We start from the raw sequence: 540,613 nt of genomic DNA on the forward strand, positions 1-540,613 counted from the left end.
TACAAACCCATGTGTCTGGATGGGTCTAGCAGGATTCAAGGATGGAAATTAATAGATAAAAATAAATTTCTCCATACTGCTCTAGTACCTCTGAGGAACTTTTACATACATCCCCCCCCCCCCCCCCCCCCCAAAAAAAAAATTATACTGTTCCAGCTGGTAAGCCCGGCAGGGCTGTAGTCCCTCAGATACTGGAACAGTGATCCCTGGAGGCTGAGCTGAAGAGAGACTGAGATATAGTGAGTAGGCAGGGTATGCAGATGTCAACATTCCAGGGACAGCTCAGAGAGAATGATGGTAACTCATTGATGTAGCTGATATAGTTGGTAGTGAAGACTTCCAGGCAGAGGAGTATACGAAGCAAGTCTGGGATCAGGGCCCTCGAGGAGCGAGTACCGGTTCCAGACTGTCACCTGAAAAAACAAGGAGAGAGCGAGGCCCCCGAGGAGCGGGTACCTCTGGTAAGTCCGAGGAGGCAGAGTAGCTTAGGTAGCGAAACCCTTGCTAACTCGATGTGTTAGCAAATTCCAAGACCTTAAATATCCGTCGCGGATGACGTCATCTTCGGGAGACGCCCCCGAGGTTCGCGCCAATGCCGGTACCTCAATTGGGGCTGCGCCGCGCGTGCGCCCCTAGGCCTCCAGGAAACATGGCGGTTGCAGCGTCGAGCTGGTCCGGGAATGCCCGAGGACAAATGGCAGGAGAACGCTGCGGCAGCCAATCTTCCCATGGATGGAGAGGGAGGCGCCAGAGAGAGAGAGGGCGTCGGCACCGATGAATACAACAGTTACCAAGCGTACCACCATTCTGGTGGAAGGAAGGGCAGCTCTAAAGGATGCTCGGTATAGGAAAATTGAAGTTATCCTTAAGTAGGCCTTTGAGGCCATGGCGATGAATATGCAAATTGCTTCTTGTTGCTCCCAGGTATTTTGGGCTAGTCTGTGTTTCTCTTAGGAGACTGATGGAACAGGGTCAGATAGCAGAATGGTAATGGAACCAGGAGCCGCTTTGTTAGCTGATGCGGGCCGTGATCTTGTTCATACTGCCGCCAGAGTGATGGTTTCCGTGATAGCAATTAGGCATTTGGCTGTGAAATTGATCAGTGGACACAATTTCCAAGTTCAGTCTCATGAGGTTGCCTTTTAAGGGTTCTCTTTTGTTTGGCAGTGAGTTGGAAAAAATGGCAAATAGATGGGGGGAATCTCAGGTCCCTCGTTTGCCAGAGGATAAGAAGCTGGCATCACATCCTTTTGGAGTAAGAGGCCAAGCTAGAGATTACAAGCATTTTTGTCCTTATAGGGGAGCAACTACTCAGAGGCCTCGTCCCTTCAGTAGATCTCAGTCCTTTTGGCCCAGAAAGCCTCGGTAGGATGTAGGTTCTGGGAGAGGAGCACCCTGATTTTCACATTGAAGGTGTGCAAACTCACCTGCTGGTGCAGGAGATAGGCAGGAGTGTTTCTAATTTTTATCAGAGTTGGGTCCAGATCACATCTGACTAGTGGGTGCTGGAAGTGATAAGGAACGGCTATGCTCTAGAACAGGAATGGCAAACAAGCCAGGTTTCAAGATATCCACAATTAATATGCATGAGAAAGATCTGCATGCACTGTCTCCACTGGATGCAAATCTTTCTCATGCGTGCTCATTGTGGATATCCTGAAAACCTGGCTTGTTTGCGGCCCTCAAGGATTGGAGTTTGCCATCCCTGCTCTAGAATTTCTTAGCATTCCTCCAGATGCTTTTATGGTCTCTCCCTGCTACTACCTTTAGAAGAGGGTGGTAGTGGAGACTACTTTAAGGAGGTAGTTGGACTTGAAGGATGTAATTCCTGTTCCTGAATCACAAGAAAATAAGGGCTACTATTTCAGCCCTTCCTGGATCTCAAAGGAGTCAATCAGCATTTGTGGGTGACTCATTTCTGATTGGAAATTCTGCACCCCGTATTAATGGCAGTGCAATCAGGGGAATTTCTCATGTCTCTGGATCTGACGGAGGCATACGTGCATATTCTCATTCGCTGGGAACATCAGCGGTTCTTGAGGTTTGCTGTTCTGGGACGTCATTATCATTTTCAGGTCCTGCCCTTTGGACTGGCCACTGCACCCAGGACTTTCTCCAAGGTCATGGTGGTGATAGTGGTATTCTTGCGCAAGGCTGACATCCTGGTTCATCCGTATCTGGACTGGTTGATTTAGGCCAAGAGCATGGAGGAGAGCCACTTGGCTTCTTGCAATGTGGCTCCTTACTGCAAGAATTAGGCTGGGTGGTGAACTTGGCCAAGAGCAGCTTACAGCCTTCTCAGACGCTGGAGTATTTTGGCGTTTGTTTCAGTATGAAACAGGGCAGAGTGTTTCTGCTGGAGAGTCGCATTCAGAAGCTGATTACTCAAGTTCAAATCCTGAGAAGGACTTTTCACCTGACAGTGTGGTCATATCTACAAGTCCTGGGTTTGATGGCAGCCACGTTAGAGGTTGCTCCCTGGGCGAGGGCGCATATGCGACCTCTTCAGCACACGTTGTTTTCCCAATGGAGTCTGCAGTAACAGGACTACATGGTGAGGCTTCACTTGCCATTGGAGGTGAGCGCCCCCTGCAGTGGTGGTTACAAGCGGATCATTTCAGGAAAGGAGCTTCCTTGGAGATACCGGATTGGTTAGTGCTCATGCAGATGCGAGCCTTCTGGTTCCAGGGCTTACTGTCAGGAGTTGCTGGTGGTCACTGGAGTGCCGAGGAGCGTCAATGGAGCATCAATAGATTGGAAGCATGTGCAGTTTGGCTGGTGTGCTTGAGGTTCGCCGAGCATCTAGAAGCTCAGGCGGTCAGGATAATGTTGGACAATGCAACAACGGTGGCTTTCTTCAGTTTTCAAGGTGGAACAAAGAGCCAACAGGTGTTGGAGGAGATAGATGCGCTCATAGTATGGGCAGAGCAATATCTTCAAGACATCTCCGTCTCCCACATTGCCGGAAAGGACTTTCTCAACTGGCAGAGCCTGGAATCAGGAGAGTGGGAGTTAGTGGATGAAGCCTTTCAACTCATAGTGGCGCACTGGGGCAGGACTTCTCTGGCCAGATGCTCAGGAGAAGCACTACTCTCTATGTCTCTCTCCGTACATCAGTGAAGTCTTCATTTTATAGATACCATAGACAGTCTCAATCCCTAAATTGCATGAACCTATGGAGGTATCACATACACAGTTTCTCATGTCAAAACAAGATGAATTAGACTTATATTACCCTGATCCTCCTACCAAATTAGGGCCCACTTGCCTGATGTTCACATCAATCTTCTGTTAGTCCTTTCTCCTGTCATTTTCTTCAGCCCCAGAGAGATCTCAAAGTCTTAAGCTGTTTGTTCAGCTGCTACTGTAGTTGGAATATTAGCCTGAGGTTCTGACCTTTTCCCTCTGCCAATTGTGACCCCATATCCATCCATCACAAGTTTTTGACAGATCCAGCTGCTATCCAGAAGTTTCCTGGAATTTCTCCAAATTAGGGTCAATAGGGCATTTAAGGTTCCCATGGCCAGAACTGCAAGCAGGCCAAGGCAGCAGAGGATTCTGGGTCAATCATAGTCTCCATGTTGGTCTCAAACTCAGGCACACATAACAAAGTGCAAGGTGATGCATAAAGGGAAAAATAATCCATGCTGTAGTTACACAATGTTAGCTACCACCCAGGAAAATGTTAGCTACCACCCAGGAAAAAGATCTAGGCGTCATAGTGCAGACTATATACGCTACTTAAGTTCATTGTAAAATGTGAACACGAATAATGTTATAATAATATTATCTGTTTGTTAAATACTATTGTTATTTTCACTGTTCCTGGTAATAATGTTCAATAGTTGATTGTTATTGTTCTATGTTCTATGTAAAAAACCCCAGTCTAACCTCCCAGACCAGGGCAACCTTTTCGTTACTTGTAAACCGGATTGATTTGTATTGCATACAGGAATTCCGGTATATAAAAAAATTAAAATAAATAAATAAAATAGTGGATAATATATTGAAATCGTCAGCTCAGTGTGCTGCAGCAGTCAAAAAAGCAAACAGAATGTTAGGAATTATTAAAAGGGAAAATGTCATGATGCCTCTGTATCGCTCCAAGGTGAGACCGCACCTTGAGAACTGTGTATAATTCTGGTCGCCGCATCTCAAAAAAGATATAGTTGCAATAGAGAAGGTACAGAGAAGGGCAACCAAAATAATAAAGGGATGGAATGGCTCCCCTGTGAGGAAAGGCTGAAGAGGTTAGGGCTGTTCAGCTTGGAGAAGAGACAGCTGATGAGGGATATGATAGAGGACTTTAAGATCATGAGAGGTCTAGAATGTGTAAATGTGAATCAGTTGCTTACTCTTTCGGATAATAGAAGGACTAGGGGCCACTCCATGAAGTTATCAATAGCACATTTAAAACTAATCGGAGAAAATTCTTTTTCATTCAACACACAATTAAGCTCTGGAATTTGTTGCCAAAGGATGAGGTTAGTGCAGTTGGGTTTAAAAAAGGTTTGGATAAGTTCATGGAGGAGAAGTCTATTAACTGCTATTAATCAAGTTGTCTTAGAGAATAGCCACTGCTAAAACTGGCATCAGTAGCATGGGATCTACTTAGAGTTTGGGTACTTGCCAGGTACTTGTTGCCTGGATTGGCCACTGTTGGAAACAGGATGCTGGGCTTGATGGACCCTTGGTCTGACCCAGTATGGCAATTTCTTCTGTTCTTATACCAGATGACATCATCCACATGTCATGGTTAATTCATCCTGCTATCTACAGAAAACACCATTTACAGTAAGAAAATGTTCTTTCTTTTCAAAATCATAACATAACTTCAGTTGGAAAGGTATATGTTGTGATTTATTACTACATGAAACAATCTATAATTTGTATTTGAATTTTGAAAGTAATGTCTATTGTCATATTTGTAATCCCTAATAAAAGTATTTAAATGTAAAACCAGATAGCAACTTCAGTTAGTCAGAAAAAAAAAGTAGACTATGTCACACTTATTTAACATATGAAGAAACAAGACCTGCTTGATGATACCACCAAGCAATGATATTTGTAGCCACGCCTCCCTTGAGACTGGTAGCCTAGCAACAGAATAAACAATACTATGACAGCAAATCAGAGAAGACAGATTCAGGCAGCGTATAGGACAAGGGAGCGTGCTGGAGGCTTTTCGCTCTGGGAGTTCTATGGTGATGCCTGACAATGTTACAGGAACCTGGGTAAGGATAATGTTTCCTACCTGTCAGTTCTCCCCAGCTTAGAAACGTAGAATATGATGGCAGATATGGACCCTACGGCCCATCTGGTCTGCCCAGTTTCTTTTCTTTTTCAGAGCCATAGAGCCCAGTTGATCTCTTGCTTTCCCTTCACTTCTTCGCAATGAGAAATTCTTTGAGTTTAATTATTCCGTGCTTTCTTAGATATTTTGTCTCCACCACCTGCACTGTGGAGTTGTTCCATACATCTGCCAGCCTTTCCATGAAGAAATGTCCTCTTTTCTGTCTGCCTACCATGTCTGCAGGAAATGACCTATCTGTTTTCTGTTGTGATATTATCTGACAGGAGAAAATGATTGGGAGCCCACTGAAATTGCTGAAGAGAGGCCAATATCTCTAGATTCTTATGAGCCTCAACATTTTCTGACTTCATTTCCTGACCTTTTTTTCTCCTTAGATCATGATGAAACCATTCTTTAAAATTTTCTGTGGGTATTTTTTCTTTTTAAGCTATGGCTTCCAAGTTGTTATGTTGTTGATCATTTCAAATGGGCTTCCTTAGAGTGCTTCTTACAGAAGCATGAGGAATGGATATTTCAAACGCTATTTTATGTTCATTATTGAGTGTCTTTAACTATTATGACTCAGCAAACTCATTAGAATGGTGCAGGCAATAGAAATAATATCTGATCTATTGCTGCTATTTTTTAGCATAATTCATAGTTCCTCCATCGAACTATGAATCAACCTAATAATTTTCTGAAATGCCATTGATTAGTAACTTTCAAACAGCAAAATGGATTACTGTAGCTTCACATTTTGATTGACTGTACAGTATGGAGTCAACACATGCTTACCCAGTTGCACATCTGCTCCACAGAGTGATACCCTCATGGATTATTATTATTTGTTTAACATGATATAAGACAGGAGTGAGCAAACCTTTTGAGTCATGGCCCCCTTCCATTCATGCATTTGGTTGGGGCCCCCTAAGATGGGTTTATATAGAAATATAGATAGCTAGATAATACACACATATGTAAAAGTCACACTGCCAACCAGTGGATCAAAGCCCCCATTTTGTTTCTCTTCAAGTTGCTGAAGAGTAAATTCACACTTACACACGCACCCACATAGGCACAGAGAGACAGATGCCCCACACCAAAACTGACAGAGAGCAAAACAGACATCTAAACAGACATAGACAGACATAGAAACCCCACACACAAACAGACCCAGTGAGACAAAGACACCCCACACACAGACACAGTCACCCTACAGAAAGACAGAAACCCAACGCTCTGACAGGCACAGAGACACAGATATACCACACCTAAACAGAAAAACATAGACACACCACCCCTAGTCAGAAGACAGACACAAACACAGCACAACTAGCAAACACACAGACATACCACACCCAGACATAGGAAAGACACAGGCAGACAGACCACATCACACACAGAGACAAAGAGCACATATACAGACCAAAGAATTCCAGACAAACACAGAGAGACACACTCCACACCACACCCAGATACATAGGCCATATGTCATAATAATAAGGGCTGAAAAATTATTTTAAAAAACGTGCTAGTCAATTTTTAGGAACTGAGAAAAACTCCATCCCACCCTGTCCAACTCTTTTTTTTTTTTTGCTTTTTCAGTTTTCACTATTTTTTCATATTTTTCTTAGTTTTCTCATTTTCTCATGCTTTAATCTTCTTCTTGAACTTTTTTACACTTTTTGCTTTTATTCTCCCTCCTCCCTCTCTCCTCTTCACATTCTCTCTGGCTTCTTTGCCCATTCCCCTTCCCAACCTCATACATCAGGTGGGAGAAGAGGGGAAGGACTGGGGGGAGTGAGGCAGGGAGATAAATGTTTGTATTTCAGCAGTGGGGTAGAGAGAGAGAGATCATATGACACTGTTACATCATTGCTGCCTAGGGCGGCTGCAGACCCTTGCACCAGCATTGACCTCATCACTTCTTTTACCCCAGTGGGCAATAGCTGTGATCTCTCTTCCTGGGTATGGACCCAACAGCAGCAGGAGCTCCTCCCGGGCTGAGGCCTGAGGGTGGCAGATCTTCCTGGGCTGTGGAACAACACAGTGGCTCCTCTCATGTCCAGTTCTGCTGCAGAATAAGCAGCTGCCCACCTGGGCCAGTCATAGCAGAAGCAGCTCCCCTCCCTCACCCACCGAAACAGATGCATGGCTAAGCTGTGGCATACTTACAAGGATTCAAGAAACAAAAGTCCAAAAAAGGAAAATACAATAAACTACAAATATTTCTTCTTGATCCTTCTCAGTTAAATATATATACACAATTGATGCAAAAATATTAATTTATATAGGCAAGACCATCATATTAATGGGCAATATGCATTGCTGCAGATCTTTATTGCAACTTCCATTACTTCCTCAACATACAATCATCAGTCTGCCCACCACCATTACCAACACTTTTTTTTATAAAATCTTTTATGCTTTTATGCTTTAGTGTCATATTCATATATAATCAAAACTGTACTTATTTTGAATGTATCAAGCAAAAAATCGCCATGCCATTATAATAGCGATGCTTATTGAGACACCATTGCAGACTGAAGGGGAACACAGTTGGACTCAGGGAGAAGAATTTACAAGATAAAATCTTTTGGTAACTCACAGAAAGAATAAACTCTGGTGATAGAAACCTGACCGGTTCCCTGAAGCAGGAAATTGCAACTTCTGAAACGCGGATCACATTGGACTAGCGGTCTTTTTATATTAGTCATCTTCAGGATCATTATGATGGCATGGCATTAATTGATGTTATAGGAAAGTACAGTTTTTGCAGCAAAGTTCTAAATGGTGTAGAAAGGTGACCAGGGAAGACTTTCACACAAATGTTATGATTACAATTATCAGCTTTCAGTTGGACAGACAATTTAAAGAAAGAGATATAACGATAAAGATGGGGTAGAAAACTGGAATGTCAAATTGCATTTTTCAAGTCTGCCCATAATATATGCAGTTCCTATTAGGCAGGGTTAACAGAATGTAATTGGCTAAAAATGATCCTAAAGTAGAAGCATGAATAACTAAGTCCAATATTGTATCAGAGACTTATTTGCATCCAGGATTTATCAGATTGTATCCAATCTTTGATTGCACTCCATTTAATACCAACTGTTGGAAAAATGATTATTACAGGCAAAGTTTTGGATCAGAATTGCAATATTCTGACCCATGTTTATAGAAGTTCTTGCTCAAGGTCCAACAGAGCCGGTGACCAAAAAACTACATCAAAGATGTAACTGTTAATCCACGTCTCTCCAGTCAGGGGGTGTGTGTGCGTGTGAGTAAGGAGGTAGGACATGTCAGTCAATGCTAAGTATAGCAATGGCAGCTATCACCAGCTCTTATTTGCCATTCATTAAAGGTAGCTTCTATTTTTATATGCATCATTATAATCTTTTCAGTACTCCGTCGAAAAGCACTTTACATTTTGCTGCACCACGTAATGAGCAATGAAACAGCACTGTGTGGAGCTTGATGAAACATAATGAGATCAGTTACTTCATCTTCCAGTTATGCACCTGCAGGAGGAGCTGATTTTAATTTCCAAAATTGCTTTTTATTTTCTAGTACTCTTCCAGTGATTCTTTGGTGGCAGGTTGGCACATTTCAAATAATCTTGAGCTACTTTTTTTTTTTTTTTTGGCGCTTTCTTGAAAACTACAAGGGAAAATCAGGGACATTGCTCAGACTTGGTCTTCTGTATTCTCACAGGTAACCTGAAAGTTAGATGGATGCATAGGAAAATGAAGGATTCTTTTTAAAGCCAGTCATACGTTTGACTTTCTCCTTTTTATGTCTTTTTTTTTTTTTTAGGCGGGTTATAAAGCTTGATGTAAGGAGACACACAGCACAGTGATTTGCAGTGTGTTTTTTTAACATTCAGAGTAAATGCTTTCTCTGCACTGCGCCTCCTCACTGGTGCTTCTTTAAATTGGGAATTTTGCAATCTGGGCACTTTGCATCCAGATGTTTTAAAAACTGCTGGAAATTGAAATAAATTCAATTGGGAGAAAATCGGTAAGATGCCATGGTTCTCAGAAGAAGCAGAAGGTGACTGAAGGACCAGCTGTGCCAAAGCATAAGAAACCAAAACTGAAGAGTTTTGCAGAAGAAATGTTTAAACATGAAAACAAAAAACAGCTTTAGAAAAAACCTTTAAAATGAAGACGAGAATGCTTAAAAGATCCTTAATGGAATTAATGCTTTGGGCATTTTCCAAAATATGGAAACATGACAGCAGATAATTCTCTTCTTATGGTAGAACTGCAGACCCACACCCAATCTTTAGCTTCAATCCCCCATTAATCCTCTATCCTATACACCTTTTTAAATGTTAGTACTGTTTTTGCTTTCGCCATCTCTGTTTGAAGGCTATTCGATATATCCAACACTTTCTTGTGTTACTTTTGCATCTACTACATTTCAGCCTTACACCAGGCCCTAGAGCACCAATATACCTCCTATTAGGAAAATAGACATAAGCCAATCTGCTATAGATCCTTACACTAAAACTGCATGCTGGCAGAATAACTCAACTCAGTCATAAATGCATAATACAGATAGACCCTCACCAACTACAGAATAAAGAGAACATAAAGAATAGAAATTTGCAGACAAAACTGAAGTGGAAACTGGAAACCATAACAAGACGGACTTTATACACAGTGGAACAATGAAAAAACAAAATCACCACCATTCCTCAGAAAACATAAAACAATAAAATCAAGAAATATGACTTATTATGTTGCGAGCGCAGAGGCGCGGTCGCTTCTGGCGGGAGATGTGAGCCCTTGGATCGCTACGCCACTCAGGGAGGAGCCCCGAGAGCACAGCGAGAGGTGAGCTGATGCAAGCACGGGCAGACAAGAAGCAGAAGAAGGCTGGAGCGAAGACAAGGAGACTGAAGGTCTGACCCTCTACTGGACCTGCACGCTCCAAGAAGACCAGCAAGGCAATGTTGGTCAATGAACAGTCCTCCTACCGTTCCAAGCCCTTTCGGACCTGCTTCTGGGTAACGGCAATAGGTGGCAGGCCAGACAGAGTACGAGGGCAGACGGAGGCCTTGGAACATGGAAGACTCTTGGACGAAGACATAGGGGAAGACTCTTGGACATAGACATAGGTGAAGACTCTTGGACAAAGGTTCAGGAGCAAGGTACTGCAGACAAGGATTCAGGAGCAAGGTACAGCAGACGAGGGTTCAGGAGCAAAGTACAGCAGGCAAAAGTATACAGGAGCAAGATCAAGTACTGGGTTGAGCTGGCGACACAGCACACCCTACACAGCCCACCCGCGGGGCTGGTCGCGGACCACGCTGGGCTCGAAGCAGGCTCTAGACGAGATGTGGAGAAGATGAGACTGGAACATGGCGAAGATCCTGAAGAGGCCTGAACCGGGGCAGGCCCTACACAGCCACCTGAGGCTGGTTACGGACCACGCTGAAGCGGAGCAGGTTCAAACAGACATGGATGGCCACAAATGCAAGGGACTCCAAAGACAGGGACAGGACACAAGCTCAGGATTCAAGATACAGGATTCTCCGATAACTCGGGATTCAAGAGACAGGGGACAAGCAGATGACTTCCGGAGGCAAGCACTGCGGAGATGAAGATGGCAATGTGCCATGAGGCGCCGTACACAGCCTGCCCGTGAGCTGGTCACGGACCATGACAATGACATGCCGGGAAAGTGGAAATCCAGGAACCAAGGAACTGGAGGCAGAGGCGAAGACAAAGGCATCAGGAAGGAACATCAAACATCAAGCGGTACGGACAAAGGACATCAGGAACATGGAGACATCTGGAGACACGGACAAAGGACATCAGGAACACGAAGACATCTGGAGGCACGGACGAAGGACATCAGAAACATGAAGAGAAAGCCTTCAAAGCAGAAGACCACGGAGGACCTGGACCAAAGAAAAGGACACAGACGACTGTGGAACCCGATCCAAAGGCCCTGAATGAAGGCAGACAGGCCCCTTTATAGGGCTGAAGTAGGAAGCAGTCATAGGTAGGGCCCAGGGCATATCCAGCTGCAGGCCCTTTAAATACAGAGAAGAGGCGTGCGCTGGTGCCTAGAGGCAGGAAGCAGGCAGGAACAGCACCTTGGACAGCGGCGCCCAGCCGCACAAAGGAACAGGGCCTCGCAGCGGCACATTGCCCCGAAGCAGACGAAGCGGAGATGCAGGCAACAGCTGGGACAGCTTCCTGCCGTCTCGAGAGGACCCCAGCGTCAGCGGCTCCATGCCGCGGAGACAGGTCGGTGGCGGCACTAGGCTGTGAAGAGGAGTGAGGTGCGCGGCCTCCCTGCCGCAAGGCAGGGGATCCCGGCGGCTCCTGGCGGGTTTGGCCCTGATGTGCAGGGCAGGAAACTGCCGCAGCCTCGAGGCCACGGGGGACGGTGACAGTGGCGGACTGCCGCGTTTAACAAGACAGAAGGTAGGGAGTCTGCCCGCATTTTGCGGGCAGATTCACAACACATTAATAGTAAACCCAACTAATAAAACATGCATGTTTCAAAACAGCTGACAAATAGAATAACATCCAGTAATTAAAAACTCATTTAGATATTTTTAAAAATTTCCCAAAAAACAATAAAATATTTTAATACACCAGACACAATAAACACCCAATAAGTAAAACTAATTAGGATTTTAAAAAATTTCCCACTCTCCCTACCTAGGAACTTGTGATTTCCAGTCACCCCAACCCCGAGATTATTATGGATTAGTGTATTATATGTGATGAGGGGTGGTCATCCACATAGAGACACACATACACACTCACGCACTCTCCCTCTCCCCCACACACATGCATAAATTCTCCCTCTTCCCCTCCACATGTGCTCTCTCTCTCCTCCCCTGCCACACTCACGCTCTCTCCCCCATACATGCTGACTCTCATGTGCACGTGCACTCACACAGGCTCTCACTCTAGCAGTTGCCTAGACCAGCACCAACATCTTCCACTCTGTCCCTCCTTCCTCTTCTCCAGGCCTCAACCATCATCCCCTTTCTCCCGCCCCCCAACCCACCAATGTTCCCCTCTCTGTTCCCTTCCCCCCAATCTAGCACCAGTATCCCCATCTCTGTCTCCCCATTTTCTTCCAAACCAGCACCAGTATCCACCTCTCTCTTCCCCCTCCCATCCCCAGGGTCCCCTTGTCTATTCCTGTCTCCCCTCCAGCCAGTCCAGTACTAGTATTTCCCTCTCCCTCACACTGCTATGAACATCACCCTCTCTCTCCCAGGAATATCTCTCTCCCTGTCCCCCAGAAACCTCCTCTTTTGCATCCTCCCAACACAATCATCCCCCTCAAGCCAATTACTGAAATAACTCTCCCCAAGCATTTTCCTACCTTCTGCCTGCACTGCACAGCCTCTCGGATGTCTGCAAAGCCTGAAGAGTTAGCGGTAGAGTCTCCCCTGCCTCGCGCTCCTTTTTATATGTAGGAGTGGACACACAGTATCGGTGTGCCGTGCTGACTTGATCGCCCAGGGTCATCTTTGGTTGACAGCTTCTTTACCTGCTGCTTCGTTGCCTAACTGCACTGTCTCTATTTCGCACATGCTTAGCACTGCGCCTGTGTGGCTGTCAGTGTTTTAGCATGGTGAAAGTGCTGTCAGTCCTGGGAGAGAAGGAATTTGTAGCAGCAACGCTGCTTTGATTTGTAGAAGTCCCAGTGTGTACAGTGTCTATGGTGCCAGCACAGTGTCGCCTTTCGGATCTGGTGCCTATGGCTGTGGCTATGTTGGCCATAGACTAGCTATGGCACTGGCTTTCACCACATCCTCTGGCAATGAATTCTAGAGCTTAATTATGTGTTGAGTAAAAAATATTTTCTCTTATTAGTTTTAAATGTATTATCTAATAACTTCATTGTGTGTCCCCTGGTCTTTGTACCTTTTGAAAGAGTAAACAATTGATTAACATTTGCTTGTTCCATTCCACTCATTATTTTATAGATCTCTATCATAGATCCCCTCAGCCATCTCTTCTGCAAGCTGAAGAGTCCTAACCTCTTTCTTCATAGGGGAATTGTTCCATCCCTTTTTGTTGCCCTTCTCTGTGTCTTTTCTAATTCTGCTATATCTTTTTTGAGATGTGGTGACCAGAACTGCACACAATACTTAAGATGAGGTTGCACCATGGAGTGATATTCTCCATTCCTTTTAAAGGATGACACCTTGATCCTTTTCCTGGGTGGTGAATCCTAATGAGAGAGAGAGAGAAAGAGAGAGACTAGCCATAATGCCCTCACACTAGATGGGTATTTATATCTCTATGGGAGGCCCACCTAGTAACTTGAGGTGAGGTTTAGGTATTGGTGTAGGGGTTAGGGGCCACTTTGACATTCAAAGTGAGACATACGAACAGAACAGTGCTCTCTTATGAAGATTTGATGACCTTCGTAGTGAGGAAATTCACCCAAAGATGAGATTTGTGCAATGTTCTTTCAACCTAGCTTGATGGACTCTACCTTGGTAACATCAAGTAGGTTGAGAGAACATTGCACAAATCTCATCTTTGGGTGAGTTTCCTCACTCCGAAGGTCATCAAATCTTCACAAGAGAGCACTGTTCTGTTTGTATGTCTCACTTTGAATGTCAAAGTGGCCCCTAACCCCTACACCAATACCTAAACCTCACCTCGAGTTACTAGGTGGGCCTCCCATAGAGATATAAATACCTATCTAATGGGAGCACATTATGGCTAGTCTCTCCCTCCCTCCCTCCTAGGCTGGCTCTTCAGGAGCTTACACCTCCTAAACATGTTATTGCAATTTGCACTAAGATAGCACTTCACATAGGTGTTAGCACAAATTGAAATAAACTGCCTATTACCATAAAATATACCCCTTTTCCTATTGCATGCGATGTTTAGTGCATTTTGATAAATCCAGGCCAAAGCTTCTAGCTGGCTTTCATTGATTTCAAATCTGGTACTAAACACAATACAATTCCTTCCTCTGTCTCCTCTGATCTTTCCTCATCCTGCCTGTATAAGCACCATTTATAACTTATCAACCCATCCTCTTTCAGGGAATGTTAATTCCATTATTACATTTACATTCTATAATCCTTCTCAACACAGAAAGGAGCTTGCAGTCTGCAAAGCCCTGCAATAGCAGAACTCTATATTCTCTGGAGCAACTCTGAGAGCAGGAACCCTCCAGAAAACTTCTTGATGACCCTAGCCAGTGTTGCACCCTCCCCCCACCCCTCCCCCCAGACAAAAATGGGAACCTTTAGGGGAACCGTTTTTGGAAATACACAATAATTTCACAAACATTACTTAAACATAAAGGCCTGATTTTCAAAAGCATTTACTTGCTTAAAAATGGGTTTTACATGTGTAAATGCACTTTACCCATGTAAGTATGCCATAGTATGGACAATACTATGGCATATATTTTAGTAATTTGTACACGTAAAGTGCACTTACATGTGTAAATGGCTTTTGAGAATTACTGTCATAGTATGTTATATTTACATGCATAACACCTTTGAAAATTCACCTGTTAAGGTATGCAAATAAGAACCATTCTCATTCATCCAAGAAGCCATCCACAGAATGATACCTACTCCATGGATTTCCTGTGACCAGCATAGGTCAGCACCTAGGAATCAAAAGTTAGTAGTTCACGTCATCTGTAAATAATTCACAAGTTAAGTCATGATATATATTATTTTACAACACATAATATTCTCCCTTATCCAAGGAAAATCACATATTACACAAATTTCAAAATTCTTAAAAGTAGCATTAACCTTTGCTGTTTTGAGTGGAATCCCAAAAGCAAATTTTTGTTCAACACATTTTTTTCATCACATAACAACTACTTTCTGTGACCTGAACAATTACCACTCACCAGGTTCATGAGAGCAATAACCTTCATTCACAAAACAGTAGTCAAACATTATTAAACCTCCACTGATCATACTGGGATTGCTAGGTAACCTTAGAACTCCCTTGGACCAAGAGTCAAATCTTCCATCAATCCTTGAGGAGCTGACAGGATCATCAGAAGTTGAAAGTCCATCACACTATTCTCCTTGGGGAAGAAAATGTTAGAAATGTTCTCGGTACACTCTCAAGCTGAGAGAACACTGCATATAACCAGGTTGACTCCCTTAGGAAGACCCACCACTCCTCCTTCCATCACCTAAAAGAAAATAGGTTAAATAGCTTGAAAGGGAAAATAATGTTAGCACACCAGAATTAGAAGCAAGAATCAAGACAGAAATTAGACATTTTGGGAACCTTTTTTGTTATACATATTTTTATATAATTATATATATATATATGTATACTGTGCTCTCCATTCTATGCAGATAAAAGACGCCGAGAGAGTCAGCTGTTCAAAGAAATGAGTTAGAGCTATTGAGTTGTTGCAGGCTTCGGGAAGTTGCCGCTCAGCTTTTGAAGTTTGGGAAAGTGATATGTGGAGCTGGCACAGAAGCGAGGAGTGTCTATTAAAGCAATACATAAAATGATTTAAGAAGGTTTGGAAACTGTTAAGGATCGTACAGGTTCATGTGACTTGCATTTAGCGACCTGATTTTGAAAAGTGTGAGTAAGCAAGGTTGTTCAAGTGTTGATATCACTGAAGTATGAGGTGTTCTGGCTAAATTGAATATTCCCCTGAAGAAGCCAATTTGGCGAAACGAGGTACTTGTTGGGATATGACCACCTAGTAGAAGAAGAACACCCGGGATATCACTATCTAGTTGAAGAAGAACCCCTGTTTCCAGACGTGTAACTACAGTGGAACATCCCTTCTATTTTTTAAAGTTGAAATGTAGTATTGGTGAAAATATTACTGTAATTACTTGTTAAAGAGGGGTAATGAATTAGGAAAGCATTGTTGCATGAATAAATGTATATTATCTCTACAGCTTGAGAGTTACAGAGGTAAATGAAAGTGATATATTACCATGGCTTTAAGTTAGAATATCAGTGTTAATTTTATAAGTATTGAATAGATATAGGACGGAGGGGATCTAAGTTTAGAAGTTCACAACAGTGAACGAAATTAATCAAGTGTGGGTTATGAATGTGACATGTATGGGGGTGAATGAGAGATGAGTCAGTCATTTATAGTAGATTTTTTAAATTACACGGTGTAATTGGTATAATTAATACGATACTGATAAATATAATGAATATTGAGTAGAGTGTTTTGATCACAGTGTATATTGGATTGTAATTGTTTTGATACTATTTTTTATAATAAAAGATGTTTTGTGATATATGGTTTTCCTTAAAAATGAAGTACATTTTTTGAATATATTAAGTGCTTGTAGCCCACTCTGGTTGGAGTGTCTTGTGGTATAATAATTAAGCACTGGTTTATTTATCTATTGCCTGATATTTTGTGTTTTCTATATATGTATACTGTATATTTTTTATGTTTCAATTTTTCAGTAAACCTTTAAACCATTATCATAATGAGAACACATCACTCCTATTTAATTTCTTCAAAATACAATATTATTTTCTCTTTTGAATGTCAATAACTATACTCAACAAAAAAAAATCTATTTCTGTATCAAAGTCCAACAGTTTAAAAAATATTGTGGCTTCTGGTCTTCAGGCTCTTGACTCCTGTGCCATTCATGCACTTCAGGGATACCTCCCCCAAAAAGTTAAAGTGTCTATTAGGCCCAACACTTGAGGCACTTCTGTAAACCGTGCAGGGCTGATACCTTCTCAGCACTAGAAAAACAATCCAAAAAAGCCATGGGGATCTAAGAGACTGAATGTTCAGGTAATAGGGTAATAACTATGTGTTTTTGGTGGCTATTTGGATTATCCCACTGCTGCTTCTTCTGATCTTGAGCAAGCCACTTTACTCTCCATTGCTTCAGATACAAACTTATTGGGTCATTCATCAAGCTGTGTTAGGGCCTTATGGTGCAATAAATGGAGTCTAACACATGATAGATGCGCAATGTTTATCGTGTCATGTGTTAGCATGCAAATAGGATAATGAGTATGCAAAAGCTACAAAATTATGAAAATGAGGGATAAAATAACACAGAATAACGCAGGATTTAACATGGGGAAATAACAATACCTGTTCTTTTTTGCAATAGAGGGGGAAAAGGTTTAATGTGCCATAGCAGTCATTATCACAGATTACGGCTACTATCGCATATGATAAAAAGAGGCCTTCTCTCAGAAACACCTACAGATCCCTGCTGGCCCAATAAAAACAGTTTTTCTTACCTGTCCTGTCTTCCTAAAGCTACAATCTTAGGAGGAAGTGTACTAGTAGTGGGATACCAGCTGCTTCGGGCTTCTCAACAACAACAATGACTATAAGAGGCAAGGGAGGTTCAAACGCCTCCTAGGGAAGTACCTGCACCGGAGCCAGAGCCACAAGCCCCGCCAGTGGAGCGCCCTAGCTCACAGCAGGGCTTGCCATGCCGGAGGGCATGCAGGCGTTACAGGGAGCGCATCTTTCCATGAACCACATTACTGAGGATGCCATAGGAGCATGTGGTTATGTGGCATCACCTGAGCTCTCAGGCCATCATGGAATTATATCAAGAGCTCAGAGGGGATCTGAATCCAGTCATGGAAAGCTTCCACTTTATACCAAGCCTCACCAAACTATTGTTCACCCTGCATTTTATGGAATTTGGCTCCTTCCAAACAACAGTCGGGGTCATCGGGGGAATGTCCCAACTGTATTTTCCCGCCGTTTGGGCCAGGACCTTACAGCCATATATATACGCATTAATCATTACATAAGATTCCCTCTTGAAAGGCAGGACTTGCTTGACTTGAAGAGAGGTTTTTATGTCATTGCCAACTTTCCAAATGAACTAGGAGCTATTGACTGCACTCACGTTGCCATCATCCCACTGTATGGCAGGAAGGAGATCTACCTCAACAAAAAACTCATCCACTCCATCAATGTGCTAGTGGTCTGTGACGCTCGACTGCACATCCTCGACGTGATCGACAGGTACCTGGAAGCTGCTCACAAGTCCTTTATACTTAGCCAATCTGGCCTGTTTGAAAACTTTGAAGATGGCTTCTATTGTGACGGTTGGCTCAAAGGTAAGAGCACTACTTCTTTCTATAGTCCCTCTCTGGCACTAACACAGGGGACGGTCAGGGATGTGGTTGCATCAGTTAGATGACGAGTGGCTTGCGCAGTTATGTCAACCAGCCATAGTGCCAGGGCCAAGCTTTCTCTCTCTATGCTGGAGAGGCTTACTAATGTTATGTGTCACCATGAAGCACTTTCCACTAAAGACAGTATGTGACTGAGCACTATAGGCTTTCAACTGATCAGCTTAAATCAAGTGGCTGTTCAGATCCTCTCTCTTGGAGCTGTTGAAAAGTTTCTTGTCTACCGAAACCCTTTTGGCATACGGTGCAGGGACTCCCAGGTGTGCCCCGTTAGTGCTCCATCAGCCCTCAGCTAATGGTGCCCACATTGGTATCCTATCTGTGGAGCTTTGGCTCTGGCAGCCAGGATGTCAGCCACAGTTTGTCTTCAACATCATGGGTGTAGACGGGTTCAAGGAACCTGCGGGAGTATCCTTTTGGGACAATCTATTCAGCGTGTCACGTCTGATAAAAGTGTATTTCTGGAGACCATACTGCAGAACAGCAAGGGTTATGTACAATCATACCACGAGTTTGATGTCTTTCTGCAATGAAGTCTGAAATTCCAAAATAGTGCTTTGTTGCTGTCTGTTCATTGATGCTGCTGTAATTTTTCTACCTATAAATTTTGTTATAATTCTTTTCGGTTTCTAGCTCAAATTAGAACATGTTTCCTTTGCAGCCTCCCAGGGTTTTATCCCATTTTTAACCCCCCTCCAATGCTGGCCAGCCATCAAAGTGACAGCCCTTGGTCAGGAACCACAAACTTTCCAGATCCTGGTACATGTTAACAGTGGTTCAATTAGTCAGAGTTTTTCTTGTGCGCTTGGATGGGAATTTGTTTTCCACAGTGGGAAAGACGCAGATAGTGATTGCTGATACTGTCTTCTTTTTCCCCTTGCATTTTGGGGGCTGAATTATTAGACATTTCAATTAGAGATTTTTCTCTGCCCAGATTTTTGCACCATTTCTGGTGAGGTCTTGATATTACAATATCGCAGGAGTACATGGAGCATTGTTGGGAACCAGAAGACTACATCTCATAAACCAGCAAGGTTGATGTTGGCAAATTACATAAGAAATAAGAACATGCCATACTGGGTCAGACCAAGGGTCCATCAAGCCCAGCATCCTGTTTCCAACAGTGGCTAATCCAGGCCATAAGAACCTGGCGAGTTCCCAAAAACTAAGTCTATTCAATGTTACCGTTGCTACTAATAGCGGTAGTTATTATCTAAGTCAACTTAATTAATAGCAGGTAATGGACTTCTCCTCCAAGAACTCATCCAATCCTTTTTTAAACACAGCTATACTAACTGCACTAACCACATCTTCTGGCAACAAATTCCAGAGTTTAATTGTGCGTTGAGTGAAAAAGAACTTTCTCCGATTAGTTTTAAATGCGCCATATGCTAACATCATGGAGTGCCCCCTAGTCTTTCTATTATCCGAAAGAGTAAAAAACCGATTCACATCTACCCATTCTAGACCTCTCATGATTTTAAACACCTCTATCATATCCCCCCTCAGCCATCTCTTCTCCAAGCTGAACAGTCCTAACCTCTTTAGTCTTTCCTCATAGGAGAACTGTTCCATTCCCCTTATCATTTTGGTAGCCCTTCTCTGTACCTTCTCCATCGCAATTATATCTTTTTTGAGATGCGGCGACCAGAATTGTACACAGTATTCAAGGTGCAGTCTCACCATGGAGCGATACTGAGAATTTATGACATTTTCCGTTTTATTCACCATTCCCTTTCTAATAATTCCCAACATTCTGTTTGCTTTTTTGACTGCTGCAGCACACTGACCTGACAATTTCAATGTGTTATCCACTATGATGCCTAGATCTCTTTCTTGGGTAGTAGCACCTAATATGGAACCTAACATTGTGTAAATATAGCATGGGTTATTTTTGCCTATATGCATCACCTTGCACTTATCCATATTAAATTTCATCTGCCATTTTGATGCCAAATTTTCCACCCTCACAAGTTCTTCCTGAAATTTATCACAATCTGCTTGTGATTTAACTATTTTTATTTATTTATTTAGGGATTTTTTTATATACCAGGGCACGTTGTAACGTAACATAGCAACAAGCTTTACAATAGTTTAATGTCAAGCAAACAGTAGGTAAACTAAGTCAACTCAAGAAAGGTGAATAAATAATTAACTCTTAAAGTGAGTAGAGGAAAGAAGTTTTTAACTATCAACAAGATAAAAGGATATAAGCGGTGAGTGATAGGGAGAGGAACGACAGAGGGGGTGAGGTGATAGGGAGAGGAACGACAGAGGGGGTGAGGTGGGAGGAGGTTGAGGGGAGGGTGGGAGGCGGGGGAACAGGGATGTAGGAGGAGGCGAGGATGAGGGGGGGGTCTGAGATTGTTAATTTCGATAGAGGTGTGTCAGTCGGGTATGGCGTATGGGGTCAGGTATGTATCTTTGGGAGTAGTCAGTCAGTCGGGGTATGCTAGTTTGAAGAGCCAGGTTTTAAGATTCTGTTTGAATTTTTTATGGCAAGGTTCCTGGCGTAGGTGGGGGGGGCATTTTATTCCAGTGGGAAGTCCCTGCTATGATGAATGATCGTTCTCTGATCGTGGCATGTTTGATGATTTTGGGGGAGGGTGTCAGGAGTTTGGCTTGGTGCTGCTTTCTAGTTGGTCTGGTTGGGTTGTAGCGATGGAGATGTTCAGGGAACCAGTGCATGTTTTGGTTGTGAATGGCTTTGTGTATGAGGGTGAGGGATTTATAAATTATCCTAGAGGTTACTGGGAGCCAGTGTAGGGATTGAAGGACTGGGGTGATGTGGTCATGACGGTGAGTATTGGTGAGAATGCGGGCAGCGGCATTTTGTAGGAGCTGTAAAGGTTGAAGGGTATTTTTTGGAAGGCCTATGAGGATAGCGTTGCAGTAGTCCAATTTGGATAGGATCATGGCCTGCAGCACTGTTCGGAAGTCAGAAGTGTGTAATAGTGGTTTGATTCTCTTCAAGGTGTGGAGTTTGAAGAATCCGCTCTTTATAGTGGCAGAAATGAATTTTTTGAGGTTAAAGTGGTTGTCTATCCATATGCCTAGGCTGCGGACAAATTGGGTGGGAGGGCAGCATGGTGGCGAGGGGGAAGAGAGGCTGAATGTGGGAATGTTAGGGGGAGAGAGGATGAGTAGCTCGGTTTTGTTGGTGTTGAATGCCAGAAAGTTGTCAGTGAGTAATTTGTTTATTTCAGACAAAGCAGAGTTCCAAATCTTCATTGCGTTTGGGATAGAGTCGGTTATTGGTATGAGTATCTGCACGTCATCTGCATATATGAAGTGCTGGAAACCCAGTTTGGAGAGCAGTAGGCAGAGGGGTATAAGGTAGATATTAAAAAGGGTTGAGGAGAGGGAGGAGCCTTGTGGTACTCCTTGTGAAAGCCTGACTGGTTTAGATTCGTTGCGACCGATTTTTACCCTATAGCTCCTGTCGTGTAGGTAAGACTGGAACCAGAGAAGGGCAGTGTCCGAGATGCCAATTTCCTTGAGGCGTTTAATGAGTATGTTGTGATTGACTGTGTCGAATGCCGCCGATATGTCTAGTAGTGCGAGTATGTGGGATTGTCCTTTGCCCAGGGCTTTGAGTATGGTTTCCGAGAGGGAGATAAGTAGGGTTTCTGTGCTATGGTGTTTACGGAAACCAAACTGGGATGAGGAGAGAATATTGTGGTCTTCTATATAATCTGTAAGTTGTCTGTTAATTATTTTTTCAAGTATTTTGGAGAGGAAAGGGAGGTTTGACACTGCTCTGAACAGTTTTTAATCATCCGCATATTTGATTACCTCACTTGTCGTATTTCTTTCCAGATCATTTATAAATATATTGAAAAGTAAGGGTCCCAATACAGATCCCTGAGGCACTTCACTGCCCACACGCTTCCACTGAGGAAATTGTCCATTTAATCCTACTCTCTGTTTCCTGTCTTTTAGCTAGTTTTGTAATCCACTAAAGGACATCGCCACCTATCCCATGACTTTTTATTTTTTCTAGAAGCCTCTCAAGAGGAACTTTGTCAAATGCCTTCTGAAAATCCAAGTACACTACATCTACCGGTTCACCTTTATCCACATGTTTATTAACTCCTTCAAAAAAGTGAAGCAGATTTGTGAGGCAAGACTTGCCTTGTGTAAAGCCATGCTGACTTTGTTCCATTAAACCATGTCTTTCTATATGTTTTGTGATTTTGATGTTTAGAACACTTTCCACTATTTTTCCTGGCACTGAAGTCAGGCTAACCGGTCTATAGTTTCCCGGATCGCCCCTGGAGCCCTTATTAAATATGAGGGTTATATTAGCTATCCTCCAGTCTTCAGGTACAATGGATGATTTTAATGATAGGTTACAAATTTTTACTAATAGGTCTGCAATTTCATTTTTTAGTTTCTTCAGAACTCTCGGGTGTATACCATCTGGTCCAGGTGATTTACTACTCTTCAGTTTGTCAATCAGGCCTACCACATCTTCTAGGTTCACCGTGATTTGATTCAGTCAATCTGAATCATTACCCATGAAAACCTTCTCCATTATGGGTACCTCCCCAACATCCTCTTCAGTAAACACCAAAGCAAAAAAATCATTTAATCTTTCTGCGATGGCCTTATCTTCTCTAAGTGCCCCTTTAACCCCTCGATCATCTAACGGTCCAACTGACTCCCTCACAGGCTTTCTGCTTCGGATATATTTTAAAAAGTTTTTACTGTGAGTTTTTGCCTCTATGGCCAATTTATTTTCAAATTCTCTTTTAGCCTGTCTTATCAATGTCTTACATTTAACTTGCCAACGTTTATGCATTATTCTATTTTCTTCTGTTGGATCCTTCTTCCAGTTTTTGAATGAAGATCTTTTGGCTAAAATAGCTTCTTTCACCTCCCCTTTTAACCATGCCGGTAATCGTTTTGCCTTCTTTCCAACTTTCTTAATGTGTGGAATACATCTGGACTGTGCTTCTAGAATGGTATTTTTAACAATGACCACGCCTCTTGCACACGTTTTGCTTTTGCAGCTGCTCCTTTCAGTTTTTCTAACTATTTTTCTCATTTTATCAAAGTTTCCCTTTTGAAAGTTTAGCACGAGAGCCGTGGATTTGCTTATTGTCCCCCTTCCAGTCATTAAATCGAATTTGATCATATTATGATCACTATTACCAAGCGGCCCCACCACTGTTACCTCTCTCACCAAATCCTGTTCTCCACTGAGAATTAGATCTAAAATTGCTCCCTCTCTCGTCGGTTCTTGAACCAATTGCTCCATAAAGCTATCATTTATTCCATCCAGGAACTTTATCTCTCTAGCATGTCCTGATGATACATTTACCCAGTCAATATTGGGGTAATTGAAGTCTCCCATTATTACCGCACTACCAATTTGGTTAGCTTCCCTAATTTCTCTTAGCATTTCACTGTCAGTCTCACCATCTTCACCAGGTGGATGGTAGTATACTCCTATCACTATAGTCTTCCCTGGCACACAAGGGTTTTCTACCCATAAAGATTCAATTGTGCATTTAGGGCCGGATTTTAAAAGGGTTACGCGCATAAGGTACGTGTGTAACCCTTTTAAAACCCCCCTGCGCGCGCCGAGCACAAGCCCCGGGACGCGTGTAAGTCCCAGGGCTTGCAAAAAGGGGAGGTTGGGGGCGTGGCCAGGGGGCGTGGTGTCGGTTCGGGGGCATGTGGGCAGTCCGGGGGCATGGCCGAGTGCCCCGACACAGCGGCCTGTGTCGGGGCCTGCCGCGCCGGCACGCATAAGTTACTACTACCCGGAGGCAGTAGTAACTTTTCGGATAAAGGTAGGGGGGGGTCTAGATAGGGCCGGGAGGGAGGGTTAGGTTGGGGAAGGTGCAGGGGGGGTGGAAGGAAAGTTCCCTCCGAGGTCGCTCCGATTTCGGAGCGGCCTCGGAGGGAATGGACAGCGCGCGCAGGGCTCGGCACGCGCAAGTTGCACAAATGTGCACCCCCTTGCGTGTGCCAACCCCGGATTTTATAAGACACGCGAGGCTACGCGCATATCTTATAAAATCCAGCGTACCTTTGCACCTGATGCGCGAACAAAAGTACACGCGCGCACTGTCTTTTAAAATGTACCCCTTAGTCTCATGCAGGATGTTTATCCTGTTGGTCTCTATGCCATCCCGGACATAAAGCACCACACCGCCTCCCGGGTGCTCCTCTCGGTCATTATGATATAATTTGTACCCCGGTATAGCACTGTCCTATTGGTTGTCTTCCTTCCACCATGTCTCTGAGATGCCAATTCAGACTATGTCATCATTCACTGCTATACATTCTAATTCTCCCATCTTACTTCTTAGACTTCTGGCATTAGCACACAAACATTTCAAAGTTTGTTTTTTGTTTGTATTTTCATTCTGCTTTTTAATTGATAGGGATAAGTTAGAATTTTTTGGCTCAGGTGAGTTTTTAGTTACAGGCACTTGGACCACTTTTCTTATTATTGGAACCTCACTGTCGGGATGCCCTAATTCTAGTATCCTTTGAAGATACCTCTCTCTGAACCATGCACTGCTGAGTGACTGTCGGCTTTCCCCTTTGTTCTAGTTTAAAAGCTGCTCTATCTCCTTTTTAAAGGTTAGTACCAGCAGTCTGGTTCCACTATAGTTAAGATGGAGCCCATCCCTTCGGAAGAGACTCCCCTTCCCCAAAAGGTTCCTCAGTTCCTAACAAAACTGAATCCCTCTTCCTTGCATCATCGTCTCATCCACGCATTGAGCCTCCGGAGCTCTGCCTGTCTCTGGTGTCCTGCGCGTGGAACAGGGAGCATTTCAGAGAATGCTACCCTGGAGGTTCTGGATTTAAGATTTCTACCTAAGAGCCTAAATTTGGCTTCCAGAACCTCCCTCCCACATTTTCCTATGTCATTGGTGCCTACATGTACCACGACAGCCGGCTCCTCCCCAGCACTGTCTAAAATCCTATCTAGGTGACGCATGAGGTCCGCCACCTTCGCACCAGTTAGACATGTTACCAGGCGATCCTCACGCCCACCAGCCACCCAGCTATCTACATTCCTAATAATCGAATCACCAACTATGACGATCGACCTAACCCTTCCCTCCTGGGCAGTAGGCCTTGGGGAGATGTCCTCGGTACGAAAGGACAGTGCATTACCTGGAGAGCAGGTCCTTGCTACAGGCTCCTTTCCTACTACACCAGGTTGATGCTCTCCAATCATGAGACCTTCTTCCTCCAAGGACTACAAAGACATGGGCAGCTGGAAGTTCGAGCAGTGACCTCACTAATTTTTGGCAACAGCTTCAATAGTTTGGTATCTGTTTCAATTATTACAAAGCTTGGCGGTGAGAAGGCCTGGCATGTTGGATTAAACAGGGAAACTCGTCTGCTCATATATCCATAATGTGAAGACAAGGAGAAATATCCCACATCTAGAATCTATCCTTAGCAGTGTGTTCCAGAATAACTAGAGAGAGTGGATGGGCCAACTGGGCTATATTTGCTGTCAACCCAATGTTACTATGGAATAATAATTAAAAAACACACATGTAAAATGACTGCATTAGTTTCACAGATTCAGAAAAGGTGTTTTGTAGCTGACTCTTCTTGATGACTCCTTTCAGCATCCCACTGGATTCTATGGGCATTTCAGAACCAGAATTAGGAATGATTTCAAGCAGGAGTACCGGCATGAGGCGCGGCCACAGCCTCCAAGAGTATTCATCCAGAGAATGAAGGTGAGTTTTGTAAAGTATAATAATAATTCTGATTTTCCAAAAACATGTCTTCCTCAGTACAGAAGCATAGTATTAATTTGTTAAAGCAGATTGTTAGCTAAATAAAATAATTACATTTTATATAACATGTTATGCTTATGTATGTATTAGACTAGTAGTGCTATATATTTCTTACTGAGATAATTATATTTTAGTTTGTTTAAAATATATTTTATTAATTTAAGAAGCACATTTTGATTCCAGTCTGTGACTTGCAACAATGTTTGTTATGAAAGACTTTCTCTAAGGCTATAATTAAGATAAGATAAGCAAGCCTTCCCAGATCCCAATTGAATGATAGCAACTTTTATAAGAGACTTCACAATATAATGTAAATAATTAATCCTAACTGCTCGGTTATCTTACTCTATTTCTCTCCCCAGTTATATGACCCTTGTTGTAATGTAACTTTTGATCTCTTTGCACTTGTTTATTTTCCCTTTTTTTTTGTTCACACCCCCTTGTTTTATGTAAACCGGCATGATGTGGTTTCTAATCACGAATGCCAGTATAGAAAAACTCTAAATAAATAAATAAATAAATACGTTAAAAAAAATGGCAATAAAAATTTTTATATCATACAGCATTATCATACCTAAAAAATGATATACACAAAATAATTTACATTAAATTAAATTGTTTTTTTTGTTTCCTTAATACCACAGTTACTGTTCAATGTAAAGGCTTCGCCTAAAGTTATTAAGTTACTAGTAAACCGATGCGATGTGCAAACGGATGTCGGTATATAAAAGGTTTTAAATAAATAAATAAATAAATTTAAAAAAGATCAAGAATATAAAAAATATATCCACCTACAAAATTGTATCCACCAAATAAAGTACCGATAACCATTAAGAATACATAAATCTCATAAAATCACCACACATCCACATACAATACTAATCTCACACATAAAATATAAAAAATATTCCTCCCAACATGTTTCGCATATTATAGCTTCTTCAGGTGAAAATTCAAATTTAATGCTTAGTATATACAAAAACTGGTGACTGCATTTCAAAATTTGTAAACAGTTGCACACAACTATCAAAATACAAATGTCCTTCATGGGAGTTTGTCTTCAAATGACATCAAGAATGAAAATTCTTAGAAGGAATAACTTTGTATGATCTGCAAAATACAAAACTCATTTCACATAACAAAAAATAGCAAGGAGTCACTTATATCAAAAAGAATAAAAAATAAACTTTCTCACAATGTATAAATAACATAATCACAGACTTCCTGGCTAACAAACATTAATTTACCTTGCACCATTCAAACTGTCATGAAATCAGGGCAGCGACTCCCGGGACATCTCCATGCACAAAATTTTTCAGTGTTGTATTTTGAGTTAATTTTCAGACGATAAGTCAGAGGCAGGCAGGAGGCATTCCGGGGAGGACCGGAGTTAGCTAACTCTAGTTGGGCCATAGAGCTGTCCTAAAGTTTGCCAGTTATACATAAACATAACCGGCTAACTTTAACATAGCTGGGTATATTCAGTGGCGCGATTGAAAATACCCTGCTAGTTAGCCAGATATGTTTATCAGGCTAGTAGCCAAGCCGCTCAGCTTATTGTTATTTTTATATCATTTGGGATTGGGACACTAAACAAAATAAATGTTGTAATTGTTTCTTTGTCATTTTCAAACAGCACATCTTTGTGGCTTTCATTTTTGGCCTAGCTAGATCTGTGAGCATCAGAAAACGTCTCATAATGGAATAAGCAAGTTTGCTTACCATAAATGGTGTTTTCTGTAGATAGCAAGATGAATTAGCCATGCTGTCTGGGACGTCCACTAGGGGGCAGCCTGGACAGAGCTTCACAAAGATCTATGTGGCTGCGCGGCTGCTCTTCCTTTCCCGTGCGGCACCATCTTCCCTTCAGTTCATAATAAAGCTGATTTCATGAAGCGTGAATTTCCGAGGCTGTCCAGGGAGGTGGGCGGGTCAGCATGGCTAATTCATCTTGCTATGTACAGAAAAAAATGTTTATGGTAAGCAAACTGCCTTTTTCCCATTGATAAGTAGGGATGAATTAGCCATGGTGTCTGGGAGTCCCCAGCTAGCAATCAAGAGCAGTAACTCCAGTCAAAGCAGTCCAACCGCTTGAGCTGTGTTGCTGTGGACAGCCTCATGTCTTGGAAAGTGAGAGAAGCACTGCCCTGCCCAGGGCTACATCCGAAGAAGCTTAATGGTTGAGGCAATAATGCGATGTGAAGGTATGCAACGATGACCACATGGCCGCTATACAAATGTTCAGCGAAAGTACATTGTGGAGGTGGGCCACAGAAGCAGCCAATGCTCACACTCGAGGAGCTTTTGGATTGCTCGTAAGGGTTTCTGCTCGTGTAGAGTAGCAGAAACGTATACATTGTGATATCCAATTGGATAGAGTCCACTTGGCTACTGGAAGGCCCAGAGCATTTGGGCTGAAAGAGATGAACAGCTGGGAAACCAGTTTGTCTGAGTGTGTCCGACACTTGTAGTAAGTCAAGGCTCATTTACAGTCCAACGTGTGGAACAAACACTCCCTCTCATTGGCATATGGTTTAGGGAAAAAGGTTGGTAAAGTTATGGTTTGGTTGAGGTGGAAAGATGAGACCACCTTCAGTAGAAAAGCGGGGTGCATCCATAATATTACTTTGTTGTGGTAGAACTGCAAGTACAGGGAATAGTGAACCAACGCCTAAAGCTCACTAACTTGCCTAGTCGAGGTCACCACCACGTGCCTTGTCGGCATTTAAAGGGGCTGCGGTGGGAAACTAACCCACAGCCCCAAATGATGACATCATCGGGCCCTGCTACTTAAGGCAAGGCCCGCCACTCGTTCCTTGCCTTGGCAACAGGTCTCCACACTTGTTGGGTGCTCGTTGCTTGTTCCAGTTCCTGACTTTGTTCCTGATTCCATTCCTGTTTTGCTATCTAACGTTGCGTGGACTGAATTCTGGCTTTGACCCTTGCTACATCTGGACAATACTCAGAACTGACCTCTGGCTTTGATCCTTGCTACATTTGGATCACACTCAGGACTGACCTCTGGCTTTGACCCCTGCTATGTCTGGACCACACTCAGGACTGACCTCTGGCTTTGACCCTTGCTACGTTTGGACCAAGCTCAGGACTGTCTTCTGGCTTTGACCATTGCTTTGTTGGAACGCTGCACCTTGACTAGCTCTGCCGCCTGCCCTGACTCCAGCCTGTTCTCGACTACACCTTTGGTATCACCCTGGACTTGGCCTTCTCAGGCTTCGACCTTCTACTACCCGGGCATCACCTGTTCTTGTTCCTGGCCTGTTCTTTGCGCCTGGGTTTCTGGATCCCTGCCTGATCCGGACCTGCTTCGGTCCCTCCAATACCTCTGCTGGTCCCTGGCTGCTTGCTGTAACATCCACTGGAAGTCGTCTAAGACCAGCTGGCCCTGGCACCCAAGGGCTCAACCTGCGGGGAACGTGGGCTGGTATTTGCGAAGCTCCAGTCGGCCTCCATCTCCTAGTCTGCTCCACCGCCCGACAGTGGGAACCCATGGGGCTTGCCCTACGGGTAGCGTCAACCCCACCTCAGGCCAAGGGTCCACCTCCGGTGCAACACTGAGTCAACGGCACAGATGGGGAGGCACTGGAAGAGGCGTGCTTTGATGCTCCAGACTCCGCACTCTTTTGCTTATGTGGCGCATCTCCCAACGCTTTGTGTCTTTCTGGAGGATGGGCCCATGCAGGCACCTCCAGGGGACAAGCTGCTTCCACCAACGCACCAGGGGGCTGCAGAAAAGAAGCTCTTTTAACCTTACGCGGCCTGTCAGAGCATGGCCCCAGAGAAGAATGGGCCAAGTGCCTCTCCAGCAACAGGACACCTGAATCAGAACTCTCTTTACAAAGCCGGGTGGTCTTTTGAGCTCTCTACCTTTGGGCCCAGGGGGACATGCGGCCGCAGTCCTTGCAGGGGGATTGATCGAGCTCTGGGCCCAGGCAGAGGTAGCAATAGTTTTGGCCTTTCGTCGTTGATATTATTTTGCCACACTGGCAAAATTCAAATCCTTACAGTCAGGGAGACATAAGCGCACTAAAATGTGCTGAATTATGTGGAGTTACACCAAAAATGACAAAAAAACTATCGAGACGATATCCATGAAGCTCCGCGCGTGGCTCACAAAGCGGAAAAAAAGAGACTGAAGGGAAGATGGCGCCGCGCGGGAAAGGAAGAGCATCCGCACAGAGCAAAGCTCTGTGATCTTTGTGAAGTTCCATTCAGGCTGCCCCCTAGTGGATGTCCCAGACAGCATGGCTAATTCATCCCTGCTTATAGACAGGAAAATACATTAAGTATTCCTAATGAGTAGTGTATGCCTGCTTCCCTACTTATTTCTTATTAGGAAATAAAAGAGTACTATTTTTTGGACAATGTTTCTATGACGAAAAATAGAAAATTAGAAACGCTGAACATGACAGCAGATAAAGACCATATGGATCATCTAGTCTGTCCATCCATATCTTCTGGTCAGCTTTATAATCTTTTCCTATCCCTCAGAAATCCTCAGTGCTTGTCCAGTTTTTCTTGAATTCTGATACCACCACCTCCACAGGGAAAATGTTTCATGTGTACACCACCTTCTCTGTAAAGAAATATTTCCTTAGATTACTTCTGAGTCTACTCCCTTTCACCCTCATCCTATGACCCCTCATTCAAGAGCCTTCTTTCCATTGAAAGAGGCCCGCCTCCTATACATTTGTTCCTTAGAGGTATTTAAATATTTCTGTCATATCTCCCCTTTCCCGCCTTTCCTCCAGGATATACATGTTTGGATCTTTATTTCTGCCTCTAATTTATGATGAAGATTGTTGATCATTTTAGCAGCTGCCCTCTGGACAGACTCTATCCAGTTTATATCCTTGTGAATGCGTGGTCTCCAGAATTGTACACAGTACTCCAAATGAGGTCTCACCAGAGACTTATTTATACAAAGGCAATATCACCTCCTTTTTCCTGCTGGCTATTCCCTCTCTGTGCACCTAGTCATCCTTCTCGCTTTTTTTTTTTCCTTTTGAATGTTTATTAGGAGTAAATCATATATATCTAACATTATCACTGTTGGATAAACAACCATAGTTTAATCCATTAAACATAAGAATGTACAGAATATGAATCACACGTACATAATACATATTATCGAACAGCCATGAAATAGTCTTATGGATAATAAACACTGAACATAACTGATGTTGTGATCCGTCTCAAAATGGTTAATAACTCCCATATTTTTTAACCCTCCCTATCCCTTCCCCATCTCCCCCTCACACTCTATAAGCTTACGTTGAGCCTCTTAAATGTATTCAGTTGCTTCTGCAGTAACAGACTACCCCCACTGTAAATAGGCATACATATACTGGTCTTGTCCATAAGCTCTACCATTTCTCTCCCCTATTATCAGAGACATGATATATCATGAAACGTAAACAATACAAAAAATACAAAAATAGCAGATGTTGAGAGTGTGCCTTCCTCTCACTCAGATAGTTGCCACAGTTCATATGACGCCCAGGTCTTCGTAAAAGCAGGTAGAGTCTTATTTTTGCAGGCCGTGATCTTTCCCAACCGATATACAGTGGAAACTTTTCGCTGTACCTCAATCAGGTGTGGGATTTTGGGCGACCTCCAATATTTGGCAAGAACACATCTTGCAGCTACAAACACAAAGTAAGCTAATCTTGAAACCTGTTGAACCTCCTCAGGCCCTGATACATTTAACAACACTTGGGCAGCTGAATATCCAGCGCTCATATCGCATAATAGTGAAACCCATTGAAGAATCTGTTGCCAGTACTTTTGTATATGGGGGCAGGCCCACCAGGAATGGAAATATGTACCTTCCTCTGTTGACATCCCTTCCAGCATTTCCCTGATGACATAGAGTAAATTTTATGCAGACGTTCCGAGCTAAGATGCCATCTGTACAACATTTTATAGCAGTTTTCTATAAGCGAGGATGCTATCAGTCCTCTGCCTACACTGCTATACACCGCTCTCCAATCTTCACTTTCCAGCACCATACCCAGATCCCCCTCCCAAGCTCTTATGAAAAGTGGTTTATCTTGAATATTCGAGTTCAAAAACCCATATAATTTGGAAATGGCTTTCGTAATTTTATTTGCCCCTCGACAAAGCCCTTCCAAGAACGTCACTCCTGACATCAGACTATCAGAGACCTGGGGAGTAGTTAAATAATGTCTAAGTTGTAAGTACTGATAGTGATTGAGATTGCTTAATTGGAACCTGGCACAAATCTCCTCAAAGGTGAGGATCCCCTGGGGACTCCAAATGTGATCGACAAGTGTTATGCCTCGCTTTTTCCAATCAAGGAAAGCTAGAGGAGGAATACCAGGTGTGAAGGCTGTGTTGTAAAAGAGGTAAGTGTGTGTGCTGTTTACTTTTCTGCCCATAAACGGTTTCCACCACTGCTCCCCAGATCCGTAGTGTAGCCTGTAATGGTGATGAAACCATTTGCAACTTGGGCCAAGTCTGTTTAGGTTGCCAAATAAGCACTTGTAAGGGCATATTCCCCACCATTGCTTGTTCCATTTTTATCCATGTCATAACCACCGGGGTTTTATGCCACTCCAGTGTAGCCCTCAAATGTGCTGCGGCATGGTACCAGTGTAAATTGGGTACTCCTAGGCCCCCCTGCCCTTTGGATAAGTACAATATTTTCTTCGAAACCCGAGGAGGTTTACCACCCCAAATAAACTGCAGCAATCGGCGTTGACATCTTTTTAATACTACCTGCGGTATAGTGAGAGGAAGTGTTTGAAAAAGGTAAAGAAGGCGTGGTAACACATTCATCTTTAACACAGCTATCTTACCCAGCCAAGCTATATGATATCTATTCCACTCCTCTAATTCCTTATATATGTTTGTTAATAGGGGAGTGTAATTCAAATGAAATAAAGCATCTATATTGCCTAAATAAACCCCTAAGTATTTTATCTTTTGGGGTGCCATTTAAACTTATATGCTGCCCTTAGCTCGTTTGCCTGTTCAATAGGGACATTAATATTAAGGATCTCTGATTTGTCCCAGTTGATTTTAAAGCCAGAAACAGAACTAAATCTGGATATTTCCGCCACAATCTCTGGCAATGAGGAAGAAGGTTCAGTGACCGAAAACAAAATGACACCTGCAAAAAGGGCCATTTTAGATGAGAAACCCCCTAACTCAATCCCTTTTATGGTAGAATTATTATGGATTCTAATGGCAAGGGGCTCTAAAAACAGAGCGAACAACAATGGAGAAAGTGGACATCCTTGACGCATTCCTCTTTGCACTACGAATGTAGCGGAATATCCCCATTGATTTTTAAACAGGCCAAAGGAGAATCGTACAATTTGGAGATCCATTTGATAAATAGAGACCCAAATTTCATAAGCTGCAGCAATTAGAATAAATATGGCCAGTGGACCAGGTCAAACGCTTTTTCGGCGACTGTTGTTAAAAGTCATCCTTCTGGTTTTTGACATTACCTTGTCTACCTGTTTGGCCACCTTAAGATCATCAGCTATGATCACCCCCAGATCTTGCTCTTGTTTTATTCACAGAAGAATATACTGTACTGCTCCCTTGGTGGCTAATTTTAAAAGGAATGTGCGTGCGCCCATAAATGTTCGAATTGGCACGCAAGCATAGATACGCTTAATTTTATATCTTACGTGCATATCATTTAAAATATCCCTGCCGTGCATATGTGTTCAGCCTTTATACGCATATTTTAATAATATGCTCGCACAAATGACGAGAGAGACAATATGACACTCTATATACCTTCCACTGTAAAAGGGGCACTTTCAACTCAGGGCGGGTTTTGGGGGGAGGGCGGTGATAGATTGGTCTGCTTAGGGTCAAGGGTCTGTGGACCCTTGTAACACTGCCCCCTCAAAACCCACCCTGAGTTGAAAGTGCCCCTTTTACAGTGGACATATATATAGTGTCCTATTCTCTCTCTCCCTCTCCCTCCACATGCCAAACCTTTGCAAAATTTGGGGTTACGCACGTAAGTCTTGGCCCCCACCTCTACCTTTTGGGTTTTTGCAACCCAAATACATGAACCTGCATTTTTTAGCATTAAATTTTAGTTGCCAAAATCTAGGCCACACCACAATCTTCATTAGATCCCTCCTCGTGTTTTCCACACCTTCCAAGGTTCTATCCTGTGTGGAAAATCCTTTTAGAGGAATTTACCCAAGAGGTCTGTTGGCCTGACTTTGTGTACTTCTGTCTATACCAATTTAAATACTTTAAAGAAAAATCTTTTAACTCTAAAGAAACAGAAGGCACTTAGCTTACTTCTACCCTGTTGCAAATTTTGGTATCATCCACAGAAAGTCAAATCTTTCCTGATAGCCCTTTCACAATTTCATTGATGAAAATATTGAAGAGAACTCGTCCGAGGACTGATGCCTGCAGCATACCACCTATAACCCCCCTTTCCTTGGCATAAACTCCATTTGCCACTATCCTTTGTTGCTTCCCACTCAGTCACTTTATTGCCCATACATAGGGCTCTCGGTTTATTTATAAGTTGACAATGAGGATCTGTATCAAAGGCCTTGATGAAATCCAAGTATACTACATCTAGCAATCTCCCCTGTTCTAATGTTCTGGTCACCCAGCCAAAGAAATTGATTAGATGTGTCTGATAAGACCTTCCTCTGGTGAAAACCATGCTGCTTCATATCTTGTAATCCATTGGATTCCAAAAAATGCATTATCCTCTATTTTAGCAGTGATTCCATTAATTTACTTACCATCAAAGTTAGACTAACCAGCCTGTAGTTCTCACACCTTTCCTTACTTCCACTTTTGTGAAAAAGAACCACATCTGCCTGTCTCCAGTCTATTGGAACCACTCCCCAATCTAAAGAAATGTTGATAAGGTAGAATGCGGAGCTGCCAGAACTTCCCTAAGTTCCCAAAATACCCTGAGATATATCTCATTTGGCCCCATTGCTTTATCTACTTTTAGTTTGCTAGTTCCTCGTGAACACAATCTTCTGAAAATTGATTGAAGAACACCTTCTTCTATTCCTATTTGTTTTATTTATTTATTTATTTATTTAAAAACTCTTCTATACCGTCGTTAATTTAATTCACCATCACAACGGTTTACAGAAAGGCACAATAAGGAAAAACTATAATTGGTATAGATTACAAATTATACATGTGCCAACATAAAATGGTAACATATTTTAATAAGAGAAACTATGTGTTTAATTAAGGCTTATATGCCGGTTGAGAAACTGTCAAGCAGTTCAAATCTAGCGTTAATATGCAATTGGAGATATTAAAGGAAAAAAAAACTGATTACTTGGTGCGTCCTTATCTTTCAACTGTTTTCCTCCTTCTCTTTGTCTTTATAAAAAGCTTGTTTAAAAAGCAAGGTTTTCAGACTAGTTTTAAATAGTTTCAAATTTCTCTGCAGCCTTATTTTGAGTGGCATGGAGGAGTTCCATAGAACAGGTCCAGCCAGCAACAGTGCTCTCTCCCTTACCTGAGTGAGGCATGCTGATTTAACAGAAGGAATAGTTAGTAGAGCTTTATTAGCAGATCTCAGGTTTCTGTGTGGTACATGTACGCACAGTGCTGTATTAAGCCAGTCGGCCTTTTCATCATGTATTAATTTATGAATTATACACAATGTTTTGTATTGTATTCTTTGCTCAATTGGAAGCCAGAGTAGCTCAGCAAGTGTACTTGTGATGTGGTCTCTTTTTTTTTTTTTTGCCTGTCAAAATTCTAGCAGCAGAATTTTGTAATATTTGGAATGGTCTAATGGTAACTTGAGGTAGCCCTAATAGCAGAGAGTTACAGTAGTCTGTGCTCGCGAATATCATTGCCTGTAAGACTGTGCGAAAATTATTCAGCGTTAGCAGGGGTTTCAGTCTTCTAAGGATCATTAGTTTGGCATAACCTTCTTTTAATTTCTGTGAAATGTGTTGTTTCATGTTAAGCTCAGGGTCAATTATTACCCCTAGATTCCGTGCTTTTATTGCTAACTCTACAGTTTGATTATTTTTTATTGCGATTGTAGTTTGTGTAAGGTGTATATTTTTTCATTCTAGGTGTAAGAATTCAGTTTTATCAATGTTTATTACCAGTTCCATTTGGTTTAGGAGTTGTTTGATTATTTCAAGATACATATTGGCCAGTTTCATTGTTTCTTCAATTGTGTTTATGATGGGTAACAGTAGTTGTATGTCATCTGCGTATATGTAGTGTATTATTCCAAGCAAATTATATGTAGTGTATTATTCCAAGCAAATCATATCGTATTTTATCCTGTATAACAGTTATATGTACTTAGCTAGTTGCTCAATTTAACCTGTTACACTGTATCATGTCATTATAAGGCTGGCCTTAGACATCTTGTTATATGTAAACCAATCTGATATGCCAAATCGAATGTCGGTATATAAAAATAAATAAATAAGTCCTGCGAGTAGGTGACATACTGGGAGGAGGTAAATGTTAAAGAGTGGTGCGGACAGGGCTGATCCCTGTGGGACTCTTGTTTGTAGTTTAACTTTGTCTGATAGTGTGTTTTTGATTTGTACTTGGAAAAATTTATTGTTTAAGTATGACTCAAACCAGTTTATTGTTTTGTTATTGAGTCCTATTTCTTTTAGTCTATTGATAAGTATTTTGTGATTTACAGTGTCAGATGCTGCAGAGATCCAATAGAATCAGAATGTAATGTGTTCCTGTATCAAAGCCTCTTAAGATATTGTCTGATAGAGCTAGTAATAATGTCTCAGTACTGTAGTGTTTGCGGAAACCATGTTGTGCAGGATATACAATGTTATTACTTTCTAAGTGGTTTGATAGTTGTTTTTGTCAATCATTTATTTATTTAAGCTTTTTATATACCGACAATCATTGGGAACATCTTATCAGTTTACAGAGAAAATAATGCAGCAACAGGCTTTACATGGAACACTTAATAAGGGTAATAATATTAGCGGGAATCCAAAAACAGGAGAGGAGCTATTACGCATAATTGACGATAATATGATGGTTGAAGAACATATATACATAGGCAAACAATGCACTAGAATAATGTTTACAAATGTAGGTGTGTGTTTGGCCGCATCTCAAAAAAGATATAATTGCTATGGAGAAGGTACAGAGAACGGCTACCAAAATGATAAGGGGAATGGAACAGCTCCCCTATAAGGAAAGACTAAAAAGGTTAGGACTTTTCAGCTTGGAGAAGAGATGGCTGAGGGGGGATATGATAGAGGTGTTTAAAATCATGAGAGGTCTAGAACGGGTAGATGTGAATCAGTTATTTACTCTTTCGGATAATAGAAAGACTAGGGGGCACTCCATGAAGTTAGCGTGTGGCACATTTAAAACTAATCGGAGAATGTTCTTTTTTACTCAACGCACAATTAAACTCTAGAATTTGTTGCCAGAGGATGTGGTTAGTGCAGTTAGTATAGCTGTATTTAAAAAAGGATTGGATAAGTTCTTGGAGGAGATGTCCATTACCTGCTATTAATTAAGTTGACTTAGAAAATAGCCACTACTATTACTAGCAACGGTAACATGGAATAGACTTAGTTTTTGGGTACTTGCCAGGTTCTTATGGCCTGGATTGGCCACTGTTGGAAACAGGATGCTGGGCTTGATGGACCCTTGGTCTGACTCAGTATGGCATGTTCTTATGTTCTTATGCTCAGATCTAGGGGGTCAATGTTCTTTTTCTTAATGATTGGTTTGATTATGGCTCCTTTCAGGATATCTGGCATTGATCCCTCATCTAGGGAAAGGTTGATGATCTTAGTTAATGTTGGAGCTACTGTGTTGGCTAGTTTTTTAAATTCCATTATGGGTATGGTGTCAATTGAGTGAGGAGCAGGGTTCAATTTTTTTTATCATATTCTCGACTTCAGTGTGTGATATCTCTTCAAACTCTGACCATATGTTGACGTCCCTTTTGGGCATCTTAATCTCTTGTTTGGTTATGTTAGGGATTTTTGTTCTTAAGTTTTCAATTTTATCTTTAAATAATTGAGCTACTTCATTACATTGATTCTCTTGTAAGTTCTGATGATTGTTTGTATTGTCGTTGGTGAGGTTTTTTACTATGTTAAATAGAGTTCTAGCATTATTTCCAAGCCCTTCCTCAATGAAAACTAGGGTCGTATATTTATTTTTAACAAATGCCAACAATGCAAAAAAGGAATCCATTTTTGGTTTGTTCTGTATGGAATGAAAATACCCCAAAATTTTCAAGTATTTTTGTATTTGTGGCATTTTCTTTTTTTAAATGGACCTCCAATGGCCCTGACTGGACTTTCCTGGCATTGAGACCTAAGGCCCAGCTTGAACATCAAGCTAGGTTGAGAGAACAATGTACAAATCTCATTTTTGGGTGAGTGTCCTCACTCCGAGGGTCATCAAATCTTCACAAGAAAGCACTGTTCTGTTCGTACGTCTCACTTTGAATGTCAAAGTGGCCCCTAACCCCTACACTAATACCTAAACCTCACCTCGAGTTACTAGGTGGGCCTCCCATAGAGATATAAATATCTATCTAGTGTGAGGGCATTATGGCTAGTGTCTCTCTCTCTCTCTCCACATAAGTATTATTGCAATAAACTGCCTATTACCATAAAACATGCCCCTTTTTCTATCACATGCAGTATTTAGTGCATTTTGATAAATCCAGGCCTAAAGTAGCTGAACCAAAAAAAAAACATTAAACAAACTAAATTAAAACAACCCCCCACCCAAAAAAAAAACCCAAAAAAACCCAACCAAGTAAACTAACTGAACCAAACATTTTGGGGCTATATTTATTAAGCAATTACAATTTTTTTCTCGGCAGCCTCTACATGTTCTCCCGCTTCAGTTGTGAATCCTATAATCCAATTTTTGCATTTCCTTCTGTCATTAATATATCTAAAAAAAAGTTTGTTACACTCTTTAATTATATTAGCTATTGTTTCTTACATTTGTGACTTTGCTGTCCTGATTACTTTCCCAGCTTCTCTTAGCCTTTTCAGATATTTGTGCCTGCCTTCCTCCTTCAGTGATCTCTTGTAGTTTATGAATACTAAATGAGTCCTGATCAATAAATTCTTGAATCAGGTAATTGCATTCTTAAGAGGCACATCCTGTCCAGCACTTTCCCCATCCAGAGCAGGTATACTATTTATGAATAATTCAAAGACTGAAAAGAGTTGTGATAATTCGTACCACCATTTTGAGAGCTGAAATGATAAAGAAAGCAATTATCTAGCTTACCAGTTTGCAGCAAGAAGGTGTTAGGTCTAATCAGCTGTCATCTGGATTAAAATCATATAGAGTTAGGAGTCTGCAGGAGTCTGTGTACACAGACATACTGTAAGTATCATTATTTTATGTAAAACATCACAGAGGACACAGTTGTTTGCTGAAGTAACAAGCTTTCAGGGATAGGCCCTGCTGTATATTTTGCACTCTGCAGCTTTTGAATCCACATAGAAGGGGTGTTTTCTTAATTAATTATACTTGTAGATTGTTTTGTATTTGTTTTTCCATCCAATTTGAATGTACTCCTGTGGCCAATGAATATTATTAAAGCACCAATACACCGGCACCCCTGCAGCTATCTTTTTTATTTTGTTTCACAAAACTACAATACTAGCTTTTTCAAGTCAAAGTTAGACTTTGCTTTATGAGGATTGCCAGTACGAGAGCAATGCATCACTGCGGGGGGGGGGGGGGGGGGCAAGATCACATGATTAAATCATGTTTATTATTTCATTTCTGAAAGTAACCCCATGAAAGACGCTGACATATCCAACCATTTGCTCAGGAGTTTGGAATCCCTACCAAGGTACTGTGGTAAAAGCTGCAATACTGAGCAATACTGCAATACTCAGCAATACTGAGGTAAAAGGTACTGTGGTAAAAGCTGCAATACTCAGCAATACTGAGGAACAATACTGTTCCTCAGTATTGCTGAGGTTCAGGCCAGTCCTTTAATGATGAGAAAATTATGTCACATCCAGAGCTTTTCATCAATGCCTTCTCTCTTCTATTTTTTAAAAGGAAAATCCAGCCAAACATGCATTTTCTAGGCATGATAATCGTTATATGTTCTCCACTGTTTGTGCACCCGTAAGTATAAAAAATTGTAATCTATTTAATATAAAGTGAAATTATTCTTTTCGTTATAGGAAATTAAGCTACAGCTCATCTCATTAATGCAAACTGTTTAGTCAGATACCCTTGCGGAGGTGAGTTTATTTGGGAGGAGAAAAGAGCAACGGGGAAAGGTTTAAAGTTAATTTTCTGAATACCTTATTATGCAGATCCCTTCATCAAGCTATCATTTTAATTGTTAATGTAATTGCATATCCTTACTATGTTTTATCCCCTTCGGGCCAGCTTCATTTACACACAGAGAAATGATTTGATTACAATTTCATACCTAGTAGGTCTATGAATGTATTTGCATATCTTGTGCATACAGAATCTAAATGTCTCTGTCTGCTGATTAAGTATTAAAACATCTAAAGGTGGATCTTTTCCTATACTGGGTTGAGGAATCTGTAAGAATTCAGATTCCAGTATTTAGATTTTTGTTGAAATATGCAGCAGAGACTTCCAACATCTTTGGGCTCTGCTATTCTGGGTTGAATCAGGTAGTATAGTGCCAGCAACAGTGGCAAGGTGCACTTATAGATTACTCTACATTGTCTGCATTTTAGTCTCATAGGTACAAATAAGTATGCACTGGAATCTTTTTTTTTTTTAAATGTGTAACCCCCTTGCCCCATTTGGAAGAGGCACATAAAATATGATAGGATCTGGTACCTGTGTAAGTCAAGTGCCGATCTCTCGGGAAGTGGGTTCAGAGGGAAATTTGGGTCGAGCAGATTGTGTAATGGACACAGGTCCAGAGGCTAGAAGGGGTGTGCAGGTGACCTTAGTTGGACAGGGCTCTCCCCCACTGAGAAACTCCCTCAGACTGCTTCAACTCCTAATCACTGGAAATGTGGGACTAACTTCAAAATATGTTCCAAAACCAACAAACATTTATTTTTTGGTATTACCAGCAGTCAGAAATGCATAGCAGAATGAACATCCCTGATTAGGTCAGGGTACATAGTCTTATTTAGCTAGGCTGAGAGAACTGCAAAAATACAAGAAAAGTTAGAGGTATGAGCACTTCCACAGCTATGTACACAGGTCCCCTTAGTAGGGGAACCATGTTACCAACTCTTTTTCCCACTTTCTTCATTATCTTAACATTAGCCACTAGCCAGCAGTTTATTTATCTCTTCTCCTTACACAGTGGTGTACCTAAAGTATTTGGCACCTGGGGTCAATAATTCCTTTGGCCCCCTCCCCCCCCCACTCCAGATTCACTTCTCTGTCCCTCCTTCCCCCCCCCCCTCCCTTCTCCATCCCCCCCCCCCCCATGAACCCTGGTTCCCCTCTCCCTCACACAGGCTCCCTCTCTCTCTTGCACACACTTTCACACACCCCTGCACACAGGCTCCCTCCATTTCTTTCTCTCTCACATACACACCTTCACACAGCTCCCTCTCTCACACACAAACAGGCACTCTCACTCTGATACACACACACACACACACACACACACAGACATGCTCTCACACACAAACACTCTCTCACTTCCTACCCCGCTCCCCATCAGAAGCACAGCAGCAGCTTCCTCCTTCAGCCCCCCGCGACAGATGGGGACTCTTTATTTTTCTGGAAGTGGCATGGGGTCTGTTGCGGCTCTACTTCCTGCACCTGCAGTGGTGAGGGTGGGGGGCAGCACTGTCGCTTTCCTCCTGCTTTGGGCCGCGACTGCATGACCTTTCCTTCTTCCCGCCAGTGCAGACCCACCACTACCTCTTCCGGGCCGCAGAGGGTGAGAAGAAGAAAAGGCTATACAGCTACGGCTCCAGACCCATGGTACTCTAGGCGGCCACCCAGTGCTTTTATCGGTCCCAGCCGGGAGGCCTCCCCCTTCTTCTGACGCGAGCAGAGTGGGCTCCACTCATGGCCACCCCCCTCCTGGCTGTCACCCAGGCGGACCGCACCCCTGCATCCCCTTACTATGCCACTGTCCTTACACAGTATCTTCTCCTCTTTTTAAATAGGCCGTACAGATTACAGTCTCAACAATAAGCTTACATTAGGAATTCATTTCAGTATTCACAACTTGCCACATAGGGGCAGATTTTCAAAGGCTAAGCGCGTAACCTGAGGAAATCTGCCCCTGCGTGCGCCGAGCCTATTTTGCATAGGCTCGGAGGCGCGCATGTTCCGGGGCTTGCAAAAAGGGGCGGTTCGGGGGCATGGCCGGGGCGGGGGCGTGGCTGGGGCTTGGGGTGGGGGCGTGGTCGGGGATGTGGCTGCGGCTTGGGGGTGGCTCGGGGCGTGGTGGCGGAGCGGCCATGGAGGGAACGGGGAAAGCCATCGGGGCTCAGCGCGCGCAAGGTGCACATATGTGCACCCCCTTGCGCGCGCCGACCCCAGATTTTATAACATGCGCGCGGCAGCACACGATTAGTATATTTCCTCCCAAGAGAATGAACCTCTGTTTCCCTGTACGTACCCAGATCAGTCCAGACTCCTGGGTTTTGCCTCCCTTCCAGCAGATGGAGACAGAGAAAGTTTCACAGGCACTGCCTCTTAACCTGATGTGCCACCTGCATCTCCTCAGTATTTCTCTGTCTCCAGCAGATGGAGATGGTGCAAAACCTGCGGTTCTGTACCCGAATCTGAAAAAAAAAGAAAAGAAGTTTTAGGGATATTAATCAGACTTTCCTCCCAGGAGATTGGCAAGTCCTGGTGGGACCATCCCTCCTACTAGTAGGCTAAGGACGAACAGGGGTTGAGAATCCCAAATTTGCTCTTTAGGATATGCCAGGGGTGACAGACAGTGGTCCGGCTCTCTCCCCCTCAGCGAGGCTCGTGGGAAGCCTCTGTCACCCTTATTCAGGAAAGTTAACTTTTTTCCTTTTCTTTCTTGTCAGTAGTTTCTATAAAAAGAAAGAAAGAAAGAAGCGATTCTTGTTTGTTCCAGCGTTCGCCCCGGTGCTGGAGGCACGTGAAAGCAGGGTGCTCAGGCTGAATCGGTTCCATGGTTCTCGATCCCGTTTCGCTGTTTTCGATGTCAGTCACACGGTTAGGCAAGCCAAGCCATGCAGCGTGCGAGCCGCCGCTTCGTGTACAGGGAGCACTGCTAGCGGCTCTCTATGGACTGCCAGTGCTCCTGCTGCCTCTCTGGTGGGGAGGGCACTTCGCAGGATTTCGTGATGGTGTCATCTAAGCAGCACGGCCCTGGCAGGTCACTGGCTGCTATGGAGCGGCCGATCCATTTCCAATCAGACTTTCGCAGCTGTGGAGGACAGAGCGGCTGGGGGAAGGGATCTCCCACCAGTGCTCTTGCCGGCCAATTCTGGCCCCAAGGAGGCCCAGTGGGCCTAAGAGGGCAGTCTGGGGGGGATCCTGATCACCTGGCGGGGGTAGATTTGTGTGGTCCTTCTCAATTTTTGCCGGACTTTATTCTTTTATTGCAAAAAGCATATCTAGCCAGCCAGACCAAGCCGAGTTGCTCCTCCAGGCACGGGCGCCCGGAGAGTCCACCCAAAAAGGTGCCCAGGTTGTCGGAGATGCCGGGGGCCACAAGGATCCATAAGGTTAGAAGTCCGGTGATGCAGGGGACTGCGTATTATTTTTCCTCGGAGGAGTCTGACCAGGGGTTGCCCTCAGGGGATGGTCCCCTTGGTGTCTCTCTTCCCAGAAGTGGTCCAGATCAGGAGGGAGAGCCTGGAAAGATTCCGGCCATAGAGGGAGATGATCCTAAGGTCGTTCGCCTGTTTCAGAGGAAAGAGCTGGGTCCTATGATTCCGCATGTCCTGGAGGAATTGGGAATAGCGTTTCTGCAGGAGGAGCTGGACCAGGACATGGTGGATCCGGTAATGGCTGGTTTAAGGGGCCCGGCCAGGACATTTCCTTTCCATAGGATGGTCAGGCAATTGATGATCAGGTAGTGAGAAACTCTTGAAACTGGTCTAAGGTTAGTAGGGCTATGGATAAGCTTTATCCCTTGCCTGAGGAGACCCTGGAGCTCATGAGGGTGCCGAAGGTGGATGCCTCCGTGTTGGTGGTCACTAAGAGAACCACCATTCCAGTAGCTGGCGTAGTAGCTCTGAAGGATCTGTAGGACAGAAAGCTCAAGATGCTCCTCAAAAAGATTTTTGAAGTCTCTGCTCTGGGCATCCGTACTGCAGTGTGCAGCAGTTTTATGCTTCTGGCTGGGTGCAGCAGCTACAGAGTGCCAGGGATCTCTCACCCCAGGAATCCAAACAAGCAGAGAGCCTAAAATCAGAAGTAGCTTACAGAGCTGATGCCTTATATGATCTTATTCGCACCTCTTCTAGGACAACGGTCTCTGCGGTATCAGCTAGGAGGCTCTTGTGGTTGCAAAACTGGTCAGCAGACATTTCGTCAAAGGCTCAGCTTGGAGCTCTCCCTTTTGAGGGCAAGCTCCTTTTTGGAGAGGACTTGGTGCAGTTGATAAAACAAATCGGAGATAACAAGATGCACAAGCTACTGGAAGACAAGCTTAAAGGGCTAAAACTTTTTCTGATGGTTCACTCTCACTTTTGAGGCCAAAGGTGTTTCCGTCAGAGCGGGGCTCCGGGTGCAGGCCAGAGGCAGACCTCGGGGAGGTTTCAGACCTGGTCTAAGTCCTTTCATGGACACAGAGCAAACCAAGAAGGCTCCAGCCAAAGGCCTAGCGGGGCCAAATCCACACAATGAAGCAAGGCCGACCCACTCCTTATTCGTGGCCATCGGGAGTCAGTTGACTGTTTTTTACAAGGAGTGGGTCAAGATCACGTCAGACCAGTGGATTCTAAGCGTGATAGAACAAGGCTATGCTTTAGAATTTCTTTGGCTGCTAAGAAGACTGTTCATGGTATCCCTCTGTACTTCTCCAGTGAAGAAGCTTGTTGTTCAACAGACCAAATGCTAAGAATGCTGGGGGGGCATTGTTCATGTCCCCCAGGAGGAGGGGGGGGGGGGGGCGGGAATGTACTCTATTTATTTTGTGGTGACAAAAAAGGAAGGGACATTTGATCCAATCCTAGACTTGAAGAAGGTGAACATGGCCCTCAAGGCCCCCCGTTTCAAGATGGAGACTCTCAGGTCCATCATAGCGGCAGTGCGAAGCAGGGAGTTTTTGGCTTCCCTGGATCTCATGGAGGCATATTTGCACATTGGGATTCGCCAGGATCATCAGAGATACCTCAGGTTCATGATCCTCGGGTAGCATTTTCAGTTTTGCGCTCTCCCGTTCGGTCTAGCCACTGCTCCAAGGACTTTCACTGAAGTAATGGTGGTGGTAGCAGAAGCCCACAGAAAGGAAGGGATGGTGGTGCATCTGTGTCTGGATGATTGGCTCATTTGAGCGAAGTCGGAGGACCTTTGCAGACAGGCGGTGGAAGTGGTATTGCCCCGCTTGAGATCCTTGGGTTGGATTGTGAACCTGGCCAAGAGCCACCTTTCACCTTCACAGGTTCTGGAATTCGTGGGCGTGCAATTCAATACCCATGTGGGCAAGGTCTTTCTCACAAAGGAGCGGAATCTCGAGCTACAAGTGCAAGTTCAGAACCTGTTGGAGACCCGAGTGTCCAAGGTCTGGGATTACTTGCAGGTCCTCGGTTCCATGACTTCAATCTTGGAACTGGTCCTGTGGGCGTTTGCTCGTATGAGACCTCTACAGAAAGCATTGCTATCCCAGTGGGATCTGATTTAAGAGCAGTTTTATCTTCCACTACCGCTTACAAACTTCGCCAGGTCCAGTCCTTTGTGGTGGCTTGGCTGGGACAATTTGTGCAGCAGGGTGGACCTCAAGGTCCCTCAATGGATGGTAATGACTACCGATGCCAGTCTCATCAATTGGGGGGCTGTGTGTCAGTCCCAGTCGGTGCAGGGTCAATGGTCAGTGAAGGAAGCAACCTGGTCCATCAATCGCTTAAAGACGAGGGTGGTGCAGCTGGCTTTGGAGGAGTTTCTTCCTCTTCTGCAGAACTGTGCAGTCAGAGTTCTGTCAGACAATGCAACGATGGTGGCTTACTTCAACCGCCAGGGAGGTGCCAAATGTCAAGTGGTTGCTCTGGAAGTAGAGATGCTGATGTTCTGAGTGGAGCAGCATCTGGCCTTGATAGTTGCATCGCACATAGCGGTCCAACAATGTGCAAGCGTATTTTCTCAGCCAACAGCAACCAGGAGAATGGGAGCCTTTGGAGGAAGCAATGACCCTCATTTCTTGCAGATGGGGCATGCCTCATATGGACTTGATGGCAACCCCAAGGAATGCCAAGGCATCGCGTTTCTTCAGTCGCAGAAAAGAGCATGGAGTGGAAAGGGTCGATGCCCTACTGCTGCCTTGGCCGCACAAAGTTCTGATTTATGTGTTTCTTCCATGGCCTCTGGTGAGCAAGGTCCTAAGAAGAATAGAGTGCTACCCAGGGATGGTGATTCTAGTGGCTCTGGAGTGGCCACGAAGGCCTTGGTTTGCAGATCTGGTCAATCTAGCAGTGGACAGCCCCCTGAGGATGGACCATCTCAGAATCTTCTACAGCAGGGCCCTATATTTTCAGATCAAGTGGATCACTTTTGTCTAGCGGCTTGGCTTTTGAAAGAAGGCAATTAAGGAAGAAAGGATATCCAGAGGATGTTATTTCTACTCTGCCTCGAGCTAGTAAAACCTCTACTTCCTTGGCGAATTTCCGGTTTGGAGAGTCTTCGAGTCTTGATGTACGGAACAGGTGGTTAATCCTCAGCAAGCCTCAGTTTCCTCAGATTCTGTCCTTTTTAACAGAGAGGCCTAATGAAAGGTTTGTCCTTTAGTTCCCTCAGAGTGCAGGTGTCAGCCTTCTGCTGCTTGCAGGGCAAGGTTCATGGATCAACTCTGCCTGCGCATCCAGATGGGGTACATTTCCTCCACGGAGCGAAGCATTTGTGTCCCTCTGTTCATAAGGCGTGTCCTTCCTGGAGCCTTAACTTTGTCCTCAAGGGCATGTGTGAAGCTCCATTTGAGCCTCTTAAGAGAGCTACCAAGAAAGATCTGACTTTGAAGGTTGTTTTCTTGGTGTCCATTTGTTCAGCCAGAAGGGTGCCTGAACTTCAAGCCCTGTCATTTAGGGAACCCTTTTTATGGATTTCGGGAGTTTCCCTGAGGATGGTTCCGTCCTTTCTGCCGAAGATAGTTTCAGCGTTTCACTTAAGTCAGGCAGTGGAGCTTCCGGCCTTTCCAAATCTAGAGATGATATGCCTCATGTCAAGGAATTAAGACGTTTGGATGTCAGAAGGGCTTTGTTGTGATATCTAGAGGTCACTAATAGTTTCAGGCTGTCGGATCACCTTTTTGTGCTATGAAGTGGTGCAATAAAAGGTTAGAAGACGTTAAAGTCCACGACAGCATGGTGATTGAAACAGGCTATTGGTTCCACATATATCTGTCGCGATTGTCCTATCCCAGAGGGGTTAAGGGCTCATTCTACCCATTCACAGGCAGCCTTCTGGGCAAAATGCCAACTAATTTCACCGCAAGAGATTTGTAGGGCGGCTACTTGGAAGTCTTTACATACCTTTGCCAGACACTACCAATTGGACGTCCAGCTCCTGGACGTCGGCAGTTTTAGTGAAAGTTTTCTTCGAGCGGGACGCTCACAGTCCCACCCCGGTTAGGGAAGCTTTGGTAGAGCCCAGGAGTCTGGACTGATCTGGGTACGTACAGGGAAAGGAAAATTGGATCTTACCTGCGAATTTTTGTTCCTGTAGTATCACAGATCAGTCCAGATACCCACCAAGTAGTGGAGAGGGGTTTTAGAGAGCCCACTCGATCTGTCTACTTTCATAATTCTGATTAATTCTGAAGAATGGCACAGGTTTCCCATTAGTCCTTTTATGAAGTGTTATAAATTTACTAACAATTTTCCTTGTCCTCTGCTTGGTCCGGGAGATATGGTAGAGTTAATTGTTTGAAAGTTTTTGTTTAAGTTTTTTTTATGCTTGGGTACCAGTTAATACAGAAGAGATGCAGGGTGGCACACCGGATTAAGAGACAGTGCCTGTGAAACTTTCTCTGTCTCTAACTGCTGGAAGGGAAGCAGAACCCAGGAGTCTGGACTGATCTGTGATACTACAGGAACAAAAATTAGCAGGTAAGAACCAATTGTCCTTTTCTTCAGAGTCTCCTTCTCCAATACCCATCCAGGCCATAGGCAGAAACTCCTCCAGCTTGGCTCTTGCTCTTCTGAAGTTCTCCTATACAACCTTCCCATCCATCATGGACTTCTCATACTGCTTCACTTCACTTGCGCTTCTACCTCTGGGACTCAGGTTGGGTCCCCTGGTTGTTCCTGCTTAAGGATACATACCATTCCTAGGCTATTTCCCCATGAGGAGAACAGCTTACCACCTTGGGCCTTTCCCCTTAAGGGGATAAGTTCCCTCCAATGACTCCCAGCAAAATCCTAAGCCTCCCCTTTTATTCTGAGGAACCTATTTCCTTTATAGGACCTGATTGCCCAGCCATCTTAAAGGTGAACAGCAACCACTTCCATTTAACACAGACAAATGTGTAGTGTAAATTTGCCATAATGCAGGCCATCTATTGAATAATGTGAGTATCCCATTATAGAAGCATACCAGGCCCTCTTCCTCACCCAGAATGGTTCCAGGCTCTTTTTGTGATGGTTAAGTCTCACTTGATGGGAGACCCATCACAAATGTTTCATTTAACTATGATTGGTTAAAGGTTCATGCTCTTGTACCTCATGAATCTGAGTGGGGTGTAATGTATTAGCTCCAGTCCTTGCCATGGAAATTGAATTAGATGGAAGTTTAGTTTGTAATAGTAATAGTGATAAAAATACATGGGGTCAATATGCTACTTGTGAAGCTGACTAAGATAATGAAGTTGCTAATGAAACGATAAGAATAATGTGGGTAGTGGTGGTCATCAGTGGTCAATGCATAAGGAAGATAGTACACTGCCCAGTTTTTTCAGATAATTCACTTTAAATATTTAATGGTATACATTATAATATTGACCTCCTGTTTTTTCCCCTATGGACCAACACTGTGAAAAAACTTCTGTAGATTAAGGCTTCCATACTGGTTCTTCTTTAGATGCTCAGGTTGGCAGAATATATGTTAGAGATAACAAAAATAATTCAAAAACAGGTAATGGAAATGTGAGTTTGATGACAGTAAATATCAAGATGCTCCCTAAGTAAAACAGAACGATGACAGTAGAACAGTTTGAAGACAGAATGGAAATTGTGGCTCCTAGTGAAGTTTCTCCCACTTTAGGTAATAAAGAGAAATGATTTTAAGTTAAGAAGAAAACCCATCTTCACATATAATTGTAGATGTTCCATTATTTATAAACAGACAAGAATGAAGGAGGATAATACTAAATAAGTGTTACCTTTCTCAAGGGTTTAGGAAAACGAAGATTTCCTGTGAAAAGCTCACTGGACTTAATTGATTGGCTCACTCTGCAAGATGAATTAAAGAAGGCGAGACCTCTTGTCAGCACATATCGATTAGACTTCTTGGAACAGGAGGTTAATGATAAGGACACCACCAGAAACATAAGAATTCCACAGCTTTTAGTTCCCCGCGTACCTCAATTGGCTCTAAAGCATCATCCAGCAAGTACAACTTATAGGTACAACTTCAGGAATATTCTTCCTGAAGAGCGTCCAAATAGATTCCAGGTCCTCAGAGGACCTACCTTCAACGATACCAGCTCTGTCAATAACAGCGAAAGTCAAAAGCCATTTCTGCCTGAACTGCAAAAACCTTGGGCAGCACCATGGAAGGATGTCAACTCTCCCAGCAGCAGCAAAAGTCCAAAGTCACCTTTGACTGAGCTTCAGAAGGCTTGTATTACAACATCGAAGGATGCCAACTCTACCAGTAGCAGCAAAAGTCCAAAGCCACAGCTGGCTGAGCTTCAAAGGGTTTTGACTACACCATGCAAGGATGTCAATTCTCCCAGCAAAAGAAGTTCACAGTTATCTCTGACTGAACTTCAAAGGGCTTGGAGCTTAGCAGTTGAACAGCCAACAGTGTCAGACTGTCTCTTTTGGCCTGAGTCTGTTTTATAGACAATTAACTAGTAATAGGAAACTATTACTTATGTCTGCCTGAAGAATGGTAAAACATACTTGTTGCAATTTGTATGTTAAAAAGGTTTTGCTTTTTTACAAAAATTATCCATAACTGAATATTATATACATGTGTGTGTATGTGTGTGTATCTGTATACATATAGATAAATCTAGTTTGTAATCAAGATAGTATAACCCCTGGGGGCTACTTTCTCAGCCTTCGGAGACATGGGTGAACCCACCCAAAGTGAGGAAAACAAAAGTCACTCTTGGGCATGGGCTGAGGGCAGGCTAACCTGCAGGGCCAAACTTGGTCAAGGACACACACACCCACCCACACACCCCTTTACCACCATAAAGTCCAATGTCCACACTGAAAAGTTGTGCTCCAGACTAAAAAAAAAACAACCCAATTTATTCCACAGAGTACTTCAATCAAACAAAAACAGCAAAGTCAGAAAAAACATTCCAATGATCTCAAATGCTGATTGTGTAAATTCCTCAGATCTCATACTCCATTATTAATCACTTCTCTTGGACCTAACCAGGCTCCCGATATGGTCCATACATCAAATTTAGTTACTCACAGTGTCCTGATCAGCTCAAGGAAGAAATCCCTCTGAATCTCCAGACAGGAATCAACCAAGCACCCATAGCAAGTTCCTGTTGGCACAGTTTGCCTCCTGATCCAAGCAAGTTCCCACCACAGATAAAGTATTCGTTTTGCTTTTTCTCTCTTCAAAACATACAACCATAGATCTTCTTTTTCTCTCAGGCTTCCTGAGACACTGGGAGAGTATCTCTGCCTGAACTCCTGCTTCTCCCTCTGTAGCCCCTGGAGAGGGTCACAATTACATTCTCCTTCTTTCTCTGTGACTCTGGAGAAGCCCCAGACCAATGATAGGAGTTTTATAAGCTTCCCCCTAAACCAAGTCCAAAGAGGTTGTAACAGGCTGTCGGTCACCTAAGTGCCTGTACTACCCTCTGCCCTTTAATTGAGCCTCCTTCCCTGGAACCTTTTTAATATCACAGCAGCACTATACTTAAGGATTTCCCATAGGAGGAAACCACCACCTTAGTATAACACATGCTCATTATAATAACTTTGCACACTTTCTGTAGCACACAAGGATTACAGAAAGGGTTATTTTATAAGCATATTGACTACACAAAAGGAGAAATATTGTAGTTATACACCGGGCCTAACTGTGAGAAAGAGATGAATTAAATCTTGTTTATACAGTAAGCGTCAGATTTACGTTTTGAAGGGGAAAAAGAAAAGCCAAAAATCCTGCAGGTCTGTTTCTTTGCACAGTGTTGACGGAGTACATCTTTAGCTCAGAGCATTAATTTCTTGCAGCTTCTGGAATGGAAAAAATCATCTTGCAAACAAAAACTTCTGCAAAAAGCTTTCTGAATCCTTACCCGATTCTTAAATGCAACACCTTTAATGCAAAAAAAAAAAAAAAAATCTCATACCACTTTCTGCAGAAATGCTTGCTTGCCCTATTTTTTCCCTTACCGAAATTACAGGAAATTAAATCCTTAGGCTAAAAGACGTGTTATTTTCAAAATTACACAAGGAAACTGACCTGTCAAGATTTTGCCCTTTCCTTTTTTTGCTTCAAACTTAAATCTAACCCCATGGATTCTAGTCATTCAAAATCTTTATGGCTTCTGAGAGACAAGAATCATAAAAAAATACAAATATAACTATATTGAAAGCAAATATTTGGGAGGTGTCTGGGTTAAAGAAGTGAATTTGTTCCAGCCTGAAAGAAAGATATTCTGAGCACCAGGAGAAAGAGCTACCATACACACATTCCATGAATACTCACAAACACCTATTTGCCCAAATATATTCATGTCCCAGAGCTTTTAGACTGGAACTTTTAGATTGAAATATATATATTCATGCTTGATGCTGACATAAATCTGAACTAGAGCACTCTTGTAGTCATGCAGCTCACATTACTTACTACTGGGTACATTTTCAAAGGGGTTATGCATGGAAAATTAGCATTTCCCGTCAATAGCAGGGCTGAATTAGCCATGCTGTCTGGGGACAGCCTTCGGCGGCCTTGAGGCAGAGCGTCACCTAGCAGTTACAGAGCTTTGCTCTGTGCGGTTGCGCACATCTTCCCGTGTGATCTAGTGCCCTCATTCCCCTCAGTCTGTTTCTTCTGCGCTGCCTGACGCACACGGAGCAATCTTCTCATGACTACCCTTGGAGCCTCGCGCATCGACGCATGTCAGCACGATGCCGATGCAATCGACACAGAGGAGGTTAGTGTCACCAAAAAGACACAAAAGATCAGAGTCTGGACACAAACACCGGTAACCCAAGGGGTATGAAGCATGAGATCAAGTACTGGATCCTCAAAGGATCTTCACCCCGCAGAAGATGTGTGAGATGGGATTCTCAGACTTCGCTTCGTTTTCAGATTATCCAGATTTAGAGGAGTCCTCTGCCTCCTCACGCAGAGTTTACTCGGACATCTCCTCGGTCTCCAGGCAAAAGAGAAGGTCCCCGCAGTTGCAGGAACCACTCCACAAGTGCACCAAGACTCCACAAGAAGGGGTCCTTCATGACCACCAACCCTAGGGGCCGGATTCGGACATACTACTTGCTACCATTCCCTGTGCATCATCTGGAAGCACAATAACCCCTAGGTCGCCAGCTCTGGCACGGAAGGGTCTGGCAGAACAGGCAATGTCATAGATTTCTGCAGTCCTCACTGGGCTCTTCGCGCTCCCTGGAGTCAGGTGGACAAGAACATCATCCTGCTAGTCCATCCTCTGAGGAAGCCCCTCCAGAGGACAAACCCCATGCACCAAAGGTTCAACAGGCGGGGAAATCACCACAATCATAGTTCTCTCCTCAGCCTAGCTTGCACTCGGAAGCCTCACCTCTCAGCTCTCTGGGTTCATTCACCGGGTTACCATCGGACCCACCGGAGTCCTCCTCCCCACCGGAAGACCTTTCCTATTTGAAGTTTATTGAGAAAGTTGGAGCGAAGCTCAACATTGAAACAGGAAGGTTCCATACCCAAGAGCAGAAGTCCTGGACATATTAAAGATCTTTGAGGTGCAGGCCAAGCAGACAGCGCTGCCTTCCTACTGGCCCTTGCCTTCTACGAGTTAGCAAGGAGTTCCATCTTGCTGAATCCACCTCTTTGAGGACTTCCTGTTCCTGGCCTCGGTCTTGGCATACCCCCTTAATCTACAATAAGCATAGAAAAAAACACTAAAGGGGAGCATGTACAGGAGGGGGACAGAAGGGAAGATGCAGCTTTGAGGAGGAACGAGGTGCTTGTCTAAGGGGTGGTAGTAGTAAGAACATAAGAAAATGCCATACTGGGTCAGACCAAGGGTACATCAAGCCCAGCATCCTGTTTCCGACAGTGGCCAATCCAGGCCGTAAGAAACTGGCAAGTACCCAAAAACTAAGTCTATTCCATGTTACCATTGCTAATGGCAGTGGCTATTCTCTAAGGGGTAGATTTTATAAATTTGCACGAGGGCGTACTTTTGTTCGCGCACCAGGCGAGAACAAAAGTACGCTGGATTTTATAAGATACGCGCGTAGCCGCACGAATCTTATAAAATCCGGGGTTGGCGTGCGCAAGGGGGTGCACATTTGTGCAACCTGCGCGCGCCGAGCCCGGCGCGCGTTGCCTGTTCCTTCAGAGGCCGCTCCGAAATCGGAGCGGCCTCGGAGGGAACTTTCCTTCGCCCTCCCCCCACCTTCCCCTCCCTTCCCCTACCTAACCCATCCCCCCGGCCCTATCTAAACCCCCCCTACCTTTGTTGCCAGATTTTCGCCTGCTCAAAGCCCCCTCCCCGCCTCTTTTACGAAGCCCCGGGACTTACACGCGTCCCGGGCTGTGCACACGCCGGCGGCCTATGCAAAATAGGCGCGCCAGCGCGCAAGGGCCCTGCGCGCGTAAATCCGGCCGGATTTAGACGTGTAGGGCATTTAAAATCCGGCCCTAAGTGAACTTAATAGCAGGTAATGGACTTCTCCTCCAAGAACTTATCCAATCCTTTTTTAAACACAGCTATACTAACTGCACTAACCACATCCTCTGGCAACAAATTCCAGTGTTTAATTGTGTGTTGAGTAAAAAAGAACTTTCTCCGATTAGTTTTAAATGTGCCCCATGCTAACTTCATGGAGTGCCCCCTAGTCTTTCTATTATCCGAAAGAGTAAATAACCGATTCACATCTACCTGTTCTAGACCTCTTATGATTTTAAACACCTCTATCATATCCCCCCTCAACTGTCTCTTCTCCAAGCTGAAAAGTCCTAACCTCTTTAGTCTTTCCTCATAGGGGAGCTGTTCCATTCCCCTTATCATTTTGGTAGCCCTTCTCTGTACCTTCTCCATCGCAATTATAGTGGAATCTTTTTTGAGATGCGGCGACCAGAATTGTACACAGTATTCAAGGTGCGGTCTCATCATGTAGCGATACAGAGGCATTATGACATTTTCCATTTTATTCACCATTCCCTTTCTAATAATTCCCAACATTCTGTTTGCTTTTTTGACTGCCGCAGCACACTGAACCGACGATTTCAATGTGTTATCCACTATGACGCCTATATCTCTTTCTTGGGTTGTAGCACCTAATATGGAACCCAACATTGTGTAATTATAGCATGGGTTATTTTTCCCTATATGCATCACCTTGCACTTATCCACATTAAATTTCATCTGCCATTTGGATGCCCAATTTTCCAGTCTCACAAGGTCTTCCTGCAATTTATCACAATCTGCTTGTGATTTAACTACTCTGAACAATTTTGTGTCATCTGCAAATTTGATTATCTCACTCGTTGTATTTCTTTCCAGATCATTTATAAATATATTGAAAAGTAAGGGTCCCAATACAGATCCCTGAGGCACTCCACTGTTCACTCCCTTCCACTGAGAAAATTGTCCATTTAATCCTACTCTCTGTTTCCTGTCTTTTAGCCAGTTTGTAATCCACAAAAGGACATCGCCACCTATCCCATGACTTTTTACTTTTCCTAGAAGTCTCTCATGAGGAACTTTGTCAAACGCCTTCTGAAAATCCAAGTATACTACATTTACTGGTTCACCTTTATCCACATGTTTATTAACTCCTTCAAAAAAGTGAAGCAGATTTGTGAGGCAAGACTTGCCCTGGGTAAAGCCATGCTGACTTTGTTCCATTAAACCATGTCTTTCTATATGTTCTATGATTTTGATGTTTAGAACACTTTCCACTATTTTTCCTGGCATTGAAGTCAGGCTAACCTGTCTGTAGTTTCCCGGATCGCCCCTAGAGCCCTTTTTAAATATTGGGGTTACATTTGCTATCCTCCAGTCTTCAGGTACAATGGATGATTTTAATGATAGGTTACAAATTTTTACTAATAGGTCTGCAATTTCATTTTTTAGTTTCTTCAGAACTCTCGGGTGTATACCATCTGGTCCAGGTGATTTACTACTCTTCAGTTTGTCAATCAGGCCTACCACATCTTCTAGGTTCACCGTGATTTGATTCAGTCCATCTGAATCATTACCCATGAAAACCTTCTCCATTATGGGTACCTCCCCAACATCCTCTTCAGTAAACACCAAAGCAAAAAAATCATTTAATCTTTCTGCGATGGCCTTATCTTCTCTAAGTGCCCCTTTAACCCCTCGATCATCTAACGGTCCAACTGACTCCCTCACAGGCTTTCTGCTGCGGATATATTTTAAAAAGTTTTTACTGTGAGTTTTTGCCTCTACAGCCAACTTCTTTTCAAATTCTCTCTTAGCCTGTCTTATCAATGTTTCACATTTAACTTGCCAACGTTTTGTTGCAGTCTGGGAGGCTGCAGACCAGGAGTGAACCCTTGGGCCGAACTACCCCAATGATAGGGCAGGTCGGGAGGCGGAGCCACAGGCAGAGGTCTTCACCCGGGAACCAGGAACCCCCCAGGAGGAGCCCGTAGGGTCCTGGAACCTTGGGACTTAGGAGCTCAGTTTAAGTCTCTATAGTAGAAGAAGGCCTGGGCAGAGAGTATGACAAGGTAGTCCAGTAGTCTGTGGGCTTGTTGGGTCCGGCGAGTGCTGGAGCAGATAGTGAGCAGATACAGAGTCTCTAACGTGCTGAGAACTGGAACAGACTGTGAGCAGGAACGGAGTCTGTAGCGTGCTGTGAGCTGAAGCAAGCTGAGAGCAGGAACGGAGTCTGTAGCGTGCTGAGAACTGGAACAGACTGTGAACAGGAACGGAGTCTGTAGCGTGCTGTGGGCTGAAGCAAGCTGTGAGCAGGAACGGAGTCTGTAGCGTGCTGAGAACTGGAACAGACTGTGAGCAGGAACGGAGTCTGTAGCGTGCTGTGGGCTGAAGCAAGCTGTGTGCAGGAACGGAGAAGAACCCAGGTCAGGCTGGCAGCAGACTGGAGCGGAATCAGGCACAAGCAATGGTCGGTGGCCGGCGGTGAGCAGAAGCGGAGTCAGGAACAGGCTGAAGTCAATGGCAGGCGGCAGGCAGAAGCGGAGTCAGTAACAGGCTGAAGTCAATGGCAGGCGGCAGGCAGAAGCGGAGTCAGGAACTAGCAGAAGTCAAGTCAGGAACGTGGAACAAGTGAAGCGCAACTCAGAACTACTAACCAGTAGCGACCCTCGTTGCAAGGCAATGAGATGGTAACTGAACGCCGGTTAAATCAGGCTTGGGGCATGGCGTCGTTAGCCCGGGCGGGGCCAGACTTCCGGCGGCTGTGCGTCCATAGTGCGCGTGGCGGCAGAGAGATGAGCCGGTAATGGCGGACGCCTTGAAGGGTCGGCAGAGCCGCGGGAGCGGCGTTTCCACCACTGTAGGTAAGCGCAGTGCAGAGCGGATAGGGGGGAAGCGGTGGAGACCGCAACACGTTTATGCTTTATCCTATTTTCTTCTGTTGGATCCTTCTTCCAATTTTTGAATGAAGATCTTTTGGCTAAAATAGCTTCTTTCATCTCCCCTTTTAATCATGGCGGTAATGGTTTTGCCTTCTTTCCACCTTTCTCAATGTGTGGAATACATCTAGACTGTGCTTCTAGAATGGTATTTTTTAACAATGACCACGCCTCTTGGATATTTTTTACTTTTGTAGCTGCTCCTTTTAGTTTTTTTCTAACAATTTTTCTCATTTTATCAAAGTTTCCCTTTTGAAAGTTTAGCACGAGAGCCTTGGATTTGCACACTATTCCTCTTCCAGTCATTAAATCAAATTTGATCATATTATGATCACTATTGCTAAGCGGCCCCACCACCGTTACCTCTCTCACCAAGTCCTGTGCTCCACTGAGAATTAGATCTAAAATTGCTCCCTCTCTCGTTGGTTCTCTTGGAAAAGACTTGGGAAAAGACTTGGGAGTCCCCAGGAAAACAGATCTAAAGTTTACCAGGAGGAGGTCTCCATACTACACTGCTCCTCAGCTCCCGCATTCCTCCATCATGGTAAAATCCGCCATGAAGAAGGCTAAAAAGACAAGACTCCACTTTAACACACCTCTGGGTAAGGACAATCGTTACCTGGACGAATTTGGGAAGCATTTCTTCCAATCCGCCATGCTGGGGGCAAAGATACAACAACACTAGTTCTATATAGCGCAGTATCTTTACGAATGTCTGCAGTCCATCAAGCCTATATTTGGGGAGAAGTCTTCGAGCACAGCTCTGCCACAACAGGTACTCGACATGGAAGAAGAACTGCATCACTTCCACCAGACCATCTATGAATTGTTCGAGACATTGTCCAAGGCCTCAGCGTTGGCCATAGCAGTTCGTTGACTAGTCTGGCTGAGGGCCAGCACCATCGGGGAGGACGGGCACGAGAAACTAGCGGACCTTCCCTGCAAAGGGGATAACCTCTTCGGCGACAAGCTGCAAGAAACCATCTCATAGCTAAAAGAACAGAATGTGGCGGTCTTATCCCTAGCCTCTCCAGTGGACCAGTCTACTGGCATGAGGAGGTACTACCGAATCTATCTTAAATCTGCCTTCCAAAGACACCCATACTGCCCCTACCCACCATACAGGGCCATGATGATCCAGCAACCTCGCCAACACCTCAACAACAACAACAAAGGGGCAGGCCCAGGAGCCAACTGTTATGCCTGTCGGTTGCAGATGGCTGTGACCTCTCTTGCTCACTTCTTTTTTCCCTGCATTATCAAGTTTTTGAAGAATGGCGGGCTCTGCTAACTTTCTCCAATCTCACCGGCACTCCTGGGTCAGCATGGACACTGCCGACCACCATCTTGAATCCGTAATTATTTAGCGTGCGCGCAAGTGCCTCCTTTTGAACACGTCATGGCGGGAACCCCGGGGGCGTCCCCTCCCGATGATGTCAACTCGCTATGGTACTTAACCTGACTGACCCTTGCCTTCTACGAGTTAGCAAGGACTTCCGTCTTTCTGAATCCACCTCTTTGAGGACTTCCTGTTCCTGACCTCGGTCTTGGCATACCCCCTTAATCTACAATAAGCATAGAAAAAAACACAAAAGGGGAGCATGTACAGGAGGGGCACAGAACGGAAGATGCAGCTTTGAGGAGGAACGAGGTGCTTGTCTAAGGGGTGGTAGTAGTAGGAGCGTCGTTAAATTCATTAGAGAGTAAGGGAAGGGAAGATGCACTAGAGTGGATGCATTGTCAACAGGCATGGGATCAGAGTTAATAAGAGGACGTCCAGAGGGTGGAAGATACTGTTTCATGATCAGCATTCAGTAGTCAAAGGAAAGGAAGTCTCTGTCACCATTTAGTCGCAGTTCTCACAGTTATGAAGTGAATTTCGGGAGTTAATGGAAATTTAGGAGAACACCTTGCTGAATGATAAGAATGATGTTATCTCTCTGACTTCATGATGTTCATTTGTTAACAATTCTGAATTGCTAGAAAAGTTCCACCTCATACTACCGTGATGTTATTCAATTTTAAGTAATTGGAAAGGGATTGAAGTTCCTTCTCTATAGCGTGCGTCTATGATATTACTCAATGTGATGTGGTGCAAAGATGCTGGAGATTTCACTGACATTAATCCAAGCAGTGCTGAGAGCTGAGCTCTAAAACGGATTCTTTTAAATACAAAGCAGGCCGATGCCTACATATGGCCACCTAGAAAACAGGTATTCAGTCCTGAATGCCTGCTTTCCTAATAGCCTGGTGGTTAGAGCAGTGGGCTGGAGACCAGGGTTCAAGTCCTGCTGTCGCTTCTTGTGACATTGGGGGAGAGAGAGAGAGAGCCATAATAGCAAGTACCATAGGCAGGTATTTGTATCCCTATGATAGGCCCACCTAGTAACTTCGGAGTGAGGAAACTCACTCCAAGATGAGATTTGGGCAATGTTCTCGCAACCTAGCTTGATGGACTCTCTACCTGGGTATCGCGGTACTTACCGCATTTTGAAAAATCCAGGCCTTAGATTGTAAACCCTCTGGGGATAGGGAAATACCTACATTACCTGAATGTAAACCAATGTGATATCTCAGATTGAATGTTGGTATATAAAAAATAATAAATAAATATCCAGCCACCTCCCCTGGATATGTGATCCAATATTTAAATGAGGGGTCACAATAAAAGGAGAAGCTAGGGAAAATTGTGTGTCTCCAGGGTCTCCTTGGTATCGGGTGCCCAGGAGAGGTGGCTGTCAATGCAGGTTAGAAAATATGAGTGTCTGTTTTCTCCTACTACTGGCACAATACACGCACACAAGATACACAACCTGGACCATGTATCTTGTACATGTATATTGGGCACCCAGAAATTTTTTTTTCCAAGGCTTTTTTTACCTGTATCTGCTTTCTGTGGTTTCTCCTACTTAGTATTCTGACGATACTAAGAGGAGGAACTTCAGAAAGCAGGATTTTTTGGTTTTTCCAATGAGCCCTTGAACGTGGCAGACCTTTACGCCAGCCCTGGGCTGGTGTAAAATTTGCCACATTGCAATGGGCACATTAGCACAGGAAATGTTTTGAATCGCAGGGATTAGCTAATAGCCTCATCTACATGTACTTTACCATTTGATGAGCGCTATTGGCTTTGCGGCATTTTGGATGCACTAATCCCCATATTGCATCAAGGGTTATGATGCACCTCCAAAATGGGCGTCCAATCGCATGTAAAGCTGTGCACTCAGCTGAGTGCACTATATTGCATTGGCCTGAAAATGTTTAGAATATTTCATTTAAATAACAACATTTTAAAAGAAGAGTTGGGCACCCCTTTAAGTCATGTTGTTAGAAACACTTCCTTGCCTTTGTATTGGCTTAATGGCCGCTCTTTCCATCCCCACACACAATCACAATAGGTGGTGTACAGTCCACAGTGTACAGAAACCACTCAGGCGTGAAATTAGAAGAATCACTGGGTATGTAATTAAGCCTTCATGCTCTCTGGAACCAGTTCTCAAATGTAGTTTGTGATAATTTGCTGAATATTTCTCTGTGTTCCTCTCCCTGCGTTCCCAGTTTGTGGCAGCTGAATTTCCCCATGAACATGTTTCAGAATGTCACAAATGGAGAGCATCAGCATTTGAACCCATTTTCTGAGCTTTGCATAGGATGTGCTTGCTCAGCATAGCTACACCTCTTTCCCTTACAACGCAATGACCCTAAGTAGATAAGGAGTTTCAGGTGGAGTAGGAGGAGTAGTACAAATACAAATGAGTACATTTTAAAAGGAGTTACATGTGGAAAATTAGCATGTATGCGCACAAGTCATCTGTATTCATGTACATGCTATTTTATAAGCTTTGGAAGTTCGTGCACATTTCAGTTTCATGTGCACTTTTACTGGCGCAAAAAGAGGGGCAGTTTAGAGACGTTCTGGGCTAGGGTCAAAAGGAATGCATGGGAGTTGCTGTTTTATAAGATATATTCGTGTATAAATTATCTAACTTATTTGCACAATTTTACACCTGCAAATTAACTGGTGCAATTGGTATCAGACTTGTCTGTTGTCTGCAATTTTGGGTGGCTGGTCTGGGTTAACTGGCAGAGTTTCAGGATGAAGTGCTAGAGGGTCTAGGTGAACTGGAGATGGACTGGTGAACTGGCAGAGGTATTGGCGAACTGGTGATTTCAAATACACACGCAGTAAAGAATCTATATGTGCATACATTGTAAAATTGCCTTGTTTTACGTGTACATACACTGTTTTTTAAACTCTTAAAATATATACTCATATGTTATAAAATAGGTATGAAAAGTAAGCGCTTTCTTTGCAATGCAAATATACATGTGTTCTGAAATGTACGCGTGTACTTTGGGAGTAAAAGCACCCAGTATTTTATAAACTGCAGGGCTCCCGCTAGGCAGTGTATAAAATACTAGGATAAATCTCCACGCATCCACTTATGTGCACACATGCAGTAACGGGAATAGGTTTGGCAGTTATCCTTATTTATTTATATAGAAGAATTTCTTGCCTGCAGTCAGCAAGCGTTCGAGGTGGGGAACAATAAAAAAAAACATTGAGGTAAGGAGGTCATCAATCAATAAAACAGAGTGCCAAGATCTTTTTTTCTGAAGTGCCTTTTGGAAGGTCTTACGTGAACTTGGCAGAGGTGATCTTAGTTCAGGCTATGAAATGTCTCTGATGATGATCAAATTTGGAAACTAATTGTAGCAGAATTTAGCATCCCAAGTAACCTCTTTTCTTTCTCCTCTCCAACAAATCAAGGAGTTTTTCTGGCTTTGCTTCAGGTTTGGAGTATGCTGGTTTCCAAGGTGTTTTACTGTAATGTAGCCTCCATAGAGATTTTAAACAAGAGTAAAGTGCTGACTTACAGTTCTAGTACATAACCATAGAAAGTTGAAAGAAATCATATTGACTCATGTAAATAAGTTTCCCAAAAGAAATATAACAAATTGTTGCATCTCCAAACTAAGGGCCTCATTTTCCAAGCACGTTAACGCGATTTGCGAATGCAAATTAGTCATTTGGTATTCAGGGGGCGGAGTATATGTAAAGCGGGAACCTGTGTGGAGAGAGAGAGAGAGAGAGAGAGAGAGAGAGAGAGAGAGAGAGAGAGAGAGAGAGAGAGAGAGAGAGAGAGAGAGAACCTTACTATAGTGCCTATGCCCTACATAGGTATTTTAACCCCTATGGGAGGGCCACCTACTAACTCGGGGTGGGGATTAGGTATGAGCGTCGGGGGTTGGGGGCCACTTTCGCATTCCACATGAGACCTATGGACTGAACAGTGGTCTCTAGTGCAGATTTGCTGGCCGTCGGAGTGAGGATGCTCACTCCAAGCGGAGATTTGGGCAACATTCTCTCCACCTAGCATGTTGTTGCCCAGGTAGAGTGTCCATCAAGCTAGGTAGAGAGAACGTTGCCCAAACCACTTCTTGGAGTGAGCGTCCTCACTCCGACAGCCAGCAAATCTGCACTAGAGACCACTGTTCTGTCCGTAGGTCTCATGTGGAATGCGAAAGTGGCCCCCAACCCCCGACGCTCATACCTAATCCCCACCCCGAGTTAGTAGGTGGCCCTCCCATAGGGGTTAAAATACCTATGTAGGGCATAGGCACTATAGTAAGTCTCTCTCTCTCTCTCTCTCTCTCTCTCTCTCTCTCTCTCTCTCTCTCTCTCTCTCTCTCTCTGCGAAAATATTGCCGCACGCGATTTTTCCCCACTGCACGAAAGAAGCCTCATTTGCATTGGTAACGCCCCCTAATGCGTTACCAATGCGATATTGGAAAATAAGGCCCTAAATCCCATAAAATACTTATTAATTTTATGAAGAGGAAAAAAGAATGCTGTAGTACCGAGCTGTCAGGAATAGCCAGAGGGGCCCAAAAAACAACAAGGTAGGCAATCTAGAAAAGCCGTGAGGAACAACAACAGGAATAGATGCCAGTGAAGTCTTTTCCAAAAACTTTAATGGGTGGAGACGTATAAACTAATTGATAAAATTCACCCATTAAAGTAAAAGGAATAGCCAGAGAACAGACTCCAGGCTGGACTCTGGCAAAAAACTTTGGGGTGAATTTTCAAACATGTGCATGGGCGCACATGTATGCCCGATTTTATTACATGTGCGAGCATAGCCATCCTATCAGTATTTCTCTAAGCCCCAAGGATCCTGCAGTGCCATAACCTCTGGCACATGGTCCAGCGACTTGGGCTGGAGTGGAAGAGCCAGTGAAAGTCTAGACCACATCATCCGAGGGTGCTTCTGCATCAGACCCTGTGAGGAACAAAGAGCAGGAGAAGGAACAACAGATGTGCGGGGTTAATTCTTGAGGAGCCCCAAAAGTAAACAGAAAAGCAGAAAATACTGCTTTTCTGTAGTTCCTCCAACTTAATATCGTGACAATATTAAGTCGGAGGAAACGAAAAAATGTAAACCAGCAAAAAAAAAAAAAAAATGTCGCCGGCGGTCAGGTTAGGAGAAGGGACGCTCAATTAACGAGTGTCCGTTTTCCTAACCCGTGGTGGTGCACAGATTAGGAAAATGGATACTCGTAAAAGTGAGCGTCCGTTTTTCATAACCCGCTGACAGTCACCGCCCCTGGGTGCCCGCTGTCGAGGAGGCACTAGGGGCACGCAATTTTCCCAGGCGCTTCCTTTTTACCGTGGCAGGTGCTCCATCATGAGTGCCGTTTTCCACGTGCCAATATTGCATCGGCCAGAAAGTGCGGTGGGTAAGCATTTAGGGTCCCTTAATATTTTGCCTTTTTTTTTCCCCAGTGTATTACAGGCCTAGATTCATTCCATAGGTGTTTTCTTTTTTTGAACATTACTTTTGGTCTTTTCTGGATTTGTCTCATTTTCCTTTTTATTTTTTACTTTATTTAGAGGTATTACAATTTTCTATTCAAATATTAATATATTTGATTTATAATTTAAATTCAAATAACAATAAAAAAAAACTTCTGCGCTGAAATTCAGCACACAGTTCCCTAACACACAAGCTAATTTTGTTTTCAAATCATGCTTTGCCGTGCGCTATGTCTTTTCTTTGTGCACATTTTATGGTTTGTGTGCATTTCTTAACTCCTGACGTATTAGCATACTAACAGCTTACTGCATTGGAAGTTATGTGCAGAAATCATGTTTTCTGTTCATAAAATATGATTTATGTGCACAAAAAAATACTTTCTGCACATGAGGTAACCCAGAGCACCTCTCTGCATTTGGGGATAATAGCTAATGCCATCATTAGCACAGGATTTCCATGTGAGGACGCTAACTTAAACACACATCATTGTGCACAAAACTCCTTCTTGCATTGGCAGTAAAGGTTGCACACAAAACATGTGTGCACAACTGCTGGTTAAACTGTGCACTCTGTCAAGTGCACTTTATTATATTAGCCTCCCTGTTTGGTACCTGACAGACTTAGCACTACCGGGTGTGCACATTGTGCATTTGCACAGTGTGGCACCCCCTGGGGAGGGGGTGCAGCGACAGAAGGGGCTCACTAAAAAAAAATGAGAAGCCCTGGAGGATGCTGGTGGACCTCATCTCACCGGCAGCTGAAAAAAGGCCCGGGAGGCCACTGGAGGACTCACCTCACTGGCGGCTGAAGAAAGAAGAGGACCCCACTGTGAGGGAGCCCATTTCCCTGCCTCTCTGCTATACTGGCTCCACAGTATTCAAAACACGAATGGCTAGCACCTGCTTTATGCTGATGTCACGATGCATGAGATCAGCATAGAGGAAGTCCTAGTCCCATGAATTCTGAATAGCATAGAGTTGGCTCAGGAGGAGCAGCAGAATGGGCTTCCCCTTCTGCTCCTGATGGGGAGCTTGTCTGCCTGGGTTGTGAATGGGAGCCTCCCAAGTGGGGGGGGTGTGTGTGAATGACAGTCCAAATAGGGGACGAGAATGTTAATAGGAGCCCACCTGGGAGGGGGAGTGTGAATGGGAGTGAGTGTGAATGGAAGCCTGCCTGGAAAGGTGGGGGCTAATGTAAATTGGAGCCTTCCTGGGGAAGGATTGTGAATGGGAGCCTGCCGGGGATGGGTCTGTGTGTTTGAATATGAGCCTGTCTGGAATGGCAGTGTCTGTGCACGTGTGTGTGAGTGCGTGTGAATGGGAACCTGCCTAGGATGGATGTGTGTGAAAGGAGGCCTGCCTGCAGTGTATATCACTGAGGGTTTGTCTGCATGTGCAACCAAGGTAGGGTATTCTGCTAGCATGTAGTTTTTATGTAGGGGATTTATAACAGCCTAGATTGTTCTGCTTTCCCCATAGGACATGTATTGGTATTTTAGGGCCCAGGGTAATATTTGCAGTGTTGCCTTTTCATAGATAGGGCTATTCCTGTTCGAGTGCTGACAGTTAGTACTGTTTTGGTGTGGGAAAGTTTACTATATCATTATTGTCATTCAGTTTACGTAAGACTTTCTGAGAGCCAAACACCCAACACGCATTACAATAGGCCTATTAGCATATGTCTTCCAAGTGTCTTTTTTTGCAGGATTTTCTAGGTGGCACCACAGACGTTCATACATTTCTGTACAACAAAATGGCGCCAGCTATAAGGCCAGCCGTCACCAATTTTACATACCACCAGGTGGAGCAGGAGCACCTTGGGATCACTCCTGCCCAGTTTTGGTATTTTGGACCTGCAGACGGGGGTGGTTCAAGGGGTGTGTCAATTTTGAAAGTTTAGATTGTTGGAGGGAGCACAGCTTTTTTGGTGGGGAAGAGAGGCCTGGGCCGGACTGTGAGACTGTCAGTTTCCATTGTGTTTTGGTTATTGGGGAAAAACAACAAAAATTCAATGTTTAAAAAAATAGAGCGAGAAGGGGCAGCACAGTAATTGTTCGCACAGGACAGCAAAAATGCTATCTGTAATACTGCATATACATATACACGCACACACCGCTGGAGCTCCTGGAACACTCATTAACACCAGTATTGTCACTGGGCTAATCGGCATCCGGAGCAGTCTGGGGGGGGAGGGGAGGAGGGGAATCTTATTCCGATATCATGGCCGGCCCAGAAGGGACTGTCTGTCAGACTCTGATGATGTGGCCGCACAAGACTGGCCACAGACGCTTACTTCTGTCGCTGCAATGAAAGCTTGCCCTCGCTGACGGCCTTGACTGACACTGTCAACCAAAAAGCTTTTCTTTTCATAAAATGTACTCTTGTAAATTGTCATGCAACTCTATACTTTGTTTTTCTTTTTATCAGCTTTAAAAAATAATAGAATGGCTTCTGAAATATGTTCACTGAAGTTTGTTTTGTTTTTCTTTTTTAAATAGATAAATCTTACAGTCTCTCTCTCTTTCCTTGTGTTCTTACCACAAACCAATGACTAGATGTAAAGCAGAATTCCCAGATATATAGGAAACTGACAGGCACCCCGATGTGAACATTTCTGTTGTGATCCCCTATAACTGGACTGAAAGCTCCAACTTATTTCATGTAGGCCACAAGTGTTAAGTCTAGATTTTAACCAGTGACCTAGAGGTCAAAGGTGCTGAAACATTGTGACCATTTCCTAGAGATATAGGGGCCAATGTAATATAGTGCTCTCAGCCTAGCGCACAGCTTGATATGCGGTTGGACATGTGTTTTGGACATACCAGAATAACGCCCAATGCAATAATGGGATTTGCGCATAGCTAATAGTGCTTATCACATGTAAATACCATGTAGGTGAGGTTATTAGCTATTACTCCGATGCAAAAAAATCACTGTGCGCCCCGACACACCACATTTTAACACGCAAAAATTAATACCAGCCCCGGAGCTGGCATTGTCTTGACGCACCCCAAGCCTCAACAAAAATACAAAAATTACTGCTTTTCTGTGGTTCCTCAGCTTAATATTGTCGCAATGCTAAGTAGGAGGAACCACAGAAAGCAGCATCATGAAAAAAAAAAGCCTCGACAGCAGACAGCTTAGGAAAACAAGTGCTTGTAAACTGAGCGTCCATTTTCCTATCCGCAAAGCCATGTCTCCTGGGCACCCGATGTCAAGGACGCACTAGGGATGCACAATTTATCCCTAGCGCATCCTTTATAGTATGGCACCTCATTAACATATTGCATTTCCCACCCAGGAGAGGTGGATGGGCACACGTTAGGAAAACAGGTGCTCAATATGAGTGCCCATTTTCTATGCATTTTTATTGCATTGCCTCATTAGAGCAAAGGCATTTTGAATCATACAAAGGGGGGACTCTGGCCCTCTGTGTAACATTTTAGGTTTCTTTTTCTTTCTCTGCATCTCCCAGTGGACATGGTTCTTGACTTACATAAACTTTTAGAACGAACCAAAGAGGTCTACTTAATATTTCCTATCTCTGTTACACAGCCATCACGCTGCTCTTCTCTATTGTGTCTTGGCTAAAGTACTATTTATGTTTTCTTGAGAATGAAGGCTTCTTTTACAGTTGGCACAAAAAAATTCACAAGTATATACTGACATTGTGACACACACAAAAGGGCTGAATTAGCATAGGCTTAAAGCTTGAGAGAAGTAGGATTAGTCAAGTCTTCAAGGCCATTGGTAAGTGTTCCGATTTAAAGCAGCCCAAGGTTGGAGCCTTGACAATTGGCCCTACCGTTAATGCAGCCTTTTTGTATGTTCTTAAACTTTGAATTTTAAATGAGTAAAACAGATAGACAAAAAAAAAAGCACACGCACCACTGTGGCCAACAGAAAAATTGACTGCTTTATTTTTCTAAAGAGGTGTTAATTTTCTCACCCCATATAGGCACTGAGCTACAGGGCACCATTGAGAGTGTGCACATTACAAAGACTGATCCTAGGACACAGTGCTCACTTCTGTATTACTCTGATTATTACATGTGTCACTGGCACATCTACTGCTTCTTCAGTGTCGGGATAAAATTCAGGGTGCCTCACCCAGAGACTGTAATTCATGGCATGTTGTAAAACAACGACTGTACAATCACAGTACATATTATACATCCATAGATAATCAGCAGGAGATCAGCATTCAACCAGGTGCATCAGACTGGAAAGTACTCATAGGCCTGCCGTTAAAAATAGACCCGGTGAAGTGCTGTCTCCTGTTCCCCTGATAGTGCTGATGTGATAAACACTACTGAAATGCAAGGAAAGAAACACTCCAAACCTTACATCCCTAGTTTTTTTTGTTTTTTTTAAAGGAATTTAAATACAACAGTAGGCATACAGAAATCCAATGCGTTCCTGGGTGAACTGTTACCTTTAAGGTTGTCAAGGAATTAGTCTATCACATACATTAGCCAGAGCCATAGTCCCATTATATATCAGTAGCTACAATTGTCGTTTCGTGCTGTATACATAAAATAACCAGATAGTTTGATGGCAAGGGGGACATGCCGAACCAATCCTGGTTTTATCCCTTTGCATGATTGGAGATCTAGTCCTGGTTTTTTTTTTATAGGAAAATCAATTGGGAAATCAGATCTCCTATCTCCATGCATGCTGTGGGACAAATCCAGGACTGGCTCAGCTTGTTCCCCTTGACTTGGATTTAAAGGATCACCTTATGTATACGGAAACCTTAAACAACATAAACACCCTTCTTCTGGAAAACTAACATCAAGCTCCTTGCCTATCCCCTCCCCCCCAATAAAAAAAAGAACCAGAAAAAATCCCTGGAAAGAAATGTTAAAACTTTTAAATTGTAATCTAAAGAAATCTGTAATTCCATTTCTCAATGGGAAGCAGATTCTAGAGGCACGGACACAAACAAGCTTCATGTCTCCCCCACCCCCCTCTTCCAGGTTGCAGACGCTTGCAGTGGTGTGTGTGTGCTATTAGCGGAACCACCAATGATTTCTAGAGTATATTTTACAATTGTAAGGATGCAAGATGATGTTATGGAAGTTGGCAGCCACCTGCCACATTCCTCCACTGTCTTCATTAGAACTCTCTTCAGGACACAGCAGGATCTGTCTCTTTCTCTGCCCTTGCATGAAGTAACTCACCGGGATGCTCTCAAATGCTTAACTTGTGCTCTGTTGTGAGAGAAGTGAAAATACATTGCCGGACCATGTGAACTGAAGCTTTAGCCCTACCAGACGCCACCAAACACACACGCACAAAAGAAGAGAGAACGGCAATAGCCAAAGCTTGATGCCCTCATGGAAGCGTACAGTCAAGTATGAGGATTTATGGATCGTTGCTGGCATACTCATACAATCAGAAAGCTTTCACTTTTACAAAATAGTCATATTAACTGATCTTTTATGGTTACCTGGGCACCGCAGGGTTAAAATTACTGATGCCAGGTAGGCAATGACAGATTTTACACTGCTGGCTATGCTTAGGCCCGGATAGCCAGATGCATTCTGTAGCTGAAGGGAGGGGTGGAGTGTCCCTCTGCAAAGTTGTGGCTTGCCTGGTTTTTGGAGGAGGAGCCCCAACAACTCCCTGGCGGCTGTGACTTTAAAAATAAGCGCCAACAGAATGGCCATGGGCCCCAGACATAGGCAGTGTGGCAGCCTACTTAGCCAAGTGAGAAGTCCACCCCTGAAGAGTGGCAGGACACTTGGGGGCTGATGCAATAAGACGCGCACACGCGTAGCCACATCCCCTATGCATCCGATGCAGTATTTAAATAAGGAAAATTGGGGCAGCGTAAAAAAGGCAGAACTGTGCGTCTCTGGTGCTCAAAAGATTTATGCATCGGGTGCCCACAACTGCAATGGGCGCTCAATATGATCATTTGTTTAGATCGTGCTTCTTTTTGGTTATTTTGCTGAGGTGCTGATTTCAATGCTGAAGTTTATTATTTCACGTGCCCATAGCTACGGGCATCTAAATTGTGCAGTCATATAAGAAAGGTGCGCTTCCTTTTGATTAAATCAATATACATATATTTTTCTCCACTGCAAGCAGTAAATTTAAGAGTCAGATTGATACTAAGGAAGAGGACACATTTATTGCCACATAGAGGACCATATTTTTTAATGTTTCTCATGAGCCCTTGACTGCGAGTGAACATTACTCCACCTCCGGAGCTGGAGTTAAATTCCTTGCATTAAAAAATGTGCATTGGATGCCCAGCCTTTGGGGGTGCATCTACATGGAATTTACATGCGTTGGGTGCCATCAGGTACGCGTTTGTTAGGGTGGGTGTTTTGAACGAGGTAATCTCCTTACTGTATCGGATGCTATTTTTGCACGCCCAACCCCAAGTAAAACTGTGCACTAGGCTGGGCACATGTTATTACATCAGCCCCTTGGTGTGTGATGGGAGGGGGAGGGAGGGGGACTGTGGTTGTGCTGTGTTCAAATTTCACATTTTCCTCCTTCTGCCCTGCCTTACCTCTCCCCGCCTCATATTCCTCTTGCATTGGGGCATTTTCCCTGCTCTCTCCATTCAGAGACATATTCTCTGACTTATAGGCTTTGATCTTATGACATTGTACTCATTCTGGAGCAGGAGGAGCTCAATGACAGACTGGTGTTCAGCTCCTGTACATTTTTGTTTTTTTCTAACATGGCTAATTGCATATGGAGTTAGTGGATGTTTCGTTTCCATTGCTTCTCTTCAGCCAGTCTACTCTTTGTGAAACTTTGATCCTGTTGTTAGGATCCAAGATTGCTGACATGACAAATGCTCACAAATCCTTTTTCTAGTCTCCTTTCTTTGGAAATCTACTGGAAAGTAGAATAGCAAACATTCTTGGCAGGACAGACATCGGAATACCATCCCAGAACCTTTTAGGTAAATCATGCTGTACATTTCCAGTGCATTTCCCAAGCAAATGAATCAATATTGACTTTTTCTGTTAAGAGCCTGCATCTGATGCTGATATTGAAATGAGCCATTTACCGTGTCCAAGCTCAGGGGAGAGAATATTTCACCACAGCGCAGTATCTGTTATATTAATTATCTGTTGCTGCTTTGACCTTTCAAACAGACAGAATTTTAATGTATTAGGAACCAGATTTAGGATATGGAAAGCTATTCATTTAGCAAATGTATCATTTATTGATAGATTTTCTATTATGATTAACCTGTTGGAATTCTTATATAGCAATCACGCAAATATAAGAGGCCAGAGGTACCACAATACCAAAACTGCCAAAAAAAACCAAAACCCTGTGATGCCAAACAATTGATTCAGGTGTATAAATAGCAAAAAAGCTGAGATTTTCATAAGGCTGCATATAGGTATAGTATCAACTGCTTAAAGATTCAGAGATATAGTCATAAGTCCTAAGATTGTTTTTTTTTTTAAGAATTTCTTCTTTACTGCCAATATCCCAATGTCACTGTTGAAAACAGGATACTGGGCTCGATGGTCTAATCCAGTATGGCAAGTCTTATGTTCTAAAAATATATACGTCCAAAAATGCTCAAACTATGAATGTAAGAAAGGGGAACAAACATTTCCTCTGGTATTCAAGCCAAAGATCATCTCTGACATGATGATGCCGGGTATGCATGATTGCTGGAAAGAATGGTTGAGGTTAAACTGCATCTGCTCCTCCATAACATTAGCACTAGTAGAAGACAATTGTAACTTCTCGCCCAACTCTACTGCTGCCAATTTGAAACTTCTGTAATATAATACAATGCAAAGATCCTGACAGAAGCTCTACAACGGACTCTAGTGGGTTACTATATCTTACTGACTTGCAGCCTCTTGCCTTCTTGAGCACAGCAGAGAGGGATGGCAGAGGCATATTTGTGCTATCCTAGCAGGACAAGGTAGAGCTTCACGGGTATAAAAACTACTGCCCTAAGACATTAACCCTCTGTGCCTTGTTAGAAGCATTACCCCAAGAGGACTGGTTAAAGTTGTGCTGTGTCCCTTTGCTTTCGTTCCATCCTTAGGATCACAGCATGAAAAACTGATAAGATACAAATAGATGCTTTCTGCTTCTGCAATGAGTTTTCAGGAACTGAAATGCTATAAAATTTGTGAACAGGAAAAAAAAAAATCATCACAGGTTTGACTGTGCTAGTTAAACCTATAAGCCACAAGTATTAAGCATAGTAAGAAAAATCCATTCCTCAAAAATGTCATCCTGCCATGTAAGGTCATCAGGGGGGCAGGACTCGGTACTGTGTAGAAAGTCATTTGCAAGCCCTGTGTGTCTTATTATATGGCCTTAGCCTACAGAGCTCTGTCCCTTTCTAAGAAGGTGCCCTAGGCTTTTAAGCTCCAGCCTGTTATATGCTTACACAGAGTCCTATCCTTCTCTCTTGAAGTCCTTGAGGCTGTGGAATGCTAAAGCTGCTCTGCTCTAAGTCCCTTTTTATGGCTGCGGCCTCTCATACTAAAAGGTCCTCCGGCTACATAGCTCTGTCCTGGCATGTTAAAGGTTCCTGGGCTAGAAAGGGCTGCTCCTAGCCTGCAAAGTTCTGTACTCCCACATTAAAGTTCCTTAGCCTACGGAGATGGGTCCTGCTGTGCTAGACATACTCAGGCTGAAAAATTCCATCCTGTCATATTAAAGGCCCCAAGGCTACAAAGCGTAGCTCTGCCTTCATGTGTTACAGGTCCTCAGGCACTTATTTTCCCCTTTCCACGGGTGAGATTATACTTTATTTTTTTCCTTATCTAATTCTGAGCGAAGATTTTTTTTTTTTTCCCTGTATTCAGACTCCATCTCGCAGACACAGCGCTTCCACAGCACTGCTGGGGCCCTGCGCCACTCCTCCAATGACGAACAACATGTTAGGGGCCCGGAAGCTGGAACAGGAACAGCGACCTGTTGGCATGGAGGGCAGAAATTCCCATTTTTTCTTCACCAGGTTGAAGCCTTCGACAGATCCCAAAGGGGAGGGCTGGTTCCCTGAAGCAAGGGAAAGAAACAAATCCTTTTAGCTATTTGTACAGTGTTTTTTGGCCATTTGCATGGATGTGTTTACAAGTACTGTAAAATAATCACTTTTGGCTCTAGGGCACTCAGAGCATAACAATGTTCAAAATGCGACACAGTCCAGAACTTTTCTATGATGAAGAATGCTAGAAATGATAAATTGAGGCAGATTAAAATACAATAATCTGCACTGCTGTTTTGATAACCAAGTGCTTCACTGTGCTTTAACTAATTCAGTCAACACCACAGACCAATATCTGCAGTAGGGTTATAAGGGAATCAATATAACTTTGTTTATGTATTTATGTAACCCTTTTTTTTAGGGGGATAAGCTGCATCCCAAAGGACTGAAAAACATCTCTTAAATGGGGTTAGCTCCTCAGTCTCTTTCCCCCTTGTCCCAAGGGGTGGGTCCCTTCTGTTGGGGGAAGGATAACCTTCTAGGCCCAGGGCAGAGGGGAACTCCCTTATGATACCATAGCTGTATTACCATAGATCTTCAGGACAAGCATCTTAAGAAAAGAGGATGGACTCGCCGGATGGGTATTCAAATAAAAGTTTACTGTGATAATATGAGCGAAAAATAAAGTGTCCAAGTACATCCAGGTTCTTTAGTACAGAATTAAGTTGCCTCTCCCTCTGTGGCAGTGTCCCTTTGTACTAAAGCTTAGAACTGGTATATAATGCATGCTGTGGCATGAATGAATGTGTGTCCCAAGGTGGCTGGAGTATCCTAACCAGGTCAGATGTCCCCTTCCCCACGGCACTGGAAGTCCGGAGAGCACTCCCCGACTCCAACCTGCCTGTGTCCTGTGACCCCGGAGTGGAAACTCATTGGGGGTTTCCAGATGCCCTTAATCTTCAGCATACACCGATAAGCAGGCAAACTTCCTGGAGAACAGATCCTTAATGAAACAAGTTCTCAAAGCTTCCAGCTCTGGGTAATGAAGAGTGCAGAAAAATATTTCCTTCCCAAGCTGATGACAAAACAATTCTTCATCTTAAATGGTAGGTCTCTGGAAGGGGCGAAGCGGTGTACAGATAGCTCCTGCACTTCTGTTCTTTCTAGGAGGCAGAAATTTCCTCTTCAGATCTCCAAATATACAACTCTCACTAAACTCAGCGAAAATGGAAAAAAAAAAAAATCCCACTCTCTCCCTCTTCCCTCCAGTCTCTATTTGGTATTTCTCCCTTCCTTATTTAAACTTGGAGAGTACACCATCTGTCTCATCCAAAAGCCTCACTTTTCCCTAGGTTAGCCCTCGCTTACTGGATTGGGATTCTACCACCTCAGACATCCTCTGGGGAGGTGCTGTAGGGGTGGTATCTCCCTCCTAGCTGATACCTAAAGGGCAGGGATCTAGGGCCATCTTGTGAAGATTCTACATTTATTTATCTGGTGCTCTACCCAGGGCATCTCCCAATGAAATAAGAAATGACAGAAACTTTGATGCATCTATCTGTTGGTTTTAGCCAATGTAACTGGCTTCATGCCAGTAACACTAGCTTGGAAGAGCCTGAATGCATTAGATCTTAGAAGCTAAGAAGGGTCAGGTCTGGTTATCCTAGCAAGAAAAGGTCACAGGCCCACATGCTGGGTCTATGGTCACCTAACCCTCAATGCCTAGAAAGAGGACAGGAGAAACAATCTAATAGTTTACAGTAGTATGATACAATGTGTCATTATGGCTCTTACCTCCAAAAACTTGGTGCAATAAACAAAGGGGAAAGTGGAGTTATGACAGTCTATGTGCACCTGTTCCTTGTGTTAAATTGCAATATGCAACATAGACACAAGAAATCCTTACAATCTCAATTAATTATTGAGAAGTCTGGGGAAGCAGTGAGAGCTGGTATTGTGTGCTCATCTATGCCAAGTAGAGAACAAGAGAGAAAGACCACTGGGCAGAATGAATGGGCCAAGAAATCTTTATCTGCTATCATTTAGTATGCTGCTTGATGCTATAAACTAACCTACAGTTTACTTATACGTTCCAGCAACATCAACTGATTTTGCACCGACCTGATAAGAAATTTAGTCACAAATGTATTAAGTTAGTCCAATTAAAAGGTATCCCCTACAGCTTGTATGTTGACTTTTATTTCTGCCTACCTAAGTGGACTAATGATAAGCAAACTATTTCTCCCCATCCCCCTTCCCAAGCAAGAGTAAAGCGATGTTAGGAAGGGAGCAGCTGCAAGGAACAATGTAGCAGCAATACGCAGCGATTGAGCCGAGTATACCTGCATGCATGCACTACCAGAGAACAAATGTACTTAATGCAGAGAGGAAAATGGCAGAATATAGTAATGCGGCATATGGAAAATAGTAATACATCAAAGGACCCCCTCCTCATGGATCACAATAATATCCAGAAAGATTTCAGTGAGAGGACCCTTTTTTATTATTATTTATTGAACTTAATATACCGCCTGTAAGGAAATTTATCCAAGCTGTTCACAATAAAACTCAATAAATAACACAATAAAATCAACTAAATAAAGAAAAACACACACAATTTACACACACAATATACAATACCAATACAGACATACTTTTAAGCAATAGAAGCACTACTGCAACATATGGCGTCCTGCTGTAGGCTATTAATCATAAGCCTGAGAGAACAGCCAGGTTTTCATTGCTTTATGAAACTTTATGTAATTACATTCCGCACGAATATCATAGGGCAGTGCTTCTCAACCTTTTTCCCTTCGTGACATACCTGACAGACTGCTGCACATTGCAATTCATGGCAGAAATAAAAATTAAAAAAAGCCCCAGTATTACTTTTATTGTTAGGAATGACAAGGGCAAGAGTACTCTCTCTAAACAGAAATTACATAAATAGTAAACCTCCCATACCAGAACAGCACCAACCTCCTGCACTCAAAACAGTAACCACCCTTACCTAAGAAAAGGCAACACTAAAAATATTACACCAGGCTTTAAAACTAATACTTCTCTTAGAGAAATGGAACAAGCCAGGCTGCTATAGAGCCCTACCCAGAAACTACATGCAGCAGAATACCTCACCTCGGACACATGTGCAGATCCTCACCTAACAAAGAATAAAGAAACCATAAAGCATTAACAGAAACATGCACACAAAAACTGAACTGGAAACTGCAAAACGCCAGAGTCTCTGTATGTAGTGCAATAAAAGAAAGAGAGAAACATCACCAGTCGGCATAAAACAATTAAAAAATATAAAATCAATAGCAGTAAAACCATACTAATAAAAGGAACAGATTATTTCAAAACAGCTGATGAATTTATAATTAAAAACATATAAAAACATTTCCAGACTCCAATAAAAATAGAGCAGACACAAAGACCCAATAATTAAAAATAAGGATAAAAAAATGTTCTGCACTCTATACTTGGGAACGTTTGATTTCTAGATGCCCTAAGACTATTGTAAATTAGTAGGAGGAGGGAAGGGAGGGTTGCTTACAACTTTCTCCACTCTCTCAGTCACACACAAACGCTCTCTCACACAGGCTCTCAATCACTCACAAACATGCTTTTAATTATACATATACATGCTTTCAATCACACATATATGCTCTCTTTCTTTCACACACAAAGTGTTGTGTTTGACGATCCGCAGGCTAACCCTGCAAAATGCCATCCTTAACTCCAGCCACAGGCTAGCCATGCCATCGCCCAGTGCAGGGAAGCCCTGTCGGGCCGCCACGCAGCAAGGTGCCACTCAGCGTGGCAGGATGCTGCCAACTCTAGCGCACTGTGCCTTCCCTTAGGCGCGTGCATCTCCCTTCGGCCTTTAAAGGGACCACAGCGGGAAAAGCTCTGCAGCCCCTGAGAATGACATCACCAGTGCTGCCCTATAAAAGGGCAGCTCCCAAACAGGAACTTGCTTCAGCAACAAGTCACCTACTTTCAAGAAGGATAAGGAACTCCTACATCTGTCTTCAGTTCTTTGTCCAGCATCCTTGTCTTCATCTCTTCAGTTTCTCTCTCATCTCCTGCTTGTTCTTCTCCATACCTTCCTGCTCTGCCTATCTGTCCCACCTTTCCATTTGGACGGATACCTGGTTTGACCTCAGCCTGATCTCAGACATGATGTCTGCCTGCCACTGACCACTGCCTGGTTCTGGATACACTTGTCTGCTGCCTACCATTGACCTCAGCCTTTCACCAGATTTGCCTGACCTCCATCTTCTCCGAACAGCTACCTTACGATGAATCTCACCACCTTCAGCAGAGGCCCCTACCTATGACCTGCTAGCCCCGGCATCCAAAGGCTCAACCCGAGGAGAATGTGGGCTGGTAAAAGCAAAGCTCCAGTTGGGCCTCTGCCTCATCTAGGTCTGCCTTCCAATGATGGGGACCTGCAGGGCTCCTCCTTTCAGGTTGTACCAACACCATCTTGGTCCAAGCATCCACAAACAAAACACAAATGCTCTCAATCATACACTTACATATATGCTGTGTCTCTCACATACAAAGGATCTCAATCACACACACACACAAGCTCTCAACCACACACACACATGTGCTCTCTTTCTCAGAAACAGGTTCTCAGTCACATCTTTACACACATGCTGTCTTTCACCTAGGATCTCAAACACACGCTCACGCTCTCTCCTCACTGAAGAACAACTGGTGGCAGCAGCAGCCTCCTCCTCTTCCAACCTTTGTGGTCTCAAGAAAGGTGTCCCAATGGCCATGGGGGCTGACTGACGTTGCTCCTCTTTTCGCTCCAGGCTGCACTGCTCTTCTCTTTTGAGCCAATGCTTCAGGCACTTGTAACGTAGCATGGTCTCTTCTTCCCGCACACGTGGCTGCTGCACTCCGCTTCCTCTTCCGAGCGCGGGGGCAAGAAGAAGAGGCCGAGCTGCTTGTGTTGCTGACTGACTACTTCTTCCAGCTCTACTACCGCATTCCACCCAAGCTATCAGCATTTCAAGCCTGGGCAGAGGAAGAGTTTGCATCTTGTTGGGATAGGGTGTTGCGTCCAGTCTTCGACAGCTTCGCCCCGCCTACCTCTCTCTCCTTTCTGCGTCTCCCGCTCACCTTGGATTGATGGCCGCCATGGCGTCTGCTTGCCGTTCTCTCCGGCGTCCCCAGAGCGGCTTTGGTGCTGCCTCCCGCCATTCTCCTTCAAGTTACCTCTAGGGCGCGCGCGCACGCTGCCCTCATCTTTGACTCTATGTTGGCGCGAACCTCAGGGGCATCCCCCTGTTCTGACGTCACGACTTCCGGGTATATCTACCTACAGTATTTGCTAGCTCATTGAGTTAGCAACAGGATTCTTACGGATGGGATTCGCTCTCTGTTCCTAAGCTACTCTGCCACTCCAGCGCTATCTGGAACTTTTACTACCCTTTGGGGTCTCTAACGGGGTACCCGCTCCTCGGGGGCCTTTCTGCTTCTTTCAGGTGCTATCAGGAAACTGGTACTCGCTCCTCGAGGGCCCATGTTCCCTGTGTTGCTGCCTGCAACCTCTACCCTTTTACTTGGAAGAACTAACTTACAGTTACCATCAGTGAGTACAGAAACCATCTCTTTCCACAATACTGCTTCACTGGAACCAGGTACTCGCTCTTCGAGGGCCTGCTCTCTGCTCCGGTGCCAGACCTCTCGTCTAGTGGAATCTCTGTTACTGCAAAGTGAGTACAACGCTACCGAGTCTCTCTGCTCTAAGGGATCAGGTTCTTGCTCCTCGAGGACCTGCTCTCCCTGCCTCGGAGCTTCTCCTATTTCTACATTGGGACTCTGAATGTTATTCTTATTGTGTACTCATAACTCTCAGTTTCTTTCCACTACAGCAGTGCCTTGCAGAGGATCCGCTGTTCCAGCATTCTGTGTGAGACGTGCCCAGCCGGGCTCTACACCACTACTCACTACCGCCACCTCTGGTGGTCATTCAAACTGTTTAATAAAAGATTCAAATCTGTGTTTGTGTGTCCAGAGTCTAGCCTGACACTGTGGTCCCTCACGGGACTGCCCCCATGGGCATGGTCAGCTGCCACAGTGTCCAAGGATCCACCCAAACACCATTAACCATAACATAGGGAGAGCAGCTGGGCCAGTGGGGGACCGGGAAATGTGGCAAAAACCAGTTGAGAACTGCTGTCATAGGGTAAGGTGTTCCAGAGGAATGGAGCTTGACAAGAAAATAAACAATCTCTGGTGACATCCAGTCTGATAGCTGAAGGGGAAGGAAGGTGAAGGGGAAGCTAGGAGGAGCATATAGTATGGGAAGGCAAGTAAGGGATTAAAAGCTTTGAAAGATTTTTAATTTAATCCGACAGGTAACAGGGAGCCACTATAACAATTGTAGAATGGGAGGGCCTGAGAAAAGAGAATTGCAGTAATCAATTCACAAAATGACAAGTGTGTGAATTAACAATTTCATATCATGGGAATCAAGAAACAGATGTAGATGACGAATATAATGTAGAAAGTAGAAAGATATTTTAACAATACTTGAGATATATGGAATCATAGATAACTTAGAATCTAAGTGAACTCCAAGAGAAATAACCATGTTCTTCAAAGAAATGGAAGTACCAAGCATTTATGGAGATGTGGGCCAATCAATATCGTGAAGAGAAATCCAGATAGCCTCTGATTTGGAGGGATTGACTTTCAACATGGTTGTGAAGCCAGCTTGCGACACGATTGAGCAATTATTAAAATCTGAGAGCGAAAATGAAAGTTTAGTTTTAATAAATGCAGTAATCTGGATATCATCTGCATAGAACAAAGGTCTGAAGCCACAGTCTTGCATCAGAGTTGCTAGAGGTGACAGAAATATATTAAAATAAGAGGGGATAGCATAGGGTAATGACCTAGGATTAGAAAGATGATGATTTATTCGACCTGAAAGGAACGATCTTGTAAATAAGAATGGAACCCAGCCATGGTTAAATCATTAAGGCCAGTTTCTCCAAGACACAAAAGGGTTCATGGTCAATAGTGTCAAAGGCCATGTACAACAGGACAATGAAAGCATCCTTGCCACCACTGGCCTGAACTTTGATGCCATTAAATAGGGTCAGCAAAGCAGAGTGAGAGCCGCGCCCTTTCTGAAAACTTGATTGTGAGGGATGTAGTGGTTTTTAGAACAAAATCATTAAGTTGATTGAAAATTACTTTTTCAATGAGTTTAGAAAGCATTGCAAGGTTAGAAATTGGCTGATAGTTGGCTATGACAGTGGGTTTCCTTTTTTAACAGCAGCCTACTGTTTGGGAAGAGAACCAGTTATTAGAGAAGAATTGACAGTGGTGGAGATAACCTTGGCTGTGCCTAGGGATGTATTTTTCAAGAGTTTGGAGGACATGGGATAATGTCAGGATGTGGTGAGGTGTAAAGTGCTAAGTAATAGGTTAATACCAGCTTTGTAGTCATATTAAAGAAGGAAAAGTTACTTCTCACCAAAGAAGAAGACGACACTTCCAGTGGCTGAGTGGGTGGCATAACAGACTCAAGATCCTTGCAAATAGCACTAATCTTATTCAGGAAGTGATTGGCAAATGCGTCTGCAGAAGAGAAGGGGTTATCAGGAAGTAAAGAGGCAGGTTGAAAAAGGTACATAATGGTTTGAAACAGCTGGTGGGAATGGTTATCGGCCGATATAATCTTGTTAGAAATATATATTTTTTTGCAGATAGGATTTCAGCTTGATATTTATTAGCATTAATCATTTTGAGTTTAAGTTCCGCTGATTTATGCTTATGCCAAAGCCATTCATAATGGTGAATTTGCCTTTTAATGTTCATAATCCAGAGTGATATCAAGGGTATGTAGGCTGATTATGAAGAAAACAAAGGGGAAGAGATGCAATTTTATGAATTGCAGAACTGAGGATACTATTCCATGTGTTGATCATACAATCTAGAGAGAGAGTATATCAAAGTCAGATGGAAAGAAGTTAATTCCGAGGTGAATGCATCCCAGTCTATTTGCTTAAGGTTCCTGAATTGGAAAACTTCCTGTCCTGAGAAAATTTTGGTGGGTTATGATTCAGACAGAAAGTAATCAAAACATAGTTCAAAGAAATGTAAGCGAAGACAGTAGAAGAGAGAACAAGATCCATCTCCCATCCATCTCTCATTAGTGGAAGAGAGAAGAAGATCTAAAGTTTGACCTTCATTTATTTATTTAAAAAATTGTGTATACCGTCGTTCATATTTACATCACAACGGTTTACAAAAAATAGTTACATCAAAGAAATAAATTAGGGAAATACATCATGAGGTATACAATTGTACATTATTAGTCTAAAACCAAGATGGCGTAGCTTAAAAGGAAATAGACATCACAAGAAAAGAGGGGATATGTTTTCTGGACTCTTGATGTTAATGATCTTTCTTAAGGTAGTCCGAGTAGGCTAGCTCAAAGAGTCAGGTCTTGAGGTCTTTTAAAAATTTTTTTATCTGTTTCTAGTCTTAGCTCTACAGGCATAGTGTTCCAGAGACTCGGTCCTGCAATAGAATAACTCTTTCTTGAACTAGGGCTAGATGTGCCGTATTAACTGAAGGGACATGTAGTAAACCTTTGTTAGCAGATCTCAATGACCTATGAGGAGTATGTAAGCGGATTGAGAAGTTCAACCAGTCTGTTTTCTGTCCATGGATTGCCTTATGAAGGATACAACAGGTTTTGTACCATATTCTCTGTGTGATAGGAGCCAATGTAGATTTATCAAAATTGGTGTAATATGTTCTCGGTTTCTTACAATTGGTTAGGACTCTAGCTTCATGTGTAGGGAAAGTGATCCATTGAGTTAAGTTGAGTTCAGAGAAAGAAAATTTCTGACGGCCGGACTGGGTTGTATTCGTGGACATTGAAGTCTCCTAAGATAACCGAGTTTTGAAATTAATTGAAACATAAACAATAAAGTTCATGGTTTCTAAGAGAGAAGAAAGAGAGTGATCTGACAGGTTATAAATTAAGAGAAACATAAACTGGATTGATGGAAAGAACTGGACTAAAAGATAATCAATATGCTTGGATGATCTGAAGTCCAGTTCTCTGAGGCACAAAGCTTTGTCTTACAGGATAGTTACCCCACCACCCTGGTGGCAACACCCTCATTTGTAAAGAAATGAGAAGTGAGAAGGACAAGCTTGTTTTAAACAATAAGAGTCACTGCTTGTAAGCCAGGTTTCAGCCAGAAATAAGATTTATAGTGTAGAAGAAATAATCAAGTCTCTCGAATACCATTTGGGGCTTAAGAGATCTGAGATTCAAAAGACCACATGTAATAGGAAAACCGAATGGAAAGGCAGAACGTTGTGAATGAGAAGACTGAGATAAGGCAAACAGGCGAGGGGGTGTGGTAAGGTTTAGGGCAGAGCTTTCCAAACTGTGTGTCGGGACACGTTAGTGTGTCGCCTGCAGTGTGCAGGTGTGTCGCGCAAGCCCGGTCAACTCTGATGCGAGTTTGGGCTTTTTTTTTTCTAGAGATTCACTTTTTTTTTTCAGTTTATGGGTTGCTTATTATTGGGTGATTTTTGCTGTCAATCGCGTTTTTTGGGGGGGCTTGGTGGGTGGAACGAGCCCAGCCATCCTTGCATTGGCTGCTGCTGCCGATGAGGCCTGGCCATGAGGAGTACTGACTGCAAGCAGCAGTGTCTGGTGATCATGGAAGGGAGTGAAGCACTTAACTGGCAACAATCAAAAAGACGAGGTACATGAGTGTGGGGGCCAGACATGTGCTGGGGAGAGAGAGATGAGTGAGTGGGGGGCAAACGTGCTGGGGGGACAGACATGTGCTTGAGGGGGAGAGATATGAGTGTGTGGGGGCCAGACGTGCTGGGGGGAGGAGAGAGATGAGTGTGTGGGGGACAGACAATTTGTTTTATTATTGTTTCTCATAAGTTATAACAATAACATGAATCTTGGAATATATATTTTTAATATAAATTTAAGGTTTTCATGAGATATGTTGTGTCGTGAAACATTTTATTTATGTATATATTTAAGGAAACATACATAAATTGTCAAAATATGTTTCGTTCATTTAACCTTTAACCTCTGGTTTACTAGTAGACTGAATTACCGTGTCGTGAAATTATGTTTGTCTAAAAGGTGTGTCACCAACATGAAAAGTTTGGAAAGCTCTGGTTTAGGGTAATAGAAAAGGTTGCCATACTCTTACAGCCAGCTCCAAAAACTGTAGTGTCTGAAGTAGCAGAGCTTCCTTTTTTTAGCTAAAACTTAAATATATTACTGTTAATAACATACACTAGAGCTAGCAGTGGCAGCAGCACTGTCCTAATTTAGATCTTAGGCACTAGAGGGCACTCATATATCTTATTTTGGACAGTGAGTGCAGGAAGTCCATTGTCTCACTGCACTTGGATGACTGTGGCTCTCAGTTACTCTACACTCCCATTTCTTGCTAACCGAGGATTTGCTTGTACTCTCTTAGTTTATTTCTGACAACAAACACGGCGAATTAAACGGTCTGCGTTGCTATGGAAACTTCCTGGGCAAAAAGCTTATCAGATCATGTAATTCTTTAAAATCTTTTCATTCACGTTGCCATCTGCAGTGGTCAATGAATGAGACTGAGCTGCTCGGAGTGACCTCGTGGCCATTTCTTTTTGTGTTTATTCCAGGCAGCGAATGCCGCATGCACTCGGCGCTTGCGAGCTTTCATCTCGTCCTTTGTGAAGGCTTGACAAAGGATGCGTTTTGTTTATCACGGTTCCTCTTTCTCGGTGTGTACACATGGGCAGCCTCCGCCTCTTCTCTGTGCTACAAGATTCCGCTATAAATTCAGGAAGATCAAAATGAGCCCTAAAGTGAGTTGGGGAGGAAGACAAAAAAAAAATAGAACAGGACTGAACGAAAAAGTATCCGTGCTCACACTCTCAAGTCCTCTGCTGACCCTAGCACAGCAGAGCAGTTAGAACCAGAAAACCTTTGCCCTTGTTTCCTCTGAGGGAGCAGCTTCTTCGGAGAACCGCAGGAGCTCACTGACCTTTTGGGTTTAGAAGCAGAAACTGCGGGCTGAGGCTGTTGCTTAGCAATCTGTGGAGTGGAAAAGGACCCATTACCAAGTTAGGTTGGGGGGGGGGGGGGGGCATGAGTAGACCTTTGGCAATGTACAAACTGCAGAGCTGCTGACGACAAATCATGGGAGATTTATTTAGCCGAGCATGTTTTTTTTAGGGGGGAGGTGGAACGGTTCTTTCAAATCTGCATTCCTATTTTTTTCAAAATCCCAGAAGGAATCCCACTCCCAGAATAATTAGAGAAGGGAGGTAAAGAACAGTGTGGCCGCCTGGAAGTGTCTCACATGAACTGGAAATCAGGGATACCAGAGTCTGAGAAAAGGACATGAAAGGGGTGGGGGCAAGGAAAGAAAAAGAAAAGTCACTGTGTTCTGTTCTCTCCAGTTCCCAAGCTTCCCATTTCAATGTGGGATTTGGGCCGGTCCTGCACTCGACTCAGACTTGCATCACTGACTAGGAAGACCAAGGCAGGGGTAGGCGAAATGAGAACTAGCAGCTCCCAAACTGGGGAAAAAGTAACAAAATAGCATTTACTTAATTTTGTATACAGCAAACAAAACTAGGGATGTGCATTCGTTTGAACCGAAAGGGGAAATTTTAATGACATCTCCCCTTTAATTTCAATTTGTTTTTAAAACAAAATGAAATTGTTAGTTTTCATTCCTTTTGTTTTAAAAACGTATGCTGCCAAAAAAAAACCCCTAAGCTCTCATTCTGATTCCCCCACACACCTCGAACTCGCCCCGCCGGTATTGAGATTCAAGATGGCACTAGTGGATGGACCAAGGCCAGTGCCATTTTTCATATCTGCTCTATAAAATGGCGCCAGCCTTATTCTGCTGATGCCTTTGTTAATTTTGCCAAGCTGGCCCCATTTTGTACAGAAGAAATTAAAAATGGTGCCAGCCTTAGTTCACCGGCACCATTTTTAATACTGGTGGAATAGGATTCTCCTGCCCCATGAAGAACACAAATGAGGTGAGAGGGCTGGGGATGGGAATGGGGGAAGAATCTGAAGGGCCGCCCCCCCCCCCCAAGTCAAAGTGGTAAGCGTGCTGCAGTTGCATCAAAAGCATCAAGGCTTATTGGTTAAGAGTACTAATCCCATGCCTTCTGTTAAGGGTAGTAACTGCTGCTCTGTATGCTTATCAGTTCCCCCAACCTTAAAAGTCAGGGCCCTTGTTGGTTGAGGTCTGAATCCAATTCCCCTTTTCCCCCTGCCATTGAAGTGGAAAACAATGTTGGAGTTGCATCAAAAGTATCAAGGTTTATTGGTTAAGGGTAGTAACCGCTGCACCAGCAAGTTACTCCCTGTGCACCCTTTTCGTCATTTCCTCTAGCCTTTAGGGATCCACAGTGTTTATCCCATGTCCCTTTGAATTCTTTAACTGTTTTCATCTTCACCACCTCTTCCAGAAGGGCATTCCAGGCATCCACCACCCTCTTCATGAAGAAATATTTCCTGACGTTGGTTCTGAGTCATTCCCCCCTGAAGTTTCATTTCATGACACCTAGTTTTACTGATTTCTTTCCATTGGAAAAGGTTTGAGGTTCGTACATCATTAACACCTTTCAGGTAGCTGAAGGTCTCTTTTATATCTCCCCTGCACCTCCTCCCTTCCAGGGTATAGTTTAGATCGTCAGCTTCTCATAAGTCTTCCGATCCTGACCTCACATCATTTTGGTCGCCCTTCTCTGGACAATCTTCATCCTGCCTCTATCCATTTTGAAATATGGGTTCCTCGCTCTCTCTCTCAACCCTTACACTTTTCAGTCTCTTACTCTCAATCTTCCCCCTCTTCTCATTTTCCTCTCTTCACTCTTCCCCCCCCCCCTCTCTCCATCCTCCCCTCATATATTCCCCTTTCCTATTTCTGCCTCTTATTGCATTGCCATTTCCCAGTGGCATGCAGTCAGGGCATTCGGAGCATTCAGTGAATCTCCTACCCTAAGCTACCTTTTTTTTTTAATCAGGCATGCTCTATAACCTGTGTAGCCATTGGCCAATAGCAAAGCAGCCTGTAGGAGCTTTGGACCCTGATTGCAGCAGCTATGGGACCAATAAAAAGGAGCAGAGCTGAGGACTGCCTCACTGTGGTGGGGCCAATCACGGAGGCAGGCGGCGGCGGCCCAGTTCTATTATTGTATTGTCAGCCAAAGCATTGCAGGAAGAAACAACTCCGAAAGGGGTAGAAGGTGGGACCTTGCTTCAGCTTGAAACAAGGTCCCGCCTTCTACCCTGTGCAAAATGTTGCTGCAGAAGCACTGGGCCCTGCGAGTGCCGGACCCTAAGAAATCTGCGATGCCTACACCCACGCGGAGCAGAGGGGGAAGAGGCTGCTGTGCCTGCGAGTGAAGCAAGGCAGGCAGACAAGAGACATCAGTAGTTGCTCTCTGTTAGGATTCCTGGTGTAGGGAGTCTGAACTGAAGACTGAAGTCTGAACTGAGTTCGGGGCTTGGGGAGGGGTTCGGGTCCTGGTTCAGGGATACTGCAGGGGACTTGGGGAGAGATAGGAGATTGAGATTCACCCTCTCCTCTTCTTCTCCAGCATTCTGACTCTCAGCTGAGGACTGGGAGGGGAGATGGGGGGCGAGGGATGACTGTTGGGGACTGGGAGGGTTGGGAAGGGATGAGCCGTAGCTCTTGTTGGTTCTGCTTCTCTGAGAGGGAAAGTGGGATGGATTTTCTTTTTCTGTCATTTTTTAGAAAGGTGCATCTCTGAATATTTCTGTTGCGAACAGTATAAGAAAATGCATTTGTTTTTATTTCTCCCTCGTTACTCTCTTGCCAAAGCCTGGATTTTTGGGGTTTCCAGTTCAGCTTTTGCCTCACTATTTCTGTTTCTAATAAGTGGTCAGTTCTGTACTTGGTGAGAGTCTGTCTGCATGTGTTTTGCATGTGGGATCAAGCTGAGGCATTCTGCTAGCAGGTAGTTTCTGTGTCAGAATCAGTAGCAGTCATCTTGTTCTAAAGCAGTGAGCATATGTGAGCCTGAGAGAGCGCGCGTATATGTGAGGGAGCATGTGTGTGAGCCTGAGAATGCACATTTGTGTGAGAATTAACAAGTTAGAGAGTATGTGTGTGTGTGTGATAAAGAGAATGGAACAGCTCCCCTGTGAGTAAATGCTGAAGAGGTTAGGGCTGTTCAGCTTGGAGAAGAGACGGCTAAGGGGGGATATATTAGAGGTCTTTAAAATCATGAGAGGTAGTAGATTCACAAGTAGATGTAAATCGGTTATTTACACTTTCACATAATAGAAGGACTAGGGGGCACTCCATGAAGTTAGCAAGTAGCACATTTAAGACTAATCAAAGAAAATTCTTTTTCACTCAACGCAAAATTAAGCTCTGGAATTTGTTGCCAGAGGATGTGGTTAGTGCACTTAGTGTAACTGGATTTAAAGAAGGTTTGGAGAAGTTCTTGGAGAAGTCCATTAACTGCTATTAATCAAGTTGACTTAGGGAATGGTCTCTGCTATTACTGGCATCAGTAGCATGGGATCTTCTTACTGTTTGGGTACTTGCCAGGTTCTTGTGGCCTAGTTTGGCCTCTATTGGAAGCAGGATGCTGAATTTGATGGACCCTTGGTCTGACCCAACATGGGCAATTTCTTATGTTCTTATGTGTGTGTTTAGACTTTTATGGTATCTCTTTTCTGTATTTGGTGAGAGTCTGTGTTTTGCATGACCAAGGTGAGGTATTGTGTGAGCTTATAGTTTCTGTATAGGGATCTATAGTATCCTGGCTTATTCTGTTTTCCTAATAGTGGATACATTGATGATTTAGGGCCTGGTGTAATATTTGCAGTCCTGCTTTTCAAAGGTAGGGTTGACTGCTGGCAGTTAATGCTTTTTTGCTATGAGAGACTTACTATATTGTAATTGTAATTCAGTTTACTCCTGGCTTTCTGAGGGCCAAACCCACACACAACTCGTATTACAATAGGCCTAATACCTTATGAGTTCCAAGTGTCTTTTTTTTTTACTTTTTTTGCAAGGTTTTCTGGTTGACACCATAGCGGTGCATGTAAATATAATAAACATGTTGTAAGAGATATTTTTACCTCAGAAGACTCTACTTTGAATGTCATTTTTCATGTAAAATCTGTTATTTGGAAAGGGCATAGGAGAAGCGAGGAAAAGGGAAGACCTAGGATGATGTTGGGAAGAGGGGGGGAAGGACAAAGAGGTGTTTTTTGTTTTTTTTTTGCATGGGATTAAGAATTACAATGTAAATGAAATTAAAAAAACACTAAATATCATTTTGGATTGCTTCTTTCATTTGCAAAACCATATAATACTAAATCTTTCCAGATTTAGACGACAGACACACCACCAGAAAAATGTCACTGTTTGGCCTTCAGTCTCACTTATTGGGACATTAAATATCACTCTTTGGGATGCAGGAGCAACGGTGGTGGGGACAGGGAAAGTTAGGTGATTATATCAGGAAGGGGAGGAGGGAAAATTTTAAGCAGTTATGCCAGGGGATGGGGGGGGGGGGGGGGGGGGGAGGGAAAAGAATGTGATTGGATGGGGATGGGGATGTTGTGCATTTACTGAACCCCCCCCTGCTTAGAATGTCACCGCACGACACTGCCATGTCCCTTACATGCCACGGCAGGAGTAGCATAGATACACTAGCAGTAGCCACAAAAAACTGAAGTGGGAGGGAGGCATCAGTGGCAGGAGCCTGGGAACATGGCAGAGACAGGTGCTTATGTTCCCCAGCCCTGTGCTTCCTTTTTAGAGAGAAAGGGAGCACCAGCTGGGGAGAGACAGTGCGGGAACCCTGAATGTTCATCCCTGCTGCTTTCCCATGCTGCTGCAAAATGAGCTGGAGAGATGAGAGAGAGAGAGAGCGAGGCACAGTCTGCAACCCAGGAGGACTTGGGGCTGCAGGTGAGAGAGACATCAAACAGCTTGGAAGTCTCCTGGAAGAACCAGGAGATGCGAGTGTCCAGAAATATTACAAGTACCTAATATGAAAGAGAGAGCTCCATACCCTAAAGGACTGAACCAGTCCTGCCTTGACCCCATTGTATTTATGATTTGTAATCTGGCTGTTCCAGGATACAATGGGTTAAAATCAGAGCAGGCTTATCCTGACTCTGGTAACCTGGAGCTACCCGGTCACTTTACAATCACTGTACCAGAAAGAACGCATTTGACCGGGGCTGAAAAAGTCCAAGGAGACCATTAAACTCTAGAGCATAGCAGCATCGCTGATGAACCACCCAGCTCTCTGCACAAAATAGTGACAACAGTGCTTTAAATAGAGGCAGGGTATGGAGGAGGAGACTTGCAACGAGATTAAGCTAATAATCTGCTTCATGCAGACTCAGAATATAGAAGCTGTTTAAAAAAAAAAAAAAAAAAAGGCTACTGAGATAAGCGTTTAAAATTCTGAAGCACAACCTCATTTCTGCTCCAAGTGGCAATCTTCTCTGTCATCACCCACAGTTGGAGAAGCTTCAGAGATAAATGACTTTCCTCAGAAAGAAGGCAAATGGAACCAATTCAAATTGTCCCTTTATTTTCAAAACTAAATTTTTTTTTTTTTTTGCATAGCGAAGTGAAAGAAGAAAAAAAATCGCTTTGTGCTTCTGGTGATGGACAGCAGAAAGGAACTGCTCTCACCACAGACACCGGTCTTTTGTCTTCCTCAGACAATGAGGACGGATATTTGATGGGCGCACACTCGCGGAGCTGGCATCCTTCTGAGAGAGAGCATGCCACTTGCTTTCCCTCCCTCCCTTCCCAAAAGCTAACAGTGCTCCACCATTCCTGCCAGGTCCAGACAAGATAAATTACTTCCTCTGTCCCTCAGAAGAAGAGATTTTACTCCCTTCCGTGCAGCAACCTGCAGTGAAAAACAACGCATGCTCTGAATTCTGCTCCAGCCAAGTATTTCCAACAATGAGCCTTATTTCAAAAATGGATTTTATCCCATTGATCTTTACTGAATACGGCCCAAGCCTTATGCAGCTGAGCCGTGGCATAGCCAGAACTGTTTCGGAGGGCCCGAGGTTAACATAGGGGGGGGGGCGTAGGCTTACAGGTCTGAGTCCTACTAGTTCTACTTTTATCAATAAATAATGCCTCAGAAATCCATTGTCAGGTGCACTCTTAAGTAGTGTGCAACTGCCGTCATGCGTCATAGGTGACTCTTTAAAATATTGTAATTCAATTATTTCACGCACCTACCAACATTATAAATGCCTATTTGTACGCATTCTTCTGAACCCCACCCTGGAGCACCTGTAGACCGCTGCTTTATTTCTCTGTTAATACTTATGCATGATACCACTAGTACATACGTACTCTCGAGGTTTATAAAATAACATATATAGATGCATACATGCTACTTTCATGCAAATAAGCTATTTTTTTTATGTATGTCACTCCTATATAATTCTTTGAAAGAAATTCCCTCCATGGTATATACATGCAAAAAAATATATATACCTAAATTCTGGTGTCACCTCAATAACAGCAAAACAAACTCCCTCCACTGCCAAACGGTTTGTGACATAACACAAACCCCTGCAAAAAAACAAACAGAAAAGCAGCTAGAACCTTGAGATACCAAGCCATAACAGCACTAACTCTCGACTCAAATAGCTGCAACTTTATCTATGAAAAGTCAACAATGCAAATATTTCAGCAGACCTTAGAACACCATCTACTGTGCAAACAGAACAAGCCAGATGGCTACAAATCCCTACAAAGAAATACTGTACCTCAGTCACACATGAGAACACAGACAGACCCTTACCTAATATAGAATAAGGGACTACAAATTAGAAACAGAAATATGCAGGCAAAACTGAATTGGAGAGCCTAGGAAAACAGACTTTGAACAGTGAAGAAAGAGAGCAAAATACAAAAATATAAGAAATGCTCATTCCCAAAGATTATATATTCCAATCGCTAAAAACGAAAAATAATTTTTTAAAACTTTACCTTTGTTATCTGATTTTATTTTTCTAATCAATTGGTCAAATAACATACTAACATAGTAATGATGGCAGATAAAGACCAAATGATCCATCCAGTCTGCCCAGCAAGTTACTCATGGTAGTAACTACCCTTTTTACAGTCTGGAGTACTGATGTGCAGATATTAAGGAAAAAAAAACACAGGACTGCTTCTACGGCCAAGTCCATAAGCACAGCACGTCAGGCAGCACTGACTGCTACATGAGGATCACCTGCATGGCAGATACTTCCATGGGAAACTTGCTGGGCAGAATGGATGACCATTGGTCCTTTTCTGCCGTCATTTCCATGTTTCTATGTTTACACTCTAAATTCCACTTCCAATGTTAGATGTTGATGGAAGGAGGCAACAGTTGCATCCCTGGGTCCTGCCAATTGTATAACTTTTTTATTTTTGCAAGTCTAATAGCACCCTCTGTTCATACGAACAAATACCCAAAGCATTTCCCATTTATCTAAGAGTGTTTCCAAATGGTGTTGCGTACTGAGAACTTTCCGTTAAACTGAAGGGGGGAGAATGACGGGATGCTAGCTATCCAGTTACTCAAATTTTCCTATCAAAGAGCAACAAACTTTTGGATTTCGTTAATGACCTTCCCACTTTATTTTCCCCTAAACACAACTACCTTGCATTCCAAAATGTGTTCAAAGTCCTGCTCTCTCTTTTCCACTTTCCTCTTGTTGGTCCTTTCCCAATTCCTTATTCAAGGTCTTTTTTGTTTTGTTTCTTCTCTCTTCTCCTGTCTTCTTTTGTTTCTCCCTCTCTCTCACACACACACACACACACGATCTCTACAGTCAGTCTTACACCATTCCCTATTATCTACAGAGGCAGATTTTTAAAGTTACACGCGCTACCCGGCGCACACAAATGTACACCCGATTTTATAACATGCGTGCGGCATCTGGGATCGGCGTGCGCAAGCGGGTGCATCTTGCACGCGCCGAGCCCTAGGGGAGTCCCGATGGCTTTCCCCGTTCCCTCCAAGGCCGCTCTGAAATCGGAGCGGCCTTGGAGGGAACTTTTTTTCGTCTCCCCCCCCCCCACCTTTCCCTCCCTTCCCCTATCTAACCCACCCCCCAGCCCTACCTAAATCCCCCCTACCTTATTTTGGCGAGTTACGCCTGCCTGAGGCAGGTGTAACTTGCACGCGCCGGCCAGCTGTCGGCGCACGAACCTCAGACATGGCTGCTGTGCCGGAGGACTCACCCACCTCCGGTCTGCCCATTTTCGAAAGCCCCAGGTCATATGCGTGTCCCGGGGCTTGTGCATGCCACCGAGCCTATGTAAAATATGCTCGGCGCGCGCAGGGGTAGGTTTTCGAGAGTTACGCGCGTATCCGTTTGAAAATCTAGCCCACAGTGCCTTCTCTGGAGAGAGGCTGAGACTGTAGACGATGTGCGTGACCTATAGCCAATACTCCTGCACCATTCATAACAGCTGGGGACTGTAGTACTGCAAGCTCCCTCACAGCCAGCTTCTTTACACTGTTCCCTACACTCACATCACACCTCCTGCTGGGAGAAACTAGAACCGCAGGTGCTGTGAGCTCCCCCATATCATTCCTTACAGCAGAGGTGGTCAACTCTGATCCTCAAGAGCCACAAACAGCCCAGATTTTCAGGATATCCACAGTGAATATGTATGAGATAAATTTGCATACAATGGGAGCAATACATGCAAATCTATTACATGCATATTCATTGTGGATATCCTGAAAACTGGGCGACCACAGTTGGCCACTCCTGTTCCTACAGTGACTCTTTCAAGGAGGGGATGAAAATGCAGGAGCTGTGAGCTCACTCACTACCAGTGCTCCTGCATCATTCCTTACAGCACTTCCTGCTGGGAGAGGCTAAGACTGCAGGTGCTGTGAGCTCCTCCGTAACCAGTGCACTTGCTAGGAATGAATGGGACTGCAGGAGCTGAGTGCTCATCTAGAGCCAGCGCCACTGCCCCATGCCCTACAGTATTTCTTGCTAGGAGAGTCTAGGACCGCAAGCACTGTTAGCTCCCTCACAACCAGCCTTCTTACACCATACCCTTACAGCACAGTGTCTCCTGCTAGAACAGATGCAGGACTTCAGTTTATGCATAACTAGAAATTCTTTATACCCCAAAATATAAATAAAAAAAAATCAGAGGCCTAAAATATTTGACTTCCAAATGTTAAGTCTTTCTTTCTTTTTGAAACTCCGTGGTCTTATTGTTTTGACTTCCCAAGGTATGAGAATCCTTCCAAATTATCCTACGTGAAATATTTTGCAGTTCCCAAACTAAAAAATGTTAGTAAAGCCCTGGAAAGCAGCATTTGGGAAATACCCTCACGCCATAAGCTCCGGAGGGAGGGGTGTGGAGTTTCTTCCCAGTTGGTATGTTTTACATTTGGCTCTTCCTGGTAGGCTGGGGCTGGCCGTGCCGCACTGTTAGCACACAGCTCCCGGGCTGGCCATACTTAATCACTGCAGCGCTTTCAGGCACAGAGCCACCCGAGTCTGGTTTTAATCCAAAATGTGTTTAACCCAGCAGGAAAACAAGCCCAATCTGTTGTATGCTTGCACTTCTTTAATTAATCAACTTTCATTATTATTCAGAAATAAACAGAATCATGGGCAGCTCATCATATCCTCCTCCACCTTCCTCTGCAGCTCCATAGCCATCATCTCGTCCCCACTCATTCTGAGCATCTGAAAAATTGCTTTGGAAAAGAAGAATAGGGTAAATTAATTTTTGTTTTCTTTGGATTTCCCGCATCTGGAGAAAATGAACAAATTATTACTGTTACAAAAGCGGGCTGTTAAATCAGGACACGGTTTTAATAAACCCAGCAACTATCACAATGAATTAGGGCTCGGGGAGGAGAATGGGATTTAATGAATTGGAACTCACAGCATTTTCCACTTGAAGATTTCATCAGCTTGGAGGCAGCATCTCTATTTGCTTGGCAAGAGTAATAATAGGAGAAATAATGGCACATAAACAAAATATTTGTTCAGCGGGAGAAGCTGCTGTGCATTTTGCTGTTTCTTCTTAACCCTCCGTGTTTCCTGGTGTGCTCTCTTAACTGCCCTGCTCTCTCTTCGGCACATTTTCTAATTCTCTGATTAAGCTAGATCTTTGTAAAAGGATACAAACTGCATCACTGGGCTGTATAACACGAAGATTTTTCATTAAAACTAGAGAATGTAGTGCTCATGAAAAAAGTGCCATACTCAGAGGACTGGGAATCAAAGTCCTCTGTTCATCCACAGAGCAGATCTCACAAGACACTCAGTAGCAGGGCAAGCTTCTCTCTCCATACACAGCCCCATCGCAGGACAGGTATAACACAAGCAGCAGCAGCAGTGCCAGCTGCCCTCACACCAGTGGCATAGCCAGAACTGATTTGTTGGCAGGTCCCAGGTTTACATGGGTGAGCACTAGGCATACAAGTCTGAAGCACACCAATTATACTCGGCGATAAATAATGCACTTGACAACGGATTTCCAAGTAGTCTGCAAAAGCTGTCATACATTATGCCACCTCAAGGCTGACACTGCCTCCTTCCCATTGGTCTTGCATGGCTCAGCTTTCACAAAAGGGCAGAACTGAGCGGGCCTGAGTATGAAGTTGATAGGCCATGGCCCACCCATGGCTACACCACCACTTCACATATACAGATGTTGCCCCACCACAGACCAGGTACATGACAAATAGAGGTAATGCAATCTTCCCTCACTCACACATACACATCCCCATCATAGGATAGATAGCAGTGTGCAAACTTCCCTCATGCACAACTCACATATAAAACAGGTAGCAGGGGAGTCACGTGATGTGGTGAGCAAGGCAGGAGGGTTTTGCCTAGGCTCCGAGCGTTTGCTCCTACTATCACCTATAATCCTCGCCAACCCCATGATTTCCAGCTCTCTCTTCACCAAGCATACCAAGGGCATATGTCCATTGTGCATTATATGCAGAGAGCCTCTCCTACGGTGTCTGCAAAGGGAGGTAAGAAAGACAAAGACAAACCTTGAGGCCCCGATCCCAAAATGGCTCCCGGGAACGGTTCTGCTGGCGATTAATCTGGCAGCTACTGTGAAACATCACTGACATAAAAGAAGTGGTCCGCGCGGCGCTAGACGAGAAATTAGCAGGGATCGCGGCCCAACTCACCGAGGTCCGGATGGCACTTGCTGAAAACTCCCTCCTGGCTCGATCAGGCGGAAGGCCGCATTAGCGTTTTAGAAGACGATTCCCTTGCACACACCGCTAAAATGATGACTCAGGGAAAAAAAGATCAACAAACTCGGGGGGGAAAACTAGATGACCTCGAAAACAGAGCTCATCCCTCTAATCTTTGCTTTCTCGGCGTTCTGGAGACTGTAGAGGAACGATCCTTGGGGCAGCTACTAGAAACATGGTTACCTGTGGCCCTGGTCCTACCCAAATTCCAGGGAAGCTCGTAGTAGAAGGCGCCCACAGGCTAGGGGCAAAAAAAAAGAAAACCTCCAGAGGCCTCGCCTCGTCATAGCAAAAATATTACATTTTCAGCACAAGCACGCGATTTGGCAGGCATCGCGGAAAAACAAGAGCTTTCCTACGATACCCACCACATTCGTATCTTCCAGGATTTTTCAACCCAGGTGTCTGAGGCACGCAAAAGTTTTTCGCAGATCTGCTCTTCGCTGCACCAAAAACAAATTTAAATTTTCCCTACAATATCCAGCCAAGCTGCGGATCTTGTACAGTAAACAATCCTACCTTTTTCAAACCTCTGCCAAGGCGCAAGCCTTCCTAGACGGACTGTAGGATTGATTTACTGGCCTGTGGAGGTTCTACTACACACAAACTTATCCCGGATTTTTTAACTGGCGATGCTGTTACCTATCTCAAGGGATATCAGTATGCCGTCCATCTCCCCACATTATTGTTGAGTGATTGATAGTTTTCTCTCGAAGGGGCTACGTCACCTGAGATGCGGCGGATTAAAGTTAATTTGTAAAAAAAAACCATCACTCTCTCAATGCTATCTATCGTGCCATGCTCACATCTCAGCTTGAAGACCCGTCAGGCTCGATCCACTTATCGGGTGGCGCTGAACCCCCTAACTAAGCTTGAAAGCACAGGTTAAGCCTAAAGCTGGTTTCCTTGTCAGTCTAACTACCCAGCCGGGCATATTATCAGAAGCAACGGAGAAGGCGAGAGCAACTAAATAGGAATACTACCTGAGTGAACATAAACACCAGTCATCTAATACAGATCGCACTTAAAAAGTCAATCTCACTTTCTCCTCGTAGAAGTATTGCCCTTTTTGACCTCTACGACTGCAAGGATATCCCACCCTTATGGGATATAAGACTATCATGCTAATATCAACGACATTAAACTGCTGTCTCTAGGCTTAGGATGTCACGGTCTTCCTGGACGTCATTAGTACCCCAAGCGTGCTTGACTGTGGCTTAGTGTCTTTTTCCTTTTTTTTTACTGGAAAGCCACTGGATAACTCAGCTCAATTTAAGAGGTGATAGCTCCTACCTGTAGTTAAGCCACTCCTTTCATGTAGCACAGACCCTAAAAGGACGGCAGTCTTGTCTTTCATTTGAGGTGCAAACATTCTGTGCAAATCATCACACCATGGAGAGGAGTAAGACACTCGTACACATAGGCACATGGTTCCACTCCCTCGATGGATGAGGGACTTTTTCTGGACTGGGGTGCGGGATTTAGTGGGATTTGTGGGTCTGGGGTAAGGGAGGGGGGAACTGGGAAGGGTTGTGTTAGTGCTTCTACTCCAGCCTTTTCTTCTATATACAAGTTCTCATACGTATATATATATTTGTCTGCATGGATAAATGGGATACACAGAATCTTGTCCATCTACACTGTAGATAGACAGCGAACCCTTAATTATTTTTAATCTGACTATGTTCTATTGCTTTTGGAATGCACCTGTTTCAGATGCCAAAATAGTTTAGGCTGAGCTGGGGGCCCCTCCATACCCCTTATTTGGTATAAACTGGCTCTCGTTCACACTTCGCTTTTCCCTGAGAGAAATGAATAAGCTGGTTTCCTAGAACGTGAACAGTCTGGGCTCCCCCATAAAAAGGAAAAAGTTTTATCCCATCTTAAACACCTGCAAGCAGCCATAGCTGGCCTGCAAGAGACACACCTTTCATCCACTGAAAGCGAGAAACTATAACAAGACTGGGTTGGCTCCTGCATATACTCTGCAGCAAAGGGCAAAAAAAAGCAGGAGTTGCTATTCTTATCAGTAAATCAACTAATTTTCAGATAGTTAAAAATCTCTCAGACCCTGAAGGCCGGTTTGTTATACTTACAGGGGAATGGAGTGGGTCCCCGGTTATGATTTGCAACGTGTATGCTCCCAATGATTATTCACATGCTTTCTTTGTCAAACTGCGAATCTTCTCCTGTAATCAGCAACCTGTATAGCATCCTTATTAGGGGATTTCAACTGTGTGCTGACCATAATATGGATAAGAGCCCTCCCCTACCTCATAGAGGAGGTGGACAGGAGAAAGGTATAGGGATTTTGTGCCAACAATTAGAACTCATAGACATTTGGAGATCCCTTCACCCAGAGGAGAAGGACTATACACATATCTCAAGGTCACACCTCTCCCTCTCCCACATCGATTACATTCTAATCTCATTCAAGGCCTTCCCTGACACTGTTAAAGCATCCATTGAACCACAAGTAATCTCTGACCATGCCCCAATTTCCATCCTCATAAATTTTAGATTCGATACTGATGCCACCTGTAATTGGAGATTTCCCAGTCATCTCAAGGATGATACTAATTTTCAAAAATACCTACAATGTCAGATAAATGGTCTGACTTCGTAACACAACCAACAGCATGTCTCTACACCCCAATTATTCTGGGAAACAGGTAAAGCCGTGCTATGGGGAGACAATCTCCTACATCAGCTCGTGTAACAAAAAATCTTACATAAAGATAGATCTGGAGAAGCAATTGAAACAGGCTAAAACAGCATTAATGCAAGATACATCCACCACACAGAGAGGCAGTATTACAGCATTCTGGGACGATTAAATACACTACTTAATCTAAGAGAACAATACATTTTACAGACAGGGGAACAGCGCTTATTCCACTTTGGGAACAAAGTGGGGAAATTCATGGCTAATTTAGTGCGCACAACTAAACCCGACCCCTTCATCACCCGAATGAGAAACAACACTGGGGAATTAGTTTCCCATAAGCGGGATATTTGTGAGATCCTGTGAATTTTTTACAAAACCCTATATGCTGTTGATGCCACTGAAGGGAAGGAGACGGAAGATTCCTTTTTCGAAGATTTACCTCTTCCAACCTTCTCAACTAGATTTTTAAACCGTGCCATACAAACTTTCGAAATTTTACAAGCAATCACTACAGTACAATCTAGCAAATCTCCAGGCCCTGATGGCTTCTCCTATGATTTTTACAAGATACTTCGGGCCCAGCTAGTCCTTCCTCTAATAAATTTTTACCTAGACAGCCTCTCCAAGCAATCTTTCCCACCAACTTTCAATCTCGCTCACATCACAGTTCTCCCCAAACCAGGCAAGGTCCCATTGATACCTGCTTCCTACTGCCTAATTTCTCTCCTTAACTGTGACCTGAAAATTTTAGCGAAAGTCCTGGCAGAAAGACTAAATGTTCTATTACCAACTTTAATCTCTAATTACCAAGTAGGATTTGTTAAGGGGAGAAAGGCAAACTCTAACATCACTAAGTTACTAACGGCCATGCACATATGTCAATCTCGACGAACCCCAGCCTTAGTAATTGGATTCTATTCTGAGAAGGCTTTCAATTGAGTGTCACGCATTATCTTTTCTCTGTGCTCCACAGGTTTGGGTTTCAGGGAGATTTTTTGAGATATCTTCTCCTCCTCTATGAGAAGCCTGTTTCCAGAGTAGTGGCTAACAAATGTATATCAGAAGACACTGTCATACAAAGGGGAGTACGACAAGGCTGCCCGCTATCACCCTTGCTTTATAGCCTTTCCATAGACCCCCTCCTAAGGAAAATAGACCTGAACTGCAACATATCAGGATTCGGAGGCCCTTCACAAATTTTCAAAATTACTGCATTTGCGGACAACATTTTAGTCTTCCTTACAGATCCGCATAAGTCCCTCTCTGAAGTACTGTGGTTACAAAAAGATTTTGGACAATTTGCCGGTCTTAAAATTAACCAGGACAAGTCTGAGGTCATTGATGTTACAGGCACCCTCCAACCCAAATGGCCCAAAGCATTCCCCTTACAATGGGTACAAAAAGAATTGAAATATCTAGACATTAAAATTCCACTCAAAGTTCAAGACACTTATAAGGCGAATATACAGCCATTACTTATGCACACTACCAAGACCCTATACAAATGGCACTCATTGCCTCTTTCGCTCACCGGTAGAATCCAACTTTTTAAAATGGTACTCCTCCCTAAATGGCTTTATATTTTACAAATGCCACCGCTCTGGTTAACTAAGAGCAATTTTAAATGTTTTCTTAGATCCCTGCGTTCTTTCATTTGGCGGGGGAAAAGAGCTAGATTATCAATAGACATACTTACCATGCCCACGAAAGACGGGGGTCTTGGGTGCCCAAACCTACGCTATGTAAGAGACTGGCTCTTCTAGACTTCCTCTTTTGTCCCATATCAAAGCTTATTGGAGTGGTATGGGGTGCCATCACTCAATCCCTTATTACAGTTAGACCTACAACAGACCCCTCCACATATCATATCCCATGAACCATTCCAAAAATGCAGGAAGGCTTGGATACAGTTATGCAAACACTGTGAACACCCTCATCTTATGACATACCTTATAACAATTGCCATTAACCCCTCTTTTCCAGCAGGCTAAACAAAGCACCCTTTGTCAGATGGCATCGGCAAGGACTTGTTTATGTATAGCAATTGTTTGCGGCTGCAACTGGCCAACAGCTCAACTTTATGTCCTTACAGCAACAATTCCAGTTGCCACAAGCTGATTTCTTTGCCTTTCTGCAAGTGCGACACTTCCTAATTAACAAATTACACTTTTTCTCAGAATCTACCTCCAACCAACGATTAAGGACAGCAGTGATCTTGGGGAAGAGACAACAACCGACCATAACTTATTGCTACAAAACTCTAGCCGAAGCTGAGAAGCCACATTCCTTAGAGAGATTGCACGCAAAATGGCGGGAATGGTCTTTTTTTCTTCTGTTCCCTTTGAGGATTTTAAGAATATTTTTCTCTCTCTCCCAGGCACATCCAAAAATATTCTTTTATGAGAAACTGACTACAAGTTTCTATGGCAACTTTATGTCACTCCTTCCCATGCACTTCAATTTAAATTGACCACCTCAAATGTGTGCCCCAAGTGCCATAATGCAGTGGGTACTCTCCCTCATTGTTTTTGGGAATGCCCATTAATTTTAGAGTTTTGGGAAAAAATTGGTGCTACATGTGCCCAATTAATCATTATGACACTGCCTTTGGACCTAAATTTGTGGCTTTCTGGCTCGATCATATATCTGCACTAGCAATTAGACCCAGTGACCCATCTTTTCATTAAATGAGCCAGTCCACTGGGTAAGAAAGTCATTTTAACCTGCTGGTTAGATCCCCAAGGACCCAATTATGAACACTGGTTTCAGAAAATGATTCATCTTTGCTCTCTAGAATACACAATAGCTAGCTAGGTCCCCCTCACCGAAGAAATTAACTACTAGTATACAAATTTGGTCTGCCTTTTTAGATTGTCTCCTACCATGGTGCAAGAGTTAAACTCACAATAACAGCACACAGCTCCACACACTGGGCTATGGATGGATGTTACAGTTATAAAAGTCATATCAGCTTTTCTGATTATTTTTATACATAAAGTTTATTTTCTCTAAGGTCGCTTGTCACTATTAGTATTAATACAGACACTGTTACTTATTAGACTGGACCCTGATATCCCACACTATCGAAAGGGTACAAGTGCTAATAGTGTATAAGCCCACTCTGTACCTTTACTATTTTATTTTATTTATTTGCTTTTATATACCGACATTCGATCGAGATATCACATCGGTTTATAGATAACTGAACAAATAAGGCAAGATCTGCTTATTTTACATTGTAACAAGGAACTGGTATAAAAGAAAAATTAGAACCTGGTGGAATAATGGACAAAAACAGCAATTTATATTATACAGTATAACATAAATACTATACTTGAACCCATACTAGCATACACACTAGTACATGAATACACACTAGTACTTGAATACTAGCATACACACCTATACTTGCGCTGGTACTTCACCAGTATTTTTTCTTATCTGCTTTCATTTATTTGTATTTTTTATGTACATTATTCATTTCTACGCCTAGACCGCTATATATACATCTGATTTTTTTGGGTTGGAGTGGGAGGTGTGGGGGTGGGAGGAAAGGTTCGTTCACTAAAGGAAGAATTGTTTTGGGAAGTTTGACTCTGTTTGTAAAAAAACTCCAATAAACAAACAAACAAATAAATAAAACAGGTAGCACCAATGCCAGCTTCATCCGCAAGCTGTCCTACCAATGTGTCTCAGCCCTGCTTTGAAGAAACCACCTTTTAACGGTAACGGGGTTATTCCAACCTATTTGATCTTTCCTCTCTCTGCTAAAGATTCGATCAATAGTTCCAGCTAGTGCCGAGTTTGGTGGTGGATTCTGTGATGTGGGCACCTGCCCATTGAGAGGTGGAACGAGACTACCAAGTTATTTCTTTTGGATCACCAAATGCCTACGACGTGATATAGTTTCAGTTATCATCGACCTGAGCCAATTTTGATCAGTTGAGATGAAAAGCTTTTGTCAAGCTGTGCCCATTCTCTTTAACCATCCAGCCCCCTTATGAAGATATTCCTGAAGGGAAACAACCCCCTGGGGAAGGTGAGAGCTCGGTGCACAATCTCTGGGACTGCTGCCACTTCACATTCACACAAGTACAACTGACAGATACAGTCTCTCCGGTCTGGCTCTTGGTTACTACTGCACTTCTAAAGGGAGCAGAGCAAACACCCAAAGGCTGTTACCTAGTCCCCCGGCAGCCACCACTCTCCCACCGAGGAATCCGCTTACAAAGTCAGCTCTCTTTTCCCTCATTCGAGCCGAACGGGTTGGCTTAATCCAAACACCTGCAAATGAAACACAGATTTAAGTAACAACTCTTTCTCCAAGAATGAATCAGGACAGCAATGATGAACTGCACAAATATTCTCTTTCATGCTACCATGCATTTTTCTTTTTCAAGACATTTCACCTGGAAGGTCTCTGTGAAACTAGAAATATAGAACATGACAGCAGAGAAAAGCCACATGGCCCATCCAGTCTGCCCATCCACATTTCCCCGCTCAGCTTCGTAGCTCCTTCCTATCCCTCAGAGATCCTCTTATGCTTGTCCCATGCTTTCTTGAATATTGATACTGTCCTCATTTCCACCCCCTTTACAGGGAGGCTTTTCCATTAGAAATATTTCGTCTACCCCCTGTAAACTTCAATTTGTACATTTTTTTGTGGTGCCAGCGATTGGGGGGGGGGGGGGGGGTTTGCGGTGGGGTGAGGCCCTGGAGCTGGTGGCTTTATTTTTTAAATGAAACCATTAACTTTTTTGTTTGTTTCATGAAATAGGCAATTTCATTATAATTTCCTCTTTCATTTCAATGAAAGCACAACCATATTAAATGTTGACTTTTTAAACACCTGTGAACTGCAGGGTAAAAGAAAACATTTGAAGTGGTAGCTAAATGAGTCCACCCAGAAGCAGAATAACTTGCCTGATCAATCGGAGTGAAATTTGGGGGAGGGGGGGAGAAGGTCGATCACGGGCCTGGCATCTACCCTACTAAAAATGATCATATCCTGATAAAGGCAAACGTTGAAAAGCGCTCCAAATCCATGCAAATGCATAATTTGTTCTCCCTTGTTTTATTTCTGAAAGAAAAAAAAAAAAAGCAAACTTTTTGATGTGTGGGTGTTTTATAAATGCAAACACACTATGAGGAGCATACAGTGAAGATTTTTAACACATGTCCCAAGTGCTGAAGGCCCTAGGCCTCATACCTATCAGGCCAATTTTCAAACCATTTAATGGGTAAAAAGCTTTTTACCTGCATAAATCATGTACTAGTCCATGATCTTCGGTATATAAAAGTCTTTAAATAAATAAATAAATGAATGAATGAATGAATGAATGAATGAATGAATGAATGAATGATTGAATGAATGTCTGAAAATTGCCTCCCTCCAATTGGTGTAAAGTATATGCGGTGTTTGACAACGTGCATGATCTTTAGCCATACTGAGGAGGAGGGTGGATTTAGATAGAAAAGGAAAACTCTGCATGGTATTTGACAACATGCCTGCTTTTAGTCATATTGAGGGGGGTGTGGGGCGTGTTCAGGTGCTCAGGGGAGGAAAAATCTGCAGTGTTTGACGAGCATGATTTTTGCTGTATTGAGTGGGGTGAGTTTAGGTCAGGAGAGGAAAAGTATGTGCGCAGATGGCATTTTCATATCTTCATGCCTAATTTTCAAGCAAAATTCTGTGCATAAAAAACAGGCACGTGTGACCATCAGTACTTTCTTTTTGAAAACTGGTGCAAAGTCTGCAGGTAAAAAGCACAAGCAGTCTTTGTGCCAGTGGGAAGAGTCTGAAAATTGCCCCATTGGGGGTAATTTGAAAAGCATTTACAAATAAAACCCTGGTTTGTGTGTGGACATTGGCTTTTGAAATTGTCCTCGCCATTCGCGGTAGGTATTCCGGGGGGGTGAAGCTGGCGCAGCAGCTGCAGTTACACACACATTTTCCATTTGTGAAAGCATGCGTGTAAATGTACACACAGAAAGTCCAGAGCAGGTGCAGCTTACTGCACATATGTGTCGGCTTGCACAGGAACAACTTGCTCATTTTCAGAGCACACTTATGTGCATATGTCTGCTTTGAAAATTCAGCCTAAAGTCTGAAGGCACTTTTTGCTGCAGACCTCTGCCTCCTGCAGGCTTGTTCAGAATATTACCCTCATTACGTGGCAGAATTCTTTAATCCACACACAAGAACGAATTACTGTTTATAATAAAGTATAATATGACAATGTCCCATTGTATAACAGAAGTTACACGTGATTAGATTGTTATAATATATTCTCCCATCCATTTCACAGCTCACCTGTAGAAGTCTGCTTCCCTTTTGAGAAAGGAATTTGCTTCCCTTTTTTTTTTCCCCTCTAAATTTTTTGTTTTCATGCTCCATGGCCCAAATAAACAATGTGCTGCCAATAATTCACAAATAAAGCCACGGTCTGAGGGTCCTGTGGGAGGTGCTGGGCTGCATTCAGGAGTTTGCTGAATATTTCATCATGTGAATTTTCCAGCACTATCAGGTTTTCAGCTCTGCTGGTTAGGAACAGAGTATTCACCATCTACTTACTGCACCCCAGAGTAAGGAAGTCTCAGGAAAGCAGCAGCAGCAACAGCAAAGGCTGAAATAATGATCTTTAACAGAGAAATTAACTTCCCTCTTTCCCACTGATGGAAACAAAAATTCATAACCTATGGTAATTATTTAAATACTCAGATTATTAAACAAAGAGCAAAAACAGAAACATTTAGCTTTCCTCCACTAAAATGTATGTAGCAGCATTTTTCAGCTTTGATTATGACTCAACGGATCCATTTGTGGAAGCAGAGTGAGCTAGTCTCGCGCTGCGCCTATAACTGGAGGCAAGAGAGTGGAACTGAGGCCGGGGGGGGGGGGGGAGGGGGAGGAGATAGAGGCAGGGAGAGTTGAAGGATAGGTCAACCAATAGGATAGGAGTAATTCAAAAAGTCATGGAGATGAGGAATTATGGGATGGTGGGGGGGCTGGGTGACCGTTTGGCGCGCAGTGAGTGAGGAGTGGCAGAGGCAGCAAGTGGAGCTTTCCCGCCCGCCCTCCCATTTTGTAATTGGCAATGTTATGTTTAAATAAAGGATGTGCATTTGTCGCAGTGGGCGGAAAACCCGAGCCCAGAAAACGTTATTGCATTTGATTGTTTAGTTAAAATCAGAAAAAGGGGGGAATCTCGTGCAACGCGGGGGGGCTGTTGCACGAGATGGACAATGAGCAAGAGGGGGGCCGATGCTCAGAGGTTATGGCACCTGGAGCTCTACCACTGGAAGAGGTGGGGAGCCCGATAGGTGGCAAAATAGGGGGGGGTGAATGTTGTATTGTGTTAAATTGTTGGAGGGCTCGGGTCTTATAATAAACTGCGGCCTTTATTACCCAATCAAAGTTGTCCGTGTATTTGTGGGGGAGGTTAAATGCAAAGGAAGAGGGAGGAATTAAAAGGAGTGAGGGGGGGGGGGGAGGAGGGAAGTCGGGGAGCGAGTCTTGCGTCTCTCAGTTATTAAAATCCACTAATGAAAGGAAAAACAATCTCAAAATCCCAAATAAAACAAACCTTCGCAAGCTATCTGTGGGTCACAGAACAGGTGATGCATGCAAACTTCCTCTTCTTTTAATTCTTCCACTGTTTTAGAACAAGATCTTTAAATAAAAATAAAAACCACCCTGTTCGCTCAAAAAAGAAAAGGAATAGTGACGTCTAGAATCAGTCTTGCCTAAGGTCAAATAAATCTCAATCATTAAGTTTTCTCCCAAAGAGTCACTATTTCCCACTATTGATCTTGGATAGATGATATGAGGAGGAGGAAGAATTTTCAAAAAATACAAGTACCTGCAAGGTCCATGGCTGATTTACTCCTCAAACTTTCCATTAGTTTTCAAATGGAAAGTACCAGTGTGCTTTCCTTTTGGAATTTGCCTAGGGAAAATTACCCACAGAGATTTGCACCTGCTTTTTTCTGCGGATACTTTTTTCCCTTCCAAATCACCTATATAGTTTTTTTATAATGCAAAATTGCATGCATGTACTTTTACTCTCAGGGAGGGAGGGCGTTTTTCGGACATTTACCCACAAAAATGGTGCATAATAAACCCCAATTTTAAGCCCTTTTAAAAATAATGTAGGAGGATGTTCACATAAATTCGTGCAAAAGTGATTTCACACATACTTTTACACAAGCTAAAAAGAGGTACTTTTGGTGGGAGTGGGGTTGGGGCATGGACATGACTTACATCCAAGCTTTCAATTTTCAAAAATATGCATGTAGATATACATAGTACACAAAGTTACACTTGTTCCCGAGCAGGTGCAACTTTGTGTGTGTATGACAGCACTGGTTCTGTGCACACATGTCACCTCCAACTTGGGTAATTTCCAGGGAGTCAATGGGTCAATACCAGGGCTACGTTTCTGCCTAATGCTGTATCTTTCACCTTTTCCCCGGTTAGAGGGATCTTTGTACGGATGGGAGGGGGGGGGGGGATAAATCTCTAAGTCCTGGATGTTACATGTGAAGACTTCATTAGAGTAACAATAAGGAAGCTAAACACGCATGCAACAAGCACATAGAGAAAAATAATCCCAATTACATGTACATAATACTGAGTTCTGTACTGGGAATCACCACCCAGAAAAGAGACTTTGGAATCCTTGTGGACAATATGTTGACATCCTCAGCTCAGTGTGCGGAAGTCAAAAAAAAAAAAAAGAACTAGCATGTTAGGAATGATCTGAAGAGGAATGGAGAATAAAATGGAAAATATTATATTGCCTCTGTATTGAGCCATGGTGCAACCACACCTTGAGTATTGTGTGTAGTCCCGGTCGTCTCATCTCAAAAAAAACATAGTGGAACTAGAAAAGGTGTAGAGGAGAGCAACGAAAATGATAAAGGGAATGAAACAGCTCTCTTATTATGAGAGGCTATGCAGGCCAGGACACTGCACAATCAAGCTGTGGAATCTATTGCTGGAGGACGTGGTCAAGGCGAGTAGCAAAGCAGGGTTTAAAAGAGGTTTGGAAAAGTCCATTACACATTGCTAGCCAGATAAGACTAAGGAAAACTACTGCTATCCCTGGAAAGGAGTAACAGGAATTAGATCTACGTTTTGGGCTCTGCTGGGTTCTTGCAACTGGATTGGCCACTGTTGGAGATAGGATGTTGGGCTTGATGGACCTTGGTCTGACCCACCATGGCATTTCTTATGTTCTTTTAACTTTTACTTTAGAAATAGTTCCAACATGAAAATATGGCACTTTGTACAAATCTCTCAGATAATATCCATAAGGTACTTCAAAATAGTCCCTTCCCTTCTTTATTCTTGGATAGAATGTGAAAATTCCTTCCCTGGTGGAATTCCCTTGAAATTCCTGGGGTCCACTGGCTGTTCTTGCACTTCTCCAATTTTCTCCTTTCCTTTCGCTTTCTTGGCCGTTTATGAGCACCAGGGCAGTGGCTCAGTTCCTCCTCTCTCTGCCCTGGTTCTGAAAATACTTGGGTATCCATTCCTCCTTTTTCACTAAATGCCAGAAGGACATTACAGTGTAATCTCTCGGACTGAAGGGCACAAAGATGATTTGGAAAAATAAATAAATTCCTTCTCTCCATTCTCTGCTGTCATGGGTAGGGAGGCTGCATATATTCTTCCTCCCAACAAAAACTCCACTTAAGACGTAAACTGCTCAAAAATCTTTTACAGTGTAGCGCCTCCAAGAGGAAACCAGTGTAATGACGACTGTCTCCACTACAGTGGTTAAAGTGCCCAAGTGGTGTTGGAATATGTGAGGGGTACTCAAGGTTGCAACCCACAGGGGTTCTACACGTTGCCCGCTTCCCGACCAGATCATTTTTTGTGTTTGGGAAACCCATCTAGACAGTGATGCTCCCAGAGCTTGGGAGGGAAAACAGGATAAATAACTGGCTATCTTCCGCTGGTGAATAACAAGATTTATTGATTAAAATAAAATAAACGAGGTTAAACAGAAGGAAACAGCAAAAACCAATTTACCAGTAACAATTTTGTCAATACTGATTGTGCAAGTTCTAGGTATTGTAGCGATTAGATATGAAACCTCAGGATCTTCACTTCCCTAACAAGAACAGTACAATAAACTCTCTCAGATAAGTATCTAATATCTATATTATTCACTCAATGACCATCCTTTACAGTTCACTGCAGTGTTTGCAAAAGTACATGAACTATCAGGTAAACCCAAGGATTTGATCATTGTATATTTTCCTTCTCAGATGAATCAGTGTTATCAAGGTTCACCTGATGAAAAGAAAGTACATTCTGCAAGAACAGTAAGTAATTTCTCTGTCCTTTTTTTTTTTCGGTGGTTTACTTATAGGTTTGCTTTCTCTGTCATGTCTGTTCTTTTCTGCTCTTTCTCTGCACTTTCAGGCCGATGCAATACCATGCGCTGTCACCAGCGCACGGCTCAACACACGATTAGATGCACGTCCATAAACCCCGATGCAAAACGGGGGTTAGCATGTCCAAAACTTGTGTCCAACCGAGTGCGTAGCTAATAGTGCTCATCACACGGAAATTCATGTTGATGAGGCTATTAGCTATTTCCCACCAATTAAAAAAAAAAAAAAGTGCACCCAACATTCACATTTTTACCCCAGAGCAGGCATTTATTCTTGAGAAGCCCAAAATGTTTACAGAAAAGCAAAAAACACTGCTTTTCTGTATTTCCTCAGACTTAATATCATGGCGATATTAAGTTGGAGGAACCGAAAAAGGAGAACCCTAAAAATAAATAAATAAATAATCGTGCCAGCAGTCAGGTTAGGAAAAGGGATGCTGCTGCCAGCCACCTCTCCTGGACACCCACTGCCGTGGAGGCTCTAAGGGCTTACAGTTTGCCCTAGCGCCTCCGTTTTACCGCAGCAATCCATTTAAATATTACATCGGGTGCCCCGGAGAGGTGCATCGGCACGCATTAGGAGAGCAGGCGCTCAATCATGAGCGCTCGTTTTCCACGCACCAATACTGCATCAGCCTGTTTGTGTTATTGTGTCCCTGTGAGTGCACCTACTTATCTATTTTCAGACAGAAGCGTGGTTCTGCCCTTCCAGTAACTTGGATACCGTTGATTAGCAATTGAAGTTGGTGCTGCTGGAAATCTCTTGATGACCTTTTAATCCATTGCCACTTGCTTTCTCCAGGATTCGGTAGCCTTGGAGTACCCTATCCTTAGACAATGTTCTTCTCATGAAGAAAGAAAATTCTCCCCTATGCTTTAAATAAAATAACAGAGTGTAACTGGCTACATTATCACCGTAATCTTTCACAAGTGCTAGTATCTTGCTCGGTATGTGTCTTCATCGTCTAACTGAACTTGCTTGTCTTAGGGAAAAAATAAAAAAAATTATTGCAGCAAGCCCTATCTTCTGGATGCAGAGGGATCAGCAAAACTGGATCAGTGAGGTTCTTGGAAGAAAACAAATCAGTCTCTTATTCCTTCAAATCTAGCTCCAATATAATGAACACTACTACAGATTTTTTACTGCCAGAGTTGCAGACAGGCACAGATTCCTCTCTTGCCTTTTTTTTTTTTTTTTGCAGCACTGCTTACAAACTGCATAAAGTCTTACTTTCAGAACACTTGATAGCAATGTTTCAGTTTATGCAGTGACTCTGAGGATAAATGTTACTGGAGCTGAGTCCCAAATGTCTTCATTTTACTTAGACTGAGCATGCTGTCTGGTAACCCCTCACTCATTCACTTGATACAGGTAATACAGATCAGCAAACTGGTTAACCTCTTTCTGGCAGAAAATTGTCAGATTGATTCTCACTTCCAACTCTGTAGCATGTAATCATTTATATAGAGTTTTCCTCTTGTGTTTGGCTATGCTGGGTCTAAAAATCTGCATTCCCAGCTGTTCTTATACTTTTAACTGTCATTCTTCAATGCTTTAACTGCAAGTTTTCACTTTACCTTATTCCAAATTTTTGAAACATTCTCTTCATGCTCTTACCAAACACATATCAATGCCCATCTTGATCCCTCTGTGGCTGCAAACTCCTCTTGGCAAACACAGTCTCTCCAGCAGCAAGCTCAACGTGTCTCTCTGCATCTGAACTGTGTCCACAAGGCTCTCTTTATGCTTTCTAGAAGGATCAACACACCTCTGACATCCAGATTTAAAATTGTTCATACTTTCCAGGTTCCCTATAGCAGGGCACAGGCACCAGCCACCTGTTCTAAATTTCCATTTCTTTTCAAAATAACAGTGCTACCCAGAAATCCTAGGGGCTGGCCACTTTACCTCCTTCATGGTAATCCTCCACTTGTTTTCTCACCGCCAAAAGACCAGGAGGAAAGCCCATAATGTTTAGAAAGGTTGTACTTGATCACAGTGCTTTACAGGGCAAAACCCGGACCGGACCTGTTGAATCCAGAGTGCTGTCTCTGGGACTTTCCTGGATACCAAAACCATGCACAACCACCCTGGCACAGATTAGCAAACACGTGCAGGGCACTCCATTACCACACCTGTTTGAAACAAGTAGTTTAAAATACTTTTCCAGGAGCCACTCCACTGCAGATTTTCTATGTCTCCCCCAGCAGTCTCTCACTTGCCTGTCCCAAGTACTGCTGGGCCATCCCAGAATCCCATGCATGGCCCATTGCATCAGAGGAAGCTTTCTATCCAGAAAATGCTGTTCTTAAATGCTAGCAGCTTCTCTGCTCTGGAATCTTATTTTATCTTCCTTCCTGCTGGCTTCTGAAAACTGAACAAAGGCTGGATATGTCTCTTGCACTGACACCAGTCAGAAAGCAGGTTAACTTTTTTCTCTTTCCTTTTGTGGATCTGTCTGCACTATCAACCACTGGCTGTGAGTTGGCAATTAATTTCTTACTTTCTAAGTCTCCTCATTTAAGGATCTGGGCCTTTATTCTGATAATGTAAGAGAACTGAAAGGACACTCCTGTCTCTAAATCCAAACTAAAAATCCACCCAGACACTAGGGGTCACTTGCTTTTATGCAAGCAGGAATTAACCAGCACAGCCTCTAAGTGGGGGTGCTATGGTAAAATTGGTACATTCTTCTACTCTACACTGCCCCGATCCAACATGCTTTGAAGGGATCCCAAATGGGCCCTGTATGTGCATAATTCTGCTTTGAAAATCTGGGCTAAAAAGCACCTGCACTCTTTACTGCTATGCAGGCTCTTTGAACATTACCCTTCCCAAGTGCTTTGTGTTGCTTTAGTAAGCAATTGCTATCTCTCGCAGTATGACCTGGGGTCAAGATCAGAGAGGATCAAACCTGAAGCCCCAAGTATTCAAGGCCAAGGGACCTTGCAGTGGAGCAACATGGACTCTTAAGCACCAGCCCTCTACAAAACGTACTGAGTAAAGTTAGGGAAACCCACCTCTGGAGGATCCCTATTGGTCTAGCATTAGGTGTGTCCCAGAAAGAGGGTTGTGTATAAGAGGCTGTAGTCTGACACACCTTTGCTGGTCCAACAGTCCACACAGAGTTCGCTCTGTGATGTTCTGATGCCTGGCAATGTTCCTGCATTTCCTGATTCCTGGTCCTTGGATACATTCCTGGGTCCTTGGTTCCTGTTTCTGCCTGAGAAGTCCTGATAGCTGCCTGAACCCAAGGACTCAACCTGTGGGGAATGGCCACTGCTTCAGGCAGAAGACAATGGCTCCAAACCACCTGACCTTTTCAAGGTAAGCCCCTTCCTAGACACTGCACCTATTATCGTCCCAGTGGACAGCTTAGACCAGCCCTCGCTGGCCACCAACACCAGACAGCTCAACCCAAAGGGATAGTGGCTGACATAGGCCCTAGACCTTCTACCATCAGTGGCCTGGATATGACTCTTCTGACACTAGGCTGCTCGTTTCTGGGGAAACCCATGGGCGACAACAGTTATATTACATCTTCATACTCATGGATTACTCTTGCCATTACCAATTCTCTCGAGACTGTGGGAATAGGTATCAATGGACTTCATTACCAATTTTCTTATGGTTCCCGGCTGCGCTTACCCGCGGCCAGGCCCCCCTACCTTCATCACGCTGCTGGCACAGGGTCCCGATCGGGGTGGCCAGCAGCGCGCGGGCCGCAGCACGACTGCCTCCAGACGTTGGGGAGCAGCGTTGGGAAAGATGCGGCAAACTCCACCTCTTAAAGGGGCAGCAGCACGAAGACCAGGCTGGCCCCGGAAGATGACATCATCAGCCAGGGAGATTTAAACCTCTCCCTGAAGACAAGAAGATGCCTTTGCAACAAGGTTCCAGTGGTTGCCTGCTAGTTCTTCTGGATTCCCTGTCTTCTGGCTTGACTCGGATTGGATTTGGAGTTTGCTGCTTGCCGCCTGCCTCGGACCCCTCGCCTGGAACTTGGACTTTGTTGCTTGCTGCCTGCCTCAGACCCTTCGCCTGGAACTTGGACTTTGTTGCTTGCCGCCTGCCTCGGACCCCTCGCCTGGAATTTGGACTTTGTTGCTTGCCGCCTGCCTCAGACCCTTCGCCTGGAACTTGGACTTTGTTGCTTGCTGCCTGCCTCAGACCCTTCGCCTGGAACTTGGACTTTGTTGCTTGCCGCCTGCCTTGGACCTCTTGCCTGGAACTTGGACTTTGTTGCTTGCTGCCTGCCTCTGACCTCTTGCCTGGAACTCGGACTGTGTTGTTTGCCGCCTGCCTCGGATTCTTGCCTGGCACTTCTCATCGCTGTGCTGCAGTACATTCCACCTTCCGGAGACGAGTACACCTAGGCACTGCTGGTGGGTATCATCCCTCGTCCCGGACCAAGGATCCACTAACATAACAATTTTACTGTGAACTTCCACAAAAACCAAGCTTCTGGGAGGGGAGGGGAGGGAAGGGAAGGGGAGGGGTGTATTCTGTTAGAGGCAACAGGGATCAAACCTGCAGCCCCAGGTGTTCAGGGACAGAAGATCTTGCAGTGGAGTCACAGGGACTCTGAAGCACCAAGAACCTTGCAGAAAATACTATTCAAAATAAAGTTAGGGAGACCCACAGAATTTGCTCTATGATATCCTGTTGCCTGGCAATAGTCCTGATTCCTGGTCCTGGTCTTTGGGTCCTTCCTGGTTCCTGCTTCTATCTAGGAAGTCCTGGTAGCCACCTGTACCCAAGGGCTCAACTTGCAGGGAACGGCAGCTGCTTCAGGCAGAAGATGGCAGCTTCGAATGACTCAACCTCTCCAAGGATTGACCCTGCCTGATCCACTGTACCTATTATCTGTCCCCAGTGGATCAGGCCATGACAACTGGCTGCTCATTCGTATTCCAATTTTTTTTTCTGTCCCTTTCCATTAAGAAAGAGGGGGGCCCGTCCAGCCCTTTATGAACTAATAATGAGCACAACCATACATTCTTATAATTGGCACTGATGGGCCATTGGTTGATGGATCTTTGCTTTTGAAAAACATTACTTGACCTAAAGTATCTTTTCATTGACTTTTTTGCTTGATATTATCAGAGGCCATTCTCTTTCTAAGGAGACAATAAAAATAATGCGACATCACCATATATCTTTACTTTTTGTCAATCAAACTTCCAAAGTGTTGTTGTTCTGTACACCATAGATAGGCCCATTGTATTGTTTCCTGCAAAATATAAATGCATGAGCCCTTTCTTTCAGATCCTTCACTATCTTTCCATATTCTGTAATAGATTTATCTCCTCTCTTTGCTCTATTCATCCAGCTCGGTTCATCTGTTTTCCTCTTTCTTGCTTGTACCTTTGTTCTGAAGGGAATTTATAGCACTTATTAATGTTTGACTTATGAACAATATAACTGAACATTTCATGCCCGCTGCAGAACCTTGTCTGTAGCTGAATGCTTTCATGCCAGGTGAGAAGGATTTAATGATCTCTCCTGAATCCTGTTTGTTATTCTGTCATGGGAAATGGAGGGACTGTCACATCTTTGGCTTTCTCATTGCTGCCTTAAATCCACTGAATGTTGATGGTCTCCCGTACAGCACTGACATTAAGGGCCAGATCCACTACTGATTTTTGCACAGCCACAAAATGAGGAAATAGTTTTCTCAATTAGGATTTTAGTGGATTATTTTACTATAGTTACCATAAGTTAATCGGTAAATATGTGCATAACTTAATCCAATTTTCAAAGCAGACATATGCATACGTCCGCCTTGAAAATTGTTCCAGCGAACTCTACACACACAATTGTATCTGCTATTCGGCGTGTGCCATTTTGCCGAGATAATTTACGTGCATAATTTTTAAAATGGAAAAAGTGTGTGTGGAAGTCCCAACTACTGTTTAGACTCCACCTCCCTGGAATGCCCCTCCCCTGTACATAAAAATAAAAGAATATGGTATGTACGTGTAATTTTACATGCATATAAGCCGTGCAGTTTTATAAAGGGTCATGCTCACCGGTAAAGCATTGCTAAGTGTGCTATGGCGGTCATAAACAGAATGTAAGGAATTATTAGGAAGGGAATGGCAAACACTCCAAGGTTAGACTGCACCTTGAATACTGTGGGCAATTCTGGTCGCCGCATCTAAAAAAAGATATATAGTTACACTGGAGGAAAGAAAAGAGTGACCAAATTGATAAAGGGCATGGAATGGCTCCCCTATGAGGAAAGGCTAAAGAGGATAGGGCTGTTCAGCTTGGAGAAGAGATAGCTGAGGGGGGAATATGATAGAGATCTACAAAATCATGAAAGGACTTGAACAGGTAAATGTAAAACGGTTATTTACTCTTTCAGATAATACAAGGACTAGGAGGGTACTCCATGAAGTTAGAAAATAGCACATTTAAAACAAATTGGAGAAAAGACTTTTTCACTCAGCATAATTAAGCTCTGGAATTTGTTGCCAGAGGATGTGGTTAAGACAGCTAGTGTATCTGGATTTAAAACTGGTTGGATAAGTTCCTGGAGAAGTTCATAAACTTCTATTAACCAATAGGGAATATCCACTGCTATTACTGGCAATAGTAGCATGGCATCTATTTAATATTTGGGTACTTGCCAGGAACTTGTGACTTGGATTGGCCACTGATGGAGACAGGTTAATGGACTTGATGGACCCAATATGGCATAACTTATGTTCTTATGCTTCTTTCTTTTAACAGGAAACACTGGCTTTCATTAAAAGCAGATCTAGGTTTTGAATGTTAACGATCATACATAAGCGTTTATACTATGAACACTCTTGTTCTTTAAGGAAAAAGCTTCAATGGTATCAGCCATCTAGACATTTTCGATCTTCAGGATCACAGTTATTCTGAGTGCCCAAATTATAACATTATAGGTAAGGGCACACCAGGACTAGAGCTTTCGCCTTTACTGCTCTAACATTATGGAATACATTCCCAGTGCATTTGAGGAAGGAGAGTGAGTTGAGAGAATTTAGGCGACAGGTTAGGGCCATGCTATTCAGAGAGGCTTTTTGTTGATTTAAAATTTAAATGTTTTATGCATTTTTAATATGTCTGTATTGACAGTTATGTCTATATGCCTACAAATTTGTAATCTGCACTGGATGGCATTTTCCTGGAAGATGCAGAGTATAAGATTTTTAAATAAAAACTTTACTTGCAGAAATCCCTTTGAAAATTACCTTCTTAAAGTATAAAAATATAAAACTAAGTATTAAAACTTAGTGTTAATAAAAATTCCATGACAGAAATATGAGGGCCAGCCCCGCGACTCATTGGCAGTGCTTTGCGCTGCCATATGGAGGGACCTGGGTTTGATTCCCAGCTCAGATCGTTCTTTCCCTAGGTTGAGTGGAGCTGGGGATGCAGAAGAGGCAGCATTTGCTGTCCCTGGTAGGGGGAAGGGTGTCGTCATCATTGTGCAATGGTGACATCTAGTGGCTGGACTGAGAATCCCTGATTGCAGGATTTCAAAAGGAGCCCTAGTGCATGGCCTCCAGCCAAGGACTGCCACTACAGTGACTGGACTAAATGTAAATTGGGAAGGGATGAAAATAGGGGAAAAAATCCCTGGGTAGTTGCAAATGAAGACTCAAAGCACTAGATCCTAGCTCTGGTTCTGCTGGACCTAGAAAGAGGGATAGGACCAAATTAAAAAAAACCCAAAACAAAACATAATACAAGACTAGCACAATAGCTGAATAGGAGTCTAGACTTCTGAAACTGGGAATGAATTCGGGACCAAAGATGGCTGTCCAGATTCTCGAGATCAGGGTATAATTCTAATTTCCATGAAGGTATCTTGATTAGGAGGTCAACAAAGGAATGAGTTACAATGCTGAAGTTTCAGAAAGAGAGATCCAGATTCTTGAGATTGGGGTTAGAATTCTAGAATCCTCAAGAGACCACTTCAAATTTCAGATACTCTTTTTTGGTCTTGTCTTATATGGATCGCAGGCTACTGGCATTGGTGTCTACATTTTTACTAGCCAGTATATTCTAAATATGAAGACATGGAAGTCTGCGTGAATGAGCATTGGCTACTAAAATGATCAGAGATCTTGGTTCTAAAGCATATGGGGATAGACAATAACCTAAACATATACACCCTAGAGGAAAGGTGAGACAGGGGAGATATGATAGAGGCATTTAAATATCTCCATGGTTTCTATGGACAGGAGGCGAGCCTCTTTCAATGGAAAGGAGGCTCTAGAATGCGGGGTCATGGGATGAGGGCGAAAGGGGGTAGAATCAGGCATAATCTAAGGAAATATTTCTTGAATAGCCTCCCCATTGAGGTAGTGGAGACAAAAACATTATCCAAATTCAAGAAAGCATGGGATATACAGAAGATCTCTGAGGGCGTGGTAGGGATTGTAAAGCTGAATTAGTTGGTGTGGATGGGCAGACTAGATAAGCCAGATTGGTCTTTTCTGCCGTCATGTTTGTGTTTCTTGGTGATCAGGGTTCAAAGTTGGACTAGACAGTCCAGCTGGACTCCTTTTCACTAATAGGTGCTTCTTTCTGCCTGAGCAGGTGGTCTCTTGCTCTGTTACCATGGAGATGAAGCAAAACCTTGCAGCCTACTTTATCTCAGCTGCAGACAGCTAGACAGATTGTCATAGATAATGTCACCCCCATCATAGTGATTGAAAATGAGAACTAAAGTTAATGATCACCTTTGGAGCTCTGAGAGTTTTCATAAAATTGTGAATGTCCGATCAGGCAATCGAAGATAGATAGTATGAAATGCTAACACAGTAGTTTTGCCCTTAGCAAAAATAGATACTCCTGAAGAAGCTGGAGGAAGGACTGAAATGAGTACCAGCCCCTTCGAGAAATCAGCATGGAGGATGAGCTGCCTATCTTCTAGCAGAAGTATTGATCCTTTGAAACAAATCCTGAGAATTGCTTGATGGCCATCAGCTAGGTGCCAGTGGCCTCTAGATTGCTGTGTATACGTGTTTGTTAAAGATGCAGCAGTTTGGAATATGAACTGTTTTTTTAACATTTTCCAAATATCGCCTTCCAATCCTGTAAGGCACAGTGTTAGGTGCTCTGTTGAGTCGTGGAGATTAGTGGATATTTTTCAGATTATGATAGTGTTTATTGGACTACAACAGGAGAGAAAAACAAGGGGATGCATATAAGCAAACTGGTTAAGGTAAGTATGGATCTCCTACAAGGAGAGCTGCTCCTTTAGCTCCCTGATGGAGTCCCTGATTTGGAGCCACAAAGTTTTAAGTTCAAATCCTACACTACCTTTTTGGCTTGGAGTCACATGTTGCAAGTTCAAATTCCACCCTCCCCAATTGGAAACAGAAGTTGTATACCACGGTATGCAGAATCTTCCCATGGACCGGGATTAAGAACCATCTAAATGTGGCCTAGCCCCTAAATTCTGGTCCCTTTGCCACTAAAAAGATATCCTTAACATTTTAACAAAATTGCACTTAACATCTACTTTTGGTTATAATGGATTACGGTGGTAAGGAAGAGGATAGTACTGTTTTGCCTAGCCTTTTATGTGTGTGTATGGGCAGATGACCTCTACGAGTAGCGAGCCCTGTGTAAATATAAGCCTGAGCTCAGAGTGGCAGTGGGTTCTTCTGTAGTATGAGTGTGGGAACCTCTGTAGAACTGCTGGTTCTTCCAGTTCAGCAGGGTCATCTGTTACCATGGATGCTGGTGTGCTAAGGGAATGCTCCTGGGCATTTTCCAAGAGGAACCTGGAAGGAGGCAAGGATGCTAAGCACATATGGGAGATCTTCTCTGAAAATTTCTTCCAGTGAAGAATTCAGTGTGTAGGTGTGAGTACTGAAGGGTTTATTTTGGGGAAGGGGGAGACTTTTCCGATAGGATGGGCTCCACCTTAACCAGAGTGGAACCAGGCTGCTGGCACTAACTTTCAAAAAGGAGATAGAGCAGCTTTTAAACTAGAACAAGGGGGAAAGCAGACAGTCACTCAGCAGTGCATGGTTCGGAGCAATGTACCCTTGAAGGATACTAATGAAACAGGAGAGTTAGGGCATCCCAACAGTGAGGTTCCTATAAAAGAAAACGTAGGCCATGTGACTATACGTAAAAAATCACCGAAGCTAATGATTTCCAAATTATCCCTAACAACTGAAAAGCAGGTTATTAATACAAACAAAAAACACACTTTGAAATGTCTGTATGCCAGAAGTCTAAGAAGTAAAATGGGAGAGTTAAGAGTGAATAGCAGTAAATGATAAGATTGACATAATTGGCATCAAAGAGACATGGTGGAAGGAGGATAACCTGTGGGATAGGAGTTTGGCTTTTCAGGCTGCTGGAAAACCACGTCAGAGAAAGAAAAACTCCATTGCCATTTCTAGCTGGTTTTTCCTTAAACCTACGCTTAGTGTAAAGAAAATGTCTTGCTCCGACCGCAGCAAGTTTTAGCAAACAAACAGATTTCCTGTCTACAGCTAACAGGAAGTCTGCAAGGAACATATCTAGGGCAAAGCTTCTGCAGCACCAGCATAGTTCATGACCTACTTGCATTTATGTGGCTTTCACACCTAGATAGGTTAGTACAACTGCCTCAATGACCTCCCCCCTCCCTGCCTGCAGACTGACCGCTTGCACCTACTGCCCACTTGCGCCTACTTAGTAAAAGGTCAGCATAAACACTGATGGTGGAAAACGTTGTAGCAGGAAAATATGTGACGTATGTATCATATGAAATGCTATGTGATCATTTACAATAAAAGAGCAGGCTCCCCAGGAGCCGAGAGCACGCTTCACCATGAATCCTGTCTGAGGTGTCTTCATTGCCGTTGCTACAATAACCAATGGACAGTGCTATATCAGGGTACAAATTATATCGCAATGATAGGGAGGATCAACTTGGTGGGGGTGTGGCACTTTATGTCCTGGAGGGTATAGAGTCCAACAGGATAAAGATCATACAAGAGACTAAATGCTCAGTAGAATCTATATGGATAGAAATCCCATGTGTGTTGGGTAAGAGTATAGTGATAGGAGTAAACAACCGACCACCTGGACAAAATGGTCAGACAGATGATGAAATGCTAAGGGGCGGATTTTAAAAGGGTTACGCGTGCAAGGTACACGCGTAACCCTTAAACCCACCCCCCCCCACCCCCGCGGCGCCGAGCCTATTTTTCTTAGGCTCGGCGGCACACGCAAGCCCCGGGGCTTGCAAAAAGGGGCAGGGCGTTGCCTGATCCTCCAGGCACAGCGGCCATTTGCCGCTGTGCCCGGGATTGCGGGTCAGCCGTTTGGAGCGGCCTCGGAGGGAATGGATGCAGGCTGGCGACTCGGCGCGTGCAATTTGCACAATTGTGCACCCCCTTGCATGTGCCGACCCTGGATTTTATAACATGCGCGCGCATGTTATAAAATCGGGTGTAATTTGTTCACGCCGGGTTGCACGAACAAATCTGCGCCCGCGCGCAGGTTTTAAAACCTGCCCCTAAGAGAAATCGGGGAAGCTAACCAATTTAGCAGTGCAATAATAATGGGAGATTTCAATTACCCCAATATTGACTGGGTAAATGTAACATCAGGACATGCTAGAGACATAAAGTTCCTGGATGGAATAAATGATTGCTTCATGGAGCAATTGGTTCAGCAACCAACAAGAGAGGGAGCTATTTTAGATTTAATTCTTAGTGGAACGCAGGATTTGGCGAGAGAGGTAACGGTGGTGGGGCCACTTGGCATTAGATGACCGAGGGGTTAAAGGGACTCTTAGGGAAGATAAGGCCATTGCAGAAAGACTAAATGAATTATTTGCTTCCGTGTTTACTAATGAGGATGTTGGGGAGCTACCAGTTCTGGAGATGGTTTTCACGGGTGATGAGTCAGACGAACTGAACCAAATCACTGTGAACCGGGAAGATGTAGTAGGCCAGATTGACAAACTAAAAAGTAGCATCACTTGGACTGGATGGTATGCATCCTAGGGAACTAAAGGAACTCAAAAATGAAATTTATGATCTATTAGTTAAAATTTGTAACTTATCATCAAAATCATCCATCGTACCTGAAGACTGGAGGGTGGCCAATATTTAAAAAGGGCTCCAGGGGTGTTCCAGGTAACTATAGACCAGTGAGCCTGACTTCAGTGTTAGGAAAAATAGTGGAAACTATTCTATAGATCAAAATTGTAGAGCATATAGAAAGACCTGGTTTAATGGAACACAGTCAACATGGATTTACCTAAGGGAAGTCTTGCCTAACAAATCTGCTTCATTTTTTTGAAGGGGTTAATAAACATGTGGATAAATGTGAACCGGTAGATGTAGTGTATTTGGATTTTCAGAAGGCGTTTGACAAAGTAAGACTCAAGACCTGGCAGTAACTGCTTTTTTCTGCACTATTGTTCAAGTTGTTAAGTTCATTATAATTGCACCCCTGTTTCTTGTGAACCAGCATGATGGGACTATCGTCTTGAATGTTGGTATATAAAAAAACTTAAATAAAATAAATAAATAAATAAAATAAAATAAAGTCCCTCATGAGAGGCTTCTAAGAACTAAAAAGTCATGGGATAGGAGGCGATGTCCTTTCGTGGATTACAAACTAGTTAAAAGACAGGAAACAGAGTTTATTTATTTTATTTATTTATTTAAAATTTTTATATACCGGCATTCATGTTGCAAACACATCATGCCGGTTTACATATAACAGGGGTGTACAGTAAACAATTCAATAACCTATTTGTGTAGAAGGAAGCAGTTACAAATAACAAGGTAATAGAACTGGGAGGAGAGAAGAAAAGAAAGAGAATAACATTAGGTATAGGTATTTACATTAGTAATAACATTTTTACATGTGGAAGTGGTAGAATCTGGCTGAATAGAATTAATCGGTGTCCGGGAAAGCTTTTTTAAACAGCCAGGTCTTAAGTCTCTTCCTGAAGGTTGGGAGGCTGGGCTCCTGTCTAAGGTCCGGTGGGATGGAGTTCCATAGAAGGGGGCCGGCTGTTGAAAAGGCCCGATCTCTCAAGGTAATGTGTTTGGTAGTTTTGGCTGGGGGCACTTGAAGAGATCCTCTGAGTGTGTCTCTTGTTGGTCTGGAGGAGTTATAAATTTGGAATGGGACTTGTAAGTCGAGTGGGGTGTGTTGATGGATGGTTTTGTATATTATGGAAAGAGATTTGTAGAGGATTCTAAAGTGAACAGGCAACCAGTGGAGATCTTTTAGGATTGGAGATATATGGTCCCTCCTCCTGGAGTTTGTCAGTAATCTTGCCGCAGCGTTTTGTAACATCTGGAGGGGTCTAGTATAGGAGGAAGGTAGGCCCAGAAGGATAGAGTTACAGTAATCGATCTTAGAAAAAATGATAGCTTGTAGAATGGTTCTGAAGTCCTGAGTGTGGAAGAGTGGTCTAATTCTTTTCAGAACTTGGAGTTTGTGGAAACAGTCCTTGGTGGTTCTGTTGATGTAAGCTTTAAGGTTCATCCGGTTATCAATTAAGATTAAATGGTCAATTTTCTCAGTGGAAAAGGGTAAACAGTGAAGTGCCTCAGGGTTCTGTACTTGGACCGGTGCTTTTCAATATATATATAAATGATCTGGAAAGGAATACGATGAGTGAGGTTATCAAATTTGTGGTTGATACAAAATTATTCAGAGTAGTTAAATCACAAGCAGACTGTGATACATTGCAGGAGGACCTTGCAAGACTTGAAGATTGGGCATCCAAATGGCAGATGAAATTTAATGTGGACAAGTGCAAGGTGTTGCACATAGGGAAAAATAACCCTTGCTGTAGTTACACGATGTTAGGTTCCATATTAGGAGCTACCACCCAGGAAAAAGATCTAGGCATCATAGTGAATAATACTTTAAATCGTCGGCTCAGTGTGCTGCAGCAGTCAAAAAAGCAAACAGAATGTTAGAAATTATTAGGAAGGGAATGGTTACTAAAACGGAAAATGTCATAATATACTTTTGCTTTACAGATACCAAGCATGGCAACCTTTTCCCAAATGGATACCTTGTATCAGTCCTCTCAAATCTCATGGTTCGTGCCTTAGCCATGGGTGGGCCTGGGTAGGCTATGGAAACCCACTCTGGGCTCAGGCCTACCCAATTAGCATTGCCCGGCGACCCAAGAAGAGAAGCCCTGTCACAGGGCATCCACATCCAGAGGAATGGTGACAGAGAAGAGGAGGAAGTGTGCGAGGCTGCCGGTGGACCCCATTCCACCGGCAGCTGAAGAAAGAAGAGGTCCAAGAGGTCATCGGTGAACCCCATCCCACCAGCAGCCAAAAAGAGGAGGAGGTCCGGGAGGCCACCAGTGGACCCCATACCACCGGTGGTTGAAGAAAAAAAATAATCTCACTGGAAAAGGAGCCCGTTCTCCTGCTCCTCTAAGTGTGCTGGCCCTGTGCCATTCAAAACACGTGCAGCCAGTAGGTTCTCTATGCTGATCTTGTGCATTGCAAGATCATAGAGGAGGTGCTAGCCCCCATGAGTTTTGGATACCACAGGGCAGGTACACAAGGAGCAGCAGCAGAATGGGCTCCCTCTTCTGCTCCTGATGGGGAGCCTACCTGTGTTTTGTGTGTGCGTGAGACTGGGAGCCTGCCTGGGTGTGTTTGAGTGAATGGGAGCCTGCTTGAGGGGGAATGGTAATGGGACCCTGCATGGATATGTGTGTGTGTGTGTGGGAGCCTGCATGTGAGAGAGCACGTGAGAGTGGGAGCCTGTGCGTGTGAGACAGTGGCAGCCTGCATGTGAGAATGAGAACCTGTGTATGGGAGTGCGAATCTGCATGTGAGAGAGTGCATGTGAGAGCCTGTATGTTTGTGTGGGAATATTAAGCTGTGTATGAGAAGAGCCTGTGTGTATCTGTCGGGGGGAGGATGGGTCCCTGCATGTGAAAGACAGCATGTGAGAGTGAGAGCCTGTGTGTGAAAAAGAGTATGTAAGAGTGAGAGCCATGAGCATGTGAGAGTGAGAGACTAAATGTAAGAGAGAGAGAGAGCACATGAGAGTGGAAGCCTGTGTGGGGAACATATGAGAGAGCATATGTGTGTGGGAGTGGAAGCCTGTGTGTATGTGACAGAAAGCATGCAAGAGTTGGATTTTATGGGAGAGAAATCTTGTATGTAAGAGTGCCTGTGTGTGTATATGTAGAAGGAAGGAAAGAAGATAGGAGGAGAGAGAAGAAACAATAAGAGACCCTGAAAAGGAATAAGGGAAATACAGACAAGGGGAAAAAAGAGACTAGGACCAACTGATTAGAAAAATAAGATCAAACAAAGGTAAAAAAAAATTATTTTGCCTTTCAGAAACTGGAAAATGCCATCTTTGGGAGTGTGTGTTTCTTATATACTGTATTTGTATTTTGCTTTTTCTTCAGTATTTCAGAGTTCACAGAGTCTGGTTTCTCTGGCTTTCCAATTCAGTTTTGCCTGCATGTTTCTATTTCTAATTTGTAGTCTCTTATTCTGTATTAGGTAAGGGTCTGTCTGTGATGCACATGTGTGGCAGAGGCACAGTATTTTGATCAGCATGTAGTTTCTCAATAGGGATTTGTAGCAGTCCGGTTTGTTTTGTTTTTCTAGTTGGTGATAAATTATTGTTCTAGGGCCTGGTGTAATGTTTGCTTTGCTGCCTTTTCGTAGATAAGGTTGCTGTTTGAGTCTTGAGAGTTATTGCTGTTATAATATGGTATGGCACGGTTCTTATTTTTTATTTATTTTTTGTTGTAGGGGTTTGTATTACTTCACAATATGTTTGGCAGTGGAGGAAATTTGTTTTGCTATGATTGAGGTGACACCAGTATTTGAATATATATATTTTTTGTATGTTCTAGTTCTGTTCTATACCCATGGCAAATCGTAAGTTTTTATGTTTATTAAGATTATTGCTGTTTTATTGTAGTTATGATATTTTTGGAATGAGGTCTGATAAAAGAATGCATAGGGATTGTAACTTTCAAACCGGCATGCAGGCACGTATATGTGCTAACTTGCCGGCACATCTCAAAATGTGCGGTCATTTTATAACATATGCATGCGTGCTATAAAATAGCCTGGCCAAGTGCACATGCATGCCAGATTTTAAGTGGACACATGCATAGGCATGTAAATCCCGCTTCTAACATGTAAGTTGGGGAATTTTAAAAGGGGTGAGCATCCACACCTTGACAGTTCAACTACTTCATCCACCAGTTCAGCCAGTTTAACAGCTAGGTCCTCTAAATCCCCTGGTTTGAGAGCCTACACTCCCCCCAGTTATCCTAGACCCTTAAACCACCATAGTTACGCTAGTTTTTATTTCTTATTTAACTTACACTTTCTCCATAGCAGACTTAGGACTTAGGCTCGCGCCCAGGCGCGTATTTTATGTGCACATCTCTTGGCCATGCTCTGAAACGCCCATGCTCCACCCAGACTGCCCCTTTTGGAAAAGTTTTGAGATGTGTGCGCAGCAGGAGATACGCATGTATCTGGGCGGCTTTTAAAATATCGGTCGGCGCGCACACCAGTCTGACATGTGTGTGAATCTCCTAATTGATGCACACGCCGGACTTTTAAAATTCACCCTTTTTTATTTTATTACGTGATTGGGTGTATGTTTCTGTTAAATGATCTTTGTTTTCATTGTACATGATGTGTATTTATAGACTGCAATAAATATAACAGATTAATAAGGCATTTTTAATGTTGGTGTTTGTAACAATAGAATTTAAAATATGTTAAAATGTCACTCATGATGCATGAAGGCTGATGCAGACTACTTAGAAATCGTTTGTAGGGTGCATGCTAAGGCAGTTTTTATCAATAAGAGTACAACCAGTAGATCCTAGACCAGTATGCCTGTATACAATTCTGGTCGCCGCATCTCAAAAAAGATATAGTTGCAATGGAGAAGGTACAGAGAAGGGCAACCAAAATGATAAAGGGGATGGAACAGCTCCCCTTATGAGGAAAGGCTGAAGAGGTTAGGGCTATTCAGTTTGGAGAAGAGACGGCTGAGGGGGGATATGATAGAGGTCTTTAAGATCATGAGAGGTCTTGAATGAGTAGATGTGAATCGGTTATTTACACTTTCGGATAATAGAAGGACTAGGGGGTATTCCATGAAGTTAGCAAGTAGCACATTTTAAAACTAATTGGAGAAAATTATTTTTCACTCAACGTACAATTAAGCTCTGGAATTTGTTGCCAGAGGATGTGGTTAGTGCAGTTAGTGTAGCTGGGTTCAAAAAAGGTTTGGACAAGTTCTTGGAGGAGAAGTCCATTAATGGCTATTAATCAAATTTACTTAGGGAATAGCCACTGCTATTAATTGCATCAGTAGCATGGGATCTTCTTAGTGTTTGGGTAATTGCCAGGTTCGTCCTCTTTTGGAAACAGGATGCTGGGCTTGATGGACCCTTGGTCTGACCCAGCATGGCAAGTTCTTATGCCTACTGCCCACCCATGCTAACTTTGGGCCTCCCAAAAATTAAGTTCTGGCTCTGCCACTGCTCGTGGTTAATCTGTAAATACAGTGCTCACACAGCTCATGTCAAGGGGGACAGGCCGAGTCAGTCCTAGTTTTCTCCATTCCATGCAGCGCATATCCCCAAGGAAACCAGGTCTGTATCTCCATATATACAGAGAGGTAACTGGCTCCTGCTAGCCCTTTTGACATGGAGATATGCAATCACCAAACCTCTGGGACTAGAGAAGTTCTACGTAAAATGGAAAAAAAAAAAATAAATTTCTCTGCAACTTAAAATTGGCCTCTTAGCCAGCCCCAGCGGGTATCTTTTTAATAAGATGTGTCAGTGCTAGAACATAAAACTGACATCGCAATAAAGCATGCTCTTATTCTGCGGCAGGCTGCGTCCCCAGGGATTGTAACACAGAGAGCACAGGTCAAATGCAGCTAAAATACTACAAGCTCAGTGTAGGCAGAAAAAAAAATGGATCGAGTCCCCGTGGCTCTGGGGAGCTGAATATCTAACGGAGGCAGGTTCTGCTCCTTACTTTCTTCCTTTTTACTATAATAAACGTGTGCCAGTCTAGATTACAGAGAAAGCAAAGCTGCCTTTCAGCCAACATGTCTTGCCGGTGACTCTAAATTCAAATCACGCAAGCCTTTAAATGAGACTGTTTTTACCAGCTGGAGGTGGCAAGTGGACAGCACTTCCAAATGACTGCATACAGAGTGGAATTGCACTTAAAAGAGAAAAAAAAAACAAAAACATGCTAAAAATCTGGGAGACCCCTGTCCCTGAGCAAAGAAAGCTGGGCTCCTTACTCAGGGTCTCCGCAAAGGAGCCAGCGTCCTCAGTGCGGCGGAAAATACTTCCCCACCCCAGAATTTACTAAGACTCTTCCTCCATTCTGTGTCTATCAGCAAAAAGCCTTCCTGATTTACAGCCGCAGTCATAGTTTATCCTGTGTTTTTGGATTAGTTGTTTAATGGTGTATATGTGTTTTTGCTGATGTTATGCATTTGGGGGTTTGTCATATTGTGTATTTTCTGAGGTATCGTGTTTCCCAGTTATTGTAACAGGTCATGAGTACTGGGTCCCCAGTAGATCCCCCAAACTGATCCCCATTTGTTCTGAACTAAAAACAGAGAGACTGAAGGCAACCGTAGTGATCAGTGCTGAGACTGGGGGAGTGGATTGTCAGCTTCACTGTCTCCCCGCTGGAACGGGGGTGTCAGTCTCTCCTCTGCCTCCCTGCTGAGACGGGGAGGAACGGGAGTGTCAGTCTCTCCTCTGCCTCCCTGCTGAGAGACTCAGAGGAGAGACAGCTTCCCTGCTGAGACTGGGAGGAACGGGGGGGGGGGGGGGGGGGGGTGTCAGTCTCTCCTCTGCCTCCCTGCTGAGACGGGGAGGAACGGGAGTGTCAGTCTCAGAGGAGAGACAGCTTCCCTGCTGAGACTGGGAGGAACGGGGGGGGGGGGTTGTCAGTCTCTCCTCTGCCTCCCTGCTGAGACGGGGAGGAATGGGGGGGGGGTTGTCAGTCTCTCCTCTGCCTCCCTGCTGAGACGGGGAGGAACGGGGGTGTCAGTCTCTCCTCTGCCTCCCTGCTGAGACGGGGAGGAACGGGGGGGGGGGTTGTCAGTCTCTCCTCTGCCTCCCTGCTGAGACAGGGAGGACTGGGGGTGTCAGTCTCTCCTCTGCTTCCCTGCTGAGACAGGGAGGACTGGGGGTGTCAGTCCCTCCTCTTGGTAGTTTGGAAACATAATTCTGGATGCACTGATAGATCACAGAAGACTTGCAGGTGAATCAGGAGATAAAAATAAATCTATGCATAGTCACTCAAGAAAATAAAAACACACAAAGGAAGCAAACAGCAGGCAACCCATGGACAGCAGTAAAGCTGTGGAAACAAGACGTGTTCATTTTGATTTTGTAGTTTGAAAGTAGGTCCTGGAGCTAGACTGATGGCCCAGTGGCAGGAGATCAGTGTTCATTTCCCGCATCTGTCTCCTGCTTGTTAAGACACAAAGGCCTATGGTGTGTTGCAGAGACAGCATTCACAGGCCCCCTGGGGGGGAAGAGAACCCTCAACCATCCTAAAACAGTAACCCTACAGGTCAGTGTCAGAGTACAAGTGTACCAGCTTTCAAAAAGAGCTGTGGTCAGAGCTGGCATTTGGGTAGAGCGAGCTGGGCGATCTTCCATCCCACCACTGCCAAAGAGAGCCCCAGTGTGGCCTTAGCGGGATAAGAGAACCTCAGCATGACTGCAGTGGATTAGATCCCACCACACCTGAAGACAGTTCGGGTGTGCCTGTGGCAGATTCCCCCCCCCCCCCCCCCGACCCGATTTTACCTAAAAGAAAACTCCCTGGTTGTCTAGTGGTGACTGGAACACCCGCTAGCTCCGTTCTCCAACCTTTGCCACATCAACCAGGATGCCATTTGTCCTAGGTCCGTCCCTAGCTGTGGTCTGTGGCCCTCTCCCAAAGACCATCGCTACGGTGGATTATAGAGGGAGGTAGCTGGGAACTCAATGGGAGAAAATTCCCCAGCAATGGCAAATGATGCTTTGGGCCTTTCTGTGATAAATGGCCATAAGCAGAACTGGGCAAGCTCTGACTGGGCTGGAAACCAGATGGAGCCAGGTCAAAAAAAGATGAAAGTGGACCTTCAATAGAAATGTTTTGGGAGCACCAGGGGCAGCAGAATACCTTTTTGATTGGGGGCAGGGAGTCAGCCAAGCTCCACCCTAACTCCACCCCCAACTCTGCTACAAGTTCCACCCATGTTTCCACTTCAGTTTTTGTACATTAATAGTAAAAGTAATGTCATTCCTCCTTATATAAATTCTTCACATAAATCATAGCGTAGAATTCAGAGATTGCCAACTCTGGTCCTCAAAAGCCACAAACAGGCGCCAGGATTTCCACAATGAATATGTGCGAGATAGCTTTGCATGCACCGCCTCCCACTGTATGCAAATCTTGTTATTATTTATTGAAGATATTTTGAAAAACAGGCCTGTTTGTGCTCTCGAGGACCGGAGTTGGCCACCCCTAATATAATTATTAATTCCCAGACCAATTAAATGCTTGATGTTAGAAAACCTGACATACTGATAAAGGAGGAAAGAACCAAAACAGCATTACTGATTAGTATAAGACTATTTGTGATCACACACACACACACCCACCCACAACACACTCACAGCCCTCTAACAATGGGCAAAAAAGGATATTTTCCCCTACACTTCACCACAGAAAAAAAATTATAGTGTCATCTAAATAACAGAACCAATAATTAAAAACTCACATAACTGTTTTAATATTTCCCCAAAAAACAATAAAATATTTTTCGCCATACCTGGGATCTTTTGATGGCCAGTCACCCTGAGAATGTTATGGACTGAGGAGGTGGGTGGTCACACAAACTTTATCCAGTCTCTCTCACATTCACATATGTTCATTCTCTGAAACATTCCCCACATGCTCTTGTACTCACTCACATACACGCATGCAGGCAGTCTCTCACACACAGACAGGCAGGTAGGAAGGCACTCTGACACACACACACACACAACATAAGCAAGCAGGCATAAGAACATAAGAAATTGCCATACTGGGTCAGACCAAGAGTCCTGTTTCCAATAGCAGCCAATCCAGGCTACAAGTACCTGGCAAGTACCCAAACACTAAGTAGATCCCATGCTACTGATGCCAGTAATAGCAGTGGCTATTCCCTAAGTCAGCAGTTCTCAACCGGTGTGTCATGAACACCAGCGTGTCGCCACACTTCCTGGTCCCCCACTGACCCAGCTACGCCTCCTGCTCAGGCAAAAAGGAACTTTTCCTCCCCAGGCGGAACGTGGCAGGAGAGCTGGAGTCAGTAGAACCAGCATGATCTCTTCTTCCTGCCTGCATGGCCCAGAAGAGGAAGTGAAGTGCAGCGGGAAGAAGAGATCCTGTTAAGTAAAGTCTCTGCAGAGTCGGCTCGAAGAAGATCAGCAGCGCCGGCCTGAAGAAGAGCAGCGTTGAGCTGGAGCAAAACAAGGAGCAACGTCAGCCCCCGCGGTTGATGGGACTCCTTTCTTGAGGCCACAAGGACTGGAAGAGGAGGAGGCTGTTGCTACCACTAGTTTGGTAGGGAGAGTGAGTGAACATATGTGTTTGAGATTGTGTGTGTGTGTGTGATTGAGAACCTGTATGTGTAACTGAGAGCATGCGTATGTATGATTAAGAGCCTGTGTGTATAAGAGAGAGAGCATGTGTGTAATTGAGAGCCTATGTGAGAGAGAGAGAGCAAGCATGTGTGTGACAGAGAGGGGAGAAATTTGCAAACCCACCTTTCCCAACAATCTCGGCACTTGGAAATCAAATGTTTCCAGGTACGGAAAATAGAGCATTTTTTAATCCTTATTGGGGTAGATTTTAAAAGGGGGTACGCGCAGGCGTACATGTTCATGTGCTACCTGGCGCGCACACATGTACACCCAATTTTATAACTTGTGCTCGCAAGTTATAAAATCCGGGGTCAGTGCGTGCAAGGGGGTGCACAATTGTGCACCTTGTGTGCGCCGAGCCACGCTGCCTTCCCCCCAACCCTTGTCTTATCTTTTGCGCCTACTGGCAGCCTGCTGGCATGCGATCCTCTGACCCCGCCCCCGGACCACCCCTTTTTGCAAGCCCCAGGACTTTTGAAAGCTTCCCGGGGCTTTACACGCGTCGCCGGGCCTTTTTAAAATAAGCCCGGCACGCGTAGGGCTTTTAAAATCCGCCCCATTATTTTTAATTAATGGGTCTTTGTGTCTGCTGTTTTGAAATATTTTATTGGTATCTAGAAATTTTTTATATATGAGTTTTTAATTATTGGATATTTATCAGCTGTTTTGAAATAATCTGTTCTTTTTATTAGCATGGTTTTACGGCTATTGATTTTATATTTCTTGCTTTAATTTAGGAGGACGGGTGATTTCTCTTTTTCCTTTGTTGCACTGCTTACAGAGACTCTTGGCTTGTTGCGGTTTCCAATTCAGTTTTTGACTGCATGTTTTTGTTAATGATTTATGGTCTCTTTATTCTGTTAGGTGAGGGTCTGTACATGTGATTGAGGTGAGTATTCTGCTGGTGTGTAGTACTCTATAGCAGCTTGGCTTGTTCCATTTCCCTAAGAGAAGTATTAGAGTTTTAAGGCCTGGGGTAATATTTTCAGTGTTGCCTTTTCTTAGATAAGGTGTTTACTGTTTAATTTATGTTCAGAGAGAGTACTCTTATTTTTCTTGTGTCATTCTTAACAATAAAAGTAATATGGGGCCTTTTTTTAAAATTTCCGCCATAGATTGTAATGAGCAGTGTGTCACGCATATGAGAACCATCTGTCAGATGTGTCCTGACCGAACAAAGGTTGAGAACCACTGCTCTAAGTCAACTTGATTAATAGCAGTTATTAGACTTCTCCTGCAAGAACTTATCCAAACCTTTTTTAAAAACTCAGCTACACTAACTGCATTAACCACATCCTCTGGCAAGAAATTCCAAAGCGGAATTGTGCAATGAGTGAAAAAGAAGGCACTCGTACACCTATAGATAGGCAGGATGGTACTCTCTCTCACACACACATACACACACACAGGCAGGAAGGTGCACTTGTACACAGGCAAGGCAGGAAGGCACTCATAGACACACACAGGCAGGAAGGTGCACTTGTACACAGGCAAGGCAGGAAGGCACTCGTACACACACACAGGCAGGAAGGTGCACTTGTACACAGGCAGGCAGGAAGGCACTCACATATACGCAGGCAAACAGGCAGGCCAGGACCTCGTTTCAGCCAGCAGAAGATGGGCTCTGCGGTGGCCTGGACTGCTTTTTCTGCTGCCGCAGGGTGGGCTCTGCAGCAGCCTGGGCTGCTTCTTTGGCTGCCGATGGACAGGCTTCGCAGCAGCATGGCCAGACCTGTTTGCGAAGGATGGAGGCCTTGCCACGCGGTCACTTCCTCCTCCTCAGCTGTCGGTGCCTGATGATGCCATTCAGGCATCAGCAGCCGAAAGGGAGGAAGTGGCCGGAAGTCCTGTAAGGCTGAAATCTTCTGATTTGTTAGGATCAGGTACAGTGAGTGAAGGGATCGCGGTGACACCGGGGGAGGGGTGCGGTGGCGGAAAGGACATAAGCCAGCCCATTTGCCATCAGTGAGATTGTTCCTTCTGTTGCCGGCAGAAATTTGGGGGTGGGCGGGGTGGGGGGATCATGGCCCCCAAGGCCGTCCCCCCCCAGTTCTGACACCCATGGGGACCACTGCTATAAAGGAATGAAAACATGAGCTCCATGGCTGGGTACTGAAGGGAGAGAGCGACCTGTTCACTTTCCTTTACCCCCCCACTTCTTTCTCTGGAACCCAAGGCAGTTGCTCCTCTTCCTCCCTGCACCCCCCCCCCCCCCCCCTCCATCTCCACCACCAGTCCTCTTTGTGTTTCTTCTCCTTTCTTTCTGATTGTTATTTTAGGAAAGTCTAGGCCCTGAGTGTCACTCTGTAAAATGCTCTACAAAAGGAAATTAATTTATCCAAGATGTCAATTGCAGATGCGAGATTAAAACTCTCTCATCAATTTCATTTTAAATATTTACTCCCTCCTGGGAACTTTCTTAGTCCCCCTGATTTAATCAGTGGCAGGGCAAAGCAGAGAAAAGAATGATACTGGCCATAAAAAACTGAGATGATACTCAATCATCTGCCCTCCGTAAGCTCTACCCCTGAGAGACTACAGCAAGCCCTCAGCAGAAGCATCACCTACAAAGGGCTGTAAAAATGCCAGGGTCTGACAGCCTTGATCCAGCACCTTCTGCACACCTTTAGCAATAAGAGACCAGTGCATTTTGAGAGGCTTTACCCACCGAGCCGGCCTGTTATAAAATTGCCAGGTCAATGTGCCGCTGAACATACACACGTAAGCCCTGTATGCATGTAAATTTATCTGGGCTAAGCAGAGGCATTCCAGGAAGCAGGGTCTGGGGCTGGCGCTTACCACTTCCCTGCATATTTTTCCATTTTGAAGAGCATGCGGGTAAAATTCGGCCAAACCTTTCTGCGCACAAATCAGCCCGAGTGGGTAGTTTTGATGAGATAATTTCATTAGCAGGCTTGCACACGCCAAGTTAATTTTTTATAACTGGTCTAACTTACGAACCCCGAAAACGTATTTAAATGAAGAGAGAAAAAAGAAATAATTATGCAGGAACATTTTGATCTGTTTGCAGCTGATAACATGCTTTTTCAACCCTTGAGGTTTAAGGAGTATAGATCCTGTACCAAACATCTATGTCTTAAAAATATACCTTATTGAGTGCTTATGGAAGGAACAAAGAAAAATACCCACGCATAGATTGGACACATGGTACCACATAAAGAAATAATTAACATAAAACCAAGTTGGTGTTTTTGTAGCTGTTAGTATTGCCAAAAATACATCTAAAATGAATGTGCTTTCAGGTATTTTTCGGTATTTGTTCCCATGACTGCTTATCACTGAGTATTTGCATTTGCAGGAGAAGCTGGTCCCTGTGTTATCAGGCTGTATGCTCTGCTCTCCAGGGGAGGATTGCTGAGTTTGGCTGTCAATACAAAGTTTCAGCCATTGACAATGATAGAAAAGGAAATGTATTTATTTTAAAAGCTTATAAATCACTTCCCCTGTCTTTATTAAAAGACTGCCCAAAACAAAGCAGTGTACAAGTGCAATAAAAATTACAAATTGTGAAAAATATGAGATATTTCAATGAGTATTCCCATAGAAAACCTTCTGTACTCTTCTACCCAAGTAGGTGGGGAGCGAAGAAGGAAGGCAAACAAAACTGTACTGGATAAAGAGTGATATCTTACAGGCAGTCACGCTTTATGGCTGGCAACTGGGATCTATCCTTGGCCCTGTAGACAGGCAGCTTAGTGAAAAGTGACCTTATTTGACAACTTTTTCACCATAATTTGGATTCAGCTCTAAGTCATGACTGCATTATCTCTAGAACCTGAGATCATGTGCTTTGTTTCGGGATAGATTGATTTTGATTTCCCAGCTGATGGAAGTCCTTGAACACCCTGGATATATTTTCTTCATCTGTGTGCTGATCTCATGGCACGAGAAAATGATTGGTTTAAAAGACTGACAACCATTTCCAAGCTCTCTTACTAGGGCATTTTGTGTGCGTATAATATTCTATCCTTCTGTATGAAATTCTGTATAAATAACAGAATGTAGCATTTTCCATGGAATGAAAGCCTTCAGGAAAAGGGGTCATTATATGAAGCTGAAGGAAGAAAGGCTCAAAAGAAATGTGAGAAGATACATGGACAGCGGGAAGAGGCTTCCAGCAAACGTGGTAGGAGCAGACACAAAGGGACCTTGAAGGCAGGCACAGGGGAGGATCACGGGCCACAGCAGATCCTATGTCTCTTGGGTCCTGCCTGCAGGGGGGAAGGGGGAGTCCATTTTTCAAGACCCTTAAAAGTTCTCTCTCTTCTGGGGTTTTTCTGAATACCGGTCCAGTCAATATCAGCAAAACATCACACTGCGTACCAAAGCTGCTGTTCGAAAATAAACATGTTACTGGTGTCTGATGGCAGGGAAAACAAATCCACAGCAGCACACCAGTGTCCAGTGCACCAAACAGTTCAGAAAAATAAAGTGCAAGAGCACAAAAATTAGCTCAGTTTCTCACATTAGCACAACGCTGCACACCCTGGCAGGGTAAGCTCTCTGGGGAAGGAACCCTCCTCTATTGGCTCTCCTATGGTATCTGTTTCTGGATGCAGCTCTTTCTCTCTGGAATTCCTCTCTCTTTTCAAAGTCAGATGAGCCTCTGGCTGATCCCTTTTATCAGTCAGCAACTCTTCAAGACCTCCTTCCTCTGCTGGGCAGTTTTCTCTCTGAGCTTCCACCAAGAACAATCCTCTTCAAAGCTCTGAAGCTTTCCATTTGGACAGATGAGGAACATGGGTTTGAATCTCTCTTCCTTGAGATTACTTCTCGTCTTCAATGCTTCTCAGGAATCTCCCTAAGACCCTCAAGAGACTTCTTCCCTCTTCTGGAAGCCTGGGCAGCCCGACCTTTGGCCCCAGCCACTCTCTCAGGGTAGGACTCTCAGGCGCCCCTCTGTTGACGTCCACTGCCATTTACAATAGCAACTCTGGTAATCCTTGTGGAGGGAAAGATCCCAAACCAGCACCAGTCTGTTGAGGAAAGGCACCCTCAACTCCCTGCTTCTCCCTTTGGAGGGAGGGATCCAAAGTCCCTGTACTCCCTGAGCACAGGAGTTGTGTTAAACACAGGACACCTCCTACTGGGGAGTGCCAGACCTCTCTAACCACTCCTACTCTGCTCTGACATCACTCACTATTAGGATCTGTTGAGACCACTGACTGCACTATTAAGGGGCAAAGTCCCGAGTCCCCATAAAGACGTTTAAAATCGTATGCGCGTAAATGGGAACATTTTCAGCAGTGAGTCTGGAACATCTGGGAAGCTGTAAAAATTCACTTTTTTTTTAATGCATCTAACATTAGACACCCAACTTTGGATTTAGTCACACAACTGCATACCATAAATGTAGCCTTTTTAGGTATGCTTAAAAACTGGAATTTTGCTGCCAAAGAAACAGAGGTCTGGCCCATGGAATAGTAATAACTTATCTCAGGTACGTGTGGCCACCTCCATTACATGCATTTTTAGTTATATGACACGATCAGTGGGTACAAACAGATCAGTGATGTCCGCTGACATTATGATAGCAACTCTGGTAATCCTATATTTTGAGCACTAGGTACCACCCAGCCAGGTATATACAAAGTCCAGGTGTGTGTGTGTGTGTATACTTAAGCCCAAATCATCATTATCAGTGCAGCTGCAACATGAAAAAATTCAACATCTGACAACAATTGAATGCTCCCTATAGATCTGGGAGAACGTGCTCTGTTGTTGTTGAAACCTTTTCCTACACACGTCCCAGTCTGCTGTTGTGTAAAAGATTACAATTTCACACGGACCAGGGTTCACGTAGAATCGAGGAATTCTGATAGCTCAGACATCTGTTTTTGCACACAAGGCATTTCATGGAAGATACTTGAAAAAGCTGTAAAAAAAATGCACCCACTGAACTACCTCTGGAGGTGCATGATATTAAAGAAATTCCCCAAAGCTAAGTATGTTTTTTTTGCAGCTGATCAGTATGCATATAGTAGCCACAATATTATTTGGCTCTTTTCTGAGAAATGTAGTTGCAGAGTAATTACTTTGTACCTGGAGTGTATAGTCACGTAGTCAACTGTGCACCTCAAAGATAATTACACTGTGTAACTGCATGTCGCTAATTCCCTAATGAGACCACAAGACACTATTGAGCTGCCGGCTAAACCTGCTGGCTTTCTGAAGAGATTCTCTGCCAATTTTCAGCAGCCTGGACAAATCCATGTTATTTTCTTGCCTTTATATAAATTAGTGATCGACGTTTAGACGTTCCTGAGCTTACTGGTGTGTTGCCTGTGCATCCTTTCAGACCAAGCATAGATCAAGAACCAGGATATCCTGAGGGACTGTCTTTATCCTACACCCCCTCCAAATCTCCTCACTCACACCCCACAGCCCCTATTAGCCCCCTCTCCGCAACCCCTCTGATCCTCTCACTCAGAACCCACCACCTCCTCCTCTGCCGTCAGGAGCCAAAGTGTCATGGTTTGAACCACGCAACCCTACAGTGGTTCAAACCAGTCCTAAGCACAACGTTGGCCCTGGGCAGCAGGGATCGGCATAGGGTGGGGAGGAGGAAAAGATGTCCAGGCTACAGCCATGTACTCTTCCGTGCAGCCCTCAGTCTCCTGCACAGATTCCGTGGGGAACAGGGAATTCTCGGGAGGGGACAGATTCTGTAGCCCTTAGCATGGCCGTGCAGACTGGGCGCACTGCACATACATTTCAAACTTGTGCTAATGCAACCATTTCTCTGTGAGTAAAAAGAGGAAAAACCTTCAGGGTACAAGACTTGCATATAAGGAACTATCACAGCAGAACCTGCGGCTTCTAAAATGGAGAAGGCAAACCTTAACAATGGAAATGAAAGCAGGCAGGGGGCCAGGGTGGATTGGGAGTCCTATAGTTTTTTGCAGCTGCACGTCGGGTTTAAGGAACGTTGCCTTGAAAGTTCGGCAGAGGTGCTGGGGAGGCAGCCAAAGACTTAAAAAGACCCCAAGCGGGTGCAGTCAGTGAACGTCTCCTGGCCACAGTCCCTCTGGCTCGGTGTAATTTATGAGAAACAGAGAGAAGAGAAGGATGATGAGCTAAAAATACCTGCACCTGACTGATGAGCTGTGCAAGTGGCTCTAATGGATGCGTGCCCAGAGCCACCGAGCTGCATTTAGCTCCGGCAGTGAGGCGGCAGAATCTGGACCAGGAATGTGATTAACCGCTATGCACCTAGAAAGCGTCAGGGCATAATCTGTCTTATCCGCATGACAAACTTTACCCAGCAAGAGGCAGCAGGGACACAGGGCAAAGGGTAGAACAGGAAGGATACTGGATATAAAGCTCAGGGAAACAGCAGAAACTCATAAAACTAAAGCAGACTAACTGCGGTTCACGGCAGCGCATAGACACGGTTGACAGTATTGTGTTTGGTGCGGGTGATCAGATGCATGCACATCGTGCAAAAAAGAATACTAAGAACAATTTCGTGGACTGCGTGTGGTGCCAGCAGCAAATTCAGTTTTCTCTTCCGGCCCCTGTTTCACTTTAATTAAACCTGGCCTTTTGTTGCTTGCCATTAAACACATTTTGGCTGCGATCAGCCATCCTGTGACAAAAGCGGTTATTTTTCCGGAGACCACAGAGTGATCCAGCCTGAAATGATCATAGATACTGTAATCCATACTATCTCATTTCAGCTGCAGTCTTCATGCATCATTTGCTCTGAGCTAGCCTTTTAGCTCAAATATGCCAAGATGGGCTCTGTCGCATGAATAAAAGGGATTACATTGACCTTGCCAGTGTGATGGCTATTTTTTTGTTGGTTTTTTTTTGAGACCATCAATGTAGCTTCTTTAAGAACTTTACCATCAATAGAGAGAAGCGCGCTGTGAAATGTATGTGATTGCACTGTATCTGCCAGTCAATCATCTTATGAATAAACAATATGCATGAACTGCATTAATCATCATGGTATGCGTGTAAACAGTACGAAGGCATTCAATGGGATAAAAAAAGGAGACATAATTTAGTCATTTAACTGCCTGAGTTTTCAAATTTAGCACCTTGATATGGAAATAAAAAAGTGTTGCTGATTTTAGGAGCCCACAGCGATGCATGCAGGTGCAGACAAGCCCTGTCCCTAATATAAAAGATACACAGTGGACTGAGAGAAAATGCTTTTTTCTAACCCTGTTACTGTTTGTCATTTGACTTGTGTTAACGCAATCGATAACTGAGTGCTCTCCTATCATCTTTCATATTTACAGCTTTATAAAGTGAGACTGCTTTTCTTTACTTCACTGCACTGACTCTACGTTGGCCGTGCAGTAGAATGAAAGGATCTTTAGAAGCAGTGTTTGGTAAAATGGTGTGGCAACAGTAGTGAGTTGTATTTAGCAGAAAAGAATCTGATGCCATTAGGAAAACATGCTACAGGCATTATCTAGAAGTAGACGAAGCCCACTAGGCTATAGTGCCTAATGCTGGTGGCAATGCCTACAAACACTAGTGAGTGACAGAAAACAGAGGCCTTCGTCTACATAGATACAAGCATTATCTGTCTCTGTGTATCTGCCCATGTAACAATGATTCTCTCCATGCCATCACCTATCTATCTGTCTACAAGGTTGGTGCTAGCTTTTTTTTAATGCCCTGTGCGAACAATTACTGTGCTGCATTCCCTCCCTCCGGTCATTCATTCTTTGTCTGTCCTGGGCTCACCAAAAAAAGGCCCACTCCCTCCAGAGATACAAACTTTAAAAACTGGCACCCCCTCCCCCCAGAACCCATGGCTGGAGCAAGGGTATTGTTGCATTCGGCAGTCTGAGGGATGGGCCCGCGGACCGCCATTCTTACCTCCAGCCCTGTGCCCTCTCCAAAGGCCTCCGATGGCGGGGCCTGTCCCTGAATGGCCGCACGGCCAACTGCCGTGTCTGAGAGGCCAGTGCAGTGGAAGAGAGTGAGATACAGATGCCGACTCCGGGCTGCCCTAGGCCCGCACCCGACTTCTTGCAATTTAAAGGGCCCGAGGCAGGAACTTTCCGGCAGCGCCCGCTGATGACATCAGAGCTCCCCTCCTACTTAAGGCTCTCTCTCCTTGCACCCCCCCCCCCCCCCGCCTCAGCAATAGGTCGTCTCTTCAGAGAAGTGCATTGCCTCAGAGGTTTCCTGACTTCTGTTCCTGATTCCTGCTGTGTTCCTGAGTTCCTGCGTGTGTTGGTCCTGGTTCCATTGACTGTCTGTTTCATCTTGAATTCTTGTCTTCCTGGTCAATTTTCCTGGTCTGTCTTCAGTGTCTCTCTTACTCCTGTAGCCCTTTGTCCTTCTCTTTGTTCCTTGTCCCCTAGGATTGGACTTCTGGCTTGACCTCTGCCTGCCTCTGACTACCTCCTGTTTACTGTTGTTGACCGAACTCCACCTGGCCCAACCTCTGCCTGAACCTCGATCCTGAGAGAACTCTGACCGCCTTGACCATAGTCTGAACTGACTCTGATTGCCTGCTGCTTGACCTGACTCCGTTTTCCTCTGTGCTGGCCCACAACATCTTCCATGTGACGGATCTTCACCTCCACAGAGGACTGCGCCTAATTCCAGCTGGCCCTGGCACCTGAGGGCCCAACCTAAGGAGAACAAGGACTGGTACTGGTGAAATGGCAGCAGGGCCTCTGCTTCTGCCAGCTTTGCTTGCTAACGGTGCGGGCCTGCAGGGCTCCTTCCTGCAGGTTGCATCAACTCCCCCTTAGCCCAAGGATCCAATTCCGCAACAGGTATTAAGTACCCTAGGCAAACCTTGTAGCCTTGCACAACACCCTTCCTCCAGGCCCAAATCACACACAAGAGTTATGCATCTATAATAACATTTTACATGAGAAATATCAAAGTATAGTATTCTGAGGTAAAAAATATCACTTACATTATATTTACATACACTGCTGTAATGCCATCCAGAAATCCCTGCAAAATACTCTTGGAACCCACATGGTATTAAGCTTATTGAAATATGTGTTGTGTGTGGGCTTGACTCTCGGAAAGCCCTAAAAGACTAATACACTTCCTATTAGGAGAATACCTCACCTCAGTCACACATGCAGAACATAAACAGACCCAATACAGAATAGAGCAACCATAAAGTAGAAATACAAACGAGCAAACAAAACCTGAACTGGAAACAAAAAAGAAGCCAAACTCTCTATGCAGTGCAACAATGAAAAAGCAGGACCATCACCATTCCTCAAACAATAAACAAAATCAAGAAATAAAATAAATGCATAATCATAATAATAACATTAATAATATAATTACAAAAAACAGCTGATGAATAAAAGATCTATCTAATATTTGGGTACTTGCCAGGTACATGTGACTTGGATTGGCCACTGTTGGAAACAGGATACTGGGCTTGATGGACCTTTGGTCTGACCAGGTATGACATATCTTATGTTCTAGTGCGTCCCCAGTGGATGGTGTCATTTGAAGAAGAAAAAAGAAAGTAGTTGTCTTCTATGAGTCCTGGGCTCCAACCTCTGGGTCTGGGCCTGAAACCTTGACCAAAGCCCCAGCATTGGGCACCTAGGCCAGGCATCTGGATTTGGCCTCTGGGGACCTAGCATCAGGACCCAGTCTCCAGACTAGGCCTGGGTTCTGGTCTAAGCAGAGGCCCAAGCATTGGGAGCCAGCTTCCAGGCCAAGCCCTGGTGTTGGTCCTGGGCCTAGGCCGAAGACCAGGAATTGGGACCCGGTTTCTGCAGTAGGCTAAGGCCCAGGAGTCAGTATCCAGCTGAGGCCCAGTGTTGCCTAGGCCAAGACATCGGGACTAGGCCTCGAAGCCTCAGCCTTGCATAAGAGGTTAGGCTAAGGTTGCAGCAACCTATCACGGCCTAGGTCTACACAAGTTCAAGGCTTTTGGGCCTCACCAGCGGATCCCTACCAGACCAGATAAGTGGAGGCCAGAAGGATCCTGGCCCTGGTATTTTTCTGGGCGGGAAGAATGAAGGGTGGGGACAGGCGTCCTTGTGAGACAGGTTTTTCTTTTTTTTTTGTTTGTTTTGGTATTTTTTAATGTTTTGGGTTTTTTTAAATGAAAGAAATAAACATTAAATGAAACAAAATTCATGTGGGAAAAAACTCTCAAAAACAAAACAAAAAAACAAACTTTTTTTTAACCCTGCACCCCTAAAGACTAGGTGGGTCAATTTGGTCTTTATCTGCCATCATTTATTATGTTACTGCGTTCAGAATTTTAGGCCCCAATAAGAGAAAAGAGCGATTGCTACATGTTGCCATCACTCACGTACTGCATAAGCCCTCAGGAGCAGACACCACTAAAATAATAAGATGATGCTGTCAGGCAGATGCCAGGTTTATCTCTCTGCTTCTGAAGCAGCATCAACGCAATGCATAAGGTATAATCATCAGGTTCATATGAACACACTGTCCAACAGGCTTGGGCAGGACTGTTCGAAAATGTAAAAATGCATTTGCCTGCATATGAAAAACACATATCCAGAAATTCTCACATACAGGAATGAATATGTTGATATGACACTATACATGAACAGAATACATACAGTGAATGTAATCAGGACATTATATCATAGACGATTGGCTCCTCTCCTCCTGTAAACCTCTAAGCCTGGGAGCACACTTGATACCCATGCTTAGTCCCCACTCAGTCCTGTGAACCCTGCTATACATCCTCTGATGGGGGAAAGATTAGCTTCAGGGTCCAAGGCATTTAGATGGTATATAACCAAGGAGACATGCGATACAAGGCAGTGGTATTCCAAAATAAAACGTCCTACTAAGCGTTCAAAGCAGATAGTTGCAATTTATAGTCTTTCAGTTCTGAAAATCCAAAAGCAGATACTGAGATTTTACAAGGGGAGGTATTTTATTCCTGCTGATGCACCCTCCTGGGATTCCCTCACTCCTTTTCCTGTGGCTTAAGGCTCTCTTGGACATAGGCCGGGATCCCTACTCCCAAGGACCCTTTTGGTACCTCAGTCTCCAACGCTTGACTCTTTCTCCTGCCCACCTTTCTCCTCTCTCCTCTGGACTCCTTTTGAACTCCTGGATCAGAGCACCAGATTGGCAGATTTCTCCTTTTCCCCTTTCCACTCTGCAGGGTACCTCTGGACAGGCACCTGACACTCACGTCTCAGTCCTCCTGTGAAGATCTTTGTTCACGCTTAGAACTTAAATCAGGGTCTTCTTTTCTTCCATGGAAAGAGAAGACCCAGGGTGAAAGATTTCCTCCTTCAGAGCAGGAACATTCCCCACTACATTATGGGATCTCTCAGGGACAGCTATTTAAAAGTATCAGAAGCCCCACCACAGCAACTTTTCTATATGGCCCTGTATATTCACTAAAGAATTCCAGAGACAGTGAGGACAGAAATCAAGCTTTCCCCCTTCCCCAAACTCCAACCTCCTGCAGAGAGAGCTGGACTTCTGTCTCTCTCAGCTCAAAATCCTCTGACCAGATCATCCTTGGGCATCTCTGACCAAACCTAGGACTGCACAATTGTGGTCACTCCTACGAGGGAGGGCAATAGCAAATGGCTTAGTCCACACACTACTCAAACAACCACAATATGCTTCTGGTAAGAAGTGCATAGGCTCCTTTACATAGATAACTTCTTACTAAGGAAATTATTTCTCACCCTGGTGGCACCTTTTCCTTAAATGATACCTGCCTGTTAGAGGCAGATCACCTGTTCTTCTGAACCCATATACAGAAACTGTGCACTAACAAAGGGTAGCATTTTAGTTGTCTGCATAAGCCCAGCGATGTGAGGATCACTGCTGAGAATTGAGATGGAAAGGCTGGGGGGTATATCATGAAGAAGGCTGGATGGAAAAGGGCTGCTGATGAAAAGATACATGAATGTGTTCATGGGAAGTGACTAGACAGAACTGAAATAGGAAGAGTAACAACAATAATACAGTTGATGCCAGCTCACCCTGCTCAGAGTCAAACACCTCTACTGTATTGACGAAGTGAGGCCTGGAGTAGAAATTGTGGGGTCCGGGCTGCTGCAGGCCTCCCAGGCTGAAGAACCAGTTCTCTGTCATGGCACAGCTCGCAAAGGCACGCCGGCTCGGGATGCTAGGATAGCGGGTCCAGCTTCTCACTTCCAGGTCAAAGGATTCAAAGGCAGTCACAGGAAGCTTGCCCTGCCTGCCCCCTGTTGAAAACAACAAAGCATGGTAAGAGAAGGCCCTTTCCTTTCTGGTGATGGATCCGTGGCATCTAGTAAAGGGAGTTACTTCCCCACAGAGCTTACACTCGACTGGGAGAAAAGGAAGGCAAACACGTGATAAGGATGGAGAGCAGGAGCAAGAATAGTAGGATGGCAGAACACAATGCATGGGGCATGGGATTAGGGTGGCTTGGGACTGCTACTCAGTGGTCAGGGAAAGATCTGACAAGACTGGCAAATAGGTAAGATGTGGAGGAAAGGAGAGAGAAATTGACGTGAATCCAGGGGAAAGACCTGGAAAATGGCAGTACTGAGAACCTGCAATGGAGAAGGGGATCAAGTAGGATGAGGAAAACAGTTTACGACAATTGAATTTGAACTGGCAGGGAACTATCCAGAGAGACTTTCATCCATCTCTCCCCAGCCACAAATATAAATAAGCTATGATCAGGAGAGTGAGTAGGGTCCACAGAGACCACACTGGGTGCACTGCTAAAGGCTGAACAGGGAGAGTGTCCAGGAGAGCTATTCCTTGCACCTTACAGCTGATAACAGCATTTTGCCTTGTGATATATTCAGAATCTGAGAGCTCAGTGTAAGAAGATCCAAAACTCTCTGAGTATAACAAGCATCAAGCAAGGCGAGATGGAGGAGGAGTTGGCCTAGTGGTTAGAGCAATTGAATGGGAACCAGGGAAACCAGTGCTCAGGTAACAGTTTTCCCACTGACACTGGTCGTGGCCTTGGGCAAATCGCTTTATCTCCCACTGCCTGAGATACTCAGATTGTAAGCTCTTTTGGATCACTTATCATCACTAATTCTATGGGGACTGGGAAATATCTTCAGTACCCGAATGTATTCTGCTTTGAAGTGGCTGAAAGGCAGAATATAAATCAAATAGGTATTGTTTATTAGGGATGCCATTTGTTTTCATTCATTTAGGTAGTTTATACTTGTACATTTTTTACATGCATAACATTTGATGAATGAAGAAACTGATTGTTTATTATGCAAATTTTGTTCAATGGAGAAAATAAAAAATATATATTGCATTTGGATCCGTGGCATCTAGTAAAGGGAGTTACTTCCCCACAGAGCTTACACTCGACTGGGAGAAAAGGAAGGCAAACACGTAATAAGGATGGAGAGCAGGAGCAAGAATAGTAGGATGGCAGAACACAATGCATGGGGCATGGGATTAGTGTGGTTTAGGACTGCTACTCAGTGGTCAGGGAAAGATCTGACAAGACAGGCAAATAGGGAAGATGTGGAGGAAAGGAGAGAGAAATCGACGTGAATCCAGGGGAAAGACCTGGAAAATGGCAGTACTGAGAACCTGCAATGGAGAAGGGGATCAAGTAGGATGAGGAAAACAGTTTACGACAATTGAATTTGAACTGGCAGGGAACTATCCAGAGAGACTTTCATCCATCTCTCCCCAGCCACAAATATAAATAAGCTATGATCAGGAGAGTGAGTAGGGTCCACAGAGACCACACTGGGTGCACTGCTAAAGGCTGAACAGGGAGAGTGTCCAGGAGAGCTATTCCTTGCACCTTACAGCTGATAACAGCATTTTGCCTTGTGATATATTCAGAATCTGAGAGCTCAGTGTAAGAAGATCCAAAACTCTCTGAGCATAACAAGCATCAAGCAAGGCGAGATGGAGGAGGAGTTGGCCTAGTGGTTAGAGCAATTGAATGGGAACCAGGGAAACCAGTGCTCAGGTAACAGTTTTCCCACTGACACTGGTCGTGGCCTTGGGCAAATCGCTTTATCTCCCACTGCCTGAGATACTCAGATTGTAAGCTCTTTTGGATCACTTATCATCACTAATTCTATGGGGACTGGGAAATATCTACAGTACCCGAATGTATTCTGCTTTGAAGTGGCTGAAAGGCAGAATATAAATCAAATAGGTATTGTTTATTAGGGATGCCATTTGTTTTCATTCATTTAGGTAGTTTATACTTGTACATTTTTTACATGCATAACATTTGATGAATGAAGAAACTGATTGTTTATTATGCAAATTTTGTTCAATGGAGAAAATAAAAAATATATATTGCATTTGTGTAACCCCCCCAACTCAACCTCTTTTCCCTCAGCCACACATTTGATGTTAAGCTTAAGGACTGAAAGCTGCTCACTGCACACTAAAGTAGGATATTTATACATGTAAAGTATCAGACAACCCATCTTCATCATCCTCGCCGCAGTCTCCACTTCTTATGGAATATCAAATGTATAAAAAGCACAAGAAAAATGTTATGTACTGCCTGTGCTGTCCAAAAAATATCCCATGATGTTAGTGCTCGGGCACGTCAAGGAGTATAATTGACAGCACAATTTAATGTTAGCTGCGACAAAACCTGAGTGCAAAAAAATCTCTACATTCCATCAGTTCACTTAAAATAATGTTGCAGCTTCTATTCTGAATGCTGAATTAAGTCTCGGCAGCTTTTTGAGTGTGGAGTAGAAAATGCAGACATTTAAACAGCAGATTTCCACCGGCAGATATTAAAACATTTAAAATGTCTTAATGTATTATACAGGAAAGCAATAAATGAATTACTGAACTACCTGAGGAGGACTGTAAGTGGTTTTCCAGCCTCCCAGATCTTTAACAACTCTTGGAAAACCCCCTTGGTGCCAGCCCCTAGTTCCTGATGAGCTCCTCACATCCACCTCTGTAGAAGGATTAACGCAGCCACCCCAGGGAGTCCGCTATCTTTAATCTTGGCTCAAGCCCTGTAGTTTAACTGCATTGAGTTTCATTACACAGCTCTATATTTGCCAGGGGTCATGAGGTGAAATTACTCTTAGAAACATGTCAGCTGGATTCACAACTCCAAGGAGGATAAACTCCGACACTGCTCCTGCACTCTGAGCAGGGAATGCAGGTATGCAATTTGTGTGCCAAATTTCAGTCTACAACACAGGTACATGTATTTATTCTGTACAGATATACAGTCCTGCCGGGTACATATGTATGTCTCCCATAGGCTGAGTGCCCTGGCAGCACTCCTTTGTTACTGTGCTGGCACACTGCCATAAAGCAAGCAGAAGCAGGCTCCTCTTTGGCCTAGATATTTGGTGGCTTCAAAATGTACATATACATAGATAACAGTAGGGGGTGAGAGAACGAGATGAGCAGCTGCAGGGAGTCGTGGGAGCCCATCTGCCTGCTTACCCGCTCGGGCCTCCTTGCTAATGTCCTCGAAAGATCAGGATGCATAAAAGCAGGGTCCCTGCCTAGGGTTCAGAGGGGATGAGAGAGCCATTTCCGGGGGGAGAGAGCCTGATTGACTGCAGGAGTTGCGGGAGCCCTTCTGCCTGCTTACCCGCTCGGGCCTCCTTGCTGACGTCCTCGAGAGGCTGGGATGCATAAAAACAGCGCCTCCCTCCTGCATTTGTAATATTGTCTTTGCATGGGAAAGAAAAGGAAAGGCAAGGTGTGGACTTCCTCTCCACCCTCCTCAGTGGCACATGGGGCAATAGGTAAGCATGTGCAGGGGTTGATGCAATAGCGCCCCCCCCCCCCCCAATGGGCTCTAATGAGAAGCCTCATCCTAGTTCTGGGGCTTCACTGAGCCCTGGCCAGAATCTCCCTTTGCCTCAGGATAGGGACTTGGGTGTTTCAAAAATATTTTTCCTTCTGTGGCCAGCGGATTCAAATTTTTCTGGATGTAGCTAGGTCCAATAGATGAGAAGAAAGCGGTTTCTTTTGTTAAAACAGAAGGTTCTTCGTATGGGGGGACCTTTTACCTTAAGTTTCCATGTAAATGTTTGGTTGAGTATCAAAGGAATACGTTTATTTTTTATAGATCCTTTACATCTAGAGCCCTTTATTTCTGATAAGAGATCTAGTAGCAGGCCCATAGGTGGATATGGCAATGGGTGTTAGGAGTTTCAGTTGGAATAGTTTATCTCTCTTCAGACTTCTTTTATGTAGATTTATTGCTTTAAATTTCTGTTTCCAACCCTCACATTGTTTCCTTTGCATTATCTTGGACTATGAGGAACATGCTGTTCAATTTTGATTAGGGACTTTTTCCTTATGTAGATATGAGTAGTTTCCCTTTTCCATATTGTAAAGTGTATAAAATTGCAATAAAAATGTAAATTATAAAAAAAAAAAAATAACATAGTAATGACGGTAGAAAAGGATGAAGTGATCCATCCAGTCTGCCCAGCAAGCTCCTTATGGTAGTATCTGCCGTGCCATGCAGGTTAGATCCCCAAGCCTTATGATAACCCATAAAAAAATGTACTGCTAGCAACATTTTTACTGGGTGATGAGCCTTCTTGAAAATTTAGACAGTGCTGTTTGACGTGCTTTGCTTACGGACTTGGCCATGGAAGCAGTCCTATTTTATTTTTATATTTTTTATTTTATATTTTTTTATTTTTATATTATTTTTATTTATTTATTTATTTATTTATATTACATTTATTTATTTATTTTATTTATTTATTTATATTATATTTATTTTTATATTATTTTATTTTTATATTTATTGCTACGTTAAATAGTTATACTTCTTATATATAAAATATTATATTTCTTTATTTATTTCCAGTTAAACTATTATCACTTTATTTAGTATTATGTTAAATTGTCAACCAGTTATACTGTTCCATATGTTCTATGGTTCCATGTAAAGCTCCGCTCTCTGTTGAGCAGTTCTTCATTTTATGTAAACCGGAGTGATTTGTAGTCCCTACAAGAACTTCGGTATATAAAAATTAAAAATAATAATAATAATAATATTTTTTCCCTTATGTCTGCGCAGCAGCAGCCCAGACTGTAAAAGAAAGTCAGGGCTCATGTTGATTGTCTCTGAATCCAATTCCTCTTTCCTGCCACACCATTCCCTGACCTCACTCCTATCGAAGCAGACTATGTTGCCTATGCCTAAATGCGGGCCTGCATGTACCTTGATGTAATCTACACAGCATATCCATGGATCCAACATATTGCACAGGTCATAGGAGAAAGCCTTTTGCAGAGTCCCTGTGTGTGTTTTATACTCTCGTCTGCTATGTGCATGCTTAGGGAGATCTGGTCACTCCTAATAAAGGGCCTGATTTACGAAGGGGATGGGAAAAAAATAACCTTAGGGGGTCAAATTACAGAAAATGCTCAGTGTTTCATTAAGTATCTGGTTTAATTTAATGTAATTTAGGGTAAAAATAATTTCAGTTGAAATTAAGGCCCTACAATTTCAGATGAAAAATATCCTAAATTTAGGGCTGCAATTAATTGGCCCAGATTTAGATGCCTAAGGGCCTCATTTTCAAAGCACTTTACCGCGTGCGATAAATTCGCGAATCGCGTTAACAGCTGTTAACGCGATTGCAAATTAGTCATTTGGTATTCAGGGGGCGGAGCATATGTAAAGCGGGAACCTGTGTATCGTGTGCGGCGAAACAACCGCAGTGGTAGCGCGACTGCTATCGCGGATTTTAACTACAACTCCAACTTCGCGTTATGGACTGCGCTACGGGCCAGAAAAGGATTATCGCCATCCACGGTAGTTCCGGACAGCCTGTTGCAGGCTGAGAGAGAGAGAGAGAGAGAGAGAGAGAGAGAGAGAGAGAGAGAGAGAGAGAGAGAGAGAGAACCTTACTATAGTGCCTATGCCCTACATAGGTATTTGAATCCCTATGGGAGGGCTACCTACTAACTCGGGGTGGGGATTAGGTATGAGCGTCGGGGGTTGGGGGCCACTTTTGCATTCCACATGAGACCTACGGACAGAACAGTGGTCTCTAGTGCAGATTTGCTGGCCGTCGGAGTGAGGACGCTCACACCAAGAAGTGGTTTGGGCAACGTTCTCTCCACCTAGCTTGATGGACACTCTACCTGGGCAACAACATGCTAGGTGGAGAGAATGTTGGCCAAATCTCCGCTTGGAGTGAGCGTCCTCACTCTGACGGCCAGCAAATCTGCACTAGAGACCACTGTTCTGTCCGTAGGTCTCATGTGGAATGCAAAAGTGGCCCCCAACCCCCGACGCTCATACCTAATCCCCACCCCGAGTTAGTAGGTAGCCCTCCCATAGGGATTCAAATACCTATGTAGGGCATAGGCACTATAGTAAGGTTCGTTCTCTCTCTCTCTCTCTCTCTCTCTCTCTCTCTCTCTCTCTCTCTCTCTCTCTCTCTCTCTCGGGAGCCTGCAACAGGCTGTCTGGGACTATCTCCAAAAAGTGCCAAATATCATGCACCGCGATAAAACCCTGAAAGAATCATCGTGCAGTGGGAAAACATCGCGTGCGGCGCTAATGTTTTCGCGAATGGCGAAAACATCGCCGCACATGATGTTTCCCCACTGCACGAAAGAAGCCTCATTTGCATTGGTAATGCGTTACCAATGCGATATTGGAAAATAAGGCCCTAAATTAGATGCCTACTGCTGAAAATCAGTGATAAGTGCCTCACTTCCCTCTCCCCCGCCCACCCACCATAACTCCACCTCCATGGCCACTCACTTTTTAGGAATTTAAATTTAGGTGCCTCCTTTAAATCAGTTTTTAAATTTAGGTGTTCAGCTTTAATCCGTTTTCAAAGGTGCTGTGTAAGGTCTCTAACTCCCAAAGTTAGGCACCTAAACCCTTTGGAAATTGAACCCTTAGTAAAAAAGGTCCAATATGTTATACTAAAGCTGGCCTTTGAGAAATAGGGTGTAGCCATTCTTTCAGTGGTTGTTCTGGAAGGCAAGTGGATACACAGGATCCCACGGAAAAATCTACTACCAGTTCCTCAGCCCTGGGGTCAGGAGTCTTCCATTGTGGGGGGAGGACTACTCCTCCAAGACCCAAGGTGTGGGGGTGACTCTCTCTCCTGGTGACTCTCTTTCCTCAGAGTATGTTCAAAGATGTGTGTGCCATGGATCGGTGTCCAAACAAACTTTACTGCAGCAATTCTTCAAATAGCAAGTTGTGGCACTATATACACCAGTCATGGCACAGCTGGAATAGAATATGGAATAGACTTAGGTTTTTGGGTACTTGCCAGGTTCTTATGGCCTGGATTGGCCACTGTTGGAAACAGGATGCTGGGCTTGATGGACCCTTGGTCTGACCCAGTATGGCATGTTCTTATGTTCTTACAGTTCTTCGATTATCTGTGTAGGTGACCCTCAGCAGAATGGCCAGGGAAGAACTCTCCATGGCTTGGAAAAGCAAGACTCCTGAGATAGACATGGGTATCCTATTTCTGGGCCTCCAGACTGTACCTTTTCCCCCAGAGTGAAGACTCCAGATGGGGGTCCCCCAATGACTCTCCCAGTTCTCTTCCTCCAGATGACACATGGAATCTTTTGTCTGAAAGGTCCAGGCAGCAGGGAACAATCAGCTCTTCTGATTTTTTCCCCACACTAGAGCAGGATGGGTGGCAGCACAAATCTTACTTCCAGATGCACAAAAGCAAATTCTTTACTCAAATGTCCAAAAACTGGAATTTTCATGCAGCAAGTCACCACTGGCCGCCAATCACAGACTGTGAGCTGGAGTGGGCAGAGTCTTCCCTACCCTGGCCACCCCATATTTCCTTTCTTAGGCTAAGAACAGATGTCTTGAAAGAAACTCCAAAAACTCAGGCAAAATTTCCAGGAACTCAACACTGGAGACAAGCCGTTAAGTCTTGTACCTATCCCCGATTGTAGACTGTGAAGCTTGGTCCCTGGAGAGGAGGCAAAACCCTCACAAACAATAAAAAAGTTCCTACTTCCACCCAGCTCCATACCAAATCTGTTCCACCACACAGATCTGTGATGCAGCCTGGTTTTTCTACAGGCTGGGGGAGGGCTTTTTTTCCATTCCAGCAGCCTCAGTGGGCTGCTGCTCCGAAAATGTGAGGCCCCTCCCTCTATTGCCTAAATCCTACTCCTAGCTCAAAGGCTGGGAATTATAAATGCCACAGCATGCATCTGTATTTATCTAGAATGATACCTGCAATCCACTGAGCCTTTACCTAAGTTCAAGAGCCATCTGAAGCCTCTCTGTCCGGATGCTGAACAGACAGCAGAAATCAGAGCAGCATCTTCAGATGGGGCCCATAATAATGCAATAACTGCTGCCATGTGCCAGTCTCGTGGCTCAGGCATGGGCAGAACTTAATCTCTAGCCACCATCAATCCAGGCAGATCTTAATCTGAATAACCTTCTTCTAGGAGTGAGAGTGAAATTCACTGCCTGTGTTTATTAAATTCCAAGCTTCTAACTGTAGCCTACAGTGATTTTCTCCCTGGGCTTGAGCACTCTGGAAAAAAGGATTAGGCATCTGCTGACAATTTGCTGAGCAGAAACTGGTGTGGATTCCTCATGGATTGTGCTGAGTTTTAGTTTATAAATATAATTCAACTCAAAACCAAAAATCAGATCCATTTCTACAATGAGAGAACAAGTACGACTATCAGTGGATGTCAATCTGTTTTCTTGTGGGGTTTTTTTTAATCATTTTAATATTTATAAAGATTATTATAAACAGCAAAAAAAAATAAACAAATAAAAAGAGCTGTCCTTCCCCCAGCAGAGCTGTGCTATTCAGCTGCAGGAGGAAGTGACAGGAGAGCAAGGTTCAATTTTCCTCCCCCCTAATTCCCCCCCTTCCCCCTCCCAGGGAGGAGTAGGAGGGGAACTTGACAATCCAAATAAGGAAAATCAAAGAAAAAGAAGATTAGAAAAAACCTGGAGCCCAGTGATTGCTGTAAGGAAAGACAATAGGCACAGGCTGAGAAGAGGGAATCTGTGAAGACTTGACAGAAGAGGCAGCAAGAAACCGTGCATTGTAGAGCCTGGTCCAGGAGAGGCTGCCTGAAGCTGTTGAGACAGAGAAGGGAAATGCACTGAGAGGACCCATGCACCAGAGAGAGAGAGAGTGTGTGTCAGAGCAGCTCCAGAGAGAGAGAAAGCGCCACACTAGCCCAGATCTAGAGGTGAGAGGCCTGCATCAGGGAGTGTGAATCCAGCCAGATCCCGAGAGCTGGCTGCAAAGGACTCTAGAGCTGAAGAAATTCAAAAAGCAACACCCCCGAGCAGGCTGTTCAGAGAGCTTTGTTCTTGTGTTAGAGTAGACACATGGATAATCTTCTTTATTTGCAATCTCTGGTACCCCCTGTGGATCCGAGGGGGTAGCGCTTTGGTGTTTTTACACAGAGATGTGCTTAGGTTTGGGATCATACATCTTTTATTTCTGGTGGTCAGCCTCTTCTCTTGGATAAGAGGAACAAAGGACAATCGTTTTATATACTTTGTCGAAACTGGATCCATCACTTTGTTAATCTTTTGTTTTTTTTAATTTTTATTGTATTTATGTTTTCAAATGATTTTTACATTTTATTTTATATGTTTTGAATATTTACTTTTATATATTTAATGATCTATCACTTTTTTTGTTTTGTATAACACAATTTATAGACCTGAAACGAGAGGATACCAAAATGGCATTATGGGGCACCGTTACTTCCACATGAGGTAACACAGTAGGAGACCGTGTACAGAATCAGGCAAGAAAAATGCAAATATACATGTGTGTGTGTGTGTTTGGAAGCCCTCAGGTGCTACAGCTCTGATCTATGCAAGGTGTCTATCAACACTAGCTATAGTCCAGCAAAACTGCTGCTCTGCTCCCGGTTCCTCACAATCAGGCAGATGCAGGTAGCTGAGTGCTAAAACACCGTGCGCTTGATTACAATGCACGGTGTTTTAATGCTCGGCTTAAAATATTTTTGAATTCTTGATGCAGTAAGCTAATGCTATGCAAATGCATCAGGAATTTAAAAAATATGCAAAAACTGTAAAATGTGTGTTTGGCCTCTGCTGAAGGCGCATTTTAACTCGGGAAGGGGGGGAACCATCCCTGACAAGCCATAAGTGATGGCAGCCGCTGCCAGATAGCCGGATAAGTCAACACTTATCCAGTTATTTGGCATGGGTGACCATTGCTTGGATAAGTATTTATCTGGCTAAGTAGCGGTGAACTGTGCCAGATAGCCAGATATCTGGCAGCTGTTATCCAGCAATCTGGCATAGGATAAGTCAGTACTTATCTGGGTAAGTGGTGGCACCGCTGTTTAGCCAGATAAGCACAGACGTATCCGAGTATGTGGCGGCATAAGTCAGTACTTATCCACAGACATTTTAAAACTTTTTCTTCCCCTTTTTTAGGGCTTTTAAGTGCCAGTGCAAGTAGCGCTAGAAACGTAACGCCAGCTCTGTTCCGGGAATCATGTTTCCAGCACTAAGAAAGGTGCGCTGGCCAGATACCATCTCTCTGCCTCAGGGCGTACTGCTTAATGGCTTCATTTGCATGAGATTTCCATGCAAAGGCGCTAAGCAATACTCCCAGTTAGGGATGCACATTTTCTGTGTTCAAAATTCCTTGCTGTATTGGCAGTAAGTTTGGTATACAGAAAATGCACGTTCATGTGCAGGCAAAAAAGGTGCATTCAGCCAAACGCCCCCTTCTCCAACGGCCTGTCTGTGTGGGATTGTGGGATGGGGGAGGTGGGTGTTATAGGTGTCCATGAAGAGGAAGGTCCCAAGGCTCATCCACACCTGATTTTTCCCTAAGACATCACTGTACAAAATGTTGTAAGAATACTTTCTCAGGGGGATAGCAACTGCTGTGTTCCATTCACTGATCTTATGGCACCAGGCAAAACAACTTACCTAAGACGTAGATTTTGTTTTCTCGCAAAAATGTTGATGCTCCATAGCGTGGCGTTGGCATGGAAGGCAGAGGCTGCCAGTGGTCCTTGGCTGGTTCATATACTCTGACCAGAGCCTGAGGAGAAGTGTCTGCACCCATCCCTCCTAATGCGTAAATTTTCCCTTCTGCAAGAGAGAAGAGGAAAGAAGACAGTGAGTGACTGAGCAGGAAAGCCAAGAGGACCGTGGAGCACAAGCAGAGCTGGGAGACTTCAAAGTCTAGTAGCTGAGCCCACAGGGCACTCAACCTGGACACCCTGAGCGCAATCTCCCCTGTCCACACTCAGTGTGATTTTTAAGTGAGTTAATCTCCTTTGGCCTTGCTGATTTCAGGAAGGGGCATCATTACCATGTAAATTACCTTCTACAACTCCATTATACACCAGTGACACTATAAAAATAGTCTTATCATGTGAGGGAGCAAAAGAAAAAAGGAGGAAGCCCTCAGGGGTCAAAATGAGACAGCAGAAGCAGAAATCGGGTAACAGCAAAAACGGGAATGGAGCAAAGAAGAAACAGAAGAGAGTGTTTAGAGAGCAAAGATGCAATTACGGAGGTGGTCAAGGAGCCTCCAACTATGTTTCTCTTGGATATCTGACAGGATCACATTCATTTTTTCTGCACTAGTGTCACAGGATACTACATTTTGGTAGAAGCCTCTACTGAGGTTCCCTTTTAAACACATACACAATTAAAATGCCGGAACAACTGGCCAAGCTGAAGATTTATTACAGGTGTTTGTGCAAATTTTTTTGTTTTTGTTCAGTGTGCATTTATAAATGTAATTATCACATACAGTAAAACTGTTATAAATATACGTGCACATAAGGCTGAACTACGTCATGCACAACTTGGCCAGCTGTTTTAGAACTCACATTGCTCATTTTTTTCAAAAGTCAGAACCCAGAGGTCTAAGCACCGATGAAACCTTTGCCCTTCACAAGACATGGACGAGTCACAGTCTTCAGGAACACATCACTTCTCTTAAACCTTAGCCCTAAGTTTCTTAGGGGTCACCGCATTAAAGTGCTCCCAGCCTAGCACACAGGTCTATGCACGTTTTGGACGCACTAGATTAGTTCCCGAAGCAATAAGGGGATTAGTGCATTTGCCCAAACAGCTGCTTAGCTGACAGCACTCATCACATGTAACTTCAGTGTAGATGAGGCTATTAGCAAGAACCCCGTGATGCAGAAAATCTCCCGGCGCCCAACACACACTTGTTAACGTGGCAAACGTAACTCCAGCCCTGGAGCTGGCATTAAGTCATTCTGCGAGTCAAAGGCTCATGGCAACAGCTGCCTCTGGCCATGATGCGCGGGGCTCAAGGTGCAACTGAAGCAGCAGCAGCCCTGCCCCGCACCACCTCTCCCGCTCCCTGCTTTTTCGGGAGCTGGTTTCTCCCTCCCCCTCCCTCCTCTCCTTTCACCGTAAGCGAGGGGGATTTGAGCTGAGGCTGGGCTGGTTTTCCTGGGCCTGCAGAAAAGGCAGCCGCTGTTGTTTTGGTTATTGGGCTGCCTCGTAATTCCTGAAACATTTCCACAGCCACGTCTCTTGGGGTCCCCCGATGCATTTAAGCGCTAGGGACACACTATTTTTTCCCTAGCACGTCCTTTTTAACACAGCAGCTCATTTTAATACTGCATCGGGCGCCCAGGAGAGCTGGCTCTGGGCACTGGATACGAGCACCCATTTTAACGTGTGTCTTAGTGCTACGGCATGTAAGTTCTCACACCTTTGTCAGGGTGGCATAGGTGTGAGAACTAGGGGAGCCGCAGCACCTCCTGAGGGTACAGGCTTCATTATACACAAGGATGAAAAAAACAGTTTTGCTCCCCCTCTATTACAAAAATTGTTCCAACTTGGCATGGAAAAGATTTAAGTTTATTGTATTTATGTCTTTTAACGTCTGCATTTGTTTTATATGTTTTTTATTGACTGTTACGATGTAATCCAGCTTGAATGCCTTGATATGTGCAGAACTGAAACTTTTAAAATAAATAAACAGGCACTGATTACTTTACAGAATCTGGAAATACAGCTTTGTCAAAAAGTGCCCAAGTGCAATCCCCAGAGGATGAATTTTAAAATTTAAATTCTGAATTGTGTTCTTTGATATTTTATTTATATTGTTATAACATATATTGTTTTTCTAGTTTTATGATGATTGATTTATATTTGTATGTATTTCGTTACATGCCTTGAGAATTATTTAAATTGGAAAAGCGAGCACTAGTTTCAATTGGATTGGAATGGAATATAGATAAAATTTACTGACAAAGAGCATTTCTCATGGCTGCCTACACCTGCTCACTCCTTATGGGCCGATTCAGTAAAGTCCACGGGAGAACGGACGAACGCCCACTCTCCCGGCGCGCGCTCAGGCCACTCGCCTGTGTGCGCGATACAGTTTTTAAATTAGGTGGTGCGGAAGAAACGGGCAAAAGGAGGCGGTAGGCAAAGGCGCTAGGCAAAAGGCGGCGCTAGGGACACGCTAGTGTCCCTAGCGCCGCCTTTTGACCCGGAGCGGCGGGCTGTCAGCGGGTTGTTTTTTTTTTTGGACAGCCTATTCTGCTCAATGTTTGCCGGCATCGGTTCTCGAAGCCCGCTGACAGCCACGGGCTTGCGACACCGGATGCCGGCAACAATTTAGAGCATCCGGTTTTCGGCCCGACAGCCGCCGGCCCCATTTTTAATTTTCTTCTTTTTTTTTTTTTACATTTTTTTACTCCTTCGGGACCTCCGACTTAATATCGCCATGATATTAAGTTGGAGGGTGCACAGAAGCCGTTTTTTATGCTTTTCTGTGCACTTTCCCAGTGCCGGCAGAAACTAGCGCCTACCTTTGGGTAGGCGCTAATTTCTTAAAGTAAAATGTGCGGCTTGGCTGCACATTTTACTTACTGTATCGCGCGGGAATACCTAATAGGGCCATCAACATGCATTTGCATCTTGAGGGCGCTATTAGATGCCGCGGGTTGGACGCGCGTTTTCCTCCCCTTACTGAATAAGGGGTAAGAGAAAACGCACGTCCAAGGGCAGGTTAACAGTGCGCTCCGATGGAGCGCACTGTGCTGTATCGGCCTGAGAGTCACTAGTAATTTGTGACATGAAAACAGCTTTGTCCACACCTAGTACTGTTGGAAGCTCCTTGTGACCACCTTGGCAAAATGATTCACCAGGACAGAAGTTTTAGGCTGTAGCTGCAGTAAGTACACAAGGCAGGAGATTTTATACTTCTCCCACCTGCCCGACAAGGCAAATGGTTAGAGAACTTTCCACAGCGATGAAATGAGACATACATCAAAGGTCTTGCTATCAGCGGAGCGCATCTCCCACACAACCTTGTCATGTCACTTCTTTTGCATTACAGAGAAAGCTAGCAGTGTCATAATGTCATTACTGATTTGTTCATGCTAGCAGGTAATCAGTTTGCTACATGCAGGACTCAATCTGTCAAGGTCAAGTAATAGAGAAAGACAGACATGTTGAACGTAGACCCCTAATGAGGAGCATAATAAGGGGCAGCAAAACAGAAATCAAAGAGGAATTAATCAAATAGATTCAAAGTTTCCTGCATGCTCTGTGTAAAGGTTCCAAATGTCTTTTTTTTTTTTTTGGAGTGAGATTTTATCTTTGTGAAGGTTGTACAATTGAAATGCCACATGCTAAAATCATATTCTCCATGGATCCAAAACAAGTACAGGATTTGCCTGTTAAATTTCCTCAGCACCTCCCCCATCCCCACACATACATATATACACACTTCCTCCTGTGTGTCCATGTCCTTCCCACAGTGGAGGGGGTATCTCTGAGAATTAAGACTGATGCATTTTCCATGTGTATTCATTTCATTTATTAAAATTGTATATTCTGCCTGAAAAATGTGTTAAGCAGGGGGTACATAATAAAAACATTCATAATTATTCAAATAAATCACAGATCCATATATATATATACATATACACATATTCAAGTAGGACATAATTAATCAAATCCATGAAAAGATAACAAACTGGCATAAAACAGTAAATAAAATAAATAAGGCTACCTTATATCAACTGAGCTGTAAATCAAAACCTTCATTTAAAAAAATCAGTCTCAATCCAAATCCCCAAAGGCCTGATGAAAAAAACATGCTTTTAATGCCTTTTTGAATGTTAAGTAATCTGATTCTGCTCAAATATTAAAAGGAAGTGAATTCCGTAATGCAGGAGCTTGGTAACTAAAGGTTGATTCTCGTATAGGATCAAGGCGAATAAGAGACAAAGAGGGGAGATGGAAGAGACTGTGGTATAGCACGAGTGGGTTACAGCCGGCCAGAGGCCAAACACAGACAGGATTCTGGCTCTTTTTTGCACAAACTTTATTCTTCATAGCAATAAACAAAGTTCACCCCCTCGCCTTCTTGTTCAGTATGGACAAGAGAAAAAACTTAATTACGTGCCGGAGGGGCCCTGGCTTTAAGGGGGTCTTGAGGCAGCACCCAGTTGCCCCAGGAGGACTGTCCCCCTGCCTCCCATGGCACATGTTGAGGAGGCAGTCACCGGCTATTGTGGGAAGGCCTTCTCTGCCTCCTGTGACACAGAGAGGAGCATCATCCTGCTGCTGGAAAATAGAGCAGCCAGCTGCCACAGGAGGCCTTTCCTCTGCCTCTTGTAGCTATGAAGAGGGAGGAGGCGGTGCACGTGACCATGCTGCGGTCTGTCTCAGCCATGGCAGAGGAGAGAGGCCCCTATTGCAGTGTAGGGCCACCCTGGAGGGAGTGAAGGAAGCGACGAGGAGCCTTGAAGAAGCTCCCATCACTGAGAACAGGATGCGGCCAGGCTTGAGGATTCACCAAATGTCTCCTTAAAGAGGCCAGGTCATCGCAGTGCTGCAAGGGCAGGCACAGAACACTATTAAAGAAAATAATGGAAAAAAAGCAACAAAGAAAATGAAATACAGAAAACAGAGGACACAATATGTGGCAGGGGACCCTGAGCAAGCTCCCACAACATGAATATACCCCTGGCTGCACTGGGGGAACATAGGAGAGACTGCACCCTGAAAAAGTAGCATACTTGGCAGGATAGGTCCTTATTACAGAAGTGTTTGGCAGAATCCACTCTTATTACAGAGGTGTCCGGCAGGATCTGTCCTTATTAAAATACTGGTCTTCTCTTAACTTCCTCGCCAAGAATGATACACCATCAATTTACAAGAGAGCGTGCTTTTTCAATCGCAGGACCAACTTTATGGAATACTTTACCCACAGAAATAAGACTTGAAGAAGATACTAAAACTTTCAAGAAAAAAATAAAAAAACTTGGCTTTTCAATAAAGCATTTACAATGACTTAAGATTATTAACCCCTTTTTCACTTTTAATTATATCTTCCTCTTTACTTCCCATTATCCCATCCCCCCTCCCTTTACTTTAACAATCACTACACTCTTTTACCCATCCCTCTCTTGATTCTCCCTCTTATCAACACTCATTCATGCACTGATCACACTCCTATTTTTAACATTTATGATATTTATATCTTGTAATACATATCCCATTTTTCCCCTCACTTGTTGTATTTATTGCATTGTATCCATCTTTTATTTTAAAAGTGTTATATGTAAACCGACGTGATGGCATTAGCTGAATATCGGTATATAAAAGCAAATAAAATAAATAAATTATTAGAAAAGTGCCTGGCAGGATACATCCTTGTTACCAAGGTGTTTAGAAAGATTGCTTTTAATATAGAAGTATCCTTAATATACAGGTTTCTTTTTACCTGCTGATTTCCCTATGTTTAACTGCACTTGTGATTCTTTGACAAGTACCTGTCCTCCCACTCTTTCTACCCCAGTCAGAGCTGCATCACTGCACTGCGAAGATGGAAGAATGGAGAGCAGAATTGCAAGTGAAGATGGATGCTCCAGAGGATAGTGGAAAACAGATATATGGCAGGACCCTGGACCACCACCATGTACATTACCTGAGACATAAAGATTCTAGATTTTATGGGAATTCCAAGCAAGTATCAGGATTTGTCCATGGAAAACTGGATTGAGGAAATCGGAGCTGCGCTATTTATATTGCACATCCCAGAAGATCAATTAGAAATAGTAAAGGACCATTTGCTAGACCAACCCACGATGCCGCTAAGTATGCACCATCAGCACAACTACAGAGCATTGATGATTTATTTGCTCTGTTAAAAGCAGCTTTTGGAGACAAAGCACCTGTTAGTGTCAGATTAAAGGAGTTTTACAATAGGAAACAAAAAGCTGGAGAAAAGCTGAGAGTCTGTTCATATGGCTTGCAAGACAAAAACTACTAAGGCAACAAACAGAGATCCAGGCTGCCTAACAAACCCAGAAGCTATGCTTAAAGAGCAGTTTGTAATGGGCTTATGTGATGACAGTCTCAGACAAGAGATGAGAAAGCGTTTGATGGAGTAAGCCTACCTTGATCTTTCCAGACTTACTACAAGCAGCCATATTTTGGGCTGAAGAAGATGAACATCCTCCTTCTCTGGGAGAAAAAACACCTCCTGTCCAGGTTTTGACGAGAGGCTGAAGTGAATAAGCCGTGAGACTGGCAAGGGCTGAGCCTACTCCATGGGCTGAAGCAATGTAAAATCTTAGCAAAAATGGTGACCAGCTTGTGCAAACAACAGGAAAAATTGCAACAACAAATGAAACTGTTCAACAGGAGGCAGCAGGGTAGCACTATTGCTGCTGACAACACAGATTTCTACAGGCCAGCTAATTATGGAATGCAGACCTGGAGGTACCAAGGAGGACTTGCAAATTACCATAGACCCCCTTTGAGAAACAACTGGGGTGAAATTATCTGCAACTGAGGTCAAGAAGCTATTCATGTGGCATATGAATGTGAAAGCGAAAGATGAAGTCCTGCAGCACAACCATCAGTGTCAATCCAAATTGGACAAAGTCCTTCATCAATGCCCATAGAGCACAAGAAGGTGAGAAGCTCTAGTGATTATCCTGGAAATTGGGAGGTGCAATACCCTGCTATGGAATCAGTGACTCCAAATGCATCAGGGTAAAATTGCAGATCTCCACTGTTCTGATTGCTAATAAAGAACTCGGTTTGAATAAGAAGAAAAAAATCTGCCCAATATTAATGATACTTATCGGAGGAATTAAAACTGAATGTTATGTGGATATGGGCTTGGATGTAACCACCATACGCCCTACCAATGAGTGATGCCAGCTAAGTACAACTGATAGCTGTAAACGGTATGAATTTGCCAGTACTGGGCTGTATCAAGGCTGACATTGTCTGTCTAAGTTAGGCTTCCAACAAAGAAATGCATCTTCATCATTGAAGACAACTGGACTGCTGAACTGGTGGATGAGAATATCCCTGGGAATAATAGGGATAAATAAATTCATTTAGGGGTAGATTTTATAACATGCGCACGCACATGTACGCCCGATTTTATAACATGTGCGCATAAATCGGAGCAGCCTGTGAGGAACTTCCCCCTAGCTTGACCTTCCCACCCCTTCCCTTAACCTTCCCCCCCCCCAGCCCTACTCTAACCTCCCCAAAAGTTTTATCCTACCTTTTTGCGCACGCCAGCAGGCTGCTGACAAGCGATCCCTCGACACAGCGGCAATGGCCGCTGTGTTGCAGGCCTCTGAACCCCGCCCACTACCCACCCCTTTTGTAAAGCTCCAGGGCTTTACGCGTGCTGCTGGGCCTTTTTAAAATAGGCCCAGTGTGCAAAACCTTTTGAAAATCAGGCCCTTATTGATTTCAATTTTTATATACCACCAATCAAAATGTCTTAACAGTTTCCAGTAGTACATTCATAAAATAATTAACAAAACATAAATTAAAATAGTAGACAGACAATTCAAATAAAAGATGTTCTATGACATTGCCATAAAAAATCTCTGTGCAAACCTCAACAATGGTCATCTGCCTATAAAAACAATACCAGGACAATATTGCAAAGTCTTGAAGGCCTGTTCAAAGAATGTATATTCACTGATAATTCCTCCAAAATGAGTAGAATTTTTAAAATACAGTATGACATCAAACATCTAGCCCCTGGGAAGGTTTGCTATGTAAAACTAAGAGGAAGCCAAGCCATCACCTTACATTACCACCCATGACAGAGACGTTGGTGGAAGAACGATGCACTTGCCTATAGCAGGTGGTCTTGAGTTCAATGGTAATCACGCAGACTGAATCCACTTTGCAACCCTCAGCAATAATGGTGGCTAATGTTCTGCTGAACTTCAAGCAGGGCAGAGTGCCTGTCAAGACTGTTGAATGCTGGATCACGTACTATTCAGCTTATGCCAAGGACAAGAGTAGCTGAGGTAATAATCCCAGAAAAAGTACATCCTATGCTACCAGTTACTTTTCAAAATTCTGGTACTTCTCGGAGGATCCAGAAATGTCAAGAGGTGATGCTTAATCATGTAATCATTAAAGATAATTATGCAGAAATCTAAGTAGAAGTTCAATGGGAGCAGCTGACAGTTCAAAGCAACACATTGAAAGAACTGTGTTCTCCATCAGTGTCTCAGACCTTGGATATACAGTGGTGGTACAACATTCTTATTAATATCGGTACTGTTGAAGAAGTCAACATTCTTACATGCGTAAGTCCCGGGGCTTTCCTGGGGGGGGGGCATGTCGGGGGGGGGGGGGGGGTGTCACGGCGGGCCGGAATCTTAACATGTTTATTAACTCCTTCAAAAAAAGTGAAGCAGATTTGTGAGGCAGGACTTGCCCTGGGTAAAGCCATGCTGACTTTGTTCCATTAAACCATGTCTTTCTATATGTTCTGTGATTTTGATATTTAGAACACTTTCCACTATTTTTCCTGGCACTGAAGTCAGGCTAACCGGTCTTTAGTTTCCTGGATCACCCCTGGAGCTCTTTTTAAATATTGGGGTTACATTAGCTATCCTCCAGACTTGAGGTACAATGGATGATTTTAATGATAGGTTACAAATTTTTACTAATACGTCTGATATTTCATTTTTGAGTTCCTTCAGAACTCTAGGTTGTACACCATCGGTCCAGGTGATTTACCACTCTTCAGTTTGTCAATCAGGCCTACCACATCTTCTAGGTTCACCGTGATTTGATTCAATCCATCTGAATCATTACCCATGAAAACCTTCTCCGATACAGGTACCTCCCCAACATCCTCTTCATTTATCAGAAGTTCACAGTTTACAAAGATCATAATCTCCTGCATTATCTGGAGAGTGCTAATACCCAGGCAGTGGAGCAACACTGGCTGATGCAGTTGTTGGTGCTGTCCTTTAAGGTGTTACAAGCCAAGGAACATTAATGTAGTTGCTGATGCATTATCTCAGATTCGAGTGATAGAGGAACCCGAATAGGAAGAGCCAGAGAAAGATTTCTGACCACGAGTCTACTCAAGTGAAAGATCTTCTCTGTGCAGCAATAAAGTCAGAGAAAGCTACAGCATGAGTTGTTTGTTTTTTTATTTTTTATTTCTGAATATTCAATACAAATAAAGTATTTGTTTACAATAGAAACTTGATTAGTCATTAAAGATAACATTCTTACAGAAAGCATATAAACCATAAAGCTATTCCATAATGGCTAAGCTATAATCTCAAACTTCTCTCCTTGGGGGATTTAGATTTGAGGAAAAAGAACACAAAATAAAAGAAGAAATGGTATAGCCCTGAACAAGAGCAGTTACATTTTTCCTTTACGATTCTCTAGGAGGCCCCATTGGCAGAAAAAGAATCAATAAAATCTCTTAAATGCTCAGGCGCAAAGAAAATGTAACGATCACTCCCCTTCCTTACAATACATTTGCAAGGGTAGTGCAACATAAAGGTTGCGCCTAAGGAAACTTCTCCTGCCTCATACTTAAAAAGGCAAGATGGCGCCCTGAGCGGAGCTGTGTGAGTGAGTTGTTGAGCATTTTCGATTTTGGTACAGCATTCTATATTCCTTGGAACTTTGTTACTTTGAGAAATAATAATTTAAACAATGCCAGCAAAACGAAAAGGAAAAATAAGGGTTTTTCCCTCGATTTCGACGCAGCTATCTGAACAGAGGCTTATAACTACCTTCTCAACTCCGGGAACAGCGACAACCGGGGGGGAGTAGCCTTGCTGCAGTGCCGAAGGGAGGAAATTCAACACCGCCAGAGGCGGAGGTTTCCCTCAGCCCCCCCCCCCCCCGAGATTCGGCCACCTGCTGAGAGGGGAGTGTCAGAGATTCTGCTAGAGACACTGAATGATGAAGTCAGCGTCCCAGGACGGCAGGGAGAAGGAACCGAGGTGGCTGCCCAGCCAGAGCCGACGAGGAATCCTCTAGGGGGAATCTTGGAGACGTTTAGCCGAGGGGCAACCAGTGCACCAACCACCGGAACATCAGTTTCATCGGGTGAGCATATAGAAACCCCTATAAGACCAGCAGTGGTAACTATGGAGACATTATGGGAACTTTCTGCTAATCTCACAGTTGCTGTAAGAGCTAGCAACCAGAGAATGGAACATTAGCCTCTTCGCTTAACAATAAGATTTCTCAGCAAAATCAGTCACTGCACATAATGAAAGAAAAAGTGGATAGAATGGAAACAGAAATAGGAAATATACAAGTTTTCAACCAGGCAACAATAAAAGATAGAACTGCATTGTCCAGAAGACTGGAACTACTAGAAAATTGGAACCAGAGACTTAATGTGAGATTGATTAAATTTCCTAAAATTATGGGCGAGCTGCCCATGACAACTTTTAAAAGATATCGCCGGGAGATTCTTCAAATGTCGGACTCTGATATGCCTGTGATAAATAAGGTTTATTTCATTCCTAGAACAAGTGCTGAAAGAGGAGAAAATGTTCCGCAGGAGCAAAATCAATTTGTTGTAGATAATCTTACTATGTTCCTTGAATCCTCTGCAATAGAAATTATTGAATGCGCTACATTGATTGTTACATTGATTGCAGAACAGAATGTTAGCAAAATTATGTCTAGATATTTCCAGCATTTAAATACCCCCTTTCATGGTATAATTAATCGCATGTTCCCAGACATCTCAAAGATCACTCAAGCATGAGTAGTTAAGCATTGGATGCAGCCTAACTTTACTATTTAGTTACAATTTGAAGTCATTGCAGAATGAAGATGCAGATCTGAAGTTGGTCTTGGCAGTCATGAAGAGTAATGACAAACTAAAAGAAGTACCTGGTCTGAAACCCAAAAGGGATTATGGCAATAAAAGCCTTCTGATTTGTTGGAACGGGGTACAGTAACATCAAATCCTGGATCCAAAAGATGATTCTTCAAAAGGCCAGTTCATAGCTCTGCAGAAGATAAGACAGGAAATGTTTGAGGCTAAACATGAATGTGTTGGACATTTCCGAGAGGAAAACACACTGCAGAGCCTACAGAAGGACTATTACTGACCAAACATGAAGGTGGATGTCCATGAGTGAGTACAAAAGATGTAGTCTAACCAAAAACATGTACTTTGTTGCTCCAAAATAATGCAGCTCTACCCTTTCCACATGTACCCTGTGGAGAGAGCAGAGCTGCATTATCCTGGAGCAACATCTCCACTGGAGGTGTTGGCAATGGATTTCACTGTCCTGGAGCCGAATTCTAATGGCACTGAAAACATCCTATGTTTTAACTGATATGTTCACATGGTTTACTATCTCTGTGCCTACTAGGAACCAGACCATAAATACCACAGCAAAGGCAATAGTCCAAAAATGGATAACATGCTGTGGCTGTCCAGCAAGATTGCACTCTGTTGAAAGTCGAAATTTCAAGTCGCAGGTGATTCGAGAACTCTGCCGAACCTATGGCATGACTAAGAACAGAACCACAGAAGAACCACAACAAATGCTGGATTAAAGTGATACAGTCCCAGATTTCAAATGGGTTTATATGTCCAAAGGTTCTTTATTCAAAAGGCGGCAACTCCACTATATACAATCAACATTGTCTCTCCCACACATGTGAGAGACAATGTTGATTGTATACAGTGGAGTTGCCGCCTTTTGAATAAAGAACCTTTGGACATATAAACCCATTTGAAATCTGGGACTGTATCACGTTAATCTAGCATTTGTTGTGGTTCTATAGTATGCTGAATGCTGGCTGATGCTCGGTTGTTGTGTAAGAACAGAACCACACCATATCACCCACAGGGTAATCCCCACTGCAAAAGATTCACATGAACAATACATGTCAAGCTAAGAACATTGCTGAGAAGAAAAAGAAATGGATATAATAACTTCGAGAATTGGTGTTCACTTATAAAAGTCATATTCCCAGCTCTACTGGCTACTCTCCATTCTATCTAATCTTTGAGCAGGATTCAAGGCTGCTGCATGATCTTCACACTAAAATGGATGAGGCTGAAGGATATAAGATGATGGATGACTGGGTCAGGCTGCATCAATAGCGCCTACAAACTGTGTGCAAAATCGCATCTCAGCAGTCTCAGAAAAGATTCTTGATAAGAAAGAGGCATTTTGATCGGAGAGCAAAAGGGTGCCATCACTCTTGTGGGGGGACAGAGTATTGTTGAGGAATTGCAGACACAGAGGAAGGAATAAAAAGAGGAAGCAATTCCATATACCACTGTACAGGTCTTGGAGGGAGCACTTACCAAATAAAAACATACAATGGAGTGACCAAAGCAGTACAGAGAAATGAAATTAGAATATGCCCATTGTCATAGAAGGAAATACCAAAAAGGACCAAATTAAGCCACAATGTCAAGTAGATGAGACAGTTCTTCTAGAAGTTGAGGATCCAGAAGGAGAGAAAGATACATTTTGGTTTCTTCTGGTCAATGAGGAACTGGGAGGGGATATATATACAGTGGTCAACATAGTCATGTAATACAGAGTAACCCTGTAGAATGCCCAGAAGTCCCAGTCTGATGACAGTTCTGTGCTAGAAGAGTTGTTTCTGCCCAGGCACTCAGAAAGAGATTGTAAAGGCAGATTGCCTAGATAATATCTATAGGAAACTTATCAGATGTACTATATTGATGATGTAAAGGTACTTAACCAAAACTGACTACTTCATGCCCTTCTCTCAAGGAAGGAGAAATAAGCTGGCAGTAAGAGAAGTGATCATTTTGTAAAATTTTCTTGAATGAATGTTTAATTCAAGAGAATTATTCTTGACCTTACATGTTCCAAATCAAGGTATTGTTTATATCATACAGTGTTTAACTAAGTCATCTTACTTTAGGAAAAGTTAATTTGTGTGGCGTGGGTGAATTATAATTTGAATATTGAGGGCAACATTCACTCCTTAATAGGGGAAGCATAGACAGAAAAGAAAAAAAGCTGACTACCTGCTGGAGGGGCCCTGGCTTTAAAAGGGGCTTGAGGTTGCCTCCAGTTGCTGTAGGAGGACTGTCCTCTGCCTCCTGAGATACAGGTTGAGGGGGGCGCAGTCTCCAGCTGCCACGGGAGAGGGCCTTCTCTGCCTCCCGCAACACATGCAGAGAGGAGCAGCATATTGCTGCTTGAAAACAGAGTGGCTGGTGCCACGGAAGGCCTTTCCTCTACCTTCTGCAGCTTTGACGAGGGAGGAGGTGGCCCTGAGCTGCAGCAGGCTGGAGGCCCCAGCCACTCCCACTGCAGCACAGGGCCATCGCAGGAGGAATGAAGGAAGCGACAAGGAGGAAAGGGTAGCAATATTTACCCTTAAGTGGAGACATGGAGGTAGCCTGCATGGAGCGGCAGTTACTACCATAAAGAAACTTGCTGGGCAGATTGGATGGACCATTAGTTCTTTTCCCTTCCATCAATACTATGTTACTTTGCGACCCCTTAAAGGGGCCGGGTCATCGTAGTGCGGCAGGGGTAGGCATAGAACAACATAAAAGAAAAAAAGAAAATATACAAAAAAGCAGGGGGTGAGGGGCACAACAAACAAGCGGGTCCCTGACCAAGCCCCCGAGCTGCCCCACGGCACACAGGAGGGACTCCACCCTGAGGAAGTTTATATCCGAGTTATAACTGAGGCTACACGTCGGTCCCCTCCTCATCTGCTGGTTCAGGTTTGTAATTGCTGCTCCACGCAGGTTACCCCAGTGCTTCATTTCCACCCGCTTTCCATGAGGGATCCTCGGGGTTTTTCCCATTTTATGTGTTCACCAACTTCCTCTGGGAGGGCATTCCAGGCATCCATCACCCTTTCTGGGAAAAAATATTTCCTGATGTTGTTCCTGAGTTGAACCCCCTCCCCCGTTTCATATCATGATCCTTTTGTATAGAGGCGTCGTGGAAAGGAGTGGAACACTAGCAAGAAAAATGAAGAGGAACTGACGGAAGACTGCCGATAACCCTAGCTGAGAAAAGAGGGGGGAAGACTATTTTCTTTTAGCTAATTATGCCATTATCGCCTCGTGATGATCTAAACTTGAAAGTCATTTTCTGCGTTGTCTCTAATTCTCTAAAACAAAAGCATAAGAACATAAGAAAATGCCATACTGGGTCAGACCAAGGGTCCATCAAGCCCAGCATCCTGTTTCCAACAGAGGCCAATCCAGGCCATAAGAACCTGGCAAGTACCCAAAAACTAAGTCTATTCCATGTTACCATTGCTAATGGCAGTGGCTATTCTCTAAGTGAACTTAATAGCAGGTAATGGACTTCTCCTCCAAGAACTTATCCAATCCTTTTTTAAACACAGCTATACTAACTGCACTGACCACATCCTCTGGCAACAAGTTCCAGAGTTTAATTGTGCGTTGAGTAAAAAAGAACTTTCTCCGATTAGTTTTAAATGTGCCCCATGCTAACTTCATGGAGTGCCCCCTAGTCTTTCTATTATCCGAAAGAGTAAATAACCGATTCACATCTACCCGTTCTAGACCTCTCATGATTTTAAACACCTCTATCATATCCCCCCTCAGTCGTTTCTTCTCCAAGCTGAAAAGTCCTAACCTCTTTAGTCTTTCCTCATAGGGGAGTTGTTCCATTCCCCTTATCATTTTGGTAGCCCTTCTCTGTACCTTCTCCATCGCATTTATATCTTTTTTGAGATGCGGCGACCAGAATTGTACACAGTATTCAAGGTGCGGTCTCACCATGGAGTGATACAGAGACATTATGACATTTTCCGTTTTATTCACCATTCCCTTTCTAATAATTCCCAACATTCTGTTTGCTTTTTTGACTGCCGCAGCTCACTCAACCGATGATTTCAATGTGTTATCCACTATGACACCTAGATCTCTTTCTTGGGTTGTAGTACCTAATATGGAACCCAACATTGTGTAATTATAGCATGGGTTATTTTTCCCTATATGCATCACCTTGCACTTATCCACATTAAATTTCATCTGCCATTTGGATGCCCAATTTTCCAGTCTCACAAGGTCTTCCTGCAATTTATCACAATCTGCTTGTTATTTAACTACTCTGAACAATTTTGTGTCATCTGCAAATTTGATTATCTCACTCGTCGTATTTCTTTCCAGATCATTTATAAATATATTGAAAAGTAAGGGTCCCAATACAGATCCCTGAGGCACTCCACTGTCCACTCCCTTCCACTGAGAAAATTGTTCATTTAATCCTACTCTCTGTTTCCTGTCTTTTAGCCAGTTTGCAATCCATGAAAGGACATCGCCACCTGTCCCATGACTTTTTACTTTTCCTAGAAGCCTCTCATGAGGAACTTTGTCAAATGCCTTCTGAAAATCCAAGTATACTATATCTACCGGTTCACCTTTATCCACATGTTTATTAACTCCTTCAAAAAAGTGAAGCAGATTTGTGAGGAAAGACTTGCCCTGGGTAAAGCCATGCAGACTTTGTTCCATTAAACCATGTCTTTCTATATGTTCTGTGATTTTGATGTTTAGAACACTTTCCACTATTTTTCCTGGCACTGAAGTAGGGCTAACCAGTGTGTAGTTTCCCGGATCGCCCCTGGAGCCCTTTTTAAATATTGGGGTTACATTTGCTTTCCTCCAGTCTTCAGGTACAATGAATGATCTTAATGATAAGTTACAAATTTTTACTAATAGGTCTGAAATTTCATTTTTTAGTTCCTTCAGAACTCTGGGGTGTATACCATCCGGTCGATTTACTACTCTTCAGTTTGTCAATCAGGCCTACCACACATCTTCTAGGTTCACCGTGATTTGATTCAGTCCATCTGAATCATTACCCATGAAAACCTTCTCCATTACGGGTACCTCCCCAACATCTTCTTCAGTAAACACCGAAGCAAAGAAATCATTTAATCTTTCCGCGATGGCCTTATCTTCTCTAAGTGCCCTTTTAACCCCTCGATCATCTAACGGTCCAACTGACTCCCTCACAGGCTTTCTGCTTCGGATATAGTTTAAAAAGTTTTTACTGTGAGAATTTGCCTCTACAGCCAACTTCTTTTCAAATTCTCTCTTAGCCTGTCTTATCAATGTCTTACATTTAACTTGCCAACGTTTATGCTTTATCCTATTTTCTTCTGTTGGATCCTTCTTCCAATTTTTGAATGAAGATCTTTTGGCTAAAATAGCTTCTTTCACCTCCCCTTTTAACCTTGCCGGTAATCGTTTTGCCTTCTTTCCACCTTTCTTAATGTGTGGAATACATCTGGACTGTGCTTCTAGAATGGTATTTTTTAACAATGACCACGCCTCTTCGACATTTTTTACTTTTGTAGCTGCTCCTTTCAGTTTTTTTTCTAACAATTTTTCTCATTTTATCAAAGTTTCCCTTTTGAAAGTTTAGCACAAGAGCCTTGGATTTGCACATCTGTCTCTCCTCATCTGCAAGAGTGCAGTTTGCGCCAACCCACTGGCTCAATAACAGTAGCCGTGTGCTGCCATGGGGAAGACTTTTTTGGGACCAGTTTTGCTCCCTGGGCTGGCCACAGCTGGGGATACAGCAGAGGTGAAGAGAGTCACAGCCACCACACGGTTGTGACACTGGCCAGGCTTAGGCTTCTGAGGGAGCTGCAGTCTGTGGCACCTGGTCAACGATTGCCACTGCAATGGTTTGGTTAGAGGAGGGGAGAGAAGCTTTACAATAGGGGAAGTATCCCAGGTAGTTGCAGGTAACAAGTGATTTTAATTAAATAAAATAAATATAAAAGCTGAAGGCACTGACGCCTAGGATGGCAACTTTCAAAGTGGCACAAGGGCGCATATCTTTATGCGTGCATCAGCCCACGCCTGAGGATGCAGCTGTTTTATAACTTGCACACATATATCGGCATATTTTATAAAATAGCCTAGCCGCGCGCACATGTGTGCCAAATTTAAAGCAGGCATGCAAATCCCACTTCTGTGTAAGCTGTGGGATTTTAAAAGGGGTACGTGCCCACCATTCCCAGTTACCATTCATCCACCAATTCACCCAGTTAACAGCTAAGTCCTCCAACCCCCCTGCACGCCCCCCAGTTACCCCCAAACCCTTTAAACCCCTCAAAAATGGCTCAATCTTTTTATTTTATGACTTACACATCATCCATAGCAGAAGTAAAGTTATGTGGCAGGGAATCTTGGCGCGCACCGGGGCGTGTAAGTATTTACACTCGCATCTCTTGGCCAGGTTCCAAAATGCCCACACCCCGCCCTTTTTTGGAAATGTTTGAGATGTGCGCGCCATAGCATTTTCGCGCATACCTGAAAGCTTTTCAAAATACGGTCCGCATGTGTAAGCCCACCTTATTTGCGCATCCCGCGATTGATGTGTGCGCCAGGATTTTAAACTTCATCTTTAATGGAGGCCACTTCCAGTCGAGCCGGAAATCCAAAGGAGCGGGAGAAAACTGTAGGGCCAAAACATACGAATGTGTCTATATTATCTCATCTTTTCTACTAAGGAATGAGCCATTATCTGGTATTAAATATATCCTGTCCTGTTTAAATTATAAATGTAATAATTGAGTTCACTGGAGCGAATTTTCAAAAGCCCATTTCCGCACATAAAACTTTTTGAAAATTCTGTGAAATTTCAAAGGAGTTATGCACATAAAAGTAGCAATTTTCAAAAGCCCATTTACCCATGTAAAACCAAATTCTACATGCATAAATTATATTATTAAGAATTACCTCCACTATCTAGATGTCAAACATATCTGCGTTTATTCAGAAGGTTCGTAAACATTTTGCTCATCATCAGAGTTGCTGTCACATGTATTGTGTCTCTGGCTCCAGATGATTCACCATTTCTGTGATGAGTTGGATCGGGTTGCAGGCCATCACAAGATAGCAGCCAGGATGAAGCCAGGAAGCACACAAGGCAGCCATACCCAAGCTAATAACAATATCATCAATAACCACTAACAGGTCTGAATATTTATCAGTTCCATTACTGTCTCAGTCCCCGTGTAGCCATATTCTAATCCTCATCACTCAGGGACCTACAGGATTTAAGTTGGCACTTTAAAAGTTATTGCTTTACTCCCATTCAGTTAAGGTCTTATACAATTACATATTGCCAGAAGGGAAACAGATATAACAGTAGAAATTGGCAACCGTCCCACTGCAGATGATTGTGCCTCTCACAGCTTTATGATGCTTCTGTCCTTAAGTTTAAAAATCAAAATGTTTACAGTCAGAAGGACTGTTAAAGCTAAAGCAATGGAATCTGTTCCCGTTAAACAAGCTGCTGTCAGATACTGGAATATCCTATGTCATTACTACATAAAAATAAGGTTTTTGAATGATCCCAAGCCTCATTGAAGAGAAGAGCTAGCCTAGTGCTTCCTAACAAGAGTAGAAAAAGGTGAATTATAATGTAAAGATATGTGCAGAACAGAAGCTGAGAAAAAACATGGACTTAATAATTGTCTTGCAACCATCCTAGGACTGATGAATAAACTCAGCTTACTTATTTATCAATTTTGGACATAATAGGCCTAGGGAAGTGCATTCGTTTGAAATAAAAATTTCTTGTTTCATTTCATTTCGTTTTAAGAAAATTGAAACAAATAGAAATCCCTCTATTTTGGTTTAAAAATGAAGGCTGAGCCCCACTGCTGCCACAAAAAAAAAAAAAAAAATCTTCAGGGCTTCACCCAGTCCCCACTCTGGCCCTAGACCCTCTTGCCCCTATGATGTCTTCGTTTAGTTTTAAATCTTCAAATGACAGGAGTGATCCCTCCTGACTCCTGTCCTGCTGCAGCCACTATTGCTAATGGATGTTGCAGATCGAGGCCGGTGCCATTTTGCGATGAAAGAAATGAATGGCCCCGGCCTTGATCTGCCAGTGTCATCTGCAGTACTAGCTGCAGCGGGACAGGAGTGACCGGGATTGCTCCTGTCCTGTGAAGATTTGAAAACAAAATGTAGACATTATTGGGGTAAAAGGGCTGGGGGGGGGCAACTGAAGGGGTGGGGATTGGGGAAGGCCCATGAGATGATGGGGGTTTTTTTATTTGTTTTATTTTGTTTTTGACTTCTTTTTAAAAATAAAATTTGTGGGGGTTTTTTTCATATAAATAAAATGAAACAAACAAAAAGAGTGTGCAAACCCTCATGTGAACAATTTTCAAAGTAATTTACCCGGGTAAAGTAGCTGTCTGAAAAATTGCCCTCAGTCCAATTAAAAGTACGAGCGGGGATTGACAGCATGCATACTTTTAGCCGTTTACGGCAGCGTTGGAAAACAACAGGCATACACTGTTTTGCAGCAAACATCTGCCTCTGAAAAATATAAAATCTGCAGGTCTACTGTACTTGAGGGCTATTTTCAAAGGGAAAGCATGCAGGTATTTTGCCTTTAAAAATTAGGAATTAAGTAAGTCTGTACTGGCAGACACTACACCAAGGTGGGCTGTATGGAAATTACCCCCTAATATGACAGCTGAATATTATTAGAATTATGCTGGATTAGTGCCAGATTTTAGAGGTAATATCTATCTAATTTGTGGAAACGTCACTGCGAAGGCCTCCACATATAGTGCAAAGGAGTCATAGAAGTGACTAAGACAGCAGATAAGGACCTCAGGGCCCCTCTGGTCTGCCCAGTTTTATTCCTGTTGCAGTGCCATAGACCACAATTGATCGCTGGCTTTTCCTCCTGACTTCTTTGCAACTCAATCTCGTCTGTGTCTATCCCAGATTTTCTTGAATTCCACTACTGTTTTTGTCTCCCACACCTTAACTAGGAGGTTGTTTCATGCCTCCACCACCCTTTTGGTGAAGAAATAATTTTTCTGATGTTGCTCCTCAGTGTGCCCCCTTGGAGACTCATCCTGTGACCTCATATTCTTTCTTCTGAAATAAAGGTTTGCATCTTGTACCATGTATGCCTCTGAGGTATCTGGATGCCTTCATCGTAATTCCATCTGCCTTTTCTTTCCTCTAGGTTATGTGCATTTACGTTCTTGGGTCTCATCTCATATGGCTTTGGGTGCAGGCCCTGCACCATCACTGTGGCCTCTCTGCATCTCAATTTTCAGAGGTACTGCCTCCCAAACTGGACACGGTGCATGGTTCCAGAGGCTGTTCCCTTCATCTGAACTTTAATGGCGCTTGATATGTGCGAGAGCTGACTTGCTGAATGCTTGCACAGTCCTTTGGACAGAATGCCACTCAGGCATTACACTGGCATAAGGCGAACTCAGGGAAGGAGATTAAAAAAAACAAAAACAAAAACTCAGGGATAACATGAAAATACAAGGTACACCTTATTTATTCCAGAAAATGTATAGGGGTAAGAAATAAATCTAATTGGGGAAAAAAAAAGAAAGGATATCTATGTATAAGACCACAAGAGGCCGTTGACAACCCAAGAAGCAGTGCTGACATCATGAGCAATTTAAAGTGGAAAAAAGAACTGTGATATGCTTCAGTGATGATGTTCGGTTTCAAAGGCTGTGGGCTAGGAAACCAGATATAACTGGTGTTTTCGTTTATCAGCTGCTCCGGGCTTTATATACAGTACACAAAAGGAAAGTCAAAATACAGTTATGACAGCTTTCGTGTATAGAAAAATGCAAAACCTTAGCAGAAGAGGCCCAGAACGCCGTGTGCACTTCAGACTGGGGTGGGTATTCTCTGCCTATTTGTACTGATCAAGAGAAGGCAGATCAATAGCAACATACATAACCCCAAGCTCTCCTTCAAATATATACAGCCCCACCATTCGCTCCTCAATTTATTCCCCACCTATATCTACCCACTTTATCCTTCCCAGTCATGCCTTTGCTGCCCTAACTTGAAGCCTCTTATTTGTTTTGTGTTGCATCTTGTCTGTCAGTCTTGACTGGATTGTAAACTCCAAGGAATAGACGCTATTCATTAAGGGGGTCATTTTCAAAGGAGTTACGCATGTAAATGTGACATACTATCGTAGCAATTTTCAAAAGCTATTTACTCGAGTAAAGTGCACTTACTTGAGTAAATCCTATGGACAATTCAATGGCATATATTGTAGCAATTTTGAAAAGCCCACTTACTTGAGTAAAGTGTATTTACTCGAGCAAAAACCAGTTTTGCTCGAGTAAATGCTTTTGAAAATCTGGCCCTATGCGACTCTGTACAATACTGTGTACATCTGGTATGCGCTATACAAATTATTGTTATTAATATTAATCTAGTACCTTTTTCAACATGTTATAATTATTCTCCAAACTCAACTTAATTATCTCTCAGTCTCTCTCTTTCTCCTCTGTCTTCATTATCTCCTTTATTTTGTATAATACCTCTGCCTCTACTTTTCAAATTGTAATCTCTCTTACTTTTGTTATATGTGAACCGATGTGATGACTTTTGTTGAATATCGGGATACAAAAAATCCAAATGAATAAAATGAATAAATACAGAAGTTTAGGCTGATACAGAAGCTGATACAACCTCTAAATAATACAAAGTTAAACATGACAGCTGATTCTAACAGTGAAAATAATATTTAAAAAACAGTGAATATGGCACCTGCAAAAGTTTGGACGCCCAGTCAGTACTTTGTGACACCACCTTGGGCAGAAATAATTGCTTCCAAATGTTTCCTGTATCCAGTTAAGTGTCTTTCTATTCTTGATTTTGGATTTTTTTCCCCCACTCTTCCTTGCAGAACGCCTTTATCTCAGACATATTCTTAGGTCTCCTTGCACGCCTCCCTACAGATTTTCACTCACCTCCTCCTAGATTTGCAATAATATTCAAGCCTGCGAATATTCCAAAACCTTCATCTTTCTTTCCTGTAAATACTTCATACTTGATTTTGAGGTATGTTTTTGATTGTCATCTTGCTAAAATACCCACCCTCTTTTCAGCTTCAATTTTGGCACGTACTGTAGGACACGAGTTCACAGCAAGGAGAGAGGCGTTACTGGTGGTATGCCACAGGGATCAATATTGTCTGCTCCTTTCCCAGATTTTCTTGAATTCCATTACTGGTGTGGAATACTGTGCCATAGGGATCAGCCCTTGGGCCGATTTTTTTTTTACATTCATGTAAGTGATGTTGTGGAAGGACTATCATGAAAAGTTTGTCGTTTTGTGGATGATACCAAAATCTGCAGCAGGGTAGATAGCCAGGAAAATGTTGAAAACATGAGAATGGATTTAGAAAAGCTTGAAGAATAGTCTAGACTCTGGCAGCTAATATATAATGCTAAAAAAATGCAGAGCCATGCATTTAGGATGCAAAAAAATAAGGAAACAGTATTGTCTAAGTGTTGAAATTCTTTTATGCATGAAACAGGAATGGGATCTGGGGTGATCAGTTGTCCTTGTTAACAATAACTGGTGGGTCTTCCCAAACTTCTCAGTGTTTAAAAATCAGTTATAAAAATGCCAGATCAATTTGCAACAAGGGTAAGTCAATAATGGATTGCATAGAAACCTTGCAATTGGATATTTTGAGGGTGGAATCCTGGCATCATGATTATGATACTATATTATTGAATAACATTTGTCCTGAAGGTTTTGCTTATATTAAACAGGATAGGGAAGGGAGAAAGAAAGGAGGAGGGGTTATTATCTTTTCAAAGAAAGTTCTTGAAGTTAAAAGAATTAATTTAGAGTATCAGAAACCAATTGAGGCCTTGTTCATTAAAGTCTGTACTTTGTTTATTTGTACAATTTATTTCCCCCCAGGCTACTCACTAGATGATTTAAGTTTATTGAATGATCTAGTGAGTACTAGTCTTGTGCTGAGATTTGATAATCTTATAATTATAGGGGATTTTAACATACATGCTGAGAACATTCATTTTCGTGGCACACAGGATTTAGAATCGCTTCTGGATACACTCTCTATGAAACAATTATGTGGACCAACCCATAAGGCAGGACACATCCTGGATTTGTTAGTTTGTAAAGATCGCGACCAACATCTGTTGCAGGATATCTCTAAAAGAGATATGCCATGGTCTGATCTTTGTTTAATTCATTCCTCTCTGTTGGTAGAAGCCCCTAGTGAAAAAAACAATGACATTAAAAGTAAAGTAAGTAAAGTGTTCTAATGTGGATAATGAGACGTTTAAGGAAAGTTGGTTGAAGAAAATAGGTAATACTAATTGGGATAGAATGCCACTTGATTAAATGGCGTTAAAATGGTCTGCTTCGCTTAGTCAAACATATAACCAAGTGGCTCCGTTACATGAGGTGTATGTGAGCGAGTCGAAGAAATGTTCAGTTTGGTTCACTCATGTTGTGGCAAAAGTAAAGAAAGTTGTTAGGAGAAGTGAAAAACTGAGGTGGAAAAAAAAAGGATGAGATAATCCATCTTGCTTATAAAAAAGCTATGAAAGATTATCGCAATTGTTGTTTAAAAGCTAAGAGAGAGTATTATGTTTCATAACTTGAGCTCTCCATTGACAAACCATTAGAACTGCTTAGGATTGTTAAAAGATTTCAAGAGAGCCCCCACCATAGGTACGTCTGAGATTCTTGATTGTAATTTGTTGGCCAGATTTTTTGATAGGAAAATTCAAAACCTTCAACAACAAATACTTCACTCAAATGTTAGTACTAGTCCTTGCCAGGTGAATAGTTCCTCACAAGTGATATGGCAGGAGTTTGAAATGACATCAGTAAAAGAAGTTGAAGCCAAGATATCAAGTATAAAGTCCCTTTTCTCAACCTTAGATCAAACCTTTCAAATTGTAAAACATTTGCATGAAGTAACATGATATGTTGAGAGATATGATTAATAAATCATAAAAGGAGGGTATACTTCCCAAAGTTTGGAAACAAGCTATTGTCAGACCACTTTAAAAAGATGATAAGCAGTCATCTGCAGATTTGTCAAACTACCGTCCGATTTCCAATTTACCTACAGTTGCGAAAATTCTTGAAAAGGTAGTTTTAGGACAATTGGACCAATTTATAAATGATCATACTTTGTTGGACAAATATCAGTTTGGATTTCGTAAAAACCTTTCAACGGAGTTGTTGTTACTGTCAGTCACTGATACCCTTTTGGACTGTCTTGACCATAGTGGGTCTGGCATTTTGGTCCAATTGGACTTGTCAGTAGCATTTGATACCGTTCATCATGAAACTCTTTTGAAGATACTGCAATCAATAGATATAGGAGGCACTGTCTTAAGTTGGTTCCAATCCTATTTGTTTGGGAAGAGAGCAAATGATACAAATAGGAACACAACATTCGGACTGGTTTAAGAGTAGGTGTGGCGCACCACAGGGTTCAGCCTTATCCTTGACTCTTTTCAACCTTTATTTGGCCCCCATAGGAGAAAAGTTTTAGTTTTTCAACATTAAGTATTTTATCTATGCAGACGATATACAATTTTTTCTGCCTAGTAATGTTGATGGCGCAGTTCTAGAAGAAAAATTTCAAGAGATCATTAAACAGTTGATTGATTGGTTGGCTACCCATTGCCTGTTCTTAAACATTAAAAAAACCCAAAATATTATGGGTGGGAAGGGATGTGGAACTAAAGATTGGAAAGAATCTGAGGTTATCCACAGATTTTGTGGTGCCTGTGTAATCAGAGTTCAGGAGTTTGGGGGTTCTGTTGGATTCACAGTCGTCAATGAAGCGTCAAGTTAGCCATGTCATAAAGTTAGCTTTTTACAAACTTAAGATGTTGCTTCCATTAAAAGTGTTTCTTCTACCCACATTTTTTTCGATCAGTGCTGCAAGCTCTGGTTCTTACCCATTTAGATTACTGTAGTACATTATATATCGGATTGTCAGCAGACTAACTGAAGGCCTAGTGAGTCAATCAACTCTATGGGTTTAAGAACTTTTTTTTTTTTTTAAAAAGGAACAGTGAATCAACTGGAAAGCTGTCCAGACTTTTGCACATGCCATATTCACTTTTTTATTATTTTCAATGTTAAAATATGCAATTAAATACTTAGGGGCGGATTTTCAAAGGGTTACGTGCGTATATTAGGCGCGTAACCCCGAAAACCCGTTCCTGCGCGCGCCGAGCCTATTCTGCATAGGCCCGGCGACGCGCGCATGTCCCGGGGCTTGAAAAAATGGGTGGGGCGGGGGCAGGAACGAGGCCTCCGGCACAGCGGTCATGCCAGGGGCTTGCGTGCCAGCAACTTTGTCAAAGGTTTGGGGGGGTTTAGATAGGGCTGGGGGGGCGGAAGGAAAGTTCCCTCAGAGGCCACTCCAATTTCAGAGCGGCCTCGGAGGGAACAGGGAAAGCCATTGAGGCTCCCCTAGGGCTCGGCGCGTGCAAGGTGCACAAGTGTGCACCCCCTTGTGCGCGCTGACCCCGGATTTTATAACATGCGCGCATGTTATAAAATTGGGCGTAGATTTGTGCGCGCCGGGTTGCCTTGAAACCATTGCTTTGAAAATTGGAGAACGTTTACCTTTGTATCATTTAGAGTTTGTGTCACCTTCTGTTCACTTAGAAATGTATCTGATGAAGTGGTCGCAGTCCTCGAATGTTATGACTTGGGAGGTGGACCCTTGGTCCGGTGATGAACGTACGTCCCACCGTCGGAAGGCGAGGCCAATCCCGAGGATCACAAGAGGTGGTAGATGGAAATCTGGATGCAGGCGCCTCCTGCAGGTCGTGTGGTCCAGATAGCTGGCACCTCCAGCAGGTCGTGGGATCAGAAGCTGGCGCCTCCAGCAGGTCAAGGAATCATTATGCACAGTCCAGAGATCAATGCCAAGGGAATATCCGCAGCCAGTCCAGAGGTCCAGGGGTGCCTAAATTTCTACATATAACTGTATATGCTATACAAATAATTATTCTTATGATCTTTACATTTGGGTGGATTGGGTTTCATGGGGAAAGGAATAGTAATGGATAGTAATGAGTTAGACAACTCATTACTATCATGCTAACCCAGGACTAAGAAGACACTCCAAAAGTCTTCTCTAGATGTCAAAAGATTTTGAAGGTATTGAGCATGCGTCTCAGTCTTAAACTGGTGGTAAAATGCAGTCGGACAAGAAATGATTCTTGGTGGTGTGCCCTTCTCAAAATATAGTAGGAGGAAACAGTGCTCCAAAGTTTGTAACTGTCATTAACCACAAAGTCTTGTTCGACACAAACAAAGCAAAATGCATACATCAGTACAATCAGTGATTATATTGGGGGGGCTCTTAGATTAATTTATGGAAACAAGGGGTATACTAGTCAGTAGAACACAGCTGGTGAGAGCCCCTTGAAAAGAAACTAGTCATACAATGCAGAAGATGTATAGGAAAAACAAACAGACTGGATCCAGTTCTGGCATAACTCATTAATCTTACTGATAATCTAGGTGTGTAAACAATGCATCTAGGGTGTGTAAACAATGGATTTTTCATCAAACTGTAATGAAGGCAGCAGGGTTGTGTCAATGGGAGAAAGAGAAAGAATAAAGATACCCTGGAAGAAAGAGCTACCAAGTAATTACACTCTTAAATGTCACAGAACCAGTTATCATGGAAATCTTTATTGCCCTGTTCAAACTCCTAAGGCAGTTTCAAAAAACCTGCATAACAAATTTTTATCCACCACAAAGAATGAAGTCAGACCATTACCTTTTCTAGTACATAATGTCCTGATATGCAGCCAAATAAAAGGTCTGAATTTTATCCTAGAACAAAAAATGCATAAAATCTGAGCAGATCATGAGGTTCCTAATGTACTTTAGATGATTCAGTTGGCAGTAAAATTCTTGGATACCTCCCTTTACATTCTGATTTATATCGCATTCTTGATGGTACATTTAGCTTTTAAAACTTCATTCCAAGACAGCAAGACAATATTCAGAGAGAAAAAATATTCAGATAAAAAAAAATACTAGACCTGGAAAGGGAAGGAAATAATATGGCCAAGAAACAAGACAGTTGAAATTTTGAGGAATTAGGCTTACATGGTAGCTTTAAGTGCAATAAAGGTTTTCTCCAATGGTAATAATTGAATCAGTGTCCCCAAGAAAGACTGTTCTGGGAACCAGGGAAACTAGAGTTCAAATCCCATTTTCCCCTACTGCCGCTCCATGTGATCTTGGGCTAGCCACTTTACCTCTTTGCCTCAGGTACTCACTTAGGGCCTGATTTTAAAAAGTATTTACTCGAGTAAAACTAGGTTTTACTGCCCATAGGATTTATTCATGTAAGTGCACTTTACTCAAGTAAATGGCTTTTGAAAATTGCTATGACAGTATGTTACATTTATTCATGTAACTCCTTAGACGCGTGGGTGCACATGTATGCACATATGCCGACTCGTGTCAAAGGACGCGGTCATTTTATACATTGTGGGGCAGATTTTCAAAGGGGTACGTGCGTGAGATACGCGCGTACCCCCTGAAAACCTGCCCCAAGTTCCCCCTACGCGCACCGAGCCTATGTTGAATAGGCTCGGTGGTGCGCGCAAGCCTCGGGACGCGTGTCGGGGGTGTGTCGCGGCCGTGCGTCATCCGGGGGCGGGGCCATGGTCGTGGTTCCGGCCCGGGGGCATGGCCGAGGCCTCTGAAACTCTTCAAACAAAGGTAGGGGGTTTAGATAGGGCTGGGGGGTGGGTTAGGTAGGGGAGGGGAGGGGAGGGAACAGAGGCAGGCTGCTCGGCTCGGAGTGCGCAGGCTGCCGATTTTGCACAGCCTTGCGCGCGCCGACCCCGGATTTTAAAGGATACGTGCGTATCTATTAAAATCCGGCATACTCTTGTTCACGCGGGCGTACTTTATTAAAATCTACCCCATGCATGCATGGTATAAAATAGGCCGTACGCATGTACATTTGTGCACAATTTTATTTGGATGCATGCATGTGCACGCAAATTCCACCTTAACCGTGTGTAAGCGGGGGTATTTTAGTAGACACATGTGCTGATGCAATTATCAGTTTTCCCAGTTCGTTCCCAGTTCGCCCAGGTAAGGGATAGGACTTCCTAACTCCCCCAAGTTAAATAGCCTCCCTTTTACCCTGTTAGCACAAAACCTTAAAAACCCTGTTGACTAGCGATTTTTATTTTATTTTATTCCTTACACGCCATCCATAGCAGTAGTAAAGTTAGCAGCAGGGGAACTTGGCACTTGCTTGCGCTCGTAAATAAGTACATGCACATTTCATGTTAAAGTCCCGGAATGCCCATGTCCCGTCTATGTCCCGCCCAGATTCCCTACCCCTTTTTTGCAACGTCTTATTTGTGTGTGTACCGGGAGATACGCCCGTACACAGGCAGCTTTTAAAATCTGCTCAGTGCACGCCAGCCAAATATACTCGCGTATCTCTCAATTTTGGTGTGCGCCAGTCTTTTAAAATTCACCCCTTACATTATAAGCTCCTGGGGCACCTAAATTCTAAAAATGATGTAAGATGGCCTGTGCATTATTTAGAAACGGGGGGGGGGGGAACAACTAAAAATCCAAATCAGTTTCTACAATTCTGAATGTCCTTAACAAGAAGGAATTTCTGGATAACTGCAGCATTTTGCCCACAAAACTGTACTATTAGAATTAATGGACACTATAAATTACACAATAACATGGCTGTTTTCAGAAGGGAAAGGCTGAAATCGATCCAGCTCGGCTCCTGCTCTCACAGCAGTATACCTGCATCCTCCCCGTCGGTCTGTGTGTAGCATTAGTCCACCCAGTATCACAGCATACACTCAGAATGCAAATATCCCCGCTTCCCCCATCTGGTCTCTCCCGAGAGGCACTGTGCCAGATGGGAAGAAAATAAGCTCATAAGGATGGTCGCAAACTATCGTCTGGTAATTGTTTGCTACTGTCATGAGGAGGGAGACCAATGAGGCAAACCAGCCACATGCACGCAGAAAACTGAGCAGACATGACCTTAAAGTCACACCTGTACTAAACTTGCATGTCTCATTTTCACACCATTGTTAAACAGCAGCACAGAGATACTGTACTTTGAAGGAGAATTACCTTCTCCTTGTGTACTTTATAGAAGAAGAGCTCAATATAACTGTGGAATCACAGAACACGATGGAAAATGAGAACTGTTAAGGCCCAAACAAAATATATATTTTATATGCATCATGGATTTAGATTGTGTGTTAGCAGGCAATCTAGTGAACATGGAAAATGCAAGCACAAGAGCTTAAGATTGCATTTGCTATTCATTTGTGATAGTTTGAGACGTGCATACATTTTTTTTTTTATAACCCCCACCCCCCTTTTCTCAGGGCACTCCCTGAAATAAGACAAAGGGTCACCTTCAGAAGCTGCAGGGTTGAGGAAAAGCTAGCTGCAACTCCAGATCAGAATACTCCTATGGGAGACAGCAAAGCTGCAAGGCCAGGAGAGCCCTCACACAGCCTCTTAAAAACAGTCCACACGGTGAGTTGTGTTGCAAATCCAAAATGTACTTTACAGGAGAATAAAAGTAAGTTTCAAAGTATAAAAGCAGACGAAATAGAGTCTGTAGTGTTTCAACAGACTATGGTACAAAAATACAAAATTCGTATGCACCTCAAGTACAAACTGCAGGACCCTGGGTCCTCTTCTTGCTCCAAATGGGTTCCTTACTCCCTGAAATCTGTGTTTGGAAAGCAATGAAGTCCTCTTCTCTTGCTTGAACATACAGAAGTACCAGACTGGTGCAGCAGAATCCTGGACTTCTCCTATGCCTGATGACTGGGCTAGAAACTCCACTGGGTCTGACTGCAAGGTGGATCCAGGACCAGCTCTAGGTCAAACCGGTGCCCTCCCATCTTGGCAGCAGCTCTCTCCTTCATCAGTGGCAGTGGCTTCTGCACAGTATTCCCATTTTCTCTCTCTCCCCTACAACACACACACTTCCCTCCCCTTTGCCCAGTATCCCACTGCTGCTAATCCCCAGCATCCCCCCCTCTTTCTCTCCCCCTCTCCCTATCCTCTTCTCTCTCTCCCCTTTCTTGCCCAAGTCACTTTACCTTCAGTTGCCTAAGGTACCCACTTACACTGCCTCCTGCTTGCAGACATCATATGGAAGAAAGCAGGAAGGAGCAGGTAGTGCCACCCCCTTGAGCATGGAGCTCTTTGTGGGTACCCAGGTTGCACACTCTAAAAGCCAGCCCTAGCTAAATCCTTCTGGAATCCACTCCACTAGGTAGAGAGAACAAACACATTCATCCAAGATAAAAGGAAGGCAATCCAGCCTTCCTCCTTAGAAGCCTGGAGAGCCACAGCCCCTGCTGCTTCTCCTTAGCAACTCCAGAATACATTTCACCTTAGCGAATCGTAGAGTCACCTTTATAGATTTGGACTACTGACCCCCTCTGTAAGGAATAGACACTGATTATAGATATATACCCCTGGAACCTCCCATTGCAAGGTTTCCTCGTTCTGAGAATACAGTCAGCCTAGTCAGCCTTAAATATACATTACAGTTAGAATTAGCATAGGCAAAATTGAAAAATGGATACACCTGCAATGGTGCATGACAGATGGAACAATTTTTAAAGCAGGGGTGTGAAAATCTGTTTTAACTCAAGTATAATGGAAACAAGCAGCTCTAACTCTCCTAGTTTCAACAGTTATGGAATGGTGTGGCAGTGGATTTATAATGAAGTAAGATAGACCAGAAAGAAATCCATCGGTGACAACACTGTTAAACAAAAGGTTCTTTCTGTGTTGAGAGAACTGAATAATAAAAGTCATTATGAAATGAGTAGGAAAACTCATGCATCCTGATTGGCTAAGACTAGGTCACACTTATGGCAATGGGAAGACTTGGAAATTTTTTCTGGAATGAAAATGTATTAGAGCAGTATTTATTTGGTATTTTGGTGATGGTTGTAAAGACTGTATTGTAAGAATGCTTTGAGGGGATTCTCTGTGGATCAGACTAGTTGGTGGCAGTAAATAAACAGAAAAATAATTACAGCACGATGAGATTGCACTGATCAGATTTGTAGAAATAGCCAAGGCTGTTGAAATGCTAAAGTTAACCAGTATTTTAAAGATCAGCATTGAGTTTCGCTTCTGCCTTCTGAGCTCAACTTTCAAGAAATCATAGGGGTGGATTTTCAAAGGGTTACGCGCGTATGTCCCGTGGCTCGAAAAAAGGGGAGGGGCGCGGGTGGGGTGGGGCGTGGCCAGAGGCCTCTGAAGACCACTAGGCCGGGGGATTGTGGGCCGGCGCGCACAACCTAAATAATAAAGGTGGGGGGGATTTAGGTATGACTGAGGGGTGAAAGGAAAGTTCCCTCCGAGGCCGCTCCGATTTTGGAGCGGCCTCGGAGGGAACAGGGAAAGCCATCGGGGCGCCCCTAGGGCTCGGCCGACCTCGGACTTTATAACATCTGCGCGCGCATGTTATAAAATCGGGCGTAGATTTGTGCGCGCCGGGTTGCACGCACAAATCTACGCCCACGCGTAGGTTAGAAAATCTGGCCCACAGGACTTACAAGAATGCAGTCTTATTAGCATGTGAGATAAAATAAGAATTTTAAACAACTGGAAAATATTATGCAAACAAACAAACCCATTAGTGTGTAAGTTTATGGGCATTTAACTGAATGAAATGGCTTGGGAACACTAAGTTGTTGGTGTACTTTTGTTATGAACACACTGCCTGCGGATCTCCCCGCGAGCAGGCTCACTCACCCCATGCTGCTTCTGTCCCCGACGCGGCAGGGACACCGCCGTCGGGCCTTCGGCGCGGCTGGAGCCGCGGTCTTGCCTGCCCTCATGCGGCCCGGAGGCCACCCGTGCTTCTCCTCTTCACCGCGGCCAGAGCCGCGGTCTTTCCTGCCTTCTTCGGGGCTGCTCCTCAGGCCCTGCCGGCATCTGACGCACAGATGCTGTGCAGACCGCTGGCCATGGTCCTACACAGCCCCTGTTTCCTCTCCTTAGGCGCCAGCGCGCGCCTCTCTTCAAGATTTAAAGGGCCAGGCACTGGAAGTGTGCTGGCCCCACCTGTTATTGGACTTCCTGCTTTAGCCCTATAAAGGGCTGCTTCGTCAGTCTGTTCTTGGCCTTGCATCGTGGTGACTTCCCTCTGGAGGCTCCCGCCTGCCAGAGTTGTAAGGTCTTCTGTCTTCGTGGAGCTCCTCGTCTCGTCTGCCTTCTCCATGTCTTGGTGTTCCGCCTGAGGTCCCAGTCCATGTTTTGATGTCTCGCTATGTTCCTCCACGTCCTGATGTGTGTTCCTGCATCTCGTCTTCTACGCTCCTGAGCCTTCTGGTCCTGTGGGCCGGACTCCCTCGGACGTCTTTCCCGGGTTGGACTGGCCTGCAGGTGGACTGGTGTCCTGCGCTCTCGAGCTGTCATGTCCTGGATCTTTCCTGCACTGTCCTGTTCTCCTCGTGGTCCGTGACCAGCCTGCAAGGGCTGTGTAGGGCGCGCAGTGGGACAAGGTGGTCCGCGACTCAGTCCCGTGGGTGGCCTGAGTAGGGCGCCCTGAGAGACAGTGCCAATGTCCATGCCTTGTGTTTTGCCTATTTGGATGTCAAGTTCTTCGTCATGGATGCCGTTGCATCAGCCATGTGTCTTCATCATGGATGCCGTCGCATCAACCCTCTGTCTTCGTCCACGGATGCCGTCGCATCACTCATTGTCATGTCTTCGTGTCAAGGCCGTCTGCCCTCAACCTCAGGCCAGGCCTGCTGCTCCATGCTATTCGCAGCAGGTCCGAAAGGGCTCGGAATGGTCGGAGGACCATTCAACTTCCAACATCCTCGAATGTTGGCCTTGGGAGCTTGCCGGCCTGGCGGAGGGTAAGACCGTCAGCCATGCGGAGCCACCGTCAACCCTTGGCTCGGCCCTGAAGGTCTGGGTCCGAGCTGAGGCCCAAGGGCACACTAAAACTGCCTCCATGTAACAACTTTACATTGTTTGATAAGCTGCAACTTATAAGATATCTTATAAAAAAAAAGACTAAAGATTTTCTTTTAATAGCTGCTGCTATTCAGTGTTTACTGGTGCTCCCTAAAGTTTGAGGATGCTCAGAGGAACATTCTTCATCAGTAGATGGATGGGAGGAGTCTACAGGCAAAAGCTGAGTCCTGTCTTGTATGAATGAACTATTGATCTACTTTTAAAATGTATGTACAGCAGGACAGCAGTATTGAAAGAGCTTCAGTCTCTCTTATGAACAGAGTTAAACTAAACTAAAGGCAGCACTATTTTTGCCTAATGAAGATAATTTGTCACAAATGACCTTTCATGGATTCTCATTTGAGAAGATTTTCAAGAATCTATAGACCATGTCTAACCAAGAAGTATTAATTTGATGTGGAAATTGAGAAAGTGTATAGCCTTTTTCTGTGAAAAAGTCACACAAAGTGAAATTGTAATTGTATATATGTACCATGGAGTATCTATAAGTATCAGAGAAAAACATGAAAATCAAGGGACCGCAGAAAGGAAGGATTTTCCTCCAAGCCTTTTTATCAATAATTATTTGATTTTCAGTTTACTTAATTGAATCCTGTAAATAATATATATTGTAGTTTATTAAAACAATTTGCTTGTTGAAAACAGAGAAACAATTTTAATAACCACAGGATAGACTAAACAATGACTCAAGAGTACAAAAAAATTATTGATAAAAAATGTAAGCCTTGTGCTAAATCAAACTCTTTTTGAAACCACCATGCACTTGAAAAAGAATCTATTTTTCTTTCTTTTTAAATGATTTCTCCTTTACTTCATACATATTTCATTTTTCTAGTTTCCACAAAGGAAACTAGAATGCTCACAACATTATTTCTGGGCCAGATTTTAAGTTAATGGAATGTGGCCATTAGTGTCATTTAATTTGATTTTTGATTTGGATTTATTCTGCCTTTTGTGACTGGTCAGCCACTTCAAATTAGATTACAATCAGATTCTGTAGGTATTTTCCTGTCCCGGGCCAGATTCATTAAGGCTTTTCTCCCATTTTGTGTCTATGGGAAAAACCCTTAGGGGTAGATTTTAAAAGGTGCGCGCAGGCGTACATGTGAGCTCGCTACCCGGCGCGCACACACGTACGCCCAATTTTATAACGTTCGCACAGGCGCACACATGTTATAAAATCGGGGGTCAGCATGCGCAAGGGGGTGCACAATTGTGCACCTTGCGCGCGCCGAGCCTGCTCTGAGCCGCACTGCCTTCCCCCATTTCCTACCCCCCACCCCACCTTCCCTCCCCTTCCCCTACCTTTCCCCCCTACCTTTTTTGTCTTCTTTTTTTTTTTACAAAAAACTTACTTCAGCCCTGGGGCTGAAGTAAGTTGTACGCCCTGGCAGTTGGCTGGCGCGCGATCCCCGGCACAGCGGCCATGTGGAGGCCTCTGGCCACGCCCCGCCCCCTTTTGAAAATAGGCTCGGCGCGCGTATCCCTTTGAAAATACGGCCTTTATTGATTCAGGTACCAAGATGGTAACTTTCACATGAGCACGCGGGCGCCCATATGCTGGAATTTTAAATTGTGCATCTGTTGTTGTGCATGTATGATTTAAAATACGCCTACCACGTGTATGTGTACTTATTTTAAGCAGTTATTTGAACAAACGTATAGGACTTTATCGGCTTTAATGCATGCAGGTAAGCAAATTTTAAAACATGCTCGCATGAAGGGCATTACTAGTTTTTCCAATTAGTCCACCAATTTGCCCAGTACATCTGGAGGTCATTCAGATTCCATTGGTTCTTCAGCCTGCACTTCCTCCAGTTGACCCAGACCCCTCACTCTAAACAGAGATTTTCAGACATACAGCTCAAAGCTAAGGAAATCAGAATGTTGCTGGAGAAAATCCCTCCAAGATAGATTTCCAGACTACATTAGAGGAATATAGACCAAAAGCCAACTCTTTAAAACAGCAATATCAAATAAGATTCCGTCAGCCCAAAATAAGCCGAGAGAGCTGTTTCATATAGTAAAAAATTTAACTAACACCCCTGAGGTCAAGCTTGACTGCTGAAATAGTATGGAACGTGATTTGATAGGGCAATACTTTATTGACAAAATAAACTCACTTGTCTTGCCTACAGCAGTTCAGGAGAATAAATGTCCCTCTAATCTTATTAGATGAGAATTTTTTGAAGAAACAAACATTGATGAAATTAGTAGCATAATAGGAAATTTAAATGTTAATTTTTGTCCATTAAACAAGTGTTCAAAAGAAACCCTGAAATGCTTAAGTACTGATATAAAAAGCGATATCTTTCATTTTGTCATATTTTCACAGGGACATTAACTTTCAAATTGGTGTGCGGGTGCACATGTGCACACGTGCATCAGCCTGCACCCAAGGATGCGGCTATTTTATAACTTGCATGTATATATGTGAGCGAGTTATAAAATAGCCTGGCTGCGTGCACACGTATGCAGAATTATAAGTGAGCGCGGACATAGGAGCACAAAGGCTGCTTCTACCATGTAAATCGGGGGATTTTAAAAGGGGCGCATGCCAACAATATTCCCAATTTTACCAGTTCATCCCCAGATCACCCAGTAAGAGATATGTCCTCCAAACCCCTCTAGTTTAATAGCCTTCACGTCATCCAGTTAGCCCCGACCCTTAAAACCCATAGATCTGCCTAGTTTTATGTTCTAACTTACACATCATCTATAGAAGTAAAATTATGCCACAGGGGGCCTCGGCCCGTGCCAGACCGGTAAGTACGCGCAACTCTCAGGCTCATGCCTTGAAATGCCCATGCCCTGCACAAACCACGCCCCGTCCCTTTTTGAAAACTTTTGAGATGTGCGCGCTGCGGCATTTACACGAGTCTCCGGGTGGCTTTTAAAATCTGCTCGGGGTGCGCAAGCCCAACTTATTTGTGCATCCCCCAATTGATACGTGCGCCGGGCTTTTAAAATTCACCTTTTAGAGAGGGTAATATGCAGAGCCTTTAAAAGCAGCCTTAGTAAAACCAATACTTAAAAAGAGCCTAATTTAGCACCTAATGATTTTAAATACTACCGACCAATTTCAAATTTACCTTTTATCTCAAACATTTTAGAGAAAGTAGTATTAAAACAATTACAGGTTTTATGGATGAGTACGATATTCCAGATATACAGCAAAATGGCTTTAGGTCAGGTCATAATACGGAGACTCTGCTCCTGTCCTTGTGCTATGTTTTTAGAAGAGGATTTGACAGTGGTAAAGATTTTCTACTTGTCTTGCTGGATCTGTCACAAGCGTTTGATACAGTTGATCACTTTATCATGCTGAGACAATTTACAAGAGCTAGGGATTAGTAATGTAGTCCTCAAGAGGTTTTCCTCCTTTTTAGATGATAGAAGCTATAGAGTACTTACTGATATCAGGTATAAAGTCAGGAGTGCTTAAGCCTAAAACAGAGGTGCCTCAGGGTTTGGCACTTTTGGCCTCCTTTTTAATATTTATATTGTGCCAGTAGCCCATGTCTTTGCTGAATTGGATGTGGAATTTTGGATATATGCAGATATTCCTATCAGAGGATCATACTTGGATGCCTTAAAGAAAGTTTCACAAACTCTCCTGAAACTGAAATGGTAGCTGATTGAAAATGGATTTGTTATTAACATGAATAAAAGAGAGGTTATACTTGTCGAGGTTTCCTTCAGAAGATATGCCAGAAGAGTTGCTGATTGATAGTTTTAAAATTAGCATTTCTCAAGAAATACGTAATTTAGGTATCATATTGGATTCTAAGCTTTCCTTTCATCCACATTATTTTAAGTTACAAATGCTGAGCTTTACATCCTTTTCTTAATGAAAACAACTTAAAAATTATTATTCATTCTTTAATTGTGCCAACAGTTGATTACTGCAATGTGCTGTATTTTAGTTTACCCCAAAACACAACCTATGCATTACAATGTATCCAAAATTTAGCGGTGAGAATTATTGCTGGAGTGCCAATTTACAGACGTACAGCATATTCTCCATTTTGATGAAATATCACTGGCTGCTAAACATTTGGAAAATTAAGTTTAAAGTAACAATCATGCTGGTCTTTAAAGGAATACATTATTTGGCACCTAACAGTTTTAATGCAGCATTAAAACTTTATCATCCCACAAGGTCACTGAGATCTGCTTCTCAGTTGCTATTAAATGTTCCATCATTTAAAGTAATCCATTTAGATGAGTCAAGAGAGAGCTTTTTTTATAAATAGGGACCAATGCTGTGGAATACCTTGCCACTATCTTTAAAAGCAGAAACTGTATTAACAAAATTTAGAAAAATGGTAAAAGTTTTGTTTCAGCAGGCTTTTAATCTGTGACTTTATATTATTGGCTGTCAGCAGTAATGCACGTCTTTAAGAGTTGCAGGATACTGTTTTATTGTTATTTTTGTTTTAAATTTTTATTGTTTTACTTGTGCTATTGGATTTATTGTATGTCCTATACTTTTATGGATATATCATTGGAAACTGCCTAGAAATATTGATAGGTGGTTAAATTTTAAATAAATAAATCAAGAGCAGAAGTAAATATGTATGGCTAACAACCTGCTGCACACTGTGGCTACCGTATTTAAAATATGGATTTACACATGTAAATTTTGGCCCTGTCCCAGAACACCCCTGTGCATGCCGAGCCGCGCAGCCATCCTCCGTTCCCTCTGAGGCCGCTCCGAAATCAGAGCAGCCTCAGAGGGAACTTTTCTTCTGGCCCCCCCCCCCCCACCTTCCCCTCCCTAATTCCCCCCCATACCTTTATTTTACAAGTTACGCCTGCCTGAGGCAGGCGTAACTTATGCGCGCTGGCCAGCTGCTGGTGCGCCATGTTCCGGTCCGGGGGCTGGCCCGGAGGCCGCGGCCATGCCCCCAGAATGCCCCTGGGCTGGAACCACGCCCACGGAATGCCCCCGATGACGCGCCAGCCACGACACGCCCCCCCCCCAACACGCCCCCCCAGGAAAGCCCCGGGACTTACGTGCATCTCAGGGCTTGCGCGCGCCGCCAAGCCTATGCAAGATAGGCTCGGCGTGCGCAGGGAGTGGAAGGGGCAGCTTTTCGGGGGTTACGCGCGTAACCCTTTGAAAATCTGCCCCTAATGTTTTATTTGGTTTGAATATTTTAATATGTAAACAGTTATGAAGTTTTTTACGAATACCGGTATAAAAAACTGTATAAATAAATAAAATTATATAGTTTTACCATAGTATTTTATAACCCATGTGTATGATATACACATTTTATAAAATATGTGTATCTCTACCCCACAACATATGAGCATATGTAGGCTTACACGTGAATACATGTAATGCACTAAAAAAACATATCAATGCAGGAACACACATATTTTTACTACCTATTTTAAAAATATACTTACAAGAATAAAGTAGGACTTACATGCATATATGGGGATTTATGAACAAGATGGTGTATTTTAAAACTTGCACACCTCAAGGAAAATGACCAGTTTTACCAATTAGGTTCCCGCTTAGCCCAGTTCTTTTCCAGGTTATCAAGACCGTCCTGCTTTTTCAGCATGAATTCTCCCTACTTCACCCGGATCTCCCACCCAATCAGTACTACATAATAAGCTGCTTTAATACCACTTACGCCAGATAAATGGCAGGTGTAAAATTATGCGAGTAAGTTAGAAAATCTGTACGCATTTCTTTTAAAACAACAACTTATGTGTATAAATGTTGGCCCAACTCCAGAACACCCTAGACCACTCTTTTTTTATGAATGTATATGTGCACGCAAAAGTGAAAATACACTTTTCAACTTTTATAAAATACAGAATATGCGAGTAGAGCTACTTATGTATGTATGTGTTATTTTTTTACATGTGCAACTTTTTGAAAATTCACCTCAAAGTTTGAATCTGAAGCAATGGAGGATCAAACGACTTGCCCAAGTCATAAATAGTCAGTGGGATGTGAACACTGGCTTCCCTGATTTGCAGGCTGCTGCTCTAACCACTAGGCTACTCCTCCTCCATCAGGGATGTGCAGGCCAAAACTTTTCATTTTCATTTGTTTCAGTGGGGATTTCTATTTTTTTTTCATGTTCAGAAATTTCTGCAAGTAATTTGTAGTTGTGCACACAAAAAGAACTTTGTGCATGCACATCAGAAGTTGCGGGCACTCAAAAGTAGCACCCAGAAGTTTGTGCACCAATTATAAACTTTGCATACAAACTTTCTAAAACAAATGTAAACAAAAAGGTTTCATTTATTTGGAGGCACTGCTGATTCAGCTCATTCCATTTTTTGTTCCAAAAAACACATTTATTTCAAAGTATGCATATCTCTAGTGGTCATATTCATTGTAGCATCAAAACAAAGATATCCACTGACTGGTAACCTGATTGTTAACAGCTGGTAGAATTAGAGCTGAGTTTTTCCTTCGGGTCTTTCCCTTGGCAAAATAAGGCCTAGATTTATCATTCTGCTATAAAAATAGCCTTAGTTTATTTATAGCAGAATGATGAGCCGCGTAAAATAAGGGATGGGGTGTAATTGTGCAGCCAGCTGCATCGTGGTGGTGTGTTTTCACCCGCCACACAGTTTCGCACCCATAGGGCCACGGTAAAAGATGTAGTTATTTCCCGCAGTGCTGCCAGTGATAATGTAGAAAATATTATCACCCGCAGCGCTGCCGGTACATAATTCCGCCCAAACCCCACCCGCACTCCTCCCCTTCCCCTAATTTGCATTGTACTGCCGCTATGCAGCCGGTATCGCGTGCACATTGCGGTTTGATGAATGACCTGGTAAGTAGCAACGTTTCATCATTCTGTTGTGGGAACCATGATGGCTAGTTCATTTATCAAATCACAACACAGAAGCCAACTCCTCTCCCAATATATAGACACAAAACAAGGAGGGGGAAAAAATATTCCCAATCAAATGTTATAAAGAATTTTTGAATTTCATATAATAAGGAGAAATGGTATCATAGAATCAGAGTGCCTCCAATTTCAATCCACTGTCTCCCGCCCACATAGGGTCCCAGACAGTATCAGCTTTTATGGCACCATAAATTTTAATCACGTACCATCTCCCTTATACGAATTTATTATTTAATTTTGTGATTTAATTTTATTGTCCTAAATTACCTAAAAAGAAGTAATACTTTATTTGTAGCCTCTAATTTCATAAAATTCAACAAATGCTTAGCTCATATAATCCGGCGTCTGATTGCGCTATTTGACACTGTATCAATCAGATTGTTCAAAAATTGTTCCCAACACGGACCATGTTTCGGCTAAAATAGCCTTCATCAGGGGATATTTTAATCGGACATTGTCACTATGCCAAAAACTCTTCGTATTACCACAACCTTCTGCGGAACCAGATAGTTCTCAACAAAGCATCCTTACAAACGTAAATTTATAAATGGCGCCTGCCATTGTTTCGTGTCTAGTTCATTTATCAACCATTACAATAAAAGTTTGGCTGTCCTTTAAGCAGGACATTTCTTCATGAATATTTTGGAAAAGTATATTCAGTCATTACCCTCAAGAGTGAGGAGCATGATCCTCAACAGTGGCAGATAGCTGGTACTGCAAGACATTTTAGTCATTATTGCAAGCACTGATGGCTCTCATTTTATTATAGTGTGGCAATGTGATTGGGTTACATTGGGTTTACTTATTGTGTTATTCTACAGTTTTTTGGTGGGTTGGGGAGAGAGGCAGAGGGATAAAATAGGAAAAATATACATTTTATTGCTGGCAGATACCTTTGAGGTGTATAAGAAACCCTACACTTTGAAGGTTTATAACTATGTTTTTTTTTCCAATAAAGTTTAAATATACAATAAAAGTTTGACTATATATAAAGCTTCTTAGTTACATGTTTTGCAATTGAATATGGTTTGAAATATTTAATTAGCCACCTCTTCTGCACTTGATTTGTATGTATTTCCAAAAAGGAAAGGACCAAACGAATAAAGTTACAAATATTACCCAGTGATTCTTGGGTAAACTGAAACATAGGAAAATAAAAGGATTTTCCTACAGGATCAATAGAACAGTGACAATCACATTCTTAAAAGTGTGCAGGATTCCCCTGACTTGTCCTTCCCTGTCCTAACCATTCATTCAGCCTGTGGGAGTACTATGAGTTGAGGTAATTGTTTATGCTTGAATATCCTTCTATGGTAGCAAAGCAAGGAAGTGAAGAGCTAAGCCAGCATGACTCAAGGCCAAAGGGCCATCCAAGGATTTTAAAACGTGTCCGATAAACTCAAATCTGTTGATGATTTTTTGAAAAGAAAACTGTAAACCTTGCTTAAAACTGAGAGGAATAGAAGGGTGCAATGGATGGAACCAGATGAGAACGATATATTCTTTCTGGGTTTCATTATTCCTTCTCATTGTTTGCCTTTGTTGTAGGTTTACACAAAGCAATATCCTGTGCAGCAGTTATACAACTTAAGGTGAATTTTAAAAGAGATGCGGTGGCCAAAAAGCACAGATGCGTGTGCATCTGGCACGTGCACCTGTCCGGCCGATTTTATAAACTTGCCACACAATACGCGCACGCTTACTGATGTATGATTATCTTGCATCAAGTAAAAAAAAAAAGGAGGGGTCACGGGTGTTCCGGAGTGGGCCGAGAGACACGTGCGTACGTAGCGAAGTGAATGCGGTACATGTCCCGTTCAGTTCTGCGCAAATTTACTCCTGCTATTCGTCATGTGTAAGTCTGAATAAAACTATGACTACATACGAAGTGCTTGAGGGTAAACTGGAGGGAATTCAGGCTAAAGAACCAGTCTAGATTTAGACTGGGCAAACTGGTGGACAAACCAGTTAAACTGGTCATATCTTTCACGCGCGCATGTTGTAAAGTTTCCTCACTTGTGCAATGTAAATGCCGACTATTCCCAGCTGTTTATGTCCATGCTTAAAATTAGGAGCACACATACAGGTGCTAAGCCTATTTTATAATATGTGTGTGTACTTGTGCACAGGATCGGTGGCCGCACACTCACATGCACATATATATGGTTGTGTGCTCTCATTTTAAAGTTACCATCCCTGTGTGCCTTCCACCTAAACAAGAGCAGGCAAGATATTTTATATTTATGTAAAATTAGTATGAAAAATCCATAGACAGAGGATGAAAATGGCCTGAAGCAAGAACACTTCAAACCCTTCCCTGGCTCTGAGCTTCTGAGGAGACTGAAATGTGGACTTGGTAGTGTTTAATTTGAAGGCTGTTTTCAGCCCCTCAAATAAATACTATGAACAGAAACAGAACACAAGAAGATCAGATCTAATTATAATCACTCCATGTTGTTGTCTCCCTGGAGACTCCATGGCAACTCAGTGATGCACCCAAATGTCATTTTTATAAAATCACTGGCATTAGCACCCAGGCAGGACAGTGTAGGGTCTCTAGTCGTTAGCCACTGTCCTATTTAACAGTTAGTTGTAGCATTGATGGGTATAATTAGTCCTGAATTTGGCCTCTGGTGGTACAACAAAAAAAAACCCCCCAAAAAAACGGTACAATAGAATGCAAAGCTCAGGATGATTTAGGAGCAGACAATTAGATTGTAGGATGGACAATGCTTGTTGATGGCAGTTCAGGAAAGAGCCGTCTTGAGCTCATGACTCATCTTTATTCTTTATCAAAAAGGAATTTCAAACAATAAATTGACCAGATGTGACCTGGCTGTCAAGAAACAGCTGCCCATGGTAAATCCAAATGCCTCATTTTTTTTCCCCAAATAACTTATATTGACAGAGACATGCTTTCAGGGGTGACAGTAAAAGAGAATACTGCTCAGTCATTTACTGAGGAAAAACATTTAGTTCTTACCCTAAAGGGTCACTACATTTCTACCTGCTCCATGTGCAATGACTCAAATCCTTCCCTTACACTTATTCTAAATTCTCTGTTCTATGGGAGGCCACATTTCTGGGGTGGATCTGAATACCCTTATATGTGCATACACAAACACACTGCTTTCCTCTGTTCTCTGCTGCAGAAAAATCTCACTGGTACCTCCCATGAAAATACTCATTCACTAGCATCATTCCATACCCCCTGCCTCCCTGGGGATCTCTGTGCTCCTGTAGTTTTTTGACGGCACCTCTCATGAGCATGCACATTCCCTATCTAATTTCCTGGAGACCAGAGTTATTTTTGTTTGGGCCTTTCTTTGCAGACCCCTTGGTTGACTCCTCCTTTATGCTGTGAGTCCAGAATTATTTCAAGTGGAAATTATAAATCATGCAACTGACCTTTGGTCGGCTGGCAGGTACTTTCTATGGTGAATTTAACCATCCCTGATAATATCCATTACAGTTGATGATAGCCAGATGGCTACAATAATTGCCACAATGGCTGGGATCATGTCAGCAACCAAAAGAAAGCAGAGTTGCTTACCTGTAACAGGTGTTCTCCTAGGACAGCAGGATATTAGTCTTCACACATGGGTGACATCATCGGATGGATGCTGGCATGGAAAAATTATGTTAAAGTTTCTGGAACTTTGACTAGGCACACTGAGCATGCCCAGCATACATAGTCTATGCAGGGTATCTCTTCAATCTCGTAACATTGAATTATGATAATAAAATAATAAACCATAGGAGAAACCCAACTCCGCGGGGTGGCGGGCGGGTTTCGTGAGGACTAACATCCTGTTATCCTAGCGGAACACCTGTTACATGTAAGCAACTCTGCTTTCTCCTAGGATAAGCAGGTTGGGAGTCCTCACAAATGGGTAAATCCCTAGCTACAGGCTGCTGCCCAACAGAAAAGGGGACCAACAAGCACCAACCAGGTGCCAATGGGCACAACAACCACAGAGCTGTTGGTAACAGAAGGGGAGACAGCCTGAACCCAAACAACAGGACCTAGGTTGGGAAAGTTGGTTCTACACCTGAAACAGGTTCTGGAGGACAAACTGGCCGAACCTACTGTTACATTGGCCATCGCTATCCAGACAGTAGTGTGATGCGAATGTGTGGAGAGAACTCCACATCGCAGCCTTGCAGATCTCCTCCACGGGAACTGCTCGCAAGTAGGCTACCAACGATGCCATGGCACTTACAGAATGAACCTAGACCTGACCCTCAAGATACAGTCCTGCCTGGGCATAACAGAAGGACATGCAATCTGCTAGCCAATTGGATAGCGTCTGTTTGGCAACAGCAACTCCCAACCTATTCCTATCAAATGAAATAAAAAGCTGGGTGGACTTCTATGGGCCTCTGTCCACTCCATGTAGAAGGCTAAGGCTCTCTTGCAATCCAAACTGTGCAGTGCTCGTTTGCTTTGGTGTGTATGGGGCCTGGGAAATAATATTGGCAGGACAATTGACTGATTAAGATGGAAGTCCTTCATCACCTTAAGCAGTAGCTTAGGATACATACACAATATCACTCTGTCATGATAAAACAGTGTAAGATGGATAAGTAACTAAGGCCTGGAGCTCGCTGACCCTGCGCGCTGAAGTGACCACCACCAAAAATATGACCTTCCAGGTCAGGTACTTCAGGTCAAAGGTGCACTGCGGCTCAAGAGGAACCTTCATCAGCTGAGTGAGCACACACTGAGGTCCCAAGACATAGCGGGAGGCCTTAGGGGAGGCTTCAACTGAAGCAAGCCCCACATAAAGTGGACAACTACGGACTGTACAGAGATGGGCATACCATCTACACCTTGGTAGTAAGCGCCAGCTGCACTCAGGTGGACTCTAACAGAGTTGGGTTTTAGGCCAGCCTCTGATAGGTGCAGAAAGTAATCAAGCAGTTTTTGTGTGGGACAGGAGAAAGGGTCTAGGGCCTTTTGCTCACACCACATGGAAAACTTCCTCAACTTCAGACCATTGAACTTTATAGTGGAAGGCTTTCTAGAAGCTACCAGGACCCGAAATACATCCTCTGAAAGAACAAGCGGTTGCAGAATTAACCTCTCAACATTAAGGCTTTAAGCAGCAGGGCCTGGAGGTTGGGATGCCGCAGCCTGCCCTGATCCTGCATGATGAGATCTTGGAAAGTCCCAAACTGATAGGACAACTTCCATAGGAGTGGGAACCAGACCTGTCTCGGCCAGTGGGGACTATGAGGATCATGGTCACCCGGGTCCTGTCAGAGCTTCAGGAGAGTCTTTGTGACCAGAGGGAGCAGAGGATATGCATACAGAAGACCCTGGCCCCAATGGCAGGCAAAAGTGTCCAAGGCTGGTTTGCCGTCCGACCTGTATAGGGAGCAGAACTGAGTCACCTTCCTGTTTCAGGGGGATGCAAAAATGTCCACCCCTGGGTTTCCCCAGAGGCAGAAGATACGATTCGCTAACCCCTGGTCATGTGACCAATCGTAGGGCCTGAAGATCGGATTCAGTCTGTCTGCTATGCCGTTTTCCATTCCATCCAGATACATGGCCTGGTGCACTATCTCATGGGACAAAGCCCAGGACCAAATCTGGACCGCTTCCTGACACAGGAAGTATGACCCCGTATCTCCCTGCTTGTTCGCATACTGCATGGCAACTTGGTTGTCTGTTTGGATCAGGACATTTTTGTTGGACAGCTGATCTCTGAAAGCCTATAGAGCGAACCTGATCGCCTGGAGCTCCAGGAAGTTGATTTGACACTGTACTTCCTGAGCTGACCACAGACCCTGGGTGCGGAGCCCCTCTACATGGGCACCCCACTCCAGGGTGGACGCATCCATGGTAAGGACAATTTGGGTAGGGGAATTTTGGAAAGATATTCCCTGCTCCAAATGTGAAAGGACGTGCCACCAGGACAAGGAGTCCTGGAGGGGTGGCTTGATGCGAATGCGGTCCTGAAGATTCTGAGTGGCCTGGCACCACTGTGACCTTAAGATCCATTGGGCTCTGTGCATGTGCAAACATACTAAGGGAGTGGCATGGACAGTTGCGACCATATGGCCCAACAGCTTCAACATGTGCTGGACTGACACCTGCTAGTTCTGCAGCATCACCTCCACTATGGACGCCAAGGTGACTGCCCTGGTGCGAGGCAAGAAGGCCTTCGCCTGAGCTGTGTCTAGCAAGGCTCCTATAAATTCCAATTGAGGTGATGGGCTGAGGTGAGGCTTCGGGTAATTTATGACGAACCCCAGAGACTCCAGCATTGGATGGTCAACTGCAAGGACTGATCTGCCCCTGCACGAGAGGTGCTGTTAACCAGCCAATCGTTCAGATAAGGGAAAACATGCACTCCCAGTCTACAGAGGTGTACCCCCATCATGGCCAAACATTTTGTAAAGGGACATGGGGCCGATGCTAGCCCAAATGGCAACACTCTGTACTGGAAATGCTGTTTTCCAACGACAAATCTGAGATACTTCCTGTGACCTGGGAAAATCTCTATGTGAGTGTACGCATCCTTTAAATTGAGGGAGCATAGTCAGTCCCCTTTTTGCAGGAGAGGAATCAGGGTACCCAGGTAAACCATCTTGAACTTTTCTTTTCTTAGAAACTTGTTTATCACCCTCATGTCTAGGATGGGACAGAGTCCCCCCTGTTCTCTTTGGCATCAGGAAGTACCGCGAGTAGAATCCCTGCCCTCTTTGCCCTGGCTCGACCGCTCTGGCCATTAAGAGGGTGGAGAGCTCCCGAAGAAGTACCTCCAGATGTACTACCAACCACCAAAATAGGCAATGAGGAGAATGTGGCAGGACACCCAATAGGTTCAATTGGTACTCTTGGCAGACGATGTATAGAACCCACTGCTCTGAGGTTATACTGGGCTATCGATTTGCAAAGAACCATAGCCTGCCCTTGACTGGAGGGTCCAGCGTCTTGGATAAGAGTGGCTGGCTGATGCTCCCTATGATCCAGTCAAAACCCTATCCCGGGATTTGGCTGGGGCATCGATTGGGGCTTGGGAGCCTGCTATTGCCTGGGACAGCTGCAAGAGCCCACTCTCTGGGAATGGGAGTGACAGTAGAAAGACATCCTCTGACCCAGGCTCACCGGCCTCCTGGCTGAGGAGGGTGGATCTGAAGTGCTGGCGGAGAATTGTTGGAAAGCCTCATGGTGATCCCGCAACTGGGACACCGCGACCCTCACCTTATCTCTGAAGAGGTTCTCCCCTGTGCATGGCAGGTCAGTGAGTCTTTCCTTTACCTCCAGTTGGCAGCCATGCCATTCTGTGGGCGCCGATTCCCGCCTTAGAGACTCGTGCTTCCATCTCGAAAATATCATAGGTGGATTGCACCTTGTGTTTTCCACATTCCAGGCCCTGACACACCAGCGACAGGAAGGTGTCTTGCTGCTGTTGAGGTAGCTGCTTGGCGCCCTCCTGCACCTGCTTCCAGAGATTGCAAGAGTATTGGCTTATGTAGAGCTGGTAGGAAGCAATGCTAGCAATGAGCATAGCCCCCTGAAAAACTTTCCTCCCAAGAGCATCTAATGCTCTGTGCGCCCTCTCTGGGGGCGCCGAGGCATGCGTCCGAGAGCGCTTAGCCTTCTGGAGAGCGGATTTGACCACTACCGATTTGTGTGCCAGCTGGCGCGTGTCAAATCTGGTAGCTTGTTGGATGAGGTAAACCCTGTCCACCTTCCTGTTAACAGGAGGAACAATGAGGGGATGCTCCCAAATCCTCAACAGCAACTTCTTAAAGATCTTATGCACAGGGACCGCCACAATCTCTTTTGGAGCCTCCACGAACTGAAGGATCTCCAGCATTTTGTGCCAAGCATCCTCCTCCATCATTAACTGAAACGGGATGGCTTCCTCCATCACCTGCACAAAGCCTGCAAAGGTCAAGTCTCAGGGGGAGACCTCCTTTGCTCCTCTGGAGCAGAAGATTCTGAGGGGTGACTTTACAAGTCCTCTGAGGAGGATTTCGCAATGTCATCTCCCCAGGGGTCGAAAGGCTTCATCCTCACTGTAATCCACAGGGGATGGGACCCTAGGTGCTCAGCTTTTGTCCAGGGTCTAGGCACCAGCGCCGGACCTGGCAAAGCTGGATGGGGACTACAGTCTGTGGGGCCAGCACCGGCACCAACGGGGCTTCTTCGGAGGAGGAACCAGCGACAACCATAGCATCGGTCAGGGGAAGCATTGGTGCCCTGCCGGATATCAATGGCTCCCCAGGAACTGGCACCAGCTGAGTTCGTAACACACCGATAAGCACATTGAGATGCTCCTGGGTATCTGTACCCAGGAGCCTGGGTACAGATACCCAGGAGCCTGGGTACAGATACCATCAGTACCACTGGTTCGATGCCGCGCAGTGCTTGGTCGACCACCAGCTGGATTCTACGCTCCAACTCCTCGAAAGTTGCCGATGCCAAAACGGACTGGGAGGTAGGAGGGTTGGCCAGATCTTCCTCTGAACCTCGAGGTGGATCAGTGATGGATACCTGGACCATTGGAGACTGTCTGGGACCCCTGGCATCGATCAAGCGTGACATCCCTTGGAAGTCATCTGGGCACATGTGAGGCAAACCCGGAAGTCATGCGATGTCCCCAGGGAGAGGACACACACCTCATGGGGGTCCGTGATGGACATGGTCTTTGGACACTGGGGCACCCTTGGAAACCGGACGAGGCCATGACAAGTGAAAAGAAAGGGAAAATCCAAGAGACGGTGATGGCGGGCCACCACGGTGGGGAACGGACCTGAAATAAGACTGACTGAACCGCTGAAAAACCTGACTGGGGAAACTAGAGGGAACCGAGAGGGACTCGTGTTCGATGAATTCATGTGAAAACCTGAAAAGGATGGTGAAAAAAGTTTTCAAAAGCAATTTCTAAAGAAAAACCACAAGCTCAGTCTACCGTGAGGCAAAAGCTCCATGGGAAAAAGGAGACTGAAGAGGGACCCTGCATGGACAAGTGGAATAGGACATGATGGGCATGCTCAGTCAAAGTTCCAGAAACTTTTTCATAAGTTTTCGGTGCTGGGTGCCATCCGATGATGTCACCCATGTGTGAGGACTACCATCCTGCTTGTCCTAGGAGAAAAGTTATTCCTGGAGTACAGCGTAGCCTTCCCCATTATAGAGACACTTGTCAATGAGGGTTGAGAATATCTCAGATAAATTATTCCTAGAGTACAGGGTATACTTGCCAAGCCCTTACATTGAACCAGAGGCCTGCTCCCATGTTTGAGATCCATCCGACCCATCTTCTTTATTTACTTATTTTGCATTCTTGGGGCAATTTTTATATATTCCTGTTACATGCCTTGAGTATTTATGGGGAAATGTGACATAAGAAAAAATAAATTATTATTATTATATATATGGCCTGCATAGTTGCAAAGTCCATGGGTACTTTTACTCAGGGACTTTACCCCAGTTCTATAAGAGGGACAGTATGATCATTCTTTTCCTTTCTAAATTGTTCCAGGAAAAAGTTCCTGCCATGTACTTTTCCAGTTGAACCATGCTTGGTGCTATGTTCAAAAACATTTTTAAAAAAACACTAAAAAATGTTTTGTTTAATTCTGCATTGTAATCATCCCTGCCTTTATTTTTACTATTTTATGTGCTGTCTTATTTTCATTTTTATGAAGGATTTTTAGTAATTTAATGTCTTTTGGCAATTTTTATTATTTGTTATCTCTTTTTGTCAAGTTTGTATTTCATATTATGAATGTTTTATGATGTAAACTGCCCTGAGCTATAGCAGAGGGTGGTATATAAATATTAATAAGGATAAAGATTTGCACCTGCTTTCTCTTCAAGTATTTTTTCTATACAAAACTAGGCTTACTGTTGCCTTCCCTGCCCCCAGGAACACCTCCACAAAAGCTTTTTAGCTGCGTGGAGGTTGGGCAATTTTCAAAAAGCCCTTTTGCCCAGGTAAATGGCTTGCCTTCTGAAAATTGCCGTGTCTATGTATAACACATTTCTGTAAGCTTTAAGTTTCTCATATGCTACAGTACTCCAGAGGACCTTAAAGGAAATGGCTCACAAACAATAAAACGCCCACGTACGGATCTTGCCCCCAGTATTTTGATAATTTTCTAACACCTTTTTAAAAAAAATTAAAGTAAAATTCAAGAGCAATGAAATAGGGGCTAGGAAAGCATCCATCAATGTTTGACAGCTTTGAGTTCCCATAATGCACTATGGCGATGATGTCACTGCACAGAGCCATTGGTGAAGGTCAAGTGCAGCAGAATGGCGTTGAGACACTATTTGTTGTGGTGCATTAGTCAAGAGAAATCTGCCCCACTGCCTTTAAATAATCCAGTTGGCCCTTATTCTCAAACAGACATAATTATGCCATTTCTAACAAGTGAGGGAGTAATTAGCTTTTTGTGAATTTAGCCATAAAATTAGATTTTGCTGTCCCTCTCATTTAAAAAATCTTCAGGCTAATCCAATGAATATTTCTTTTATTTTCTAGCTTTGATACTGAATGCTTTGTTGCTATAGTCCAGAAGTGTTTGCATTCTTTTCAACTATTATGTTTCATTTGTTTATTACATTTAGAGATCAGTTTCTGGAGAAAACCGAATAATTTTATTTACATTGACATTCCTTGGAATTATTTCACTTCTTTATCTTTTTTTTTTTTTTTTTAACTATAATCTTGTAATTTCAAGGCCTCAGTAAAAACATACTTCTTTACATCCCCTCCCCCTGGATAAAGTTGTGTGGTTGCCCTGTTGCATACACAGAAATAAAGTTTAACAAACAAAAAAAAAAAAGAATATAAGGTGAGACCTTTTTATTAGACTACTTAACACATTGCTTGACTAGCTTTTAGAAATTAACACCCCCTTCTTCAGGTCAAAACAGAAATGTTGAAATCTTTCTTAGAACTGGATGACAATTTCTGCCTACTGAGGAAAGAGGAGCAAAGGTTGATCAGCTGAGACACACAGCAACAGGCTGAGTTAATCTCTCTGCAGAAAGGAATAAAAGCGGCTGGGGGAACTGGTATAGAAATTCAAGGCCGCGCAGGTTCTGACATGGTTAAAAAAAAAATCCCAAAAACCCATGAAGTCTGCTGAGCGCAATCTTCCTTCCTGACCATACCACAAAGGAGAAAAAGGCAGAACCTCCAGCTTTCTCTGCCACTGCCATGTCAGGGTTAAGGCCAGGGCCAGGCACAGTCTGTCAGGCAAGGGTCGCAGATGGTCCTTGATTCAGAGATAGCTGCAGCAAAGCAGCTCGGGAAAGATGGAAGAAACAGCGGCCCTGGTTCTGGTCTTCAGGATAATTAGTCAAGCATGGACTGCGTTCCTTCTCCCAGCCCAGAGAATGAAATTCTCTTCAAGGCCTTGATTTGGAGATTTCGGCTGTGTCTGCAGTGCTTAATTGCACTTAGCCCCCAACTGGGAAGCTGCATTTCTTGCCATATGCTACTTGCTTGAGATAAACAGGATTCGCCCATAAGTGGAGCAACACTGGTTAAAGCATACATTTTACTGTCAAAACTGCAGGAGACTGAGGGTAAGAGAAGAGAGCTCAGAGCTATTAATACTCAGAGATGTATTATCCTGGACTTTGGTTTAGAGAGACTGGGTCTTGCCTTGCAAGACAGGGCTGGGTAAAAGTGATTTCAGCTTTCAGAGCAGGTAAATGAGAGCAGGTGACCAGCATACTGCAGCTGGCCAAAGAGTGGATTACATTAAAATGCATTCCTTTGCCTGCAGGCATAAAACACTACTCTATACTGAAGTAAGCCCACAGAGGCTAAAAGTCTTTTAATAAACATACCTGGGAACTTTTGAGTTGTAGTCACGCTGAGATTGCTGTAGATTAGCAGGGGAGGTGGAGAGTGGAAGGAATAATGAATACGTCTACCCTACCCCCTCCCTGCTAAAAAAAAAAAAAACCACACTCACACACACTCTCTCATCACCACCACTTTGCTCCTCTCCAGGGATAATCCCAGCATTCTTCGCCTTCCTCCCAGACCCCAGCACCCATTTTGTTCCCACCTCCCTGACTTGAGCACCTCATTCTCTTTGAGTCCCAAGTCCTGGAATCACAGCTGCTGGCTGAGCTTTGTGTGTGCAGCCCCCGCTCCAGTTTCTCCCTCCGAGCTCCCCGCTTCCCTGCTGGCTTACTGACCTGGAGAGGCTAGAGGGAGCAGTAAACCGGTAAAAAGAGAGGCCTGGAGCTTGCTTCCTCAGAAACCTGGCAATTAACGGAAATTCCCTGAGTGCCTGAATCCAGAGAGAGTTCCCAGGCATGCTAATAAAATGGTATTCCCTTCACAATCCACAAGCTAGGGAGTATCCTGCTCCTGCTGGGCCTTCCCTGGGTCCATATATTCCAGAAGCAGCACTCTGCTAGGACCAATCTGGGGCAGAGCACCCAGGACCTGGCTCCAAAAAAAAAAAAGGTAGGAAAAATATGATCATAAAGTTATATGAAGGCCCCAGCGTTCCAGTTCCACCCCCGTAGATTAGAACTAATGCTTTTTCTTATTTTTCATTTTGGGCCTTTCCTACCTCAAAGCTCATGGCTCTTGCCATGTTTTACTGAAAGTAAGTTCTCCTGTTATCCACTCTCCAGCTGTCTACCCAGTTGCCCAGCTTCCTGAACTATAGACAGTTCATGCTATACGGATATCAAAATTGCTACCCCGCTCCCCTCAAAATGAAGAAACAAGGTATCTCAGTTTCTAAGCCACACCCTCTGCCTGCACTAAAACAACATAAATCCATCTCATTAATATATAACTTCAGCTTGCCATCATTTCAAAGAACACCAGAATTTGACGGCGGGGGAGGGGGGGGCAGTCACAAAACTGACACTGTACTTGAAACAATCCCCACAGCGAGAAGATGTGCGATACATGCATCCAAAGTAGCACTAGTAATGTGTAAATCTCATTATCCCATCAGCATGGGCCATCTGTCTTGACTCTGTCATTCCAGAATTGTGTCATCCTCTCCGAGATGTTTGTTTTCATAACATTTTTAATATACTGTATATTCATGCGCTTCTGCAGGGGCTGTGCATTACGAATGCGCTTCCTTCCTACTGCATTTTTTTTTTTATAACATCTGTGTAAAGTGCATACACACACGCTACGCACACTAAGGCACCTCAGGCTCACGTGGCCTGTTTTTCCTGCTGTTTTGCTCTAAGAAATGAAATAAGTTGTCCTCTGTTGCACCTGACAAGAAAAAATGGTGAAAGCTGTCAGTGATTGGTGTGCTTGGTAAGTAAAAAAACAACGGTGGATTACAAAGTGGCCCCTGATGGCTTCTACCATCAACCCTGAGGAGCCCTCAAAGGACAGCAAAATTAGATAAACTTTGTATTACTTTGAAGGGTTGCTTGATTACGCGTTGAAGCCCCCAACAAAGCCCAAAGTGTCTCACGCAACTCTTCCACAAGCAGGGTCAGATTTCCCACTAGGCAGAGTAAGTACCCAATTAGGGGCGTCTTATAGCTGGAGGGCACAGGTCCAAGGGGAAGGTCATCAAGAGGAATGAAGAGGAGGAGTCTGTTGAGATCAGAGTGTATCTTCAAAGGGGGATACACCCAACCCCTCTATTGCTACAGCTTCACAGAGTGATGATCCCCCATCCGAAGGCAACAATGTTCTTCCTTTCACTGGATGATATACTAAACAACAAAGGACACCTCACCCAACTGGATCCACTGGTTTCTAGACCTCTTAGGGTCCTCAAAATGTTAGGATGATGATGCAAGATAGCTGGATCTAGACTTGAAATGACCTTAAAGAAGCAGCTTTAGCAAATATTTCCCTTTAAATAATTACAGCCTGATTTTTAATGGCCCGTGCGCACAAAAAAAAAACAAGGGTTACGCGCACGGCCGGGCCTTGCGCACACCGCACCCATAACCCCTGTTACACACACAAGAGCCGAGCCTCGGCAAAGGGGGGAGGGGCGGGACAGGGCTGGAGGCGCTGGTACAGTGGCCATTTGCCGCTTTGCCGAGGGATCGTGCGCCGGCAACCTGCTACTGCTCCTTTGGAGGAGCAGAAGGTAAGTTAAAAAAATGGGGTGTACCTAGGATAGGGATAGGGGCGGGTAGGAGAGGGGAAGGGGAAGGGAGGTTAGGGTAGAGGGTAGGGAAGTTCCCTCCCAGTCCTCTCCTTAATTGCAGCGGACTGGGAGGGAACTGAGGAAGCCCGATGATGCGTACATGTTATAAAATTGCACATCTATGTGCACGCGTGCGTATTTTTTAAAAATCTACCCCTTAATTTGCCAGTCTAAAACAAAGTCATTGAGATGATGATCCTTCTGTTTTGTTCTACCCATATATTTCGGGTAATGTCTCCAAAAGGGTTAATTTTGTGCATGTATGAAGAAAGAGATGGGAGGCCAAATCATCAGCATTTTTAAAGCACTTAGATCTGAAAGTCCAAGGCATTCTACACTGTTCAAACCAGATTTATTAAGTGAATCTCAGCAAGATATCAGAAGAAACTTTTTACATTTATGGGCCTCCACTGTTTAAGACATGGTTTGAATGCTGTCGATAAGATTTGGTCCCTCCCAACTCAGTTTTTGAAACGTGGTCCATGTCAGGGGACCGTAAATGTAAAATGTTTCTCCTGATATCTTGCTGAGATTCACTTAATAAACTTGGTTTGAACAGCACAGAATGCCTTGCACTTTCAAGTCTCTACCATGTCAGGAATGCACCTCACTCATAAGCCTGGGTATTTTGATATGATCTCAGTCTCTCAAATAATGCCCTTAATACTTGCATTCAACCAGAGCCTCTTTCAGCCATACATATGTTTTAGGCAACATACCAAGGTGCATTTGGAAGTTCTTTTTAATCAAGCCAGTGCTGCCTAATATAATTGGCACTATTCCTATATCTATATGCCACATTTGTTTTGGTTTCTGATTGCATCTCTTAAGAATTTAAGGAGCTTTTCTCTCTTTCTATATGTTTTACAGAGTAGTCACTTGGTACTGACACTTCCATTAGCACTGCTATTCTTGTCTTTTTCTCCTTTACCACTGTGTCTGGTTTCCTAGCATCAAGCTTTTTATTGATAGGAATGGGAACGTCACAGGTAATCACTTCTTCTTCATTCAGTCTTTGGGATATATTAGTGTTCAAGCTTGTGGAAAACTCTATTTAGCCATTCTCTGCCATTATGTAGCTTAAGTAAACTGAGATGTTTCTGTGCTGTTCCTGTGATACCCTTGGAGCGGTCTAGGACTGTGGTAGGCCGGAGAACAGACCAGGCTGGAATCTGGTCTGCTTTTCAACAGTTTATTTACAGAATTGTATAACAGAACAGAAGAAAATGGCTGCTTACCTCAGCAGACTGACAAGCAAAAGAAAACGTCCAAAACAGACACAGCATTTGATTACAGCTTTCTTCATCTTCCTGGGGCTTCTGTCTCTCTCTCGCTCAGGGCCCCTCACCTTTTTATCCCTTGGCTCAGGGAAACGCCCCCACCTGAGGATCCCCTTCCTGTCTGTCTTAAGGTGGACCGGGCCAGATAGCTGGAGCCGGTCCTTTAAGGTAATCTGAGGCTTTCTGTCATGTCCTCTATCACAGTTCCCCATCGGAACCCCTCCTGCCCATCAGCACCTGTACAGTCCTTCTTCCCTTCCAGAGGCTGAGCATTTCCCTTTTCAGCCTAATTTCTGAAAGAGACAAAGTGATTTCATAAGCCTACTTTTCTTATGTGTGTGTGTCTATGTTTTCCACCCTAACAACTGTGTTTGATGTTTTGCCTGCACCAAATTTTCAGGTGGTCCAAGATATCCTGACGGGGGTATTATTTTGGTATTCACGAATATGCATGGTCATGTGCATGTCACAGAAAGTGGGCGCTGTTAGCTCTTGTGTGGAACTTCTTGTTTGCTCCTAACTGGCTAAAAAGGACAAGGGAAAGAGAGTGATAGGCAGAGAGGGGGGAGGACAGATGGAATGAGAGCTGGAGCAGGGAGCGAAAGGGGAAGGGGAGATTGAATGATGGGCTTTCTAAGGGCCCTCTCAAGATTCAGTATGGGCTGTAATATCTTGCATTGAGTTGGCATAAGAATTAGCCAAGCATGTTGTTGTCATCATTTGTAAATCATCCAAAGAAGGCTCCTGTACATCTACATCCTCCTTTCTGGATAGTTCTCAAGGTGCAAAGTCCCTTGAAAGCCTGGAGAGACTGCAGTGTTTTTTCAGGACCAGGGTGGCTACCAAAACTCTGTTCCTCCAAGCTATTTGTTTATAAATTGTATTCTCCCTGTTCATTGTAAGTTATTATCTAAGTTTCACTCACCCTGTTCTATGTAAGACATTATAAATTATTCTTTATATTGTCATTGTAATTGTTGAAATGTGAACCGAAGTGATTAGTAACTTTGTTACCGGAACTGCGGTATATAAAACTGTTAAATAAATAATAAATAAATACATTCTGAACACAGTGTACCAGTTGTCAAATCTGGCCCATTTCTGCTGGAGACATGGTTACTGACCATGGGATGCCTTGAATTCAGATTGCCACGTCACATTCAAATTAACTTTTACGAATAACACAATGTCTCTGATCCCATTTCTCATCTATACATAAGCTTCATTATATCCTAGTAAACAATGCTAGTTCCTCCATTAGGTAAACTAGACACACACTACAATTTTAGGAACTGACAGAGGGGCAAACATTGTAGGCAGCAGAAAAACAGCTGTTCTACTTACTGCTCCAGCTCTTCCCTCCCAGGCAGTGCAGGGCTCAGGAGAGGCTGGCGTGCACTAAGCATAGCAAAGAAGAGCTTCTCTGCTCCATAATCCTGCCACCTCCCTCCTGTTGTCCCCCCACCTACTGTGCAGGGAACAGGATGAGGCTGGCCTGCACTGAGTACAGCTAAGGAGAACTACTCTGCTCCCTGATTCACGTCCCCTCCCAACGTGTTGTTCCCATCTCCCTTCTCCTCCTGTTTGTAAGGAAGAAAGTGGATAGCAGAGCAGAGTGCAGGTTTTGTCTGTATATTTCTGTTTCTAATTTCTGGTACCTTACTATGTATTTTGTCAGGGTCTGTTCTGCCTGTGTGACTCAGAGGAAGTATTCTGCTATTGTGTTGTTTCTGTGTAGGGATCTGTAGCAATCAGACTTGTTCAGTTTTCCTAATAGGAGGGGTATTTGTGTTCTAGACACTGTGTAATATCTGCAGTGTTGCCTTTTCATAGATAAGGTTGTTGCTGTTTGATTTCTTGGAAATAGTGCCGTTTTGGTAAGACAGGTTTGCTATATAACTTCTGTTTATTATTTATTTTTTTTAAGGATTGTGTGTCACTTCACAAAGTTCCAGGTAATGGAGGGAGTTTGTGCGCCACTGTTACATAAGTGACAGCAGAATTTGAATTTCTTTTTGTAGGTTGAGTAGTAAGAGTAAATATCCTAGTTCAGGCAGAGCCAGCCATGTCTGAGATTACCTTCAACCAATGAGGTACGTATTTCTTGATTTTCCTTTTGCAGTCTACTCTCAAAAATCACAGATGCCACATTCATCAGACACTGTGACATGAGTTCTGAAACAGATTTAAACTAAATATAGACAGAAATAGTTTTAGATATATAAAACAATAACTGGGGGCAATTTAAAAAATACCCGCATTTCAGCCAGGTCCACTGGTACTTTCTGTCTGCAGACTTTGTTCCAGTTTTCAAAGGAAAAGTATGTGCTTACTTTCACATTGCCTAAGGAAAAGAGATGTGCACCTCCATTTTCTGCGTATAATTTTTCTAACCAAGACTATGTGCATAGTTGTGAAAATCCAAAACTCTGCACATAGATTTCTCCCTTGATTTAATCCTACCCCAGGAACACTTCCATTACAATGCAGATAAAAGGATGAGACTTTCAGAACGATGGGTACACTCTTTCCTGCCATATAGAGTGAGTGGGCAATTTTCTGACAGGTAATTTATGCACATAAAATGCTTTTTTGCCTGTGAAAATCCCTTTTGAAAAGTGCCTTCAGCATTTGATGTACAATCATGTGTTTTTATAGGACTATTCTGGGAGGGATGGTGATGGTGTCATTATGATTGATAAGGGGGCTGGGGTGGGGAGGGGGGGAGAGTGGGCTGTGGCCCATTGGCTTGAAATGAATCGGAAAGAGTGGAGGGCACAAGACCGAAGGTTTTACTTAGTGCACCTAACACCCTTGCAGCAGCCCTGCTAATGAACGTAGGAAGGTGCACAGCCCGTTTACAAATTCCACCACTTGGAGGAGATGAAGTCCTACACTTGGGACTTGCCTTCTCTTGTCAGGGATTTAGCCAGTGGCGGATATGTTATGCACCCGGCTCTTTTCCGAGGAACTGATGCAGGAGAGGGCGCAGCTTTCTTTCATCAGACGCTGTCTACTACTTACTTCACGATAAATGGCACTGGTGGCACATGAAGAGGATCGACGTGGAGGCAGCCAGTCTGTAACATGGAACATGGTGTGAACTGCTAAACGGGTTTCATGTTTAAAGGCAGGGTGGGGGTGTGAGCATGAAATGCATCTCATTCTCCAGGCAGCTGCTTAACCAAACAAGTGTTGGCACGCAGGCAGCCCCAGTTTCAATCCGCTGGGAGGTTAATGAACCACGGGGTATGCAATTTAATTATGCTCTGGGAGAATGATGGCCAGGGTCAAGTCAATGTAGATATGGAATGGGCGACTCCATGGCAACCAGCAATACCGTTGCCAGGGAGACTAGCTAGGCCTGGTTTCTATTAATTCTTAGCTTTTGTTTTGCTTACCATTATTATGTCCACGTTCAGTAGTGACGTGGACATTCAAATTGGAAAGATGAGTCTGCAATGGGGGTGGCTGGGAAAGGGCAGAGGCTCTGAAATAGAAGCGACTGGGGCAGAGTCTGCCTCTGGCTTCTCCAGCAGCAGAGGTCTCAGTCCAACTCTGAGTGAACAGATGTACACTTCCCATCACAGCTGGCATTTATCAGCATCCTAATTATCATTCAAAGGTTAAACTGGTTTTCAAATGAAATCTCCTGCTCTCCCTTAGAGATGGTCTTTAGACGTATTTGATAGACTCTTCGGAACAGAACAGAATATGTTCCTGATTCTATTGCCTCCTGTTTTGGTCTTCTTCCTGTGTTTCCTTTCGTTTTGTTCAGATGTACTAAATTTATTTTTTTTCATGCTTATTTCGGAATAAAAGTGCATACCTTTTGCTATGGCCTCTTCCCTCCCCCTTCCAATTTTTATACATTTCATTCTATGATCACCTTTCAGTTGTTTATGCTTTAAAAGTATCCATGCATTAACTGCATGTAGGTTCTGCTGAGAGTCACATGGAAGCATGCTGGTTTATCTGGATCGATACTGGTGGAAGTAGCTTTAAAAACTTAACACAGTTATTGCCAGTGCTGTATCTGTAAAATGGGCATGGGGTATGTAGGACTAAAGAGTCAGTCTGATGCAATTCATGAAAAGGAAAATCCACTTGGAAAAAATAGATATTTTTGTATTCTTAAAGAAGTTTTAATGGATAGATTTTGCTTGTAAAGGGAAGAAGAATTAGCAAAAAAGGATCCAGAAATAAGAGACCCATAGGACACATTTTACTGCTCTTCTAGTCTTACCTTTTGCGATAGCCGTTATGCCCATAGACGGCTGGCCCAGGGAGGCCTTTTTCTCCCACCTCCCCTCATCTGCATTGTATATTTCAACTGATGCCAGGGGACTCTGGTCAGAATTCATGCCCCCAATGATGAGGACCTGTTTCCCCAAGTTGACTGCAGCTGCCCCCGCCCTGGGGGTAGGTAATGGCGGCAGCACTGTCCACTTCTGAGAAACCACGTCCAGCATCTCCACGGTGTCCAGAGGAAGACCTTCTTTGCTGCACCCTCCCACAACAAAGAGGTGCCCATCCTGGTAGACAGGGGTACAGTAAACCCGACAGGTAGGCATGGGTGGGAAAACCTCCCAGAAAAGGGGCTTCACACTGCTGGCAGCCATGATAGAAACCGGCATGATAAATCAGGAGAGACAAATCACATGGGTGGCCCACGTCGGGGCAGAGCTGCATAATTCAGTATCTTTCCAAGGTCTTCACAGCTGCCAACTACAGATCCCACAGGCGAATGAACACTTCCCAAGGCTCGCTGCAGATGTTTTTCTAAAAGCTGAAGATGCGATGAGCAATAAAGTTCTTTCTTCTTTCCTCATCCTCTCCTTCAGCATCTGTATTGGGCGACTTGATATCCCAAGGACAGGAACAGGGCAGAAGGGTAATCTGCTGAGAGCAAAATGTGGAGAGAGTGAGCTAGTTAATGACTCATGTTTTGAGAAATTTATACTGCTCAGAAAAGCAACACATGTATTGACTGAGAGGCTCAGAAAAGTACAGGAATGGGGAATTCAATTGGCCCACAATACACCGAGAAGAAAAACTGCCTTTCCAAAGTCAACGAGAAAGAGTAAAAATGAGTGAATATGAGACGGAATGCATCATAGATGAGATGAGGAAATGCCTAAATGTGTTTATCTCAGACAGAACTGCAGGTCCCAGAAGGGGAAGAAGATCAAAGAGTCAGTAAGAAAAGATATCTTAACTCGATAACTTCCTTGCAGTGCATGCAATACCTTCTTGAAAACTCTGTGATTTTCTTAAATTTTTCCTTTGGAACAAGGGTCAGTTTTATGACATCTAAAAAGAAAGTTTTGCTTCCAGAGTCACAAGCATACATCAGATCAAACCTTTTTTTTTTCAGTCTGTCCTCAGAGAGAGTAAAAGAGAAACACCATTTGTCAATAAGCAGAATACCACAACATTATGGAAAGGGGTTATGGGCATCAAGGGACTCATTCAAAAATGCATTTTGTTTTCCATTCTGTGCCAATGGAAAGAAACTTTATTAAATAAGACCCCAAGCAGGAAACCTGAAAGAGAAAGCAGTAATTTTTTAATAATGGTATGTTAGGGAATTCATAGATGAAATGAACAAAAATAAACACAATTAACTTTTGCATTATCCAGGACAAATGCAATAAATTTGAACTTGTCTAATGGCTCTTTTCTACAGGGCTTGTGCACAAAAGATATGTTATTTCTATCCTAATCCCATTTTGCAGCAGCGGTGCTAGCTTCAGCCTTCAAAATATCAATCTTGCCTGTTTCTAGAAACTTCCTTCCAGCTTTTGTTTGGTTCTGGAATCTCTCTCTTTTTTTCTTGTCCTAATATACTTTACATCTTATGATTTTAGAACATAAGAACATAAGAAATTGCCATGCTGGGTCAGACCAAGGGTCCATCAAGTCCAGCATCCTGTTTCCAACAGAGGCCAAACCAGGCCACAAGAACCTGGCAATTACCCAAACATTAAGAAGATCCCATACTACTGTTGAAATTAATAGCAGTGGCTATTCCCTAAATAAACTTGATTAATAGCCGTTAATGGACTTCTTCTCCAAGAACTTATCCAAACCTTTTTTGAACCCAGCTACACTAACTACACTAACCATATCCTCTGGCAACAAATTCCAGACCTTTATTGTGCGTTGAGTGAAAAATAATTTTCTCCGATTAGTCTTAAATGTGCTACTTGCTAACTTCATGGAATGTCCCCTAGTCCTTCTATTATTCGAAAGTGTAAATAACCGAGTCACATCTACTTGTTCAAGACCTCTCATGATCTTATCATATCCCCCCTCAGCCGTCTCCTCTCCAAGCTGAACAGCCCTAACCTCTTCAGCCTTTCCTCATAAGGGAGCTGTTCCATCCCCTTTATCATTTTGGTTGCCCTTCTCTGTACCTTCTCCATCGCAACTATATCTTTTTTGAGATGCGGTGACCAGATTTGTACAGAGTATTCAAGGTGCGGTCTCACCATGGAGTGATAGAGAGGCATTGTGATATTTTCCGTTTTATTAACCATTCCCTTCCTAATAATTCCTAACATTCTGTTTGGGTTTTTGACTGCAGCAGCACACTGAGCCGACGATTTTAAAGTATTATCCATTATGATGCCTAGATCTTTTTCCTGGGTGGTAGCACCTAATATGGAACCTAACATCTTGTAACTACAGCAAGGGTTATTTTTCCCTATATGCAACACCTTGCACTTGTCCACATTAAATTTCATCTGCCATTTGATTGCCCAATCTTCCAGTCTTGCAAGATCCTCCTGTAATGTATCACAATCCGTTTGTGATTTAACTACTCTGAATAATTTTATATCATCTGCAAATTTGATAACCTCATTCGTCGTATTCCTTTCCAGATCATTTATATATATATTGAAAAGCACTGGTCCAAGTACAGATCCCTGAGCCACTCCACTGTTTACCCTTTTCCACTGAGAAAATTGACCATTTAATCCTACTCTCTGTTTCCTGTCTTTTAACCAGTTTGTAATCCACGAAAGGACATCGTCTCCTATCCCATGACTTTTTAGTTTTCTTAGAAGCCTCTCATGAGGACTTTGTCAAACGCCTTCTGAAAATCCAAATACACTACATTTATTTATTTATTTTATTTTATTTAAAAACTTTTATATACCGGTATTAGTATGCATACATCATACCGGTTTACAATGTAACTTTAAAGGTAGAAATTACACTACATCTACCGATTCACCTTTAACTACATGTTTATTAACCCCTTCAAAAAAATGAAGCAGATTTGTTTGACTGTGTCAGCACGCGCAACCTACACCTGCCAAGAGGCAGGCGTAACTTCATCAACAAAGGTCGGGGGGGTTTTAGATAGGGCTAGGGGCGGGTTAGGTAGGGGAAGGGAAGATGGGGGGGGCGGAAGGAAAGTTCCCTCCGAGGCTGCTCCGATTTTGGAGCGGCCTCAGAAGGAACAGGGAAAGCCATCGGGGCTCCGCTAGGGCTCGGCATGTGCAAGGTGCACAAGTGTGCACCCCCTTGCGCGTGCCGACCCCGGATTTTATAACATGCGCGCGGCTACGCGTGCATGTTCTAAAATCGGGCGTAGATTTGTGCGTGCCGGGTTGCGCACACAAATCTTTGCCCACGCTTAGGTTTAAAAAACTGGCCCATAGTGTTTTTGCCTCCACCATCTCCACTGGGAGGCTGTTCCATGCATCCACCACCCTCTCTCTGTAAAGAAATATTTTCAAAGATTACACCTTTCGCCCTCAACCCATGACCCCTTGTTCTACAGCCTCCTTTCTGTTAAAAGAGGCTAACCTCCAATACATGGAAATCTGATATTTATATGTCTCCATCATATCTCCCCTATTTCTCCTCTCCTCTAGGATATACATGTTTAGATCTTTAAGTCTATCCCCTATGCCTTAGAACAAACACCATTGATCATTTTAGTAGCCACTCTCTGAACCAACTCTACCCAGTTAATATTCTTTTGAAGGTGCGGTCTCCAAAACTATACACAGTATTCCAAATGAGGTTTCACTAGGGTCCTATACAGGGGTAATATCACCTCCTTTTTTTGCTGACCATTCCTCTCCCTATGTAGCCAAGCATCCTTCTGGATTTTGCCTTTGCTTTAGCCACCTGTTTGGCCACCTTAAGATCATCAGATACTAGAGATGTGAATCGGAACCGGAATCGGTTCGGATTCCGGTTCAGATTCACATCATGTTTTTTTTTCGTCCGGCCTGATCGCGGTTTTGTTTATCGGCTGCGCCCGAGCCGATAAACAAAAAACCCACCCCAACCCTTTAAAACTAATCCCTTAGCTTCCCTCACCCTCCCGACCCCCCCAAAAACATTTTACAGGTAACTGGTGGTCAAGTGGGGGTCCCGGGAGCGATCTCCCGCTCTCGGGCCGTCGGCTGCCACAAATAAAAATGGCGCCGATGACCTTTGCCCTTACCATGCGACAGGGTATCCGTGCCATTGGCCGGCTCCTGTCACATGGAGGGAGCACTGGATGGCCGGTGCCATCTTTAAAAATGGCGCGGGCCATCCAGTGCTCCTACTATGTGACAGGGGCCGGCCAATGGCATGGATACCCTGTCACATGGTAAGGGCAAAGGGCCATCGGCGCCATTTTGATTAGTGGCAGCCGACGGCCCGGGAGCAGGAGATCGCTCCCGGGACCCCCACTGGACCACCAGGTACCTGTAAAAGGTTTTTTGGGGGGTCGGGAGGGTGGGGGAAGCTAAGGGATTAGTTTTAAAGGGTTGGGGTGGGTTTAGGGGTTATTTTTGTGTGCCGTTTTTCCCACCCTCCCCCAAAACGATAAGAGAACCCCCACGAACAATATCGTGGGGTTTTCCTATCGTTTTGGGGGAGCCCCCGATTTCTGGCGATTTTGAAAATATCGTACGATATTTTCAATCGTCCGAAGCCCGATTCACATCCCTATCAGATACAGTCACCCTTAGATCTTGCCCCTCTTTTGTGCTTAGAAGAATTTCATTTCCAATACTGTACCTCTCCCTTGGGTTTTTGCAACACAAATGCTTTACTCTGCATTTTTTTGCATTAAATCTTAGCTGCCAGTCTCTAGACCATTTCTCAAACTTTGCCATATCCCTCCTCAAGTTTTCCACACCTTCCTGGCTGTCTACTCTGTTGCATGACAGAGGATAGCCAGGACCACACTTCCTGGCTGTCTACCCTGTTACATGACAGAGGGTGGCTAGGACCGCAGACCCCACCATGCATACAAAATGCAAGTAGGAAGAGACCAAGAAGAACATAATTTTTTTTTTTACTGGTCCTTTTTCTTTTAAATGGCAACAAAATGACTCAAAAAATATTTTGTGAATATGGATCCTTTAATTTCAATCTATGAAAGATCCGGTATCTTTCAAAAGTCTTGCCAATAAATCAGAGCAATGATTGTGAAAAGATATGAATTGAGATTGTTAGAGAGAGTGAATGAGAGTGTGTGTGTATATGAGCATGTGTTTCAAAGCACTAGCAAGTATGTATGTATGTGTGTGTGTGTGTATGTGTGAATGGTTGACCATGTGTGAGAGGGAGAGCAAACGAGCATGTGTGTGTGTGTGTGTGTGTGTGTGTGTATGAGAAAGCATGAGAGAAAGCAAACGAGCGTGTGTGTATGAGTTTGTGAGATAGAACAAATGAGCATTTCTATGTGTGTATGACTGAGAATGAGAGAGAAAGGATGAGCATATATGTGTGCATGACTGAGCATGTAAAAGAGAGAACACCCGGTAATTAAAACTAATCAACCAAATTCAAATAATTCAAACTAATTCAAACTAATCAACCAGAGAGAGAGTCCCTCTCTATGTAACTCTTTACCCCTCAATATAAGAATACAATTTGACACCAAAACTTTCAAAAAAGAATTAAAAACATGGCTATTTACCAGAGCCTTCTCAAAAACACTTAATCATCAACACCAACAGACTCCCAACCAGACTACACCAAGAAATCAGAGATACCAACCGGTACACACATGAAATCTCAACATAACCATGAAACAACAATACTATTTCAAGACCTTTTTCTACTTATAAGAACTAACCTCTACTATTATTTCCATCAATGTTACCTATTTTCAACTATGTTATACTTTCTGTTAAAGCCCTAATTTTACTCTGTACTCATATATTTTTTTTTTCCTGTAAACCATTGTGATGGCTAAACCGAATGACGGTATACAAAACATGTTAAATAAATAAAAAATAAATAAATAAGGATTACAAAATACCCTGCTTTCCATACCTATGAACTTCTGATTTCCAGATGCCCAGAGTCTGTCATAGATTAGCACACAAACTATCTCCTCACTTTCTCTGTAACACACACACTTTTGTTCACTCTCTCATATGCTGAATCATACACACACACACACACACACACGTAAATGTGCATTTTGATATATATGCTGTTTTGAAATATTCTATTGCCATTAGGAGAAAACTTTTATATGAGTTTTTAATTATTGGATGTGGTTCTACTCATCAGCTGTTTTGAAATATTTCTTTTTAGTATGGTTTTACTATTATGATTACTGTTTTATATTTTTTTATGTTATTGTTTGATGTTTGATGAGGACTGGTGATATTTCTGTTTTTCCTTTGTTGCACTGCATACAGAGTTTGGCTTGTTACAGTTTCCAGTTCAGTTTTTGTCTGCATATTTATATTTATTCTTTATGGTCTCTTTATTATGGGGTAGATTTACAAAAAATGCGCGTTTGCGTACTTTTGTTGGCGCACCAGATGCAAACAAAAGTACACTGGATTTTAGCAGATACGCGCGTAGCCAAGCGTATCTGCTAAAATCCAGGATCGGCGCGCACAAGGCTGCCGATTTTGTGCAGCTGGCGCGCGCCAAGCTGCACAGCCTGCCTCCGTTCCCTCCAAGGCCGCTCTGAAATCGGAGCGGCCTCGGAGGGAACTCGCTTTCGCCCTCCCCTCACTTTCCCCTCCCTTCCTCTATCTAACCCACCCCCCCGGCCCTATCTAAACTCCCCCCCTACCTTTGTCCGGGGATTTACGCCTCCCGGAGGGAGAAGTAAATCCCCGCGCGCCAGCAGGCCGCTAGCGCGCCGAGACGTGACCCGGGGGCGGTTCCGGAGGGCGCGGCCACGCCTCCGGGCCCGCCCCCGAAACACTGCGTCCCGCCCCCAAAACGCTGCGTCGATCGGCTCCGCCCCCGACACGCCCCTGACAAAAACCCCCGGGACTTACGCGAGTCCCGGGGCTCTGCGTGCGCCGGCAGGCCTATGGAAAATAGGCGCGCCGGCGCGCAAGGCCCTGCTCGCGTAAATCCGGGCGGATTTACGCGAGCAGGGCTTTTAAAATCCGCCCCATTGTATTTAGTGAGGAGGGTATGTCTGTGTTCTACACGTATGACCAAGTGAGGTATTCTGCTAACGTGTAGTTTCTGTGTAGCAGGCTGGCTTGTTTTGTTTTCTTAATAAGAGGTGTATTCGTATTTTAGGGCCTGGTGTAATATTTGCAATGTTGCCTTTTCATAGGTAGGGATGATACTGTTTGAGTGCTGGCAGTTAGTGCTGTTTTGATATGGATGGTTTACTAATGGTTTTCCCAGAGGCAAGCCCATACCCAACAGCATTACCATAGGCCTAATACCACATGAGTTCCAAGTGGTTTTTTGTTGTTTTTTTTGCAGGGTTTTCTGTTTGGCACCACAACACTAATGCAAATATAATATATTAGACAGAGATGTAGGGGAGGAACTGAAGAAAACAGGAGGCGAGAGATTAAACAGAAACTTGGTCTCCTAACTTGGTCTCCTGAGTTAGGAGACCAAGAAGAGGAAAGCAGCATAAAGAGATGAGGACCAAAGTGATTAGAAAAATAAAATATCCAGTTAGTAAGGATAGAAAAAAAGCATTTTATATTCAGTTTAGTGAATGGAATATGTCATCTTTGGGAATAAGCAGATCATGATATCTTTTATTTTGTACAACAGAAGGAAATGTATTTATGTTTCTTTGATGTTGCATGGCATGCAAAGTCTGGCTTCTTGGGGTTTCCAATTCAGTTTCTGAATGAAGGCTTATGGTGTCAGGATCTCCGTACTGGGTCCAACTGAGCTGGAAGTCCAAAGGAGTAACAGGAAATTGCTGTCAAAATAGAAATTAAAGCCCTGTACATTTAACAGAGTCTCCCAGCTTGTGGTGCTGTTTTGGTGTTCAGGGTGAGAGCGCATTTTTTTGCTTGGCTGTAAGTGTCAAATGACCTGGCTACAGCTCTACCCTGTATGGCTGGTCAGATAACAGTAAACAGAAATATCAGACCTCCTTCCAAAGTTTATATCGTCTGAAATTCAGCTGCTTCAGAAATCATTTGCCAAATTTAAGTCTTTAACAGGGCAAGTCTCAATCTAGTCAGGACCCTCTGCAATGCCCTGTGATCTGTTGTAATCTTCCTGGTTGGAGCTCCTGTGCTTGTAGTTTTATATGCAGTCATCATAAATGAAGCTTTAGCTTGTCATTATAAGCATCTGGCTGATGAGCATCTATTGTCTGATGCTAGGCAGCTCTCATTGATTAGCTAGTTCTTAGATACCTACCTGACTGGCATCCTGTGGACAGGCCTTCCAAACATGTGATTAGATAAGACTGAGTTGCTAACATACTGTGACTGGGTCTATGAATGAGAAGGAAGTCATTTAACATAGGCATTATATAGTGATGCCTTTAATTAGCTAGAGTTTATTATGAATCTGATGGTTTGGCAAGGGCACCCTGTTCATGGAGTCACTTCAGTATCATACCTTATTTGATAGAAAAAGTCTGCATCTGCAGTTAGCTGTCCAGAATCATCCTACAATTTATTGAGCTATGTGTATCAAAGGGCCAACTTCTCAGCTGTCGATTCATATCCAGTTTATATATATATATATATACCTGATATCTACAACAGTTAAATTCAAGTCTAGTTTACTCATGTATTTCCCGCTCCCTCTGGGTTTTGCTGCTCCTAGCTAAAAACAGAAAAAAACCCTGTATTTTGTGTTTTAAATCCTACATAAAAAGTGGTTAAAACATTTAAAACTGACTGCTACTGACAATTAACAGGCACACACCAGGCACTGGCCCTGATAACCCAAGTATTGACTAGACTTTACCTCCTCAGCAGGACATGCTCAGGAGGTAAAGTTTCTAGATGAAATACATGACTGTTTCATGGAGATTCAGGAGGTAAAGTTTCTAGATGAAATACATGACTGTTTCATGGAGATTCTGGTACAAGAATCTACAAGTGGGGGAGTTATTTTAGACCTAATCCTTAGTGGGACACATGATTTGGTGTAAGAAGTAATGATGTTGGAGTCACTTGGCAATAATGATCACAATAACATCCATATTCAAAAGCCATTTAGATGAATATCATCATAATTATTCATCTAAATGGCTCACCCAGTAATATTCAGCCAAAATTAAAAAATCAAATTGCAGATATAATATTAATAATTTGTAATCTATCAATAAAATCATCCATTGTACGTGAAGATTGGAAAGTGGCCAATATAACCCCAATATTTTAAAAGGACTCCAGGGATGATCCTGGAAATTATAGACTTGTAAATCTGACTTCAGAGCCAGGAAAAATCATAGAAACAATTGTAAAGAACAAAATCACAGAACATATAGAAAGACATGGTTTAATGGGACACAGCCAGCATAGATTTACTCAAGGGACGTCTTGCCTCACCAACCTGCTACATTTTTTTGACGAGGTTAATAAACATGTGGATAATGGTGAGCCAGTGGATACAGTGTATTTAGATTTTCAGAAGGCATTTGACAAAGTGTCCCATGAGAGAATCCCGAGAAAATTATAAAGTCATGAGATAGAAGGCTTGCAAATTGATTAAAAGATAGGAAAGAGAGTAGGACTAAATGGTCAGTTTTCTCAGTGGAGAAGGGTAAACAGAGGAGTGCCTCAGGGATCTGTACTGGGGCTAGTGAAAGGGCAATAGCAAGTGTGATGATCAAAGTTGCAGATGACTCAAAATTATTCAGAGTTGTTAAAATCACAAGTGGATTGTGAAAAATTGCAGGAGGACCTTGCAAGACTGGAAGACTGGGCATTCAAATGGCAGATGAAATTTAATGTGGACAAGTGCAAAGTGATGCACATGGGGAAAAGTAACCCACATAGTAGTTACATGATGCTAGGTTCCATGTTAGGAGTTACCACCCAGGAAATGGATCTGGGCATCATAGTGGACATTATTTTGAAATCCTCAGTTCAGTGTGCGGTGGTGGTGAAAAAAGCAAACAGAATGTTAGGAATTATTAGGAAAAGAATGAAGAATAAAACAGAGAATGTCATAATGCCTCTGTTTCGCTCCATGGTGAGACCGCACCTGGAATACTATGTGTAGTTCTGGTCGCTGCATCTCAAAAAGATAATTACTTTGAAAAAGGTATGGAAGAGCTGTCAAAATGATAAAGGGTATGGAATGGCTCCCCTATAAGGAAGGGTTAAAGAGATTAGAGCTGTTCAGCTTGGAGAAAAGACTGCTGAGGAGGGATGTGACCGAGGTCTATAAAATCATGAATAGAATAGAATGTGCAAATATAAATCAGTTATCAGCACATTCAAAACAAATTAGAGAAAATTATTTTTCACTCAATGCATAATTAAGCTCTGGAGGATGTGGTTAAGACAGTTAAAAACATTTAGAAACATAGAAGAGACGGCAGAAAAGGACCAAACGGTCCATTTAATCTGCCAAGCATTCTTATGGTGGCAGCATCTGCTGCGCCATATATACATGCATGGTATAAAATCGCCAGTATGTGTGTACATGTGTGCACAATTTATATGGACATGTGCATGTGTGTGCAAATGCCGGCTTTACCACGTAAGTGGGGGGAATTTTAAAAACAACTCATGCCGATGCAATAGCCCTTTTTTCCAGTTCGTTCCCAATTCCCCCAGTTAGCGGATCAGACTTCCTAACACCCTCCTTTCACCCTGACCCTTATAACCCCGTTGACTTGCCTAGGCTTTATAATTTTAATACTTACATGCCATCCACAGCAGAAGTAAAGTTACGCGGTAGGGGACTGGCATGCATATTTCAAGGCAACTTCCCAGAATGCCCATGACCCAGACCACCCTTCACGCCCTGGACCTTTTTTAAACTTTTCGATTTGTGTGCATACCAAGAGATACCTATGTACTCGCAAGCTTCTTAAATCCATGCGGCACACTCCGGCCCGAGATACTTTCATATCTCCCAGCTTTGACACGTGCAGGGCTTTTAAAATTCATCTTTTAGGGAATAGCCACTACTTATCACTATACAATAGCCGCATAGGATCAATTTACTGTTTGGGAGCTTGCCAGATACTTGTGACCTGGACTGACCACTGTTATAAATAGTAGGGATGTGAATTGTTTTTTGACGATTTAAAATATCATCCGATATATTTTAAATCGTCAAAAATCGTTAGAGCCGCGATACAATAACAATTCCCCCGATTTATCGTCAAAAAATCATAAATCGGGGGAAGGGGGAGGGGAAGGGGGAGGGCGGGAAAACCGGCACACTAAAACAACCCTAAAACCCACCCCAACCCTTTAAAATAAATCCCCCACCCTCCCGAACCCCCCCAAAATGCCTTAAATTACCTGGGGTCCAGAGGAAGGGTCCCGGTGTGATCTTTTACTCTCGGACCTCGGACCTCCGTGCGTTGTAGAAACAAAATGGCGCCGGCGCTACCTTTGACCTGTCATATGACAGGCCGGCACCATTTTGTTTTTTTGTCCCCCGACGTCAGGAGCGTAGGAGATCGCTCCCGGACCCCCGCTGGACCCCCAGGGACTTTTGGCCAGCTTGGGGGGGCCTCCTGACCCCCACAAGACTTGCCAAAAGTCTAGCGGGGGTCCGGAACGACCTCCTGCAGTCGAATCGTGTTGCCGAATGGCCGGCGCCATTTTGCGCAAAATGGCGCTGGCCGTATGGCAACACGAATCGACTGCAGGAGGTCGTTCCGGACCCCCGCTGGACTTTTGGCAAGTCTTGTGGGGGTCAGGAGGCCCCCCCAAGCTGGCCAAAAGTCCCTGGGGGTACAGCGGGGGTCCGGGAGCGATCTCCTACGCTCCTGACGTCGGGGGACAAAAAAGCAAAATGCGCCGGCGCTACCTTTGACCTGTCATATGACAGGTCAAAGGTAGCGCCGGCGCCATTTTGTTTCTACAACGCACGGAGGTCCGAGGTCCGAGAGTAAAAGATCACACCGGGACCCTTCCTCTGGACCCCAGGTAATTTAAGGCATTTTGGGGGGGTTCGGGAGGGTGGGGGATTTATTTTAAAGGGTCGGGGTGGGTTTTAGGGTTGTTTTAGTGTGCCGGTTTTCCCGCCCTCCCCCCCCACTGGACCCCAGGTAATTTAAGGCATTTTGGGGGGGTTCAGGAGGGTGGGGGATTTATTTTAATGGGTCGGGGTGGGTTTTAGGGATGTTTTAGTGTGCCGGTTTTCGATTTACACGATTTACACGATATTTAAAAAACCCAAACTGCGACGATCCGATTCCCTCCCCCTCCCAGCCGAAATCGATCGTTAAGACGATCGATCACACGATTCACATCTCTAATAAATAGAATACTGGGCTTGATGGACCCTCTGACTGACCCAGTATAACAATTTTTGTGCTCTTTATGAGGAAAGGTTAAAGAGATTAGGGTTCTTCAGTTTGAAGAAGAGATGGCTGAGGGTAGATACGATAGAGGTCTATAAAATAATGAGTGAAGTGGAACGAGTAAACGCAAATCAGTTGTTTATTATTTCAAAAAGTACAAAGTCTAGGGGACATGCAATGAAGTTACTAGGTAATCGGGCGGATTTTAAAAGCCCTGCTCGCGTAAATCCGCCTGGATTTACGCGAGCAGGGCCTTGCGCGCAGGCGCGCCTATTTTCCATAGGCCTGCCGGCGCGCGCAGAGCCCCGGGACTCACTTAAGTCCCGGGGTTTTTTGTCGGGGGTGTGTCGGGGGTGTGTCTGGGGCGGGGCCGATCGACGCAGAGTTTTGGGGGCGGGATGCGGCGTTTCAGGGGCGGGCCCGGGGGCGTGGTTTCGGCCCGGGGCGGTCCGGGGGCGTGGCCGCGCCCTCCGTAATCGCCCCCGGGTTGCGTCTCGGCGCGCCAGCAGCCCGCTGGCACGTGTGGATTTACTTCTCCCTCCGGGAGGCGTAAATCCGTGGACAAAGGTAGGGGGGGTTTAGATAGGGCCGGGGGGGTGGGTTAGGTAGAGGAAGGGAGGGAAAGGTGAGGGGAGGGCGAAAGAGAGTTCCCTCCGAAGCCGCTCCGATTTCGGAGCGGCCTCGGAGGGAACGGAGGCAGGCTGTGCGGCTCGGCGCGCGCCAGCTGCCCAAAATCGGCAGCCTTGCGCAGGCCGATCCTGGATTTTAGAAGATACGCGCGGCTACGCACGTATCTACTAAAATCCAGCGTACTTTTGTTTGTGACTGGTGCGCCAACAAAAGTACGCGAACGCGCATTTTTTAAAAATCTACCCCTATATATTTAAGACAAATAGGACAAAATGAGGCCAATATTCAGTAGGCCATTGAGTGGACAAGTTATCTAATAAAGTTATCCAGATAACTTGTCCTATATATTCAGCGAGATAAATGTCCCACTGAATATACTTATTTATTTATTTATTTATACAACTTTATATACCGACTTTCAAATATATGTCAAGCCGGTTAACAATCATTGAATTTGCAGTACCAAATTCAAAAAAAAACATTCTTCATAAAAACTAATCTAACTTTACATACTTTTCTTAAAAAATGCATAAGTAAAAACAATAAAAACACTAATTTAAAACTAGCACATTTAAAAAATAAATGAAAAATACATAAACCCATCAGCCTCAATTACCCACCAAGAAGTTACCCAGTCATCCCACATCACTATTCCTTCAATGCCACATTTCCCCAAATCACAGAACCTAACAGGAGATCAATTGATTTGGCTAAAAGCCTGCTGGAATAGCCAGGTCTTTAATTGTTTCTTGAAACTATTAATATTGTCCTCAAGTCGGATATCAGTAGGCAAAGAGTTCCAGAGTTTGGGCCCTGCCAGGGAGAGAGACCTCTCTCTGACTGAACCCAAACGAACCAGTTTAGGAGATGGAATTGTTAACAAAACTTGTCCCAATGATCTCAAATTCCGAGCTGGTACATGTAGACGTAAAGAAGTGTTCAGCCAATCAGAGTTGGAGCCGTAAATGGCTCTATGAATAAGTGTCAAACACTTGAACTGGATACGATATTGTACAGGAAGCCAATGTAGCTTCATCAGCACAGGCGAAATGTGATCGCATCTATTAGAATTAGCCAATAGTCGAGCAGCCGCATTCTGCAATAATTGCAGAGGGCGAATGGTAGAAAGTGGAACTCCCAGAAACAAGGCATTACAATAATCTATTTTCGGAAGTATCAAGGCCTGAAGTACAATTCTGAAATCATTAGTGTGTAGTAAAGGCTTCAATTTTCTTAAAACTCTTAATTTGTAGAAGCCATCTTTTAATGTAGCTTTAATTGATGCTTTCATATTTAATTCAGAATCCAGAATGAAACCTAAATCTCTAACATCATAAAGAATCTTAAAAGTCGATGGAAGAGTGGTAATATCTACTTTTATATTCTCAGAAACCTTATTGGAAATAAAAAGAATTTCTGTTTTTGAGTTATTTAAGGCTAGAGACATATGAGTCAACAGCTGTTTAATTGACTTAAAGTAGATATCCCATAGTTTTAACGTATCCACTAATGAATCTTTTATGGGAATCAAAATCTGGATGTCGTCAGCAAACAGATAATAGACCACACCCAATCCTGATAAGAGTCTACATAACGGGGCCATGTAGACATTAAACAGGGTTGGAGAAAGCGATGATCCCTGAGGAACTCCCGTTTGAAGATCAACTGTTTTTGAATTGGTTGTTCCTAGCTGAACCACATAAGATCTATTGGTGAGAAAAGATTTAAACCAAGCCAATGTAATATCAGCAAGTCCCATCTCTTGAAGTCTTAAAACAAGTGCATCATGACTAACGGTGTCAAACGCCGCTGATATATCTAGTAAAATCAATAGATAAGAAGTATTCTGATCGAAACCTCTTTGAATGGTGTCACACAGTGAAATCAAAAGGGTCTCAGTATTATGGGCCTTCCTAAAACCATATTGTGCTGGATACAATAATTGGTGTTCCTCCAAATATTCCATTAATTGTCGATTCACCACTTTCTCCAAAAGTTTGGCCAAAAAAGGAAGTATTGAAATTGGACGATAATTGGCCAATATTTCAGGATCTAGATGTGCTTTTTTCAAAATGGGTTTAACCACTGCGTTTTTCAGACAATCTGGAAAAACACCTTCTTCCAATGATAGATTTACTATGTCTGCCAAAGGTTTAGCAATGATATCTTGCACTAACTTAAGATATTTAATGGGCATCTTATCTAGGGGATGTTTGGCAGGTTTCATTTTTTTTATTACATTAAGAATTTCTAAAGAGGAGACTGATTCAAAAGTTAGCCAGCTTACTGATGGATTCATTGGTAAGATAATCTTATGTGGATCTTGACTATTAACCTCTTTTAAAACAGTTAAGATTTTTTCCTTAAAAAAGAGTGCAAACTCATCGCTCTTTTCTTTTAGGTTAGAAGACCCAAAAGAGGACTTTCCTTTTAGCTGGGTGAGCTCGGATACATATGAAAAAAGCAACCTCGAATTAAATTGAAATTTATGAATTTTATCCGAGTAAAAATTACGTTTAGCAATATTAATAGCTTCCCTATACTCATGAAGAGCTGATTTATAATTACCTAAAGAGGTATCATTACGCTGTTTCCGCCAAATCCGTTCAAGTTTTCTTAACCCTCTCTTACGATCCTTTAGTTGGGCAGAAAACCATGGGGTTTTGGATTTACCATGTAAAGGGATCAATTTTGTACTGACAGGACATAATGTGTTAGAAAGTTCCGTCATAGCATCTTCCCAAGATGTAACTGCATTGGCAATGTTAGATCTATCGAGAGATTGAACTGCTAGTGGAAAATTAGCAATAAGCTCATCACTAGAACAAGATTTATTTATCTCGATTTCAATCATATCCTTATCTAGTATTGTAGTCTGAGGCAATTTTAGACCAAGGGTTATGGTCACCAAAAAGTGGTCAGACCATGGTATTGGAAGACTCATTGGAGGAGACCTAGTTTCCCAAGCTTCATTAACAAACACCAAATCCAACGTATGGCCTGCTCTCTGTGTGGGAGAATTAACTAATTGGGCAAATCCCAAAGCTTCCAACGCATTCAGAAATGTATCACAGGTAGCTGAAAGTGGAAAAACATCCACATGTAAGTTAAAATCCCCCATGATAATAGTAGGTATATTAAAATCTATTGAAGATGAAAATAATTCAATCAGGGGAGAGCAATTATGATCCAAAAGCCCTGGGGGTGTATAAACAAGGAAAATGTGTAAAAGGCTAGACTTAAATGAAGCAACCTCATATCGTGCTGCAATATTCAGTTTTTGTTGAATCAAACGAAATTTCTTGAGGGCTAACAGTAATAGCCCTCCTCCTTTTCTATCTAGTCTGGGACACGAAAAGGCATCATATTCTCTCAAAGGTAATTGATTAAGTACCACTGTATCCGTAGGCCTCAGCCACGTCTCAGTGATCCCACAAATATCAGGTCTGGAATCTTTAAGATGGTCACATAGAATAGGAATCTTTTTACCGATAGATTGAATATTAACTAGAGATAGAGATAGCATGGTAAGGGTAAACAGTTTGGAATTCGGTAATACCGACACTTGTGAAAGAAACCGATTTAAGGGTATATCGCGTTTTAACAAAGGACGGTTTTCCATTCTCTTATAGGTGATCCGAGTAGGTATTGCGTACCCGCCCATAATAAGTAGTAAACCACTGCTTACCACAGAAAATACAACAGATGACAGTAATAAGCCCTCTCTTCCTCTGGAGCTGCCTCTGGAGCTAACGAAGGGGCTAACAAAGGGGCAAGCCCCTTTGTCTCGCTCCTTCGGCGCGCGGCGCTCCGGCGCACGGCGCCTCAGGCGTTGCCACGCGCTTTTTCAAGCCGAGTCGCCCCTCGATGACGTTTTCCAGAGGGGGCGGGACCAGGCAGCTGGCCGGCGAGATAACGCGGAGTGGCTAGAATCAGCAAAGATGACAGTCGCTTGTAAAGTCCAAATCAAGACCTGCTCCAGCAGGTAATGCAATTTAAAGGTTCAGCTGCATATAGCTGGATAACTTTAAAACCTAACCGGCTATGTTTGAATATAGCCAGTTAGGTTCTAAAGATATCTGGTTAAGTAGTGCTGATAGCCAAGTTAAAAAAAAATTAACTCGGCTGTAGCCGAATTCTTCCCCCTTCCCCAAATTTCGCATATGGCCTGTCGGGCTATGCACCCCATTCTGAAATATTTAAAATTGCTACAGTCGGCAGATTGCTGCCCTCCTGTCTCGACCCATTCCAAAACTGGTATTAGTCCACTGCCTCCCACCTACCCGCAATTTCAATAGGCTGGTCTGAACAACCCTACCCTCCTAGACCCCGTCATCCCACCCTCTGATAATAAAAAAATCCACCCCTGCTGAGAACAAGGTCTCAACTCACCTGTGTCTGCCTGAAGCAGAGCTGGAAGCATAAACTATCCGCAGTTTTGCTTCCAGTGCTAGAAGAGTAAGTCACAGCTTACTTTTAAAGATATCTGTTTAAGTAGCAAGTTATCCGGCCACATAAGGCTAACCTAGCTGGATTTCTCAGCCCCTCCTCAGAACACCCCTGAAATGCCCCTTTTTTATATGGCTAAATTATAGCCGGATAAGTGGCTGAAAATGCCACATTAGCCATTTAGATGGATATCTTGTGAGTTATCCATCTAAATAGCTTTTGAAAATCTACCCCAATAGCTTTCATTCAATGCATAGTTAAATTCTGGAATTCATTGCCGAAGAAGTAATAAAAGCTGTCAGTGTGGATGAGTTTTTAAAAAGTTTGGACAAGTTCCCAGAAGTCCATAAACCATTATTAAGGTGGACTTGGGGAAATCCACTGCTTGTCCCCAGGACCTTTTGTAATCCTTCCAGGTACTTGCGACATGGATTGGCCAATGTTGGAAACAGGATACTGGGCTTGATGGACATTTGGTTTGATCCAGTTTGGCAAATCATATGTTCTTATGTACTCCTGGTCTTGGTACTATGTATTGGTGTTAACAAGAAACTGGAGGGGAGTGGAGTAGATGTAACTCCATTTACAGTAGAAAATGTATGGGAAGAGCTGGAGAAACTGAAAGTGGACAAAGCCATGGGGCCTGATGAAGTTCATCCCAGGATACTGAGGGAGCTCAGAGATGTGCTGGCGGGTCCGCTGTGTGACCTGTTCAATAGATCCCTAGAAATGGAAGTGGTGCCGAGTGATTGGAGAAGAGCGGTGGTGGTCCTGCTTCACAAGAGTGGGAACAGAGAAGAGACTGGTAACTACAGACCAGTTAGCCTCACTTCGGTGGTTGGAAAAGTAATGGAGTCACTGTTGAAAGAGAGAATAGTGAAATATCTACAGTCGGGAGAATTGCTGGACCAGAGGCAGCATGGATTCACCAGGGGAAGATCCTGTCAGACAAATCTGATTGACTTTTTTGACTGGGTAACCAAGGAATTGGATCAAGGAAGAGCACTCGATGTCATCTACTTGGATTTCAGCAAAGCTTTTGATACGGTCCCGCACAGGAGACTGGTGAATAAAATGAGAAGCTTAGGAGTGAGTGCCGAGGTGGTGGCCTGGATTGCAAACTGGTTGACGGACAGAAGACAATGTGTGATGATAAATGGAACTCTCTCTGAAGAGAGAGCGGTTTTAAGTGGTGTACCACAAGGATCGGTGTTGGGACCAGTACTGTTCAATATCTTTGTGAGCGACATTGCAGACGGGATAGAAGGTAAGATTTGTCTTTTTGCGGACGACACTAAGATCTGCAACAGAGTGGACACGCCGGAAGGAGTGGAGAGAATGAGACAGGATTTAAGAAAGCTGGAAGAGTGGTTGAAGATACGGCAGCTGAGATTCAATGCCAAGAAGTACAGAGTCATGCATATGGGGAGTGGAAATCCGAATGAACTGTATTCGATGGGGGAGGGAGGCTGATGTGCACGGAGCAGGAGAGAGACCTTGGGGTGATAGTGTCTAATGATCTGAAGTCGGCGAAACAATGTGACAAGGCGATAGCTAAAGCCAGAGAATGCTGGACTGCATAGAGAGAGGAATATCGAGTAAGAAAAGGGAAGTAATTATCCCCTTGAACAGCTCCTTGGTGAGGCCTCACCTGGAGTACTGTGTTCAGTTCTAGAAACCGTATCTCCAAGAGACAGAGACAAGATGGAGGCGGTCCAGAGAAGGGCGACCAGAAAGGTGGATGGTCTTCATCGAATGACTTATGAGGAGAGATTGAAGAATCTAAATATGTACACCCTGGAGGAAAGGAGAAGCAGAGGTGATATGATACAGACTTTCAGATACTTGAAAGGTTTTAATGATCCCAAGACAACGACAAACCTTTTCCGTTGGAAAAAAATCAGCAGAACCAGGGGTCATGAGTTGAAGCTCCAGGGAGGAAGACTCAGAACCAATGTCAGGAAGTATTTCTTCACAAAGAGGGTGGTCGATGTCTGGAATGCCCTTCCGGAGGAAGTGGTGAAGCCCAGAACTGTGAAGGACTTCAAAGGGGCGTGGGATAAACACTGTGGATCCATAAATGCTAGAGGACGTGAATGGTGGGTGGCTCGCGGGAATGACGGCTACTGCCTGGAGATAGTACCCTTATTCAATAAACATACACACGGTTAATGCGACTCCAACATTGCTCTAAGCTTCAACGGCAAGAGGAAATGTGGAAAAAAGGATTTGCATTCACAAAAAAGCGGGGAGTAGCTTGCTTGTTACGGCGGTTACTACCCCAAACCAAATAAGCCTGATACTTCACTTTCAACAGCATAGCTCTCTGCTTCAACGGCAGGGGAGAAAGACTGATATTTCACGCATATCCAGCATAGCTCTCTGCTTCAATGGCAGGGGAGAAAGTCTGATACTTCACTTTCAATGCATATCCAACATAACTCTCTGCTTCAACGGCAGGGGGAATGATGAAAAGTGGATCTATATACAGACAACAACCAACAAGGACTGAATTACATAGTCTGGTAAACAAATAAGCATGGGTGTAGCTTGCTTATTGCGGCAGTTACTACCCCTGACTAATTAAGCTAGATATTTCACTTAGATGCAGTTCCAACACTGCTCTCTACATTAATGGTGGGGGTGGAAGGGAAATAGAACCAAAAGGTTACTAAGAGCCAAGAGTAACAGATAAGTATGAGAAAAAAAAATAAAAAATAAAGTGCGAAACTTGCTGGGCAGACTGGATGGGCCGTTTGGTCTTCTTCTGCCGTCATTTCTATGTTTCTATGGTGCTGTAACTACACTGTTGCTTTGACAGTATTTATAAGAACATGGTACATATGATCTGTGCAAGGTGCATAAAGAAAAGGGTGTCTGCAGTTAACAAGGTCTTGGGTTGATATATATAGCTTCAATACCTCAGAATCAAGGGGCATCGTCTCTCTCACAAAGAAAACTGCTTTGATTAATAGGTAAATGGACATTGTCTAAAAAAAAAGAAAAAAAAGAAGGGAGAACTATATGATCACCAGGACTCTTTTCTCCCAGGCTTGTGGCATAAGGATAACTTATAGCACTAAGAGAATGATTACTGCATTCCCCTGTCACAAAACAATGGCAAATGTTGTGACTTGCAATACAAGAAGATTTAAAAGTGACCTTCACAGCAATCTGTCTTTTAAAATTGCTGGTTAATCTTCAACAGGTTTACATTTCATTTTTACTCTCCAGTCCAATCATAGTTGATAAGCCCTTCCTGTGGTAGCTGGGAGCGGACACAGCTTGGGAACCAGCCAGGAGAATAAAAGAAAGCAGATTCCGGCTGGTCACACACCACATTTTTATTTACAAAACACAAAATAAACACCTTCTAAAGGCTGCTTTCCTCAGCAATCCTTCAATGCAGTTCCATAAACATTTAAACATAAGTTGTCAGTCTGTATGCTTTCCTCTGCCTGCACCCTGGGGCCTTCCTAATACTTCTGGGCCCTGACTCCTTACAGTATAGTGGGGGGGTACCTCCCTTCACCCCAGGGCCAGTGCAAGGGGATTTGGCGCCCTAGGCGAGCCTTCTTCCCGGTCTCGGCCCCGACTCCTACCTCATTCTCAATCACGCCCGCTGACTGGGGTTTTCTGGGTCGCGAGCAGATTGGGCACTGCTTGCGGCCCGCCAAATCTCCACTCCTCTTTGCCACCACTTGCGGCCCCATATGGCTCGCACCCAGTGGCGCACCAAGGGTCTCCGGCGCCCAGGAGCCAATGCATTTGTGTGCCACAGAAAATCAGTGGCATCTCTAGACAGAAGAATTTGTTTTGGGTGGGGGGGGAGCCAAAATGACATTTCTTCATCACACCCACTTCTATAGCATGGATCCTGCTTTAAAATTGGTTATAAAAAAAAGTGTTGTTAAAAAAAGTCCAAAGGGTCCTCTGCATTATTTTAAAAAGCTGGCCAGTTTCACACTTCTAGTAAAACTACTATAAAATTATTTGATAGCCTCATTCAACTAATTCTATATGGATTATGAGAGTGAAGTCTGGAATATATAGGAAGGGACAGAATGTCAATACAAATCCTGCACCTCCAGTTCTGTATCTCTGTGCATCCACTGAAATTCCCCCAAACAATGGAGCTTGGATGTTTCCCTTACAGCTCATCATACTAAAAGATATTTTCAAATTCTGGTGTCACCTCACAGCAACAGCAGCACAAACACCTTCCACTGCCAGACACATTGTGAACTAACACAAAGCACCGCAAAAGAGACACCCAAAATCTATACTGCAATCCCATCATAACATAACAGTAATAACACCAAGGACTCAAACAACAATAACCCTACCTGTGAATAAGCAAGGATAAATATTACACTGGGTCCTAGAATACCAATACACCACCTACTGAGGAAACAAAACAAACCCAATTGCTATAGATCCCTATGCTAGCAGAATCTCTCATCATGGTCACACACACAGAGCAGAGACAGACCTTCACCAAATACAGAATACAAAATAAAGGAGCACAAATTAGAAAAAACTGAAATGGAAACCCCAAGAAGCCAGACTCTGTGTATTAGCAATGGAAAAACAGAACAACCATTCCTCATAAAACAAATAAAATCAAGAAACAAAGCATCAGTTATAATAGTAAAACCATACTAATAAAATATTTTAAAACTACTGATAAATAGAATTTCTATTAATTAAAATCATATACATTTTTTACAATTTCCCAAACACCAATAAAATATTTCAAAACAGTACATATATCAAATAACACACAATAATTAAAACTAATAAGGATTTTAAAAAGCCCCTGCTGTCCATACATGGGAGCTCTTGATTTCCAGTCACCCTGATATTGTCGAGGATTAGGAGGTTATCCTCTCTCTCTCACACATACTCACATGTCCATTCTCTCTCACACATACACTGTCACATACATACACATTCATGCTCTTATACCCAACCATAACCTCTTGCTCTCTCAGACACTGACACACTCTCAGGGTGTAAGACACTCTCTTCCCCCCCCCCCCCCCCCCCACTCACACACACTCTTACTCCCCTGGATTTTCTCATACACACTCATGCTCTCACTGGCTCCCTCACATACACACAAACACACACTCCCAGGCAAGCTCCCACTCGTTCTCACACAGACACACACACACAGGCAAGCTCCTAGTCATTCTCACACTGAACCCCAGGCAGGCTCCCATTCATTTTCACACCACTCCCTCTCCATCCCCCAGGCATGCACACATTCATTCTCACACACACAGACCCCCAGGCAGGCACCAATTTATTCTCACACACACACATACACCACAAACAGGCAGGCACATATTCTCACACATACAAACCCCAGGAAGACACCCATACATTCTCATACACAGACACACCCTCAGGCAGGCACCCATGCATTCACACACATACACCGCCAGGCAGACTCCCATTCATACACATGCACACACTAAAGGCAGAGACCCCCTCTCTTTCTTTTGCCAGCAACCTCAGAGCCTCTCTCATCCCTCTGCTGCCACTGTCACTGCTGCTGTATGGCTATTGCGGAGGTGCTGATTGCTGCTATTGGCACTGAAGCCCATTCTGCTGCCTCCTCTGTGCAGGCCCCATGGGCTTCCAGTTCCTCTATGCTGATCTCGTACATTGTGAGATCCGCATAGAGAAAGTGCTACTCTTGCACATTCCCAAAGATTACATGTTCCAATCAGTAAAAAGTAATTTATTTCTTTTTACATTTGCTGTCTGATCTTAGTTTTCTAATCGGTTGGTCACAGGCTTTTTTTTTCCACCTTCCCTTTCTTATTTTTTTGCCAGTTCCTTTTATAACATATTTCTTTTCTCTCCATCTGTCTGCTTCCCTCAAACACACAGTCAGGTTCTCATTCTCACATGCTTTCTCTCTCTCACATACACAGGCATTCTCACATGCTGTCCCTCATACAATTATTTATACACAGTCTCTCTCTTGCACATCCTAACTCTCACTCCCACATGCTGTCTTGCTCAAGCACAGGTTCTCACTGTCACATGCTCTCTCTCATACAATCATTCCTACACACAGGCTCTCACTGTCACATGCTGACTCACACACACACACACAGGCTCTCTCTCACTCCCACATGCTGTCTTGCTCAAGCACAGGCTCTCACTATCACATGCTGTCTCTCACACACACAGAGGCTCTCCCATGCTGTCTCTGCAAACATTCAGGTCTTCACTCACACCCACACACACAGTCTCTCAACTCATCTCATACACGCACACATACACACTGTACAAACCCTCAGTCTCTCTCTCACCTCTGGGCCTCCTCTTCACGGGCCACTGCAGGATGGGCTCTGCAGCGGCCCCGGTCTTCTCGAGCCGCGCTGATCCTCTTCTGCACGCGGCTGATGCTCCTCCTCTTTCCTGCCCGCGCTGCTCCGGCCACATTTTTCTTCCGGGGCCGCGCGGGCAGGAAGGAGGAGAAGTTCCTGCATTGGCTGATGCTCCTCCTCTTTCCTGCCCGCGCGGCCCCGGCAACATTTTTCTTCCGGGGCCGCGCGGGCAGGAAGGAGGAGAAGTTCCTGCATTGGCTGATGCTCCTCCTCTTTCCTGCCCGCGCGGCTCCGGCAACATTTTTCTTCCGGGGCCGCGCGGGCAGGAAGGAGGAGAAGTTCCTGCATTGGCTGATGCTGCTCCTCTTTCCTGCCCGCGCGGCCCCGGCAACATTTTTCTTCCGGGGCCGCGCGGGCAGGAAGGAGGAGAAGTTCCTGCATTGGCTGATGCTCCTCCTCTTTCCTGCCCGCGCGGCTCCGGCAACATTTTTCTTCCGGGGCCGCGCGGGCAGGAAGGAGGAGAAGTTCCTGCATTGGCTGATGCTCCTCCTCTTTCCTGCCCGCGCGGCCCCGGCAACATTTTTCTTCCGGGGCCGCGCGGGCAGGAAGGAGGAGCAGGAGCACCAGCATGTTTAGACGCGACTGTACCACGGTCCTGCCGATCTTCTTGCTGTGTGTATCCGGCACACAGCATAGCAGTAGTTCACCGCTCAGCCGCCATTGGGATGACGTCCACCGGCGGCCATTGGCCATCAGCGGCTCGGCGCCCCCTAATGCTCAGCGCCCTAGGCGATCGCCTAGTTCGCCTAGTGCTTCCGCCGGCCCTGCTTCACCCAGAATCCCTTGCAGGGCTGGTTCTTAAGGAGGATTGGGCCAGATAGCTATAGCGGGTCCTTTAAAGTATTTTGAGGGAGTTTCCTAATCAATTCCTCCCACCTTCTCTTTTACATCTGAATGAACTCTCTGCTAGCCGGATACATTTTAAAGTTATTTTCTTCAAGTCACACAAAAGCCATTCTCTCCAAGACAATTCCTGATGAATTATTGAGTATTTGTCATACACTGTGTTGGCTCTAATCGCTTGACCCTTCTGCTTTCAGTCAAGAAAGAGTGACATCCCACATATATTTATGATTCAAAGAGACGTCCACAGTGGCAAACACAGATCTAGACCTCTGTTAGCCTGAGTAGGACAAATGAAAGACTAACAGTAAAAAAGGTAGTTATATGGAACTGAGGATCAGAGACTGCCAACAGCAAGAATGGATTTTTTATTTCCACACTTAGGCTGGGATGCTTTGCCTGGTATTCATTCCAGTGTGCTCCTGCAAAAACAAGCATAGATGAAGATCAGACTTCATGCTGAGCAAGCATGAGGATGCTGGGGCAGAATCTTCAGAAGCACTGCATATCTGAGATTGGCATTGAAGAAGGGGAAGTAGAGTACTCAATAGTCCCACTATGCTCAAGCATGGGGTCTTGGGCATGGTGGTCATTTTCACTAAGTCATATTTTTATTTATTTATTAGGTTTTTATGTACCGTCGTTTAGACTAGCCGTCACAACGGTTTACAAACATTTCAAACAAACGGAAAACATCCAATAAAAATATAAATATAAGATGAAATATAATCATAAAACAAGGTAATAAGACATAAAAAAATAAAAATTATACATAGCTTCATAGTCATAAATACAGTTAATAAATCAATAAAAATATGGAAATATAAAAATAATCTGTAAAAACTGTGGTAGTTAAAAGACATATAACTGGAAGCTAAAAAAAAATTAACCATTACCTATTGTATAAGCCTGCTCAAATAGCCAGGATTTAAGCGCCTTTTTAAACGTCTTGAGTTCTGCTTGTAATCTCAAATCTACTGGTAAAGCATTGCATAATTTAGGTCCCGCAAGTGAAATCGCTCTTTCTCTAACAAGGGTGAGTCATGCAGAGGTAACTGAAGGGATTGAAAGCAAGCCTTTACTTGCAGACCTTAAGTTTTGCTGCAGAGTGTGCAATTGAATGACAGCGTTCATCCAGTCTACTTGCTTGCCCATAAATTGCTTTATGCAGAATACAAAGTGCTTTATATTGGATCCTGTATTCAATTGGAAGCCAATGCAGAGATTTCAGAATAGGGGTGATATGGTCTTTTTTTGTACTACCTGTAAGCACCCTAGCGGCTGCTTTCTGCAGAATCTGAAGAGGACGAACAGTGGACTGTGGTAGGCCGAGATATAATGAATTGCAATAGTCTGTACCAGTAAATATCAGGGATTGCAATACTGTTCTGAAATCATCTGGATTTAATAATGGTTTTAATCGTCTAAGCATTAAAAGTTTACTGTATCCCTCCTTGATGTTAATAGAAATGTTTTTTAAAATTGAGCTCTGGGTCAATCCAGACTCCAAGGTCTCGTACTTTATCTCTAAGGTTAATTGAGAGACTGTCTTGGGGCACTATTAGTTTTTGATCTAAAATTGAAACTTTCCTTTCTAAGAGAATGATTTACATTTTACCGATATTTAAGCTAAGTTTCATTTGCGTTAGCAGCTGTTTGATAATATTTAGGTACATAGATGTAATTTCATAAGCTTTATCTAGTGTATCATGAACAGGAATAATGATCTGAATATCGTCAGCGTAAATATGGAAATTTAGACATAGTTCGGAGAGAAGACGACAGAGCGGCAGCATATTTATATGTTAAAGAGAGTGGCTGAAAGAGAGGAGCCTTGTGGTACTCCTGTTTCAAGGGTTATAATGTCTGAAAATGTATTGTTCATGTTAACCTGATATGACCTGTTGCTCAAATAAGAACTGAACCAGTGCAAAGTTTTATCATGGAGGCCTATCTCTGAAAGTCTTTGCAGTAGACTTGTGTGGTTTACAGTATCAAACAGATGTGGACCCTTGGACCGAGGGGGAATTGGCACTATCTGCGGGGAGGAACCCCGCAGGCCCCCACCGTCAGCAGGCAGAGTTGACGGGAGCAGAGGCCCAACTGGTGTTTCGCCAATACCAGCCCACAGTCCCCTTAGGTTGAGCCCTCAGGGGCCGGGTCCAGCTGGTCTTAGGTGCAGGCCTCTCAGGTGATGGAGATCCATGAAGAAGGAAGGTGTTGCAAGCCAGCATGTAGAAGAAGCAGTGAGAGGACAGGCCAGGTTCAGGCTGTGGTCAGGGCAGGCGGAGTTCTATCAAAGTCAGTGATCCAGCAGAGGTCGATGACAGGCGGAGACCAATCAAAGTTGGTGGAACAGCAGTAGTCTGAGGCAGGCGGAGAAGAAACAGAGTCAGTGTCCAAGCCAAGGTCAACATGGAGATCCATCTGAGGGAAATGAGGAGCGGAGAAGAGACAGGAAGACGAGGAGCAACACATGCAGGAACAGAGGACACCGAAGGCTGGGAGAAGAGACACTGAAGACTGACCACGAAGAAGATGAAGACAAAACTCAGGAGCACAGATGGAATCGCAGAAACTAGGAACAGGAACAATCCTGTGGCAACTCACTCTACCAGGAGGTAGTGGACTTATTGCCGAGGCAGTGGAGGGGCATCCAAGAAATCCTTATATACTGAGGAGGCTATGAGATTCTCAGGAGACGCCTGTGGTGGATTCTCACCGCTGGCCCTTTAAATAGCGTACAGTTGGCGTGCATGTGCCCTAAGAAAAGGGAAGCCCGGAGGGCAGTAGCCTCAGAAGGAGACTGTGCCAGCCCATTGTGCAGCAGGGAGAGAAGCTAAGTCAGCGGAGGAGGAGCAGGAACCGGAGTCACGCTGCTTCAGGGGTCATCCCCAGTGTCTGGGATTGTAGGGGCCTGGCCTGGCCAGGAGGCCACGAGCCGCCAGGCATAACAGCAAAGTACATGGTTACTTCTATACCTTTTGTCACATTTCAAACAGAAATTACCTAGTTTCTCTTTAGAAATTCAGCACAAGTTACACACACAGGCTAATTTTAAAACACATGCACACATGTATTTGTGTGTGAGCAGAGATATCCTTGAATTTTAAATCATGCATGAACTTGCATGTGCATGATTTAAAATATGCCTACCGCACGTAAGCATTCTCCTAATTTTAAGAGGTTACTCGAGTAAACCTACTTCGCGTACCTCCCATAGGATTTTGCCGTCTTTAACGCATGTACGTAAGCGAATTTATTTATTTGATTTATATTCAAAGCAGATTACGTACAGGTACTGGAGGTATTTTAAAACATGCTCTTGCAAGGAACATTCCCAGTTTTTCCAATTAGTCCACCAGTTTGCCCAGTCAATCTCATCCAGACTCCTTTGGTTCTTCATCCTGCAAGCCCCGCAGTTGACCCGGACCCCTCACCCTGTCATGTAAGGCCATAAACGTGAGATCTGCCTACTTGCTCCTCATCAGGAGCAGTGGTAAAGTTACATGACTAACGAGCCACTGAGCGCTGCAGCTTCCGGTTTTAAAATATGGAGTTATGCGCGTAACAGCTGGCCCCGCCCCAGAACGCCCAGGCCCCACCCCTTATTTTGGTTACTCGCGCATGCATATATAAGCATGTCATTTCCAGCTTTTACAATACACGTCACTCGTGCGCGGCCCACATGCTTGCATATATGGGCTATTTAACATGAGCAAAGCTTTTAAAATTTGGTCCTTTGGGTGTAAAAGTGCCTGTGTACTTTGCCCCTGCTATCTCTGCAGAGAGGATCAGGTTGGGAAAACCACTTACATAAATCATAGATTGAAAGTGTTTTCCCATTTCATCTAGCTTAACCAGCTACCAATTAAGAGTTTTAACAGCTTAAAAGTAGAGGAATGTATAATTTACCAGAGGAGTTCATGAAATATGAATATGAAGTCCGAGACCACAGAGCTCTTGCTTGTTTTCTGAAGCTTTCTGGAGCTTTCTTTGCTGGCATGAAGCTTAGTGAAAGACAGACCTAAATTCTTCCGCTCTATCCACTGCCCAAAAGCTGAACATATACATGATTTGGTTGCTCTTGAGTGTGAACACTGACAACTAGGATGTGGAAGGAAGAATATAACAAAAGGAGAAATATAGTGAACATTACAGATTTATAAGTATAGATGAGATAATGCAGGTTCCAAATGTACAAAAGGCCCTAAAATCACAGAAAAAATCTAAAGAAAAAAATGCATGTCCTGGAGGAACAGACAGGATAATGCATAGGAATGCACAGAGAAGTTATTGATGACCCATGATATACACACCAGTAATAAACCATATAGGATGGATACCACATGTCTAGGGGCTTCGTTTTCAGTTTAAACAGATTTTTCACCCATAAATTCCAGATAGTTCCAAAGGTGCCAGTCGGTTTAAACCAATACTCACTCTAATTTTAGGCTGATTAAAAAGTTGCTCCAGAGCTGCAGACGCAGCATTTCAAGGCCTCCAGCCACTGCTGGAAGCCGGTGTGGGCAAAGATGCATGCTTGTGTTTCAAGTCTCACCCTCCCACTAGTGAAAGCGCTCACCCTATAGAGCCACTCATGCCATGTTTCAAGTCCCACCTGCTCACCTCCCAAGCAGGCAAAGTGGTGCCGTGAATGCATTTCAAGCAGGCCCTGTCCACCAGAAGCACTTCCCGGGAGACTCCCTAGCCCAGCACAGAAGCAGAAGTGCAGTGCTGCAGAGCATGGGAGTCTCAGTAAGCTGCTGCTGAAGGAGACAGGAGAAACCTGGCGCCACCATCAGTAAGGATGAATGCTGTTGCAGTAGGGGGAATGGGGGAGGGAGAGACATTCTTGGTGGGGTGGAAGGAGAGGGAGAGAGGCATGCTAGGCAGGGAATGGGGTAGAGATGGGAATGCTACTGAGTAGGTGGGTAGGATAGTGTTGTTTTATTATTCTCGCTTCTGTCCATCAAAATAAACTCTGATATTTACCCGGAACAATGAGTCATTTTTTCAACTGAATGTTTCCTGCTTGTTCTTATCATAAAAATAAAGAACAATAAAAACTGAAAATGAAGGTCCCAACACATGTCCCATATGCACAGTGTACAATGCATGTCCCATGTGCACACCGGGAATAATGTGTGTCCCTGACGCACAAAGGAAATAATGCAATAAGTTCAATTTATGTTTCAAAACACTAGCCATAATTATGCTCTTCATAGGATTTGTATGCCAGCTGCCACTGGTATATTAGTGGAAATCAGTAACAAAAACAAAGAAATTGGGAAGTCAGTTCTCTCCCTGCATGCATGGATTGAATTTTAAAATGAAAGCATCAACTAGTAAAACAGTCATTGCAGAAATTAAACTAGGATAATGCAGAAATATCTTCATCATTGTCCTATAGCATTTGCTCAGTTTGCTGGGCAGCCCTGGACTAGTTCCAGGCGCTGCCCAGCAAACCTTAATGAACCCAGGCCATGCTGGGTCGGACCAAGGTCTATCGAGCCCAGCACCCTATTTCTAACAGTAGTCAATCCAAGTCGCACCAACCTGGCAGATCCCATGTTGTTTCCTCTCAAATTATGAGTTTCATTTTAGGTTTAACTCCTGCCTTTTCATTGGTGGCTCAAGGTAAATTACATTCAGCTACTGTAGGTATTTCCTTGCCTCCAGAGAGATTACAATTTAAGGGAGTTATTTATTAAAGTTTTTTTTTTCCTATTATGGGAAAAATGCTTAGCAAATAGGGCCCTGAGTTTGTACTTGAGGCAATGGAGGGTGACGTGAGTAGCCCAAGGTTACTAGAGCAGCAGTATGAGATTTCAACCCTGGCTTCCCTGATTCTCGGGCTGCTGCTCTAACCACTGGCCTTCTGCTCCTCCTCTGCCAGGGATGGCCCAGTGGCTTAGTGGTAGCGCTATATGCTGCAATGAGCAGGACCTGAGTTTGACTCTCAGGTTTACAGGCCTAGCTGGGGATTAAGATGCTGTAAAGGTAATGTTCATAGCCCTTGGTTATGGAATAGGGAGTCTAATCCATTGCATAATGGGGATGCCTGCTAGCCAGATTCAAGGTGCACGTGCACCAGGTTCCAGAGGAACTAGCCCCTAGCTGACAGCTGTCACTGGGTAATTACAAATGAAGGCTCATAGTGCTGTAGTCCAGAAAGGATGGGTCCAATTGAGAGGAAAACCCAAAAGAACAGGAGAAAGACTGTCAGGCTGATAATAATAAAACACATGTGTTAGCAGACTAATGAAAGTGATATTCTACTTCTGGAATGTTGAGTATTAACGATGGGCATGGCCTTGTTGATAAAGGGTTATTGTTCCTCTTTTTCCAATACTATTTCTTCTATATTTATGGCAAACCTTGTTTGAAAAAAACCCAAAAAACAGCCCTTTGTGCTGCTGGCCAAGACCTACAATATATAAGATTTAGTGTACATGACAGCAATCGCAAACTCAGACACTTGAGAGAGATTTGGGAGCAGGAAGAGAGAGATGTGTAGTGATGAAAGGTATTTTTTACTGGAATCCTAAATCCTTCTTCCCCTTTCCCTACAAGGGAAACAAGGTGAAGGCAAGAAAAGGTGAAAAATCTACCCAGAAAAGAAAACCCCGGCTAAAGGGAAACTGCAGAGAGAAAAGGGGGAGAGGGAATCCTTCAGTGTCTAAAGGATGGTATTGACAGCAGAGCTAATGCAGAGACTTCAGTAGCCTCCCTCCTATCTGGAGTATTTCAAGGCAGTGAACAGACAGCAGATTTTAGTCCTGCTCAGAGGTGGAAGCCACCCACTGTGATTTCGTATACTGTGGCCTAATCTGAGGATTCCTCTGCCTCCTGATGCTCCAATTGGCTCACCCCAGAGGTAAGTGAGAAGCCTCAGATTCAGGAAGCAATAGCAAGCTGCCTTCTGCAGGCCAGAGGGGCTTCCTGAGCCTTCCCCAAAAGAGATAATGAAAAGGAGGGAGGCACAACTTTTCATGTTCTAACAACATTTTAAAGACGCATAACCAGAACATCCTGGGCGGGTTTTATTTGCACTATCTGCTATGAGTGTTTGAGACACAAATAAGCAGGGCATGAAATTCCTCTATGGCAGGGGTAGGCAGTTCCAGTCATGGAGTGCCACAAACAAGTTTGGTTTTCAGGACATCCACAATGAATATGCATGAGATATATTTGCATCCAATGGAGGCAGTGCATGCAAATATACCTCATGCATATTATAACATAAGAACAGGCCTGGTGCGACTGGGTGTGCATAGCGTGCATTTGCACGGGGCAGCACACCCAGGGGAGGTGGAGAGCTGGAGGAAGCAGGAGAAACCGCAGGGCCACTGACCGCCAAAGAAGAGAGGCTGCAAGCAGCCGATACTCAAACCAGTGTCAACTGGCAATGCGAGACTCCACAAAGGCCTCCCGCACTGGGCACGAAAACTTGAGAGTGTAACCGTCCTGGACCACTTTCATCGATAGCTTCTACGACAGAATGGGTGCCCCTGGCTTCATTGGGTAGGTTTCCCACGACCAGCATCCTGGCCCGTGGACTTTCTGCCTGGGTGCCAAGGACTGCTGATGTCCTGAGCCCGGCCTGGACCCCGAAGGAGCTGAAGACCTACCAGGGCGAAATCTGCGAGAAGTCCTAAAACGAGCCCACGGGGGAAAAACCTTCCCCGAAGGTTTCCTATCCTCTGGCAATCGGTTGCCCTTGGACTCCCCCAGCAATTTCGCCAACTGGTCGAGAGCCTCCCCGAAGATAAGTCTGCTGACCAATTATGCAACCAGAGCAGTCTACGAGTCGTAACCGCAGACACCATACTATGCCCCGAGGTCCTAATCAAGTCATACAACACGTCTGCGACATAGGCAACTCCTGCCTCTAAACGCGCAGCTTGCAAGGGCCCCCCGCTGTCGGGACTGGGAATTGCGGCCGCCTCTTGAACCCAGCAAAGACAGGCTCTCTGCATCAGGCTGGCGCAAATAGCTGCCCTGAGACTCAGCGCTGAGACCTCGAAGACTCGCTTCAGATGAATTTCCAGTATGCAGTCCTGGATGTCCTTCAGGCAGCGGCCCCAGCCACAGGAATGGTGGTCTTCTTAGTCACACAAGACACCGCCACGTCCACCTTCGGTATCTTTAGAAGATCCAAAACATCCTGTGATAGCGGGTAAAGCTTCACCATGGTTCCTCCCACTTTTAAACCCGCATCCGGCGAGTCCCACTCCCGGGTCACTAGCTTGCGGACCTTCTTAGGTAATGGGAAAGAAGTCGTCGGACCCCGAATCCCATCCAGGACCAGGTTGACACCTTCACTGGCTGATTCCTCCTGTGAAACTTTGATCCCCAGGATCTCCAAGATCTGGGAAATGAGAAGTTGGAGATCCTCTTGCTTAAACAAGCGCACTACACTGGGATCATTGCCTTCCGAGGGTGGGAGGTCATATTGGTCCGGGTCATCCTGTATCACATCACCCATATCCTGGGTGAGTCCTGGATCTTCATCCATCCCAGGGTCTGGGATATTCCCGAATGAGCCGGCAACCTATCCACACTTTGAGCCCCTGCAGGGTGATGGCGGTCTGGGGACACCGTGTGTATCTGCTTTGGTGGAGGTTCCACCAAAGGGTCTGGCTGCACTGCTCTCGTCAGGATCTCCTGTTTCCTAGCCAGGAACGCCTGATGCAGCAGGAGCACAAACTCAGAGCAAACTCCCCTGAATCAACAGCACCCCCCGCAGGAGGGTCCGGTGGCCATAGGTCATCCCCAAACGCGGGAATTTGGTCCACCGGAGAAAGAATGGGAGGGGGCCTTCTCCTTCCTTGGCAGCCGCCGCGAGATACCCTCCCCCACCGAGGAGGACCGTGGCCCAGAGGACCGAAACCCTTGCCTGCTTGCTGCTCTCCCTGAGGAAGTTCCCTCCTGCCCTGAAGAACAGACAGAACACAGGGAACTAGCATTTATGGCTTGCCCTGACGCCCCACACATGCAGCAGGTTCCCAACTTAGGCCAGGGTGCCATTGAGAAAAAAATTCCAGTCAAAAAACCTTCGCGTGACTGCAGGAGCTAAAAATAGAAAAACTGCCTGCCAGCGCGAAATTGCTGTGAGGAGAGCTACCGGCCCAAAAATAAAAAGAGAGTTACAAGCTTTGTCGTGTCGAGATCCTTTTCTTAGGATTTACGATGATAGAGTTTTGCTGCACATGGTTTTTTCCTTCGTGCCCAAGTTGGTCTCTGCTTTTCATGTGGATCAGGTGGGGGATCTGCCAGGATTTCCGAACTGGTCCAGGGATTCTCCTCAGGAGAGAAACGTCATCTTTTGGATGTATGTTGTGTTCTTTTGCGCTATTTGGAGGTTACTAATGACTTCCGGCGTTCGGACTGTTTGTCTTATTTGGGGATCCTAAGAAGGGTGACAAGGCTTCGAAGGCGACGATTTCACGCTGGATTAAGGAGGCTATCGTGCGGTTTATGTTGCCCGTGGGCGTCAGGTGCCCAAGGGTCTGAGAGCTCATTCCACTAGAGCCCAGGCTACCTCCTGGGCTGAGTGTCATCTTTTGTCGCTTCAGGAGATCTGCAGAGTGGCGGTTTGGTCCTTCCTGCACACTTTCACCAAGCATTATCGTATGGATGTGAGGGCGCAAGATGAATCGTCCTTTGGGGAGAGTGTATTGCGAGCTGGTCTTTCGGTTTCCCGCCCAGTGTAGAGTAGCTTGGGTACATCCCACTGGTCTGGACTGATCTGGGTACGTTCAGGAAAGGAAAATTGGTTCTTACCTGCTAATTTTCATTCCTGTAATACCACAGATCAGTCCAGAGACCCGTTCCCCTTTTCAGACTCCGAAAGACTACCTTGAGAGGTGATATTTCCTGAAGAAACAATTTTGCAAATGCTCCAGAAGGGGCAAATTCTGAGGTGGTCTAGTGGTTTGGTTTTTTTTGTTTGTTTTATCTGTTCCGGGCGAGAGGTTGGCAGTTAAGTTTTTGGGTTCCAACCCCCTTCGCCTTTTAAGTAAAGTTTGGTTGTTTAGGCTTGGGTACAGGTCAATACTGAGGGCTGCAGGTGGCACTCTCGTTAAGTTGCAGTGCTCAAAGTTCTATGTTCTCTGACTCCATCTGCTGGTAGGAATTTGGCTTCCAGAACCTCTCTCCCACACCTTTCTATGTTGCTAGTGCACACATGTACTATGACAAATGGCTCCTCCCCAACACTGACTAAAATCCTATCTAGGTGAGGAGTGAGGTCCGCTCTCTTCACACCTGGCAGGCAAGTTACCAGGTGATCCTCATATCCACCCAGCTATCTACATTCCTAATAATCGAATCACCAACTATGATAGCCAACCTAACCCATCCCTCCTGGGCAGTAGCCCTGGGAGACTCATCCTCAGTGTGAGAGGACAGTGCATCACCTGGAGAGTAGGTCCTTACTACAGGTTCACTTCCTGCTACACCAGGGTGATGCTCTCTGACTAGGAGTTCTCCCTCCTACGAGACAGCACCAGGACTGCCAGACTTGAGTTGGGACTTGGCTACTATGTCCCTAAAGGTCTCATCTATATACCTCTTTGTCTCAGCTCCTTCAGGTCTGCTACTGTAGCCTACAGAGATCGGATTCATTCTCTAAGAGCCAGAAGCTCTTTGCACTGGGTGCACACATAAAACTTGTCACCAGTGGTAAAAAAATCATACATGTGGCACTCGAAGCAAAAGACAGGAAGGCCCCACCTCTTGCTACTGGACTGCTGCCTTCATCTTAGTTTCGTTGAGTTCTTAGTTAAGTTTAGGTTGCTAAAGGAGTAGGAATATGTAAACTAGGGTCCTTTAAATTTATTGGTGCATTCCCTATTAATCTGATAGTGACCTCTAAGGGGATAATTAAACTTTAGATAACGATTGGGCCAATCTTGTGTTTCATTGTGGATATTCTGAAAACCAGTCCTGGTTGTCTACTTTATATCATTTGATCTTTCACTACTAAGATATCATTAAAACAAAACCGGCTGAGAAGTTACAGTTGGAAAATGCGGCCCAGAAATACACCAGTGAACTCAAACAGAACCTCTAGTTGCTACAGAGATCAGGTCTATTATTTTGCTGGCACAGACCTAGAGAACAGGTTGGGTGGATAAGTTTTGAATATGGGGAAGAGAGGGGAAGCTCTTAGAGAACCATCTCCATTATTTCCCTGTCGCTAACAGTCTGTGTAGGGATGTTTGCATGAGGACTCCTAGTCTCTGCATTTGCTCTGAAGGAATTTACTGTCTGGGGATTCATGTCCCAGTCCTCCTCACTAAAAAGTGATTCTGTTGTTTACCCTGCAGAGGTGGAAATGCTGCTATTGGTATATCACAAGCAATTAAAGCTGGACATCCCCCCCCCCTTCCCTCCTCCACCCCTGAAAAAAAAGTTAAACACACCAAATATTTCTATTTGTAAAGATTAGCAGGAAGTTTGAGGGGGATTTATGGTCTTCCTATTGCCTCCCTCATTATATCCAGCGCTATGGGTATGCCATTGATGGAATATCAGGATTTACTTCATCTCCCTCCCTTCAACATTCTCTGTGCCTACCTTCCTCAGGAAGAAACGCCTGCAGCAGAAAAGAACACTTTTCAGCTCTAATAGTCCTAAGCATTCTCACGCAGAATGTGACAGAGGCTGTCACATAACATAATATATTATACAGTGGGCTCGGCATTATTTCATTCATCTCTGCTACAAGCCACACTGTGGAAGAATCATGTCCTACTGTGTCTTACAATCAAGCTGTGTAGGGAAGACTGTTCCATGCTCCCTGTAAGCAGCCTATTCATAACTTTATGACAAGCAAATCTTTTCCACAGTCAACTTATTGGCCAGATACGATAATAAGCTGCTTTCATGTGAATGCATCCAGTGCTCACCATAGCACTATAGGTGTCTGTCAGAGGCATTATGAAGATGTTATTTGCATATCTAGTGAAGCTTTATCCAGCAGCTGTACTACTGTGTTTAGACTGACCACAGAAGATACCCTTTACTCATTACTTTACTGAAACTCTTAAACTGTCAAGATTTTAATAATTTTAGTTCCCAACTAAAGAGATTCAGTTACAGAAGTTAAAAAAAGGATAATCAAATGAACATCATTTGGCCTAAATGGAAATATCAAGAGTTATTTTTAATCATTTCTAGCCTCTGTATATGATTCATAATTTTATAAAGGACCAGATGACTAATCTGGAAAGAAACAAAATAAATCTTGGGAACTGCAGTCCTTGCCTCTCAGAGGACTGTCGCTGCTAGAGGAGAGGAGATTAGGAACAGGGGAAACTCCAGGAAGCTGCACATTAAGGCTTGTGGCGCAGTTGCAGTGAATTGAAGATATTATGGGGAAAGGAGCTCTAAGATATGCAGCAAATGACCTCTTGCTTTATAGCAATGACCTCCCATTTCAGAGACTATAGCAACAGACTCGCAGGGTTCAGTCTACAGCAGCTCATCAGACAAGCAAACCAGGGGTGTAGGGTGACTGCTGAAAGTGGTGGTGCATCAGAAAATTTGCTGTAGCCATGTGACCGACCTTCTGAGCTGCCTCCTCTACATCATCAACAAAGGCCAGGCTTGAAATGTCTCCTTTGATATGCTAACACATGCAATAAAGAATATGCATGAAATATACAGTATTTGCATACAGTGCATGCAAATATACCTCATGCATATTATAACATAAGATCATAAGAAGTTGCCATACTGGGTCAGACCGAGGGCCCATCAAGCCCAACATCCTGTTTCCAACTATGGCCAATCCAGGATATAAGTATCTGGCAGATACACAAACAGTAAATAAATCCCATGCTACAAATGCCAGTAATAAGCAGTGGCTACTCCTAAGTCAATGTGATTAAAGGTAGTTTATGGACTTCTCCAAGAACTTGTCCAAACCTTTTTTTAAACCCAGCTACACTAACTACTTTAACCACATCCTCCGGCAATGAATTCCAGAGTTTGTGCACTGAGTGAAAAAGAATTTTCTCCAATTTTTTTAAATGTGCTACTTACTAACTTCATGGAGTGCAGCCTAGTCCTTGTATTATCTGAAAGAGTAAATAACCGATTAACATTTACCTCTCATGATTTTATAGACCTTTATCATATCCCCCCTCAGCCATCTTTTCTCCAAGCTGAACAGCCCTAACCTCTTTAGCCTTTCCATCCCCTTTATCATTTCGGTCGTCCTTCTCTGAACCTTTTCCAGCATAATTATATCTTTTTTTAGATGCGGCGACCAGAATTGCACATAGTACTCAGGTTGTAGTCTCACCATGGAAAGATACAGAGGTACTATGATGTTCTCTGTTTTATTCACCATTCCTTATCTAATAATTCCTAACATTCTGTTTGTTTTTTAGACCATCACAGCACACTGAGCCAATGATTTCAATGTTTTGAGCACTATGATGCCCAGATCTTTTTCGTAGGTGTTAACTTCTAATATGGAACCTAACATTCAGGCCAATACAGTATAGTGCGCTCCAGTGGAGCGCACTGTTAGCCCGGGTTTGGCCGCGTGTTTTCGATGCGCTAGTTTTACCCCTCATGCAGTAAGGGGTAATAGCGTGTCGAAAACGTGCGGCCAACCCCCCCGAAACTAATAGCGCCCGCAACATGCAAATGCATGTTGATGGCCCTATTAATTATTCCCACGCGATCCAGAAAGCAAAATGTGCATCGAAGCCGCACATTTTACTTTCAAAAATTAACGCCTGCCAAAAGGCTGGCGTTAATTTCTGCCGGCACCGGGAAAGTGTACAGAAAAGCAGAAAAAACTGCTTTTCTGTACACCCTCCGACTTAATATCATAGCGATATTAAGTCGGAGGCCCCCCCCACCCAAAAAAAGTTAAATCGGCCCACGGCCCGGAAGACGGACGCTCAATTATGCCAGCGTCCGGTTTCAGAACCCATGGCTGTCAGCGGGTTTGAGAACTGACGCCGGCAAAATTGAGCGTTGGCTGTCAAACTCGCTGACAGCCGCCACTCCTGTCAAAAAAGAGGCGCTAAGGACGCCCGCTCTCCCGCGGGTTTTACTGTATCGGCCTGATTGTGTAAACTACAACGTGGGATCCTTTTAGTTATGTGCATCACTTTGCACTTCTCCACATTAAATATAATCTGCCATTTGGATGCCCAGTCTTGCAGAATCCTCCTGCATTTTATCAAAATGCGCTTGTGATTTAACATCTCAAAATAATTTTGTGTCATTTTCAAATCTGATCACCTCATTCGTCTTTCCCCTTTCCAGATCATTTATAAATACATTAAAAAGCACCGATCCAAGTACAGATCCCTGAGGCATTCCGCTGTTTACCTTTCTCTACTGAGAAAACTGACCATTTAATCCTAGTCTGTTTCCTTTTAGCCAGTTTGCAATCCACAAAAGGACATTACCTCTAAATCCATTACTTTTTAATTTTCTTCTGAGTCACTCATGGAAGACTTTCTCAAATGCCTTCTGAAAATCCAAATACACTACATATTCCAGCTCACCTTCATCCACGTTTAATAACTCCTTCAAAAAATGTAGCAGATTTGTGAGGCAAAACTTCCCTTGAGTAAATCCATGCTGTGTCTCTTTAAACCATGTCTTTCTGTATGCTCTGTGATTTTGTTCTTTAGAATAGTTTCCACAATTTTTCCTGGCACTGAAGTCAAGCTCATTGACCTAGTTTCCTGGATCACCCCTGGAGTCCTTTTTAAATGTCAGGGTTATATTGGCCACCCTCCTGTCCAGGTATAATGAATAATTTTAATGCCAGGTTACAAATTACTAGTATTAGATCTGAAATTTCATTTTTTAGATCTTTCAGAATCCTGAGATGTATTTCAGCTGCTCTGGATGACTTCTATTCTTCATTTTGTCCATCTGGTCTACTACATCTTCCAGATTCACCATGATTTGGGTCAGTTCATCTGAATCATCACTCTTGAAAACTCTTTCCAGAATGAGTGACTTCCCAACATCTTCATTAGTAAACACACAGCAAAGAATTTATTTAGTCTTTTCGGGATGGCCTTATCTTCCCTAAGTGCCCTTTTAACCCCTTAATCATCAACAGTCCAACCGACTCCCTCACAGGCTTTTTACTTTGATTATATTTTTTTAAGTTTTTGCCTCTACGGCCAGCTTCTTTTCAAATTCTCTCTTAGCCTGCCTTATCAATGTTTTACATTTAACTTGCCAATGCTTATGCTTTTTCATATTTCTTCAGGTGGGTCTTTCTTCCAATTTTTGAAGGAAGTTCTTTTGGCTAAAATAGCCTCTTTCACCTCACCTTTTATTCATGTTGGCAGTCATTTGGCCTTCCTTTCTCTTTTTTTAATGTGAGGAATACATCTGGACTGCACTTCTAAAATGGTATTTTTAAACAATATCCACCCCTGTTGTACTCTTAACCTTAGTAGCTGCACCTTTCAATTTTTTGTCTTCCTCATTTTATCAAAGTCTCCCTTTTGAAAGTTTAGTGCTAGAGCTGTAGATTTACTTATTGTCCCCCTTCCAGTCTTTAAGTCGAATTTGATCATGTTATGATCACCATTGCCAAATGGACCCACTACTGTTTCCTCTTGCACCACATCCTGCGTCCCACAAAGAATTAGATCTCCTCAACAATAAAAATCCATGGCCCCTCCCGACCACTCAGATCGTCCATCCTAATGCTACACCTCCAAAGCTCACCCACCTTGAGGAAATCAGAGAACGTGCATTTTTCTCTGCAGGACCACTCCTATGGAACAGCCTACCCAAGCGAGTAAGATGTCTTCGAAAAAGAACTTTCTTTTAAAAAGCCCTAAATACTTTCCTCTTCAAGAAAGCGTTCCCCAACCTAAATGACAATGGACTACTCCCAACATGTCCCCCCTCGGAGGGTGCTGCTTAGTCTTCTACTCCCCTCATCTCTGGCCCCAAATCGTGAACGAACTTACTCCCTAGGTGCTTGTTTGTTTTCTCCCCCTTCTCCTAAGATTTATGCATTGTCCTGTTCCCTCCCTCATGTTCTTATTGTACCCCGCTCTGAACGTACTAAGGGCGGGTAATAAATGTTTTTAAATAAATAAATAGATCTAAAATGGCTCTCTCTCTCCTTGGTTCCTGAACCAATTGCTCCATGAAGCAGTCATTTATTCCATCCAGTAGCTTTACGTCTCTAGCATGTCCTGATGTTATATATATATCCAGTCAATATTGGAAAAATTGAAATCTCCCATTATTACTGTTCTGCCAATTTTTTTAGCTTCCCTAATTTCTCTTAACATTTCATTGTCTGTCTGATCATTTTGGCCAGGTGAACGGTAGTATATTCCTATCACTATCACCATAAAGATTCTACTGTGCATTTAGTCTCCTATAAGATCTTTATCTTGTTGGACTCTATGTCACCCGAAACATAAAGTGCCATCCCCTTACCATGTTGATCCACCCTATCACAGCATTATAATTTGTACCCTTGCATAGCATTGTCCCATTAGTTATCCTCCTTCTCCCAGGTCTCTGAGATGCCAATTATATCTACCTCTTCCTTCAGTGCTATATACTCTTAATTTTCAGAGTGTTGGCAGCCCAGAGCAGGAGCAGAGCTTTACTTTATCGGTAACTGATGCTGGCAGTCAGGAATGGTTCAAAGCAATCTGCCACCTGAGGCGAGGGATGGGATGAGATGGCTCCCCCACATGCACACCCTTGCTAAGGTATCCCAAAGAGATACAGTCTCCAAAACACAGGCCCTCACCAACTCATCCTAAAAAAAAAAAAAAAAAAATTCAAATTCTGGTGTCATCTCAGTAATAGCCACATAAACACCTTCTGTTGCCAGAAACTTTGTGACGTAAACTTTGTGAAGACCCTCAGAACCTATACAAACAAAACCTGCAAACCATAACAAACTAACTCCGAGGACTCAAACAGCAACAGAAAAGTGCAGGCAAAAACTGAAATGGAAACCCCCAAGAAGCCAGACTCTGCATGCAGTGCAACTCCAGAGAAAGAGAAAAAGAAACAGAAATGCACTTCCTTATGAACTGAGCAAAATGCAAATATATAAGAAATGCACATTCCCAAAGTTGACATATTCCTGTCTCTAAAAAATGAAAATATAATATTTTCTACCTTTATTGGTCTGGGCATTTTATTTTTGTGGCTGAGTTGGTCTTGGTCTCTTGCTTCTCCTTTCCACTTTCCATTTCATCTCTCCTCCTGTCTTCTTCCCTACATCTGCTCAGACATTGATCCTTCCTTTCCAACTTTTTCTCCATGTCTCTCTTCTTTGCTGTTGCGTCCATCGGTGCTAGACGGCTTCGCCCCGTTTGCCTCACCTTGTTCACAGCTCCTCCCGCATCCCTAGGGAAAATGGCTGCTGCCGCGTCTATAAGCCGACCTCTCCGGCGAACCCGGAAAAGCTATGGTGCTGCCTTCCGCCATGCTCCTCCCAAGGGCCTACTAGGGTGTGTGCGCGCACGCCACCCACGTCTTTATTCCACAATGGCGCGAACCTCGGGGACATTCCCCTCTACTGACGTCACGCCATCCGGGTATATAGCTTGTACTATGTTGCTAGCTCATTGAGTTAACAAAGACTCGGATTCGTCCTGTCTAAGCTACTCTGCCACTTCCGTGCTGCCACTGGAAGCTTTCTCTCTGCCCTTCGGGGTAATTGCTAACCTGGGTACCTGCTCCTCGGGGGCCCTCTGCTTTATTTCAGGTGCCTTACAGGGCTCAGGTACTCGCTCCTCGAGGGCCTTCTCTCCCTGCCTCGGTGCCTGTACCATCTTCTTCAACCTGGTGGAATTGCATACCTACAGCAACCATTTAGTGAGTAATCTAACTCTCAATCTATCTCATCCACAGTACTGCCTTGCTTGGAAACCTACACCGGAACTTCCCTATACCAACGGGGTGAGAAGGGTCCTCTCTGCCGAAGGTCCTGAGACTGCTACTTCCAGACTACCTCACTACTGCCACCTCTGGTGGCATCCTTCAAGCTGTATAAATAAAGAACTAACTCTGTGTTTGTGCGTCCTGCGTTTAGCCCAGTATTGTGGCACCTCACAGGACTCCTCCCCATGGGCATGGTCATCTGCCACAGTACCTGAGAATCCACCCAAACACCGCTTAACCATAACATTTGCCTTTCTATCAACTCATAATTAAATGTCACCCCTCATCTCCCCTCTCTAACCCTTCAGTCCTGTGTCTCCCTCTTTTCATCTCTCACCTATCTACCAGTTTTCCATCTTCTACATCAACCCTCCTCTAGCCCTCCCATTCCAGCATCCTATTCTCCTTTGTCTTTCACCCATTCTATAGTCTCCCATTTCCATCACCCTCTGTATTCACCCTATTTTCATCTATCTTTCTGTACTCTCATCCCCTCACCAGCCCATGCTCATTCCTTGTCACTCATTCCTTCCCTAGCCTCCAATCCATTCTTCTGTCTCTTATGCCCTATTGGCTTCCTATTACCTCTCTCTTCACCACATCCCCAGCCCATTCTCAACCTCTATCACTCCCTTCACAGACCCATCCCTTTCTCTGCTCCCCTCCATAGCAACCCCAATCTTTTTCCACTGCCTTCCACCTCTCTTCCAGTCCTCCAGTCCATTCACACTACCTCTCAATCCTTCCCTACCCTTCAGCCCCTTTTTCTTACTCCCATCTTACACTCTCACTCATACTCCCCACCCAGTCAAACACTAGAACCCACTCAATTGCCAAGTCCCCACTGCCTCCCTACTCTGTCAGAGTTTCAGCTCTTAACCCTGGCCCCAATATACAAGTCCCATATCTCCCCAAGTCCCTGTTCTTCCCCCCTCTCCACCCCAGTATCTACTCTCCTTGAGTCCCCAAATCCTTGAGTCCCTGCTTCCCATTCTTCTTCTGCCCCCCCACTTTTCAATTTCCCCTAGTGTCTCTTTCAGTCCCTTCTTTCCCCTGCCCCAACCAGCACCACTAATTCATTCCGCTTCACCTTAAATACAGGTTTCTTCTCCCTCCTGGAGCACCATGGTGAAAACATCCCTTGTTTGGAGTGCCATGGTGAAAACATCCTCTGTTTGAACTGCGGGGCTCTGTATCTATGGAGGTCCACATGGTTCAAATATCTTTTGTTAGAACTGTGCAGGCCCTCATAGTTCTAACAGCAGATGTTTGAACCATGCGGGTTTCCGTAGATACAGAACTCCGTGGTTGGAAGAGACGATGCTTTCACCGCAGGACTGTAGGGATGAGGAGGTACCCGTATTTAAGTTGTAGCGGGATGACTTGGAAGTGATATTTGGGATAGGGGAAGAGGTGCAAACAAATGGGACTTGAGGAAGCACAGAAAAAAAAAACAGGATGCGGGGTGCACACTCTTTTTAAAGTTGGTGATGCCTATGCACTATGGACGTTATGCCCCTGAAGCAAACACGCCTATCTATCGATCCACTGGGCAGAACACTGGGCTTCAATCACTTAAAATCTCACTTATCTTTACCCATTTCTCTGCAGCTGCACTGAATTTCCTGTTTTACTTACAAATTCAAAAACAAGCTTTTAAAATGTCATACTTTTAAAGACAGAGCATCTTTTCATATAATTTGCTCATGTGCATGTTGTACAGCATAGAGTACATACATGTATGTCATTACATTGGCACATGCTGTTATAAATAAGGTCAGAACAAAGCTACAGACAAGGCATCCCTTGAGGAATTCAGCTGACTCGTGAACCTAATTAAGGGGTATTCGCATGTCAGATCACAGGATGGAATTAATAACCTTTACTTTATGTATATGTCACATGCTTCTAGTGCTGATGATTTTCTTATGTCTACTATTAGTAGGTGAGATACCGCAATACCATGTCAGTTCTCCCTTTCCCTTCAGACTGCTCACCAACCTTACAATAACTTTGTTGTGCAAACATTTAGAAATGCTTTACTAATTAAAATTACAAGTTTGCATTTAAAAGGGCACTTCATAATCCATTTTCCAAAACAATAATAATGGCAGTTGGCATCCTGTCTTGAAGTCGATATTATGCAGCTCCATAATTCACAGTAATTGGAAAATGAACTGAAATAATAATTTGCTTTAAAGGGTTTGGGGAGGGGGGGGGTGGGGAGACCCTGGGCAGCTGCCAATCACGATCATATTCGGCCCAGAATTCCATTGTTCAACGTCTTCTTCCTGTTTCCTCCTCTCGCACTGGCCTAGCAAACTGGAGGAGGCAGGAAGGAGAGAGTGATACTGTAATGGTGGCCACCCACTTCCTGCAGCTGTGTCAGCTGCACAAGGATTTATGAACATGCAGGCCGGCAGCTTCCTCTAGATATACTGAGGCAGCCTCCTATATGGAGCAGCCCAAAGTCCATCTTAACACAAAGTATGCAAATGTCTGGTAACTTCACCGCCTGACAGTCCTAAGACATGAACAAAAAAAAAAAAAAAAAAGTGAACACACTGTGCCACGGCAGTAGAGAAACACTTTAGCCAGCATGGATCTGGGGAAGAATGTAGACAAAATATAAACACAACTGCCAAAATTTCACCAGTTATATGGGGGAAAAAAAGAGATTTCTTTTAATACTTAAATAAGAAAAAGTGTCCTTATACTGAATGTGTGTTAACCTTCTGGAGCTTTCAGGGAAATTATCATTCTTTAAGCATTTGTTATGCAGAATGAAACACCCTGTTCGTTCTCTAGACACTTATTTAAGCAGTAGAGAGGGAAGAAGAGGGCACTGCCATTGGCTGACTGGGGAAGCTTTTCCTTTAGCTCAATCAGTTATTAGTGCCAATCTGCATGTGAGTGCAATAGTTAATGCATTGATCCCCAATCTCTGCCACTCAATGAATCCCAGTAGCTATGAGTGCTGCCCGAGAGAGTCACATTGAAAGGTTATTTTCTTTCCATCTTAACGTTCAAGTTAGTGGTGATTTCTGCCACCGACCTACAACCGTTGTGAACTTGCTTCCTTTTCCCAGTTGCAGCTGGAATGGAATGTGAAGGCTGACACTAGCCCATGACCTTTTTTTTTTTTTTTTTTTTATTAGCATGCAATTCAAATATTAATTCTGTTTTATTCTGTATTGGTTTTTTTTTTTCTTTAAAGTGTGAAAACAGTTTAGCAGGTCGTAGGCTCTGGGCAGGTTGGGGCATCTTTTATTGGCCAACATAATTAGTCAAAGAGTAATTTGGTTTTGAATACAGAAAAGACAGAAGTCTTATATCTGGGGAAGGGTGAGATTCAGAAGCCACTGATTTGGCATGGTATGGTATGGCTATGAATATTAAAGAAGTAGCCAGTTGGGAATTATATTAGATTTATCTTTGACTATGGAAAAGAAAATTACAAATGTGACTAGGAACATCGATTTGAAAGTGAAAATGTTGAGGCAAATCAGACTTTTTTTTTTATAAGACTTTATTAAAATTGGTGGCTTATGAGCTCGTTCTCTCCCAAATTGATTATAACAATGCCTTGCATTTGGGGTTGCAGGGGAAACTGACCCAGAAACTACAAGTGGTTCAAAATATGGCAGTTCGTGTTGTCACTAGTAGTACTAGACAAATATCTGCAGGCCCATTATTACAAGGTCTGCATTGTCTCCCAGAGATGGCGCATTGCAATTTTTAAAATGTGCCACTTGCTTTTAAAATCTTACATGGTTTGTGTCCCCGACAATTGAGGGGTCGGTTAAAATGGTATGAACTGGGCAGGAGATTACGCTTGACCAAAAAACATCTGCTACAGATCCCAGCGGATAAATCTTTTTGCCATTCTCGTCTTCAAAATCGGGCTTTTTCCTCTGTGATAGAAGTATTATGGAATGGTCTTCCATTAAAATTGAGGGAGGAAACATCTATTGAAATTTCATAAGCAATTAAAGACCTGGCTGATGAGTGATGTTGCCAAATACTGATATTATTCTGAGGAAGTGAAGTGTATTTTATGGTATTTTAGTGGATTTATTGTTGGACAAACTAAAATGTTTGCTCTTTTATGTTAGCTAATAAGAAGTGGAGATGATGAGAGGTATACAATTAGGTGTGAACCATAAGGGAAAGTATAGTGCTATAAGAGTTCATGGATCCTTATCTTGAAAAATTCAATAAATTAAACTTGAAAATTTAATTCAATACATTCAACATATTCTACATTTCCAGGTTACAGACTTCACTGGTACTGTTCTTGTATGTTTTGTGTGTTTTCCATGGCTTTGTGTTTTTATCTTGCTCTCCGCTATGTTCTTATCTGTTTTTTCCTCCCCCTCCTTGTTCTTCACTCCCCCCTTCACCCCATTCTTAGTTCCTTCCTCTTTTTCTCCTTCCTCTGCCCCCCTTCCCCTTAGATATTAGACACTCTCACAACTCAAATTGGCTTGATGAACCCTTCCGACCTATACGATCTAACCACTCTACCAGAGCCTCCAACAATGGGACCCTCCATGTGCCTTCCCTAAAAAAGGCACACCTCACCTCCACGAGGGATCGAGCCTTCTCAATTGCCGGACCCACACTCTGGAACTCAATACCCCCCAACCTCCGGCTTGAGAACTGCTCTTCCAAGTTCAGGACCAACGTAAAAACTTGGCTATTCAAGCAAGCTTACCCCAACAATGCCTCCCCCCTCAACCCCCCTACCAGCACTAACTGAACCTGTATAAAGTTTTGGGCAATAATGCCACGCTACTGTGCTGTTGTTTACTCATATTGTTCCTCTTGCATCTCCTCTCTACTTGTTCCTATGTGAGCCCTCCCCCCATCACCTGTTCTTTGTACATTTCCAATCTTTAGTTGTGATGTAAACCGATATGATGTCCCCACTAATATCGGTATAAAAAATTTGTCAAATAAATAAAATAAATACATTTAAATTACTCTTTGAATACATGGCACCCAAACGTTTTTTCATGTTTAATGTTTTTTCATGTTTTGCATATACAATAGTACCAACTGTTTAATATGGTCTCTTTTATTGGTTTATTTTGATTTTTATTTTTCATTATGTCAGTCATTCAATTTTTATGTAATCAGTCTCTGTGTAATCACATTTATATGTATTATTTTTATTTTTGATTGTTGCCATTCATTTATTTGTGCTGCTGGTGTCTTTGTTTTTTTATGGTTCCTTAATAGAGTACTGTTTTGTTTCTTTCTAGTTTTACCATTGGGCTTTGTCCCTCCCAACGCAGCCCTTGTGGTGAAACACGGTCTGTGTCAGGGGACCGAAAGATTTGTCTGCTAGCAATCATTTAATAAACAAAGGATATGTTGGTTTAATTAATTTTCAAGTTTCATTTATTGAATTTTTCAAGAAAAGGATCCATGAACTCTTATAGCACTGTTCTTTTATGTTGTACATCACTTAAGAGAGATTTTATTTAGCGATTAATAAATGATTTTAAATAAATAATTAAAATGATCTTGTACACTAGTATGTGAGGGCAAGTTGGTCCCTTCTTTTTCTGCAATGAGTCCAGCATTTTCCCTCCAGAACCAACCTGGCTGCAGAGGTCCGCATGTGTGACCCCAGTGGGCCTCAGTATCACCAGAAGAAACTGTTACTGTGGGGAACAGTTTAGAAAACTATTTTCTTACTGTTTACAGGGGCACCATGGTTATCATTGCCCATTGTACTAATTAACCAGAAGCAAGGATTCCGATTCAAACACTCCGCAGAGGGTTATGAAAGTTGCCATCTGTCGGACTTTTCACCGTTGGGATTTTTTTTTATCCTGCTGTCCATTTTTCTAACAAGAGAGGAACTTGCAGGTTATGCAGGAGTTGTGTGGGTGTGCCCGAATATGCCCCTGGGACTGTCTTATAGCACAGTATACCACAGCTCACTCCGAGGCCAAGTCTGCCCACTTCTGCAGTTCAATGTAGTCACTTTTGGGTGTGTGGTAGGCCAGGAAGTAGGACACGCAGAAAAAAAAAACAAAAAAAAGAGTGTCAGAAGCTGGTTACTTATACTACCAGCCTCACAAAAACACCAAGGAACTTATTTGAAAAGGTACTTTTCCCCTTTTGGAAAAAGTCGTTATTGAAAGAGCTCCCAAGTCTGCTCCTAGGCAAGTGATGCCAACCGTACGTTTATAATATAAAGTGCTGATTTATTGGTGTGCTGCCAAGATCTCGTGTGTCAGCAGCTGGATTTTCTTGCACATTCTTTGAGCGAGAAGGGAGAAAGCAGCGATTTTTGGGCATCAAGCAAAATTTCTTATAGCCCCTAGAGAAATGCAGCTAGACCCCGTGCTCTTTGAGTCCACCTATGTCACAGAAGGGACAAAGTGGCCATTGGCTAACTATTACTGTGTTCTTTGTTTATGATCTTGTCCTGTACTGTTAAATTTATTGATTTTTAATTCACATTGCATTATGAACAGGCAAGGTAAATGAAAATTTCTCATAAAGTAACTATGTTATATGTTATATAATTATGTTATATTAAAAGATATTAAATAAAATAAAATAAATAAAAATGTTCTCATGCTCTTCTGCTCTCCTTATCCATTGTCATGGCACAGACCAAATGGAGTAGTAGCCTAGTGATTAGAGAGGCAGGCTGAGAACCAGGGAAGGTAGGGTTTAAGCCCTGTTGCCACCTGGTGACCTTGGCCAAAGTCACTTCACCCTCCATTGCCTCAGTTACAAACTTACAGGGTCATTCTTTATTGTGCGATGTGCCGCGTGTGATAAGGCCCTGCCGCACATGATATTGGCCGCATCGTGGCAGTATTATTCAAATTAGGGGAAGGGAGGAGTGTGGTTGGGATTTGGGCGGAGTTATCACCTGCAGCGCTGCGGGCGATAATGTTTTTCACATTAGCACTGGTAGCATCGTGGGAAATAACTACACTTTTTCCCGTGGCACTATGGGGGCAATAGTGTGCGGGGCGAAACTGCACCACTGCAATGCGGCTGGCTGCCCACTATCGCCCCCTGCCCTTTTTTTTTTTTTTGCGAAACATCTAGGGGTTAGGGCCTTATTTGCTAAGCATTTTTCCCCATAGACACAGCATGGCAGAAGAGCCTTAAAAAAATCAGGCCCGTAGAATGTAAGCCCTCTGAGACAGGGAACTACCTACTGTACCTGAACTGGAAAACTCACCTTGTGTTCAAATTTGTAAAGATGAGTAATTAAATTTAAAAAAATCCAATGAAATGAAGTGTGCGCGCTTTGGGGAATGTCCTGTTCAGTGTCCATATGGTACTAGGATTACCACTGACAATGGTCCTCCAGATTTTCACTGCCAACCTAAACTTTCTTCATGACACACGTTTTACCCATCAACATTTAAGAGGTCAATTTTCAAAAGCACCCGCCCCATTGCTCCGTCCGCAGCTGCTCTGAATTTTCAGACTTCGCGCACACTTTCACGTTGCAAACTGCCTCAGGTACGATGTTTCTACATGTGCACCTGATTCATGGAAAGTAATGTGTGTAGATTTGAAAACGTAAAATCCACGTGCATTATCTTTTTTTCTCCAATCTAAACGTCCCTCCGGGAATGCCTCCTGCTAATGCAGCTGAAAGCATGCACATTGTAGAACCCCCACCTCTACCTTTAGGCAGATTAAAGGTGAGAAATTTTCAGAAACCCACCCCCCTTTAACACGGGTAAATGGCTTTTGAAAAACATCCACAGAGCAGTCTGGGACTTGCTTACGTCAAGATTCAGTTCAGTCCTTTGTACACTGACACCCCCCCCCCCCCCCCAAATAAGCTGCCTCATAGAGCCCGAGGCCACAGCAATGGACGCGCACAGGCCCCTTTGCTCGGAATCGGAATGCTTTTACTGACATGAAATTATTTTTCAGATATGTCTTTTTTTTTTTTTTTTTTTTTTAATTGTCATTGAAAACACTGATTTACCGCTGTTCATTTCCATATTTGTGACAGTCTCTAACATAGGATTGCAAGGACACTGAACAGGTGAAATCTTAAACCAAATACAAAGCGCTGGCAACAAAAGGAAGGCACTCGCTTGTCACTTCAGTTCAGCTTGAGAATGGGGAACTGTGTTGAGCACAACGTGAATGTCAGAGCAGCAGCACTGAAGCAGCCAGAAGGTTTCAGCTGTACACCAGGACTTAGGCTCATTCGTCATGGGTCCTTTCTGACACTGGCCTTACGGTTTCTGATGTCATATGAATGCTCTGTATTATGGAGGACGGCTGCTTACCAACAGGTACATGGGAAATGAAGGACTGTTCAAGGAAGAAACTATTCTCAGGAAGCTTCCAATGGGAAGTTTTAGTATTCCGAGTGCAGCTAATGTGGAAAGAGTTCCTCCATATGCCATTTTGGCAACAATCTGAAAGCTTTAAAGTGTGCGATTCACTTCCACTTTAAAAGGATTGTAAAAAGAAGTGTCACCACTGGGGCTTTCCAAGCTAACCACCCCTCCCCCCCAAAAAAAACACCCCCAAACAAATCAGCCTGGGAATGCACATGTCGTCATAACCATCGTGTTTTGGGTCACTGATAGGTCCTTTTTGCCAGGAGCAGAGCAGCTGGACTAATTGCAGTGTACAGAGCCCCAAAAGAGAGCAAGCTCTTAGCCTGCAACATTTTGTAGTAAGGTCAGTGCCAGAACTGGGATTAATGAAAAAGCTTCATTATTATCTGCACCCACAGCACAGGCAGCCTCATTGCCACTCTGGCAACTAAATCTGAGGTTTCCACGGTCACCTTTCCCTTCACATTTAGATGCTAATAGAATCACTCTTTCTTTCCTGATACACAAAACTGGCTCCATTAGCAGTGCACAGCTATTGGAAACTTGTGAGCAGTGAGGCCAGTCAAGACATGTTTGTTAGCATCCGAGACTCATATTGACATAGTTGATGACTGTCGGCTCAGTTATTCTGCGAATACCATTAAGAATACATCCTAGCTGCCAGTCACGGAATGGGACCACCTGCAAAATTTCTCCTTACCCAAGACAGTCTTACTTTGACTTCTTCCATGGTACCCCAGCATCCTGGACAGATGAGCAAACGATCCCCTCTTGGTTCCCTCCAGCATGCTACCTTTCTCATGTCTAACCGAAGAGCCCTGCAATAATCTACATAGCCAGCAATATTAGTGTGGTTGTTGCCCAAATATTCAACTTCCTAGGTCCGCTGCATCTGTGTTTCTGCTAGGTCTTCTATTACAGTAGTTGCAGCCTGTTAGACAGGTCCACTAACTAGTTTGGTGCTTTCATCACAGCTTGATCTAAATAGCTATCTCTCTAATCAGCCTCCTAGGTCTTCTGTGTAGACAGCCAGATAGACCAGGCAATTACCAAGGCTGTCGCTGGAGAAAATGGTGCCCCTGACAAAGGTTGCTTTCAGTGGCCCTCTCCCCTTTCATACTTGTATACTGACTCAAAAGGGTAGCATAGCATCCTGGGCAGTTGTCCTTGTGACTACACTGGTTAATTCAGTTCTAGAGCAGGGCTGGATTTTGGCACAGGCAACAATGGCAGGTGCACAGGGTGGCAAATTCTAAAGATGTCCATAATCTGGGAACCTCCCTGCTGCTCTCTGATTTCCAGGAGCAAAAAAAACTTCACCCCTAGTCTTCTGCCTATGGGTGCCATAATCTTAAATCCGTCCCTTTACAAGAGTACTTGCAGCATGCCCAGACAGACTCAGCCGCTGATCAGTTCTGCCAGCACAGCCAGCCAGACAAACCCGGCCACAAGGTTGCCTGTGTTTGCACTAGGACTTGTAACATTTCATATTAGCTATTATTCTGGCAACCCCAGCACTTACTGTTGAATCAGACAAGTACAGAGCAAGAAACATTTAAGCACATGCCATTAGGCTGTGCTTTCCGATATCTCTTCATTTTTAGCAACTAAGCAGCCTCTGTGCTATCCCATGCTCTAAAACTCGGTGATCGTTTAAACTCTGCCACCTATCCTGGCAGGCTATTCCACACAGCCATCACCTTTTAAGCGAAAACAAATCTCCTGACATTGCTCTTCAGAGCACCACGTTGGAGTCTCATATCTTGTTCCCTTGCACTAGAACTTTCCCTTGAAACAAGTTTGCTTCTTGTGCATTCATAATACCTTTCAGGTATTTAAATGTCTCTGTCTTAACTATCCTGCCCCTCCTCTAGAATATGCGAGTTTAGATTTATAAAGCTCATCCCAGGGGTTCTGATGCAGATGCCGCACCATTTTGGCAGTGATTCTCAGCTGGTGTGTCGCCATGCACCAGCAGATGTGTCGCATGCTATCCACAGCCGGCAGGGCCTAAGACAGAGCTACTGGCTGTCACTGGAGACCAGGCTGGCAGGGCCAAAGATCAGCACTGCTGACCGCCGGCGGAGACCAGACCAGCAGGGATGAAGAAACGAAGACCAGAGCTGCTGGTTGCCGCTGAAGACCAGGTCGGTGAGGCCGAAGAGGAACTGTTCAGCTGAGGGCCGGTGTGTGTGTATGTGAGACAGGGAGGGTGCTTGTGTGTGTGTGTGTGGTATGTGGTATGCATGTGGGACAGGGAGGGTGCTTGTGTGTGTGTGGTATGCATGTGAGACAGGGAGGGTGCTTGTGTGTGTGTGGTATGTATGTGAGACAGGGAGGGTGCTTGTGTATGTGTGTGGTATGTATGTGAAATAGGGAGGGTGCTTCTGTGTGTATGTGGTGTGTATGTGAGACAGGGAGGGTGCTTGTGTGTGTCAATGTGAATGAGGGGAGTGTGCTTCTGTGTATGTGTGCAAGAGAGAGATGTGGCATGTTTCTGGATGGCTGTGGCTGTGAGAAAGAGAGGAGGCATGTGTGTGATTGAGCCTGTTTGTCAGTGAGATAGAACATGTGTGTGATTGAGAGCTTGTGTGTAAGTGAAATACAGAGAGCATGTGTGTGACTGAAAACCTGTGTATAAGTAAGAGACAGAGCATTTTGTGTGATTGAGAGAGACTGATCAAAGAGGTGACGTGTGTATGTGTGAGAAAGATTGATCAGGGAGATGACGTGTGTGTGAGAGAAAGAGAGAGAGAGAAACAGGTTAGGGAGATGATTGGTGTGTGAGAGATAGAAAGTGGTCCTGAGGGTGTGAGTGGTATATGTGTGAGAGAGAAGAGACTGGTTGAGGTCCCTAAGGAAGAGGAAAGCTTCAGCATCTACTGCTGCTTTTGGTGTGGCCTCCAAGAGAAAGGAGTAGGAGAACTGCTGGAGAGGGTAAGTAAAGGTGGCTTTTTAAGTTCATTTTTCTTGATTGACTGCCATTTTAATTATTGGGTATTATGAGATGTGTCTGCTGTTTTGAAACATTTTATTGGTATTTGAAGAATTTGTAATAATTTTTAAGAGTATTTATTCATATAGTTTTACAATTATTTCTGTGTGGAATCTATAACAGCTTGGTTTTTTCTGTTTTCCTAATGGGAGATGTATTGGTGTTTAGGGCCTGGTTTAATATTTGTAGTGTTGCCTTTTTATAAGTAGGGTTGTTCCATTTGAATGCATGGCATAACACAGGTGTAACTTTGTGTGAATTAGTTTGTGTGCATTATTGCAGATCCTGGGAGTATGTTAGGTGCTATATTTCTGTTTCCATTTCTCCAGTTTTGTACTGCATGCAGAGTGGCTTTTTTAGGTTTCATTCCAGTTTCTGTCTCCATATTTGTAATTTTTGGTCTTTCTGTACTTGGAGAAGAGTGATCTTGCATGTATGACCAAGGTGAGGTATTTAATTCCCATGTAGGCTAGTAAAAAACCTCACCTTCGGGCCGATACCTTTGGGCCGATACAGTACAGTACAGTGCGCTCCGTTGGAGCGCACTGTTAACCCGCCATTGGACGCGCGTTTTCCCTTACCCCTTATTCAGTAAGGGGCCGAAAACGTGCGTCCAACCCCCTGAACCTAATAGCGCCTTCAACATGCAAATGGCATGTTGATGGCCCTATTAGGTATTCCTGCGCGATTCAGAAAACAAAATGTGCAACCAAGCCGCACATTTTGCTTTCAGAAATTAGTGCCTACCCAAAGGTAGGCGCTAATTTCTTCGGGCACCGGAAAAGTGCACAGAAAAGCAGTAAAAACCTTTCCTCCTAATCCCTTTGCAATATCACTCACAAAGATATTGAACAGAACCAGCCCTAGGACTGATCCTTGAGGTACTTCACTCATCACCGTCCTTTCTTCAGAGTGAATGCCATCTACCATCATGCTGTGTCTTCTATCCCTCAACCAGTTTCTAATCAAATCCACCACCATGGGTCACACCTCCAAGCTACAGAGTTTATTTATGAGCCTCCTGTGCAGGACGATATTAAAAGCTTTGCTGAAATCTAAATATACCACATTCAGTGCTTGCCCATCTAGTCATGCGATTGAAAAAATTGATCAGATTCATCTTACACAATTTCCCTCTAGTAAATCCATGCAGCCTTGAATCCTGCACCCTACCAGTTTCAAGATGCTCCATTATCCTTTCCTTCAGAAGAGACTCTCATTAATGTTTGCACCACAAAAGTCAGACTAATGGGCTTGTACTACTCTTAACGGAATGCATGAGTAACCTGCACAGAATGGCAGTTACTACCCTAAACAGAACGCATGGGAGTAACCTGCACGGAATGGCAGTTATTACCCTTAACAGAACGCATGGGAGTAACCTGCACGGAATGGCAGTTACTATCCTTAACAGAACTCATGGGAGTAACCTATCTGGAATGGTAGTTGCTATCATAAGCAAATTGTTGGGCAGACTCAATGGGCCATTTGGTCTTTATCTGTTGTCATTACTATGATACTCTGTAATTTCCATCCTCCTCCTATCACTTTTATGGAGGAGTCAACATCCGCCCTGTCTAGTCCCATGGGACCATACCCTTCTCCAAAGGTCTATTGAATAGGTTCTTCAGCTGACTTGCCAGCACCTTAAGCCCCCTTAATATCCTAGAGTGCATCCAGTGCAGTCTCATGGCTTTGCCTACTTTCACTATGTCTATTTTCACACTAATCTTTGCACCTCCTATATCATTTCAGATACCAACAAATAAATTGAAGTCTTGATGACCAGCTTTATTACTCACAAATTTCAAAACCCTGGTTTAATTCAACAATATTTTATGTGTGCTGCTATGTCCCCCAAGTATGTTTTCTTCTGTGTACTTACTTTTCCTGATGAGATTTCAGTACTGTGGCTCTCTCTTTGCTGGCGAGGTTTCAGGGCCTGGATTTGGCAATTACAATGGGTCTTACCAGAGATGATGTCCTGCTATACCTTCACATATACAGCCCCCCAATCACTCATACAAGAATGGAAATGGAGGAGGTATAAGAGGCAGGATCATTCCTTTCATTCTGGTAGCTGAGACCTGCCTAGCTTGAAGGACTCATGTTAGCTTGAATTTATTTTATTTATTTATTTAAAAGTTTTTATATACCGCACCATGGGGTAGGAGTCTATCCGTCTAGGCGGTTTACAATAAAACATACACAGTATCGTAACATACATCATTAAAATACATCACATTTACATTAAAATTATTAATTCATGCAAGCAATGTAAGGTTCAGCATAGAAAGTTTGTTATTGTATGTTGTAAGCACGTGTGAAAAGGTAGTTTTTAGCATTTTTTTAAAATTCTGTACGATTTGCTGTTAAACAGATATATTCTGGGAGTGAGTTCCATAGAGTCGGACCAGCAACTGAAAAAGTTCGTTTTCGGGTTAATGCTAACAGTTCTTATTGAGGGAATTTCCAGTATGCATTTATCTAAGGAGCGGAGCTGTCTGGTGGGTCTGTATATTCTGAGTAATGAACACAACCAGCTTGAGTTGGAGTTATATAGTAAATTGTGAATGATAGACAGAATTTTATATGTTGTGCGGTACGGTATTGGAAGCCAATGTAGATGCTGTAATATGGGTGTAATGTGTTCTTTGCGTGGTACGTTACATAACATTCGTGCTGTGGCGTTTTGGATGAGTTGTAATGGTTGTAACGTAGCTAGAGGTAGTCCAAGATATAAGGAATTGCATTAGTCTAGGGTTGTGAGAATTGGAGCTTGTGTAACTAAACGAAAGTCGTAGGGTAGTAGTAACAGCTTGAGTTTTTTTAACATATGTATTTTAAAGAAAGATTTTTTTTTTACTATTTCTGATATGTTGTCAGTCATTGATAATCTAGCGTCAATGATCACACCTAAATTCTTTGCATGGGATTTTATAGATATGTGCTGGTTCTCAAATGTGAAGGTTTGAGGCGGCTGATGTTTTGAGTCCGGTACCATTGATAAATAGATTAACTCAGTTTGAGTGGTGTTTAGTTTTAGCCTGTTATAAGATAACCATATTTTTATTGTTGTTAGAAGAGTTGTAATAGAGAGAAAGTTTTGGACCTTGACTCAGCAAAAGCGACAGTAAACTGTATGTCGTCCGCGTAGATTTTAAAATTTAAGTTGAGTTCAGCTAAGAGATGGCATAGGGGTAAAAGGTATATGTTGAATAATAGGGCTGAAAGTGCTGATCCTTGCGGTACGCCTGTTTTTGTAGTGTACCAGTCAGATATGGATTTACCCATTGTAATTCTTTGTGGGCGGTTTGCGATGAATGACGAGAACCATTGTAGAGCTGTCCCATTAATGCCAATCTGAGATAGGTTGGAGATTAAAATATCATGATTTAAAGTGTCAAATGCTGCAGATATATCAATTAACACAAGTATGTAATTCGTATTGGAGTCAAAACCTCTGATGATGGTGTCAAATGATGAGATGAGTAGAGATTCTGAACTATGTCCTTTCCTAAAACCATGCTGGTTATTGTGTAGAATGTTGTTGTCATCTATATATTCAGAAACTTGATGCAGTACAACTGAGTCCATGATTTTAGCTATAGAAGGTAACGTAGCAATTGGCCAGTAATTGGCTAGGTCTGAGGAATCGTGGTTTTTCTTCTTGGGAACGGGTAAAACTGATGTTTTTTTGAGAGAGTCTGGAAACAGGCCTTGAGATAGGGATGTGTTTACTATGTTAGAAATGGATGGAGCAATATAATCTTTCATGTTTCTAAGTAGGAATCCAGAACAAGGATTGAACAGGCTTTTTGAAGGTTTTGATTTTGTCAGTATGTTAATAATGGTGTTATCATTGATTGGAGAGAATTCTGAGAGGGAAGATGCCAATTGAGGGAGTGTTGTTTTCGGAATGGGTAGTGAGTCAAATTCAGAAGAGATGTCTTCTGTTTTCTTTCTAAAAAATTTATCAGTTTTATTGCATAGGTCATCAGAAGCAGTAGGTGGCGGAGTGTTTCGTACTGTTGTTAAGTCTTTCACAATTGAGAATAATATTCTAGGGTTACCATTTGCGCTCATGATTTTTGTTGTGTAGAATGCTTTTTTTGTTTTTATTATTTCAGTTCTGATCCAGCTAATTCTGAATTATGGAGAGTTTTCTTAGGGTGAAACACACAGAATCCAAGGACTTTTCTAAAAGTAACACATGACCACAAACTGCTCAAGAATAACTAAAAAAAACAGTTGGAGCCACCTAGAACTTGCAGGGTAGCCAGGGGTGTTAAAAAGCAAAAGCCCAGTCAGTCCTTGCCATCAACCTTTGCGCTCTAAGCTCTATGTAATGTTTCAAAAGTAGACACAGTAAGTAGCCTACTTATGAAGTTTTGTTAAGGTATAAGGATTTTTTCTTTTAATTCTTCCAGCTGCTGCCCTGCAATTTTCCCTGAACACTTGTGAACAGCTGTGCCACAAATGCCGATTGGTCCATATGACAGCATAGCCACTAGGGACCAATCGGGTCGTGTGATGCCACTTGTACAGATGAGCACAAGTATAGTGATCAAGGATTGTGAATTTTAATGTACTCTAGGGTCCTGCATGCTGTTTTATCCAAGGTTTAATTCCCCTGGCAGGACCCAATCCAGGTTGAATTCTCAGACAACTGCTCTTGTTCTCCCCTTTTCTATATGTGAGAACTTTTCATCTTTCTGCTACTCGTATATTTTCTTCCACTCTAGGGACAGCACTTCCCCTACCTGTCCTCGGCAGGGAGCTGCATGGCTACTCCATTCACTCTCCCCATACCATTTGCTTGGCTCGGACATTTCTCACAAGGAGAAATTTAAATGAGAGCCAAGCAAATTATTCATTGACACATATATTATAAACACAAATATTAACTCTTATAAGGTTTTAAACTTAGCTGTACTCAGGGGTGAAAGTCAAAAAAGTGACAGCCCAGAATAGAGCATTACAGATTTCTGAGCCAAAAACAGCTGTGTGTTTGAGACCAGGCAAATGCAGCCCTGAAAACTATCCCCTGTAAAGCATTCGTCTCTGGCAAAAGCTCATGGCTCAAGCTCTCCAGCATCCAAGAGAGTTTCTCTAAGATATGTACAAATCTGCAGCAGAAAGATAAAGCCAAGGTTGCACCCCCATGCGTAGTCTCTCAAATCTATTAAAATGCATTCTAGAGTGCAAACTTCCTTTCTTAAAACATTGAAATCCTAGCTCACTTCCCATCAACCAACAAGATTTTGAATGTATGGCAAAACAACCTTTTTCTTTATAAAGTGTTTGGAAAATGAAACTGTTCTCTCTTCTCATTTACACACCGCAAACTTCCCTTGTGCTTGGGAAGCAGCATGCAGGAAACCAAACAGCCCATAGAAGCAGCAGCAGCCCTGGAAGTTCCCCCATTCCTATTTCAATTACTTCCCCATGTCCCCAAAGTCAAAGCAAAGAACCCCGCATCTCGTCCCAGTGAGGGAAGACTCACCTTGAAGGTCGGTCTCTCTCCAGTACTTTTCGGTCTTGGTCTGGGGAGATGACAACTTCTTTCCAAAGGGAACCAAGATTCCTCCCCCAACCTTTCGGAGAGTCTGGAGCACCCGCAATTTCCTTCCTGCTCCTCTGGATTGTCAGGTTTACAAATACATATTTCAAGAGAGTGATGAGCAAGCAGAAGCTTCTAAGATGCTCTGCCTCTTCTTGTTTCCTATAGAGTGACTTGTACAGCTCCTGCTCCCTCCTCCTCCCCCCCCCCCCTGCTCTTCTCTCTTCACCATTCCTGCTTCCTGGCTGGCTCAGTCTCAGAATGAGAGGTGGGGAAAATCTCCCATTGGATTAACCCTTCGTATTCCTGGACCTTCCATTAGATGAACAGCGGCAATAACAGAAATGCTCTCTCAGTCTTTCCAGTACACCTGCAGTCTGGAAGCTGTGCCCTTTGGTTATTCTGAATACAGTGCAAATTGCTTTGTGGTGGGAATGGTGCATTCTTGCAATTGATGTTACACTGTCACTCTCGAAAGTGTTGCATGCCCCAGCAGATTTTCTGGATCCAGCACTGTTACCACCCCAGAAAGCTGAGTGGGACATTTTTTTTCAGAGTCCACTTCAGATTCCTCCTATGTTTGAAGAAGTCTCCTTCTCTAATCTACTGGGGAAGTTTCTGAGTGGCCAGTCCAAGGAGAGCAGAGGTGCAATTGCCCCAAGGGTTTGCTATTGCTGGAGAAGGCATGGCTGCATAAGCCAAAGACAATGTTGTGGCTAGATTAAGATTTTTAATGACTTATGAGCTCATTAAAAACCTCTTAAGTGCTATATTAAAACAATAATTATCCACATCTTTTCACTGATGTAAATGGATGACATATATGGGAAAATGCAGATGATGTTATATTTCACTGCAGGTGTATATAGCCTGCTGATACTCATATCAGCACTGCTGTACTGTACTGTACTGCTAGCCTGAGCTACAGTACACAAAACAAAGAAAGATATGCTTGTCTGTTCCAGACTCAGAAAGAAGTGCATATTTGTAGTAATTAGACCCTTATACGCTAAAAAATCTCTTTGAACTGGTTGTTTTTCCCTAGCTATCACACTACTAAATGCTTAGTCTCAATATACTGTCAGTGTGTGCACTATAAATACTGTAACAACGTAATGACACCGTATAGCAGTACATAGCTTTCTGTTTCTCTCTGATACGACTTCTGTTTTTTCCTATATGAATGCATACCATATGTGTGTGTATACAGGTAACAATAAACATGTCTTGTGAAAGAGTATGCAGTGTCTTTCGTGTATATGTAGGGGAAGGGGGAGCTGAATTTCTGAGGTTCCACTTCATTTAGAGCATTAGGAAATCTTGTTGAACTGAAAGATTTCCCTTCACACGCTTAAGCCAAGTTATGGCTGAAGGATTGGGGCAGCCAGGTCAGAGGTCAGCTATATCTCTTCTTGCAGGGCTTCCCAAATCTGTCCCAGGAAGCACCCCCAGGCGGTTGGGTTTTCAGGATTTATCTCACGCAGTCACTGCGGATATCCTAGAAACCCAACTGGCTATTGGAAAGCCTTGTCCTAAAACTGTGATGACCAAATAAGGAGGATAGAGAAGCCATCACTACCTCACGCCAGAGGGGGGTGCTTCACCCACGTGCTTTTTCTTCTTATTCACCTAAAACTTCTGGAGTTGGTGACTATAAATATACAACAGAATGTGTTACCTTAGAGTGAGAAATATTCCAGATACTTAGCTGTGAAGCTCGAGTTAGTATAACATAATATTGTTACAAATCTGTGCCCACAATGTGTGTGTTGATATTACAACTCATGCAGTGACTCTGAATAAAATTAATTTATATCTTACTTTGTGTCTTCTATAATGATGGTTCATGTTTCCGAATAAAGATTTTCATTCTTGTATAAATTTAGTTCTTTCAAAGAAAAAAAAAGAAACCCTCTTTCCTTCATTAAACTGGAGATTAAGATGCAGAAAGCAGATGGCAAAGAAGAGGTAATGAACCTGGGGACTGAGCAGGTGTTTTGAGCAGACTAAAAGCAAGATAGGAAAGTCACATTGAAGCTTCTCCACAAGACCCATGATTTCTTTGTTATGAATTCCAGTTGTTGTTCATCCACTATTTTTAACATTGTGGCGCCCTCTGGTGTATCCTTTAAATAAGACCCATGTTCTCTTCTCCATTAAAAAACTTTATGGTCTAATTCCAGTGGATAAGAGTTTGTGTCAATTTATAATTTAGTTTTGTGTTGGTTAAAGAAGATCAGGATTGGTTAAATAGATCAGGATTTTCTCACTGGTGCATGCCAAGCAGACATTTGGGAGTGTCAGGAGCTTGGTCTTTTATTCAAAACAGTTAAAACCATAAAAATTGCCCTGGTGGGTCAGACCAAAGGTCCATCAAGCCCAGCATTCTTTCACCAGCACTCTTTCACCAGCACTGGCCAATCGTACTGGAAGAGCCCTTCCCTATCGCCCATTCCCAGAGGCAGGATGTGGCGATCCCCAGGCCTGCCTGCTTAATAAATGTTAATTGACCTGTCCCCTCCAGAAACTGGTTCAGCCAGTTTTAGCAGACTGAATAAAACCTGATACACAGGTTGCTCATTAAAAGGGCAACCTAGAGTACCCTGGTGGAAAAGCTCAAGCAAACTCTGTCAAGATCAGAACAGTACCAAATATCTGACTGGGTACCAAAAACTAACTCTGAGAAGGAATTTTATACCTTATGGATGAAAATAATACTTTTACCATTTTCTCAAGGCTTAACAAGGGCCGGGACAGCAGCTTTCCCGCATGCTGGCAGTGTATCACACGATCTGTCAATGCACACACCCTTTTACACTCAAAGCCACAAGAATGTTTTTGCTAAGATGTAAGAAAGTATTGCATGCAGGACAGAAACAAATAAGGATCTTTTCCCCTCCTCAATCCCAAAATTAGGAAGAGATGAATCTGCCAGTTTACCTCACTCTTCATTTATCAGCCAGCTTGGCCCTTCACTTTTCTGCCCCTGTGATCTTTCTAGCGTTTCACTATTGATCTCTGCTCCTCCATCAGACCAAGTTTCATTGACTGCAGCTCACATATCTGCTAGAATTTGGGCTCTCCCAACCAGACAAATTAATTTAAAAACCTGGTCAGCAACAAAGATGAGCAATGTTTTGAATTCTAGAAAAATACTGATCATTTATCAACATATCAGAAAAACTGTAACTTATTGGATTGTAAAATGTCTTCTAATATTGTCTTATCTTCATCGCACACTTTCTGTTCGATAAATGCACATTAATCCTATTCTCAGCCCTGCTTCTCAACAAACCTACCAATATACCCAAGTACCTACCTCCTGTCCCCTCTTACACTGTCAGTGCACCCCACCCCACTCCTAACTTGATCACTGCTATATTCTTTTTTTTGACTGAACAGTTTCCTCCTGCTCCTTTGAGTCTCCAGCTCAGTCAGAACCAGAAATTGTATCCTGGCACCATGAACCTTCATTCGCAACTACCCAGAAATGTTTCCTCTAGTTTATATTTCTTCCAGCCCTAGCCCCCAAAATATCTAGTCTGGTCATTGCTGTGACAGGGGCCATGCACTAGGGAATTTTTAGCAACCCTGAAATTAGAGTCCCTGGATCTGACCATCAAGTTTCATTCTTGAGCGATGACCATGATTCCCACCCTATCTGCAGCATCCACCTGCCAACTTGGGAGCAGAATCAATACTGTATTCTATGCTGAATCTTTATATTGATCTTCCAAATGAGCTTAATCTGACCGGCAGCTTCCCTGGGACTTTAAGAGTACAATCTTTGCCTTCTTTCTTTCCTTTTCAAAGAGTTTTACTGTGCCTCAGGGTCTGAACCTGCAAAAATCTCCTGTTCCAGGATTCCTCAGATTCTCAGGGCACAGCTCTCTTCTACCTGTATGGCTTGTGGTAACCGACTGTTATCTATTTTTAATTGATGTATGTTGACCTTGTACAGTGTCACAAATAATATTAGTGTAGTTTAAAACTAAAAGCTATAATGATAAGTCACTTGTGCTGGTGTATCTCAATTCGAGCCTATCCTACTATAACACTAATCTTGTCCAGAGCTCCTCCTGAGCAAGACATCATTAAGCAAGGGCCCTGCATTGGTTCTGACAACCAGAAAGGTCTTCACTATGTGAATGCATTTTAGTAATAATCTTTTTCATTTCAGGATAATACTGTCACTTGCCAAGCTCTGCTGCAACAATGATCTACTAACACAAGATGACTTTAATGACTAGGAACTCCTTAGTCCTTGAATATCCTCTTGATCCTACTTCTAGAAATTTGGTTTAACCCCTGTATCAGTGGGTTACCTCAATTAGGATGAGGGTTCTTTTTTTTAAGATGGTTGAGCAGATGATGTAACGGACCTGCAGGAGAACTCCAACTCATAGAAGAAGTGACCAATCCGCTCTATAAAAGCAGGTTTCTCCTCAGCCAAAACTCAAGAATAAGTCTGTACAACTTCAAAGCTGCAATTCCAAAACAGGCACAGATAGGTATTTACAAGTCCTTTTTCACAAGAGCAATAAGTGGGATAATTCTCAGCTTGTATGCGCAGCAAATCAGATGTATAGGTTTTACACATCCCGTAGAAATCAGAGATTTCAGATTATTTCCTTCCAATCAGCTCAGGGATACATTTAAGGATTATTCAGCATGCTGCTGCTCCCAGCCTTCAAAGTGTGAAAGATATTTCTCCTTCCTTTCTATTAAAAAGACTACTTACTAGTATAACTTTAACTTAAGAGCATTTTGTAATCCTGCTTTCATAATGGACTAGACAAATTATTGAATATCTTACTCTATTTTCAGATAAGCCACTCTGGGATTTTAAAGCATGCAACTTCTCCAGGAAATGCTCTTCTGACTCATTGTCTAACAAATGTGGCCCCTTCTCACAGGGCACAAATTGCTGGATCTTGTATGTCTCAAGGTAACAAGGAGGGGTGTCCCATTCATACTCACAGGTCCAGTTTTACAGAAGTGGTACAGATCAGCAATTGTGTCTCCTTCCAAACTGATGATGCTGGGCAGTTGTACTTCATAGTCCTCCCAGGAACTAGAGTGAGCTACTTAGGGTGCTCTGCAACCACTCACTCTGCTATGAGTTCAGCACACAATCACACAACTTTACTGGAAGATGGAATCTCTTCTGGAACATTCTCATGAACATCCTTGGGCTCTACTTCTAGGGTCCGAGGTATAGGGATTCACTCTCTCTGGAATACGCCATATGGCACAGGCTTTGCACTGGATTCAGTGGATAAATGAATTCAATTTTTCTGACATCAAGAAATGTAGTAATGGATGTACATTAAAAAAAGAATCTGTGATGGAAGCAGCTTTCCTCTTTACTTAAAGATAAGAAGGAGAAATACAAACAGATCTGGGGGAGGTACTGGGCATAGAAAAAGTCTCTTCCTTAATATTACAGCAATTTCAAATTGTATGTTTTTAGGGTCCTCCTTCCTTTTAATTTGTTCTGTTTTATTTTACTTTATTGTATCAGAATATATTTGTTATGAGATATTTCTGGTACATTTTTCTGTATAAGAATTCTGATATTTTTGTAATCTGAGTTTATATAGGGTTTTTTTTTAAGTCCCATCAACCAGTTATGTTTCTGTGTTTTGATGTGTATTAAAATAGATATTTAAATAAAGAATCTGAGGCAACTGTAAGGTAGCCCTCTTTGTGTACTACTTTCATGCAAGCCAAGCAACAGCAAACTTCTCCTTGTACTCAGAAGACATATTGGAAGAGGCCTATTTGCGAAGGCCACTCACCCCAATATTCTGGGCTATAAAGACCATCACTGTCAAATTTTCATTCCGGGCCCAGAAAAAGTTAAGTTTCAGTGTGGAATGATCTTCTCCCAGCATGATGGTGTGGAGTTTGGAAGTAGTCTCAGAACGTAGACATGCACATGTGCCAAAGCTATTGTTCTAGAAAGTGCCACACTGCATCAGTGATACAGTACCAGTGGAGACTGCCAGCCAACATAGGCAGTGCTATCCTCCGGCTAAGGATGTGCTTTTGAAAGTTAGAATATAGCTTTGCCTTATTCCTAGGAGATTAATAGGGAAAAAGCACTATTCCATCAGCATTACAACTGTAGACTTGTTTATACAAGACAGATGCCCCCGGTGGCATTCACCTTAACTGCAGCTTCACATAGCAGGAAAAAGCATTAGCATTGGGCTCTGTAACTCCTAAATAAGGAAATCACATATAGCTTGTCAAAGAATTGAAGGAGTGTTAATAATCAGTTTTCAGCAAACCATGGTAAAGGAAGGGGGAAATCCCTACTGATGCATCTGATGCTAAGCAGAGTAGGCCCCTGGAACTCTTGCTTATATATTAAAAAAAAACCTTGAGAAGAGCAGCATGATAACCCATTTAACCCAATGCTCACCACTGGAAGGATATAGGCTTGATTCTTAGCTCAGGTGCCTGCTCCTCACTCTAGCTTGGGCTGAGAACCCATGGAAGGAAGACTGAAGCCAATTAAACCTAGTGGTCAGCCAAAGAACAATAGTGATGTGGCTCTCGATGGATCTATTGGTCACAGGTAGTTACTACTGTATTTGGGCAAGACAGGTAAACAAGGAAATATTGGAAGCCACATACAAACTTCTGTTATGAAAGCTGGTTTAACTGGAGAAGGAAATGGACTAAATTCATTTAACCCAATGCTTTCGCCTTGCTATTAGGTTACTCCATCTCAGAACTAGTGACATAACGTTCATAATTTTCCTCGCAGTCTCTCACACAGTCTAGAAAATAGTTTTTCTCTGCAATGGCCCTCAGCAGGTTGGTCTGGACTAGACAAATATCATACAATTCGGAGGTAGAAGCAGTGCGAATCTGGCTGTCTGCTGTCTTCAGAAACACCTGCAGTAAATCAACAAATAAGACAAGATGACGTGATTCACTTCATGCAACAGAATGTTACATTTCTGTCCCTTGTCTACTCTTGGATAGGAAGACAAACAATTTTAGAACAGCTGATCTGTCCCTGTTCTCTGTCATCAATGAAGCAGTTTCTGCCTCCATCCTGTTAATCAGTCCCATTATTCAGTTACAGGTCTGTGGTGCCATCAGGAACATGGAAACTGATGCAATTCCAATTACTACAAACTCGAAAGATGGACCTTTTCCTTCTTAACATCCTTCAGAGGATACCTTAATCCACAGTTTTATTTTAAGATTAGTGAAGCATAAATGGCTTTAGGAAGAATATGCTAGTATCAGAGTATTGAATAATTGCAAATATCCTCAGAGTACTGGATACAGCAAAATACTAATCTTTAGAATAATGCAGTATTGACATTGTTATTCTTAAAAGTACCTGGGGAAGGATGATGTTATAATCATCATCCATACGAATGTTGTCATCTATGAAGATATGTTGAACACTGGAGTCCTCTGGATCAATCCAAAATGGCTTCCCTCCCTTACTAGTAAACTGATTTCTAGCCCACCTGTAATATGGATGAAGGAAAATTATTAGCTAGCAGTAAAGCAAACGTTTAGTTCAATTTTTAGTAGGGAGGTCAATCTACAGGACAGAGAAATCACTCAAAAGCTATAAAAAATGTAAGAGATATTATATTGCAGAGTTTTAGAAGCCACATTAGTTTTGGAGAAAACTGGATTTTTGTATTGGCCTAATAGAAAATAATCCAGAAGGTGATGTAGTACTCAAGCCTTTTTTCAGATGTCTCACATCGAGTATGAGATCAAGTTATGGATCCAGTGCTTCAAGGAGGGTCTCAAAAGTAGGAAAGGCCCAAACAACAGCAAGTTAAAAAGGAGGGATGTCCTATGAGACTCATTGCCAGTCTTGGACTCTTTGCATAACTTCAGAAGAAGACTGGATTACACTGTATAAATACATTAAAGGATACACATGAATCTTCAAAGAAACTATCTACTGCTAGAACAACTATGAGACCAAGAATATGACTTCTGAGGTTTCATCATCTCCAGTCAGAGGAGTGATAAAATTATGAAATACTCTTCCAGAGATGCTATCATGGCTTTATCAATGGGCATGTTTGTTTATTATGTGACCTGCAGCTTCCTTCTGCTCCATCAGAATCAGCTCCTACTAATGCTATGAGCCTTCAATTTTGGCTATCTGGTGTTTCTTCCTCCATTGCTTCTGTCTCTGGAACATGGTATATATGTGTACCCTGAATCTACCAGTATTGTGTTCAGTTCTGGTCACCACATCTCAAAAAAGATATAGCAGAATTAGAAAAGGTTCAGAGAAGGGCAACCAAGATGATTAAAGTGGATGGAACAATTCCCCTATGAAGAAAGGCTAAAGAGGTTAGGACTCTTCAGCTTGGAGAAGAGATGGCTGAGGAGAGACATGATAGAGGTCTATAAAATAATGAGTGGAATGAACGAGTAAATGTTAATCAATTATTTTACTCTTTCGAAAAGTACAAAGATCAGGGGACACACAATGAAGTTACTGTGTAATTCATTTAAAACTATTAAGAGAAAATATTTTTTTACTCAACGCATAATTAAGCTATGGAATTCGCTGACAGAGGATGTGGTGAAAGCTATTAATATAGCTGCATTTAAAAAATAGTTTTGGACAAGTTCCTGAAGGAAAAGTCCATTAACAATTATTAAGGTAGTGTTGCAGAAATCCACTGCTTATTCTTGGGATAAGCAGCTTGTAAACTATCTACCCCTTGGGATCCTGTCAGGTATTTGTGACCTGGCTAGGCCACTGTTGGAAATAGGATTCTGGGCTTGATGGACCCTTGATCTGACCCAGTATGGCAAGCCTTATGTTCTTATGTTCTAGGTATCAATATTATGCGATGGCAGGGAGTTGCTCCCTCCCAGGAGCTGTGATTGCTACCTCCACAGCATTTTAAGCCCTGGCCAGCCCAAGAAGCAGAAACTGGGCTCGGGAATCAAAACTGGGTCTCCTGGATGAGCCACTGAACTGATCCTATGGACACGTTCAAGAGGAGACAGAGAGAGTTTGGGAAAAACAAAAAGACCAGTCGGTATGATAATGTGCTTAGGTCTTAGGGTACTTATCCAAGCAGACTGCATTTGGGGCCAGGATTTCTCTGCAATCACCGGCACAGAGCTTAGAGAGACACCTAATGAAAGTTGAACATGATAGCCTTTTGTTCTCTATTCTACCCAACTTACTATGTTGCTGTTCAACTGCAGTCTTATATACTTTATTTCTTGATTAACTACAAAATCATTAAAGAACATCAATATGGTGTACAATAATAGCATAAAACAATATTCAAATCATAGTTTCCTTCCTATTCACACAGCCTCTCTCTTGACTTTTTCCTCTTATAATTATGCAACCAGTTACAAGCAGAAAATATAAATCTTATATGGATTCTGTAGGGGATGTTTGAAAAACAGTGCAGTCTGCATATGTCTCAGATGAATCTATCCATACTCTGTTTTAAGATTTTATTGAGCTATGTGCTTCAAATATTTTATCTATCATAATTATTGTAATGGATTTACTTTGTACACTCTATTGACCTCTGTAACTGGAGAACTTGATTATGGTGTCTCTGGATATTAAATCTAGGAGACAGAAAGGCAGGCACATAACCATCATGGTAAATTTAGCGCTGTGTGTGCAAACAACTAATAGCAGTAGATACTCCATGTTGATAACTCTGACACAAACTTGTATGTTTTTTGTTTCAACTCATAGCTCCCTTGTCAATCCATTGAGTAGAGAAAGCATGCTTCTGGATCTCACCAGTCAAAGTGGTCTTGGAAGCCCCCAATGCCCTCCATGGAGTTGAAGTAACTATAAATATTTCTTGCATCTGTTTTTGTAGAAACCAGTTCAGAGTCTCGACTCAGCATTACTTCTCGTTTACTGCAACGTATTCGGCCTGGACTTAGGTTTACAGGCAGCTGGAAACAATATGAAAAGCAGAGTGACAGAGATGGACAAAGAAACATTTTCTAAAATGTTTCTAACTCACTGAAGTGTAAACTTAATTCTTTCTGACAAAAGATGTCATTGTGATTTCCTGTACTATCTCAAACTACATGAATATGCCATCTTTGTGCCCTCTCGTAGCAAAAACCCATATAGCTTCTTTGTCACCACCATAACAATCTGATTAAGCCATGCCATTGATGGCAAATGTGTGTTGTATGTATATTTCTAGGATCTCAAGTACAGAGTCAAGAATCAGCAGCAGTGCAGAGGTAATGCAGTACAGAATAGAAATGAACTTTGCTGAGGCTGTTTGAGTGAGCAGCTGCTAGTGCTTACTAGATCACTCATTTCACAAAAGGACAACATTCTCATTCCATCTCTGAAATCGAAGTGAATTGGCAAAAAATATTTCCAGTTTATTTTCTCTCAAGACATTAATAAATGTACTGCTTCCCACGCAGCCTTATTCATAGCACATACACAGCACAAGCAGAGCCTGAATCCAATTCATATTCTCATGTACATCATTAAATGAGCTCAGGTGCACGTGCGCACGTCCTTTCTGTATGCATATTCTCCTACTCTGGCAGTGTGAAACTTTTAGCTCGCTCTGAAGCTAAAAATAATTCCTTTCTTAAAAGCAGTAATGCAAAACAAATATTATTATTATTGTCTTAATATGCTTTATTTCATATATTTTCCCTTTTTACACTGTGCACTTCACTATAAGCACACTCCCTGTTTTTTAACTGCTTCCTGAATCTTTGATTTACTTATCAATATCTATTGTCTGACACCTGCATGGATTGTAATCAGGGTCCGCACAGCAAAAGCCAGAATGTGCTTAAATTCCTAATAGTGCGGGACACTACATAGGAGCTTCCAAAAACTCTAACCATTAGTATGTCCTTAGGAATGAAATAAAAATTAGAATTAGAAAGATGGATCTTAATTATGATCTAATTTACCTGCTGTCTGAATTTGCTAGCAATACAATTTTGGGCTACTTTAATCTCAGAGACCTTCCTTTTGCAGGTTTACCACTCGACCCTCAGATGCCCACTGACAGTACACACACTCACCGGCATGAGATGAAGATGAGGGAACTGTGGGTGCTGTCCTTCCAATGCACAGTGGATGGAATGGAGAACAGATGGCAGATCAGTGCCAAATGTTCGTAACACCACAGCGAAGTGTCGTGCCTCCAGGTGCAGGCTCTCTAGGAGATGGAAAAAGGATGGCAGGATCCAGTGGTATCCTTTCCCATCTTCTCCTGTGGTGGTGAACACCTCATTTGCTTGACCACTCCACTCCAGCAGCCTCAAATGATCAGTGTAAATACCCTTGAAATGCTGTCCCACCACTGTGTCAGTGAAATCAACATCACGACCAAAATGTGAATAATAATTAACTGCACCTTGGCAAGGTGGGAGGAGTGAAAGGGAGTCAGTCAGCCACTGCCACTCACCTGAAACATAATAGTTATAATTCAAACTATTTTGCATGCTGACAAAATGTACAGATTTATGAAAATTTACATACCGCGTAGATTACTTTCTTGAGTGGTTGATACACACGCTTTCCAGTTTTTCATTAAAAAGTTAATTTATGAGCATAAGCACTCTCTAATTCAGGATATTTGCAAAACAGTGAAAAACAAAGACTTAAACATGTAGATGGGTTACACAAACACCTCTCTTGTTTTGTGCACTTACTTTTTAAAACCTGCATAATTTCTAAGTTCAAACAGGCAAATATGCTAATAAAATGTGCAGTATATTAACAAATGCATGCATAAATAGGGAAGATAAGTGTGTAACTCTGCCAATTTCTTGTCCTTATCAACTAGAATGGGGCTACAGCAATGCCCAAATAGGAATTAAGGGTGAAAGAACCCATTGCTGTAAAGTCAGGTTTCGGCTTCATCCTGACAAAAGCAGAGCTGAAGCAAATTCTAGAATGGAGGAAAGCCAAAGAATTGGAGGAGGCTAACGAGAAAAACACTACGAGAAACCATTGTTAACTAAGGTCACTGGGTTTTAGAGAAATATACAGATCATCTCATGCACCATCCAGAAGACTGTGCACCTGACAGGCAATATTTATGAGTTATATTGATTTCTTGTCTTAGGCCAATAGGAAACTGTAGGGATTATTTTAGCAAATCAAATTAAGGCAGGGTTCAGCCCAGATGTGCAGGAAACAATAACCACTGAACAGCATGAAAAAACCCACAGTCTTGTTCTTTTACCTGTTTGGCTTACCTTTCCCCAGGTAACAGTGCTTAGGTAAGTATTTAAAGCTGACCTAGGACCTTGGTTTGTGACCGCATCTGATACAAGGATGGTGTTGTTCAAATCTAAATGTAAAATTAACTTCCTTTTCTTTGTTTGCAGGATCCCTTGAGGCCCTGGCTGGTTCAGTGCAATGCTCTTTAGCTCCTGACAGTTATCACCTTGGTCATCATCTAAGTGATGTTTCCTCTTTTTTTTCAATTTGCTTGCAACATCTCTCTGCTTCTTTTCTTTCTCCATCTGTGTACTAATTGTAATCTAGCTCTTTACACGCTAAGGCAGTTCTCATGCCTTTGTCTGTTTTTCTTTTATGAAACTGAATTTTCTAGTTTCAGTCAGGCATAAGAGTGCTAGGACATGGTCTCTAAGACAGGAAGCTGTCTGGGCTTTTGTCTCCTCTAAGCTATTAATGGCATTATTCCTAAGGAAATTACTCCCATCTCTATCAGAAACTTAAATTCTTTATTGCTGTGCTGCATCATACAATAATACTTTTTAAAAACTCAGATATTGTTTTATGTATTTATAACAACAAAAACTGCAGAAAAGTCCTAACCATTTGAGACAGAACAAGTAAATGGAAGTGTAGAACTATAGCACTATTCCTAAGCATCAGTTTTTCTCTTTGGGTTTTTTTTTTATGCTTTGCTAGATCTGAAATGAGGTCTTGGTATCCACATCTGTGGCTCACATCACCTTGACAAGGCTTTAGGGAAACAAAAAGCCACATTCATATTTTAATTTAAAAAAATACAAGTGTAGTTTTCAATGCCAATAAAAATATACATAATGGCAATGAATGTAATATGTTATTGGGGTTTTAGAACAATCAGAACTTTTATTTGGAAGGAAGGAGGAACTGGAAGGGGAGGAGGAATTTTAGACAGTGTTGATTTAAAAGTAATATTCTTAACTATGTTATTTTGAGAATAGTGCTGAAATCCTACAGCTCATGCCACACAGTTGCTCTGGAAATACCTGAAAATCTGTTGCTGATACAGAACAAAACAATGGACTGATACTGCACACATGTGAAAGGAATTGCTAAGGTTGTTTCTACTACTTGCAACCAACAATACATCACCAGAAAATCTATTAGGGGTAAACAAGCTACAAATGATTATTTCAGATTGCAGACCTAATCTTTAATATTTTTTCATTACCTACTGTGAGCAAACAAAAATGCGCAGAAAACATCCGCAAAACACTACAGCACCAGGGACATTGATTTTGGTGTTACTTGTTATTTCTCAGTTAAGCATCCCTATAAATTATTTTGTTAAATAATGCCAGATCAAAGAAAAAAAAGTGCATCCAATGACCAATGTGCCCAAGAGCTCATTAGTGTTGCTGGAGGCAGGCCTGGGCAGTTTGCCAGAAGCACTATGGAGACAGTTTGTTTACACTTTCTGCTACAGTGAAGACCTATCCTCATGCATCGCACAGGCTGCTGGAGGCGCTTATCTGGGATTTTGATTTTTTTTTTTTTTTTTAGTGAGGGGGGTGGGTGTTACCCCCGACCTAACTGCTCAGATAGTGGAGCAGTTCAGCACCCGAGGACCATCCCTCTTCACTGAACTCGGTACAGGAAATTATTCGCTATCCCTGCCCTTAATGCGGTCTTCGAGTCGTCGAGGGAGTGAGAGAAAACGGCACAGGAACTGCCCGGTTCATACCCACCCGAAGGTAGGGGGAGGGAGAAGGGATATCTTTGGGCAAGATCCCGACAGGTTTGGTTGCCTACGCTATTTCATTAATTTTTCACTTAGAGAAATAATAGTTCCACTCCTTATTTCTAAAGTAACATTTCATGCTTCTATGCTGCTACGACGACTTCTCCTGGCTGCACGAGCTATGAGCTATTACCGGAATCTGCTATCGTCTTTTTACAAATTATTATTCCCAATAATCACTATTTCTCTAAACGACGCTATGTCGCGGATCACTGCATTACTACTCCCCTCTCAGAAGCCCTTTTTTTCGATGAATACGTTCTGCTTCCGACAGTTAATCCTTTGTATTTTTTTTTTTTAACAAGGATTATTAATTCCGGATAGAAAGAAACCCGAGTTACTGCCCGGCTTCTCACTTCCGCTTTCCAGCTTCCGGGTATCGCGGAGCACTGGATGGGAGCAACGGTCAGAGAGTCCTGCAGCTTTAACTCTGCCAGGCCTCCCTCCGCAGCGCCATCTATTGGCAGCCTAGGCTCCTGCAGCCTGTTAGCCAGACTTGGCGCCAAGTGTCCTACCAACGTTTCCACCCACAGCCCTGGCAGCTGATCTATCAGGAAGAGAGAGATCGAGAGGTCCAGGGAAGGCTTTTTCTCTGGCTTTCTGTCCAAGGAGAAATTCATAGTAAATGAGGATCAGTCCACTTTGCTTCTCAGGTTAAACATCCAGTGGCATCTTGTGATGTTAATGCAATCCTAGTTATAATTTGCACCTCATTTATTGGGAGGGTGAGAGCCTAAAGGAGAACATTTACAAACTGTCCACATTGGGTCAAAGACTGCACGTACCTTTTACCCATGGGCTCAGCGACAGTTTCAAAAGTATGTGTGTACTATCGCTTTAAAACTTGGTGTGGATAGAAAGTTTGTGCACTGGCTAGCACCTGCTTTTTCTTTGGGTAGATTTTTGTTGGACAAGTGCACGCTAAAGTGTGAAAATGTTACCTGCGTGCTTTACTCTTCCTCCCTGGACCTAAACGTGCTCCTCCCCCCAGGAATAAGAACATAAGAAATTGCCATGCTAGGTCAGACCAAGGGTCCATCAAGCCCAGCATCCTGTTTCCAACAGAGGCCTAACCAGGCCACAAGAACCTGGCAATTACCCAAACACTAAGAAGATCCCATGCCACTGATGCAATTAATAGCAGTGGCTATTCCCTAAGTAAATTTGATTAATAGCCATTAATGGACTTCTCCAAGAACTTATCCAAACCTTTTTTGAACCCAGCTACACTAACTGCACTAACCACATCCTCTGGCAACAAATTCTAGAGCTTTATTGTGCGTTGAGTGAAAAAGAATTTTCTCCGATTAGTCTTAAATGTGCTACTTGCTAACTTCATGGAATGCCCCCTAGTCCTTCTATTATTGGAAAGTGTAAATAACCGATTCACATCTACTCGTTCAAGACCTCTCATGATCTTAAAGACCTCTATCATATCCCCCCTCAGCCGTCTCTTCTCCAAGCTGAACAGCCCTAACCTCTTCAGCCTTTCCTCATAGGGGAGCTGTTCCATCCCCTTTATCATTTTGGTTGCCCTTCTTTGTACCTTCTCCATTGCCTCCTCTAAACAGCTAAGAGTAGGAACGCTGCAGAAGAAAGCGCCAACTTTTAGCTGCAGTGAGGCAGGGCGGTGTTCAGTCTACAGAGTGATGTTTTCTATCCGTATGCATCGCTTTAAACATTGCTCTACCAATGCCACCCCCTCCCTACCTAAATATTGCAACAAATGTGAAGTGTCACCAAAAAATCTCACTTGATCATGACTGCACTTTGAAAGATATGATCGCGAGGGTTGATGTGTGATTCGTGGTACTACTCTGACTCAGTGGCCTAGCCATGGTTGGGCACCTTCTTTGCCCCAGCCCAGCAGCCGAGAAGAGAGGCCTTGTTACAGGCCCCCACGGACAAGCCCAGGAAGCCACCGGTGGACCCTGTCCCACTGACGACCGAAGAAGAGGCGGCCTGCTGGTGGCTCTTACCCCACCGGCAGCTGGAAAGAAAAACCCAACCGGAAAGAGCCCGTTCTCGTGCTCTTTCTCGTGTGCTGGCCCTACTTAATTCAAAATGCTTGCAGCTATCACATACTCTATGCTTATTTTGCAATGCACTAGATCAGCATAGAGGAAGTGCTAGCTGCAAGAGTTTTGAATAGCACAGGAGCTGGCACACGAGGAGGAGCAGCAGCCACAGAACGTTCTCTCTCTTCTGCTCCCGATGGTGAGACTGCCTGGGTTTTGTGAGTGAATGGGAGCCTGCCTAGATTGTGTGTGTGAATGGGAGCTTGTTTGGGGGGGGGGGTGTGAATGGGAGTCTGCCTAGGGGAGGGGGGTTTGGTGTGAATGGGAGCCTGGGGTGGGGTGGGGTGGGGTGGGGGTGTGAATGGGAGGCTGCCTGGAGGGGAGGTATGAATCAGAGCCTGCCAGGGAGTGTGTGTATGTGAGAGAACATGTAGGAATGGAGAAGCTGTGTGTACGTGTGTTGAGAGACTATATGGGAGTGAGACCGTGTGTGTGTGTGTGTGTGTGTGTGTGTGTGTGCGTGCGTGCGTGAGGGAGCACATTTGCATGGAAGTTGGAGCCTGCGTTGTGATAGAGTATGAGAGTGAGAGCCTCCATATGTGGGAATGGCAGCCTGCTTGTTAGAGTGAGAGCCTGTGTGTATGGGCCTGAATGAGAGAGCCTGTGAGCAGGCCCAGCGTGACTGGATGTGCATTCTGTGCATTTGCATGGAGCGGTGCATCCGGGGAAGCCTTAAGCTGGCGAGGCCGCAGGCTGCTTAGGCTCTGCCGGTGGCCCATGGCCTCGCCTGCTACTGTACGGCCCATCGATCTTCCTACTTGGGGGGGGTGAGGAAGCTGTACGCAAGCGCAATCCCACGCACAGCTTCTGCTTCTTCCCCTCCCCAAGCAGGAAGATCAGTGGGCCGCAGTGGCATACTAAGGGAGGAGGAGCGAGTACAGGAAGGTCCTGCGGCTACACGAAGTAACATGCTGGCGGGGTTCCTACTCCCCGCCAGCAAAAGATGCCCTGGGGTGCCACCAGCGTTTCCTCCAAGCCGGCGGCAGAAGAAGAGGTCCAAAATGTGGGTGAGAGAGCGAGAGTGTGGCCCTATGAGAGTGAGTGCCTGTGTATGAGACTGTGGGTATGTGTGTGTGTGAGACTGTGTAAGAGCTTCTGTGTGTGACTGTAAGAGGTTCTGTGTGAGAACCTGTGTGCCTGTGAATGTGTTTGTATGAGAGCTTGTGTGTTTGTGTATGTGAGAGCCTGTGTGTCACATACAGGCTCTCACAGGCACACACAAACATAATGGGGGTCATTTTCAAAAGGAGTTATGCTCATAAATGTAACTACTATTGTAGCAATTTTCAAACGCTATTTACTCACGTAAAGTGCATTTATGTGAGTAAATCCTATGGACAATTCAATGGCATATATTGTAGCAATTTTCAAAAACCCACTTACTCGAGTAAAGTGCATTTACTCGAATAAAGCCCAGTTTTACTCAAGTAAATGCTTTTAAAAATCAGGCCCAATGTATCTATGAGGGTGAGGGAGAGGCAGCCTGTGTATTGTAGAGAGAGGGAATGTGTGAGAGAATGAATGTGTTACTGTGCATGTGTGTGAGAGAGAAGATAAAATGTAGCAGCCCTACCTCCCTCAATCCACGACAAATCTCAGGGTGAATGGAAATCAGATCCCAGGTATGGAGAGCTGATTCTTAAATCTTATTAGTTGTTAATTATTGGTTGTAATTTGATGATTCTGCTCTTTTGAAATATTTTTTTTTTTTTTGGGGGGGGGGAATAGAACATTTTATAATTGGATTTTTTTTCATCGGATTTCTAACATTTTTTTTGGTAACTGGGAAATTTTTTATATTCTATTCATTAACTGATTTGAAATATTATTTTTATGAATATGACTTTACTATTATGACTGTTTTATATTTTTTGATTTTATTATTTAATGTTTTATGAAGAATGGTAATGTTTCTCTTTTTCCATTGTTGCTCTGCATATAGAGGCTGGCTTGCTGTGGGTTCCAGTTCAGTTCTTCTCAGCACGTTTCTGTTTATACTTTCTGATCTCTTTATTCTGTATTTGGTCAGGGTCTCTGCAATGTGTTTTGCAATGTGACCAAGGTGAGGTATTTTGCTGGCATGTAATTTCTGTGTAGGGATCTATAGCAGCCTGGTTTCCTAATAAGAGCGTTTATTGGTGTTCTAGGGCCTGGTGTAATACATGCAGTGTTGCCTTTTCATTGATAAGGTTGTTAGGGTTGTTTTGGTATGGGAGGTTTATTATATTATAAGGGTAATTCTGTTTGTTCATGGCTTTCTGAGGGCCAAGTGCACATCCAATACGCATTACAAAAAGTCTAATTTCATAGGAGCTCCAAGTATCTTTTTTGCAGTTTTCTGATTGGCACCACAGGAGTGCATGTAAATATAATATGCATGTTGTAAGTGATTTTTTTGTCTTAGAAGACTATTCATGAATGTTCTTTTTCATGTAAAATTTGTTATAAATGCATAATTTAATGGTGTGTGTGTCTGTAAAGGGTGTGGGAGTGTGTGTGTGTAGGGGGTGGTGTGTGTGCAAGGCTGTAAGGTTTGCCTAGGGTACTTAATACACTTCCTTATCCATGGGTTCTGGGCGGGGGGCTTGTCAGTTTTTAAAAATACAGATTGCAGGATGGGGCTGTGCTTTATTTGATAGGCCCGGGACAGGCACTGAATGAATCGAGGTGGGGCAGCACAGTAATATTTTGCACAGGGCAGCAAAATACTAGCACCGGCCCTGCCTGTGTGTCTGTGTGGGAATGTGAACCTGTGTGTGAGAGAGAATGTAAGAGTGAGAACTTGTGTGTGCCTGTGAGGGGGAATGAGAGCCTGCATGTGAGAGCCTGTGTGTGTGGGAATGTGAACCTGTGTGTGAGAGAGAATGTAAGAATGAGAGCTTGTGTGTGCCTGTGAGGGGGAATGAGAGCCTGCATTTGAGAGCCTGTGTGTGAGAGAGAATGTAGGAATGAGAGCCTGTGTGTGTGTGGGAATGTGAACCTGTGTGTGAGAGAGAATGTAAGAGTGAGAGCTTGTGTGTGTCTGAGGGGGAATGAGAGCCTGCACGTGAGAGCGAGAGCTTGTGTGTATGTGTGTGAATGAGTGAGTGGGAACCTGCAAGTGAGAGAGAGCAAGTAAGAGTGAGAACCTGTGTGAGAGAGAGCATGTGTTTGAGAGAGTGCATGTGAGAGAGAACATGTATGTGTGTGTATGAAGGAGGAAGGAAAGAAGAAAGAGGAGAGTTAAGAAACAGAAAGAATAAAAGAGATCCTCAAAAAGGAGTTAGGAAAAGACAGACAAGGGGAACAAAGAGACTGGGACCAACCGATTAGAAAAATAAGCTCAGACAACAAAGGTAAAAAAAGAAACTATTTTGACTTTCAGTGATTGGAATATGCCATCTTTGGGAATGTGCATTTCTTATATATTTGTATTTTGCTGTTTCCTCAGTATTCCAGTGTTCACAGAGGCTGAGGCTGGTTTCTCAGGCTTTCCATTTCAGTTTTGTCAGCATGTAGTCCCTTATTCTGTATTATGTAAGGGTCTGTCTGTGTTGTGCATGTGTGACAGACGTGCAGTATTTTAGTAGCATGTAGTTTCTCTGTAGGGATTTATTTATTTATTTATTTAACATTTTTTTATATACCGAGGTTCTGGTAACAATGTTACCAATCACTTCGATTTGTGGCAGTTCAGCTTGTTCTGTATGCCAGCTATGTAGTGTATTGGTGTTCTAGGGCTTGGTGTAATGTTTGCCTTTGCTGCCTTTTTGTAGATAAGGTTGCTGCTGTTTGAGTCCTGAGAGTTAATGCTGTTATGGTATGGCATGGGAAGGTTCTAGGTGTTGTGTTTTTCTTTTGTTTTGTAAAGATTTGTCTTACTTCACAAAATGTTTGGTATTGGAGGAAGTTTGTTTTACAGTTACTGAGGTGGCACAAGCTTTTGAATATATATTTTTTTGCATGTTCTAGTTCTGTTCTGCCCCTGCTGCAAATCTTATTAAGTTCTTATGATGATTATTATGATTATTGTTGTTTTATTAAAGTTATTCTCTGCATTTTTTGGAAAGAGGATTCATAAAAGAATACATTTATATTTGTTTTATTAAATAATTGGATCTGATGTTTCTGTTAAACTTCTGTTACTTTTTACATGATGTGTATTTATAAACTGCAATAAACATAAAATAAATTGATATAGATTAATAAGGTATTTTTAATGCTGGTAAGTGCTTGAAATAATAGAATTAAAATATTTTAAAGCATCACTCATTGTGAAACTACTTAGAAATCCATTGTCAGATGCACTCTAAGGCATTATTTATTGATAAGAGTACAAATAGTAGGGCCTAGACCTGTATGTCAGCTCCCACCCATGTTAACCTTGGGTCCCCAAAAAATTCATTTCTGGCTACTACACTGCTGTGACTGAAAGGAACACAGGTGTCTGCAAGCTGTAGCTCAATTTTTCCATCTCTGTGAGGAGGTTTCAATTGAAAGGGAATAGTACTATTATGTACATCTATTTTTAAATGATTTTCTCCAGAATTTTAGACTTCTGTGTGGTGGACGCATTGATCCCCCGCCCTCCCTCCCTACCCCCTTGCTCCTCCTAGGGGGAAAACATCATATCCCAGGAGCAGCTTTCTGAGAAATCTCAGCAGAAGACACTCAGGATCATAGGAGCCCAAAAGGGCCCTGAAAATATGTTTAGCTTTTATTTAAAAAAAAAAAAAAGAGAGAGAGAGAGAGATTTGCTCTTCCTCAGACCCAGCTTGGCTTCCTCTTCTGTGCTGCAACAGAGTTGGCTTCGGTCGGGTTTGAATTTAATTGTCTTATTTCCTCCCCAATTTTTCTCTCTTTCATGCGTACCCTCTCCCCAGATGGCATGCCTGGCGAACTTGGGATCCCTTGCTGGCCTAGGGCTGGAGCAGGGCCGGAGGTACCACTAGGCGAGCTAGGCCTGTGCCTAGGGCGCCGAGACTTAGGGGGTGCCGCAGCAGGCAGCAGAATTTTGAAAGGGCAAAAAGTGCCCTTTCAAAATTTTGCCAGCCTCCGACTCGCCTAGGTGGAGACCAAGCGCCGAGACTTAGGGGGCGCTGCGGCAGGCAGTCAGCTCCCGACTCGCCCTGCCTCCCCCTGAGTGCCACCCTCCCGACACCCCCTAGTGGTCCAGCGGAGGTCCTGGGAGCGATTTGCCGCTCCCGGGGCCTCGGCTGCCACTAAGCAAAATGGCACCGGTTACCTTCAGCCCCTACCATGTGACAGGGGCCAACCAATGGCACCGGTAGCCCCTGTCACATGGAAGGGGCTGAAGGCCACCGGCGCCATTTTGCTTAGTGGCAGCCGAGGCCCCGGGAGCGGCAGATCGCTCCCGGGACCTCCGTTGGACCACTAGGGGGGTGTCGGGAGGGTCGGGAGCTGGCTGCCTGCCACGGCGCCCCCTAAGTCTCGGCTCCAATCTTTCTGTGAGTGTGTGTGTATGTGAGAAAGGAATCTGCCAGTTTAAAAAAATGAAATTTGATAATACATATACCTGAACTTTTGAAAAGTTGGATGAAAGATAAAATTACTGAATTTTAAGCATCCCTCGTCTGGAAAATAAAATTTAACTTAAAGTGGGTAGAGACAAATACTAAAGCAAAAAAAATTAAAGTATTTAAAATGTTCATCTCAGCAAAATCACAAATTTAAGATACTGATGCCAGGTGGGGTTTGGTTTATTTTTTTAAGCATAATTTAAGCATGAAGACTAGAATAGAATCTGAAACGGTTTTGCTTTTTTTTTTTTTTTTTTTTTTAAGCCTTTAGAAAATGTATATTTTTAAATGACTAAGACTGGAATCTTCCCATTTAAAAGGGAAGCCGACTAAGGATGTCTTTCTGTTCCTGTTACGTTCGGGGTGTTTTAGTGTGCCCATGGACCTCAGCCCGACCCCAGACGGATCCAGGACCGGACCAAGGGTTGACGGCGTGTTCCACCATGGCTAACGGTCTGACCCTCTTCCAGACCTGCAAGCTCCCAAGGCCAACAACAGATGATGTTGGAATGTGAATGGTCCTCCGACCATTCCGAGCCCTTTCGGACCTGCTGCATGGAACAGCATGGAGCAGCAGGCCTGGCCTGAGGTCGAGGACAGATGGGCCTTGACACGAAGATATGACAGCATAATCGATGCAACGGCATCGCGGACGAAGACTTGACAGCAGGATCGATGCAACGGCATCACGGACGAAGACTTGACACCAAAGCTGATGCGAAGACATCACGGACCAGTGGTCGATGCGACGGCATCCTGGACCAGGGTCGATGCGACGACATCAAGAACAAGACATGATACCAAGAGTGATGCAACGGTATCCAGGACGGGACAAGGGACTGATGAAGTCCAGACGAGACGAGAAGCTGAGCAGAAGGACATTGGCACTGCCTCTCAGGGCGCCCTACTCAGCCCACCCGCGGGACTGAGTCGCGGACCACCCTGTCCCACTGTGCGCCCCACACAGCCTGAGCAGACTGGTCACGGACCACGCTGGGAGCGGGACAAGCGCAGGGAAGGATCCAGTCGAAGCAGAACTCCAACGACGGAGCCGATGTCGTCCGAAGCTCCACCAACGGCTGGCAGGACATGACGGCTCAAGAGCACAGGACACCAGTCCACCTGTAGGCTAGTCCACGCTCGGGCAAGACATCATCCGAGGGACCCCCCCGGCCTACAGGACCAAAAGGCCCAGGAGCGATGATGAAACAGCAAAGGGCAGAACATCGAGGAACCAGGAACAACAGGAAGCGGAGGAAATTATTTTATCAGCTGTTTTGAAATTATTTTATTTGTATGATTATATAATTATGATTGATGATTTATATATCTTTATTTTATTGATTTGTTTCACGAGGAATGGTGAAATTTTTGTTTTTCCATTGTTACACTGTATGGAGTCTGGTGTGATGCGTTTTACAGTTCAGTTTTTGTCTGCACATTTCTATTTATACTTTATGTGGCTTTATTCTGTATTTGATGAGGGTTTGTGTTCTGCATGCAAAGACTGAGATGAAGCATTTTTTTAATATGTGTTTTCTCTGTAGGGATCTGTGTAGCTTTAGCTTGGCCTGTTCTGTTTTCCTGATAGGAGGTGTATTGATATTTTAGATTCTGGTGTAATATTTGTGGTATTCTTTTTCATAGGTGAGGTTGTTATTCTTTGAGTATAGGCAGATAGTACTGTGTTGATACGGGAGGACCATGCCGAAATATATCACAATAGGTATGATGCCATATGAATTCCAAGATGCAAAGTTTTCTTGTTGGCATCACAACAGTGCATGAAATTATCACAATAGTGTATATATTACTTTTACCTCAGAATGTCACTTTTCATGTAAAATATGTGTTAAATGCATAATTTAAAATTGTGTATGGGGAGGGGGCGCCAGACTGTAAGGTTTGCCTAGGGTGCCTAATACCCTTGCACCGGCCCTGGACTGGAGGGAAGTTTCTCTGAAGACTTAACCTTCAGTACTGTGTTCAGTGGTTGTAGTTAGGCATGAAAAATGTGGATGCTGGAGGGCAGGGCCTTCAGAAGGGGTGGGCAAGATTGGCAATGGCCTAGGGGAGGAAGGGGAGTCACCATACACCTCAGCACCAGCGCTCCATGCTGCCATTGTAGCGGCAGAAGCTCTCCTGAGTTCTTAAGCAGCCGCGAGTTTGTGGCTGTATCATTGGGAACTAAATGGAGCTCTTGTATTCTCTTCTACCCAAGATGGATGGCGTACAAAGGAGGAAGGCAAGAAAGACTAGCCTGGATAAGGAGACATTTTGCAGGCGGTCAGACTCTGGCTGGCAGCTAGGACATATCCTTAGCAGTGCAGACAGAATAACTGGGCAGACTGGCTGGGTTTGTTGGTCTTTCTCTGCTATTATGTTGCAGACAGAGAGAGAGACATCTTTCCTTCCTCCCCGGAGCTTTGGTGTATCGTCTTTACGATGTGCCAGAGCCTCATCAACCCTGTAGGAATGGAGACTGAAACTCAAGTCTTTGCACCACACTGCTGCTAAGTCCTGCAGATGGCCCTGACTGGTTTGGAATTAGGCGAATTCCCAGACTTTAACCAGATGGAGTGTTCAAAGGTGGTGCAGAACTCCGAATCCTTTCATTCTATGCGAGACTGCAGACATGGAAGAAGTGTGTTGAGTAGAAAATCACCCATAATTTATTTATTTATTAAAATCTGTTCAGCTGCCTCCCTGAAGCAAAGAGCACCTTGAGGTGGTGAACAACAAAATAAGCATAAAATTATAAATACACGGAAAAAGAATAAAAATACAAACAAATTATACAGTATAGCAAATCAATTTGTGGTTTGTCCAAGTTTGGCTCTGGTTTTCTGAACTCCTAGGTTCACCCAAGTATGCAATTTAATGCTTTAAGACTCCACCTCTTTTTCTGATCTCTGGTAAAAGCTTTTTAGAAATCAGGCCATATAATGACACAATAAATGATGGCAGATAAAAGACTGAAATGAGCCATCCAGTCTGCTCAGCAGATCTTAAGGTGGCTAAACAGCAAAAGCCAGAGAGATGCTTGACTCCAAAGGGTGAGGAATGGTCAGCAGAAAAAGATAGGTGATACTGCCCCGTATAGGTCCCTGGTGAGACCTCACTTGGAATCTGTTCTGGAGACCGCACCTTCAAAAGGATATAAAATTGTTAATCAGTTCAGAGGGTGGCTACTAAAATGGCCAGTGGTCTTCGTTCTAAAGACTTAAAGATCTAAACATGTGCACCCTAGATGAAAGGTGAGATTGAGGAGATATGATAGAGACATTCACATATCTCAAAGCTTTCCATTCACCGGAGATGAGCCTCTTTCAATGCCAAGGAGGCTCTAGAAAGAGGGATAATAAGATGAGGGTGAAACGGGGGAGACTCAGGACTAATCTAAGGAAATATTCCTTTATGGAGGGGTAATGAATGCATGAAAAAGCCTCCCTGTGGAAGTGGTGAAGACAAGAATAGTATCTGAATTTAAGAAATATGGGATAAACCCAGAAGGCCGGATTCTAAAAATTATGCGCAGGCATAGATTTGTGCGCGCAACCCGGTGCGCACAAATCTACGCCCGATTTTATAACATGCGTGTGCAGCCGTGCACATGTTATAAAATCCAGGGTTGGCGCGCACAAGGGGGTGCACAATTGTGCAACTTGTGCACGCCGAGCCGCGCAGCCGTCCTCCGTTCCCCCTCCGAGGCCGCTCCGTTCCCCCTCCAAGGCCGGTCCGAAATCGGAGCGGCCTCAGAGGGAACTTTCCTTCCGCTCCCCCCACCTTCCCCTACCTAACCCGCCCCCCAGCCCTACCTAACCCCCCCCCCCCCTTACCTTTAACTTTTAAGTTACGCACGTAACCCTTTGAAAATCCGCCCCAGAGGATCTTGGAGGGAATGGTAGGGACTATAAAACTGAAATGTTTGGATGGATGAGCATGAGCTTTTTCTGCCATCATGGCTGTTTAAAAATGCCTATAACCAACTTAAATGCTAACCGAATGAAGAAGCAACAATATCAACGACAAAAACAATGCCAAGTAATGAGAGAGCTAAGCAGCTTCTGACTACTCCTTTCAACCATGTCTGCTACTAAACAGAATCCCAACCCTACTAAGCTCTGTGCCCCTCCTCGGTTGTAAAGTAAAAGAACTGTGTGCTGCAAAGTATATATCTTACCAAACATGGCTCATGTCAAAGGACATGTAATACTATATTGTATAGTACCAATGTATGTGTTGCACCAATTTCTGTAATGACCCAAAGATGAATGTTACTTTTGTAAACCGTTGTGATCTTCACTTGGAACGTCGGTATGTAGAATAAATAAATAAATAAAATAATGTTCTATGCTTCTAAGTGGTTTAGGATAGTATAAGTGCTCCATGCAGATTACCCCCATGCCTTCTGTTATTTACTGTGAAACATTTCAGGCGTGCTGACATTTGATCAGCTTATGCCGAAACACGCCTTTAAAATTAAAAGAACTATTTCCTGCTGTCACCTGAAGAAATGTCTTCTCTTTGCCTTGCAAAGGTCGACCCAGGCAAGAACACTAAAACAACATTAAATGAAGCAATTTAAAACTGTGTCTGGGCTACTACTGGCACATAATGAGATGCCTTCTGCTGTCAAAACCAGGCCATTCTCATAGAAATTGGAGCTTCTCTGAGTGGGAGAACCGGTAACTGTGTTACTTGTGGGGCTGACACGCATTAAATTTCCTTCCTTTCTCTCTTTAAGTGAGTTTATGGAAACTTTTGTGCATTGTCACCTGCTTGTTCTTGCTTTCAGAATAAGAGCTGTCATGAGGGAAGAGGAACACCCTTGTTTGCACAAGCCTTCATAGGCTGCCATAGGGAAGCCAGTTATGTTTGCCTAGAAATGGGAACGCAAACATCATCACACCCCCAGCAGAGCAGCAAAGGCATAAAGAACAAGAAAAATCTCTGCCGACGAAGAAACAAAGTTCCAGCTCGTCTTCCGTCAAAAAAAGCTCTGATCATTCCCAGACTTGGAGTGGATGGGATTTTCTGTTACCCCCGTGAATGGTAAGCACAGCCGCGCAGGCCTGCCAGCTTCTCAGGCCGTCCTCGGCAGTCTCGTTTCAGTAGGAACGTGGCACCTGATTTGGGATGGGAGGGAAGGAAGAACGAAGGCCGAGAGAAAATGTGAGAACAGGAATTAGGAGTCTCTCGTCTGCTGGAATGCAAGCAGTAGATTTGTACGGTACTGTAACCAGATTACTATACGTATCGTCATTTTTACTTCACATATAAATATACAGGGCAAACATTTAAGGCATCTGTTTTTAGGTTTACACTGATAAAACATATGCGGTGGAAAAAAAAAAAGAAACTGATATTTATTGGATAAACACCGGAAAAAACACTACTGCCCTGGTGCTCTCTCACTCCGCCAATGTTTCTGTTCCTTTTTCCATGCTGACGGCGCCTCAGCTGGACAAGTTCTGATGGGCCTTTGCTGTCCATTACCTGCTATTAATTAAGTTGACAGCCACTGCTATTACTAGCAATAGTAGCATGGGATCTTCTTAGTGTTTGGGTACTTGCCAGGTTCTTGTGGCCTGGTTTGGCCTCTGTTGGAAACAGGATGCTGGGCTTGATGGACCCTTGGTCTGACCCAGCATGGCATTTTCTTATGTTCTTCTGCTGGCTCAGCCACGCAGTTGTTTCCATCAGTGATGAACGATTATCAGTGCCAGTGGTAAGAGGAGAGAGTGAGCCAAGGTGGAGAGGAGAAAATGTTTTAGAAGGGATGGGTAGAGGGAGAGAGAAAGCTGGGGACGGGATATTGGAGGGGGAGAAATGCCCAAACCCCCCCACCACCACCACCACCACCACCAATTTTATGTATATATATATATATAAAATGTAAAATAGCTACAAAAAAATCAAGAGCAGAACTTATTCATTATAATTACCCGGAAGCAGAAGCTCTCTATAGATTGGGCACATGAGAAAAGGCAGTTGGCTTAGTGTGAGGCTTTTTTTTTTTTTTTAAGTTATTGTGAAGATAAAAATAAACATTTTGGAAAAACCGGTTTGATTCTCGTTCCTGTACAGCAGGTTTATTTAGAAGTTTAAAAAATATTTTTTTTTTGTTGCTTAACTTGAAACAGTTTGTGTTGTGAGCTTTGCAGTAGGAGAAAGCAGAGTCTGTGTGAGGTTTACTGTAGGAAAGACAAGACCACAAGTGGATTTATTGCCCCAGTATTTCTGATGTGGAGATATGGATTATGACAAAACTAAGGAAATTCAAAGATAATTAACATTTATAAAGGGAGGGGACTTTTCTATTAATGCATCCTGCGGTTGTGAATTTAGGAGCTTCCGTCTGGTTATATTTTCCATGCAAATGTGTGATCAAATATGCTGGGGTCAAATATGTTTATTTTGACCCCACACAGTTAAATAGTTTTCTTAATAATAAGCTTAAGCAAGTATCGTCTAACCTTACATCCAGTCCACAGTGTACCGACTAATTAGAAAAATTTGGGCTTGATCTGTTTAATGTAACGGCTATATTCCTGGTTTTCTGTATAGAATTATTTCCTTATTATTTACATAGGCACCTTCCTGATTGAGGTCTGACAGGGATATATTTGAGATTAATTATTCTGTTTAAATGTATCTTTTTTTTTTTTATTGTAATGTTCTCTATACTCCATTACTTGTCAAGTTAATATTAACTTGTTAATTTGATTTAAAAAAATCTGATAAATAAAGTATTAAAAATAATGATAATAAAGGGAGGGGGACAGTTTATCATACAGGAAAGACTAGAAACCCGGTGGTAGTGCTATTTAAGTAGGTAATGTGAAAGATGTTTTAAAAATACAAAGTGCTGGCAGAACCTGGGGACCTGTGGTAAACTGAAACTCATTAAGGCTGTTTGTTTTAAAATGAAGGCAATCCCTTTTTATCATCCCGAGGATAAGAACAGTCTATTATTAGAATTAATTAAGATAGCTTTGATAAAGGTCCTTAAAGATTAACTGGACCTACTTTTAGCTATAAATAGTACAGATGAGTGCAGGGATGCATGATTAATGTGGGGTCAACAATGGTTGTCTACAGCCCTGGGAAGAAAGTTAAATACAATGGGCAAACCTTTTTTTCATTAGATGTCATGATCTAGCAACAAACAAAAGACCCCAATGCTTCATTAATAACCAATGAACATCTAGCAGCAACTAGAGGAATTCTCTGCCTTTCTTGAATGCCTTTACTGTTTTTGCCTCAACTACTATGAGGCTGCTCCATGCATTCACCAGCCTTTCTGTGAAGAAATATTTTCCATTGTTACTTATGCATCCACCCCCTTTGACTTTCATATTATGTCCTCTTGTTATAGATGTGAGGGGGTTCCAAAACAGTCCCTTACTATTAGGTCTCAGCATTTCCACAGACTTTGCATGGGATGTCAAAGTAGAGTAGGAGCGGCAGAGGAGATCTGACACCTCCCAATCAGGCCGATACAGTACAGTGCGCTAGCTTTACTCCTTATTCAGTAAGGGGTAATAGCGGGTCGAAAACGCACGTCTAACCCCCCCGAGACTAATAGCGCCTGCAACATGCAAATGCATGTTGATGGCCCTATTAGTCATTCCCACGCGATACAATAAGTAAAATGTGCAGCCAAGCCGCACATTTTACTTTAAGAAATTAGCGCCCACCCAAAGGTAGGCGTTGATTTCTGCCAGCGCCGGGGAAGTGCACAGAAAAGCAGTAAAATCTGCTTTTCTGTGCACCCTCCGACTTAATATCATGGCGATATTAAGTCGGAGGCCCCAAAAATTAAAAAAATCTTTAAAAAAAAACCAAAACAAATCTGCCCGCAGCTCATGGGTTGGAAGACGGACCCTCAATTTTTCCAGTATCCGTTTTCCGAACCCGTGGCTGTCAGCGGGTTCGATAACCGACGCCGGCAAAATTAAGCGTTGGCTATCAAACCCGCGCCTCCTTTTTACCGCGGACCCTCATTTGAATAGAGCATTGTGCGCCCAGGAGAGTGGCCTGGGCGCGTGTCGGGAGAGCGGGCGCTCACCTCGGAGCGCCGGCTCTCCCGCGCATTTTACTGAATCGGCCCGTAAGAAAAATAGAAAACTAATAAAAAAAATAGGGAAATGGTAACAAAGAAAAAAAATGGGCAGCATGGGTTGGAGTTTTTCTCAGCTCCTAAAAAATGTTGGCTGGCATCTAAGTTTTTGAAAAATATCCATCCCTGTAAACATTGTGACCTGTGTGGGCGTGGTGCATTTCTCTCTCTGGGTCTGGATCTTTCTGGGTGTTGCGTGTCTGTCTCTGTGTTTGTCTGGTATGCTGTGCTCTATGTGTGTTGTGGTCTGTGAGTGATGTTGTCTGCCTGTGTCTGTGCCTCTCTCTGGGTCTGGATCTATCTGGGTGTTGTGTGTCTGTCTCTGTGTTTGTCTGGTATGCTGTGCTCTATGTGTGTTGTGGTCTGTCTGCCTGTGTCTGTGCCTCTCTCTATGTCTGGGTGTGCTGCGTCTATGTGGAGGTGCTGTGTCTTGTGTTTTTCCGTCTAGGTTTGGTATGTCTGTTTCTGTGCCTGTCTGGATGATGGGTTTTCCTCTCTCTTTCTGTAGGATGTCTGTGTTTGGGTATGGGGGTTCTGCCTCCCTGTGTCTGTATGGGTATGGGTTACTGTTTCTCTCTGTGTTTGGATATCTGTGTCTGTCTGTATCTCTATGGGAGTCTGTTTCACTGTCTTGTCAGTCTGGATGTGGAATGTCTGGTTACGAGGTATCTGTTTCTCTCTGTGTCTGTCCATCTGGGTGTGATTGTCTGCCTCTCTGTACATGTGTGTGTGTGTGTGTGTGTGTGTGTGTGAGCGTACTCCTTTTAGCTGCTTGAAGAGAAACAAAATGGGGGCTTTGAGCCCTGGCTGGCAGTGTGGCTGCCTGGTAAATAACCAGGGCCACTGTAAGGATATTAGGTGCCCTAGGCAAAACACCCCCCACCCCCTGTCACACATTCCCCACACATAAAAATTATGCATTTCTAATAAATTTTACATGAACAGGAACATTTATGGGTAGATTTTAAACTGCCCGCACGCGTAAATCCTGGCGTTTACGCGCGTGGCCGGGCCTTGCATGCACCGGGCGAATTTTCGAAGAGGCCCGGCCACGCACGTAAACGTTGGTATGCGAATAAGTGCTGGGCCTCTTCAAAGGGGCGGGGGTGGGGGCGTGTTCTGGGCGGGGCAGTAGGCGGTCCGGGACAGCGCCATTGTTCGCTATCCCGAAGATTCGGGAGCTGAAGTAAATTGTGCAACAATGGAAAAAGGTAGGGTTTAGGGGTGGGGGAAGAGGGGACGAGGGGTAGGGGGTAGGGATGAGGAAGGCCGGAATGCGTCGCGGAAATTGCAGAAGTCCCCCCCCACCCCCTTGCGTGCGCTGCCTGCACATATGCACATGGATTAGAAAACGGCCCACGGATTTTCCACCATGCAAGCGCCAGGAAGCACGGGCACATGGATGCGCACGTGCAGAGTGGAAAATCTACACCCTTAAAGTACCGTCTACACCTTAAAGTACCGTCTTCTAAGGTAAAAATATCATAACATGTATATTATATTTACATGCAATGCTGTAAATTCCTGCAAAAAAGTAAAAAAAAAACCCTTGGAACTGGTATTAGAATTGCAGTATAGTAAATCTCCCATACGAAAACTGCAATAACTGGCAGCTCTCAAACATTAACAACCCTACTTATGAAAAGGCAACACTGCAATCATTACACCAGGCCCTATTAAGTCACTACACCTACTATTAGGAAAACAGAAAAAGGCAAGCTGCTATAGATCCCTACACAGAGCCTACTCACTAGCAGAATACGTCAACTCAGTCACAAATGCAAAATACAAACAGACTCTCACCAAACGAAGAATAAAGTGACAATAAAGTAGTAATACAAATGTAAAGATAAAAACTGAATTGTAAACCGCAACAAGCCAAACTATGTATGCAGTGCAACATTGGAAAAACAGAAGCATTACAATTCCTCATGAACATCAATAAATAAAATCAATAAATATAAATCATCAATGGAAGTAAAACCATACTAATAAAAATATTTCAAAACACCTGACAAAAAGAACATCAGCCAATAATTTACAACTCATATACATTTTCCAAAGACCAATAAAATATTTCAAAACAGAAGATACAAACACCAACCAATACTTAAAACTTTAAAAGTATAAAATATCCCCTGTTGCCCATACCTGGGATCTTTTGATTTCCAGATGCCCTGAGATTGTCATAGATTAGCAGAGGAAAGAAGAGGGGTTGCTGCTTACAATCTTTCTCTTCTCTCTCATACATACACACATGCTAAATCACAGAACATATTCTCTCTCTCTCACACATACACACATACAGACATGCTCTCTCATACACACACATAAAGACACTAACATGCTCTCACACACACACAAACATTCGTATTATAAAGATGTATTGGCACCTTTCTCTAACATATATGGTGCTTGGCTCCCAGGTGGAGCCTTTCAGAGATCATGTAATATAGATTGGTGGTTCTCAACCCAGTCCGGGACACACCTAGCTAGTCAGGATGTCAGGATATCCACAATGAATATGCATGAGGTAGATTTGCATGCACTGCCTCCATTGTATGCAAAACCATCTCATGCAAATTCATTGTGGATGTCCTGAAAATTTGATTGGCTGGGTGTTTCCCAAGGACTAGGTTGAGAAGCCTTTGTGTAGACAATTGAAACTAGACTGACAGAAAATAAAAATCACGTCTGTGCTTAGAGATAGACGGGTTTCATTTACTGTCATTCAAACAGAAGATGTAGAAACATGGAAGATCCTAACAACTGTTAGCACACACATACACTAGTGGTCTTAACCAATCAGACCAGAAGTACCTCGCAAACATTCCTGATACATTACCAACCATCAGGGTCCCTTTGTCCATTGCAGCAGGCACTATTATCTATCCTGCCCCTATCTGGTAGTTACATGGATACTGCCTTCAGTTATTTTGCTCTTATTTTATGGAATTCTCTTCTACTGCACATTCATTTGGAAACGTATTTGATGCACAGAAAGAAAACTTTGCAAAGAACATAAGAAGTTGCCATACTGGGTCAGACTGAGGGTCCATTAAGCCTAGCATCCTGTTTCCAACAGTCCAGGATACAATTACCTGGTAAGTACCAAACAGAAAATAAATCCCATGCTACTAATGCCAGCACTAAGCAATGGCTATTCCCTAAAGCCTGAATTTTCAGAAACCCGTGCACGCAAAAACCGGAGGATACGCGCATTTTATATATCCCCCGATACGCGCTGAAGTGCTGGGCTATGTGAAAGGGGTGGGGCGAATACTGGTCAGGACAGCTGCCATTAGGCCCTTTCCTGGGGAAGTGTGTGCTGGCAGCCGGCCGGAGTGCGCTACTTACTACTGCACGGGGGAGCAGGTAAGTATAGAAACAAACAAAAAGAAACCTAGTGAAAAGGGTTTTAGAGGTCGGGGTGGAGAGGGGAAAAGGGAGGCAGGCTAGGTAGGGACTTAAGGAGTGGACTGGGAGGGAACTGGGGAAGGCCCTATTGCATCAGCATGCATTTTTTTAATAAAATCCCCCTTGGTTCCGTGCGCAAGTCGGATCCCGCATACACATGCGCGCGCTGATATAAAATCGGGCGTGCACGTGCGCACGGGTATTGGATTTTATAATGTGCGCATGTCAGCTCATGCACTTTATAAAACTGGTGTGTCCATATGCTCGCGCCGGGAACTGCGCACACATGGACGCCTGCGAGTTTGGGTTTTTTGTTTTTTTAAATCTACCCCTAAGTCAATTTGATTAATAGCAGTTTATGGACTTCTCCTCCAAGAACTTGTCCAAACCTTTTTTAAACCCAGCTCCGCTAACTACCTTAATCACACCTTCTGGCAATTGATTCCAAAGATTAATTGTGCATTAAGTGAAAAAGAATTTTCTCCGATTTGTTTTAAATGAGCTACTCGCTAACATCATGGAGTGCCCCCTAGTCCTTGTATTATTTGAAAGAGTAAATAACCGATTAACATTTACCCATTCTAGTCCTCTCATGATTTCATAGACTTCTGTGATATCCCACTTCAGCCTTCTTTTCTCCAAACTGATCAGCCCTAACCTCTATAGCCTTTGCTCATAGGGGAGCTGTTCTATTTCCTTTATCATTTTGTTTGCCCATCTCTGAACCTGTTCCAGTGTAATTATATCTTTTTTGAGATGTGGCAACCAGAATTACACACAGTACTTGAGGTGCAGTCTCACCATGGAGTGATATAGAGGTACTATGACATTCTCTGTTTTATTCACCATTCCTTTCCTAACATTCTATTTGTTTTTTTGACCATTGCAGTACTCTGAGCTGATGATTTCAATGTATTGTTCACTATGATGCCCAGATCTTTTTCCTGGGTGGTAACTCCTAGCATGGAATCTATCATTGTATAACTACAACCTGGATTACTTTTCCCTATGTGCATCATTTTGCACTTGTCCACATTAAATTTCATCTTCCATTTGGATGCCCAGTCTTCCAGTCTTGTAAGGTCCTCCTGGCAATTTATCACAATCTGCTTGTGATTTAACAACTAAATAATTTTGTGTCATCCTCAAATTTGATCACCTCACTCATCGTGCCTCTTTCCAGATCATTTATAAATATATTAAAAAGCACCAATCCAAGTACAGATCCCTGAGGCACTCCACTGTTTATCTTTTTCCACTGAGAAAACTGATCATTTAATCCTATTCTCTATTTCCAGTCTTTTAGCCAGTTTCCAATCCACAAAATAACATTGTCTTTTATCCCATGACTTTTTACATTTTCTTAGGAGTCTCTCATGGGGTACTTTGTCAAGTGCCTTCTGAAAATCCAAATACACTGATCTACTGGTTCACCTTTATCCACATATTTATTAACCCCTTCAAAAAAATGTAGCAGGTTTGTAATGCAAGACGTCCCTTGGGCAAATCCATGTTGACTGTGTCCCATTAAATCATGTCTATCTATATGTTCTGTGATTTTGTTCTTTAGAATAGTTTCCACGATTTTCCCCAGCACTGAAGTCAGGATCACCAGTCTATAGTTTCCTGGAACGCCCCTGGAGCCCCCTTTTTTTTTTTGTGTGTTTAAACATTTTTATTAAGTGATTCCAAATGAAACATATTAACATATTAACAAGTGAAACTTCAACAGTGTGCCATATAAGATGAGTAATTACATATATTCAATCACTTAAGTTTTCATTCTGTAAGTCTCCCATCCCACCCTCCTCCCCCCACTGGCAACAAATTATAAACAAACAATTGGTGATTGGCACTGGTAATTGGTGATTGGCACTGGTACAGCACATGAGGTAAATCAGAACAAAGTAAAGATGTCCTCAGTTCATCTACACAGCATTATATAAAGGACCTTAAAGTGAGTAATTCTGAACACTGTCCCAATGTAAAACCATAACTATAAGCCATGAGCTCTCCTTAGGCTTGTTCCTCGAGCCACTTGATGTAGGGACTCCATATCAGGTAGAAGAGTTTCAAACGGTCGTGATGAACAGCAGTAAGACGTTCCGGTTGATAGTAACCGTGTAACCTCTGTAATACTTTAGGCAAACTGGGTGTGTAACACTTTTTCCAGTGTATTGCAATCTCAGTTCTAGCTGCAATAAACACTTGTGGTGTAAAACGCTGTGTTGTTTTATTCAGAGACGCTATAGCTAATGTTAAGAGGGCTTGCCACGGCGCCACCACTAAAGTTGTAAGTGTGATGTTTGAAAGCCACTACAACCAAAAACTGCTTATCTTCCCACATTGCCACCAGATGTGGTAATAAGAACCCATCCCCCCACATTGCCTCCAGCAAGCCTCAGAGATAGTGGGTATAAAGCGATGTAAGAGGGAGGGTGTATAATAGGGATGTGCATTCGGATTGACCGCATATGGAAAACGCAACTCAATTTTTTTTTTTTACTTAAAAAAAAGATGGGGCGTATACGAGCAGATTTCCGACATAAATGAACATAGATATGTCGGATACGGCGAATCGCCATGCGCGCACTTTCTCGCCGCCATTACCTGCGACTCGAGCTCGGAGCCCCGGATTACCTGAAAATGGCGGCACCCCTGCGGTAACCATGCCAACCTGTCTGACCCTGTCCTGTGAGTCTCAGTGACTCACAGGAAAGGGTGGGACAGGTCGGCATGGATACCGGAACACAGCGAATCTGCGTTCACCTTTTCAGAGAAGCACTGAATGCAGCGAATCGCGCTGTCATTCCGTGCTTCTCTGAGGATTTCCTGACGAGCCAGCAGCACTATAAAAGCAGCAGCAGCACGAGGACTGACGGACATTGTCAGCGATTCAGTGGGGAGGTGGGATCGGGATCGTGCAGGGTGGGCTTAGGCAGGCTGAGGCAGAGAAGATAGCAGAACCCGATTTGATAGACAACACAGAACAGAACCAGATTTGATAGACAACACAGAACAGATTCTTTGTTAGGGAAAAAAAAAAAAGAACATTCTTATTGAGTGAGTCTGTACATTTTATCCTGGGCAGTGCCAGGCAGGGCTGGCAGTACTCTGCCTCATATTTGCTATTTTTAAACAGACTTAAAAGCATTCTCCTTGAGTGGTTCAGTGCTGGCTGGGCAGCAGTTCCAGGGCTGGGAGTACTCTGCCTCATATCTACTTTAGTTCTATGTGCACTGCAGTGCACACAGACAGACACATTCCGTGCATTGCCAGGCAGACAGTGAGGCAGTGGGCATTGTAAACAGAGTGAACATTGCCCTTCAGCGAGTCTGTTACATTTGCTATTTTTACACAGACTTAAAAGCATTCTCCTTGAGTGGTTCAGTGCTGGGTGGGCACTGGGCAGCAGTTCCAAGGCTGGGAATACCCTGCCTCATATATACTTTAGTTCTATGTGCACTGCAGTGCACACAGACAGACACATTCTGTGCATTGCCAGGCAGACAGTGAGGCAGTGGGCATTGTAAACAGAGTGAACATTGCCCTTCAGTGAGTCTGTTACATTTGCTATTTTTAAACAGACTTAAAAGCATTCTCCTTGAGTGGTTCAGTGCTGGGTGGGCACTGGGCAGCAGTTCCAGGGCTGGGAGTACCCTGCCTCATATATACTTTAGTTCTATGTGCACTGCAGTGCACAAAGACAGACACATTCCGTGCATTGCCAGGCAGACAGTGAGGCAGTGGGCATTGTAAACAGAGTGAACATTGCCCTTCAGCGAGTCTGTTACATTTGCTATTTTTAAACAGACTTAACCGCATTGTCCTTGAGTGGTTCAGTGCTGGGTGGGCACTGGGCAGCAGTTCCAGGGCTGGGAATACCCTGCCTCATATATACTTTAGTTCTATGTGCACTGCAGTGCACACAGACAGACACATTCCGTGCATTGCCAGGCAGGCAGTGAGGCAGTGGGCATTGTAAACAGAGTGAACATTGCCCTTCAGCGAGTCTGTTACATTTGCTATTTTTAAACAGACTTAACCGCATTGTCCTTGAGTGGTTCAGTGCTGGGTGGGCAGCAGTTCCAGGGCTGGGAGTACCCTGCCTCATATCTACTGAAAAGGAAGCTTGTTCTCTGTGCACTCACTGCACACACACAGACAGACACATTCCGTGCATTGCCAGGCAGGCAGTGAGGCAGTGGGCATTGTAAACAGAGTGAAGATTGGCCTTCAGCGAGTCTGTTCAATCTGCTATTTTTAAACAGACTTAAAAGCATTCTCCTTGAGTGGTTCAGTGCTGGGTGGGCAGCAGTTCCAGGGCTGGGAGTACCCTGCCTCATATCTACTGAAAAGGAAGCTTGTTCTCTGTGCACTCACTGCACACACACACACAGACAGACACATTCCGTGCATTGCCAGGCAGGCAGTGGGCATAAACAGAGTGAAGATTGGCCTTAAGCGAGTCTGTTCAATTTGTTATTTTTAAACAGACTTAACCGCATTGTCCTTGAGTGGTTCAGTGCTGGGTGGGCAGCAGTTCCAGGGCTGGGAGTACCCTGCCTCATATCTACTGAAAAGGAAGCTTGTTCTCTGTGCACTCACTGCACACACACAGACAGACACATTCCGTGCATTGCCAGGCAGGCAGTGAGGCAGTGGGCATTGTAAACAGAGTGAAGATTGGCCTTCAGCGAGTCTGTTCAATCTGCTATTTTTAAACAGACTTAAAAGCATTCTCCTTGAGTGGTTCAGTGCTGGCTGGGCAGCAGTTCCAGGGCTGGGAGTACCCTGCCTCATATCTACTGAAAAGGAAGCTTGTTCTCTGTGCACTCACTGCACACACACACACAGACAGACACATTCCGTGCATTGCCAGGCAGGCAGTGAGGCAGTGGGCATTGTAAACAGAGTGAACATTGCCCTTCAGCGAGTCTGTTACATTTGCTATTTTTAAACAGACTTAAAAGCATTCTCCTTGAGTGGTTCAGTGCTGGGTGGGCACTGGGCAGCAGTTCCAAGGCTGGGAATACCCTGCCTCATATATACTTTAGTTCTATGTGCACTGCAGTGCACACAGACAGACACATTCTGTGCATTGCCAGGCAGACAGTGAGGCAGTGGGCATTGTAAACAGAGTGAACATTGCCCTTCAGCGAGTCTGTTCAATCTGCTATTTTTAAACAGACTTAAAAGCATTCTCCTTGAGTGGTTCAGTGCTGGCTGGGCAGCAGTTCCAGGGCTGGGAGTACTCTGCCTCATATCTACTTTAGTTCTATGTGCACTGCAGTGCACACAGACAGACACATTCCGTGCATTGCCAGGCAGACAGTGAGGCAGTGGGCATTGTAAACAGAGTGAACATTGCCCTTCAGCGAGTCTGTTACATTTGCTATTTTTAAACAGACTTAACCGCATTGTCCTTGAGTGGTTCAGTGCTGGGTGGGCACTGGGCAGCAGTTCCAGGGCTGGGAATACCCTGCCTCATATATACTTTAGTTCTATGTGCACTGCAGTGCACACAGACAGACACATTCCGTGCATTGCCAGGCAGGCAGTGAGGCAGTGGGCATTGTAAACAGAGTGAAGATTGGCCTTCAGCGAGTCTGTTCAATTTGTTATTTTTAAACAGACTTAACCGCATTGTCCTTGAGTGGTTCAGTGCTGGGTGGGCAGCAGTTCCAGGGCTGGGAGTACCCTGCCTCATATCTACTGAAAAGGAAGCTTGTTCTCTGTGCACTCACTGCACACACACAGACAGACACATTCCGTGCATTGCCAGGCAGGCAGTGAGGCAGTGGGCATTGTAAACAGAGTGAAGATTGGCCTTCAGCGAGTCTGTTCAATCTGCTATTTTTAAACAGACTTAAAAGCATTCTCCTTGAGTGGTTCAGTGCTGGCTGGGCAGCAGTTCCAGGGCTGGGAGTACCCTGCCTCATATCTACTGAAAAGGAAGCTTGTTCTCTGTGCACTCACTGCACACACACACACAGACAGACACATTCCGTGCATTGCCAGGCAGGCAGTGAGGCAGTGGGCATTGTAAACAGAGTGAACATTGCCCTTCAGCGAGTCTGTTACATTTGCTATTTTTAAACAGACTTAACCGCATTGTCCTTGAGTGGTTCAGTGCTGGGTGGGCACTGGGCAGCAGTTCCAGGGCTGGGAATACCCTGCCTCATATATACTTTAGTTCTATGTGCACTGCAGTGCACACAGACAGACACATTCCGTGCATTGCTAGGCAGGCAGTGAGGCAGTGGGCATTGTAAACAGAGTGAAGATTGGCCTTCAGCGAGTCTGTTCAATTTGTTATTTTTAAACAGACTTAACCGCATTGTCCTTGAGTGGTTCAGTGCTGGGTGGGCAGCAGTTCCAGGGCTGGGAGTACCCTGCCTCATATCTACTGAAAAGGAAGCTTGTTCTCTGTGCACTCACTGCACACACACAGACAGACACATTCCGTGCATTGCCAGGCAGGCAGTGAGGCAGTGGGCATTGTAAACAGAGTGAACATTGCCCTTCAGCGAGTCTGTTACATTTGCTATTTTTAAACAGACTTAAAAGCATTCTCCTTGAGTGGTTCAGTGCTGGGTGGGCACTGGGCAGCAGTTCCAAGGCTGGGAATACCCTGCCTCATATATACTTTAGTTCTATGTGCACTGCAGTGCACACAGACAGACACATTCTGTGCATTGCCAGGCAGACAGTGAGGCAGTGGGCATTGTAAACAGAGTGAACATTGCCCTTCAGCGAGTCTGTTCAATCTGCTATTTTTAAACAGACTTAAAAGCATTCTCCTTGAGTGGTTCAGTGCTGGCTGGGCAGCAGTTCCAGGGCTGGGAGTACTCTGCCTCATATCTACTTTAGTTCTATGTGCACTGCAGTGCACACAGACAGACACATTCCGTGCATTGCCAGGCAGACAGTGAGGCAGTGGGCATTGTAAACAGAGTGAACATTGCCCTTCAGCGAGTCTGTTACATTTGCTATTTTTAAACAGACTTAACCGCATTGTCCTTGAGTGGTTCAGTGCTGGGTGGGCACTGGGCAGCAGTTCCAGGGCTGGGAATACCCTGCCTCATATATACTTTAGTTCTATGTGCACTGCAGTGCACACAGACAGACACATTCCGTGCATTGCCAGGCAGGCAGTGAGGCAGTGGGCATTGTAAACAGAGTGAAGATTGGCCTTCAGCGAGTCTGTTCAATTTGTTATTTTTAAACAGACTTAACCGCATTGTCCTTGAGTGGTTCAGTGCTGGGTGGGCAGCAGTTCCAGGGCTGGGAGTACCCTGCCTCATATCTACTGAAAAGGAAGCTTGTTCTCTGTGCACTCACTGCACACACACAGACAGACACATTCCGTGCATTGCCAGGCAGGCAGTGAGGCAGTGGGCATTGTAAACAGAGTGAAGATTGGCCTTCAGCGAGTCTGTTCAATCTGCTATTTTTAAACAGACTTAAAAGCATTCTCCTTGAGTGGTTCAGTGCTGGCTGGGCAGCAGTTCCAGGGCTGGGAGTACCCTGCCTCATATCTACTGAAAAGGAAGCTTGTTCTCTGTGCACTCACTGCACACACACACAGACAGACACATTCCGTGCATTGCCAGGCAGGCAGTGAGGCAGTGGGCATTGTAAACAGAGTGAACATTGCCCTTCAGCGAGTCTGTTACATTTGCTATTTTTAAACAGACTTAACCGCATTGTCCTTGAGTGGTTCAGTGCTGGGTGGGCACTGGGCAGCAGTTCCAGGGCTGGGAATACCCTGCCTCATATATACTTTAGTTCTATGTGCACTGCAGTGCACACAGACAGACACATTCCGTGCATTGCCAGGCAGGCAGTGAGGCAGTGGGCATTGTAAACAGAGTGAAGATTGGCCTTCAGCGAGTCTGTTCAATCTGTTATTTTTAAACAGACTTAACCGCATTGTCCTTGAGTGGTTCAGTGCTGGGTGGGCAGCAGTTCCAGGGCTGGGAGTACCCTGCCTCATATCTACTGAAAAGGAAGCTTGTTCTCTGTGCACTCACTGCACACACACAGACAGACACATTCCGTGCATTGCCAGGCAGGCAGTGAGGCAGTGGGCATTGTAAACAGAGTGAAGATTGGCCTTCAGCGAGTCTGTTCAATCTGCTATTTTTAAACAGACTTAAAAGCATTCTCCTTGAGTGGTTCAGTGCTGGCTGGGCAGCACTTCCAGGGCTGGGAGTACCCTGCCTCATATCTACTGAAAAGGAAGCTTGTTCTCTGTGCACTCACTGCACACACACACACAGACAGACACATTCCGTGCATTGCCAGGCAGGCAGTGAGGCAGTGGGCATTGTAAACAGAGTGAACATTGCCCTTCAGCGAGTCTGTTACATTTGCTATTTTTAAACAGACTTAAAAGCATTCTCCTTGAGTGGTTCAGTGCTGGGTGGGCACTGGGCAGCAGTTCCAAGGGCTGGGAATACCCTGCCTCATATATACTTTAGTTCTATGTGCACTGCAGTGCACACAGACAGACACATTCTGTGCATTGCCAGGCAGACAGTGAGGCAGTGGGCATTGTAAACAGAGTGAACATTGCCCTTCAGCGAGTCTGTTCAATCTGCTATTTTTAAACAGACTTAAAAGCATTCTCCTTGAGTGGTTCAGTGCTGGCTGGGCAGCAGTTCCAGGGCTGGGAGTACTCTGCCTCATATCTACTTTAGTTCTATGTGCACTGCAGTGCACACAGACAGACACATTCCGTGCATTGCCAGGCAGACAGTGAGGCAGTGGGCATTGTAAACAGAGTGAACATTGCCCTTCAGCGAGTCTGTTACATTTGCTATTTTTAAACAGACTTAACCGCATTGTCCTTGAGTGGTTCAGTGCTGGGTGGGCACTGGGCAGCAGTTCCAGGGCTGGGAATACCCTGCCTCATATATACTTTAGTTCTATGTGCACTGCAGTGCACACAGACAGACACATTCCGTGCATTGCCAGGCAGGCAGTGAGGCAGTGGGCATTGTAAACAGAGTGAAGATTGGCCTTCAGCGAGTCTGTTCAATTTGTTATTTTTAAACAGACTTAAAAGCATTCTCCTTGAGTGGTTCAGTGCTGGCTGGGCAGCAGTTCCAGGGCTGGGAGTACCCTGCCTCATATCTACTGAAAAGGAAGCTTGTTCTCTGTGCACTCACTGCACACACACAGACAGACACATTCCGTGCATTGCCAGGCAGGCAGTGAGGCAGTGGGCATTGTAAACAGAGTGAAGATTGGCCTTCAGCGAGTCTGTTCAATCTGCTATTTTTAAACAGACTTAAAAGCATTCTCCTTGAGTGGTTCAGTGCTGGCTGGGCAGCAGTTCCAGGGCTGGGAGTACCCTGCCTCATATCTACTGAAAAGGAAGCTTGTTCTCTGTGCACTCACTGCACACACACAGACAGACACATTCCGTGCATTGCCAGGCAGGCAGTGGGCATACACAGAGTGAAGATTGGCCTTCAGCGAGTCTGTTCAATCTGCTATTTTTAAACAGACTTAACCGCATTCTCCTTGACTTGGTCCGTTCATTTTGTTATTTTAAACAGACTGAGCATTCTTCTTGAGTGGGTCTGTTAATTTAGTTATTTTAAACTGACCGAACATTATTATTGTGGGACAGTGGGCAGTGTTACCACTAGTACTCATTGACATTAAATCCATAATGTCAGGGAAAGGGAGATGCAAGCGACTTAGTGGGAATGGCAGCGGAGGCACCGCAAAAGACACCAGCGCAACACCACCAGTACAGGTAAAAAGGCAACTGTCGCAATCAAACGTCTTTGTAGGGGATGGCAGTTCCATGGCAAAAAAAAAGAAATCAGACCATGAAACTTTGCAATCGCCAGCACCTGTTTCTGGCACTGTAGTTTTGGAGGAGAGTGAAGAGGAGGCAGAGTCTAGCCAGACAAAAGTTACACACCCAAGAGCAGCCAGGGGACAGAAGTGTCCTGCAAAACTTTGCGGTGACAAGGTAGCGCTGGCACTGTTAGCTTCTGATTCAGAAGAAGAATCTTCTTGGATGGGATTCTCATCAGAAACGGAAGATGTAATACCTGAGCAATCTTTGGTAGAATTGTCAGTTAGTCCTGTTTTAGCCTCCACCTCCAGAAATCTGCGGCAGGGGAGACATTCCACTGATATCGAGGAGGAGGAAGAGCTGTCAGAAGGGAGACAGAGGGTGACTGTTGCCCCCGCTGGCATTGCTTCGCCGGGTGCAGTGGGTGCACCACCCACACCCAGTAGTACCTCAACTCCAGTGCCACCATCCACCCCCAGGGCGGGAAAGAGAGGAGGATCACAAAAGAAATCTGCGATCTGGGCACATTTTAAAGTGACAGAAGACCCGCGTTATGCTCGGTGTAATTACTGTGCCAGGGATATTAGCAGAGGCAAGCAACTGGGACATCTGTCAAATTTTGGCATGGAGTATCATGTTAAGAGGCAACACCCAACAAGATTACTGCCATCTGGGGATGGTAGCATTTTCCGTCAGGGGACCCCTTCCCCTTCCAACCAGGGTGCAGTGGTAGGAAAGCAGCAGAGTCAGCCCACGCCCTCATACCCTTCTAGCAGTCAGGCGGCAGGCCAGAAACCCACTGACATGTGGGAGAAGCGACAATGCACCATGGAGGAAATGGGGTGGAGTGCGGTAACGCTATCCCGGGGTAGGAGGCAGGCAGCCGCAAAAGTAGTAACCAGGAGCATTGGGGAAATGATTGCCCTTGTTGACCAGCCCCTGCAGTTAGTTGAGAATGTGGGTTTCAAACGTTTCTTGAAGGTCGTACTTCCAAATTACAAAGTCCCCTCCAGAACCACATTTAGTAGAAAGGTCATCCCCAGCCTGTACAAGCACTGTGTCAGTCGCGTGCAAGCACTGCTAGGTAAGGCAGACGGAAGAGTGCATTTCACCTGCGATATCTGGACCGCCATGAATGCTGCACACTCTTACCTCTCTCTGACAGCACACTGGTGGGACATGGCAGAGGCAGGGGCAGCCAGCAGCTCTATTACTGAACAAGCATCAGGGTGGAGGTGGGCTTTACTGAACACCCACCTGACGGACCATTCCCATACCGCTGCCAATATTCTAGCATGCATCAGAAAGATGCTGGCGAGCTGGAAAGTACACCAGCGAGACAGTAAAACGCGGGCAGGCTTTTTTGTCACAGACAACGGTGCAAACATGGTTAAGGCAATAAGCGATGGGCGGTTTAAGAACATCCGATGTTTTGCACACACTCTGCATCTGGTAGTGAAGTCAGGTTTGGGCTTGGAGTCCAAGGACAAGGAGACTGAATACCTGCGTCGGTTAATACACAAGTGCAGGAACATAGCAGCACACTTCCACAGAAGTGTCAGGGCGGGGCAGGTTCTCCGAGAAAATCAGACTGCTTTGGATATGCCCGAGAAGCGTCTCATTCAAGACGTTCCCACCCGGTGGAATTCCACCTTTATGATGCTGGAGAGGTTATTGGAGCTGCAGACACCCCTTCATGAACTTTCTGGTACAATAGACATAGGTGTACAGAATCCCCTAGGGCATCACGATTGGTTAGTCATGAGTCAGCTGTTAAAAATCCTGCAGCCCTTCAAGGACGTCACGGAGGAGCTGAGTTCCAGAAGTTCCACCTTGGCTGACATCATCCCTATAGTGAAATTCCTGGATGACCATTTGGAAGGCATTAAACGGCAAGAGGGAATGACTGCTGAGGTGCTGCAGTGTGTGGACGTTTTGCAGCAGCAGGTGAAAGACAGATTAAGGCCTTTAACAGAGGACAGCACATACATGCTCGCCTCTGTCTGTGATCCCCGTGTGAAAGGTAAAATCGCCCTACAGACCAATTGTCTGTCATTTGTGAAGGAGCTGTTGTTAGCACAGGTCCGTGAACAGGAGCACCATAGGCGGAGACAGATTAGGCTTGAAGCACAGGTGGAAACAGCAGGCACGTCACAGAGTTGTGCTGCTGCTAGCCCTGGCAGGAGAAGGACTGTGTCAGTGACAGATACTATTACTAGTGCCTCCACCTCAACGTCAGAACGCCCAAGGCATGTTGGCCATAAAGATACATCAGTAGTGCAACAGGCGAGAGAGAAAGTAACTGGATTGAGTGACTCTCAGCCCTCCCAAGCACAGGAGGAGACAGCAGCAGAGCTGTCAGTGAAACGGTATCTCTCAGAGCCGATAGAGAATACGCAGACAGATCCGCTGGCATATTGGGCACACAAGTCCACTGTCTGGCCACACCTAGCCAAAGTGGCTGAAGGATATCTGTCATGTCCACCAACAAGTGTGCCCAGTGAACGTGTTTTTTCAGTGACAGGGGATATCATGAGCCCTCACCGCTCAAGGCTTTCACCGGTCTTGATGGAAATGCTAGTGTTTTTGAAAGTAAACCTGCCATTGCTTGGCTTTCCCGATTTTCCTTGTGAATGGCAAGATGAATAAAAGCTATTGAAAGGAGCCTTGCAGCAGTTCCAATTGCCTCCTATGCTCAAGATAATGTAAGCAGTAAGCACTGCAGCACATGTTCTTGACATGAATCGCTGTGTCTGACCGGCATCTACTGTGCAGCCCTAGTGTTCCCACAAGTGTTTTAACTCCGTTGCTGTTCCTGCCTGTACCTCCAGGCATTGTGTTCCTAGCTGGGCAGTTCCATTTGGTTATTTTAAACAGACTGAGCATTGTCCTTCAGAGTGGGTCTGTTGATATTGCTATTTTAAACAGACTGAGCATTGACCTTCAGAGTGGGTCCGTTAATTGTGTTCTTTTAAACAGACTGAGCATAGTCCTTGAGTGGGTCCGTTAATTTTGTTCTTTTAAACAGACTGAGCATTCTTCTTCAAGGCCGAAGTGGAGAAGGGTTCCATGTGAACAGCAGTTCAACATGGGTCAGCCGGTCCTAACAGATAGGCGAGCGCCGTTCGGAAGGGACGGGCGATGGCCTCCGTCGTCCTCGGCCGATCGAAAGGGAGTCGGGTTCAGATCCCCGAACCCGGAGTGGCGGAGATTCGGCGCTGGGCTCTTCCCTCTTCACTCGCCGTTACTGAGGGAATCCTGGTTAGTTTCTTTTCCTACGCTGCTTGTGTCCCTAGCTGGGATTGACATCTGTCCTCAAATGATGTGCCTGTTCATCCAGACCTTGTGTTCCCACGCGTATTCTTATTTCTGAGAGATTTTCCGATTCCTTTGTCATCAGCTAAAGTGCATAAGATGCGTTGATGAATAGTTTTGAAGATGACACATATGGCTTTATAGATGATACGGAAGTGGACGGGTAGCCAATGTAACTCTTTCAGAATGGGAGATATGTGGTCTCTCTTTCTTGCGCCTGTTAGTAATCGGGCTGCTGAATTTTGAACCATCTGTAGTGGTTTGGAATAGGATGAGGGCAGACCTAGCAATAGGGAACTGCAGTAGTCTAATTTCGCAAAAATGACTGCTTGGATGATCGTTCTGAAGTCTTGAGCATGGAAAAGAGGTCTTATCCTCTTCCGAACCTGGAGTTTATAGAAGCAGTCTTTGGTTGTTTTGTTGATATGTGCCTTGAAGTTTAGCCGGTTGTCTATTATCACTCCTAAGTCTGTAACTTGTGTGGTAGGTAGGTTGGTGGGAAGAGTAGTGTTGGAGATATTGTTTTCAGGAGAGATGAGTAGGATTTCTGTCTTGGATGAGTTTAAGATGAGGTGTAGGTTGTTTACTACTTGTTTGATTTTCTGGTGGCATGTTTCCCAGTAGTCAAGAGTTTTAGAGTATGTGTCTTTGATATGGATGATGATTTCAATATCATCTGCGTAAAGGAAGTACTTTAGATTGAGGTCGGTAAGAAGTTGGCAGAGAGGAAGAAGATAGATATTAAATAGGGTCGGAGATAATCAAGAACCTTGAGGGACTCCTATGACAGAGTCAAATCTTGAGGATTCCTTGTTTTGGAGTTTAACTTTGTAACCTCTGTTATTGAGAAACGTTTTGAACCAGGATCGGACGGTGCCGCTGATTCCTATGGACGAAAGCTGGTTTAGGAGGATGGCGTGGTTGACCGTGTCGAACGCTGCGGAAAGGTCTAACAAGATCAATAGGAAAGAGTTTCCTTTGTCGAGGCCCATTAAGATATAATATTATATCTTACAGTTGTGGTTTGGATCATATTCTTTAGGTGAAGACGGTTGTCTATAATTACTCCCAGGTCTCTCACATGATTGTGGGTGAGAAGGTGTTTGTGATGGATCTGAGATGGGAGGTTTTCTTGCTTGTAGGAAATGAAGAGGAGTTTAGTTTTAGAGGCATTGAGGACCAGGTTTAGACTGTTGAGGAGATTAGTGGTGGCTTCGGCTTGTAAGCTGTTGTTCCAAAGTGCGATGGCTTTCTTAATAGATTCTGTTATGGGAATAAGAATCTGAACATCGTCTGCATAGATGTAGTGAATGAGGTTAAGACTACTTAACAGTTGGCAAAGGGGAAGGAGGAAACGGCGGGGGAAACGGCAAAGCTGCTGCCAGGGGGGGCTATAACACGCGCCGCCGGAGCGGCGGGCCACCTGCCCCCCCTGGGCCTTCCCAGCCGACACGGAGCCGGTTGCGGCGCTCCGCCGCGGAGGAAATGCGCCCTGCGGCCGTCCGGGAGGCGTTCCCCGCCCCCCCGCGAAAGGGGTGGGGGATGCGCCGAAACCCCCCCCGGTCCCACCGAACCCGCCGCCGGGTTGAATCCTCCAGGCGGACTGCACGCACCTCACCCGTTTAACTCTTAACGGTTTCCCGCCCTTTTGAACTCGCTCTTGAAAGTTGTTTTCAACTTTCTCTTACGTACTTATTGATTTTATATATTTACTTTATTTTTTTTATTCCTGGACGGGGCCGGGGCCGTCCGGGAGGCGTTCCCCGCCCCCCCGCGAAAGGGGTGGGGGATGCGCCGAAACCACCCCCGGTCCCACCGAACCCGCCGGGTTCAATCCTCCAGGCGGACTGCACGCACCCCACCCGTTTAACTCTTAACGGTTTCCCGCCCTTTTGAACTCGCTCTTGAAAGTTGTTTTCAACTTTCCCTTACGTACTTATTGATTTTATTGCTTTACTTTATTTTTTTATTCCTGGACGGGGCCGGGGCCGTCCGGGAGGCGTTCCCCGCCCCCCCGCGAAAGGGGTGGGGGATGCGCCGAAACCACCCCCGGTCCCACCGAACCCGCCGGGTTCAATCCTCCAGGTGGACTGCACGCACCTCACCCGTTTAACTCTTAACGGTTTCCCGCCCTTTTGAACTCGCTCTTGAAAGTTGTTTTCAACTTTCCCTTACGTACTTATTGATTTTATATATTTACTTTATTTTTTTTATTCCTGGACGGGGCCGGGGCCGTCCGGGAGGCGTTCCCCGCCCCCCCGCGAAAGGGGTGGGGGATGCGCCTAAACCACCCCCGGTCCCACCGAACCCGCCGGGTTCAATCCTCCAGGCGGACTGCACGCACCTCACCCGTTTAACTCTTAACGGTTTCCCGCCCTTTTGAACTCGCTCTTGAAAGTTGTTTTCAACTTTCCCTTACGTACTTATTGATTTTATATATTTACTTTATTTTTTTTATTCCTGGACGGGGCCGGGGCCGTCCGGGAGGCGTTCCCCGCCCCCCCGCGAAAGGGGTGGGGGATGCGCCGAAACCACCCCCGGTCCCACCGAACCCGCCGGGTTCAATCCTCCAGGCGGACTGCACGCACCTCACCCGTTTAACTCTTAACGGTTTCCCGCCCTTTTGAACTCGCTCTTGAAAGTTGTTTTCAACTTTCCCTTACGTACTTATTGATTTTATTGCTTTACTTTATTTTTTTTATTCCTGGACGGGGCCGGGGCCGTCCGGGAGGCGTTCCCCGCCCCCCCGCGAAAGGGGTGGGGGATGCGCCGAAACCACCCCCGGTCCCACCGAACCCGCCGGGTTCAATCCTCCAGGCGGACTGCACGCACCTCACCCGTTTAACTCTTAACGGTTTCCCGCCCTTTTGAACTCGCTCTTGAAAGTTGTTTTCAACTTTCCCTTACGTACTTATTGATTTTATATATTTACTTTATTTTTTTATTCCTGGACGGGGCCGGGGCCGTCCGGGAGGCGTTCCCCGCCCCCCCGCGAAAGGGGTGGGGGATGCGCCTAAACCACCCCCGGTCCCACCGAACCCGCCGCCGGGTTGAATCCTCCAGGCGGACTGCACGCACCCCACCCGTTTAACTCTTAACGGTTTCCCGCCCTTTTGAACTCGCTCTTGAAAGTTATTTTCAACTTTCCCTTACGTACTTATTGATTTTATTTATTTATTTTATTTATTTATACCGGCATTGCATCTGCTGTAGGCTTCCCTGGTCGGTCTTGTGCATTTGAATAAACGGAGAGGAATTTGTAGGTCGATAATGGTGTGTTGGTGAATGATTTTTTATATCAAGGTGATGGATTTGTAAATGACTCTGAACTGAATTGGTAACCAGTGGAGGTCTTTTAGGACTGGGGAAATGTGGCCTCCTTTCCTAGTGTTTGTTAGTAGACGGGCTGCTGCGTTTTCAACCATTTGGAGTGGTTTCGTGTATGAGGAAGGGAGTCCAAGTAATGTAGAGTTGCAGTAGTAGAAAATGAGGGCTTGGAGGATGGTTCTGAAGTGTTTGGCGTGGAAGAGTGGTCTTATCCTTTTTTAAACTTGCAGTTTATAGAAGCAGTCTTTGGTGGTTTTATTGGGGGGCCACTACCGGCCTAACACCGTCCGCCGGCTGATCCTCCATCAGAAGGACTTGGGCCCCCGAGCGGCGCTGGGGAGCCGGTCTTCCGTATGCCACATTTCCCGCGCCCGCCGGACAGGCGGGGATTCGGCGCTGGGCTCTTCCCTCTTCACTCGCCGTTACTGAGGGAATCCTGGTTAGTTTCTTTTCCTCCACAGCTTGTGTCCCTAGGTGGACCCTGCGGGTCGGTACGGCAAGAGCGGTATTCAAACAGCAAGCAATGGGGTATGAAAATACAGACCCCTGTGTACTTACTTGGTATAGGTTTTGCTAGGAGTAAGAATTTGTTGAGGATAATGTCAGTTTCTTAATAAGATCTCATGCTTTGACTGTTGAGGAGATTAGTGATGGCTTGTAAGCTGTTGTTCCAAAGTGCGATGGCTTTGTTAATAGATTCTGTTATGGGAATAAGAATCTGAACATCGTCTGCATAGATGTAGTGAATGAGGTTGACTACTTAACAGTTGGCAAAGGGGAAGGAGGAAACGGCGGGGGAAACGGCGAAGCTGCTGCCGGGGGGGGGGGGGGGGGGGGGGCAATAACACGCGCCGGAAATGGTATTTAACCTTAGATGGAGTTTACCACCCACTTTGGCCTGCATTCCCAAACAAACAGACTACGAGAAAACCCGGTCCCGGAGCGCCGGGGGCCACTACCGGCCTAACACCGTCCGCGGGCTGAGGCTTGATGAGAAGGACTTGGGGCCCCGAGCGGCGCCAGAGAGGCGATCTTCCGTATGCCACATTTCCCGCGCCCGCCGGACGAGCGGGGATTCAGCGCTGGGCTCTTCCCTCTTCACTCGCCGTTACGGAGGGAATCCTGGTTAGTTTCTTTTCCTCCGCGGCTTGTGTCCATAGGTGGGATTGACCTCTGTCCTAGAATGATGTGCCTCTTCATCCAGGCCTAGTGTTCCTACTGGTGTTTTAAGTCCATTGCTGTGCCTGCCTGTTCATCCAGACCTTGTGTTCCCACACGTATTATTATTTCTGAGAGATCTTACAATTCCTTTGTCATTTTCTGAAGTGCATAAGTAGGGTAGCTAAATGAGGAGAATATTGGAGGGGCGAAGTTCCATATTCAAAGCTGAGTAGCTGTACTTATCTAGTGAAAGTTTGAAGGATCAGGGAAGGCTTGTAAGAATAGCCAAATTTGTTAATAGATTCTGTTATGGGAATAAGAATCTGAACATCGTCTGCATAGATGTAGTGAATGAGGTTAAGACAAGTTAACAGTTGCCAAAGGGAAGGAGGAAATGCCGGGAGGGGGGGCTATAACACGCGCCGCCGGAGCAGCGGGCCACCTGCCCCCCCTGGGCCTTCCCAGCTGAACCGTTGCCGGTCGCGGCGCACCGCCGCGGAGGAAATGCGCCCTGCGGGGGCCGGGGCCGTCCGGGAGGCGTTCCCCGCCCCTCCCCCACCCCCCGCGAAAGGGGTGGGGGTGGGGGATCCGCCGAAACCCCGGTCTGACCGAACCGGCCGGGTTGAATCCTGTGGGCGGACTGCACGGACCCCACCCATTTACCTCTTTACAATTTCACGCCCTCTTGAACTCCCTCTTCAAAGTTGTTTTCAACTTTCCCTTGCGGTACTTACTTATTTATTTTATTTATTTAAGGTTTTTTTATACCGGCATTCATGAAATCGTTCACATGATGTCGCTTTACAGAAAACAGGGGTGCAAAGAAAACAACCTATAACATAAATACACGTGGTGAAGAGATGCAGTTACAATTAACTGGGGCTATGAACTGGGAGTGTAAGAAATAAAGAGGGATAGAGGAGGTTAATTATATACATGTGTAGAATATAAAAATATACAAGAGTACATTACAAATATGGCGTCCAATATATACAGCTTCTGAGCTGAGAATTTATTGATGGTGTGTGTTAGGTGCAGTTCGGGAAGGCTTGCCTGAAAAGCCATGTCTTGAGTCTTTTCCGAAAGGTTAGGAGGCAAGGTTCATTTCTGAGATCTGGGGGGATGGAGTTCCATAACGGTGGACCTGCTGTGGAAAGGGCTCAATCTCTAAAGGTGCTGTGATAAGTGGTTTTGGAGGGTGGAACAAGGAGGCATCCTCTGTAGGCTTCCCTGGTCGGTCTTGTGCATTTGTATAAACGGAGAGGAATTTGTAGGTCGATTATGGTGTGTTGGTGAAAGATTTTGTATATCAAGGTGATGGATTTGTAAATGACTCTGAACTGAATTGGTAACCAGTGGAGGTCTTTTAGGACTGGGGAAATGTGGTCTCTTTTCCTAGTGTTTGTTAGTAGACGGGCTGCTGCGTTTTGAACCATTTGGAGTGGTTTTGTGTATGAGGAAGGGAGTCCAAGAAATGTAGAGTTGCAGTAGTCTAATTTGGAGAAAATGAGGGCTTGGAGGATCCTGGTTAGTGTCTTTTCCTCCGCGGCTTGTGTCCCTAGCTGTGATTGAACTCTGTCCTCGAATGATGTGCCTCTTCATCCAGGCCTTGTGTCCCTAGCTGGGATCGACCTCTGTGCTCGACTGCTGCGCCTCTTCATCCCGGCCTTGTGTTCCCACAAGTGTTTTAACTCCGTTGCTGTGCCCGTTCCTGCAGGCCTTGTGTTCCTCTGGGGATAGGGAAATACATACAGTAACTGAGTGTAAGCAAGTATGATTTGCATTGAATACAAGAATGTCAGTATATAAAAATGACAAATAAATATAAAAATAAATGAAGTGCTATAAACTTTTTAAAAAAAGAATATAAATCCATAAAAAAAAAATTGTACTATCCGAGTATCAGTGTTCATCCATGTTCCTACTGGTGTTTTAACTCCATTGCTGTGCCTGCCTGTTCATCCAGGCCTTGTGTTCCCACAGGTGTTTTAACTCAGTGGCGGTGCCTGTTCATCCAGGCCTTGTGTTCCTCTGGGGATAGGGAAATACCTACAGTACCTGAGTGTAATCAAGTATGACGTGCTAGAAACGTTTTCGAATAAGAATATAAATACATTAAAAAAACACATAATTACTATCCGAGTATCCGTGTTCATCCAGGCCTTGTGTTCCCACAGGTGTTTTAACTCAGTTGCTGTGCCCATTCTTCTGGGCCTTGTGTTCCCACAGGTGTTTTAACTCAGTGGCGGTGCCTGTTCATCCAGGCCTTGTGTTCCCACAGGTGTTTTAACTCAGTGGCTGTGCCTGTTCATCCAGGCCTTGTGTTCCCACAAGTGTTTTAACCTGGTTGCTGTGCCTGTTCATGCAGGCCTTGTGTCCCTAGCTGGAATTGACCTCTGTCCTCGAATGATGTACCTGTTCATCCAGGCCTTGTGTTCCCACACGTATTCTTATTTGTGAGAGATCCTAGGCTCCAATTCGTTTGTCATCAGCTGAAGTGCGTAAGTACAGTCTGAATTCACTAGACGCCAACGGAATTCACTAGACGCCAACGATATTCACTGGACGCCAATGTAAACACCGGGTACACACAACTCTAGGGGTGGACCCGTTCCAGGGAGTCCTTCCCTGAACAAGCATGAGGGTGGAGGTGGGCTTTACTGCACACCCACCTGACGGACCATGCCCATACCGCTGCCAATATTCTAGCATGCATCAGAAAGATGCTGGCGAGCTACCAGTGTTTTAACCTAGTTCCTGTGCCTGTTCATGCAGGCCTTGTGTCCCTAGCTGGGATTGACCTCTGTCCTCGAAGGAAGTGCCTGTTCATCCAGGCCTTGTGTTCCTACTGCTGTTTTAACTCCATTGCTGTGCCTGCCTGTTCATCCAGACCTTGTGTTCCCACACGTATTCTTATTTCTGAGAGATCCTCCAATTCCTTTGTCATCTGCTGAAGTGCATAAGTACCGTCTGAATTCACTAGACGCCAACGGAATTCACTAGACGCCAACGATATTCACTGGACGCCAATGTAAACACCGGGTACACACAACTCTAGGGGTGGACCCTTTCCAGGGAGTACTTCCCTGCACAAAGGAAAGGGAACTCTCTCCTGGGCCAATTGATAAGAAAACCACAATTCTGCAGCCAAAAATAGGCTGGAAATCCTTCCCCCATTGACTTTAATGGGCGACATATGTACATATACCCAACTCATTAGATTTTTTTTATGTCCATATTGGCCGCAAGTGGGACCCCCTTTCGGACATAAGAAATATGAACATAAAATTTTGCTCTGCACATCCCTAGTGTATAATGCCATCCATACAGCATTTTGTGACAGTTTTCTTGAGGCTGCGCTGAGTTTGAGCATTTATAGGCTGATTTAAATATTTGGGCCCATTCACCTTCTTCTAAATTACACCCAAAGTCGGCGGACCTGATCACCTGTTGTCGGAACGGTCCCGATGCCCTTCCGAGCAAAAGGCTGTACATTTTCAATATAAGACCTTTCATCTTATGTGCATTCATATTGTAGTTTTCAAACGGGCAGATTTTAAAAGCCCTATGCGCGCTGAGTCTATTTTGCATAGGCCTGGTGATGCGCGCAAGCCCTGGACGCGCGTATGTCCCGGGGCTTGAAAAAAGGGGCGGGGCGGGGGTGGTCAGTGGCGGGGCGGGGGCATGGCCAGAAGCCTCCGTAGGGCCTCTAGGCCGGGGGATTGCACGCCGGCACTCGGCCGGTGTGCACAACCTACGCCTGCCCAAAGGCAGGCACAACTTGCATAACAAAGGTATGGGGGTTTTTAGGGAGGGCTGGAGGGCGGGTTAGAGAGGGGAAGGGAGGGGAAGCTGGGGGAGGGCAGAAAGAAAGTTCCCTTTGAGGCCGCTCTGATTTCGGAGCAGCGTCGGAGGGAACAGAGAAAGCCATCGGGGCTCCCCTAGGGCTCGGCACGCGCAAGGTGCACAAGTGTGCACCCCCTTGTGCATGCCGACCCCGGATTTTATAACATGCACGCGGCTGCACACACATGTTATAAAATCGGGCGTAGGTACTAAAATCTGGCCCACAATGTGACAGCAAGACATAATGTGCCATTTCTGGTGGCCGATTTTACAAAATGATAAATTTTGGCATACATTAGAAAATCCATCTTCCCCAAAGTATAACATGAGCTTAGCTCCTACTGCGACATTAAGGAGCCCTGTATTTGTATTTGTTCAATACATTTAATGCCAGCATCCACCCATAATTGGGCTGCTTTAGATCTCGAAGCACGTGGAAAGATGGCATTCTCAAAAAGATGCATTAGAGGAGTGTATGGTTCTTTTTCTGTCAACATGGGCTTCCATTGATGCCAAAGCCTTAGTGTTGTACCCAACGCAAAAGGCATATAGGGAATCACCGGCCAAGTGATCGTAGCCTGCCACGGGAGTGCTGAGAGCGATATTTCCCCTAGAACTGTTTGTTCTAATAGGACCCATTGTGGGACATTGTTAGTGGTATATATTACAACAAGGGCTCGTAATTGTGCTGCACTATAATACCACACCTCAAGCCCTTTTTTAAATATTGGGATTACATTGGCCCCCCTCTAGTCTTTAGGTACAAAGAATGATTTTACTAGTAAAAGATCTGAAATTTTTTTAGTTCTTTCAGAACCCTGGGGTGTATATCATCCGGTCCAGGCAATTTGCTACTCTTCAGTTTGTCAGTCTGGCCTACTACATCTTCCAGGTTCACTGTGATTTGATTTAATTCATCTGAAACATCACCCTTGAAAACCATTTCTGGAATGGGTATTTCCCCAACATCCTCATTAGTAAATACTATAGAAACATAGAAACATGACAGCAGAAAAAGACAGTAGGGCCCATCCAGTCTGCCCATCCATCCAATTAATTTAGCATTATAATTCTCATCACTTCCTTAGAGATCCCCTGTATTTATCCCTTGCTTTCTTGAATTCAGATACTGTTTTTGTCTCCTCCACTTCCACTGGGAGGCTGTTCCATATATCCACCACACTCTCTGTAAAGAAATATTTCCTAAGATTACTCCTGGTCTACCCCCTTTCAACCTATTCACATGACCCCTCGTTCTAGAGCCTCCTTTCCTTGAAAAAAGTTTACCTCCTGGATATGGAAATCTTTGAGATATTTGATTGTCTCTTTCATAACTCCCCTTTCCTCTAGGGTATACTTTTAGATCTTTAAGCCTGTCCTCATATGCTTTAGAATGAAGACCACTGACCATTTTAGTAGCCACTGTCTAGACCGACTCCATCCTGTTTAAATCCTATTGAAGGTATGGTTTCCAGAATTGTATACAGTATTCCAAGTGAAATCTTACCAGGGACGTATAACGGGGCAATACCACCTCCTTTTTTCTGCTGACCATTCCTCTCCCTATATAGCCAAGCAGGTAGATAAAGCATCGCTTTATTTACCCGTTTGGCCACCTTAAGATCATCAGATACACCGAAGCAAAGAATTCGTTTAGTCTTTCCACGATGAAGCAGTAATTCTGATTTGATGCCTTATTCAGCCTCTGGGATCTATTTTTATCAGCAGATTATTTTTGGAGGATGCTTGAGAGTCAGTAGTTGGACTGTGTATTTGTATATTCCCTACGTATGGCATGATTGTGTAGCTATGAAGTTAGTATCATGCTTATCTCTAACCCCCATTGTAGTTTCCAGCTATAAGGCAGGCAATCAAACTGAAAAAAATAAGTAAATAAATGTCAGCAGATAAGGACCACTCAAATTTGTTTTTGAAATGTATTTCAAAATGAGGTCAAGTACATTCTACATGAGCTTCAAATGCATTTACTAAAACATGTTGGGAGTGGAATATAATGTGATTCAAACTTATTTTAGGGGAGATTAGATGAGTTAGAGATCATTAGATATAGATAATATACGCAGATATGATTTAAATTGCTCTCCTGTATAATAAATGTACTGTCCATGACATATTGTGAGGCTAAAGGAATGCAGGAACATTGCTATAGAGAAAAAGGGCTTGGTTTTTGTTCCACGTATACTCACTGTGGTTTTCATGTAGCAGGTGGATTTCATGAGACAGAGTCCTCGTGGATGCATCAAACAGAACAAAAAGTCCAAACCATCATGGACGGAGCAACAAAGAAGAACCACACAGTAGAAGATTTCAAAGAAGAAGGTTCTTCCGTCCACACAGATCCAGAGGTGACTTTCTTCAGTATTTTTCAAGATCGTTGAGTTACATAAAAGTTATTTGCTCATCAGTGTAAACATGTTTACAAGTATATGCACTATACCGTGAGGCCGATGCAATAAGGTGCGCCCAAGCTAGTGTATGGGTCTACTTGTGGTTGGGAGCGTGTTTCAGATGCGCAATAATAGTGTCCGATGCAGCAAGGAGGTTAGCGTGTCCAAAACACATGCCCTAAAAAAGCGTACCGAATAGCACCCTTCGCATTTAAATTACATGTAGATGAAGACATTAGCTATTACTGCCCAATGCAGGAAAGCGCACTCAAAGGCTGGGTGTCCAATGCACATTTTTTAACGTGGGGAATTTAACTTCAGCTCCGGAGGTGGCGTAAAGTTAACTCATAGTCAAGGGCTCATGAGAATCAGAAAAAATATGGTCCTCTTTGTTGCAATAAATGTGTCCTCTTCCTTAATATCATCCTGACTCTTGAATTTACTATTTCCGATGAAGAAAAATACATGTATATTGATTTGATTTTAAAAAAGTGCACCTTTCTTATGACCACACAAGTTAGACACCCGCAACAATGGGTGCCTGGTATAATAAACTTCATCAGCAATGTCTATGAAACTTGTAAAATAACCTAAAAGAAGTGCTTTCAAAATGGATGATCTTATTGCGTGCCCATTGCAATGGGCACCCAATGTAATAAACTCCTTTGAGCGCCAGTAAAGCCCAATTCTCCCTCAGTGCGCCCTTTTTTACACTGCCCCTGATTTCACTCTCATTTAAACACTGCATCGAGCGCACAGGGGATGTGGATGTGCACGCGTTAGGAAAACAGGCGTTCAATAGGAATGCTCGTTTTGAGTGAGTGTCTTACTGCATCTGCTTCTGTATGCGATAAAGTCTACAGCAGAGGTGCCTAAATCTGTCCTTGAAGAACCCCAGCCAGTCGGGTTTTCAGGATACCCATAAGGCATAGGACCCAGAAAGCACAAAGGAAGGCGATCTATAATGGGTATCCTGAAAACCCGACTGGCTAGGGATCCTCTAGGACAGGTTTAGCAACCACTGGTCTAGAGAGATTATATATATAAATTATATATAACTCTAGCTTAGGGTACATAAAAAGTAATCAGTTGCCGGGAGTCCAAATCTTTCACTGGACACTGGGGTTCTTTAAAATGGTGACGCAGATGGTGTAGTGGACCAAGCTCAGAGAGTGGTCTTTACTGGACAGAGAAACGTTTCCTCTCTGTGGATGAACAGATTACCCCCTGCCAGGGGGGCGCCAGCATTTTTGCTACCCTGTGCAAACAATTGCTGTGCTGCTACCTCCCCCATTCTGTTTTTTTTTTACCTAAATGTTTTGTTGTTTTCCCCAATAACCAACACACAAAAGAAACTGTTAGTCTCACAACTCTGTCCCAGGCCCCCCCTTCCCTGCCTAAAAAAACAATGCTTCCTCCAGCAATCCAAACTGTCAAAATTGACACACTCCCTGAACCTATTTTACCCCATCCACAGGTCCAAAATTTCTAAATTGTGCAGGAATGATCCCCAGATGCCCTTACCCACCTACTGTTACATAAAATTAGTGTCAGCTGAGCCCTGTAGCTGGCACCAGTTTGTGGCACAGAAAAACATGCACTGGTGCCACCCAGAAAACCCTGCATTAAAAAAAAAAAAAACCACACTTGGAATCCATATAGCATTAGACCTGTTGTAATGCATTTTAGGTGTGGGTTTGGCCCTTGAACAGCCTTGAGGAAACTGAATGACAGCAATATAGTAAAATTCCCATTCCAAAACAGTACTAACAGCAAACACTTAAACAGGAGCAACCCTATCTATGAAAACGCAAATATTATAGCAGGCCCTAAAACACCTCCTATTAGGAAAGCAGAAGAAACCAGTCTGCTCTAAATTCCTACATAGAAACTACATGCTAGCAGAATACCTCACCTCGCTTACACATGAAGAACATAGACAGGCCCTCTGCAAATAGAGAATAAAGAGACCATAAAATACAAATAGAAATGTGTCGGCAGAAACTGAACTGGAAACTTCAACAACCTAGACTCTATATGCAATGAAGAAATGGAAAAACAGAAACATCATCAGTCCTCATAAATTATCAAACAATAAAATCAAGAAATATAAATTGATCATAATAAACCATACTAATAAAAAGAATATTGCCAGATGACAAGTAGAATAACATCCAATAATTAAGAACTCATTTAATATGTTTAAAAATTTCCAAACAACAATAAAATATTTCAAAATAGCAGACTCATCAAACACCCAACAATTAAAACAAGAAGGGTAAAATCACCTGCTTCCCATACCTGAAAACTTTTGATTTCCAGTCACCCTGAGTTTGTTGTGGATTAGTGGGGATGCACATATTTTTCACCCTCCCTACCAAGGTAGGCTCCTATTTACACACACACACACATGCCCAACCCCCCAAGGTAGGCTTCCATTCACCCACTCACACACACACACATTCCCCCAGGCAGGCTCCTATATTCACACACACAAACACATCCCCCGCAGGCAGGCTCCCATTCACACACACAAACACATCCCCCGCAGGCAGGCTCCCATTCACACACACAAACACACATCCCCCAGGCAGGCTCCCATTCACACACACACACATCCCCCCAGGCAGGCTCCCATTCACACACACACAAACACACACACACACATCCCCCCAGGCAGGCTCCCATTCACACATGCAAGCCCATCCCCTCAGGCAGGCTCCCATTCACATGCCACCCTTCTGGGTGTGCCAACCAGTGCAATTGCACAGTTTTCACACCTGGTAGCACAGAGTTTGCGCCTCCCACCCCAAGTGAAGGGTTTCCTCATACCAATGAAAGTTTACAAGCACTTTTACATAAAGCAAATCCAAACCCTGAATCAGGAGCTCAATCCACACTGAATTGTTGGTTTTAATAATGCCAGATCTATTTAATACAAAAATACATCTTCAGCCTCCGCAGGCTTCCACAGTAAGAATGCATGCAGTAACAAAAATAAGTTTCAGCAGCAAAACAAATCACTTATAAAAAATAGTTTATTCCTGGCAAAATCCAGCACAGTTTATTAATAGCAAATTAGTCACTTAGTTCAGAAGACATGATAAAAGTTGAGACTTCTATAGGCAGGCTGTTCTCTTTGGTGGTGTCTCCATGGGGGTGATGTAAAGTTTTGTTGTTAGTCCCACTGTGGAAAAGTGTTGCCTCCACTGGTTTGTGTACCAGGAAGCAAAAACAGATAACAGCTCAACTATAAACCAAATGGGCAGCATTTGTGGTAAGTCTCAAGCCTTTATACCACTAAATGTCACTGCGGACATTATGCAGGCTTAAAGGTACAAACCCAAGATACACCCTCTACTGCCAAAAGTAGCCTTTTGTTTTCTATATGTAGAGGTTAGGTAAAGTTTAGGTAGCGGTTAAGAATGGACCATTTGGGACCAGTGTTAATATTGTAAACCACCCTGATCATATTGTTTGGAGAGGTGGTGTAGAAATACCTGCAAATAAATAAATAGACCTCCTATAACCATAAGCATGGGGAATAAACAAAATAATTTGCACAGTGATGGTGGGTCTAGAGTAGGGTAAACTAGTCCCTTATTTTCTGGCTTCAGAAAAAATTGATTTCCAGGCTCTCTATCTTATCTTCAGTGCATACATATTGACAGGCTTCACTGAAAATAACTACAAGACAGGCACTTCTTTTCCTTGTGGTTTACTGCAAAAAGCTAAGCTTGGATAAAAAAAAAAAATAACAGTTGCTTTGCTCGTAATCACATGGACAAAACATCATATGCTTCATTACAAACATACTTAACCAATTAAATTATTATCTCTTTTCCTTTTTCTCATACATTTTTTTGCATCAAACCATAGAGGAATCCGTCGCTGATTACACTGATTAATAATCATCTGACATAAGCTAATATACACCCTTTTTCTTCTATTCTATTTCTTATCCTATGTCTTAGATCATGGACAAGTTGTCTTTTTATCCTCCATTTTGGAGAGAGTATTATATGATGTATTCCATTTCTTTTCCCGTATACATGTTTACTTAGAAGACAGAAAAAGGGGATCTTCTTGCTAGTTTCACTATGATTTCATTCCAAGTGCAGTCTAATAATAAAGCTTAGTTTCAGACAGTTCTATTTCTTAATCTAAATAGTGTGTCATTACCAAATGCAATAAATAACTTATTGCTTAGCTTTGCTATAATTGTTCCACAGTATCACTTTTTTCTTTTAGCTGACTGATACATAGGCCCAAGATAACATAACTTAGATGGTCTTAATCTATCTAAAATTCCACAGTGGCTATTCAGAAACTTTGAAGAGGGGTAAGTGGATGACAAAGTAGACCAGGCTAATGTGGAAGAAAAGCACTTTGATGAATCTTTTGGTGGGGGAGGGGGATAATAGTTTCTGTCTACATAGTATGTGACAGTCAGAATGGGCCTGAATAGGGCATCAGATGATAACAGTTTTAAATAACAAGATACACCTGACCGATGTCTTGGAATAAGTTGCAAAATGCTGTCAGACAGAAGACTGATTATTTGAGGTTCATAAAATTGTTAAAGGCCTTCTTTGTACAGGGATACAATTAGAATGGTAGCTGGCTATTATAGAAGAAATTGTTATTGAAAACTGTATATGTATATCGTGTTTGTGTTATATAAACACAAAAACAAGGGGCACAACAATTATTAAATGCAGTATCAAATATTTTTTAAAACCTTTTATCAAAACTATTAAGAACACAGCATCAGCAACAATAGTGTAACCTGATTTACATCCACCGCCTCTCACCATGCAATGGGCCACACGCGGTATCAGCAATGGACACCTCAGATTTCATTCATTTACCAAGTCAATGCACAATTTTTAATTATTTTAAACTAAATATGTCAATTGTTTATCAATTATTTAAGATGTGGATGTAAAACTAGCATCTACACTGGAGGGTGGCCAATGTAACCCCAATATTTAAAAAAGGCTCCAGGGGCGATCCGGGTAACTATAGACCAGTGAGCCTGACTTCAGTGCCGGGAAAAATAGTGAAACTATTCTCAAGATCAAAATCGTAGAGCATATAGAAAGACATGATTTAATGGGACACAGTCAACATGGATTTACCCAAGGGAAGTCTTGCCTAACAAATCTGCTTCATTTTTTTGAAGGGGTTAATAAACATGTGGATAAAGGTGAACCGGTAGATGTAGTGTATTTGGATTTTCAGAAGGCGTTTGACAAAGTCCCTCATGAGAGGCTTCTACGAAAACTAAAAAGTCATGGGATAGGAGGCGTTGTCCTTTCATGGATTACAAACTGGTTAAAAGACAGGAAACAGAGAGTAGGATTAAATGGTCAATTTTCTCAGTGGAAAAGGGTAAACAGTGGAGTGCCTCAGGGATCTGTACTTGGACCGGTGCTTTTCAATATATATATAAATAATCTGGAAAGGAATACGACGAGTGAGGTTATCAAATTTGCAGATGATACAAAATTATTCAGAGTAGTTAATTCACAAGCAGACTGTGATACATTACAAGAGGACCTTGCAAGTCTGAAAGATTGGGCATCCAAATGGCAGATGAAATTCAATGTGGGCAAGTGCAAGGTGTTGCATATAGGGAAAAATAACCCTTGCTGTAGTTACATGATGTTAGGTTCCATATTAGGAGCTACCACCCAGGAAAAAGATCTAGACATCATAGTGGATAATACTTTAAAATCGTCGGCTCAGTGTGCTGCAGCAGTCAAAAAAGCAAATAGAATGTTAAGAATTATTAGGAAGGGAATGGTTAATAGAACGGAAAATGTCATAATGCCTCTGTATCGCTCCATGGTGAGACCGCACCTTGAATACTGTGTACAATTCTGGTCGCCGCATCTCAAAAAAGATATAGTTGCGATGGAGAAAGTACAGAGAAGGGCAACCAAAATGATAACATAGAAACATAGAAACATAGAAATGACGGCAGAAGAAGACCAAATGGCCCATCCAGTCTGCCCAGCAAGCTTCCCTCATTTCTTCTCCCATACTTATCTGTTTCTCTTAGCTCTTGGTTCTAATTCCCTTCCACCCCCGCCATTAATGTAGAGAGCGGTGATGGAGCTGCATCCAAGTGAAATATCTAGCTTGATTAGTTAGAGGTATTAGGGGTAGTAACCGCCGCAATAAGCAAGCTACACCCATGCTTATTTGTTTTTACCCAGATTATGTTATACAGCCCTTATTGGTTGTTTATCTTCTCCCCTGCCGTTGAAGCAGGGAGCTATGCTGGATATGCGTGAGGTATCAGTTTTTTTCTTCTCCCCTGCCGTTGAAGCAGAGAGCTATGCTGGATATGCATCGAAAGTGAAGTATCAGGCACATTTGGTTTGGGGTAGTAACCGCCGTAACAAGCCAGCTACTCCCCGCTTTGTGAGTGTGAATCCTTTTTTCTTCTCCCCTGCCGTTGAAGTTATGCTGGATATGCGTGAAGTATCAGTTTTTCTTTTCCCCTGCCGTTGAAGCAGAGAGCTATGCTGGAAATTTGTGATGTATCAGTCTTTCTCCCATGCCGTTGAAGCAGAGAGCCATGCTGGATATGCGTCGAGAGTGAAGTATCAGGTACATTTGGTTTGGGGTAGTAACCGCCGTAACAAGCCAGCTACTCCCCGCTTTGTGAGTGTGAACCCTTTTTTCTTCTCCCCTGCCGTTTAAGCAGAGAGCTCTGCTGGATGTGTGAAGTAACAGTTTTTCTTTTCCCCTGCTGTTGAAGCAGAGAACTATGCTGGATATGCATTGAAAGTGAAGTATAAGAATGGAGTGATCAAGCTAGTTGAAAGGCATCAGGAATAGAGGAAGGTGGAGGTAGTAATTTGGATATTTGGTTTGGGGTAGTAACCGCCGTAACAAGCCAGCTACTCCCGTCTTTGTGAGTGCAAATCCTTTTTTCCACATTTCCTCTTGCTGTTGAAGCTTAGAGTGATGTTGGAGTCACAGTAACCATGTGTATGTTTATTGAATAAGGGTATTGTCTCCAGGCAGTAGCCCCTATGAGGAAAGGCTGAAGAGGTTAGGGCTGTTCAGCTTGGAGAAGAGATGGCTGAGGGGGGATATGATAGAGGTCTTTAAGATCATGAGAGGTCTTGAACGAGTAGATGTGACTCGGTTATTTACACTTTCAAATAATAGAAGGACTAGGGGGCATTCCATGAAGTTAGCAAGTAGCACATTTAAGACTAATCAGAGAAAATTCTTTTTCACTCAACGCACAATAAAGCTCTGGAATTTGTTACCAGAGGATGTGGTTAGTGCAGTTAGTGTAGCTGGGTTCAAAAAAGGTTTGGATAAGTTCTTGGAGGAGAAGTCCATTAATGGTTATTAATCAATTTTACTTAGGGAATAGCCACTGCTATTAATTGCATTAGTAGCATGGGTTCTTCTTAGTGTTTGAGTAATTGCCAGGTTCTTGTGGCCTGGTTTTGGCCTCTGTTGGAAACAGGATGCTGGGCTTGATGGACCCTTGGTCTGACCCAGCATGGCAATTTCTTATGTTCTTATGTTCTTACAATAATTTTTCTTATAAAGCACTAACATTTCAATATCTTTCAAAGTACCAACTCATCGATGTCTTCAGACAACCCCAACCCTACCATGATGTCTTCAATACTCTTGTCTTTGACTATTCCCGATATCTTCAATCACTCCTATCTTCAGCTACTCCCGACAAAGTCCCTCGTTTCGTCTAAATAGGCTTCGTCAGGGGATACTTTTGATCTGATTCTCAACAATGTATCAGATTTGTTATCCACAATGAAAGTGCTTTTCACCGGTTGCGGCCACAACACAATGTCACTCTCCTGTTAAGTATTCACCATACTGAATAAATATCGATTCTCTCACCAGCCACTTTTGTACACACGACCCTGCCACTTCTCTGTAAGCCAACATGCAGTCGATATCTCTCACTATCCAAACTCATAAATTGCAGTACAAATGTCTGAATCAGCATGAGAGATACCTCTGTTTAGGTGTGTTGTTGCTATTAATATACAGAGGTTCATTTACTCCTGAGTGTTGTACAAAGAAATCTGAGCCATACATGCTTGAACAAAGAAATCTTTACTACGCATGCCTGTGTTCTGAACAGTATATATTCTCATCCCCTCTTCAAATTCCCCGGTATAGAGAGAAGCAAATGCTCAATGATACATCTGACCCTGAAAATGAACTCCCAAGAGGCGTAACCAGACTACCACTGCTGGATACCCATGTTGCATATTCAGAGACATGTACAAATGTTGAATTGACTTGTAAATACTAGTTTTTTATTTTCTTTTTATATGATCTTATCTTTTTTTTCTCTCTCTCTCTCACTCTCTGCTTTTCTGTGCATAAGCGAGTTGCTAGCAGTAGTTTTGTTTTCTTTATAATATTTTTACCAGAATCCTTGTGTATTACAATACTATTTTATACATATAAGTTTTTCTACTGATCTCCTATATCTGTGTTATCTGTTTCCCCACACGACTTACATTACAGGTGTGTGTATGTGGCTGGAGAGGAATAGAGGTAAGGGTGAGGGGTGGGAGGTTGTGTGTGTGTGTGTGTGTGGCTGGAGGGATGGTGGCAGGCACTCCCCTCCTACGTTTACTCGCCCTTCCCTGCCCTGTTCAAACCTCTGGCCGGCAAAGTTTAGGCTTCTTACAGGCTCGCTGCTCTCATGATCATCTTCTTGGTCCTGCAGGGCTTGGGCTCCCTGCTGGCCTGCCGCTCTCACAGTGCCTCTTGTCTTGCACCATGGCTTGAACTTCCTGTAGGCCCACTCCAATGATGTCATTCAGCTGCTGCTCACAGCAGCCAGATTGCATTGTAGCACCATAAAGCAGGCCTATTTTCCAGGATTTTTGGTTAAAACCAAAAACCCATTTTCTCCATCAGGGGAGTTTTATCAGGAATTTTTCGGTTTTACCAAAAATCAGAATCTCTCGATAGAATTACTAGCACTAGTGTAAGAACTAGCTAAAGCAGAAAAGGAATCTCTTCCCTCCATTAGCCTGCATTGGAGTCCTCCATTGATAGGTACAAAAGGGAAAGTATATATATTGACTTGTGTTTCATTCATTATCAGGTACACAGAGGTACATTAACAAAATACCGTATGCTTGGTGCACTATCCTTACATCTTGTAAAAGAAACAAGGGATAACAATGAAACCGATTTCCACTTCTGCTGTCACGCCTACTTGATATCTTCTAGGAGGAAGACTATCTTTGCTGGCTGACTGAAGAGGAGAAAGAATGCCTGCAGTTCTTACTGGAGACGATTAACTCTTTAGATGTCGAAGAGAGCCAAGAATATGGAGCTGACTCTTCGAGCCACACCAGTGAGAAAGCACAGAACCTACAAGGTGAGCCAATGAAAGTCACTTTGAAGGAATATGGCACTCTTAAATCAATCCTTCAGTGATGAAAATCACTTTGAAAAATGAGACCTTTTAATTATCTTTCCTCTGACTTTCGAGTCATTGCTCATTGGTATGTATAGCTACTTCTCGGTAAAAAGAACTTAGGAAGGTCTGAATAATTAATTCCTGAACTGAGATAACCAGTCAATGACCATTGCATTATCTGAAAAGAGCAAATCCTTAAAATAAGTCCTGACATTGAAAGGACATTTATTACAGGAGACTACTTTGATAGACCCTTCCTAGGATCTTGTTTGAATATACGGGCTGCAAAAGGGTAATGGCTGGTGGGTTCACCCAATTTTATGCATCTGCATTCCACATTAACATATTCACTCTGGTTTACAAAGCCATTCCCCAGTCTTAACAGTTGTAAAGTCTCATGAAATTCAGGTTCAAACTGAGGACTCTGAAACAGATAAATTATTTATGGATTGACCATGTTATGTACAGCAGTACCATGAAGCTAGATTAAACTGGTTTTATGCTTATCAGTAGAGTAACCTCATTCCGAGCAGATATAACATAGTAGTCATAAATATTTATGTTTCTAATTGCAAAAACACTAGCATGCTCATATATTCCCAGTGAATCTTTGAGAGCAGAAAGAGCAATACTGAGAGAATAATTTCAGCATGACAGGATAGCTCCCATACAGTGTAGCTTAGCGTTGAAGTTTATAAGAAGATTGCATCAGAAAATGAAGGGCTGAATGGATTTGGACACTTGAGTTCTCCACTTAGTTGTTCAAGGTAAGCTCCATAATGAAGCATTTTAAGGAAGAATGAACAGGAATACTGGCCCTCTCCTCTAGTCCTGGTATGGTCACTCTCAGTTGATCTTTCAGTTGACCTCCTGAGATGCCTCTCTTGCTATTAGCACTGTGCTAAAGGTTGATCAGATAAGAGTGCACCTATCAAGCAGTTTTGGAGAAAGGAGGAGGAGATGAGATTACTGAAGTCACTATTTATTTAGTGAAATTTACATTCCAAAGCTGCATAATGTAAATATTATTTTAAGCCAATAGGGTTTTAGTGAATTCCTGTATTTACTGTTTGTTCTAATCAATTGTGGTTAACTAATCCTGTCATTCATTCTAACTGTTCTTTCCCCGGTACTGATTTGCTAACTTCAATAAATCCTTTGTTTCTGCTGCCTCATTGTCACCAGCTTCTCCATGGCAGCCAATTGTATCGTGTAGGCATAAATTTGAAACGGGTAATGTTGTTGCCCAGTAATTCAGTGATAAATGAGAAAACTAAAGAATAAATCTGGTCTAAATAAATTAGAAACAACCCTATTTGTAATGTTTAGGGCCATTGTATATAAATTGTTTTTATACTTTATTGTGACCAAATTACGGTACCTAAAGTACTTATATGGCTTCCACTAAACTGGAAAATCAACCATGATAAAGTTGGGCTACTTGTTATCTATCTTTCCTAGAGTTATATGATGTCAGAGCCAGAAAATTAATACAGCAGGGAGAGTGAGAGCACAAAGCATCTTCTAGAGCTGCTCAGTTCCATAGTTTGGGTTCAGGTTGACCAGAGATGTCCATTGAGTCCACCAGGTTCAGGCTTCTTCTGATTGTCTAACAGCAGGCAGTTTGCTTCCACAGATTTAAACGAGCATGCCCTTCACTCAAGGTTTCAGCTTCCCAACATTTCCGGGCAGGAAGAAATTCCAGAGGAAAATAATTGTGCAAGAAGTCTAGAGGGACTTTTGCCAGATCCTTAAATTTAGCTCTTCAGGGCAATAATGACTCTGGCCCGGTTTATCATCCTCATCGACATTAACCTGAGAGCAGGCGGAAAATGATAGTCACTCTTTTTTGAAAACTATCATGGGGGTTGTTTATGTGGTTAGAGGACCAGGCTGAGAACCAGAAATGCCAAGGGTCAATTCCCGCTGACACTCCTTGTGACTTTGGGCAATTCACTTCACCCTCCATTGCCTCAGAACAATCAGATTGTAAACCCTTTGGGGACAGGGAAATACCTATTGTACCTGAATGTAATTTACTTAGAAGTGTCATGAAAGGTGGAATATAAACAAATTATTATTTTTATGTTTAAATCTTTTTATTAAATTTGAGCAGACAATACAAACTGCAAAGGCCAGGGTGCATGTACTCTGCCACATCCTGGCGTACAGCTTCTCAGAAATACAATCAAGTAAAACCTTCCCCCCCCCCCCTCTACTTCTCTCTGCCCTCCCCCCCCCACTCGCAATACTAATTGGAAGATGATTATAGAGTGCAATGTCCTAGGTGACAAAGATCGTCCGTCATTTATTACGAAGTGAGATCATTCAGTATCAGACTCCTCACCCGTGGAGATATATATAGCAAGTATAAATCCCATATTTTCAAGAAAGACCGGTGTTTCTTCTGTATCTCCATTTGCTTGACATACTTTTCTAATTGGCAGGTTTGAAGGGTCATAATCTTCAATTGTCCTATTGTGGGGAAGTCTCCTGTTGTCCCCTTTTGTTAGATACATTTTTTGGTCATCAGGAGTACCTTTCTACACCATAATTTTATATAACCTAATTGAAAAGTATAAGTGCGTAAATTATCAAATAACATTTTAACATCAAAGGCTAGCGCCGCACCTGTGACGCCTAACAATTTCTGCACATCTCTCCAGTAAACGTGAATATGCTTACACTCCCATAAACTATGCCCCAATGTCGGAGCGGCCTCGGAGGGAACTTTTCTTCACCCTCCCCCCACCTTCCCCTCCCTTCCCCTACCTAACCCACCCCCCCCGGCCCTATCTAAACCCCCCCTTACCTTTGTCGGCAAAGTTACGCCTGCTGCTTTGCACGCGTCGCCGGCAGCCCTGCTCCATCCTCCGGTCCCGGTGGCTGGTCCGGAGGCCTCGACCATGCCCCCAGGCCGGCGCCACGCCCCCGGGCCCGCCCCCGAAACGCCGCGGCACACCCCCGAAACACCGCGTTGTTTCGGGAACGCCCCCGGACATGCCCCCTCCCTCCCCTTTTCGAAAGCCCCGGGACTTACGCGCGTCTTGGGGCTTTACGCGTGCCGGCGGCCTATGCAAAATAGGTGCGCCGGCGCGCGCAGGCCTTTTAAAATCCGACCCCAAAAGTAGCACTCCTTTAGACAAGGTCTTCTTCTGGGCAGCAACATAAGATATAATTTCTCCTTGTAGGAATACTGTAGCCGTTTCCCAAAAAAGAGTAGGTGTTTCCCTATGAGCCTCATTGTCCTTCTCAAACTCCTCCCACTTCTTTATACAGATATCTGGGAAACCTCCACAGAATACTTGTTTCAGCTGGATGAAACCCCTCTATATCAAACCACACAATGTCATGGTCAGAAATCTCAGTGGCCCAATCTCAACATGTGTAACTTTTGAGAAAGTGGGGCCCTCAATGAGCAAGTAATCTATGTGTGAGTGGGATTCATGTGCCCTGGAAATGTGTGTATACTCTTTATCCTCAGGGTGCAATGTATGCCATATAATCTACCCTGAGGATCTATCTGAATTAGTCATGCACACAATTAAATCTATCTGGATTAGTCATGCACACAATTAAAATCCCCTCCCATTAGTGTAGGACCTTGGACTTTGTTGGCTATTAACTTCACCAGGTTTGTGAAAAAAGAATGTTGATATAGGTTCGCACCATAGACAGTACATAAGGTTACGGACTGACCGAATAGCATACCCTTTACTATTAAATATCTATCGTCTGTGTCAGTTACCATTTGGTTCAGTTGGAAAGCAACTTGCTTCCCAATTAAAATGGCTACTCCAGACTTCTTAGATGGAGACTGGGAAGAATATACCTCGCCGACCCATCCTTGTCAGAGTTTCTTATGTTCCTTTTCATCTAAGTGGGATTCTTACAATATAGCTATTTGCACTTTTTGTCTACGTAAAATTTGCAATACCTTATAGCGTTTATACACTGAACCCAATCCAGAAACATTCCAAGTAGCCATTCTAATTAAAGACCTCTGCATTCCACTAATCACCCAAAGTCTGCTTTCGACCTTTCTTTAATAGCTCTTCCCATTTCCCTCTGTGAACCTCCCAGCCTAAGCCCAGACCACTGATGTCTGTCCTCCAGAACTAATTTAAAGTGGTAAGACTCTTCCATCATCATAACTGCCTTATGGAGCCTATTACCTCTCCATTGCATCACCCCCCTTGCCCTTCCCCTCCCCTCCCTCCCAACTGCTCCCCCGCCCCAAACCTATTCCCCCAACCCTTGCGCCTTATACTCCTATTCTTTCTGAGCATTGTCCCCCACACAAAAGGGAGATTAGAGATCCGCTATTGATCGTGTTGATCCCCGCCTCCCATTACAACCCCATCGATCAATTTAAACAAGATAGATGTTACTATTTGTGAATAATTGTGGGTGGATCCTTGGGCCGGTGGCAGATGACCACGCCCCCGGGGGAAGATCCCGAGAGGGGCCACCGGTCAGGCTCAGAGTTAGGAGACAGACACACACTAGATCTTTTATTAAACTGTATAGTGAACCACCAGAGGTGGCAGTAGTGAGCTGGAAGAGCCCGGCTGGGCTGTAGTCCCTCAGATACTGGAACAGCAATCCTAGGATGGCTGAGCTGTAGAGAAACTGAATATAGTGAGTAGGCAGAGTATGCAGAGTTCAGGAACAGAATCTGGATGGTAACACTCACACAATAGTCTCTTGAAGCAGCCCAGAGGCTGGAATGACGTAGGCCCTCGAGGAGCGAGTACCTGGTTCCAGGGAAAGCTCTGAGAGAGAGACGGTAACTCACTGGTGTTGTAGGCAGCGGTGACTTCCTGGCAGAACTAGTATTCGGTAGCAGGTCCGGGAACGTGGGCCCTCGAGGAGCGAGTACCGGTTTCAGACTGCGACCTGAAAAGCAAAAGAGAGAGCGAGGCCCCCGAGGAGCGGGTACCCCTGGTAAAGTCCGAGGAGGCAGAGTAGCAAGGTATGCAGAGAGCGAATCCCATCCGCAGCAATACCTGGAGAAAGCCCTTGCTAACTCGAATAGCTAGCAAAAATGAAAGACCTTAAGTATCCGGTGAGGATGACATCATCTCAGGGGGACGCCCCTGAGGTTCGCGCCACAGCTGGTACTTGAGTCGGGGCCGCGCGCGCACCCTTAGGCTTCAGGAGAACATGCCGGAAGGTAGCGTCTAGGCAGTCCGGGGACGCCAGAGGAGGTCGGCAAGATGACGCCGCGGCAGCCAAACTTCCATCAACCAAAGAGGGAGTCGCAAAAGAGGTAAGGTGGGCGGAGTGGAGATGTCGGGCAGCAACGGTCGCAACAATAGATATATTAATAAAGACTCACCACATACTTAAAAAAAACAAAAAACCTTATAGTGCAGTCCACTAGTACTTAGTATAGCCATCTACAGGTCAGGAGCAGACCCGCTGCAAATAAATTCAGCCCATCTTTTTTGCCCGGCTCCCACAATTGCCTAGGAGCAAGATGGCTTGTTAATCCAATGGAAATAATTAATAACTGTGCCAGGTTAGGCCATCAAATAAAGGAAACATTGAACTAACGATCAAACATGCTGATGAATGTCCTGTGATTACTGGATCTACGCGCTGCCGCCCATAGTAGTCCATTTTATTCAGCCATTCTGTTCCTCGGTCAACGTAGTTAGAAATGCTTCAGCGGCTTCCACAGATTCGTAGATTGTTACTGTGTTTTTGCAGTTGACCTGAAGTTTTGCTGGAAATTGCAGCATAAAATTGTTACGACTGTTGCTGCTCGACGTCTCCACTCCGCCCTCCTTACTTCTTTGGCGACTTCTCCCGCAGTTGATGTGCATCTGGCTGCCACAGCGTCCGCCTGCCGTCTTCTCCGGCGTCCCCGGTCCGGCTTGGGCGCTGCATCCCGCCATGTTGTTCAGCTGCCATAGGGCCCTGCTTCTTATTCCTTCTTTGGCGCGAACCTCAGGGGCGTCCCCCTGTGATGACGTCATGCATCCCGGATATATAAGCCTACTCTGTTTGCTAGCTAATCGAGTTAGCAAGGGGGGGTGAAGGGACTCCTTACAGATGGGATTCGCTCTCCATACCTAGCTACTCTGCCTCTCCTTAATTGGACTTACTCTATCGGGGTACCCGCGACTCGGGGGCCTCTTTCTTTTCTTTCAGGTCGCTGTCTGGAACCGGTACTCGCTCCTCAAGGGCCCATGTTCCCGGACACGCTGCCTTAGCTCACTTCTGCTTGGAAGAAACCACTGCCTACACCATCAGTGAGTTACCATCTATATTCTCTCAAAGCTGTTCCCTGGAACCAGGTACTCGCTCCTCGAGGGCCTGCCTCTATTCCAGCTTCTGTGTTACCTTCCAGGAGAAACTGCTGTGTGAATAATCTACCAACGAGGCTCTATACCAGAACCCTGTGTATGCTCCACTGTACTCACTATCTCAGTTTCTCTCCACTACAGCACAGCTATTGAGGGATCGCTGTTCCAGTGTCCTGAGGGACTACAAGCACAGCCGGGCTTCATCTCTATTCACTACTGCCATCTCTGGTGGCATCTCAACTCTGTTTAATAAAAGATAATTCTGTGTTGTGTGTCCTAAAGCTGAGCCTGACCTGTGGGCCCCTCATGGGACTTCCCCCCTTGGACATGGTCATCTGCCACAGTGTCCAAGGGTCCACCCAAAACCTTACAAACAATAACAGATTGCTAACTCCATGGATCCGGCACAGCTCAATGCCCTGCAGGCCATTTCGTGCCTGGCCCTGCGCATTTCGGAACAGCAAGACGCATTGGAGAAGCTCACTTCAGTGTTTCATCAGCTACAGGCACAGAAGACCCAAGGCGCTACTTCCAGTAATGAAGGTCAGTTACTTGAAGTAACTTTAAAGACTGCTGTACCGCTGCCTGCTCCAGTTCGTTTCTCGGGAGAGATTCAGAAAACCAGGGGCTTTCTAAACCAGTGCTGCATGCATTTTGAATTATAGTGTTCTCACTTCCCCACAGCTTTTGCCAAGACTACTTACATTCTATCTTATCTTGATGGAAGGGCCTTGTCTTGGGCCTCTACACTGTGGGAACGCAAGGATCCTATTTTGCAGGATATAGATGGATTTTTGGACTTATTCAAATCCATTTTCGTTGATCCTGCCCGAGTGACCGTTGCCGGTTCTGCTCTGGTGGGCCTGAAGCAAGGCAACCGATCACTGGCTGATTTTGCGATAAAGTTTAAGACTCTCGCTACAGAACTCTGCTGGGACCCCAAATGCCTGAAAACTCTCTTCTTCAGAGGCTTGGATACTCGCTTGAAAGACAAGCTGGCCGCTCGTAAAACACCTGGCTCGCTGGATGAACTAGTGGCTTTGGCTACTAGGATCGACCACCGGCTTCCTGAAGGTGAAAGAACTCCGGCCTAATAGAGGACCAGGTCAGAAGGAGGCTAGTGCTAAATCTGCACCTTGGATGGTTCCAGAAATTCCTGCTGCCAGTGCAGATGAACAGATACAATTTGGTTGCAGTCATTTGACTTCCAAAGAGAGAAGACTTCGGAAGAGGCATGGTCTGTGTATGTACTGTGGGCAGGCTGGTCACAATGTCCCAACGGGAAATGGACGGGCCTAAGTCCTGCAGGAGGACTGTTCTTAGGCCTTACTACGCCCTCTTCTCCGCTCTCTCTCCCAGTCTCCTTGATCTGCGGACCGTCTGAGTTTCAAACTCTTGCCCTGGTGGATTCAGGGGCAGGAGGCAGCTTTATTCTTCGACGCCTAGTGGAACATTTGAGGATCCCCCTCGTCACTTTGAAGGTTCCACTTCTCCTATCTTCCATCCATGGGGAGCCCTTACCGGGTGATGTGACTTGCCAAACTGTACCGGTAACTCTTCGCACCGGAGCTCTCCATACCGAGTCAATTCCCTTCTTTGTGTTAGAGAAGGCCATGCACCCTATCCTGGGGTTACCCTGGTTGCAGTCGCACCAACCCCAATTTGACTGGGCATCCTTGGAACTCTCCCACTGGGGCCCAGGTTGTCATGGAAAGTGCCTTAAGGAGATTGCTCCTGTCATCTGCATGCCTACAACTCCAGTGATGCTGGGACTGCCGCCCCAATACACATCTTTTAGTGATGTGTTTTCCAAAGAAGCTGCTGACATTCTTCCTCCGCATAGGTCCTATGACTGTGCCATAAGACTGAAACTCAACACTAAATCTCCTAAAGGACGTGTCTATCCACTCTCAGCGATTGAGAACAAGGCGATGTCCGACTACATCGAGGAGAATTTACAGAAGGGGTTTATTAGACCATCGAAGTCTCCAGCCGGCGCAGGCTTCTTCTTTGTGGGGAAGAAGGACGGTACCTTACGTCCTTGTATCGATTACTGAGGTCTGAACGAAATCATGATTAAAGACTGCTACCCCCTGCCTTTAATCTCAGAGCTGTTTGACCGGCTTCAGGGGGCCAAAATATTCTCAAAACTTGACCTGAAGGGGGCCTACAACTTAGTTCGCATTTGCAGTGGTGACGAATGGAAAACAGCCTTCAACACTCGAGACGGCCATTTTGAGTACTTAGAAATGCCCTTCGGCCTGTGCAGTGCACCCGCTATATTTCAGAACATGATGAACGACATCTTGCGGGACCTGTTGTACAACAGTGTCATGGTATACCTGGATGATATCCTGATATTTTCTCAGGATCTGCCCACTCATCTAGAGGATGTCAAGCAAGTACTACACCGACTCCGTGAACACCGGCTCTACACCAAACTGTCCAAGTGAAATTCCATAAAGACTCCGTGCCTTTTCTTGGCTATATCGGGTCTAAAGATGGCTTCCAGATGGCCCTCAAAAGCTAGAGAATATCAAAAATTGGTCCCAACCTACCAGCCTGAAGGCCCTGAGATGATTTTTGGGGTTTACCAACTATTATAGAAGCTTTATAAAGAACTACTCCTCTTTAACAGTACCCTTGACCGCAATGACCCGCAAGGGTGCCAATGCTTCAAAATGGTCTGAGGAGGCCATTTCCGCTTTTGAGAAATTAAAGACTGCCTTTTCCATGGAACCATGCTTGCGGCATCCTGACCCCAACAAGCCATTTATTGTAGAAGTTGATGCTTCGGATGTCGGCGTGGGGGCTGTATTGAGCCAAACTGGAGACTCTAAATCCTTACGTCCCTGCTCTTTCCTCTCACGACGTTTCTCCCCGGCAGAGAAGAACTATGGGATCGGAGATAAAGAGCTCTTGTCTATTAAGCTAGCATTCGAGGAATGGCACTCAACATCAAATAACCATATTCACGGACCATAAAAATCTAGAGTATCTCCGCCATGCGCAACATCCTAACCACAGACAAGCCAGATGGTCCTTATTCTTCAATCGTTTTGACTTTGTGCTTAAATATCGCCCCGGAGACAGAAATACCAGAGCTGATGCCTTGTCATGCTCCTTTCTCTCGGAGGATGTGCCTGAAGAACCTCAGCACATAATTGACCTGAAGAAAGTCATCTTGGCGACTACACATTCTGTGCCCACTGGTAAGACCATCGTGCCTAAACACCTCAGGAAGAAAGTGCTCTTTTGGGCGCACGATTCGAAGCTGGCTGGCCATCCTGGTCAACGCCACACCCTGCTCAAGATCCAGAAGTTCTATTGGTGGCCTACTATCAAGAAAGATACCCTGTCCTACATGGCATCTTGTACCAACTGTGCCAAACACAAACCTGCTTCTGGCCAACCGTGGGGATTGCTGCAACCGCTGCCAGTTCCGGAACAGCCCTGGTCACACATCGCTACTGATTTTGTAGTCGATTTACCCCTTTCTGGAGGAATGAATACCATCTGGGTAACTCTTGATCGCTTCAGCAAGATAGCCCATTTCGTGGCGCTGCCTGGCTTACCTTCAGCCTTGGAGCTTGCGAAGCTCTTCATATCGCACATTTTTCACCTTTACAGCCTACCAAGACACATTGTTTCAGACCGAGGATCTCAATTCACGGCAAGATTCTGGAGGGCCTTTGTAACTTATTCGACATCTCTCTAGACTACACTTTAGCCTATCATCCGCAATCAAATGGCCAAACAAAATGGATGAATAGAACCTTAAAACAGTTCATTTGAGCCTACGTGAGTTGCCATCAGAATAACTGGGCTGAACTGTTACCTTGGGCTGAATTCGCCATCAATTCTCATCCAGCAACATCAATTGGATCAACATCTTTTGAAGTGGTATATGGACGCTCTCCAACACAGCCACTTCCACTGAAGCTCTCAGTGACGTCCCCAGCAGCTCAATCTACTGCTCATGAAATCCATAACCTGTGAACTCAGACCAAAGACATGCTAGTTAAAGCGAGTGACAGTGCTAAGAAGTTGTATGACACTCACCATTCTCAAAACTGGTGACAAAGTCTGGTTATCTACCAAACATCTCAGACTGAAGTTACCCTCCACTCGTTGTGCTCCTCGCTATGTTGGACCATTTCCAATCCTCCGACGTCTTGGCAACATCACTGACAGTCTGAAGCTACCACCTGGACTAAACATCCACAACGCTTTTCATGGTTCACTCTTGAAACTTCTCATACTCAGTGAATTCTCTTCCAAGACTCAGGAACCACCTGCTATCAATGCAGAAGATGACCTAGAATTTAAGGTTGAAGAGATTCTTGATGTCCGAAGACGAGGCAAAACACGAATACCTTCTTTCTTGGGAAGGTTTCGTCCCCGAAGAAATCTCTTGGGAGCCTCAGGCTAACATCCTTGATAAAGAGATGCTCCGTCAATTTCATCTCGCGCATCCTTTGAAGCCTAAATCTGGTACCCGCAGAAGAGACCACCCTTTGAAGGTGGGTACTGTTATGACTGTCACTGCCTGACGTTTCCACTCCGCCCTCCTTACTCCTCCCGCGGTTGATGGATGTCTGGCTGCTGCGGCTTCCGCCTGCCGTCCTCTCTGGCATCCCCGGTCCAGCTTGGGCGCTGCATCCTGCCATGTTGTTCAGCTGCCATAGGGCACACGCGCCGCGCGGCCCTGCTTCTTATTCCTTCTTTGGCGCGAACCTCAGGGGCGTCCCCTTGTGATGACGTCACGCATCCCGGATACATAAGCCTACTCTGTTTGCTAGCTAATTGAGTTAGCAAGGGGGGTGAAGGGACTCCTTACGGATGGGATTCGCTCTCCGTACCTAGCTACTCTGCCTCTTTTTAATTGGACTTACTCTATTGGGGTATCCGCTCCTCGGGGGCCTCTCTCTTTTCTTTCAGGTTGCTGTCTGGAACCGGTACTCGCTCCTCGAGGGCCCATGTTCCCAGACTTGCTGCCTGAGCTCACTTCTGCTTGGAAGAAACCACTGCCTACACCTTCAGTGAGTTACCATCTATATTCTCTCAGAGCTGTTCCCTGGAACCAGGTACTTGCTCCTCGAGGGCCTGCCTCTATTCCAGCTTCTGTGTTACCTTCCGGGAGAAACCGCTGTGTGAGTAATCAACCAACGAGGCTCTATACCAGAACCCTGTGTATGCTCCACTGTAATCACTATCTCAGTTTCTCTCCACTACAGCACAGCTATTGAGGGATCGCTGTTCCAGTGTCCTGAGGGACTACAAGCCCTGTCGGGCTTCATCTCTACTCACTACTGCCACCTCTGGTGGCTTCTCAACTCTGTTTAATAAAAGATAATTCTGTGTTGTGTGTCCTAAAGCTGAGCCTGACCTGTGGCCCCTCACGGGACTTCCCCCCGTGGGCGTGGTCATCTACCACAGTGTCCAAGGGTTAAACCCAAACCTTACAAACAATAACAAAAATGAATCTTCCTCGCAATCAGCTGGGTACAAATCGACACAAAGGCCTTACGTTTTGCAGCCACAATCACAGAATAGTCTTGGAAAATCATTATATTTTCACCTTCATACTCCAATTAGATTGTTTACGATTTGCTTGTAAAATATCCAGTTTGTGGGCTGAATTTAGTAGTTTAGCAATCACTGGACATGGTCTTAATCTCTGCGTTGACTTTAGCCCTAAATGGTGAGCTCTTCCAGTTCTGAGCTTTCCATGCTTCACTCCTAGTTGCAGTGCATGTGGCAGCCATTCTTCCACCATGTCAGTGAGAGCTGAATCGCTTATATGTTCTGGAATCCCAATAAAACGCAAGTTATCTCTGCAATATCTGTTTTCCAAGTCGTCTATTTTTTGAGATTGTGAGTCCCGATCAGTTTTTAGCGAGGTCACTTCTGTTTCCAGGGCCTGCACTCGATCCTCTACTTCAGACACACACGCTTGCACATCCTGCATTTGTTTTCTGGCTTCAGCCAGAAGTGAAAAAACCTCATCAAATTTACCATATACTTTATCAAATTTAGATTCCAAGGCTGCAATGACTGCTGCCGCCACCTCTGTACCTCTGGTTTCCGCCGCTTCTGGGGATGGAGGACTGCTAAGTGGAGCCGCCATTTTTTGACCCGCCGCTTTAGGTTTCTCCTTCTCGCGGAGCTGTATTTTTGAGGCCATAAAAAGTGACATGCGGGCTCAAAAACTAATCTTTCCAGTGCATGGAGGAGTGCGAGGTAAATTCCGCTGAAAATTGAAAGATGACTCAGCACTAGATTTGCATTAAAACGAAGAAAATGGGAGGTGGGGATCTGGAGCTAGGCAGGCACACAACCTACTCCACCATCGCGTCACGTGACCTCTTATTATTTTTTTGCATGCACTTTGACACATACGTGGAAGAGACGCTCCTGGGGGCAGAGTTGGGGCAGGGAAACCATTTTATTTATACTTTGATTTTTTAAAGTAAGCGTGTAAATGTACGCGTGTACCTTTATGCCTGCATCCTAGCCATTGTAAATGTATGCATCCCTGCTGTGCAGGGTGCCAGGTATACCCACTAATTGTCAAAGCAGACCTAACATGCATAAATCCACTTTGAAAATTAGCACTGAAGTCCATGCATCCTTTCTACATAAGATTTCAGCCCTTTGTGGGCTGATATAAAATGACCCTCCCTATTTGTACAGAAAATCCTTGATTAATCACGCACTTTGAGACTTCCAACATAAGCTGTGTATACTATCCAACTCCAATTAGCAGAACTCCACAGAAATATTATCACCCCATGCGGTACATCTGCTGTTCAATGTCAAATAAGTTAGGGCATTTTCAAATCATCTTCTGAATGCTCTGTATGCCAATTAAAATCTGATAAATGCATATGCACTAGTAGCTTCAAATCTACCACAATTATAATATGTTACACTACTGACAATGGCAAACCGTGAAAATAAGTTGTGTCACCATAATTGGGTAGGAAATGCCATCTTAGGCAAACATAGGCAACATTTGATGCTATCTGCTAACATATCAGAAAGATGTTGTAAGACTATATTAGTCTCTCACTATTAGAAGAGGTAAGACATTGTTCCAGTCCAGTAGTTCTTAACTCATTGTTCTGTTCTTAAAATGTTTAATGTGGCAAGGGTATGACTATTTGCCCTTTAAAATCCACCTGGAAATTGCTATTATTTATGGTCAGTGACACTGGATGAATTCCTAGCACACTTTTATTCTCAGCCTGACATTTCACAGCTGGAAACCAAACGTGAAGTGGCCTCAAGGATTGGTTGGCAATATTGATTCCAGTGTTCTATATTTCCTCTCATTCTTCTGTAAAAAAAAAAGTTTCTTATCTATATCTATCTCTCTCTCTCTCTCTCTCTCTCTATATATATATATATATATTCACCCCTAGTTTCCCAGGTTATTAAGCAAGATCTAATCCTGGTTAATGGTATGATGTATGTTATTTTTCCAGATGGCACAGAAGAATGTGACAGCCTTGTCAATTTTAATAGAAAACCAAAACTAGAAATGAGCCAGAGGACCTCAACAGAGACTAAGCGGGCCGCTGACAAAAGTGAATGTCAGTCAGCCGCTTCTGCGATGAAAATGATCAAGTCTTTCTCTGAAGAATTCCCGGGGGTCTCTTTCACTGGTAATCCTGAGAGTTTGAGAAAACTAGCTGGCTCTCACCCAAGCCACCTCAGGAAGTTTGACACCATCATGAGATCAGGGGTCAACGTTCAGGAACTGAGGGCTCGGTTTGTTGCTCAACGGGGTGTTTCAGATTTAGGAGTGTCACCCAAGGCCACCGAAGTCTCAGGAGCCACCAAACAGCCAATTCAGACCTCCGGAATTGTCAGGTCTCCCAGAGAAGAAGCTTTACATAAGTTAGGTCTGTTGCAGACAAATCAAAGCCTTCCAAGCATGACTTGTCCATCTGAGACCTTTGTGGCTGGTGCACTTTCTGCTGGGCAAAACTGTGATATAACCCAAGGAGTTTCCAAAATCTCTGAGGAGCCTTCAGTTGCAATAGCTTCTTCTAGTATATCTCAGTCATCAGGAGGAAATAATCATCAAGAAGCTTTAAGAAAACTTGGACTCCTCAAATTCTAAATGTTGGTATATTAAAATATATTCCGGTGATGGAGAGAAGCAAAAGGTTGACTTCTCCCTGAGCTTCCATAATTCATGGTGTCCCTGCTGAAGTTACCTGGACATTCAGAACAGAGTCCTCCTTTTATTATCCTTACATGCATACACATATTTTGCTTTTTTAAATTGTGTCCTATCCTGGTTGCCTTACCCCAGAGTATTGCAGACTACAACTTTATAATTCGTTGCTGCTGAGTGCCCCCGTCCTTGGCTTATGAGATCAGCAACATGGACCACCTCAGCAAAACATCCACTGCTCATATACAGGGCAATTTTCAAAAGGTTTAGGTGCTTAACTTTGGGGATTTAGGCACCTAAATCAGCCCCTTTGAAAACTAAAAAGGACTAAAGTGCCTTAATTAAGGAGTCTTTTTTTCCATTAAGCACCTGAATTTAGGAGCCTAAGGAGTGGGCAATTCCCGGACTGGAGTTATAGTAGGAGGAAAAGTTAGGAAATTAGCACTAGTTTTCAGCACTAGGCACCTAAATCCAGGCAACTGAATTGCAGTTTTAGGGCCCTAAATTGAGGTGAATCTTCTGCTGAAAGTAACCTCAGTTCTGCTGAAACTTTTCTTAAATTTGGGGACCTAAAACTTAGAATCCTAAATGAAGCACTGAGTATTTTTTGAAAACTCACCCATCAGGGTACCAAAATAGGTAATCTCCATATTTTTCATTGGATATCTGACAATCTATACAGTCAATTAACCATTGTGGAACAGAAAAAAAAATCCTGATCAAATAAACTGCTGGACAAGGCTTTCCCTAGGAATATGAGAGAAGGCCTCACCTTCTGAGTCCCAGAGCAAATGTCTTATGCTGACTACGAAACTGGATCCCATTACACTATCTGAACAGAAAGGATCCACACTGGTAAACAGAATTCTATATGGATGGAAACATGCAAATCATTTTAATTGGTTCATGAGATGTCCTAATGGCTAATGAAATACCATCAACTCGTCGTTTGTAAAAGTCTTCTTGTAATCAAATGTTTATTTTAAAATACTTTTTACAGCCTTTTAACAGCAAGCAAGATCTCCTTGATGGTTTGTGATTCCCATCTGAGAAAAAACACCCCATTGGTACCTCTTGCTTTAATGGAATGATAATTCCTGTAATTCATTGAATACAAAGCAAAGGGATAATAAGATCGTATGGTATCACTTCCCAATTACCAAACAGACCAAGAAGCAATCCAGACTACAGGGAGACAACACACAAGTGTCACTGATCTCCTTTCCAGTGCAGAGTATTCTGGTTGCGGTGGTAGTCTACTTGAATATCTAGAAATATAGGTCAGCAAGTAATTTGTAGGCGAGAACTTTTTATTGGACTAACTTAATACATTGATGATGAGCTTTCAAAAGCTCTGCTCCTTCAGGTCAGTGAAGAGATGGTGTCATTACACTGGGTTGAAATAATATTGAGACAGCTTAGCCTTAGGCTGTATGCTTTTGCCATTAAAGATCAGTAAAGGGATGAGGGTCACGGGGGCCATATGCAGATGGCCTCCTGCCTAGCTGACTCTGTACAATTTAAGCCCAGCGTAACTGCACCATCTCTTCAATGACCTGTTGAAGGGAGCATCACTCTAGAAAGCTGGTCACAGATGAAGAGGTCTCACCTACAACTTGTCTGTTGATCCTTATTTCTACATATTTCAGTGCAATAAAATATAATTTTGGTTGACACAGATATTATTCCCAATAGCAATCTTCAAAATAAATATAAACGGGTCAATTTTCCAAGGTTAAGGTACCTTTTATATAGGTAAAATAGAGTTAACCTTCCTAAGTTTGTCCAGGTAAGTGGGGTTTTAGCTGCCGGAAAGTAGGAGCATATTTCAGCTGTATAGGAAAGAGGTGCTCTGTAGGGTGGGCAGGTAACAAAGCAGCAAAGGCCTTTTGGAGGAATTTTGGAATACTATCAGGATAATTTTAAAACAAGCACGTGAGCACCCATAGACATGTGTATGGGCACACAAGCGGAGATATGCTGGAATTTTAAATCATGTGCGCACTTGCGCGTATGATTTAAAAAATGCCTTACCGAGCGTAAGTGTGCTCCTAATTTTAAGCAGTTACTTGCGCAAACATATTTTGCGTATCTTCCATTGGACTTTGTCGGCTTTAGTACGCATAGGTAAGCGGATTTTAAAATATGCTCAGGGTCATCCAGACCCCCCTCTGGTTCTTCATCCTGCACACCCCTCACCCTGTTGTGTTAGGCCTAAAACACGACTGCTGCAGACTTACAACTCATTAGGCGCAGCAGTAAACATTACGCAGCCGATAAGGCATCGCACGCTGCGGCCTCCGGTTTTAAAATGCGGAGTTACACGCGTAACTGTTGGCTTCGCCCCGGAATTCCCATGCCCCGCCCCTTTTCTGCCCCCCATTTTTTTAGCTCATACACACACATATATGCACTTAATTAGTGGCTTTTAAAATCTACGTCATTCACGCGCAGCCCGCATACTCACTTATATAGGCCTTTTAGCACGAGCTACGCTTTTAAAATTCGGCCCTATGTCGTATATTTCATTTTCAAAAAAGTTCACATGTAGCAGGCATACCATGTATGCGTGCATTTTACAGTGTAGCTTTGAAACCTGTAAGGGCACACACTTACATGGTAACATAGTAAATGGTAGCAAGTAAAGACCAAAATGATCCATTTAAGGTAATAACTGCTGCTCCATGCAGGTTACCCCAATCCTTCTGTTAAGGATAGTATGTGCCGCTTTCCTTTTAGCTGCATTAATGACCTGATATTCAGACACAATGCACGCAGGTAGCTTGTGTTTGAAAGTCGGTTTGTTTTTTGCAGGCTCACAAGTATGCATGTGCTTTTGTGGTTAGGAGCCCTACTGAAAGCATAGCCTGAAAGGTAGATAGTGAAGATCATTGGGAATAAATCACCTTGGGGGACAAATTTCAAGCATCCTGCTGGGATGCAAATTTCATGGTTTCAAACATTTTTACCAGGAAAGCACGCATGTAGTTTCCTTTTGAAAGTTTCCCCCTGGGGTACAAAAGACCCACGGACCTTGCACCTGCTGTTTCTGCAGCACATATAGATTTGAAAAAAATCCCCCATCTATGCACGTTGTTTTCCGCCGCAAACATCTTTAGCTCAAGGAAAGGTGGCACAACAAATGTAAAACCTGCAGAGAATCCAATTGTTTCCCAGGACCACTATGGCTTCTACAACCCTACATCAATGCTTGTTACTTTGAGGAACACGTGACACTGTATTGTTACATGTCACATACAATCACATCCTGCACACTTACAAAAAAATGAGTGTTATCACTTCCCCAGCACAGAAATTCACACAAAGTCCACCCATTATTCCAGCAGTAATTCTTCATGAGGACTGGAATTCTTTAATGGCAAATTTTGCGTAAAATGCTTAGTCGTGGCACATAATATCACCTATTAAGTGAAGCAGGCTAAAAATTGTGAAAGGCTGACTTCAAAAATTTTTTCTGTGTTTCTGACCTATATGATCAAGATGTCGGTGTGTGGCCTGGTCTATTTTGTATTGTTGAGTTGGATACAATAAAATTTCTAATTGTAAAAAAACAAACAAAATTGTGAAAGGCTGTGGGAACATATGTAGGCTAATAACATAAAGGTGACCTTTGGATATAATAACAGGAATCCACCATGGCTTTAAGCCCTAATGAGGTCATTGGTGAACATTTTGAGGTAGATTTTTAAAAACTGCGTGATCGCATACTTTTGTTTGCACAGCAGGCGCAAACAAAAGTACGCTGGATTTTATAAGATATGCGTGTAGCCGCGCGTATCTTCTAAAATCCTGGATCGGTGCGCGCAAGGCTGCCGATTTTGGGCAGCCAGCGCGCGCCGAGCTGCACAGCCTGCCTCTGTTCCCTCCGAGGCCGCTCCGAAATCGGAGCGGCCTCGGAGGGAACTCTCTTTCGCCCTCCCCTCACCTTCCCCTCCCTTCCTCTACCTAACCCACCCCCCCCGGCCCTATCTAAACCCCCCCCCTACCTTTATCCATGGATTTACGCCTCCCGGAGGGAGACGTAAATCCATGCGCGCCGAGACCGGACCCAGGGGCGGTTCCGGAGGGCGCGGCCACGCCCCCGGAACGCCCCGGCCCGAAACCACGCCCCCGGGCCCACCCCCAAAATGCCGCACCCCGCCCCCAAAACGCAGCGTCATTCGGCCCCGCCCCCGACACATACCCTTCCGAAAACCCCAGGACCTACGCACGTCCCGGGGTTCTGTGCGCGCCGGCGGCCTATGGAAAATAGGCCGCCGGCGCGCAAAGCCCTGCTCGCGTAAATCTGGGCAGATTTACGCGAGCAGGGCTTTGAAAATCCGCCCGTTTGAGTATATATGGTGAGGCTTGTAGTAGGAGGAGGGAGTCTGTTTGAGTCTTTCCTTCAGAGAGTTCTACACTAAGGGATGGTGAAGAAGCAGTCTTCTCATGGAGAAACCCTATTCATTCCACTCCTGTTCCAAACGGCCTACCAAGAAAGACCCTAAGACGACTATGAGATCTAATGTTTGAGAACCCGATTTTACCAGAGATCTCACCATCTGTCTCAGCTGAGAGGCTTGAGTAAGTGTCCATATTTATTGGATGAGGAAAAAGTACTGTCCTTCCAGAAGGGAATTATCTAACTAAGGAGTTCTTGCTGCTGCATTTTTTTTTGTTCACTGTGGAGCCTGTGGCTATGAACTTTAATTATGTTCATTTACTTTTCTCTCTTCTTGTAAATAAATTAGCATCTTGGAAGCACCACCCCATGTTTTTGGATTGAACTTATTTTATTCAAGGGTTGGTGTTGCGAGTTAAAGAAGAGACTAGGGATGGGCAGGAAAATGTTTTTAGTTTGTTTAATTTTCTTTTTGGATCATTTTTTATTTGTTGTTTCATTTTATATGCTTTCGTAACCAGGGATTAAAAATACCATAAGAGGGTAAATACATTTGGGTTGGGTTTTTTTTTCTGACCTGAGTTCTGAGGTTGTAGAAAGCATTGCTGGGATGTGGCTTGCTTTCTTTCCTCTCTGGGTGTTTGTCTGCCTGGGGGTGGGGGAGGGGCTGTTGTGGTTCTAAGTAAAGAAGCTGAAGCTGTGTGACAAGATTCTCTAAGTGACAGGCTTCAGGGAATAACAAAACAAACAGCATTTTGTTATCAGTGCTGGCAGGAAGATAAACACCTCCGGTGGACTTAGAAGCCTCGGGAGAGGTGGGGAGAATCAGTTATGAAGTTTTTTTTCTGTCTTCACGTCCAGTTACAGGAGGCAGGAGGGACTGAAGTAGAATGACTTCAGCAGGAAGAGCAGCACTGAAGATTCTGATTGTCAGCTTGCTATGTCAGTCCTGCCAAAGCACAGGCCTATGGGAACTCCATGCAGAGAGATATGCCAACGATTAGTTCCCACCAGCAGGAGAGGTTTTGCACATGGAGAGGCAAGAGAACGAGAGAGAAGGGCAGATTGTTTCTGGCTTCTTTTAGAGGGCCCATTTATTTGTCTGAAAGGTTGAAATGCAGAAGGAATTGTTGTTAATATACACAAAATAGAGTGGGTGTGACTGAAAGGAAGGAATGAGATTGTGATTTCAAAATGTTGTTCGTATTATAGCAACCCAGCCAAGAATATTAAGTCAGTTACTTAAAATTACAGCCAAGACGCGGCAATTTTCATTGGCTTAGTTCAGTTAGACTGTTGTGAGAAAATTTACTGAATGTGAGAAATTGATGTGTATAAAAACACTGTTAATATTCTTTTTACTTTTTAACTGAAAAGTGTAAATAAACTTTTCAGACTAACCTCACTGCAAACCTTTTCTACATAAATTGATAGAACCTGGGAGTTAATGAGCTGTTGAAGTTCTACAGCGCAAGTACTTAACTCAGATTCTGTTCTGAGAGTGACTGTGCAATTTAAGTGATTATTCAGTGTTTCATATGAAACAGAACTAGATATTTCTGGGTCAGCTTTAATTCAAAATCTCTGAAAACAGTAATATATCAGAGGAGAGGAACTATAAGTAAGTTCCAAGGTTGAGCCATGATGGTTGAAATGATAAATCCAAATATCACCATTCCCAACCAGCGGCGGACTCACGATGTCGGACCGGCCCGGGTATTCGCCACCCAGGCCGGCCCAGGACACGTCACGTGGTCTGCCGACAAGGCAGAGAAGGGGAACACAGAAGCCCAAAGGCAGCAAGGCTTGGACAGACAGAATAAGCCCAAAGGCCCCAAAGCAGGATACAAGAGAGAATAGGACAGAGGTCGCAAGACAGGGAACAAGACAAGATAGGCCTGAGGATCTCAAGACAAGGCAGAAGGCCCGTATTCCGCAAGGCAAGGCAAGAACAAGGGTCAGGTCATGGAGCCAGAAGTGACACCAAAAGAAGACAAAGATCTTCTGGCAAAGCTGGTTTACATAGGACTGGGTTCTGGGCATGGCAAGGATAGCGAGGAGGAGCTTGACAAGACTAGAGATGAAGCATACTGAGGGCCTCTGCTGGTGGGGAGATATCATGAAGGTAGGATAAGGCTGTATAACAGATGAAGTCCTAATATTACATTTGAGATCCTGCCCCAGGAACACCCCTGACCTGGCCCCATTTTTACTCAACTAAATTTGTGCATGTAAACTATAAATTACCCCTATGCTTGGGGTGGGGACTACCACATGAAAAATATTTATTAATATGATTTATCTTTGGGTTTGTAACTTGAGTAGGGAATGAGACAGGGACCCGGTCTCCCCAATACCACAATTCTGTGCCCATCCCAAACAGACTCCCATGTGTGGCAACACAGACCAGATAAAAATCATCTCACCAGAATAAAACAGTAATTAACCCTTTTACTAGTATTGGCTGTAACTCCACCCTGGTGTGCAAGTCCAGCACAGGTGAGGCCATAAAAATGTTTATAATTCTTTGGGGCAGGGACTCTAGCTAGCTCTTCTGTCTCCCTTACCTCCCAAGGTGTGGATTCTTTTGACTGGGGGAAGAAAGGAGTCCTTTCAGGTCCCAGTGCGGGGTAACTGACTTCCTCTCCTGAATTCCCTGGGTGAGGTGCTGTGTACTGAGTGCCCAAATAAGATGCAGGGACCACTGGATTGGTGCCCGAAAATAATTCTTGACTGTAAACATGTGGGCTGGCGGCACAATCTATATGACTTTCCAGCTCCACAGTTCTTTTTCTTTCTCTCTCGTGATTTACAAGTTCTGTCCTCTATCTACGCAAGAGTCTCTTAACAAGGCTGGGGATCTGACCACCCTCCTGGGTTAGGCTGAGTAGTGGTCCCCTTTGGTCAGGGCCCTAAGGTGGGCAGGAAACCATTCCCGGATGGCAGAAATCTGCCTCTGCACAGAGTGCAAATTTATCTTCCTTCCCAAGGTTATGTAAAGACTTCAATTAGGTGTCTTCTCTTAATAAAGATGATTTCTTACTCACAGTTGGATATTGATGGGATTCCTGGTGGAAGGGATCCTTGCTGGAACTGCAGGTTTCACAAATCCACGAATGGGTAGGAAGAATACGCTTCTTGGAAATAAACTTTCTTATGTCCCAAAAAATGTAAATAACACCAGATCTTCCTTGCAGAGGGGTCACCACCTCAGATGGGCAGGTCTTTCCTAACCCTGGACATCTTCAACACAGGGTTCCCTAGTCCCTGTGTCTCGGAAAGCCCAGGGGTTTAGCAGGGCTCCTACCAAGCAAATTGTCTAAAGTCCCAAATTATTCCCTGGACACCCTCTGTACCTCAGAAGAAGAACACAGCAGGAATGCCCAGACCCACTCTGGAGGATCTTAGATGGTGTCCAAGGCTCCATGAAGGCCCCAATTGTTACTCAAGAAAATTCTTACTAAGACTGCCCCCAGAGCCCTTTGCGGAGCTCTGCTATAAAACCTCCTGCAGGGGAGATCCATTACAGCCCCAGAATGGGAGGGCTGCCAAATGAATGGATCCTCTCCCTAATTATCTCTCTCTAACTGCACTAGTATGTAGGGATGTGAATTGGGTGATCGATCGTCTTAACGATCGATTTTGGCTGGGGGGGAGGGAAATCTGATCATCATGGTTTTTGTTTTTTTTAAATCGTAAAAAATCGTAAATCGGGAGAGGGCGGGAAAACCGGCACCCTAAAACCCACCCCGACCCTTTAAAATAAATCCCCCACCCTCCCGAAGCCCGCCAAAATGTTTTAAATTACCTGGGGTCCAGTGGGGGGGTCCCTGCGCGATCTCCTGCTCTCGGGCCACGGCTGCGTTAAAAGAAATGGCACCGGTGGCCCTTTGCCCTTACCATATGACAGGGCAAAGGTAGCGCCGGCGCCATTTTGGTTCCTGTCACCCGATGTCACGAGTGCAGGAGATCGCTCCCGGACCCCCGCTGGACCCCCAGGGACTTTTGGCCAGCTTGGGGGGGCCTCCTGACCCCCACAAGACTTGCCAAAAGTCCAGCGGGGGTCCGGGAGTGACCTCCTGCACGCGGGCCGTATTGCCAATATTCAAAATGGCGCCAGCGCTACTTTTGCCTGGGGAGCTTCCCCAAATGGTTTACTTGGTACTAAACAGAAAGCAGGCCTGGTTTCAGTCTCTTACAGAAAGTCCACAGTCCACTAATTTTTCTTTCCCAGTACCTGCCAGCAAGGGTTTATGCTTGACCTCGGCTGAAAGGCTGAAGCAGTTAAGATGAGATACTGAATTTGCGACAATAGGCAAGGAAATAAAACTTCTTCCTCCTCTGCTAAGATACTCTCTGCACAAAGTTTAGATTACTTAAATCATTCTCTTAGGAGGGTGATCCAGCCTTGTGCTCCTGGGCCTGGATATCTTTGGGAAGGAAGTCTCTCATTCTCTCAGCTCCTGCTCCTCTGTCCCTTGTTGGGATTTTAAATGTAGCATGGCTATGAAACAAGAACAGCTATCTGTCTCTCTATTTCTTCAGAGTGCAGGCTTCTATCTCTCCCTCTCAATAATTAGCTTTTTAGAAGAACTGATAGCAAGGCTGCCAAATTTCTTTCTTTTTGGCTCCTGGCTATCCCACCCTGCACATATAGACAGAGCCAGCCAAATTGTGCCTTTTCTACCTTAAATGGTATCCCAGCATTCCTTGGGCTTCCTCCTCTGCTGGCTATGTAGTGCTGTTCTCTGGGCATGCTAAACAGTACAACCCTTTTCCCAACTTGTTAATGCTGTGAGTTCTGGATGTTGGTTCTTGCAGAACATTTTTCATTCACAGGAGAACACACGGGGGCTTTTGATGTACCGGTATTTTTATATTCCTTCACCTTGGCTGTGGTAGCTTGCAGTCTCTGCAGAATTGAAAACCCCTTTTTAACAGTTCCAAAACTCATCACTCAGATCCAGTAACAGCTCAATCCACATTGTAAGTCTCTAACACATGATAAGCTCATGGGAAAAGGAACCTGGTTTAAGTAGCTTGCTACACGGCGATGGCAATTTTAACCAGACAACTTGAGAGCTTTATTACTAAGATTTTTCCCACATTCTATGTCTATGGGAAAAAAAAAACATAAAGGTTCATATTCAGAAGCATTTAGTTGGATAACTCAGAAGTTAAAATAAAAAAGTCCCGGGTAGGAAATTTTATAAATCAAAAACCAAAAACCCTTCCCTAACATACAAAAACATTGAACTAGGAGTATACGATTCTTAAATCAAAAGAATATATATGTTACAATGCTGCTTGCGGAGCCCAACCCGTGAGCAGCCTCTCACCTGTCCCAGCCTGATGACGCTCCTACAGGATGTCCTCTGCACAGCGTAGGCCCGACGTATTCTTGCAGCCTAGGCCACGGCTGTTGCTCCCATGCGGCCCAACACCGCTGTGTGCAGCAGGAGGAGCCGCTGTTGTCTCTTTGTGGCCCTGGAGCTGCCGGCGGGATGCCCTTCATGTGGCAGGGGAAGCCGCCGCTGTTGCTCCTCTTCATGCGGCCCTGGTGCCACCACTGTTCCACCTTCTTTGCAGTGAGTATGCTGTCGATGTTGCTGCCTCACTCTCTGGGCCCTGCTAGGCACTCATGTGCGCCTCTGTTTAATATTTAAAGGTCCAGCGGCAGGAGAAGCCCGCAGTCCCACCGGATGATGTCATCAGTCCATGCCCTTGTCCAACCCTATAAAAAGGGCTGAGCTTTCACTCCTCAGGGCCTTCAAACTGGACTTCACAGCTGCCTGTGCTCTCTTTTCAGTCAAGGTCCTCCGTGGTCTTCTCGTGTCTTGATGGCTTCTTGTTTGATGTTCCTGGTCTCCTTTATCCTGATGTTGCTGGTCCTGTTCTTCGTTGGAGCTCCTTCGTTGTCTCTTCGGTGTCCTGATGTTTCATGTCCAGAAGTTCTTGATGTTCCGTGTTCCTGAAGTTCCTGATGTTCCAGATGTTCCTTGTACTGATGTTCTGATGTTCCATGTCCAGATGTTCCATATGTTCTGTGTTCCAGTCCTGGTCCTGATGTCCTCATCTCCGGTGCTTCATCCTGCTTCCAGGTTTCCTGCTTGTCCACCCTTCCTGGCGTGCCACCGTCAAGGTCCATGACCAGCCCATGGAGGGCTATGTAAGGCGCTTCGTGGCACAAGGCCTGTCTTCACATCTGCAGTGCAAGTCTCCGGAAGGCCCTGTTTTTAAAGCTGAGGTCTGTTCCTGAATCTGAGTTCCGAGACTTGAATCCTGAGTCTTAAATCCTGTTCCCAGTTTTCGGAGTACCATGTGCCTGCTTCCGTCCATGCCCAAGACTCAAGCCAAAACCTGCTCCGCTTTAGCGTGGTCCGCGACCAGCCATGGGCGGTTGTGTAGGGCGTGCCTTGGTGCAGGCCTCTCCTGAATCTTCGACATGTTTCTGGTTCCAAGTCTTCATTTCTCGTTTGGAGTCTGCTTCGCCTTCAGCGTGGTCTGCGACCAGCCATGGGCGGCTGTGTAGGGCGCGCTGAGGTGCAGTACTCACCCTGTACTAGTGCCTGAACCCTGAATCCTCGCCTGAGTCTTCCAAGTATCCTGGATCCTTGTCAGAGTCTTCCAAATTCCATGAAACCTTGTCCGAGTCTTCCAAGTATCCTGAAACCTCATCTGAGTCTTCCAAGTTCCTTGAGTCCTTGTCTGAGTCTTCCAAGTATTCTGAAACCTTGTCTGAGTCTTCCAAGTTCCACATATCCTTGTCTGAGTCTTCCAAGTTCCCGAGTTCCATGTCTCGTCTTGTTCCTGCCCTCAGCCTCCGTCTGGCCTCACGCACTCGTCGTTCCCAAGTGGCGGATCCAGAAGGGTTACCAAGTGGCCAGAGGGCTATTCTTGAGACCAGCATTGCATTACTGGGTCTCTCCGGTGCATGCAGGTCCAGTGGAGGGCTGAGCCTGCCTTGTTCCAGTTCCTGATGTTCCTCGCCTTGATCCTGGTCCAGTCTTGTTATAGCTTCAGCCCGTGCCTGAATACTCTCACCTCTCACGGTGTGTGTCTGGTGCTCCTCCCTGAGCCGCACCGTGGCCCAAGGACTAACATCTCTCTGAGCAAGTGACTGCGCCTCCAAGATCACAACAATATATGTATATTTAAATGGAGAAAGCATAACCATCATACCAACAGGCTAAATGCTGCAATATTTTCTGCAACTATCTTATTTATTTATTTATTTATTTATTTTAGTTTTTTCTATACCGGCATTCATGAGAGTATCACATCATGCCGGTTTACAATAAACAGGGGAGTGATGAGGGTATAGTGAAAGAAGTAAATAACAGGTGCTGAACCAAAAAACAGTTACAATAAAACAGGGATACGTACAACTTGGAGCAGAGAAGTGATAGGAAGATTAACATAATATATAAAACCCAACTTTGACGAGGTACATTACATTTACAAAAATTTGACGAGGTACATTTACAAAGATTTGACGAGAATATGCCTGAATATTGCTTTAATCATTGGTTTATACCTCCTTCCACCTTTTAGAGTTTTTCATTTAGTGATAACAGTGAATACTTAGTGAAAATCAATAAAAGTTCATAAAAAGACACTTAGATATCTGTGATTAGCATTAATTGAATATCCCAGTAGTTCCGGTGAATTTCAAAAGGAAGAAGACCAAAACCAACACGGTCCACGTTTCGGAAGACACCACACTTCCTACCTCAGGAATGGTCTCTTTCTTCCCTCCAATTAGTCAGACACTATCTTAATGCATTGAGAGCCATGATGAAGAGATAAAAGTTATTCAAAATTATGGTGTGATGAAGGAGGTGAATTCCACTGAGAGTCTTTTCAATAAGGTGAATGTTATCTGAAAAAACATTTTGGACAAAATCTTTGGACAGTGTTTGACCAGTTGGAGGTAAGAAAGAGACCATTCCCTCTTGGCTGATATATCAACCCATACTGTTTGATGATCACTGATGCCTAGGTGGGCACCCACCCAGATATTTGAGATACTGTCTCCATTGTGAGTAGCAGATCCAGTAGCGTTCCTCCCCTTGTGGGTTCTGTAACCATGTATTTGAGCAATGCCCCCTGAAGGGCATTGCCATTCTTTCTACTTCTTGCAGATTGTGCAACAGGAATCCACATCCAGCAGAATAAAGTCTGCAATGAGCAGCACTTCTCCCTTCCTTCCCACCTTTTGGATGTCTTCAGCCAGATCTCTATCCAGTTCTGATGTGGAGGCCTGTGGACCACACCAGTATAAATGGAAGCGCCATCATCTGTTCTTAAGACAGCCTATGTTTCTTCCTTTCCCCATGCCCCCTGCATTTCAGTTGCTCGGATATTGTTTTTGACGCAAAGAGCTACTCCTCTCCCATTTCTGTCATCTGTATCCTTTCTGAACATGTTATAGCCTGGTATGGCTGTATCCGATTCAAGAGACTCACTGAACTGTGTTTCCATAATAGCAACAATACTCAAGTCTGCCTCCACCATTAGGACCTGTAGATTTGGAATTTTGTTGCATTTGTGCTCATGGCTTTCTAGCTTTTCTCACTCGGGCTGAAGCAATGTCATGCACAGTAAAACGGGTGCTCGTATTGAGCACCTGTTTTCCTAATGTGCGCACATCCACCACTCCTGGGCACACTATGATATATTTAAATGAGCTGCTGTGTTAAAAAGGATGCTCTAGGGAAAATTGTGTGTCCCTAGCGCTCAAATGCATCGGGCAACCAGGAGATGTGGCTGTGCGTGAGTCCATTTTATCCTGACACCGATAATTTACACACACAATATACACATGGCAAAATTGGCCTGGAGCGGGGTAGATTGTGCAGGTATATTGTGCCACCATGACTACAAATGCTCATAGTTTGGGCAATAAAATCCCAGACCTGCAGGCCCTAATGGTGGAAGCGGACTTGGACATTGTTGCTGTTACGGAGACATGGTTCACGGATTCTCATGATTGGGATACGGCCATACCAGGCTATAACTTGTTAAGGAAGGACAGAAAGGACAGAAAAAGGGGAGGAGTAGCTCTTTAAGTAAAAAACAATATCCAAGCAACTGAACTGCAAAGAATGTGGGGTAGAGAAGAAGCATTATGGGCCGTCCTAAAAAAAGATGATGGCGAATCCATTTTTACTGGTGTGGTTTATAGGCTTCTGACTTAAACTGAAGAACTAGACAGAGATCTGGTCGAAGACATCCAAAAGGTGGGAAAGAAGGGAGAAGTGTTGATAGTTGGAGACTTTAATCTGCCGGACATAGACTGGAGAATCCCTTCTGTGGAATCTACCAGAAATAGAGGGATAGTGGATGCCCTGCAAGGGGCTCTGTTCAAACAAATGGTAATGGAACTCAAGAGAGAAGGCGTTATACTTGACCTAGTGCTCACTAACGGGGACAATGTCTCTAATGTCTGGATGAGTGCCCACCTCAGCACTAGTGATCATCAAACGGTATGGTTTGACATCACAAATAGGATACGGAGAAGTCACACGAAGACCCGAGTTTTGCATTTCAAAAATATGGACTTTGTCAAAATGGGGATGTACCAGGAGGTAGAACTAGAAGACTGGGAGAAAATGGGAGAGGTAGAATAACAGTGGGCCAAACTAAAAGAACCAATTACAAAAGCAACAAATCTATATGTTAGAAAATTAAACAAAAGTAAGAGAAATAAGAACCTGACCTGGTTCTCAAAGGAGGTGGCTGACATAAAAGCAAAAAAAGCAGTGTTCAAGAAATGTAAAGGATCCCAAAAAGAAGAACACAGGGAAGAATATCTGGTAAAACTGAGGGAGTCAAAGAAAGCAATCAAGAAAGAAAAAAGTCAGGCAGAAGAAAGGATTGCCAAAGAGGTAATGCAAAGTGACAAAACATTTTTCAGATATATCAGAGAAAGGAGAAAGGTCTGAAGAGGTATAGTGAAATTGAAAGGTGACAAGGATCAATGTGTGGAGGGAGACGAAGAAATGGCAGAAATATTAAACAAATATTTCAGTTTGGTGTCCACTAAAGAAGACCCTGGAGAAGGACCATCGCTAGTTAACAAGACTGTGGATGGGGGTGGAGTAGAAGAAACTTCGTTTACAGAAGAGAAGAAGAGCTAGAAAACTGAAAGTGGCAAAGCCATGGGGCCTGATGAAGTTCATCCCAGGATACTGAGGGAGCTCAGAGATGTGCTGGCAGGTCCGCTGTGTGACCTGTTCAATAGATCTCTGGAAACAAGAGTGGTGCCGAGTGATTGATTGGAAAAGAGTGGTGGTAGTCCCTCTTCACAAGAGTAGGAGCAGAGAGGAGGCTGGAAACTACAAGCTAGTTAGCCTTACCTTGGTGGTGGGAAAATTAATGGAAACTCTGCTGAAGAAAAGGAAGTGAACTACCTACAATCCAGTGGGGTACTTGATCTGAGGCAGCATGGATTTACAATGGGAAGGTCCTGTTAGACGAATCTGATTGATGTTTTTGATTGGGTGACTAGAGAATTGGATCAGGGAAGAGCGCTCAATGTGATTTACTTGGATTTTAATAAAGCTTTTGATACAGTCCCACACAGAAGACTCATGAATAAATGAGAAGCTTGGGAGTGAGCACCAAGGTGGTGGCATGGATTACAAAATGGTTGATGAACAGAAGAAAGCATGTAATAGTAAATGGAACCTACTCTGAAGATAGAACGGTGTTAAGCGGAGTGCTACAGGGATCAGTGTTGGGACTGGTTCTGTTCAATACCTTTGTGAGCAACATTGTGGAAGGGATAGAAGGTAAAGTTTGTTTATTTGTGGATGATACTAAGATCTGCAATAGAGTGGACACACTGAAAGGAGTAGAGAGAATGAGACATGATTTAAGGAAGCTTGAACAGTGGTCGAAGATATGGCAGCTGGGATTCAATGCCATGAAGTGCAGAGTCATGCATCTGGGGTGCGGTAATCCGAAAGAGCTGTATGTGATAGGGGGTGAAGGGCTGTTGTGATGACAGTGTCTAGCGATCTGAAGATGGCAAATCAATGTAACAAGGCAATAGTTAAAGCCAGAAGAATGCTGGGCTGCATAGAGAGAGGAATAACCAGTAAGAAAAAGGAGATAATAATCCCCTTGTACAGGTCCTTGGTGAGGCCTCACCTGGAGTACTATGTTCAGTTCTGGAGGCTATATCTCAAAAGCGACAAAGACAGGATGGAGGTGGTCCAGAGAAGGGCGACCAAAATGGTGGATGGTCTCCATCAAATGACATATGAGGAGAGGTTGAAGGACCTAAATACGTATACCCTGGAGGAGAGGAGGTGCAGGGGAGATATGATACATACCTTCAGATACCTGAAAGATTTTAATGATGCTGTTACATTTCGTTGACCCAAATGATAGTATAACAGCCTTACCTGAGTCAGGTCAGCACTAAGGTTTGGCTGAAGTGGCCAAGTCGCAGAATCCAAACTCAGTATGGGTCAGGGCAAGTGGCAAGTAAACAGAATCTATTACTCAATCCAGGTCAGGGCAGGCAGCTGGCAAACAGAATCCAATACTCGGTCTGGGTCAGAGGCAGGCGGCAGGCAAACAAAATCCAATACTCAGACCGGGTCAGAGACAGGGGGCAGGCAAACAGAATCCGATACTCAGTCCGGGTCAGAGGCAGGCAGCACATAGGCAAATCCAATGAGCAGTCCAAGTCAGTGGAGGGCAGCAGGCAAAGAAATCCAATAGGTAGTCCAAGTTTCTAGGGAACACAGAAGAAGAGCACCATCACAAGCAAGCCTGTAGCAGAGGCATTGCTGGTGCTGAAATGCCGGGCTAAATACTTACATTTCCCGCGCTAGCATAGGGGCCCTCGGGAAGACGTCAACATGAGGGGAGGAGCATTGCCCAGCTGTGGCGCACAGCCTTGATGCCACCAAAGGGTGTCTGCGTTGTGTCGGGAGGCATTTCCCGACTGCGAGGTACAGGTCCACGCTGCAACAGATGCACAATCAACCACAAACCTTTTCCGTTAGAATGAAATCAGTAGAACTAGAGATCACAAAATGAAACTCCAGGGAGGACGACTCAGAATCAATGTCAGGAAATATTTCTTCATGGTGAGGATGGTGGATGCCTGGAATTCTGTTCCAGATGAGGTAGTGAAGACAAAAACAGTAAAAGATTTCAAAGGGGCATGGAATAAACACTGTGGATCCCTAAAGGCTAGAGGATGGGAATGAAAAAAAGAGTGCATGGGGGTGACTTTTTTTTTTTTTTTAAATAACAATTTTTATTAAAGACAATATTAAAATAAAAATACTTGTAGCATTTATCTTTGCATACAAAAATCACAATAATGGTATATCATTTATATAATGCAAGTAAACAGAATATGAGAATAACAATACCAATTGAAAACCCAAAATTGCCTTTAATATATACAATATAATTAAAATGTCTGACCTTTCCCACCCATCTATTCCCCGCCACCCTTCAAACGCCAATCTACAAACAAATCACCAAGTGAACGAGGCCGGAGATAAGCTTGGGATAAAACCATGAAAGTATTCAAGTATCTTATTTCCTAAATAAAGGAATACCAATAAAGAAAAATCCATGAACAATTAACCCATAACATCAGAACGTAATCACTGGTCCCAAGATCCCCTTCTGATAATTTGAAATCGAGCCATTGTACATAAGAAGATCATGTTATATTAAATTGTGTTAAAGTGTGACGTTGGAAAGCAGTAATCTTAGTCATGCGATATAAAAAGTTCACATGAGGGAGTAGACTCTGAATTGTTGGAACTTGGGGAGATCTCCAATGTCGCTATGTGTCACTACTGATACTTGTCGCACCAATTTTTGTTGGAACAAATCCCCAACTGTGAGCGAAATAATGCTTGTGAGGGAAGCAGAGTAAACGTTAGACTCATAATTTCCTGCAACCAATGAGAGACCTCCTGCCAATATGTTTGAACAAAAGGGCACTCCCACCATAAATGAAAGAAGGAATCGAGGCCCCCACATCCTTTCCAGCACCTGTCAGAAGCATACAAAGAGAAGTGGTACAACTGAACCAGAGTATAATATCAATGTGAAAGTACCTTAGTTCGGTTTTCTATTAGATTAGCTGCAATGAGACTCTTATCAATTGTCATAAAAATAATTCTCCATTCTTCTTCAGATAATATCATCCCCAAATCTTGTTCCCATGCCCTAATATAACCCGGTTTGCAGGGAAGATCTTTATTTAAAAGGATATAACATTTAGACAATATTTTCTCTATTTTGTCCACATTTCTACAAAATGATTCAAACATGGAAACTCTCTGAACCATGTTTCACTTAATCATAGTTCCAGACAAAAAATGCCGAATCTGTAAATATGCAAAAACTTCGCTATCAGGGAGACCATAAATCTGCTGAAGTTCTACGAAGCTTAAAGGACCAGTTACCCACCATATATGTTCAACACAGAGTATCCCCTTCTGTTTCCATAATTTAAACGAAGTTGATACAAGGCCCAGAGGAAAAGCAACATTGCAAAATAAAGAAGTGCTTAGATAGTAGTCTCTTTGCCCAGTCAAAAAGGTTCTCCAAGTTTGCCAGACCCGAAGTGTCTGAGACACCAAAGGAGGAACCTGATTTAAGGGTCTCCAATTTTTTCTAAGTTGCCAAACCATTGCCTGTAAAGGCATTCTCCCAATGACCGCCTGTTCCAACACAACCCATGGCTTAGGTGGCTGAGATTTGTGCCACTCTATGATCACCCTAAGATTTGAGGCCACATGGTACCATACTAAATTGGGGACTCCTAGGCCCCCCTGATTTTTAGATTGAAAAAGAAAACGTCTAGCAACCCTGGGTGAATTACCTTCCAAATGAATTGAAGAATCCTCCTCTGCCATCATTTTAACATTGGGGTGAGAACTGCTATGGGAAGAGTTTGACACAGATAATTTATTCTGGGCAGCACATTCAGCTTAATTATCGCTATTCTGCCCAACCAGGATATATGATACCTATCCCACTCCTCCAAAACTTTATAGATTCAAGCCAACAGCGGACGGTAATTTAACTGAAAAAGATCCTGGTTACTCCCAATATGTATTCCCAAATATTTTATGACTAGTGAACCATTTAAAAGAAAATTGAGCCTCCAACAATTTTACATGATTAGCCGGTGTTGTAAAATCTAAAAATGTCCAACTTTTCCCAGTGAACAGGAAACCCCAAAACTGCACTAAATTTGGTCACACAGTAGCTCTAATGGATTCTACTGGATTAGACAATGTAAATAAAACATCATCCGCAAATAGTGACATCTTAGAGGAGAAGTCCCCCACAGTGACTCCATGGATGTTAGGGTTGGCTCTGATCCTTATAGTAAAAGGTTCTAAAAAGATTGCAAAAAGCAAAGGTGATAGGGGACAAACCTGTTTTGTACCTCTACCTACCACAAAAAAGTCAGCGTATCCTCCATTAACCTTGATGCAAGCTCTGGGATTATCATAAAGCTTTATGAAGCCACTGGATAAAAAAAGACCCAAATTGCATTTTTTCTAAAGTTTTAAAAAGCCAATTAATTAAATCAAAAGCCTTTTTGACATCTATAGCTATTAATAAAAATGGATCTTGTTGTTTACACTCTCATCAGATAATGTCCATAATATTTCAGAAGATGTCAGAAGCCATCCAGCCGACTGATCAGAGTGAACAATTGTAGGCATAAGTGTATTAAGTCTATTCGCCGGTATCTTAGCGAGTAGTTTTAAGTCCAAATTTAATTACGATATCGGAGGATATGACCTGCATAACGCAGGATTGCGGCCTGGCTTGGCTAAGATCGAAATGCCAGCAATGTTAGAATATTGAGAGAGAACACAATCTTCTCTAAGAGTGACGAACATTCTTGTTAATAGGGGAGCAAGCTGGTCAGCAAATTTATGATAAAAATGCACTGTATACCCATCAAGACCCGGAGATTTACTAGGCTTAAGCTTCTTGATGGCTTGCATAACTTCTATCTGAGTTATCTCCCGATCCAGACATAAATGTTGTAATTTCATTAACTTGGGTAGGGAGATTTCAGATAGATAAGCGTTAATGTCCTCCTGTGTGACTGAAGAATTAGTGCTATAAAGCCCAGAATAAAAGCATAAAAAATGCTGTCTGATTTCTTGATTAGTGGTCAATACATTCTCCTTTTCATTTTTAATTTTCACAACATTATTTTGATTTTATTTCTCTCTCAATTTGTTAGCCAATAATTTGCCTGCCTTATTATTGCCCTCAAAGTATTTCTGTTTTACTAGCTCCATATTATGGACAATCAAGGTTGTGTCTATCTCAGCCAATCACATTTTGCATTTAAGAAATGCCTGATAGTCCTGAGTAGAAAGCTATCCCTTATGAGAATTTTCTAAGGAGGAAATCTGTTGAATCAGCTCTTGCCTCTCTTGCTCATTATGTTTTTTCTTATAGGTTGCTCTGGCTATGAGGTGACCTCGCAAAACAGTCTTTAGAAAATCCTACATGATCACCGGAGATATGTCAGGAGTTTCATTGGTTGCAAGATAGGACTGGATAGTATGTCGAATTTGCCCCAGAAATCCTCATCTGCAAGCAGACTGTCATTTAATTTCCAATATAATTGACCTTTATCATAATTATGGAAATGCATTAGGAACCATGTAGGAGCATGATCAGACCATGTTATTGGTTCAATGCCAGTGGAAGTGACTGTATTGATTAAACCTTTATCTACTAGCAATAAGTCTGTCCTAGAGTAAGATTTGTGAGGACAAGAATAGACGGTATATTTCCAGGATCTTGGATAACAGGAATGCCAGACATCAATCAAAGTAGCTGTTAGAAATGCCGGCCACGGCACCCCACGGCCGGGTGTCATGGCCGCCAGCCGCGACCGGGATCGGGTCGGTGTTCTCGGCAATAACCCAACTCACCAGGAGCTTCGGGGGCTCCTGCGGCGGCAGGCAGCCCCCTGTCTGAACTTCTTCGCGGCTCCTGCCGCTGCCTATCGACCGGGATGGGGTCGGCAGTCTGGCTCCTCTCCCTCAGCCTCCTAGGAGCCGCGCGTGCGGCTGCAGAGAAAATTTAAAGGAGCTAAGACAGGAAATTGTCATGGCTCCCCCGGAGACCCCTTGCCTTATATACCAGTTCCGGTATATAAGGCAAGGTCTGATGCTCAGACCTTGCCTTGGTATTGAGGCTCTGTGCTTGGTTCCTGTATTGGCTTTCCGGATCTGCTCTTTGCTTCGCTCCTGCTCTTCTCCTCGTTGGACTGATTCTTTGGCTCCTGACCCTCGGACCGGTGGTGGTGATTTTCTGGTATCGACTTGGACTGGCTCTGGACCCTTCTCCTTCTTTGCTTCTGGATCGGCTTCGGACCATTCTCCTGTCTGCTCCTGGACCGGCTCTCGACCTCTTTCTGGACTTCAACCCTTGGACTGGATTGGGACTATTCTTCAACGTATACTCCTGGACTTCTTACGACCTGCTGGAGGCGCCAGCTGTCTGGAACCCACGACCTGCAGGAGGCGCCTGCATCCAGACCATCTTCATTCTTCAGGGAGTCGCCTAAGTCCCAGCGGCCATGTCCCTTCGGGCTCCGCCTGGGGGGATCACAAGCTTCCAGGGTGAAGCCTTCATCTCAACATCTTCAACAGGCCTTGCCATCTGATGGTAGAGACCGACGAGGGTTAACTTCCTTCTCGGCAGTGCAGACTCTACCTCGAAACAGGGGTTCCAATCTCCAATTCATAACAGAATACCAAGGCCATGGACCCGGCAGAGGCCTCAGCTCGCCAGGCCATTCCTGGATTAGCCCAGAAGGTCATGGAGCAGCAACATATACTAGAATCCATGGCGGCTTCCTTGGAACGACTTAACGCCCGTCTGGATTCTATAGCTGCAGCTCAAGCCATCCCGCCACCACCTGGGCTTCCCCTTTCTGGCGACGGTCAGATCCAGTCCTACAAAATCTGCCTAAATTCTTGGAATTATTTCAAGCGGTGTTTGATGATCCCGAGAAACAAGTGATTGCAGGTTCCAAGATTTTACAACTCCGGCAAGGAGGGCGATCACTGGCAGATTATACCATTGAATTCAGAACTCTGGCATCTGAACTCCATTGGGAGGAGAACTGTCTCCGGTCCATATTCTTAGAGGGTCTGTCACCCAGAATAAAAGATGAAATGGCAGCCCGAGAGTTACCGCAATCTTTGGATTCTATCGTGGATTTGGTAACCCGAATTGATCGACGACTACAGGAAAGAGCGCGGGAGGGATCAAGCACGAGAAGGCACATAGCGGGTGCCACTTCTTCCCGTTTGGTTCCCGCCTCCCAAACGGCACCTAGATCCGAAGGAACTACGGAGGAACCTATGCAATTGGGACGAGGCTCCCTTTCTCCAGAAGAACTGCAAAGACGCCGCAAGGCAGGCCTCTGTCTCTATTGCGGAGGAGCAGGTCATCTCATTGCCTGTTGTCCTACACGTCCGAGAAACTCCAATGCCTAGGCTCCATTGGGGGAGTAACCCTAGGCATCACCTCTCCGGCTCCCCCACTGACTCTGCAGGTTACCCTGGATTTCGAAGATCATTGGTTCTCCACTCTGGCTTTAGTAGATTCTGGAGCCGGTGGAAATTTTATTCTACAAGATGTGGTAGAGCAACTACGCATCCCCACTTGCTTGTGTCCAAAGCCGTTACTTATATCCTCCATTCATGGAGATCCCCTGCCGGGGAGGATAACTTATCATACAGTTCCGATGGAATGTCACATTTCACCGAACCACACCGAAAGCATCTCCTTCTATATCATCCAAAGAGCAATTCATCCTATAGTTCTCGGCATTCCATGGTTACAGCAACACAACCCACAATTCGACTGGACCTCTTTAAAACTAATCCACTGGGGATCAAAATGCCAAGAGACCTGCATTCACGGATCAAGTCCCTCCTGTAGCTTCATCTGTACTTCTCGGCTGGAAGGTCTGCCGTCACAGTACAAGCAGTTTTCGTTAGGGATGTGAATCGTTTTTTGACGATTTAAAATATCGTCCGATATATTTTAAATCGTCAAAAATCGTTAGAGGCGATATATAATAGGAATTCCCCCGATTTATCGTCAAAAATCGTAAATCGGGGGAAGGGGGAGGGGAAGGGGGAGGGCGGGAAAACCGGCACACTAAAACAACCCTAAAACCCACCCCGACCCTTTAAAATAAATCTCCCACCCTCCCGAACCCCCCCAAAATGTCTTAAATTACCTGGGGTCCAGTGGGGGGGGGGGGGGTCCCGGTGTGATCTTCCACTCTCGGGCCACGGGTGTGTTAATAGAAATGGCGCCGGCGCTATTTTGGTTCCTGGTGCCGGCCGTATGGCCATATTGCCGTATTGCAATAAGATTCGAGTGCAGGAGGTCCCTTCCGGACCCCCGCTGGACTTTTGGCAAGTCTTGTGGGGGTCAGGAGGCCCCCCCAAGCTGGCCAAAAGTCCCTGGGGGTCCAGCGGGGGTCCAGGAGCGATCTCCTGCGCTCATGACGTCATGGGACAGGAACCATCCGATTCCCTCACCCCCCCAGCCAAAATCGATCGTTAAGACGATCGATCACACGATTCACATCTCTAGTTTTCGTACGTTTTTCCAAAAAGGCTGCGGACATTTTGCCTCCACATCGAGAATTCGATTGTAGCATCAATCTGATTCCTGGCGCCACCCCACCACGGGGTAGGGTCTATCCGTTGTCTGCCTTGGAGACCCGTGCTATGTCAGAATATATTCAAAACAACTTGCAGAAAGGATTCATCAGGCGCTCTAAATCCCCAGCTGGGGCCAGCTTTTTCTTTGTTGGAAAAAAGGATGGGACCTTGCATCCATGTATAGATTATCGTGGGCTAAATGCCATTACCATCAAGGACCGGTACCCCTTGCCGCTTATAGCTGAACTCTTCGACCATCTACAGGGGGCCAAGGTGTTTTCAAAGTTGGACCTTCGAGGAGCATATAATCTAGTTAGGATTCGTGAGGGGGATGAGTGGAAGAAGGCTTTTAACACCAGAGATGGACATTATGAATATCTTGTTATGCCTTTTGGATTGACCAATGCTCCTGCCGTCTTTCAGCACTTTGTTAACGAAATATTCAGAGACCTGCTCTATGTCTGCGTAGTAGTCTACCTAGACTATATTTTGATTTTTTCCTGCGATTTAAAGTCGCATCATCAACATGTTGTTCAAGTGTTACAACGTTTGAAAGAAAATCGACTCTATGCTAAATTGGAAAAATGTATCTTTGAAAGAGAAGCTTTACCTTTTTTGGGGTATATCATTTATAAGCAAGGATTTCAAATGGACCCCGCTAAATTAAAATGCATCCAAGAATGGCCTCAGCCTAGTGGTCTACGGGCCCTCCAGCGATTCCTCGGATTTGCAAACTACTATCGTAGTTTTATACAGAACTTTTCCAAGCTGGCTGCACCTCTTACGGCACTCACTCGTAAGGGGGCAAACATCAAGGCCTGGCCCATAGAGGCTGTAGAAGCCTTTCAGGCTCTCAAAGAATCCTTTCTTCAACAACCTTGCCTTCGACATCCGGATCCCAGACGTCCGTTTACAGTGGAGGTTGATGCCTCCGCTGGAGGAGTAGGAGCTGTCCTGAGCCAAAGCAATGCATCGGGAAAATTTCATCTGTGCTCCTATTTCTCTAGAAAATTTTCCCCAGCAGAACACAATTATTCTATTGGCGACAAAGAACTTCTTGCTATCAAGCTCGCGCTTGAAGAATGGCGACAGTGGTTGGAGGGGGCACAGCACCGCATCACCATCTTCACCGACCACAAAAACTTGGTGTATCTCCAACAAGCTCAACGCCTGAACCCTCGTCAAGCTCGCTGGGCGCTTTTCTTCTCACATTTTGATTTCGAGCTTCGATATCGACCAGCTACAAAGAACATCAAGGCTGATGCTCTGTCTCGATCTTTCTCCGATGTGGACATTGAGGAGCCAATCCAAAATATTATTGATCCTGCTCGCATTATCCTCTCCAATATGTTCACAGTCCCACCGGGCAAGACTGTGGTACCTAAGAGACTTTGTACTAAAGTATTACAATGGGGACATGATTCTCAGTTAGCCGGACATCCGGGCAGAGCTCGGACTCAAATGCTCCTGCAACAATATTACTGGTGGCCTGACATACACAAGGATATTCGTGTATATGTGGATTCTTGCCCAACTTGTGCACAACACAAGAGTCCTACTGGAAAGACTTGGGGACTTTTACAGCCATTACCTATTCCCCAGAAACCCTGGACGCATATTTCCATGGATTTTATTGTGGAACTTCTGCCATCTGAGGGCAATAGAGTAATTTGGGTGGTTGTGGATCGATTCTCCAAAATGGCCCACTTTATCCCACTTCCCTCCCTCCCATCAGCTCCTCGCCAGGCCCAACTGTTTATGGAAACAGGCCTCTGTTGGAAACAGGATGCTGGGCTTGATGGACCCTTGGTCTGACCCAGCATGGCAAGTTCTTATGTTCTTATGTTCTTCATATTTTACATCTCCATGGCTTCCCACAGCATATTGTATCTGACTGTGGTCCTCAATTCACGGCCCGTTACTGGCTTAATCTTTGCAAAAAATTTAACATTTCCTTGGATTACACCACTGCATTTCATCCGCAGGCTAATGGACAGGCGGAATGCACTAATTGTGCGTTAAAGCAATTTCTTTGGATGTACGTCAACTCCCGCCAGGACGATTGGGCAGCGCTTCTCTCTTGGGCTGAGTTCTCTCATAACTCGCATGTTTGCGCCGCAACAGGGACGTCTCCATTCCAAATTATATTTGGACGACACCCCAGGCCGCCTCTACTGTTGCCATTACCGGTACCATCACCAGCAGCTCAGCTTACCGCAGTACAGTTATGGCGGCTCTGGATTCACACCCAGCGCATGCTCCGGAAAGCTGCTCATTCCGCCAAGACATTCGCAGACAAGCATCGACAAGCAGCCCCACAGTTCCATCCAGGAAGGAAAGTATGGCTTAGCACACGCCATATCTGGTTGCGAGTCCCTTCCATGTGGTTGGCCCCACGTTATATTGGACCTTTTCCTGTATTACGTCAGCTTGGTCCTGTAACTTATCAACTCCGTTTACTGACCACCTTGAGGATTCATAACTCCTTCCATGTGTCCCTTCTGATGCTCAGACCTTGCCTTGGTATTGAGGCTCTGTGCTTGGTTCCTGTATTGGCTTTCTGGATCCGCTCTTTGCTCCGCTCCTGCTCTTCTCCTCGTTGGACTGATTCTTTGGCTCCTGACCCTCGGACCGGTGGTGGTGATTTTCTGGTATCGACTTGGACTGGCTCTGGACCCTTCTCCTTCTTTGCTCCTGGATCAGCTTCGGACCATTCTCCCGTCTGCTCCTGGACCGGCTCTCGACATCTCTCTGGACATCGACCCTTGGACTGGATTGGGACTATTCTTCAACGTATACTCCTGGACTTCTCACGACCTGCTGGAGGCGCCAGCCATCTGGAACCCACGACCTGCAGGAGGCGCCTGCATCCAGACCATCTTCATTCTTCAGGGAGTTGCCTAAGTCCCAGCAGCCGTGTCACTACGGGCTCCTCCTGGAGGGATCACGAGCTTCCAGGGTGAAGCCTTCATCTCAACATCTTCAACAGGCCTTGCCATCTGATGGTAGAGACCGACGAGGGTTAACTTCCTTCTCGGCAGTGCAGACTCTACCTCGGAACAGGGGTCCACTCTCCAATTCATAACAGTAGCTTGAGATATAAGATGTTTTAAACTATGCTGACCTCCCTGTGTGTCAATGGAATTGCCAGAGGAGGAATCTAATGCTGGCTTTCAACTAACGTTGAAATCATCCCCAATAATTAAGGATCCTATGGATTTTTCCCTTAACATATTATATAAAGAATGAAAAAAGGGACCTTGCTGTGAATTTGGTGCATAAACAGAGAGCAGCGTATAAAACTCTTTCTCCACCTTAATTGTCACTATAACAAATCTGCCCTGAGGGTCTTTGTAACAGCTTTGAAACTCGAAGATAAAATCCTTATGAATAAAGATACTGTTACGGATCTGTTGTGGAATCTGCTGTCTGAAGGGAGGTGTTAGCAGTCTGTTAGATTATAGCTCCCACGGAGGGAGGAGTTAGCAATCTGTATGCTCTACTCCTCAAGAGGGAGAAGATTTAGCAAGCTATTGGGAACTAACTCCTACGGAGGAAAGAGTTAGCAATCTTGTTAGGTTTGCTAGGGAGTTAGCAATCTTGTTATGCTACGGCTCCTGTGGAAGGAGGAGTTAGCACACTGTACCAGCGGAGTGCTTGGAGAGGACACTCAGCTGTAGAGGAATGTAGATAGGTGAATCCATGGGCCGATGGCAGATGACTGTGCCCCCAGGAGGGTATCCTGAGAGGGACCACCGGCTAGGCTTGAGTACGGAAACAGACACAGATAATTCTTTATTAGACAATAGGGATGTGAATCGTTTTACGACGATTAAAATTATCGTCCGATAATTTTAATATCGTCTTAAACCGTTATGAAACACAATACAATAGAGATTCTAACGATTTATCGTTATAAATCGTTAGAATCGTGAGCCGGCACACTAAAACCCGCTAAAACCCACCCCCGACCCTTTAAATTAAATCCCCCACCATCCCGAACCCCCCCCCCAAATAACTTAAATTACCTGGTGGTCCAGCGGCGGTCCGGAACGGCAGTGGTCCGGAACGGGCTCCTGCTATTGAATCTTGTTGTCTTCAGCCGGCGCCATTTTCCAAAATGGCGCCGAAAAATGGCGGCGGCCATAGACCAACAGGATTCGACGGCAGGAGGTCCTTCCGGACCCCCACTGGACTTTTGGCAAGTCTTGTGGGGGTCAGGAGGCCCCCCCAAGCTGGCCAAAAGTTCCTGGAGGTCCAGCGGGGGTCAGGGAGCGATTTCCCGCCGCGAATCGTTTTCCGTACGGAAAATGGCGCCGGCAGGAGATCGACTGCAGGAGGTCGTTCAGCGAGGCGACGGAACCCTCGCTGAACGACCTCCTGCAGTCGATCTCCTGCCGGCGCCATTTTCCGTACGGAAAACGATTCGCGGCGGGAAATCGCTCCCTGACCCCCGCTGGACCTCCAGGAACTTTTGGCCAGCTTGGGGGGGCCTCCTGACCCCCACAAGACTTGCCAAAAGTCCAGCGGGGGTCCGGAAGGACCTCCTGCCGTCGAATCCTGTTGGTCTATGGCCGCCGCCATTTTTCGGCGCCATTTTGGAAAATGGCGCCGGCTGAAGACAACAAGATTCAATAGCAGGAGCCCGTTCCGGACCGCTGCCGTTCCGGACCGCCGCTGGACCACCAGGTAATTTAAGTTATTTCGGGGGGGGGGGGTTCGGGAGGGTGGGGGATTTAATTTAAAGGGTCGGGGGTGGGTTTTAGCGGGTTTTAACGATTTTAGCGGGTTTTAACGATTTTAACGATTTATCACGATATTTTACCCCCCCCAAACGGCAACAATACGATTCCCTCCCCCTCCCAGCCGAAATCGATCGTTAAGACGATCGAGGACACGATTCACATCTCTATTAGACAAGTTAGTAGAACCACCAGAGGTGGCAGTAGTGAGCAGATATGCCCGGCAGGGCTGAAGTCCCTCAGGTACTGGAACCACGATCCCAGGGTTGAGCTGTAGAGAAACTATAGATAGTGAGTAGACAGGGTAAGCTGTGTTCCTATCCAGAACTAGATGACAAACTCAAATAAGGTCTTAAGAAGCTCAGTAGCTGGAAAGGGTTAGGCCCTCGAGGAGCGAGTACCTGGTTCCAGGGAAAGCTCTGAGAGAGCGGTTGTAACTCACAGATGTCTGTATCTGCGATAGCTACTAGGCAGAAGAGAATCTTCAGATTGTTTAGGAACATGGGCCCTCGAGGAGCGAGTACCAGTTCCTATCGGCAAACTGAATAAAGATAACTCACAATGTCTGTATCTGTGATAGCTTCCAGGGCCCTCAAGGAGGCCCTCAAGGAGCGAGTACCGGTTCCTATTGGCAATCTGAAATAAAGAAAAGAGAGCAAAGCCCCTGAGGAGCGGGTACCCCTGGTAAGTCCGAGGAGGCAGAGTAGCTTAGGAAAAGTAATCCCCCTTGCTAACTCGATTCGTTAGCAAATACTGAGACCTTATATATTGGAAGCAGATGATGTCATCTCAGGGGGACGCCCCCGAGGTTCGCGCCCTTGCTGGTACATACATTGGAGTGCATGCGCGCACGCGCCCTACGTTCTCAGGAACATGGCGGATCTGCAGCGTCGTGCCAGTCCAGGGACGCTGGAGAGAGACAGCAAGAAGACTTTGCGGCAGCTAGCAGTCCATCAGACCCGGAGGGAGTCGCCACAGAGGTAAAGAGTGTGGAGTGAGGGCGTCGAGCAACGACGGACGCAACAGATACCCACTCCCATGTATTTAGCAACTTTAGAGGGTGCTTCCCCGTATTGTGAAGGAAATTCAAAAGAGCACATCAAGTGATCATAACGGGCCTTTATGTGCGTTTCCTGCACCATAGCGATCATTACTCGTAACTGGCGCAAATCATCAAAAAAGAGGCACCGTTTCCAGCCTGAATTAAATCCGTTTACATTTAAGGAAAATATTTTAAAGACCACCATGGTTTAATAGAGACAAAAGGGGTCAATAGGCCTGTGGGTGATGCCGAAATGACAACATAGGTGATTCCCTTCTGAATATAAAAGTAGTTCAGAAAATGCTGTATTAATTGACACCCGATCCTCTATTCTATTTTCCCGTCCCTCCTCATAGTCATTCATGCTGTTGTTATCACCCATTTCCCCCCCTTCCCTCTCCCTCTCCCTCTCCCTCCCTGCAAACCCAAACCCTGTAAGATCTTCCTGGAAAATCTTGCAGACCTAGGTATGATACAAGAGGAAATAGCATCAAGACCATCAGGTTCCCCAGCCGACAGCAAACAATTGTTAAGAAAATAAACAGCATATCAAACTGTATAAACATGTAAAATCTAGAAATACATACCCTTCATACCCCAACAGAGACCCCCACTAGAAGAGTAACTCCTCTATACAGACGGAAAGCATAAGACTTATTCAAAATCTTCAGGTAACTTCCTTCAATGCCATGGAGCTTTCGGAGTTCCTCCGCAATCTCCTGCCTCTCTTTCTGGCACGTTACCATCGGTGGAGATCCTCTTTATGCAAGGCCAATGTTTGACTTCTCGGAGCACTGGGTATTGCTGGTAGGCCTATCTCCTGCAAGGCTGCATTTGCTTCCACAATTGTCTTGATGCGGTGAGAAACACCCTTAACTGAGAACCATATCCCAAAGGTGTAAAGCCACCAATATTTAATGTTCTATTTGCAGAGTTGTGTAGTAACCGGCCAAAAGTCCTGTCTTTTCCGTATCGTCATTGGAGAAAGGTCAGCGAAGATGGATGTTTCATGACCGGTCCAGCTCCATGTTGCTTGTTTATGGGCTATGTTGTAAATCTTATACTTGGCTGCATAGCTGTGAAAGCACACTACGATATCACGAGGTTTATTGTCTGGCCTCTGACCCAAAGAACGATGGGCCCGTTCCAATTTAATTTTAAATGTTGACGAGGTGTCAGGGGACATTGAAGAGGTTAGGATTCTTCTACAGATTTGTGCCACCATAGAATCACAATCCTGATATTCTGGGGTCGCCGGTACCAAACGGAAGCGCAGATTACTGCGATGAGTTTGATTTTCAATATCTTCAAGTTTCTCGGCTAATGAAGTATATTCCATCTGTAAGATCTTGTGATCTGTATGAAGATGAGAAAGGTCTTTGGCCTGTGAGTCCACCCAAACATATGTTTTGTCCACTCTTCTTCCCAACTCTGTCATATCTTCTTTCATTTCTCCCATAAAATTCAGCATCTCTCGCTTGTAGGTTTTAAGATCTTGGCGCAGGTTGCTGAATTAATTACAAATCTCCGCCTGAGTTGGTAAGTCTAATTCTGATGGACATAAAGCTCCTTCCAGATCGCTTTCATCATCTGCTCCATCAGCCGCTGCCATTTTTAGTAGAACAGTCTCGTGCCTTAATTTGTTTTTCTGATATGAGAACTGTTGAAAATCCACCAATTTCCGCTTAGTGGACATCGGAGAGCCTCACACAAGAAAATTAGAGTGGTTGAGGGAATATTGAATCGCGGATGCCTGAGATTTTAATACAGTTTGCCCACAGAGTGCAGGAGTTCTGAAGTTAGACGACCGATAGCCTCGATGACGTCATTTCCTCCCTTCATGTGGGTAACTTGCTGGTGTGGCAGTTACTACCCTTAACCAATAAGTCTTCATACTGTTGATGCAACTCCATAATTGCTCTCTGCTTCAATAGCAGGAGGAAAAGGGGAATTAGATTCAGACATCAACCAACAAGGACATTGAGTTGTACAGTCTGGGAAAAAAAATAAGCATGGGAATAACTTGCTGAAGTGGCAGTTACTATCTTTAACCAATAAGCCTGATACTTTTGATGAAACTCTAACATTGCTCTGTGCTTCAACAGCAAGAGATGACAGGGAACTGGACTCAAACAGCAACCAATAAAGGCCCTACCTGTTATGGAGTCTCAATTTAGTGGACCCTTGGGCCGACCTGCAGGAGGCTGGGATAGGTGTTCAATGTCTCTAGTATGTGGCAGGCCGGGAGGCAGATGTTCAGGCAGGACGTAGAGGTGCTCTTCACCCTGGAAGCTGGTGCTCCCCCAAGAGGAGCCCGTAGGAGCCCAGCCGCTGGGACTTAGGCGGGTTGATGATCAGGACTGAGAACTGGAACCAGACTAGGACAGTAGACAGGAACTGTAGCAAGACTCGGGTACTGGAACCAGGCAGGAACTGTAGCAGGGCTCGGGTACTGGAACAAGGCAGGCAGGAACTGTAGCAAGACTCGGGTACTGGAACCAGGCAGGAACCGTAGCAGGACTCAGGTACTGGAACCAGGCAGGAACTGTAGCAGGCAAGCAGGAACCAAGCAGGTACTGTAGCAGGCAAGCAGGAACGGAGCAAGTACCAAGGTAACTTACTCCGGGGCATGCAGCAACAGGGAACCAGGAGGTAAGCCCATTGCAAGGCAAAGACTGAGTGTCCGTGGCCGGCTTATCAAGGCTGCGGTGTCTGACATCAGGAACTGGGCGGAGTCACCACTGGCGGGAAACAGCCTAGAAAAGCGCCCAAGTGGTGTGCTCGCATGCCTAGGAGCAGGGCGTCCATGGGAGGCTTCCCGGCGGCGCGACCCCCGTGGGGACGCCGCCGAACAGGCCGCAAACCAGGCCTCCAGAAGCGGGAACAGGTCCAGGAGCACGGAGGTAAGGGTCTGGTCGCGGCGCTTGCGGCCAGAACCATAACAGTACCTCCCCTCTTACGCCCCCTCTTAGCCGGTCCGGGTTTACTTGGGTGGTCCAGATGGAACTGCCGTAATAAGTCCTTGTCAAGGATGTTACGGGCCGGTTCCCAAGAATTATCCTCGGGTCCGCAACCCTCCCATGCGAGCAAGTACTCCCAGCGTCGTTGATGGAACCGGACATCCAAGATCTCACGTACTTGATACGTAACATCGTCCGGTACTGAAGGATCCGATGGTTCAGGAGCCCGGGAGTGGTATCTGGATAAAACAAGAGGCTTCAGCAACAACACATGGAACACGTCATGTATACGCATGGAGGAGGGTAGGCGTAGTCGGTATGAAACTGCTCCCATTCGTTCGGCGACTCAAAAAGGCCGACAGAATCTCGGAGCTAGTCTTTGAGATGGGATTTGTAACTGTAGATTTTTAGTACTAAGCCAGATGCAGTCTCCAGGAAGGAAGATAGGCGCTGGCTGATGATGCCTATCCGCCTATTTCTTGGCAGACTGGGCGGCTTTACGGAGCTTTCCCTGGATAGAAGTCCATAAGGAAAGAAGTTGACGGGCTGAAAGTTGCACTGCCGGGAGTGCACTAGGTTCAGGCGAAGGCAAGGGCGGTCAAAGTTGCTTCCCATAGACAACGAGAAAAGGTGAATTTCCAGTAGCAGCATGCGTGTGATTATTATACGAGAACTCCGTCCACGGGAGTAACTTGGCCCAATTATCTTGTCATTCATTCACGAACGAATGGAGAAAAGTCTTTAAGGTTCAGTTAGTCCGTTCCGTTTGCCCATTAGTCTGGGAATGGAACGCAGATGAAAGACTAAGTTGCACACTAAAGCATTTGCACAGTGCTTTCCAATATCGAGCAGTAAACTGTGGTCCTCGATCGGAGACTATATCCTGCGGAAGGCCGTGAAGTCTAAAGACATGCTGAGCAAAGAGGTTGGCTAGATCAGGTGCAGAAGGCAGCTTTGGCAAGGGGACAATGTGCGCCATCTTGGAGAGCTGGACTACAGTCACCCAAATGACCGAATGACCTCCTGAGACGGGAAGGTCCTCGACAAAGTCAGTGGAGAGGTGTGTCCAAGGCTCCACCGGGATGGGTAGTGGTTGTAACAGGCCCCTGGGCCTCCCGATGAGTGGCTTCTGAATGGCGCAGGTAGGGCAAGAGCCCACAAAGGCTTGGATGTCCTGTCTTACCATCGGTCACCGGTGAAACCAGTTCAACAAGTCCAAGGTCCCTTTACAGCCAGCATGGCCCCCAGTGAGGGAGTCATGGGCCCAAGTGAGGACTGCTCTCCGGGAGCAACATGGAACGACGGTCTTTCCTTGGGAGGACACCGAGGTTGCTGCAAGGCTCACTTTCACGGGATCCAAGATGTACTGGGGAGTGTCAGGAGTCTCTTCGACCTCAGAAGAGCGCAAGAGCGCGAGATCGCGTCGGCTCGAACATTCTTAGAGCCGGGTCGGTAGCGTAGAGTAAAGTTAAACCGATCAAAAAACAGCGACCACCGAGCTTGCCTTGGATTCAGGCGTTGGGCTTGCTTCAAGAATGCTAAGTTTTTGTGGTCGGTGTAAATCGTAACCGGATGGTTGGCTCCCTCCAACCACTGTCTCCATTCCTCCAGGGCAAGTTTCACGGCTAGCAACTCTTTATCACCAACACAGTAGTTGCTCTCTGCCGGCGAGAATTTCTTCGAGAAATATGAACAAGGTAACAATTGTCCAGAATCAGAGTACTGGCTCAGCACGGCCCCCCGGCCACATTGGAGGCGTCGACTTCCACCATAAGGGGCCGGCTGGGATCCGGATGATGAAGGTAGGTGTCTAACAAGAACGCTTCCTTGAGGGCCTCGAAGGCTTGGCAGGCGGGGAGGCCAATCCACCGCGTTGGCCCCCTTTCGGGTGAGGGCAGTAAACGGGGCAACAATACGGGAATAGTTGGGAATAAAGTGACGGTAGAAATTGGAAAATCCGAGGAAGCGTTGCAACGCTTTGAGGCCCCTCGGCTGGGGCCAATTCTTAATGGCTGCCACTTTCTTAGGATCCATTTGAAAGCCTGTTGCAGAGATTATGTAGCCCTGGAACAGCAGGGACGTCTTCTCGAAACTACATTTTTCAAGTTTCGCGTACAGACCATGCTCCCTAAGTATTTGGAGCACTTGACGGACATGCTGACGATGTGAAGGAAGGTCCTGGGAGTAGACTAGCACATCTTCGAGGTAGATGATTACGCAGGTGTTCAGAAGGTCCCGTAACACCTCATTCATAAGGTGCTGGAACACCGCCGGAGCATTACATAAGCCGAAAGGCATCACAAGATATTCGTAATGCCCGTCTCTGGTATTAAAAGCGGTTTTCCACTCATTTCCGGGACGAATTCTGACTAAGTTGTAAGCACCTCGTAAGTCCAACTTTGGGAAAATCCTCACTCCCTGGAGCCTATCGAGGAACTCCGGGATTAGCGGGAGCGGGTAACTATCCCGCTTGGTAATGGAATTTAGGCCTCGATAGTCTATACACAGTCTCAGCGAGCCGTCCTTCTTGCTGACAATGAAGAAGCCTGCCCCTGCAGGCGACTTGGACGGGCGAATAAACCCCTTGGCCAGATTTTCTGAAATATACTCGGACATGGCCCGGGTTTCTGGTAACGATAAGGGATATACCCTTCCTCGGGGGGGCATAGTTCCAGGTAACAAGTCTATAGCACAGTCATACGGACAATGCTGCGGAAGGATCTCCGCCTTGGTCTTGGAAAAAACATCCGTGAAGTCCTCATAAGGTGCAGGAGGACCTAGGGCAGAGTGCATCAAAGGGCGTGCGGAAGCCCTAGGCACTTTCATACAGTTAGTTAGACAGAAAGGGCTCCACTTGACAATCTGTAGAGTATCCCACTGAATCGTGGGCGAGTGCTTCTGTAACCACGGCAACCCTAGCACCACGGGGTGGACAGCCTTATCCAACACTAGGAAGGCTATCTCCTCCGAATGGATCGCCCTGGTGCGGACAGTAATGGGTGCTGTGGACATCAGGACAGGTCCTGGAAGGAGCGTTCCCTGGATGGAGGTAATTCGCAATGGGACCTCCCATCTATGCGTAGGAATTCGCAACTGGGAGACTAAATCCTGCAGGATGAAATTACCTCCGGCTCCAGAATCCAGGTACGCAATCGTCATAATGGACCCTCCAGGGTATTCCAGGGTAACAGGCACCGTACATTGAGGAGCTGTAGCACAGCCTAGGAGGAGCTCCTCCCGACCTCCTAGGCTTTGGCATTTTCCGCATGCTCCTGGCAGCGTGCCAAGAAGTGGCCCTTCTGGCCACAATACAAGCACAATTTCAACGAACGGCGATGTTGCCTCTCTTCAGCAGAGAGCGGGGCCCGTCCCAGCTGCATGGGTTCGCAGGTGGGAGCGTCTGGACGAGAAGTCTTAGGAGATGATGCAGATCTTGCTAACACAGAAGCAGAACTGTGGCGAGAGGAGTGCTGCTCCTTGGCCCGTTGTTGTAGGTGGCAGTCAATGCGGGCAGCCATCTCTATCAAGTCGTTGAGGTCCTCCGGCAGATCTCAGGCAGCAATCTCATCCTTTATGCGTCCGGAGAGGCCCTCCAAGAAGATGGCCTTAAGACTACCATCCTGCCAACCTACTTCTTGGGCTAACACCCGGAATTCCATAGCATAATCTGCCAAGAAGCGAGCCCCCTGACGGAGTTGCAGCAGATCCGATGTAGCCGTAGCTACTCAGGTGGGCTCATCAAAGGCCTGTCGGAAGTTCGAGATGAACTGTTGTAAGTTCATTAGCGAGGGATCATTGTTTTCCTAAAGGGGAGAAGCCCATATTAAGGCCCTCCCATCAAGCAGGGACAGGATATACGCCACTTTCACCGCATTCGAGGGGAACTGCCGAGGCAACAGGGAGAACTGTATAAAACATTGGTTCAGAAAGCCGAGGCAAGTCCTTGAATCACCAGCGTAATGAGAGGGTGCCGGCAGCTGAATCACCGAAGAGTCTTGACCCTCGGGTACTGGTTCTGAGGCGGACGAGGCCCTGGCATCCAATCGGGCCGTTAATTCCCCTACCAAACCAGTAAGGACCTCGAGGTACTGTTGTTGATACTGCAGCTGCTGGGCCAACCCTGGCAGGTCCAAGGGGACAGGCGCATCCGCCAAGTCCATGGCCTTGCAATCTGTTATGGAGTCTCAATTTAGTGGACCCTTGGGCCGACCTGCGGAGACTGGGATAGGTGTTCAATGTCTCTAGTATGTGGCAGGCTGGGAGGCAGATGTTCAGGCAGGACGTAGAGGTGCTCTTCACCCTGGAAGCTGGTGCTCCCCCGGGAGGAGCCCATAGGAGCCCAGCTGCTGGGACTTAGGCGGCTTCACCCTTGGAAGCCGAAGCTCCCCCAGGAGGAACCCGTACGGGCCAGGCCGCTGGGTCTTAGGCGGGTTGATGATCAGGACTGAGAGCTGGAACCAGATTAGAACAGTAGACAGGAAGTGTAGCAAGACTCGGGTACTGCAACTAGGCAGGCAGGAACTGTAGCAAGACTCGGGTACTGGAACCAGGCAGGAACTGTAGCAGGACTCAGGTACTGGAAACAGGCAGGAACTGTAGCAGGCAAGCAGGAACCAAGCAGGTACTGTAGCAGGCAAGCAGGAACGGAGCGAGTACCAAGGCAACTCACTCCGGGGCATGCAGCAACAGGGAACCAGGAGGTAAACCCGTTGCAAGGCAAAGACTGAGTGTCCGTGGCCGGCTTATCAAGGCCGCGGCGTCTGACGTCAGGAACTGGGCGGAGTCACCACTGGCAGGAAACGGTCTAGAAAAGCGCCCAAGTGGCGCACACGCTCACCTAGGAGCAGGGCATCCATGGGAGGCTTCCCGGCGGCGCGATCCCCCACAGGGACGCCGCCGAACAGGCCGCAAATCAGGCCTCCAGAAGCGGGAACAGGTCCAGGAGCACGGAGGTAAGGGTCTGTTCGCGGCGCTCGCGACCAGAACCGTAACACTAACTTTGATGGTCTGGGAAACTGATAAGTATAGAGGAGGGGGGGCGCAGTAGATACTACCATGAGTTTGCTGGGCAGACTGGCTAGACTGTTTGGTCCTTTTCTGCCATCATTTCTATGTTTCTATATTTAATTGCCGCAAGCAATAGATCTTAATATCACAAGAATATTAATTAAGAGGAACCACAAGCAGTATTTTTCATTTTTTCATGTGCCCTTTACTTGCCATATGACTTAATGACAGCCCGGACTTGACGTTAAATTTGACAGATTAAAAAGGGTGCATTGGGCAACCGGCGATTTTCTGCATCACAGGGAAATAGCTAATAGCCTATCTACATGGAATTTACATGTGATGAGCGCTATTAGCTATGTGTTTGTTTGAGCTTGTGTTTTGGATGTGCTAATCCCCTTATTGCATCGGGTGTTACTCTAGCGCATCCCAAAGGCATGTCTAACCAAGGATAAACCTGTGCGCTAGGCTGGGTGCACTTTATTGCACCAGCTCCTCAGCTTGGTGTTCTTCCTGGACACCTTTTCTGCTCTATTGAGTGTTGCGTCCGTCAGTCCTAGACAGCTTTGCCCCGTTTGCCTCACCTTATTCACGGCTCCTCCCGCTTACCTAGGAAAGATGACTACCACCGCATCTACAAGCTGACCTCTCTGGCGTCCTCGGAATGGCTATGGTGCAGCCTCCCACCATTGCTCCTCCCAGATACCTACTAGGGTGCGCGCGCGCGTGCAACCCACATCTTTGTACCACCATTGGCGCGAACCTCGAGGGCGTTCCCTCATGCTGACGTCACGCCATCCAGGTATATTACCTTCTCTAGTTTGTTAGCTCATTGAGATAGCAAGGACTCGAATCCGTTCCTGTCTACGCTATTCTGCCGCTTCCGTGCTGTCGCAGGAAGCTCTCTCTCTGCCCTTCGGGGTAACTGCTAACCTGGGTACCCGCTCCTCGGGGGCCCTCTGCTTTATTTCAGGTGCCTTACAGGGAACAGGTACTCTATCCTCGAGGGCCTGCTCTCCCTGCCTTGGTGCCGGAAGAACTGTATTCGATGGGGGGTGAAGGGCTGATGTGCACGGAGCAGGAGACAGACCTTGGGGTGATAGTGTCTACCGATCTGAAGTCGACAAAACAATGTGACAAGGCGATCGCTAAAGCCAGAAGAATGCTGGGCTGCATAGAGAGAGAAATATCAAGTAAGAAAAGGGAAGTGATGATCCCCTTGTACAGGTCCTTGGTGAGGCCTCACCTGGAGTACTGCGCTCAGTTCTGGAGACCGTATCTCCAAAGAGACAGAGACAGGATGGAGGCGGTCCAGAGAAGGGTGACCAAAAAGGTGGATGGTCTTCATCGAATGACTTATGAGGAGAGCTTGAAGAATCTAAATATGTACACCCTGGAGGAAAGGAGGAGCAGAGGTGATATGATACAGACTTTCAGATACTTGAAAGGTTTTAATGATTCAAAGATAACGACAAACTTTTTCCTTGGAAAAAAATCAGCAGAACCAGGGGTCACGATTTAAAACTCCAGGGAGGAAGACTCTGAACCAATGTCAGGAAGTATTTCTTCACGGAGAGGGTGGTGGATGCCTGGAATGACCTTCCGGAGGAAGTGGTGAAGACCAAAACTGTAAAGGACTTCAAAGGGGCGAGGGATAAACACTGTGGATCCATAAAGTCTAGAGGATGTGAATGAAGAGTGGGTGGCTCACGGGAACAAAGGCTACTACCTGGTGATAATACCCTTATTCAATAAACATACACACAATTAATGCGACTCCAACATTGCTCTAAGCTTCAGCGGCAATGAGGAAATATGGAAAAAAGGATTTGCATTCACAAAAAAGCGGGGAGTAGCTTGCTTGTTATTGCAGTTACTACCCCAAACCAAATAAGCCTGATACTTCACTTTCAATGCATATCCAGCATAGCTCTCTGCTTCAACGGCAAGGGAGTAAGACTGATACTTCAATTTCAATGCATAGCCAGCATGGCTCTCTGCTTCAACGGCAGGAGGGAATGAAGAAAGGTGGATCTATATTCAGGCAACAACCAACAAGGACTGAATTACATAGTCTGGATAAACAGATAAGTATGGGTGTAGCTTGCTTATTGCAGTGGTTAATACCCCTAACTAATTAAGCTATTTCACTTAGATGCAGTTCCAACACTGCTCTCTACATTAATGGCGGGAGTGGAAGGGAAATAGAATAAAAAAGATTACTAAGAGCCAAGAGAAACAGATAAGTATGTGAGAGAAAAAAAAAAGTGTGAAAGCTTGCTGGGCAGACTGGATGGGCCGTTTGGTCTTCTTCTGCTGTCATTTCTATGTTTCTATGTTAGTGATGCCCTTCAGGCTGTGCAACGCCCTGGCTGTCTTTCAAAATTTAATGAACGACATTTTCTGGGATGTCCTCTATAAGTGTGTTGTTATTTACTTGGATGACATCTTGATATTCTCTCAAGATCTGACCACTCATCTGGAGGATGTTAAGAGAATACTACAGAGGCTCCGTGAGAACCATCTCTACGCCAAGCTATCCAAATGTGAATTTCACAAGGAGTCAGTGCCTTTCTTAGGCTACATCGTTTCCAATCAAGGCTTCCAAATGGACCCACAGAAGCTGGAGAGTATCAAGAAATGGGTGCAACCCACCGGGTTAAAAGCTCTCAGACGCTTCTTAGGTTTCACCAACTATTACAGGACCTTCATCAAGAATTACTCTTCACTTACAGTGCCGCTTACAGCTATGACGAAGAAAGGTGCCAATGTTGCTAATTGGTCTCCAGAGGCTATAGCTGCATTCCAGAAACTAAAAGATGCCTTTTCAAGCAAGCCGTATCTTCGACACCCAGACCCCTCCAAGCCTTTCATTGTGGAGGTCGATGCCTCAGACGTTGGCGTAGGGGCTGTATTAAGCCAGGCTGGTGATTCAAAGGTTCCACAACCATGCTCATTCTTCTCCCGTCGCTTCTCTCCTGCAGAGAAAAATTACGGAATAGGAGATAAGGAGCTTCTGGCTATAAAGATGGCATTCGAAGAATGGTGCCCTTGGCTCGAAGGAGACAACATCAAGTAATGGTCTTCACAGACCAAAAGAATCTGGAGTACCTCCACCACGCACAGTGCCTTAATCATAGACAAGCGAGATGGTCTCTGTTTTTCAACAGATTCAACTTTGTGCTCAAGTACCGCCCTGGAGATAAGAATATCAGAGCTGACGCGCTATCTCGCTCATTCCTCTCCGAGGATCATCCAGCAACATCCACTGGATCAACACCATTCGAAGTGGTCTACGGACGACTACCACTGCCACCACTGCCACTTCCATTATCAGTGTCGTCCCCGGCAGCTCAATCTACTGTCAAAGATATCCAACAACTTTGGATTCAGACAAAAGAGAAGCTTATTAAAGCAGGACTTCAAGCAAAGAAAGGATATGATGCTTATCACTGCAAGGCTCCAGACTTCAAACCTGGTGATAAAGTCTGGCTTTCCACGAAGCACTTAAGACTTAAACTTCCTTCAGCTTGCTTTGCTCCTCGTTTCGTTGGTCCATTTCCCATTCTCCGACAACTGGGCAATCTCACCTAGAGTCTAAAGCTACCATTTACTTTAAAGATCCACAATGCATTCCACGTTTCACTATTGAAGCCATTGATCCTTAGTGAGTTCTCCAACAAGATACCTGAAGCTACACCTATAGATGCAGAAGAAGACATCGAATACAAAGTAGATGCAGTTCTCGATGTGAGAAGACGAGGCAGAGTATGGGAATACCTCCTGTCATGGGAAGGGTATGGCCCTGAAGAAAACTCTTGGACATCAATGTCTAATATCCTGGATAAAGAGATGCTACAGGACTTCCATCAATTACATCCTCAAAAAGCAAGACCTGGTAGGAAACAGCATGGACGCCCTTTGAAGGGGGATACTGTTGCGTCCGTCGATCCTAGATGGCTTCACCCTGTTTGCCTCACCTTATTCACGGCTCCTCCCACTTACCTGGGAAAGATGGTTACCACCGTGTCTACAAGCCGACCTCTCTGGCGTCCCCGCAACGGCTATGGTGCAGCCTCCCGTCATTGCTCCTCCCAGGTACCTACTAGGGTGTGTGTGCACGCGCATGCAACCCACGTCTTTGTACCACCATTGGCGCGAACCTCGAGGGCGTTCCCTCATGCTGACGTCATGCCATCCAGGTATATTACCTTTTCTAGTTTGCTAGCTTATTGAGTTAGCAAGGACTTGAATCTGTTCCTGTCTACGCTACTCTGCCGCTTCCGTGCTGCCGCAGGAAGCTCTCTCTCTGCCCTTCGGGGTAACTGCTAACCTGGGAAACCCGCTCCTCGGAGGCCCTCTGCTTTATTTCAGGTGCCTTACAGGGAACAGGTACTCTCTCCTCGAGGGCCTGCTCTCCCTGCCTCGGTGCCTGTACCTTCTACAACATACCTGGTGGAATCGCATACCAACAGTAAACACCTAGTGAGTACTCTAACTCTCAGTCTATCTCATCCACAGTATCTCCTCGCTGGGGGACCTGCTGCAGAACCTCCTGACATCATCAAGGAGAGAAAGAGAAAGGCTCCCTCTGCCGAGGTCCCTGAGACTGCAACTATTGATTGCCTCACTACTGCCACCTCTGGTGGCTGTCTTCAAGCTGTCTAATAAAGAACTATTTTGTGTTTTGTGTAGTACGAGTGCTGTCGCTCCTCACGGGGCTCCTCCCCATGGGTGTGGTCATCTCCACAGCACCCAAGGATCCACCAAAACACGCTTAACATTGAGTTGATCTTATAGCAGGCCTAGTTAGTTGGAGTGACAGGATAGAGTGGGAGTGGCATGATGGGTAAGTGGGAGTGGAGAATGGAATGACAGGGCTAGTAAGAGGACCTGGCAGACTGGAGTGGAGGTGGCAGAACTGGTGAGTTGGCAAGGTATAATGGAGTGGTATTTTTAGAAATGGTGAATGGGAGTGGCAGAAGGGATTAGGCATGGCAAGGCTCATGTGTGTACATGATAGGATAGCAAGGGAGTGAAGATGGAGTGTGAATGTCAGGACTGATGAGTAGCAGGATGGAGCAGGCATGCTAGTGCTGGTGAGTTGGAGTGGTGGGATGGGATGGGGTAGAAGTGACAGAATGGAGTGACAGGCCTGTTGAGTTGGGGAGACACTATGAAGTAGGCCTGAAAGAACTGATGAATGGGAGTGATAGCATGGAAGAGTGGCAGGATGGACCTTGAGTAGCAGGAATGGTGAATGAGCATGAGAGTGGCATGATGGAGTAAGAATGTTATGAAAGAACATTAAATGCATGGCTGGTGAATGGGAGGGTCAGAGCTGGTAAGCTGTAGTAGCTTGGCTGGTGAGTGGACAGATGGAATAAGATCGTCAAGGCTAGTGAGTGTGAGTGGATAGATAAAGTAGATGTGGCACTAGTGAGTAGGTATAGCACATTGTAGTGCGGGCAAGACTTCTAAGTGATGCTGGTAGGCTGAACTAAGGCATGGCTCGTGAGTAAAAGTGGAAAAATGGCATTGGAGTGGCAAGGCTGGTAGGTGATCATGGCATGATGACAGGGAATACTAGTGCTGGTGAATGGGACTGGCAGGATAGAGTAGGAGTGGCAGGGTTGGTGAGTAAGTGGCAGGACAGAGTGGACTGGCTGGTGTGATAGTGGCAGGATGGAAACTGAGTGACAAGAATGGTGAATGGAAATAGGCTGGAGTAGGCATGAGATGGCTGGTAAGTGGAAAAGGCAGGATGGAATGGAAATAGCATGGGAGTAGTGTGTAGGAGCAGCAGAATTGGTGAGTAGGGTTGCCAATTCAACCCTGCTCAACTGATCAGGCTGATTGAGTCTTGGTTTTGCCACATTGTGTACATGGAGTTGTAATTCTGAATGTTCCATTGATGTCCCTTAGACAGTCAGAACTACAACTCCATGCATGCAATCAGGCAAAACCTGGACTGGATCAGCCTGTTTGGTCGAACGGAGGTGACTTGGCAACTCTACTGGCGAATATGAGTGACTGGAAGGAGTGGGAGTAGCAGTATAGGGTGGGAATGGTATGGCTAGTAAGTTAGAGTGGCAAGACAGAGTTTGAGTGAGGATGGCAGTACTGGTGAAAAGCAGTACTATGATGGATGGGGAGTGGCAGTATGGAACAGTGAATAGGTTCATCAGGTTTGTGAGTATGAGTGATAGGTCTAGTGAGTTGATGGAATAGGAATGGGAGGATTGGTGAGCAGCAGTGGCAGGATGGAATGGGAGTGGCAAGGTTGTGCGAAGAAGTGGCAGGTCTGGGGATAGGGAGTGGTAGAGCAGAGTAGCCTTTCTACTGAGAGTGCTAGGATGGAGTGGTAGTGGCAGGACTGAGAGAAGATATTGCAGGGCTGGTGAGTGGAAGTGGCAAGATGGAGTGGGAATGGAGAGTGGCAGGATCGAGTGGGAGTGGTAGGGATGGTGTGTGAATGTGCCAAGATTGTGGGGAGATATTATAGGACTGGCGAGTGGAAGTGGCAGGATGGAATGGAGTGGCTGGGCTGGTAAGTAAATGTCAGGAGTGAGAGTGGCTGAAGGACTGAGTGAGAGTAACAAGACTAGTCATTGGGAATGGAAGGTAGAGTGCACTGCTAGTGAATGAAAGTGGCAGAATGGAGTTGATGAGTGAGAGAAGCATCATGGAATGGGAGTGGCTGGGATGTTGAGTGGGAGTGGCATGATGGAGTAGTAGAGGCTGGGGTACTGAGTGGGCATGACACCGTTGTGAGAAGATTTTGTAGGGCTAATGAGTAGAAGTGGCTGGATGGAGTGGGAGTGGTTGGGTTGATGATTGAGAGAGGCAGTTTGGAGTGGGATCGGCTAGGGTGGTGAGTGGGTGTGACAGGACTGGTGATTAGGAGTGGTAGGATAGAGTGCACTGCTAGTGAGTGGAAGGAGCAGGATGGAGTGAAAGTGATTGGGTTAGTAAGTGGGAGTGGCAGGATGGAGTGCGGGTGGTAAAGTTGGTGAGTGGGTGTCACATGATTGTGAGAGAATATTGCAGGGCTGGTGAGTGGAAGTGGCAAGATGGAGTAGGAGTGGTTGGGTTGGTGAGTGAGAGCGACAGAATGGAGTAGGAGTGGCTGGGCTGGCAAATGGGAGTGGGAGGAGCTGGGTTAATGAGTGGAAGAGGCCTCCTGGAGTGGGAGCAGCAGGGTAGTGTAGGAGTGGCTGGGGTGGAGTGGGCTTAACACCATTGGGAGGAGATGTTATAGTGCTAATGAGTGCAACTGGCACGATAGAGTCAAAGCAGCTGGGTTGATGAGTAGGAGAGGCAACATGGAGTGGGATTGGCTGGGGTGGTGAGTGGGTGTGACAGGACTGGTGATTGGGAGTGGTAGGATAGAGTGCACTTCTTTTGAGTGGAAGTGGCATGATGGAGTGAGAGTGATTGGGTTAATAAGTGGGAATGGCAGGATGGAGTGAGGTGGTAAAGTTGTGAGTGGGTGTCACATGGTGATGAGAGGATATTGCAGGGCTGGTGAGTGGAAGTGGCAAGAAGGAGTGGGAGTGGCTGTGCTGGCAGTGGGAGCCATAGGATAGAGTGGGAGTGGCTGGGCTGGTGAGTGGGAATGGCAGGATGGAGTGGGAGTGACTGGGCTCGTGAGTGGGAGGGGCTGGATGGAGTGGGAGGGGTTGGGGTTTGTGAGTGGGAGTGGCAGGATGGTAGGAGTGGCAAGATGGAGTGGGCGTGGCCGACTTCATGAGTGGGCGTGGTCGAGCTGATAAGTGGGCGTTAGTGTTGAGGTCTGAGGAAGGTCGAAGTGACTGAGGCTGAGGTTGTTAGGGCAGGGGGAGGAGTGGGAAGCGGAAGCCGAGAGGTACTTCCGGCGCTCAGCGGGGCGGCCATATTGAAGAAGCCGAGGCGGAGCGGGGATCGGGGCTCACTGCCGCCGCTGCTTCCTTACTGTTTCGCTTCCGGGGTGCGAGCGACAAGAGGAAGCGCTGAAACTGCCCGGGCTCGGAGGGGGGAGGAGACGGCGGCGGCGCTGCTCCGGAGCCCGAGTAGGTGAGAGCCAGGACACGGCCCGCGGGATTCCTCCCGGCCTGGCAGAGGTGAGCCGCCGCCCGTCTCCTCCGCTCCCGTCCCCGGGACCTGCCCCCCCCACTGTTTATTTATTTATAATGACCGGGTCTCTGCCTTTTGGTGCTTGGCAGTGCCTTGGTCTGCCCTCATTAGTGCTTGGGTCTGCACTCTTGTCTTGCCCCACCAGTATTCATGTCTGGCTTTGTCACTGGCCCCACTGGTGCTCAAGTAATCCTTTCTCTCTGGTCCCACTGATCCTTGGGTCTGCCCCACCAGTGCCCAGCTCAGTTCTGTCTGGTTGCCCCAACTAGTGTCTGTGCTTGCTCGCTCCAATGCCCATGTCTATCAGATGTCTTTTTCCCTCCTCCCTCCCCACACCTATTTTTCCCTAATCTCTGGTGTATTGGACTAGTTTTTCTGTGCCTCTATCCTGTGTCTGCTTTCTCCCTCCCTCATCACAGATGTCTGGGTCTATCTTCTTTGTCTCTTTCTGTGCCCTCCTCTCAGGGTGTTGGGGTCTGCCTTCTCTCTTTACCACCACATCCCTATCTGATGACCAGATCCTCTTTTCCTCCTGATTGCTTGGGTCTTTTCCTCCTCATTGCCTGGGTCTGCCTCTCTTTGCCCTCACATCTCTTCACCTGAGTGGTCTGTCCCTATCCCCTTTTCTCTTCGCCCTCACCTTCAACGTCCCCCACAGGTGCACACGTGCCTGCTTCCTATTCTTTTCCTTGGGTCTAATTTATTAAGTTTTTTCCTCCATAGATATAAGGGGAAGAAACAGTAAATTAGGCTCTTTTTCTTTCCTTTTTTTTGGTCCTCATATCCTGGCTATCCTTTTTTTCTCCCTTTTGGCTGGTCTCTTTCCTTCCATTTTTTCCATAGAGCCTCCCTGCTCCCCGTCCTTCCCTAATGTGGCTTGCATTTTTCCCTTCCCTTCCCCCTCAGCCTGTCTGCTGTGGTTCCTCTTGTCCATGTGGTGCTATTTTAAGTATGGGCAGTATGATGCAGTGTTTGTTCCTGGAAGAAGTTGGTAGATCCAACAAGAACAGTACCAGGTGCTGAGGGAAGAGTGTGCACACACATTCACAACTTATAAGAAATGTGAGTGGCAGTTAGTTATGTATGGCAGCAGTAGTGGTTTGTGGTGGCAATAGCGATTCTTATTTTGAATCCTTGGCAGATGATCATGTGGGTAAGCAGTTGTTGACGTGATAAGCAGCAGAAGTTGTGGAGGGCAGCTGTGTGATGGCAGTAATGAAAGTAGACATCTCAGCAGGGAACAGGGATTGGAACCCCCTTCTGGTATTAGTAATGATCTGTGTACAAGGCAGCTGTAGCATGTTAAGGACATGATATCTTCACTTGGGCCACTGAGGCTTTGACATTACATGGAAGATATTGAAACATTTATTCTTGTCACTATCAGTCAGACACTTCTAACAACAATCACTGCATTTACTTAGGAAATAAGTAAAGTAAAGAGTCTTTCTCCCTGCACATTTGATGTACATTTGATGTTGGATCAGTCCAATCAACTGTGACCCTAAGTTTCTGTGTCCCACCATTATGTTTGATAGTGCTGTGCTGGACAAGTATTATAAACCCATAATGAAAATTTCGTTGAAAACAGTCCACTCAGTTTTGGGTATAGTTCTTTCAAGTTGTTCTAAGAAGTTTTTTTTTTTTCTTCAATTAAAACTTGCAAAATAATTAAAAAAAAAAAAAAAAAAAAAAAGACAGCCTTTCATTGTGATTAGTATCACTAAACTAATTCATGTGTAGCTTTTCTAATTCTTCTGGAACACATCAGGAGGAAAGTGTATGTCACTGGTCAGTAGTTTGTATGTGCAGGCCCTCTCTCTCTCCCAAGGTACAAGAGTCTGTTAACTTAGGCTTCTGTTTTACTGAATTCCTAAATTTTGTAAGTGTTTGAATACTTGGAGCTATTCAGCTTTAAAAAAAAAAAAAAATTAAAAAAAAAAAAAAATATATATATATATATATATATATAATATTTTTTTTTTTCATATTATGGAACAGCTATTCAAGTCAACCCTGTGGAAGGTTGCCTAATTTTTGTGTCCCACTGAATTTCATGAAATATCTGCTATAGAGAGAAGACTGTGACACTGTGGCACCAGGTATAGAAAGAGGCAACCTGGTCAGAGTTATCAGGTATAGACCTTGGTAACTTAGGATTCTAATTTTGCTAAAAAAAACAAAACCAAAACAAAAAGCGATAGTCTTGATATTTGATGGTTTGAGTCATGATGGCACCAGAAACATTGTATGTCTTCCCAAACTCCCGTGTTCTCATCTACAAAAAAAGTTCTAAATGAACCATTCTATTTTTATCATTTATAATAAAATATATATAGAAGAACGAGGCTAGTTTCATATTATTGGTGCATACCTCCACGGCCTTGCATCCTTCTTGTGCTATAATCATCAACTTGCCTCCTTCCTCCTTTTGTTCTTTTTATTTATTTTATAAATTATTTTAATGTGATATTAATACAAAAATTTTTTTAAAAAACAATTGTAATCTCCACTGTGCATGAAAAAGGATAATCTAATTTATATTTTTCTATCGAATACTTCAATTACGCTATCCCCTTGCTTGTGGAAGATTATATCTTAATCTCCGTTTATATATACGCCTTACGCCTTTCCTTTAAATTCCCCAAAAGGGTTTTGTGAACGCCATGGTCTTATATCTTAGACTACCAATGTCCAAATAAAAACTATTAGAGACTTATCTCCCGACACAGCTGCGTTTCGTTCTTTCTTCGTCAGGGGAGTGTGTCCATTCCTGTTATCTGTTCCTTGGTTAATCCAAGGAACAGATCTGTTCCTTGGATTAACCAAGGAATCCAAGGAACTTGGATCTGTTCCTTGGATTAACCAAGGAACAGTAACAGGAATGGACACACTCCCCTGACGAAGAAAGAACGAAACGCAGCTGTGTCGGGAGATAAGTCTCTAATAGTTTTTATTTGGACATTGGTAGTCTAAGATATAAGACCATGGCGTTCACAAAACCCTTTTGGGGAATTTAAAGGAAAGGCGTAAGGCGTATATATAAACGGAGATTAAGATATAATCTTCCACAAGCAAGGGGATAGCGTAATTGAAGTATTCGATAGAAAAATATAAATTAGATTATCCTTTTTCATGCACAGTGGAGATTACAATTGTTTTTTAAAAAAATTTTGTATTAATATCACATTAAAATAATTTATAAATAAATAAAAAGAACAAAAGGAGGAAGGAGGCAAGTTGATGATTATAGCACAAGAAGGATGCAAGGCCGTGGAGGTATGCACCAATAATATGAAACTAGCCTCGTTCTTCTATATATATTTTATTATAAATGATAAAAATAGAATGGTTCATTTAGAACTTTTTTTGTAGATGAGAACACGGGAGTTTGGGAAGACATACATAGATATTTCTCATCACATGCGGAGAAGGATACGAATTACCAGAAACATTGTAACACCTTACAAAAACCCACTGAAATACATGTTGTTATAAACACTAGAAAAAAAATCTACTGCTGTTAGGACAGACTAATATACCTTGTGATTATAAAGTGAGACCTTCATAGTCATTTCCATGTTCCTTGGAAACTCACCATTTTAATCATTGGTCTTGCAGTCTTTGACTATTTTTATTTCAAGATTTATATTTGTACTTAAAATCAAAATCAAGGTCTTGTTTATTTTTTGATAACAGCCTGATGCTGCTCAGCATTTCAAAGAGGAGAACTTCACTTCCACAAAACTTTTACTACATTCATTGTAGCCCCAAATCTCTGAACAAATGGAAACAGAATCATTAGTATACATATCCATGTACTTTTAAATCACCCAATCAGCTGTTATGCTCATTGCCAGAGCCAATAATTTGTCCAGAATAACGAAACTATTTTAAACCAATCCATTAACTCGTTAAATCCTTCTTGGGGTTCAGTATGCAATGTAACCATCTACTGTAATTATTCAAAATTGTGCTGTGCTTGAATGTAATGTTGCACCATAGGCGCTTTAGTCTTAAAAGTGCATATTCAACTCTGATGTTCAGTAAGGTGTGTTTTCAAACACTTAGTCTGTCTGATGTATACTTTCTGACCCAGACAAAATTGTATATACTACAAATGAAAATTGGCAGTCAGTAATCCACTTGTGAGTTATTTGGTATCCATTTATCGGACTGATCCAAATCGACTCTGGAATTGTTTGCACACAAAAATTGCATTGCCCACATGCTGAGTGGAAACCTAATGCAGTGTGTGCAGTTTATACAACATTAGAAACAATAGTAACAGAGAAAATGCTGGTAGATAAAACATCAAATATAGCCCAGGCAGTATGCCCAATTGTGATTTGTCCTCTTTGGGAGATGCAGATATAATTTGCCATGCATAACCCAACACCAGCTCCCTCTCCCTCATGTCTTTTACCTGACCTGTCAACCTCTTTCCCACCATTGTCTGCCATACCTGACCTGCCCAAAACCTCTTACAGAGATGCCTACTAGCAGAAGTGATGAGGCCAGTTTCAGGCCCTGCCATCTTTAGCTTTGTTTTTTTAAGAGACTAATATTAAATCAGCACCCAGGCCCCCTTGTTATGTCTTATTACTAAGTTCTATATTAATGGCCACAGCAACCAAGGTTCATGAGGATGTTGTGTAAAAAAAAAAAAAAAAAAAGTCTGGCATCCCTTTGCTCCTTGAAGCTTGAGTGTTAATCATGGTCCTCCCATGCAATGATACCACTTCTATTTAGGGGTTACCTCAGAATGGGGAAAGTTTGTCCCACCGTCCTTCAGGTTTCTGGTAATGCCTTAAGTTTTTGTCTCTTTTCGCAAGTAATTTTCTGTTCCTGATTTGTATAATGCAGTGGTATTATTTGTAATGCTTTTTCAGCTGGGTATTTTAACTTGAAGTAGGAACACAGATTTTAGATTGAAAATGTGTATTTGGCTTTCTGAAAGTATTTTAACCATCAGCCAGTGAATCTGCTCTTCTGTACCTATGCCTATTACTGTTAGTGGTTAGGAATATGTCCAGATTATTATTAAATACTTCTGTCAGTTTTCTCAGTTAAAGGGGTGGTTCATGTTTAAGTGCTTTTTTTTTTTTTTTTTTTTTTTTTTTCCAAAACAGTAGTATGTGGCCATTTTGTAAGTTATTACCATGAAGACAATTTATTCACAGTAATTTTAAAATAAGTGTAAATTGCTCTTTCATAAAGTTGGCATGACAGTTAAAGCAGCCCAGCAGGGGCTTCACTTTAGAGTGAAGCTGACCCATCTTCATTGGGGAGATTGCCCAAGGTGCTTCAAGGGCTGAAGCGGGATGCGGTGTTACTTACTGTCCAGTGCTTGGTGGGCAGACTGCCAGCAGGAAGCAGTTTTCAGGCACTAGAAAACAAAATCTTTCTTATTGAAGTACACATTACTCTTAGAGCCCACCATTGTTTCTTTTAAAGAAGGTTTTAAAATGACAATATCACCTACATTATTCAAAATAACTTTCCTAGCATTAATTATTCCTTTTTTGATCTTGCTACTAGGGTACTTTTCATTTTAGTCCCAATATATTTTATTTTGTCTTTTGAACCAAAAGCTTCAGATGTATTTATTATAGCTGTACCCACTATGTTTAACAGTTTTTGATACTGCATTGATCCTTTAAACTTTTAATTGCGATGAAAGGTAGCAGAGCACAGCCTGTTTTACTGATGAAGAAAGAAAAACTTGTGGACCTTTTTTTTTTTTGCGTTGGTTTCAGGACCTTCTGAACAGTAGGTTCATAAGTATTAAGCCCATACTTATCTTGAAGACTCTTTTAATAACTCACTCTACTGCTAAGCTTTTGGTGGCACTTCTAGCTTACAATGTAACACATTCTGTAAACTTGGCCTTCACTGGCTCAGTGCCAGACAACACAAGTTATTTTTAAAACCTTGGTCTTGACTAGTGATGAAAAGAAAAGTGAAGGAGTTGCCTACTTGCTTGACTGGAAAAAGAAAACAGATTTTGATTTAAAGGTTTTATTTTAGGTTGTATTTTGGGTTATTAAGCCAGATCTGTGATGTCTGATAAGAAAGAAATAGAAGATATTTAGTATCATTGACTTAAAAAGCTTCAGTTGATTCTTATTGATTATTTTCATTTCATCTCTTTTCTTCAGTACTTGTTTTGAACTAGTTTGGAACTTCCATCCTAATGCCATGAATGTTGAAGTGGACCATGTGGAAGAGAAAGCTGTTCATTCTTGGTCAAGAATCTCATCTGCTGGACAGAAGGCACTGGAAGATGCCCTCAGGGTCTTTAACCCAATGTCCAAAGACCTTACAGACACTGAAACACAGCTGGTAGCTTTTCTGCAAGGTCTCCGTGATGAAGGCTATCAACCCACAATCTTAAGAAGTAAGGATGTATATGGCTATAGTTCTTGTACAGCAGACACCCCCATCCAAACAGAAACTGGCCCCAAAAATAGTTCTAAAATGAGTACTACTATATCAGAATCTTCAAAAAATCAATCAAGAGGTCCATCCTCAGCGAAGATATCCAGCACATCTGGAGGTGTCGCAGTAAATGCATCTAGAGTTTCTACTAGACCTACATCAAAAAGTAATTCCACTAATATTTTGTTAAGTTCATTGAAAAAGACTGGATCAGATGCATCAAAGACCTCAACAGTAGGATTTCCTGCCAATATGTATCCTGGTGTCTACCCAGCAATGAGGCTGTCTGTGGTACTGGAAACCTTGGTTCCTCTGAAGACAACAGCATCGTCTTTGGATGGAAAGTATAAACAGAGGCATATAGGTGTTGCCCCAGCAGAGCTAAAACTCCTTACTTCAACAGGTTCATCAAGGCAGTCTTCAGTAGGAAAGAAAACTAAAATGGTGTCAGGACAGAAAGAAGCCAAAGGGTGTAAGTATTTAATTAAGAAGGCACCTGCCTCTGTTAGCATAGGTTCAAGGTATCTGAATGGCACCATGATAAAGGGACCTAATGGCAGGGTACTAAAGGAGAACAATTCCTGCAAAGCCTCTGGAATCTTAAATGGTCGACTTTTGGGTAATTCATCTCAGAGCTCCAGTGGTGGAACCCAGTCTAAGGTCTCCAAAGGCAAAGCAAAGGGAGAGCCACCTGTTAGCAGAACCCAAAGTAAAGATGGCAACAGTCATCAGGAAGGCCTTGGACAGAAGAGGAAAAGAGGGGAAGTTGTGCAGGAAATACCACCACTGAAGAAAAGAGATGGTTCCATTCCAATACAAAAGAATTCAGAACTGTGGCAGAAAAAAATGAATCTTCTGAAGTTCAGGGTCATCAAGGTGGATAGCCTCTGTTCTGATGATGAACTGAGGAGAAAAGCCCAAAAGATCTTTCAGGTCAACCTATCCCCAGTCATTAAAATCGGACCCTTGCCTCCCACTGTCCCCTGAAATCTGTTTTCTTTGTCTCTTGAACAAATACAAGATACTAAAGATGCCAGACCATGCAACTGGGCAAAAGTAACCAATTCCCTAGTGCCTGGTGACAGCTGACTTCCTCGTTGCGAGCAGTGGACATCTTGCTGTGGTCTGGTAACTGGTTGTCCATACTATTGTACAGTATAGGATCCAAGCAGATATGGACCTGAATGACACAAAGCTATGTCTGCAGAGAGCAATGGGACAATCTGCTCTTCTCAAGAGGTGATTATGGATGCTGTGTACTGTGCGTTTCTAAACATGGCAAGGTGTACATTTTGTGCAATAGTTGAGAACATGACTTTCATAATGTTGATGCACTGTGATATTTTGCTCCCTTTTCTGAGTTTTGTGTGTGTATATATGTCTATTGTTTTGATTAGATTTAATTTTATTTCTTTATTCTACATGTCTATAGCTCACAGATGTTTTCCTCCCTCAGAATTTGATTTTGAAATTATTTTGACACAGTCCGAGAATTGGTTGAAAAGTGCCAAAAAGTTTTGTTTCACTTATCGGTATTTTTACTGATTGTATTCCGCTTCTTAACTAGAAGCTTAATGTACAAGGCCAACAGGCTTGAGCAAATCAGTTAATATGGTTGGGCCCACTTTTTTTTTTTTGTCTTTCTGAAACACATTTTCAGATGAATATTTACTGCCCAAATGAAAAAATAACCGTTTCAGCCTTTAATTTTAAGAAAGCCGGCTTGTGCTGACTTCAGAGCTCTGCAGTGTTGCCAGTCCTCTCAGCTTGTAGCGCTGCATGTCTGTTTCCTGAGCACCAGAAGAAATGGGATTGAGAGACACAATGCTCCATGCTAGGGAAATGAGTAAAAATTGTTGGGTACAAAATGAAGTGCCTGTATAGCATAACATTAATGTGCTTGTTTTTTATTTATTTACTTTTTTTAATATGTTGGAACAATCCTATAGTTTACAAGTGTCTGTTTTTTTTTTTTTTTTTTTTTGGGGAGGCATTTAGAGTATGCGTGCTGAAACTTATGAGTCTGGAAAAGTAAGATGCTGTAGGAGAATCTGTTGGGGGTCCTAGACGAGCGGTGTCTCCCTTCCCTTCTCTCTGGAACTTACCAGCAGATGTACCTTTCATGAAAATATGGCAAAGTTACAAATTGAGAGACGCAGGTCCTGCCTTTCCATGGGTACGTCGTCTTCCTGTCCACGAATCCTAAGTGCTTCTCTTAAGGCAGTCTTACTGCTCCAAACACATTTCCTGCCCTTTTCATTTCTTACTGAGTTTGATGTAACTGTTAACTGAGAATGTCAGGATCCTAGAATATTGTTTTATTAGTTTTAAAATCATTTTCTTAACATTGTTTCAGTAGGAGGGGATGTACTACAATTCTCATTATTCTTGATGGCAACCATCTTTTCTCTTGACTAACAAAACTGTTAGGGCTCTGTTTGGAGATTTCCACACAAAAAAAAATTACAAATATTTTAGGCACAGCAACTTCACAAAATAGAAAACTAAGACTCTGAAGATGGAATTGTGACAAAATGCATTACACAACTAATTGTTAAAACAGCTGCATTTGATGTGGCAATTACTTTGTCAAATCTTCAGTGCTAATGAAGTAGTATTATAGTAACCTGAATTTCTCCAGTTAAAAATATAATGGAAAATCATAAGTTCCTTCTCTTCCCCTGTTGATACTCGCCAGCATTTCTTGCCTATGAACGTTTAGCAATTCCAGAGATCTTGCACTTTTCATGTGAGGTACATCGTTGTACACTTTTTATTTTTGTCTGAATGTAAATTTAAAATCTGAGTACCTATTACCAGCTGTTTACTATTAGACCAAGCATTGTGGGGGGAAAAATACAGTTTAAAAATATATTTTTGAGAATGTAATTTGGCGTTTTTGGTCAAATCTTTGTGCAAGAAAATAAAAATAGCCGCCTTCCCATATGGACTTCTGATTTTCCATTTATTGACAGGTTTGGTGTGTCTAACATGGTACCTATTTCTGAGCCGCTTTTATTTAATTTGATCCTCTATATTGTCACAGACTTCTACTAATGAAGAGGGGGTTTCCGTAAACTGAAAGAACCCTAGCAAAAAGGATTTCCAGTGTTCTGTGTCACTGGAGAAATCATTTGAAAAGATTTTCCAGCACAGTACAAAGGGTTCGATTACAGCCACTGGTAGTTGGCATTCCTGCATCTGTTTCTTTAACATTTGTCCTGGAATACATTTGGTATTGGCCTTTCCAGTACAATAGACCAGTTCTGAGACAGTACCTATTCCCTATTGCAGTGGTTCCTAAATGAGTCCTGTTGACCTCAAAGCCAGCTGGGTTTTTGTAATAGCCACAATGAATTTGCATGAGAGAAATTTGCTTATAGTGGATCTGAAATTTATGCAGAGCTCATGCATTTTCATAGCGGATATTCTATAGACCCGACTGACTGCGGGGTCTATAGGACAGGTTTAGGTACCATTGCCCTAATGCTTGGTTCTTGGATCCTGTTTGGAGAAGTTAAAGGATGCAAGCATTGTTATCTTTGTTAAAACATTTCCCAGAATAATAATTTACAAAGCTATAAACTAAATGCATCCGATATCTTTCTGGCTATGTCATACTATTTCCAAATAAGAAAGAAGAGTGGGACGTTTATTTCCTCCATACGCTGCTGTTGAGCCCTAATTTTGATTCTGTGCTGTAAATATGTTCACACACATCATAAAACATTGCTGTTCACTGGAAAGATCTAAATAGTGTATAGCCTGAACCATCATCCAACACTTGTGGTGGCCTCCCCATATTCTTGGTTCTGTGTGGATGATAGGAAGATGGGAGACTTGTAACATGGCATATATTCCTTATTTGTCATCGTGTGTACATGTCAAGTGTTACTATTTCAGTGCAGCTTTACAAACCTGCTAACTTATCCTCCTACTTTCGTTTCTGCACATCGGGATCTTCAGGGTCAGTATTTGAAAAAAAAAAATCAAGTTGGGCAATCAGTTTTAAACTTTATCTAAAACTTCATAGCCAAGAAGTTTGTTTTTTTTTTTTTTGTTTGACATCTGAACATTCCACTCTCATCATAAAGGTGTAGTCACCCTCCTTGGGAAGAAATTGTTAGTGTTTCAAGCATGCATTTTAAGGAAGCAACAGCAGTTGTAGTAATTCATGTAACTGAAAGTTGGTGCAGTATTTTGTTAGCAGGATGACTTGTTTCAATAGCTCGGCCACCTGCTGATGAACCAGGTGTCCAGCTTTTATGGTTGCCCCTGGCTATCTGAATTTGTGCCATCTATAATATGGTTGAGGTATTTACCAGGAACATATATATTCTGCTTTCTTCTCTGTTTGCTTGATTGCACTGGTGTGAGTTCAGACCTTTGTATCCAGCCCCATGGAGGTAATGTATGTATCTGACAAGTCAGATTGGGTTATTTGTTGTCCAACTCATTTTTGGAAACATAGATCTGCTCTGTGGAGCCCAGACAGGGCTAGACAGAAGGTTTCAGTTGAAATCCATTTGATTTCTTGAGTTACTTCATATACATAAAATGCTGGAAAAAACAATTCCAAGTGTGACTTCATTAAAACCTCTTTTGAAAATGTTAGAACAGAGTACTCTTGATCTTTCAGAAAACATTCTTTTTCATGCCATAGAGTTTCTAGCCCCAGCCTCTTCTGTTGTTCTCGTTACTTATATAAACATATCATCTGATATAATCATAAGGCTCTCTGATGTCACCATTATATGTGACTTGCCATCTCAGGCCCAGTTTAGGTAAAATAACCTGAAGACTGACAGACTGGGATAAGGGAAATAAAACTTTCATAACATCTGCATCTGTCCATTAAAATGATTGATAAGAGTAGATAATTTGGTTAATGCATCTCAGAATATATAGACCATTTTAAATTAAAAATGAATTGGAATTTGCAGAAATTAAAGCTGTAGCATAAAAATAATATGAAAGGTCTTGAAATAAATACTGAATAACCTTCTATTCCCTTTGATAATGGCTCATTCTATGTTCCCAGGACTGAAATGTTAATAGGACAGCAACTGAGTAGCTTGCAGACTGGGAAGACATCTTGATAAAAAAAAAAAAGGTTCAAAATAGCAGGACTAGCAAAATCATTATCTCCCTTTTTTGTTTGTCTTTCATTCTTGGGGAGGTAATTGTGTTTTAATATTCTTGAAAACTACTCGCAGGATGGAGTAGATGTGTCAACCTCATCAGAACTTTGTGCAGACACAATTTGGATAAATGTAAAGCATGATTATATCAGAGACAGCTAACCAGTGGATTCAGGGAATGATATTCTTGAATGAGACTTAGCCATATTTGAAAGTACACCCTTATTCTATAATACTAGAAATAGAATAGGTTAGGACAAAAAAAGAAATGGCACCTATGAATTGAAACAGAGCTGCAACATAGACAAGTTGATAGAAAGTCTACTTTAGTAATGCTTAAGTAAACACAAACTTATTGCATGCTTCTAGGGAGAGGGAACAGTTAAGAGCACCAGGCTGTGGTTCAGACTTCCTAGATCTGAATTGTAGACTCATCCCTGCTGCTCTTCGGCATATACCTCTGGGATTTAGGTGAAAAGATGTTTGTCTTAATCTGACTTTCCAGTCAAGCAATTAAATCGTTTCATTACTTACATGTTGTAAAGGTTTATGCAAAGAGAACGATTAACATTAAATGCCAGTCCTTCTCACTTTGCCAATGTGCTGAAAATGTTTAGTGCCACATGTCTTCAGGGCACCCACATGTCTGACTTTTACTTTCTTCCCCAGTTGGGTTTTCCTTGTTGAATCTCATTCTGTTTTATTTAAGGGGCTTCCTTCCTTGGTGTGTGTTTGTTCTCGGGATGAATGAAGGAGCTGTGAGCCTTTTGGGCAAACCTTCTTTCTGTCCCTCTATCAGTGTTGTGTTAATGTCAGGAACTCCCTTCTCTTGACAACCTTAATAATGCTGTTTCCATTTTTAAGTGCTTTGCCCCTGACTTTATGTGCTTATTGTAGAATGCTACTCCCATCCTATTTAGATTGGACATTACTTTATCCCTAATATGTTGGGGAAAAAGAAGGGAGGAAACTGAGTGAGCTAAACGAAACTTTGTTTATCTGAACTAGCATTTAAATATATATTTTTGTAAAATACATTTCAAAATAAAACTTTATTTTGTTCTGATTCCTGCTTTATAAATTCAGCAAGACAATGAAGACGTGCTGCATCCTAAAGTGAAGTAGAAAAATACTGAGGGGAAAAAAAAAAAAACAAAGATTACCTTTGGTACAGATAATTAAGATTTGCCTTTTGGGAAACCCTACAACAGCAGTATTCTTTTTTTTCTAGAGGGATTTTCCCTTTTCATTTATTGTAATTAACACTAATTGTTCTGAGTGCTAGGGCAGGTCCCATTGACACAGACCTGGAGGGATTCCCCTGTGGAAACAGATGTAGTCCTCCCGAGCCAGCCAGCTTTTCCTGAGAAGGTGGCTTCATTTTGCTTAGCCGCCTGGCTTACAACGGTGATGACGTGCCTGCTGCTCGCAGCCTTCCCAGGACTTGAGAGAGAGTGCACCTTTCCCGTGGGTCTTCCATCCCCTTGGTCAGAATTACCCATGCTTGTCTTCATGAAGCTGGTTCTTCTTGTGTTAGAGGGTGAGAGGCTGCAAGTAGACTGACTTCTCTGCTGACCTATTTCTAAAAAAAAAAAAATGATCGAGGACGTTTCCTGCAAAACACCTATAGTACAAAATATCACAGATTTCTGTTCAAAATACATTTGTTAATTTTTTTTTTCTTTTGAAATGGCCACTTATGCTATAGCCTGTAATGGCTGTTGTATTGCTAAGCAAAATCAAATTTTTGTATTGTGAATTTTTTCTTTTGGGAGGGAAGGGGGAGTTGGGTGTGGAAGAGGGGAGAAGAAGCAGAGAAATAGACTTGTTCTAGAAGTGAACTTTATACATTTTCATTTTTGTGAATAATGTTTCAGAAGATATATTACTATTTAATGTTTAATATGAAGCTTGACTGCTACACTTTCAGTGTTGTATATTTTGGAATTACATTGTTCAGTGAAAGGCAATTTTAGTATTATTCTGCTGTTAACAGGATAAAATCTTTCTTTCCTATTTTTAACAACGTGAACTTTTTTGTTATTGAATACTAGCAAATGATGCAGTTCTGTCATCCTTCAATAAAATGGTGCTTATAAACACAACCCTGTAACTTTGTGTGCGATTTATTTTTGGCTTGTAGTTTCCTCCTCCCCACCCCTCCTTCCAGCTCAATCAGAATGGGGCTGTAATATTTTATTTTATAGCCCTCTCCCTTGTTTAAAACAGCTAATGTGGTTAACAGCCCACACAGAATGGCTCCAGCCAGCGCACGCAGTCTTAGCCCCTGACTGACCATGAAATATTGCTGTTGTGATGGTCAAGGCTTCCCTTTTCTTGGTGTCTGTGAATGCCATCTTCATGACATCACTAACGCAGGCAGCAAAATCGTGGCCCAGAAATCAAATTCTGGTTCTTTGTGGCAGCATGTAGCACTACCACTGAGCAAGCAAAGTGATTTTTTCCAAAGCATTTTATAGCAGGATGGATCAACAGTGATTCTTATCCAGTAGCACACATCAATTTGGCAGACACATGAGTAGGAATCACGGTCAATCTACAAGCAACTTCCAAAAGAGGAGGGGGTGACATTACCTTCCTATGGATAACATCCCCCTTCCACTGCCACTTTGTCCTTGCAGTAGAGAATGAGCTCATTGTAGAGGCTGCTGAGGCTAGATTCAACTCATTACATTCTCCCAGGGTTCATTCCAAATGGGAAAGGGGAGAACAACTTAACTGTGCAGCTTTGGGACTGTCAGATACTCCAAAGAAGCACTCTTCACACTGGCAATGGTGTCCCAAACCAATAGCTTTACCCAAAAAAATAGAATTTCAGTAATCTGATACAAAACGCATTTTGTGGGAGATGAATATATAACATCAATGGATACCTTCACAGTTACTCTGAATTCCCTTTAGTTTGTAGGATTAATGATGTTTTTGGGGAGAGGATCTGTGGGTTCTATTACTCTCTGGGACATCCTTAGTGTTCCAGTGCTTTGACCACTTCTGACCTTCACTTGCCTCCTTGTACAATGTGGGCATTTGCTTCTCAGATCTATTGATATGTACTGGATGGCCACACTCCAAAGCATTGCTTGGGTGGTGCCTGGCGAGCAACCTAGATTTGCAACTAAAAGTTTTGTAATTTTCTATTGACAAACCCCTGAAGCAACAAAAGTCTTTTTAATCTCAAAAACAGGACTTGTTTACAACCAGTACAAGAAGCCTAAAGTTTGAAGGGTATCATCCACCTTTGAGAAATCTTTAATTCTCAGACAGGTTCTAGATCTTAAGATGCTGCATCCAAATCGGGCTGGAAGGCTGCAATATTTTTCTCAGTACAAAAATTGCAACTGCAATTCTTGGTAGCATGGATGTAGAATCTCTTTATACTGTTACTCCACAGCAAGATGTTAATATATTGAGTTATGTTTTACAGTCTCTTCCACAACCACAGCGTATTCCAGGAGAATTTAAATTGAGGTTAGGACAACTTGTTCTTTTGAAGAACTATTTTTGTTTTGAATGTTTTACCAGCAAATTCATAGGATAGCCATGGGGTCACCAATGGCACCAAATATTGCCAATCTTTGTTGCATGTTTTGAGGAATCTCATATTCTCCCTGGTTTACTTATGTTAACGTGGTGTCAAGTATATTGATTATTTTTCTATGGGCATCCACATTAGAAGATTTATTGGCATTCCATCATTGGATAAACACATTGGATATTAATTTGAAGTTCACTATACAGTATGATATGAAGAAACTTCCATTTTTGGATTTAATGATCAAAGAAGGGTCAAGAATTCATACCACATTATATAGAAAGCCAGTAGAATGCAACAATTTAACTTTCAGTCATCATCCGAGGTCTTTTAAGCAAGGTTAACCAGTGTTTTGGGATAAAAAGAATGTTTGGATTTTAAAATACAGTCTCAAGACGTGGCAACAAGGTTTTACGCGTGTGGCTATCTGTCTTCATTGGAAAAAGCAGCCTATTAAAGGCCACTCTGCTCTCTCAACAAGAGGAACTTTTACAGTTCAGATCTTCATTTGGATTTTTACTAGAGATGTATATGTATTATAGTATTCCAGAAAGTGAAAAGCAATAGCAGCATCTAGGAGATGTCAATGGCATTATGTAGTTAAGGCAGCACTACCACCATTATCTCAACCTATGATTACAAGACATTTGTGTGTAGATCATGCAGTTTGTGTCAGCAAACTCCTTACAGGAACTCATTGGGTTCATCCTAGATATAAAGTGATACAGAAATATCATACGGATTGTATGTTATATCATGTAGTGTATCTAATTCAGTGTTCCTGCCCACCTTGATTTGATGCTGGCTGCACAAAAAGAGCCATACAAGCCAGGCTCATTGAATATAAAAGTTGTCTAACCACCAAAAAGATTCAGGCACCTTTAGTTAGCCATTGTTTAATGTTTAACCATATGTTCGATGAGCTAAAGTGGACTGTTGTGGTGTGGAGGTGACTGTAAATCATTGCTCAATCAAAGAGAGCAATTTTGAACTTTTAATTTAAGAAGTGTACAGCCTTTCATACTCAGAGTAGCTGGAATGGCATAGTTTGTCATCTAGCAAGAATCCCATTAATATCAGATGTTATGTTTTTGCCTACCATGCTGTGTGCGGTGATTCCTGTTCCATGTATAGAAATTGTTGGATGGCAGAGGCTATTCTATCCCCTGAGCCAGAGTAGTTCCTCGAAATGTAGTACTGTTAGGTTTCAGGAGTGGTGGCCATATAAGGAAATACATTTGGCAGAACTTTTTTCAGTGACATATTTTATAACATGATTTTGTTTAAGGTGCTCCTCTGCATTCTGGCAGGTCAGTCCCCACCAGTGGGTTATGCACTTCTGCCAGCAGATGGAGACAGAGCAAAAGCTGATATCATGGCTATATAGTCCCACCCCAACAGCCCACCAGTATTCTCCATATCCAGCAGATGGTGGACATGCATTTCCCTATGGGGATGCCTAACTTGGGCATGCCTTTGAGCATGTGTATACCTGGATGCCTGGTTTGAGCGTCAAGTTTGGGCAAATGTGCTATGTGTGTGTACCTGGGCAACCATTTTTTTGTGCATTCATTTTGGATGTGGCTTTTATGTGCAAGTACCTGACTGCACTTTTTTTTTTTTAATGCTTCTAGCTAGGTGCGTGCCTATACGTGATTGAATGCTTTACAATCATGGCACCCGTGGTGAAGAAGTCTAAGCACTTATCTATTTGTGCTGCATGCCACATCACGGGGATACTGCCAGAGCTTTCTTTACGCCTGTGTCAGTGCTGCCTGGATGCTGGTGGGGATTTACCTCCTTGTGATTTTGCCAATAGACCATCTCCTCAGTCTGCGGGGAGTGGGACAGAGGGTGACTCCTCCTTCAATTGATCCATCGGCCAACTCCTCAGGGAAAACTCGTTCTCAAGGTGTCAGGTTCGGGCCTGGAATGGACCCATACTCCTTTTCATGGATAGAATTCTTCCAGGGATTACAGACATTTCTACAGGGACGGTCTTCTGAGTTGCTTATACCTACCAGTCTAGGTCCATGCGTTCAGAGTTTTTCTCTGCCTGCCACTACAGTCAAGCACCGTGGTGCAGTGCGGCCTGACTATGCTCGAATGCAGGTGGATTATGATGACACCAGTGATGGTGAAGGCTCTCCTCTTGAGGAAGGGGAGATTCCCACAGATTTGGAGCCACATAGAACTCTTCTCCTTTTCTTTCATAGAGATGAGTTGCTGAGCTTGATCTCTCAGACTTTGAAGACCCTCGGAGTGGCTGGGACTGACTCCTTGGAGGTGCAGAAGAAAGACCCCATTTTGGTCACCCTACACAAGGCCTCATGTTTGTTTCTCCTCCTGGATGCGATTCAAGAGTTGATTGAGCTGGAATGGAGTGCGCCAGAGGCATCCTTTAAAGGAGGCATTCCTTGGTGGTTTATACCTCTTGGATCCGCAGGCCAGAGAGCAGTTGCATTTCTCTAAGGTGGGATGCCTTAGTGGGTTCTGTCATGAAACGAACCACCATCCTGGTAGTGGAAGGTGCATCAAAGAATTGAGGCTATCCTAAAGCAAGTCTTGAGGCAGTGGCGATGAACTTAAATTGCTTCTTGTACCCTAGTTGCTCGGGCTACCTTGTGTCTTTCTCAAGAATCAAATAACAGACCCATGGTAGAGCCTGGGGCTGCTGCCTTACCTGATGCGTGACCTGGGTCACACAGGTGCCAGAGGAGCTGTTTTCATTATTGCATCCAGGCGACAATTGTGGCTGTGCAACTGGTCGGCAGATATTGTTTCAAAGTCCAATCTTACCAAGCTGCCCTTCAAGGGTTCGCTTTTATTTGGCAGTAAATTGGAAAAGATGCAAGTAAATGGGGAGGGGGGGAAACCAGGGCCCTTGCTTACCAGAGGACAAGAAGCCCTTTTCCCACTCTTTTTTTCAGGTGAGTGGCTGCTCTCGAGACGATCAATGTTTTCGGCCTTATAGGGGAGGTTCTTCCCAGAGATCCTGTCCCTTCTGCAGGTCTCAAAAGGATGCATGCTTTGCAGGTGGAGCCCTTGATCTTCTCAATGAAAATTTGCAGGCTAACCTTGGTGCAAGAGACAGGTGGCCGCCTATCTCGTTTTTATCACAGGTGGGTCCAGATTACTTTGGATCAATAGGTCCTCGAACTGGTTCTGGATGGGTATGCTCTAGAGTTTCTTTGCATTCCTCTGGATGCCTTTATGGTATCTCCATGCAACTCCCTTGAGAAGAGGGTAGAAGTAGAAGCTACATTACAAAGGCTGTTGGACCTGAAAGCTGTGATTCCCATTCCTGAATCGCAGCAAAACACAGGCTGCTGTCCCATTTATTTTGTTGAGTCCAAGAAGAAAGGGTCTTTTCGACCTATACTGAATCTCAAGGGTGTCAACTGTTGTTTTTGAGTCAAGCATTTCGAGATGGAAACAGTGCACTCTGTCATAATGGCAGTACAAGCAAGGGAATACCTCTTGTCTCTGGATCTGACGGAGGTGTATCTGTATATTCTGATTCATCGGGAGCATCAATGGTTCCTTTGGTTTGCCATTCTGAATTGTCATTACAAGTTTCAGGCCTTGCCTTTCAGGTTGGCCACTGCATCCAGGACTTTTTACAAGGTGGTAGTGGTGGCCATACACAAAGATGGCATTCTAGTTCACCCCTATCTGAATCTGGCCAAGAGCAATTTGCAACCATGTCAGACTCTAGTATCTCTGGGTTTGCTTTGATGCAGGGCAGAGTATTTCTATTGGAGACTCAAATCCAAAGGTTGATGGTTCAAGTTCGAACCCTGATGAACAATTTTCGCCCAACTGTGTGGTCTTATCTGTAGGTCCTGGGGTTGATGGCTGTCACATTGGAAGTAATTCCCTGGGCAAGGACACCCATGCGACCTCTTCAAGGTGCATTGCTTTCCCAATGGTACCCTCAGTGAGGTCTCAGTTGAAATGATGGTTACAGGCGGATCATCTCAGGAAAGGAGTTTCCCTGGAAACACTGGATTGGTTGGTACTCATGACAGATATGAGTATTCTGGGCTGGGTGGGGGGTTCCTTGTGAGAAGTTGATGGTGCAGGATTGCAGGAATGCAGAGGAGAGGCAGTGGAACATCAACAGATTTGCAGCATGGGCAGTTCGGTTAGCGTGTTTGTGGTTCGCTGAGTGTCTAGAGGCTCAGGTGGTCTAGATAATGTCCAAAAATGCAATGATGATGGCTTACATCAATCATCAGGGTGGAACCAAGAGTCAACAGGTGTCAAAGGAGATGAACTCATGATGTGGGCAGAGCTACATCTTCTAGGCATATCTGCTTCTCACATTGCTGGAAAGGACAATATCAGAGTAGACTTCCGCAGCAGAAGAAACTTGGACCCAGGAGAATGGGAGTTGGTGGATGAAACTTTTCAGCTGGTGAACCACTGGGGCCTACTGGACCTAGACCTGTTGATGACCTTCAATAACGTGAAGGTTCCATGCTTTTTCAATCGCAGATGAGACCCAAAAGTGCTGGGTATTAACGCTCTCGTTCAGGAGTGGCCACACATCTAATATCACGGCTTCCTGCTGTATGTGTTTCTGCCTGGCCTCTGTTAAGCAGGATTGCAAGTCAAACCAACACCATCCTTTTAGTAGCTCTGGATTGGGCTTGGAGGCCATGATATGCAGATCTCCAGAGACTGCTGGTGGGCAGTCCTCTCAGGCTACAATATCAGAAAGATCTGTTGCAGCAGGGGCCCATTCTACACAAGGATCCAGGTCGATTTTTTTGTCTTACAGTTTGGCCATTGAAAGGGCTTGGTTGTTGAAGTGGGGTTATTTGCCTTCTATGATTTCCACTTTCGGTCCAGGAAATGTTCTGTTCCTCTAGCCTATGTTAGGGTTTGGAGAGTTTTCGAGGCTGGATGTTCTGAGCAAGGTTCTCAACTTCTCAAGGTGAATATTCCTTTAATTTTGGAATTTTTACAGGATGGTATTTGTGAGGGCTTGGCCCTTAATATCTTGAAAGTTAAAGTAGCAGCTCTTGCTTGTTATAGGGAGAAAGTCAATGGAAGGCCTTTGTCTTTCCATCCTGATGTGTCCCATTTCCTGAAGGGAGTTAAGCATCTTTGTCCCCCTTTATGGCTTCCGGTACCTCTGTGGGACTCTAATTTGGTCCTGGAGCTTTCGGCAAGTCTGACCTTTTGGCTGCTGCATGCTCTTTCCTTGCAACTGCTTGATTTGAAGACAGTTTTTCTGTTAGCAATCTGTTCGACACGTTGGGTCTCTGAACTGCAGGCTCTTTCTTGCGGGGAGCCTTTTCTGTATATGACTTCGGGAGTGTTAGATTGATTCATTTTTGCTAAAAGTGATTTTGGAATTTCATTTGAATCAGTACACTTCCCTGCCCACCTTGAACAGGGACAGAGATGAAAGTGAGTACCGACTTTTGTGTTTCTTGGACATCAAGCATTATTTGCTGTGGTACTTGGAGATGTCTAAATCTGTTTGGAAGTCTGATCACCTGTTTGTACTCCAGGGGGGCAGTAAACAGGGATCACTGGTGATGAGGGCAACGAGGGCTCAGGAGGTAGCATAGGTGGAACTTTGTTGTCACCTGCCAAGATTTGCCAAGTGGCAACATGGTCATCTTTGCACACCTTTTCCAAGCATTACTGCTTGGATGTTCGGGCTAGGGAGAGCACCTCTGGCAGCCTCCTGCCCTTTTCAGAATTAGTTTTGGTACATCCCACTAGTGGGTATTAACCTCCCAGAATGCAGAGGAAGGAGAAATTACTAATTACGTGATAATTTCCTTTCCTCTGAGGGCAGGTCAATCCCAGACCCACCCTAGGCTGCTAATATTGAAATTAGGGTTAGTGTTTTCAGGGCAAACATTGCAGAATGTTACTACTTTTGTCTGAGCTCACTGTTCCCATTGGGTTGGAAGCAAGAGTAGTTAATTGTTAATGTTAAGTATCATCAGTTTGTTCACAGTTTGGCTTTTGCAGAGAATACAGGTGGGTTAATGTCAGGGTGGGACTCTATATCTATGACATCCGCTTCTTACTTCATCTGCTGGCAGAGGTCCATAACCCACTGGTGGGATTGATCTGTCATCCTTAGAGGAAAGGAAATTATCAGGTAAGTAGTAATTTCTTCTTATAATGCTGGACATTAGATTATAGCTATCAAGTATAGATGTACATCTGAGTAGTATGGTTCATCTTCTTTTGAGTTAATTGAATTACACAGCATACAAAAGATGTAGACACAGGTGCATTTGTTATATTGCTCATTTTTTGTTTCTCTCTGGGGTTGGGGGGTTTTTTTTCATTTCATTTTTACAAAAAATAAATAAATAGAAGAGCCAGCTTACTAGCCCCTTTCTTTGTGCTAGCAGCTTTTCTAAAAGAAAATACCACAGATCCAACACTGCTGGCATCTCCCTGTAAGCTTGGGGGGTGGGGGTAAAGAAAGGTTGCTTTCTGGTTCTGAAACACTCTAGGGTTCACTATATTAAAGGATGGATTGATTGACAGTAAGCTTTAGCAAATGCTTCAGTTTACCTATCGATACTGCCCTGGAGCTTCTTTCTAAAGGGGACAGGTCAAATAGTAATGATCCAGTCAGTCCTTACATTTTGAAAAGGAAGACAAAATCTGATTTAGATAAGAAATATTCTACAAATGGTTAAGTTTCTAAGGCTGGTGGTTGAGATATATCCTTAGCAGTGATGGATGAACTGGTCTTTATCTGCTATTATTTATGTTACTTATACTAAATCTTCTCTTAAATTCTGAAATTAGCAGTTCCACTGAAACCTCTCATGAGGACATGGTCCTGTTCTGATACTTGCATCTCCTAGTCTCCTCTAATTCTACTTTCCTTGTCTTGATTTTGTTGTCTGCTGATCCTAGCAAATTGTCAGTTCTATCAACAATTCTTTATCAAGGTTTTCTACATTTCCTTATGTTTGTTTTCTTTCTTGAGTGACTTTCTCTCTCTTGCACACTTAGGGGCGGATTTTCAAAGGGTCACGTGTGTATATTATGCGTGTAACCCTGAAAACCTGCTGCACGCAAGCCCTGGGACGCTCGTATGTCCTGGGGCTTGAAAAAAATGGGTGGGGAGTGGGCGGGGCGGGACTGAGGCCTCTGGCCCAGAGGCAGGTGCAACTTCATCAACAAAGGTAAGGTGGGGAGAGTGGAAGGTTGGGGGGGGGGGTGGGGTGGAAGGAAAGTTCCCTCTGAGGCCGCGATTTCGGAGTGGCCTCGGAGGGAACAGGGAAAGCCATCGGGGCTCCCCTAGGGCTTGGCGTGCGCGAGGTGCACAAGTGTGCACCCCCTTGCACACACAGACACCCGGATTTTATAACATGTGCGCGGCTATGCCCACGTGTTATAATATCGGGCGTAGATTTAAAAATCTGGCCCTTATTTTACAAAATATTTTTTGCAACAGTTTGAGAATGTTTAATGAAATCCATCTTCATGAGGTTGATTTAGAATATCTACTTTGTGCAACATTACATGCAATCCTGTGTCCAGTTTTCCAAAAAGAAACAATGAATGCATCGACGGCTATGTCCACAGCAGTGCTGTCAAGCCTTTCCTGCGCATTCTGGGGTAGATTTTCAAAACCTACGCGCGCGCGTCCATGTGCGCACGCTACCTGGTGCGCACACATGGATGCGTTATTTTATAACATCTGTGCGCAAAGGGGGGGGGGGGGGGAATCTTCTTTTGCAATTACATCTGACGACGCATCGGGGCCTTCCCCAGTTCCATCCCAGTTTGCTCCAATTGAGCAGACTGGGAAGGAATTTCCCAACCCCCCTATCCTGCCGCCTCCTATCCCTATCCTAACTAGTCCTAATTTTTCTATTTTACCTTTTGCTCCTGCCAAGGAGCAGGAGCAAGTTGTGCGCACCAGCGCTGGGCCGGGCACCTCTAGCCCTGCCCCCCCTGGACTGACCCTTTTACAAGTCCCGGGACTTACGTGCATGGCTGGGCTGTTTGAAACTTGGCCCGGCACGTGTAAACTCTGGGATTTACGCGTGCTGGTGTTTGAAAATCTACCCCTCTGTGTGGTTGCCTCTCACAGGCACCATACCAACAACAGACTAGCAGACAGTAAACTGGGCCTTCAGAGGCAACTCAAAAAGGAAGTTGTTACATAGTAATGATGGCACAAAAAGACCAAATCCAGTCTGCCCAGCAAGTTTCTAATGGTTTATTAAATTTATATACTGTGACATCATAAATTTTGTAGCAGTTTACAATAAAAGAGACGAATCAAATATTTAAAACAAAATCATCAAAATATATTAAAAAAAAAAAACTATAAATGATTGTAAGCTTTCTTAAATAAGAAAAGTTTTTAAAAACCCCTTTTAAAAGACTTAAGACAAGGTTCTAACCTAAACTCTTCCGAAAGGGACTTCTTCAAAATATGACCTGTGACAGCGAAGGCCCTATCATATATGATAAAATAAGCAAGTTTCACTGTTGGAACCTCGGGAGGTTTTTCGGTGCAAATCTTAAGGCATGTGGGGGCGTGTACATTTTTAAAACAGAGCTCACCCAGCTATGATGATCAGAGTTGAGAAGCCTAAAGATTATGACAGCCATCTTATACGTAATTCTCCATTTGATAGGGAGCCAGTGCAAGTCAGCCATAATAGGAGATATGTGTTCTCGGAACTTGGCACCAGACAAGACATGGGCAGCAGCATTGTGAACTAACTGTAATGGTCTCAGAACAATATTTGGGAGATCAGCATATAAAGCATTACAGTAGTTGAAATTACTAGGAACAAGTGCCTGAAGTACTATATGAAAATCATTGGGAATAAGCAGAGGATGAAATTTCCTTACAAGATGTAATTTGTAAAACCAATTTTTGACAACTGAGTTAATATATTTTTTTCGTTTCATTTATTAAAATTTATTAAATGCCTACTGCAAAGGTCTAGGTGATTTACAACGTACATACATAATATCTTTAAAACAATAACATGACAAACAAAACAAAAACAAATGTCAAGTTTCATAGAAACCATAATCTCAACATTATTATGCCAACACATAATATAGGAGTAAGCACACAAAAAATGACTCAAATGGCCATTACAAAAAGGTCTAAGCATATGTCAAGGTCATGCATTCTAAAATGTATACTAGGATTCAAATCCTAGAGTCGCCTAGCTTAAACGTTATATTTTATGCCTTGGTTTAATTTATTCAGATACTCTGTCCTTTACCTCAGGCTACCCTAGCCACACCAAGTTCTACCTCCTTGTTATATGTAACTTTCGCTTCTTGTTAAATGGTTGATCAATGTTATCCCCCTGTTATATGTAAACCGATCTGATGTGAATTTTTTTCATGAAGGTCGGTATAGAAAAGTGTTAAATAAATAAATAAATCTTTCATTTAATATGGGAATTAAATGAAAGATTTGAATCCTGGGGCACACACTTGACTCCAAATGGGTATCTTAAAGTTATTAAAAGATAAATGAGAAGGAAAACTGGATGATAGAAATTTGAACAAGACCAATATCTAGGTCTTTTCTGCATTAAGAAGTTTATACATGATGGCCGCCACCCGAGCAGCACGCTGAAAGAGCTGTCTCTGACTCCTTTTTCCTCTTGCCTATTTTCCTTTACAGAAATGCCTCATACTAAAAGGAAAGCAAAGATAAAGGAAAATATAGTTTCTTCTCCCTTATCTGAGGACCACCAGCCACGGATTGAAAGTTTTTTCGTGGCTCCACCAACAACGCCGCTGGAAGTGGGAGCCGCTGTAAACACCGAAGTACAGGCTGAAGGAGCATCGTTGAGTCCTGGCACACCTACAACATACTCCCCACTGTTTTGACACCTCACCGTTTCGGCAAGCACCCCAACCTTTCCATCATGATCAGAGTTGTAGGCCGATGTCAATGAAAGATCTTGAGTTGGAGAGCTCTGAAGGAGATAGAGCGATGCCCCCAGCTATGGTGCCTGAGAGCCCTGGCCGGGCCTCAGGCTTGATCGATTCAGTCAGCCCCTCTGGTTCTGGGGAGGATGCTGCTATCTTCTTGGGAAGAGGAGATGTGGATTTTGAAGGTAAGTTCACTTTCTAGAATATCATTGATAAAACCTCCAGTGATTACTTTGGATTCATTGTGGAATGCTTTGGTCTCCTTTGAATCGTCGATATCTACTTTAACCAGTATAGCTTTGGATACTAATCAACAGATTCTAACTACGGATAAGACTGTTAATTCTTTTGGAGAAAAAATGGAACAGATTGAAACCTGTTTAACAACCGCGGAGAATTTGCAACACGGCTTAATTCAGTCTGAACTGGTCCATTCAAAAAACTGGGAAAATATTGAAAACGCCTTGAAAATCTGTGAGTTCTTAATTTTCCTTATGTTAAAATGATTCCACCACTTGACTTAAGTCTTATCTTACTCAGGTTTTGGCACTGTCTTTGGACACTATGCCGGTTATATCTGGAAATGTATTATTTACCTCTAAATGAGCAGGATCAAGGGTGACCTGATGTTCAACAATCTGAATCATCCTTAAATTTTGTCTGATATTTTAGAATTGTCTCGATACTGTAGTAATTAAACGAGCTACTTTGTTGGTTTCAATTGCCTTTATTTCTGATGATAATGCTGTATTAATGCTTTTTCTACAAAACAGTTCTTCCCTGTTTCATGGTCAAAAAATGTGGATTTACCCCAATTTAGGAAGGGTCACTCAGCAACATAGAAAAACATTTCTTGATATGAGAATGGAGGTTTTGTCACAAGGACCCAAATTTACGCTATCCATGTAAATGTTTGGTATAATATTCTATTTCTAAATGTGTTTTTTGAGCCTACACAATTGCGAGCGTTCCTCGACTCCCATTCTTGAAGAACTCCCTTTATTAGGGTTAGGTGCATAATATTATTTGGTGGAGTATTCTCTGTATATGTTTCTTTTTTCCTTTTACTTTGGGAAACCGCTCTTTACTACAGTTGTTCTCCCTTATTTCCTTTAAATGGAGATTACAAAGCTTGATAGTTTTTTTAACACTTGATTGTGTTTATGATTATGGGTTTTTTAAATATAATTTTCTCCTTATTTCTGAATGAATGCATTCTTGTGATCTTTGTAAACTTATAAAAATTAAAAAAAAAAAAGTTTATTGTGAAATAACCACATAGCCCAATAGTTTCGTTATATGCGGGTTATAAATGTATTTAATAAATAAATAGACCATTTTCCCACAAACTCTAAACAGAGGGAGACATGTTTGAAACTATCTTGCTATGAGGAGGAGAATGGAATGAAAAATTGAACATCATCGGCATAGATTCGGTAACTTACACCGAGGGGCAGATTTTAAAACCGAGCCCTAGGGGAGCCCCGAAGGCTTTCCCCATTCCCTCTGAGGCCGCTCTGAAATCGGAGCGGCCTCAGAGGGAACTTTCCTTCGGCCCCCCTCCCCCCAACTTTATTTTGTAAGTTACGCCTGCCGGCCGGCTGCCAACACACAATCCCCCAGCACAGCAGCAAATGGCCGCTGTGCCGGAGGCCTTGGTCCGGCCCCACCCCCCCCTTTTTTTCAAGCCCCGGGAAATACGCGCATCCCGGAGCTTTACGCGTGCTGCCAGGCCTTTTGAAAATAGGCCCGGTGCGCGTAGGGCTTTGAAAATCTGCCCCGAGAGTACTAAAAAGTTTACAGATGGGAGCAACGTAAATATTAAATAAAGTGGCCGAAAGTGCAGAACCTTGGGGTACTTCTGATGTAACTGATTTCATCGTGGAGCACGTATTTCTCAAACGTATGTAATGCACTCTGCCCTGTAAAAAAAATGTAAACCATTGAAGTACAGTGCCAGAGATACCAAGAAATTCTAGCCATGCAATAAAGATATTATGATTGATAGTGTCAAAGGCTGCTGAAAAGACAAGAAAAATTCATGACATACTTAAGAGCCTCCATCAAATCCTCAAATAATGGTATCCACATGAGACAGCCATAAATTCTCAGTTTTGTGTTGCTTGCAAAAACCAAACTGAAATTTATCAATATATGCGTGAGCCTCAACAAAATCGAAGAGCTGGGAATGTACAATTGATTCAGTGAGTAACTGCTACGCCATGCAGGTTACCCCCATGTTTCTGTTAATGGTACAGCAGTAACTGCGCTTCGGGCAGGTAATTCACATGTTTTTCTTAAGGGTAGTAACTGCCATTCTGTGCCAGTTACCTCCAAGCCTTATGTTAAAGGTAATAACATTTACAATCAAAACCAAGCAACTGTCAAACCCATAACAAAATTGCTGCTTGTAACATTTTTATAGGGTGAGCAGATTTCTTGATAATTCAGACAATTCTGTTCGAGCATGCTTTGCTTTTGGACTTGGCCATTGAAGCAGTCCTGTGCTTTTTCTCTAATGTCTACATCTCAGTGTCCCAGACCATAAAAGCTGGAACCCAGTATTCCCTTTTTTGCCCCCACAATCGAAGCAGAGAGTAATGTTACAGTTGTGTTAAAAGCATCATGGCTAATTGGTTAAAGATAGTAATGTCCGAGCTTTCTGTTAAGGGTAGTAACTGCCGCTTCGAATAAGTTGCTGGATAATTTATATGGCATGGAAACATCACCCTTAGGATTCTGCTGCCATTTCTGACAGTTTCAAAAACAAGAGAGAAAAATGAGAACTCCCATTCCAAAGAATTGAAAGATTTCTTACTTGGAGAGAATCAGAAGCGGAATGGAGAAGGCAGCAGTTTGACTGAATCAGTGAATGAATGTAGTAAGTGAACAGTGCCATAAAGCAAAAAAATAAACTTAATTTCATCATCGACTAGAAGATGTATAATTTAGCAAAACAAATGAAAGTGACTCCAGGCATCTGTATAGAGCAGAGCTTTCCAAAGTGTGTGTCGGGACACAGTGTGTCGCCTGTAGTGTGGAGGTGTGTCGCCCGGTCCACAGGGCCGGCGGAAGCAGGGAACTATAGCAGGAAGATCGGCGGGCAATGGTGGAGCTTACATCACCACGGCCCGAAGAAAAGGGTCACGTTCACTCCTCCTCCTTCCTGCCTGTGCAGCCCTGGAAGAAAAACGTTGCCGGAGCCGCGTGGGCAGGAAGGAGAAGGAGCATCTGCTGCGTACAGAAGAAGAGCAGCATTAATGGGCCGTTGCGGATCCCACGTCGCGACGGCCCGAGAAGAGGAGGAAACCCGATAGCAGGGCCGCTGCAGATCCCACGTCGTGGCAGCCCGAGAAGAGGAGGAAACCCGATAGCAGGGCCGCTGCAGATCCCATGTCACGGCCAGGGAAGATCAGGGCCTCTGAAGAGCCCATCCTTCGGCAACCCGTGCAGAGGGACAGCATGTGCCAGTGAGAGCCTGTGCTTGAGCAAGAGAGCATGTAGGAGTGAGAGAGCCTGTGTGTGTGAGAGTGAGACAGCATGTGCACGAGAGAGACAGTATGTATGTGTAAGAGAGAGGCATGTGAGAGTGAGAGCTGTGGATGTGTGAGATTGCATGTGAGTGAGAGCCTGTGTGAGTGAGAATGTGTGAGATAGCGTGTGAGAATGAGAACCTGATTATGTGTTTGAGGGAAGACAGATGGAGAGAAAAGAAATAGAAAAAAAGACCCTGTAAAAGAAATTGGCAAAAAAACAAGAAAGGAAAGCTGGAAAAAAAAGCCTGTGACCAACCGATTAGAAAACTAAGATCAGACAGCAAAGGTAAAAAAAAAAATTACTTTTTAGTGATTGGCACATGTAATCTTTGGTAATGTGCAAGAGCAGCACTTTCTCTATGCCGATCTCACAATGTACGAGATCAGCATGGAGGAAGTGGAAGCCTGCAAATATTTATTATGAGATAGGTTGTGTTGTGAAACATTTTATTTATGTATATATTTAAGGAAACATACATAAATTGTTGAAATACATTTTGTTCGTTTAACCTTTAACTTCTGGTTTGCTGGTAGACTGAATTACTGTGTCACGAAATTATGTTTGTCTAAAAAGTGTGTCACCAACATGAAAAGTTTGGAAAGCTCTGGTATAGAGGATAACTCTCCCCTCTTTCCTTCTTAAAATATCTCATTACTATCCAGGAAATAGTGGGAGGTGCGTCATCCAAAACCCAAGACAAGAATGACTTGGCAGTCCTTGCACAAATAAACTGAGTTTAATGTTATAATTAAGTGGTAATCTCTGGTAGAAATTGTCTTTACTGGTTGTCTGGAGGAGTTGCTGCAGGTGTTCAACCAAAAAAAGCGTTAATAAGTATCTAACAGGCCGATACAGTAAAGCGTGGCCGCTATTACCCCATTTCTAACCCGCTTTGTACCCGCAATTTGGCCGCGTAAGTCCAACCCGCGATTCACTATCCTTTTTAACCCATCCTTACCGCTTCTTTAAATCAACGGGTAACCCTTTCCGCCCGCGGCATGTAAATGATATGTAAACGCTCAGATTAGTTATTCCCTCCCATTCAGTAACGTGCGCCCCGACTGTCGCCTTTTTAACCTGCAGTTTAGCCGTGTCTTTAACCTGCTAAATTACCGCCTACCCTTACCCCCTGCGTTAGAGGCAGGGGTAAGGGTAGGCGGCAAACATTCCCCCAGCCCCCGCTCACCTGCCCTGGCCGCATCCATGGATGCCCGTCTCACTTTCTCTTTCAGCATTCCTTCTCCCGCTTCAGCAGCCCGGGGTGGATCGGGCGCTCTCCGCGAGGCGGCTTCCAGCAGCCCCCACCGGTGAAGATGCATGAACGCACGCCTGTACTTCCAATTTGGGCACTCAAGGCACCTTCACTGCCTTCAGCGCCCAAATGGGACGTAGAGGCGGTGCAAGCTCATCATGCCAAAAAAATTGCACCGGCAGGCGCCCAGGCCGGGGGGGGGGGGGGGGGGGGGGGGGGTGTGCGGGAGGGGGCGGGGCGGCGGCTCCCCTACTTTTCCTGCATGCGGGGCAGCTCCGGCTCGCCTGCCTGCTTCCCTCCTTTCCGCCGCTCACTGCCTCCCCAGCGCCATCTTGCAGCTTGTGACTTCACGCACGCCCGTTCATGCACCCAAATTGACAGGCGCTCAAGTCGTCACGGCGTACATTCATATGCTTTCGCTGTCACACACGCCTGTTCATGCGCCTTCGCTGACTTGAGCGCCCAAATTGATGGGCGCTCAAGTGAGCGAAAGTGTATGAACGTACGCCGTGATGTCACGCACGCCCGTTCATGCGCCTTCATGCGCCTTTGCTACGGGCGTGCGTTCATCCTCCTTCGCCGGCAGGGGCTGCTGGAAGCCGCTTCGCGATCTGCCCCAGGCTGCTCTCGCCGCCAGCTGCCCCCGGGAGGAGGGGAGAGAGGTCTGGGGCTGCACCGGAGACTGGCACCCATGGACGCGGCCAGGTGAGCGGGGGCTGGGGGATGGGATTAGTCGCGATCCGAAGAGTGGCTTTCCCGGTGCGTTGGATTTTAGGTTTTTAGGGGTTTTTTTGCTTAAAGTTGGGATCCACTTCCTGCTACCTGTCAGGTACCAGCGCACCCAGGATACTGTATAGGTGCTGTATAGCGCCTATACAGTAAAATGTATTGCGCTTCATGGACGCACGTTGGACGCGGCTTGCATTTGCATGCCATTTAAATACAGTATCGAGCGGTATGTGATCCGAACTGTGCGTGCGGCAAACGCAGGTGCGCCTGGCACTAACGCACCTCTTTCTACCGCACCTTACTGTATCTGCCCGTAAATGCCCTCAACAGAGAATATGGCAGATGACATTTAATGTGGACAAGTGCAAAGTGATGGATGTAGGGAAGAGCAACCCAAATTATAGCTATACAATGCAAAGGATCTAGGTGTCGTCATTGAAATACATTGAGATCTTCTGTTCAGTGTGCAGCGGCAGTCAAGAAAGCAAATAGATTGCTAGGAATTATTAGGCAAGGAATTGAGAATAAAACAGAATATCACAATGCTTCTGTATCACTCTATGGTGTGACCACACTGTGAGTATTGTGTGCAGTTCTGGTCACCACAATACAAAAAAGACATAGCAGAATTAGAAAAGGTACAGAGAAGGGCAGCCAAAATGATAAAGGGAATGGAAGGATTCCCTTATGAGGAAAGGCAAAAGAGGTTAATGGCTGGGAGGAAGTGATGGCGCCTTAAATCTGGTGCTCTTTACCTGACTCAGCAATCTTGTGCCATTGTTGCGCCCTGAGCCCCTTGCAATCCTCGGAAGCTAGTGCCTGTGCTACTGTAAAGGATACAGGGCCGGAGGAACCACTAGGCGAGCTAGGCCTGTGCCTAGGGTGCTGAGACTTAGGGGGCGCTGCGGCAGGCGGCAGAATTTTGAAAGGGCAAAAAGTGCCCTTTCAAAATTCTGCTAGCCCCCGACTTTCCCTGCCTCCCCCCCAGTGCCACCCTCCCGATGCCCCCCTGATGGTCCAGCAGAGGGCCCAGGAGCGATCTGCCACTCCCGGGGCCTCGGCTGCCACTAACAAAAGTGGCGCCGGTGACCTTTAGCCCCTACCATGTGACAGGGGCCAACCAATGGCACCAGTAGCCCCTGTCACAAGGTAGGGGCTGAAGGCCACTGGCACCAGGGGCGGATTGGCCTATCGGGGGATCGGGCTGCTTAATATATTAACACTTATGGCTAACTTACTTACCCTTGATCTAGGCTTCAGCCGATATCTCTGTTCTCCTCTGAAGCAGGCTCTGACTGGAGAGCTGGAGAATGTAGGCAGGGGAGAGGCTTGATTCCTGGGCTTGGTACTGGCAGAGCAGGCAGGAGATCCGGCAAGGAGACTTGCTTCTGGCTCTGGTACTTGTTGGCTGCCTGGGCTTGCTCTTACCCCTCACCATTTCAGACTCCGTGTCACTCCTCTGCACCTGAGCAGGCACCTCATCTCTCCAGTCTCCTGGCCACACCTATGCTTCTCCCTTCGATAGCAGGGAGTGCTGGTCTGCTTCTTACCAGCCTTTCGCTTGCAGAGATGCTCAGCATTCACTCTCCGGGTTTTCTCCCCAAGTTTGTGCTCTCTTTCTCCTTTCCTTTTTCAGGGGGTCCTTCGCTTGCCTTTCTCCTCCTTTTTGGTTTCAGGGTTGTTCGCCCCGGGGGTTATGTTGCTTTTTCTAGGAACTTTTTCTGGCGGAGCAGGCACACTGTGTGGCTTTGGTCACAGTGTGCTTCTGGATGACTGCTGTCAGCTCGGCCAGCCGATTCTCCATAGGAGGTCTCCAGTAATATTTTTGCCGCCACCCCCAGTTGCAATTTATTTTGGGTGGCTGCAAATCTCCTGCGCCATTTTCTGTGTTAGCTGCTGGGCCATCGGACTGCTCCGGGGGAGGAGGCATCCGGGGCCTGTCAGACTTAGGATAAGAAGATAGGGGATTGGTTTCAAAGTGTATTTCTGAACTCTGACTCTTGGTAGATACTTGGTTCTTCTCCTTCTTATCTGCCTTTTGCTCAATAGGAGCAGACTTTCCTTTATGAAAAATGGCATATAGCTTTTCTGCCTTCTCTATGAGGAAACTTAAGGGTGCCTCTCTGTGGAGATATAATGGAGTTTGCAGAGTGGGGGAAGAGCTTCAAAAAAGAGGTTTCTGAGAGCAATCTTGTCTGCTTCAGTGGCACAGGGCTCCCCATAAAATAAAAAGTCTGCTTTAAGCGATAACTAAAAGCTCTGGGACTTTCCTCAGGGCCATATCTTAGATTATAGGCAGCCTGCCATGTCAAACACTGTTATCATAAGTTGCAAAGTGCTCTTTGAGGGCAAACTCAAATGTGTCTAAGAAATCTTTTACCTCAGCAGGGATGCTGGCTATGTATTGCCTAGCTTCTCCACTGAAACTCCATGGAAGTAGGGTCACCTGGACTTTATCAGAATGTGTACCTAGTAACTCAAAAATTTCATGCAATCTGTTTAAACGTTGCAAAATATCTAAGCCAGAATTCTCTTTAAACGGCATAATCAAGTTACAAAGCAGCTTGATTTGTTTAGTGAGATTTGAAGCTCCCTCTAGTGTCGGCTGGTGGTAAGCCTATCGGGGGTGTTGGCCTTTGATCCCAGCCCCACTTCTGGGAGGAGGGGAGGTGCAGCTCCCTCTCTCGATCCCAAGCTGTATAGGGAGGAGAAGGTGTGTATGTGTGTGTTTTGTGAGCGACTATGGCTGTATTTAGCAGCTAACACCTCTACTTTGTCCCATGCCTTAAGCTTTTCCCCATCTTGAAAAAAAGGCTGATTATGGCTGTGTGTTATGTCTTCCCCTTCCACCCCACTGACCCTTAGGGAGGTGTGGGGTCAGTGGCACTGCTTGAGCTGTGCTGGGATATTGTGATGTCTGCAAGTTCAGCTTTGGAGAGACAGAATTTGGCATTACATTAGCTTTTTTTTTTTTTTTTTTTTTTTTTTTTTTTACAATAATTGAATCATACTTTGGGGCAATTGGTACCTATATTCTTTTAAATCAGATATCAATTCTTGATTTTCTTGCTCTTCTTGCTCTAATTTTAAATTATATTCCTGCAGCTGGCAAAGACGAGCTGCATTCTGTTTGCTTTCTCTGTTTGCAGAGAGCTTCTTATCTCCTATTCTAACAAGCATTTGAGTCTCCGCAAGCTGTTGCATTAATGTTTTATTTTCAGCTTTTAACAACTCAACCTCAGTAAGATGTGTTTCCTGAAGAGAGGCTTTGGAATTGAAGCTGTTGAATTATTTGAATGGAATGGCCACTGTTGGAAACAGGATGCTGGGCTTGATGGACCCTTGGTCTGACCCAGTATGGCATGTTCTTATGTCCACTATTTTGGCTATCAGTTGTAGCTAACTGCAGTTTTAATTCTGTTAACTAGTTTTTTAAAGACTTAATCTTTTTGTCTGACTCATCTTTCTGCATTTATTAGCTAATTCTAATACTTTAATCCTATTTTCATCTTGGTTCTGAGTCTGTCTCTGCTTCTTCTTGCTCTCTAACCATTTTCTGCAATGCCTGGAGCTGTTCAAGGTATGCAGGTTGCTTATCTAGATGAGGGTCTATAGGCAGAGCTTCAGCAACCTGTTTTTCTAAAACTTTTATTTTTTTCTGTTACTTCTAGATTGTTTTGCCATTGACTTGCGATCTGCTTCTGTCAGGGAGCATTTTTTAATTATATCATCCAACTCTGCCCTTAACTAGCTAATGTCTTTCTCCAATACCGGATTGGTTGCCTGTAGATGTGAGTTATCACTTTGTAGTAATTCTCTTAATAAGTGCAGAGTGGTGGCATATTCAGCTAATGTCTTAAGAGTTAATTTAGATTCACTAATCGAAAATTGCAAGGTTGTTAAGTGTAGATTAGTAACATTACCTAACTGCAGAGATGTTTGTTTTAATTTCTCTCATACTCCAGATATCTGAAGTGGAACATCTTCTTTCTTAGTGAAACTTATGTGACCTTCAATAATGCTTCATTTTTTAGTTTTACTAAATCTACTTGCACATCTGATGTCATCTCTGTGGATGGCATAGACTATCCTATCTCGGTGGAACCTCCAGACTGCCAGCTGCCTTCCCACCTTACTTGCGATCCTGAATCAGGAAAAAGACAATGTGGATTCTCCCTAGAAATAGACTTTTATTTATCACATTTGGTATGATATAACATTTAGAAAATAACAACAATTCCTATCTCTAACCTCCTGGTCACCAAGAATCAGTTTTCCCTAAAGAGATTTCTGTATCATGGGTGGTAACGGACATGCCATAAACCTTAGCCTGCTTAATATATTAACACTAATGGCTAACTTACTTACCCTTGGTCTAGACTTCACGCGATATCTCTGTTCTTCTCTGAAGCAGGCTCTGATTGGAGAGCTGGAGAATGTGGGCAGAGAAGAGGCTTGCTTCCTGGGCTTGGTAGTGGTAGGGCAGGCAGGTGATCCCGGAAGAAGACTTGCTTCTGGCTCTGATACTTGTCGGCTATCTGGTCTTGCTCTTGCCCCTCACCGTCTCAGACTCTTTCCTATTCTCCTCACCTGAGCAGGCACCTCATCTCTCCAGTCTCTGGGCCACACCTATGCATCTCCCTTTGATAGTAGGGAGTGCTGGTCTGCTTCTTACCAGCCTTTCACTTGCAGAGATGCTCAGGATTTGCTCTCTGGGTTTTCTCCCCAGGTTTGTGCTCTTTCTCCCTTCCTTTTTCAGGGGGTCCTTCGCTTGCCTTTCTCCTCCTTTTGGTTTCAGGGGCACTCTCCCTAGGGGTCCATTGCTTCAGTCTCCTTTTTCTTCTTCTTTGTCCCCCTGTCTTGTACTTCCCAGCTGATGAATATGCATAATCCATGCATAACCTCGTGGTGGGTGGAGGGTCTTTTGCTGCATTGTAGGTCTTTTTTCCCCACTCCCCACACTTTGGGAAGGGTCCTGCCACATTGTAGGTCTTGTTCCCCCTCCCCATGTCTTTGGGGGGGGGGGGAGGAGAACTGTCACATCTGTATGTCAAGCTGTCTTGCCAGTATCATCATTTTTCTCTGACCTATGGACTCGCCTTGGCTCATCCCTGACACTGGTTTAGGAGCTTAAGTCATATTGTCTCTTTATCTGCTTTGCTCCTATTGACACAGGAACATGTAAACAGGCACATTTGAAAAGGTATCCTTGAATGTAATGGGCCAAAAGTTCTTCATTTTTTACTGAGACAGTGTAGGTTTAAAGTTCACCTGGATAAAAGTCTTTTTTCTTTCTTGCGGTGACAGTGTCTGGGGCCTGTCACCACACTGGCCTGTAGGTTTCTTTGCTATTATGATTCATAATTGGTGAATCAGTGGTAAATTATGAGATATCTCTGTACAGGAGTATGGAAACTTATGAGAACAACTATACTATCTTTCGGATAGTAGAAAGACTAGGGGGCACTCCATGAAGTTAGCATGGGACACATTTAAAACTAATCAGAGAAAGTTCTTTTTTACTCAATGCACAATTAAACTCTGGAATTTGTTGCCAGAGGATGTGGTTAGTGCAGTTAGTATAGCGGTGTTTAAAAAAGGATTGGATAAGTTCTTGGAGGAGAAGTCCATTACCTGCTATTAAGTTCACTTAGAGAATAGCCACTGCCATTAGCAATGGTAACATGGAATAGACTTAGTTTTTGGGTACTTGCCAGGTTCTTATGGCCTGGATTGGCCACTGTTGGAAACAGGATGCTGGGCTTGATGGACCCTTGATCTGACCCAGTATGGCATTTTCTTATGTTCTTATAAAGTAACACATCTTGGAGGGTCCCAACCAATTGCATGAATGTAAGGGGGACCATGGCTCAAAATGTTTGCTCACCTCTGTGTTAATGTGTATTCATTCTTCTGGGAGAATTTTTTTTAATTCTTTATTTTACATTTTCTGACATATAGACAGCAAGTAACAGTATAAAACAGTACAGACTTAATGCAAAAGAGAAAGTACAATGTCAACTGATAGACAAGGAGTTATGAAACTGGTGATAAATGCCCCATAAAGTATCGCACATTCTCTCCAGATCCGACACCTTATGTACCTACTGGCGCCAGTAGTCAATGCCCAGAGTAGATTTCCAAAATGTGGCAATCGTGAGGCACGCAGCCAGCAGCAGTTGGCCAACCAGGATTCTTTGTTGACAGGGGATCAAAGAACCATCCCAGTGCCCCAAAAGGCCCAGCAAGGGCTTCAGATGTATGGGAAAACCAAGAATGTCAGCTATTTCCTGTGCCACCCGAGGCTAAAACTGTCAGCACTACATGGCAGTACCACCACATGTGAATAAATGAACCAAATTGAACAAGAGACTGCGGAGTATCTTTATTGTATTTAATTGCCAGGTGCCCATGATAAAAGATTGTTAATAGTTTTGGTCACAGCAGCTGAAGCAGTCAAAAAGGGCTCTGTATCATTCAAGGGTGAAAGCATTTTAGTTAAATCAAAATGGCTTGTTAGTGCCTGTCACAGCTGCAGATAAACATGTGAAGTGGGGCTTAAGTTCAAATCCCTCTCTGAGTTCCCAAAGGTTAAAAAAATCATCATCCCCCCAAAGTTGTGCAATGAAAATCAGACCCTGATTCTGCCATTGTTTGAACACAGGGAAAAAGTTGCAACCTGCCAATGCAGCATTTTCACATGTTGGGGCTATGGGCTTCTGGGGGAATTTTGAAAGAGCATAGAAGCGCATATTTTAGTCAAGGATTTGATTTCCTACATCTTTAGGACAGGAGAAAAAACTCCACGGCAAAATGTGATGCCAACAAAAACATCTGCCAAAAGTATGGTGGGACTTATGCCCGGAAGCACTAAATTGAACACTTGAGAAAACTCCTGTTGAGGATTTTACTGGCACAAGATTATGCTTGCCTAATTTTTCTTTATGGATTTTTTTTCTCCTTTCAATTGTGACAGGAGATTAAGTCCTTGGATGAGAATTATGCTATTTCAGAATTGTACAAGCCAATTATCTTGCAGAATTTTTTTTTTTGCACCACTTTTGCCTGAAACTGAAATCAGACCCCTGTCTTTCAGACAATCAGGATATTTGGAATCTATTTAATGTATGATTTTTTTAAATTACTGTTTTAATGTAGCACTGGAAGTACAGAAGAAACAGACCCTGAAAAGGGAGGATGCAGCCTGGAAGGCTAAAAAGTTTAATAATCTGGAAGAAAAATGGAATTTTAAAGTGTACCTCAACTTTTATTTCAAAAACTTTTATTTTTAGAGATCTTAGGGAACTTGAGAAGTCCCATATGGTTTTTGCTCAACATTCATACCTGGTACAGCATGTTACATTTAGAAAGGAGGGCTCTCGATCCAAATTTAAACCCTGGCTGGTATTCTCTTAGCTGCAACCTCTTACAGCTCATCCACCAAACATCCCATCCTGCTACTTGAATGACTCTTAAGAACAAAAGAATTGCCATACAGGGTTAGAACAAGGGTCCATCAAGCCCAATATTCTGTTTCCAACAGTGATCAATCCAGGCCACAAGTACCTAGCGGGATCCCAAACAATAGATAGATCCCATGTTGCTAACACCCAGGAATAAGTAGTGGCTTTTCTCAATTCTGTGAACTTTTCCAAGAACTTTTCCAGCTATACTAGCTGCCACATGCTCTGGCAATGAATTCCAGAGCTTAATTGTGCATTGAGTGAAAAAATTGTTTCTCCAATTTGTTTTAAATATGCTATGTATTAACTTCATGGAGTGTACCCTAATTTTTGTATTATTTAAAAGAGTAAATAACTGAGTCACATTTACCCGTTCTATTCTTCTCATGATTTTATAGACCTCTATCATATCCCCCCCACCCCCCGAGTCATCTCTTTTCCATACTGAACAGCCCTAACTTCTTTCACCTTTTTTCATATTATTTTGGTCACTCTTTTCTACCTTTTCGAGTTCGGCTATGTCTTTTTTGTGATGTGGTAACAATTGCACACAGTACTTTAGGTGTGGTCTCACCATGGAGTGATATAGAGGTATTAAGACATTCTCTGTTTTATGCTCCATTCCTTTCCTAATAATTTCTAACCTTCTGTTGCTTTTTTTTACCTCCGCCACAGACTGAGCCAATAATTTCAAAGTATTGTCCACGATGATGTCAAGATCCTTTTCCTGGGTTATAACTCCTAATATGGAACATAACATCATGTAAGTACAGTGTAGGTTCCTTTTCCCTTTGTGCATCACTTTGCACTTTTCCAATTGGATGCCCAGTCTCCCAGTCTCGCAAGGTCTTCCTACAATTTTTCATAAACTGCTTGTAATTTCACTACTTGGAATAATTTTTTGTCATCTGCAAATTTGATCACCTCACTCATCATTCCCTTTTCTAGATCATTTATAAATGTATTAAAAAGATCCTTGAGACATTCCACTGTTTACCTTTTTCCACTGAGAAAACTGACCATTTATTCCTGCTCTTTGTTTCCTATCTCTTAATGAGTTTGCAATCCACAATATGATATTGCCTTCTATCCCATTACTTTTTATTTTTCTCAGGAGTCTCTCATGGGGGATTTGTCAAACATCTTATGAAAATACAAATACACTACATCCACTGGATCACTATTATCTACATGTTTATTAACCCCCTTCAAAAAATGTGGCAGATTGGTGAGGCAAGACTTCCCTTGTGTAAATCCATGCTGGCTGGGTCCCATTAAACCATGCCTTTCTGTATATTCTGTGATTTTATTCTTTAGAATAGTTTCTATGATTTTTCCCAGCATTGAAGTCAGGCTCACCAGTTTTTAGTTTCCCGGATTACCCCGGGAAATTAAAGATCGGTGACACATTGGCCATTCTCCAATCTTCAGTTACAATAGATGATTTTAATGATAGATTACAAATTGCTAGTAATAGATCCGCAATTTCATTTTTTAATTCTTTCAGAACTCTAGAATGGTAAACAATCTGGTCCAGTCAATTTGCTTCTTCTTAATTTGCCAATCTCTCTTATTACATCATCCAGGTTCACCATGATTTGTTTCAGTTCTTCTGAATCATCTTCATTAAATACTGTTTCTGGCACAGGTGTATCTCCAACATCCTCTTCAGTAAACACTGAAGCAAAGAATGAATTTAATTTTTCTGCTATGACATTCCCCTTTAATCCCTCAATAATCTAGTGGTCCAACCAACTCCTTCATGGGCTTCCTGCTTTGAATACATTTAAAAAAGGTTTTATTATGAGTTTTTGCTTCTATGGCCAGCTTTTTTTCAAGTTCTCTTTTTGCCTGCCTTATCAGTGTTTTACATCTAACTTTCCAATGCTTATGTTTTTTCCTATTTTCTCCAGTTGGAACCTTTTTCCAGTTTTTGAAAGAAGTTCTTTTGGGTAAAATAGCCTCTTTCATCTTACCTTTTAACCATTCTGGCAGTAGTTTAGCATTCTTTCCACCTTTTCTAATGCATGGAATACATCGGGTCTGGGCTTTCAAGATGGTATTTTTAAAAAATGGTCATGCCTGATGTAAACTCTTTACTTTTGTAGGTGCACCTTATGATTTTTTTCTGTTTTACTCATTTTGTCAGTCTTCCTTTTGAAAGTTAAAATTTAGAGCAATAGATTTACTTAATGTATCCCTCTTGTCATTAACTCAAATTTGATCACTGGTGCTGAGTGGCTCCATTACCTCTTGTACCAAATCCTGTGTTCCACTTAGAATTATATCTAAAATGATTCACTCTCTTGTCAGTTCCCAGAGCAGCTGCTCCATGAAGCAATCATTTATTTAATCTAGAAGCTTTACTTCACTAGCATGTCCTGATGTGACATTTATCTAGTTAATATTGGGGTAATTTTGTGTTGTGGTTAACCGCTGACTCCCTTGTGCGGGTAATTGAAATCTCCCATTATTTCTGTGCTGCCAAATTTGTTAGCTTCCTTAATTACTATTAGCATTTCATCCTCTGTCTGTTCAATTTGGTTAGATGGATAGTAGTATACCCTCACCACTATACTCTTCTCCACCCCAGAGTCAAATGAAATACCTTATAAATCAACTATGCTATTGGCTGAGATTTGTGGATTGGCGTAATATAAATTGTTTAAATAAATAAATACATAAATATGGGGTGTGGTTTCCACATTCTACTTTCTATCCATTCCTAATTGTTTTACCTCATTGGCCCATTAGTTGTCTCATAGCTCCATCTAGATTCCATCTAGGAGTTTCCCATGCCAATTATTCTGCATAGGCAGCTATTCAAATCTAAACATTTTATCTTGGCTGTTACTGCCTGGACTCTCTTGCCATCTTTGATTATTTTTTACCTCCAGCTATCAAGATTTTCTCACCATCGCAATCCCTTCTGCAGATCACATTTATCTTAGACAATTACGCCTTATTTTATGATTTGGTTTCTCAAAGAGACTATACAATTTTCTCAATGTTATTTTTCGAACCTGTTTTCCATGTTTTCCAAGTTCTATAACCTTGTTATATGTACCGCCTCTTGGCGTAATTTTTATGTTTCAATGTAAACCGATGTGATCTGTATTTTAATACAGGAACACCGGTATATAAAAATCTAAAAATAAATAAATAAATAAATCTTTTTTAGCAGCCTGCAAGACTTTCCAACCTCTGCTTCCTGTAATTCTTCCCATCAGCCCCATCCATACCTCTGCATATCTATCTCCATTCCAATCTCATTTTCTTGTCATTTTTGACCGTTTTTAACATCTTGAGATCATTTGGGGAGGACAATTTTCCCAAGCAATTTGCCTGGGTAAATATTGATTTATACAGGCAAAATGGCCTGTCTGAAACATGTCTTCCACTGCCTGGCTAAAGGCATGCATGGGCTTCCGCAGCACGTGTATGTTTAGCCGGGTTATAAAGAGGCATTTCTGGGGGGTGTTTAGCTTGTGAGGGGGGGGGGGGGAGGGAGTACACCACCCCTGCATGGAATTCTCAAAAGTATGTGCACTATTTTTCCTCCCTCTCCTCCTATCACCTCACCCCTTGGTTGCCCAGGTTTTTTTTAATTATGTATATTATGTTGGATGACCACCTTAGCCTGGGGAGGTGGTTAATAAATAAGTTTACATGAAATAAAAAAAAAGGAAATAGCAGGTCCAAAATGCATGGGTGCATTTAGCACGTGTATTTGACGTTACCATAAACTGAAAAAGAAACTACCTGGATAGTTTATTTTTAAATTAGTGGTGCATTTTGTTAACCATGTGGGCTACTCGAAATTGCCCCCTTGAGTTTTGTTACTGGTTTTTCATTTGATTAATCGGCACAGCTCAGTATGTGCTTTCGAGACTTTTTATGCACAACACGACTCCATTGTGTAATTAATATGCATTATTACTTTATTGATTGTACCATGTAAGTTATTCATTACTAACAGTCTTTACTGTTCACATTTTGTATCTTATTTCCATGATTGCAATCTTGTAAACTAATTATTCATGCATTGCATTTTACCCCTTTGCCAATGTATATATAGTATCCCATCAACCATGAATATTCTCCTGACAAAATTTCAACTTCCATAAAGCACAAACTGGATCAGACTAAATATCTGCCTAGCCCAGGGCCAGCATCCTGTCTTTGGGGGCTGATGCAAAAAGTTGAGCATTAAAACTGTGCACCAATATTCAGCTCACAGTTTCTTATTGCACAAAGTTTTTTTTTAACTCTTGATGCAGTAAGCTAATGGCATGCTAATGCACTGGGAGTTAAAAAAAAAAAAAAAAAAAAAGCACACAAACCAGAAAATGTGTGCACAGAAAAGATTTATGGGCACATAAATCTGTTCTGTGTGAGTGTTAGGAGCATATTTTTTGTTTTGCTCCTAACCAATGCACTAATCTGTGCATTAAGAAATTGCGTGCTGGATTTTAGTGTAGTTTTGATGCACAGATTACATTTTTTTAAACTCCTGATGCAGCAAGCTAATGCTGTGCTAATGCATCAGAAATAAAAAGAAAGCACATAGACTGGAAAATGTGCGTTCAGCATAGGCCTAAAGCCCATTTTAACTCGGGAGGGGGAAGGGAGTGTGAGGTGGAAGTGCCCTGATAAATGGCTATAATTAAAGCTGGCTAAAAAGCTTAAGTGGTTTACTCTAAAATCTAGACCAGTTTGGGAGATATGGACTGGAATTAAGAAATGCGTCCTCTCTGGGGACTGGCTCTTCTGTTTGATTGTCTAAAGGAGAACAGCTGCACTGCCACAAGTGAGCACAGCTGCAGGAGGCTTGTTTGCTTCCTCTCCCTCCCCCTGCTTTGCTCTGGGCCCACACGAAAAAGCAGCTGGTAAGCATGGGGCCAGGGTTGATAGGCATTCACATCCCTACACTAGCTCCTGGAACTAGCCCCGTTGATTCTGCCTCTGACCAAGACTAAAGTTTCCAGCATTAAGAAAAACTTCTGTTAGGCCACCGCACCTCTCTGCATCAGTGAATAATGGTTAATGCCCTCATTAGCATGGAATTTCCATGCAAGGACACTTTTCATGAGTGTAAAACTCCTTCCTGCATCTGCAATAAGGTTCACAATTACAAAATGTGTATTCAAGTGCGGGTAAAGCTATGCGTTTGGCTGAATCCACCTTCTTATATTGGCAAGTTAGGAGCATATCGTTTGTTGTGCATAAATCCCGGTTTTAGGTCCTAGTGTCGGGACTTCAGCTTCTGCCCATAAACTGACACTAGCCCTGAAATTTTAATTCATCTCTCACTAGGAGTAAGATTTCCAATACTAAGAAAACCTGAGTTAAGCCAGTGAACCTCTTTGCATTGGGGGCTAATAGATGATTTCTATGCGAGGCTGCTAACCAGGATGTACATTTTTGTGCATAAAACTTGTGCATTGGGAGCAACATTTGCACACAAAAAATGTGCATACAACTGATGGTAAAACTGTAAGCTCTGCACTTCAGTGCATTGGCCTGCTTGATAGTGATGCACAGCAGGTACTTAGAGGACATGTAGAAGAACCAGAGTTTGCGTAAAGTTAACCATGGTAAGTGTTCTGTGTGCTCAAAGCTGCACTTGAGGCCTCAATTTGTTCTATTCTTTTACCATGGTCGTCCATTTTTCCCTTAATCTCATTAGAAAATATTGTAAATTGGGTCATGGATTGGGACAGGCTCCTCTCCATTTTTGAAATAGCTTTCCAAACGTCTACTAGAGAGATATTCTCAGGTTCAGTCATTTCAATCTCCTTCATTTCCTTAACAACTGTAACCATCTCTAGAGACTTTTTCTCTCCGTCTTTAGATGTTAACATCTCCCTTAAGTTAGGGGTATTTAAAACACGTATCCCTTCACTTCCAGGAGTGCTATTGGATGTCTGGTCTTGGGCAGGACTAGCAGTAGCCCCTGACAAAATAGATATTTCTTGTGTAACCTCCCTGGAGGTCTGACTCATCCTTTGCACTAAGTGGGTGTCCATCGAACCTTTCAGTTCTTTTACCATGGGCGTGGATGTTACCAACTTCATCTTTCTTTTTTCCCCATCAAAAAGATGCAGAAACTTTCTCTTCAAAATTTTCCCCAAGGGTGCGCGGCTTCAGCAGTGCGCCAGTGGCTGCATGCTGCTGTGCAGCTCTTTAAATAGTCACAGCAGGCAGCGGCTCCGGATGATGTCAAAGAGCAGGAGACAAAATCTTTGCGCTCACCAGCTTACAGTCCCATTCGCCCCCGCTCCTCTTGGTGTGGCTCTTCACAGGAAGGCTTCCGGTATTTTACTGCTGTGCAGCTCTTTAAATAGTCACAGCAGGTGTCGGCTCCAGATGATGTCAAAGGGTGGGAGACAAGATCTTTGCGCTCACCAGCTTACAGTCCCGTTCGCCCTCACAACTCTCAGTGCGGCTCTCCACAGGAAGGCTTCCGCAAAAAAAACAAACCTTCTATTATCTGAAGAATGATTGGCTTCATATTGTTCATATTCCCATTATCCAGAAAAAATCCAGTATTTGGAACAAGCCTGGTCCCAACCATCCCCGATTAAAAGGTGCTCTACGGTATTTATTTTTTGGCCCAGCAAGGCACCCTTTCTCCTTTTTCTTCCAGCTAAATTGGATCCAGGGCTAGTATCTGGCACCATGAGCCTTCATTCACAATTATATGGGATTTTTTTCCCCCTATTTTAATAGACCCTCCCTCCCACTGCTCCTAGTCTGGTCATTGCAGGAATCCAGGACCAAGGTTCCTTCCAGAACTTTGTATCATGGGTTCTAAATGCAGTCACCAGGTGTCTACCTTAACAATGACCATGACTCTCTTCTATGGAGGGCTTTGAGCACTCCCTCCACAGCACCCTCAGCTGACCTGAGATGTGGAAGACCCAATCCAGGAACTGAATGGGGACCAGCCTGCTCTACTGTATTATAGTAACATAGTAATGACGGCAGAAAAAGACCAAAATGTTCCATCCAGTCTGCCCAGCAAGCTTCCCAAGGAAGTAACTGCTTCTCCATGCAGGTTACCCCCATGTTTCTTTTAAGGGTACTAGTAACTGCCGCTCTATGCAGGTTACCCCCGTTTCTCTTAAAAGTAGTAACTGCCACTCCGTGCTGGTTAACCTATTTTATTTATTCCCATCCTCTAGCCTTTTAGGAAGCCTCGTAATGCCCATAGGATCACTCTTAACTCACGGCCTCTTTCAGCTTATGTGTGATCACCTGCTCCTTGAAGAATTTGGGCTACTCGCCAGGGTACCAATTTCTCTACTTATCTTCAAGAATGTTGGTCTTGGAAAATCAGCATACAAGACTTGCATTGTTCTGAAAAGCCAAACTATGTAGCGCTCACAAAGATGGCGAATATGCCACAATATCTCCCAGTGTCCATCTGCCATCATACTCTGTTCAATTTTTTGTAGTCCTGGTTTAGAGGTGCCTGGAACTGATCTATCCTCCATCAATGTGTCTAATGCCTTGAGGAACCCAGTTATGCTTTTTATCTCCACAATGTCCTATGGCAATGAGTTCTACAGGTTAATCATTTGGCTGTTCTTATGTTTTACTATATTTTTTAAATTATTTTCCTTTGCAAAACAATGCCCAGATCTATGACCAGATTGTAACTGGTATAATGACTAAGGAAAAAATAAAGAAGCAGAACTTCTTTTTCATCAGGAGATAACAATGTACTTCCTATTTTAAAGGCCTTATTACCTGAGTCACTTGAATCAGCATAGGTCACACATGAGACTATCAAATAAGGAAGAGATTCAATCTGAATTTCCTGTTCTATACAGAGATTTGATGAGGGAAGATGGGAAAGAAAATTGATTCTCAATGAGAAAACCTCTTTATTAACTTTAGTACACACCTTTAGCACAAATAAAATCCTGGCTCCATGCTGAAACATGAAGCATTCCTCCCACTAAAAGTGAATGATCTGCTAAGCAGTCCCTCATTAGGGAGCTAAATTTGTAACATCATGTATTAATTTACTAGCATATATATATATGTGCATAAGTTACACCAATTTTCAAAGCAGACTTAAATGCACCAGTCTGCTTTGAAAATGATCCCAGTAAAACTAGATGCATACAATTACACCTGCAATTTGGCACCTGTAGTTTTGCAGACAGAATTTCTGATTATAATTTTTTAAATAAAAAAAAGGCACCTAAGTCCCAAACCCCCACCCAGACTCTACCCCCTGGAAGGCACCTCCTCTATGTAGCTTAAAGTTCGTGCATACAGTAAGAGTGCATATAATTTTACTTGTGTAGCAGTAACATTTTTCTAAAAGGGCATGTCTACAGGTAAAGTATTACTTTAACCACAGACGTTCCTTTGCAAATTATCCTCTAGTTGTTTTTCTTTATTAATTTGTTGACTGGGAAAACCAGATTAAGACAAGCACATTATTTTCAGCTGAGTCCCCAGAAGTACCAAAACACTAGGTCAGGGAAAGAGGCAATGGCAGGGTAGCATCTTCAATTTGCAACACCAGGATTTTGTCTAAGCCACAGTCCATTATCTAACCACTGGACCAACCCTCCCTCAAAAACCCGTTTTCTCACATCAACAGATACTGGAGGTTTTAGCCAGTTAGGTGATCTAAATGACTGCAGATTTCTGGGCAGGGTAAAACGACCCACCAGGGTGTAGTTTGTTAGCGCAACAGGATTTTTCAGAGGCCTAACATTCTGGGACTGTCCTTTTAAGAACTGGATTTCTTATTGCACTGCAGCTCGTTTCAGGTAGAGATTTAACCAGGAAGGAGGAAGTAAATGAGACTCCCAACAATACTTTACTGTGATCACAAACAAACAAAAAAAAAAAAGCAGCGAAAGAGAAAGCGCCGGCAGTGGGAGAGCGCAGAGGTCGATCCCCAGGGCAGAGGGTGCAAACGGCCGAGCATTGAACGTGCCCTCTCCTCGTGCATCTTCTTCAGGTAGGACCCACGGCTCGAGTTTTCCGTCTTCCAGGGAGCCAGACGCCGCGTGCAGGTCCGGAGACAGCACCTGCTTCTATGGTTTCCCGTGTTCACTGGGATATGTTTCATCCTAGCAAACATCGAGTCTCTTCATCAGTATTTGCATTCTTTTTTTTTTTGTTGTTGTTTTAGATAGAAGGAGGATTTTATCTTTTCAGGGTAGATTACGAGACTTTAGCTTTGGAATGCGGTGTAATCGCTGCCTCAAATCATTTCTCTCCTCCCCATAGCTCCAGCTTGGGCTTTAAAAAAGAAAGGGAAGGAGGAGGAGGCACCCTGGAAGGACGCTTTTTTTTTTTTTTTTTTTTTTTTTTAAAGCAGGCATTTTTGTGTTTTAAATTTGCCGCATCGGTTTCCTGCCGCTGGGGTGACTTGTTTACGGAAGCCTGGAAGGACCGTGATGGTTTGCCCCTTCTCATTTTGGGGGGAATTTCCCCAGAATGAGGCAGGCTAGAGACGCCGTCTCACCTCACAGCAGTACGAGGCGAAACTGCTGAAGGGACTGGAAGGTGCAGTGATTTATAAAAGCAAAGTAACAGTGTCACCTGTAGGAGTCAAAGAGTTTATCGTTTTTCTATATTTCCAGATATCCTGCCCAACTGTATGCACATTTCTGTACTTTTACCCAGAAACAACAACTTTCGGGTTGTGATAGGGAAGAGCGCGCAGCAGAGAGAAGGAAGGGAAAACAGGAAATGTGACAGATAAAGATCAAGTTGGCTTATCCAGAGAGGCGGAGCAGCCTGCACAAAACATGCAGAATGATTCCCAGAACCTAAACCAACTCTAACTCCCCCGCAAGAGGGAGAAAAATAAGGGAGGTAGACCAAAGAGACACTTTTCCCCATCCAGTCCTTTGATCTGTTTGTCACCCTAGCCCCTTTCTCCATTTTTCTTCCTCCATCTTTTTCCACCTCCTCTCAGCCACAGCTCTGCTGTCCTCCACTGTCGCTTCTTCAGCACTTGCATCTGGTTTCTTTGCTCTTGTTTCTCCACATGCTGAGCTTTACCCCTGCAATATGTCATCATTCTTTCCCTTCCATGTTTACTCCCCTGTTTCATCTCCTCACTCAATCCAAAGCTCTATCAGGCTGATTCAGTACTGTGCGCTCAGGCCAAGTGCACCGTTAGCTCCCGTTTTGGACGCGCATTTTCCATGCGCTATTATTACCCCTTTACAGTAAGGGGTGATAGCGTGTGGAAAACGTGCGTCCAACCTCCCCGAAACTAATACCACCTGCAACATGCAAATGCATGTTGATGAGCCTATTAGTTAGTCCCACGTGATACAGAAAGTAAAATATGCAGCCAAGCCGCACGTTTTACTCTCAGAAATTAACTCCTACCCAAAGGCAGGTGTTAATTTCGGCCGGCACCGGACAAGTGTACAGAAAAGCAGAAAAAACTGCTTTTCTGTACACCCTCCAACTTAATATCATAGCGTTATTAAGTCAGAGGCCCCAAAAATAATTATAAATTTTTATATACCGATAGCCGTTTGCACATCGTATCGGTTTACAAGTAACGTACAAAACGATAGAGAAAATACATGGAACGATTTAGGTTACATGGTATGGTAAACGGGAGGGATCAAAACATGGAATGTAGCGGGTAGATAAGTGTTGGAGAAAACATAAGTATGTAAATCTAATTATAAAGAATAAACAGAAACTATGTACACAGTCATATTTGGGAGCAGGTTACAAGGTAAGGTCTGGGAGGGTACAAGATGGTAAAAGTGGACTTGAAGGTAAGTTATAAATATACAATTGAAGTTGCAGACTGTCATGTGGCGTGGAGATTAAACATTTACATGGAAATTTAAGAAAGAAAGTAGCACCTAGTGCCAATACTTTGTTTTAACAAAAACTGTTTCCTCTGAGCCTGAGTGACACGGGAAACATCTGGAAAATCTTGTACCCTTTGCCCACAAAAGGAAACATCTTTATTCTTAAAATATTTTAGGAATCCTAAAAATATTTTAGGATTGTTTCAGTGCAAAATGAAACAATCAACGTAGCCTTGTTGGAATTATTCCTATAGAGGCCTCAAAATACGTAGTCACACCATTTGCAAATGAGGACACTATCCTTCTCACTTCTTCAGGCACACCCTTTTGCCTTTGCAAGTAATATATATCTTAGATAGAACAGGTATTTTATCTTCCTCTATAGATAAGATCTCACCAAGATATTTCTTAAACATTTCACACAGTGCCATTAATTTAGGAAAGGGAAAATTCAGGAATCATAAATTCTTACCTCTCACATGATTTTCTAATAACTCAAATTGGTTATGGACTATCCTTTATATGAGCAGACATAGCATCCTTTATATGAGCAGAGATAGCATTTTGTAAAGATATTACTTGTGAATTAAGAGTAGCCTCTGAATTCCCAAGCTCTTTCAAATGTTTTTCATGTACCACAGCTGTAGACCTAGATTCAGAAGTAAAATTGCAAAGTTGAGAAACAGAATGAGTCAAGTTATTATCCAGATTAGATATTAATCTGCAAACATCTGCAAGAGTTACATTCATGGGCTCATGGCTAGCAGCAGCCTCTTCAAATAAGGGAGGAATAACCGATGGTAATAAAGCCCTAGCAGACGAGGATACCATAACAAATTCCAACATTATAATCAAAGGAGATGCAACTTCTGTTCTATACCCATGCACATCTGACACGCTAATACATCAAAGGCCGGTTTAAAAAGAAAGGCCTTCAACAACTTTCTGAAAGTTTGGGTGCAAGTCATGGTTTGTAGACTCTGGGAGTTTATTCCAGAACACTGGGCCCTGCCACCGAAAAAGCACAATCACGAGATTCTGATAGATTGGCCACTTAAGAGGATGGTATCTCTAAAACAGTGGTTCCCAACCCTGTCTTGGGGAACCCCAGCCAGTCGGGTTTTCAGGATATCCACAATGAATATGCATGAGAGAAAATTTGCAGGTTATGGAGGTAGTGCATGCAAATTTTCTCTCATGCATATTCATTGTGGATATCCTGAAAACCCAACTTTCTGGGGGGTCCATAGGACAGGGTTGGGAACCACTGCTCTAAGTGGCCTTGAAGGGCATAATCTCAGAGCACATGTAGGATAATATAATTGTAGACTTGAGTTAATCCAAGGTACTTCCTTATGATCTAACAGTTTATGGATTAATCCACCACTCAACAGGAAGCCAGTGCAGCAATTTAAGCACAGATATTATATGCTCATGACTGCTCGTCCCCTTTAATATCCTCGCAGCTGCATTGGAAGAGCAGGTAACATTGTGACCGTACCAGTACTGCATTTCTTTCTTTTTTGGAGGGAGGAAAGGAGGCCTTAAGGTCAAAAACACAATTGTTTTAGCATATTTCTGTGAGTTTAAAACACCAGTTGGCCTGTACCTGATTCTCTTGTTATCTCTTTCAATTTATTCATAGATTAGTTTATTTAAATTTTATATACCACCAATCAAAAACCTATCAAAGTGGTTCACAAGATAATAAGACATACAACAAGAATAAGCAAATTTAATAATCAAATAATATGAACATACAATACTACAGATCTCTTGTATTATTTTTTTTCATCTTATCTTATTTATTTAAAAACTTTTCTATACCGTCATTAAGTTAGGTACCATCATAACGGTTTACAGGAAGGCACCAATATTAATATTGGAAAACAGATAAAATCTATCACTAAACAAGTGCCAAGACTTTACGGTAACATAGCTCGTTTATAATTACTCATAATTGTAAGTGTTATCATGTTCTATCATGTCCATTCTTTATTGTATCATATTTTAAAATTGAGAGCAAACATATTTAAAAATAAAAGTGGAATATATACATGTGTAGTTTGGGGTAGTGTGCATGAGTGTTCTGCAGATCGTTTTTTATACCTTTTCACTCTTTGTTATGATTGCACGTGCTAATTTAATCACGCTCCTTCCCCGACTGTCTGTGCTATGTTCCATCTTTACTGATGTCAATGTCACATACATAGGGAGTTCAGCTGAGAAGATCAGCAAAGCAGTAGCCCCATCGGCTTAGATTCATAATGGTGGGCGGGGCTAAATAAGGAAGAGCTTTTGCAAAACTCCAAATGCTAACACCTTCCAACAAATAAAAGTTAGAGCAAGGGGAACTTCCCTGGTTTTGTTGTACTAATTACCAGATGAATTACATAAGATGTTTTTTTTTTATAACAATTACTTCTTTAACATAGACAAAGGTGACTTAAGAAACAGTGCAATGCCAATGAATCCTTCTACATGAACTTAAGATTGAATACAATCATAGCCTTTACTTGTTCTCTCTTTTCAGAGGATGTGGTTAGTGCAGTTAGTATAGCGGTGTTTAAAAAAGGATTGGATAAGTTCTTGGAGGAGAAGTCCATTACCTGCTATTAAGTTCACTTAGAGAATAGCCACTGCCATTAGCAATGGTTACATGGAATAGACTTAGTTTTTGGGTACTTGCCAGGTTCTTATGGCCTGGATTGGCCACTGTTGGAGACAGGATGCTGGGCTTGATGGACCCTTGGTCTGACCCAGTATGGCATTTTCTTATGTTCATGCTTTCCAACATACAGAATGTGGAAATAAATATGTAAAATAGATTGATGTCTGCCGGTCTATAGGGCACAATAATCCTTGAGAAAAAAGATGGAAATTCACAACATTTGGCATGAGGGAAGAAAATGTGAATGTCTTGGAGAAGATGAAAAACCAGAATCATCAGATCAGTATTTTCAGAGAACCAAGCATCCAAATATATCCCCATTGCTCTCTATGGGGAACTGTTAGAAGCTGTTCCAGCTGTTAGAATGCAGACAGGAGCTCCATTCCAAATACCTCCCCTCACCCTTCCAGCACTAATGGGGACAGAGCGACTAGGGCTGTGGCTTTAGTTTTATATGAAATGAAAAATCCTATGAAACAGTCATTGTTTTGTTATGTTTAAAAACAAAATGAAGTCCTCCCTCCTTCCCTCCCTGAAATTATTTTTGATTTGTTGACTTATGTTTGAAAAAGTCACTGAAAGAAAACCCAGAAGATGCAAAATCCCCTCACCACTGCCACCTTTCCCCCACTCTTCTGGATGACAGATATTCCTTCCATGGGTTCTCTGATAAGGAAAAGGGGTAGGTGTGTCACCCTGTTGCTTCTGCTTTGCCAGCTCCCATTCAAAAATGGTGCTGGTGCCAATTTGCTTTACAGCCATGGAATATCCCCCCACACCTGTCACATATACCAGCAACCTCCCACTCCTTCCCACACTCACACACCCAACTCCTTATCCCATATTCTTCACACATACACACATTTGGCACATTCCTACACCCCACCCAATATATGTATTCAACACACACACACATCTGCTCCCAGCACACCTACACCCACCCATACTTATACCCTCCCCCAGAATAAAAGGGAAAATGACACAGCTTCTCATTCACCTCCCCCCCATGCACACCTGCCTAAGCACGCCCCCCCCCTATTCCCAAGCAGTCATATTCACAAAAACACTACACCCATTACAAATAGCCCTGCCATGCTTTACCCCCAAAGAACTACCACACACACACACCCCTACCAAACACACACATCCATCCCTAACACACAGTCCAACACTTACACACACCTGTACACACCCACTTACACCTACACACAACTCCTCCACACACATCTCACACACACAGAACCCCTATCCACTAAGATCCACATACACACTCTCTAACAATCACATCCGCTACCTACATGCAGCCATATCTCCAAAAAAACACACCCCACAACCCCCAAAGACACCAACCTCTTCACAAATCCCTCCCACCCACACAACCCCCTTCCCATCCAAAAATTATACCCCAGACATCCATTGCCCCAAACTTACCCATACTAAACATCGCCCTATAAACCCCATCTACACCCCCACATCTTCAAACACCCACCTCCACCAGCCACGCTCACCCATCCATGTACATCCCCAACACACAAACCCACCCCACACACACCCTAACACACATACCTCACCTATACACTCACACCCTCTATTCCTTTCAAACACCCACCCCCACAACCACTCCCACATCCAAACACTCCCCTTCTGCAAATGGATGTTGGAAAGCATTCCCGAAGCCATGCCTCTGCATGCTTTCACTATTTTTTCATACATGTGCTTCATATTTTAGTTACTTTCATCTTGGATCATTTTTACCTCCAGAGTTCTGGTTACAGTAGCCAGATCCAGTGGACTGAAAACTGTCAGCTTTTCCCCTAAAATAACTTGAATCCAAATTCATTTAGTATACAATACATTGGAATAAATAAGCAATGAGTTACTTGTATGTTTTTCTACCCTACTCATGGTGTAATAATTGTTTGCATATATAGATTGGTTTCTGGCTCAATAGCCAAATATTTTGCAGCTTTTCCCAATTAAATACCGTAGTTGGATTTAACTGAGGGCAGGTACCACTTTATTAACTCATCTTTGAGACTTTAAATCTTATCCTTTATTCTATTTCTATTAGATTGCTTAGAATTGCAGAGAACTTTAAATATTAGTCTTGGTGTCAATTTGGTTTCTCTAAGTATAATTTTACTCAAACGTCTTGTTAAGGACTTAGCATCATAATTCCCTTCCTCACTGGCTTTTTCTTATATAAAAAGCCTCATTCCTTGCAGCTTTAATCAAAGTTGCCTTTTCTTCTTTTATTCCCACCTATAATCCAGCCAGTTTAACTTTTCTCAATCATGGTTCCCTACTAACAAAGGCTTATTTGTTTTTTGTCTGTGTGTCTTGTTTGTCTGTCTTACCTAGATTGAATGCTCCAAGGAACAGACTCTGTCTCTTATGTGTCCCTGTACAATAGGGCATACATTTGGTGTGCTCCATACAAATCATGATAATAACTATAATAATGATGTGCCAGTGTCACTATGGCTTATTGGTCACTGATGTTTCTTAGGGTTCTCTTTCTTCACAGGATGGAATATGTGCTTACAGAGGCTAAGCGCCAACCTTTGGATAAACAGCAAGGAAGCAGTTCTCCAAACTCAGCTTTTCCCAGAGCTCTCAGCGGGCAAAACATCTTGTCACTTACAGTAACTCTACCCACAAGGAAGATCAACGAGGACTGCCTGGAGGAAATCACTGTGGAAATTTCCACCCACTCCACAGTTAGGAATCTGAGGCTACACATTGTGTTAACAGCAAATAAGCAGAGTGCCCGGTATCAAGAATATGAGCTAACAGACCCAGAGTCCTACCAGCTGCTCTACAAGAAAGGGACAGACTGGTATGAAATATACGATGACCAGCAAATCCTCCAAACTTTGGATGCTGTTAGGTACTGGAGCAAGATGGGCGTACAAAAGGGTCACGTTTATCTAAGAAACAGGTCATATGATTCTGTGGATGGTGATAAGTTTCAGAATTTATTAAATGAGCTGATTGGATATGACCTTGGTGTACTTAGTGGAACCCACTTCCATGACGAGCTTGCATTTGCCCGTAGACTCCTTGCACGCCCAAGGCAGATGGAACTGAGGGAAAGAGACCCTCTTTCTTACCACATGGAACCTTGGGTTGCCAGTGTTCCACTTTCTGCAGACCTCAGGGCTTTGACTACTGAAAAACAATTGTTGACCATTTATCACTTGAAAGTTACTTACAAAATAATAGTAAACATAAATGATCTCCCCAAGACAATTATTCAGAGCTGTATTCATAAATTAGGTCTAGCTGTCAATCACCCTAAGGATAATTTAGTATTAAAGGTTTGTAACCGAGAAGAATATATTGTTGGCAACAAGCCGCTCATAGATTTCTTGTGGATAAGACACTGCCTGAAAGCTAGACAGGAAATCCAGTTGTCTCTGGTCCCAATTCCATTTACTGAAGATGATAATGCTACCTTTGAAGACTGGCCACTGATTGATGAGCTAACAGGACTCAGTGGTACCCATGAAGAGCTGCAACTGGAAGATAAAGATATTAGCCAGATTTTAGTCTTGTCTCTATGGGACTGTGCCAGAAAATTTAGAGTCAAAATAGTTGGTATAGATATTCCAAACCTGCCAGATAAATTTCCCAAGTCTGTTTATGTTGAAGCTAGTATTCTTCATGGAAGGAAAATTTTGTCTTCAGTTATGACTGACCCCAAGTCTTTTCAAGGTGAAGTTCTGTGGAACACCTGGCTGGAGTTTGACATTTTAGTTAAGAATCTCCCAGTTGGAGCAAAACTGAATCTCTGTGTATATGGAAAAACTACTGAAACCTTACTCAGGGGGCGCACAAATCCACTCCAGAAAACCAAGGAAGATAAGCAAAGGGGAAAAGCAACATTTCTGTACTTTGTCAATCTTCTCTTAATAGACCACAGGTCCCTCCTTCAGCAAGGAGAGCATGTGCTTTATATGTGGCCTTATCCAGAAAAGGAGGAAGACCTGTTCACCTTTGAAGCAGATCGGTTGACCTCTAAAACCAACCACAATGTGGAAGACACAATGGCTATAAACATTATCCTAGATACATACAATTATCCAGTGGTCATCCCTCATAGTAGGACAGCTCAGCCGAGCTGCGTCAGTCCAAGTAGGTGCTGTGCAACATCGCACAGTAGGGATCAAGAATTTTTCTTTCAAAATCCCATCACTATCACAGAGTCGGATCTCCTGAAAAGGTTTAAAGAAGAATGCGCTAAATATGGTAATAATCTCCCCACATTTCTAAGCAAGGTACAGTGGGGAGATCTGGAGGCTGTCCAGGACATCCATTGGCTGCTTGACCATTGGAATCCTGAAAACTTGGACATTGCAATTGCTCTGGAGTTGCTGAGCATTAACTTTGCTGACAAGAATGTCAGGAAGAAATCTGTGAATCGTCTCAAGGAGCTGGCCAATGATGAATTGCTGAGATATTTATTACAGATGGTGCAGGTGACCAAGCCTCTTTTGATACTTTAACACACCCACCACAACAATATAAGCTCATAAAACCCATGAAAACAGACCATCCCTATGGCTTCTGCTATGCTCAGGTCCTCAATTTGATCCCTGAGTCAGGTCTACTGCTCCTCTGGGTCAGCTGGTAGTGCTGTGGAGGCAGCATTCTGGTAGCAGGGAGTCATGGTCATTGCTTAAGGGTGACACCTAGATGCCAGATTCAGGGCCCATGATTGCAGAGTTCCTGAAGGAGACCGGGTGCATGGCCCCCAGCCGAGGACCATTGCTGCAATGACTGGGTGTGTTGGGAGGAATGAGAGGAGATATAAAATAGTAGAATAAATCTACGGCTAGTTGTGAATGAAGGCTCCTGGTGCCATATCCTAGCTCTGGCTGTGATTGAGCTGGAAACCCAAAGAAGCAGGAGGAAACTGCTGGGTTAAAAAAAATATAACTGATATCCTGACCAGGTTTGACCAAAGGAGGCTGTAGTTTCACAGGGATTTCTCACATTCTGAGCCAATGGCAAAAGTCTTTTGAAAACAGGGAAATTAGGAATGTGTAAATATATATTTCTGCACAGCTGAGTTAGCTGTCTCTCAATATATTTATGCATAATTTTACAGATAACTGCAATGCAGCCTGCTTCAAAATATGGTATATTCACACCGAGTCAAAATGGCAACAAGATATCACAAAAAATAAAAATTTGCATGTGTCCCTAGGTAATTAAAACTGTCAATCAGTTTGACTAATACTTAAAACTAACATGAAAATAAGCACTTAAGAAAAAAAAAAAAAGGCATTTTTTTAAGGCTATGAAAGTTATAGAGGAAGATGAGCCTTTATTCATTCCTCCCTCCGTGTAATGAGAGGGGTTTGAAGTTTGTCTCCTGCTTATGACACTAATAAGATATATATTATAAGACTTTGTTAGTTTTAGCCCATTTTCTGAAAAGACATGTCTTTCTCTCTGTGTGGCCCTGACCCACCCCCCACTCCCATCCCTGCCCCAACATTTTCAGGACATGTCAGGGGGCTCCAGGAGGATCCTGATAGGGGTGGGGAGGGAGGAGGAGGAATCCATGGATGTGCAACCTGGAAGGTAGGCTCCATTAGTTCTGGGTTCTTTTCCTTTAGAAAACTGATGCAAAGAGCACACGTAAAAAGTACCGGTGGACTTTGCAGACGGTTTGAAAATGGCCCTTTACATATCTTCATTAAAAGGAGATCTCTGGGGAAACAAGATTTTAAATGTCAGTAACTCTGTGTGTTAATCATTTTAGGCTCTAAAATTCGAGGCCTATCACGACAGTGCCTTGGCAAGATTTCTTATTCATCGAGCATTGAGGGTGAGTCATACTGGCACAGTAAACCGTACTTATCCTTAAGAGTTTGCAAAGGAGAAGGCAAATACTGTAGTAGGAATGGGAAACAAAACTAATAGCACCACACAAGGAGATAATTCTAGCACTGGGTTTGCCTGATAATTACATTTCAACTGAGTTCAAACACTGATTTTAAGGGCAGGAGGGGGGCTTTCATGCAGCTCCCCTTCACTTTCTCTCATTGTGAAGTTGACACCTTATGGAAAGATTGTCACTCTCTTAACCACATCATTGCACCTCACCCCCTAAAATTTCAGAATAACCCCCCTGAATTATTGAAAGTCATTAATTAATGACTGAGGAGATTGAGAGCCATGGGGTCTAAGCTGTCAATTTAGTTTTTCGAGGGACCCAGATCTCTATGCCTAGCACTGTGTGAGCTGTTAAAATTCTTGGAAGCCCTTAAGCAAATCTTGCTGTAGATGTTATCTGCGGTGGTATACACCTGAATGCTGCCCAAGTGCTATAAGAAGTTTTAGTATATATCAGCAAGTACTAATCATGTGAGTCATGAGGCTTAACAGAATCTACTTGTGGAAAACTACCATAACTGACCTGATCTACTATGTCACTATGTTCCCTTAATCTTTCTACTTTGTTTTTTCAGAGTAAGCAAATTGGCCACTTTTTCTTCTGGTACCTACGAAGTGAAATTAGTGGATCTCCATACTATCAAGATCGCTTTGCTGTGATCCTGGAGGCTTACCTGAGGGGCTGTGAGCACTCTGTGTTGCAGGAGTTTCAAAAGCAAATACAGCTGGTGGAAAAACTCAGCAAGGTGGCCACCGATATCAAAAAATGCCTACCTGAGAAGGGTGACCTACCAAGCAATGGTGAGTTATGTTTGAGGTACTGCAGAGTAGATAGACTATGGTGTTCAACATAGAATTGACTCCAGGGAATGAATACTTAACTAACCTTGAGCAGACAGCAAAACATGCAGACTGGTGCCACTGAGTGTGCAAACTGTGCAATTGCACAGGGCAGCACACCCAGGGGCACAGTGTCAATGGTGGAACTGAAGAAGGGAGCAGGGAGAGGCCTATGCTGCTACCAGTGGATCCGATCTCTCTGGCAGCAGAAGAAATGAAAGGCCCGTGCAGCCATCAGTACACCCCCATCCCAAAGGCAGTGGAAGAAGTGAGAGAATCATGCGACCGCTGATGGACCCCATCCCACCAGCCATAGAAGTAAGGACAGGCCACACACCATGACTCAGCACAAACATATGACCTGGGAGCAGAAGAGAGAGAGTCCGTTCTGCAGCTCCTTGTGTGCCAGCCCCACGGTACTCAACACCTACAGTGTTAACACTTCCTCTATGCTCATCTCACAATGCACAAGATGAGTATAGGACTTGCTAGCACTGTGAATGTTGAATACCATGGGACCAGCATGGAGGAGTCACAAAACAGGCACCTACAGGCTACATGTTATGGTTGAGCAGTGTTTGGGTGGATTCCTGTGTACTGAGGCTGATGACCATGCCCCCCGTGAGGCGCCGCAGTACTGGGCTAAACGCGGACGCACAAACACAGAGTTTAGTTCTTTTATTGTACAGCTTGTAGTGTGCCACCAGAGGTGGCAGTAGTGAGGTAGTCTGGATGTAGCAGTCTCAGGACCCTCGGCAGAGGGGACCCTTCTCACCCCGTTGGTAAAGGGGGATTCCGATGTGGATGTCCCAGCATGGCAGTACTGTGGATGAGATAGACTGCGAGTTAGATTACTCACAAGATGGTAGCTGTAGGTATGCGATTCCACCAGGTTGAAGAAGTTGGTAGCGGCACCGAGGCAGGGAGAGCAGGCCCTCGAGGAGCGAGTACCTGCTCCCTGTAAGGCACCTGAAATAAAGCAGAGAGCCCCCGAGGAGTAGATACCCAGGTTAGCAATACCCCAAAGGGCAGATAGAGAGCTTCCAGCGGCAGCAAGGTGAAAACATGGGGCAAAATCCTCTAGCACTGACGGACGCAACACTACAGCTGTAGAGAAACTCCTGCTTTCTTCACCCAACAAAGGAGGCACCAAGTGGCAGTAGCAACAGCAGAGGAGGAGTAAGAAGCTCTGTGGATCCTGCCTAGCTAGGTTACATGTATGTATTCATGGGAGCCTGTCTGGGATAGACAGATGGATAGATGGGTGTGTGTGCATGAGAACCTGCCTGGGATGTGTGTGTGTGCTTGGGAGCCTGCCTGAAATATGTGTGTGTGTGTGTTTGTGTGTGTGTGTGTATGTGTGCTTGGGAGCCTGCCTGAAATATGTATATGTGTGTGTGTGAATAGAAGTCTGCCTGCGATGGGCGAGTGTGTGTGCATGGGAGCCTTTCTGGGATTTAAGTAGGTGAATGGGTGTGAATGGAAGTCTGCCTAGGATTTGGGTGGGTGGGTGTGTGTGAAAGGGAGTTGCCTGGGATTTGGGTGGATGGATATATGTGGGTGGATGTGAATGGGAGCCTGCCTGGGTTGTGTATGTCTGTGGTGATTTAGAGAGAATGGGAGCCTGCTGGGTTGTATGTGTGAAAGAGATAGAATGGGAGCCTGCCTGAGTTGTGTGTGTGTGTGTGTGAGAGAGAGAGAATTGGAGCTTGCTTGGGTTGTATGTGAGTGTGGGAGCTGTCTGGGATATGTTTGTATGTACTTAGGAGCCTGCCTGGGATGTGGGTGTGTGTGTGTTTATGTGTGTGTGTGAATAGGAGCCTGCCTGTGATGGGTGAGTGTATGTGTGCATGGGAACATTCCTGGGATTTGAGTAGATGGATGGGTGTGAATGGGAGCCTGCAAATGGGTGCTTCACTGGGATTTGGTTGGTTGAGTGGGTGGATGTGAATAGGAACCTGCCTGTGATTTGAGTGGATGGATGGGTATCAATGGGCTGGGATTTGGGTCTGAAGGTCTGAACGGGAGCCTGCCTGGGATTTGGGTGGATGGGTGGGTGTGAATGGGAGCCTGTCTGGGATTTGGGGTGGGTGGAGGATGGGTGGGTGTAAATGGAAGCCTGCCTGGGATTTGGGTGGTAGGGTGTGTGTGAATGGGAGCCTGCTTAGGATTTGGTTGGGTATGTTAGGCTGCCTGGGTAGTGTATATTTGTGTGTGAGAGAGAGAGAATAGGATCCTTCCTGGATTTTATCTGTGTGTGTGTGTGTGTTAGACAGAATGGGAGACTGCCTGGGTGCTTCTTCACGGTCACCACTGATACTATAATGGATCAGATCTGCCCCATTGAACCCAACCTAGGATAGGGACTATATAGTGGTCTTCCCCATGATAATTAACATCTCTTGTACTATCTCCTCGTGCTTAATGTTTACTCTGCTTCTATTAAACGTTCAGGCTCTGTCAAAAGCGATAGAAGGGATATGATTAAATTTAGCAGGGGGTAGGTATCCTTGAACTGCAGAATGTGTTGCGTAGCTGTAGAGTTAGCACATGTGAGTTGGATCGTTGTCCTTCATTTTTGACTAGGTCTTTGCCAGTGTGACAGGGTCACTATGCCAGTCCTGGAAGGTAGAATAAAGCCAGGAACAAAAACTCCCTGGAACCAAAGTCCCAGAAGGAGGGGGAAGAAAACCCAGGTGACACAGAGTCAAGGATATGCACTGGTGGTTTCCCCTGTAACCATAGAGACAAACACAGGTGTGGGAGGTTAAGGGTGGGACTTCCCCAGAGCCAATCAGCTGGCAGAGGAGGAGGAGTTACAGAGTATAAAAGAGACTCCCTAACCCAGCAGTTTCAGTCTCCTGCCAGAGACTGAAGGAGAAGGACCATGCTACCTGTTGCTCTGCAAGACTGGAACTTTGGTGCCCCTGCTTAGATGGAAGATGGATGGCTGGCGTGACTTCCAGGAAGGTGAGCCAGGAGCTAAAGATTGTTTTACTATATGGATGTACCTACTTAAGGATATTGTTTGAGAGACTGCCAGCGGGTGGTTGTATCTCATGGGACCAGGAAAGCTCTCTCAGGGGCTGGACCTTGGAAACGGCGCAGTTGGGCGTGTATGGACCAGAAGAACCATGACAGCCAGATAACTTGTTACTTCAATTACAGTTGCTGGTTAATGCATCTTTGAAGGAGGACAATCTGCCACAGATTTTGAAACAGTCTGTAGTGACTTCCATTTTAAAATGGGTTTCGTTAGATATGGCTAGTTGTGCTAGTTATCGCCCCCATCTCTAACTGTCCTTTTTTGGCTAAGGTATTAGAGAAGGTTGTGTGCTCACAGTTGTCTAATCATTTGGAAGAGGTGAGGGGGTTGGATAGGTGTCAGTCTGGGTTTAGAAAGGTTTAAAGCACAGAATCTGTGAAAGCATCTATTCAGGATGAGGTATTGAAGAATAGGGAAAGGAGAGTGGCAGTGGTTATGATATTGCTGGATTTGTCAAGTACTTTCGACCTGGTAGACCATGGCCTGCTGATGGAACTACCTCTAGGCTTTGGTGGTAAGGTTAGCGATTGGTTAGCTTCATTTTTGATGGGTTGATCATCTGGTACATGTGAAAGGGTTGCATCAAAAGCATTTAGATTAGATTGTGGGAGTCCACAGGGATCCCCTTTATTGCCTCTATTGTCTAATCTCTTTCTATAGCCATTAGACTCACTTATTTGAGACAAGGGATTTAAAAGGTTTATTTATGCTGATGTGCAGTTATTGCATCCCATGGAAGAGGAATTGTCAGAGTCACTGATCAGAATTAATGGAGGGTTAAAAAAGATTCTGAAGTGGTTTGATTTTTCAGAAGCTCTTAGTGAATGTTGACATAACAGAATGGATGTGTATAGGGAAGGAGGGGATCCCTAAGGAATTAATGAATTTGATGGAAGACATGACTATTGCAAAAAATCAGAAAGTGAGGAATTTGGGGGTATTTTTATTTTATTTGGAGTTTCTTCTATACCGATAGCCGTTTGAACATCGTATCGGTTTACATACAACTAAGAACTGTTGGGCATGGCCCTTACATAGAACAATAGTAAGGGTGGTTAATGATGAGGCCCTGACTATGGATTTTTATATTTCCTCAGTGGTTCAGAGTATGGTTTCGACTTAGACAATTGAGGAGACTCCAAGTTTTTTGTTTTTTTTTTTAGAGGTACCTGTTTTTAAGTTTGGTAGTACAGGCGTTAGTTTGTCCAGTACTAGGCTACTGTAATGTAGTATTAGTTGGTCTCCTAAAAAAAGGTTGCAACGTTTACATGAGCTACAAAACATGGCCACGCATTTGATTTTTGGTTTCCCACCTTTACTAAGACCTCTTCATTGGTTACATATTGTAGAGAGGACTAATTTCAAATTAATGACCTTGATGTACAAAGCGTTAAATGGAGGGGGCGTGGATTATTTACAAGAAAAGAGCAAGAGTTGTGTCCCTGCTTGTAATCTAAGGTCAAAATCAGCCGCCTTGGTGTTAGTTCCATCTAGACAAGATATTCTTAAGGTATTAAATAGGAAAGGGATGTCCTCAGTTAGTGGCCAAGAGTTATGGAATTTGGCTCTCCTGGAGGTGAGAGCGGAGCAGAATTATCTTAGTTTTGGAAAAAAGGTAAGGGCTTGGCTTTTTCCATCATAGCCTGGGCACATAGATTATGCTGATAGTATTTACTTCAGGGCGGGCATGGTATTAAGACATTTTTACTGTGTTTTTTATCTGTTTATGTTTACATTGATTGTATTTTAATCTGTGTTTTAATTGTGAACTGCTCTGGCCAGGTCTGGTATCTGATGTGCGGTATATAAGAAATGAGAAATAAATAAATAAAATCCCTCTGATTAATGACTTGCTAGAGGATTTAAACCCCACCATCTTTTGCATCTCTGAAACATGGCTGAATGAAAAGATAATGTGCTCTTAAACCAAATTTCACATCCTAAATATGATGTATTTCATTTTCCTAGACCCAAATGAAAAGGTGGGGGCTTATTAATAATCTGTTAAAAAAAACAAACCAAACAAACTTAAGCTAATACCTTACAAAGCAGAAATTAACCTTCCCTATGAGGTGGGAATTGTAAAATCACCACAGTTAAACATACGTCTGGTCTATTGTCCCCCTGGAATACTATAAAAATATTGCTTGCCAATGACTGAATTATTCGCTAAGATATTTCCATCACCAGACTCTGTCTTAATTGTAGAAGTCTTTAATCTGCATGTAGATAAAATATCTAGAACAATAGCCTGTGAAATGTTTTTAGAGACAATGGAGGCTTTAGGATAGTCCCAATTTGTTTCAAATGCTACACACAAAGCAGGACATACTCTAGACCAGGAACATACGCCAATACCAGGAACTGTCTAATCAATACTTCCCATACAGTATTACCCTGGTCTAATTACCAATTAATAAAAGCTGAAATAATCTTCCTCAATCCAACTCATAAAAGTATAAATAACCAAATTTTCACCTTCGGGAAAAAGATAGACTCTGAGGTACTTCCAGAATCACTGGAAAATAAACTTCCTAAATTAAAGCAAGCCAATGCCACTTCAACATTTGATTCTCAATCACATAGCCGAAAACCCAAGTCCTGTCCAGATGAAAATTATTAATAAAGAAAGGAATACCTCTAAACATATGAAGCCCTGGTACAATGATGATTTAAGACGCACAAAACAGACCCTCAGAAAATTTGAAAAGCAATGGCAGAAACGCCCATCTACAGACTTCTTAGGAAAATATACATCTCTCCTAACAAAATACCATGCACAAACTAGTAAAGCAAAAAAAAGACTACTATGCTAAACAGATTCATGGGGTATTATTTAATTCTAAACTGCTCTTTGAGGTTGTTAAAAATCTAATCAAAGACCAGTCATTCTCCATCTTGAGAAACAATAACTTCTCAAAGGACAAATGCAATGAATATGCAACATCTTTATTAGATAAAATCAATAGACTGAAAACTCCAATTCCATACCTGTTCTCCCATCTGACAAAAAAGCACATCAAAAATTAATCAATGCAGGCTATGCCAAGTTATGTTTATTACATTTGCTTAAACCTTTATTAACTTTTGAGGACTTCTGCACTGCACGGCAAACCCTTCTTCTCTCAGACCTAAACTAAAGTAACTTTCTATTACTCGGTCTTCCTGCTTGTCTCTTAAAACCATTACAATTACTACAAAATGCCTCAGCAAGACTTTTATTAGGAACAAGGAAATTTGATCACATCACACCCTTACTGATTTCACTGCACTGACTGCCAGTACAATCCTGAATCCATTATAAAGTATTAACGTTAATATTCAACATCATTCACTCCAGTAACACGAGTCTGTTAGGCATGACTTTACAACCATACATACCTCAGCGAACACGAAGATCGCAAAATAAAGGTCTATTGACTGTCCCAACAATATGAAGTACTCATCTGACGCAAATATGAGACCGAGTATTTTCCTTGGCGGGATCAAATGGGGAAGTTAAGCTTGATACCAAAGAGAGAGAGATTCAATCGTGAGCTAAATACATGACTATTCAAAAATGCTAATAACCTAACTTTAAAAACATCAGAACGCAGAGAACTACATTAACAGGAAGGGCAAGAGAAATTAATTGAGGTATTAGGATTAAATTAACAAGCAACTGTAAGAATCTCAATACAATGTACTGACTATCACGTGTAAACTGTTATCGCCTATGTCTTAGAACTTTAGTTAACCTGTATTTGAACATTTATCCAATTTGATTTATGTTAATCCTTGTCTATGATTACTACCCCCTTAAACAGTAACCACTTGTTGATTTATAATATGAATGTTAATTTTGTAAACCGTTGTGATCTTGATATGGAATGACGGTATATAAAATGTCTAAATATAAAGATTCTGTCAGCTCCCTACTAGGAATTAGTCAGAATGCACTTTTAGTGCATTCTGAGATGTAATTATAATCTTGTGGGGGTATAGACACCCCACCTGGAAGCTGGTAATTAGTAAGTTTCTCTGGTATATAAAACCAGACCACCAATTTAGGGTATGGATTCCTTATTTTCTTTTGTACAGGCAGCATGTCTTGGCTGTCCACTGATTTTCAATATTGAATTAATCCTTCCTTGAAACTTTTATTTGGATGGGAGTTACTTTCTACCCTCCCTATCCTTTTTCCCTAGTCTTCAGTTGATTATTTGATTTGTGAGTACCCATTAACTAGGGACTCAATTAAGTTAATTTATTTTCTGCTCTACTATCAAATGAGAGAGATTCCCTTCATGTAAGAGGAATATAAGATCATCAGAATCTAAGGAGAATGATGACTTACAGCCATCCTGATGAGGAGAAAGGAACATAAGGACATGCCATACTGGGTCAGATCAAGGGTCCATCAAGCCCAGCATCCTTTTTCCAACAGTGGCCAATCCAGGCTACAGGTACCTGGCAAGTACCCAAAAACTAAATATATTCCATGCTACTGATGCTAGTAATAGCAGTGACATTTTTCTAAGTCAACTTGATTAATAGCAGGTAATGGACTTTTCCTCCAAGAACTTATCCAAACCTTTTTTAAACCCAGCTACACTAACTGCACTAACCACATCCTCTGGCAACAAATTCCAGAGTTTAATTGTGCGTTGAATGAAAAAGAACTTTCTCTGATTAGTTTAAATGTGCTACATGCTAACTTCATGGAGTGCCCCCTAGTCCTTCTATTATCCAAAAGAGTAAATAATTGATTCACATTTACCTGTTCTAGACCTTCCATGATTTTAAACACCTCTATCATATCCCCCTTCAGCCGTCTCTTCTCCAAGCTGAACAGTCCTAAACTCTTTAGTCTTTCCTCATAGGGGAGCTGTTCCATCCCCTTTATCATTTTGGTCGCCCTTCTCTGTACCTTTTCCATCGCAACTATATATTTTTTAATATGCAGCTACCAGAATTGTACACATAACCATGGAGCAATACAGAAGCATTATGACATTTTCCGTTTTATTTACATAAGAGCATAAGAAATTGCCATGCTGGGTCAGACCAAGGGTCCATCAAGCCCAGAATCCTGTTTCCAACAGAAGCCAAACCAGGCCACAAGAACCTGGCAATTACTCAGACTCCAAGAAGATACCATGCTACTGATGCAATTGAGAGCAGTGGCTATTCCCTAAGTAAACTTGATTAATAACAGTTAATGGACTTCTCCAAGAACTTATCCAAACCTTTTTTAAACCCAGCTACACTAACTGCACTAACCACATCCTCTGGCAACAAATTCCAGAGCTTAATTGTGTGTTAAGTGAAAAATAATTTTCTACGATTAGTTTTAAATGTGCTACTTGCTAAGTTCACGGAATGCCCCCTAATCCTTCTATTATCTAAAAGTATAAATAGCCGATTCACATCTGCTCATTCAAGACCTCTCATGCAATCTCATGATCTTAAAGACCTCTATCATATCCCCCCTCAGCTGTCTTTTCTCCAAGCTGAACAGCCCTAACCTCTTCAGCCTTTCCTCATAGGGGAGCTGTTCCATCTCCTTTATCATTTTGGTTGCCCTTCTCTGTACTATATCTTTTTTGCGATGTGGCGACCAGAATTGTACACGGTATTCAAGGTGCGGTCTCACCATGGAGCGATAGAGGCATTATGATATTTTCCGTTTTATTAACCATTCCCTTCCTAATAATTCCTAACATTCTGTTTGCTTTTTTGACTGCTGCAGCACACTGAGCCGATGATTTTAAAGTATTATCCACTATGATACCTAGATCTTTTTCCTGGGTAGTAGCTCCTAATATGGAACCTAACATTGTGTAACTACAGCATGGGTTATTTTTCCCATTATGCATCACCTTGCCCTTGTCCACAATAAATTTCATCTGCCATTTGAATTCCCAATTTTCCAGTCTCACAAGGTCCTCCAGCAATTCATCACAATCTGCTTGTGATTTAACTACTCTGAATAATTTTGTATAATCTGCAAATTTGATTACCTCACTGGTCGTATTCCTTTCCAGATCATTTATAAATATATTGAAAAGCACAAGTCCCAGTACAGATCCCTGAGACACTCCACTGCTCACCACCTCCACTGAGAAAATTGACCATTTAATCCTACTCTCTGTTTCCTGTCTTTTAACCAGTTTGCAATCCACGAAAGGACATCTCCACCTATCCCATGACTTTTTACTTTTCCTAGAAGCCTCTCATGAGGGACTTTGTCAAATCCTTCTGAAAATCCAAATACACTACATCTACTGGTTCACCTTTATCTACATGTTTATTAACCCCTTCAAAAAAGTGAAGCAGATTTCTGAGGCAAGACTTGCCTTGGGTAAAGCCATGCTGACTTTGTTCCATTAAACCATGTCTTTCTATATGTTCTGTGATTTTGATCTTTAGAACAATTTCCACTATTTTTCCTGGCACTGAAGTCAGGCTAACTGGTCTGTAGTTTGCCGGATCGCCCCTGGAGCCCTTTTTAAATATTGGGTTTACATTAGCCACCCTCCTGTCTTCATGTACAATGGATGATTTTAATGATAGGTTACACATTTTTACTAATAGATCTGAAATTCCATTTTTTAGTTCCTTCAGAACCCTGGGGTGTATACCATCCAGTCCAGGTGATTTACTACTCTTCAGTTTGTCAATCAGGCCTACCACATCTAGGTTTACCGTGATTTGGTTCAGTCCATCTGAATCATTACCCATGAAAACCTTCTCCGGAACAGGTATCTCCCCAACATCCTTTTCAGTAAACAGTGAAGCAAAGAAATCATTTAATCTTTCACGATGGCCTTATCTTCTCTAAGTGCCCCTTTAACCCCTCGATCATCCAACAGTCCCTCACAGACTTCCTGCTTCGGATATATTTTTTAAAGTTTTTACTTTGAGTTTTTGCCTCTACGGCCAACTTCTTTTCAAATTCTCTCTTAGCCTGTCTTATCAATGTCTTACATTTAACTTGCCAACACGTATGCTTTATCCTATTTTCTTCTGTTGAATCCTTCTTCCAATTTTTGAATGAAGATCTTTTGGTTAAAATAGCCTCTTTCACCTCTCCTTTTAACCATGCCGGTAATCGTTTTGCCTTCCTTCTACCTTTTTTAATGTGTGGAATACATCTGGACTGTGCTTCTAGGATGGTATTTTTTTAACAATGTCCATGCCTCTTACACACTTTTTACCTTTGTAGCTGTTCCTTTCAGTTTTTTCTAACTATTTTTCTCATTTTATCAAAATTTCCCTTTTGAAAGTTTAGCAATAGAGCCGAGGGTTTGCATATTGTCTCCCTTCCGGTCATTAATTCAAATTTGATCATATTATGATCACTATTGTCAAGCGGCCCTACCACCAATTACCTCTCTCACCAAATCCTGTGCTCCACTGAGAATTAGATCTAAAATTGCTCCCTCTCTCTTCGATTCCTGAACCAATTGCTCCATAAAACTGTCATTTATTCCATCCAGGAACTTTATCTCTCTAGCATGTCCCGATGTTACATTTACCCAGTCAATATTGGGGTAATTGAAATCGCCCATTATTACTGCACTACCAATTTGGTTAGCTTCCCTAATTTCTATTAGCATTTCACTGTCTGTCTTACCATCTTGGCCAGTATACTCCTATCACTATACTCTTCCCCAACACACAAGGGATTTCTACCCATAAAGATTTGATTATGCATTTAGTCTCAGGCAGGATCTTTATCCTGTTGGACTCTATGCCATCCCAGACATAAAGCGCCACCCTGCCTCCCAGATGCTCCTCTCTGTCATTGCGATATAACTTGTACCCCGGTATAACACTGTCCCCTTTCTACCATATCTCTGAAATGCCAATTAAGTCTATGTCATCATTCACTGCTATACATTCTAATTCTCCCATCTTACTTCTTAGACTTCTGGCATTAGCATACAAACATTTCAAAGTGTGTTTTTTGTTTGTATTTTCATTCTGCTTTTTAATTGATAGGGATAAATTGGAATCTTTTAGCTCAGGTGAGTTTTTAATTAGAGGCACTTCGATTACTTTTCTTATTAATGGAACCTCACTGTTGGGATGCCCTAATTCTAATGCGTCATTAGTATCCTTTGAAGATACCTCCCTCCAAACCATGCGCTGCTGAGTGACTGTAGGCTTTCCCCTTTGTTCTAGTTTAAAAGCTGCTCTATCTCCTTTTAAAGGTTAGCGCTAGCAGCTTGGTTCCACCCTGGTTAAGGTGGAGCCCATCCCTTCAGAAAAGTCTCCCCCTTCCCCAAAAAGTTCCCCAGTTTCTTACAAAACTGAATCCCTCTTCCTTGCACCATCGTCTCATCCACTCATTGAGACTCCAGAGCTCTGCCTGCCTCTGGGGACCATGCCACCCTGAAGGTTCTGGATTTAAGCTTTCTACCTAAGAGCCTAAATTTGGCTTCCAGAACCTCCCTCCCACATTTTCCTATGTCGTTGGTGCCCACATGTACCACGACAGCCGGCTCCTCCCCAGCACTGTCAAAAATCCTATCTAGGTGATGCGTGAGGTCCGCCACCTTCGCACCAGGTAGGCATGTTACCAGGTGATCCTCACACCCACCAGCCACCCGGCAGTCTACATTCCTAATATTTGAATCACCAACTATGACGGCCGACCTAACTCTTCCCTCCTGGGCAGTAGGCCTTGGAGACACATCCTCTGTGCGAGAGGACAATACACCACCTGGAGAGCAGGTCCTTGCTATAGGATCCTTTCCTTCTGCACCAGCTTTCCAATCATGAGACCTTCTTCCTCCAAGGCAGAACCAGGGCTGCCAGTCTGAAGTTGGGACTTGGACCTACAAAAAGGCCTACTGGAGACTTGGAGAAGAGGTATCATCTTGATTTTAAAGTGAAGAGGAGAAGGACTGGTGCCATTCAGATACTGTGAGGAGATTAAGGAGTGTGATAAGACAGCATAGAGGAGGTAGATTGTGTAACATGAATTCCATCTTCGATATTTCACCTGCATTGGAAGGGAAGTAATCAACTTTCCCTGTACCTATGGGAGGGAAGATATCTGTTGGGTTTGAGGCATAGTGTGGACTCTTAGTCGCAGTGGTGATGACTCCTCCCACGGGGAGGGGCCCCGTGGGGAACCACAGCTATAGGCTAGATTCAGAGAGCAGACACTGAAGATGGAAAGCTTTATTGTACTGCTGTAGAGAGTTGTTAATAGTGGAGGAAAAGATGGCACTGAAGTTCAGTAAGGTGTCAATACGCTCAGACAGCCTCAGATGAAGTAGTCTCACCCAGATGTACAAGGTTGGTAGTGTTCTGCAGAGCGGGATAAGCCAAACCTGCTGGGTGGAAATGGAGAGCTGGATCATATAGGTACTCACTGAAGAGTAATGCAGGAATCCTCCTGGTAGATGGTGAAGGTGGGACCCGAGGTCCGTGATATGGATACTCTGTGCTGGATAGGCCCTCGAGGAGAGAGTACCCGGAAGCGCAGATTCCTGTAAAGAGAAGAGAGACCCCCGAGGAGCAGTTGTCTAATTAGTAGGAGAAACATCGAAGGGTCGTTGCAAGCGAGAGGCCCCCGAGGAGCGGGTGCCCAGAGCTTCTTCAGGAGCTAGATACCCCGGAGGGTAGCGAGGAGTCTAAGCGTGCAGCTTAGAAGCGGTCAGAGTAGCTTAAACCGAAGTCCTTGCTAACTCGTTCGTTAGGAGCAGAGTGGAGACTTAAATACCCGGAGGTATTGACATCATGCGGTGGGGACATCCCTGACATTCCTGCCATGATGTGTAGATAAGCATAGGTAGCGTGCACGTGCGCACCCTAGGAGGCCACGGGAAGGAGCATGGCGGATGGGGACACCCATGCTGAGTTGGAGATGCCGAGGGTTTCGGCACTCGGCACCTGAGACAACCATCTTTACCCATGGAGGAGGAGAAAGGCAAAAAAGAGGTGAGGCAGAGCAGTCGCAGCTGTCTGTGACTGATGGACGCAACAATATCATCAACTTAAAGACTACATTAAACTTAAGTAAGACTGTGAGAAGTCACAAATTGATTTAAAAGCACTTGTACCATCAAAAAGTGAATTGAACAGTTGTAAATACTTTATTTAATCATCTTGTTTAATGACCCTAACGCTTATAGAACATAAGAACATAAGAAATTGCCATGCTGGGTCAGACCAAGGGTCCATCAAGCTCAGCATCCTGTTTCCAACAGAGGCCAAACCAGGCCACAAGAACCTGACAATTACCCAAACACTAAGAAGATCCCATTCTACTGATGCAATTAATAACAGTAGCTATTCCCTAAGTAAACTTGATTAATAGCCGTTAATGGACTTCTCCAAGAACTTATCCAAACCTTTTTTGAACCCAGCTACACTATCTGCACTAACCACATCCTCTGGCAACAAATTCCAGAGCTTTATTGTGCGTTGAGTGAAAAAGAATTTTCTCCGATTAGTCTTAAATGTGCTACTTGCTAACTTCATGGAATGCCCTCTAGTCCTATTATTTGAAAGTATAAATAACCAATTCACATCTACTCGTTCAAAACCTCTCATGATCTTAAAGATCTCTATCATTTGCCCCCTCAGCCGTCTCTTCTCCAGCTGAACAGCCCTAACCTTTTCAGCCTTTCCTCATAGGGGAGCTGTTCCATACCCTTTATTATTTTGGTTGCCCTTCTCTGTACCTTCTCTATTGCAACTATATCTTTTTTTGAGATGCGGCGACCAGAATTGTACACAGAATTCAAGGTGCGGTCTCACCATGGAGCGATATAGAGGCATTATGACATTTTCCATTTTATTAATCATTCCCTTCCTAATAATTCCTAACATTTTGTTTGCTTTAGCACACTGAGCCGATGATTATAAAGTATTATCCACTATGATGCCTAGATCTTTTTCCTGGGTGGTAGCTCCTAATATGGAACCTAACATCATATAATTACAGCAAGGGTTATTTTTCTCTATGTGCAACACCTTGCACTTGACCACATTAAATTTCATCTGCCATTTGGATGCCCAATTTTCCAGTCTCACAAGGTCTTCCTGCAATTTATCACAATCTGCTTGTGATTTAACTACTCTGAATAATTTTGTATCATCTGCAAATTTGATAACCTCACTTGTCACATTCCTTTCCAGATCATTTATATATATATATAAATGATCTGGAAAGGATCAATATATATATATATATATATATATATAGAAAAGCACCAGTCCAAGTACAGATCCCTGAGGCACTCCACTGCTTACCCTTTTCCACTGAGAAAATTGACCATTTAATCCTACTCTCTCTATTTCCTGTCTTTTAACCAGTTTGTAATCCACGAAAGGACATCGCCTCCTATCCCATTGCTTTTTAGTTTTCTCAGAAGCCTCTCATGAGGGACTTTGTCAAACGCCTTCTGAAAATCCAAATACACTACATCTACCGGTTCACCTTTATCCACATGTTTATTAACCCCTTCAAAAAAATGAAGCAATTTGTGAGGCAAGACTTCCCTTGGGTAAATCCATGTTGACTGTGTTCCATTAAACCATGTCTTTCTATATGCTCTATGATTTTGATCTTGAGAATAGTTTCCACTATTTTTCCCGGCACTGAAGTCATGCTCACTGGTCTATAGTTACCCGGATCGCCCCTGGAGCCTTTTCTAAATATTGGGGTTACATTGGCCACCCTCCAGTCTTCAGGTACAATGGATGATTTTAATGATAGGTTACAAATTTTAACTAATAGATCAGAAATTTCATTTTTGAGTTCCTTCAGTACCCTAGGATGCATACCATCTGGTCCAGGTGATTTGCTACTCTTTAGTTTGTCAATCTGGCCTATTACATCTTCCAGGTTCACAGTGATTTTGTTCAGTTCATCTGACTCATCACCCCTGAAAACCATCTTCGGAACTGGTATCTCCCCAACATCCTCATTAGAAAACACGGAAGCAAAGAATTCATTTAGTCTTTCTGCAATGGCCTTATCTTCCCTAAGAGCCCCTTTAACCCCTTGGTCATCTAATGGTCCAACAGACTCCCTCACAGGTTTCTTGCTTCAGATATATTTAGAAAAATGTTTATTATGAGTTTTTGCCTCTATGGCCAACTTCATTTCAAATTCTCTCTTCGCCTGACTTATCAATGTTTTACACTTATCTTGACAATGCTTATGTTTTATCCCATTTTCTTCAGATGGATCCTTCTTCCAATTTTTGAAGGATGTTTTTTTTTGCTAAAATAGCCTCTTTCACCTCACCTTTTAACCATGCCAGTAATTGTTTTGCCTTCCTTCCACTTTTCTTAATGTGTGGAACACATATGGACTGCGCCTCTAGATTTGTATTTTTAAACAATGTCCATGCCTGTTGAACACTTTTAACCTTTGCAGCTGCACCTTTCAGTTTTTTCCCTCATTTTATCAAAGTTTCCCTTATGAAATTTTAGTGGTAGAGCTGCAGATTTATTTACTTGTCCCCCTTCCAGTTATTAGTTTAAATTTGAAGATGTTATGATCACTGTTGCCAAGTGGCTCCACCACCGTTACCTCTGTCACCAAATCCTGCATTCCACTAAGAATTAAATCTAAAATAGCTCCCTCTCTTGTTGGTTCCTGAACCAATTGCTCCATGAAGCAGTCATTTATTACTTCCAGGAACTTTATGTCTCTAGCAAGTCCTGATGTTACATTTACCCAGTCAATATTGGGGTAATTGAAATCTCCCATTATTATTGCACTGCCAAATTGATTAGCTTCCCTGATTTCTCTTAGCATTTTATCATCTGTCTGACCATTTTGTCCAGGTGGACGGTAGTATACTCATATCACTATACTCTTACCCAACACACATGGGATTTCTACCCATATAGATTCTACTATTTAGTCTCTTGTATGATCTTTATCCTGTTGGACTCTACCCTCCCGGACATAAAGTGCCACACCCCCACCAAGTTGATCCTCCCTATCATTGCAATATAATTTGTACCTTGATATAGCACTGTCCCATTGGTTATCCTCCTTCTACCAATTCTCGGTGATGCTAATTATGTCAGTCTCATCATTTGCTACTATACACTCTAACTCTCCCAACTTACTTCTTAGACTTCTGGCATTGGCATACAGACATTTCAAAGTGTGTTTTTTGTTTGTATTAACAACCTGCTTTTCAGTTGATAGGGATAATTTGGAAATCATTAGCTTCGGTGATTTTTTACATACAGGCACATGGACTATGTTTGTTTTTATTGGAACCTCTCTGTTGGGATGCCCTAACTCTCCTGTTTCATTTGTATCCTTCAAGGATACATTTCTCCGAACCATGCACTGCTGAGTGACTGTCTGCTTTCCCCCTGGTTCTAGTTTAAAAGCTACTCTAACTCCTTTTTGAAAGTTAGTGCCAGCAGCTTGGTTCCACTCTGGTTAAGGTGGAGCCCATCCTTTCGGAAAAGTCTCCCCCTTCTCCAAAAGATTCCCCACTTCCCTGCAAAACTGAATCCCTCTTCCTTGCATCATCGTCTCATCCACGCATTGAGACTCCGGAGCTCTGCCTGCCTCTGGGGACCTGCACGTGGACCAGGAAGCATTTCAGAGAATGCCACCCTGGAGGTTCTGGATTTCAGCTTCCTACCTAAACTCCTAAATTTGGCTTCCAGAACCTCTCTCCCACATTTTCCTATGTCATTGGTGCCCACATGTACCACGACAGCCGGCTCCTCCCCAGCACTGTCTATAATCCTATCTAGGTGACGTGTGAGGTCTGCCACCTTCGCACCAGGCAGGCAAGTTACCAGGCGGTCCTCACATCCACCAGCCACTTTGCTATCTACATTTCTAATAATTGAATCACCAACTATGATGGCCGGCCTAACCCTTCCCTCCTGGGCAGTAGCCCTGGGAGACTTGTCCTCAGTGCGAGAGGACATGCATCACCTGGAGAGCAGGTCCTTGCCACAGGATCACTTCCTGCTACACCAGGGTGATGTTCTCCTATTGGGAGACCTTTCTGATCCAAGGCAGCACTGGAGCTGCCAGACTGGATTTGGGACTTGGCTACTATGTCCCTGAAGGTCTTATCAATGTACCTCTCTGTCTGCCTCAGCTCCTCCAAGTCTGCCACTCTAGCTCCAGAGATCGGACTCGTTCCCTGAGAGCCAGGAGCTCTTTGCACCGAGTGCACACATACAGTCTGTCACTGGCGGGTAAAAAATCATACATGTGACACTCAATGCAAAAGACTCGAAAGCCCCCCTCTTGCTGTGCTGTTATCATCACTGTTGTATACAATGACTTTGAACTGGGAATTAAGAGAAGCAATGCTAAGGATCTTGAATGGAATCTTCACCCCCACTCTGGGAAACCTGCAATAACATCTTTTGACATTCTGGAAGTGTATCACTTAAAACTGTGAATCAAGGTATGGCCTCTGGAACTACTATCTGGGTTCAACCATCACAAGGGTTACATACTGTATCTATCTATCTATGTGAAAGAAAGGAGAACGTTTGTGCACCCTGCTCCCATTAATCCATGACAATCTCTGGGCGACTGGAAATCAAAAGTTCCCAGGTATGTAGAGTGTGAATTTTTTTAATCCTTATTAGTTTTATTTTTCAGATGTTGTTTGATGAATCTGCTGTTTTGAAAAACAGTATTTTATTGGTCTTTGGGACATTTAAAAAATAGTTGTATATGATATAATTCAATCTTCTATTCATCAATTGCTTTTGAAATATTTATTAGTGTGTTTTACTATTCTGATTAGGTATTTATTATAATTCTTGATTTTATTGTTTGATGTTTGAGGAATGATGATGCTTCTGTTTTTTTTCCATTGTAGCACTACATAGAGAGTCTGGCTCGTTTCAGTTTCTAGTTCAGTTTATGCCTGTATGTTTCTGTTTATACTTTATGGTTGCTCTACGGCCTGTATTTGGCTGGAGTCTGTTTAGGTTCTGCATGTGTGACTGAGGAGAGGTATTCTCCTAATAGGAAGTGTATTAGTGTTTTAGGGCTTTCTGAGAGTCAAGCCCACATCCAACACGTGTTACAATAGACCTAATACCATATGGGTTCCAAGTATCTTTGTTGCAGGGACTTCTGTTTGGCATCACAGTTGTACATGTACTTATAATATAACGTGATATTTTTACCTCAGAATACTGTAATTAGATCTTTTTCATGTAAAATCTATTATAAATACATAACTCTTAACTGTGTGTGTGGAGAGGGCTGGGAGAGGAGGCAATAAGGTTCACCTAGAGCACCTAATACCCTTGCCCTGGTCATGGGTTCAGGGGGAGAAGGTGAAGGGAGGTGTCAGTTTTTAAAGTTTGTTACGCTAGAAAGAGCTGGCCTTTTTTTTTTTTTTTTTTTAGTGATCCCAGGACAGAGACTGAATGAATAGGGAGGGGTGGGGGGTGGGGGTGGGCATAGCATAATTGTTCGCACAGGACAGCAAAAATGCCACCACTCGCCCTGAGAACATGTACCTGTTGAGTAATACAGTAGAAGTGTAGGACCAAATGGGTATATTTAGGACCAGTTCACTAAGGGCCTGATTTTCAAAAGCATTTACACGGGTAACCCTGGGATTTACACATGCAAAAGCATTTTACTCATAAGTGGGCTTTTGAAATTGCTACAACATGTGCCATTGAATCGTCCATAGGATTTACCCGCATAGGTACGCTTTACACGTGGAAATGGCTTTTGAAAATTGCTATGATAGTATGCTACATTTACGTTCATAACGTCTTTGAAAATTCATCTGTAAGGCTTTTTTCCCCATTCTGTGTCTGTGGGGAAACCACCTTGATGAATCAGGCGCTTACTGTGAACCAAGTTACCTTCCTACCTTAGAAGGTGCAGTTTACACAAAATCAGGGGACTCAACAGCCTCTTGGTCAGGAGAAGTCAGACAGAAAAATATGGTGACTTTTGGAGGGCCAGTCCAGGCCTTTCACATCTACGTCTTGTTTAGTCCTTGCCTTTTCTTCAAATATACCTTGCAAAAGATCTTCTCAAATGTGTTGTGTTATTTTAACCCAGTCAAAAATGAAAGCATCGTATGTAATGTACAATTACAGTGCTCCAGTGTTTCTTGAGACTTGGATCTGCTAATTACAGGGTGGCTCTTTCAATATCTACTTAGTACTTAGATCCATTTTCAGAACTCATTTTCCCTAGCTATAAACTATGAGGATAATGTATTCATTTTTTTTTGTTTTGCATGTGGAAAACTTGTGTGCACAAGCTTACTCTTGTGAAATTCCATGCAAATTCAAAATTAAAAAGCTGCTGCCATGCAAAATCATGCAGAGCAGCTTATTAGCTATTTCTGAATCATTAAAATATCCATGAAAAAAATCCTTCACAGGCTGGGTTTTGCAAAAAGATAGGGAGGTCAATATTCCAAGTCATTTAGATGGATAACTCACTCCCCCCCCCCCCCCCCCACACACACACACCCACCACTCTGCTCCTGAAGCCACCCACCCAATTCCTGAATCGGGCCCCCTTTTTCTCCCCGGTATCGCAGTACAAAGTGATCCTGGACACTTCCAGTGTTACTGTGGTAATAGCGCTGGAATCTTACTCTATCGGTGTAAACTTTTAGCCCAGCGCTGAGTACGATTCCAGCACTAATATCGGAGTAACTCTGGAAGCATCCAGGATCGCTATACACTGCGATCCCGGGGAGAAAAAAGGGGCCCCAATTCAGGAACTGGGTAGGTGGGAGTGCTTCGGGGTGAGGATGGTAGTGTGGGGGGGGGGCAATATTTGTGAGGGGTGAGGAAGCAATATTGTTTGGGGTATTTAGCGGGGAGGGGGAAGGCTGGAGGGTCGGGCTGGTGCCAATTTCAGATTTATTTTTACATTTCAAGGGGTTGGAAGAGTCTTGGCCAGCAGGGAGAGAATTCAGAATTTTGTGGTGGGGGGGGGGGGGGGGGGGGTGGGAACTGGACCGGAAGACACGGACTGTGTTTTGTTTTAAAAGGGTTGACACCTAATCTGATATTTCTGGAAGATATCCGGTTAAGCAGCCAGTTTTCCAGTCACACAAGGTCGGATAACTTTCGGCCTAACCAGCCCTATTCAGATGCTGGCCTGTTAGGGTTAAAGTTATCTGGCTATATGAAGCCCAATAACTTTAGGCTAGTATATTCAATGGGACGTTTATCCCGCTGAATATACAGGACAAGTTATCTGGCTAACTTTGTCTGGATAGCTTATCCACTGAATGGCTTACTGAGTATGGACCTCGTCGTTATCTTTTTTTGCAAAGTTTTCCGTACAAGTCTGGGTAGAAAACGTACACACACAAAATCATGACTTCTGAGTGAAATTTGGCGCACTTTAGTACATTGGCTTCATGGCATGTTGTACTCTTTTGCTTTATTGCTGTTATTTGCCTTATCTTCCACTGACAAGCTGTCACGATTTTGGCTGCTAGGCAGTCCCCCTGCCAGCAGGGGGCCCTCACTGGGCCATGCTCAGACCCACTCTAGCCTCTGTCTTGAAGGCTTCATGATGCAACAAGGGTAGCCCTATATAAGCCTGCCTCAGTTATAGCTCGAGGCCTCCTCGAGTCACCCTGGCTCTTTGCTTTGGCCATCTTGGTGTACCTTGCCATGCCTTGCCTAGGGTTCCTGTTTGCCTGTGTCTGTGTATGTTCTTGTGTTCCTGTCCTGGCTTTATCTTATCCTGTTTGGGCTTCCCAGTGGCCCTTCTGCTTCCTTTGGGTCTCCCGGTGTCCTTTCTTGCTTGTGGGTCTTGATCTCCTAGTGGCCTAGCCTTTCTGTATATCTCTCACCTTGTCCTTACTCTGGCTGGGTCTCCCGGTGGCCCTTCCTGCCTGTCTGTTCATGTCTTGTTTTGTTCTGTTCTTGCCTGTGTGATTTACCTTCTTCCTGCCTTGTTTCACCATGTTCCTGCTGCCGCCTAGCCTTGTTCCCCTGCCCAGTTTTTGCCCTGCCTTTTCCAGTCAGCATTCCTGGGACTCATCTTCCTTGCTGACTCAGACTGTTTCTAGCCCTTACCTTGGTTTGGTCTCTGTCTGCCCCGACCTCTGCCTGGACTCCAACTTTGCCTGATCGCTGCCTGCTCAGATCATACCCTGCCATGCACTCTGCTAGAGAAGTCTTGCCGGCCACCAGAACCTGCAGGCCCGACCCAAGTGGGTGGTGGCTAGACAGACAGAAGACCCTGTCCTGCTCTGCTATAGGTCCCGGTACTGCTTCAGCTGGGGGATACCCTTATCCAGCCTTTCTGTGTGACAAGAATAGAAAGGAAACAGCACGTTAGCCTGCCAGAGATAATATTTGTTATAAGAGCCAACAGAGTATTTAGGCAGAGGTGATACCTTTAATGGCCTAATGCAGGGGTGCTCAAACCAGTTCTACAGGCCCCCCCCCCAGCCAGTCGAGTTTTCAGGATATCCCTAAAGAATATGCATGAGAAATATTTGCATCCACAGGAGGTAGTGCATGTAAATAAATCTCATGCATTTTTATTGGGGATATCCTGAAAATCGACTGGCTGGGGGGCCCATAGGATTGGTTCAAGCACCCCTGGCCTAATGTATATTTTAGAAGACAAGCTATTGGGACCACTAAGGTCCTTCCTCAGCGATATTGCAAGATTCACAGATTAAGACACCTCGGCCATTTTAAACATATACTACTTGTATGAATATTCACAGCTGGCAAATCATCTTTATGATAAAAGGTTCATATTGTGTCAGGAAATTAATAATCATTGGTTTCTGAGTCATTTTTCCATGAGTTCCATAAATGCAAAAATACACTATTCAAAGCATGACAAATAAATCAGTTCCTGAAATGGAACTTCAGCGTGCCAGATCATTCAATGCAGTTCTACTGAATCATCACCAGAGGGAATTAAGAAGTTGTATAATTTGTTCCAAGAATTGTCCTGGAGTAACTGACATATTTCCACTTTAAAAATAAGTTGCAGAGTTTGAAACGTGTTGCATTCGTCTTTTAACAGCTGCCTCCCAGCTTCAGGAAATGTTGCGGACTGCTGATCTCCCCCAGAACTTTCAGGTTCCCTTTGATTTCCGAATTCGAGCTGGAGAAATTATGGTAAAGTGTACCCATCACCCTTTGGTAGTTTGAAATAGGTTGCTTTTGCTTTTGTACACCATGCCAAACTGGATTCCCTTGCCATTTGGATGGAGATTCGCAGCTCAGCCCACCAACCAAAGTAAATGCAAAGGCTGTCACCAGCTTCCCCATGCAGACCCATGCGAGGAATAAAGAACACACAGAGGGCCATCATTTTGCTGGAATCATCAGATGATTGCCGTATAGGCAAAGTCGTTTACTGATACGTAACTGCTTTTATGACAGTTTGTGCACTGTCTGGAAAGGGGGGGTTGGGGAAGGGAGGGAGGGTGTTGGGGACTTTCACTACTAAGACCTTGTTGCTAAGCACTGTAACTATATTGAAACTAGCTTACTGGCCTTTCAGGGGCAAAGGTGGCCGCTCTAGCTGGGGGAGTGGTCACCTTACATTTAACATTATTAACACCGCCTATTGCTCCCTTTTTTTTGGAATGTAATGTCAGCTAGGAATGCTTTGAAGGTAGTCTCCTGGAAGGTTTGTGGCATCCATACGCCAATCAAACGGAAAAAGGTTTTAGACTCGCTGAGGAAACAGGCTACAGATATAGCTTTCCTTCAAGAAACACATTTGGATTCTAAAGAACATGCAAACTCCAAAGAGTTTGGGTAGGTCAGTTGTTTTCTGCATCTGCTACTACCAGATCCACGGGGGTTGCGATTTTGGTGCATAAAAACATCCCTCTCCAGCTTACTCAAATACAAACACACCCCCAAGGGAGGTATGTAATTTTAGAGGGCACCCTGGCGGGCGCTCAATGGGGCGGATTTTAAGAGCCCTGCTCGCCTAAATCCGCCCAAATCCGGGCGCATTTAGGCGAGCAGGGCCCTGCGCGCCGGTGAGCCTATTTTACATAGGCCTACCGGCGCGCCCAAAGCCCCTGGACTCGCGTAAGTCCCGGGGTTTTCGGAGGGGGGCGTGTCGGGTTGCGTGTCGGGGGCGGGACCGAGCGCAGCTGCGTTTTCGGGGCGTGTCGGGAGCGTTCCGGGGGCGGGGCCCGGGGGCGTGGCTACGGCCCGGGGCGGTCCGGGGCGTGGCCGCGCCCTCCGGACCCGCCCCCAGGTTGCGTCCCGGCGCGCTAGCGGCCCGCTGGCGCGTGGGGATTTACTTCTCCCTCCGGGAGGCGTAAATCCCCTGACAAAGGTAAGGAGGGGGTTTAGACAGGGCCGGGCGGGTGGGTTAGGTAGGGGAAGGTGAGGGGAAGGTGAGGGGAGGGCAAAGGAAAGTTCCCTTCGAGGCCGCTCCGATTTCGGAGCGGCCTCGAAGGGAACGGAGGTAGGCTGCGTGGCTCGGCGCGCGCCGGCTATACGGAATTGATAGCCTTGCGCGCGCCGATCCCGGATTTTAGCGGATACGCGCAGCTACGCGCGTATCTACTAAAATCCAGCATACTTTTGTTTGCGCCTGGAGCGCCAACAAAAGTACGCCTAATCGCGGTATTTGAAAATCTACCCCAATATGTTTTGTGTAATTTATATGTGCTCAATCAATATGACCACTCCTTTTTTTGCCATGCCATCTATTGCCCAGATTGGAGGGGAGGCTTATAGTTGGAGGTGACTTTAACCTTGTGGCAGTTCCTTCCTTAGATAGATCCCATGCTTCGTCTGGGTTGAGAATGAGTCCACGCAAAGGGATGCCCTTCTTTCAATCGGAACTTCAATTAATAGATGGTTGGAGAACATTACATCCCACGAAAAGGATTTCACCCACCTCTCAAGAGCCCATGCCACCTACTCTAGGCTGGACTATTTTTTAATCTCTGAGACCTGTTTTCCACACATAGAGAAGGCTGGGATTGGAAATATAGCAATATCGGACCATGCACCCATTTGGTTCATCTTGCGAGGAGTGGGAGGACAGACATCCTCACAGGGGTGGAGATTCCCTTATTATCTCTATACTGATACTGTATTTCAGGAATATTTGAAAGGGAAATGGTTAGATTTTGTGACCCATAATAGCGCCCATTTTGAACATGACCCAACTCTATTTTGGTATACGACAAAAGTGGTGCTGCTTGGCAATATTATATCTTTTCTGGCCTGGCGACACAAGACATTAGCTAAACGTATCTTAGTACTTAATAGAGCCTTGACACATTGTAAATCTAAACTCCTGCGTGCTAACACTATCGCTAATAGGAAGGAATACTTGGCTAAACAGGTAGCCTTAAATACGGTCATCCATCAAAGGGTGAAGAAATCTTTACTATACTACAAATATAAAATGTACCACCATGCAAACAAAGTGGGGAGGCTATTATCTCGCTTAATAAAGGCAGATAGGGGCTCTAAACATGTGTCTCGGATCAAAACATCTGATAATAGGACTTCCTATAAAACGTCCGAGATTCTTAAGGCATTTGTGCAATATTACTCTAGTTTATACAGCTCAGAAGGGGTAGATATGGCACAATGTCGTGCCTTTCTGGGGAATATTGAGGTGAAACCCTTCTCTGACATGCATCTCCAGAGATTAAACCGCCCAATCGAAGTGGGAGAAATTATAGGGGGCATACAATCAGCCAGGTTATTAAAAGCGCCAGGCCTAGATGGGTTTAATGTGGAATTTTTAAAAATACTATTAGACCATGTCCATTCAGTACTACACAAAGTATTCATGTCCATTATTGAACAGGGTTTTTACCGGCTAGGTATGAATAAAGCCATTATCACGGTCCAAACCAAGCCTGGGAAAGATCCTGACTCAGTGACTTCTTACTGGCCAATTTCTCTACTCAATTATGATCAAAAACTATTGGCTAAGATCTTGGCTAATAGGCTTTCACTGATTCTCCCGGACTATATCGGCCCTGGCCAAGCAGGATTTGTTAGGGGCCATTATGCCATACACAATGTGCGTCACCTGCTAAATGCTATAGCCTATTGCAATTTCCAAAAGCAGCAGTATATAATTGTTAGTTTCGATGCTGAAAAGGCCTTCGATAGAGTAGAATGGGCATACCTTTTTTATCTATTGGCCCAGCACTTCTCAACTGGTGTGTCGCCAAGCACCAGCAGGTGTGTCGCGTGCTCCCTGTCTCTCCCGCTGCTCTTCCTTCCCTGCTGCCGTTGCCGCCGGGCTATCAACATGTTCAAGCCCAGTGGGAACGGCAGTGGTGCTAGAAGCTGTGGCACCCGCGGCTGGCCTTTTCTTCTTACCGCGCCTGCCCCCCCCCCCCCCCCCCCCCGTGACCTGGAACAGGAAGTGATACACAGAGCGGTGTGCGGGAAGGAGAAAGGCCGTGCCGCGTGGAAAAGTAGCAGCGGTGGCAGCAGCATCGGTAAATCTGCTTCAGGGCTTCCTCCCTGAAGGAGGATGTCACATTTTCATTAGAAGATGTTGCAGCCATTTTAGGTTTCACAACACGTGCCCGGTGAGTGCTGCGGTCGTTGGTGCAGCGGCCACTGCGATTTCACATGCCCAGTGCCTCGCCGCCGTCCAGTCACGGGTATCAATGGAGACAGAGCAGCCAGATCACATCCTGCTCTGTTCAAGGCATCACGTGATCCAAGTCACAGATATTAAAATAGACTTCTCTTTCCTCTGTAGTTTTTGGGTGGAGGGTGTGGGTGAACTGGAATCAACTGGATCAACTGGAATAGATCTTGGCGAACTGGTGCTTGGAAGTACATGCACAATTATTTTCATAAGTGAGATACGCACATACATTAGCCAACTTTCTAAAATACCTGCTTCCATGCCTAAACTGAGGATTATTACATGAACATGCTACAATTATTTAACAAATAAAAATATTTATTTATTTCCACTTATTATTCGCAGCATCCAATTAATAATTGATCAGTGTGGAATCCAAATTAACATACATAAAATGAAAAGCATACAAATAAGACATAATATAAAACATATTTAAACAAATTTTCATAAGCAGGAACATAAAACATTCAATACAAATAACAAATTTAAAAGCAAAACAAAAATATTAATTGTTTAAAAACAACTGATTTAAGCTTCTTTCTAAAGAATGTATAATTTTCTTCTTGCCTGAACTCAGATTCTATAGCATTCCATAATACTGGACTAATCTACGAATGTGCACACTTTTATAAATAGATGTATAACCTATGCAGGTCCCTACTTAAAAAAAAAACCATGCATGTACTGAGACATACATGCGTACTTTTAGGGCAGTGATACATGGTGCTTTATAAACCGTGTGGCTCCTGCTGCACAGTTTATAAAATGCAGGCATGACTTTAGGCACACCTGCTTTGCGTGTATGTGCTGAGCTGCACACACTATTGAAAATTACTCGCCTTTTTTTCTTTCAATAAAAGATGACACATCAACAAGGAAATTACTAGAGTTTAAATCAACTTCTCGACTCAAACTGTGTTTATTGTTCGGTTTGTACCATTGAAAGATAATGTTTTGTCAGATGCCTAGGTCACCTTCTGCTGACTTTTTATTCTGCTTATCCATGACTAACAGCTTTTTTGTTCTGCATTCCATGGAGATCTCATTTCATTCAAGGCCTTTGCTAGGTGTACTAGATCAGTGTTTCCCAACCAGTGCACCATGGCATACTGCTGCGCCTTCAGACCTGATCAGGTGTGCCACGGAAAACTCACCACTGCCTGATGCTCGGCTCCAAGCCAGCACCTGGGCTCTGCTCTCAGCACCTCTCAGCAACGAGACGCACCAGCAGTGGCTCTTAAACGTGCAGGAGCTCCTTTCTGAGAGCCTGTGTGATCATGACATGCATGCCTCCACCTCCTCCTAGGTACAGCGGGAGTCGTGGAGTAATTAATGGGCAGCATGCAGGGCCCAGTTATCTGGGACCCGCTTTGTGCAGCACATTCACACTGCACACCACATCTCCTCCTCTTCCTCCTCCGGAACCTCTTTCTTTGAGCCCTTCCATCCTCTTGTCCTGTCCCCAGGATGAGTGAGATGGGGACAGGGTGCACTGAGTGCTGGATGTGATTTTCCTCCAATTGTTGGGAGCAGCAGCGAAGAAGTTTGCACTTCTGTATACTGTAGAGGGAGCTGGTCCATTGTGATGAGTTCACATGTGTTTCAACTCCGCTCTCCCTTCGTTTTAAAATTTGGAAAAGAGATTGGTGGGGCTTTCAGTACTTTCCTAGGTCTTCTATTGACCGTATGAGTCCTCTTTGTCTGCGCTTTATGCTCCATGGAGGCTGGTGCGCCACACAACATTTTTTATAAAGTTGGTGTGCCTTGGGCTGGAAAGGGGTGGGAAACGCTGTACTAGATTTAAGAGCAGATTCCATTGACCCAGAATGCATTTACTGTAGCCTGCACTTTCTCTTCCTCATAGATAGAAAAATGTAAAGTTATGGCATCCAAAAAAAAGCCCTTGTGGTTGGAGTTCAGCTGTAGTGACTCTGAAATTGCCGACAGCCCTCCAGTTGGCATCATTTTCAAGCATGGAGATGACCTGCGGCAGGACATGCTCATTATCCAGGTACTGAATCTCTAGTTTCAACCATACCTCCTATTCACAAATACCCAATGGATGTGTTTAGTCTAAAAGAAAGGAAATGAGGAGTACTGATCAAGGACCTGAATCTAGAAAGTGAGTAATAAGAAACTTATCTCTTGACTCTGAAACTGGAAAAAAAGTTAAAATTGATTATATGATGATAGAGGCACTGAATCTAAACTAACTTCAGTTCAGTTAGAGGTCAAATTGAAAGTGGTTGGTCGTCTAAGTCTGAACTTAAACGGTCAAACAACAGAATTTTAAAAATCCCGCCAGTTAGATCACCCCGACATAGCCAGATAAGTTTTTAGGGGGTTAAAACTTATTCAGCTATGTCGGGGCGTTTTGGGGGCATTCCTGGATAGAGTGGCTGTTATCTAGATAAGTTAGCTGGATGGTGACAATTTTCAGCATTATGCAGCTAACGTAGGTCTAGATGTATTAAGCTATGGTGTTTTTTCACAGGAGGGTTCCACTATCGAGGGAGGTCGCCAGGATAGTGGGACCCCCTCCCTCAAAAAGACATTGCGGCTCTATGGCACATTCTTTTGTCTCACAACCAAACACCATGGGACAAAAGAACATAGGGGTAGATTTTCAAAGGGTTACGTGCTTAAGATACGCGCGTAACCCTTTAAAACCTACCCCTGTGCGCGCATATGTCCTGGGGCTTTGAAAAAAGGGCAATCCGGGGGCGGTCCAGGGGTCGTCCCGAGTCCTCCGGCACAGCGCACAAGATATGCCTGCAAGAGGCAGGCTTAAAAAATAAAATAAGGTGGGAGGTGTTTTAGGTAGGGCTTGGGGGGTGGATTAGATAGGGGAAGGGAGGGGAATGTGGGGGGGGGGGGGGAGCGAAAGAAAGGTTCCGTCCAAGGCCGCTCCGATTTCGGAGCGGCCTTGGAGGGAACGGGGAAAGCCATCGGGGCTCCCCTAGGGCTTGGCGTGCACCCCCTTGCGCACGCCGACCCCGGATTTTATAACATGTGCGCGGTAGCACGCACATGTTATAAAATCGGGTGTACATTTGTGCGCGCCTGATAGTGCGCACAAATGTACCGTGCGCGTAGGATTAAAAACCTGCCCCATAGTGAGCAGCCCTTTAACGTAATGGTGGCCCCCAATTTCAAGGGACCACAATCGCCTTAAAGGGCTGCTACCAAAAGAAAAAAGTCTTGCTGCTCAAGGAAAGGTTGAGCCTTGGTCAGGGCCAACCCCTGGCTCAACCCAGGCTGCCACACAAGGCGGCCCTGACCTCCCAAAACTAATAAATTACAAGAATGTGCCTGCATGGTGAAGACCCCCCAGAAACCCTCCCCTTCCTCCAGAGGAAAATGAACTCATTGAAGTTCAGAGGTCCCCATCCTCCACTCCCTCTCTTTCCCCTTAAAGAAAATCAACTCATTGGGGTTTGGGGGTCCCCAACTTCCTGATTCCTCCCCCCTTCCCCCCCTCAAAAAGTGTGTCATAAAAAATGTCTGGTCTGGGACCCCCCAAAACCACCCTCTCACCCCTAGGATCCCCACCCCCCCTGCTCCCCCTGAACCTTAAAAACCTGCTTCTGGACCTTCGTTGGGGCTGGTGTGCCCCCTCGCACCTAACCTGGTTAGCGCCATTTTTCAAAATGGCGCCAACCTGACCTTGCCCCAGGCACGTGATAGGAGCAAGGTCCGGTGCAGGGAGGTAGTAGGGGGAACCTTGCCCAGATCCAGACCAGACCAGACATTTTTTTATGACACACTTTTTGTGGGGGGAAGGGAAAAGGATGAGGGGTTGGGAACCGCTGAACCCCAATGAGTTGATTTTCCTTTGGGGGAGGGGAAGCTATCACCATGGGGGGCACTTTCTTGTAATTTTCTACTTTTGTGGAGACAGGGCTGCCTCAAGTGGCAGCTCAGATTGAGCAGTGGGACTTTTTTTTTTTTTGCCAACACTTGAAATGTAAGGTGGAATTCTTGGGTCCCACCCTAGGGTACTGGGGCTGCTGCCTCATATTTACAAATCACATGCAAAGAAGGTCATTGTAATAGGGGAGGGTACCAGGGTGGGGAGATGCAAAATATTATGTATATTGCACAATATACGCTGTTTAATGCGCATTAGAACACTACCGCGTAAAACAGTGGATAATTATCCAGCTAATAGATAGCTGGACAATTTTAGGATGGACAAAGAGCTGTACAACTTCCTTCCTTCTGATGGGGTTTGATCATTACCCTCTTGTCTCCTTTAACAAGAAAGTATAAACAATAAGAACAAAAGAAGGAGGCAATTATCAGACAGGCTGTGGAGCTGCAGGGTTTGAATGTAGTTTGTGCTGCATAATTTCTCTTTGAAAATTGCCTGTGGGTAAAAAAAAAATCCATAAATTTTGCACCAGCTTTTTCTGTGGGCAAACATTTGCAGGAAAACAGGGACGGCAACTTTAAAACCGGCAAGCGGGCGCACACTGGCACATGTGCGTCGTGCACGCCCAGATGATCTTTTTATAACTTGCACACACATGTGCACACAGTTTTTCAAGTGGGCACATGCCTAGATGCACAAATCCTGATTCTACTGTGTAAGTCAAGGTATTTTATAACAGGTGCACGTCTACACCATTGCCAGTTTCACCAGATTGTCCACCAATTTGCCCAGTTAAGAGGTAGTTTGAAAGCCTGCCCTCCCCCCAGTTACTCCCTTTAAACCTAGCAGAACTAGCTCATCTCCCATTTTTGATGTGGGTTGGGCTTTTAAAATTCACTTAATATGCATAGATAGAAAATTCTAGTCTGTCCACATTGTTTCACTATCCTACCCTCTTCCTGCTCCCTGGAATGACTCCCACCCCCTGTTGCGTTTACTGCCACTGCGTGGCCTCCCTTCCACCAAAGGACCCTGGTGAGCCCGGCTCCGAACTACCCTTTCCAGCATGTCTCTGGTTCCTGTCCTCAGCCAGTCCTACAGCCTCTGCGCCAGCAGGGGACCTCTACGAGCTCTCTCCCCTATCTGGTCAAGCCCCTCTTGTTTGCCTGTACTACACCCAGACTCCAGACCTATTTAGACTTGTCTTTCCCATGTCTCTATGCTTTGGCATTGAGTGCTATTCCGCTCCTTGCTCTAGCCACCTCTGCTTTGTGGCCTTTCCAGGCCTTTTTCTTGTTTATCTTGTGGCTCCTGGGCCTTCTGACTCCTGTGTTCCTGTGCCTTGTCCTTTTGCCCTGGGTCTTCTGTTTTTAGTTCTCTTGCCTGTCTTGTGACCTTCTGGCCTTCAGCTCTGTCAGGCTTAGACTGAGACCTCCCTAGGTCTCTTCTGATTCTAGGCCTTTCTGTTTCCTGGCCTCTGGCCTAGCCTGAGACTTCCTAGGTCTCTTCCCTGTTGCTAGGCTTCTCTCTGCCTAGCTCCTTGGGGCTTTCCTGTATTGTAGCCTTCTGGCTCTGTGTTTTATATTCTGTGTTTGTCCTGTCCTGTCTGAGTCCTGTGTTCCAGTTTGTCCCTCATTTCCTGAGTTAACCCTTACTCTCACACACCTCCACTGTGTTCCAATTCACTCTTTCCTCCACGCAGCTCCAGCCCAGCCTATGCTCCGTTACGGAGCTTCAGCTCTGTCTGCACATCATCCCCTACTCCAGCCTCACTGGACCATCCTGCCTTGCTGTTTTGCACCACTCCAGAGGTGGTGTCCAGAGCAACCCTTCACAGCAGCCCTCACAACACCCCCTCAATCTGGCTAGAATTCCATGTGCTATGGAAGCCCGCTCATGCTTTTAGCCGGACTGAGGGCTAGAAATTTTCAGACGACACAATTTACCCAAGCAAATGGTTTTGAAAATTGCCCCCTCAGCAACTAAAGGACTTTTTCTGTAATAAAATTTACCTGACTTAAATGAAGGCATCAGCATCTCCCGTAATGGCCTTTGGGTTCACTTGTTGAGCCGATGGTTGCCATGGTGATGTTAGGTTACTGAAGCTGCAAATCAATCCGCTGCAAAAAAATTGAAATGTATTAAGTTAGTTGCATAAAAAGGTGTCACCCTAGTGCGTGCATGTTTGTACACATTTATTGCTGCAAAAATGTTATGGTTAAGACCTTGATGAATGTCGCTACTGCTGGCAATCAAATGTGTGTTAAATTCAACCACATTTTGCAACCGATAAAGGCACCTGCATTATGCTGTGCAAGCTAGGAGGGATACCGTAAACAAGAAATTAGAAGGTGAGGGCTACTCAAGACAGTACAATGGGCACCACTATGGGGGGGGTGGGAGGGCAGCTTCCCTAGACCTGGTGCTGAAATCAGTGGGTAAAGCCACTCTACTGGTAACCTTACTGTTAGATGCTGAAAAAAAAATTGGATCTGTAAATTAGAAAGACAAATCATTTAAAGATCAGAAAAAAAAAAGTGAAAAACCATTCTTAGGATATATTACAAAGCGTATTTTCAGATGTCTCCAAAGATACTCAGGCATGCAAACTGAAATGTTTTACTTTAAAATCCCCAGGAGCTTACTTAGGGCACTAATATCTCTTTCATTTACTCATATAAGTGTAAGATCGATCATCAGCTTTCAGAATTTTTGGAGTCACCAACAAGAGCTCAGAGGAGGATTGAATGATTTGATGTCATCATTAGAGGATGGATTTTGTACTTTCTTTTTGGTTTGGCAGTATTAATATACTGTTCCCTTGGTATTATTTAATCAAATTATTGTATATATAATAACGATCGTTTGCCCTCCTTTATCGGGGTGGGGGAGATTTTTTTTTTATTCCTATTGGCATTTAAGGTATTCTCTTTGAAATGTATGATCTGTTTGCATTTAACAATTTAAATTAATAAGTATATTATATTTAAAAAATAAGCCTGGAAAACTAAAATTATGATTAAAATTGATCTAATAATCTGTGCAGCTACTGGAAAGTGAAACTGAAACCCAACTGAAATGAAGAAAATGGATGTATCATGAAGTCCGCCATTGAAGACTGTTTCTAAGCATGTCTGGCTGTCTCGTTCACTGGGCATCTCTGGGCTGTACCAAGGAAGTAAAATTAGCTAACAAGCAGGATGAAGAAAGCCTGAAATGGTGCTAGGAAGTTTACAAATGTAGCATAGTATTCTTATAAAATATTATGGGAAGATATGCTAAATGTTTCCCAAGGTCGACACAAAATAGAAGGAATGCCTTGGTACTGAAAGCTTAAAGGGAATGTTCTCTTCCTATAAAAGGATTCTGAGTGGCAGGAATGGAAGGTTTTAAGTCATCTCCTACTGTCTGTCAACATCCAAAACTGAAGATAACAAATACATTTTAGCTTAGGCTATCAACTGTTTGGCCAGGGGATCTTCTTCCACTCAGTTCCCCATCTGTGTCGAGTTCCTGGAGCTGTAAAATACTGCACAAGCTTGGCTGGGGTTCACAGCATGGTTGAGATCTTGGTCAGTGGTCCACACACAATGAGGAGCTTGATTTCAAAACATGATTATCACAGCTGGTCTTCATGCTGCCAATAAATAATGGCAACGTCTGTTATTCAAACTTAATTATGTATTGTTTATGTTTTATTCTTTTATTTTTCAGCTATTATTGTAAGATATATGTTTATTTTATTGTTTTATTTTGTAGATGTTCTTGTTAGAGCTATTTAATATTGTGTTATGCATTGTACTTAAATTCAAGCGATTTTTAATCAAGGAAGCAATTAAAAATGTTATTAAATAAATTAATATAGCATACTCGGTCAATAATACCTGCTAATGAGCAACTTAACTGCATATCTATTCCAACATCTTAGATTTGGGGGACATACCTATACTGACAATATAGCCCTAACTAATGAGCATGCACATATATAAAAACAGATTTAGCATGACATTTCTCTTCTAACTGTCAATGCAGATGTTGGTCGTCATGGATTCCATCTGGCAAAAAAACTCTCTTGATTTGAACCTGGTTCCTTATGGCTGTATTTCTACTGGTTTCAACATTGGTAAAGTATGGTTAATCATCTTGGGATCTTAAAAAATATGGCTCTCCTCCCACTCCTTGTGACAATATAGTCAACGAGTGAGTATCAATGATACCCAACAATTTGGAAATGAAAAATTCTAAGGTAGATTTACTTAAATTCATTTTGAGTAGAAAGTTATTTACTACCTTGGCAAATAAAAACAATCACGTTCTCTCAATATAACACCCCCCCCCCCCCCCCCCCCCCGGTGTAAAAAGCTCTGCATATCTTGTTAGTTTTTAGGTAGACCCCCATTCAGAATCTCATAATTTGGTTGTCCCCTGGCAGCCAATTGGATTTTTAGGATACCCACAATGAAGATGCATGAGATATATTTGCATACCTTGCATAGCCATAATAAGATGAATTTTAAAAGCCCAGCATGCACCAAAACCATGAGATATGTGCACATCTGGCTGGCGCGCTCCATGATGATTTTAAAAGCCACCCGGATACTTGCGTACTTACCTCAGCGCGCACAAATGAAAAGTTCAAAATGGGGCGGGGTATGGGCGTGGCACGGGCGAGCCTGGGTTTTAACTTGAAATGAACACACACTTACACACACAGGCGCGCGCTGGGGTCGCCTGCCGCATAACTTCACTTCTGCTGTGGATGATGTGCAAGTTATGAAATAAAGATAAATAGACAAATAGGCAAGGTTTTGAGGGTCGAGGCTAACAGTGGAGAAGTTAGGCTGTTAAACTAGGGGGGGTTTGGAATTCCTATTCCTTACTCGGGTGAACTGGGAACGAACTGAGAAACTGGTAATGGCTACTGCACGTGTGTTTATTAAAATTCCCACACTTATAGAGTAGAAGCGGGATACGTGCGTAAAGGCATACGCCCACTTCAAATTGTGCGCACGTGTGCTCGTGGTTAGACTATTTTATATTATGCGTACGTATATGTGTGTTATATAAAATGGCTGCGTCCCTGGGCGCGGGCTGACGAATGCATGCACCGGCTTGAAACTTACGGTCCCTATGTAGCTGTATCACATGCATATTCATTGCGATATTCTGGGAACCTGACTGACTGTTGGGTCTCGAGGACCAGCTTCATTATCCATCCCATTGTAATATGCGTAAGAGAGGATGGAGGGGAAGTGATCATGTGATGCTCTTCTGGATAGATGATTGCACCAAATAGATGACAATTATGGATAATAGAAGAGGAAGCAGGGCATTTGGGTAAAAAATCCTGAAGAATGCCAAAATTGAGAGACTTCTGTTTTGCGTACAGTAAGAAAGAACTGAAATGAAGCACTCTTGGGACTGTAGATTAGTTAAATAAGTTCAGCTGCACGTATGCCTGAGTTCTTTTTAGGTTCAAGAGCTGCCGGAGGTGAATAAAAAAAGGTGCCCATCTGCTTGGATAAATAAGTCTTTGTGGATATGACCTTGGGCAGTGTGGAGGGCAGTAATGGGGCACATCTAGTGGCTGCTTCTGAGCTCTCCAAATATCTTTTTTAGACCTCGACAAAACTCTTTTTGTTGTTGCAAATAGCTGCTTTTACCAGAGCTGCTATTTTTTTCTGATAGTTGCCCTTCAAGAGGCAAAAAGATTTTGGGTGACTCTCAACATTTAAGAGCACTAGCAATAATTCCTTTTTCTTTAGCTTTCCCCAGAATATCTTGACTAGTCTAAATAAAGACAGAAGTTCCAAATAAAGAATGTAAATCTGTATTAGCTGCTGTTAATAATGAAAATGCCATAAAATCCTTTATTCCTGTGAGCAAAACATAAGGCAGTGGGGATTTTAGTGGTTGCTTTACCTGCCTCTAAAAAGTAGAAACACGCATCTCCATAGAAGCCAAATTATAAAGAATTTAGTGTACTTGACAGCTATAAATAAATAAATATATATATATATATGTGTATAAAATATATAGTATGTATGTGTGTATATATTTATATATATGGCATTGGGACAAAAAAAGACATGCTTTACCTGTGGGCTTTGGACCAATTCTTAAAGTGATCGCACGCAGCTAGTTTTGCTTTGAAATTCACCAGGAGAACAAAGTCCACGTGGTGTCTTGCTCCTGCTTCTTCTGTGGGCAGAATTTCGCTGGCAAAGCATGCGCAAAGTTTTGAAAATTCCGTCCATGCGTGTACATTTCCTCCCCGGGAAGTCCGCCTCTCAGTGCAGCTCAAAGTGCATGCATTGTCCAACAGCGTGCAGACTTTCAGCCGTGCTGAGGGAGGGGCAGTGTTCCGACAGCCGATTAACGCTTAAATCCCTTTGAAAATTGTCTTCATACTCTCTCCAGTGGCTTCCACCACACTACGTTTTGTTGATAAATAAAAGATTTTTTTTTTATAAGGAAAATTATAAATCATCATCATTTACACTGTAAGAGTTCAAAGTGTGTGACAATCAAAGTTAAACTAAAGGAGCAGATCAGTAGTGGAAGTGCAGTATATAATTCAGTAGCAGGTTGCAGAGTGCAGTTCAATAAGTGGGATTAGGAACAATAAACTTTCATTAGTCAATCTTTTGGATGGAGGGCTGCATTCTTGGTACATCCCATGGTGCTTTTCATAAGCCTAAGGATGTTACACTTGCTGCCGGGACTTTTTTCGTGCACAAGTTGTACAAAATGAGCTGCCGTAATTCCGGTTGTAGCCAGAGCACCTTTCACTATCCCTCTCCCCCTTCTGTTGCCCATGGCCCTCATGGAATTAACTGGATGGCACTTTGAGTAAAAGCGTTACCCAAATGAATACCAGTGAAAGTGCTAATGATTGCCTTGGATACTAGAAGAAGCTGCTGGGGTTTCTGCCTGCTAGAGCAGGTGAGAATTGGGCTTGCATTTTGATGCCCTGATTGATGTCACCCGTGCAGGAATGATCGAGGTCGTGAGAGATGCCGCCACCATCGCGTCCGTGCAAAAGAGTAAAGGGGCCAGCAGCACGCGGGCATTCAAGGACGATGCCTTGTACGACTGGCTCAGGAGCAAATGCCAGGTGGAGGAGGCGGTGAGGAACAAGGGCATGGGAGACAGGGGCCAAGGACTCCAAAGTCAGTGGGGTGTCGGGAGACAGAAGTGAGGAAGCATTGTTTGTATTCTGTTTCATTATTTTTCGTTTGGCATGGTTTCGTTCTGTTTTTTTTTTTTACAGTACTACCAAGCTATGGAGAAGTTTGTCACCTCTTGTGCTGGTTACTGCGTAGCTACTTACGTCCTGGGGATTGGCGATCGTCACAATGATAACATCATGATAACGAACCAAGGTACGGGTCGTCAGGGAGGTAAACTGGCTCAGGAAACAACACCCCTCTTGGGAGGAAGTAGGAGAAAGGTTGTACCTTTTCCTGTTTACTCCCACTCTACCCCTCGGCTGTGACTTATAAATCTGAATTGTGATGCTTGGATAATTGACAAGGCAGTGGCTTGAAATGGTAGATGCAGAATTTCATGTTTGAAGCCCACGCCAAAAACACTGCAAGCAAGTAAAGCATCAGTGGGAAAGCCAATTACTCGGGCATGTGGTTAATAATCCATGGTGGGGTGTGTGTGTGTGAGCGCTAATTTCAGGAGAAACCATAAGATTCATATGGTTTAGACTGATCCATAGACATAATGTTTTGGGGATGATGTGGCTTGGACAATGACAGCGGATGGCATGGGGAAATGGGCATAAGGTCATGCTTCTTGAGCATAGTTCCAATGAACTAGTAAAAGAGGTACTGTTTGAACCTGCATGGTCGAGTTATTCCTCTCCTAACATTAAGTGCCCACTGGCATCAGCAAAATGGATTTGTAAGTAAAATGGGAAAAGACGAGGTCATGACCAGTGCGCATCTGTCCTGCAGGAAATCTCTTCCACATCGATTTCGGCCACATCCTGGGAAATACGAAGCACTTCCTGGGAGTGAACCGGGAAAGAGTTCCCTTTGTTCTCACTCCTGATTTTCTCTTTGTGATGGGGAGAGTCAACAAGAAATCCAGCCTTTACTTTCAGAGGTTCAAGGTATTGTTATGGAATGAAAATAGAAAATGATTATTTAAAGCATGCCTTTAGCGTGCATAATGTTCTACCAGAAAAGGGAAATGAAAGTGGGTACCATCTACAAGATGTAGACGGAGGAAAGCTCCTACCCACGAGGGCTTATAGACCTAAAGGGCAATTTTCAAAGAACTCTGCCCGGCCCCATATAGAGTATGTGTGTATATGGCTATGCCAAGCTCTACAATAGTAATTTTTATTTATTTATTTATTTATTTATGTTTATTTACCGACATTCGATCTGAGATCACATCGGTTTACATTCAGGTACTGCAGGTTATTTTATAACCTGCACGTATCAGGAACATGCAGATGATAAAGTATGCATATGTCTGGTTATGCACGAATATCTGCAATGCACTGAAAGCACAGACTTTTCCTACCTATTTTATAAACATACACACACATGTATTTTACACATGAGAAAAATATAACTTGCTCACGTAAAACACTGATGTATACACAGAAGTTGACATATTTTAAAACATACGCATATAATTGAAATCACCAGTTTGCTGATACTTCCACCAGTTCACCCAGTCCTCAGGTCATCAAGACCCTCCTAGTTTTTCATTCTGAACTCCCCCAGTTCAACCAGACCTCCCACCTAACAATAGCAAACATACAAGTCTGTTATCAAGAGTGCTAGTTAATTAGCTGGTGTAAAACTGCGCAAATAAGTTGCTAAACATACTCGCATAAGTCTTTTATAAAATATCAACTTATGTATGTACCTCTTGGCCTCATCCTGGAACACCCCTAGACAGCCCCTTATTTGCATGTGCAAATGTGTGCACACAACTGAAAATTCTTGCATACTTTTGATTTATCTAAAATAGCAAATACATGAGTACAAGCTACTTATGCACATATATGCTAATTTTACGCACGCAACTGCTTTGAAAATTAACTCAGCGTAGACAATCAAATTACATCTAAATTTCTCACCACTCATAGAGGGATAGCCATAGTAAGGTCTACATACAGCGATTGCTCAGAAGCAGTACTAGATATACTGCATCCACAGGAGCTAGGAGGACCTGGCCTGTCATTACTATAATCAAGCTCATGAACAAGGAATCACAAACTTGTACATATTAAAATCATAACAAAGGACAAGTCAAAGTATTGTGGCACTTAATAGCACAGGAGGGAATGATTTGGGCTTTGCCCAGTTTTCATGTTTACTTTCTTTTAATGTGCTATTGTCCTGAACGATTGAAAAATGTTTATTTTTCAAAGCATAAAAGGAGATTTCGTTGTTTTATGACCAATGAATGGCCGACATATTGGATCATATGTTAATTTAGATCTTGCCGATGTGTTGGATCTTGAGTTACATGTTTTATATCAGTCTTGGAGAAGATGCTCAGCAGTTAAATCTTTTATTTGTGCTGGGGCATACTGGGCTACTGGACTCATGGGGGGTTGCTGGAATTCAGGTTGGTCATAGGTATACATTTAGATCAATTTTGAAACTGGCAGGAGTGTTGTAACTACAGTTGATACTGTGTTATTTTAGCACTGTGGCATTTGAAGAAGGGAACCTACATGGTCTCAACCTCACATACAACATCTTTGGATAATTCTTGCGATGCCCAAATAAAAGATATCACAGCCTGCAAAGAATCCAAGACTAATGTAGTTACAATAAAAAAAAAAAAAACAACCTGAAGGCAAACTCTCTCTTGGGCTTCTTACGTGTTGGTTGCCCTACTTTTTGCCTATTAAATCTAGCCTTGAATCTAACTCTGATCTGCTTCTGCCTTCATTAGGATATCTGTATTCAGGCATATGCAGGCTTGCGATCGCACTCCAGCCTCCTGATCACCCTCTTCTCTCTCATGATGCTGACGGGTATTCCTGAGCTGACTTGTACAGAGGATATCCAGTATCTGAAAGAGGCCCTGGCACCAGGACAAAATGAAGAATCAGCCAAGGAACACTTCCTGAATCAGATTGCCATCTGTGAGAGCTTGAACTGGACAGTCCAGGCCAACTGGTGGATCCATTTGATGGTGGGCATAAAGCAAGCTTGATGTGGAAGAGGAGTGCATATGGCTGCATGTGCCTATCCCATATTTAACTCTGCCTCAGTGTCAACAAGTAAAATGAACACAGAAACATAGAATATGATGGCAGATAAGGGCCCAGTTTGCTTCCTTTCACAATGCCATAGACCACAGCTGATCTCAGGCTTTCCCTTCTTCACAGCCAGGGATCCTCTTGAATTCTGTCATTTGTTTTGCCTCCACTACCTGTCCTAGGAGGCTTTTCCATGCATTTAACACCCTTTCTGTAAAGAAACATTTGTAATGTTCCTCCTGCATCTACTCCCTTTGAATTATAGGGTTACCAAACTTTCACTTTTTCACATGCACAATCAATTTTGGGCTTTGTACCTTTACCATAAGACCCAGACAATGGTAAGCATGGCTAGTTTTTAAATTATAAAAAAAAAAATTGGGTGCAGAAATGTACACAGCACTCAAGGTCATGATGCCTTTTCCATGGTACAGCACAGTGCACTGGGATAGAACTTTTAAAATCATGAATGACAAATAGCCTTTCTCCAGACTTGGGATCAGGCGATGGCCTGGCACACCTTCTTAAAAATATTCAGTAGATCTTCAAGGAGTCAGAATTTATCAATTTAATGTACACTCCCCATCTAAGGGAGGGGCCACATAAATAACTCCACCTCTCAGCTGTGTGATTTAGAATGGGAATGAAGAGCACACGCACACAAATAATGGTTTTCCCATTGGTGCATACACATTTACATAATACATTTCCGGAAAAACTTTTAACCCCCCTCCTCGAGCGTAAAATCCGGGGATTACACACGCAGCCTGGGCCTTGTGCGTGCTGTGCGCATTTTAGAAGGGGCCTGGCCATGCGCGTAACCCATGTTACGCGCACAAGAGCCAGGTCTCTTCCAAGGGGTGGTCCTGGGGGCGGGGCTGGAGGCGGTTGGCGCAGCGGCCATTTGCCGCTGTGTCGGGGGATCGTGCGCCGGCAGCGTAAGTTCTGAAACAAGGACAAAAAAAAAAAAGATAGGAACTCTTGAGGAGTTGGGGAGGACTGGGAAAGAGGGAGGGAGTATGGGTAGGGGGATAGGCTGGGGGAGGCCGCAATGCATCGCCACACGAAAATTGCAATATTCCACCCCGCCTTATACACGCCACCCTGGATTTTATAACATGCATGCGTAGGTAGCACACGCACATGGATGCGTGCACGTATGTTTAAAAATCTACCCCTTCGATTTTTATACTCTATAGCAGGGTTGGCCAACTTCAATCCTCAAGAGCCACAAACAGGCCTGGTTTTCAGGATATCCACAATGAATATGCATGAGATAGATTTGCATACAATGGAGGCAGTGAATGGGTTTGCCAATAGGATCACGTACTTTTCTTGGACTTTAAAGATTAGTGTTGGCCATCATAAAACAAGTGTTAATGGTCCTACTCTTATCTTTCAAAAGGACATCTAGCTACCCCCAGCTGTGTTGAGCTTCTTGACTTCAAAAGACAGCCAGAAGCTGTTCTATGTTTCCATTTGTCACTCAATTACCTCTTAGCTGAGCAAAAGGGAGCAATGATATTGAATTAATAAATGCTTCTAAAAGTCACTTACTTACATTAAGTAAAATGTAATGTTGTTATGGTTATATGTGTTGTCATATGGTACATTGTATTTCATGTTCCAAAGATGTTCTGCTGTGTTGATTAGTAAGTATTATCTTTTTATAAACTGGTTTGGTTAAATTGTTTTGATTTATAAAGGTAGTATGGAAATGAATAAAGTTAAATTAAATGAACATGAAAGAAAAAGGTAACCATATGCTCCCATGGCTATCAGGCTTTACAAAATCCATCTCTCACTACATAAATATTCTAATTAATTTTCTGTTCATTTTAAATCCCATATTCTGAAATATAAAATAAAAGGTTAAATATAAAGTTAAAATATAAAGTTGAAATATAAAATTAAAAATCAGAAGCAGATTGTGATAAATTGCAGGAAGACTTTGCAAGACTAGAAGATTGGGCATCCAAATGACAGATGAAATTTAATGTGGATAAATGCAAGGTGATGCATATAAGAAAAAATAACCCATGCTGTAGTTACACGATGTTAGGTTTCATATTAGGAGTTACCACCCAGGAAAAAGATCTAGGTATCATTGTCAGCTCAGTGTGCTGTGGCAGTCAAAAAAATCAAACAGAATGTTAGGAATTATTATGACGTGAATGGTGACTACAATGGAGAATGTCATAATGCCTCTGTATTGCCTCATGGTGAGACTGCACCTTGAGTACTGTGTGCAATTCTGGTCGCTGCATCTCAAAAAAGATGTAATTGCATTGGAGAAATTATAGAAAAGGGTGACCAAGATGATGGAATGGCTCCCCTATGAGGAAAGGCAAAGAGGTTAGGGCTGTTCTGCTTGTAGAAAAGAAGACTGAGGGGGGATATGATAGAAGTCTATAAAATCATGAGAAGACTAGAACAAGACCAGAAGGCATTCCATGAAGTTAGCAAGTAGCACCATGAGGCAGTGCTCCTATGTTCCCCCTTAAACCGGTGCAGGACCAGGCTAGGTCCCTGTTCCCCTTTAATTCCCCTTGTGAGAGAGAGCTCTGTGGGCAGGACTCAGCAGGAGAGGAATAAGAGCAGGGATCTAGGGGGGATAGTCAGATCAGGCCCAGGTCTCCAGGAGGAAGGCAGCTCCTGTAGGATATTGCTGTCTATACACTGAGCTGTAACGAATGAGTACTGAGGGAACGGTACTAACTATGAGAAATTAGAGTACACTGTTCTGAAGGTAAAGGCAGTTTACTAATGTGTATGTGTTAAAGTGGCAAATAAAGATAGTGTTTTAAGAAAGGCTGGAGTCAGTCCAAGTTTATGTTAGGGAATCACCGCTTGTTCCCACAAGCATATTTAAAATAAATCGGAGAAAATTCTTTTTTCATTCAGTGTACAATTAAACTCTGGAATTCATTGCCAGAGGATGTGGTAAGGCAGTTAGTGTAGCTGGGATTAAAAAAGATTTGGACAAGTTCCTGGAGAAGAAGTCCATAAACTGTTATTAATCAAGTTGATTAGAGAACAGTCACTGCTTATTACCGGCATTAGTAGCATGGGATCTATTCAATATGGGGTAGATTTTCTAAAAGTGCGCCCGCGCGTACTTTTGTTCGCACACCAGGCGCAAACAAAAGTATGCTGGATTTTATAAGATACGCGCGTAGCCATGCGTATCTTATAAAATCCGGGGTCGGCGTGCACAAGGGGATGCACATTTGTGCAACTTGCACGCGCCGAGCCCTGTGCGCGCTGCCCGTTCCCTCCACCCCCTGGCCCTATCTAACCCCCCCACCTGTGCTTTAAAAGTTACGCCTGCGTCAGCGGGCTGCTGGCGTGCGATTCCCCGGCCCGGGACCTATTTTGGAGGCCTCTGCCACACCCCCGAAATGACCCGGGCCGGCACCACGCCCCCCGGAATGCCCCGAATGTCGCGTCAGCCCTGACACCCCCCCCCCCCCCCCGGAAAGCCCCGGGACATACGGGCGTCCCGGGGCTTGCGCGCGCCGCCGAGCCTATTTTGCATAGGCTCGGCGGGTGCGGGGGGGTTTTAAAGGGTTACGCGCATAACTTATGCGCGTAACCCTTTAAAAATCTACCCCTATTTGGGTACTTTATAGGTATTTGTATCCTGGATTAGACACTGTTGGAAACAGGATGCTGGGTTTGATGGACCTTCAATTTGACCTAGTATGGCAACTTCTTATGTTCTTAACCCCATGTACCCAGGATATGAATGTCTCCACAGGTGGGTACAGAAAGTACTGCATCTTGGCTTCCTTGAAACATCCTATCCCTGTCGAGACTATTTTATGTGATATCATACCATTTATAATGTTTCCTCACAGTATATTACTTACACTGTTTGTACATTATGCAGTACTTTATTTTCAAGTGTTACATTTCTAAAAATAGTACTTGGCAGCCATTTTAGCAGTTATTATTGTGCTGCATAATAATAATTAGGGTTATGCATGGGAAATATTTTGTTCAGGTCATTTTGCTTTGTTTTGTTCCTTTTTTTTAGTGTGGGTTTTTTTTTTTTTGTTTCGTTTCATTACTTTATGCACGTAAATGTGTACATAAAATTAATTGTGTGAGTATAAATAATTTTCCTGTGTTAAGTAATGAAATGAAATAAAATGAAAGCACATTCCTAATAATTCTAAAATGACTAGAAAATAACTGTTTTAGAAAAGATGACATGCATAAGCTGAAGGTCCCATGGTGCTCAGAAGGCTGTCACTCACAGTAATCTTCAGATCTTCTAGCTTGGTGCATCTATTTCCTCAGCTGCTGAAAGGATAGTGGCAGAGGCAAACAGGAAGTAGATTAGAAGTGCTGAGAGTGTGTTTGATAGCTGCTTAAGTCCTACAAGATTTGTTTTTAACTAATTTTAGACCTAGTGTTGTGAGGCACCTGCCTGCTTAATAATAATTTCTAAAATACTGGCAACTACTGTTTTTGAAAAGAGGGACTTCAACAGAAAAAGCACTTATAAGGCCCTAAGCATGAAGACGTTTTCCCTTAAACACGGGAAGAGTGATAATAAAAGCCCTTTCTATGGGTTAAAAAGCATTTTAACGGTGGAAATCTGGAATTTCAGTATTGCCCAAACTGTGCATGAGAAAAAATATGTATCTTGGTCAACAACACGCATACTTTTACCTGCAGAGTTAAGAGGCAGTTCAGGGGGGTACAGAGTGGGTGGAGATCGGAATGATGTATAGAGTTTTCTAAAATCAAAAATTTCTGACAGAAAAATTGCCCATAGAGAAAGCAGATGCAACCTATGCAGGTAATTATTCCAGGGGCAATAAAAGCAAAAGCATGCGTGAACTTTTGCTTTTATTACTGGTGCAAACTTTGCAGGTGAAAGTACTTGCAGATTTTGCACCAATGCAGGCAGTTTTGATTATTGACCCCATAATGGAAGAAAGCTTTAGTACATAGGCCCCATAGTCTAATGGGGGGCATATTCAGTAAACTGGCAATATCCCAGATATTCAGCAAGATAAACATTCTGCTGAATATACTCACCTAAAGTTATCTGGCTATGTGCTTGAATATAACTTGTTAGGTTTTTAGCTATCTGGCCTTGTGTGGTCAGATAACTGCTACTTAATTGGATATCTTCAAAGATATTGGGTTAAGTAGCACTGTAAAAAATAAATAAAATAAAATAGCGGAGCCAGCACTAAATTCTCACCTTCCCCCCTCCCCAAATTTAATATTTATTTATTTATTTATTAACTTTTATCTACCGACATTCGTGCAGCACATCATGCCGGTTTACAAAGAACTCAGGTGGGCGATACAATAAAACAATGTACAAAGAATAAAATAAAGTAACAAAAACATAACAATATAACCTTAGAACAAAATACTATTTTATATATATGGCCCTATTGGACTGTGCACCCCCCACTCCACTCCAAAATTAAATTTGCATGCTCGGGGGTCTGCAGGTTGGGCCCCTCAACCTTTTCCCCAGTTCTCTTAATAATATATTTAAAATCCTGCTGCCCCCGTACCCCTACCCCCTGCAGTGACAATGCTCTGTTCAAACACCCCCAGATACCCAAAACATAGCCCTGCCAGGAGCATGCAATAAACTAATCTGCTCCTAGCACGCCAGCAGATAAGAGGCTCAATATTCAAAATTTTGCTACATAGACGGATAACTAACTGCAGGGAGGAAGACTCAGAACCAATGTCAGGAAGTATTTCTTCACAGAGAGGGTGGTGGATGCCTGGAACGCCCTTCCGGAGGAGGTGGTGAATACCAAAACTGTGAAGGATTTCAAAGAGGTGTGGGATAAACACTGTGGATCCATATCTCTCTTTGACACACCATACCCGCCCCCCTCCACTCCTCTCTCCTCCTACCCCCCCTAGACCCACTTTCCATCTGCCCCCTTCCATTCCACCCCGAGACCTGTCCTGCCTCTCCCTACATGCTACGACCCCCTCTTCAGACTTCTTTCGCTGTTCAATTAAGACTCCTGTTTAACAATTTCGTTGTTAATCGTGGTTTACTTGCTCTTCTATGACATGAGTTAGCAGTTCTATTAATGTCTATCGTGTTCATATATAATCCCGATTAGAATGTTACTTAAGGTCTTGGTTAAATGTATGTATTATGTTGTTATCATGTAAACCGGAGTGAAGGCAGTTTGCTATACTTCGGTATATAAAAAAATCCAAATAAATAAATAAATAAATAAAGTATAGAGGATGTGAATGAAGTGAAGAGGCATGGGGGCGGCTTGCGGGAATGACGGCTAATACATGGAGATTAATATCCTAATTAAATAGACATACACACGGTTAAAGTGACTCCAACATTGCTCTATGCTTCAACAGCAAGAGGAAATGGGAAAAAAAAGGATTTGCATCCACAAAAAAGCAGGGGAGTAGCTTGCTTGATACGGCGGTTACTACCCCAAACCAAATAAGCCTGATACTTCACTTTCAATGATATCCAGCATAGTTCTCTGCTTCAATGGCAGGGGGAATGATGAAAAGATCTCTGCTTCAATGGCAGGGGGAATGATGAAAAGATGATTTATATTCGGACAACAACCAACAAGGACTGAGTTGCACAGGCTGGATAAACATGCGTGGGAGTAGCTTGCTAGGACAGCGGTTACTACCCCTAAACAATTAGCTAGATACTTCACTTAGATGCAGCTCCAGCACTGATACTTCACTTAGATGCAGCTCCAGCACTGCTAACTACATCGATGGCGGGGGTGGAAAGGAAATAGATCGATGGCGGGGTGGAAGGGAAATAGAACAAAAAGTCACTTACAAGGGACAAGAGAAACAGATAAGTATTGGGGGGGGGAGAGTGAAAGCTTGCTGGGCAGACTGGATGGACTGTTTGGTCTTCTTCTGCCGTCATTTCTATGTTTCTATATGTTTCTAAATGGTTTTGAATATTGACCTCATCTAGTCTCGATGGTCTTTGAATAATAATTGTTTCATTTAAATGAAAATATTAAAATCAATAAAACATGTTGATAGTTTTAATGTAATTAATTTGTATATTTCTTTATGTCACGTTTTTCTTCATTTTTGGAATGTTTCTTTACTTCTAGTCCTTCCTCTCTTTCCAGATATAGGGTTTTCTGCCTTGCAAAGAACATTCTCCTTAGTAATAAGGTCTACCTCCCGGGTCTCCTTTATTTTACCAGGCCTCCAGCATGCTGCATTTTCTTTTTTTTTTTTTGTTGCTATTTTGTCCTGCTCAAATCCCACATCAGAAGATCTGTGGCACAATCTCTGGGAAAGAGCTGGCGCTCAGCCTGTGCAGCTGCTGCAGCTGTTTACTTGGCCACCAGATGTCAGTGTAATATCAGCTATAGTCATTTCAAATCAACAGCGTTTGGACAGCCTCACTTACCTAGACTCCGTTCAATTGAAAAATTACATTTAAGTGCTGTGTTGGTTTAGCCAAACCAATTGAATTACTGATTTATGTCCATTTAATTTGGCTTCCTGTCTGTCGTTTCTTTCGCTTAATCTTTCTCCCTCTGCCTTGTTTGCATGCTGATTCTTTCTGTAAAGAACCGGCAGTCTCACTTCAGAATCGGGCACCAGAAGGCCTGCTAGACTCTGCCCTGCAACCCCTTAGGGTAAACAAGCAGAAATGAATACTCCAGGTCGCTTCTGACAGGATCTTCTGAGCTACACCTGTCTGCCAAACAGTCACTATTTTATTCCTGCCTGTTTCCTTTCCTTTGCTCATGACCTTCTCTTCCTAACTGGATCTATGCTAATTTAATGTACCTGCATTATTTTCTGCCCTGCGTGGGCTCTGTTTTTTCGTGTTGGGGGCCCAGTTTAAAATTTTGTGTTACAAATCTGCAGGGGAGTGCACAAACTATACTCCACTGGGAGCTGTGTGCTGTGAGTAAGGTGTGTCCAGGAGCCCCCAGACACTGGCCTTGTACATATTCTTCAGTTATACTTGAAGAGGTAGAACTAGTATTGTTCCTCCCTGCCTCCAAAAGGAATTGAAATTTGCACGACTGCTGTCCTCAGTGTTTTTACAGAATATATATTTTACTGCATTTGGTTTTACACAGTCTCCTATCAAATGTTTTTATGTTTTCGGACCTCGCCTTAAGGATGGAAAGGCAGTACACAAATGAATACATTCAATTTAAATTAAATATCATGCAGTTTTGGTCTGAGCGCAGTCCTCTGCAGTTTGTACTTTCAGAGGTTTTGCAACCTTGGACTTCACTAACCTATTGTATTATGAATGGTATTGTTGTTTGTTGTTTTCAGTGTTTACTAAGTTTGGTCTGTTTCTGAGTCTTGGCTACATTTTATGTATTTATGTATTGTATTGCTTTGAATGTTATTTTTTTAACTTGTAATTTATGTATTTTGTTGTACACCACTTCGATCACTCTTCTAGTCAGCGTGTGGTATATAAATGGAAAATAAGCTTTAATTCAGCTCTCTTAGGAGTCAACTTTCAAAAGTCCACGCATGCGTCCATGTGCACACGGTTCCTGGCATGAGCACATGGACACGGTTATTTTATCAAACAACCAGAACAAGAGAGGGAAAAGGATCAATCGTCCAATTCACAACTTTAACTGAATCATAGGCAGATGACAATATCATACAAATCTTTGCTTAGAAGTCTCAATCTGCGGCCTCTCGCCTCTCAATGGGCCGCAAGCCTTAATCAGCTTACCAAAGCAGCATATAATGTTTAATCATTTATCGTCATCTGCTCATGTCAGTATTTAATCTAATTAGAGTGTAATAATTTTACCACAATTTTATTTCCAACCTACCCTAAAAAAGGTTATAAATATGAACCAAAAACTATACTTCCCACCAACATTAAAATCTGAAAAATTCCCAAAATTCAAAAATTTGTTGAAAAAGAGATACTTAGCCGATGCCTTGTAGAATGTCACATTAACGCATTCCCGACACGAATCATGTTTCGGTTGCCGAAAGCAACCTTCTTCAGGGGATAACACTCAACAATATTTTACATGAAGCGGCCAAATTTCTTCAATCTCTCCTAAAGACAAACACAACACATTAAAGATTAAAAAGTGCACTCATGTCCAGTTATACAAACCCACAGATATCCAATTAAACCAGGATTAATCCATACCTAACATGTATCTCAGAAAGAAGAGCTTACCCGGACAAACTGTGTCTCAGCTATTGTTTTCAAAAAATGGCGCCACGGCGTCTCTGACTCACACCCGATACCACATCCTTTTAAATCCTGCAAATACCTTATACGTCACCGGAAACCAACGCTAACCAGGCAATGAGAAAACTACAAATCCCATAATCAATTTTTACGTCTTAGAAGACTTTGTTCTGATTTGGCAGATTATAAACTACAGGCGAAGCAATTGATGTTTAATTTCCTACAGAGAGGTTATCCCCAAACAATCATTAAAAAGGCTTACAAACGTGCCAGGTGGGTGAACCGCGATCTGTTGTTTTTGCAATCACAAGATCGGTCAGCCTCTGAAAATATCATTTGTGTACTTCCATATTCATCGCAGATATACTCTGTTCAGAATATCATCAAGAAATATTGGCATGTGTTAAGTTTACATACAGAGTTGCAGCAAGTTCCTCGCTTTGCATTTAAGCGCAATAAAAACTTAAGAGACTTGATGGTATGTTCTGACATTTCTGATGAATTTTCAAGCATCACAGTTGATAGTGGAGAATCTAAGGGTCATTTTCCTTGTAATAAGTGTAGTGTTTGTAACCAATCGTTCTCAGGAGAGTTTCTCCCTTTTTTTGCAAAAGGTAAATTTAAATTCAAAGCATATACGGATTGTCAATCGAAAGGGGTAATCTATGGGTTGTGGTGCCAGTGTCCTTTATTATACATTGGAAAAACCAAACGCAATTTAAAAACCCGTATGATTGAACATAAGAGTGCTATCGCTAGGCAAAGGGTAGAAGCACCCGTAGTGCAACACTGTTTAGAAAATGGACACTTGTTTGATTCATTACGATTTGCGGTTATTGAACAGCTGACACCTAGTAATAGAGGAGGGGATTTTGACAACTATCTCCTGCGAAGGGAGCAGAAATGGATTTATTATTTCGACACCGTGGCCCCTAAGGGATTGAACAGAGAGATTGACTGGTTTGTGTTTTAATTTTACTTGACAGTACAGACTGGTTATGTTTTGATGTGAATGGGTAGCGTAAGAGTTTTTTTGGGAAGTGGTGTTTCTTTTTCGACTTCTTGATTATGGGATTTGTAGTTTTCTCATTGCCTGGTTAGCGTTGGTTTCCGGTGACGTATAAGGTATTTGCAGGATTTAAAAGGATGTGGTATCGGGTGTGAGTCAGAGACGCCGTGGCGCCATTTTTTGAAAACAATAGCTGAGACACAGTTTGTCCGGGTAAGCTCTTCTTTCTGAGATACATGTTAGGTATGGATTAATCCTGGTTTAATTGGATATCTGTGGGTTTGTATAACTGGACATGAGTGCACTTTTTAATCTTTAATGTGTTGTGTTTGTCTTTAGGAGAGATTGAAGAAATTTGGCCGCTTCATGTAAAATATTGTTGAGTGTTATCCCCTGAAGAAGGTTGCTTTCGGCAACCGAAACATGATTCGTGTCGGGAATGCGTTAATGTGACATTCTACAAGGCATCGGCTAAGTATCTCTTTTTCAACAAATTTTTGAATTTTGGGAATTTTTCAGATTTTAATGTTGGTGGGAAGTATAGTTTTTGGTTCATATTTATAACCTTTTTTAGGGTAGGTTGGAAATAAAATTGTGGTAAAATTATTACACTCTAATTAGATTAAATACTGACATGAGCAGATGACGATAAATGATTAAACATTATATGCTGCTTTGGTAAGCTGATTAAGGCTTGCGGCCCATTGAGAGGCGAGAGGCCGCAGATTGAGACTTCTAAGCAAAGATTTGTATGATATTGTCATCTGCCTATGATTCAGTTAAAGTTGTGAATTGGACGATTGATCCTTTTCCCTCTCTTGTTCTGGTTGTTTGATAGTATTGGAGAGGTGTGCTGCTTCTTTGTTTGTTGATTATTCACGGTTATTTTATAACATGCCTGCGTTGGCACGCACATGTTATAAAATACAATTCTCACACGCACATGCACGCTGGATTTTAATGTCCGCATGTGCAGGCGGATGGCCTCTTCTGCGTGCAACGGGGGCATTTTTTAAAACAACGTGCGGAGACGGGAGTAGGTTTTTCCCAGTTCCTTCCCAGTGCACTCCAATTAAGGAGTGGACTGTGAGGGAACTTCTCTATCCACCTAACAACCCTTCCTACCTTTTCCCCTCTCCCCTCCTCCCCGACCCCTAACCCCTAATTAACTATTAGATTTTTTTCCGTTTTAATACTTACTGCTCCTTCAGAGCAGAAGTAACTTTGGTGCACCAGCCAGCTGCCGGTGCGCACTTCTCTAGGACAGGGCCTAATGGCTTCAGTCCTGGTCGGTTCCCGCCCTGCTCCTCCCCTCCCCGCCCAAACCCTGCCCCCGGCCCCCCCCCCTTTTCATTGGCCTGGCACTTCTGCGCGTATTGGGGGTTACGCGCGTGGCTGAGCTGTTTCTAAAAGGTGCTCGGCGCGCGCACAGCCCTGCCACACGCGTAACCCTTGATTTTACACTTGCCGGCCTCTTAAAATGTGGGCGTTATTTTTCAGGCTTGGATACATGCAGGTTTAGGCATAGTCAATATAGGAATGTGCCCAGAATGCCAAATTCTGAAGGCATCTGAAAACTGGGCTTCTACCTTTCCACATCTCTGGGGGACTTCCCTACCCCTCTTTATCCTCCTCCCTGCCCTCCTGGTCCTCTGCCTGTAGAAATTGCAATCTTAAATCTGGCCCTGGAGACATGGTTTTTTTGTATCTCCAAGGGGGAAGTTGAGGGAGAAATAGCTAAAAGGGTGAAAGTGATAACATAAGTTTGCATAGGTATGTGCCCATCTGTCCTGCATGTGGAGGGATGGACAAGTCTTCATTCTGGTTAAAAAAAAAAACTGTGGCAGTGGCAGTGCTATGCTCTGACAGGCAGAGGGTCCTCTGTTCCAGGGGTCCTCAACACTGTCCTGGGGGCCCACCAGCCAGTCGGGTTTTCAGGATATCCACAATGAATATGCATGAGAATTTGCATGTTATGGAGGCAGTGCATGCAAATTTTCTCTCATGCATATTCATTGTGGATATCCTGAAAACCCGACTGGCTGGTGGGCCCCCAGGACAGTGTTGGAGACCACTGCTCTCTTCAATTCCTGGATCAGGTCCTGTGCACCCAGGATGGCCAGGGCCGAGGATACTGCACAGGCAGTCATGGTCATCAATTGCGGTACCACCAAGTGGCCGGTTTTAGAGTTCATGATGCATGTCTCCTGGCCTTGGGGGCGTCACTGCAATGACCAGATTAGGAGCAATGGGAGGGAGGAGGGTCTACAAGAATAAGGGGGAAATCCCCGGGTAGTTTTTAATGAATGTTCATGCACCAGAATCCCAGCTCTGGTTTCCACTCAGCTGAAAGGAAAAGGAGAAAAGAGGAACTATCGGGCCAATAAAAAATACCTCTTCCAGTTCTTTCACCTTCTCTTATAAACAAATCGTTGACATCCATTTCGCTAGGCTCCTGTGCCACGTCTCTTTTTTCCTTTTTCACAAAATAAAAACTTCTCAACTGATCTTTTGAAAGTGTCCCATCTCAGGGGCTTAGTCCTGTCCAAATCGTGCAGAGACGCTGGCCGATGTGAAAGTGATTAAAAGGAACATAAATGATGTAATTACTAAGGACATAACGCAGATAGTGCCAAGAATGATAAGACAGCAGTGAAAAGAAATTCTTTAAAGCGTCCGACGTCAATATTGTGAAAATGAGGTTTATTGCTATAAACAAGGATGGGCTAAAGCTAAGAAATGCAGAAATGTATATCAAAGGTTACTGGGTCCATCTAGTACCTCAGACTCTACCTGATCTCCAGATTTAGCTTCACTTTGCCAGCAGCAGAGGTGAACAGAACATTCAAGACGACTTGTACCTGGCAAACTTTGCTCTGATTCGAAGTTGATGGAATTTTCGGATTTTCCTCAGATTCATTAGGGGTGGGGGAGGGAGGGGGACGGTCATCGGAATGTTTCCCAGAAAATATGGGAACAATCCAGGACCCTCACTGTAGTTTCACAGATTGGGAAGAATCCATATTGAATCTAATGGCTGTGAACCCCATGAATTGGGGGAATCAGCTCAACCTTTAATAAAGATTTGCTGAATTGAGGAATTTGTTTTGGGGGCTTTGAGATTTATTTTTTTTTGCAAATTATTCACTGAACTAATTCAGCACACTGCCAACTTTCTTGTACATTCATTGAACTAGTTTGCAAGGTTTTAAAAAACAAACACAATGATGTCTGCTCTCACCCTGTCTCCTTGATGCTTGTCCCAGGCCTTCCTGAATTCTGATATTTTCCCTGTATCACCTCCATTGCACAGCTATTCCAGGCATCCACCACCTTCAAGGTGAGATTGTCTGCCATGGACTGAAAATGAAAATCCTCAAATGGGTGTAAGAGTAGTGTAATTGCAGAAATCCGCTTCTGTCTTGAAATGATGCTCCCTATTTCCCCAGGTAATTATTAATGGAACAGGGAATTGATCTCAGAGCTGCGTAGTATTAGTGTGCATTGGTGCTGTCTTTCTGGAAAGAGGAGTGAGGTGAGGCAGACAGCACGTGAGAGAGAGAAATCTGTTTTGGGATTACAGACCGGAGATCTACAATAGGATCGGAAGCCAAATAACTGCTAAACGACAGAAATTGGTCACTCCACAAGATCTTACATGCTGATAAAAATCTTTCACCAGGCCTTCTGCCGTCTTCTTTCTTCTTCTGGAGACTAAAAAATGGTGCTCTCTGCCCGAGGTGCCATGGTGACACGACTGTGACAGGAACCGTCCTTAGCCAGGTCTCAGCATTGAGCCCAGACCTAGGCCTGGTGCTCAACGGCAGGTTCCCAGATCTCAATGAGACCCTGCCTCGGAGAAGCTCTGGCGTCTGATTCAGGTCCCAACATCTTACCTGGTCCTAGGCCTGGGCCTTGATGATTGGATCTGGCCTTGCGCCTAGACCTAGGCTTTCCCCCATTGACTTCAATGTAAAATGAAAAAAAAAACAAATGAAAGGAAGGAACAATTTTTTTTTCCTTCCAAATGAACTTGATAAATGACTGTGACCTCCAAAACAAATGAATGAACCAAACCAAATTTTTTGACCCTGCATATCCCTAAAAGGCATCACTTTACTTTTCTGTTTTGTTTTCTTATCATCTGGCAGAGCAGGCAGTATAAATAGCACATGCTCTTTCCTCTCCATTCAGTCCTGCAGAGACCTCAGTGCAAACTCCTTTTCTCACTTTAGCATAATCCCAGTGTATTTCCCAATGAGCTAAAAATGCATCAGAGATCCCCTTAAAATAACCAAAGAGAGCTATTATGGAATAGCAAGTCATGACAATATCGCTAATACTCCCTTGGGACAAAAGTGTAAAGGAGATAAAAGAAACAGCTGAAGCTGTCCTGTCCCCTTGGTTCAGTCCTCCATCAGGCAAACAACCATCTGGGAGCCACAAACTTCTAGTAAAGAGTTAAAGTCTAGAAAATGATCATTGGAAACTCATACCGCAGGACGAGTATATGTGTTTTCTCATGCCAAAGAATGTCTACACATCAAATGCTAGTCTAAGCTGCCAATCCTGCTTACCCCTAATGAATGGACCATAAAGAGCCTGCTTACGCATTGCTCACTGGTTTTCTACTCAAGAAATTCATTGTATGAACTGCAGGCCTCAGGGCAGGGTTTGATAGGTCTATGTGGTTCACTGTTGTAAAAGTTACTATTTGCAGTTACATAAGCATCAGCCATTCACTGGCAGAAGAGACCGGAGGCAATTTAGTAAAACAGGAATTTAACACCAGTATTCGCAACTGCAACCTGGCTGGACTGGCTTTTCCCAGTAATCCTCAACTTTACTTCCTGCTTCACTCTCACAGCACCACCTAATGGTGACCCTCTGTATAAGCCAGCATCACGTCAACTCTGTGATGACAGCTGCTAATTGTTACTGTGGTAATAAATGTTCTTCAGTATGGATACTCCATCTAAAAGTAACAAGTTTTGAGACACCTTTCCTGAGACCCAAAAAGTTAGCTGGCAATAGATTGGTTAGTAAAAATGAACCAAATTAAACCACAGGTAGGTCTATTAATCCAATCCAATATTACCCTTAAATATATTCTACATTTTTTATTTTCAAAATCTCAAAATTTAAATGTAGTTTCACAATATATCAGATGATTGGCCCGGCCTGAGCTCGGGGCCTGCCATTTTGCACCTGGCCTAGGTCTGGCCTGGTACATCCTTCGGGCAGAGAGCATCACTTTTAGTCTCCAGAAGAAAGAAGACAGCGAAAGGCCTGGTGAAAGATTTTATCAGCTTGTAAGATATTGCAGAGTGACCAATTTCTGTTATTTATCAGTTATTTGGCTTTCAACCATCTTATTGTAGATCTCCGGTCTGTAATCCCAAAGCGGATTTCTCTCTCTCACGTGCTGTCTGCCTCACCTCACTCCTCTTTCCAGAAAGACAGCACCAATGCACACTAATACTACGCAGCTCTGAGATAAGCAATTCCCTGCTCCATTAATAATTACCTGGGGAAATAGGGAGCATCATTTCAAGACAGAAGCTTGTCATGGCAACCCTCCACCCTGGCAGTGAAAACATTAAGAGGCCCTGCCAGCTTGCAGAGCGAAGATTCCCACATCTGTAGTCACCAAACTACGATAAGTATGATTTCTTTCATGAAAACAGAATTAAGATATCAAAGTTAATTAGTCCTGGCAGAGAGGCAGGTGGGGACTGGGCTTTGTAGATGTAATGACTTTCAATTGTTGATTCTGGTAACAACCTCTCCCCTCCTGCCACCTCCTTCCCCCAACCCTGTATTTTGTGATTCCGCACTTAGGTAAGGGTACTGGTGATTAGGAGCCTTTGGAGAACTTGAGTACTGAATGCAGTATTATGGTGAATGTGATAAATTAGCGATGGTTTAGATCTATCAGATTCTTGTTTTTCAACTTTGTTTTTTTGTGATTTGTCCTTACAGTGCCATTTCTGTTCCTATGCACTGAGCAGCTGTATGTAAATTATCTCTGGCAAATAAGTGCCCTTTCCTGAATCAGTGCAGTTTTATTTATGTATTTTTTAAAATTTTATATGTATTAAATTTCCACAGTTTTACAATGCAAATAACTTTGTACAGAAACACAGTGAGAATCAGATGAGGACGAATGACAAAACTCACATTAGTAACAAAATCTCACTACTGCAGTCCACAATGATGAAGGGGAGAGAAAATAACAGAGGAACTACACTAAGAAATAAAATGAAAAGAAAGAGCCTTAATTAGCGTGGCATATAATAAACAAACCGAATCACCTACTGTTAACCATCAGGGACTGATGATAACCCCAGGGCTGGAATTAGGCAGAGGCAAGTGCCTAGGGCGTCAAATTCTGAAGGCACCCAAAAAACTGGTACTGCCCTGCTTCTCTTTCATTTCCGGGGGGATCCCTCACCCCCAGTATTCTGCCTGCGGCACCATAATCTTAAATCTGACCCTGGATAAGCTTCATGAATTTCTGGAATCAAAAAACTTTCACAGCTGTTAGTTTTATGGTCCAGGTGGTTAGAATCCTCCCTGACCTTGCTAGAGCCACTCCGGAAAGGAGGAAGGGTTTTCCTGCTCTATGACAGGAGCTCTTTGACTTCAGGGGCCTCTTTTCTATTGAAATACCCTTGTAAATGTATAGTAAAATATAATGCTATTTATGCATTTATTTATTTAAAATAACTTGTTAATCACTCCCCTGATACAGAAATCGCCCAAGGTGGTGTACAGAAATAACATCCATAATTCCAACAACAACATAAAAACATATGAAAACATAATCCAATTAATGCACATTAAAATCATAATAAAAAAAATAATGGATTACTGCAGCACATGATGCTCCAATCTAACTCCTGTCATTAGTTTAGTTTATTTAAAACAATTAATCGCAAATCATACATGGTAAATCAATTTGATGTACAATAAAACAAACAAGGTTTACTTTGAAATATACAATCTAACATAAACATAAGGCTAAAACCAATAAAAAGGGATAAAACAGAAACCCAATAAAAGACATAAAAACAACAAAAGTTATAATAAATAATAATAGTGTAAGCAACACGATTAGGTGGGCAGGAAGGCTTGAAAAAGCATAAAGGCTTTTCTAAACTTAAAATAGTCTCTTTCTAAATACAAGGACAAGGAATGCCAGAGACTAGGTGCTAGGAATGAAAAGCAAATTTCCCTATTTCTCTCCAGTCTAATGTTTCTAGGAGATGATACTATAGTAATTCCTGTTGGGAGGAGTGCAGTGATCCTCAAGGATAGTAAGGAGTTAAGAGACTAGAAAGATAGGATTGATTGCCCCAGCAAATGGCTTTGAATGCTAAACACCCGATTTTAAAATGAATTTGTAGAGAGACTGGGAGCCAGGGTAAGACAAAAAGCAAATGGATGACATGATCATATTTTCCCAGCCCAAAAATCAGTTTGACCGCTGTGTTTTGAACTGTTTGAAGCCTTTTCAGCTGAGTGGAAGACAGACCATGAAACAAAGCATTACAATAGTCAAGACGTGAGGCATTAAGGTCAGCACGATCCAAAAAAGGTCTAAGTTGACAGATAAGTCATTTCCAATCTTCAACCAAAAATGGCATTTTGACTTCTAACTGATTTGCTCTGGGAGTGCCCTAGACTCAGGGCTATTACCGTTATAAAGTGCTCTCACGTTTAATGGTCACTCTAAGGACCAGTTGATAGTTGAGATCTCCAGCATATTACACCCAGGTTTTCATTCTAATAATCTAGTTCAAGTCTTTGACTCATCCTCTTTTAAGCCCCAGCAGAGAGAATTCTAATCATTGGCATGAGGGCTGGATATCTGGAAGCTGCAATCAAAGAGAAGACTTCTGACAAACCTTGCAAAAATTCATCAGATGGCACCCCAACTGGGCTCAGTGCACTATGGGAGAGTGACGAACTGGTTCTGTCCATGCCTCAGCCCCAGTATATACAGCAGCTGTACAGGTGAGCTGGTCACTGGCTGTCACCACCGCTTGGGAATCGTCTTCAGGAAAACATAGAGGGCCGGATTTTAAAACATACGCGCGTGGCCTACATGTGCGTGCGCTACCCGGTGCGCGCACATGTACGCCCGATTTTATAACATGCACGCGTAGGCGCACACGTTATAAAATCCGGGGTCGGCACGTGCAAGGGAGTGCACAGTTGTGCACCTTGCACACGGCGAGCCCCATCAGAGCCCCGCTGCCTTCCCCTGTTCCCTCCCAGGCCGCTCCGAGCGACCTCAGAGGGAACTTCCTTACGCCCCCACCCCACCTTCCCTTCCCCTACCTCCCCCACCCTTTCCCTCCTACCTTTGTTGCTTTCTATTTTTTTGTTTTAGAACTTACTTCAGCCCTGGGGCTGAAGTAAGTTGCACATGCTGGCTGACTGCCGTGCAGATGCCTCTGGCCCCCCCCCCATCCCGCCCCTTTTGTAGAGCCCCAGGACTTACACGCGTCCCGGGGCTTTACCCACATCGCCGTCCCTTTTGAAAATAGTCCCGGCGCACGTAACCTTTTGTAAATCTGGCCCAGAGTGCAGTAATCTACCACCTCATTGAGCAATACTATGAAACCAATGTGGTCTAAGATTCCATGGTCCCTATTCAAACTGATTTCAAACTAGTTTTAAACACACGCCTCCACCAACTTTTTGGCTCAGCAAATTCCTCCTGCTCCTTTAGTCTTCTAGCTCAGCAGGAACTGGTTTCTGCTGGTTTAAAGCATCATGAGCCTTCATTCACAACCTCCCAGGCTTTTTCCCTTATTTTATATTCCCTCCCAATACAGTTCAGCCATCCAGAATTCAGCTAATGGGGACCTTCTGTCTATTCATTTTGTGTCACTGTTGCACAAGGACACAGACTCTCCTCCTGCCCCCTCACCTCCCAGAAGCTGTGAATGCTGCCTCTGCAGCATCCCTGGCCCTGGTCCGACCAGAAATGGATGACCCAAGCCAAGAATGGAACCCAGGTTCCTCTGCATGACAGCGTACACCACTGCCACTGAACCCCCGGGTCAGCTATGCAAGCCTTCATGGTTAAAGGTAGTTGATGTTGAAGTTTATAGGAAATTTGATACTGGTTTCTGAACTCACTGGGAAAGTTAAGGAGGATTCAGCTGTGTTAACAAAGGTGTTATTTTATTTTTATGGAATGCTAGGGGGTAAATTTGCAAAGACTTAGTCTCATTTTAATTGGGTAACAATAGGGTTAAGCCTATGTAAATGAGCCATAAGTGGTGCACAACCCAATTTTCAAGCTCACTGTATACAGATACCGCATTAGGAAATCTCCTTGTTCTGTGTGGGCTTACAAGTATACACATAACTTTGCATCAAGATGCTTTGCTGAAAGCTTAACCCCAAGATAATACTATGATGCTATAGGTCAGTATTTCCTGTAAACATGCAGCATGCAAACATATTGAATATGAAATAATACTTTAGATTGCAGTGGCTGCTAAAAGATAAAATGTGAAATGAGACCTTAAGTACAAGGAATAAGAATAAGGGATTATGAGAATATCTGTCCCAGGAAGTTTACAATGTAAAATGGCATTCAGGGGGCAAGTTTCTTAAACTCCCAAAGAGAGCTTGCAGGAGCTGCAAGATAATGATCAGAGAGTAACTCCCACAGGCGAATCCCCTTTAAAAATCCTCCATGGATTTTGCACTTGCTTTATTAGAGATTGCTTAGCGTTCAGTCAGATGAATCCAGAACAAGTGGGTTATGCACCTCCACCAGCAGCTGGAGATGGAGCAAGCTGACATCATAGTATATATATCCCTGCAGTGACATCAGCCTGCCAGTATTCTCTGTCTCCAGCAGATGGTAGACGTGCATCTCCCTAATGAGGATTGCTTCATTTTGAGAAAGAAGAATTAAGGAAATAAATTCACCCAGCTCTCCTGCAGTGATACCAAATGGTCCCTTCAACAGTTGAGATTTCCTGAGGTGATTTCCGTAGTCCCTCAGATGAATGCCTTGGTCCAGTAGCTGGTTTTCAACCAGCGTGGACTTAGCTGCCTAGGCAGCTGAAAGGCAGCGGGTGTAGGAAGCCAAACATGGTAGTGAGAGCATATGCCCTCTCCCTCCCAAGCCAGAGACAATCTCTGTACTCAGCGCTGTTCTGACGTTCGTCTCACTCCATGGGAGGTCGTCCCACTCCATGGGAGGTCAAGGGATGTGGGCAGCCTGGCAGGTTGAGCAGCTTCTTAGGCTAGGCCCCGCTCTGAGGCTTTTTCACTGTGTGCCGCGTAGTAGGTCGCAATGGCATTTCACATGCTTTCTCAGGCTGCCCTCTACAGGATTGTTGGTTTGGTGTGTGCGCCTAGCTGTGCATCTAGGTTGTGCGCCCAGTTTTTGGATGCACAATCGGGCCTTATAGTATGTGCGTCCAAGTTAAGCGACGCCATAGTGACCACATGCTTACTTGTGTGCACAAGTTGTACTGTGTACTTAAGTTTTTTGGGCGCTTATCTTTGGGACATTTAAGTCTTGGAACCTAGTTAGGTGCCTAGGAGTGGGTTGCCTAAGTGTTTGATGCCTAATTTTTGGGTTCCTAAATTGGACGCATATATATATATATATATATCTTAGGGATGTGAATCGGGCTTCGGACGATTGAAAATATCGTCGATATTTTCAAAATCATCAGAAATCGGGGGCTCCCCAAAACGATAGGAAAACCCCACGATATTGTTCATGGGGGTTCTCATTGTTTTGGGGGAGGGCGGGAAAAACGGCACACAAAAATAACCCCTAAACCCACCCCGACCCTTTAAAACTAATCCCTTAGCTTCCCCCACCCTCCCGACCCCCCAAAAAACGTTTTACAGGTACCTGGTGGTCCAGTGGGGGTCCCGGGAGCGATCTCCCGCTCCCCGGCCGTCGGCTGCCACTAATCAAAATGGCGGTGATGGCCCTTTGCCCTTACCATGTGACAGGGTATCTGTGCCATTGCATGGTAGGAGCACTGGATGGCCGGCGCCATCTTTAAAAATGGTGCGGGCCATCCAGTGCTCCTACCATGTGACAGGGGCCGGCCAATAGCACGGATACCCTGTCACATGGTAAGGGCAAAGGCCATCGGCGCCATTTTTATTAGTGGCAGCCGATGGCCCGAGAGCGGGAGATCACTCCCGGGACCCCCACTGGACCACCAGGTACCTGTAAAATGTTTTTGGGGGGGGTCGGGAGGGTGGGAGAAGCTAAGGGATTAGTTTTAAAGGGTCGGGGTGGGTTTTTTGTTTATCGGCTCGGGCGCAGCCGATAAACAAAACCGCGATCGGGCCGGACAAAAAAAAACCCACGATGTGAATCTGAACCGGAATCTGAACCGATTCCGGTTCAGATTCACATCTCTAATATATATATATATATATATATATATATAAATATAAACCAAAACAGCTAGACACACACCTCTGGCCACCGCTCGCCATAATGGCGCCTATACCTAAGAAGTCTAAGTGCCTTTCCCTTTGCACTGTCTGTCATATTAGGGCATCTAAGCCAGGAGTGCTCACTAACTTGTGCCAGTGTTGTTTGGAGGCTCAGGGAGAATTATTTTCCTCTGATTTCACTAAACCTGGTTCTTCCCAGCTGGATATATGTCTAGGTAAAGACTATTCAGGTGGGGCGCCTGAATTTGGAACTCCCCTAACTGGTTCCTCAGTGGGGGATAGTAGCTCAGTGAGTATGCCTCAGGTGTCTCCTGGTTTGGAGGCCATTCAAGAATTGATTGATCTTTAGTGGGGTGCCCCAGAGGCTAATTTCAAAGGGTGTCGTGTTTTGGAACACCTGTACCCTCTGGATCCAGTGATAAGAGAGCACTACCTACGTTTTCCAAAGGTAGATGCGTGTGCAGTCTCTAAGCGGACCACTATTCCCGTGGAAGGAGGAGTGGCCTTGAAGGATACTCATGATAAAAAGATTGAATCTATCCTTAAGCAAGCATTTGAAGCAGTGGCAATGATCTTGCAGATCACTTCTTGTTGTTCCTTGGTGACTTGCTCTTATTTGCTTCTTTCCCAGGAGGTTGATGACTCTGGCATAAGCTCCAGGGTGGTTTTTGGCAGATGCAGACTGTGATTAGGTCTGCACTTCAGTCAGAGGGATGACTTCTATAGTAGCAGCCAGGCATCAGTTATGGTTGAGAAATTGGTCAGCCGATGCGACCTCCAAGGCTAACCTCACCAAATTTCCCTTTAACGTCTCGCTTTTATTTGGGAGCAAGTTGGAGAAACTGGCCAGTAAGTGGGACGAATCCCCAGTTCCTCATTTGCCAGAGGATAAGAAGCAGGCACGGCGCTCCTTTAATATGAGAGGTCATGCTAGAGGATCCAGGCATTTTCATTCCTATAGAGGAACATCCTTTCAGAGGTCTCGACTTTTCAGTAGATCTCAGTCCTTTCATCCAAGACAACCCAGAAAGGGCTCCTAATGAAGGTTTGCCAACCCATCCCTGGGAACAGGAGATAGGGAGATGTCTCTTTCTCTTTTATCAGAAGTGGGTTGAAATCACATCGGATCAGTGGGTCCTGGAAGTTATACAAGAAGGATATGTGATGGAGTTTCGCAGTGTTCCTAGGGACATATTCACATAGCCTCCCTGCTACTCCCTGCAGAAGAAGCAGGAGGTGGAGAGTATATTGGTAAGGCTCCTCAGGCTGAGGGCTGTAGTCCCTGTGCCCACGTCTCAAGAAAATATGGGACGATATTCCATTTATTTTGTCGTGCCAAAGAAGGAGGGCTCTTTTTGTCCCATCCTGTCATTTTGCATGGAAACCTTGTGCTCAGTAATAATGGCCGTGCAGTCAGCCCTAGATCTGCCGAAGCATATCTTCACATTCCCATCCGACTAGAACACCAGTGTTTTCTGCGGTTCTCAGTTCTGGGGTGCCACTTTCAGTTTCAGGTGCTGCTCTTTGGTCTAGCACTGCTCCCAGAACCTTTTCCAAGATAATGGTAGTAGTTGCGGCTGAGTTGAGAGAGGATAGAATCCTAGTACACCCATATTTGGTTGACTGGCTGATTCGAGCCACGTCACTGGAAGAGAGCTGCTTGGTGACTCACAAGGTGATTTCCCTGTTGCAGGAGCTTGGCTAGGTAATGAACCTATCCAAGAGCAGTCCTTAGCCTACTCAGTCGCTGGAATACCTCGGGGTTTGGTTCAAAATGAAGCAGTACAAGGTGTTCCTGCTGGAAGCTCAAATTCAGAAGATTCTAGCTCAAGTCCATCTTTTGTTGAACACTCTGTGCCCGACCATGTAGTCTTACCTGCAGGTACTTGGCTTAATTGTGATGACCCTGGAAGTGGTACTGTAGTATGCATCCTCTTCAGCGCTCCCTGCTGTCTCAGTGGAACCCACAGTCTCAGGACTATTTGATTCGGCTCCACCTGCTGATGGAAATATCCTCCCAACTGCAGTGGTGGCTACAGGTGGATCATCTTCAGAAGGAAGTTTCCCTAACCCCACTGGACTGGCTAGTAGTGATGACAGATGCGAGTCTCCTTGTTTGGGAGCTCACTGTCAGAAGCTGAGAGCACAAGGGCGCTGGAGTGCAGAAGAGTCTCTCTGGAACATCAATTGGCTGGAAGTCAGGGCGGTCCAGATGGCATGTTTACGGTTCGGTAACAGGCTGCAGGGTCAATTGGTCTGAATAATGTCGGACAATGCAACAACTGTGGCTTAATTCAATTGGCAGGGAGGTACCAAGAGCTAACAAGTGTCACAGGAAATAAATCAGCTTATGGAATGAGCAGAAGTACATCTCCAGATGATCTCAGCCTCGCACATTGCAGGCAAAGACAACGTAAGAGCAGACTTTCTCAGCAGGGACAGTCTGGACCCAGGAGAGTGAGAGTTGTCAGATGAGGAATTCAGCTGATTTGGGATCGCTGGGGTCTCCCATACCTAGACCTGTTGGTGACTTTGCGCAATGTGAAAGTTCTACGATTCTTCAGCTGCAGGAGAGATCCGAGGTCATTGGGGGATCAATGCCCTAGAGCTGGAATGGCTGGAAGACCAATTGCTGTTTGCCTTTCCTCCGTGGCCCATGTTGGGCAGATTGATTCGAAGGATTAAATGCCACAGAGGGCTGATGCTCTTGGCTGCTCCAGATTGGCCCAGGAGACCATGGTATGCAGATCTGTGGAGGCTCCTGGTGGAATCGCCTCTTTCACTTCCAATGCACAGGAACCTGTTGCAGCAGGGACCTGTTCTTACACAGATCTGACTCAATTTTCTCTACGGTATGGCCTTTAAAAGGGCTCGCATGCTGAAACATGGATACTCTGCGGCAGTGATTTCCACCTTGCTAAGAGCTAGAAAGTTCTCCACTTTCTTGGCCTATGTGTGGGTTTAGAGAGTGCTTGAGGCCTGGTGTGTGGATTGAGGTACTCTTCCTTCGTTGGTCAAGATTCCACTCATTTTGGAATTTTTGCAGGATGACTTGAATAAAAGCTTGGTTCTCAATTCCTTAAAGGTGCAAGTAGCAGCTCTTGCCTGTTTCAGGGGTCAGATAAATGGTGGTTCCTTGTTGGCTCATCCTGGTGTGGCTTGTTTTCTGAAAGGAGTGAAACATCTTCACTACTTTGCGATTTCCAGTGCCCCTTTGGAGTCTTAATTTGGTTTTGGATTTTTTGGCAGGCCCTACATTTAGACTGCTACACACTCTGTCCTTGCAGTTGCTGACCTTGAAAACTGGGTTCCTTGTGGCAATTTGTTTTGTGTGTAGGGTTTCCAAACTGCAAGCCTTGCCTTGCCGGAAGCCATTTCTTCAGGTGACTCCAGGGGTGGTACAGCTGTGTACTGCTCCTTCCTTTTTACCGAAGGTGGTCATTGAGTTTCACTTGAATCAGATCATCTCCCTGCTATCTCTGGACAGAGAGAGAGATGTGAAGGAGTATCATCTGTTGCGACCCTTGGATGTCAAGAGACATATTGTTAGGTATCTAGAGTTAACTGAGCCTTTGCAGAAGTCGGATCACTTTTTTGCCTTTCACGCCGGTACTATACAGGGAGAATCAGCCTTGCCGGCTACAATAGCTCACTGGATTAAGCAGGTGGTCACGGCTGCAGACATGGATGCTGGGAAAACATTACCTAGTCAGGTTAGGGCTCATTCCACTAGGGCTCAGGCAGCGTCATGGGCAGAAGTTAGATTGCTGTATCCCGTCGACATTTGTCTAGCTGAAACATGGTCCTTCTTATAAACCTTTTCCAGGTATTATCGTCTGGATGTTCAGGCCCAGGAGGATGAAGCCTTTGCACATGTGGTTTTGACGGGACTGCGGGCAGCCTCCTGCCCTATTCGGGAGTAGCTTGGGTACATCCCACTTGTTCTGGATTTATCTGACTGGACGCCAAGAAATGAGAAATTACTACTTACCTGATAATTTCCTTTTCTTTAGGACAGTCAGATGAATCCAGCTTCCCTCCCTTGGCTGCTGATTCATTGCATAATGATCCTCCTGTGTGTCTACGTGTTACAGGACTTATTGGTGTTACTCCAGTCCCTAGACTAGTGTTATTATATTCTTGTCTGAGCTCAGTGTTGCCTGTTAGCTGAGTATTGAAATGGATATCTGTTTTAATCAAGTTTTTTGCTAGTCTGTCTACAGTTGCTTTTGAAGAAAATACTGGTAGGCTGATGTCACTGCAGGGGTATATATACTGTGATGTCAGCTTGCTTCGTCTCCATCTGCTGATAGAGGTGCATAACCCACTTGTTCTTGATTCATCTGTCCTAAAGAAAAGGAAATTATCAGGTAAGTAGTAATTTCTCATTAAGAGGTGCCATACTTGGCCAGATCATGTTGGGTCCATCAAGCCCAGCATCCTGTCTCCAACAGTATTTATTTAAGACTTTTATATACCGACAATCGTTGGGAACATCTCATTGGTTTACATGAGAACGAAATGCAGCAAACAGGCTTTACATGTAACAAGGAACGAGAAAAGAGAGAATTTCTCATCAGTTAACATGTGAACGAATTGCAGTGAACGGGCTTTAAAAATAACAAGGAACATAAGAAGACAAATAACGGGCTGTCGGGGCACCGGTATAACAATATTATACAACTATTATATCAAACTGTTATATCAAAACTATGTAAACACGGTTTATAACAAATTTTATACAAAGATAGGGGCAACAGTAGCCAGCCCAGGTCACTTTGAGGTACTCGGCAGATCCTAAAGGAGGGGCCCCCTTTCCTTGTTGCTCACTCCCAAAAGTAACAGACATAAAGGTTAGCAAATAAAACCATATATGTGCGTGTAGCCCATGTGCCTCAGAGTCATAGGTTTACTTCAAAGAGGACGTGTTATATTAAACTGTGATTTCCCCCTAAGGGAAGTCCTGTAAGGGTTGTGCTGTTGGGAAGGTTCCAGTGAGAGGTTCATTCTGAGGGCAGAGGGGGTGACAGGCAGCCTGGTAGAACTTCATTGGGTGTAGGTAAGGGAGGTTATATAACCTTGGTTCATATTAGAGCTAGGGCTTCTGCAGAGACAGAGATCATCAAGGAGGATGTAGCTGTTACTCCCTCCAGGGGTTATAGGGTGGGAGAAGCAGGAGTTAGATTGGGATACTCTCAAAGGCGGTAATTTTAAAACTAGCGCGCGGGCGCCCATATTCGCATATACTGTGCGTGAGTGGAGATATGCTTGGATTTTAATTATTTATTTATTTATTTATTTATTTATTTAACACTTTTTTATACCGACCTTCATAGTAAATAAACCATATTATTTATTGAAATTTTAATTAATACTACAAAGCAAAAATTACCTTGCATTTTAACACTTGGAACAAATGCATATAATTAAAGCAAAAAAAAAAGGGAAAAAAATACAATATCACAGAAACAGTTCCAATATTAAATCCTATAAAAAGAAGAGGGGGAAAGTAGTAATCATAATGGGGGATCTAAGCAAAATGTAAAGAAACTACTTAGCATGCACTCTGTTTAATGACACATAATACCTCACTGACTCTCAATAGGGACAGAGGTACATACTGATCTTTTGGAGTCCAGAAAAGACTGAAGTTGTTCCGGAGCAAAAAAGATATAACAATCATTATTAAATTTAATTACACATTTACAGGGATTTCTTAACATGAATGAAGCTCCTAATGATAAAGTAGCTTATCTTAACGAAAGAAAACCTTTACACCTTTCCTGTGTTAATCTGGATAAATCCGGAAATATTCTCACAGGCTGATCATAAAAAAGGGAATTCAAATTTCTGAGATAAAAACACATCTCCTTACTTAAATCAGCCTTAGAAACAAAGGAAACGAATAAAGTTCCCCTCTCTAGAATTTCAGGTCCAGAGTTCTGCAGATAATTAGTCAAACTGAATGGTGAAGAATTGAGAGGCATATTTAACACTGGCGCTTTGCGAGAAGAAACAGACAAAAAGATCAACTTATTTATCAAGGGACTAGAATCAGAATCGCAATGTAACACCTCCAAAAAATATTTCCTCAAAGTCATCAATGGCTGTGCTCCAATAATTTTAGGAAAATTATGGATATGAATGTTGAAGTGCCTGGAATAATTCTTCAAATAATCCAAGCGAACCGTTCCTTAATCAGGGAGCTATTCACAATCTTAATTTCTTGAATATCTTTTTCCAAACCAGTAATTTTGATCACGTGCCCTTAGTTGAATCTCATGTTTTAAAACCTAATAGTTGAATTTTCAAAGGAGTTACGCACATGAATGTAACATACTATCGTAGCAATTTTCAAAAACTATTTATTATTTATTTATTTAATACATTTATATACCGTTTCACCAAATGCTAGAGATGACCGAAGCGGTTTACAATATATTCAAAGAAAACTTAAAATAAAGTAATTTTATAGAAATAAAAAATAAAACGTAAGTAAAAAACCAAAAGCAAAAATTACATTAAACATCATGATCAATATCCAACAAAAGTAAAAATTTGCATAACTTTAACATTAAATTTATAAATAAAACTAAAACAAAAAGTGATTTGCAAGACTTGTATGACTATAATTTCAACAGCTAGGCAATTAACCTATCCAAGGTTCTAAGCAGTATCTAAATTATTGAAAGCTTCTTTGAAAAAATAAGTTTTTAGGACTTTTTAAAATTCTTTCTTGTTATGAATTTGCCTTAAGGGGTCTGGCAGTGCGTTCCACAATATGGGTCCAGCAACTGAAAATGCTCTTTGTCTAGTAACGTTTAAAATGGCCTTTTTTATTGAAGGGACTTCCAGAAGATTTTTACCTTTTGATCTGAGATCCCTAGAGGGTTTATATATTCTGAGTTCAGAGCAAAGCCAAGTAGTATCTATGTTGTTTAGTAATGAATGGATAAGATTAAGAATCTTATATTTTATCCGGTATTTCACTGGCACGAGTAAATCCTATGGACAATTCAATAGCATCTATCGAAGCAATTTTTAAAAGCCTACTTACTTGAATAAAGTGCATTTACTCGCGTAAAACCCAGTTTTACACATTTATTTATTATTTATTTAAAAACTTTTCTATCCCGTCGTTTAGTAATGTACCATCACAACTGTTTACAAATAGGCACGTAAATAAGTTTGGTTTGGTTTATAATTTGTCTAAAAGGTGCCAATAAATGTTTCGGTTACATGTTTCAATAATATAAGTTATATGAAAAGTAGATTGGAATTTCTATTTATATGATTAATAGAATAACCATACAAGTTTTATACTGTACTTCTCTTACATTAATACTTACTTTTTAAAATCAGGCCCATAGGCTCTAAGATGTCAATTTATTTAACTTTCCAAGCTACATCCCTAAGTCCCATATAGACTTAGGGACATATAGTCCCTAATAGAAGGAAAGACTCACCCCTCTGAGGCAATTCCTCAGCTACAGTAGACGATGACCCTAGAAATTCCATTAAGGAAATTTCTTCCAATTCTTGCACACGTCAGTTTTTCTGAGTCGGTCCTCCCAGGGTTGCTTCTCCATGCAGATCCACACTGCACACAGACGCCAACATCGCAGCTGGCCCCTCCTGAGCCGGCACAACACTGACATCACCAGGCTGCGATAGGATCATCAGACCGGAAGAATCGCATCGGTGAGCAGGGGGGAGATGATGATCTAGAGGACTGAAGGAAACCTCCTTCCCAGACGACGGTGGCGCTCCCTCACCGGAGATCGCATCGTGAACTTCTTCTCTCACAAAAGCAGGTACCTGGGCTGCTGGAAAGGCAATCTGCTGCTGTCCAGGGAGCAAGTCAGGGTCTGGAGGGAAGTCCCTGACTTCCCCTTTGCGTTTAGGAGGTATTAAGTCGAGGTAATTTGCAAAGAAAGGGAACAATCGCAAAGCAGCCACACACCTACCACGTTTATGCCGCCATCTTGCTCCCCCCACCTTGAATTTTTAATCATGCTCGCACTTTCACACATTTGATTTAAAATACAACTACCACAAATAAATATGCTCCTAATTTTAAGAGGTTACTTGAGCAAACCTACTTCCCGCGTCTTCCATAGGACTTTGCCAGCTTTAACGTGCCTAAATAATTTGTTTTCAAAACAAGCTCACTCAAGGAACATTCCCAGTTTTTCCAATTATTATTAATTTATTATCTTTATATTTCTCCTATATTGATAACTACCATGCTAAGCGGATTACAAACAATCCAAAGTACAATGCATCAACACACAAAAATCTATAATATAAAAACAATGTACAGTACAATCTGGAATTCAATTTAAAGAAATGCCTCAGTAAATAAAAATGTTTTTACAGCCTTACGAAATAATTTAATTATTAGTCCACCAGTCTGCCTGGTCAATCTCAAGGTCATCCAGACTCCTCTGGTTCTTCATCCTGCATCTCTGCAGTTGACCCGGACCCCTCACCCTGTCGAGCAAACCCAAAAACTCAAGATCTGCAGACTTGCTCCTCATCAGAAGTAAAGTTATAAGGCTAACAAGCCACCGCATCTTGTGGCCTCCAGTTTAAAATGTGGAGTTACGCATGTAACGGTTGGCCTGTCCTGGAATGCCCAGGCCACATCCCTTTTCAGTCCCCTTATTTTTTGCTCGCACACAAACATATATGTACATAAATCGCAGCTTTTAAAATTCATGTTGCTTTCACACGTACATATGCGTACATGTGGGCATGTTAGCGTGAGCAGCACTTAATATTCGGCCCATTGTGTCTGAGGAAGCCTGAAGGAGAAGAAAAGCTGTGTGTTTGAGAATTGAAAAGTGAAATTTGAGGAGAGCTTTGTTCAACTGTGGAGGGAACCTGCAGAACCAAGAGACAATTGTGCCTAGCAGGAACTTGCTATGGGGCTTGGAAGATTTCATTCCTAAGAGACAATGTGGTGAATCTTCCTTAAGCTGATCAGGACAATTGTGAGTACGTGAAGCAGAGGTCTAAGAAGTTGAGGCGGGCCTAGGTAGGCCAAAATGTGGAACAATATGTGAAATGTGATTTTTTTTTTTGGATCTCTTATGGACAGTGTTTAAAGAAATTTATTTTTTCTACTGTACTACTGGTTTTGTTGGTGGACTACTGAAGAAGTGTTTGTAATAAAATCCTTTTTTTTTTTGTTTTGGAGCACATTCTGGAGTGAACATTCGATTTTACTGGAGAGTAAAGTTTATCTGGCCCAATTTGGCCTTGCAGATTAGCCTGCTTCCAGCCCTTGGCCCAGAAGAGACTTTTCACTCACCAAGGATGAATTATTTCCGAGGCTACACAAGGTGACACATGGAAAAAGGATTACATATATATAAGGTGATACCTTTTAATTGGTCTAATACATTTTTAACCAACTTTTGAGAGGAAGAGAGTATTTAGTCCAATAAAAAGGTAACATCTTATATATATATATTCTGTTTTATTTGCTAACCTTTATTTCTATGCATTCAAGTGGTCTAACATGGCAGCCAAACTACTTTATCCCAAACGTATGAGATGGTGATTCCCCAGCTCTTCCTGGCTAATATTTGTTAATGGATCTATGCTCCAGAAACTTGCCCAAACTTATCTTAGTGCAAAGTACTTTACATCCCCCAGCACCTGGCCCTGCCCTTTTCTGCTGCAATGAAAGAAGCTGTGTATATTAGGGTCCTGAGGGAGAGGTAGTTTTCAGTCCAGGGAATTTATCACTAAAATTGCCACCATTGTATGAGGGAATGCTGTATTGGCTGCTGGTTTTCCAAACAGACATGATATTGCTGGAAGCACAGTTCACATATTAAATGTTAAGCACCCAGTCTTCCTCTGTAGTACATGGGTATCTGCAAAAGGTTTTGTCTTCCACCTAGGACTAAATTAACCACCATGTTCAACTGTGTGTTTTGGTCGCTTCAATTGGCACATGTGTGTGAGAAACCATGAGTTAAAGTTCCCATGTGATTAATTTCTCTTTAATGTGCTGGAAATCAAAACTGCAGGGCTGCCTCTCTTGCTTCCTTTCTATCAGCATTCTAGGTCCTGAGACTGCAGAATATTTCCTGAATCCCCCACCCATCAAGTTCCGGACCAATCCGCGAGTGCAAAGGGTTATAGCCAGCATGGGAGGTAAGACAGCATGCAAAATCTCCCGGAAATCTTCTCTTTTCTTGTAAAGCCAATGGGGGGCCTCGATGTCTATGGACCTTGGACCATAGACATATATGCTCTATGTCCACTGCTCCATCAGGTCATTTTGAGGGTTACATGGCAAGAGCATAGCTAGGGACCTTGGACCGCTAAAGAGAAATCAGGGCAGAAACATTCAGGCAGCAAGGGATACAATGACGATGCCTCCTGCTATATTATACATGTACCGTAGATGTGCCTAGACTTTCATCTTATCTACAGATTTGATTCTTCTTTGTTCTAAGAACAATGACTAACCACCAAGACTCTGAAATACTGAATCATGCAAAAAGTGATCTGACCTTGCCTCTTTCTCTGCTTCTAGGATATCGGGATGCACATGAATTATGGCGAATCCTTCATGGGGAGATTCAGCAATGTCTGCAGGAGGTTCTGCCAGAGAGGTCACTGCTCTATCAGGTCATTTTGAGGGTTACATGGCAAGAGCATAGCTAGGGAGAACATAGCTGAATACAAATGCTTGGAGAAGAGACGGCTGAGGGGGGATATGATAGAGGTGTTTTAAGATCATGAGAGATCTAGAACGGGTAGATGTGAATCGGTTATTTACTCTTTCAGATAGTAGAAAGACTAGGGGGCACTCCATGGTTAGCATGTGGCACATTTAAAACTAATTGGAGAAAGTTCTTTTTCACTCAACGCACAATTAAACTCTGGAATTTGTTGCCAGAGGATGTGGTTAGTGCAGTTAGTATAGCTGTGTTTAAAAAAGGATTGGATAAGTTCTTGGAGAAGTCCATTACCTGCTATTAATTAAGTTGACTTAGAAAACAGCCACTGCTATTACTAGCAACAGTAACATGGAATAGACTTTGTTTTTGGGTACTTGCCAGGTTCTTACGGCCTGGATTGGCCAATGTTGGAAACAGGATGCTGGGCTTGAAGGACCCTTGGTCTAACCCAGTATGGCATGTTCTTGTTTTTTCAGAAGCCATAGGCACTCCTCCCACTCTAATGTAAGAGAATGAGGATCCAGAAGCAGCGGATGGGGGCAGGGTGTATGTGCAGATACTGTTCTTCTTTCAGACATTTGTTAAAAATGAATTCCAGTTTTATGACTGAATTACATAGTCTGGGTAAACAAATAAGCATGGGTGTAGCTTGGTTATTGCGGCGGTTACTACCCCCAACTAATTAAGCTAGATATTTCACTTAGATGCAGTTCCAACACTACTCTCTACATTAATGGTGGGGGTGGAAGGGAAATAGAACCAAAAGGTTACTAAGAGCCAAGAGTAACAGATAAGTATGAGGAAAAAAAAAAGTGCGAAACTTGCTGGGCAGACTGGATGGGCCGTTTGGTCTTCTTCTGCCGTCATTTCTATGTTTCTATTTTTCTGTGTTTATATAAGGTAGTGTGGTTGTCATGTCAGTTGTCCTGAATACATGGAAATAGAAGTCAATAAACAAAAAATAAGATATGTAACCCTGGGTCAGGAATACTTCAGTATTCACGGGACTAGTTATTAAAAACAAGATATATGAGGCTAAGTCTCCTCCAATCACTCAGCCTCAGCTCTACAGGATTCTCAATAGTGGGAGAGAATAACTGGGCATTAGTTCTACAGGAGACTTTCTGGTACCGGTAATAAAAGTTGGAATCAGTTGTGGTGTTCCAAACATAACTTTATTGATGAATTAATTCAAACACGTTCTGTGGCATATAAGTCTCTTTCCTGTATTTTCCAAAAATCAGTTCACATGGTGATTCTGTAGGGCCTTTATTTATTCCTCAGGGTCCCCTTATCCTTGAATTGGATGAGGGAGCCTCCCTGGGAAAGCCTTAACATAGGGGTTCATCTTCACCCAATCTACTTCCCATTACGAATACTTGAGATCCAAAAGCTTGATCTGGACTTCTCTCACTTCTGAAACTCTGTGGTACCGGATGAGTACTTCCTCGACTCCTCTTGTGTACAGAAATGATCCCGGAAAGGTCTCTGCTCCTTCTTACTTGGATTTTTACTGGTTGGGCGTGGGAATCCTTTGGTCTGACGATCACGAGGATCTCCAAGGAACTCCTTCCCGTTCTTTCTCTTCTCAGGATGGTAAGCAGGAAGGGTGCATGACAACTTCCTCCTAAAACAAAGTTCTCACTGGATACTTAACTTCAAAAAAAAAATCACTAGAGACACTTCACAATGACTGGATGTGAGTTGTAACTTCTCTTGTTGCTTTTCAAAAATTTCTAAGCAAAGGTTATGAGGTCTTCACAAGGGAAGAATTAAGAGAACTTAGGGAAACACTTCTCTCTCAGAAGCAGAACTAAAACTCCATGCGGACACTAGGGGACACTTGCTTTTAAGCCTCTAGAGGGAGTGCTGTGACGCAGTTACTCTACTCTACCTGGGTTTAACCACTAGCCCAAACTCCTTTTATAGGATCCCAATGAGGACCTACAAATATAAAGCGATACCTTTTCATTGGACTTTTTTTTTACTAGCTTTCGGGAGTTACACTCCCTGCATCAGCTCAGAATAAAAGCGAAACGATGGAGTGTAACTCCCAAATGGTAGTAAAGGAACATATTAAGTTAGTCCAATAAAGAGTTCTCACTTTATATTTTTTTCTTTAATGACTTTTATTTCCGCTCATGTTTATATGGAAATGTAAAAAATCGAAACTGATTATTGTATGGTATACTAATCTACAAACAGAACCATACATACAGGAAACTGCATTAATTGAATTAACAACAAACGGGACCTCATTCATAAAATGGGTGCATTGCTTTAAACTTCACTTATCGTGGTTTATCTTAAAAAAGCTTTTTAGAAAATTTTCTTTAAGGAACCAATGGAGTGATCAAGCATCCATTTAAATTTATAATCATAGATCCCATATGCTTGTTTTACTTCTTTTTTTAAAAACTAAAAAATTCTTTTAATTTGTCAACTATATTTAAACATCCAAGGACACTTATCTGAATTTCAACATGACAAATTTCTGCCAGATTGCAACATAACATTTGTTTGCCAACACGGCTCGTATTTCAGAAGACTTCCTTCCTCAGGGGTTTGAAAGACAGATTTTCAAAATGTGTCTTGGTTATAGCAGATCTAAAACGATAGCAGCATTTAGTCGCAATTTTAGCGTTTCCAAGATCTACTACAACCAAGCCACATTTTGATAATCTGTCTTTCAAGCCCCCGAGGAAGGAAGTCTTCTGAAACATGAGCCGTGTCAGGCAAACAAATGTTATGTTGCAATTTGGCAGAAACTCATCGTGTTGAAAGTCAGATAAGTGCCCTTGGTTGTTTAAATATAGTTGACAAATAAAAAAATGTTTCTAATGTTTTTAAAAAAAAGTAAAAAGGCAAAAAGCATATGGGACTTATGATTATAAATTTAAATGGATGCTTGATCAGTCCAGTGGTTCCTAAAAGAAATTTTTCTAAAAAGCTTTTTTAAGAGAAACCACGATAAATGAAGTTTAAAGCAATGCACCCATTTTATGGATGAGGTCCCGTTTGTTGTTAATTCAATTAATGAAGTTTCCTGTATGTATGGTTCTTACAACTGTTTGTATATGGAAATGTAGGCAGATGTTTTGAGCAGAACATCTCCTCTGGCCTCTCACTAGTTTTACAAATTCTTTTCAGGGCAGTACTGGGTCAGTATTTACCAAGTTTTTGCATCTTCCATTCATTAATTATATCCCCCAGCGGATGCCACATTTTATACTGTACAGACTGGGTCGTAAACTCAGGATATCCACATTTGGAACTCTTTTGTTTTTCTCTTTGTGTGGTGCCCATTTTGCCAATAGATCTCCTTCATGGATAACTTCACTCACAGTGCGAGGATGAAGAAGGTGACCAAGAGGAGGCAGCAGCTCAGCTTACTGCATCGGATGGCCCAGCATCACCAGGACAGGACTAGCCTGCTAATAGCTAACAATCCTTTCCCTGACCTCAATGACAGCTGTGGACTGGAGGGCCCAGGCAGGTATCTCCATCCAGTGCCTAAAAAGCATTTCACAGAGGTAAGCATTATAGGATTTGGGTGAAGATGAAAGAAAGTATTTGAAAAATCTGTCATACTGTTGACCAGTTAATTTAGTAACAGAATCTTCGATTTTGGTTCTGACAGACATTTTATTTGCTTGCCAATAGTCAGAGGTCTATGGCTGATCCCAGAGTTGCCCTTTCAGTTAACCATGCACTTGGGTTGTTCCTTGGTATGATACACCAAAGTTTGCTTTATTTATTTATTTATTTATTTAAAACATTTCTAGTCCACTTTTAGAGCTTTTATGCCCCAAAGAGGATTCCAATATACATACATATAACATCAAAACATGTAGCATAAGACAAACTCCACAATAAAAAATATATCTGGACAATATGGGGTCCATATTCAACCACTGAGCGGCTAAATAAGTTAGCTGAATACACCTATTCAGCTAACTTAACAGGGATATTCAGTGGTGCAGCAGCCCCACTGAATATGTTGTTGTTTCTACCTCCATTGCCTTTACCAGGAGCATGTCCCATTTCTCCACCACCTTTTTCTGTGAAGAAATATTTTCTAATGTAACTCCTGAGTCTACCTCCCTATTTAGCAATTATCCACATGAGCAGGAATTTGTCATTTCATGGATTATTGTTTTACTTTGCACAGCAGAAACTTTGCCTGTCTGACTGAAGAGCTTCAGATCTCGTCCACTATCTGCTTACCTCATTCCAGTTTGTGAAACAGGCTATTCCTGTTTTCCACATGGATAATACTTTAGTCTGAAGTCTTGCTTTCTTTATGAAAATACTGTACGCTCTCTAAGTATACTGCAACATTAGAGTGACCAGTTGGCTCTATTTTTGCAGGACAGGCAGACCAGTCTTGGATTTAGCCCATTGCCTGCTTGGACTTGTGGTTCTGTTATTTTAGAGAATTATTAATACAAGTCCAAGCAAGATTGAATCTATCCATGCCTGAATTTCTGCACAGACTCCTGAGACATGCGCCTTAAGCAGCAAAATTCTGGGGAGGCAAAGTTCCGAGAGTCACAGAATGTTGCATCAAAGGCTGTTGCCTGCCGCATCAGATGGTACAGTTATACGTTCCACTGGGGGGAATGTTGGCGAGGGGCAGAGTTTTGCAACCCTGGCAGTGTGTGTAGGGTTGCAGAGGTTCTTGATGGTATCAGCTCACCTGTTGCTTTCTGCAGCTTTCACTGAATGGCAGATGCTACCCATAGGCTTCTGACCCATGCCACGTCCAACCTTCCTAGGAAGGAGCAGGGGCAGTGGCACTGACAGTGTCTAGGAAGCAGTAGAAACCTAAATCCATCATTGAAACTTCTGTGAAAACAACTGAGGAAATACAGAGATGTTTCAAAGGCTGTTTATGAAAAATGTGATTTTTTTGGTAATTGCTCCAGCTTTAAAAGGATGCTGGTAGCTAAACTGAAACTATTAAAGGTTCCGGATCTCCCAAGTCTTTGGAATTATTCCTTTCACCTGATCTGCATTAACGCTTTTATACAATTGTCTCCACCATAATTTTCTCAAAGAAAGAATGACTACAATTTTCTGTAGTCTGTGAGTCTGTGCAAAAATTCCTATCCTGCATCCTCTTTTTGTTTCAGCCTCCAGGCAACTGATTCTGGTCCCTGCAACTTGGCATTCAGAGGAGTCTGACTGACTTCATCAACCTTCCATTTGATTACAGAGCAGCTTAATCCTGCATGCTGCATCCTAGAATTAACAAAACTAAATGTCTCCTGCCTTGTTTTCATTTGCTTGGGAACCATCCCCGCACACTGCTACAGTTTGGGATTACTAACCCCCGTCACGTTCCCACGTCATTTAACTTCTAAACTTCTAAAGTGCTGCTTCTCACGCATGATAGTGCACTTGATGCTGAAGGGGAAAGAGGCCACTACCACCTTCAAAGCCAAATTCGAATACAGCTCGACTGATGAATTGCCGATTCCTCTTCATCGCAATGCAGTGAAGTATCCGCTGCCTCTGACTGGACAGCAGGCCGACATTTCTGCTTGCAACTAGCTGCCCTTCTCTTGCAAATGAAGCCTAGCAACCCTATCCTTGTGACTCTTATCCAGCAGGTGGAAGGGAATGGGGCTGAGTGGGTTGGTTTTATTTCCTTTCAAGCTGTACTCGTAAATCAGCAGAGGGAGAGCCTTGCTGGTGGTGACGGCGCTTTCCTTTTCATTCAGCTTTCCAAAGCAGACGTCTCTCCTTCACGCGCACACACGCCCCACCCCGCTGCGGTGACCTCAGATAATACCTTGGGGGCGTGGCCAGTTGTTGAGAACTTTTCTTGTCAGGATGAAAGGCCCAAGGAGGAAGGCCTTAGAAATGAAAGGCTGCCTTTCAATGCAAGGATTGTTCTCTCAGTTAAATAGGAAGCCTAGCGGGTGGGGTTTTGTGTTCATCTTCCTGCAGCTTATTTTTCTTGCGACTGGTATTTCCAGTGAAAGTGGCCATCATACAGTGAGACTGAACTGGTTAACCATGGATCACTGCACTCGTTACAAAAATAAAGAGAATGCAAGCTGCAGGTGTTTACAGCCATTGTCTAGGCTCTTGCAGACAGATTAAGAGGTACAAATAATAATAGTGCAAAGACCATGCATTCCGTGATAAATTAATTCAGCCCGTATCATCCATCGGTTTTGACTTTCACCTTGGAACTTTTCCCCAGGAAAGAACTGAAATGCCAAAGAACAAGAACTGAATGCATCGGTCTGGAATTTTCACAGCTTGCCCTGGTTTTCTCACAGTTTTTTCATCATATACAGTGAGGCCGTGAAGCATTGATTTCCTGAAAGAAAAACATGTTTTTGTTGGTTCTAGAAACATCTGGACAGTGACCATTCAAGGCTGCCATTTTTTCCTGAGGCTCCTGGTTCCAAGTTTCTTATACCTTGCCACTATAGAGGGTGATTTTCAAGCAGTCTGCATAGCAGTAGTCTGCAGTACTTTGTATAGACACAGGTTAATTACCTAAGGTTTTTCAATGTGAACTCCTGCACATCGGTGCACTTTGAAAATCCTTATGTAATTGCCCATGGATAGGCACACTTTCACATGTAGAAAGTTATGCCTGCTCCAAACAAGGGTGTAACTTCTGCATGTAAACTTATCTACATTTTCAAAATACACAAGTATGTGCAGAAGTCCTATCCCGCCCTCCAACTCCTCCCCCTTTTGTACACCTACCACTAGTTTGCTTAAAAGTATGCGCATATTAGGGTTAAACTCATATTTTTACATAAACTGGCTCCTAGGTTATTTTCAAACACGTACTTCCATGCGTAAAACTGGATTTTTGTATGTATGAAAATGAATTTCCTGTAATACCCCATTGATGTTCAGGAGGGGGCGCCCAGGGGGGTTTATGAAAACGGTGTCTTGCAGCGTGGAGAAGAAAGGACGAAGTGTCCCTTGATAAGAATTTGATAGCACACCGCTGAGCAAGCTCTTTTCCCATCACTAGTGAGGAGGCTTTGCTAGTGCTGTTCAGTGAGTTGATTTTAATTACGTGCAATTTATCGGATCCCTTTTTGCCTAGAATCTAATCATCACTGCAGAAGCAGGTGCCCCAGGAGATCTGGGATCACATCCCACCTTCCCACTCAGATATGTAAAACTTGTGAAAAGAAAACCATTGTTGGGTAGAGTTCCCCCCTCTCCCCCCCCCCCCCCCCACACTTTCAGTAAAATTTTCATTTTATGAGCTGCTCTATATATATGCATAAGGGCTGCTAGAAATGCCTCTTACAAGTTCATTGGCAACTGTGTAGGCTTCCTTCTGGAGGGTTTGATTCCTGGCTCAGGTCTTCCTCTAGGAGGCAGTGTTCCAAGCCCCAGAGTCCCACTTATTGTGCAATGGTGTAACCTCGTGCTCAGATTTAGGGTCCATGATTGCAAGATACCAGAAAGATCCCTGGCCAAGGACTGCCACTGGCTCTTATCTTATTTTTGATTAATGTTGATATTAAGTTGTTGGCTTCAATTCTGGTGAATCGCTTGAGCATGGTCTTACCTTCCTTAATATCGGAAGATCAAACTGGCTTTATCAGAAGGCGCCACGGCGAACAGGAATGCGCGTACATTGTTCGAGGCTTTGTATAATCCTTGCCCCTCAAATCGCGCAGGATTGGTAATTAGCCTTGATGCTTAAAAGACCTTTGACAAAATTCAGAGGCCATAGGTGTTCTGGGCGCTGGAAAAATGTGGGATTTCAGCTTCTTTTTTAGGTTAGATAAGTCTATTGCATGCCTTTCCTCAGGCTCGGTTAAGAAGAATAAACAGAGCAATCTCTCAATTGTTTTCTTTACATTTTGGCACTCGTCAGGGTTGTCCGCTATCCCTGTTATTATACTTGCTAACTATCGGACCTTTGGCACTTAAGATTAAGTCTTCGGAAGTAGTTTTAAGGGGCTTATGTTAGGCTCTTCAGAATATTGTACATGTTTATTTGCAGATGACATGCTTTTGTTCATTGGCAATCAAGCCCTCTGTCTCTCTATATCACATCATGGATCTTTTTCCTATGTTTGGTGGCTTTGCGGGGTTAAGGATTAATTTTACCAAGTCCGAGGCTTTGATATTGGATGATTCCATTAGAATAAACTGGAGGGGAGAATTTCCTCATAGCCGGGCACAAAATAAGTTGAAATATTTGGGTATTCATGTTACTAGAGATAAATCTTTGCTTTATTCTGCAAATATAAGATCTCTATTTACAGAAATTCAATCTCAATTACAGGCTTGGGTGGATCTGCCTCTTACCTTGTTTGGCAGATGTGCTTTATATAAAATGCTGATATTCGCTAAACTGCTGTACAAAATGCAAATGGTTCTGTGTTGGATCCCAAATAAAGATTTAGCGCATCTGAATTCCATAGTTGTCCCTTTCTTATGGCGGGGTAAGAGGGCTAGGATTAGCTATGCTAGATTAATATGTCTGAAATCATATGGGGTCTGAACTTACCCGCTATTAGATGTCATAATGTCGCTTGCCAATTACGTTTCTTATGAGAGTGGATCCCTACTACCTATGGTTTTTGTACCCCTAATTTAGAACTGCTAAATCGCCGTCCTATCTCCTTAGTTGGCTGCTTGCTTCTGACGGTGAATTACCAGATGAGCTATGACAATGCTGTTTTTTCAGACCTGTTCAGCTTGCTTGGCGTTATCTCTGCAAGTTTTGGGGTGATCCTGCCGAAGCATCGGGCTTGTTACCACTAGTTGGTAACCCACAGTTTTCTGCGGGAATGCAAGGTGGGATAATTTGAATATGGCGGGAACAGTGACTAATGGATATTACATCTATGTATTGTTTTGATGCTCAATGTCTTTATTCTTTTGAACAACTATGTGATAAATAAATACCAGATTTCCAGATGTCATTTCTGTGGGTTTATACAGGCCAGGCATTATGTTTGTCATCTGCAATGGGCTTATTCCAGGATTGTTAATGTTTCATACGAACTCTCTGGTTCAAATAGAAGTCAAATAGAAGTTTATGTGGTATAAACTTTGTTTGTATAAGATGAATCCTGATTTGCTGACTGGTCTTGCACCCTCCTGGTTTTAAACAACTGGATTGAATTTATCTCCCAAAGATATGAGCCTTTGCTTTGAATACTGTACAAAACTTTCCCTGGATGCTAAATTTCAGGAGTTATATTACAAATGATTATATTGCAGTTATATTGATAGTATTAATGCTTCTAAATTTGGCATAACTCAGTCAGATTCTTGTCCTAGATGTAGAATTGCTAGATATAGTTGCTCTTCAATGCCACAAAACTTTTTTCATTTTGGGAGGACGTTTCTTTTCTATGATTCATAGAGTTACTGGGACACGTCTTTCCTTTTATGGCTGTTTTTTGTTTTGGGGTCTCCTCTATTTAATATACACACCTCTAAGGGCTTTTTGAAATTTGTTTATGTAGCCCTGTTAGTAGCTTTGTTCTGTATAGTGAAAATTTGGATTCCACCTGAACCTCCTTCTTTCTCGTGGTGGCTTAATGTCATGGCTGATTGGATGCATATAGAAAGATTACACGTGCTATTCACGCATCATAAATTGTCTACAGATAATAAGCAGGCTTGGACGTCTTTTTACAAACATTTGACTGTATCACCTAAAGAGCATTTGAAATGATTAGGTTTTTGTCCTTGATGGTGCTGATAGTGTTTGTAGAACGTTGTTGACTTGTTTGGTATGCATGTGGGATATGTGAGTGTCTTGTCTTGTTATTTGTGGACGCTTGCATCCTTACATATATTCATGTTAAAATCATCTTGAAGCTTGATGCTTATCTGTTAACCCGCAGATGCTGATTTGATGATGTTGTTACTTGTTACCATGTTTTGGCTTTATGCTTTTTTTGTTGTCATGATTTCCTGACTTCAATAAATAAATATTAAAAAAAAAAAAAATTAATTTAATCCAGTGCAGAATTCCAACATCTCCTTCTTAAAATATTTCAAATGTTGGCATGTGAAATAAAGGTCATTAGGGAATGTAATGAAAGAGGCCAGTAGAAAAATAAAGGTAAAAATAGTTCATGAACATTACTATGCATTTCTGATGGAGCTCCAGAGAAGACGTTGTTAGGTTTGGCAGCACGGCATAGGCTGAGCCTATATGGTCATATACAGCCCCCAATCCTTTCCTGAATCCAGAGCTTTGGCTGCATCCAGTTTAATGTTGTGGTTGCAGTAGGAAATGACGTCCAGTAGGTGGCAGCATAGAAACACGAATCAACAAGTCACTGTGTTGGAAAGCTTTAGCAGGTCCATCCTGTTCTGACTAGCTGCTACCCTATAGCCATCTGTCACCTTCCAGGCTCTCCTCAAGCATGTCCAATGAAAAACACAGTGTGTTAGGAGGATATAGCCTGTTCTGCTTGAAGGGAAATGCACAAGTTCAGGGTGCAAGTTAACAGGGACTTAACAGTAAACAATGTACTCTCACAAGATGTTTCTGCCTTAAACTTATGTGCAAATGTACCAATGACAGAATTGCCAACTTTGAACAAGAGGCTGATGTACTAAGGTACATTTCTAAATGCGAAAACGCACCCTGAATTGGAAAATAATGCAATCGTGTTTGTGAATTTTAACATGTTATGTGTCTACATGCATCTAAATGTAAATGCAAACTTATGCAAAATCGCTAATGAGCAGAAGAATTATGCAAATCAATTCATGAGTGATTTGGGCATAGTAAAATGATGCACATAAAATCATGCAAACTGATGA

At 43.7% G+C, this 540,613-nt stretch overlaps 6 protein-coding genes across 16 annotated transcripts; 4 read left to right on the top strand and 2 right to left on the bottom strand.

The window, feature by feature from the left end:
* The first annotated feature begins 5,138 nt into the window (after positions 1–5,138).
* Positions 5,139–50,484, top strand: C4H3orf84 (chromosome 4 C3orf84 homolog). 2 transcript variants are annotated; one of them, XM_029601200.1, is made up of 5 exons: positions 5,139–5,234; positions 18,182–18,369; positions 26,052–26,165; positions 40,296–40,364; positions 49,727–50,484. In XM_029601200.1, exons 2-5 carry the CDS (start codon positions 18,340–18,342, stop codon positions 50,399–50,401), a joined length of 888 nt encoding a protein of 295 aa, XP_029457060.1. In that variant the 5' UTR covers positions 5,139–5,234; positions 18,182–18,339; the 3' UTR covers positions 50,402–50,484. The 2 variants fall into 2 exon arrangements, with proteins under 2 accessions (XP_029457060.1, XP_029457059.1); XM_029601199.1 differs by lacking the exon at positions 18,182–18,369 and having other exon boundaries at positions 49,727–50,483.
* Positions 50,485–68,032: 17,548 nt separating this feature from the next.
* Positions 68,033–273,639, bottom strand: KLHDC8B (kelch domain containing 8B). 7 transcript variants are annotated; one of them, XM_029601201.1, is made up of 6 exons: positions 273,404–273,639; positions 213,833–214,485; positions 154,061–154,225; positions 143,142–143,366; positions 102,252–102,353; positions 68,033–73,146 (listed from the first exon to the last, which is right to left on the bottom strand). In XM_029601201.1, exons 2-6 carry the CDS (start codon positions 214,221–214,223, stop codon positions 72,950–72,952), a joined length of 1,080 nt encoding a protein of 359 aa, XP_029457061.1. In that variant the 5' UTR covers positions 214,224–214,485; positions 273,404–273,639; the 3' UTR covers positions 68,033–72,949. The 7 variants fall into 7 exon arrangements, with proteins under 7 accessions (XP_029457061.1, XP_029457062.1, XP_029457063.1 ...); XM_029601202.1 differs by having other exon boundaries at positions 213,833–214,488; XM_029601203.1 differs by lacking the exon at positions 273,404–273,639 and adding an exon at positions 237,703–237,763 and having other exon boundaries at positions 213,833–214,488.
* A 5,164-nt stretch (positions 273,640–278,803) lies between these two features.
* Positions 278,804–287,158, bottom strand: LOC115091190. The gene is made up of 5 exons (XM_029601209.1): positions 285,691–287,158; positions 284,522–284,907; positions 283,248–283,408; positions 280,827–280,959; positions 278,804–280,369 (listed from the first exon to the last, which is right to left on the bottom strand). Exons 1-5 carry the CDS (start codon positions 285,971–285,973, stop codon positions 280,190–280,192), a joined length of 1,143 nt encoding a protein of 380 aa, XP_029457069.1. The 5' UTR covers positions 285,974–287,158; the 3' UTR covers positions 278,804–280,189.
* Positions 287,159–287,286: 128 nt separating this feature from the next.
* Positions 287,287–358,221, top strand: LOC115091191. Of its 2 annotated transcripts, XM_029601210.1 has the most exons (5): positions 287,287–287,419; positions 299,862–300,118; positions 330,298–330,440; positions 339,738–339,888; positions 353,735–358,221. In XM_029601210.1, the coding sequence occupies exons 2-5, from the start codon at positions 300,091–300,093 to the stop codon at positions 354,373–354,375; spliced, it is 963 nt and encodes a 320-aa protein (XP_029457070.1). In that variant the 5' UTR covers positions 287,287–287,419; positions 299,862–300,090; the 3' UTR covers positions 354,376–358,221. The 2 variants fall into 2 exon arrangements, with proteins under 2 accessions (XP_029457070.1, XP_029457071.1); XM_029601211.1 differs by lacking the exon at positions 299,862–300,118 and having other exon boundaries at positions 287,299–287,419.
* A 40,906-nt stretch (positions 358,222–399,127) lies between these two features.
* Positions 399,128–425,188, top strand: CCDC71 (coiled-coil domain containing 71). 2 transcript variants are annotated; one of them, XR_003856636.1, is made up of 3 exons: positions 399,128–399,409; positions 405,584–407,102; positions 424,219–425,188. XR_003856636.1 is itself a non-coding variant. In XM_029601221.1 (2 exons), the coding sequence occupies exon 2, from the start codon at positions 405,624–405,626 to the stop codon at positions 406,848–406,850; it is 1,227 nt and encodes a 408-aa protein (XP_029457081.1). In that variant the 5' UTR covers positions 399,128–399,409; positions 405,584–405,623; the 3' UTR covers positions 406,851–412,633. The 2 variants fall into 2 exon arrangements, 1 of the variants encoding a protein (XP_029457081.1); XM_029601221.1 differs by lacking the exon at positions 424,219–425,188 and having other exon boundaries at positions 405,584–412,633.
* A 20,853-nt stretch (positions 425,189–446,041) lies between these two features.
* LOC115091193 (phosphatidylinositol 4,5-bisphosphate 3-kinase catalytic subunit gamma isoform-like) lies at positions 446,042–498,321 on the top strand. 2 transcript variants are annotated; one of them, XM_029601219.1, is made up of 11 exons: positions 446,042–446,442; positions 453,472–455,425; positions 456,718–456,783; positions 457,427–457,652; positions 479,741–479,835; positions 485,184–485,330; positions 491,226–491,316; positions 494,189–494,322; positions 494,467–494,578; positions 495,161–495,318; positions 497,130–498,321. In XM_029601219.1, the coding sequence occupies exons 1-11, from the start codon at positions 446,279–446,281 to the stop codon at positions 497,391–497,393; spliced, it is 3,411 nt and encodes a 1,136-aa protein (XP_029457079.1). In that variant the 5' UTR covers positions 446,042–446,278; the 3' UTR covers positions 497,394–498,321. The 2 variants fall into 2 exon arrangements, with proteins under 2 accessions (XP_029457079.1, XP_029457080.1); XM_029601220.1 differs by lacking the exon at positions 456,718–456,783.
* Positions 498,322–540,613: the final 42,292 nt, after the last annotated feature.

The sequence above is a fragment of the Rhinatrema bivittatum genome, chromosome 4 (genome assembly GCF_901001135.1).
Source record: "Rhinatrema bivittatum chromosome 4, aRhiBiv1.1, whole genome shotgun sequence".
In the NCBI taxonomy this organism is placed as follows: Eukaryota; Metazoa; Chordata; class Amphibia; order Gymnophiona; family Rhinatrematidae; genus Rhinatrema; species Rhinatrema bivittatum.

What these genes read in the sequence shown, in the direction of transcription:
- C4H3orf84 (XM_029601199.1), top strand. Translation starts at nt 5,202, where the DNA reads ATGGTGATGCCTGACAATGTTACAGGAACCTGG. An exon ending in ACAATGTTACAGGAACCTGG is followed by an intron (nt 5,235 to 26,051) that starts GTAAGGATAATG and finishes GACTCCTTTCAG; the next exon opens with CATCCCACTGGATTCTATGG. An exon ending in TATTCATCCAGAGAATGAAG is followed by an intron (nt 26,166 to 40,295) that starts GTGAGTTTTGTA and finishes ATTTTTTAAAAG; the next exon opens with GAAAATCCAGCCAAACATGC.
- KLHDC8B (XM_029601201.1), bottom strand. Translation starts at nt 214,223, where the DNA reads ATGCCGGTTTCTATCATGGCTGCCAGCAGTGTGAAGCCCCTTTTCTGG. An exon ending in CATAACGGCTATCGCAAAAG is followed by an intron (nt 154,226 to 213,832) that starts GTAAGACTAGAA and finishes TCTCTCTTGCAG; the next exon opens with AAGGGAAAATTTACGCATTA. An exon ending in GGTGGCTGCCGGGGGACTAG is followed by an intron (nt 73,147 to 102,251) that starts GTAACAGCCTTT and finishes CCCTTGCTTCAG; the next exon opens with GGAACCAGCCCTCCCCTTTG.
- LOC115091190 (XM_029601209.1), bottom strand. Translation starts at nt 285,973, where the DNA reads ATGGAGAAAGAAAAGAAGCAGAGAGATGTTGCAAGCAAATTGAAAAAA. An exon ending in GGGAAAGGTAAGCCAAACAG is followed by an intron (nt 284,908 to 285,690) that starts GTAAAAGAACAA and finishes ATTATGTTTCAG; the next exon opens with GTGAGTGGCAGTGGCTGACT. An exon ending in CTCATCTTCATCTCATGCCG is followed by an intron (nt 283,409 to 284,521) that starts GTGAGTGTGTGT and finishes TATTGTTTCCAG; the next exon opens with CTGCCTGTAAACCTAAGTCC.
- LOC115091191 (XM_029601210.1), top strand. Translation starts at nt 300,091, where the DNA reads ATGGGATTTTCTGTTACCCCCGTGAATG. An exon ending in TTCTGTTACCCCCGTGAATG is followed by an intron (nt 300,119 to 330,297) that starts GTAAGCACAGCC and finishes GTTTTCATGTAG; the next exon opens with CAGGTGGATTTCATGAGACA. An exon ending in GAAAGCACAGAACCTACAAG is followed by an intron (nt 339,889 to 353,734) that starts GTGAGCCAATGA and finishes TTATTTTTCCAG; the next exon opens with ATGGCACAGAAGAATGTGAC.
- CCDC71 (XM_029601221.1), top strand. Translation starts at nt 405,624, where the DNA reads ATGAATGTTGAAGTGGACCATGTGGAAGAGAAAGCTGTTCATTCTTGG.
- LOC115091193 (XM_029601219.1), top strand. Translation starts at nt 446,279, where the DNA reads ATGAGACTCCCAACAATACTTTACTGTGATCACAAACAAACAAAAAAA. An exon ending in AGGACATGCTCATTATCCAG is followed by an intron (nt 485,331 to 491,225) that starts GTACTGAATCTC and finishes CTGTCAATGCAG; the next exon opens with ATGTTGGTCGTCATGGATTC. An exon ending in AATGCCAGGTGGAGGAGGCG is followed by an intron (nt 494,323 to 494,466) that starts GTGAGGAACAAG and finishes TTTTTTTTACAG; the next exon opens with TACTACCAAGCTATGGAGAA.